The sequence below is a fragment of the Eulemur rufifrons genome, chromosome 16 (assembly GCF_041146395.1).
Source record: "Eulemur rufifrons isolate Redbay chromosome 16, OSU_ERuf_1, whole genome shotgun sequence".
NCBI classification, from domain to species: Eukaryota; Metazoa; Chordata; class Mammalia; order Primates; family Lemuridae; genus Eulemur; species Eulemur rufifrons.
In genome coordinates, this window is record NC_090998.1 from 80,503,234 (window position 1) to 81,011,706 (window position 508,473).

General features: G+C 45.0%; 4 protein-coding genes across 8 annotated transcripts; 3 read left to right on the forward strand and 1 right to left on the reverse strand.

Annotated features, from left to right (window-relative positions):
* Positions 1 to 11,805: 11,805 nt before the first annotated feature.
* On the reverse strand, positions 11,806 to 29,321 carry NFYB (nuclear transcription factor Y subunit beta). Of its 4 annotated transcripts, none has more exons than XM_069489980.1 (8): positions 29,195 to 29,321; positions 26,490 to 26,576; positions 19,094 to 19,187; positions 17,121 to 17,251; positions 15,140 to 15,337; positions 13,869 to 13,950; positions 12,641 to 12,720; positions 11,806 to 12,260 (listed from the first exon to the last, which is right to left on the reverse strand). In XM_069489980.1, exons 2-8 carry the CDS (start codon positions 26,493 to 26,495, stop codon positions 12,228 to 12,230), a joined length of 624 nt encoding a protein of 207 aa, XP_069346081.1. In that variant the 5' UTR covers positions 26,496 to 26,576; positions 29,195 to 29,321; the 3' UTR covers positions 11,806 to 12,227. The 4 variants fall into 4 exon arrangements, with proteins under 4 accessions (XP_069346081.1, XP_069346082.1, XP_069346080.1 ...); XM_069489981.1 differs by lacking the exon at positions 29,195 to 29,321 and adding an exon at positions 28,392 to 28,854; XM_069489979.1 differs by lacking the exon at positions 29,195 to 29,321 and adding an exon at positions 28,238 to 28,854.
* Positions 29,322 to 96,488: 67,167 nt separating this feature from the next.
* On the forward strand, positions 96,489 to 148,772 carry TXNRD1 (thioredoxin reductase 1). The gene is made up of 14 exons (XM_069491343.1): positions 96,489 to 96,613; positions 113,754 to 113,876; positions 115,624 to 115,696; positions 118,450 to 118,569; positions 120,894 to 121,036; positions 121,440 to 121,555; positions 123,371 to 123,596; positions 125,940 to 126,032; positions 126,628 to 126,704; positions 127,157 to 127,313; positions 130,292 to 130,399; positions 132,268 to 132,363; positions 135,264 to 135,398; positions 146,896 to 148,772. Exons 2-14 carry the CDS (start codon positions 113,790 to 113,792, stop codon positions 146,956 to 146,958), a joined length of 1,494 nt encoding a protein of 497 aa, XP_069347444.1. The 5' UTR covers positions 96,489 to 96,613; positions 113,754 to 113,789; the 3' UTR covers positions 146,959 to 148,772.
* On the forward strand, positions 106,373 to 107,512 carry EID3 (EP300 interacting inhibitor of differentiation 3). The gene has a single exon (XM_069491055.1). The coding sequence runs from the start codon at positions 106,400 to 106,402 to the stop codon at positions 107,510 to 107,512; it is 1,113 nt and encodes a 370-aa protein (XP_069347156.1). The 5' UTR covers positions 106,373 to 106,399.
* Positions 148,773 to 233,101: 84,329 nt separating the features above from the next.
* Positions 233,102 to 483,655, forward strand: CHST11 (carbohydrate sulfotransferase 11). 2 transcript variants are annotated; one of them, XM_069489780.1, is made up of 3 exons: positions 233,102 to 233,219; positions 356,095 to 356,180; positions 482,801 to 483,655. In XM_069489780.1, the coding sequence occupies exons 1-3, from the start codon at positions 233,102 to 233,104 to the stop codon at positions 483,653 to 483,655; spliced, it is 1,059 nt and encodes a 352-aa protein (XP_069345881.1). The 2 variants fall into 2 exon arrangements, with proteins under 2 accessions (XP_069345881.1, XP_069345880.1); XM_069489779.1 differs by having other exon boundaries at positions 233,102 to 233,204.
* Positions 483,656 to 508,473: the final 24,818 nt, after the last annotated feature.

Consider the following 508,473-nt stretch of genomic DNA (forward strand, 5'->3'; position numbering starts at 1 on the left):
TTAGATTCAGGTCAAATGTTGCCAACCTGAGGAGGCCTTTCCCGACATACTCCACTGCCAGGTAGATTTGACCCCTTCTTTTTGTGTTCCCACACTGTCCTTTGTTGCATCTTCAGTCATAGCAGTCTAAAAACTTAGTGCCCTTATTTGTTAGCATTGTCCCTCTCCTTCTGCTAGATGCTAGGTCTTCAAGGCAGACTGGGTCTTTATACCCTTCCATATTGGCCAGTTAACTGGTACTTAAATGTTTTAACAGTGAGTAAAGAATGTCGCCTTTATACCTCTTCATACTCCCACTCTCCACTCTTAAATAGGGGTCAAAATGGGAGGGAGGCTTTGAAAGGGAAAGAGATTTTTGCAGATTTGGTAAGAAATATAAACTCTTTAGCTTTGTCTTACTCTACCCTGCTATTATTAGGTTCCTAAGAGAAGTTCTGGGATTAAAAAAGGGATTTAATATAGTTGTATACAGATCTCAAGAGATCTTTGATTTGAAAAGATCTTAGCATTTGATGAGATTGGTAAGCATTGCTGAATTATTTAACATTGGATGATCAAAATGAGCTAAAAATATGTCAAAAGTTAGTCTGTTATCTGACACTAGAAACAACTTACCTATTTAAGCACAGGGAAGTGCTGGAGAACACGGACACCAGGATTGGAACTGAGTTGGATTCTTATTAATACATATCAAGTCAGGTCACTGTTGTTACCTCTAAGTTTGTAGAACAAAAGATTCTTACACTCAGAAAAACAAGATGACATGGGAAACCTCCCTTCTTAGTTTTCCAGTTATAGTTGTGAGTCCCTAGACTTACATCTATTTCTATAACTCCAGAAAAGGCTTATTTTGATCATGCCTAGAAAAACATGAACTATAAAATTTTGGGAGAAAAATAAAAAATTCTGTAAACTGAACACAGAAAGACAAGGCTAGAAAATCTGAGGAGGCCGGGCGCGGTGGCTCACGCCTGTAATCCTAGCACTCTGGGAGGCCGAGGCGGGTGGATCGCTCGAGGTCAGGAGTTCGAGACCAGCCTGAGCAAGAGTGAGACCCCATCTCTACTAAAAATAGAAAGAAATTATATGGACAACTAAAATATATATATAGAAAAAATTAGCCGGGCATGGTGGCGCATGCCTGTAGTCCCAGCTACTCGGGAGGCTGAGACAGGAGGATCGCTTAAGCCCAGGAGTTTGAGGCTGCTGTGAGCTAGACTGACGCCACGGCACTCACTCTAGCCCGGGCAACAGAGTGAGACTCTGTCTCAAAAAAAAAAAAAAAAGAAAAGAAAAGAAAATCTGAGGATACCAGCCTCCTTGTTCAAAATAGATTTCCATGTTTTATTAGTATCAGTTTGCTTCTCTCCTGTCCTCTGCAGAACTAAGATCAAGAAAATGTCCCCTTGTGGGCCTATTAATCTCAGCAGGGGGCATCTGAAACTGAGTGTGAGGTTCTTTTGTTTTATATATTTGGTATTTCGGATAAATTGAATTGAGCAAGGGCCTGCTACTTAAAGGGCATCAAATTCTCAATCTGGCTACCGCTCCTGCCAGTACCTCAAATTCAAAAGTCTTGAGAATACAGGGTTATAAAGCCTTTGACTTGGATAAAGAGAAGGCTAGGAAGTCACAGGGTTGAAGCTGTGAAGGCTACAGAAGTATTCCTTATTTACTGATTTTATTTTGCTTGTTGAACAAGGTCTTTGAAGAGTGCCTAGACATGTCAGGGTGTTTACGTATAACTCTTGAAAATAAAAGTACAGAAAGTAAGAACTGGTGGCATATCAGATGTGGAAGTTCTTAAGGGAAGGAATGGTCCCCATCCTACCAACTCCCCCTTCATGGTCTCCTTACCACCCAGAGACAAGAAGCCAAAGGATACATCATTCCTGAGCGTGAGAATTGAGGAAGGCACAAGAAGAGCCCTTTGTGTCTGAGCACATTCAGCTTAAAAGTAAAAGGTAGCAGCTGGTGTTTGTTTTTGAACATAGAATAACCCTGTCCACTATGGTCCAACAAATGTACAGCTTCAACCAGAAGGATTATCCATTCCTCCTCCTACCTGAGAAGATAGAGTAGAAGTTCTCTAAGAAACTTCCCTCCTAATTTCTCTTTTCATATTGGGAAAGGGGCAAAAAGCTACAGGTATAATACTTATGCAGCATAGCAAAGTATAGCATGTAAGTGAGTGGGCAAAGTTCAGAAGATCCAACTGCTTTGATTCAAAATCATCCTACAGTTGCAGTTTAGCACCCCCCGGTGGCTTTGTCCATTCCAACTTAACTATGGTTAAGATTCTAGATCTTGCAGCTGCTAGGATTTTAAAAATAGCTACAGCAATACCTGGAAATTTGTGGTGTGTCCCCACCCTTGCGTTGGACCCAGTTGGGAAGATTTGACCCAGAGAATATACTTTCTACTTCCCTGCAACTCCCTAACCCAAGAAAATAACTTCAACCTGTCCCATTTGGGTACAGGGAATAGAGTGAATGTTTTAAATCTATTTCACTTTTGAGAATTTTTGAATTTTATACCAAAGTTTCCAGCTAATTCCCTGAATCAGGAGAAATTGCACCATAACCGTGTCTTGTTTAACACATTAACTTCCATGTGAGTTTTATTTAACTCATGCTAGTTTTCAGCCAGGGGCCTCGTGAAGCATATGTAACTCACACATCTCTTCACCTTGGGAGCCTCGAGAACTATTTTTCAAGGTGTGTGTAACTCACACACAAAAAACAATAAAAAATAACAAATTTTCCATTAAATTAGAAGGATCCCTCTGTTTTTGAAATTTTTATTCTATTTTCGTAATAAAAAACCATGTCCCCAAGGAAAAACACTTTTTATTCTAGTGTGGCAGTCAATGTGTTAAGTCTGCAGAATATTACTGACATTGATGACCTTGGCAAAGACATGATTACAAAATTGCTATGACATTTGTGTGACAAGCAAGGCACCTGTTATTGATCAAGTGGAGAAACAGTCAGTTGCTGCCACGCACCTTCCATATTTTTGGAATACTTAACACATTATTAGGAGGATGTGCCAGAGGGAATTTTGTATGTTTGAAAGTCAATATTGAAAGTCAACAGATTTCAGTAAAGAGGTGGTGTCTGTCAGTTAATTTGGGATTTACATCACCTATCATTTCATTATCTGCTTTATGCAAATAATTATCCCCAGAGAACAGAGTAAACCAATTAACTAGAGTCATACCAGTGACTCCTAGCCAACTTACAAGAACAGTGCTATAATACTCCCATCTTGTTGGATCTTGACCCTCTGGGAATCTAGTTAGTTTCTGTGAGAAATAGTCCATATTTGTTTCTTTTTTCATATTATTATGTACTTCTTCCCCATTATTATTAATATAATTGGCTGACTTGCATAGCACAGCAGTGGCTGAAATATCACATATTCCCTCTTCATTGATGAAAGTATATATTGCATAACCGTAAATTTTTTTCTTTTAAAATATTTGTTGTGAAAAATACATACAAAATTATATAAAGTGTATGTATGGTTTAAAAAATAATCACTCATGTACTCAACCTTCAGTTTAAGGACTAGAACATTCTCAGCAGCCTAGAATCCCCCATTTGTCTTCCCGCCATACACACTACACAAGGTAAACATTCTCTTAGATTTTTTGTTAATAATTACTATGTTTTTATTTGTGGCTCTACCATCTATGTATGTATCCGTAATAATATGTTGTTTAGATTTACCTGTTTTTGAACTTTTATGTAAAGGGAATCATGCTGTATGTATTCTTCTGTGATCTCTTTTTTCTGACATTGTTTTTGAGATTCTCATTCATGTTATGCATGTAACTATTTCATGTTTTCACTGCTGTATAGTATTCAATTATGTGACTATTTCACAATTTATTTATCCATTCTTCTGTTTATGGAGATTTGGATTGTTTTCGGTTTTTTGCTATTACAAACAATGCTGCTGTGAACATTCTTCCCAATTCATTGTAAGCTCTGTGTGGGCAAGGGTTTTGTCTGTTTTGTTCTCTGCTGTATGTCTAGAACAATGCCTGACACCGGATAAATGCTCAATAAATATTTGAGGAATGAATGACTTCTTGTTCCTGTCTCCTGGTGCACTTGGACAAAAGTTGCTCTAGGACAGTTGTTCTCAAAGTATGGTCCAGGGACTTTTGGGGGTCCCTGAGCCCCTGTCAGGGGGTCTGTGAGGACAACTATTTTCATAATAACACTGAGACATTATTTGTCCTTTTCACTCTCATTTTTTCACAAGTTTAAATATTTTACAGATGTATGCCATCATCACTCTGACAGCTAATCGAGTATACTAAATTTTAATTTCTAATATGGTAAATGTTGATAGATATAACCCACACAAACAGCTCTTTGAAGTCCTCAGTAATTTTTAAGGTTGTAAAGACCAAAACTTTGAGAACTGCTGCTCTATGGGGAATGGGTTTTACTTGGTAATGCTGAATTGTTTTCTCAAGCACATTTGTGCCAATTTACACTCCCACTCGTGGTGGCTATTTCCATGGCTCCACGTCTTGGCAAACACTTGACCTTGACTATCTTTCATATTTGCCAGTTGGATGGTTATTATATGATATCTTACTGTAGGTTTAAGCTGCATTTCCCTGATTACTAATGAAGTTAGTGTGTTTTTCAGATATGGGTCTCTCATGTTTCGTCTTCTGTGAAACACCTATTCATGTCTTTAGCCCATTTTTCTATTAGGTTGCATGTCTTTTTTTCCCATGGATTCACATGATTTCTTTATATATTCTGGATACCAATCCTTTGTGAGTTAAACATATTGAATATATCTTCTCCCAGTTTGTGTATCGTCTTTGTAATTGTATTGAATCTGTTGATCAACTTCAGTGAGTCTTTCCAGCCAAAACGTTGTGTGTCTACCTATGTATTAGGTGTTCTTTTTTTTTTTTTTTTTTTTTTGAGACAGAGTCTTGCTTTGTTGCCCTGGCTAGAGTGAGTGCCATGACGTCAGCCTAGCTCACAGCAACCTCAAACTCCCTGGGCTTAAGCAATCCAACTGCCTCAGCCTCCCAAGTAGCTGGGACTACAGGCATGCGCCACCATGCCCGGCTAATTTTTTTTTTATATATATATTTTTAGTTGTCCAGATAATTTCTTTCTATTTTTAGTAGAGACGGGGTCTCACTCTTGCTCAGGCTGGTCTTGAACTCCTGACCTTGAGGGATCCACCCGCCTCTGGCCTCCCAGAGTGCTAGGATTACAGGCGTGAGCCACCGTCCCCGGCCTATTAGGTGTTCTTTAATGTCTCTCAATAAACTTTAAAAATTTTCTCCTTAAAGGCCTTTACATCTTATATTAGGTTTCATAAGAATTTTGGATTTTTTAATGCTATGGTAAATTGACTTTTTTAAATTATAATTTCTATTCTGATTAAAGGAATATTGTTGATATGTATTGATTTTAGATCCAGCAACTGCACTAAATAAACTTTTCAAAATTCTAACAACGTATCTAGATGTCCTTTGAGTTTTTATATCATCTGCAAATAATGGCAATTTTCTGATCCTTATACTTTTTAAAAGTTTTCTTCTTATATTTCTGTACTGACTGGGACCTGTACAGCAATGTTGAAGAAAACTGACAGTGAACATCTTTGTCTTAATCTTGATTTAAAGGAAATGTTTTTAACATTTCACTGTTCAGAGTTGTTTTCATAAATGGCCTTTACCGGTTTAAGGAAGTTCTAAGTTGCTAATAGTTGTATTATGAATGGATGTTGCATTTTATTGAAGACTTTTTCCTGCATCTATTTAAAATGATTGTTTTCTCCTTTAACCTATTAATATATAAATTATGGTAGTTGACTTTTTTTTTTTAAAGACAGAGTCTTACTCTGTTGCCCAGGTTAGAGTGCAGTGGCACAATCATAGTTCACTGTAACCTCCAACTCCTGGGCTCAGACAATCCTCCTGGCTTGCCTCCAGAGTCCTGGAAGAGTTTAAGATTGGAACTAGTCCTCGAAGCCATTTGGTCATTAACGGAAGATTTTTAACTATTCAGTTTCTTTAAGGTTCTAGGATCATTAGGATTTTATATTATTCTTGAGTCAGTGTTGTAAAATTAATACATTTTTCTAGGGATTTATCTATTTGATCTTAATTTTTTTTATACAAAGCTGTCCATATTATCCAAACGGTATTGTTTCCATTTCCACAGGATCTGTAGTTGACGCCTTTATCACTTGCCAGAGACTATGATCTGTAAGATTTCATTTTTCTGAAATAAGACTAGCTTTATATCCTGTCTTGTGGCCAGTTTCATATATGTTCTGTGTGTACTGAAAATGAATACATATTACCTAAGATTTGAGTGTAATGTTCTGTAAGTCTCCATTAAATCAGACTTGTTAGTTGTGCTATGTAGATCTTCTCTTTACTAATATTTATACTGTACTTGATTTATTTACTGGTCTCAAGATTTCATTATGGTAATAGATTTCTCAATTTCTAAGTTGCCAATATTTGCTTTCTTTTTCTTTTGGCTTTACTACTAGATGCATACTGGTAGTAAGTATTACTAGTATGTAATACTTTAGAATTGTTTTATTTTCCTTGATGAATTGAACCTTTTATAATTATGTAGTGACTATCTCTGTGAATGCTTGTTGCCTTCATCTTTTTTTGTTGTTACTTATTATAGCAATAGTTTGGTTAGTCTTTGTCTGGTGTATCTTAGATCTTTCTTTGGCCTTTTATGTTGAGTTTGCAGGAGACACACCTAAAAGATAAAGCCAAAGAAAATCTGCCTTTTAAACTGGATCTAGTCCATTTATATTTATTGTGATTATAAGTATCATTAGATTTACTACTAGGTCTTCATCATAAATTATGTGTCCTTTTTTCGGTCTACTCCCCCTTCTTCCCTTCTTTTTTTCATTTTCTTATTTTTTCCTCCTCTCTTTGTTGAGTTTTTATTTTCAATTGTATATTTTTTATTACACGTTCTATTTGGCTTATAAATCTTGTTTGTTTTCTGTGTAATCTTTTGTTCCTTGTTCCATCTGTTTCTTTAAACATCATTAATTTTTTCCCATGTTAATACCAGTGTTGAGTTTTTGTGGATGGTTCTATTGTCTGTTATACATTTTGTTTCTCACTCATGGTGTCATTTTCCTGAGTTCATGATATCTTAAACTTATCTTCCTTGACAAATGATATGAAGCATGGCCTGCAACTGCGATCCTTGAGAGAATGTTTACTCTGCCAGACATCCAGGAGCAACCAACCTGAGACCACCTTAAATTATCAGCTGATGGTTCTGTGATTTCAGATGACAAATCTTGAGGAAAGGCCTGTGGTTATGAATGTGAGGTCAGTGGCAATTTATCCCCCTTCGTCTGGCACTAAAATCGAGGCAGGCAAACCTTCTTGCTGCCCACTTCGCTGTTGTGGCCGTTAAAACTTCAGCCTAGGCAAGCCCTTAAGCCCTATGTCCAGGCCACCCTCTACTGCTAGTTCAAGAACTTCAGAGTTCAAAAGAACTCTCATGGCAAAAGCAGGCTTTAGTGCTGGCTTCTCTAACAGGTTTCCTATTTTCACTTCATTTTTGGAGTTCTGCAAATTCCTTTCATGTCAACTCAGTGACACATTTAAAAAGATATATTAATTAACTGTCTATTATTTTATGTTATTTCTTATTTGTTATTCAGCATTTGGGTTTTTTTTTTTTTAAACTGGGGGTTGTTACGGTATCTAGGCTGTTTTACTCTTGGAAATGAAGTCTAGATTAAAATTTTAGTTTGCCCTTTAGGTGAGTAGGAAACATGGTACTTTGTAGCGTATGCAGAATTACAAGGTGCCTGGTTCTCTCCTTAGTACTGTTTTTCAAGATAGCACTTTGATGGTACGGGGACTGCTACTTGCAAGGTTGGAAATGTACAGAAAGAAACTATTTTTTTAAAGATACATATCTCCTCCAAAGGAATGGCTCTGCCATTTCCTTAAATGGCCTAAGCATTACTCCTTTGTGTTCTTTGATTAATGATTGCTTTGGTCTGAAAAAAGAATTTGGATTTGATTTCTCGTGAACCTAATATTGGGGATTATATATGCATGAATGAGCCTCCTTGGCATACCCGTCTTGGCTGAAAGGCACTTTCTGTTTTGACTTGTCTTTGCCCAGCAACTTGTTTTCAACCAACTACCCAGTGTTCAAGGTTCAGAAATATCTTTCATTCAGAGATGTACTCTGAAATTGAACCCTAGAAAACAGGTGCAAAAGTAAGACACAAACCTATTACTGCTTGCTCTTTGAGGACAATCAGGAAGACCTAAATTATACCTTAAAGAGGGAAAATTTTATGCCGTAGTGTCAGAATTTTATAATCTCAGTATATTTTTGTAGAAGATGGAAGAATTACCTGTTAACGTGTAATTTGCACCTCTAAAACCAATACATGGCCATTAAGTTTCTATAGACAGTGCCAGCACATATTTTACTGATTTTAATTCCTACTTGACACACTTGTTGGCATTAACTTTGGCAAAGTTGTTCTTACAGCACATTCCTTTGCGCAGGTATCTCTTTAATATGCAGTGCAAAATGGAACAGTCCCTGGAGTAAGGTGAGGGAAAGCTGTAACTGTACTATTAGGCAAGTTTGTATCTTTAAAAGCAATGGCCAGACGCCAGAGAAATGAATCTATCCCAGGGCCATCTGTGACCTGAGACTTGAAGGGATTCTGCCTTATGGTTTACTTAAAATCGGGTATAAAAAGCAGCACAGTCTTGAAAGACATATCTAAGGGGCTACAGCAACCAGTCTATATAAAGGCTGTAGTACACACCTACTCAATTCTGGGTGATGTTATTCTCTATATTTGGTGATTAGTACAAAGTTTTTACAAACGTTTGGGAATCTTTTCTGATGAAGCTGAGACCTGAAGGATGAGTGGGACTTAGCTAGGCAGAGGGAAGTACGTGTGTTTAAGGGCATGCCAGGCAGACGGGGAGAGGCAAAGAACTTGGCATAAGGAGCCAAGATGAGATCAGGGTGCCGGAGCAGACGGAAGGAGGGAGCTAAATCTGGTGAAGTAAGTAAAGGTAACATTTCCAGCTCTAAAAGAAACCACAAATTAAAACTGAGTATTTTTCAGACAGTATAGTACAGCTCCTTGAAAAACAAAGTTAGGGTAGTTCCAGTTTTTACTCATGAGCACACTATATGATAAACTTAATATAAGCTTAAGGTTAATATATACAAATTATTAACTTACATAAATTAACATATAAGTTGCCTAATTCAGGGAGACCAAAGATACACATTTAAAATCAACTAGTTTTTGGTATAGACATTACCCAATATCACTTATGTGAGTGACTTAAGGTGTATTTTACCACACAAAGCAATAAACATCTTGTTTTGGATTGAGGATAAAATAACAACTTCGTTAAGAGAAAAACTATTTTTAAAAAAATCTTACATTGCAAGATTTCATTCTTGGCAAATGGTAAAAACTATTTTTTTTTCACTTTTCATGCCTAATTGCAACTGCTGTATAAATCCTTTTAGTTTGGCCCTCACAACTACATTCCATTAGAATTATTAAAGGTAATTGGTTTTCCTTTAGCCACTAAGGCAACCCAGAAAATAAGCAATAAGGCATGTTTCTGAAAAAAAGAAAACACTGCATAGATATTACACTGTAGGAAGAAAGGAAATACAAATAGTTTCAAACACCATCATATCAAAGTATATGACATCAGGAAGGTAGCATTTTAAAAAATAATCCTCTCCGAACTAAAGCATCTCCATAATCCAGGTAGTGAGGGGACAGATAGAAACTACTAAAGTCCCTTCTTCTACCTAGGACTTACTCACTGAGATCGATTTCTCCCTTAGATGTTCATAAAAGCAATATTTATAAAATTATAAAAAACATTTTTAGGTTAACATAGGAGCTTGCATACTTAAGAAGTTCTAGGGCAGAAAATGTGACATTCAATTAAATGCAACATGGGCCAAGTAAGACACCAACACCAACTCTCACATGCATAAAGGATGTTGTGTCCCTGACACATGCAGAATGTCAATTTTCTTTCCCGTCAGAGTATGAAGTCCATATAACCCAAAGGTGACCTGATGTTACTTAGTGTAAAGTTTTAGTTAGCACTACTAGCAAATTATTAAGTTTAGAAATTTGTTTTGGTATACACTGATATAAATTTTAAAACTGTCAAATTCCTTTTTTATCTTTTTTACTTAAACATAACCAAATCTTTAAACAAATTTTAGAGAAGGAATCTGGTAACCAAAGACCTAGTGCTTTTATCAGTTACGTAGTGATATACTGCCTGGATCAAATGGAAGACATTTCAAAAATACAACCATATGTAAGTATCAAAAGCCTTAAAATTTTACATATCTGGTAAAGAGCAATTCTTCTAAGAATTTAAGAAAACAGTCATGGATGTACACAAGATTCACTGAAGTGTTGTTTATATCTGAAAAGATGTAAATAGTCAAAATGTCCAATAGAGGATTAAATAAATTATGATTCATACAACAGAATAAACCAATAAGAATGATGCAAAAGACTATGCATGACCTGGGAAAGATGTTCAAAATATATTGTTAAGTGAAAAAAGCAGGTTACAAAACAGTATGCACAATATGAGCCCATTTTTATAAAAATATACATATTTAGCAAAGTAAAAGGACAAATGATATATATCAAAATATTAACAGTTATTTCACACAGTAGGATGATTGTTGATTTTGCTTAACTACTCTCCCCTCTTTTTTTTCCTATTTGAATTTTCTATAATGGAGATTATTTTTTAAATAAGGGATAGGAGGAGAGGGAGTTACTAACCTCAGATTAGCCCAAATATGCCCCCAAAGGCTGCTCCTGGGAAAGTAAATATTTCTGTTCGGCCTGTATCTTGGAAATTGCTTCTACCTTACAAATTTGAGTGTCCTTCAAATATGACATTCACTCAAACTTCCTTTTAGGCAAACTATACAATAGCAATTTTTGATATTAAAACTTAAAAAAAAAAGCATAGACGAAAAAATACAAATTTTCACTTTAAAAAGGAAACAACCCAAGTACATACTACTAAATTATACAAAGTACATTATCTAAGTTTAGTTTATTGCAAAGATCAAGACAGCTAGGAGCCAGAGGCTTCTATTTCACCCCATTCAAAGCACTCACTCTGGCCTGCATCTCATTCAGTCACTCATGCCAAAGGTCTGACACACAATGATGTCTGACGTTTCTTGGTTCATATAGTAAAATAGGAAACTTGACATTTCAATTAAAAAGGTAAAATAAGGACATTTACCATCAGACTATAAAATTCCTCTTCTGAAAGATGATACTATCATACTTGAAGATATGCTTTGAAAAAAATCATATACCAAATGAAAGGGGCACCATTTCAAGAGCACTGGGACTACATTAAACTTAGATGGATTCCGACACTCATAACAATGTAACTCAAAACCAAATCTATCTCTAGTCTTAAAAGCTCTAATAACTAAAACTACGTTAACAGGCACAATGGACAGTGTAAACACTGTTAATGGGCACCAAGTTTAATAGGGTAGACAATATTTGCTTCTGCATTCACACTTATTCAATTACATTTTTTAAAAAATGGTGCTGCTTAAGCTATGAATGTTTTACCAAAAAAAAAAAAAAAAACTCTTTTAATAAATATGGCAAATGCTAAAAATCTAGTTAGGTTACCATGCAAGATACATAACCAAGACAAACTCAAATTCATAATAAAGGCAACTTACATTCAAAATGAACTCTACCCTTATATTTTATTAAAAGGGCAAACATCATGAATTAACCCAGCTGCTTACTTGAATTACAAAAGTAACATGATTCAATATGAAAATAAGAAACTGTCTACAAATCTCTGACAGTAATAAATTGCAATATACAATGCATACAGGAGTCATACAGAGCAACAAACTCTTGTACAAAACAAAAATATTTTAATACCTTTAAAATCCAAATTTTTCTTTAAAATCATTCATGAAAAAGATTCTCAAGTCAGAATTAACACCTCAATTAGTCAAGCATCAGGAAGCTACATTACAGCTATTAATGTACAAAGAGACATCTTTTCACCAGTCATTTCCTTCTGATGTCTCTGCTCCAGAATCATACAGACTCTCACTTCTCCACACTCTCCATTCCATTTCTTCAGATCATGAAAACTGAATTTGTTGAACACCAGAAATCTAAGATTAGAAAATTTAAATTCAGCAGAATTAAAGAAAGAAATAGGTTAAAAGTAACATATGTAGGTTATAAACATTCAGTGAATAAAAACAATAGACAATGAAACATAAGGCTACTTCCCACCCCAGATCGCCAATCCCTCTACCCAAAATATCTTTATGTTCCTATAAGTCTTCTATACAAATATAAATATGTGTATATATTTTTAACTATTAAGAGAATACTACATATGGTTGTATATTTTGAGAAAACAGAATTTTTAATGATCTTATTCTATCAGGTCCTTAATAATAATGTGTTGAAATTAATTACCTGTGATAAAAATCAATGGATATAATCAAATTTTAAGATAGTTTAAAATACAAAGAAGGTACAGTACCTGTTGATATGATGTTGTGTAAACCATAACATTTTGTTGTTGACCATCTGTGGTTATAAGGCCAGCTGGTAACTGGTTAGCTAAAAGACAAAAAAAAAGTTAAAGCAGGAAAAGAACTATATCTACTTTCTTGGGCAGAACCTTAAGGTTGTGCTATTAATAGCTCATTATAAGTCTGCCACTTATCAATGATGTAATCTTGGGCAAAATCACACACCTCCCCCCCCAATTTTCCATTTTTAAAAAACTTCCCTAAAAAGCACATTTTTTCTATTGAATTTTCCAATTTTTTGAATTTTCATATCTCTAAATTGTACTTTTTTTTTTTTTTATTTTTTTATTTTTTTTTTTTTGAGACAGCGTCTCGCTCTGTTGCCCAGGCTAGAGTGCCATGGCATCAGCCTCGCTCACAGCAACCTCAAACTCCTGGGCTCAAGCGATCCTCCTGCCTCAGCCTCCCGAGTAGCTGGGACTACAGGCATGCGCCACCATGCCCGGCTAATTTTTTCTGTATATATTTTTAGTTGTCCATACAATTTCTTTCTATTTTTAGTAGAGACGGGGTCTCACTCTTGCTCAGGCTGGTCTTGAACTCCTGAGCTCAAACGATCCACCCGCCTCGGCCTCCCAGAGTGCTAGGATTATAGGCGTGAGCCACTGCGCCCGGCCTCTAAATTGTACTTTAGCTAATTGCTCATGTGTATAAATCTGCAGAAAAAGAAACCTTGAGTTCAAATTTATTTAAATCACAAGATTTTATATTACAAACTACAATTCTCAATATTCCTATCTCACATGAATCTTCACCAAAAACTAGGGGCTACGGAAATTAGTCAGAACTATTGGTGAAAGGTTATAATGTCTGCAGAATTAAAATGTTTTATATTTATCACTCACTGACTTTAAATATAAGGGCATGAAGTAATAAAGAACTATTTAAAATAATGCTATGTCAGGCCGGGCACAGCAGCTCACACCTGTAAAGCCTAACACTCTGGGAGGCCAAGGCAGGAGGATCACTTGAGCCCAGAAGTTTAAGGTTGCAGTGAGCTATGATCACGCCACTGCACTCTACCCACGGTAACAGAGCAAGACTCTGTCTCAAAAATAAATAAATAATAGTGCTATGTCAAATAATTCAACACTGATATTCGAAAAATACCACTACAGACATTTAGTATGAATCATTGCTAACAATCTATACGACTTGTACCACAACACCACTTACTAAATGCCTCCTCTGTGAGCTCTTCACTTAGTCCATCTGTAGCTGTGACTGCTCCACCAATTCCCTTTTCTCCTTTCATAGCCTGGGGAAGGAAAACAAAACAAAAAGCCCTTGAAAGTCACTGGTATTCAAATGAAATTGTCTTCCAAATGAGAATGCTTACTTATTGCCTAAAATTAGGAGCTTCTATTATTAACACTAAACAAAGTATTTATTAACACTTCTGGTTAATTACATATGAAGAGGCCTTCAAAATACTTTTTGTATAGCAGTAATCACTACAAGAGTGCTAATAATGACCTAGAAAACCTAAAGTCTTTATGGATAAAAATAATTTTTCTAATTCCATACTGTATCAAAGGGATAAGACAACTCTACTTATAGATGAAGAAGTCTGCAAAATACCATAAATATTCAGCTTATAAATTTACTACAAATTATTCAAATTATCACTAAGTATATACATTGGCTCTGAGGCAACTGGGCAGTACTACAGCAACAAGTTGAAAGTTAAAAATTCCTAAATTAAAATTACAATTTGGACCAACTACCTCTAAGGTTCCACACACTCTAAGTAAGGTTCTATGAAACTGCAGATTTGGAAATGTGAAGAATTTACACACTCTCTTCCTACTTCAGTTCTTCCATGCAGATATCACTAATTTAATGAGATTCTAACACTGAGGCTATTAAGAATATATTCTGAAAGCAATATGAACTGACACCCAAGCTGGAGTATGGAAATATATATGCTGAACTCAACTCATTTTCATAAAATTCATACCCACAGGCAAAGATAAACCTAATAGGAAGTAGAATTCAATCAATAATAAGGGATACTAAATTAAGAACAGTAACAGCAATAAGTAACATTATTGAGCATTGAAGATTATTTACTTAGTCCTCTCAATTCTGTGACGTAGGTACTATGAGCCTCACTTAACAGATGAAGAAACCAAGTCCTAAAGTGCTTAAATAATCTGCACAAGGTCACAGACTTTGCATGTAGTGGAACTGGGATTCCACCTCCAGGGAGACTGAATCCAGAGTTCATGCTCTTAACCATTACATAACTGTGCTGTAGTTAGTAATAAACAAAGGAAGAAAGAAAGGACTTACTACATAGCACTGTAATATGAGTAATTAAATACTTCTGAGCATTACATAATTTGCTACAAAATGAATTTTTTAAACAAATAATATATTTAAAAAGTTACAGTGAATAGTGTATCTTATTTTCTTAAGAGCATAATGGGAGACATTTTATTTACCTCTCTAAATTTCTGAAGGTATAATTTCAGAGGTTCCACATAACTGTCGAAGCCTAAGGTAGACATGGCAAAGAGAATATCCTCTCCATTGATTGTTTTCCGCTTCTCTTGATGGCACCTTTCACTGGCTTCAGATGTTATAAAGCTGATGAACTCACTTACACATTCTTGAACACATTCTTTGGCATCTTTTGCAATCTGAAGAGAAAAAGCCTAGGTAAATTTGCAGGGAATATAACCATCACCTTCCTAACAAACTGCAAAAATAAAAGGCTATTCAGAAGAACACACCTTTCAGTTTATGACTTAATCTTTAATCTCTGAAATGCATGCTAATAACATTAACACAATGTTTGCTATCAAAATTCTAACCCTCAGAGTCATAATAAAAACCTGAATACATGAGAGAGAAGCTTTAACAACTATACACAGAAAACGAATATAATTTAGATATAAAAAAGCAATCACTGAATGTCCCTACCACCCCAGACAAAATGTAAACTCTTACTAACCAAGTGCCCCTGGAAAATCAATCCCATTGTCTATATACTGTGGGCTACAGATGTAAGTACCACTTGTCTACTCTAGCATTTCATGAATGAGGACACTAGAAAATAAAAAACAAAATAAAAACTCAAAAACTAAATTCACGTAAGGCTTAGAAAAAGAGTGAAATAATGACATATGGTAACTTGACTTTTTATTATTGAGGATACACAGTGTCAGGTACAGGTGTTCAGTTTACCAAAAAGCCTGCCTAAGAAGCATGCACCTGCCACCTCATTATATTTAAAAACATTTCTTCCCTTAAGGGTCTAGGGTCTAGAAGTCAAACTCTAATGGACTGATGCAATTCCAGAGATACTTGTAACAGGAACACCACTCAAAACCTTTGCTACAACACACTGTCTTTCACCTCCACGCCTAGTTTACATACTGTAGAAAGTAAACAAGAGTTGCATAAATGCAGTCAAGCAAGAGAATATAATGCGAGCCACATATATAATTTTAGATTTTCTAGTAGCCATGTTAGAAAAAAGAAACAAGTAAAATTCATTTTAATAATATAGTGTACTTAACCCAATATATCCAAATTATTATCCTTTAAACATAGAATCGATTTTAAAATGAGATATTTTAATTCTTTTCTTCGTACTAAACCTTCAAAATCTGGCGTGCTCTGTATTTACAGCACATCTCAATTCACACTGGCCACATGTCGAGTGTTCCACAGCACGTGGCCAGTGGCTACAGAACTGCACAGTGCAGGCCTTGGCCTGTGTGAAGCAATAATCAGCAGTTATACTTTTGTTCCCTTATAACAAACGTAAGGAGGACTTCTCATATTGGAACTTCAGGCTTAGTGATGTATTTGAATAGTATCTTTATTTGTAAGCCTTTTCATAAGTACTTTTATAAGCTATAATAAAATAACCGAAAGGTTACTATGTGATATAAAACAATATAAAAAGTGTGACTTTTCAGACCAAGTGAGACTAGTGACAATGAGTTTTTAAAAGTTGTTCTAAGACAAAACCACTTAAAAAAAAACCAAACCGGTTGAAATGTTAATGTTAATATCTATAATTATGTAAAAATAGCTATTTCCAAACACCAGGATTTTTTTGAGAAAATCCTCACCACACCTTTATCAGTCCAATGGGACCTAAATTTGCTTTAACATTATAGAACTTACAACTTCCTATGCCCAAACCTGATAGGTCTGACGATGTACCTACTTTAAAATAGATTCTTGATTCTATTTTATCTGCTTCTGATAAGTGGGGGATGTGGAGCATTTGGGGACTAAGAACTGAAAATGAAACACTGTTCAGTCACTGAATATGTGGAAATGAAAGAAATATTTGATTTGCTGAAAGGCTGAATGATGGAAATCAATAGCTAACTGTATTCTTGAACTGTATATTCACAGTGTTACAGTTCCCCCCAAAAATCTAGTTAAATTTCTCCTCTATGTTACCTTTCCCGTTTGAGGTATGGCATTTTTCATTATCCTGGCCACATTTGCAATTGGAAGATATATATCTTGTTCTCTAAAACTTTCTTTTGAACCATTTGTGTCTTCATGATCATTCATGCTGTCCTCAGTATCTAAAGAAATAAAAATATTTAGGTTTAAACATTCTTATAATTTTTATTTCAAGATAGAAAAGACTACCCAAAACCACCTAGAATAACAACCATTCTGGTTTCCTTCCTAACCCTTTTTAGGGATTAGGATAAAAATTCTTTTCACGGCCGGGCGCGGTGGCTCACGCCTGTAATCCTAGCACTCTGGGAGGCCAAGGCGGGTGGATTGCTCGAGGTCAGGAGTTCGAGACCAGCCTGAGCAAGAGTGAGACCCCGTCTCTACTAAAAATAGAAAGAAATTATATGGACAACTAAAATATATATACAAAAAATTAGCCGGGCATGGTGGCGCATGTCTGTGGTCCCAGCTACTCGGGAGGCTGAGGCAGTAGGATCGCTTAAGCCCAGGAGTTTGAGGTTGCTGTGAGCTAGGCTGACGCCACGGCACTCACTCTAGCCCGGGCAACAGAGTGAGACTCTGTCTCAAAAAAAAAAAAAAAAAAAAAAAATTCTTTTCACAATTTTCACAGGGCCAGAACTGAACTTATTCATTAATTTGGAACCCACTGCCTAAAATTCTTTATTTTCAACTATGCCTTCTATGCCATTCTCCAAAAAGCTCAAATAAGATCTCCAGAGTGCCTTCAAAAGTGATCTTTCCTTTCATCAAATACTACAAGTGCTTCTCTGTGCCTTGGCTCTGACACATCTTATAACTCTTTTTAATTCTCATTTCCCCTATTAGATTTTTGCTACTTGTTGCAGGGATCAGCTTTGTGTTTCCTAGGAATGGGTATAGCACCTTCCACAAAGCAGGTGTTCACAAGTATTTATTTCACGACTCAGCTATAAAACTTACTTACAGTAACCTATGGCTCCTTGAATATTGCTAGATTAAGAGGTTATGTTTATCCAAAGCCAAGTTTATATAAACATGTTTATGTAAAAATAGAAAACTTTCAGATTTATATAAAACTAGTTTAAATAAAATTCTCTATAAAATAGAAAAAGTAGAATTGAATATTACTGACCCAGTTGGATTACTAACGTAGTAACTAGTTTTTCAACAAAGCTACAGTAGAGATCCAACTATTCTCATAAAAAGTGAATGTTCAAATTATATAGATTTAGATATAACTGAAGCTTTCAAAGTACCAGTAACATCCGTTTATGACCAAATGCAGTATCTCGTAAAGTAAACTTCCCACTCTTTACATGTACTAAATATATAAGCAAGACACTTAATTCAGTTTACATTTTTATGTGTTTAAAATAATGTTATTAAAACTAATTTACTTGAATATCATTTTTAGGATGAAATAACCAATACCCCCAACCCTCATGAATGCCTGCTAAAAAATATATCTCAATTTTTTTTATAATTTTACAAATCAAAATGCCACAAAAGTAAATTATTTGTGATAGGCCAACATAACACTGCCATTCTAATACCTGACATAGTTCAAAGTTAATACTGAATTAAAAAAAAATTAAATCTGTACATAAGTATGAGAAATTTAATAGCTGTTTAACTCACCCTCTAAAGAACTATTTCATTTACTATATCAATTGATTAAGAATTTCTCATATTTAGTAATTAATTAGGAAATTAGTAACAAAATTTAAAAGAAACTGCACAAGTTTTTAAAAAAGGCATACTTTTATAATAAAGTTCTTTTCTAGGATTCATCACTCTTTTAAATACTATTTCTAATAAAAATAACATAGAATGCCTTTTTTGACACAAGATTGCTGCTAATTTTCCTGTAAAGACAAACGTAACCTAGAACATTGTATTAATAAAGTTTGCACTTCCTAACTTGTTTCTACTTGTGAATGTGATTCTAACTGTGGCCTTCTTACCATCATGAGGCTGAATAACATAATGACTTCCTCCAATGTAGTCTGCAGAGATTCCTAGTTGAGAGGCATCTGTTGTAGAACTGTCACCATCCATCTATAAGGAAAGACAGCTTTTCAGCACTCTTCAATAAGAGTTGTACTAACAGAATAGATTCAATGCTCACAAACTGTCATAGGATGAGTCAATTACATTTTTCATAGCCTTAGCTTACTAAAAGAAAACATTTATATTCCTTGATTTGGAAACTTTTCCATAATTTGCCAACTATTCAAGATTTCCCTATCCATCTTCCATAAGTGAAAAGCATAAGACCAACAGGGGAACAAAATAAGGAAATGAATCTAAAACATATGGCTTTCTTTTCGACTGCGTAATCTTCAAAGATAGTACACATAAGCAACCTTGACTTACAACCTAATTTATCCCTGGAAGGACAATCAAAGCCAAAATCAGCTTAGTAAAGTCAGGTACAGTGGCATGTACCGCAATCTCAGCTACTTGGGAGGCTGAGGCAGAAGAATCACTTGAGCTCAGGAGTTTAAGACCAGCCTAGGCAACATAGTGAGACCCTGTCTCTAAAAAAAAAAAAAAAAAATCAGCTTAGCAATAAAATGGAAATCATCACTTTCAGCTCTCCTGCTAAAGCCTGATTTTCCTATGCAAACCCTTTTGCTCCTGCTTCAAACTTCCTTTGCTATCCCACAGAAATTCTAAAATAGATGATGTCTGTTCAAACGATTGCTTGGAACAGGAAGCATGTGGATCCCCTGCACAATTCCATACCCATGCAACCCAAAAGTACACCCATGTTTTGAATGGGCCCATTCCCTCTGATTCTAGCCAAAGGCTAATTTTTCTCTTCCTCTTACCCCTCAAAATTTTAGATTCTTTAAAGAAAAAAGGAGGGGTCAGGGAGATTGGAGATCTGCATATAAAGATAGGAAAATTATAACCATAGACAAGACAGTTAAAGTGACTATTTGCTTTTTTTTTCTTTTTTTGAGACAGAGTCTCACTCTGTTGCCCAGGCTAGAGTGAGTGCCGTGGCATCAGCCTAGCTCACAGCAACCTCAAACTCCTGAGCTCAAGCGATCCTCCTGTCTCAGCCTCCCGAGTAGCTGGGACTACAGGCATGCACCACCATGCCCGGCTAATTTTTTCTATATATATTTTTAGCTGTCCATATAATTTCTTTCTATTTTTAGTAGAGATGGGGTCTTGCTCTTGCTCAGGCTGGTCTCGAACTCCTGAGCTCAAACGATCCGCCCACCTCGGCCTCCCAGAGTGCTAGGATTACAGGCGTGAGCCACCGTGCCCGGCCTAAAGTGACTATTTTCAAAGAAGTCTGCCTAATTCATTTTGCTTAGAGCTAAAATAATTCTGAGGGAAAATCAAGAAAAAAGTAAACCATAAGCCCTGAACTGGCTCCATTCAATTTCACCAATATGGCAGATCCAGGAAGACCTGCTTCGCAAATACTATTAATATTATGCAAAACAATAGGGGACTGGCTATCTGTGAGTAAAAAATTTTAAATGTATTATCTGAATAAAAAGCACAGCAAAAATTAAGTATAATTCATACATACTTTTGGGTTGAACAAAGAGACACTTGATCCTTTATTAAGGCCTAGGACCCAGCACAAACTTAATGTTATTAATTACAAAATTTTAGTCCTGTATAACATGTCTTCTCCTCCATCTCTGTTGGATTTTTATCTCACATTAAAATACTGGGCTAGTTTCCACATCTTCAATAACATGGCATTTCTTTCATGCATCTGTTGACTATTGTGTCTAATTTAATTGTAGATATAGATACATTTCCATAATTTATAGTTGTTTTAAGGGGTAGAAAACAGAATTCATAGACCTTTAATAATCTGTGAAAGCACAGAATACCTACTGATACTTTTAAGTAGCCTGTAAGACATAAATGACAAAGTGAGTGACCTGATTCTGCCTCTCCTACTAATCCCCTGAAAACATGCATCCCTGCCAGCTAAATGTCTTCTGTGTAAAATGGAAATAACAATACCACCCTCCCCATCTTAAACTAATGTAAATGAACGTGAAACACTGCCCAAATATAAAGTGCTATTAATATCTTGATCCTAAAATGCTAACAAGAAGATACTAGGAGATCAGCCTTTAATGGATATAATGATGGATTTGTTAGCCATGAAAGAATGATCAATTAGGACAGTTGTGAGCTGACTAGTTTTTACAATAACCTAAGGAAGATCAATGTGCAGGAGAAGGACCAAGGTGGTTGTTTACGAACCTACAAATGGAAACAAAGCTTTTTGGGGGGTTGAGAGGGGAGGCAATAACAGAAATTCTTTTCTAAATGAAATGTTCACAGGATACCATATGTCTTTTCAAATTAGCTGATGAGCAGGACACTGTTCAAATAACAAGGTGGGTCTGGGAGATGAATTAATTTCTAAATATAACACAAACAAAAGTATTAAAGGCAAAAAGTTTAAATCATATTCTCTTGTCATGCACTGGAATTAGCAGCAGGATTATCACTTGGACTAATAGCATTAACCTCTCTAAAACCCAGTCTTCTAAAAGTGAAGGTAAAAGTATTTCATAGAGTTGTCAGAATTAAATAAAGACTAGAAAGCTGCTTAGAACAGTGCTTGGCACTTAGTGTACCCTATAGACATTCGATCTCATCCTCCCTCCTTTGAAGAGAACTTGCACATCATCTGCTTAACTGTATGTGTCTCTGGTTCCTTAAGTTTTAGCTCTTGTCATTTTACACCTTCTGTCTTCCTCTCCTCTTTCTATCATTAAAATCCCACCCTAGGCCAGGCATGGTGGCTCACACCTATAATTCTAGGACTCTGGGAGGCCAAGGTGGGAGGATCGCTCAAAGTCAGGAGTTTGAGACCAGCTTAAACAAGACCGAGACCACCCCCCTCCATCTCTACTAAAAATAGAAAAAAATTAGTTGGGCATCGTGGTGCGAGCCTGTTGTCCCAGCTACTTGGGAGGCTGAGGCAAGAAGATCACTTGAGCCCAGGAGTTTGAGATCGCAGTGAGCTATGATGGTGTCGCTAGCACTCCAGCCGGGGCGACAGTCAAAAAAAAATCCCACCCTAGACTTTAATCCCAGATTCCTTCTAGAATCTTTCTCATTTAACCCATTCTACAATCCAAAAACTAATGTTCCCTTCTTTGAAGCTCCACGGCACTTGGAATCTTTCATTCAATAAATAAGCTTAATCTTTGATGCTTAAAATATGCTAGCCACTCTCCTATATATAAGGAACGATGGAAAAAAACTTGCTAGTTACACCCTAGGTCTAAAACCTCCTACAAAAATTTACAAAACAGATTGTAGATCGTAAGTAAGCCAGCCAACAAATATTTACTGAGTGAGTACTTAATATTTATCATGGCCATGCTATGTGCTGGTCACACAGTTGTCAACAACACACAAGGTCTGTGTGCTCAGCTTACAGAGAAGACAAATGTTATGTAACCTAAGGGGGTGGCTGAGGGGTCAGAGAGCATAGCCTATTAGTTCTTCCAGCGCATACGCTCTGGAATCGAATCTCCTAGTTTGAATTCCCTGCTGCTTACTGACCATGAGACCTTGAGCAAGCTGGATGAGAACAGGACGTAACCTCTCACAGGGCTCCTGAACAGGTTAGGAGATAATCCCTATAAAGACAGCACAGGACAATGGGAGCACTCAATAAATGTTATATATAGCTACTCAATAATTACAAATCATTAACTAATTGCTAGTGCCAGGTACTAAGAAAAATAAAGATGTTTTGTTACATGCTTTGTGAGCTTATTCCAAAAGGGACCTCACTAGTCTGAGGGGCCAAGAAAGGCTGTCTTAGGAAATGACATTTAAACTGAGACTGGAAGATTAACAGAAATCAGTCAGGCAAAGTAAGTTGGGAAAATAATGTTCCAGGCAGAGAAAAACAAGAAATACAGCACTGGTGGACTGGAACGAGCCAAGCAGCAGCTAGATCAAGCAGTGCCTGTGGATAAGGGCAAATCAAAAAAGAGCTTTAAGCAGAAGATCTTCTTTTAAAAGATCAGTCTGGCTACAGTTCAGTACAGAAAATGAGCTGGAGGGGAGCAAGAACAGGGCAGAAAACTAGAGAGGACTACAATGCCATGGTTAGGGCAGGAATCCAGGCAAGATAATGATCACTCCGGCATCGGGTCCAGGATGACAGCACCGGAGATCAGGGAAGCGGAGCAACTAGAGAGCTTTTTGGCAGGGAAAACCATCAGGACCTAGTGAGTGACTGAACAGACAAGAAGAAGGACCAAGGATAATGCTGGGATTCTCAGAGCATGGGAGAGGAAAGGAAGACACACGTTGGGCAGCACAGAGCCTCGCTGAAGCTGATGACCATGAATTTACAGTGGCATCCACAGGTCCAGGTGTGGCACTTACAGGCCTGGCATGACAATAGGAAAGCTAAAGTGTTGCATTTCATCTAGGCAACAAAGAAGGAAAAGCACATAGGATAATGCCAAGAGAATGGGCAAAATGATAAACCATTAGATCCAAGGGAATTGATAAATATGGACAAAGAGTAGTTAAATCCCATTAAATTCATTTTAATGACTATCCTAATTATTCAGCTGAACTGATAGTATTGTTCTCTAAAATATTATAGGAAATAAGTGGTCAGCTGGCTAAGCTGATAAATTTTTATTCTATTATTTAATGTAGCAGTATTTAAATTAATGCTAATAATCTGTTGCACAAATACAGTAAATAGTGCCCTTTTTAATATGTTTACATTTACTGAAAACTTTCTAAATGTCTCATGCAATGTTCACAACCCTGTGAAGCAGGTGAGAAAATGGAGGTTTCTGAGGCTAATGATTTGCCCAAGGTGATACTGTAAATGGGACTGAAATCTAGAGCCTCCGGAGCCAAGTACTTTATAGTTTCATTCCCGGTAGTTTTTCATACAGTCTTTAAGCCTGAATCTGTAATTTGTCCCCCTTCGATTCTAAGTCTATTGATTATATATTGAAAACACTTAAAGGAGCTTCTCACACAAGGACAGAATTTGTGAAATGGTTAAGAAACACACAGGACAGCGGTTAGCAGCACGGGCTCTTAGGAAAGATTGCCTGGGTTTGAAGCTTGCCCCCCCACTTACTAGCTGTGTCTTTGAACAAGTTACTTTCCATCCCCTTCTCTCCATTTTTAAAATGGGTTGCTCTCAGAAGTTACCATATAAAAAGCACCTGGTGAAGTGCACGATATATAGTAGAACTCAGTAAATGGAACCTGGTATTATTATTGTCCCTTCAAATACAGTTCTCTTCATTCTTTCCACGCAGAGTTTTCTTTCTCATAACTTACCCTTTCACTTGTTCTCTGGATCCCATTTCTTTTACCTCTTTGAGGATAAGAAATAAGACAAGGATTCCTCATCTCTAATTTATCTCCACTTCTCCTTGCCAACCTCTTCACTCTCCCTTAAACATGCTTAGTCTCCCTCATTAAACTCACAGATACACATGTAGATATATAAAATCTTAATTCTGTTCCACACCTTGTCTAGCTATCATTCTCACCCTGACAGTCATTATACATACACCTCTTCATTCCTATTTAAGCTCCCTGACATGTGCTTTTTAACCCCAACACAGTAGTCAACCCACTCTTAAAAGGTGCCACCTGGCTCACGCCTGTTATCCCAGCACTCTAGGAGGCCAAGGCGGGAGGATTGCTTGAGGTCAAGAGTTCGAGACCAGCCTGAACGAGAGTGAGACCCTACCTCTATCGAAAGTAGAAAAAATTAGCTGTGCGGGTGGTGCACACCTGCAGTCCCAGCTACTCAGGAGGGTGAAGCAGGAGGATCGCTTGAGCCCAGGAGTTCAAGGTTGCAGTAAGCTATGATCACACCACTGCACTCTACCCAGGGCAACAGAGCGACGCTGTCTCAAAAAAAAAAAAAAAAAAAAAAAAAAAAAGCTGCCGCTGATCTTATCTTCAACCTACTTGACTGTTCTCTGCAGTGCTGGCTACCTGTGGCCCCACATTTATGCTTGGAATTCTCTCCTCTCTTGATATTCACAGCAAATATTCTTTCCTGGTTTATTCTCCCCCTCCCTAATTGTTAGTTTCATCAAGGTTATCGTTATCTCTTTCTTCCCTTACTCTCTTAATGAACTCACTAAATGTCACTTCTATGCTAAATCCCAAATCTACAACCAATATCCTACCTGCCACTCAAGCAACTCATGCCTGTAGAACATGTCTAATATCTCATCACTGCAAATTTAAGATATTAGGAATTGAAACTCACCTTCCTTTTCAACTATTGCAATTCTATTAAGAATAATATCCTTCCACTCTGCTAGGCTAAATAGACCCACATCATCTTAGTTCTTCTATCTCCTTCCAGATCTACCTCATCAATTATCTCCTTTAAAATGTCTCCTGGATATGCCCTCCCTTTCCTATTTCCACTGAATTACTACTTAATCCACCTTAACATATTGTTTTAAGACTAATCTCACTACAACACTGTTTCTATAGCTCTTGAACCCATTCCTAAAGGTTCCTAAAGGCCTCCTACATCAAATCCAGACCTCATTTTCTAGGTGACCAGATCCCCACTTATCCTAATTCAACTTGTTTCTTACTCTTTTCTATCTTCCAGGCTAATAAAAATCTTAGCACTATAATGTGCCTTATTTAGGGATCACCAAATGTAGTTCTTTCATTTTAGAAGTAAAGCAAGCACAGGTCAAAGAAGTTGTGAGGCCCGAAGTCACAGATACATAGTAGTAGCAGATCCAGAACTAACTATTCAGATGGGCCAAGTGTTATCTCTTTACTACATTATCCTGTGACATCTCCATTTGAACCATGCACCTAGACTCCCCATCCCCTCAAGTTACTCATTCCTGCCTCCAGGCTTTTGCTTTTGGTGACACCCTCTAACTATCCAAATCCCACCGATACTTTAAGGCTCAGTTTGAGGCCTACAGGCTCCCTCCACGACATTCCCTACTACCCAGGCTCACCACACCTCTCTTTTTTCCACCTCTACTGCACTTAGAGTCAGCATTTTCCATTTGGCACCTAACTGTCCTGTAAGTATTCAATTCAACTAAAGCCCTACCAGCTACACAGCCCCTTAACAGCTGGGAAAGGCTTTGTACTCTGTAGTCTCAACAGCACTTGGGGGCCCATGGGAAACATTTAATATATACAAATAAATGACAATAAGGAAGCAAGAGGAATGAGCAGAGAGTAACTATCTGTCTATACTTGAAAGTCATTCATACTATCAGGCATCTCTGATATAAATCAGTTATAATCTGTGTCCAGCCAATTACTGTTTAACTCTAATTAATAATCAAAACGGTAAAACATACTTACTGTCATGAAATACTGTCAGAACCGTGTTGTCAGTGGTGCTCAAGAACACCTGTCTAAAAAGGTGTCCAATCTTTGCTCAATTTCAACCTGAAAGATAAACATCTATTAGTAGTAAATACGTATAGCCTATAGGCTTTCTTTTCGGAAAATTAAAGGGGGCATGTATAATTCTGTCTACTAATCTTAATGGATGCATGGTATAAAATGATATAAAAAGCAGGCACCCAATAAATGTTTGTTGAATTGGTAGATTTAATTTGGACAACTTATAAAAAATGTTAATTCCATGGAGGGAGGGGGCAACTGCTTTTCCAACATAACCCTGAGTTTAGTCATGTTCATATGACCAAATATTCCTCACAATACACCAAATTCAAATAGGGGCCAAAGAATGTAATACGCAAGAGACTGAAAATTACACACCTAAATTACTTAAAGTATTAACACACCACTTAACTGCTTTGGCAATGCTTTTCTTACTGTTTCAGAGTGAGATTTAGGCACTCTATATCTCAAAAGGGGGAAATATTTATCTCAGAATAGAATGCTTTTAAATTAAGTATCTCAGATTATACTGGAAAGATGATAGAGTCTGCCTAGAAAACATAAAAAAAAAGAAAAAAAAAAAACCCAACACAATCAAGACCCTTATTTTTAATTTTGAAGCACCACCATTTTGGACTAAAATCACATCTGAATAGCACTTCAGTCTCACAGTAAGACATAAATAGTTGAATAAATTAGTATCAATTGCAATGTTACAACCTTCATTTCTCATTTGCTCTTTTCCTTTTTTCAAATGAAACATTTAAATGGGGGGGGGGTTAAGGGGGAAAAGACAAAACAAAAATACATCCTTTCAATGTTAATTTTAAAGAGAGAAGAAATACTGACATGCATTCAAGCATGAAATCCAGTAAGTAGCAGAAACAATTGCAGCCACTGAATTCAATTTTTAAAATGCTATTAAAAAGGTCCAGGCAGCAAAGACCGCTTGACATCTGTTATAATATTAAAAGTAATTTCTAATTTCTTTTTTAATAATGTCCTCTAACTCCAAAATTGCCCAGAAAAGTCCTTCCTTATAGCTAGAAATGTTATTTTTTTTGAGGGTGTCTTTAGGGAAAAAAAGCCTTCAGAACACTTAAAATATAGAAGCTATATATATTTATGTATTTCGCTTGGAAGGGGGGGCGGGGGAATCACACCACACCACATTCAGTCACCCAAATAGTTGATTCAGTATATATTTAGATTCAGTACATTAAAGAAAAACACTATCACCTCATATGGTATATATTTTCTTAAGGGCAGGTTATGATATATGTAAAAGCTCAAGGGAATGCATACATCTGTTTAATGTTTGAAGAAATGCAAATTTGTATCCAAGAAAAGCAGTAGTCCCTTCCTCCACCCTCCATTCTTTGGCATCAACAACCAGAGTTTTGCATCAATATACAGCAATTCTTAATTTAAGCTACAAGGGCAGTGCAGGGAAGGAATAATTGCCTTTTAAGGAATTTTGGTTAAACTTTCAATACTTTACAAATAAAATCCCTATTTGTTAATGCCACTGACACTGATCATTGCGCCTCATGACTTTATGTTGCTGATTAGTTTCCATACTAAGAGAGCCAAAACCACCCCAGTGATTTGTGGCACGAACCACGGAACTACGGAAGCCATGCGGGTTAGTGGGATGCCATTTTTTTAAAAGGTCGCATGCCACCTAACCTTGTTTAAATTACCTTGTTAGAGTACTCTGGGCGAGATTACCATTTGTGGGTGCTCTATAATTCTTTGTTCTCGGAGACTACCGTTCCTAAGGCCCTGCATATCCTCCCGCCTCCCACCACCGATGATTAAAACCTCAGTCCAATCCGAAAGGCTTCCTTCCCACACCTTCGGGGCAAGTCCTGGGACCGCAAGCCGCCAGATGGCTGCATTCTTTACATGTAAACCAGACTGCGGGGAAACCAAAGCCATTCCTTCCTCCCCGGGACCTCGCTTCCTCCCCACGCAGGTGCCCGGGGTGGCCCCGGCCCCAGGGTCGGGTCCGGCCGACCTGTCAGTCCCTCGACTGCGGGGCGGACGCCCCTGGCGCGCATCCCCCGACTCGCCGGGCCGACCTCGGCCCCCGAGCCCAACGCCCGCCTCCCGCCCGGGGTGCGCGGGCAGACAAAGCGGCCGGGCCCGGCCACGGCCCCGCGGGAGGGGGGCACCCCCCCGGGGACCCGCGCGGCGGCCGAGGCCGAGGGGGCATAGCTGGGGCCCGGGGCAAGAGCCCGGCCCGCGTCCTCTGCCCCGCGGCCGGCTCCCCGCACAAAATGGAGCCGGCCGCGGGTGCCGCCGAGAGGGGGGCTCCGACGGTGCCCCGCAGCCCCTCCTCGGCCGCGGGCCCGGAGCTCAACGGCAGCGAGCGGGAGGCGGCCTGGCCCGCGTCCCGCCGCTCCTCGGCCGGGCGCACAAAGAGCCGCGCCGCGGCCCCGCGCCCGCTGCCCGGCCCGGCCCGCAGCAGGAGCGGCCTCGCGGGCGCCGGCCGCGGCCCCGGCCCGGGCGAGAGGGCGGGCGGGCGGGAGGGAGGCGAGTGCCCCCGGCCGCGGCGGCGTTGGCGGCGGGGACGGCGCCGGGAGGAGACGGACATTTCATTCGAGCTAAAGTGGAGTCGGTTTAGGAGCGATCATTGGCCGAAGCGAGACACAAACCTCCAATGCAGCCCTGGTTGGCTCCCGTCTCCAATCGGCTGTTTGGTTGGACAGAAAATGGCTGCGAAGGAACCAGTCCCAGCGCGGAGCTCCGCTTCCAGGACTCGGCCTCCCCTCCCTCCGCCGCGGGCCGCTTCCCTCAGCGCGGCACCCTCCCTCCGCGCCGCCCGCGCGCCCGCCCGGCCCCGCCCCCGGACGCGGCCCCGCCCCCGGCCCCGCCCCGTGCGCCGAGCGGGCGGATGAGCGGAGCGCGGCACCGCGGGGCTGGCAGCGGCTCTGCTGCGCGGGCGGTCGGACTCCCGGCTCCGCAGGGGCTTCTAGGGACCTGGGCCCCGCACGCTGTCAAGGGCTACCCGGGCTTGCCCCTTAAGGTCCCACGGCGTTTTCCCGGGCCTGTGCGAATCGTGTGATTTCTCAGGCCTCCCTCTCTTGAATTCCGACCCCCACGTGAAATTGTCTCACCCGCCTGAGTTCAGCGGACCCGCGCCTAGATTTTTAGAAGGGGAAACCAAGGACAGAGCTGCTGCTTGGGGCGACACCCCAGCTACCGCGAGGGTCTGAACGGCAGATACCTCCTGGAACGTCTTCGGCACGTCGTGATTTCCTTGTGTCCCTGTTAACGTTGCCAGATGTACAGCGCTCCCTCTCACTTGGTCACCGAGCTCGGGTGTTAGTTTTCCAGATTTCATGTGAAGATACATTACCTTTCCTCGTCAGGTTTAACAGGTTGCTCAGTCTAGCCAGCCTTCACCCTGAACTTTTAAGTTGCTACACTTTCTACCCACCTCCGCCCCCATAGTATTGGCTTTTCCCAACCAGATGACATTTTGGCTGCAAGAATCCATGGCCCGTTCTTGCCTCTGTGTAGCCAGGCTCCTTCGCTGTCTTTCCCTGACTGCCGTCCGGGTCGAACTTCCCTGGGCTGAAACCATCCCAGATGGGGGGTGACCCAAACACCACCCGCTGCGCAGGACAGCGGGATTAGCGCAGCTGGGGCTGGAAATCGCGTTCCCTCTGCTTGCACTAAACAAGTGGGCCTGGCGCCACATTAAACTTTCCAGCTTTGGTCATTTAACAACAGGGAGAGATGTTTTATTGACAGAGCTCCAACTGTTTCTCAGCATATCTAAACATTTCTGGGACAAGTAAGGAAGCAAGGACAAATGAAAGCCCCCAAATTGTGGCAAGATGAGTAAGTATTAATAACAATGGCACTGTGGCCGGGCGCGGTGGCTCACGCCTGTAATCCTAGCACTCTGGGAGGCCGAGGCGGGTGGATCGCTCAAGGTCAGGAGTTCGAGACCAGCCTGAGCAAGAGCGAGACCCCGTCTCTACCAAAAATAGAAAGAAATTATATGGACAACTAAAAATATATATATAGAGAGAGAAAAATTAGCCGGGCATGGTGGCACATGCCTGTAGTCCCAGCTACTCGGGAGGCTGAGGCAGGAGGATCGCTTGAGCCCAGGAGTTTGAGGTTGCTGTGAGCTAGGCTGACGCCACGGCACTCACTCTAGCCTGGGCAACAAAGTGAGACTCTGTCTCAAAAAAAAAAAAAAAAAAAAAATAGCAATGGCACTGTAGAATCAGACAAGCTGATCTGAATTCCAGCTCCTCTTCTTACTGGCTTGTGACTTTGGCCAAATTTCTATACCTCTCCATGATTTCCCCACCTTTATAATGGGGGTAATACTGGCTACTTCTCAGGGTTGTTTGGAATTAACATACACACAGAAAGCGGTGAAAAAAAAGTGGCTTATCCTAAGATCTTTTTATGACATGAATTTCAATATCCATCACACTTTTGAGAACTGTTATTTGCTAAAAAGGAATAAAATTCGCCTGAGTTTAATTCCTCACTTTCTCTATGTTTACCCATGAAGTGGAGTTTTAGAAGTGAAATGATGTGCTCAAAGGTGGCAAATAGAAAACCAGAAGTAATGGAATTGGGAGAAGTGTGACTGTCCACACACTGGATAGTGAACCAAAAGATGCAAAGATGACAACTTTCTCTGAGTTAATATATCAATTCAGTACCATGGATCTAATCTGCATTCGTAATCCACATTCAACAAAAAGGTACGTTAGCTCATACTGTTTACCAGGCATTGTGCTAAGAGCCTCAGGGCTTCAAAGGTGAATAAAGCACTCACTCCCTTACCCTTGAGAGATAGGGCCCAGCCCACACTGCCTCTGCAGTTGAGTCCAGGTCATCCTTTCTCGACAAGCTGTGTTCTCTGTGCCTTCTAGATGGATATTCAGGAAGCCCCCAATAAATGTTCACCATTTTTCATGATCACATGGTGAAAGAGAGAGGCCAGGATCAGCATTTAGTCTTGGAAAAAAACACTGCAGCTAACCTAGTCTTTGCATTCCAGGTCAGAGGACAGGTGATTATGTGTCTTTATTCCGACTCCGTACACCACAGCTGCCCCTGAGTTTACATCACCATTTATATTGGAGTTGTAATTCAGCAAACAATGGAACAGAATCCCTGGCACAATGATGACTTCATGGTTGGGTTTTACTTTACTGCTTCAAGGAGGCCTCATAAAAATTCCCACGAGGACAGTGTCTATTATACTATCGTCCCCATTTCCACCTTCCTGATTCTACTCTAGCCCCTCTCTTCTCAATCCAGTCTCTGCACCAAGGCCTGGAAGGATCTGGCTTCTGCTTCCTTCTCCCACCCTGGCTTGTGGCTTCCCCGCCCGCCATCTCACCAGCTTCTAGACCCTCTGGCCTGTGCGCTGCTCCGCACACACACACACCAGACTCTCACCTTAAGATCTTCATTGGCTCCTTTCAGCTTTGCAATCTTGCCTTTTTGAAGGATATCCCTGATCCTCCTTCTAAAGTAGCCCCACCCAGCTACTCTCTATCATGCCATCAGCTGTAATATCTCTGTGAAAGTAAATAGTATCATGCTTACTCCAATGCACTTGGCCTAATTGGATTATCTTATTTCCTTGCTGTCCATAAATACATATATCCAAAACAGGAACGCTTCTCATTACCCCCACTACTACAACCATGGCTCAAGTCACATCTCCTGTCATCAGGATGACTGCAGTGCCTTGTCTCCCTGCTGTCCCTCAGACCTGACCACAGCAGCCAGGATGTCAAATCCTGTGAAAATGTAAGTCAGATCCTGTCACTCCTCTGTTCAAAACTCATAACTCCCCATTTCCCTCAGAGGAAAAGACAAAGATTTTACAGTAGCCCAGCAAGGTGGAGAGTGGCAAGTTCCTTCGCTCCAAGTTGAACAAAAGAAAAAGCTGGTTGTTCTTTGGTCGTGACAAGTAACCACCAGAATCTGTTTTAATCAATCAATGACAATCTTGCGATTAGTGACTTGCTTCTGAAACTTAGTCAATCGGCAACAGCCACACTCCACTAATCCTGTTTCCACAGCTAATGGTCAGCTCATCTCTGAATTGTCCAGCTTCTAAGAGTTTGCCAACCTCTGAACCCCATGCTTCCCAAAACACTGTATAAGATCCACAGATTTCTTTGTTCAGAGATGCTGGGTCTTACAAGTACAGCTGTTCTCTGCTTAGCAAGAAATATATTCAGCACTTAATTGTTTGTTTCTGATGTGAATGGTGGCCTCTTCATTGGACAAGGCCCTATGAGATCTATGATCTATGCCCTTTCCACTCCCCCTCTAACCTCATGTCCTCTTACTTTCTCCTTTGCCCTCTCCACTCCTTGCTGTCCTTCTGCCAGGAATGCTCCTGCCTCAGGGCCTTTGCACTGGCTGTTCTAGCTCTAGTATACTCTTCCCTCATATATCCACATAGCTTATTCCCTTACCTCTTTCCATATCTTAATGAGGCCAGCCCTGATCATTTATCTAAAAAATGCAATTCCAACTCCATACCCCCACTCTCCTATCATCCTCTAACACTGTGGTCCCCAAGCCCCGAGCTGCAGACCAATACTGGTCCGTAGCCTGTTAGGGACCGGACTGTAGAGTTTCCCCTGACCCCCCCATACTGGTCCGTGGAAAAATTGTCTTCTATGAAACTTAGGAACTGGGGGGTTGCACAGCAGGAAGTGAGGAGTGGCAGGCGAGCAAGCGAAGCCTCATCTGTATTTACAGCTGTTCCCCATGGCTCATGTCACGCCTGAGTGGCATCTCTTCCCCACCCCCGTCCATGGAAAAATCATCTTCCACAAAACCGATCCCTGGTGCCAAAAAGGTTGGGGACCTCTGCTCTAACATACTGTATAGTTATTTATTATGTTTATGGTTTATTGGCTCTCTCTTCAAACTAAAATGTAAGGTCTATGAGGACAAGGAATTTGCTTGTTTTGTTCACTGATTGTGTCCCAAGCATCTAAAATAGTGTTCAGCATATAATAGGTACTCAATAAATATTTGTTGAATGAATGGACTTTGAATGTTTCATCTTTTTAGAATGTAAACTTCTTTAGTACAGTGACTTTGTGTTTACCACTGTATTCTCAGAGCCCGAAACAGTGCCTGGCATATAGTAGGAACTCCATGGTATGTACTGAATGAATGCATGAGCAGATATTGGATAAAACTATATATTTTTAGAGATGGGTCTTGCTTTGTCACCCAGGCTGGAGTGCAGTGGCACAATCATAGCTCACTGCAGCCTTGAACTCCTGGGCTCAAGTGATCCTCTTGCCTCAGCCTCCCAAGTAGCTGGATCTATGGGAATGCATCACCATGCCCAGCTAATTCCTTCTTTCTTTCTTTTTTTTTTTTTTTTTCATTTTTGTAGAGACGAGAGTCTCACTATGTTGCCCAGGCTGCTCTCAAACTCCTGGCCTCAAGCAATCCTCCCATCTCAGCCTCCTGAGTGGCTAGGATTATAGGAATGTGCCACGACACCTGGCGAAACTATTTTTAATTGATAATGTAAATGATCCTGACATTACCAATGCCTTATGCACCATGTTTCTCCGTAGAAACACAGTTAATGAACACATTTAAAATGCCTCATGTTATTATGATGTGTTAACCAAAATACCCGAAACATATTCATCACTATTTCCCCATGGATTAGTTAATATACAAAGGTGATTAAAATATTTTTGATCAGCTTGAGAAAGCAACAGGATCACACTCCATTCTAGGGCTACTCAGGCCAAGGACCAGAGGAAAACCTTGTTTCTGATAGGAAAGATTAGAAAACATTCTGTTTTCATTTCTTTTGCTTTTTGCCTAAACTGTTATGTCTTTTCCAAATTGGTGTCCCTGTCTGTGGTCTCTCTTTAATCTATTTAATATAACATGGCCAGATTAATCTTCCTGGAAACGCAGTTCTTATTGTATTATTACCTTTCAAACATCATGCAAATAGCTCCCATTTATGTGTTTACTGTGTATCGGGCACTTTGCTAAATGCCGCATGCATGTTTTCTCACTGCAGTCACACAATGACCTTATGATGTAGTTGTTATTTACCCCATTTAAAAGACATGAAAACAATCTCAGAGTTTAAGAAACCAAGAAGTCACACAGCTAGAAGATAGGGGAGCCAAGTCTCAAAGTAGAACATCCTCTTAGTCTCCCCTCACTATAGGTCCATTCTGGCCCCAATCTCTCTTATAAAAATCCTACCCATTCAGAGGATCTGAATAGAATAGACATTTCTCTAGGGAAAATATACAGATGGCCAAAGAGCACACACAAAGTTGCTCAACATCATTAGTCATAAGGGAAATGCAAATCAAAACCACAATGAAATATCAATTCACACCCACTAGGATGGCTAGAATCAGAAGGACAGATAACAAGTGTAGTCAAAGATGTGGAGAAATTAGAACTTTCATACACTGCTGGTGGGCAGAGTCACTGTGGAAAAGTCTGGCAGTTCCTCAGATGGTTAAACATAAAGTTATCATTCAACTCAGCAATCCACTCCAAGGTGTATACCCCCCAAAATAAAAATATATGTCTGCACAAAAATTTGGACATGAATGTTTGTAGCAGGTTTATTCATATATCCAAAAACTGGAAAGAACCCAAGTGTGCATCTAAACAAATGTGATATATCCATGCAATGGAATAATATTTGGCCATAAAGCGATGAAGTTCTAATACATGCTACAACATGGATTAACCTTGAAAACCTTATCTAAGTGAAAGAAACCAGACACAAAAGACCATAGATTATGTGATTTCATTCACATTAAATGTCCAGAATAGACAAATCTACAGAGACAGAAAGCAGATTAATGGTTGCTTAGGGCTAAGGGAGAAGATGGGGGCATAGTGGGTGTGATGGCTAAAAGGTATAGAGTTTCTCTTTGAGGTGATGAAAATGATGTGGATATACTAAAAAACATCACATTGTGCACTTTAAGTTGGTGAATTGTATGTTACAAAAGTTATATCTCAAAGCTATTGCCAGAAGAATCCTACCCCATTGTTAATACCTTTTTATATGTGAAGCACATATCCATTGATAAGCAAAACACTAAATTCCCAATAGGAAAATGAGCAAAGGACATAAAATAGAAAACTCATAAAAGAAAAACTACAAATGGTTCATGCACATGTGGGCAGGGGAAAAGGCCGACCCCCAAATGCCAATTAAAACAAGAAGAAACCTAACAGAAGCAAAGAATTTTACAGCAAAGATAAAGATGCAGATGTGGTGAGATGAGCATTCTTATACACTGATGCTGGGAGAGCTTTCTAGAAAGCAGTAAGTGTCCATTGGCAGTCTTTAGGTGTTATTACTCTCCTAGCAAAAAGAAATCTATCATATGAAATAATTTTTGATGCAGGTAATAAGGTAATAAGATATTCATAAGAGCACTGTTAGTAATTTTTTTAAATGCGGGAAAACTATGTAGTAACCAAACTCTAAAAATGGCCCCCAACAATCCCCACCTGCTGGTGTTCACACCTTTTGTGTAATCCCCTCCTCTTGGTGATGGGCTGGACTTACTGACTTACTTCTAATGAATGGAATGAAGCAGGCAAAATAGGATGTCACTTCCAAGATGTGATTACAAAAAGACTGTGAATTCCATCTTGGGTAAACTTTCTCCTTACCCCCTTTCCCTCTCTCTCTCTTTCTCTCTCACCCCCCCCCACCCATATGTGCATGTGTATATCCGTATCTCTCTATATCTCTATAGATCTTTCCAAAACCAAGTCCACACTCTCGTGGAACTTAGTTCTTAGTGAGTTCTCACTGTGGTTTCTTCTATGGTGTAGAGTAGTGGATGAATTGGCAATACATTTTAGAGGTAGAACATTTTGGTGCAAAAAGGAAATAGTGAAGAAATAGGGCTCACTCTTAGGTGGTTGGCTTAGGTGACTTGAGTGGATAGTGAGTGGAATGGGCTGTGGAGTAGAGTGTTTAGTTTTATGAAAGTTGTCAAAATCAAAATGGAAGTCACTAATGTTAAGAAAACCTGACAAATAGAGCCGGGGAAGGCCATGAAGAAAGGGGTCTCACACTGGTATGCCTGGTAATGAAAAGGAATCTGCAAGAACCACAACTGTTCACAAAGGCTACTGCAACCTTACACAGAAAATACTGCTGTAAAGACATCTGCCCAGCAACTGCCTGTCCAACCTCTGACTGGAGTCACTCTTGTTATTGATCTTTGTAGCCAAGGATAATTATTTCAAAACAATTGTGTAATCCTCCGCATTTTTTCCTTTAAAAACATTTGTCTTCCGTTACCTCCCTGAATACACACGTAGCTTACTATGGCATGGATACTCCCATTGCAATGCTCTATTCCCAAATAAACATCATTTGCTCTTAGATGGCCTCTGTCTATTTGTTATTTGGTTGACAGTTTAAAATCTTCGTGCTGTTAACTATGGCTGAGTGACCTTGGGTCCACAGGCAACATATTCTCTGTGTGCCTCAATTTCCTTATCTGCAAATTGACAACTTTCCTCCTCCACCTTGCGGATAAAAACCTAAATCATAAGGTTGTTGGGAGGCATAAGGTAACATACAGGGCATAGAAAAGTGCCTGGCATATTGAAAAACAGCCCATATTGTTAGCCATTATTATTACTGTTGTTGTTACAGCTACTGAGATGAGGACAACTGAAAAAGAAATCAAAATTAAGAATGACTATGAGTACTTAGAAAGTGTAATAGTTATTAAGATTTCTCTATTACAGTGGAATCCTGCTATCTATTAAAGGTTACGTAGTTTAACCAGTTATGGGAATGATTTATACACTATGTGATAATTAACACTGTGGCTGTTAGAGGTGCCTGAGGGAAGGAATAAAAGAGCAGTAAATTGTAATAGGGCCTCCAGGGAATGTCTCTAGAAGGGGGGGTGCTGAGGCAGGCTGAGCCCGGAGGGGAAGGAACTACAGAGGGATGTGGAGAGGAGGAAATGGGACATCCCTCCCACTTCTGACACCAGGACAACTCCTGAGGACCTTTAGTGACTCCTGGAGCAGAGAGGTTATGACGCCATATTTCCCATATGGAATTCAAAATAAAAAGGATACTTCACTGTAAAATACATGAATGGAACCCCCGCAACATTCTGGCTTTCCCATTATGGCCACTTTAATATGTTTTTTAATATCAAGTTCTTTGTTTAAAAATTTCCCCTCATTTTCTGATACCCCTGCTTTGCTGATGATCCCTAAACACATTCTTGGTTTGCATAATAGGTGATCCCACCTGGGGAGTTTTGGTCACTGACTCCTCACCCCTTGCCATGTGCTTGGCTGACTCCTACACATCCTTCGAAATTTGCTTAGAAATCACCTACTCCAGGGAGCCTTCCCTGATCCCCCAAGACTAGGTTTTGTAATTACGTCCATCTCTTTCACACCTCCCTCTGTAATGTCAATTCTTTGGGATCCAGACCAGGTCTATCTTTTTCATGACTGAGCCCCCTGTGCCTAGAACAGGGCCTGGCTCAAAGCTGCATGAAAGTTTACTAAATGAACAAATTATTGATTGAGTGACCCCCACCTCCTCTGACACCTCCACATCCAACAGGCATCTGACCAAAGTTATCCAGACAGCCAATCTGTCTCCAGAACCCTTACACTTCAGCTCCCTTAATGTCTTCCCAGCATGCCTTTGATTTGACACTGATTGAGTTCAGTGAGAACCCAATCAAAGGATTAAAAACGATAAGCACAGACTTAATTTTCCACGGAAATTTCTGAGCAGAAGAGTGACAGAGTTAAAAAAAATATGGCATTTGTGACCTCACTCTGAGGAGTCCCTGAGTTTTATGAAATTTGAAGTCAAGGATCCTCTGCAAACTGCCCCTCCCACTTGGCACAACCTCCCCTTAATCGCTCTTCCCATATAGAGTTTTCCTGGCTGGAAGGGCTCCTTCCACTTTCGGTCACCTATAATCAGTCACAGATTCATGAGCAGAATTGCTGAGAAATTCTGGAAACCATCTAGCTCAAAGGTCACAAAATCCTCCCCGGCCAGTGTGGGCTTTGGAGGCAGCACATAGAATTTTATTTCACCTATATGAGTTTGGGGAAAGAAAAGGAATTTAAATGTCTTTTGGGGGCCATGGCTTCTTTCCTGTGCCCCAGGCCCCACCAGCCCCTGCCTTCTACAAGGCTACTTCTCACATTTATTACCCACCTGGCCTCTGAAGACAGATGGGAGTTTTGGCCCCCGATGCCAGCTGACCCTCCAGCCCAGCCCAAGAATTGGTTTCCCAACCGTGACATGTAGGGATGTCCTTCCCTTCCAAGCCCAATTCAAGTCTTGGACTTCCCCTGGGAAACCCATCTCTACTCCCCAACCACTGCTTGGTTTTTCCTGCTGGGTCTTTGTGTTTTTCACTCTGTTGTTGGTTGTGCTCAGCATCACCAGCGCAAAGACAGTAAACCCTGAAGGGGCCTGCTGTTGTTTTTCATCCAGAACAGGATCCCCCTTTCTCCTGGGAAATGTGCCCCACCGCACCCCGGCTCTAGCTGTAAGGTTCCAAGGGGAACAGGCTGCCATGGCCTTACAGATCCTGCCCCCGTGGCCCCTGGTGATATACCCAGAATTGGGTGTCAAGCCAGGCCATGCATAGCCCTCCACTGTCCCTCTGGACACAGCCACTGATCCAGGCTTGACCTAAATTGGATGAAAACTCTTCCCCAGGGTTTATAAACTTGGCCCCAGGGAAAGAAAGTGTCAGTCCCTCTTTGGTGTCAAAGTTGGGTGGAGCCGGCCTGGTGGCTGTTCCCTGACTTGCCAACAGCCCTGGAGAGAAAACCGACACAAAGAGACTAGCAGAGAGAAGAAATGGAGGAGTCTCTCTGTAGAGTCCAAATCTGTGGTTCTCTATGTTGTCTAAGCTCATGCTAGTTGGGTGTTTTGTTGCTCAAAGTTGAGTCTTAAGTAACACAGTCCTTTGTATCCCTGTTGAGTACAGTCCTAGACATAATAACCATAAAGGGGAAGTTAATTTTGTTCATTGTCATACAGCTTGACCATCTCCTTTCATCTGAGTTAAAATGTACCATCTCTCAGGTACTGAGAAATAATTATTAAATACAAGGCTTGCAATTAGGGAGACAAGACTAGTATCCAAGAAAGAAGCAACGATGAGTAGAAGCACACAGAGCGGGAGGCACACAAAAGAGCTCAAAAGGGGAGACACTTATGAATTGGACTTTACATGTTAAGATTTTCAAGGCTGGGGCCGGGCGCGGTGGCTCACGCCTGTAATCCTAGCACTCTGGGAGGCCGAGGTGGGCGGATCGTTTGAGCTCAGGAGTTCGAGACCAGCCTGAGCAAGAGCGAGACCCCATCTCTACTAAAAATAGAAAGAAATTATATGGACAGCTAAAAATATATATATAGAAAAAATTAGCCGGGCATGGTGGTGCATGCCTATAGTCCCAGCTACTCGGGAGGCTGAGACAGGAGGATCGCTTGAGCTCAGGAGTTTGAGGTTGCTGTGAGCTAGGCTAACGCCACGGCACTCACTCTAGCCTGGGCAACAGAGTGAGACTCTGTCTCAAAAAAAAAAAAAAAAAAAAAAGATTTTCAAGGCTGGGTACATGGCTCCTGCCTGTAATCTCAGCACTTTGGGAGGCCAAGGCAGGAGGAGCGCTTGAGGCCAGAGGTTCAAGATCAGCCTGGCAACATAGTGAGACCACGTCTCTATAAAAAAAAAATTTTTTTTTTAATTAGCCAGGCATGGTGGCACATGCATGTAGTCCCAGATACTAGGGAGGCTGAGGCAGGAGGATGGCTTGAGTCCATGAATTTGAGGTTGCAGTGGGCTGTGATCAGGCCTCTAGCCTGGGCAACAGAGCAAGATTTTTTTTCACATTTTATGGCACTAGAATAGAGCTTTTACATTTTACCATTTGGAAAATTATCAGGTAGAACCTCTGCCTTATGCCTTACACTAAATTGGTTCCAGACATCCTTCCTATCCATGGCTCTTTTCTCTGATCACTGCTCCCAACAACAGGGACAGAGGTGGGTGTCCATGTTTGTCCTAAGATCACTCTAAGGGTTTGAGTACTATAATCATGGCAGACACTTATAAAAATAATTTTTGTGTCGATGTGGTTCATAGAGTAAATGTCTCTTGTGAATATAGCACACACTTGTCTGCCCAACACACCTTTCCATCCTTCTGCAGGTGACATCACTCTCCTTCTTTGGGGGCAATTGCTTGTCCCTCACTCCAACCACATAGTCCCAGTGGGTGCAGCCAATCTTATTATGGAGATACTTGCCACAAGCTACACTAGCCATAGTACCTCACCTCCCCCAGCCACAGTGATTAGCTTGAGTGTCACCCAAATCAGGCCAAACAGGCCAAAACACCTTCCATGGTTCATGGTTCTTTTTTTTTTTTTTTCTTTTTTTTTTGAGGCAGGATCTCTTATGTTGCCTAGTACATTGCCAAGGCTGGTCTTGAATTCTTGACTTCAAGCAATCTTCCTGCTTCAGTCTCCTGAGTAGCTGGGATTACAGGTGCAAGCCACTGCACCTGGCTCCATGGGGTTTTAAAATCCAGATCTAGGGGAAGAAAAAGCAAAAAGTTTCCTTTCCTCTTGGGTGGTGAAGCCATGATGTGACCCAGAATTTCCAACTGGTACCTCCCTTGAAATACAGAAAATACTTGCCTACCTAGGAAAAGGAATTCAGGAAAAGGAGAGAGAACGAGAAAGAGAGTTCGCTCTCCCTCACTGAAAATCCCTGAACTTCTCTAGTTCCTGCTTTTCTAAGGCTGAATTGTTGAGCTTCGATTCTGAGAACTACTCCAGTATCCAATAAATCACTCCCATCTTTCTTTTTTCCCCCTTACATTAGTTTGAATTTAGTTTCTGTTGCTTGCAATCAGAGTCCCAGCGAATATATAAATTGTCTAGGATCTATTTTGGTTTTGCTCGAGGAGCATTTAGAGAACCCAAATGACAAGCCTGCAGTTTGGGAACAAACTTTAAGAACCCACTGTTTTCAAGGGGACAATAGAACAGAGTAAGAGAGAAAAAAATTTTAAGTGTGAGTGTACTTTATTATCCCTTAGAATAGTAATAGCTATCTTTACCTAGGAGGTAGATAATTATCTCTGTTCTACAGAGAAAACTGGCTCAGCAAACCAAGCAGCTCGAAAGTGGCAGGCCTTGACCTCAGATCTCTCTGATTTCAAAGCTTAACCGTCATTTCACCAGACTATTAATAGAATATGTTCCTGGCATGAAAGGGAAACTTTTCCTTTACCCTAACATATTTTCTGGAAAATACTTGAAATCAAATGTTGGAACTGGAAATCCCTGCTCCATAGCTCTCATTAATAGTCAGCTACACGTGTGTTCATTTTTAGACAGCTACAGGAATTATTGCAGAATCTACTGACTCATTCGTTCCTGGGACTCAGAAAGAGGTCCAGATTGTTTATTCGTCAGGAGCCAGGCCTGGGGAAAGGCCCATTTGAGAACAGACATATCAAAAGTCTATCTGAAGACATAATGATGAAAAAAATTCCTAAGTGTCTAGGGCAGGAGTTGGAAAAGTATGGCCTGCCCGCCTGCTGCCCGGTTCTATAAATAAACTTGTACTGGAACACAGGCAACCACGCATTTACGTCTTATCTGCGCTGCTTTCCTGCTCCAGTGCAGCATAGTAGTCCTGCTGCAAAGTTTACAATATTTACTATTTGTCCCTTAAAGAAAAAGTCTGCTGACCTCTGGTCTAGGGGCAATGTTTGAAACATCAAGAAGTTGAGAGTCAGCACAACAGCTTTTAGGCCACTTCTGCCCTAAAAGGCTCTTCCAAGCTGAACTGCCCTTGGATCTGCCCAGCAGAGAACATTCTATCACTCAGTGAGCAATCTTATCGTGATCTAAATCACAGTACATCTTGTTCCCCACCCCACCTTCCCTGCTCCTGCCCTGCTGCTCTCTTTCATTTTTTCTTTCATATTTGGTTTTCCATGTCCATAGCCCAGGATGGGAATCTTACCTCTGTCTCTCACTCCCTAAGTCCCATGTTCACTTCTGGCCAGCTCTGTTGCCACCACCTTCTTGCAACGGGAACTCAAGCCCCACTCTTGAGTCTGCCTCTGGGGAAAGGTACCAGCAGGAGATCAAAGGAGAAAAGAAAGTGAGGTTGGGTGTTTATTTCCCTGCTCTTTCCTGCTGGGACTCTGCCTCCCTCCACCCAAGGCCACAGTCCTGGCAGGGCCACTCCCTCCATTCAGCTACTCTCCATAGATTCTGAAACTCCCCTTTCCCCTTGCTCCTTCAGACCTAGGTTTTCTGCAGGTGCTAACCCTGGGGACGAAGCCGGATCCTATCGGCTTTCCTAAGCCCTGCCCACATCTTTGTAAATAGTCCTGTATTAGTTATTAATTGTAGTGTAATTACCCCAAAATGTAGTGTCTTAAAAGAGTAAACATTTATTATCTCCCATAGTTTCAGAGGGGCAAGGATCTAGTAGCGGCTTTGACAAGAGGTTCTGGTTTAAATTCTCTCATGAGGTTGTGGTCAAACTGTTGGCCAGGGATACAGTCATCTGAAGGCTCGAGTGAGGCTCGAGATTCACTTCAAGCCCACTCCCATAGCTGTTGGCAAGAGGCCTCATTATCTCACCACATGGGCTTTCCAAGGGCTGCTCATGACATGGTGGCTGGCACAAGACAGAGCACCAAGATGTCTTTCAAAGCTCATCTTGCCAGTGAAGTTGATAAAATAAAAAATCAGTTATCCATATATGTGTGGGTCTATTTCTGGACTCTCTATTATGTTCCATTGCTCTATTTGTCTGTCTTTATATTGATACCACACTGCTTTGACTAATGCAACTATATAACACATCTTGAAATAAGGCAATGTCAGTCCTCCAACTTAGTTCTTTTTCAAACTTGTTTTGCATACTCTAGGTCCTTTGCATTCCTGTATATATTTTAGAATCATTTTGTCATTTTTTTAAAACAGAAAAGCCTATGCCGATTTTAGTTAGAATTTAATTGAATAGCAAGAATTGATATTTTAATAATGTTGAGTCTTCTCATAAACACAGTATATCTCTCTATTTGTCACAATCTTCTATAATTTCTCTCAGCAATGTTTTGTAGTTTTCACTGTTTAGGCTTTGCAATGCTTTGTCAGATTTTCATAATTTTTTTTCAAATAAATGGAATTTATAAGGAGAACTAGCTGGAATGGTAATTGTAACTTTGAAGTAGGTGAAGAACATTTTATATTTGTCAGGCACATTTATTTTTATATTTTTCTCTTATATAAAAAATTTAAATACAGAATTCAGAATGCAAGAAAGGACAATGGCATCTAAAAACTTTTTTTATTTTTTCGAAGTGCAAAAGCAGCTCTGACTGTTAGAAATTCCAGTTTTGTTCCATGAACATTGCTGCTGCATTTTACACATGGGTAATTCGAATTATGCCTCTTCATCCTAAGGTGACTGTATTATTTAACAAGTTCCTGGACCAATACGATTTTTTTCTTTGTGCACGCAAATTTTATACATGAAAGGATTAAATGTTAACATGCTATCATTCTTCTAAATATTAATAAAACATTTAAAATGTGTTTAAATAAGGTATATAGGAGTGTGGGTTTGCAGGACTGAATGTTTAATGTGAAAAATTGTAGCCTTGAATTTTTACTCAATCACGTAAGTTTAGGGTAGTACTATCACTCATTCTTTCTTTTTTTTTTTTTTTTGGAGACAGAGTCTTGCTCTTTTGCCCTGGCTAGAGTGCCCATGGCATCAGCCTAGCTCACAGCAACCTCAAACTCCTGGGCTTAAGCAATCCTTCTGCCTCAGCCTCCCGAGTAGCTGGGACTACAGGCATGCACCACCATGCCTGGCTAACTTTTCTATATATTTTTAGTTGTCCAGATAATTTCTTTCTATTTTTTAGTAGAGATGGGGTCTTGCTCTTGCTCAGGCTGGTATCACTCATTGCTTTGTAGAGGGCTTTTTGGTTAAGGTGTCTCAGATGGTCGTGGAGTCCTCTAGCCAGGGTCACCTGTCAGAGGAGTCTCTCTCTCAACAACCTTAGTATCCCTAACAGAGTCAGTCACTGGCTGGAAGCACCTCTGGAAGGTGTGGCCTCAGATGCTCAGACACTACAGCAGCCATCAGACGATTGTGGCCCCTGCACCTGGAGATCTGAGAGGACATTTTCATGCCATTCATGAGCATTCTCACTTTCTAAGAACAAGTGCCCCAGCTGACATCCCCTATGTGTCACATGCCCTTGTTCAATCCAATTACTAGCCAGGGGAAATGAGACCGCTATGATTGATTTAAAGGTAGACCAATCAGAGCCACACCCTCACCTCTGCTAGTGCCTACCTCCCCAGAAGCATGATGGGAAATTGCAGAAAAACTAGGTTCTGTTAGGAAGAAGGAACTGGGGGATGAATGTAGGGGATGTAACCAACAGGCCTGCTACACTGTGGAGGAGGCTTTTAAATCTATATATTTCTGCATACTTTGGATTTTTAAGAGCATATGTTACTTGTATAATAGTAGTTATTACTTCAGTTAAGGAAGTTAAGAGAGTGGGACTTGGCATCAAAAAGAACAGTATTCAATTCCATTGCTGACATTGATAATCTGTAGCCATGAGCAAGTAACTTCACATCTTTGAGTCTTTACAATTAAAAAGTTGAAAGTGATTCTTAGGTTAGAAAAAGAAAAGTACAGAAAACATTAAAGAGATGTGGGTTTCTCTTATGTCCGGGGAACATAAGTGGGTTTCTCTTATGTCCTGTTTCCTATCTGAAAGGTGTGTTAGATTATAGGACTTTAGGTTTAGTTATTGTTGAATATTTTGAAGAACTGGAAAAAAATATGGTTTTTGCTGTTACTTTTCTATAAGCACATTAAAGAAAGTCACAATTAGTTTTTTTTAAAAGGTTGAGTAAATTGTTCTTTTACTTCCTATCAATTCTTTTGTTGGTTGGAATGATAGAATAATGTATTTCCAAGCAGGTTATGAAACTTTATTATAAGATTATGTGCCTGTTTTGAAAATGATCGGTTTAGTTCTATTTATTCACAAAATTATATGTAATCTTGGTTCTTAACCACTTAAACATGAATCAAAACCCATTACCTTAATATCAGTCTAAAAGCTGAAATAAGATATCTGCTGAGAAATCTGTAAACTTGGGGAACTATGATTAATTAGTGGATTTTGGTTTGGGTATTTTCTAAGAGATACAGGTAGTTGCAGAGTTGAAGTGGTCATTAGTGTCTGGTGATGTATACTTGGCTAGCAAGTGTCCTCCCCGGATGAAAGGTGATGTGAACAGCCCCACTCGGAAACCAACCTCATCTTGACCACACATCTTAGGACGTTCTCTGCTCCCTATCCCACCATTTCTTTTCATTCCACCCATAATCAGTTGCCTGCATAGACTTAATACAGTTTGTAAATTTTAATTATATATACTGTTGTTTGTTGTCTATCTCCCCCAATACAGTATCTAGAAATCTCCATGGTTAAAGGAATGATGTCTGTTCTACCCCTTTATACCCAGCATCTAATGCAGGACTTGGCACATAATGGGATCCTAATAAATATCTGTTGAGAAGTGAATGAAATAAAAAGCTCCACTTAGGCAACAAGTATCTCCCAACGTTGTTTCCCAGCAACAAGCATCTTCTGTTCTCAGAATACGGTGAACTTTCCTGTCTTTTAATGGATGATTCATTCTGTAGATAATTTGCCAGGGGAGGGCAGTAGTTCCTTGTTGCAAACTCCTGTCTCCCTATACCTCAGACGAGGTATTAATTAATTAATTAGTCAGTTCTTCCATGAACAGTTTGCAGGGGCCAGATCCCATTGATTCTACCTGAGCTCTGCCTCCAGAATCCCTCCCCTCCTTCTGCCACTGCCCTGGTGGCCTTCCAAGTTTCCCCACCTTGGCCTCCTAACTGGGCTCCTTGCCAGTAGTCTTGCCCAATCCCATCCTCAGCTGCTAGAGATATTATCATAAAAATATTTGAAAAATTAATCCTAGAATTTAGAGACTCCCCCAAACCCAGATAAAAGATCAAGTCCAAATGTTTTGGTATGAGGCTCAAGGCATTTCACAGTCTGCCCCCAGGTCCCTCTCCCAGCTGTTCTCTAATCACCCACCTGCCTTCCACCCATACAGCCTCAGGCCCAGCCACAGGGAACGTTCCAGTGTTGAGTGAACGTGCCTAGCCTGCCAGAATGCCAGAACCTGGTGCCAGCTATCTTGTTTGCCTGGCCTGCTGTTGCCTCTCCTCCTTCACCTGGCAATTTTCCTCTTCCTCATCCTTCAGATCTGACCCGAAATTACATTCTCAGGAAGCCTGTCCAGCCCCAGTTAGTTGTTCATATCTTCATTAAAACCCTCCTCACGTCATGCCATACATAAGTCTGTAGTCACAGCTCCTGCTGCTGCTGTTTCTAGCCAGTGAGGAGACTGGGTGGAAGAGATGAAGGACAAAAGGAAGAAATTAGAATGAGAAAAAAGAAGTCTGTCCTACAGTTGACATGCCATCCCTGACTTCTTATTTCCTTTTGCTTCTCTGTCCCACTGAGTAGGACAGAGAAGGCCTTACTCTGAAAGGCCTTTTGTGGGGGACATCTGTTGTGTTTGTCTGCCCAACAATGCTTCCTTCTGGAAACAGCACTTTTCTTCCCTATGGGAAAACTTGCCCCATGTAGTTTGAGTGGGTTTGATTATATCTAGTCCCCCTCCATGGAACCAGACTCCCCCAATCAGGGAACCTCATGCCCCTGAACATAATAAATGGTTCATGATTGGGCACATAACTCAAATAGGGCCATTTAAATCCTCCTTGAGACTTTTCTGCCAAAGGAATTTGGGAAGGAGAATTCTCTCCTTCCCCTGAGGATGCTAAGCTAGTAGGTAGGTATAAATTTGGCCTGCCAGCAATCCTTATAATCTTCAATAGAGAAAACCTGCTTAAGACAAAGGGAGTGTGACCTAATGACATCATTTAAACTCCTGGATCAAGCTGTGCCTGAAGCCAAACTGACTTCGCTATACATGAACCAATAAATTCTTTTTTCATTTAATTTAGTTGGCTTTTGCCAGTTGCACCTGAAAGAGTCTCCAACTACTATGCTTAAAAAATATATATCTCATTATTGGCTTTACTCAGAGAAGGCATGGATTAGATATGAAAAGTAAGGCCCCCGCTTTCAGAGCTTGGGGTAGGAATCATGACTAAAGAAGAATCTCTGGGTGAGGACGCTAGGAGTCTCTCTAGCTCTTCTTTAGTCAGTTTCTCAAAGGCAGCGTCATTCTTGTCTAGATATGTGGCAAGAAAGGTACCAGAAAGCAAGCAAACCTATTTTCAAATGTAAGTATCAAAATACATTCCTTTGCCCCAGATAAGTTTTTTTTGGCTTAGTTCTCTTTTAGATTATTGACACCAATGCCTGTCTTTATTGTTGCCGAGCTATTTGCATGGCTACTTTAAAAGGGCTGGATTAGTAAACCTAGTGCTCATTTTCCAAGTACTAAAGCCATGGGCAAATCTGCTTTTTCCCTCCAGTGATTTCAGTAAACCATTGTGTTGCATTCTTATTAATGCTCAGAAAAACCTAAAATGAACACTCACTACTGGACCCTCTGTCAAAGCCCATCGCAAACACAAAGGTGTTTCATGGCTACTGAATAGACATACTATGGAACTTGAGAAAGGCCTTACACATTTTGGTGGGCCAGTTGGTGCTTAAGAAGATAAAAAGAGAGAAGCCCAAGAAATGATAGTACTTTAAGATCTCTCTATATAAAATGCTTCAAAAGGGTTAAAAAAAAACCAAACAAACAAGTATTCCTCTAGTTAGGGAGTTTTAGGGCAAAGCAAAATTATGGGCCATTTTTGGAAAGAACAATAAAAGCAGCAGGATTGACAAGAATAAACTAGTACAAGAAATAGGCTTTTAAATCAAATCATCATTGGCAGCTCAAAAATGTCCATGAACCCCCAGCGTGATATAGAGATGGGACCATGGGTAAAATGTCTGCAAAAATAAAATCAGTTGGATCCTCTCACTTCAGGACAACTTACCTAAAGGATCTGCAAGAAGCTGTCCTTAGAAGGAGGTACCTAGGAAGCCTGAAGGAAGATGAGCTCTACATGGCTGGTTTATCGACCTTCATTTCTTTTGCTCTGTGGCTCCTCAAGATCATTGCCAAGGCCAAGTAAAAAGAACGTGTATTCTTTCTTTCATTTACTTACTCATTTGAGGAAGGTTTTCTAAGCAGCTGTCAAGTGTTGGACATTGCAGGGCACAGACGAAGCTAGATAGTGAGACGCCTGTCCCAGCACTCTACTCTTCATCAGCTCTTGCCTGGACTGTTCAACATAACATATTTACAATAATATTTTACAGTAATGCATATTTTGTGCCAGACACTGTATTAAGCTTTGGGATACCATAGTCTGGTCATCCCTGCCCAGCAGTCATGGTGGCAGTTAGACAGGGTTTGATTCCTAAAGAAGATTCCTAGGACCCAAAATGACAATGTTGCAGGAAAAGAATACAATCATGCAACAGCATAAAGTAAGGTTCTGCACAGAAAATAGCCAAAGGCTGCATCACAACAAAACATCTGGAGAGGCCAGATGCAAGCTCCAGTTCTCCTTCTGCAGGGCTGAATGAATCACTTTCTCTTTTATTTTTTTTTATTATTTTTTTATTATTATTTTTTTATTCTTATTTCAGCATATTGTGGGGGTACAAAAGTTTAGGTTACATATAATGCCCTTGACTCCCCGCCGCCCCCCCCCCAGTCAGAGCTTCAAACATGTCCATACCCTAGACAGCACACTCATTATGTATGTATACACCCATCCCCTCCCCCACCCACATCTGCCCGACACCTGATCAATGTTATTCCTAAATGTGCTCTTAGGTGATGATCAGTGAAACCAATTTGATGGTGAGTACATGTGGTGCTTATTTTTCCATTCTTGGGATACTTCACTTAGTAGAATGGGTTCCAACTCTTTCCAGGAAAATACAAGAGGTGCTATGTCACCATTGTTTCTTATAGCTGAGTAGTACTCCATGGTATACATATACCACATTTTATTAATCCACTCATGTATTGATGGGCACTTGGGTTGTTTCCACATCTTCGCAATTGTGAATTGTGCTGCTATAAACATTAGATGCAGATATCTTTGTTATAGAATGTCTTTTGTTCTTTTGGGTAGATGCCCAATAATGGGATTGCTGGATCAAATGGTAGGTCTACTTGTATCTCTTTAAGGTATCTCCATATTGCTTTCCACAGAGGTTGCACTAGTTTGCAGTCCCACCAGCAGTGTGTGAGTCTTCCTGTCTCTCCACATCCACGCCAACATTTGTTATTATGGGACTTTTTGATAAAGGCCATTCTCACTGGAGTTAAGTGATATCTCATTGTGGTTTTGATTTGCATTTCCCTGATGATTAGAAATGTTGAGTATTTTTTCATATGTTTGTTGGCCGTTCTTCTGTCTTCTTTTGAAAAATTTCTGTTCACGTCCTTTGCCCAGTTTTTGATAGGGTTGTTTGATTTTTTCTTGCTGATTTTCCTGAGTTCTAAATAGATTCCAGTTATCAGTCCTTTATCGGATGTGTAGCATGCAAAAATTTTTTCCCATTCTGTAGGTTGTCTGTTTGCTCTCGTGACAATTTCTCTGGCTGTGCAGAAGCATTTTAATTTAATCAGGTCCCATTTATTTATTTTTGTTGTTGCTGTTATTGCCTTTGGAGTCTTCTTCATACATTCTTTGCCTAGGCCAATGTCTATAAGAGTCTTTTCCACATTTTCTTCTAGAATTCTAATAGTTTCACTCCCAAGTTTCACTCCTAAGTCTGTTATCCACAGTGATTTGATTTTTGTGAGAGGTGAAAGGTGTGGGTCCTGTTTCAGTCTTCTACATATAGCTATCCAGTTTTCCCAGCACCATTTATTGAATAAGGATTCTTTTCCCCAGAGTATGTTTTTGTCTGCTTTGTCAAAGATTAGATGACTATATGACGATGGTTTTATATCTGGATTCTCGATTCTGTTCCACTGGTCTGCATCCCTATTCTTGTGCCAATACCAAGCTGTTTTAATAACCACAGCCTTGTAGTATAGTTTGAAGTCTGGTAAATTAATACCTCCCATTTTGTTCTTATTGCTTAAAATTGCTTTTGCTAAATGGGGTCTTTAACATCTGTTTTTAAAAGGCTTTGGTTCAAATGTATTTGTTTTATATATTTAAGCAAATAAACACCCAGTGTTTTCCAAGAGCATTTTGACTCTGGATTGCTCTCTGGAAAGGCAGGATATAAGCTTGCCCACAAACCCAAATCAAAACAAAGCGCCCACAACACCATAGCCACACATCTGGTGACCAGACAAGTTCACTAAATCTCAGCTGGGTTGGCAGTGCCTTAAGACCAGGGAATTTGTGTTAGTCACCTTGTAACCCTAGAACAAAGCAGGTCATGCGTTGGATGCTTAACATATGTTCGTTAATTGAAAGAAGGAAAACCAAAGCACTGCACTGATTGAGAACAGCGACTTTACACCTGATGTGGCACCACGTGGTTTTGGTGCTAAAAAAAAATCACTCTTATTCATTACTAGTGGGAATGCAAAGAGAGACTACCATTCTGGAGAAGCAATTTGGCAACATGTAATGAGAGCCTTAAAACTATAAACACAAAGATGTTCACTGAAGTATTATTCACAACATTTTAAAACAAGAAACTATGTAACAATAGAACAGGTAATCGTAGTACAATAGCTCTATTGGATGGACTATTATATTGATAGTTATTCAAAATAATGTTCCCCCCCTTCTGCCCTTCTTTCCTTCAATATTGAATTTCTATAATGTCCCAGGCACTGCTCTAGGCATTTGGGATACATCAAAGACAAAAAACTCAAAGATGTCATTTCGGTGGGGTTTACATGGGGGGGGGCGGGGGGGGGTAAGGGAATGGGAGCAGGAGACAGAGAACATAGGGTAAGTTAGAAGGTTCTCAGTGCTGGTAAAATAAAATAGAGTAAGGTATGAGTGGGGCTAGAATTGAGAGTTGGGGTGACCGGGCTTCTGTTTAAAACAGAATGGTCTTTTTGCTGTGAACTTAAAACTGCCCTAAAAAAAAATAAACGTCTATTTAAAAACAAAAGAACACTTCATCTGTTGGCAAAGAGGCAAAGACTGTGGTGAGAGTGGAAGCCAGGTAGTTATATGGGCGGCTCACAAGATTATGTGAGAGGTGATAGTATGGAAAATGCTTATATGAAGTGAAAAGCTGGATGCAAAACTATGCACAGAGAGGGAAAACTGGAAAGAAATAGTAAACATAGCAACAGTAGTTTGTTTGAAGTATGAGATTTTGGATGATTTTTCTTCTTTTCTTCTTTCCACTTCCGTGCACCAATTTACCTTGAGAGAGCATTTTTCAAGGTTTAAAAAAATTTAGGAACTTGAAGTGGCATGGGTGCCGGCTTCTGGGATGTCACCGCGCGCCCCGCCCACGTCGCGTCCCGCCCACCGTACGCCCCGCCCACCGCGTTCTCCCGCCCGCGGCCGGCAGGGGGCGCGCGGCCTCCGCTAGGCGTCCCTCCGCCTCGCGCGTGTACTACGGCGCGTCGCGCGCCATGGGCTGCTCGAGGAGCAGGGAGGCGGTGGCGGCCTCCCGGCCCGAGCTGAAGGCCAAGAACAAGAGCGGCCGTCGCCGCCGTTGGTCCGGTACAACCGAAGGTGAAGGTGCGGCCGCAGGGCGGCGGGGCCGGAGTAGGCCTTCCCGCCATGTGTTGGGGTAAAGTGCCCCGGAGCCCCCCGGCCTTGACGGTCGCGGGACGGACCGCGCGCCGCGCTCGGCCTGCCCTGCCCTGCGGAAAAAAGCGGCCTCTTCGGTTCTCCCCGAGGAACGGAGGCCGGAGGCTGGCGGGGGCTGCCCGGCCCCGTAGCTGTGAGAGAGGTGGGGGTGGAAGGAGGAGCCCGCCGACCGGAAGCGCGTTCAGACGCCAGACAGACGCAGCGACCGGCCCGAGTTCGCTCAGGGCGGGCACCTTGAGGGTGTACTCCTGTTACAAGCACCATGTTTCTAAAAAACGTTACAAGGGAAGGGACCACGCGTCTTGCTGAGTCCGGGGATCGCTCTTCACCTCTCGAGAAGCCCCTGGCCCACTCACAACATCCTCCTCCACCGAGAATCTTGGGGGACGGAAGTTCTGTCTCCCCTCTTGGCACTGTCCCCAGCTCCTTGAATCGTGGGCACATTTCCGACACCACCATCCCATTTTATCCTTTTATGAGAAAGCTGCTCATGTTTTCTCCATCGTACCTGTAATAACGGCCAACAGTTACTAAGCACTGACAGCGTGATGGTGTGTTTGAAGCACTTTACATGGGTAATCTCGTTTCATCTTTCCAGCGATGCTGTAGGATAGGTTTGAAGAAACTGAGGCACAAAGAAGTTATGAAATTTGCCCCAAAAGTCAGAGAACTAGTAGTAGGTGGTAGAGCTGGGTTACAAGTGAAGCAATTTGACTCAGAAGCTCTGGTCATAATCATTGTGCTGCCTCCTCCATGTTTTTTAATAGATTGGAAAAGTGAGACTCAAAATTTAAGTGCCTTGCCCAATGGCTAGAATTATTAAATGCTGTAGGATCTGTCTCTTTCAGAGGCTATAGTTTAGCTACAAGCTGCATATGGCGAAGGGCTAAGAGAAATGGTAAAAACAGCTAAGCGGGCATGGCAGCTCCCTAAGATGATGTAGGATTTGGCAGGGGTGTCTGAGGGGGAAGAACATTCTTGCTAGGGGAGCAGCTGGGGAGACCATCCTAGAGATAGGGAGGGTGCATGTGCTGCTGGAGTTGAGGACTTGGGTGAGGGAAGGAAAGGATGGGAGAGAGGGGGAGGAGCAGTTCCTGTTCAAGGTCAGGCAGCTGAGCTACTTTGGGGCCATCACTTGAGTTTCTTCTCATCAGTACAATGAGGAGATTTGAGTAGGTGCATCCCAAATTTACCTTTCATGGACTATCTTCAGGATTTTCCTGATATACGTGTCTACCTTTTATTTATTAATAGCAGTTTTCTTTAACTATATTCACTTCTATTGTGGTAAAAAAATAACAGTTTCCCTTCTTAACCATTTTTAAGTATACAGTTTAGTAGCCTTAACTATATTCACATTGTCGTGAAACAGATCTCCAGAACTTTTTCATCTTGCAAATCTGAAATTCCATGCCATTTCTCTAGAAACTAGACAACTCCCCATTTCTCCCTTCCCCCAGCCCCTAGTAATCACCATTCTACTTTCTGTTTCTCTGAAATTTAGTTATTTTAGATTCTTCATATAAGTGGAATCATACAGCATTTGTCTTTTTGTGACTGGCTTATTTCACTTAGCATAATATCTTCAAGTTTCATGTGTGTTGTAGCATATGACAGAATTTTTTCCTTTTTAAGGCTAAATAATATTCCATTGTATATATAAGCCACATTCTGTTCATCCATTCAGTACTTTCACTTCTTAAAAATACTTCTTTATTGATGAATACTATATATACAGAAAAGTGCACTTATCATAATACAGCTTGCTAAATTTTTACAAACTGGTCGTGTGCATGCAGCCAGCACCCAGCTCTGGAAACAAACCTTTCCGGTACCCTAGGAGCTCCCCAATGTCTCTTACCCACATGCCAATGGCAACCACTACTCCAATTTTTTTTTACACTCCTCCTGCTCCCACTACTCTGATTTTTAACAGCATAGAAGAGATTCACATGTTTTACATTTACCTTTTGAAAGTTAAATTTAGGCTTATTTTAAGCATTAATCTATGAAAGCACTGCATTGTTCTGGATATTTTTATACATGCATATATACATAACTATTGACATTAAAAAAGAATACTCTTTTGTGTATGACCTACAAACATCCTATTAATAGAAGCCATCTTCCTTGAGTACCACCAATGATCTGCATACCAAATTTAGTGAAATAGTGGACCGCATGATTTCTAAGTTCCTTTCCAATTTAAAATTACAGGCCAGGGCTATGGCTCACACCTATAATCTCCCCACTTTGATAGGCTAAGGTGGGAAGATTGCTTGAGCCCAGAGCTGGAGACCAGATTGGGCAACATAGCAAGACTCCTGTCTCTACAAAAGGAAAAATAAAATTATGTGGCTAGGTTTCAAGAAACTGATTTCTTAAATGAGGCAGGCAGAATCTAATATGAGATGTTTCACAATCTGGTCCAGGTTACTAATAATAAAGTCTTAAAATGAAATGCTTCAACAAAGCATCTATTATTTGTCAGGCACTGGAGACTCAGGAGTAAACAAGACATGATCTCAGCCCTTGAACACAGTCTAGTGGAGAAGAATGACATAGAAAATGCAGTGTCATAATGTGTAATCATAAAGGTAATGGGTACACGCTACTTCAGGAGAATGGTGGAGGGAATTACCATCTTGACCTTTAGCATTTAGTATGTATTTCTCCTGTGACACACATTCCTTTCTAATTAGCTTATAAAAATTTTTCCTGCTGGATTTTTGAGGATCAGGAATGTGTCTTGTTCATTATTTTATCTCCCATAGTCCTTGGCACACTGCCTTACAGATCAGTAAATTGTTCATAAGGCAAAGGGCAATTTTTTATAAGTGAGGAATCTTCTAAAAGCCAATGCTGTTAACACTGTCCAGCTTCTCTAGTGAGGAGAGGAGACAGTGTTTCTTAGAATGTGGTCCTAAGACCACCCTCAGGAGAATTAATTACATGCAAGCTGGGGATGCGTAGCTTAAAAACTTTTTTCCCTCGGTCTTCATCTCAGGCCTACAAGCTCAGTTTCAGGGGGCTGGGCCAGGAAGTGACACTGTTAGTGCATCAGGAGATTTTATTTTAATCAAGGTCTGAGATCACCTCAGTGAGGTGTTTTGGCCGGAGTTGAACCACCTTTTTCTGAGCAGAGGTTGCTGTCCTCAGCAGTGGAGTTGAGGCTAGGGTGGAGGTAGCCACTGCAGATCGTTGAGGCTGATAGAGTGAGTCAGATGTAGAAAGAGGAAATCTTGAAAGCTTTGGAGTGGAACTGAAAGAAATCCTGACTGACATGCAGTCATGCAGTCTGTAATCAGAAGATGGTATTGCATGATTTACTAGGTAATTGTAGAGTAAACTTGCTTTTTGCCCATTTTAATTAGGTAATTTATATAAAAGTCTTTACTTATTACTTGGATTTTCACACTTGAATGTTTACCTCTTTGTATTAACATGTGCTGAGTATTTAAAGCTTTTAAATTATTTAGTCTTTTTAAAAGTGTCTTTTGGATTTATAGTTGGATTAAATCCTTGAAAGAAGGAATTAGTCTGTAATGCCTTTTCTTTATCTTCAACGAACATCAGGAAATATTTAATGAGTGTTCCTTATAACCTGGTTTCTGGCTCTGAGCTTTACTTCGCTGGTAGAAACTAGTCTTCAGGCGTACAGCTGTAAATCACTATCACAAATCACTCTTTGATGTTAAAAACAAACTCCCTGTTACCTGTTGGTTTAAGTGGTAGTGCAGTGGTTTTCTGAAGTATATGGACACACTAAAAACCACTGGAGTATATGAACACCTACGCTTCAGATGGTGTCTATCAATGAAAAACTCAGCTGGGCAGGTGGTAGGAAATGGTATAGACTGAGAAATAACTTGTTATGAGAAGAATTAAGAGGCTGTAGTTGATGGGTCGAAACTTAAGTTTCAGCTGTCCCTGCCTGTCTACAGGGACAGGCAGGTAATATAAATGAGTGAAGCAGGCAGGTGATAGACAATAGGAAATGGTGGAAACTGGAGTGAACTGAGGAGAGAATGCTCTACAGAAGGGGCCAGCTCTACTCAGCTTCCTTTCTACTGGGTGGGAAGATGAGTCTAGTGTTGTCAGACCTGATTTTTCAAGAAAACTAGAAATCCATATTTATTTATTGTTTTGGGGACTTCTTCCAGTTTGTAAATGTTAGCAATAATTCAATTAAGTAAAACATAGTACTAATGATAAAGCTTGTTTAAAGGCAAATTCAAGGAATATAGACATACTAAGAAATGTTGAATTGAATTTGCTAGTACAGTCATTACAAAGCTGGTTAATGTCCTACAGAGTAATCAAACTGACTTTTGAGATTATTGAACAGAAATGTACGCATCAACATGAAACTTCAGTGTCTAGACTCTAGTAAAATAGTAAATAGCAAAGTCAAGTGCAGATACACTCTCTTAGAGAATTAAATGATCCTTGGGTGGGCTTGTTAAACGTGCTTCAGGATGGCACTGAAAGGACATTCATTCAGTCAACTTCTTCCTTTATTTCCAAGTTTTGGATACTTTTCTTAAGATTGTGGATATTACACCATGGCTATGATTACCTTGGAATTATTGCTAACTTATACAGTGGTATTTTAAGCTACTTAATCTCCTTAAATAAGCCGCCAAAATTCTTTTTCAAGTATGTGCAGGTTTAAAACCACTGTGAGCAAATTGAAGCCTTGCCCCACTCTATAATCCAGTTAATGATTGTTTCATTGAGTTCTTTATTGCAAGGATTTGTTTGGAAGTGGGCACAGTACTCTTGGTCATCAAGTTTGTTTTAGGTTTACAGAAGTAATCTTTTTTTTTTTTTTTTCTTTTGAGACAGAGTGTCACTCTGTTGCCCAGGCTAGAGTGAGTGCCGTGGCGTCAGCCTAGCTCACAGCAACCTCAAACTCCTGGGCTCAAGTGATCCTCCTGTCTCAGCCTCCCGAGTAGCTGGGACTACAGGCATGCACCACCATGCCCGGCTAATTTTTTCTATATATATATTTTAGCTGTCCATATAGTTTCTTTTATATTTTTAGTAGAGATGGGGTCTCGCTCTTGCTCAGGCTGGTCTCGAACTCCTGAGCTCAAACGATCCGCCCACCTCGGCCTCCCAGAGTGCTAGGATTACAGGCGTGAGCCCGGCCTATTGAAGTAATCTTAACTATTGGAGCAAAAGCTAGATTTCATTCTTTTACAAAATAGAGTGAGATCAAGAAAGGAGGAGAGTAGAAGGAACTAGAACTTAGTAAACAACTCTCTGTTCCCACATCTAGTTTGTCAGAAATATAATACTGGACTATCGTTGTTGGGAGAGCAGGGAGCATGGTTTCATTATACCATTCCTTCAACAGGGTTCCATGGGATCTTTCTGGATGTATTTGTTGTGTTAGACTGGTAATTCAATCCTCAGGATTTGGCCAGGCTGATCTGGGTAGGAGGGGCTTTGGTCTAGGTGAAGCAGAATGAAAGGAAAGCTGAACTGGGACTTGGCCTTCGATCAAGCACTGGGAATAAGTGGTAGAAGCTCTTGAATTACTAAGAGGCAGTTGAAGGTGGGGGCTGGTGAGGAGGGAAGCATGAGCCAGCTGCATCTGGTGGCTGGTTTTAGGGTACAGTAGCTGGAGCAGGCTTGCTAAGGAATGCTAATAGTGTTTATTAAAACAATAGCAACAGCAAAGGCAAATCAATTCCTCTGGCCCTGGGTGAGAACAGAGTAGTGTGAGAATGGGAGGGAGTATATTTTAAAGGGAATTGTATGTGAGATTGTTTAGTTTTGCATTACATGTGAGATTGTTTATTTTTGCATAGGCATAATTCACATTAGATTAGATCAAAGCCGTAACTCCTGGTGAACTTTCTCTCAAGGATAAAGGACCTTTGACAGGTTTAGATCTCTTTTTTTTTTTTTTTTTTTTTTTTGGTTAAGATAGCAAATTTATGTATGTAGCGGGTTTGCCATTTTTTAAGAAAAAAAATGAATGAGAAATTACACATTCATTCTGTAACACTTGGGTTCAAGAACATTATTCAAGTCAAAGTAAATCTCACACTTGCCAGGTTTGGAGAAACTTAGTCTGGGTTGTGTGTGGTTGTGGGGTGGTGGGTGCAGTTGATGCTGCCCCCCACCCGTCTCCAGCTCAGAGCCCACCCCCGGGCTCAAGGTGAGCCTCCGTGCACCACCTCCTCTGAGCACAGCCAGCTGTCACTGCCATCTCTTTTTAGGCATGTGGCACAATTTTTTTTTTCCTATTCCCTGACCTTGCCAGGCTCCCTCACTCATCTGTTCATGAATGTCTGGTCTCCTGCCTAGAATACCCTTCCTTCTCTTTGCTGAGCAAACTTTCCTGACCCATCAAGACCTAGTCCAAATGATAGTTTTGTGATTCCCTAAGTAGAGGTAATTTTGCCTTTTGTGGACACCTGTGGCCCTTCTCATTTCTGTTATAGGACATTTGGTATATTGTATAGTATGTTCTACTAGACTGAGCAAGGATTCGGAGTTCAGTTTCCTATTTGGGGTAGTTGATGGCACATAGCAGATGCTCAGGAAATGTTTGAGTCAGTTGAGTCAAGTTAGTCCCTCCTGTCTTGTTTTCTCCCCATTGTTAATCGATGCAGAAATCCCGCTTTCTCCCTTGGAAACTTTTTTTATGTAACTCTCTTGCCTTTGTTTGGAATCTTACAACGGGACACCTCAGGCAGATAAAAGTGCCATTGTTATGAGGATGAGAGAATGGGGACTTTTTACAGGTTATTTATAACATCTTGTATGGAACATTATATTTCCTGGTAAAATATCAATAGTTTTTTGAAGGAGGGGATAACTTCTGAGGTAGTCTTGTAAACTCGGTTACATTTACTCATTCAATACTTAATAACCATCTTCTATGTGTTAGACATTGTTGTAAGTGGTGGGGATACATGAGTAAATACGTACTTATGGAGTTGTTTTCCAGAGTAATGTACAACTTCTGAGACTTTTTATGAAAATAGTAATATTTATCAAATGCTCACTATGATCTAGGTACTATGCTGAGTGCTTTATATGTATTAAGTCATTAAATCATTACAATAAGCAGATGAGGAAAATGAGGCCAGGAGAGGAAAAGGGCATACAACCAGTAAGTAGTAGAGCCCGGGTTCTCATCTGGGAAAGTGGTGTTCTTAACCACTGTGCTATACTGCCTCACTTACTAGAGTGATTGGCCATGTCTGATCTAATGAGAACCTGGATTCTTCCATTCCCTTATAGGACTTGAAAGTAAAGGATTGTTTTCTTATGAAAATAAGCAGTTGAATTAAAAGGACTACCAGTATCTGGAAACAATAGAAAATGGAATGTATTCAGGGCAGTTTAACTTTATATTCAAGACAGGTAGAAATTAGTCAAAGAAATGTTTAAGGAAGCCAAAAATGTCTGGCTTAGGTCTTGGTTGCTGAATTCTGTGGGCTCGCTGATTCTTGCCTGTGAAGCAGTATAGAATACCTTTATCATTTCATGTCCACAGGTTCAGTCATGCCCCTAGAACATAACCTTGAACTAGAAGAGCTTGACATAAAACAAGTTAGCTTCTAAGGTCAATCCCCAATATAGGACCATCTTTACAGAGCTCTCCTGTTATATTTGAGGATACTTATTTAGTTAGAGTATAGCTCCGCAAGTCACTTCAGGGGGTGTGGAAAGAGAATTACAGTCAAGAGAAAAGAGTTCTAGTTCCTGTTATAACATCAAATAGCTGTGTAATCTTAGACAAGTTCCAGTGCACCTCTGGGTTTCCTCATTTGCAAAATAAAGTGAACAGATGAACATTAAGTCCTTTCGAGCTCTGAAATTCTGTATGTCTATCTCCCAGAAAATTAAACATTAAGTGCATAGGACATGTAATAATTCTAAAAAAAAATACCTGGCATTTTATAGGATTCCACAATATGCAAGGTAATTTCACAGGTATTATGTAAGACATGTCTTTTTTCCAGCCTTGGCTCCTGAAATGCATGCTTGAATGACTACTGAGGTTTTAACTCATTCACTTCATTTTATATGGGCAAGTCAGTAACTCAAGATAGCAAAGAAGAATTTGTTTTAAAGTAATAAATATATTAGTATAACAAAATACTGTCAATTGTATTTGAAAAAGATTTGGGTAGAGAATTTGTATAAATTCAAGTACATTTCTAGACCAGTTCCCTGAAAGGAGTGATCTTTAAATTCATGTCCCCCTTCTATGTATAAGATTTCTATTGCAGTCTTTTTTTTTTTTTTTTAAATAATAACTGCTCAGTAATGAGTATATCTATTGGGGTATCTTTTTAATTTTATTTTTAAATTAGCATACAGGCAAAATTGACTATTTGGTGTTAGTTTTATGATTTTTTTTTTTTTTTTTTAGAGGTAGGATCTCACTTTGTCACCCAGGCTGTAGTGGTGTAATCATAGCTCACTGCAGTCTCAAACTCCTGAGCTCAAGCGACCCTCCTGCCTCAGCCTCCCGAGTAGCTGGGACAATAGGCACTTGCCACTACACTGGCTAATTTTTTCTATTTTTAGTAGAAACGGGGTCTTGCTCTTGCTCAGGCTGGTCTCAAACTCCTGAGCTCAAGCGATCCTCCCACCTCAACCTCCCAGAGTGCTAAGATTACAGGCCTGAGCCACCACGCCGAGCTGGTCTGTGGTTTTCTTTTTATTTGATGTCCTTGTCTGGTTTTGGAATCAGGGTAATACTGGTTTCATAGAATAGGTTGACAAGTGTTCCCTCCTCTTCTGATTTTGGGAAGAGTTTGTGAAAAAGTGGTACTGATTCTGTTTTAGATATTTAGAATTCACTGGTGAAGTCATCCGAGCCTGGGCTTTTCTTTGGGGGAAGATTTTTGATTGCTGATTCAATAACTTTCCTTGTTATAAGTCTGTTTAGATTTTCATTTCTTTTTGAGTCAGTTTGGGTAGTAGTATCTTTCTAGGAATTTTTAGGTATCTAATTCTAGGAATTTTTAGGGTATCTAATTCATTGGCATACAATTAATTGATCATGTGGTTTTTCTTTTTTAGACTGTTAAATATGAACAGCCGAAGCCAGCCTTGCATTCCCAGGATAAACCCCACTGCTCAGGGAATATTATTATGTATTGCTGGATTTAATTTGCCATTAGTTTGTTGAAGAATTTCACATCTTTGTTGATTTATAGTTTTCTTGTACTGTCTTTGTCTGGTTTGGGTATCAGGGTAGTAGTGGCCTCATAAAATAAGTTTGAAAATGGCCCCTCCCCTTGTATTTTCTGGACAAGACTGTATAGGTTGGTAGAGTATCTTTTACTAAGTTTTTTTCCCTTATGATATTCTGCGTGTGTGTGTGTGTGCGCGCGTAAAAGAGAAAATATTGCTGAATCAAAGAAACCTCATTTCTTATTTCTAAACCTTTTGTGAGGGAACTGAAAAGACTGAGATAGTTTCTTTTAAAGCCTGTTGTAGGTCACATTGGCTAAACATTTTAATGTACTATGATTATTCCATTTATTGGCTATTATCAACACTCAAGATAACAATATGAAAAATGCAAAATATTTTCTACATTTTTGCTTCAAAGATGCTTAGTGAAATTATGAGAGTTATTGGTCTAGTATAGGTGAGAGAAGTGTTTAGTTTAGTTCTTAACTGGTATTTAGTATGTGTGTGTATGAGGGATCAGTTTAGTAATTTTCCACAGATTCCTTTTATATTTTAATGACTATAATTCCAGTTTTACAATCAGAAGTAGAACCTACATTTTCTTCCATGTGTATGTTTGTTGTCTAGAAAAGACATATTTGCAGAAAGTTTGTATGTTATCAAGACCAGCTTTTATATCACAGATAAAGAAATTAAAGTCCAGAGGGCATTATTAAGCCAAGGGTATATCTCTCACAAATGAGTCTGATTTCTTAAGTCGTTTTTAAAAGGCGATATACTAAGAAAAACTTTAAAATTTTATTCTTCCATGTAACCTCTTTTATGTTTTTATACTTCTGATTTTTAAAAAGTTTTATAGTATTGCCTTTAAAATGATTTTATTTTGTTAACAGCATCAATATTAAATTTAACAGCTAGGTGACAGGAAGGTGGATCTTCTTCTTCTTCCATTTGGTCCTTCAGTTAACCCTTCTAAGTTCTCTATGGTAGACCCTAACCCTGACAAGATAATCTTTGGGCTGAGTGATCCACTAACCAAGACTAACCATTGCTGCCCGCCCCCCCCCCCCCCACAGAGTCTACTTCTAATGATAGTATAATAGCATAGAAGTTTCTATGCTGTCACTAGAAGTTTCTGACATAATTTCTCTCATCATAAACCATTGCACAAACCAGGCCTTTAGGGAAGAGATAGTTCCTTTCAAATGTGTATTCTCAGGCTCATACAGCCATCGAATCCTGGACATGGCATAGAATCATACAGTTGTGGAGTGAGGCAAGTGGGAAATTCCTTCTAAACTAGGACCCGCCCAGCACAGCTCAAGTTTAATTTTAACCTTCTAATAAGATTCCTTTGAAGGAGGTACAAGCACAAGAGCTATAACCAGGATATTGTAATCTTTTTTATAGCACTTGCTTCTAACGTAATTAGTACTTCATGTGACAAGTTCTTTGTAAGAACTAAAAACCCTTTTAAGGCTAAAAACCTTCCTAGGGTTTTACTTCAATTTGGTGAATAAATAATACTAAAAACTAAGATGTATTTATTATTGTCAGCATTAGAAATTTATCATCATGTCCTATTAAGGAGTCTTTAGTCTTCCTTCCTTGTGTTTCCACAAATACTTGTTTTATTTTTCCAGCATCCCTCATACCCTGCAGATTTTAAAAAATGCATATAATTAACTTCTTGTCTTCACTTTATAGACCATGTCATGCTTACTCTTTTAAGCTTCCCCACTCTTAGGTGTTTTATGGAATAACTTCTTACTTGATGGGGTCTTGTTAGACTCAAGAGTAATATTTTCTGTGTCTTGCGGGTTGAATAAAATACTACTAAAGAGTATTACTTTGCTAAAAGGAATCTTCTGAGAGTGTTGGTGTGTTTGCAAAACTCTTTGCACTTGAACTGAATAGGAAGTTTTGTTAAGAGATTTAGGATCTGCAGAAATCCTTAATTTCTTCTGACTTTTTGCAGTCCAGATGCTTTTTAACCACAGGCAACAGAGTAAAAAAACATGCATGCGACAAACCTATAAACCAGAAAGTGATGACAGCAGGCAGAGTGAAGTGCTGTAAAATTTTTATCATCGCACTTGAAGTGATCACATTGCTTATTAATGATGAAAATTCAAGTTCTAACAAGTGGCAGTTTTAATCTGTGTTCTCCGTTGCCACTGTGCTTTCTTCTGCCAGGTTTTTCTTCACTTCCCCCTTTTCCCCTGCCTTGAAGTTCACAAGTCACTCTTCTCATCCTCTAAAAATTCTAATGAGTCAACTCCAGTAATGACCTTCTGCTGGCTTTTTGTTAGTTCTTGTGACCACAGAACAGAAACTTAGTCCTTTGTAGTCTATTGCAATGTGTAAGGATCAAAAAAAGGAGGAAATACTGACAAATCTAATCCTCAGTAGGAGTCAAACTGCATCATCTTTTGTTTTTTTGTTCTCCTACATTTTGTTCTAAGTGGTCTGGAATTGGAAAATCCCAACAGTGAAAACATTCTTTTTTCCTTTTTAGAGAGGACTAGACTAAGGGACTGCCTTGTCCTGATTAGTTTTGGGGGCTTTGGAAGAGAAGCCAAGTTGTGTTCATTACACTTAGTTTCAAGAGAAGAATTTTTAATCAAAATTTTAGCTCCTATTGAAATCCCACTTTCCACGTATTCTTTGTTTTAAATTTTTCAGGGCCAGAAGCAGTGGCTCACACCTGTAATCCTAGCACTCTGGGAAGCCAAGGCAGGAGGATTGCTTGAGCTCAGGAATTCAAGACCAGCCTGGGCAAGAACGAGATCCCATCTCTACTAAAAATAGAAAAAATCAGCCAGGTGTGGTGTTACACGCCTGTAGTCCCAGCAACTCGGGAGCCTGAGGCAGGAGGATCGCTTTAGCCCAGGAGTTTGAGGTTGGCTGTGAGCTAGGCTGACACCACAGCTCAAAAAAACAAAACAAAACTATTATTATTATTTCGTAGTATTATCTGTTGCTCTTTTCTTTTGTATTTACTTCTAAGTTTAGGCAGTTATTACCTCAATAGAGATCTAGAAAAGCTTCCATTTAATATGCTGTGTTTTATAATAAGAGATAAATGAAAAAACTTTTCCCCAAATTATCAAGTCATCATTGCCATACTATTTTAAAAGTACATTTTCCCTTTATTGCTTCATAATGGCTTTTTATCATAAATGATTCTATATTTGTCTGTTTCTGAGCTATCCAATCTCTTTTATTGATCTCTGTTTATTTTTATAAGTGTAACTGGAGAATATTTTATTACTCTTTAGTTTGAGTTTTTACAAGTGGACAGGATGGATTTTTATGGTACTTCATGGATTCAAATATTAGGGATTTATCATAAGCAAAAAAGTTGAGGCAAAAACTTATCATTACAATTTTATCTGAGTTTTTCTGCCCACTTGGTTCTGTGCGATTTTTGTAACATTTACTTGATATATTCTTTGAATCCTGCCTCAAATTTTATTTTAAAATTGAGGGGAGGAAATTTGAAAGCAATGATAATAAACAAAATTTTATTTGCCTTTTTTGTTAAAGGCAGAATTTAAGGAAAAATCCTGATAAATTTCATTACAGGTAGCTGGGTAATCTCTTATTTATTTATTTATCTATCTGTTTATTTTATTTTTATTTTTGGTACATAGTCTCTCCCCAGTAAGACTGCAGTTCTTAATCACAGAAGATATTCCTTTCCTTGTAATGGCCTTCAGTACTGTGTTCTATTAGCAAATATCTGAACTTAATAGTTGGGTGGTGCCCTTAGTATAGATGTTATGTAAGGAATTGCCACCTTCTTTTAGAGTCAGTCATCCATGAAGTTGAAGGAGTCAGTAAGGCATTACGGAATCAGGAGGCTTGTGGGATAGCCCTGACTCGAACACCAATTAATTACCCCTCTGGACCTTGGTTTCCTCATCAGTAGAATGAATAGGTTGACCTCGTGACCCCAAATGTCTTTCCCAAGCTTACATTCTGTGATTCTGTTTTCGTGAGATGTTACTATGAAGAATCCTTACTTCTACGTTGCCTTCCAAAATAAGAAAAATGGAAAAGAGAAAATAAAAACTGGAATTTAACTTGAAAATTTTGAAGTGTCACTGGTGAGGCTCTAGTCATGTGTCATTCTGCTTTAGTCCAATAGTTCTATTTTTTTTTTTTTCTTTTGAGACAGAGTCTCATTCTGTTGCTCCAGCTAGAGTGCAGTGGCATCATCATAGCTCACTGAAACATCAAACTCCTGATCTCAAGTGATCCTCCTGCCTCAGCCTCGAGAGTAGCTGGGACTACAGTTTGCACATCACCTCACCTGGCTACTTTTTTCCTACTTTTTGGTAGAAACAGGGTCTTGCTTGTGCTCAGGCTGGTCTCAAGCAATCCTCCTGCCTTGGCCTCCCAGAGTGCTAGGATTACAGGCATGAGCTACTGTGCCCAGCCAGTCCAATAGTTCTTGATTAAGAGTATGTATTAGAATTACCAGGGAATATTTAAAATATATGCATATATTAATATGTATGTGAATATACACACATGTAAATATACATGCTTGGGTCCATGCATTGCAATTCTGATTCAGCAGATCAGGAATGAGACCTAGGAAACCTTGGTGATTCTGATGCAAGTAAGAGTTGAGAGGCCTTACACAACTTAGCTTATGGAGGGTAGATACTATAGATATAGTTTGGTTTTATATATTCAGCAACAAAATGTAAAGCTCCAATGTTCTTTTGGGATCCTATAATTAATTGGCACAGATTTTAGTTTTTCTTTAAGAAGAACCCATTCCTCATTTTCTTATCTGTTAGGGCTGCTATGACAAAATGCCATCAACTGGTGGATTATAAACAAGAGAAATTGACTTCTCATAGTTCTGGAGGCTAGAAAGTTCAAGAGCAAGGTGCTGGCATATTCTGTGTCTGATAAGGACTTCCTCCTGGCTCACAGGGGATACCTTCTTGTTGTGTCCTTACGTGGTGGAAAGGGCAAGCTCTCTTTTATAACTGCACTAATCCCATTCATAAGGGCTCCTAATCATTTCCCAAAGGCGCATGCATCCTAATACCATTACCTTGGGAGTTAAGATTTCAACATATGAATTTTGGTGGATACAAGCATTCAGACCATAGCACTCCTATCTCAAATATAAGATAGAATATCAAATATAAGGATTTCTATACCCGTTTTTACTTTTTAATCCATATTTTAGGTATTAGTAACATTTGAATGTATGGTATATAAAAAACAGTCTCCTGGTTGTTGACCCTGTCTTGACATTGTATAATAGGAGTTATTTTTAAGTTTTTAAATTTAACTAAGTTTTAAAAAACTATTTAATAAAATTATATATATGTATATATTTTCAAGGTTTAAAAACAGTACGAAAAAGTATATGCTGAAAGGTGAAAGTCCAGCTTACTGGAGGTAATGATTTTTAACATTTTTATTAGCTGATTTTATTAACACTTTATTTACATATCAGTCTAGGTGCAGTGACAGTATAACATACTGGTTAAAAGTGTGGGCTCTACCCTTACATTTCTGGTCAATTGATTTTTGGCGAGAGTGGCAAGACACATCCATAGGGAAAGAATAGTCTTTTCAACAGATGGTGCTGAGACAACTGCTTATCCACATGCAAAAGAATAAAGTTGGGCTCCTGACTTATACAATACAGAAAAATTAACTTAAAATGATCCAAATGAGCCCTAAATATAAGAACTAAAGCTATAAAACTCTTAGAAAAAAACCATGGGAGTAAAATCTCTTTGACCTTGAAATAGGCAATGATTTCTTTGATGTGACACCAAAAGTACAAGCAAAATAAAAACAATTTAATAGATAAATTTATCAGAATTAAAAACTTTTGTACTTCAAGGGACATCAACAAATAAAGTAAAAAAAAAAAAAACAACACAGAATGGGAGAAAATATTTGAATCATGTATCTAATAAGGGACTTGTATCCAGAATATGTAAAGAACTCTTACAACTCAACAATAAATAGCCCACATATAAGGAAAGGATTTGAACAGACATTTCTCCAAAGAAGATGTACAAATAGTAAGTACATGAAAAGTTGTTCAGTATTATTAGCAATTAGGGAAATGCATGCAAATCAAAACCACAATGAGATACTAGTTACACCCACTAGGATGGCTTGAATCAAGAAGACAGATAGTAAGTGTTGGCAAGGATGTGGAGAGATTAAGACCCTCATGCATTGCTGGTGGAAATGTAAAATGGTGTAGTTGTTTTGGAAACAGTTTGGGAGTTCCTCAAATAGTTTAACAGAGTTTCCATAAGACCCAGCAATTCCACTCCCAGGTATGCACTCAAAAGAATTGAAAACAGGTATTCAAACAAAAACTTCTGTACATGATTGTTTATAGCTCTATTCACAATAGCCAAACAGTAGAAACAAACCATCAGTAACTGATGAATAGATACATAAAATGGAATATTATTTGGAAATGAAAAAAATGAAGCACTGAAACTGCTATAGCATTGGTGACCCTTGAAAACATGCTAAATGAAAGAAGCCAGTCAGAAAAGACTACATGTTGTATGATTCTAGAAAATAGATTAGTGGTTGCCTAGAGGTTGTGGGGAGGGGAGTTTGGTGGGAGGAACCAGGGAGTGACTTCTGATGGGTATGGGGTTTCTTTTTGGGTGATAAAAGTATTCTAAAATTGGTTGTGATGATGGTTGCACAACCGAATGTATTAAAAACCATTGAATTGTACACTTTAAATTGGTGAATTCCATGGTATATGTATTATCTGTCAACACAGTTGTTTTTAAAAAAGTGTGAGTTCTAGAGAATGATAACCTTGGTTTGAATTTTATTTATGTATTTTCCTTAAAGTTTCTACTAATCAATAGGTTTGAATTTTAGCTCCATTACTTACCATAAGCTGTGCAACCCTGGCAAAGTTGCTTAACCTCTCTAAGTTATGTTTCTTTGTTTCTAAAATGGATGATGGCAGCAGTTCCCACCCAATAGTATTGTTGTAAGGATTACGTGAGACAATGCATACAAACATTAACCCTCTGTCTGGTTTTGGATAAATGTGAATAACAACTACGAAGATGATGAGGCGATTGAAGAAGAATGGATCAGTCTTACTTAAATAAGCAGAAATGAGAGGAAATCACTTAAGGAGCAAGTAATATGGTGGGATTGAGCTTGGTTTATTTGTGGGCCCTGAAGAAGATAGCTAGTATAAAAATTTTTACAAGCTGGAGGTAGCAATCTCTTGGTGGTTTTGACTGGTGATGATGCCCAGGATGACAGTGCTGTCATGTGGGGATGACATACCACTAAGCTGGATCATGTTTGCTTTGATGCCTAATTGGGCCAGAGAAAAATCCTGGAGGAGGAATGGAGAATGTGAAGAAAGTATTTTTATTGAAATCTTGCTGTGCCTGTGGCCTGAAGATCCTGTCTGTTTATCCAGGAGTTAGCCGGAGAAAAAAAGTGTTAGCGTTGGTTTGAGGTGTCTACCCCTATGTCTCTGAGCAGGGTTGTGTGAGAAGGGGACAGGTGTCTCACCTTTGGCCAGCTTGCATGTAAACCACGGGTGAGAGTAGAGATGGGATAAAATGTGGCCCTTAGTGTTCAGAAACGATTGTTTATTCTCTGAGCCCACGGAAAGTTCAGTGTGTGACTTACCATTCATTCGTCAGGAACCCTGAGAACGCATCTTGAGTGTGATGATCTGAGCTGGGAATATTGAGTGAGTTGCCAGAGGTCTCCAGTCGGATGAAAGAACTAAATGTATAATCCCATGTTTGAGTCCTTCCTTCCTCCCATTCCTTATTTTTGCCTGTGGGGCTAATATTAGAATGCATCATCGTGTTTTCTTTTCTGATAATTACCATCTTTACTTCCATTATTTCTAGCTAAGGATCATCACCCTAGGAAAACTTTGCCAGAGAGCCCAGCAGGATCCACCAGCAAGGCCACTGCAGACCCCACAGCCCAGCTTCGGGCCTATATAGACAGTTACCCTGTGGTCATCTTCAGTAGGTCCACGTGCAAACGCTGTGCCGAGGTAAGGCTTTAACTCAGGGGTGGCAAAAAAATTGTTGAATTGTAGGAATTTGACAGATTTTAGGCTCAGGTATAAACAATTGGATTTCACCTTAGGAAGGGTGTGTGTAGGTGTAACTTGCTTCAGAGTAATTGTAGAATGTGGATTTGAGAACAAAATATTGCTTGTTATATTTATTTTTCTGAACTTGTGCAAAATACGAGATGTTGTTTAGGTAGTCAGGATCAGGAAAGGTTAGAGTGGGGGAGTTACCACACGAGTTGATTTGCTGCTCTTTTAGGCATGTCTGTAGGAAATATTTCACAAGGACTTGTTGTTACTTAGGGTACTCCTAAATTTGGATAAATATCTCCTCATGCTCTGGTTTATTATGGGGAAAATGACCTTACAAAGAATAAACTGTGTTTCCTACTTGGTTCTTAATCTTACATTATCAGGGAGAAAAGGTCAGTGATCCCAGCCACAGGGAGGATTAGTTTAATCCATCCTGAATTAACCACAGAATGAAGGTGAGAATTATTAATAAAAGACAAACCTGATCTGGTGCTTTATAGGAAGGTTAAGGGCGTTTAAATGTCACTGAAGTTTAACTTTAAATTATACTCAGTGTAGCTCTAGGCCTACACACAATGGACTCTTACAAAAACACTGGCCATCTGTCCAGATTCACCTGTAATATAATTTTTTTTTTTGAGACAGAGTTTCACTCTGTCACCTGGGGCTAGGGTGCCGTGGCGTCAGCCTAGCTCACAGCAACCTCAAACTCCTGGGCTCAAGCGATTCTCCTGCCTCAGCCTCCTGAGTAGCTGGGACTGCAGGCATGCACCACCACACTTGGCTAATTTTTTTAGTAGAGACAGGGTCTTGCCCTTGGTCAGGATGGTCTCAGACTCCTGAGCCTAAGCAATCCTCCCTCCTTGGCCTCCCAGAGTGCTAGGATTACAGGCATGAGCCACTGTGCCCGGCCAGGGTAATTTATTAAGTTTAATTTTCTCTCAGCTTGTCTGGCTCTTAACTTATTTTCCAAATATCAAGGAGGTTGACTTCAGAAGCGTTTTTATTCTGGAACCCTTACATAGAAACAAGCTTTTTTGACACTGTGTGTGTGTGTGTGCATCTGTGTCTGTGTATTCTCTTTTTCCAAGTAAAGAAAAAGGGAAGGTGGGCAAGCAGTGAAAACACTTAAGTAGGAAAAACCTTTCCTCTTCGTCTCTCACCTGAACATAGTCTGTATCATTGTCACTTTAGGTTTCATCTCTATCAATGTGATAGTGATGCCTTTTTGTAGGACGTGGTACTGAGAGTAGGGTTGCACAAAGAGGTAGAAGACACAAGTCCTGTCCCTAGGGGGTTTAGTTGAACTGAAAAGGCAGAATATAGGCTTAAAAAGAAGAATGATCTAAGATAGCCCATGCTAAAATCTAAATGATCGGTACAGGCAGTGGATGTTAGAGAATTTGGAAGAGGGCTGGGTATTAGAAATCTATTGTATTGTTCTTGGCTTTATCTAGCTCTAGTGATCGTGTCTGCTTTGGGGACTCCCCCAATCCTTCTTGTTTAATCTTTAAATTTAAGGGCTTGGACTAGTTGATTATTGAGAGGTTTTTTTAGCTCTGAAATTATGTGGTTGTCTAATCTTTTTTGTTACCAAATAATGGTTAAGAGTCTAGACTCTGAAGTCAGAGTTTGGATCTTGGCTCTGTGACTTATTAGCCATGTGACCTTGCTTGGTTAAATTATTTGCCTGCTGTGCCTCAGTTTCCTCATCTATAAAATGTAGATAATACTATTACCTATGTCATAAGTTTGTTGTGAGGATTAAGTTAGTTAATATTTATAAAAGCCATAGCATATGCCTAACACACAGTAAACACTATGTAAATGCTTGTTAAATAAAAGAACTTGCTCTTCTCCTTTTCCTATCAGGACTTAAAACCTTGTATGGTGATCTTCCTTCTATTAGTACTGAGGCTTGGTTAAATGTCAATCAACAAAATATCTGACTTAATTCCAAGTACAATTAATCCTTTCAATGGGTTAATAGCTACCATTTGAATGCCTGCTGTGTACCAGGCATTATTTGGTTGCTCTACTTATATTTTAAAACATTATTAAAGAATTGGAATATTCCAATTTTGACCCTGCCCTAGTTCTGCAATGAAGAATTGGGCTAGTGGTCCAGATTGCTCCTAGGGATAGGTAGGTAGATCCTCAGTGCGCTCCTTGCAATCCCAGATCTCTTTGACCTGTGATCACTCTCATCTTGATTCTTACCCCTGAATTCTAACTCCTTCATTTCCCAGCTTTCCTGCCTATCCCTGAAAAGGTTAAGGCTTGCCCTCCCTATATTTCTCCCAGTTTTACCTAATCAAATCTACTCTGGGAGTGAAGAACTTTTCCTATAAAACTTGTGTTATTTGCATACTTATTTTATTTAAATGTATAGTTATTCTGGCAAATTTATTTAATGTTATTATCTGAATAATTCCCAGGTGTGCCAGGTCTTCTAGATAAGCATCCTCTGGTTTTACCTTGGCAAATACTAATTCCTTAGCTTTTTGGAATATATAAGCTGTTTTCAGATTGGCACCAATTAATATGAAAATTAATTTTCTTTCAATGTCTTTGGCCATTAAAGATGGTTAGGTGCCTCTCCTGATAAAAGTAGTGAATTTCTTCTGTGGGAGTACAACTCATGTACTTAGCTATTCACATTTATTTATTTTTTAAATTACCCTGAAGTAGAATTTTCCCAGGTTATTTCCTTCTGTTTCGATTTAATCATCACGTTTAACAATTGTAATAGGAATAAATCAGAATGGAGAAACTTTGTTTTTATATTTGTACTTGGTCTAATTAATGTATATTTCTCTCTAGGATGAGTAATGTAATTTGCATTAATTCAAGTTGAGAAGTGCCCACAAGGAAATTAACTTCTCCATAAAGTTGGTTTCTCACTGTTGCATAACATTAATTACCATATGTGTTTTGAATGCACCCTACTGTGAGGAGCAGGTTTTAAAGTGCAAAGATAAACTCTCCCTACTTTTCAAAAACTGCAATATTTGTTTCGTATAGTATTTCAGTGGAAAGTCAGAAGAATGCAGTTGGAATTAGCAAATGTGTCTTATTATAGCCTATCTATTGCTTGTTATCTAGATCCGCTGCTGTTTCTCAATAGTGTGTGTATTTTACAGGCAAAGTTTACCATCCTCTACTTTTACCAGTGAGAATATTCTAGAAACTTACACTTCTGATATTCAATATAGATCTTTAATCTTGTATTGTGGAACAATGCTAAAATTTAACCAGAGTTAAAAATAACGCTACAAAATAGCAGTTTCTTGAAGTGGAATCATGTGTACTCTGGAATCTGGAGTATATTTTCTACACTTCACATATTATCAAATTTACATAATTACTTTTTGGAAGTGATTTTAGGATTTACTCTGAATCTGGAAAACTTGTTTGGGTTTTTTTTGGTAACAGAATAGCAAGTGTTTTATTTCTAAAACTAAGTGGCTAAGGAAGTCTGAAGAGTCTGTAATTTTATGTGCATGAACTTTTTATTTTTAGTTTCAGAAAATGAGCATTGGAATATGAATTGACTTTTGACACTGTGATTTCCCAGTTATACTTTCTTTGCTCTTTCTTTAATGTCCCTCTTTACTTTCCCCATCATTCTTCCGAAGGATTCTTATTTTTTTAAATGTGTATTTCTGGGGGAGCTGAGTTCACATTGAGGCTTAGGCTTTCTCCAGAAGAGTGTAAGAGGAAGACCATTGAAGCTATGTGAATGAACCCATCTTCCCATTTTTATCAAAATGCTGAATTTAGTCCTTTAGAAATGAGAACTCTTTCAGTGTACTTCTGTTCAATGGGAAGTTTGCTGTTTTAGTAGTTAAATTTAGAATGGGGCAGGAATACATTTTCTTAATTGATGATCTCTGTGAACTTCAGGCTTCTCCGGCTTTTCTAATTTTATTGTATAAATTGGAAGAATATGGTTCTAAACTTCGCTAAAGTATTAATGACAGGCTGTGTCTTGTTAGTAGTAAAAGTAACTTCTATTCTTTAAGTAAAATTTTGGTTTTTTACTAATATAATTTGTATAATCTTGAGCATATGATTTTTTTGTTTTTACTTTTTTCTAGAGCATATGATTTTTTTTAACTGATTTGTTGGTTGAAGGTTACTCAGCCAAAAATAAATAATACTTTGACTATTGTAAGGATATTTTTTGTCCTTCAGGCTTGCCACATCATATGTCAGGAATATTTAAGTATTCTAGTGCTTTTTAAAATGTAGTATTAAACCTATTTTATAGTGAAGTAGATTAAGTCACTTACCATGTAAAATGTATTTTATGAAGCAATGCATATGAATCCTTTACAAAGGAATAGAATCAACAGACTTCAAATACTCTTTTAAATATCATTACTATCAAGGGAGAATCTTGTGGGTCACGTAAAAATGAATTGGAAAGTCTCCAAAAGAGAAGGCTCGTTGGGGATGAAAGTAACAAAGCTGGATAAGAGACTCTCCTGTTGGTTATAACCTCTTTTTTCATTTTCCCCCTTGTTTTTCAACTTCTTCCAGGTAAAGAAGTTATTTAAGTCTATGTGTGTTCCTTATTTTTTACTTGAACTTGATCAAACAGGTAAGATTCTGTTTAATATGTATATTATATCTGCTAGCTGTACATCTGATTTAATATGTTCTGTCTGGCTTTAATGTTTTTTCTTTGATGCTTTTATTATTTAGTGAGCTCTTGCTAGCTGATTCCTCTCTTTTGACCATTGAGACAGGGCACTCCCCTGGAGCTAATCATGTTTACCTTTAGTCTTTACCCATTATATAACCTTGATATTACTCAGAGTTTCCTGTTATTGAAATCATTCTTCCTGTTAATCTTCAATCTAGTTATAGGTACAGTGTTTGCTGATTTTATGGCAACTTTATTGTTTTTGCAAATTCGTCTTCTTTCTGCAAGTAATGCCAAAGAGTATTTGAATGTAGACTGAGATATGTTTAGAAATTGTGGCAGAGACATACAAAGATTAGTAAAGATAAAGATCTGTGAAAAGAGCTACTGGGAAATAGTTGTCGTGTGAGGCTGGAAATCCCAGGGAAGGAAATGTTGGTCGAGTAAAATGGAAAGCTTCTTTCTAGGACCATGGTGCTCATGCTTTTTGTTCCTGGTCAGAAAATTCCAAGGGCTTATAGGCAAACATTATTAAAAATCAGATATACCAGCCTGAGCAAGAGTGAGACCCCATCTCTACTAAAATAGAAAGAAATGATCTGGACAGCTAAAAATATATAGAAAAAATTAGCTGGGCATGGTGGTGCATGCCTGTAGTCCCAGCTACTCGGGAGGCTGAGGCAAAAGGATCCCTTGAGCCCAGGAGTTTGAGGTTGCTGTGAGCGAGGCTGACGCCACGGCACTCTAGTCCAGGCAACAGAGTGAGACTCTGTCCCCCCCCCCAAAAAAAAAGAATCAGATATAGTACCCAGCACCACTGTTAGGAAAAGTGAGCGCCTCCAGATTAGGAAGCAGAGGCAACCTTCATGCCTAGTAGCTTGGGCGAAGCAGAGTCCTGGGTATTTACAGTCTCTGCTCAGTTTCCAAAAGAATACAACAGAGAACAGATTCAGCTAGAGAGAGAAAGATATATGGAATTGGGTTATATGAGTAATTGAGATATAAGCTTCATTTCTAGGGTCAGGAGGAAAAAGGTAGCTGTGTGGAAAGACACTATTACTTGATGCTTCTAAAGGTGGATTTTCTAACATAGAGAATCATATATTGAGTGCCTACTGTTTTGTAGGGACTATGCTCGGTTTGATATAAAAGTCACTAATCCTCCCAAGAACTCTGCAAGGAAGATATTATCCATACTTTACAAAGAAGGAAATTGAATCCCAGAGAAATCAATTAACTTCTCTAATGTCATTAAGTAGTAGATCTATGATTGGGATGCAGGCCTGTCTAATTCTGAAGTCTGTGTTGTTTCCATAATACCATGTTGTCTGTCTCCCCTACCATGACATTTTTCTTCCTCCATCAGAGATGGCTCCTACTCCTAACTACTCCATAGTATATGAAAGGAAATCTCAATAATTAAAGTTTCATCTAAGTCCAAAAGTAGCCTTTTAAAAATATAAGTTTTCCTGGGAAACTTAAATCACTTAGAACTTGGTGTCAATTAGGAAAAAAAATCAAGTAAGTTAATTAAACTAATACAAGATAAAGCAAATGAACATGTCCTTCAAAGATGAGAAAAGTAAAGGAGTTAATGTTGGAAGAGATGGCAGGATGGAGATATTAAGTGCTTGGGGGACATGAGTTGGAAAATAAGGAGGTTGACAAGGGTGCCAAAGGGTGGAAGGAAGATCACAAAAGGCAAGTGTCAACTATTTTGGAATTTTAATTCTGGCAATGCTAATGAGACAGGAGGCTTCTTCCCTTTTCTGTGACAGTGGCTATAAATCCATAGATCACAGGTAGGAGCTCCCACTTACCGCTTGCTAGAGTTCTGCCTGAGAAAACCTGATGTATGTGAGTCAGGTTAGGTTTGACTAGAACCACCTTCTGTAGTCGAAGGATGGGAGCCTTTTTGCTAGCTTAGGCTTTGGATGATTCTTGTGTCCTCAGTTGTTGTTTTGTCACATTTAAGAAGTTATCTTCCTTCCCATGCTTTCTTCCAGTCTGGAGCATGGGCAGCTTGCAGGGACAGACCAGGATTTGTTGAGTAAGGCAGCAGTTCTCAAGTGCTTATGACATTTTAGGGGTCCTTTTAGGTCAAAACTATTTTCATAATAGTAAGACATTATTTACCAGTTTCACTGTTTTGACATTAGCATTGATTGTACAAAAGCAATGGTGAATAAACCTGTTCGAGGCTTAGCATGAATCAAAGCAGGGGCAGGGGCACCAAACTGTACTAGTACTCATTGTATTCTACACCACCACACATAGTAAAAGAAAATGTCTCTGTAAAGTAGTAAAAATTATTAACCTCATTAGATCTCAACCCTGTGAGTATAATCCTTTTAGTATTGTGTCATGAGGTAAGTATGCATAAAATATTTTTGCTGCATGAAGTACTATGGTTTCTCAAGGGAAAGCACTTGTGCAATTAATAGTTTGAGTTGCAAACTGAACTATCTGCTTTTTTTGTGGAATACTGCATATAGTCCTCCCTTGGTATCCGTGGGGAATTGGTTCCAGGACCCCAGGAGAATACCAGCATCTGTGCATGCTCAAGTATCATAATAAGGAACCTGCAAATAGAAAAGTTAGTTATTGATATCTGTGGCTTTCCCACCAGGAAATACTGTATTTTCAACCCTTGTTTGGTTACAGGTGTGGAACCCACAGATATGAAGGGCCGACTGTATTTTTGAAAAAAGTCCACGTATAAATGGACCTGTGCAGTTCAGACCCATGTTGTTGAAGGGTCAGCTGTGTACTTGAATGATTGACAAACTGTGATTGTTCAGACTTGGGTATTTGGCAGACACTTACCCTAAAATGAACAAAGTGACTTTATAACTTCGAGGAAAATGACTGACAGTATTTTTTTAGCAATGGTAAAATAAGAATCCTTATTCAATAAATGGTGCTGGGAAAACTGGATAGCCACATGTAGAAGACTGAAACAGGACCCACACCTTTCACCTCTCACAAAAATTGAATCATGGTGGATAACAGACTTAAGGTGCGAAACTATTAGAATTCTAGAAGAAAATGTGGGAAAAACTCTTATAGACATTGGCCTAGGCAAAGAATTTATGAAGAAGACCCCAAAGGCAATCACAGCATCAACAAAAATAAATAAATGGGACCTGATTAAATTAAAAAGCTTCTGCATAGCCAGAGAAACTGTCACGAGAGCAAACAGACAACCTACAGAATGGGAAAAAATTTTCACATACTATACATCCGATAAAGGACTGATAACTAGAATCTATTTAGAACTCAGGAAAATCAGCAAGAAAAAATCAAACAACCTTATCAAAAAGTGGACAAAGGACATGAACAGAAATTTTTCAAAAGAAGACAGAAGAATGGCCAACAAACATATGAAAAAATGCTCAACATCTCTAATCATCAGGGAAATGCAAATCAAAACCACAATGAGATATCACTTAACTCCAGTGAGAATGGCCTTTATCAAAAAATCCCATAACAATAAATGTTGACATGGATGCGGAGAGACAGGAACACTCATACACTGCTAGTGGAACTGCAAACTAGTGCAACTTCTGTGGAAAGCAATATGAAGATACCTTAAAGAGATACAAGTAGACCTACCATTTGATCCAGCAATCCCATTATTGGGTATCTACCCCAAAGAACAAAAGACATTCTATAAAAAAGACATCTGCACCTGAATGTTTATAGCAGCACAATTCACAATTGCGAAGATGTGGAAACAACTCAAGTGCCCATCAATACATGAGTGGATTAATAAAATGTGGTATATGTATACCATGGAGTGTTACTCAGCTGTAAGAAATAATGGGGATATAGAATCTCTTATGTTCTCCTGGATAGAGTTGGAACCCATTCTACTAAGTGAAGTATCCCAAGAATGGAAATATAAGCACCACATGTACTCACCATCAGATTGGTTTCACTGATCATCACCTAAGAGCACATTTAGGAATAACATTAATCAGGTGTCAGGCTGATGTGGGTTGGGGGAGGGGATGGGTGTATACATACATAATGAGTGTGATGCACACCATCTGGGGGATGGACACGCTTGTGCGCATCTGGGGGATGGACACGCTTGAAGCTCTGATCTAGGGGAGGCAGCAAGGGTAATATATGTAACCTAAACTTTTGTACCCCCATAATATGCTGAAATAAAAATAAATAAAAAAGAAAAAAAAGGAAATTGCTGAAAATTTGACAAAAAAAATTTGAGCTTTCAGGTGAAAATTAGAAATTTTGGAAAATATATCTGCCATGTGAACTCAATAGCTTCTCAATACTTAAAGACTTTTCTGGTGAGACTGATAATATTTATTGATGTATTTTTTGTTTATATATTGAAATATGTCAACACTTGGAATATCTGTATAATTTAGTGAATGAATATTTTCCAAATGATCAATATATGATCTTACAAAGAGCCATTCAAAATGTGAGGTAGACCAATGGGTTTTAATCACAGTGTAAAAAGCTCATTCATATGGTTTCAGATTCTACATTGCAACTAACCTTTGATCAACTACTGCTTGAGTTTTGGTGTATTATCAAAGAATATCCACAATTATCTGAAAATCTATTAAATATTCTTCCTTTTCTAACCACTTTTCTGTGTGAGACAGGATTTCCCATTTACTTTTACCAAAGCAACATATATTGCAACAAATTGAATGTAGATGCAGGTATGAGACTCTGTCTTCTATTAAACCAGATGCTAAAAAAAATCCAATAATGTAAAACAATGCCAGTCTTACTATATTTATTTTGTTTTGGAAAATATAGTTATTTTTATTAAAATATATTATTTATATTAACATGTAGCAGTTTTATTGTTGTTAATTTTAAGTCAATTAATATTTTTAAATGTCTGTTTTAATTTCTTAAGTGGTAACTATTGATAGCCTTGACCCACATAAACAAAATCTCTTGGTGTCCGCAATAATTACATGAATGTAAAGGGGCAGTGAGACCAAGTTTGACACCCCCTGTTCTAAAGTAAGTGGGAAACTCAAATATTAGTCAATGTGCTTTTGATTCTTTGAGATTTATTTGTCCACAGCATAGGATGAATGCCATCCAACATGTGTTCCAGGCCCTAGCCACACAGGGGAGATATATAATCTGGTCCATGTCTTTAAGGAGCTTGTAATTACAGAGCTAGAATTGCCAATGTAGTCTCTAAGTGCTGGTTTCATGAATAAACACCTCCTTTATTGGTTTCTGTTGGCTCCAAAAGAACCCTCCCTAGGCATGATTTTCACACCAGTCTTGGTTACCTAATTTCCCCAGGGTCTGGATCATAGTAGGTATTCAAAGAGCCAGAAGTTCAATTGGTAAATAGGAGTATTTGGTATAGAGTTGGGTGGGTGTATTTATTCATTCAGCATATTTATTGAGTGCCTGATGTCCGCTAGGCTCTGTACTAAGCACTGGAAATATATAGTAGTATAGACAGGTGTGCTTCTTGCTCTAATAGAATTAGACTCACTTGGTTTTTTTTCCACCAAATCCCCTTTATGTTCCTTTAGAGCTGAGGGCCTGTGGCTACCAGTGCAGTGTACTGTTAGGATTGGCATTGGAGTGACTGCCTATCGAACTGTGTTTGCAGTAGTATTGTCTCTCAAAGAAGATCAAAAAGAGCAATTGTGCTGCCAGGGAACCTCCTCTGTCACCTTGACATTTTCTTCTTCTTTTGGGCTGTATTTTGGATAGTCTTGATAAATTAAGGATATTATTTGAGACAACTATCATGGTCAACTTGGATCTACTGGGATTGGTATTGGGAGAGAAACTCAGCACCTGGAAGGTATGGCATTAGTGTCTGTGTGTGGGCAGTGGTAATAGTCATAAATGCTATCCTCCCTCTCCCAGGGGCTTATGCATGTTCTCCTACTTAGCCTTCAAAATACAACCAATCAGGCAGGTGGTGACATCATCTTCTTATCATGAGGAAATGAAATACAGTAAAATATTAATATACAGAGTGGCTGGCTCTCTAGTGAACCCACTGGTAATTCCTGGCCCTTCTCCCTGCTTCCTTCAACTACCTCTTAGAAGCTTTCATGACTTGCCCTACCTGCCTTATGTATGATGTTCATGATGTTGATTGATCGGCGTTCCTAGGTGTGATGGTGGCTGTCGCAACTGGAGGTTGCTGTCCCTTCGCTATCACTGTGGATGACTTGCTACTCACAGGACTTGTTGATATATGAAGCCTTATATCTTTGCTTCAGGTGTCTTCCCAGTGGCTTTGATCTGAGGAGCAGACAACATCAAAGTAATCATCTATAGCCATCGATACAGAAAACAGATATAAGGTTTCAGAGGACTTTTGTGAGAGTTTGCCAGAAGTGTGTATTTGGATGCCTTATGTCACTAGCTTGGGGGTTCTGATGTGTATTATCCTGTCCCCCGGCTGCTTATTGAAGAGCATGGCTTTAATGTCTTCAGCAAGAGAGAGAGGAACTAATATTTGAGTTCCTTTTTTTATGCCAGTGTCTCACATCTTACTTAGTCCTCACAGCAGCCTTGTGTGATTGTTGGATTTAATTCTGTTTTTGTGAGGAAGCAGATGCTCAGCATTTGAGTAACGTGCCAAGTGTTGCTGTGTCAAGCCCAGGCCTGTCTGTGTCTCCAGTTGCCTCTTCAGGGATTGCTTTCCTTAAACAAACACACACCCTTCACACCCCTTGGCTTTTAACATGCTTCCCTCACCAAGCTTAATCGTTTCTAGCTTTTTAATTAAAATGAGAGATGTATGACCTTTCCTTACACTGGAACACTTAGAGATCATTGTAGGGTTAATAATTTCAATATTATTGTGTCTCAGGGAATAGAGAGACATGAGGAGAGGAAGAGAGACAGGGAACAGCCAGTTGGTGGAGGAGTCAGAACACACACAACATTGATCAATTAAGTTCTCCATCTCATATGGGTGTGGTTTACAGTGCTCCAAAACAATTATAATAGTAACATCAAATATCACTGATCACAGATCACCATAACAGATATAATAATAAAGACAAAGTTTGAAATATTTGAGAATTACCAAAATGCAACACAGAGATATGAAATGAGCACACGCTTTTGGAAAAATGGCTCAGAAAGACTTGCTTGATGCCAGGTGTCCACAGGCATTCAATTTGTAAAAAACATAATATCTGCAAGGTACAGTAAAAAGAAGTGCAATGAAATGAGATATGCTTGTATAAACATATTTCTCTTTTATCTAAAAGAAGTTTAGATAGAGATATCCCCTGCCCAGGGCTTATATAATGCTCCACAGCATTGATCCAGTGTTGCGTCCTCTTATTTTCATGTTCCACAGTCCTCACCATTTGTCTTCCATCTTATGTTCTAAGATGGATGCCCAAATTCCAGCCATCAGTTGGAAGAAGGGTTGAAGGAAGGCATGCCCTTTCCATTTAAGTACGTTTCCTGAAAGTTGCATATGACAGTTTGCTTGTGCCCTATTGACCAAAATTTAGTCACTTATCCACATATGCTGAAAGGAGACTAGGAAATGAAATCTTTGTTTTGGGAAGTCTTGTGCCCCAGAGTCCATTTAGTGATGCTCCAGTAATAACAACTTGGTTTTGTCTGTGGAACAGCTGAAGTTGGTTCCTCTGAAGGGATTAATATAGTAATTTCCATTATAAATCATACATTTGTCTCCTATTTATATCATAAGTATAGATACACCTTAATATGGTCATTATATGATGGTAGTGAGATGAAAAATACTTTGCCATCTTAGAAAGGCCAATGACTGAACACTGGCCTAGCATATGTTTTATCTCTGAAAAGGAGGAAACCCACTTAATGGCAAACATTGAACCCTTTGAGGAGAGTAGAAGGTATTCTAACCTTCTTCATTGCAACACAGCATCAGAGAGTTCCTGAGATTATTGAAAGATTAAATAAGCATCTTAAATCTGGAGATGAAGGAATTCAGAAATATTTTGGTGGAGAACTACAAGGTTTTCATCTGTCTTTATAGTGGAAAAGTTGTTCTTAATATGTCTAAATGAGACCTAGGTCATTCTCAGTTCAAACCAGGACCTAGAGCATTATTTACCAATCAGGAATATCTAGGGGTACTTCAGGCTCAGCTCCATGAGGTGACCATAGCTCCCCACTAATGACATGTAGTCATCTACTATCTTGGTATTTTGGAATTTTGACTCTCAGAGAAATTAGAGGGGGATTTTCTTCTCAATATCAACTACCTAATAGTGTTTAAGAATTTAGAGGGTAATAATAATAAGCTGTATGGCACTTCTTTCATCTTAGGATCTAAAAGCTGTTTACCACTACTAATTAATACTCACATAATCCCTTGGCTAGTGGTGAGGGTAGCTGATCTCTAGTTGTTTAAGGCAAGACATCTGAGAGTTGACTGGAATGAAGCCTGCACTTCCTGAGGCACTTCTGGCTAATGGTTTTCTGCATTAAGAACTCTTCCTTTCCTCTAGGATTGAAATGGGACACTGGGAGACCTAAAGACAGAAGGGAGATATTCTGCATATACTAGTGTATGCACATTATGGATGTATGTACATGTAATACAAAATGCATGTCCTAATTTTTTAAAAAGTTCTTCATGTTCCTTCCACTCCTTTTAGCAAGTTTAGAAAATTATGTTTTTATTCTACCAGGGAAAGACAAGCTCTGAGTCATGAGAATATGTGCACTGTGGAAAATGCCATGCTTAGCCATAGACTGCAAATTAAAAGAAACATGAATGTGTTACTCCTTGAATTAGCTTTTGATCAGTGTCTAGTATAACACATTGTTGACAGTTACTGTGAATGACTAACTCATAAAAGGGGAAAATCCAAACTTCTAACTATACTGAGGTCTTCATGAATTTATGCCATGCAATGAGGATATAATGATGATAATAACTCAAATATTGAATACCTACCACATTCAGAGTCCTTTACGTCTATTTACTCATCTAATTTCCACAACCACCACATGAGGTATAGATATTATTATATATTTATCATTATTTTACAGATGAGTAAATTGAGGCACAGAGAGGTAACAGAACTTGCCTAAAGGCACTCAGCTTACCAGCAGAAAAGTCAGGTTACTGACTTCAGAGCAGGTTCTTATAACTAGTGGACCATACTGCTTGTCAGTAGAAAGCTAGATGAGGCTGTGGGATTAGCTCAGAGATTTATAAAAGAGGAGACCTGGGCACATTTGAAGGCAGAATGGCTTGAATGGTTCTGGATACAGGATAGGAAGAGGATGTTTAAGAGATGTGAGTCCCCTAAGACCACTTGGAATTGGAATAGACTGTGGGGCTCTGGTAAAGGTGAGCTTTAGCAGAGGTAGAACAATCCTCATCCTTGTGCTCTAAGGTTGCCGTGAACGCTAAGTCTAGAGAACTGCTGTGAAGAGAAGACATAGAAGCGAAAGTAGCTTGTACCTGCTGACTTTGAGCTTTTGAATGGTGTGCTGGAGCTGGCTCCTGCCAGTTCAAGAAAGCCTTTGTTAAACACTGAGGAATTTTCTAAGTAGATTGGTAGCTTGAAATCAGCCAAGGTATTTATAACCCAGAAATTGGCAAATGCTATAAATCAGGGCTTCTCCGCCATCACTCAAAACTGGTTTACGAGAACACCTTAAACTCTCTTTCCTTCTCCACTTCACTAACATTCAAAAGTCTGCTGAAGTGCCACTTGAATTCAACCTCGAGAGAGTGCCCACTGTGCCAGCTACTAGGAAAACAAAGACCAGATCCTCAAGTACTTAATACTGTGGTGGAGAGAGAAGAGCATATAGGCATAAATCCTAGACTAGCTGTGAAACCTTGGGCCAGCCATTTAACCCTGGGTTACTCATCTGTGAATGGAGGTGATAATACATATCCCAAAGGGCTATTGAGATGATTAATGAGAATATGTAAAGCTTCTGGCACAGAGGTGCACAATAAGTGGCAATTCTAAGGGTGGAAGACATGTAAATAGATGTCTTTAATGTGGCTTGATATAAGAAATAAGGAGTGACTAATTCTGTGTTTGGTCAGGAAAGTCTTCACAGAGATCAAGCAGGATTTCAAAGTTTTTATGATGGGTGTTTCATGGATGAGGTCTTCCTTTGTCCTTGTCAGAAAGTTACTGCTTTTTTTTGGCCCTACAGCATGTTGCTTTTACCTCTTTTTAGCCTATACTTCACTATAGGTTAATTATAAAACAAACAATGGATTTGGAAATAGGCACACCTGAATTTATATCCCGGTTCCAACACTTACATGCTTTGTGACTTTTGGCAAGATTCTTCCTGGAATTCAGTTTGTAATTTCATCATATGGAATGATGATTGGATGATTTTGAATATTAACTGAGAATATATGGGAAAGAGCCATATATGGGAAAGAGCCAGACACCCACCTGCCTTGTGAATCTCAACCGGAATCCAACCTATCTTTTAGTTTCATCTCCCTTTCTGCTTCTGCATCTCCGTGCAAGACACACTGTTCCTTTCCTACTGCAGTTGTCTTTGTACATATTGCTCTCTCTGCCTAGAAAAGTTCTGCTCAAGAGGTAGAACAGCAATGTGGTAAGAACCAAGGACTGGGTGTCAGTCTGAGCTTTGCCATTTATTAGTTAAGTGACCATGGGCAAGATAATTATCCTGTTTATATCTCAATATTTTTAATTTATAAAATGGGGAAAACAATAGTATCTCTCCCATTAAATTAATGAGGATTAAATTAATCATGTAAAGAGCTAGATTTATGCCTGACACATCGGAAGCACTGAAAAATTCCTAGGCATTATTACTCCCACTCCTATTACTACTACCTTCATTATTCCTCAAGATATGATTCAAATATCACTTGCTTTGTGAAGCCTTCCCCAGTTTCCCCATACCATAATTTGCTTATCCTCTGTGTACCCATTGAAATTTATGGACCACCACATTTTGAGCACCTACTATGTTCTAGGCACTCTCCTAGGCATATTACAGATATTATTTTATTCAGACCACCCAATATGTTCTCATTTATCATCCCAGCTTCTCTCTAGCATAGATCAAGTTCTTAAAGGTCAAATTTACCTTTATAGAAGAACTTAGGACCCCCTGACATTTACCATAGAAAAACTTTGTTTTTCTTTCCTCTGTGGAAAAATATGGAATCTACAAATTAGTAATGTCCCCATTTTATAGATTTAATCTCTTGACAAGTAGTTATTGAGCCATTACTATGTGTGTGTACTGTATTAAGAGCTGGGGAACATGCTCATGAGCATAAATAATCCTGGTCCCTGCTCATATGTGGCTATTTACACTTGAATTAATTAAACTTAAATAAGAACTTCAGATCCATACTTGCACTAGCCATCTTTTAAGTGCTCAATAGTCACGTGTGGTTAGTGGCTATTGGGTTTAACAGTGCAGATTTAGAATATTTCCATCATCACAATTCTTTTGGACTGTGCTGTTCTAGAGAGGGAGGCTGACATTGACCAAATAATCATAAATAAAAGTATGATCACAATTGTGACAAGTACTAAGCAGAAAGAATATGTGGTAACATGGAGCATTTCTAGGGGGATGTGACTTCTCTGCTGTCTTCTCCAAGGAAGACATGTTTGAACTAGATTTGCTGAATGCTTGGGAGTTAGCAAAGCCCTGTGATGGGAAGAAGGACAGTAATAAAAGGGATTGAAAGAAAGCTAATGACTGGAGCATAGGGTGAGATGAAGAGGTAGATGGACCACACAGGGCCTTGTAGAAAGAAGATGAAGAAGCTGAGAGGCTGAGTAACTTGACTTTCTAGTTTGTGAAAGAACCTGGATTTAACTTCAAAGTCTGTGCTGCATAATAAAGGTATGTTCAAAGGACTTTGGTTCTGCCATGATCTCGGCTTGCTCCTTTCCTCTTTGGAAGTTGCCAAATTTCCCTCTACTGGATTATTCTCTCAGCATAAAAACATGGTGTGATAATTTCCTTATTGGACAAATAAAATAAAACAAAAAACCCACAAAATCTTCCTTGATCCTACATTTCTCTTCAGCTCCTTTCCCATTTTTCTGTTTTTATAGCAAAATTCCTTGAAAGAGTTGGCTGTACTTACTACCTCCATTTCCTTATTTTCTTTTTCTTGTTGAACTCCCTGTAATTAGGATTTCTTCTCTGCCATCATTTTCATAAATGACCTCCATGACTCAGCCCTTATCTTAAAGGATTTCTTGGCAGCATTTGATATAGTTGATCTTCCTTTTTGGAGCACTTTTTCATTGGCTTCTGAGACACCACACTGTCTTGGTTTTCCTTCTCCTTCTTCCCTCCAGCTCATTCTCAGGTTCCTTTGCTGGATCCTTCTCCTTCTTTGCAATCTGAGTGTGCCAGGTCTCTGTCTGGGACCATCTTCCTTTCTCTCTATATATTATCTCCCTGGGTAAGTTCATCTAGTCCCATGGTATAATGGTTAATTTTATGTGTTAACTTGGCTAGACTGTGGTGCCCAGTTGTTGGCCAGACAACAGTCTAGATGTGGCTGTGAAGGTATTTTGTAGATGTGGTTAAAAATGAAATCAGTAGACTTTGAGTAAAGCAAATTATCTTCCATACATGGATGGGCTTTGTTCAATGAGTTGAAGGCCTTGAGAGAAAAGACTGAGGTCTCCTGAAGAGGAAGTAATTCTGCCTGCAGACTCTTTAGTTGTAAGACTGCAACGACAACTTCTGCTTGAATTTCTAGCCTGCAGGCCAGCCCTGTTTTCAGCCTTGTTAGCCTCCACAATTATGTGAGTCAATTCTTCAAAAAGATCTTTCTCTCTCTGTCTACACACACACACACACACACACACACACACATACCTCTATTGATTCTACTTTTCTGGAGAACTCTGAACACATGGAATTAAATATATTTTATATTTGACTCCCAAATTTTTATTTCCAGACCTGACTTCTTCCCTGAACTCCAGATTTGTATATCCAACTGCCTATTCAACATCTCCATTTGGATAACTAGTATATCTCTTAAACCATACTATGGATTTCTCCCACTCTATTGCTTTCCACCCCTCCCATCTTTCCTCCTCCTCCCTGAGTGTTCCCCTTTCATTAAAAAGTGCCACCATTTACCAAGTTGCTAAAGCCAAAAATCTAGAGTCATTGATTCTTCCCTTTCTTTTGCATCTGTCATGCCATCCATCTGCAAAACTTATTAGCTTTATATCTTTATATCTGCTCACCTCACTAATCAGTCTTTGTCATCTTTAGCATGGACCACCACAGTAACCTCCTAACTGGTCTGTGTGCCTCCACTCTTAAGTCTGCACCCGCCTTAGCCTGTTCTCTACTCAGCAGAGCAATTCTTTTACCATACAAACCAGATCATTTTCCTCTCCTCTCTCTCCACACCCTGGTTGAAATCCAAAGTCCTGACTATGGTCTTTGAGATCTGATCCCTGGCTACTCCTCTGACCTGGCTTACCTATGACTTTCTTCCTTACCTATTGAGCTTTGGACACACTGGTTACCTTGCAGATGCTTGGATAAGTCAAGCAGACTCCCAGCCTATGGTTTTAGTATGTTGAAGTCAAAATAAAAATGTAGATATGAATCTCTAAATTAAAATGTTTTATTTGGAGGGAAAGAATTGCAGTTCAGGACATACATGCAGACTGGGTGGTCTTTGGTATATCTGAAGAACAAAGAGAAAGTTGGAGGTTTTATAAAAAGGAGAAATGTACAATTGTTTTTTTAAGAAAGTTCATTGGCACTAGTAAGGGTTTGGGGAGCTGGAAAGCTCTGACTGGTGGGCGATAGCAGTGGGCAAAATTAGTCTTAGAGTTGCAGCAAGTTATCTCAGCAGCTGTAAATAACTGGTCTTAGGTTATGACAGGCAGTTTCAGCAGTCAACCTTGCAGGGAATTACATTCTCGGAGCAATGTTTTATACCCTGAATGTTCCACCCTCCCTCCTCTCCGATTTAGTTGGGTGTGGCAAGAGTGACTCAATTTGTGTGATCAGCTTTCACAAGTGCTTTCTGTTTCCTCTGTTTAGAAAAATTCTCTTTCCCCCAACCTCCCACAATACTCTCATGACTTGTTTCCTCATTGCACTCTGGTCTCTGTTTGGGTGTCACATTCTTAGATCTTTCCTGACCTCCCTACCCTACTTTATTCTTCTTCAGGGTACAAAAGACTCTTTCAAAAAAGGTTGTTTTTTTTTTTTTTTCTGTGAAGGGGAGCAATGAAATGGAGTGGTAACTATGAGGGTTGGGGTACATGGGATTATAGGAGGCTTTTTTTTAAAATGGGAAAACTGTATTGTGTGTGTTTGATGATAGAAATGATCAGGGAGAGAATAAGAAATTGGTGATGCTAATTTCAGAAGTGAAGTTCTTGAAGATTAAAAAGGCAAAAAAAGAGAATGCATATACAAGTAGATAGAAGTTGGCCTCTATTATAACAGGAGTGTAGGCAAGGAACATAGCTTGGTGGTTGAGAGAGAGACACATGGGAGTTCTGGCTACTTCTATTTTCTTAAAATAGAAAGTAGGTCATGAGATAATGGCAAGGTGTAGGGGTATTAGAAGTTTGAGGAAAAAGGAATAAGTATGAAACAGTTATTTTGGGAACTGGGAAACGAAATATACGAAGGATGCAAAGGATTGCTGGGCTGTGTTGAGGACATATTTGAGGTTTGTGGTCTTGACTTTAAAGTGAAATCACTTTTTTTTTTTTTTTTTTTGAGACAGAGTCTCACTCTGTTGCCCAGGCTAGAGTGAGTGCCATGGCGTCAGCCTAGCTCACAGCAACCTCAAGCTCCTGAGCTCAAGCGATCCTCCTGTCTCAGCCTCCCGAGTAGCTGGGACTACAGGCATGCACCACCATGCCCGGCTAATTTTTTCTATATATATTTTTAGCTGTCCATATAATTTCTTTCTATTTTTAGTAGAGATGGGGTCTCGCTCTTGCTCAGGCTGGTCTCGAACTCCTGAGCTCAAACGATCCGCCCACCTCGGCCTCCCAGAGTGCTAGGATTACAGGCGTGAGCCACCGCGCCTGGCCGTGAAATCACTTTTAATTTCTGTTTTCTCCAATAATGTTTTGCTGAAGTGAGGTACAGAATATGGGGACAGCTAAGTTTAACAAAGGTAGGCCTTGTCATGTCAGTACAATTGAGAAGTTTGCAGTTCATCTTGAGGGCCCTAGAGAGGTACTGAAGGTTTGAGCAGAGAAGATTTGGGTGTCAGAACGATTGTTGTAGCTCAGTGTTGTGTGTGCGTGTATGTATCAGAGAGAGGCCTATTATAGGTAGAGCAGTATTTTAATATAATAGGACCCTTGATCAAACATTTGCACAGCTCTATTATAGCTTAGATAACAGCTCAGGAACATAGAGGATCTTTTTCTAGCATTTTCTGAAGACCTACTATATATCAGAAGACATACATCTGTGAAGACAAGATAAATTAAGCAAGGGTTTGCCTTTTCCAAAGCTCTTGTAGACATAGATTTGTAATTATTATTAAGTATCTGGGAATCAGAAGAGGGAAGGAGCCATTGACGCTGGGTGGGAATCAGGGAAGCCTTCCCAGAGAAGGTGACTTTTTTTTTTTTTTTTGAGGAGAAGGAAAGAGTTTATTAATATTGCTGGCAAATGAGGAAGTCGGCAGACTTCTGTCTCAAAGTACAACCTCCTGTTTCTGAGCATAAGTACAGAGTTTTTAAAGGTTCTGATTAATCCCATAATCCCATCTTTGACTAAAACAATCTTGTGACCTCCACCTGGACAATTCCCTTGGGCCATCTCCTATGGCACAAAGAATAAAGGACACTCTCCTCCCCCTCCTGACTGCTGGCCTGAGGCAGGGATGTAGGTTTTAGTTCTCAAAAAGGGTGAAGGAATTTTGAAGAGACAGAAAACATTTGTACTGTTTTCCAGGCCATTCTTTCTGTTACATATTTCCCACTGTCAATTTTACCCTTCTGTATCTATGGGAGGAGGGGTGACATAGTCATGGAGCTACTTCCTGCTTAATTGGGGCAATGTTTTAGATGGAAGGTACAGATTATCAGGTGAAAAAGGGCATAAGCAGTAACTATGACCATGAGGACTGACAAGGTGAAATGGATTGTTGCCTTGCACATAATGTCCCCTACAGGGCTGGGAAAAGAAACATGGGCCCTCTGAGTGCAGAGCTATTAGTTGTACCCTTTAGGTGATCTGAGAGACCAGCTTCCGCAAATTCAGAAATCATGTACAGAAATACTTGCACCAAACAAGGATAACACACCCAATAGCAAGACAGATCAACATTATAGGTGATAGCCCTGGGAAATTCTCATTAAGGAGTTGTCCCTGTATCCTATAGACAGAACAAATAACTAAAAAAGATTAGCAAAAATATCAACATGTTCATTTTTTTTCCCTTTTTCTCAAACAGATACTTTAGATCACCTAAGGCTGGCCCTTCACTGGGGCCTACACCTCTTTACTTTGGTATTATGGATGCAAGGTTTTACTTCAGATGATTTTAATGAGGTGTGAGTTGTTAGAGGCACTTCATAGGGTTCCTTCCACTTCTCTGCTTCTAATTGGGGCAGGAACCTGAGAGAGGCAAACTCATGTATAGTGGTTAGCACCTGACCCACTCATTTAACAAACTGTTTTACTCTTATTTTCTTTTACTTATGGTTATATTACCATACTTACCTTGGTTTGTTAGGAAGGGTCTCTCATAAACTATTTCTTAGGGGTTTAACTTAAGCCTGCTTCTAAAGGGCTACCGCGTTCCAGAGGAGGCCAAGCGGCAATACTTTGTCCCACTTTAGGTGGGTTCCTTGTAATTTCTATTTTAGATATAGGCCTTTGTTTACTTGCTCAGTTACCTCCGCTACAAAGGAGGGTTCATTACCACTCTGTATGGAGGAAAGGAGCCTATGAACATTCTGATGACCTATGGGATCATTGCGTCTACTGTGTCCAGCTTTTTGGAGAAATGGTTTACCATGTTCCCACCGGGGGTCTACTCAAAGAAGTTTATGGGTGACCACAGGACATTGTACAGTAGATCCAGGTGTAGATGGCAGAAAGCAAAGATTCCCCCTGTGGGCACTGCCATGGAGTAGCCAAACATGGTGATACCTTGAGCTGTTGAGTTGTCTCTGTAGCTGTCTGTCCATGGCCTCCATCACCAGCATGTTGTTCTCCATTTGCTCGGCCTCTTTCCCTGGACTGCTGATGCCCGTCATCCCATTGTCCCCTGAGGCCTGTTCCTGTACTTGTGCAGGAACTCGGCAAAGGCCCTGTCAGCTCCTGGTAGGAGCCCATCTTGGAGTTCCGGAACCTCAGATGTTTCTTTCTTTCCTCTGGGTAGGACAAGCCTCTATCCAGTCTGGAAAGGTATCTGCCAATACAAGCCTAGGCATCTGAGTGAAGCTACCAATCATCGAAAGGGTGGACCCCCACATGTTGGGCTCCCTGTGTAGTGGATCTCTTTTCTGTCCTTGGAGCACCCCAAGCACATAAACAGTTAGTTGCAAGCGGGATCCTCTCAAATGAGGTCCCACCAAATCCATCAAGGCATCACACTCCCAATGTGTGTTTTCATGTAGGTGCCTCATAAGAGGCCAAACCAAAGCTTTCTCCATTTCCTTGTGCCATCCAATGTCAGAGCCCCAGTCTTTAGTTTTTAAGGGGGTCTAAATCTATCAAGGCCCTGAGGAATGGATCACCTCCAGTGGCTCCCTTAGCAGCTCTGACAGTGGCCTGATTTCTTTTTGTCATGCTGGCCACCCGTTCGGGCTCAGCCACAGCCTGTATTAGGGCCATTATTTTGGTGGCATATTTAATATCCTTATTTCCTGCTGTCAGGAGACCCCTTTCCTTCCAAATGGCACCATGAACATGTGCAATCATAAAAATATATTTAGTTATCCTTTTCCCTCCGGATAACTGAAGAGTTCTGGTTAAAGCAATTAGCTCAGCTTTTTGGGCTAAAGTCCCAGGTGACCGTGCCATGGTCGTGACTTGTAGTATTGCTCAGTGGCTCTGACAAATATGTCACTGGCCATGGGATGTCTCTCAGTATCTATACCAAGGCTCCAAGGCTTATTCCTTGTTTTTGCATCATTTAAATTCTTTTGTGAGTTAGGCAACCCCAAAGTGGGGCAGTCATAAGGCTCTGCTTTAGTTTTTCAAAGGTGTTTTGACAGCCTGCGGCCCAGATCAGGGGCTTCACATCTGTCCCTTTAAGGGCCCTGTACAAGAGCTTTGCCATCTGTTTTCAGATGAGATAGAACCCTGCCATTGTTAGGGACCTTAGATAAGTAACCTGTTGTTTGCAAATCTATCCAATTGCAGGTTTCACAAGTCTCCTGCTAAGCTCCCATCACATAGGGCAGGAGAGCCCTTTTAAAGCTCCTAAAACAATCCGGCAGCCTCATGAGGCCATCCCAGTCCCAGGATCCTGCCACCCAAATGTAACTGGGTATCATTCATGGTCATTTGTACAATATCATTAGTGGCACATCAATCCTCACATATCCATACTCATTGGTATAGAGAACTTAAATTTTCTCTGTATGTCCCAGAGTCCCAGGAAGGTGACATTTCAGATGACCTTTGGATTGGCCTTCAGAGAAGGAAGATAATTTGATCAGGGAGAATAACGAGCCCAGTCAAGAGACGTAAGATGTATGATTAGAACAGATGCTGCAGGATGAGAAATGGTGGAAGATGCAGCTCTTCTTCCATTAACCAGCAATTAAATAGAACTAAGGAGTTCTCTGTCTATATTTGGTGACAAGGGTAAGACATCTGGGCCCTTAGTAGCAGCAAAAGGGTTTGAAAGAAAAGTAAAGATGTTTTTTAAAATGGTGATTTTTTTTTAACTTAAAAAATATGTCATGGAGCTACTCTAGGGATTTGAGCTATAATTTTCTCACTTAAGAACAGTGTGAAGTTAAAATGCCTTATCTAGCTTTTTCTGGAATGCTGTTAGAAAATACTAAGTATAGTCACTATATAAGATGCTTTCAATGGCAAGGCTCCTGAAATCAATCCTTATCACTTGCTGTCAGCACATTACTTCAAGTTAAATGATTTAAAGGTTTCTATCCTAAGTCATGTTTTTGAAATAAGATGTATTTTCTATATATTTTTAAGAATGAGGAGTTCATGACCCTGGTTCATGGGTGGTTATTGTGTAGCTTAAATGAGATAAGGCATATAAAATGGTTAATACAGAGCTTGGTTTGGGAGCCAGGAGTAAATGTTCCGTGTTCTCCCTTAGTCCCAGCTTTTTTTCCCCCCTACGTTTTTCATTCTTTGCTCCTTAAATCACATTTTTTCCTGAAAACACACGTGTTAGGAAACAGACCCATACTCTGTTCTAGGGACCCCAGAATCAGGAGAGGCACTCACATAAATAATCACCATTCAGGTGAAGTGCCAGTTTAGTGTGTGAGTGTGTGTGTACATTTAGAAGGTGAGAAGGCTAAACCAAGCCTGAGTTTCACTGTGGAAGGGGCTGGAAGGAGCAGGCAGTGGTTGCCAGCTTGTTCAGAGGTGGTGTGGCTTCTGTTAGCCTTTAGGAGCCAGTAACTTTTTCACCTGAATGTGCTTCAGTCAGGCATTATCCAAAGAAGTGGGAAAGACATTTATTTATTTATTTATTTATTCAGCAAATATTCATAGCCACCTACTAGTGCATGGTTCTGAGTAAGAACATGAGGAAGAGCAAAGAAGCATGAGAGAGCATGGCTCACCTTGGCAGCTGCAGGTGGCTTGGCATGGCTGGAGTTAAATACACTCTCAGTTTTTCTCAAACAAGACAAACTAAAACCTGAGTGGGATAAGGAGGAAGTACTCTAGGGAGAAGTTATGAGTTGCTGAGAATTTGTCATTTCTTTTCAAGATTAGTCAGGATGAACTAGATGTTTCTTTTAAAAAGCCTAGTAACTTCCTTTAGGGAATTGCCAAACTGACTAATGCATTACCTTAGGGCAGTTGGTCCCAAACTTTACTGCCAACTAGAATCACCTTTGGAGTTTTTGAAAAGTCAGATGCCCAGGTCACACCTCACTCACATCAATGACATCAGAATGTCTGGGCGTGGGAGCCAGGCATCAGTCGTCTAAAGATCCTCACGTGATTACAAAGGGCAGCAGAGTTATGGAACTACTGCCTTAGGGCATCGTCCAGTTTCTTCAGTTTAAAACACACCCTTTTTCTTGTTTTGGTTCCAAACTTTCCTTAAATTGTTTTTGTCCTGTAGTTGGGTTGCGGGCGGCTAAGAGCAGACAGAGGATGTGGTGTCACCCAATTAGGAGCTCTCACTTTGCTAAACCGATCGGCATAGGTTGCCAGGGCTGCACGAGGAGTGGATTTTTGCTTTGTCATTCTGACTCTGGCAGTTTGCCCGCCCCCCTCAGAGCAGGGCGTGGCTTCTCGTAGCCATTAGGAACCAGCATCCCTTTCACCTCGGTTTCTTTCAGTCGGGCATTTGCGGCGGAGCAAAACGTGGAGGGACCCCTGCAGATCCTCATGGCTGGATCATTCTCGCATTCATGTAAGCTCTGCGTCAGGTGAAAACAGCTGCGAGCCTTAGGCTGGGAGCACGCCAGGGACGGTTTGCTGGTGGGGGACGAGAACATTGCGCCTGAGAGGTGCACGAGGAATCCAGGGGAAGGAGTGATGTTTTAGGGTGTGTCTGAGTAAGGGTAAGGGAGTGAGAGTTTTCTAAACCGATTGAGCTTTTTGGCAGCACGAGCGTTTTCCCCGGTCACATAAAGCTTCAGCATGTGGTAGGCGAGGCCGGCCCTCTGTCGGCTGGTGGTTTCCTTCCTCTTGCTCTTTATGGGGACATTTTGCAGAATGTCTGAGAAAACAGGTTTTTGTAACACTTCTTAGAGCATGAGTCTTGAAATGTAAATGACAATGTGCTGAATAGATTGACAGATCCTTGACAGTATTGGAAATTGTAAGTGTATAAGAATATCTTTCCAGGAATTTTCGCACCATTTGATCCTGAGAAATCCTGAGAGGTTGGCAAAGCATGTGTAATTTCCATGTTTTACAAGTGGGGAAAGCAAGGCTTGGTAAAATAAAGTGGCTTGCCCAGTGTGACACAGGCTGTTAAATAGGGCAGCTAAAGCCAGAACCCAGTGCCTTCCTCACTACGTCAGGCAGTAAAGGATGATTAAGAGCATAGACCACACTCTCTGGGTTTGAGTCCTGCCTCTGCTGTTGACCTTGGGCAAGTTACTTAGAGTTTCTGTGCCTCAGTTTCCCTGTCTGAAGTGGACCTGGTAATACTTATAAATGAAGATTAATTATAAATATATGCAAAGAAGTATAGAAATGTTAGCTGCTATTATCATTGCTATTAAACAACTATATTTTTGAGTGTTAGTGTGATTTTTGTCTCATGAATGGTCCTGATGTCAGCGTGGAGTCTGTTTTTAATTGTCACTGACTCATTCTCTACTGAGTTAACCCCTTTGTGAAACTGGATCATTAGTTCCCTCTCTCATCTAGAGTGTTGCATATTGCTTCAGGATTCTTTTTTAAAAGCACCCTATGGCAGAGTGTTCTTAATTTTGCCCCATGGTTTCAAATTTAAAGGAAACATTGGAAGTTGGATTTTGGCATTTTGTATAGATGCAGAATTCAAAGCAAGATCAAATTGGGAGGTGTTTTGTGAAAGCTGAGATACCTGTGTCTTAACCTTTTTTTATTTTGAAGCTTTTCTGAATTCTGTGTTTACTGGAAAAGTAGGACGTTTAATTTTAGCGGGGTCTTGCAGTGATTTAACTCCGACCAGAACTCTGACGTTCATGGCTAGCCTGGAGGCCCTGTTTTCTGCTAGTGTGCAGATTTGCCGGGGCTAGAGTCCAAGCCAAGCTTGATGGTGGGTTTTAGTCATTGTCAGAAATGGAGCAAGTCATGCTAACTTGCAAAGCAGCCGCCCGCGGGCAGAGTCAGTGGCTGCTGGTCCCGGACGGAAGCCCCGCCCCTGCGCAGTTCCCGCCGGGCCGTCTGGGAGGAAGACCTTACACGCTCCACTCTGCTTTTGTGCCACAGAAGACCGTCAGGGCCTGGAAGCAGCGCTCTCGGAATTGACGGCGGAGACCGACGTGCCGATTGTGTTTGTGAAACAGAGAAAGATAGGCGGCCATGGCTCAGTCTTGAAGGTAAGATAAGTAACGTGTCCTTTAAACTGGGAGTGAGCTTATCGAGGCCGGCGTGTTGGCAGCCTTTCCTTTTAAAGCCAGCGTGGATGTGAGTGAACCCCCAAATGGAGCACAGCGTTAGAAAATGACCAGAAACGCTCATGGGCTAGCTCACATGCTAATCAGAGTTGATCAGACGATGGGCAAATATCACAGTTGGGAAGCTTGAAAGGAAATTTTTAACTATTTTCATTTTTTAAATTAACTTTTAAAAAATGTTCTTTTCCTTTCTATATCACCTTCCTCTTTCCCTCCCAGAAAGGTAAATAGAAATTTTTAGTAGCAATGTAATTGCTGAACGTTAATTGTTTAGGGAAAATACTAAGAGAAAGGATCAGGAAGTGCTTATCTTCGCCAAGTGGGCCCTGTCTTCTTCTAATTTTCTGAGGGATGCAGGACCCAAAACCCCCAGGCTCTAAGAAGAGCAACCTGGGAACTTCCTTCACATGTCTCTTTTTCTAGCCCAGAGTTAACAATTGGGTGGAGGGGAAAAAAGAAAAGCAATCTTCCCTTTGGCTGGTGGCAGGCATGGCAGAAATCTTTCCTTGGGACTGCACCTGCAATATCGTAAAAATGCTGGGAGGCTAGGTGAATGTTTAATGGGATAGGACAACCTGGATGATGCTCTGCATCATGTGTAGTTGATCACCAGCTTCCATAATCCCATCACCTTGATCCATCCGAGTTTTGCAAATTATGTATTTGTCCTTACCTACTTATCTGTGTGAATTTTTAAGAAGTGAAACTCATACTTGAACATTGCTATCTTAGAAGTAAAGCTGAGGCCTGGGTTAAACGTAAAAAATACATTTAGATGAGTGCACCTTAGGAAGGATATTAATAGTTAGTTTGCATTTTTATTTACCTTTTCTTGCTTCTAAAAGTATTTATCTTTTTGAAAAATGGTTATAGGAAATGAAGCTAGACTTCAAAGACATAGCAAATTAATGGAAAAATAATTAAAGGGGATACAAAGGCTTTTAGCTGTAGTTAAAATATATTGTGTTACTCAGACCTTTAGTTTGCAAGTAAAATGAGACAAAGGTCTATTAATATTCCTTCCTGTCTGATTATTCTGTTCCCTTCACCTGTGTTGTAAGTTTACATTTTAAAAGTTATATGGGCATTTGATCTTTATACAATGCTACTGATGTTCCTGGTTTTAACGGTAATGGGAATAAAAAGAGTCACTCTTTTTATAAGCTTTGGAGCTCACTTTATTGAGAAAGGGTGATGTTTTCAATTCCATATGATCATAGTTAATTTCAGGCATTTAGTGAGGGCCAGTGCCATGAATGAAAAGTGAACCAACAAGATATGCTTAAAATAAATCATTTAGCACATCTCTTAAGTCAACTTCTTCTATTTTGTATCATTTGATTTATTTTTGGTTTTTAATATGTGCTAAGAAATGGAAGAAGAGACACAACAGGTAAAGGCTATTGGTTTGAAAGGTTTGTGAGTTTTCAGCTAATTGTTGCCGCCGACATTTGAGGCTAAATGGTGGGTTTTGAAAATCTTCAGGGAACAGTGGGTTTGAGTGGAGAAAGGCATTTAGTGGAGAACAGAGTGTGAATGGAGTTAGTATTATAATCCTACAGCCCACACTTAAAAAAAAAAAGGTTAAAGTTTCATACTTTAATTGCAACATAAATGATGGAGACAGACCTCTTTAAAATGTCCTTTTCCTTTCTCCTCTTTATTGTCTCTTCCCTTATTTCCCTTTTCCCCCAATAAAAAAAAAACAGCAAAATCTACTTCATTTTCCCTTGTCTATAGAAGACTGGAAGGAACTGGTGAGCCTAGGTCATTCCTTAAAGGAAGAAGGCTTTCCAGAAGAGTGTTTCAAAAAGGTGTAGTCTACAGACCACCTGCGCAGAATCCACTAGAGTGCTTCTAATATAAGCATGCCTAGGCTCTGCCCAACTTCTTCTGAGGTAGACCCTCTGGAAGGGGTTAGGAATCTGCCTTTTTGGCTCCCCCCCCCGCCAAGCTCCCTCCATTAATTTGTAGGATGAATATCAAGTTTGAGACTATTTTAAAGTGTAAGGTAGTTTGGTCAAGATTAATTGATAAAATAATTAGAATTGGGGAAAACAAAGGACTACTGTTTAATACCCAGAAGATATTAGTTAGAAAACAGCATGGGGAATAACACTTTATATTGAACACTTTAACACTGAATAGAAAAATAGGGACATACACTACTTTTTTTTTTTTTTTTTTTAATCAATACCTGTGAAAGGAGGGAAATATGCTATTTGTGGCCAGGTCTTGTATGTCCATGTGTAAAATTGGAAGTAGGGAGCTACTAAATTCTAAGAACTAAGAATAGAGTTCCTACTGCTCAAAGACTTCTGGCTTTCATAAATGTCTTGGTTTTTAAGGCAAAATTCCAGTATTCTTATAGGGAACCTGTCTTATATGTAAGTCAGTGTCTCTGACAGAGATTCTAGAGTTTTGAAACAACTTGAATATAGATACCTACTGGTAGTACTAAGAGGAAAAGCAAAGTGAATGAAAAAGTACTTACTGGAACATTGTTAGACATAGTTAAGACTTTAGTAGTTTGAAATAATCTTGGGAGATAAAACTGGCAACTCAGTGTTTAAATAATTTCTTCAGGGCAATAATAGGAGAGGTGACAGACACAAAACCATGCATGATTTACAACCAGGTGAATTAATGCAGACAGTTTTGATAAGAGCTGAGGTGTTGTCATGCTGTAGTCAGGCTTGGTGGCCCCATGTTCCAGAAGCCTTGACACTGAAACAAAGGCAGGTCTCCTTTCAAGCCTAACTTCTAAAGTTACCAGAAACTAGACTCTTTACTGAATAGACATCAGGAAACGAGTAGTAATTGAATAACTCTTCCAATTTTCTTTCTTATTACTGTACCAAACTACCAAAACTTGACAGGAGACTCAGTTTCTTTTGTGTCTTTCCTCTGAGAGAATCCCTTGAACTTGGGAGGATGAGTAATGTATCTGCTTTTGAGCTGTGTAAGGTTGAGGCCTGAGGCAGATAGGAGGATTGCTTTGAAGATGAGGGAAGTAAACAGGTTTTCTGGCTTTAGTTAGGAGAAGATAAGAGATAAGGACTACCAAGATTTAAAAGAAGCACAGATGGTTAGGATTGCAAATAAATTCATCTGGTGCTGACTATAGTAGAATTTTACTGATTATGAATCCATGTTAACACTCAATGTCCCTTCTTCCCACTTCTACCAAGTAACAACACAAACATCTTTGTTTGGTGTGTATCTGTTCTTTTACAGTAGCAACACTATTCTGGTTGTCCAGGCTTCAGATTTCTTCTCTCTTCTCCTATTTATTCACCAGGGCCTGACTGTTTAGGCATCAGCCTGCTGCCTCTGTTTACTCTTGCTGGACTAGGGTACTCATTTCCTTTTGCCTAAACCATCTCAACAATCTCTAACTGGCCTCCCACTTCCAATCTCCCTCCTCTTCCAGTTCATCTACTGCCAGGGTCATCTTCCTGATTGCTACGTCACTGCCCCCAGATCTGCATCCAGGATGAAGTGCACAGTCTGTAGGTGGGTATTCAGTGCCCTCCAGGGGCTGGCCTTAACCGGCTTTTCTGATTATCTCCTGCTCTGTTCCCTCATTCACTGGAATCTCCTGGGAATACTGTTAGCTGTCATCCCTAAAATTTTCCTCTTCTGTTCTGTTCTTTCAATTCCTGTCTTCTCTTCCTGCCCAAACCCACTTTTCCAGCTGTTCGGAGTACAAGGTCAGATTTGGCCATTCCTTTCCTCCTTTGTGCTTCCCCCTCACTCCTACAAATCCTTATCTTTGGGAAAGGAGGAATCCTGACAATGATAATTTTTTGCCTTACATATTGAGGTTGGAGAGCTAGTCTTAAACTTTGTGCCTGTGGTCCCAGGAATATGTTTGAGGTCAGCAGATACCTATGTGAACATGCCTGTTAATAACTACCATTTATCAAATGCCTGTTATACTTAGTTGTAATACTTAGTTGGTTAAATCCTCACAATGGTCCTATGAAGGAGGTGGAATTTTCCAGTTTTACAGACTGGGACCCAGGCCTGCTTGTCTGCAAAGCTCAGTGTGGTGTACTCATACTTATGGCACTTGCCTTTGTGTTATTGCTATAGAGGTACATGCCTGTCTCCTTGATGCCATTGTGTGTTCATGATTCAGGGTCAAGCCCTTTCAAATCTTGGTATTCCTAGCATAGTGCTAGCATATAGTAGGCATTCATTCATTAAATGCTTGCTGAATGGAACTGCATTCCTTTGTGCCTATTAAATTGTAGGTTCCTTTAGGAGAAGAATGATACATGTTTGTATTTCCATGTGTTTTTTAATACCTAGTATGCATTTGGTAAATATTAATATTTGTCGAGTGAATGGCTGGTGCTAGTGTCAGAAGAGACTCACTTAAGTGAAAGATTTAGCTATAGGATGTCTGATTTATTGAAGATAGGCTGACTCTATCAGGGACCAAGATCTAAGTTGTTCAGAAGTGATTCTAGGCAGCATATTATAAAGCAGTTCAGAATTTTAAAAGCTATATGATAGCAACATTGTCTGCTTTCAGCATTTTATGCAAGTGTGTCAAAGTGGGTTGGGAAGAAAGTCACATCATGTCTAGTTAGCTACTATTCATTAAGTGTTGTTGACATTAGGCTAGGCACTATCTTTGTTGTCTCTACCACAAGTCTATAGGGCAATGTACATATTTAAAAATACATGTCAATAAAGGTTTATGTATGATTTTTAAAAAATGGTCACAACCACTCTATGGCAGAGTGAGACATCCAATAGATTCATGTTACGAACTAAGTAGAAAGTAATAAAAGAGACGTTTTTGATTTGAACCCTGGCCTCCAGAGCTGAGTTCCTTCAACATGACTTCTTTGAATAGCTCATACCTAGTGTTTTCCTACTCTCCCAGTCTATCAAAATGATGTTCCTGGTCATTGCAGACTTCTGAGGTGTTGTTGGGGCTCCTTAACCTGAAAGGTTCTAGTCTCTTCTTCTCACACCTTTGTTTATATTCTTGAGGCTTGGCAAGTCAGCCAGTACTGAGGTTTCTAAGTGTCATTAAATGTATGACTTGACCACAGAGCAAGGGTGGAGATCTATGTATACTCTAAAGTATTTCAATGTGTAAGTCCAGATTATTTAGTGGAACTTGACTTTTATTTTATCTTTAACTTCAGTACTATTAATGCCATCTTATTTTTTTTTTTTTTTTTTTGAGACAGAGTCTCACTCTGTTGCCCAGGCTAGAGTGAGTGCTGTGGCGTCAGCCTAGCTCACAGCAACCTCAAACTCCTGAGCTCAAGCGATCCTCCTGTCTCAGCCTCCCGAGTAGCTGGGACTACAGGCATGCACCACCATGCCCGGCTAATTTTTTCTATATATATTTTTAGTTGTCCGTATAATTTCTTTCTATTTTTTAGTAGAGATGGGGTCTCGCTCTTGCTCAGGCTGGTCTTGAACTCCTGAGCTCAAACGATCCGCCCACCTCGGCCTCCCAGAGTGCTAGGATTACAGGCGTGAGCCACCGCGCCCGGCCAATGCCATCTTATTTGAATAGAGCTGTTATTCTTAGCCTCTTTTGAATACTGGACTTTTTAAAGAATCTACTAAAATCCAAGGAACCAATCATGAGAAAAATGCACTTAAATAAACTTGCATATACATTCAGATTACTTGCTTCAGACTATCTGGTAGTAATATTGACCCTTCAGAGTATACTATATACACTTTCACTAGTTGAAACCTTAGATTTTTTTTTATTTTGTTATATGGCATATTTCTTTTCACTGGCATTTGTTACAGTGGAATATTATTCCTGTATTCCTCCTGATGTAACCTTTAAAAATACTTTTCTGTTCCTAAAGCAGTATCCAAAAGTGAAACTAGTGATTTGTGTATGATTTTTTTTTTTTTTTTTTTACAATGTCTATCTTTGGGATAGTTTATGATTTACTAAGTACCTACCTGTTCAGTAGTTGAAAACTGTCAGGTCCATTACATAATTCTCATTCAGTATAGTTAATTGTATGATGTAAGTACAGTTGTCCCTTGGTATACTCAGGGGATTGGTTCCAGGACCCCTGAGTATGTCCACATCTATGCATAGTCAAGTCCAGAAGTCATCCCTGCAAAACCCATGTATATGAAAAGTCTGTTCTCTGTATTCCAGAGTTTCACATCCGGCAAATACTGTATTTTTGCCCCTCATTTGGTATTAATGGACCCGTGCAGTCCAAACCTGTGTTTTTCAAGGGTTCAGTGTACTACTATCCCATCTCTCAAATGAGAACACTGGAGGCTGTGAGGTTAAGCAAGCTTCCTAAGATAATATTAACATAAGATAATATTAGTAGCTAATAGATCAAGATTGGAACCCAGATTTGTCTTCTCTCACAGTCCAGGGTCTTTTTAGAAACTCATTTTAAAAACACAGATATCTGTCTTGATTGTAGCAAAGTTTACCTTTAATACTAAAATACTAAAAAAAAAACTAAAAAATGTTTAAAAAGCAAAAATATATACACAACATAGCTTTAAAGAAAATTAAGATCAGAGTGGAACTATATCTGATACCTTGCTACTCTGGCAAATCAAACTAGGACTTTTAGAACATTTCTTCAAAGCTCAGTATTAAACAGATATCCTGGTGGTATGAGTGGAGATAAGCTGCTATGAAAGAAGGAACAGTTAAGTTTGGGGAGGTAGCTGATAGCAGAAGTGTATCTCTTAGAGTGTGGTGCTCAAATGTGACTCGTTCCTAGCTTTTGGTATAGATTAGTCATGTGGTAAAAACCCCACTGAGAAAGAATAGTGGACCCTATTATCAAAGTTCTTTCCTTCTTTGGCCGTAGAGAGGCCTGTAACCTTTGTCATCCAGCCTGTCATGTTTGTGTTGAGCAGGAGGGGTTGTAGAAAGAGCTTAAGAATGCTTGGAATTAATCTGAACTGCAAGAAAAGGGACTGAAAAATGATATAGGTGAATAGGAGAAAGGAAATGGAAGGTTATATTGAGCTGTGGGCAGCAACTCTTGAGAGAAGAAAGAAGAAAAAGGGGGAAAAGAGGATCTAAATTATCTCTGAGGCCAATTTGTGTCTCTTGGTTACCTGGACTAGTCTTGCTGCAGGAAGGTAAACCTTCCTGATTTCTTTGAAGTACCAGTGTACTTTTGCTTTCTATTCCTAGTCATAGAGAAATTTACCAGTATAATTTAAAATTATATAGTGCTATTCCTTCTCTTTAAGCTGCATTTAAGTAATTACTGGTAGCAGTTGAACCTTATGTTAGAAAATGGTTGTTTAATAATTTAAAGATTGACCAGCATAGTCATCCCATTCTTAAAATGTTTAGGGGAAAATCATTAGGCTTGATTGTTTTCCTTTGTAGCAATATCTAAAACCTTGTGTTCTAAAGGCAAAATGTAAGGCAAGTCTGCCTTTCTGAGGATTATCTAAGTTACATGTTAATTAAGATTCATGGGGATCCTGCATAGAATAAATTCAACACTGGAAATCACAACTTACTAACAGGATACTTGCCTTGATGTGCTCTGTTGCTCTGAGCAAGTTGTGTAGGCTGTTATCGCCTGAGAAATCCCTGTAAATAGTTTTAGTAATACTTTATAAGTAGGTTGGGAGAATTAATATAGTTTTCTAAAGCGTTTTGAAATTCTTAGATGAAAGGCTCTATGGAGCAAATTGGTGTCAGCCTGTTTTCCCTCCTCTGACCCAGGAGAAAATAGGCACCTTAGGGTGGGAAGGGTTGGCTCAGTCATTTGGAGTTCTTTTATAAATTACTCTTATTGAATTTAAAGTGGATATCAGAAGCTTCCGAGAATATAGTTCACTGTTAAACAAGCTTTTAGGATTTGGGTCTTGCAATTCTTAACTGTATTTTCACCTAAGATTTAAAACAGGTTTAAATAGTAGTTTGGAATTGGCAAGACATGGAAAGGTACGATCCTTTAAGGATCCTGGGTCTCAACTTATCCTTTCCTAAGTATTTCTTTATTTCAGAGAAGGGAAAAGACTGACTTTTTCTAAAGAGCAGTCAATTTCACTTAGAATGTGTAGGATCTATTACTTCCACTAATCTGTAAAATTAATCTTTGCTGCCAAATAATTTGCAACAGGTAATTGAACAAAGTTTCTACTCTACATTCATTTATACGTTCAGTGTACACTTAGTGCATCCATGTGAAAACAGCTAGGTTTGGAAGATTTTTAAAAAATTCTTATTTTTGAGAAGGTAACAGTCTAATAAGGGCAGGATAATATTCATGTGTATAGGCACAAGTAACCCTAATACATGTTTTTGAAAAATGCATGTTTCTTCCTGAATTACCCATAGTTGAAAAAAATAATTGTCAACTAAGGATTTTGGAGTAACTTAATAGGTTTTGCTATTTATGCATTTGCAAGAAACTTTTTTCTAATGCCAAAGAAACATGAACTGGTCTAGATGCATAGACTCCTTTACTTACTGTTGCTTTGAAACCCATGTTTGACAGGTGCGATTGACAGGGTCCCTCTTCTTCTTTTTTTTTTTTTTTAATACGCTTCTGTTGCGGGCTGAAAATATATTGATCCTGAAGGTTGGTTTGTGTGCATGTTCTCTTTCAAAACAAGATGTATTCCTTCCCATTGTTAGGTATACTTTGCTGTTTGTTATTTGTGTGACTGATAAAGCAGGGCCTCCTCTTCAACCGCAGGTGAATTTCCAGTGACTCCCCCACCCCCGTGAGACAGTGGGTGAATTTTCGTTGGCAGTTGAGTCACCCAGTTTACAGACTAAGCTTTTTTAAATATCCTTTTAACAAATTGTGTCTAAAATCTTCGTAGCCTTGCTTACCTTTTAGGGTTCAGAATTACTACCCATCTAGAGACGAGGGCCTTTAGCCTTTGGCAAGCTTCCAAATAAACAGCTTTTGCGGAGAATCGTGCCCACTCTATTCTTAGACCCTTCCTTGTCTAAGGGGAACCGAAATTCACTTGAGTGATGCGCGTGCCCAGCACTCACTTCTCTAATGCATTAGCAGGGATTCTCACGGTTCCCCTAACCCCTAGGTCCTTGAGGTGGGATAGGGCGGAAGTAGAGATTTAGTTTTTGAAGAGCTGCGAAAGTAATTAACGCGATTTACATTTGTATAATGAATTCGAATCACCTTGCAAAAGAACCTTGAGAGTCGGCCTGTTTGTAATGGAGGTTCTGCATTTCACGGTCCTTGGCCTTACCGGCAGTACATAGTCTAGCCAAAACCAAAACACCAAATAAAACACCACTTAATCATAGTAAGAACGAAAAATGTAGGTCAACTGAACTGCAGTATATGGCAGTGAACGTTTTAAAGCGCAGGACCTTTAGTCTCCCCAAAACTTTTGTCATATGCTTGTCCAAAAGTATTTCTTTAAAAGCTAAGTGACAGGACAAGCTAGAAAGAATAGCTGTCCCTCGATTAGTACGTGTGGATTTGGGGCACATTATTGCGAGGGTTCTTGAGCGTGAACGCGCCGGGCCGGGGCTCCGCGGGGCGGGGCGGGGCGGGGCAGGGCGGGGCGGTCCTGGCGCCGGGGGGCGGGGCGGGCCGGGCCGGGCCCTTGTGCGCATGGGCGGCGTCCTCTTCGGCTCGAGCTGGCCGTTCGATTTCCGCCGGCGTCAGAAACGTTGGGGAGGCGGTTAGCCGAGCGCCACCGGTTGCCTGAGCGCCGCTCATTGCTGATATGTCTGACGAAAAAGGTTCCCTGAAGGGAGATGAAGAGAAAGGAGGGGAGCCGCTCATAACCTTCACCGTTAGTGAGCACTTGGTGAAACAGGTGGAGGAGGCGGAACCGATGAAGGTGGAAGTGGCGGCAGGGGCCGATGGCTGCTCTGACGACCTCAGCTCAGGAGAGGCCGACATAGACCCAAACCTCCTGGGGCTTGCAGAAGATGAAGAGAAATGTCGGAATATCCGCAAGCAGTACCGGCAGCTCATCTACAGCGTCCAGCAGAACCGTGATGACATCGTGAACACCGCGAGCGACTCGTTAACCGAGGCACTTGAAGAAGCCAACGTCCTGTTTGATGGGGTGAGCCGAACAAGAGAAGCAGCCCTTGATGCCCAGTTTCTTGTTTTGGCTTCCGATTTGGGTAAAGAAAAAGCAAAGCAGTTAAACTCTGATATGAGCTTTTTTAATCAAGTAACATTTTGTGACTTTCTGTTTATATTTGTGGGTCTGAATTGGATGGAACATGATGAGCGTGGTGAATTGAGTGGTTGTGATGATAATATAGGTCTTTCCTTCTGGGAGACGGTACAAAAGGAAGCAACATCCTGGATAGTACAAGCTGAAACATTCCACTTTATTTTTGGTTCATTCAAGCCAGAACCTTCTGCACCAAAACGCCGACTTGAACATCAGAAAAAAGTTCGCAAAATGGAAGAAAATGGGGATATGCCTACAAAGTTGAGGAAATTGGACCTAAATAGTAATCAAGAAGCGACAGAAAAAGAAGTGGAAAGAATTTTGGGATTGTTACAAACCTACTTTCGAAAGTATCCTGATACGCCTGTGTCCTATTTTGAATTTGTGATTGATCCAAACTCTTTTTCTCGTACTGTGGAGAACATATTTTATGTTTCTTTCATTATAAGAGATGGTTTTGCAAGAATAAGGCTTGACCAAGACAGGCTGCCAATATTAGAGCCAATTAATATTAACCAAATGGATGAGGAAAATGATCCCAGTTCCCATGGCAGGAAACAAGGAGTTATATCTTTAAGTTTACAGGACTGGAAAAATATTGTAGCGACTTTTGAAATTTCAGAAGCCATGATCAAAAACTCATACTAAATATTTCTTGTTAGTATAGGATCCCTTTTGTGGTTTTTCTGAAATATCTCAGAATGGAGAGTAAAATCTAAACAGAAGCACATAATGTATTTCTTGTAAAGTGAAAAAGCATTTTCAAAAACATCAGAAATTGTTTTACTGTGAGTGTATTTTTCTTGGTAATTTATAAGGTCATCTGTTAATAAAAAAATTCACTGGCATGTTTACGGGAAAGTTTTTTGTACACCTTCTAAGATTAAATAAAAACAAGTATTGAATATCATAAAAGTTATTTGGTAATTTGCAAAAAACAAAAATAATTTACCCAAGTCAGTTATGATTCTCTGTGATACTGTGTTGCTTTGTCACAGGAAACCAAGAGAATCCCATGAGGGGCTCCCTAAGCAGGTTGGGGGAAGAGTGGGTGAAAAAAATTAAGAAAAAATTTGTAAGGCAGTAAACATGTAACATTTTGACCATAAAAAAAATTTCATTGCAAAGAGGACTCAGTAAGATTTGTGAGTGGGTTTTCATATTCTAAACAATTTCTCCTGTGATCAGACTCAAAGAGTGTCTGCTGAAGTAGTGGAGGCATCAACTAAGGGCTGAAAGGTGAGTCAGAATAAGACGGGAAAAAGCATTCTAGGCAGGAGAATAGTGAGGTCAGACATGGAATTGTGCGATATTAACGGCTTAAAGGGACCATTAGATTTATGGAAAAACTATTCCGTTTGAATGTTAAGCTGGGGAAGAATTGAACGCCTTCATCTATTAGTATCCTCAGAGGTAGAAGGTATTTTTGTCCAGCTACTTCAAACAAAATTCAGTTGTAGGCTTCATCTAGTTAATTCATTTCTTCTCTGGCCCCTAATTTCCCTTTGTGTTCTCTGCTAGTACGCAGAGTGTCCTTCAGAATCAGTAATCTCTCATCATGTAACAGGTTTGAATATTTGTCCCAGTTGAATTTTGCATTTCTTAGTAGAACTTTAAATGCCTGGAAACAGTCCCTTTTTAAACCAAAATATGGTTTATCCAAATGTTCTTCACTTACTATAAAACCATCAAGGCTTTTTTTCTTTTTGTTTTGCAATTGTTTTAAGACTATAACTTAACAACCTTATTTGGAGTTTACTGCCAAAAGTTTGGGTCATTAAAAAAACGACTTTAAGAACATGTGGTAAACATGACCATAAGCTTCTTTTTCTGATACCTTTAGGAGCTTAATCTTTGGTAGTTGTGGAATTTTGCCATTAAACAGTACTTTGGCAAGTAGATAGGTGTTATGCACAACAGTAACAAGCTTTCCTACTAAGTTTAGTGGTACAGGGAAGGGGAATCCAAAGAGTAAACAAATGATACCAAAATTGAGAGGAAGGATTGTATTTGTGTGTGGGAAAGAGTCTTCAATAATATAGTGAAGTTTTTAGTAAAAATGGAACTTTCTTGTGAAACAGCCAGTTATTTTCTAAACTAGCCATTCCTTCCTCTTTCTCACATGAAAGAGTGCTAATCCTTCCCAGTGACTACCCTATGATTTAGCAGTCATAGAGGCATCATTTGGCCTCACTGATCATCACTTTAGCATGTTTCTACCAACCAAGTTCCTTGGGTTTTGTAGAGATATTCTGTGGGAACAAAAGGTACTCTTACTGGTAGCAAAAAGATCCCACCCTCAGTTTTTTACTGGCAGATTGTTTCTTTTGAATGCCTCATGTCTTTACTTGGAGTGTCTTGACAGTGATAACTTTAAAAGCATTAATAGAGAATGTGGAGGTTTTGGAAGAGGGGATTTTTGAGGTCTTCTCTAAAGTTAATAGCCGTATAGCTGTTAAAATATAGATCAAGTTGACCACTTGTTTTGTTTCTGTTTTTTACCAGTTGTCGTGACACACGGGTTATCTCATCAGTTTGAAATTTTGAAATTAAAATGACTGCTTACCTTGAAGAAAAAAGAGATAAAAATTCAGTTATAGAGATTAAGAACCACACTGCAAATCTGGTTTCCCACTAATGAAGTACCTTAATTTTGCAGGTCCAATAAACTGAACTTTAAAAGACTATTATAGATTTTCTTTTAAAAAAAAAACTTTATTGAATGATAAAACCACTTTCTCATAAAGGAGCTGGAATCATATCCTGATGCTGTAACATTGTAGTTATGCACTTTGGGTAAATTATATAACCTGTAAACTTCAGATTTTTTATCTACCAAGTGGGAGTAGTACCTATCAAGTTCACAGTAAAGATTAAATTATGAAACGTTTGTGATAAATACTTTGAAATATCAATTACTGGATATGGTATAATGGGAAAATAAGAGATTTATAATCATATAGACCTGGTTTCAATTCTTGGCTCTTGGGCAAATTTCTTAATATCTAAGGGCCTCTCTTATCTTTTATATGAAATGGGAATGACATCTGCTTGGAAGACTTTATTGTGGGAGTTAAATGAGATAATGTGTATGAAACATCCAGCATAGTATCAGTCTCATTGTAGACACTCATGTTAGTATTCCACTCTTCTAGATCAGGGTCAGCAAATTCCATGGTACCTCCTCCTTTCATGGTAGCATCTCTTGTAATGGTTTGTTCACTTCCCTTTGCGTGTAGACATAAATTCTTCCTCATAGTTTTTAGAGCCTTGCCATTGTCCTGGAGATTCTATTGCCAAGTGATTAGAATTGTCACATTGTTAATTTTCGCAATATCCATTGTGCCAGTCACTGCTCTAGGGACTGGGGAAAAAGTGATGGGTAGACAATCACCCATCTCTCATGGAATTTATATTTTAGTGCTGCTGAAATATACGAATTTATATCCTATTGCTGCTGTAGCAAATTACCATTTGGCAGCTTTACACAATTATTTTACAGTTCTGGACATTAGATATCCAACCAAAATTCATCTCCCTGGGCTAAAATCAAGGCTATCAGCAGGCCTAATTCCTTCTGGAAGCTCTGAGGGAGAATCTATTCCCTTGCTTTTTTCAGCTTCTGGAGGGTTAGGGTAGGGGTATGGGGTTTTCCAGAGGCTATGTGACAGGTGATGCTGCAAGAGTTTGTGTGGAGAAAGAGATAGGAGCTATCTTTTTTTTTTTTCAACACACTAAGACCATAGTACAAAGAGTTATATCTTTTGTTAAGCCAGACATTAAAGAGAATTGCAAAGATATAAAACAATGCCACTCTTCTTTTCAAAAAATATTTCTATAAAAATGTTCATGTTAACATGTAATAGGTACATTCTTTTTAAATTTATTAATAAATATTTTAAGTTTGTTCTTAGTTTCAATTTGTAATGTAGTAAATATTACTGGGTAAATCCCACATTAACAAAAAAGCTCTTCAAAGTCCTAAATAGTTGAAGATTGTAAAGATGCCCTGAGAGGTCCTGTATCATCCACCAAGTCAGAAGCCATTATTTCTAGCAATTGTAATTGGAGGAGGATAGAGGCATTGTTCTCCGGTCTCCCGTTAACCCACGTCTGCTCCCTTACGCTGTCTGGAGCAGCCGTCTTCTATTGTCTCCTTCTTACACTGTCTGGGGGAGCTGTCTTCTGCTGTCTCTCAATACTACTTATGTGTGCTGAGAATGACAGCACTTTAAATTTTAACTTGAATTAAAATTTAAAATAATATTTAGCTCTAGGGTCAACTGAATGCTTCAATTACCCGTGTCTTCCTGATTTTACCTTATAGAGTTTACGATGTTCAGGCTCACCCGGAGCTTTCTTTGTAAAATCTCTGCACTGATTGCTAAAATTTGACTTTAAGCTTGAACCATAAGAACCCAGGTTAGATAACAGAACTGCAGTAAAGAACAGATTGTAAACATTGTGGAGGGGAGTATGTGTTTTTCAGCTTGAGGAGAGACATTTTCTTTGATTTGTTCCAATAGGTATGTTGGGGGAGGTAGGTTTTAAGAACTGATGGTTTTCATTTAGACAGGCAGTTACTGTGTTCTGTTGCCATCTGTGCTAACTTCATACAGATAAAATGAGGTTGAGATTAAAAAATTAGGTTGCATGTTACTTTTCCTACAGAACATCTAGCAGCATTAGTTATCTTTTTTAAACCAGCAAGTCAGCCTCATGCTTTGTGAGACTATCTAGGGAGTAACACTAGTTATATCTGAAGCTTATATTGATCCTTTGATCTGAATGGCTATTATTACCAAATTGTTTTTCCCCCACAGTGTCTTGTATTGAAGGAGGAGCCTTGGCCATAATGCCAGTTGATGAATACTGGCTGTGTTTACCAGCCTCCCACATTAGACCTCTTGTGCAGACTGTCAGGGTGGTGCTGTCTTGTCCCCACTGTTGCTGGTTTCCCGGTGTTCTCCCTTCAGTCCCTGTGCCACCATGTGCACCCGCCATGCTGCCGAGGGGCAGCCACAGTGCTGCACTTCCTTCTCCACATTCTTCCACCGCACCTCCTCCCCCCGCAGCCCAAGCACCCTGTTCTGCTGCTGATCCCAAGCTCTGCCTTCCACCCCCCTCACCTGATGGTAGGCAGGAGAGAAATACGCAGTCTGGGCTGGTAAGTTTGGGGCTTTTTTGGTTATTAAGGTTAAGATTTGATTTTTTTAAAATCATTTTATTATGCTTGTTAACAATTTTCCAATCATATCTTGTTAGCACAGATTTTTATTTTAATAAAAAGTAGTATTAAATATATCACCAAACTAGTGTTCTAAACCAATATGAAATATAACTAATATATATAAAAACTAGTGGAATGAAAGGATTTTTAAAATTGAGAGTCTAACACCAAAGGTATAAAGTCTGTTACATGCTAAGTCTATGGAAACTAAATACTAAATTTAGGAAACTTCATGCGTATGCAGATTAAAGGAATGAGCTTTATAGAGTCATGCTTATATAAAATACCCTACAGAAGTAGCAGCTTTTACATTCAATTTGTCATGCAGGTCTGTACCAATTAAGAATTTTGTTTGAAATTTCTAGATTTTATGCTTCAGCTAAATAGTGTGGAAAAGCCTTAAATATTTGGCTGATATATGTATTTTTTAATTTCAAACTATTAAGGGGGTACAAATGTTTCAGGTTACATGGGTTGCTTTTGTAATGCTTCGAGTCCTGGCTGTCAGTGTGCCTATCACCCAAATAGTGTTCATTGTACCCATTAGGTAGGCTTTTGCCCCTCCCCCTTTTCCCCTGGTTGATTTCCACTGAGTTTTATTTCCTTTTGTGCACATGTGTGTTTATTGGTTAGTTTCAGTTTAATAGTGAGTGCATGTGGTGTTGGTTTTTCAATTCTTGAGATACTTCACTTAGGAGAATGGTCTCCAGTTCCATCCAGATTGTTACAAAAGGTATTAATTTATCTTTTTTTATGGCTGAGTAGTACTCCATGGTATACACATGCCACATTTTATTAATCCCCTCATGAATTGATGGGCATTTGGGTTGATTCCACATCTTTGCTATTGTGAATTGTGCTGTAACAAACATTTGAGTGCAGGTGTCTTTTTGATAAAATGACTTCTTTTCCTTTGGGTAAATACCCAGTAGTGGGGATTGCTGGATGGAATGGTCAGTCTTCTTTTAGTTCTTTGAGGAATCTCCATACTGTTTTCTATAGAGGTTGCACTATTAATAATTTTCAGTCCCACCAACAGTGTATAAGCATTCCTTTCTCTCTGCATCCATGCCAGCATCTATTGTTTTTGGACTTTTTAATAAAAGCCATTCTAACTGGGGTAAGGTGATAGCTCATTGTGGTTTTAAAAATTGTTATATAGAGATTATTAGCAGTGGCTGTATTTACCAGGCCCTTATCTTAGTCTGAGTCCTTAACCCTTCCATTTTACCTTTGTTTAGAAAGTAAAGATGATTTTTAAACTATATGGATGCTTCTGTTAAAAACATACAGTACAAATGTTTTTTGAAACTTAATTTAAAACCTAGCTTAAAAATTATAGGCAAGAAGAGCTGATGATTAAACTTGATTGGTTTTTTTGCGCTGTCAGGACCTTACTTGTGCAGAAGTACTATCTGAAGGCTTCAAAGTAGTTAATGGTGATGTAAAAAGCATTATCCTCAGGGATAGTAACCTAAAAGAAAGCGACCACCTGAAGGAAGGTTGAGTATTTCCATTTGTATGCTGTAATATGAATCAAAACAACAATTTTTCCTTTGAAAATTTCTTTTGTTTTTCTTTAAAGAAAGGTTTTCTTACAAAGCTTTTTGGACATTGCAAATTTTAAGTTAAAGTATTTTCCCTTCTATCTTTCTTTAGGCTTACCAGGAGGGCAGACTTCAAAAGCTACTAAAAATGAATGGCTCTGAGGATCTTCCTGAGTCCTATGACTATGACCTTGTCATCATTGGAGGTGGCTCAGGAGGACTGGCAGCTGCTAAGGCAAGGCTCCTTGGGTTGTTTGTTATCTGGGTTATGGTTACAATGTTAACATTCCTAACAGAGTTCTCTGTATTCTCTGTGGAGTTTTTTGATCTGCTCTTGTGACATTTTGCACATTAATTTGGGCAAGGACATGGACATGTTAAGGGACTACTTCATAAATCATTTTTCTAGATTGAAATATTTTTTTTTATATAAAAGTACAGGGCTTAGTATTTTGGGACACATTTTTATTCATTTTAAGTTTGGTTGACTTCAAAGATTATAAGGATGTTGTGTGGAAATGGTTTGAAATTAAACAAATACATTTCTTGTTCTTTATCAATATTAATGTTTGTTTTTTTCACTTGATGATTTCCCTATTCAGAAACCCTCCTCCCCAGTAGAAAGAAAGAGTAATTGGATTTGTTAAACTTATTTATTAAAAGTGATTTGCTTTCTGTATATATGGGGAGATCTAAGAGAATAACCACTAACTCTGTGGCCTGGAGGTGATTGGGAAAAGAATATATAAATAAGGAAGGTTAGGAGTGAGTCTCCTGATCCTGAATCAAGATACATTTCGCATGTGCAGAGCCGTTGGGCCTGTCAACCCTACCCAACAGGGTTTTTTTTTTTTTTGAAACACTCTCACTTTGTCGCCCTAGGTAGAGTGCAGTGGTATCATCTTAGCTCACAGCAACCTCACACTCCTGGGCTCAAGTGATCCTCTTGCCTCAGTCTCCTGAGTAGCTGGGACTACAGGTGCACACCAGCACGCCCAGCTAATTTTTCTATTTTTGGTAGAAATAAAGTCTTGCTCTTGTTCAGACTGGTCTCAAACTCCTGAACTCAAGCAATTCTCCTGCCTCAGCCTCCCAGAGTGCTAGGATTATAGGCGTGAGCCACCTTGCCTGGCTGGTTCATTTAAAAGATGAAGTGGTTGTTATACTCCCCTAAGGTATAGCTTGTGGTGAATCAGTAAGGGTAGATTCAAATGAAGCTGCCTAAATTAAGAGCAGGCCAAGTCTAGCATGAAGTAGTGTTTTGCTGAAAGTGATTCAGGAGTAATACCTGATAAATTTTACTGTAGTGATGGTGTATTTGAAGAACACATAGACTCAGTCCTTTCAAATAATCTTTGGAGACCTAGTTGCCACTATGCAAATCTTATTCTGAGATAGATAAAAGATATTCTGCAATATAAATTTCTGACTATTTTTCCTCATGTTCCTAAAAATGGATTTGGAAACCTCATAGATACCATCAACTTTTTCATGGGCTACCCATGTGAAAATTTTAGGAAATCTGACAATTTCAGAAGAAAAATTTCTCCAGTATTCTGCCACAGAAACCAAATTAGTTAAAACTTTGAAATGCTTTAAAAAATATTACCGTATAGGACACAGGTTGAGTCAAGGGCTGTAGATTATCAGTAAACCAGCTACTTAGCACTTGCTTGGAAATGGCCACTTTTCTTCACATTATTGCTTAATCTGTTACTGTTTGAGTGGAATTATATAAGAAAATTCTAAGGTTTCCAGCTGATTCTAACAATTTTACAGCTATAACCTGCATGACTTTCACATCTACCCTCACAACTATCTGAATCTCTTTTAATTTTTATCTTGGATATGAAATTTCCAGGTGTTAATAACCTAGTTATGCTCTAGGGATTATACTAATAACAACGACATAGATTTTAACAGGCCATTTCCAGTCTATCATATTAACTTTTCCAACTCATTTTAATAATTTTATTTTTCAGGAGGCAGCCAAATATGGCAAGAAGGTGATGGTCCTGGATTTCGTCACTCCCACCCCTCTTGGAACTAGATGGGGTAAGCTTTTAAAGTAGTTCTAGAAGTGATTTTGCAGAAGCACATTTTTCCCTGGCATTGATCCAAGTGGCTCCTAAAACTTGATAAAATTAAACAAAACAAAACACATATCTCTTTCATTTGAACTAAGTTAAGGTGGACTCAAGTTAAATGCTGAAAATATAGGTCCTTTGACACAGGGTCAAGGTAGTAAAAACCTTATCAATAAACTATTATATAAAGGTAAATATTTGAGTAATCTAGTGTATTTAGGGGCTTAATAACTGAAAATGTAAACTTCTCATCTGTGGATCTCTGTTTTTATTTATTTATTTATTTTTGAGACAGGGTCTCACTCTGTTGCCCGGACAACAGCATAGCTCACAGCAACCTCAAACTCCTGGGCTCAAGCGATCCTCCTGCCTCAGCCTCCCGAGTAGCTGGGACTATAGGCATGTACCACCATGCCCAGCTAATTTTTTTCTATGTATATTTTTAGCTGTCCAGATAATTGCTTTCTATTTTTAGTAGGGACGGGGTCTTGCTCTTGCTCAGGCTGGTCTCGAACTCCTGAGCTCAAGCAATCTTCCCGCCTCGGCCTCCCAGAGTGCTAGGATTACAGGTGTGAGCCACTGCGCCTGGCCATGGATTTCTGTTTTAAATCTTCCTCATCTGTTCAACAGTAATTGGGATTACATACCTTAATGAATACCCCTGCTGCTTCTGAGTCTTGGTGAATTATATGTTTATTATTCATTTATTCAGCAAATGTTTATTGAACATTTACTATGAACCAGGCCATGGGGATATAGCAGTGAACATGGTACACACAGAGTTCCTGCTCTTGTGGCACTTACATTCTGGAGAGGGACAAAAGAACTTCATGAATTGTGATAAGTAGTACTGAAAAAAATTATATAGTGGGATAGAGAGAACTAGGTAAAAGAGAGAGTTTAGCTGTGAGAAAATTATCAAGGAAGGCTTCTGAAGAGGTGGCATTTGGAAGAGGCCTAAAGAATAAGAATGAGCCAACTATCCCAAAAGGTTAAGGCAGAATCTTCCAGGCAGCTTTTCTCTGTCTTGCTCAGAGAATAGTACATACAAAGACTCTGAGGTAGGTAAGAGTCCTGCATGGTTGTGGCATGGGTAGGAGGAGTTAGAAGTGGTAACATGAGGTAAGACTGGAGAAGAAGGCAGGTATCAGACTGTACAGGGCCTTGTAGGTCACGATGAGGAATCTGGACTAATCAAAGCACATAGCAGAAAGCCTTTGAGGAATTTAAGGTAGGGAAATAATGTGATATGTAAATTTTTAAAAGATTGCTTGGCTGCTTGCATTAGAAGGAGGCAAGAAGCAGGAAGTCCAGATTAGGTGGTGTCACAATTTCTGATTCATCCATAAGTGTCAGCTCTGCATCAGGCACTCTTCTTGGTGCTAGGTATATACCCTGTTCCCTGTGGAGCTTACACACCATAGTGGCACTCTGATAGCATTCTGTTCAGGGGATTTACCTTTGAGCTGTGCAGTCCACTGCCATCTGTCACTCTTACTCATGTAATTTTGGCCACCTCCCCACTTGTCTGCATTTTGTTTTAATGAAAACAAGCTATTTACCATATTCTTTAAACTTAAGGATGCTAAACCTTTTTTTTTTTTTTTTTTTTTTTTTTAGGGGATGAGGGAAGTCAGGAGTCCTTGAGAGTCTATTAGAATTAAGCAAAAGCTATAGACTACCTCCTTTAAAAAATGCACAGATGTGTTAAATTTTAAATGTAGTTTTAGTCCCACTGAACTCACCAGGTAGTTTGTGCATAGATTCAATGGCAAGTGTAAATGCTCCTCAACCTGGGGTGCGGGTTATGTACTGATAAAGCCAGCATAAGTTGAAAATATTATAAGTTGAAAATGCATTTAAGGATGGGCGTAGTGGCTCATGCTTGTAATTGCAATGTTTTGGAAGGCTGAGGCAGGAGGATCACTTGAGGCCAGGAGTTTGAGACCAGCTTGGACAACATAGTGAGACCCTGTCTCTACAAAAAAATTTAAAAATTAGTCAAGCCTGGTGGTATGCACCTGTAGTCCTAGTACTTGAGAGACTGAGGCAGGAGGATTCCTTGAATCAGGAGGTTGAGGTTACAGTGAGCTATAATTGGGCCACTCTATCCTGGGCAACACAGCGAGACCCTGTCTCTTAAAAAAAAAAAAGAAGATGCATTTAATACACTTAATTTGCCAGACATCTTAGCTCAGCCTAGCTACCTTAAACATGCTGAGAACACTTTAACATTAACCTGTAGTTGGGGAAAATCATCTAACACAAAGCCTATTTTATGATAAAGTATTGAATATCTCATGTAATTTATTGAATACTGTACTGAAGTAAAACACAGAATGGTTGTATGGGTATCATTGTAAAGTTGAAAAATTACAAGCAAAACCATTAAGTTGGGGGCCATCTCTGTAGGGTTATGCACATAGTAAAATTTCAATTTCTGACATCTTTATCAACAGTTAATTTTGAGTCTTTGAAGTATATGGAAATTGTGGGAATCTGCCCCTCTTTTTGTTTTGTTTTAGGATGAATTACTGTGTGTGGTAAATAAAGCTCTCTGAACTTAGAAACATCGCGAGACTTAGAAATAAAGTATATAAATGGTATTGGCCCCATTAAGCAAATAAATTATGATGCTTCATAGAATTGTAATAATCATTGAACTTTTTCTTTGAAGCCTTGTAAAGCAGTCTATAAACTGATTTCTCGATGTTGTTGCAGGTCTTGGAGGAACATGCGTGAATGTGGGCTGCATACCTAAAAAACTGATGCACCAAGCAGCTTTGTTAGGGCAGGCCTTACAAGACTCACGAAACTACGGATGGAAAGTCGAGGAGACGGGTATGGGAGGGAAAACTACTCTTCTGTTTGTGCTTTTGGGGGTGTGAGCTGTGGTCTGGGAATGTACTTTTCATTTTTACAAGGCTAGCAAATACCCTGGAAGTTGTTTTTGTTGTTTACATTTTCATGAATAAAATGACTGTAGTTGTCCTTTGTCAGGTACTTACTACAGTAACAATAGATACTGTGCTTGGAGTATGGTGTTTCTGTAAGAGAAAACCAGATTTTTTTCAAATAAGTTCTTACCTCGTTTTTGTAAGAAATCATACAACATTTGTAATTTGTAAGAAAGTATTAATTGCATTTGTTTTCTTTTGAAGCTGTTGCATTTTTCTCTCCTTTCAAAGAAGTCTGTTTCATCATCTGATATTTGTGGGGAGTGATGATTGTTTATTGAGGAGGGGGTGATTAGACTTTGTTGTATTAAAAATATTTAGAGTATACTAGAAAGCCTAGACAAGTTGAAGAGGCAATTGTTAACTTTAGAAAGTAGATTGCATTATCTGGTAGAAGAATAAAGTGAGGCTTGGCACAGCTTCATGACAAATTAATAACATATATCACCCTGTCCTTAAAGAGTGAAACTCCAATGCCTATAGATTTGAGATTTATAGGGTGTGGGGCATTTGAGGGAAAATATTGCAGCCAGTAACTAGAGTAAACTGTTCTGTGGCTTTTTCAGAGTTTTAATTTACAGTTTATTAAATATAAAAATGAGACAAATACATGCTTGGAAACTTTTGCTCCCGCCAAACTCATCAGGCTTCCTTTGTTGATGCTGCTTTTTCCCATTTAAAAATAACAGTACTTATTTCAAGTCTGGAATCTTTGAAAATCAGTTACTTTTAAAGTTTTTTTAAGTTGGAGTCACATCTGTTTCTTTAGACCCTTATGAGAAAGAGGGATATAAAAAGAAATTTGGTAAAGTATTGGTAATTATTGCAGCTAGATGATTGGCACATATCGGTGAGTCCCATTCCTGGTAGAGAAACAGCGAGTCCTGCCTTTTCTTTTCATGGTGGTGGTAGACAGCTGCCAGAGAGGCAGACTGGTCCAGGCTCCCTGTAGCCTTCCCCACCCCCACACACCTAGTCCTCCTGGCACCATAACCACAGTGGCCTCTGCAGTTACTTTTTTTTTTTTTTTTTTTAATTGAACTAATCTGTTAGTGTTTGCTCTAGTTCTAACATTTTATGATCATATGAATTGAAAATTCATGATCTGTTCTCTAGGAGGCCACAAGCTGATTTTTGTGCTGTCATTCCCACTTCCAGAGGCTGGCCTGGCCATTAGGTGTGACAGACCTGGTTTCACCACTTACTATAGGGTCAGGCTACTTAACCACTGAATTGGAGACTCAGATTTCCTCATTTCCATGAGAGAGGCTTTCAGTGTATATTGATTTTATTCTTCCTTCCAAACCACAACTTCCCTAGGACCTGCCTTCTGCCTACCACCAAAGTATATTTACCCATATTCTATTTTTTCCCAGTCATTGATAAGTTATTGAATGACAAAGGGTTGATTTTTATTCATTAAATTTTGGAATTTAGTAATACGTTAGGGCCCCAAGGATTCATTAATTAAGTGATTAATTTAATTATGATAGAATAAAAAATATTTTTCTCTTTGATGAAAGTTTGGGGAGAAATGAGATAGATAGACTGACTCTTAAAATTCCCTGTATAAATGAGGTGTTAGTGAACTTTTCCTGTAAAAGGCCAAATAATAAATACCTTAGGCTTCTTGGGCCATATGATCTCTGTAGTAGCTGCTCAACTCTGCCATTGTAGTGTGAAAGCAACCCTAGAGAATATGGAAATAAATGAGCATGGCTGCATTTCAGTAAAACTTTATTTACAAAAAGGTGATAGGCTAGATTAGGCTCATAGTGTTACAGTTTGCCAGCTCCTGGCATAAGCACTTACCCAGTTTAGTAACTCCAGACCAGACTACATCAGAATCTCTTGGATTTTTTTTGTTGTTGTTGTTACAAATATAGCATCCTAAGCCTTAATATACCCCAGCAATTAATTCTTACAATCCAAAGTAAAATCCCAGTTCATTTCTAGATAAAGAAGAAAAAAATTTGTGTTAAGGTTATTTTAGTCTTGAGAATTGTCAGGAAGCCTTGCATTATTTAATTGTATGGTAGTCTTCTGAAAGGGAAAGAATATTTGAAGATGAAATGTAGTGTTCAAAATAAAGGACTTGTCCTTTTAGACTAAAAGCTCTGCTCTTTGTGTTTCATGTGAGTAGTTATTGAGAAGTGATCTTTGCCAGAAGTTGAAAAGCTAAATATTTTGTCTTATTTTCTTATGCAGTTAAACATGATTGGGAAAAAATGACAGAAGCTGTGCAGAATCACATTGGCTCTCTGAACTGGGGCTACCGAGTCGCTCTGCGGGAGAAAAAGGTGGTCTATGAGAATGCCTATGGGCAATTTATTGGTCCTCATAGGATTAAGGTAATTGTGACATCCAGAGTAGCTTTTTTTTTTTTTTTAAAAGCTTTGGTTGGAAAGTATCTAAGTATCAAAAGTATTATAATAAAAGTAATAGCCACTGTGACACAGACTACCCAGTTTGGTGATGTTTGCTATCACACCTTCTTATGGGGTCTTCTGTGGGAGTGTGGTAAAACGTAGGAGTTCTGGACCAGATTACCTGGATTCGAGGCCTGGCTCTGCTACCTAATAGCATGGTGACCTTGAGCAAGCCTGTTTGCTCTTCAACCTTAATATCTCTTACTGTATTATCAAATTATGAAGATCAAATGAGACAATTTGGTAAATGGCCTTTGTTAACTATAAAGTTTACAATTTTAAGGGATAATTACTTACTAAAGTTTTCATATTGGTTCCTTTCTAGGCAACAAATAATAAAGGCAAAGAAAAAATTTATTCAGCAGAGAGATTTCTCATTGCCACTGGTGAAAGGCCACGTTACTTGGGCATCCCTGGCGACAAAGAATACTGCATCAGCAGGTAAGGGAAAAAAGTGGGGAAGGAAAGAAAACCTATTGAGGATTTTGCTTTTGCTTTTTTCTGTAAACCCACTTAGTCCATTTCTTGGACTTCAGAGTTCTTTGTCACATTTTTGCTCTCTCTGGGTAGGGACAAGGGTTTGAGAAAAAGTAAAAATTATTTTAAACAGGAACACTTAAAAAATTGAAAACCATAAGCATTGATCATCTTACTACACAGAATTGTTAATATCACTAATATATTATATATAGATATATACTTTATATATATATATATATATATATATATTTATTTATTTTTAAAGCCAGTCAAATTTAGCAGTGGGGGTTGTATACCAACTTTAGTGACACTAAGGTTAATACGTTCTGATAACTCACTACCATTGGACCAGCCTCCCAAAGGCTCTATCTCTTAATACCATCACCTCAGGGTCTAAGATTTCAATATATGAATTTTGCAGGCACAAATATTCAGGCCATAGCAGGCTGTTGTGTATTTTTAAAAACTCATTTTCTTTTCTTTTTTTTTTTTTGAGACAGAGTCTCACTCTGTTGCCCCGGCTAGAGTGAGTGCCGTGGCGTCAGCCTAGCTCACAGCAACCTCAAACTCCTGGGCTCAAGCGATCCTACTGCCTCAGCCTCCTGAGTAGCTGGGACTACAGGCATGCGCCACCATGCCCGGCTAATTTTTTCTTTATATATATTTTAGTTGGCCAGATAATTTCATTCTATTTTTAGTAGAGACGGGGTCTCGCTCATTGCTCAGGCTGGTCTCGAACTCCTGACCTCGAGCGATCCACCCGCCTCAGCCTCCCAGAGTGCTAGGATTACAGGCGTGAGCCACCGCTCCCAGCCTAAAAACTCATTTTCTAACAATGCTTTTATGATCTATGTCTTGTATATTCCTAACTCAACCAGAAGACTTTTGTCAGGTTTTACTTTTTATAGTTGGGTTTTTTTTGTTTTGTTTTGTTTTGAGACAGAGTCTCTCTCTGTTGCCCAGGCTAGAGTGAGTGCCGTGGCATCAGCCTAGCTCACAGCAACCTCAAACTCCTGGGCTTAAGCGATCCTACTGCCTCAGCCTCCCGAGTAGCTGGGACTACAGGCATGCACCACCATGCCCGGCTAATTTTTTCTATATATATTTTTAGTTGGCCAGATAATTTCTTTCTATTTTTAGTAGAGATGGGATCTCGCTCTTGCTCAGGCTGGTTTCGAACTCCTGAGCTCCAGTGATCCGCCCACCTCGGCCTCCCAGAATGCTAGGATTACAGGCGTGAGCCACTGCGCCCGGCCTAGTTGGTTTTTATATTACAAAAACAAGGTACTGTAAGTTTTTTCCCCAGCCCTCTCTCCATTGTGAATAATTGATGTTTCAGCTGAGAAATAACAGGTTTTTCTCCTCAGAGAGAGCTGAGTGGTGGATTGAGAGTAGGGGTGTGGGTTTGCAAATATCTGATTTATTCCAAACAGTTTATAATAAAATTTTATGTGACTATGAGTTGGACTAATATCAGAAATTATATGATTTGCTATGTTTAGCCATGGGTAGCTGGAGCTACTCTGAAAGCAACTGATTGGCAATTGAGTACCTGGCAGAGAGTGGTCTAAGGTGAATGAGTGGCAAGAAAGGGAGAGTATCTAGGACCTTATGAAAACTCCTCATATGTTATGTGTTTAGGTAGTTGAATGTTGATAATCTTAAGGTATCTTGTTCTTATGAAAGTAAAAATATTTACTTTGATTTAGTCATTATTCTTATGTACATTTTTCTCTTCTTTCTCTGCCCGCCCCCCTCTGTTTAATTTCTTTTCAGTGATGATCTTTTCTCCTTACCTTACTGCCCGGGCAAGACCCTGGTGGTTGGAGCATCCTATGTCGCTTTGGAATGTGCTGGATTTCTTGCTGGTATTGGTTTAGATGTCACTGTCATGGTACGGTCCATTCTTCTTAGAGGATTTGACCAGGACATGGCCAACAAAATTGGTGAACACATGGAAGAACATGGTATCAAGTTTATAAAACAATTTGTACCAGTCAAAGTAAGTAGGGTTGCCTGTAGGTTTGTTGATTCTATACTGATGTTAAAAGGCAAGAAGAGAGTTGTGTTAGTAGTAGAAGCATCCTTTTCAGCATTGTAAGCTATCAGGAATGCTATGATTCCTCAACTGTTGTATACTGGTATATAAACTTGTACTTGCCTACCACCTAAGTAGCTTTTTTTAAATTTATAGGTTAATATTCTCCTCCTTTGTCAACTTTTTGTAACCTTTGGTTCTGTTGTTTAATGCTTCCCTTTATGTATTTGTTTATTATCTTTGGTCTGTTAATACTTTGTTTCTTCATATGTTCCAGAGATTTAAATAAGAGTTTATGATTAGGCTTATACCCCCCACCCCCCCACTTGCCACCCTACTTCCGCCCCCACATTTCCCCTTGGCATATAGTACAGTCAACACACATACTACATAATTCTGGCTTCCCTGGAAACGATCATATCATTTTGTTACATGGGCTAGCCTTTCTAATTTAATCTTCTTTTAAAAAGACCTAATAATATGCCAAGTTATATCTGGGACTTAACATTACTACAAATGTTTTGATAGATAAGACTGATAAAATTGATCACTTAGTATATCTAGTATATCTCAGACCGATAGATAATTTTCTTTAGTACAGGGACTGTTTTTTTAAAGTTAAGAAATTTTAACTGTCATTTTTTAAAATTTCTTAATGGGTTAACTTGAGTTCTTTGCATGACTGTGAATCTCTTAGTGCTGATATATAAGAGCATGAGCTCTAGGGTCAGAATGATCTGGATTCAAATACTGTTCTGCCAGTTTCTTGCTGTATGACTTTAGGAGAGTTACTTAATCTCTCTGAACGTCAGTTTCTTCTGTAAAATTAGGTTGATAATGGCATCTATCTCACAGTTCATGTGAAGTTTGCATTAGCCAACACTTACAAAGTAATTAGAACAGTACCTGGCAAAGAATAAGCCTAAAGTGAATCTATCTCGTAATATTGTTGTGAAGATTAAGTGGCAAATTCCCTGGGAATTATCAGTACTTGATTATTGTAGCTGTTTTTTAGGGAGTAAAGGTATATATGCTATATTTGCATTAGGGCTATAATAAGAAAACAGCTGTATGTATATGATGTACTGATAGAAGAGTAACATCTTTCTGTATAATATCTTAACATTTGGGGAGTTGTGGACCCTCTTAAAAACCTGGTGGACTCTGCCCAGTAAAATAGGTTTCACCAGGGTATGATTCTCATAGCTGGGCATTAAATATGGAAAAGCCCTGAATGCAGCACAAAGGTGTGAGTAATGATAGAAGTGGGAATGAGGACCTTTGCTTATCATTTTGAAACAAATCTTAAGCTATGGGCCAATTCAGCTGTTCTCCAAAAATTAAAACATTTAAATTTAAATTAAACAGGAGACTTTTCCACTATGTTTAAAGAGGTTTAACTATAAAAGAAAGGGGTTCAAGAAGGTAATCTTTACTGTTTATTGATGTTGAAAATAAAATGACCCTCAACTCTCTTTGAGTCATTGTATTTTAAAGGTAGAATAGAAATTGCAGGTGATTTTGATTTCTCCTAGGAAATATTTTACAGGAACTCATTATTTGGCTATTATTCAGAGACAAAGGTTAACTACATACTTAAGAAGCTTCCAGGTGATAGGGTTTCTAAGTCATTGTTACCCAGTCTATAGGCTATCATTGGCATCATTGTGTAGTGGGTTCGTGTGTTCATTCTCATTTGCTGTAGCACAAGTATCAGGGCTTGCTCATTCCTTTCTACATCTTTAGCAACCAAGGACAACCCCTAGTTATGACCACACACATTTCCTAGCCCACTATGACTTTTAGGCTTTCTAGCTGTTACTTATGTCATTATTGCCCTATTTAATACTTCAATATCTATTCTTTGTTGTCAATGAATGTTGATCATCTGTTGTAAAAAGAAAATCTCTGAATGTGGGCAACAGTGACTCTCCATGGGATTAAAGGTTCTGGGTGAATGGAAAGATAGGAACCTAGAGAAAACAGAAAGTCACTGATTTGATTTTAGGGATTGTAGTATGCTTTCTCTTGCTTTCTTTTTTCCCAGTTTCTCTTTCAATTGTATTATTTGAGAACTATGAAAGAAAGCCTCTTGGGTGAACATAAACCAGTGAAAAAGAAGGGAATTAAATTAAAGACTCACTTTGATTATCCTAATGATGTTAAAATGAGGGAGATAGGTCATAAAAGACTTTTCAAGCAAGACTTTATGTTTTAACTTCGGGTTAACCAGATAGAAGGAGAAGATACAGTTATCCCCCTTGATAAATGTCTTTATTTCAGGGTAAAATTTCATCACTTTTGTAGGTTGAACAACTTGAAGCGGGGATGCCAGGACGACTCAGGGTGGTAGCCCAGTCCACCAATAGTGAGGAAACCATCGAAGGAGAATATAATACGGTAAGAGTGGGCCTGGGTCAGTACTTTATCAGAAAGCAAATAAGGTGCTTATTGGGTTCTTACAGTGACTGTTAGATATTTCTAAAATGTACTGCTTCCATCTCCATTCTAAGACATCTTAATAACTTAAATGATAATTCATTTTTGTATAGGGATGGCTTCAGATTTTCTCCACTAGAACTTAACAATATTGGTTGTCAGATGGCTATACAAAGGCACCAAAATTTCTAAATGAGCCATGATTTCTGTCTATGTTCTTCCCCATTCATCTCCCTAGCCACCACTTAAAAAATAACTTAATTCAATCATAGGCTATGCTGTCGTTGTCTTTGAACTTGGATAGGTTTATTAAGGAATTATTAACTCCCTTTCTCTTAATAAGAAATGGAAAAGGGTTTCTGCTATATCATGTTCAAAGGATTTTTTCCATAAAGATTTTAATTTGTTTAAACTCTTGCATTATTTTGTTAATGAAATATTTATTTCCAGGTCTGGAAAATGAAATTAGATTAGTTTAAATAAGCAGAGAAAAATATGATTAAGTAATTCATGCAAAGCCATTTTGTTAATACTCGCTAATATATTAATTTGTCAGGTGTTGCTGGCAATAGGAAGAGATCCTTGCACAAGAAAAATTGGCTTAGAAACTGTGGGAGTGAAGATAAATGAAAAGTAAGAAAAAGTCTTTATTATGCCATATTGAATACTACTTTGGTTATTTACTGCATTGATCAATTCTAGAGTTAGATTCTTAAAGTTAATTTTTACCATAGTTAGAGAGTTCCCTTTTTATGCTTAGAAAACTCTTCTTCCAATGTCATTCACATTAATATTTCCCCTCCCTTCCTTCCATTATAATTTAGTATTCTCAATTTTAGCCACTATGTTACAGTTTTCCCATTCTATTTGTTACAGTTTTCCTATTTCTTTGATTTTTTCAAAATAGTGGGCAGAGTTGTCACTAAGCTTTTAGTTCCTCTGAGCAATTTTGTTTTGTTTTTAATACATTAGAACATTGCCTTCAGCTAGAGTCACAGTGTTAGGCTTCCTTGGGAGAAAGGGGATTTTGTTCTACTTTATTAATAGGGTAATTGATTATGATTTTTAACTGAATGAATTTACAGGACTGGAAAAATACCTGTCACAGATGAAGAGCAGACCAATGTGCCTTACATCTATGCCATTGGCGATGTATTGGAGGATAAGCTGGAGCTCACCCCAGTAGCAATCCAGGCAGGAAGACTGCTGGCTCAGAGGCTTTATGCAGGTTCCACTGTCAAGGTGAGTGTTGAAGCTGTCATCCACTAGATACTGTTCATAATACTCCCAGTTCCCTATTTAGGGGTAGTTGGGAAGTTTTCCAGGTCTTGAATAATTTAGTTATTTTGGTGATGGCATCTTAGATGTGGTTTATTAGCTGTATTCCAAATAAGACATCATTGCAGTTGCTGTTCATTTGTGACTTTAGTATAAAAATTGTTATTCTTGGAATTGCACTATGAGTAAGGAGAGCTTGATTAATCAAGTTTTGACACTCTTATGTTCCACGTACTCTTAATCATTGCATCTTACATCAATTTCATCATCGCCAGTATAGTTTTCTAAATCTTTTTATGGCACCCAACTAGGCTATAAAAGGATTTGGGGATTTAGGTAATGGTGTCAATGTGCAGAGCAGCTTAAACCACTCTTCAGGCCTTGTTCCCCTGTCCTTGCTGTAGAGTCTTTCCATCTTAGATTGTTGAATATATTAAATGTTATATTAATGTTTTAAGGTGATTTTTTTAAAGTCAGTGTAGGAAATTGAAACTCTTCAGTATCTTTCGTGGGACTAGATGGCCAGAAAAGAATAAATATAGCTTAACTTTTAAAAAGGATTCTGGAAACATTAATTGTAAAGAATTTTGTCACTACCCATTTTCCTTGAGTATAAATCGTTGTGGATTGATTTCAGTGGTTACAGTAATGGAAACCTCACAGAACGATGCTAGTAAAATTTATTTGTGACTTCAGGTTATTTTGGATTATAGCATAATAAAATCTTATATTTTGAAATTAACAGATTGGGGGGTAAAAAAGATTTTGGATACCAGATTGATTGTCCAGGGAATAGCAGTTGGTTCATACTACTATTTGGAATAAATTTAACAACACTACCTCTTAGAGTTACATCTTGTATTCATTGTTATAATTGTTTAGTATCTGGTAAGAAAAGCTATTTAAAAATGTAGCTTAAGATTGAGATGCATTTAATTTGTTCTTGAATTTATACCTTTGTGGTTTCCTAAACTAGAAAGAGATATTTTTATATACCATTAATAACCAAAGAGTAAACATGCAAAAGCTTTCACCTAAATAAATTTGAAATCATTATAGCACAGAATTCCTTAAAAAAAAATTGTTAGATCTTTTCATCTCCTTTGGACATTCCTTCTGCATCTCAGCCATAATCTTAAGAGGACCTATGTAAATCTCAAGAACTCAGGCCAGGTGCAGTGGCTCACACCTGTAATCCTAGCACTCTGGGAGGCTGAGGTGGGAAGATCGGTTGAGGTCAAGAGTTCAAGACCAGCCTGAGCAAGAGCAAGACCCCTTCTCTACTAAAAATGGAAAAAAATTAGCTGGGCATGGTGGTACACGTTGTAGTCCCAGCTACTTGGGAGGCTGAGGCAGGAGGATTGCTTGAGCCCAAGAATTTGAGGTTGCCATGAGCTAGGCTAACGCTACAGCACTCTACCAGGGTGACAGAGCAAGACTCTGTCTCAAAAAATAAATAAATAAATAAATCTCAAGAACTCTCTTTGTACACAGGCAGCTCCATCCTGTTTGGTAGGTATTCTGACCTGCAGCTTCAAGCCACCTTGGTTTCCCTGAGCTGTGATCTCTCTGTTTTCATAACTGGGAAGGAGCACTGAGCTCTACTAAGCTTCCTCTCTCTGCACTGAGGCCTAGAAACTGCCTCTGGGTAGTAAGCTGTTAACAGTCTTAGGGCTCACTCATTTGTTTCCCTGCCCTCAGGGATCACAGGCCTAAGCTGTCTATTGGCCAGTGTCTAAAAAGTTTTGCTTCATATTTGTCTGCTTTTTTTAGTTTGAAGCACAAGGGTAAATCTGGTCCCTGATACACCATTATGGCTGTACGTGGATGTCTGCAATTAATTTTATATTACAGAATTCCAAGGATTTACGTTCTTTTTAGAGAGAAAGGATATATTAATTGTTTCGGGGTGGGGGTCATATTTTAAAGATTTCACTTTCTTGTTTCAGAGAGTGAGAATTGCATTTCTCATATTTTAAATGGAGAAGGATGTTACTTAGGTTCACCTCTGTGTACAAATGTAACTGCTAGGTTTTAACCAAATGGCATTTACAAACACATTTGGCATTCACATAATATATTTTTTCATTCACATAATGTATTTTTTCGTAGTTCACATTAGCATATTAAAGATTCTGAGAAATATGATAGTAGAGAATCCTGCTTATTTGCTTAATTCAGCTTTTTACAATTTTGTTTGACTCCAGAACCCTTTTGTCATCTACACCTATTAACATTGTACCATGGGCTTTGAAAAATACTGTCAGAAGTGTTAACTTTTTTGCCCCCATGCTCTTTCTTTCGTTTTAATGGCTGCATAGTATTACATTGAAGGTATGTCCTGTAGAACCACTTCCCAGTCACTGGGATTTTAAGGCCACTCCAACATTGCCACCATTGAGTACTGCAGCAATGCTCAATAATACATGCAGCCTTTTCTGTATAATAAGCTATTATTATATTAGTATTATATGTCATAATATAAATATAGTAATATGTTAGATTTCCAAAGATATTATTATTGAGCCAGAAGTATAAAATGCTTTTATGGCTCTTAATATGCATTACCTGTTGATGTTCTAAAGAAGTCTTTTAATTTTTATCACTGATAATATAAGACTATCAGCAAGTGAGTACACCAGTATTATTTTCGGCAGTGTTATTAAGGGAGACAAACTGTGTCATTGTTGGTAACATCAGTTGGTAGATGGATGGGGAAGCCACAGGAATCTCTTTTTATCGTCAGTCTTACCATACTTCGAACTTCTAAAACTTTTCTCCTAAATTAATGATTCTCAGTGTTGTACATTAATTAATATCTGGGATTGAGATTGCATATGATTTGTGTAGAAATTTATTAGTTTACTTTCCTCTCTCAATTTGAACTTTTTTGAGTGTATGTTTTTTTTAAGTTATAACTCTTTACTTCTATTTTTAAACAGTGTGACTATGAAAATGTTCCAACAACTGTATTTACTCCTCTGGAATATGGTGCTTGTGGCCTTTCTGAGGAGAAAGCTGTGGAGAAATTTGGGGAAGAAAATATTGAGGTAAGTTCTCCTTTTCTAATTTTCTCCTATGTTAAATTACTATTTTTTTCTTCAAAATTTTAAAGTAATTTAAGTGTACAGAAAAGTTGAAAAATAGCACAAAGAACTTCCATATACCCATTATCCAGAATCAGATACTATTAACATTTTGCTTATGCATTTTGCTTTGTCTTACATGCTTTTTATATTCTCCATTTCTGTGTTTGTGTGTATTCTTTTCCCCGAACCATTTGAGAGTAAGTTGAATGTTCCTTTACCCCTAAATACTTCATTGTGTATTTCCTATGAGCAAGACATTTTCTTATGTAACTACAATGCAGTTACCACTTTTAAGAAATTTAGTTTTGACACTATACTTATATCTGATTTATCTTCCATTTTTTGACCCAGTAATAGTTCCTATTACATTTAAAATCACATTTATTGGTTTCTTTTGATTATTAAAACAATATTATTGGAAATCTGAAGAATATAAGACAATGGGAAGAAAACTAAAAATTAACTACATTTCTGCTGTTCTGACCATTAGTATTACAATTATGAACATTTTCTTTGAATTCTCTAAAAACACCATTGTCTGTGTTTGTGCTTATAAAAGAGGAGAAATGAAGTGTAATAGTTCTTTTAAGGGGTGCTATACTATAATTTGTTAAGCCATGCTTTTATTAATTAGGTTGTTTATAGTTTTCACTATTACAAATAGAAAGATGAACCTCTTTATAATTCATTTTTTATTTCTCTGATTTTTTTTGAGGATAGATTTTCTATCAAAAAGTATTTAATTTTAAGTTTCTTAATATATATTCATATTTCTTATAGATTAACTTTAAAATTTGCTTATTTTCTTATAAAAGTTTGAGTTGTAATTTTGAAGAATGTAAGGGAAAGAGGAAACAACTACAAATAGATTTATGTCTGTAATAGCAATTGTTAGCAATTTGGGGTAATTTTTTTTCTATATACTTGTGATACTACAATACTATACATAACACTTCTATGACCCACATTTATTTAAAAAAAGTATGTTGTATTATAACATAGAAGAACACTTATTATGTCTTCATAATCAGTGTGCTTTTGAAAGGTAGCTAATCAGCTGGGCTCCATGGCTCACACTTATAATCCCAGCACTATGCGGGATCGAGGCGAGAGTATTGCTTGAGCCCAGGAGTTTGAGGTTGCAGTGAGCTAAGATGACGCCAGTACACTCTACCCAGGGCAACAGAGTGAGACTCTGTCTCAAAAAAAAAAAAAAAGGTAACCAATCATGTTTTGAACTAAGGCTAACAGTTGGAAGAGAAAAAAAATCCTTTTAGTCATCCATAGGTTATATCAGTAAGGATATCTGTCCTTACAGTTTTCCTTCCTCCTTCCCTCCCTCCTTCCTTCCGTGCTTTTGGTGAATAATGCCAAAGAAGGACATGTCTTTTGGAAGCATTAAGCAAGAGAACTAGATAATTGCTCTGATTGTTCCTGGCATTTTATTTGTTTCTTGTCCAAGTTGTCATTCCTATAAGGTAACAAAATAGTATTGAGGGAGGGTTTTTGAGTGAGTATGTGTTTGTGTGTTTTTAATGCAAGACAGCAAGTAAATTCTCATTCTCTTGTTTTTTTTGTTTTGTTATTACTTGAAGTTTACTCTTTTGAGGTTGAGATATACATAATTAAGATATGAGCTTATAGCAAAAGTGTCTGACATCAAGGAGTTTAAAATCATTTACCTTTTGTAATAGATTCCTATTTAGTCCATGAGTTTTATTGTTTAATGAACAGGTAATTATTAAAGAGTCCCCACTGTCTTTCACCTTATCTAATGTTTGACAGACTGCTTAAGATAATGGGTCTGAATTGTGCTTATATCTTCTTAGGTTTACCATAGTTACTTTTGGCCATTGGAATGGACAGTTCCATCAAGAGATAACAACAAATGTTATGCAAAAATAGTCTGTAATACTAAAGACAACGTAAGTGCGATTCTCACTTAATCCTTTCCAATAATTTTATTTAGATTTAAATATGTAATTCTGTTTGATACATGTGGCATTCCTTTTGTATTTTACCTGTTGGGCTTCCCAGCTGTGTGGACATCATCACAGGACCTTGGCTCCATTGTTTGCTGTCCTCTCTCTTCACTGGCACAGGGCTCTACCCATACTCAGGTGGTCAAAACTTCCTGAGTGAAGGAACCAAAGGCACAACTTGAGAACTGTCTGTGTTTGTGTTTATAAAAGAGGGGAAATGAAGTCATTGTCTATCTAAAAATAATGAACAAAAAGAACAGGAGTGATGCAAGTTTGATCCTCAGCAACTGGCACTAATGAGAAGGAGCTCTTAATTGGGTTCTGATTTAAGATTTCATTGCCTGCTGCTACATGTAACACCTGGCAGCTGAAAACCTGTGGGCAAACTCCTTCACCTCACAGGGTTTGTTTCATACCTACAAAACGAAGGATTAAGGAAATTGGTGTTTTCCAAAATTTTTTGACTACTGCCACATAGCAAGAAATATATTTTTTACATTATAACCTGTAACACATGTGTGTACCTATGCATACTGTCTTTAACTATTGTATTGAATCTTATGAAACTAATATTTTTAAATTAGCTGGCACATTACCTTAAAAATATAAACAGTGCTAAAGAACCAATATGCTAAAAGCCTAATGAACTCTGATAATTTTTTTATCTTGAGATTTGAATATAATTAAGCCATATATCCTGTTTAGAAACTACTGCTCTAGACAATAGCACAGCTGCAGGTTGGCTGGTTGTTTGTTTTTTTTTTTTTTTTTTTTTGCAGAACCCAGGGTTTTAGAAAACATTTCCCTGGATACTCTACAAATGAATGTATTTAGACATAAGTTTTATTAATGTCACTTCTGTAAACAAAAGGAGAAAACACCAGGTATTCTCTCATTGGCAGTCTGTTCACTGCCCCTAGAGACTTCAGTTGCACATAGCAATCAATGAAACCATCAAGGTTTCCTTCATACCAAGCAAATCCGCTTTAACCATATGTGATTATTTTGTCCTTCTTTCATGTTATATTTGTTTAAATGGCATTGCTTGTATAACATGAAAAATAGTTTCACTACCAGTAAGCCTGCCTTAATTAAAATAGTTGAGGTCCTAAGTAGGGTGATACTGTTTTCAATTATTTTCATAGATAAAGATAGTAGTAGAGAAAATGAATATTTATTATTGCTTTTTTGTCATGAGTAATCTGATGCAAAAGCATGCTTCTGGAACTTGACTGATCTTGGGGCATGCTTTCTTCATTTTGAGTCAGTCACTTGACTTCATAGTGTCTAAAAGTCCTTGATTTTAAATAGTACTTAGAATGTTTATTGTCTGCTGGCTTTTGTTCTGTGCTATTCTTTGTTTACATAAAATATTTAAAATATACATAAAAGTGGGGAAGGTACCCACCCTCCAGATTCAATAAACAGTAACTTTTTTACTGTATTTACTTCAGAGCTTTTGTCTTGTAAGAGAGAAATCATCATAGATGCAGTTTATAATAGTTTATATTTATTAGGCATCTATTATGTACATGTAGAAATCTACAGATATTAACTTATTTAATCTTTACATAATCCTATGGGGTCTGTGCTATTGTTATCCTCATTTTATAGATGAGGAAACTGAAGCACATGGAAGTTAAGTAACTGTGTTCAAATTATTTGCCTACTTAAAGGCAAAGCTAGAAATCAACCCCAGGCAATGTAGATTGCATGCTATCAATTATTATCCTATGCCGGTGTAGTCTTTTGTATTCATTCCTTCCCTAGAAGCAAAACTGTTCTAAAGTTGGAGTCTCTCTCATGTTTATGTTTTCATGTTTGCCCCCTATTTATGTATGCTTAAACATTATACAGTGTATTGTGGTTTAATTACGAGTGGCATCCTCATTGAATAGAGTCCTGTAACTTTTTTATATCATTATTTTTTGAGAACTTTCCTACATTATTACATGTAAATCTAGTATATTTTAAATGTGTTGTAGTAGTTTATCTTACAGATAGCTGTACTTTGTACCCTGAACCCCCCTGATTATCAGGATGAGTAATGTGTAAGAGTGTAACATGGGATATATCACAGTCCTTTGGAAGCAGAGTGACCTTCTGGTTGTTTCCAAGGAGTGATGGAACATTTGATAAGCTCTGTACCCTAAATTAAAGCCTGAGTTGCCTCATGAGGAAATTGGGCTACTTAATCTGGCTTAGTCAGAATCAGCTCTGAAAATCTATCAACTGAACAGTAGAATACATCAGATTTCTTTGCTTTTGGCAGAGGTAGTCTGAGTCTGAGATTTAGAATTTATCCAAAATAATTCCGACACAGATATTTCATAGTTGCCAAACATTTTTCTTTCATTTTCAAAAATGTTTTCACATTGGAACAGTCTTAAGGGTATCTAATTGCACAATCTACACCCAAACCTTAGTTAAAATCATTTTGTAATTTAAATGACTGCCCTTAAATGTCACAGCTATCACAGGTAGTCTACATGGAGCTGAGACAACCAAATACAGAAAACAAGGATGCCACTGTCCTTTGGTAGTATTTTCCAGAATATTTTGGTGGCTAAGGACCTGCAGATATCTTTACCTTTAAATTTTTCTTATCATCACTCCCAGCTGGCTCCTGTCCCTTGCTGCTTGAAATGCACATCAAGCTCTCTGTATTGTCACATGTTAGGAAGTCTTTAGCCTAAACAGCTGTTAGCGGCAAGCAATAATTTAAGTCTTTGGCCATTTCTGAAATGGGTTGTTTAGAATAAACTGGGGAAATGCTCTAGGCTATACAGGAAGAGAAGGGGAGAAAAATCAGTTTAATTGTATTATTTTATTTTGTATCTTAGGAACGTGTTGTGGGATTTCACGTACTGGGTCCAAATGCTGGAGAAGTTACACAAGGCTTTGCAGCTGCACTCAAATGTGGACTGACCAAACAACAGCTGGACAACACAATTGGAATCCACCCTGTCTGTGCAGAGGTGGGTTACCTGTACTTCCACAGCTCCATTTGAAAGTGCACGACATTGCTTAGCTTCTAAGTGGCAGATGTAGAATCCCGAAGCTGGTGTTCTTTCTGCTGTACTCAGGCTACTTCTGTATTTCCTGACAATTTGATAATGATTGAGAATTCCTCAAAAGAGGGCCTTGTCTCTAAAATTGAGTTTTCTGCTTCCAGTATTTATTGCTGTTGGTATCAAGTGGAGACTTCCATCATACTATTAAAGAGTAAAAATGATAAGTGTGATTTATAGAGATGGGCCTTAAATCATTTATTTATCATGTCTCCTAAATTTTTATGGCAATCAGTTAATACAATTCATACCCAGAAAAAGCTTCAGTCTTAGTCTTTCCAGAGCTACTTTGAGACTAAATGATGTTTTTTGCCTGTTTAGCTTTTGGTATCTCAAAGAATGAGATTTGAAAGTGATAGCTTTCAAAAGATCAAGCAATTAACAGTAGAACTAGAAATTGACCAATCTAGGCCTCTGGGTGTCAGTATTTCTTCGCTGTCAGTGATCATCCAAGAGTTGAATGTTAACTACATAGGAATGGTAAGCCAAAAATGTGTCTATATTAGAGAACTTGGTGAAGGTTGGGAGGAGGCATATACCAGCTTAGATAGGGAGGTGAAAATTGCAGCTATTATCATTCTACCTTAGTTAGTGGTTTCCAAGGTGTATACTGTGCTTGCACACACTGTGTGCGTGTGCGTGTGCATATTCCTGCCATATTTCGTTTAGCAACTCTGTAACTGGTTGGTCTCTGTTCCCAGTTGCCCTTCACAACTGAACTCTTTGCCGAGTATGTGAAATGTCAGCTTTAAGACCTGGAAAAATGTTTCAGCTTTCTTTTGCTTTGCCTTCTCTATGGTTAGGAATGGTGTCCTCTTCTGTTATATATTAATATGCACCTGTCTGGGATGGAAGCATAAAATATTAACATGTTGGGAGATTGGTGCATTATTCATAGAAAGCTGCTGTTTTTGTGAAGGAAATCAAACCAAGCTTCAAAGAAATACAACATAAAAATTGAAGAGTCTAGACTAATGCTCTTTTTTTTTTTTTTTTTTTTTGAGACAGAGTCTCACTCTGTTGCCCAGGCTAGCGTGAGTGCCGTGGCGTCAGCCTAGCTCACAGCAACCTCAAACTCCTGAGCTCAAGCGATCCTCCTGTCTCAGCCTCCCGAGTAGCTGGGACTACAGGCATGCACCACCATGCCCGGCTAATTTTTTCTATATATATTTTTAGCTGTCCATATAATTTCTTTCTATTTTTAGTAGAGATGGGGTCTCGCTCTTGCTCAGGCTGGTCTCGAACTCCTGAGCTCAAAGGATCCACCCACCTCGGCCTCCCAGAGTGCTAGGATTACAGGCGTGAGCCACCGCGCCCGGCCTAGACTAATGCTCTTAAAGAATATGTGATAGGTCTTTCATTCAGTGTAATATCTCAGGCTGCTGATGGGGAAGGAGCCAATTAACTTCTCTTTTTTGAGTACATTAGTTTCCTAGGGCTACCATAACAAAGCACCACAACCTGGATTGCTTAAAACAACAGAAATTTATTCTCTCACAGTTCTGAAGGCTAGAAGTCCAAAACCAATGTGTCAGCAGGGCCCATGCTCCCTCTAAAGGTTGTAGGGGAAGAATCCTTCTTTGCCTCTTCTAGCTTCTGGTAGTTGCTAGCCATCCTGGTCATTCCTTGGCTTGTAGATGCATCACTCCAATCTCTGTCTCCTTCGAATGGCCTTTTCTCCTGTATATCTGTGTCCAAATTTCTCTCTTCTTTCTTATAAAGACACCAGTCATTAGATTAGGGCCCACTCTGATCTGACATGACCTCATCATTTTAAGTTGATTATGTCTGCAAAGACCATATTTCCAAATAAGGTCACCTTTACAAATACGGGGTAAGACTTGATCATATCTTTTAGTGGGGACACAATAGTGAGTATATTTTTAAAATGTAGACCCCAGTCCAAATTATTTATGAGCTACAACAATGATTTCTGATATAGATGAAGGAAAAGATAATTTCCCAGCTTGTATATAAGAGTGTCTAATTTTTTGTCTGAATTCAGCTCTCATTGGGCTTGTTGAAAGAAAAAGACTGCTGAGTGCTGGGCTCTGACCCCTTCACTTGGCTGTGCCGTGCTGTGATCCAGCAGCAGTGCGCACAGCAGCATCTGGCAAGGTGACTGCCAGCTGGGCAGAAAGACGCTGTGAGGAGGCAAGATGTCTCCTGACGCCCTCGGAGGTCAGCCAAAGGCCTGTTCTCCTTGGTATACCTGGCACATTTGCTGCTGTGCATCTCCGTCTGTTGGTCCTCGGATGACTTTGAAGCTCAGAAGTTGAATGTTCTGGTGCTTTGATAGGACTTTGATGTTTTATTTTTCCCAAGCTGGTGGCTGATTACAAGATAAAAAGTTGGATGATATCTCACTCTGAACACATTTGTTGTGAAGTTATGTGCACAGCACCACACTTGGCAGCGGGGATACAGGGAGATTTACGATAAGTTTAAGAGTGGATGAGGCAGATGGATGAAGTGCCAATTACAGTTCAGTGTGATGAGTCCCAGGATCAGGGCAGTGTACTGGGCCCTGTGTGGTCTTTGGCTCAGGGATTCCTATGATCTGGTTTTTACTCAGAGAACACTTCTAACACCAAATATGTGGTTTTTTTCCTTCCACCAACACCAGTTCTCTAACTTTCTGGACACTAGCTGGATATCCTACAATGTAATTTAATTCTGGCATTAATTCCCTGTAGTTCGCATCCAGTCCCACAGGTTAAGGGCTCAGTCCCATAAGACTGCACCCACTGCAGATGCCAGTTTCAAGTCCAGACCTCTTGTACTTCTCATCAGACAGCTATAAAGTCCCTTGACCCCCTCCTCAGGTTTGATAAATTGTTAGAACCGCCCACAGAATTCAGGAAAATACTTTGCTTACATTTACTGCTTTATTATTAAGGATGCAACTCAGTAACAGCCATATGGAAGGCACGCGGGGTGGGGGAGTAGGAGAGAGCACTCTCCCTGGGCAAGCCACCTTCCAGCACCTCCATGTTCACCAGCCTGGGAGGTCTCCATACCCCTTCATTTAGGGGATTTTATGGAGATCCCATTATGTAAGCATGATTGATTAATCGTTGACCATTGGTGATCAGCTCAATCTCCAGCTTCCTCCGTAGAGGTTCGTGGGGAAAACAGGACTGAAAATTCTACCTCTAATCACATGTTGGTTCTTCTGGCAACCAGCCCACATCCTGAAGCTATCCAGGGGCCCACTAAGAATCACCTCGTTAGCATAAACTCAGGTGTGATTGAAAGGGGCTCACTTTGGATAACAAAAGGATACTCCACTCACTGCTATCACTCAGGAAATTCCAAGGGTTTTAGAAGCTCTCATGCCAGAAACCAGGGACACATACTTCTTCTTCTATCACAATATCACAGGGATACTGGGGCAGGATGATTCCGGAGGGAGTTCTTACCTAAGACTGGAAGAATGTGTTAGCCAGTCAGAGGGAACACTGTATAAAAGGCCTGGGTGGAGAGAACATGGCTCATTCAAGGAGCTAAAGAAAGCCCTCTATGTTGCTATAGCTTGAAGAGCTTAGAGAGAGGTAAAAAACTATGCTGGAGAAATAGGTGGGTAAGTCAGTGATCTTATAAACCAAGGACGGGTATTTTGACTGTCTTTGGGGCATTGGAATTCAGCTGAGAGGTTCAAAGCAAGGGAGTAATACGGTCATCATTGTTTCAAGAAACTTTTCCAGCTATGCTGTGAAAGGTGGACTGGAACAGGCAAGTCTAGTGGCAGATCCAGTTATGAGGCTGATAAAGAAGACATGAGAGGAGACGATAGTAGCCTTACTGGGGTGGTGGCAGTGGAAATCAAGAGACGTTGTATTTGAGGTAGAGTTGATAGTACTTGCCCACTGACCAGAAATGGCAAGAGGGAAGGACTGAGAATGACTCAGGTTTGTGGCCTGAAGTAGGAAGTAACAGCAGCAAGAGCAGCCTCAAGGGGACTGACCGTGACAAGAATGCTGACGTGTGTGAATGCCTGCGTGTTAACTTAGTCCTTAAGAGACCCCCATGAAGTGGGTGGGAATAGTATCTCCATTTGACTGATGAGGAAACAGAGCAAAGAGGTTGGTTGAACAGGAGGTTGGTTGAGTAACCTGCCCACAGTTACACAGCCTGGCAGTGGCCCCCTGGATTCAAATCCAGGCAGTGCAGCTCCTGCAGCACCGCACCGTGCGGGTGATGCTCCACGGAGCAGCCTACGATACTTGGCATAGAATTAAAAACTGGAAATGATTTCTTGGTGGCAACATGAATGTAGTGGAGAGACACAGACCTGGGTTGTCATCTCACTCAGCAAATTCTTCTCAGATGGGGCCACATCACCCAGGTTTTCCAAGGTTAAGTTTCCACATTAAATAAAATAGAGATAGTGTCTAACTTTAGGATTGATTAGAAATGCTATATGAACGGAGGAGAGTTCTCCTACATGTTAGAAGAGTTCTGGCATTTGATAGATACTCAATAGCTGTATCTGTTGGCTGTTTTTTTCCCCCAGAGTACTTCATTATAGAAGAGTGGCTTGACTAAAAGGTCATCATTATATTATTTTTACTGGGAGGTGAAGAGAGATGTATATTTTGGAAAGCTCCCTGGACGATTGTTTTTTACCCCTACTTGTTTAGAAAATAGATTTTGAAAAACCAAAGGTTTCTGACTCCTAATTATGGGAATTTTAAAAAATTAATTTATCTTTAATTGACACATAATAATTACACATATTTATAGGGTACATAGGGATGTTTCAATACGTACAATGTATAGTGATCAGATCAGGGTAAGTAGCATATCCATCGTCTTAAACATTTATTATTTCTTTGTGTTGGGAACATTCGATATGCCCTCTTTGGCTACTTGAAAAAATATATTATTGTTAACTATAGTTATCGTACAGTGTTATAGAGCTTACTCCTCCTATCTAGCTATGATTTTATATTCTTTAACAAACTCTTCTTATCCTCTCTTCCCCCACCCTTGCTAGCCTATAATAACCTCTGTTCTACTCTTTACTTCTATAAGTAAACTAGTACAGTCACTGCAGAGAACACTATGGAGGTTCCTCAAAAAACTCTAAACAGAGCTACTATAGGATCCAGCAATCCCACTACTGGGCATTTATCCAAAGGAAATCTTTTTTTAAAGTTTCTGGATGTAGGGAAAGTGAGATCTGATTGGTAAAGGATTCTTGGGAACCCTTTTTTCAGCTAAATGCTAAGATTCCAACTTGGATAGTAATAGGATTTGCTACTGGGCTCCCTGTTTTTAGTGTCCAGATATGTAGGGGATGCTGCTCAAATGTGGTACACGGAATGTTTGTTACTGGTCCATAATGAGATAAGGGTAGAAATGAAGAAGAAAGGTTTAAAAACTTTAAGAATAATTTGGCAGTGTCTGATCTGATGATTTAAAAATTGGATTTTAATTTTACATGCCTTTTAAAATTTCATTTTCCTAGTACATTTTTAATGAATTTTACAAATGTCCATCCACTGGATGGATTGGAAATAATAATAATTTAAAAATTGGTCCTGGGCACTGCTTAAAGTGCTCAGAAATAGCCACAGCTCTGGGGCCAGCTGTGGTTGGTTTGCAGAGTGAATCATTCAATGAACTGTTCATACCACTTTGATAAAATAACCTGGGCAATTGAGAGCAGTCTTTGGCTCTGAGGAGTAATTAATTTACAAAAGTTGACAAATTCCTTAGTTGAGACTTTGCGCTTTGGAGCAGAATAGTTTCCAGAGGGCTTCCTTCTGGAATTCCCCTAAGAAGGAGAGACTACTCTGTTTTGACTGAAGCCCTGTACCAGAGGGAATCTCAGCGCCTGGAGCATTAGTAATATTATTCAGTGTGAGGTGGGATGGTGATAATTTATTCTGGACATCTGAACAGCAGTCATTGAATAGGAAACTGATTACACATAATTTGAGTACTAATTTCAGCTAATCAAGTTTACTTGTAGGGGAAAAACAATAGCTCAAGAGAAAAGCATTTGAAAAGACCCCTTTGAAGTGTCTTAAAATGAATTTTAGTGCTGAATATCAAAAGTTTTGGTTCTGTTGTTTTAACAGTGAACATAATTCCACTCTAAAGAGAGGGCCTTGTGAGGCTGGGAAGTGTTGGGGCCAGATACAACTATGGGGGGCGAAAGCCTCCAGCAGTGCTCTACCTTTACTTGTGCTGTGTGTTGGGAAAGAAGGGCACGGAGGCTGCGCCTCCTGCTCATTGTTTGAAAAATGTGTTTTTATGAAAATTCTAAAACAGCTGTGTACAAATGAAATCTGTAAAAATTAAGCCCATCAGTTTTTTTGTCATTTAGACTGATGAACGATGGGTAGTTGGGCTTCCTCCATCTTTTTAACATGAGCATGTCATCAGTCTAAGAAAAATAGATAAGAGCTCTTTTGTTATCTGCTCCCAGTTTTGATGGATCTATAATAGTTTTGTATCCAAATCTACAAGTTCTATTTCTAAATCAGTTCCTGAGAAATTCAACCTAAGCTTGCAAATTCATAAAACTGGAATATGTTAAAATGTATTCTTTGGCTCTTTGTTTTTTTCCCATTTTAAAAATTGAAAAGAAAGCATGTTTGAATTGCTCATGATACTATCATCCTCACCGCTATTTTCATTATCACATATTGTTTCCTTATCTTCATCCATACGCATTTTTTTTAACAAAGGAATTTTATTACTTTTCAAAAAAAGTTGTACTAGTTTACAATGTCATCAGCATTGAATATAAGTGCTAATGAAAATGTTGCAAAACTCAGTGTCAATATATTTTTTCTATAGTAAAGCATAAAAGGGATAACTAACTAATTCAAGGATTTTTACATATCTTTGCTAACATAGATGAACCTGTTATAGTTACTATTTTTTTGGATGTGAATTTTCCATATTTTCTTCTGGGTTTGTATTTTAAATGTTGTAAAATATTGCCCATTAATACTTGGCTCTGGATTTTTTGAGGAATGAAGGCTTTGTCACTCTCTGAGGCTAAAGTAGACCCAAAGGCTTTTCTCATATTGTTTCTCCTTTACGCAAAAGTATCTTCTTTATTCAGAAGCATTTTTGTTTTTATGTGTAGGTAATCTTGAGCAGTAGCAAGTAAAAATTGTCTAAGTCTGTTGAGACTTTAAGTCTACAACCACCCAATGTTGGCAAAGATATGAAACAAGGGGAACTTGTTAGTCACTGCAAATGAGAGTATCAGTCAGTTCAGGCACCTTGGGAATCCAGTCAAGTCGAAGTTTCACCCACCGTCCTACCTAGCAGTTCCACCTCTGGGCAGGGAGACTGCTAGAATGTCACAGCAGCATGTTGCAAAGAGCACATTGGCAACAGCTTGGATGGCCAGCAGAAGCAGCCCAGATACGTGATTTGTAATATCTTCAACATTTGAATAATTGAATACTACAGTATACACTATATATACTAGATTATATATGGTATATGTTAATGGAAAGGAACTCAAACTCAGTAAATAATTTACAGAGGTTTATTCTGAGCCGAATATCCATGGCTAGGAGAGCCACACCCAAGAATCCTTGAGTAAGTGGTCTTACCATGATTGGGTTACAGTTTGGTTTTATACATTTCAGGGAGACAGGAATTACACATAAAGTCATAAATCGGTACATGGAAGGTGTACATTGATTGGTTTGACCTGAAAAGACAGGATATCTCGAAGCAGGGTATTACAGGTTATAGGTGGGTTTAAAGATTCTTTGATTTGTAATTGGTTAAAGAAATGAAGGCTTGCCTAAAGGCTTGGAATGTTTTGAGTTAAGATAAGAAAGTCTGCTAATCAGAGACAACCCACAGACCTATAGCCGGACTTACCTGATCTGTTAAGTAAGTGGATGACCTGCAGGTGTGGTTTAAGCTTTGTCTTGGCCTTAGGCCTGTTAATGAGTTACAAAGGGTATATCCAAGAAGGGGTGGGGGCAGGAGGAGGCATGTCTGAACTCTCTTGTCATGGCCAGCAACTCAGCGTTAGGCTATTTCTGGGGTCCCCTTGGCCAAGAGGAGGGGTCCATTCAGTCAGCTGGAGGGCTTAAGAGTTTATATTAGTATATATATATATATATATATATATATATATATGCGCACGCACACACACACACACACACACACACTATAGCAATTGAATTGAACTTCCATTCTGTGAAAAATGAAAGAATTGGAGCTATTTGTATCCATATGGGTGAATTACAGATATACAGTATTGAGCCAAGAAAGCAGGTAGCAGAAGAATACCTACACCATCTTGCCATTTGCATGTAAAACATTTTTTTAAACTACAAAAGAAACACAGGAAGAAATGCATAGGAATGGTAAGTGCTGAGTGGGTGGAGGGTAGAGAAGAGAAGGCCATCGGGGAGGGGCTCTAACTGTGGGCACATGGGTGTTTATAGTAGCATACCATATACCTGTCTATATATGCAGAATATTTCATGGTGAATTTCTTCTAGAGAGTTGACAAGCAACTAGGGTAACTGATTTAATTGTTTCAATCATCTTCATGCTAATACAACCTAAACTTTCTTTTTTTAATTATTGAAAGTAAAAATGTATTAAAAGGTACTTATAAATAATAGCCAAGAACCTTTGTCTATCCTAAGATCCCAAAGATTTTCTTCTAGGATTTCTTTTCCTAGAAGGTTTATAGTACTGCATTTTGTATTTAAGTTTATAACCCACGTCTAATTAATTCATCTGTAGGGTGTAAAATTTAGTTGAGATTTTTTTAGCCTATGGATATCCATTTTCTCTGGTACAATTTGTTGAAAAGACAAAGCCTTCTTCCTTCTCTTGCTTTTGTACCTTTGTCAAAAATGAGTTGGACATATTTGCATGAGTCCATTTCTGGATTCTTTATTCTGTTCCACTGATCTGTGTATTTCCACTAATATCATACTGTTTGATTACTGTAACTGTATACTAAACCTTAATATCCAGTAAAGTCATTCATGTACTTTATTCTTTTTCAGTAATTATTTTAGCTATTCTAGGGTCTATGGTTTTTCATATAAATTAAAAATAACCTTATCTATGTGTATGAAAAATCTTGCTGAGGTTTTATGTTTTTTAATGCAAAATAAATTTTTTTAAATTTAAAAATATTAAGGGGGTACAAATGTTTTAGGTTACATGGGTTGCTTTGTAGTGCTTGAATCCCATTATAGGTGTGACCGTCACCCAAATACTGTTCATTGTACCCATTAGGCAGGCTTTTGCCCCTCCCCTCCTCCCCTCTCCCCCTGGTTGATTTCCACTGAGTTTTACTTCCCTCTGTGCACATGTGTGCTCATCGGTTAGTTCCAGTTTAATAGTGAGTACATGTGGTGTTTGTTTTTCCATTCTTGAGATACTTCACTTAGGAGAATTGTCTCCAGTTCCATCTACTGCATGAGTCCATTTCTGCGTTCTTTATTCTGTCCCACTGATCTGTGTATTTTCACTAATACCATGCTGTTTGATTATTGTAGATTGTTGCAAAAGGTATCAAGTCAGCATTTTATGACTAAGTAGTACTCCATGGTATACATATGCCACATTTTATTAATCCACTGATGAATTGATGGGTATTTTGGTTGATTCCACATCTTTGCAGTTATGTATTGTGCTGCAGTAAACATTCAAGTGCAGGTGTCTTTTTGATGAAAAGTCTTTTTCTTTAGGTAAATACCCAGTAATAGCTGGATTGAATGGTAGGTCTACTTTTAGTTCTTTGAGAAATCTCCATACTGTTTTCTATAGAGGTTATACTAATTTTCAGTCCCACCAACAGTTTATAAGCATTCCTTTCTCTCTACGTCCATCCCAGCATTTATTGTTTTTGGACTTTTTAATAAAAGCCATTCTAGGCTGGGTACGGTGGCTCACGCCTGTAATCCTAGCACTCTGGGAGGCCGAGGTGGGCGGATCCTTTGAGCTCAGGAGTTCGAGACCAGCCTGAGCAAGAGCGAGACCCCATCTCTACTAAAAATAGAAAGAAATTATATATGGACAGCTAAAAATATATATAGAAAAAATTAGCCGGGCATGGTGGTGCATGCCTGTAGTCCCAGCTACTCGGGAGGCTGAGACAGGAAGATCCCTTGAGCTCAGGAGTTTGAGGTTGCTGTGAGCTAGGCTGACGCCACGGCACTCACTCTAGCCTGGGCAATAGAGAGAGACTCTGTCTCAAAAAAATAAAAAAAATAAAAAAACAAAAGCCATTCTAACTGGAGTAAGGTGATAGATATCTCATTGTGGTTTTAATTTGCGTTTCCCTGATGATTAGTGACGTTGAGCATTTTTTTCATGTTTTTTGGCCCTTTCTTTGTCTTTTGAGAAACTTCAGTTCATGTCTTTTGCCCACTTTTTAATAGGCTTGGTTTTTTTTTTTGTTTTTTTTTTTGCCTATTTGCTTGAATTCTTTGTAAATTCTGGACATTAGCCCTTTATTGGATGTGTAGCTTGTGAATATTTTCTGCCATTCTGTAGGTTGTCTTTGTTTGCTCTGTTGTTTCCTTAGCTGTGCAGAAGCTTTTTAGTTTAATCAAATCCCTTTTATTAATTTTTGTTGTTGCCATGATTGCCGTTGGGGTCTTAGTCATAAATTCTTTGCCTAGGACAATATCTAGAAAAGTGTTTTCTGTTGTATGTTCCTCTAGTATTTTCATGGTTTCATGCCTTAGATCTAAGTCTTTTATCCATCTTGAATTAATTTTCGTGAGTGGTGAAATGTAGGGGTCCTGTTTCATTCTTCTGCATGTGGCTGTCCGGTTTTCCCAGCACCATTTATTGAATTAGGGCTTCTTTTCCCCCAGTGTATGTTGTTGTCTGCTTTGTCAAAGATCAGTTGGTTGTAGGTAGGTAGCTTTATGTCTGGGTTTTCTGTTCTGTTCCATTGGTCTATGTCTTTGTTTTTGTACCAATATCATGCTATTTTGGTTACTATAGCATTGTAGTATAGTTTGAAGTCTGGTAATGTGATGCCTCCAGATTTGTTCTTTTCACTTAAGATTGCTTTGGCTACTTGGGTTCATTTCTGGTTCCAAACAAAGTGTAGAATTACTTTTTCTAGATCTGTGAAGTATGACGTTGGTAATTTGATGGGGATTTCATTGAATTTGTAAGTCATTTTGGTCAGTATGCACATTTTAACAATGTTGATTCTCTAAATTTTTTCCTCTTTCACCTTGCTTTTAATATGTTTTCTTTCTTTTATCCTCTGGAGAAATAGAGGATATCCTCAGTCACATTACTTCTCTATTTTATTCATTTTTAAGTAGTCACATAAGTCATTTTTAATGCATGCGATGTTATCTGGACTACTCCATGATAATTCATTTGCTCAGGTATCTGAAAATGTCACTCTTCCTCTTCCCTGCAGATCTTCACAACACTGTCCGTGACCAAGCGCTCTGGGGAAAGCATCCTCCAGACTGGCTGCTGAGGTTAAGCCCCAGTGTGGATGCTGTTGCCAAGACTCCAAACCACTGACATGTTTCCTTGTCCAATCCAAGGCAAAGCTTTCAGGAAGGTTCTTGGGCTCCTGGCACCTGTGTCTTGTGCCTACCACCACCCAAGGCCCCCTTGGAGCTCATGGCTAGGAATCAGTGAGTGGAAGGCAGGCAGCATCACGCTGGGGTCACTCTGACGGACTCGAAACTGACATCAGGCAGTGCATCGAAAGGATGCGTCCATGAAGTCACCAGCCTCAAGCCTGTGTGGTGGGCAGTGATGGAACAACTGTCGAATCAGTTTTAGCATGGCCTTTCCTTTGTTGGTTTTCTTATTCCCATTGTCAAGTTTTCTAATGTTGATTGTTTTTCCTTTTTTCTCCATGATGTTAATGATATTAGAGATGAAAAATGTTAGCACTTGATTTTTATCCAAAAGCAGGTCATGGCTGGAGTATACAGATAAGGTGTCTTGTTGCATGGAAGGGACAAGTTGGCTCACTTGGAGGCTCCGTAGGCTTGTCAGAACTGTCTTATGACTAAGATGGACTGTTCTACTTTACTGACCTGTTCAACATTTTCTCCTCTGATAAGTTATATGCCCAAAACAAGCAAATCTGTGATTGACTCTGGCCAAATTTGCCCCCATGTGCTACATCACTGATTATTTTAAGGTCTGTTTAGGAGGGGAAGTGGCTACTTGGCCAGACTGTTTGCAGTCATATTCCACTGCGTGGGACGTGTTAGTAATGTATGTTTCCCACCATTGTTCATCACGGATGCAGACGTACACTTGAAAATGGAGGAAAAAGAGTAAATGTCTTACTCTATTTAGTTTATTATGTGTTGGTCTAAGTGAGCTGAGATTGTTAGCAATGGAAAACACATAACTTGTTTAAAACTCTTTTTTGTCTAGCTTTATGCTAAAAACACAAAATATCACAGCTTTATTTTGTGTGTGTTAGGGATCTAGTCCTCCCTAAGAATTACCTTCATAGGAAAATAGGCCTTTTCATATTCGTGATTTAAATCTTTTGTGGTAATTGCTTTTTAAAGGAAGCTATTAATATCATAAATTATTACTATTGAACACAGGTGGATGTGAAGGATTTTCATTTAAAAACCAAGTGGTTTTGACTTTTTCTGTTGAATGAACGACCATACCTGCTAAAGTGTTTGCAGAAGTATTTATGCTCTATTAGTACTCCAACTTGTATTATTATAAAGACTTAAAAATTAGGTCTTCAGTTATATATTTCTATGTAAATGTACTGGCTAAGGATTATAAGTTGAGTTTTGAACATGTGCTGTGGATATCAGGCCTCCTGCCAGCAGTTCTTGTAGCCCCTTTTCTGTTCCCTTCCCTCCACCTATCTTTCTCAGCTACAGCACTGACTGGTTGTTTCAAAGTGTATTTCTGAGCCACCTCAGGGAACCCATGTGTCTGGCATCTAGTCAGCAGGACACCTGGCCCTGTCCCACAGGGCTCTGCCTCTTGTCCTTATCCCTTCTGGTTATATGAAGGAAATGGGAAAAGGGAAAGGGGAGAGGGGAATTGAGGCAGTTGACTTGTTTTATTTATTTTTTTTTTAATTTGTTTTTTCTCCAAGTCTGCCGATCTCTGAAATTAGAACAATAGGCAGTATGAGATATTTGTGCCTGATCATGTTGTGATTCTCTCTTAGTGGAATGGGATGTTCTGTCCCCACAAGAAGGATTGTACTTCATAGACTTGTCTTGTTTAGGTTCTGTAATTGCCCAGTGTATTGAAACACATACTAAATTCCATGTATTTTTGTTACAAATCTTCTGGGAGAAAATGTGAAACATTAAAAGGTATTAATATCCACATGTGTGCCTGTTTATTGGACAAGGGTCTTGGGATTATCTTCAGGAGTGTCCAGTAGACCTCCAGTTTCGTGTTGAAGACGATAAGAACTAGCTGCCAAGTAGGCTTCAGTGACTGTGCTGTTAGGCCTGCTTGGTATCTGCTGAGGTTTACACGTCAGTGTTGGCTTTTCTAGTTCCATTTTCAGCTTGTCCTGATTTGACCTGTCAGCCCTTAGGGTGGCAAAGTCACCCTAGAGACAGCATGACTAAAGTTGAGCTGGGTTTCCCAGCGCTCTGTGCATCCATGACTGCATAGTGCATTAACCCATACAGTGCTGTGAAGGGTGTGCGATCCTTTCTTTGTCTCTGGACTGATCATAGACGCATTAATACATTTTGGGTATAGGGTAGACTGGTTCATTGCCATTTCCCAGTCCCTAGAAGTATCAGGCACGTATGTGTTCAATAAATATTTACAGAAATGTTGGTTGCCACATTCAGATTATTCATTCACATGCACTTAATTTTCGTATGCATCAGTTGTTAAGCAGAAGCTTCTGTATTTTGGGTAATCCTTACCCCCCAAAACTTGCCAGTTTGTATTTTCTTTCCATCCTGAGTAACTGTAGTGCGCTCACAATAACAGCTAAATGAGTGTTTACTGTAACATGTGCCAGACACTGTGCTTGACACACACTTGCTAACTTAATCCTTATAACAACCCTTTTGTACCCATTTATAGATGGAGAAAGGCTCAGAGGTACGAGTCACTTGCTCAGGATTACACAGCCAGGTAGTGGTGCGTCAAGTTTTTGAGGTCAGAGCTGGCAAAGGCCCAGCCTCTTAGTCACCTTGGCATACTGCGTCCCCATTCGTCTCTGACTCGGGAGCTTTCAGACTGCTGTGTCAGTTCCTGGGACTGATAATTTTTCCCATACCATCAGGCAGTGCTGTCTGCACACGTAATAAATACCTTGTCTGAAATGTCCTAACGCTTTTTCCCACTGCCAGTTTACTTCCATGCTATAGCCAGGATTTATTGCCCAACATTCCCTTGCCTGAAGCCTCTGAGGGCTTCCCAAAACCTGCAGCTAGGTCCACAGTGCCTTGCTAGACCCTGGCCCTGTCACCTACAGCTCTGTCCTCCACTTTGACTTGCCTGTTCTGGCCATACCTACAGTCTACCCCCAAATACAGTCTCTACTCCGAGCCTCCCTTAAAGGTCACCTGGCCTGGATTGCCTCCAACCCAGTTCTCTGCCTTTATTATTTATTAGCAGGATACTCTATTGTCTTTAGAGCTCTTTGAACTACTGTGCGTGGTGACTGGTGTGTGCCTCTGTTAGATAGGCAGGTAGAACCGTACCACTTGGGTCAGGACCTACCAGAGATGGCCACATGGGGAGCCTATTCATTTCTTCCTGTTATGTCAAGAATTTCTGGTTCAAGTGTTAAAGGTACAAAGGATCTAAACAAAAATGGTCAGCCCCACCAGTGAGGGGAAATGCAACTCAAGCTGCAGTGAGGTATCATACTTAACTGTGATGGTTATTTGTGTCAGCTTGACTAAGGCGTGTCCAGATAGGTAGGTGGTAAAACATTATTTCTGGGGGTGTCTGAGGGTGTATCTGGAAGAGATTAGCAATTGAATCAGTAGAGAAGGTCACCCTCACCAATATGGGTGGGCATCATCCGAGAGTCCAAATTGAACAAAAAGCAGAAAGGTGAATTTGTTCTTTCAGTCCTTGAGCTGGGACATTCATCTTCTGCCCTGGGACCTCGCTGCTCTGGTTCTCAGGAATTCAGATTCGTACTGGGACTTACATCCCTGGCTTCACAGTCTCAAGCCTTCGGATTGGGACTGGAACTGCACCACCTGCTTTCCTGGGCCTCCAGCTTGCAGATGGTGCTGTGGGATCTCTCAGGCTCCATGATCACAAGCCAATCCATGGTAATAAATCTCTGTATTTTATTTATCTTTTTTGGGACAGGGTCTCGCTCTGTCACCTGGGCTATAGTGCAGGGGCACAATCATATAGCTCACTGCAGCCTTGAACTCCTTGGGTCAAGTTTCTGCCTCAGCCTCCTGAGTAGCTGAGATTATAGGTCTCACCACAACACCGGGCTCGGTTTTTTAATTTTAAAGTATCAGTCTCACAAGTTGCTCAGGCTGGTCTTGAACACCTCAGCCTCCTGAAGTGCTAGGATTAGAGGTGTGAGCCACCATGCCTGGTCAATAAATCTCTATGTTTTATATACATATATATATCTATAAAACATTGGTCTGGTTCTGTGGGGAGCCCTGACTAATGCACCCACTATATTACAAGTTTCAAGAGTCTGACAGTATCAAATGTCAGCAAATATGTGGAGCAACCGGGACACTTATTTTTTGGTAGTGGTGGTCCCAATTGGTACAATCACTTTGGAAAACAATTTGGCATTACCCAATAAAATATGTGTGCACGGTTTGTGGAGGTAAACATGTAAGTTATTGCACACAAGGTGTATATCCAGCACAATTGTACATCAGTGCACCAAAAGACATATACAGGAATGTCCCTAACACTGTTAGCAAACAACAAAACCCCAAACAAAAACAGCGTAAATATCCATCAGCACAAGAATGGGCAAATGAGTTGTGTATACACAGAAGATTGTAACAATTCCAAGCACATTGTAGTAACTTTATACATAATTTGGAGGGAAAGAACACCCTGAAATCCCACAGATTTCATTACTCTTCCATCTCATCTTTACCATGGCAACTACCCTTTATCTTTTATATTTTAGCTTCCTTTATCTTTCGCTCTGATTTGCAGTTGCTGACTAAATTGTTTCTCCAACCCACCCTTCCACGCTTAATTCTGACCCAATCATGTAATAAATAATCATCAACTTTTACCATATGCATGCTTACTGTCTGCACAGTAAAGTTGTGTTCTAAGTGCTACACATGCATCAATTCATTCAATGCTCACGTCCACTAGAAAAGAATATTACTCGACCACAATTGGAGGTCCAGGCCAGGCACTCAGTGGGGTACACCAATGGGCAGATCGGAAGGTGGGTCTTGGGCTCAGCAGGGAGGGGAAATGGTGATCTGAGTCAGTATCGACACAGAAAATTAATGGCAACCACAAGATTGGTTAGTGTTGCTAAGATAGAGAAGGCTGGGCTGTTTCATCCCTGCTAAGCATCATGAACAAAAGGCCCAGTGTTTATAAAAACTTTTGAGACTTAAAGAAAAGCTTCAGAATATGAAGGAAGAAATCCCAACACAAGAAAACTGAAATGGACAAATTTTTAAATGCCTACATAATATTATTTCAACCAATCAAAAGCAGTTGGATCCAGTTCCCATATATATCTGTGAGCGAACTATATCCAAAGCGGGAAGGGTATGCATTTCATTATGTCTGGAATGATGTGGGCTTTGGAAGTACAAGTGCATAGAGGAATGAAGACCTTAAAATGGCCATGACAGGACATGTAAAGAGAAGAGGCATCACTGTTGGGGGCTGCAGGCAAAGAGAAAGACCTGTACATCCAAGACGCTTTCCATGCAGTGGTTCAACTAATTTTGTAAGAACCTTCAGAACTGGGGTTACACCCATTTTTCAGGTGAAAAAAGTGAGGTTCAGAGTCATTTAGTCACTTGCCCAAGCTCACATGTGTGGCTTAAGTAGCATGGGTGACTCCAAAACCAGAGAGGTGTGCCCCCTAGTGTCTATCTCTGTGAACAGCAGGCTGCCGCTCCTGCCTGACAGCCATCGTTGGTTTTATTGGAACACATTTTGTTCATGCACTTGAATGAAAAAGGCCATAGAGGTTAAAAAAAAAAAAAAAAAAAAATACAGGGCTTGCAAATCAAGGGGGAAAGACAAACAGTTTAGCAGATAATTCTAGGAAAACTCATTTACTATACGTATAAACCATAAAACTGGATTCTTACCTAACACTGCACAACAAAGATAGACTTGCAACAGATTAAAGATCTAAATGTGTATAATGTAACCATAAAATTTATATGGCACATGTAGGAAAATATCTCTGTGACCTAGAGGTGGGGAAGAACTTCCTAAACCATGGTCTCATAGCACAAATCATAAAGCAAAAGCGTTGATGTGCCAACTCCCTCTGAAGTTCTGATCCATGAAGACCGCCATGGAGAAAGTTATTTAGGTTGGTGAAAAAGTAATTGTGGTTTCGGACCATGAATTTTAAATCCTTATAACTAGGCTCAAACACATCTTTATTAATTAAAATAGGAACCATTGCAATCAACACATTTTTGCCAACGAGAAATAAGTTTGTTTATTCCTGTAGCATAAAAATCTGTGCTTCAGGATTAGATGAATTCTTGGAAAGCATTTTCTGCATCCTGCTGGTTGTGGAGGCATTTTCCCTGCAAAAAGTTGTCAAGATACTTGAAGAAGTGGTAGTTGGTTGGCGACAGGTCAGATGACTATGGTGGATGAGGCAAAACTTTGCAGCCCAATTGGTTCAACTTTTGAAGTGTTGGTTATGCAACATGCGGTAGGGTGTTGTCGTGGAGAAGAATTGGGCCGTTTCTGCTAACCAATGCCAGCTGCAGGTGCTGCAGTTTTCAGTGCATCTCATCGATTTGCTGAGCATCCTTCTCAGATGTAACGGTTTCACCGGGATTCAGAAGGCTGTAGTGGATCAGACCACCAAACAGTGACCATGACCTTTTTTGGTACAAGTTTGACTTTGGGAAGTGCTTTGGAGCTTCTTCTCGGTCCAAGCACTGAGCTGGTCCTCGCCAGTTGTCATAACAATCCGCTTTCGTCCCATGTCGCGATCTGATCAAGAAATGGTTTGTTGTTGTTGCATAGAGTAAGAAAAGACGAGACTTCAAAATGACGATTTTTTTTTTTTTATTTTCAGTAAGCTCATAAGGCACCCACTGATCGAGCTTTTTCACCTTTCCAATTTGCTTCAAATGCCAAAAGACCATAGAATGGTGGACGTTGAGTTCTTCAGCAACTTCTCGTGTAGTTGTAAGAGGATCAGCTTCCGTGGTTCCTCTCAGTTGGTTGTTGTCAACTTCCGATGTCCGCCACTGTGCTCCTCATCTTCGAGGCCCTCGTCTTCTTTGCAAAACTTCTTGAACCACCACTGCACTGTACGTTCGTTAGCAGGTCCAGGGCCAAATGCATTGTTGATGTTGCGAGTTGTCTCTGCTGCTTTACGACCCATTTTGAACTCGCATAAGAAAATCGCTAGAATTTGCTTTTTGTCTAACATCATTTCCATAGTCTAAAGTAAATATAAAATAAACAGCAAGTAATGTCATTAGCAAAAAAACATAAAGCGAGAAATATGCATTAAAATGATGTGTAACATAACCACATTTATTTAAGAATGTATTCCAATATTAAATAGCAAATTTCAACAATGCTAAAACCACGATTGCTTTTACACCAACCTAAATAATGGAGCAGTGACAACATGGAGAGAAGACATTTTCAGTGTCTAAAAGTGACAAGGGACTTAGACCCAGACAACGATGACGAATTCTGGCCAATCAAGATGGGAACCCCAAAAGAAAATAGGTGAGGGACATTGAACTGATTATTCACCAAAGATAAAACCCACAAGTTTAACAAGATAGGAGAGATGCACAAACTCGTGAGTCATTAAGAAAGGAAATTAAAATAATGAGAAATCACTTTACAGCCTTGATTTGCACATATCAGGAAGTGGGTCAATGCCATAGGATGGGCTGGGGGAAGGGACTCCTGGGCCCTGCTTGTTGGAGAATAGACTGTTCACTGCTTCGTGTTTAGACCTCAAGCACCGTGTACCTGTGACCCAGCAACCCTGTTCCTGGGCATCAACTCTAGAGAAATTCTCACGACGTCCATAAGGGAACGTGCCCAGAAGCGTCTGTGGCATCGTTTACAGTACGGGTAAGGTGGACTCAATCCTGATGTTCCTCACCAAGGGATGGATGAATAGAACGTGGTGGATGCAGGATGATGCAACGATGCTTGGAATGTACTCATGACATGGGTAGATGCGAGTGGGAAAAAAAAAACAAGGAAGAGAACGAGCCCTACAAACTGCCTCTGTATATTAAAAATGCATGCATACAAAACTATGATGCATGCTTTACAAGCACCTCTATAAATAGAAGCATACACAAGGAACACACGAAGAGGGGAATAGAAGCAAATGGAAATAAAGGGGAGTTAATGAGAAAGGGCAGCGCCCCGTGCAGGCTTTCCCACGGGCAGTGGCTACAAGTACTGACGCTGCAGGAGGTGCGAATTAGCCCCCATAAAACAGGGATAATCATCATGCTCACCTCCCAGGGTTGCTGTGAGGGTCAAGTTAGTTAACACACACGTGAAGCCCTTAAAGTAGGGGCTGGCACAAAGGGAGTGCTGGGTGCATAAGGATGTTCATCACAGTGTTATTTGTATTAATGAAAAATTTTAAATGATTTAAATCTTTAACTATGGGAGGAAGTTTATACAAATGGTTGGGAAGATCTAATTGTTCTTACATCCTTCCTTCTTCCCTTTTTCCTTTGAGTAAAAGAAACCCCTTCCTCTGCACACACGCACACATTTTAGCAATGGGCTCGGGTGTCCGGCTGCACACTACAGTTCCCAGCCTCCCTCATAGCTAAGTGTGCCCTTGGGACTAAGCTCCTGTCAGTGGAATGCAAGTGGGGTGTTATGTTCCGTGCTTACCCTCCACCTCCTCTTTCTCCCACATCTGTGAATGTCCTGACACCCACTCTGGAGGGTGGAGAGCCAGCCACGGGCAAGCAGATGGGGAGCAACGAGATGGAAGGAACCAGGGCCCTCAGAGGACCCTTGGCCTATACCACCCTCCCACCTCCATCTGCTGGATGAGAAAGAAAAAAGTCTTATTTAGTCTTATTTACTCTTTGAAGAGACAGTACTTTGCAGTCTTTGATACAGCAGCTTAGCCTGTACCTCTGACTAATAGAGCCATTTAATTCATTTTTTGTTTTGTTTTGTTTTGTTTTTAAGACAGGTTCTCACTCTGTCACCCAGGTTGGAGTGCAGTGGTATGATCATAGCTCACAGCAACCTCCAACTTCTGGGTTAAGGAGATCCTACTGCCTCAGCCCCCTGAGTAGCTGGGACTACAGCCGCATACCACCACACCTGGCTAATTTTTTGTTGCTGTTGTCTTTTGTAGAGACGGGGTCTTGCTGTGTTTGTTGCTTAGGCTGGTCTGAATTCCTGGTCTCAAGCAATCTTCCTACTTTGGCCTCCCAAAGTACTGGGATTACAGGCATGAGCCACCACACCTGGCCTTAAATCATTTTTTAAAGAAAATAGTTAATGATATGAAATAAAGCTTATAGTTAATAGCTCAGTGAAAAAAACCATCAGTATATAAAAACTAGATTTTTTTAGGGCAGCAAAACTACTCTGTATGATACTACAATGGTGGATACATGTCATTGTCTATTTGTCCAAACCCATAGAATCTGCAACGCCAATAGTGACCCTAATGTAAACCCTGGACTTCGGGCGATGATGGTGTGTCGGTGCAGGTTTACCAATGGTAGCAAATGGGCCACTGTGACGGGGGAAGGTAATGGTGCAGGTGTGCATGCGGGCAGGGAGGATGTGGGAAATCTCTGTACCTTCTGCTCAGTGTTGCTGTGGACCTCAAACTGCTCTAAAAATAAAGTCTATTTTTAAAAAAAAAAAAACTACACAGGTGTACACCAAACCTATAAGACCCACACATTCTTCTGTGTTATGGCCTCAGCCTTCTCAGGGCTTGCTGAGGGAGCCACACATTTATTTGGAGGCAGTGCCTAGGACTTGAGCTTTTATCTCCCGATGAATCTCTCCCTACACAATGCTCAGGTGGGTTTCCCCAAGGTTCAGCTGGGTATGAGAGTCACGTGATCCCTCCAACCGGTGAATGAGCAAGAACCCAGTGGCCTCGGGAAAATCAAGCCTGTTACTATGTGAGTGACTCTCAGTGGTAAATGCAGTGACTATTTGTGGCCATTGCATGCAATTCTGAGCATGTTTTTTATGTTATCCTTTTGAAACTAATCTCAGAATTGTTCCGTGCCATGGTCAAGATTTGCCATCTCTTTGGAATTCAACACAGCTCCCAAAGCTGTTGATGAGAATTGTACATGCTTCTGAGTTATAAGGGCTGATTTTGACAGTCTGCGTATATATCTCCTGGAATCTGAATTTAGTTATGGATAATGACAATATGTGGCCTCTCTAAACTTTGTTCATTGGATGCATGATATGTTGTATCTGAGAAGAGTGAGATCGTTAATTGTATTTATAATGAAATTCATTAGTGCATAAATAAGATGCATTAATATTTTATTCATGACTATTGAGCACCGCTAGACAGAGCAGCGCTGCGCTGGGTACAGCGAGCTTTGGTCACTGCTTCGTTTCTGCAGCGTCTCTGCTCCTTTTCTCAGACTCACACACTGGACTCACAGCCACGCTTGCACACGCGTGTGTACACACCTGTACCCGTGCTCGCCCACAGCAGGGGGAGGGGCGGCGTCCAGGTAATGCATTCTTTCTGGAAGCAAATTCATGTCAGGTGTGTTCTAACCCAAACCTCCATCACTTCGATGTGGCAATAGAGACAGAGAGGCCCCAAACACTCCTGATGTTCTGTCCAGGTCCCACCTACAGATGCCCTCAATGGCCAGGAGCCTTCTCAGGCAGGGCCTGTGCCCTCCACCGGGGCTCCCTGTCCTTCCCAGGTGAGGAGGGGGACTTTTGTGGGGGGCGGCTGCTCTTCAACTGGAGGCTGGGATCTAAACAGAGCACCTCCCAGCCTCCCACACTGCTGAGAGCACAGCTGGGAGCAGAGCCCCCTGGGCTTTGCAGCTCTCACAGGCAGTGTCATCGCATGCCTCAGTGGCACTTTTTGTCATCTCTGTGTATTTACTTAACACTGTACTTTAAAGTGCTCCCCCTTCTTTTAAATGTAAACACATTTGTTTGAAAAGGAAACCATACATCAAAATCATAAACGGAAACCAGTCAAATTTGCCATAAAGAGAGACTAATTTTTAAAAAGAGTGCAGAACACACAGCTGCATGTGCTTGCCTATGCATAGAATGTTCCGGGAAGGATGCATAAGAAGTGCACGGGGCAACTCTTAATGAATACCCCTGTGTGTTCCCATTTATGCTTTTGGAATTAAATAAAAACAAATAATTTATGCAAAATGATGGGAAAACAGAACATTGGCATTAAATTCTGGCTAGATACTGTCCCCAGCTTAAGTTGCCAGGCCTGAGGCCTCATGCTGCTGAGAGGACCAGCGAGCAGGGGGAGAGGGTAAAGGCTTTCCCTTTAATGTTCTAGAACTGAAACCTCGTGAGGGATGATTTTTCCTGCTCTGTGATGGTTCACCCTCTCTCCAGGTCTCTGATTTAGGGTTTCCCCCATGGGGCCAGCATTGCTCCAGGCACAGGATTTAGGACAGAAAGCAACCTTGGAGGCCTCCAGCCGTATATTCCTGACCTGGTTCATGCACCCTCAAAGGTGCTCTGTGATGCCCCTGAAACTTTATGCAAAATCTTGTGCTCATGTATATTTTCTAGGGAGATGGTGCCTGGTCTCCATCAGGTCCCCGTGACTTCTAAGATCCCCTGTGTGGTTCAGAAAGGAGTGACTTCTCCAAGGACACCCAGCGTGTGCATGGCATCAGCGTCAGATGCACGGCTCTTGGCATCTCTCAGCAAGCTGTTGCTGGATGCATTTGTGAGTTCGTGAGGAGGGGATCATAGATCTCTGAACTGGAGGAAAGAAACCACGAGGACCTGTTCTGTCCAGCACAAGAGACGAAGGCTGAACATCCTACAACCCACAGGACAGCTCCTACAGTAAAGAATTATCCAGGCAAATGATCAACAGTGCAAAGTTGAGAAAGTCTGCTCTGGAGTAACAATGTCATTCAAAGCTGTGTCCAAAACTCTACACAGAAAAAAACCATGAAATGCTAAAATGCCCAAGCATACGGTATTGGGTTGAGTATTAGGTACCGTGAACAGAATTGAACCAATTTCGCCAGGCAGATGATTAGGTGATCTTTGGTAGGTATCAGAGCCTACTAGTTGTTAGAAGTAGTGAGGGTAAGTTGTTCTCCCACCTTGCTATTTGGTTAAAATGTTACCACTCGCAATGACATCTGTTAGCAGGAAACCACCAAGTAGTCATTCAACCTGCTTGGTAAATCCAGAGAAGTCCCAAATCTTTGTCCTTTTAGGTGCTCCACCAGGACCTTGGATAAGGGGCTCACTGGGGCAAAGTGTCCCCAGATCTTCTGAACCAGCAGCTGGACCCAGGCCCTGTTAGGAATTGAGCATCTGGCGCCAGCCTTAAAGCAGAAAGGGAAGGGCACACCGGGTTCCATGCCCTGTTCGTACACGGATGGGGACTGGCTCTGGGATATTTGAGCCAACCTGCATATCTGAAAATCACAAATTTTACCAAGGACAGCCAGTTTCTAACTTCCATTACATTCATTAAAAAGCCACTACTTTCACAAACTAAACCTACTTCTAACATTTATTCTTGCCAAATAGCACAATCTCCAGTAGGCGGTAGCCCCTCCAGACTGTGGACTTTTGATGAAATGCCCCCTGACGACTCCTAAAACATGTGATCCTGATTAGGCCAGTTGACCACCTTTTGGGTAGCTTCATCTAACAGCTACCCTACATCACACCATGTGGAAGGACTCTAAAGTAAATTCCAGGGGGTGGGGTCCTGGCAGGGCTGAAGTCTTGCCTAAGCCAGCATGGAAACCCGCATGAAGACTGGTGGGCAGAGAGTCCACATGCACGAGGGCTCGGTGAAAACAGCACCCCAGGAGGAAGGGAGGCGGGAGGAGCGGTGCAGCAGCATCTTGTCGGCCTGTGGTTGGGGTCTCCCAGCCTGCTCCACGGGCTCATGTTCCGAGGACTGCAAACCTAGGCTCAGGAGCTATCCCTGGAGGGCTTCTCCCTCTGTATGTTGTGGCTTCCACCTAGGAGGGCACTAAAAAGAGAACCCAGTGGGTTCTTCCCGTATCGCAGATGATTTGATTGTCAGAGCAGGTGTCCCTTGGAATTTTTCTTCACAGCGCCGATCTCGGTGGGTGTGATGGTTACTTTCAGGCATCAACTTGACTGGGCTAAGGGATGCCCAGATAGCTGGTAAAACACTTTCTGAGTGTGTTTGTGAGGGTGTTTCTGGGAGAGACGAGCATTTGAATCAGTAGACTGATTAAAGATGATCCACCCTCACCAGTGTGGGTCGGCAACATCCAATCTGTCTAGGGCCCAAATAGAACAAAAAGGTGGATGAAGGGCAGATTTGCTCTCTCTTCTGGCGTGGGACATCCATCATCTTCTCCTGCCCTTGGACACTGGGGCTCCTGGTTCTTGGGCTTTCAGACTCTGGGTCTTACACCAGTCCCAGAGTCCACCCACCGTGGGCTCCCTGGTTCCAAGGCCTCCCGACTTGGGCTGATTTACACCACTGGCTTTCCTGGTTGTCTAGCTCGCAGGTGCCACATGGTGGGACTTCCCGACTTCCATACTTATTTGAGCCAATTCCCATGGTAAATGTCCTCTTATCTGTCTATAGATCTACATATCTATCTCCTCCTGGGTATGTTTCTCTAGAGAACCTTGACCAATGCAGTGGGATTATTTGAGTAACACCTTTCTCCTTAACTTGGCTGGAGGATCCAGGATGATTAGGGTCACTTCTGCAGGAGAGCACAGAGCATGCGGCCTAGAGTCCAGGTTGAATCCTGGATCTGCCACTTATTTACTGGGTGACCTTGAAGAAGATGACTGAGCTTCTCTGTGCCTCAAATTCCTCTTCCATAAAGTGGAAATAACAGTAGCATGCTCCTCAGACAGTTGGTATGTGGGTTAGATGAGATACTGTGCTAAGTGCTTAAACACAGTGCTTGGTCATACTAAATGTTCAATAAATGCTAACTGCTATTATAATCATCATTATTTACCTCAGTACTCTCAAGGCCTAGAACAAAATCCAAATCACAAGACGAATTAAAAATGGCAGCTTCCAAGAGAACATATCAACTTCTGGAGTGGCATGCAGAGACTGGGGGTTCTGAATTAGCAGGGAGGCGAAAGAGCCACTGGAACCACCCAGCAATCCCCTGACAAAGACTGTCATCAAGGGCACGCTCTGTCCAGGCTCTGTGCAGACTTGAGAGTTCTGTCTGTGAATGAGACCCTCAGGATCCCTGCCCACCTGGAGCTTTCAGTCTAGGGGGAGAAACAGACCTCAAACAGACAATTGCATAGGTAATGATTCAATTATAATTGTGATAAGTAATGCAATCTACAATACAGAGGATGTGAGAGTAACAGGAAAATCACCGTAGCCCCGGGCTGGGGGTTGGGAACTCGGGTAAGTCTCCAGGAACCCCCTGCACAGGAGGCAGAAGGGATGGTGGAGAAGCTGTGCTTGCTCAGCCTGTGGGGGATGAGCCCACACGAGCACTGACACAGGCAGAGGGAGGCCAAGGTCATTCTGTCCCTTTTGGACACACAGTGGGCCATCAGACAGTAAGTATGACTCACACCGGACTTAAAGAACAGTCCTAAAGCTTCTGACAGCTAAGACAGTTTACTCTTTGCTTTCTGTGACCAAGTCTCGACTGGGTAATGTCTGAAAATTAATTGAGGGAGCCTTGCTACTGCACACGAACACTTGGACCATTGACCCAGGAAAACACATTAACTGCCTGAATGAACTACTAGCTGCTCACGGGCAGTGGGTTGTTCAGCTGCATGGAATTCCTGCCAGGCCAGTGGAGGCAGCTGTAGAAGAGTGAGCAGAGGCCAGGATAAGGCACGAGAAAACTTCAGTCACGTTTGGTTGGTTAGCAATGAGACCTTGAACAAGACACTCAGCATCTCTGGCCTCACTTTCCTTCTCTGAATAACGGAGATGATAACACCTAAGTGTATTATGTAGGAGTTTTCTGGCTGCAAATAACAAACACCCATTAACAGGGCTTAAACAAATAGATATTTATTTTCCTCACATAGAAATCCCCAGGCAGTAATGTCAGGGTCTGCTTCTTTGCAATTCTCTCAGTCTTTCCTTCAGGGTGACAGAATGGCTGCTGTAGCTACAGCCATTAAGTCTATATTCAAGGCAGTAAGAAGAGGGGGTCAAAGGCAGGACTACCTCTTTCCCTTCTAGACTGCTGTCCAGTGTTCCCTGGCAGACTTTTGCTTTTACCTCCTGGGCCAGATCTATGTTCCGTGGCCATCCCTAGCTGCAAGGGAGGCTGGGAAAGTGAGATTTAGCTTTTCTAGTCTCTAGAGCAAATGGCCAGTGTCTATCTCAGCATGTAAGTGGTGACTCCACTCGGCAGTGAAGGGAGGCAGGGGAGAAACAAATCTTTGTTTCATGTCTTCCCTACCCCTCCAGGCTCCATCTCTCTCCCGCAGTTGTCGTAGGGCTCAGAGAAGACCGTGTGTGTGAAAGTGCTCCAAAAGGGAAGGCAAAACTAATCACCCTAAAGCAGCCTGGGTTTTTTTTTGTTTGTTGTTTTGTTTTTCCTGTTCAGAAGGTTTGGATTTAAGGTAAATGGTCATTAAGCAGCCTAAGCATTTGCTTTAAAAACCTCACCTCTTGCGATCCCTCCTTGTTCTGTTCATTCTTTGTTGAGTCCAGCCGGAGCCAGTCAGTTCTTTCTGCAAATAAAATCAGTGAGAAGCCTTCCAGGTACACTCGAAGGTGTATACCCAGTAGCAGAGGATGCCGCCTGGGCTGGGGCGTGTGTTAACACAGCAACAGGGAAAAAACTTTGTCAATATTTGCAAAGAAGAGAAGTCTCCACGAGGAAGAAAGGCCACATTATGGAAATGGCATGTGTTATGCAGAGAGACATTTTCGAATCAGGGAGAGTCAATAAAGAGGCTAAGAAGGGTTAAGTACTTGCATTTGAGAACAGGGCTAGTCTGCGGGCTGGGAAATAAAATGAGACTTCCATAACCCACCCCTGCCTGCCGCCCCACGGCCCCATCTTAGGAAACAATGGAAACTTCCCAGGGACTGTTTTGTGGAAAAATCCAGAGGTGCTTACGTGAAAAGGACTGAGGGGGAAACCGCCACTACCAACACCCCAGCGTCCTGGTGCTCTGAATGAATTGACTGCTTCGTGCTTCCTCAGGCACAAGGGATTAGGGGAGCGCTGCTAAACCAACAGCTTCTGATGCCAGACAGCGTGGGTTCGAATCCTGGGTTAACCACCCATTGCGTGACCTTGGGCTTGTTGTTTAACCTCTCTGAGTTTCCTCAGATGTAACTTGGGGATGATCTTCAGCACCTCCCTCGTGAGATTGTCATGAGGACTAAGTAAGTTATCTCAGGGCAGTAAGGAAGGTTAATATGTAAATCAGGCAAGCAAATAAGTTAACCTGGGGCGAGAAAGGTAGTGAGGACGGGGCTGGCAGGTAGAAAGTGCTGTGTCGTGTTCGTGATTATTATATGTGAGCCATCGGCCGGTGGAAGGTCAGCCCATTGGGTGATGCTGGGTTTTTCCTGGCTGTGACCGTGAATGTCTTGCGTGGTTTGCCAGGAAACACCTTTTCTCTTTCTTATCCTCCTTGGTAACCCCAGAAGTGATTCTGAAAGCAATTCGTGCATTTTAAGGAAGGAAGGAAGGCAAAAGAGACAGGCGGGGGCAGGCGGTCATCAGGTGCTGTATAAACAGCACAGCATAAAGCCTAGGAACCCCAACTTTGGGATAGGACACATTTTACTTTTGTGAAAGTTGTCAGAATCAAATTGGGGTCCTTTATGTTTAAAAAAAGCCAGGGGAGGACATGAAGAAAAGGTTCTCATGCACAAATGCCTGATAACAAAAGTGTCACAAAAGACTTTGCAAAAACCACAACCTTGTGCAAAGGCCATCACAACCTTACACACACACACACACACACACACACACACAGGTACCTCTGGGAAGACATCTGCCCAGCAACTGCCTGTCCAATCTTGGACTGGTGCCAAGGATCATTATCTAATCCTCCACGTTTTTCCTTTAAATACCTTTGTCTTCCTTTGCCTCCTGAACGCTCACACAGGTTACTATGGCACGTGTATGCTCTATTCCCAAAGAGACATCACTTTCTTTTTGGGAGCCCCTCTGTGTTGTTCAGACTCGAGGTTTGGACCCAGTTACATTCAATAGGATGGTCCCTTGCCTGGCACAATGCGTCCATTTAGCCATGGCAACTCAATCAAAAACCAGCCTGCAGCTGAGGGAGAGGGATCTGCCTTCTGACCTTCTGCCCCCAAGTCCGTCACGACGCTGAGTGGCAGACCCAGGCGAGGTGCAGGGTGGAAGCGCATCCTGGCTCTGTAGGGAATCCTGCCATTGCCCCACTCCGCCACTGCCAGCCATCTCTCAGCCTGTGGCCACTGCACGTCACTGGCCTGGAAGGACTGCTGACAAGGCCCTGGGACCCCGGCCAGGCTGGGCTGGGCTTTGAGAGGAGGTGTGTGTCAGATCTGGTGCCGGGTGGGGAAGGGAGCTGTAAGCGGCAGAGACTGGGCGAGCTCGCCTGTTGCCTTTGCAGTCCCATTCCTGTGTCTCCATGCGGAGGGGCCCCAGATGAAAGCAGTGTTCTGGGCTCTGTCAGGAGAGGAGTGAGGAACCCAATCACGTGTTAATAGCTCAGGAGAAAGAGCTGAGAGCGTGCTCAGCGCACCCCTTCCCCGTGGGAGCCGGCCTGTCCGGAGTAGGCAAACCTTCCACACCCTCACCCCCTGCCGTCAGTGCAGAGGGGCTTGGGGGATGGGTGGAGGCCTGCAGAGGGCGCCCCCAGCCCAGATGTGGGGGTGAGTCCAATGTACAGTGCAGTCTCAGCAGGCTTGCCCCAGCCTCCCTCCCCCAGGCCACCTCTTCCGGAAAGGAGCTGCCACTTTGCTCTCCATCCATAATTCCAGCATGCTCTGTGAGTACGCAAGACAGGGGTGTTTGTTAGCATTGGGGACTTTTGTGTGTCACATCTGCCCTTGACACAGGCAGGCCCTGATCTATACTTTCTTGGCTGCGAATGCTATAGTTTTTAATGCAAAGGACTTTTAAAAACATATCTGAGCCCCACTCGGGAAGATCCGAACATTATTAAAATGTAGAATGTTTAGACCTTGAGGCAGAGACTGCATCTGTTTTGTTCATTTAGGGCCTCGTGTACATAATAGGTACCCAGTAAACATAAGCTGAATCAGTAACTGAAACTTAATTTAAGTAGTTGGTAAGTGAAAATATCATATGCACAAAGATGTTCATTGCGGCATTATTTATAATAGTGGGAAATTATTTTTTATCGTTTGGTTAAGAAGTCTGTGGTGTATGAATGCAATGAAATAGCATGCTATTATTAGAATTAACATGAAGACTATAAAACCATGAGCCAGTGTTTATAGGATAGTGTTAAACAAAAAGGGTGCAAATGAAATCTACTAATACTGTGACTAAAACAATGTGAACATGTAAATCTATATAGATGAAGATTGAAAGGCCTGTTTAGAAATGAAGTTACTGCTGTGGAAGATTAGTGGGCTCATGAGCAATTAAGAAACACCTTTGGTGATGTTTTATGGTGGATTCTAGAATATGTTTTAACTCTTTTAAAGAAACCCCTGCACTACTTTCTAAACAGATGAGCCAGTCATTTGCTATTTTCCAGGGTCTATTGGGTGAGCTGTGAAAGGCCCCATTGGATAGGGGGTTTCTGGAAATTTCCATCTCCTGGTGGAAAGCAATTCAGACCTGGCAAAATTATTCTTAGCAAACACAAGCTCATCTCAGAAAGAGTTCTCAGTGCAAGGAGCCTCTAGCAACCGAGGTGCTATAATCCGTGTTGGTAAAACTTTGTAAACAGAGGGATTGACAGAGGGCTTTTCAGGCTTTTATTTCCCACCCTGTTCCTTCTCCTCTTGCTTTTTTCTCCAAGTGTAGTAAACAACCCGCGCGGTGAGTCCTGTGCTCCCCCAGGTGTGTGTGGGTGGGGCAAGGTGGAAGGAGGCCTTATGCTGTCCCTGCTGTCCACTCCACCCTGTCCCTGCAGACTCTGTTCCTGCCACCCTTGCACCACCCTCGCACCCCAGCAACACCCCCCCCGTCGTGGTCTGACAGAGGACACCAAACCTTCGCCCCTTCTCACACCGCCTCCCGTGGGACGGCCTGTGTCCTTAACAAGGCAGCTTGACTTTTTGCGGGACCGGCTGGTGTTCTGCCCGGGGACTTGGCTGCCCTGCTCCTGGAACCGCAGCTTAGAACTGTCTGGGCCTTCACTGGCAACCGCCACGCTCTGGGACACTAAAATAGGTCTCTGCAGAGGTCCAGGTTGGGCTGGCCTGGGAGTAGCCCCACCCAAGTAGGGCACCAGGGAGACAGAGGGCCCCAGTGCCACCATGGTGGGCGAGCCATTCGGGGACGCTGGGAGACATTCCCCTGCGGCTCCTGTTGGGCTTTCCTTCCTTCCACCCAAATCTCTGGGTCTGCTGCTTGGGTGAGTCACAGCGGGAATTCTGGGCATCAGCTTTGGGGGCTTCGGAATGAGACCGGTGCCAGTGTTCAATGGGTCCCACCTGGAGCTGCAGGAAAGGCTGGGGCTGTCACATCCCAGCTCTGCCATTTATGAGGGAAGGTCTGAGGCCACGACTCTCGTCTAGTCAACACCATTTAGGTGTGCGCTGAGCGTTTTTATGTGCATTGTCCTTTGTCATCTCTCACAGCTCTGGCATGGGGTGCTCTTCAGAGATGAGACAACTGAGGCCCAGAAAGGATAAGCCACTGGCCCGGGTCGCCCAACCCGTTGTAGGTGGAGCCAGGGCTTAGACACAGACCCGATTGGCCTCCTGCAGATGACGTAATCCTTATCTCACTACCTTCCTCTGTCCCGTGAACTCGATTTCCCCTGCAAAGCAGCAGAGTGACTTTACACTGGTGCACTGTTCCTTCTCCACACATCCGAACTGCAGAGATTCTGAAAATTGACCCATGTAGTGGCAAAACCTGCCCTGAGCTGCCATGAGGCTCTGTGGTCCTGATTTATCTAACTGTGAGTGTTCACGTGCTTTTCTGAGGACATAACAAGGAGCTGGACCGTGGTCTGCCCGGGGATCTGCCGGAGGTCTGACAGGTGGCGGAAAGCACGTTGTACTTCTGCAGAAGGTGGGAAAGTCTGCATTCTGAAATGCAACTGGTCCCAGGGGATTCTGATGAGGGCTGTGGATCTGTACAAAATTGTCCACTGTGCTCGTGGGGGCCCGTCTGCCCATGAATTCCCAGCAGGAGCTCTTTCTGTAAGGCAGTTTGGCAATAACTATCTCCAGTCGTTAACATGCACATGCTCTTTGACTCCGCAATGCCTCTTCTAAGAATTTTTCCTAAGGGTTTAGCGATAAGAAAATTCATTCCAGCAAAAATCCGGAAACACCCTAAAATCTCAAACTAGGGAACTGGTTAAGTAAAGGCTGATACATTTGCTCGATGGAACATTATGCAACCGTTATAAATGGTGCTTTACTTGTAAGTTTAGTGGTATGGAAGATATTCAATAGATGCTGTTAAGGGGGGGGGGGAGACAAAGTTACCAAATAGTATACACTATTGAACTCCATTTCTGTTAAAAGGAAAAAAAAATTAAAACACAACAAAGAACACTGCAAATAGATTTCCACTCCTGGATAAACAGGTCTGGGTTTTGCAGGTCTCCCTTCCACAAAAGGCAGGTCTGGGCTGAGAACACTAGTCGGCTGGGCTGGCCATTGGTCGGCCCTATAAATGATGCCTTCAGTCCTTAAGTGCACAGAACCACAGTCCCCATCACTGCCCCTCCCTGAGGGTGGGCCCAGCCAGGCCTCTGCTGCCACAGCAGGGCTAGAATGGACTTTTGTGGCGGCACCTTCTGCAACCTGACATGAGGTCATTCAGGGATTTTTATCCCTTCCTTCAACACACATGTCTTGTATTTGCCAGGCCCTGTGCTAAATGCCAAGGATGCAGAAATGCCTGAGAATGAGGCTCCTGGATTATACACTCCTGGGTGGCCGTGTCCTACTCATCTTTGCCTTCCGTGTTTAGCAGGGTACCAGGTGCCTCATAGGCGGGGCTCACTAAACAAACGATGAGTGAACAGGGTCCCTGTCCTTAAAAAACTCACGGGCTAGGCAGGAGAAACTGATAAATAAGTTTATGAAAGCACTGTTGGTGGCATGCCCCAGCGGAGCCTTTCTGGAGGGCGGGGTAAGACGGAAGACTGGGGCTAATTCAGCCTTTATTGGTTTCACAAGCACGATCTTCTGAGTGGATGCTCTCATGACGCCTGACTCCACGGTTAACTCTGCTACATTCAAAGACAACAAGGCTGTTAAGTGCCTCGGAGCAGAGAGAATGTGTGTGAATGCCACTGAGGGCCAGGACAATAGGGCTCTTGTGTTAGGTTCCTAATAAAGGATGGGGAGCAAGAAGATGATTCAGGCTCCTGATGATTTAATCCAGCATGTTCTCTTTCCCTCTGCTATCTCTCAAGTCAAGAGAGACGTGGGGAAAGGGGGAAGGATTTCCAGGTGGAGCCATTTTGTTTATGGCCGTTCTGCTTCCTGGTTCATGACCTGACAGGAAGGACACAGCTGGGCTTTGGTCAAGGGCGGGGCCAGAGATGAGGCAGATCTGGGCACTGACAGACAATGGAGATTAAAAAGATATTTAGGCTGGGCGCGGTGGCTCACGCCTGTAATCCTAGCACTCTGGGAGGCCGAGGCCGGTGGATCGCTCGAGGTCAGGAGTTCGAGACCAGCCTGAGCAAGAGTGAGACCCCGTCTCTACTAAAAATAGAAAGAAATTATCTAGCCAACTAAAATATATATATACAAAAAATTAGCCAGGCATGGTGGCGCATGCCTGTAGTCCCAGCTACTCAGGAGGCTGAGGCAGGAGGATCGCTTAAGCCCAGGAGTTTGAGGTTGCTGTGAGCTAGGCTGACGCCACGGCACTCTAGCCTGGGCAACAGAGTGAGACTCTGTCTTAAAAAAAAAAAAAAAGATATTTAGACTCCTTAAAATTAGTCATTTAGCAAATGGTTACAAAGCACCTACTCTGTACCAGACACAAGGTCCTGGGAACTGAACCGTGCACAGAAGGGCCGGCCCTCCTGAAGCTGACTCTCCCTGGCCCCCTCATGTGAACGTGTAGTTGTAGGTCAGGTGCCCTGAGGCCTCCATGGGCGCTGGGGCGTCTGTCTCAATGGGAAATGAGGGGGTGTAGGAAGGGAGACACGGGCACGGGAAGCCCAGTGGCAGCCTGAAGCTCCCTGGGTCATCTTCCTGACCCTGGAAAGTTCCCTCTTGACCCTCTGGAGGTAGCCGGAGACAGCTGTCTATCCACCATCCAGAAAATACAGCCTCCTGTAGCTTCTGGGTCACCGTGATGTTACTTCCAATCCCTCACACGGGGTGTGTGGGCTTCCCTCCTTGACCAGTAATTCTAGCTGACATTACTGAGCACTCTACATATCAAGACACCATTCTAGGTGGTTTACATGCAGTCACTCAAGTGAAATTCTCACAGTAACCCCAGGAGGTAAGTCAGTCCTGTGTTATTCCTATCATATCCATTTTTCAGATGACGACACTGAGGTGGATAAAGTTGAAATACCTTGTTCAAGATCACACAGTTGATAATCCATAGAGTTGGACTTGAACCCAGGCAGGCTGTGCTCAGCTCTCATTCTCTTCCCCTCTAAGCTCTGATGCCTTTGATTATATGACGGTGGTAGGATAAGTCCACCAACAGGATGAGCTCATAAGGGAGAAAGACCATAAATAAGTAGCTATAATATGGTACAACCAGAACTATAATCATGGTATGTGTCTGGTAGTTCAGAAATACTGAGAGAGTGACTGCCTAGCAATTGTCTGTCTTCCTTCTTCTCTCCCTCCCCTCCTTTCTTCCTTCCATCTCTAAATATTTATTGAGCACCTATTATAAACAAGGCTGTAGACAAGGCTATACTACCAGGCACACAGGGTTCTGTCCCTGTGGGCTACAGTCCAATGGGGAAAAGGGAGAGTAAGCAATGATTATACAAATCTGATAGTCCTGTGTAGAGGGACCAACTGGTCCTGTCTTGTCCTGGATTTTCCTGGCTTTAGCACAGAAAATCCCCAATTATGGGAACCCCCTCAGTCCCTGGAAAACTGGGTGGTTGTGTTAACATAATTGTGTGAAAAGGGAATCATAAAGAATTATCTTTTGTTTGCTTTATTTTTAAATCTGCCAGTTTGACAGGCATCAAATGGGATTTCACGGTTGTTTTTCCATTGCTTTCCTTTTGATCTCCAGGAAGGTTTGAACAATGTTCTTAATGTTTTTGAACCAGATGTAGGAGGTCTGTCCAGAAAGTATACAGCCATTGTTAATATGCTATATAATATTATATGTCTGGATACTTTCTGGATGGACCTGGTATTTTCTAGTTTGGGAGTTGGCTGCTCCTAGAATCTGTGTACTGAGGCAGAGGCTCTCAAACGTGCACAGCATCAGAAACCAGAGGAGAGCTTGTAACAAGGCAGATCTCTGGGTTCCAGCCCCGGAGTTGCTGATTCAGTAGGTCTGGGGTGGGGCCTGGGAGTGGGCATTTCTAACAAGCTCCCAAGTGAGGCTAACGCTGCCACTCACGGGGTCAGGGACCACGCTGGGAGAAGCACTGTATTGAGGGGTTTCGTGGGAGCTCTTCATTTAGCTAAGTGGTTCCCACAGTTGCTAAATGTGCACATTCAAATCACCTGGGGAGTGTTAACGAACTCCATGTGCTCAGGCCCAACCCTGGACCAGGCAAATCCAATCTCTGGGAATGGAATTTGGGCTTTGCTGGTTCATTTAAAAAGTTTCCCAGATGATTTCATCAGCTCTGTAAGTGTTAAACTGAAGACTGGCATGAGGAATTTCTGGGCAGACAAAGCCAATTAGGCCTCATGAATGACCTTAACCTTGTTTGATTTGCAAACATAAGCAAAGCTGTATGCCTTTTATTGCCTTACTTTACTGGCTAGAACTTGCAGCACTGACCCTGGAAAGTTCCCTCTTGACTCTCTGGAGGAAGCCGGAAACAGCTGTCTATCCACCATCCAGAAAAGACAGCCTCGTGCGGAATATGAGTGGTGAGAGTGGGCGTGTTTGCCTTGTCCCCGGTCTTATGCAGGAAAGCATTCAGTCTTTGAAGCATGAAGTATGTTAGCTGTAGTTTTTTGATAGATGCTCTTTATTAAGTTAAAAAGGTGCTCCTATATTCCCATTTTTCTGAGGATTTTTATCAGGAATGGGTGTTGAATTTTGTCAAATGCTTTTTCTGCATTAATTTATAGGATCATGTGATTTCTCTTCTTTAGCCTGTTAATATGGTGAATTGCACTGATTGATTTTCAAATACTCAACCAGCCTTGCATCTGTGGAATAAACTCCACTTGGTTATGGTATGCAATTCTTTCTTATATATTGCTGAATTCTCTTTGCTACTATTTTGTTAAGGACTTTTGTGCCCGTGTTCATGAGGAATGTTGATCTGTAGTTTTCTTTTTGTTCTATCTTTGGTTTTAATATCAGGGAACTACTAGCTCCATAAAATGAAATGCAAAGTGTTCCCTCTTCTATTTCCTGAAAGAGAATGTATAGAGATGGTGTTAATTCCTCTTTAAACATTTGGTAGAATTCTCCAGCGAAACCATCTGGATCTGGAGACTTCTTTTTTGGGAGCTTTAAAATTACAAATTCAATTTCCTTAACAGTTGTAGGCATATTCAAATTATCTGGTTCAGACTGGGTGAGTTGTAGTCATTTGTATTTTTCAAGAAATTGGTCCGTTTTATGTAAGTTGTCAAAGGAATGTATGTTCTCAGTAGCTTTTTAAAATTCCCTTTCCTCCATTAGTTTCTCTCACATTGAAATGAGATGCTGATCCCTCCACATGCCTTCCTGCCCTCACTCCGGAAGGCGGAAGGCGGATAAATGACAAAAGGCATTATTCTGTGCCTTTGCCCAGAACAGCACCTGGACGCTCAGGCAGAGCCCAGGGTGCGGCAGTCCCAATGTAAACGCACAGAGTTTGGGCGAACCAACCGGCCTTGGGCCTCTCTGAAGTGTCCTGGAACCACAGGGCGCTGGCAGCCTCTATGTCCCCTAAGCCTCAGTGGAGAGACCTCGGAGGAAGGAGGAGGAGCCCCTTCCTTAAGACCAGGTTTGGGAAGGCAAAAACGCTGGGGGCTCTGGCTACCACTAGGTGGCGCTCAGAACATACACTTGTTTGCAGAGGCCACCGGTGGATCCAAGAACCTCAGTTCAGCCAGGCAGGTGTTTCTGGTATTGTGTTAAGTGAGGTGCCCTTTACAGTCTAGAACCCGCAAGGACCCCAAGAGCACTGTGCTGGTGGACTTGGAAATACCTTCTCTAACTTCGCTGCAGACAAAGGCGGTAAAGCTTGAGCGGTGGTACTGGCTGGAGGCTCCAGGAGATGGAGAAACAGCTGCTGAGATGAGCGGGACTACTGGAGCCTCCATCTGGGCGGGGCGCAGCCACACCCCAGCCAGGCCTGGGCAGAGTCCTAAAGGATCTGCCTGGGGGCAGCAGTCGCCTTCCAGGCCTGGCTCCTCAATGCCGCACCCCCACGAGATCCAGCCCCTCTGACCCAGAGGCGCAGTGATCTGCACCACCCCATTAAATACACTTGAAGGGAAGAGTCCTCTGTAGTCAGTTGGGAGGCCTGAGGTTTCGTCCTGCCTCTGCCACTAACGGTGTGCCGTGGGCGAGGCTTGTATAGCGTCTTTGCTGGATGCAGGAGTGAGCCCAAATCCTGACCCGACCACTCACCGCTGTGTCTCGTTGGGAAAGTGTCTTAACCTTTGTGAGCTTCAGGTTCACATCTGTCCTATGGAGATAACGAAGACAGTCATCTCATAGTGTTGTGAGGTGTTTTATTTATTTATATATTTATTTATTTTAAAGACAGGGTCTCACTCTGTCGCCCAGGCTGGAGTGCAGTGGCACGATGATAGCTCACTGCAGCCTTGAACTCCCCCCTCAGCCTCCCAGGTAGCTGAGACTACAGACGCACACAATGCCTGGATAATTTTTAAATTTTTTGTAGAGACAGGGTCTCGCCATGTTGTCCAGGCTGGTCTCGAACTCCTGGCCTCAAGCAGTCCTCCTGCCTCAGCCTCCTGAGTAGCTTGTGTGAGGTTTTAATCTAGGTAAGTATGCAGCATAAACACTTGATGGATTTGGCAGCTTATATTATCACTCTTATTAATTTTTGTGCCTTTCCCATCCCAGGCCTGGCAGTAGGTGTACTTGTTTCCTGTTGCTGCTGCAACAAATTACTACACATGTAGTGGCTATAAATAGCCCAGATCTATTCCCTTACAGTTCTAGAAGTGAGAAGTCTATAATGGAGGTTTTGGCAGAGCTATGTTCTTTCTGGAGACTTCAGGGGCGAATCCATTCCCTTGCCTTCCCCGCTTCCTGAGGCCGTCTGCACTGCTGACCTTGCGACCCGTCTCTCCCTTCCCTCCAAACTCTCGCTTCCTTCACCCTTTTGGGAGGCTACTAACTTGACACTCTTGCCTCCTTCTTCTAAGGATTCCCGTGGTTACCTTGGACCCAACCAGATACTCCAGGATAATTTTCCCATCTCAAGGTCTTTAACTTAATAACATCTGCAGATTTACTATGTAAGGTAACACGTTCACAGGTTTCAGAGAGTACGATGTAGACGTCTTTGGGGGCCAGTGTTCAGCCTACCATATGGGAAAACAGATATAATTAAAAAAAAAAAAAAAAAAAAACGAAGAGTCTAGACAGGGCTCAAAGTGCTTTTGTCTTCATATCCCCAGTGATCTGGAGGTTTGTGTCCCCCAAAATTCATATGCTGAAATCTTAATCCCCAAGATGATGGCATGGGACCTTTGGGAGACAATTAGGTATAGATGAGGTCATGAGGGAGGGGCTCTTATGATGAGATCAATGGCCTTATAAAAGTAGCCACAGAGAGACTGTCACCTGACTACCATGTGAGGACACAGTGAGAAGGCACCACCTAGGAACTAGGACACTGACTCTGCTGGCATCTTGATTTAGGGCTTCCAGCCTCCAGACCTGAGAAAAATAAATTTCTATTGCTTATGAGCCACCTGGTTGATGATACTTTGTAATAGCAGCCCAAATAATGGCTAACACATTGCTCTTTTGGCCTAAACGGAACTTATTGAATGAATGAATGAGTATGGTAGACATTCTGGTGCTCACCAATGCCCAGCTCCTCCCTCCTTCTTTGGGCAGGGGCACGTGACCGGTGACTGGCTCTGGCCAATGGGAGTGAGCAGAGGTGAAGTGTGCAACTTCTAGGCTGGGTGACACTTGGGCTTCTGTCCTTCTCTGCCGTGAGAGGTGTGGAGACCTTCTCTTGGGATGGACCGAAGCAGCCTGGATTGTGGATCACTGAATGGAGGGCAGCCACCCGGGACTATCGCCCACACCCACCTGCTTGTATGAGCAGGCAGGGCACTTGTGAAATGTGGGGAATGCTCAACACTGCGGCAGAGCCTATCCCAGTCTAAGCAATGCACTAAGTTAATGGAACGGCCCTATCTTTAAGGTCCAAACCAAAACTAGGTTACATGTAGAAGAATCATACATGCAGCGTGCCCAGGGAGTGGACTTTGGCATGCCCGAGTGGGCGGGCATTTCCCTCTGCTCCAGTGGCTTCCCCAGTATCTAATACTGGGTAGCCTCTGTGCTCGGGTTTCCTCATCTGCAAAATCAGGAGAATAATGGTGCCTACTTGGTAGGATCGTTGGAGGAATACATGATTTAATGTATTAATATATAAAGGTTTTAAGACAGTGCCTGGCATGTGGTAAGTCCCAATGTATGTTTGTCATCATCTTCTTCATCAGGAGAAAGAGGAGCAGGAGAAGGAAGAAGTGTCACTCTAACGTCCAGTGTGCACAGGGGATAATTAACTTGCTCAAGTTTAATAAAGATAAATGCTGGTAATAGCAATCTCATGTTGTCAACTTTAACTAATGAAGCCAGTGGAAATTAATTTTTAAAAATCTTACACATAGTCATGGTTGTTTCTTCCATTGGAGACATCAAGGTTTTCTCCTCCTCCTCCTCCTCCTCTCCCACCTCCTTTACAGATTTGTGACTGATTAGAAATACTTCTGGGATGAGTAAGAGAAGCTGGGAAGTGGGAACATAGCCCATAATGAGACTTTAGAAATAAATTTCTGTGTAATTGATGTAGCTCAGTAATTTCGCAGAGAAACTGGCTTCTCTGCCATGGCATCAGTCATATTTTGAGCCGGTGAAAGCAACAATAAGTGTGCCAGACCCAGGTGACAACTTCCCAATACGAGGACTCTAGGCTGCTCTGATGTTCTTGCTTAGGGGTGCTGGACTGTCATTTAATAAATCTTTTGTTCATTCACCAAATATTTACTGAACACCTGCGAAGGGCCAGGCACTGCTCTGGGCAGCTCTGGGTGGGACTGATTGGTGTGAGGAGACTCCGCCCCCTTTTGTGATTGGTTCAGGGATAGACATGTGACTGATGCAGCTGAGGAACTGTTTGCTGGAGGCTCCTGGGAAGGTTCTTCTCTCTTGCACCGGACAGGAAAGGAACTGAACATCGTTTAAGCAGTAGGCATGCAAAAATGCCATATGCAATAGATTTTCATCTCAGCATTGCCTGCACTAATCAATAACTGGAAAAAAAATCATGGAGTTTTGTTAAGTAAACTGTGGTATCTGAATTAAAAGCAGCACTGCCAGGCACAATGGCTCACACCTGCAATCCCAGCACTTTGGGAGGCTGAGGTAGGAGGCCAGGAGTTTGAGACCAGCCTGAGTAATACAGCGAGACCTCGTCTCTACAGAATAATAAAAACAGAAAAATTAGCTGGGCATGGTGGCAGTGCACGCCTATACTCCCAGCTACTTGGGAGGCTGAGGCAAGAGGATGTCTTGAGCCCGGGAGTTTGAGGTTGCAGTGAGCTATGATCATGTGTGTACTCTAGCCCAGGTGACAGTGAGACCTGTCTCAAAAAAAAAAAAAAAAAAGCAATGCCATACTGTTATTTAAAATAACACAATGACTATAAAACATGAAGAAAGGATTATACAATTATATTGAGAAAAAGATTATGCACAAAACTATAAATATGCTATGATTATGACTATGTAAACATGACATGGGTTTACAAGAATTAAAATTAGAAGGCCATTATTAACAAATGGAAGTAATTACTTTGGAAGATTTCTGGGATTATAAGTAGTTAAAAATATCATTTGAACTATTTTCCAGTGGACTCTGTATTTTATTTCTTCTAAAGAACCTTCACGGTAAGTTCTGAACAGGTGAACCAGTCAGTTGTCATTTTCCAGGGTCTTTTGGCGAGCACATTATTCCCATTTTCCTGGCAGTCACCCCCAGTCTTGAGGGTTCCAGCCTTCAGATGAAGCCAGTGCTGAGTGTGGCAGAGTGGAGGGACAGAAAGGGACAAGGTCTCTCATGACCTCAGTGAGCTGCTTAACCGCACACCTTCTGGGTGGGCCATAATATTTCCAAACTGTTTCATCCGGCTGGGATTGGACTTCCAATTGAGGCAGAAAGCATCAGAACCCAAACCCTTCCCACAGCTGCCTCCACATCGCTCCTCACATTTTAACAACCCTACTAAGTCACCGTAGTACCTTTAAAAAGCTGTTGAAAAAGAGCCACTTTTGGGAATGTGTTCTGCAGAAACAGCCATTCCTTACTCTCCCCTCTCCCCTGTGTCTCTTGTTCCACCTTTTGCCCATTTTTCCTGCTGTTTTTTCCTAGACCTCTGACTCTCAAGCTTTGGTTGCATCAGAATCATGGGGGGAGAGGCAGCACTGTTCTTTAAAATGCAAATTCCCAGGTCTCACGTGTGGAACCGGTTTAGTCCAGTCCCTGAGTCAGTCATTTATTATCTGCCTTTTCACTAAGCTCTCCAGGGGACCACACTGCCACCTGATTTGAGCACCATTATTCAGGCAAAACTCTGGTTCAGGGTGTGCCCCCAATCACGTGCAAGGACAGCCCAGCAGGGGGAAAGAGAAGAGACAGACTGAATCCACGTCAGGCCTCAGGCTCGCTTCTTTCTCCCTCAAATACATAATCAAGCACACAGGTAAAAAATGACTTGATGTTTCCTTTCAGAGCTGTTTGAACAGTGACCTGAACATCCCAAGAGAGACCTTGGTGAAGACTTATGTGAACCTGATTTGGGTCAGAATTACATAGTCAAGCTGAAAACCATGCCCTTGTGGAATGACAAATGGATCGTGCTTAAAAGGTGCATTTGAACAACCGATTGAGTTCCTGGTCGAGGTTAATGGTTCTTTACCTTAAAATTAGATGAAGGCGTGGATTTTGATGATTCAACCATTTTAGCAAGCTTTATTTGCTTTATTTATAATGAGAATGTAATAAATAGTAACATTTCATTGATTCTAAAATGCAATAGCACCCCCACCCACACACACTCCATTTATTTTTAGCAGCCGTGTAATTAGGATGTGTTTTATGATCAATGTCTTGTGGTCATTGGCACAAGGTCAAAAGACTGTTGTCATTGCCGACACCTTCTGGTAAGACTGAGAAAGTCCCAGCAATAAAATTTGCAGAATGGGTGTCAGGAGCCTGGGAGAAACCTCCGAGATTGTAAGAAACGCCTCCTTATCAATGCAATTGATGGCAAGAGCGTGACTTTTAAAATACATATAATTTTTCATTTTTTTTGTGGACACATAATAGTTGTACATAAGAGAGTAACTTTGGGTTGAAAAATACGAGCATTGACAAGATTAAGTTGAAAATCACTAGGAAGATTTAGACTCTGTGAGAAAGTTTTTGGAATAACTTAACCAATTTATTTCATTTGTATTTTCCTCTTTTGAGTGCCCAAGAGTGACATGTGATATGTCTGAGTAAGTCTTAAAAGGTACTTTCAATATGTGTTTAAAAATATAACAGCTAGGGAAGCATCACATCGTAATTTAATTAGCAGCGTTTTCTTTTCTTTCTTAGTGGTGCATAAAATAGTGGTGCACGAGACAGTGAACGGCGTCGTAGAGACAATGAAATGCAGTGACAGATCATACACACGGCACTTCGGACCTGCCAGGCGTCAGCGCTCCATACGTGCTCACCCACTCAAATCCTCATTATGGTTAGCCCCATTTTACAGGTAAGGAAACTGAGGCACTCAGGAGCTGCGGCCACACAGCTGGAGACTGGCAGAGCCAGGTGGGATTCCAGCGCAGGCAGCTAGCCCCAGGGTCTCCACACGACAAGATCTCACCTAGAGGCGTGTTACTGTGCAATGTGTCAGATGAGAACCCATGAAGAATTGTCAACCAGATTGTATTTTAGCAAGCATGGTATCGATTAGGGGAAAAAATGTGCAAAGATGTTGTAAAGACGAGGCCAATTGTGTGGCTGGTAAAGTGGCAACAGAGGTCGCCTGCATCAAGGCCATTTTTCATCCCGAATGCTCCAGAAGGTGCTGTCTCGTTTATCGGCGGTGACTCACACCAGAGCATTTCTCACGGTTTCTCATTGTGTTTGATGGCGTGGTGAGAAGAGTAGAAACGAAAGAGGTTTGGATTCTCATCTTTTCCCATAACTTACGCTGAAATGGGGAGTGGCAAGTAATGCTGACTTCTGCGCAGATGTTTGCAGCCTTTGTCAAGGCAAGAGGGAGTCTCAGTTGTTGGGGACTGAATTCGAGGTTTGGTTATAATTCTTGCAAGTATTAAGTAGATATTAGGAGAAAGGGTAAAATCATGGATTCAGTGTTTGACCTGACAGGAAAGACTAGCTCCCAAAGTTACTTTATTTACCAGATTTTTTTAAAGGGCTGAATTAGTGCAGATTTTATTTTATTTTATTGCTTTTTACTGTACATGACAAGACTGATATGATGACAATGAAAACTGAGATATCAGTGGCTGGAGTTGATTATGGAGACTGAGTCATTGGAGGCTTAGTTTATTTACAGGTGACAAAAGTTACAGCCTTGGTGACAAAATAGGGACAAAAGAATGTCATCTTTGTTTATGGAAGACACACACACACACACACACACACACAGGGATCAGAGACTGTTAAATTCCACCATCTGATACCAGCTTCTTGCTGTCTCCATAAGAGGATGCCTATGGAATGTCCACAGATAGAAGCCTCAAAGGAGTGCATAGAACTTCCCTCCCTGACAGCACTTTCTCCTCTGTGACTTTCCTGTTGTCTGCCACCTGCCATCTGCCTTCTGCGCCCTAATATTTATGAGCATCTGAGTCCTCAAAATACCATGGAAAGAAATTGCCCTGAATCTGCTATATAGCCTGCACTTGCTTCAATTTAGCTCAAAGTTTCTGACATTTCTTTAGCATTGCACTCATTGATTCAAAAAAAGGTAGACATTTTTAGAAAAATACGTAAGTAATTTAGAGGTCTATTTTTGCATTAAACCCAATGCACCTATATTACTGAGAAAAATGGAAAATCTAGGTGGATTTTGAAGGCAAAATTAAGACTAGCAGATACATTTCTGGCTTCCTGGTCAGTTTCAGATTAGACCTCCAAGCTCCCAGGGTTGAGTGATCATTTTCCTCTGTCCGAAGAGATACTGGTGTGGAAAAGTTTGAGGAGTACTGTTTTACAAAGAGTTCCTTGAGCCTCTTGGCCATTGGTCATTAAGCAGAAAAATACACGAGGTTCATTCTGTCCTGGGCTGCCTTCCAATGCTGGCCACCTATCCCCATGATCTGCCCATTGGTGGGCAGCGTCTTTGGAGTTGAGGGCTTCCCTGGCAGAATGTTCCTTACAGTTTTAGCCCAGAAGGCTGATGGAGTGTGGTTTTCAAGGCCAAATTGGAGACCACCCTAGAATTTTCAGGCTGAAATGCAGCCTTTTCCTTTGCCCAATCTCACCCAGTTTGGGTGTAGTAGGAGATAGGAATGAGTGGTCACAGCTGTGATGGGCTCAACTTGGGAGCCCAGTGAAACCAACAGAGTCTATACTTATGTTTGCGTAAGTTATGGAATCTTTGAAACTCTTGGAATAAGCTTTTCCCTATTGTATTGGGCTTTTAAAAGAACAGAACACATTTGCACGTATTTTAATATCTAACAATGTTTTGGGGAATATAACGCATGGGGAATATAGCAGCAAGCAAAACAGGTAAAAATTGCTGCCCTCAGAGAGCTTACATGCTAAGGTGGGGAGACAGATTGTTTAAAAATGATTAAAATATCTAGAACGTCTGGTGGTGATCCATGCTATAAGAAAAATAAGGGAAGAGAAATGAGAATATGTGAGTTAATGGGTGAGTTGTGATTGTAAGTAGGATGGTCACATGCTACTGAATGGGTGACATTTGAGCAAACAACTGAGGGTGCTGGATCAGTTGTTTTGAAGCGACAACCTGTCAGGCTGCCTGAAGGATTGACTATAGGATGTGGGAGAAGGAGAGAAACTGAGGATGACTCCAAGGCGTGGCAGGCAATTTATGACACAGTTCACAGGGATCCCACCTCCTTCATTCCTCTTGTGTAATTCCTTTCCTCTTGGGTCTGGGATGGACCTCATGACTTGTCTCTGATAAGCGCATTGTGGCAAAGTTGATGGGCTCACACTTCTGTGATTAGGTTACAGAAGATCATGACTTCTTTCTTGCCTAGTAGATGCTCTCTGTTGCTTTCTTGGCTTTCACGCTTCAGTGAAGCAAGCTGCCTTGTTGAGGGGGCCACATGGCAAGGAACTGAGGGCAGCCCCTGGCCAACAGCCCGTGAGGAACTGAGGCCCTCAGTCCAACAACTCGTGAAGAACCGAATCTTGGTGATAACCACATGAACTTGGTGCGGGTCCGGCCCCAGTTGTGCCTTAGGATGAGATCGCAGCACCAGCCAACAGTGTGATTACAACCTGAGAAAGCCACGAACGCAGAGAAGCCAGCTGAGCCATGTCCAGATTCTTTACCCAAGAAACTGTGAGCCAATGCATGTGTGTTTTAAGCTGTTAAGTTTTGGGATAATTTGTTATGCAGCAGTATTTAACTAATACACAAGGTTTCTGGCCTGGGCACCTGAAAGAATAAAATGACCATTTAGGATATCATGAGTGCAGGGAGAAGTTTGTTTTTGGTGGGAAGATGGCAAATTTGGTTTTAAATTTGTATAATACATATTTCTGTTTTTGTGATGATATTTCTCATTAATTTGACAAATGGTAGTTAGCTGTCTATATATGATCTAAATGCTCTCCCATGAACCACTTTAAAACAAAATTATTTAAAGAATCCTCAAAAATCCTATTCTATAATAATTCGAGCCATAATTATTTCTAGAAACTGAGACCATCAAATACAAATACCAACCCATTAATTCTGATGTCTCACTTTTAGAATTTCTTTGCGTTTTTTATAGTTTGCACAAAAGCCAGGAGAAAATTTATCTTTGTATATCTGTAAGAAAAATATTTGCTGGAGCAACTTGACGATACAAACCATTTAAGATAAGGAATGTTTAATTTTGATCATTGAAGAAGGACTTATATGTTAATGAAGTTATTGATGGTTAGAAGTTCGCCCAGCTTTCCGAGGTTTGGAATTATGATAGCCTCAATGAGGATCAGAGGAAACGCACGGAACCAAGAGGAACGAAGGAGGTGAGATGAGCAGGCCGAGCTGATTGGTTTGAAGTAGGAGTGAGGAAGAGGGGAGTGTGCCGAGATGGTACAGTGCACATCTTCTCTCATCGTTCTTGCCAAGGGAGGGTCATTTTGGTTCTGGCATCAGGTGGCCAGTGTGACAAGAACAGCCAGGTCTCGACACAACCCTGGAAGTTGAATCTTATTAATCTCAGCCATTCTGATAATTCTGTGGACAGTCCTTGCCCACAGCTGGTTTTGCAAAAGAGTATTGAGCAGGAACTTTCCTTTTCTGCCTCCGTATGTTGCTGTCTATGTGCGTTACCTGGGACCAGGGCAGCCATGTTGGGCTGAGATCGAGCCCACAGGCTGGGGGTGGCCAAGTGGAAAGACAGGCGAGCTTGGGTTCTTGATGCTGTGGTTGAACCACCACATTTACCAATCCTGGAACCACCACATTTGGAGACTTGTTGTTATAGGAGGGGGGACGTTTTCTAACAGTTTAAGCCATACTGAGTTCGGTTTTCTGTTAGTTGCAGCTAAAAGCATTCTAAGTGAGACAGGAAAATTCTAGAAGCAGTTCCAGTTTTCTGGCTTGGTCAGTGGACCCATTTTCTATAACAGGACATTCAGAGAGAGAAGGTGGTGGGGCTGAGGCTGTGGGGAGAAATGATGACCTCGGCTGAGGACATGCTGAGTTAGAAGTGCCAGAGGGACGCCGGGTGAGGCCATCTGTTGAAGGTTTGAGGTGCAGATCTGGAGGTGAGGAGCAAATTCTTGGCAAGAGGTCGAGCTGTGGGAATCCTCGAGTTGCACATGGGGGAGGTTGCAACACAGGCCTTGACTTGGGCCTGGGTCCAATTCTTACTTCTCAATACCTGTGTCACCTGGGGCGGGGCACTTTACTTTTTTAAGCCTCCATTTCCTCATTTGTAAAATGGAAATTCTTGTTTTAGTGTTTCCACAGTAGGAATTCTTCTCTTGGTGTGGCAGAGGCAACGCTAGATCTTCACCAAACCTGTTTTCCTTTCCTTGGGGGCGATGGACAAACCACCTACGCCCACGTGCCCTGCTGTTAGGTGGGGTCACAGGGATGGATTCGGACCGATGGAATATGGTGGCCTCTCTTCCCTCCCCCGTCGGCTGGATGCAGAGAATCTGGGGTGGCGGGGAGCGGGGGCCCCTGGGCTCCAGGGATGGTGATTCTTTCAATGGAAGGAGCCTGGGTCCCTGAGTGGCTTGGTGGAGACCCCCACGCCCTAATTACCCACACTGGAGACGTGACTTGAGCAAAAAGCAAACCTTGAGCCGTTGTTTTTGCAGCAGCTGGCATTCCCTACCCTGCCTCATTTACCCAGTATGTGCCAGCGTCTGGCACACAGGATGGTTTATGTGTACCCAAACAGTTTTGAATTTTGATCTGTTCCACATTTGCTTTACAGGTATGCATTGTCAGTTTGGGCTGCTATAACAAAGTACCGTAGACTGGGTGGCTTCAACAACGTTTATTTCTCACAGTTCTGAAAGTCTGAGATCAGACTGCCAGCGTGGTTGGGTTTCAGTGAGGGTTCTGTTCCAGGTTCCAGACTGCTGATTTCTTGCTATATTCTCACGTGATGGAAAGAGCTAGAGAGCTCTCTGGGTCTCTTTTAAATGTAAGGACGCTAACCTATGCGTGAGGCTCCACCCGCATGACCTAATCACCTCCCAAAGCCCCCCACCTCCTAATATCATCATATTGGGGGTTAGGATTTCAATGTGTGAATTTTGGGGGGACACAAACATTCAGACCACAACAGGGTTTCAAATACAGACACATGCACATAAACCTCCTTCTTCAGTCTTATGATTTGAGAGTTATTAATCCTTAGGGCAAGGATTGGTTTAATTATCTGAGCTGGTTAAAGAAAAACGTCATGGAAATACCAGCAAAGGTGCTACGTGACAATGGCACTGATTGTAACGGTGGTGCACACGCTGGCTGACTCAGCGAGGTTGTTGTGAGGCTGAAGTGACGTCATATGTGTGTACCTGGCCCTGGCCTGTAGTACGTGTAGGATAAATAGTGGTCCTTACCTTGCAGCGTGCAAACCTGCAGTGCGGGACTCGCTGCCCCGCATCTGGCCCACTGTTCACTTGCCCATGGTCCTTCCTCTCTGAAGCTCTAGTAGCAGCTCAGGGCCCGGCTCCTACTGGCGGCCCCATAAGTGGAGATTGAGTGTTGACTATCTAACTGGAGCATAGAGTTCTTTCTAGAATTGTAGATTTGATGCACTGGACTGTGAGCTGTCTGTCTTACTCACTGCTGCATCCCCAGCACCCAATCCAGGACTGGCACACAGTTGATGCTCAAGAAATATTTGTTGTGAACACACATATTTATTTGTGTGCCTCTCATAAGCTCCTACACTGTCCAAACTGACCTGCGCCTCAAGAGCAATACTTCTCAGCTGAAGAAGAAGAGAGGAAAGTCTGAAGAAGCAAAGTGACTTCAAAAGGTCATGCAGGTACAGGAATGTGCAGTGGGGGCCTTTGAAAGTCACAGGGATGCGGAACAATTCTTTATTATGCAGGACTGACACAGGCGTTGTGGGACACCCAGTGTCCCTGTCAGTGCTCACAAAGCCAGTAGTGTCCCAAGTCATTGTGATCATCGAGGATGCTCTCACAGATCTCCAAGACACCCCATGGGGACAGGACCCCCACTGGGAACAGCAGGTCCAACCCACCCTCCTAAACAGATTAAGAAAACAGATGAGACCCAGGGAAGGAGGGAGACTTGCCCAAATGACGGAGCCAGCATTTGGTCACAATCTCTGGTATTGCATCAAGAATCTTCCTCCAGTCATTGAGAGGAGGACTAGTTCAGATCACAGAGGCGGCTCCTGGAGGGAGCAGGGTGTGGGCTTGGGCAGGACTTAGCACCCCAAGGTGGTGCAGCAAGGGGGGAGCCTTCTCCCCTACAGCTCAGCCCCACCTGCGGAGGAGGGTGGTGTGGGGGGGTGGGAGAGTGTGGGCAGAGATAAATCTGCTCCGAGGCAAAAGCTGGCTCCTACTCCTCATAGAACTGAGACGAGGGTGTGTATTTTAAAGCAAATAAATGTTTCAGGACCAGAGAAGGGAGATGTTAATGGCTCCATTCGAATTCAGCGGGATTTATTTTCCATTAGGGCTTCTTTCTGAGAAGCGTGGTTCAATCAAGGTTAGACATGAAAGCAGCACTGTGTCTGGGTGGACACCAAGTCCCCTCCGCCCGCTGCACGCCTCTTAATTAGATCTCCCAGCCTACAGCTGCCCTTTGTTGGTACGCAGACAGACACGCTAGCTTTTTCTTGCTTTTTTTTTTGGCTTTTTCCATGTTGGATATGATAATCTTTTCAAACTTGTTTTCACAATCAGCACTGAGATGACCAACTAGCCAGGCTCACCCGTGTGCCTGCCACCTCTCCATCCACGGGGTGCCCCTGAGCTGGTAGTGAGAAGTCTGCTTGCCCTTTCAAAGGATTATTTCAAACAATGAATAGTGTTTGCAGAAGTGAGGCTGGGAATAGAGATTCATAATAAACAGCTCCAGCAATAATTACTTATTTTCTATATTTATCGAAAATGACTACATACAGTAGTGCTGTTTTCTCTGAAGAGAAAAATGTGGTAATTATCACAGCTATTTTAATGACTAGCGATTGCCATTTTTTAATTACTAGGGCAAAAAAAAAAAAATTGTTACCCCTTAGATGAGATGGCTCTAGTGTCATGAAGAATGCATTTGCACATTAATATCAGTAACAGTGTGTAGAGAATGAATATCAGGTGTTTGAGCTTTCTGACATTCCACCCATTTGTTAGGCCTACAACAGAAAGAGCAACTCGGGGCTGAACAGTCTGTCTCTGGACTCCTCCAATGAGTTAGTTTTCTTCAGAGTTGTTTGGGAACCACCTCTCTTAACAAAGGAGACATAGTCCAACAGCACATGTTCATTTGTGTCCAATGATGTACTGATAGATGTTTAACAACCAGGTTTCTAGGGAAAAAAAGCCCTGACATATAGCATTGGCCAATTCCTGTGGTGTAAATATTCCCATCACGACTGATTTTAAGATGCCAACACTACATCATGAAATACATACTTGGGGCCAGATGCGTGCAATTGACTCTTGTAAGCTGGTATGAGCTGCCTCCAACACATCACTGGATAGGAATTATATCTTAGCACATTTATTGAGGGCCTACTATGCGCCAGGCACTGTCCCAGGTGCTGAAGCGATAGACAGTCGTTGCCCTGATGGGGTGTAGATTGAGTAGCAGAGACAACAAACAAACAAGGGAACTCGTAAATATGTACCACAACGTCGAGCAGTGGTGAGTGACAGCTGGAGGAAGAGGGCAGCTTGTGAGGGGGTGAACGTGGGAGCTCTTTTGTGTACAGTAAACAGGAATGGCCTCTCTGAGGGGTGTCATGAGCACAGATTTAAATGCAGTGAAGAAGTGAGTCCATGAGGATACCTGGGCAAAGAATATTCTAGGGAGAGGGTAAAACAAGCATCAAACAGATGAAGTGGGAGGTGGGAGGAGGCCTAGGGGTTGCTTTTAGTTTCTTTGTTTCTGAGGGTCCTAAAATCTGGGAAGCCTGGGGGTATCTTCTAAGACAGCAGTCCCCAACCTTTTTGGCAATCAGGGACCAGCTTCATGGAAAACAATCCTTCCATAGGGGTAAGAGGTTGCAGGTGTCCCAGGATGACCCAAGCGCACCACATTCATTGTGCAGTCAAACCTCTCTGCCAGTGACAATCTGCACTTGTAGCTGCTCCCCAGTGCCAGCACCATGACCCCCGCTCCACCCCAGGTCATCAGGCACCAGGCTCTCTAAGGAGCTCGCAGCCTAGATCCCTCACATGTGCAGTCCACGGTAGGGTTCCTACCTGATCCACTGCTGCCTCGGATCTGCAGGAGGTGGAGCCCACGTGGTGACGTGAGCGATGGGGAGTGGGGCAAACACAGATGAAACCTCTCCCATCACCCACCTCCCGCGGCACAGCCCAGCCCCCAACAGGCCACAGACCGCAGGGGTCCACGCCCTCCAGGGTTGGAGACCACCGTTCTAAGACACAGATGTATTTCTGGCCATGCTCCAGTGAAACATCCTTGCCCTAAATTTCATCAAGTCTTGAGACCTGGGAGTGACCCACAACTGTCTGTCCCTCCATTTATTGTGGGATGTGATATCCTCGCTTTTATTGTCACGTTGTTTCCTCATAGAGATCGGCTCCTAATCTCATTCCTCGTACGTTCAAACTCATGCCCTTGCCTGGAATGACAACTCCACAGGGAAAGGATTTGTTCACTCCTGGCTTCCCATCCCTTAGAACAGTGCTTGGCCCCAGTCAACGCTCAGTAAATATGTATTGAATTCATTAACACAGGAGATGCAAGCGCCCGATTGTCTCATTAGGACTCCAGTAAGGTCTCGCTCGTCTTATTAGCCCACACTGTCAACGCACCGTGTCCCTCTTCCTGCCGGTTTTGTTCCCAGCTCAGCACCTACACGCTTGCCTGGTGGGAGGCGCTCACTCAGAAACATTGGTGGAATGATTGACAGCATGGATATTATATTATTCTAAATTAATTTTATGTTTTATTTTAAATTACTTATATTACTTCTTCATATTACAAATAGGACATTCTATTGATTTTTTAAAAATAAATTGTTTGTGTGGGGGCAAGGCACAGTGGCTCATGCCTGTAATCCTAACACTTTGGGGGCCTGAGGTGGGAGGATCACCTGAGGTCAGGAGTTCAAGACCAACCCAAGCAAGAGCAAGACCCTGTCTCTACAAAAAAAAAAAAAGAAATAGAAAAATTAGCTGGGCATGGTGGCGTGAACCAGCTTCTCAGGAGGCTCAGGCAGGAGGATTGCTTAAGCCCAGGAGTTGGAGGTTGCAGTAAGCTATCATGATGCCATTGCACTCTAGCCGGGGTGACAGAGTGTGTCTCAAAAAAAAAAAAAAAAAAAATACATATATATATGTGCAAGAGGTAAAATCATCTATGAAATCTCATTTCAACACGATGAAGGAAGCATTAAAATCTTTTGTTCTGTTCATATAAAGGGGCAATCACGGCGAAAGGTACAAGGATAACTGGACTGGACAAAATGACCCTCAGTTACTTTCCGGTTCCAACAGGCCCCGGGGTCACCTTGAGCATCTCTGAAGCTGCAAGAGAACTTGGGCCGTTGGCCGCTGAGGGTAGCCTGGGGACACCGGGAAACTGGAGGGAAGACTGCTGGTGACTTCAGTGAGACACGTCCAGCACAAAGGCAGGGCTTCCTTTCCCGGCATGTCCGATGCGCACAAGCTAGAATCGGGGCAGAGGGCCTTTTGGCTCCAGGGTTTTTAGAACCTATTCAATGACTCAGAGAGAGGGGGTTAGAAGTGGAGTTCTCACTTCAGGCCGTATTTGATGTTCAGCACACAAAGAAACTACAAAGCCAGACAGGTGACCTGAGAAGCAAGGGTCCTTTCCTTGTGGGAGCAAAGTCTTGTTGGGTTTAAACGCAGACCAGTCTGCTCTCTGCTAATAATGAGATCACCAGTCTGCTCTCTGCTAATAATGAGATCGGGAAATGTGTTGACACTGCAGGTGCTTTAAGTGTGAAGATAAAACAGACGGTTCTTTTTATCTACTCGTCAGTGACTAGAAAAGTCTCCCAGCTCAAGAGATTTTGTTGTTTTATTTATTTATTTTTTCCACACTGACTTCTCTTGCAAAGACATTCATGGAAGTACCTTCTCTTCAGAAATAGGTACCTGGCAGCTCAGTTTTGAGAAAATTGTGTTAAGGACAGTCATAGCAGAAATACCAGTGGCTCTGTCCCCCACCATCTGCGGTTGAGGCTGGAATAGCCGGTCACTCCTATGTTAGAGAAGAGGAATCCAGGCTCAGGGAGGAATAGATTAGCCTGAGACCGGCTTTCTGGGGCTCAAACACAGGCTTTCTGCCTTCAACACTGCTGTTATCTTTGACGAGAAGTTGATAGGAGACAGGAACTGTACTGTGTAAGTGAGGGTTCCCCCAAAAAATAGAACAGACAGGATGTGTGTATGTATAGAAAGAAAGAAACAGAGAGAGAGAAATTTTAAGGAATTGGCTCACACAATTGTGGAAGCTCAGTGAGTCCAAAAATCTGATGGGGTGGACCAGAAGGCTGGAGACTCGGCGAAGACTTGCAGTTGGAAGTCCAAGAGCAGCCTGCTGGCGGAATTTCTTCTTGCTTGGGGGACGTCAGTCTGTGTTTTATTTGGGCCTTCAGCTGACTGGATGAGGCCCGCTCGCATTATGGACAGCAATCTGCTTTCCTCAAAGCCCACTGATTTGAATGTTCATCAATCTCACCCAAGAAAACACCTTCACAGAAACATCCAGCATAATGATTGACCAAATATTTGGGCACCCTGGACCAGCCAGGTTGATGCATAAAATTAATCATCACACATACCTTAATTTTAAAATAAATTTTAAATAATAATAAGTGTAAGAGATGTTCAATATAAAATTTGAAAATTGCAAAAAATATATATATAAAGAAGAAAAAAACCTTCAATGTTACCAGGGGCCATTGGGACATTTCTTACAATTTAATTCTAGGGATGCGGACACTATAATATTTTCATACCTCTGAACGGTCTCATTTCACAGTCATGTTTTGCAGCCTACTTTTTTCACTTAGCAAGACTATGAATTTTTCTCCAGGTTAATAAATATCCTTCTACATCCTGACTTTTAATGTTGGCACAGCAGGGCTGTCTTATGCTGGCTGAGTAATATCCTTTCTCTTCTTTTTCTGGTAGCAGCACCTGGATTTTCTTCTGGGGACCCCCTCCCCCACTCCCAGTCCACTTGGCTCAGGTGGTGCTAAATCCTACCTCTTGACCCCTCTTTGGCCCAAGACCAAAGATGTAAATATTAAGAAAGAGACTTCTTTTCTCCAGGTTGTCAGGCTGGTCCACTGTAGGTCTGGGACTGTTGGAGGCCATGTTTGTCAATACTTGAACTTGATCCTAAAGATGAAACCAGAATGAAGGAAAGCAATGTAGAGAAATGATGAGAAACAGATGCCTGATTATGTTGTCTGAACACTTGGATCCAGCCATGCCTGAAGCCACTTCCCTATACATTTCCATTATGGGAGATGATAAATTCTCCCTTTTTTGTAAAGCTAGTACAGTTGGATTCTGTCCCTTTTCCCTGAAACAGTTCAGAGTCCTGTCTGACATGGTATCACTCCACCTGGAATGCACCGGTACATGACTATACTACATTTTTGTTTTTGTTTTCCCTGATAATTTGCCCACTATGGGCAAGATGCTGCAAGGGGACCTGGAGATTATTAATTCTAAGATGGCTAGGACATACTCCCTGACCTCAAGGAGTCTGTGACCCAGTAATTGGGCCAAGTGCATTTTAATCACCTATAAGGATGTAAATTCCAACAGCTTATGAGGATCAAGACAGGCTCCTCAGAGGAATAAGCACTTGGCATTGACCTTGAAAAAAGGGAGAAATAATTTCAAATTCCTTTCCTAAATGGCCTAGTCCTGGCCACAGTTTTAATGTGCATAGGAATCACCTGGGATCTTATTAAAATGCAGATTCGGATGCAGTAGGTCTGAGGTGGGGCCAAGATCCCGCAGTGTAGTGAGTGGCACTGCTGTCCCCGGGCTGCTCTGTGGGCGGACAGGTCTGGCCTTGCCCACCTGTCCTGCCGCATCTCACCCTCCTGGCCGCTCTGCTCGGGCTCACGGGGTCCTTCTGGCCCTCCCAGCACCCGCAGCTCTGGGCTGTCTCCAGGCCTGCACACCTGCAGGAATGTTCTTCCCTGGCCTCCCCAACCTGGAATTCTCCCCATCTCAGACAGGCCATGGGTGACCTCCATTTCCCATGGGACTTCCCCAGCGCTCACTATTCTCAACCCGTTCACATCAGGGCAGAGGCTGGAAACAACGCTCGGTGTGGCTCACTGGACTAAATGGAGGAGCCACAGGTGGCGGCCAACACTTTGAGGGGCTCCACATTTTCACATCTGTAATCCATTCCCGGCACGTGGACAGGACGCTCAGCAGAACTGCGTTAGCACGTTTTACCTCTTTCATAGCAATTACCTGGATCTGTGAGGAGCGTGTGGATCGATTTGTTTGCTGTCTGCCTTTTCCAGTACAAGGCAAAGCCCCGTAACGCAAACCCTGTTCACCTGTCCATCGTTCTCTCCTCAGCGGTGTCTGACACGTGACAAGTGCGCAGCAAATCTGTGAATTGAATGAATGCATCTATGCAGGGAGGCGGATGGAGAGAGACAGGGAGCAGGAAGGACATTTCTGACAAAGGGAAGATGAGGGCAAACGTGCAGAATGGGACGAGTCACCCGGTTCAGCAGGAGCCTGAGCAGAGTACGTGCAGAGAAGGTGACAGGTGGTGAGGAAGGCGGGGTTCCAGCCTAGGGCTCCTGCCTTGATTTGGGGGGTGATGGGGAGCTTCCATCAGATATGATCGGAGCTGGGTGTGACATGTGTCCGTCTGGCTGGTGGGGACAGGGAGAGGGACGAGGTGCACCCAGTACGAGGTACCAGCAGCCACCAGAAGGCTCTCAAGGTGAATGTGGCAGTGGCCGTGGAAAGGGAAGAATGGAACAGATGTGAAGGCAGGTGAGGGCTGAGAGCGAGGAGGACGGGGGAGACACAACTTGGTGGCTGAGTGGCACCAGGGCTGTGGACCCAAGGTGGGAGTTGCTCCGATCAGAAACAGGAGGTAGAACTTGAGTGAAAATAGAGGCGTTCCTTGGTTCACTGATTCCAATTCTGAAAACTGATAGTTATATCACCTGAAGCCTCAGGCTTAAGGGAAGTGTCCGCCTGCGATACTGACGGCGATACGCAGTGGGGAGAAGGGAAAAGGGCACACCCAGGACCCCCGCAGACCCACAGCCACCCAGGTGAGCCCCTCCGGCCGTGCTTTGCAGATGTATCAGCTGCTTGCTCTGAACTTCTGTTTCTCAGATGTGGAATGGGGCGATAAGCATCCCCGGTAGAGCGGCTGAGGCGTGGAGAGAGCGTGCGTAGGTGAGTGATGCACGGCAGGGCGCAGTGTGGGGCAGGTGTCGGGATGGCACGCTGTGCTGCCCGGGCCGCCAGGGCCAAAGCACTTTCCCAGTTGCTGGGCATGCCAGTAGCTGGTGGCTAAGAGCCCAGTCCCCGCAGAGCCCTACCTCACCCCAGGACACCTCCTTCCCTGGGCCCAGCCACATCTGATGGGCTGAGGCCTTTGTTGTGATTGCGGCACAGCCCAGCTTCTCCCTCCGTCCAGTCCTGCCTCCTTGGCTCCTCCTGCAGGACAGGTTTTGCATAGTCCCCAGTAAACTTCCCGCACACAAATCTCAATCTGAGTCTGCTTCCCAGCGAGCCCAACAGATAATATTATCTTGAGAGAATGATGTTAAGCCACTAGAATATCAGGTGTTGCTAGTTGGCCAGAATCTTAGACACTGTACTGCAAATTCTCAATCTGGAAGCTGAGAAGGAAAGCAATGTGTTGGAGGCCCAGCCTGTGGGTGCAGAGGCTTCTTGGGCATGTCTGATACTCTTTTTTGTGCTGTGGACCCCTTCTTAGATGAATGTTTATGAATGCCTAAAATAAAATACATGGGACTGCAAAGGAAACCAAGTCTACTGAAACATACTTATCAAACCATTATGAAACAGACATGACATATTAATATATGACAGCAATATAGAAATTGTTGTGGCACAGTAATATAGTTAAAGATCGATCAGTTGGGGCTGATAATCTAGAAGAGGCAATGAATGTCAATGGTATGTCAAGATATATACAGCAGCTGTGATGGGAGATGAAAATATCTGACTTCTGTTGGTGACAAAGTCACAGGTTTTGCAAATAGTGAGGTCGATGAAAATAAAGACGTAATTTTTCCCCACCCAAAATCATAGACCCCCTGAATGCATGGACTCCCGGGGGGGGGGGGTCTGTGGACCACAGGTTAAAGAAAAACAGCTTTGGTGTTATAGGGTCTGTACTCTACTATAAGATACTTAGTTCTAGATGGTGTGACACACATGTATGTGCTGCTGCTGTTGACTGAATGCTCATGTCCCCCTGAAATTTATACGCTGAAGCCTAATCTCCAGTGTGATGGTATCAGGAGGTGGGGTCTTTGGGAGGTGATTAGGTCCGGAGGGTGGAGCCCTCATGAATGGGATCAGTGCCCTTATGAGAAGGGGTCACAGAGGTAGTTTGCTCCCTTTCTGGCATGTGAGGACACAACGAGAAGGTGGCCATCTGCAAGTTAGAGCAAGTCAGACACCAAATCTGCCAGCGTCTTGATCTCCCAGCCTCCAGAACTGTGAGAGGTAAACGTTTGTTGTTCAAGCCACTCAGTCTATGGTAATCTGTTATAGTAGCTCAGCTGACTAAGCCAGGTACAAATCCACACTCCAGGGGTGATTAATTAACATTAGGTCAGAAGGGTCACAACACAAGACACCTGCTGCAAGCTCTTCTGTTTTCCATATCGCTGACCAACACCAGGTGTCTTACTAATTAGCATAGAAAATAGCAGAAGTGGGTGGGTTTTTACTGGCAAAATTTGTGGCTAACAACCTAATGGATGTTAGAAATGGGCTCTTGTTCATAAAATTTGTGGTATTTGAGATTAGAGGATTAGCTGAAATATTTTTGAGACACGGCATGCTTGGATGACTGGGGCATAAGAATCCGACAAGGCTTGTCTTTCTCCCATAGGCTTCATTCCTACCTGTCCTGTGTCCAACCTTGGGGTCAGAGGGTATCTGGTTGCCTAATACCAGCCCTATGCATAATAGGATTTTGTCTCTGAAATTTTGTCTAATACTCAAGAAAATGTTCCCTGCAGGGTATTATCAGGAATGGATCATAGTCCAAACTAATTCTTCCTTTTTACCAGTAATCCCTTTAGATGAAATCAAGTAGCAATCACAAGATGAAAGAAAATATAATAATGAGATGATGCATTCATCAAGTTCAAGGAAAGGGAAAGTAGAGAGATGAGAAGGAACCCAGTTTAACACACCCTAATAAACACTTTATTCACCCAAAAGGGTAAATTAGAGACAAACTGTCAGTCATCCGTACATCCACTCGCTCATTCGTTCAACACCTAATTTTTGACACCTGCTATGTGCCAGTCACTGTGCCAGGTGTTGGGACATAGTAAAGTACAGGAGAATTAAGGACTCCTGGAACTTAGGCTGGTGGGAGAGGCAGACATCCAACATATATCATACAAATTAGTATGTAATTCTAATAGTAACACGTGTTAAAGAGGAAAATGGAGGATAGCATGAGGATGTCAATTATCCCATTTAACCTCGCCTAGGAGATTAGGGAAGACCTCCCTGAGGAGGTGATATTTAAGCTGAAGCCTGAAGACTGAATCAAACATTAGGCATGGCATCTAGCAGGTGAAGTGTGAGTGTATGTGTATGTGAAGAGCATTCTATATAGAGCTCATGCAAAAGCCTTCAGGTGGGATGTGGCCTGCCCAAGTTCAAGAAGCAGACAGAGGCAGTGAGGCCGGGGTGTCGCATAAACACAGACAGAAGAAGACACAGGGATTGGGCTGAAAATACGGATATGACTTAGACACAACCACTGTCTTTGGGGCTTACCCTGAAGTGAGAGATGACTATGTGACTGTGTGAAGCTCAGCACAATAGAGAGATCTACCAGGGAGCTGTGAGATTTCAGAGAGCAGAGTGGCTGATACTGCCTGGATGAGTGAGAGAAGGCTGCCCAGAGCAGGTGATATTTGATCTGGGTCTTGATGGTTGCATATGAGTTCGTTAAGCCAAAAGAAAGGCAGAGGGAAAAGCATATGCGAAGGCCAGGTAAGCAGTCAGTGATTAGGATGTGCTCCAGGAAATATCGGGAAATGAGGCGAGACAGAGGTAGGTGGTAGCAGTATTGTATTAATTAGTTAATTCATCCATCCATTCAGTCAACAAAATTTGAGCACTTACTACACACTAGGCACTGGGAATGCAACAATGAACAAGACAAAATTTGCTGCCCACTTAGAACTTATATTATATTCAGGTGAGAGACTTAATAAACATATGTTTTTCCAAAAGCATAGTATATGATTCCAAATGGCAGTTAAGCTCTATCAAGATAAATAAAATTGGAAATGGGGAGAGAAGTACAGCCACGCAGGAAGGGCTTGCAGTTTGCCATCTGAACGGTCAGGAGGACTCACTGAGAAGCGGACTTTGGAGAAAGACCTGAAGGGGGTCAGGGAGAGAGGCAGGCAGATGTGTGGGGGGAGAGCTTTCTAGCAAAGGGAACAGCAAGTGCAAAGACCCCCAGGCGGGAGCATGTCTAGAGTGTTCAAGGCAGCAAGAAAGCCAGCGTGGTTGGCACAGGGCAAACAGAGTGGTCGGAAATACGGCCAGTGAGGTGACGATCTGATCGTGTAGACCTTGTAGATCAGTGTCAAGGTTGGATTTTCCTCTGAGTGAGTTGAGAAGCGATAGAGGGTTTTGTGCAGGGGAGAGATGTAATCTGACTTATGTTTTAAAAGGATCATTTTGGCTGCTGTGTCGAGAACACGTTGTGGAGGCACAAGGCGATGCAGAAGGCCGTCAGGGACTATTGCAATAGTCCAGGGGGGAGACACCATTGGTTGGATCAGATGGTATCTGTGGAGGGGGCGAGAAGTAGTTGAATATATTTTGAAGAGCCAACAGGGTTTGCTGATAAATTAAATGTGGAATGTGAAAGCAAGAGAAAATTCAAGGATGAGGCCAAGATTTTTTGCCTGTCCAACTAAAATGATTAAATTGCCATTAACCGGTGAGAAAGATGGTGAGAGAGCAGGTTTTGAGTGGGTTGATGTTTGGAGCTCAGTTTTAAAGTTTAAAGATGTCAAATGAAGATGTCAGGTAGGCAGTTGGACATACAAATTGAACATCCATATATTGGAGCTCTTTACATATTTTTAATATTAATCCTCTGTTAGATGTGTGTTGTGAATTTCTCCTCTTAGTTCCTAGGTTATGTTTTCACTTTCGTTAAGGTGATCAATCCTTAATGAATAGAAACTCTTAATTTTAATGTAATCAAAATTATCAAAGTTCTTGTTTATGGTTGATCTTTTTTGTGGCTTGTTTAAGAAAAATCTTCTCCTACCCTGAAGTTAGAGAGTTAACCTATTTTTTCTTAAAAGTTCTCAAGGTTTGTTTTTTTGCATTTAACTTCTTAATATTAAAATAATTAAATAAATAAGGGCCTTGCCTAGATCAATGATGAAAGGGTGTCATAAACCAAGGACTCTATGTCCTTAAGGTTAAGAGCCAAATAAAAAAAAAATAGGAAGGTAATTGGACTACTCATTCCTCTCTTAATGAAGCACTCCTGCCTCTTCACCTAGTCTGTCTGCAAGAGTCCCTATTTTTCTACTGCAGAGCCTGAGTATCATCCCTAGTCTTCAACAGTTCAGTAAATATTTGTTCACTGAAAAGGCAAAAGTTTGCAGGTGCAAGAAGGGAAAGGTTATCAGTTGGATATAATCCTTTCTAGGGACCTGGATATGGTCTTCCTTTTTTTTTTTTTTTTTTTGTTGAGACAGAGTCTCACTTTGTTGCCCAGGCTAGAGTGAGTGCCGTGGCGTCAGCTTAGCTCACAGCAACCTCAGACTCCTCGGCTTAAGCGATCCTACTGCCTCAGCCTCCCGAGTAGCTGGGACTACAGGCATGCGCCACCATGCCCGGCTAATTTTTTCTATATAGATTTTTAGTTGTCCATATAATGTCTTTCTATTTTTAGTAGAGACGGGGTCTCGCTCAGGCTGGTCTCGAACTCCTGACCTTGAGCAATCCACCCGCCTCGGCCTCCCAGAGTGCTAGGATTACAGGCGTGAGCCACCGCGCCCGGCCTAGATATGGTCTTCCTTAAACCCTCCAAGGTAGTGATTCTCTGTGTGGTCTTTGGCTACATGCATTGGAATCACATGTGATTTATTAAAAATGAAGCTTCTTCGACCTCATCCCAGGACCACTAAATCAGAATCTTTTGAAGTAGAGCTCAGGATCTGTTTTGTTTTGTTTTTAGAGACAGGGTCTCGCTGTCATCCAGACTGGAGTGCAGTGGCACAATCATAGTTCGCTACAGCCTCGAATTCCTGGACTTAAGCAATCCTCCTACCTCAGCCTCCAGAGTAGCTAGGACTACAGGAGCACACCACCACACCTGGCTATTTTTTTAAATTTTTTGTTGAGATGGGGTCTTACTGTGTTACCCAGGCTGGTCTCAAACTCCTGGCCTCAAGCAATCCTCTTGCCTCAGCCTTCCAAAGTGCTAGGATTACAAGGCGTGAGCCACTATGCCCAGACAGAATGTTTTGTTTTTTTTTTTTTTTAACTTTTTTAGTTTTTAAATTGACTTTATTAATGTGTAATTTATATGCAATAAAATGTATCCTTTCTAAATTTACAGTTCCATGAGCTTTGACAAGTGTATACAACCATGTAATCATCACCCTAATCAAAGTCTAAAACTTTTCCATCACCCCCCAATATTTCCTTGTGTCCCTTTGCAGTCAAGCTCCCCCCTAACACCCGTAGCCCAAGGCAACCACTGATCTATGTGCCGTCACCATAGATTAGTTTGCCTGTCCTAGAATTTAATATCAGTGTTATCATACAGGATGCACACTTTGTATCTGGCTCTTTCTGTGTGTCCCAATGCTTGTGGGATTCATCTATGTTATTATATAGATTAGTAGTTTGTTCTTTTTGTCTCTGAGAAGTATTCCAGCGTGTACCAAACTTGGCCTATTCATTCACCTGTTGATAGACATTCGGGGTATTTCTAGTTTATGACCTTTATGAATAAAGCTGCTATAAATACTAATGTACAGGTCTTTATCAGGATGTGTCTTTTCCAGAAATCTGTGTTTGATCAAGGTCCCCCAGACATTCTTATGCTGGAGTGTGATAACCACGGTTCTAAGTGCCCAGCAGGCTCTGGGTTAGAGAGAGTTCATTGCTGGACAAGAAACATTTGGCAAAATGCCATCAGCCACATTCTTTGCTCAAGAAGACAAGGGTCAAATAATTGAGTAGTTAACTACAGGCTTCTGCCTTTTGGGGACACTGATTCTTTTACGCTAGGGAAGGGGTTTTGCTACTTAAAAATCATCATCGTCATCGTTTTCACGAATATCTAAGAGTACCCAAGGTTTCAGGGGTATTGAAAATGCCAAGCTATTTTCCTCATCTTTTACACATGCTTTTTTATTCATCCCTTCAAATTCAAGAAGGAGCTAGAATTATTTCTTTTCTCAGAGTGGCAAAAGGAGCTACGGAAAGTACATTTTTTCCCAATGTTTTTATTGTGTTAAAATACATGTTACATAAAATTTACCATCTTAACCATTTTTAAGTGTACAGTTCAATGGTATTGAATATATTCATAATGTTGTATAACCATCACCACCATCTCTCCCCAGAGCACTTTTCATCTTGCAAAACTGAAACTCCATACCTGTTAAACAATGGAAGGTCAATTCTTACCTAGAACCTAGAGGTCTTCAATCCAGCTTCTGGATCTTTCCCCAGAAAGGCCTGTGAGTAAGGGAGAGGTCTGGAGTCCAACAGAGCTGGGCTTGAGTCCTTCAGTTGCTCCCAGTGCTGTACCTACCTCTCTAGAAGTCAGTTCCCCAATCTGTAAAATGGGGATGATGACTTCTGCCTCTTGGCACTGCTGTGACAGTTAGCGGTAACACAGGTAACTCTCCTGCACTGAAATGGGCCTTGGTAAATAGTTACTATTAACTAGCATTTGTAAGGCACCTACAATCTATAGGATAGAGGTTAGGAGTGCACCTGAGTGACCCTGGGAAACTCGCCTAACAGCTCTGTGCCTCAGTTTCCTCATCTGTGCAAGCACTTCCTGTAGAAGGTCATGTAAACCACCCGGGACAGTGCACGTGCCTGGTGAGTGCTCCAATGTTTGCCATTATTAATTCCTCCTCACCTGCCTTCAGGGTCCTGTCCTTCAGGCTCAGAGAGGTGATGGTCTCTAAGCCATTTGGTGAGGACTCAAACCCAGGTTTGTCTGACCCCAGAGCCAATGTTTACTATACCTCTGCTTCCAGCAACCTTTTAGTTCACTCTCCCAATTGCCACCAGGGGGGAAAAAAAAAGCATTCGTGGGCAATGATAGAGACATGAACAAGACAGTTGCTTTAGATCCAAGCGTTTCTAGTACTGGAAGCTTTAGCCAAATATATCTTCTGGAAATTCCTACTTTTGTCACCAATTCTTCCACCCCTGGGAAGCAGCAGAATTCAGCACAGGCAGCCTAAGGGTTATCATTGACTTTCTCCAACTTCCTCTCCACCCACAATCTAGTGCATTATCCAGTCCGTATTCTGTGGCCAAAACAACGTCCCGGGATCTGTCTCCTCCCTGGAACCTTTATCTGCCTAGTGAGGCTTCAGGTCTCCAACTCCCCCACACCGAGTCGGTCTAGTCTATATTACTCAATCTCACCCACCTCTGTGGCTTCGCTCTTTTCCCCTCTCCTCCTTCTCTCTGGTTCCCAAGATACCTCTCCTTCAGCACTTTTCTTGTTTTGAAATTATTTTTACAAGTCTGTTTCCCCAGAGAACTCAAAGTCAGGGTCTTTCTTCCCTGGAAATGGCTCCAAGGCACAATCAAGACCTCTGTAATCAAGATCACATTAATGCATTCATATGCCTAAAGGAAGAATCTAGAAAGTGTGCAAGAAGCATACATGTTCACAGAAGGCAAAGTGAGGAGAAAACACACACAAAATACTGGCCTGCCTGGCTGAGGAGAGGTTCTCCCTGTCTACACCCAGTAAGGTGCTAGAGCTACCCTCCTACTTAGGATAAATATGTTTTCTAAGAACCCCGGATCATGCCAGTTCAATCCTCTGATGCCTGAGTGAACTTCTCCCAGGTTAGGGCCTCTCCCAAAGGTCTACCTGAGGGAAAAGAATGGGTCTACTCTGCAGAAGGAGCTCTCATTCCTGCCGCAAATGAGAAGTATCGGTATTTGTCCGCACGCTGGCTTAGGTAAAAGTAACTGAATCCCTGCAAGTTGATTCTCCCACCTCTTGCGGACAAGAACCAGTCGGGGAGTCTGCAGGGGCCTCAAGGATGGCCCCAGGGTGCTCTCCCCACAGTTGGTGAGCTGCTCTTCCTTGGAGACACCCTATCTGGACCTAATTTTCCTGCCTAAGCGCAGCTTTGGGGACCTTGTCAGTCTTTCCATTTCTCCGGGAATTACCAGTGATAACGGTAGCAGTCACCATTTTTTGAGAATTTACTCTGTACCAGGCGCATAGTTTTGTTCCTGCCCAGAATCCCCTCCCGACTCTATCAGTCTATTTACATCATAGCCAACCTTTAAAGCCAACCGTTTGTTTACGTATTCAGCGTCTACTCAGCACTTTCTATATGCAAGTATGTGGCAATATTGAGTTGAGTAAGACAGAGCCACCGTCCTCAGGAGCTCACCGTCTAGTGGGGCAGAAGCACAAATACACAGTTGAACTGGGGCACACCGATGGGGAGATGCACAGGTTCCTGTGGGATAGAGGGTCACTTAACCCAGCTTTGCTAGGGAGGCTGGCTGGGGAGGCTTCATGGAGGAGGTGGCACGTGAGCTGAGCAGGAGAGAGACAAGTGAAGAAGGTGTAGCAAGGTACCCTGATCAAGTCAGCAAGTGAAAATGCATAGTGTGTGGGGGGTAAAGGTGAGCAGTGGTTCCACGTACTTATTTACGGAGGACAAAGCAAAAACCCGAGTCTATATCCCAGAGGGAGAGAAGAGAGTTAACTGTTCCCCAGTCGTATTTTCCATGCCCCACCCTGCCTCTGCACTTAAAGTGCCTACGGACACATCATAGTATACACATCTTCTAAGTGCAAAGCCTGAGGCTTCACCTTTGAGGACAAAGAAATAGGAATCTGCCCCAGTGCTGGAGGGAAAACTGGCCATGCTGGCCCTCTGTAGAGAGGCAAGAGGACTGTGTAGACAGTACTTGGTGAGAATTTAAAAGGGATTTTTATGGGTAATTTCAATGCCACACATCCTTGCTCAGACTTTAGAGGCCACCTCCTGTCCCTCACAATGCAGTTCTAGGGCTTGTCAATGTGTTCACCTGCGTTTTGTAATTTTTCCCAATGAGATTGTAAATTGTGTTGACTGAGGATGGGTCATATCCCACAGATGATGCTCTTGCGTTTCTTCTGGAGAAGAAATCCTCTAGAATGCACAGTAGGCTGGCTGGTCTTGATGAGATGTTGGTGAGGGCTGTTTTATTTTAAGCAGCATGTGTAAAATAACAAATTCCACCGGAACTTGCAAGGTTACAGGGTATCATGGCTCCAGATAGCACTTGTAGCCCACGTGGGGGGATAGAGCACACGCTGGAAATTCCCAGTGGCTTCCTCATGTATGTGAGGCCAGCAGAAGAAACTATCGATGACAAACCACTGACACATGGCAATGCAAACAGTCCCCCGCCCGACTTGACTAAAAGCTTCGGAACTGTGGCCAGGTGGGGAATTAAAAGAAGAAAAAAACGTTGCAAACTTGTTGTCAGAGTCAGAGAAGGGACGATCCAAGACCTACAATATGAGCTGAGGCCCAAGGATATTTATTTTTTTCTTTTACTATTAGTTCAAATGTGAATTTTCTCCGCATGACATACCCACTCACATCCAATTTTCTGATATTTAAACACTGTAAAAATCTTGCCACCAGCCTTGTTTAATGGGCCCTTAAGTAGACTAAGTTCTTGTGCCTGGTTAGGTGGAATCTTTTCAATGATTCCAAAGTAAAGGCATCTGCAAATATCTTTAAAATAGTTATATTCTTGCAAATACATTCTACACTATCCAGCCTTGAAGTCTCTGATATTTACATAAGTCAGATATCTTGAGCTGGGGGATGTGACACTGATTAAACTTTGAGGAATTTACATTTTTCTATTTGAAGATCTAATGAATCTCAGAGACAATTCTGGCTGTGTCCTGAAAAATCCTCCTATTATACATACACACTACATCACCTGGATCTGTCCGGGGGATTTATTATTTCTGGAATAGTCACTAATTCCACCCAGTTCCCAATCCATCAACAACATGCCTGGTCTACCATTTTCCATCAATAGGATCATGTAATTGATTTTGTTAAATATTAATATTTCAATCATACCGGTTATTAGCTATGCTAGTAGTGTGCTAGGTAGAGGGGAGGGGGAGCCCTGATTTGTAACATTTGCCAATTTCTATGGTGGTAATATTCCCACCATACTAATTTCAAGCTACTGGTGCTTAACAACAGACTTACAAAATTCCTGAGGATTTAACAATCGGCGCCCGGTTGGAGCTGTGTGAACTTTGTCAATTTACTTACCATCTTCAGCCTTGTTTATTCATCTGTAAAAACGGGGATAATAAAGGTATCTACCTCCTAGGATGTGTGTGGATACTAAATAAGTTGATACATTGAAAACATTAACCAGAATAGAATGTCTGTATATAGAGTATACACTCTATAAATAACTACTGCAATTGTTGTTATAGTTTGTGAATACCTGATTATTACTTAATGAATTAAGCCCCCAAACAAACAAACAAACAAAATATCACTCTCAATCCCCTATTCAGTTTGTGAATATCCACAGATTGCCAAATAGGTGGGTCATTTTACTGATTGATTGATTGATGGGGTCTCACTATGTCACACAGGCTGGAGGACAGTGGTTATTCACAGGTGTGATCATAGCACACTACACCCTCGAATTCCTGGGCTCAAGCCATCCTTCCCTCTCAGCCTCCTGAGTAGCTACAGGCAAGAGCCACCCCACCCACCTCTCACTTTCATTTAGCAAAAGACAATTCTGTAATTGCTTCAAGGGTGTCCTGCTAGTATATCGTTGGACTTTCATGACTTTGTCATTTTAAAAAGAAAACTTTTTGCTTTTCATGAAAAAAAAAAAAAAAACCAACCCTGCTGAAAACTTGAAAAATATTTCTTATGATTTTCTCTTTAGTACCCAGAAAGAACTGAATTATACCCTATTCCTTCATGTATTTCAGAGGGAATGGAAATTAACTTACCTGCTTTGTGCAGCTAATGATATAGTACACTGAGCTGTCAAAACAGCTTTATAGATTAGCAACAGTACTTGCAGATGCCCGCCTGCCTTCAGAAGTTACATTAATGGGCAGCTGCTGAAATTCTGGCAGAGGGAGTATCTGAGATAACCGTGTTGATGAGAGCTTCTAGAAAGTCTCTTGTGATCCTTAAGGAAAACCGGACTAGGGGTGTAATAATCTTTCATTTTTATAATAACGTGTCAGGATATGTCTGGGTGCATGTTACGGAATACCTAACAATGGCTGGAGCAATAAGGACATTTACTTATCTCTTATAACAAGCTGTCTTGTGGTAGCAGTGCCAGGTTGGGACAGCAGCTCAGTGGGACTTCGTCTCTCCCCACTGTAATCTCCAGCATGTTGCTCTTTGTCTCAGGCCTGTTGCCTCATGGTTGCAAGATGGCTGCTGCAGCTCCAAGTATCCTGCCCTTGCACACCATGTTCAAGGCAAGAAGTGGGGAAGAGATGGTGATAAGGGAGCTCTTCTTTCATGACTTTTATCGGGAAGCAAACATTTTCCCAGAAGCCCCCCAAACAGATTTTCCTTGTATCTCATTGCCCAGAACTAAGCATGTGGCTTCCCTTAGCAGCAAGGGAGGATGGGAGAGACAGTGCCTGGCAGAACGCAGCAGGGTCGCCATGACAGGTGTAGACCAATCTGCATCTATCCCTGGAGTTTGGGGAGAGGTCCACTGTCCCTGAACTAAAAAGCTCTGTGCCTTCTACTAGAGCAACATTTAGGTTCTGGGTTCTGTTAGCAAGGAATTGGGGTGGGGAGAGGGACAGAGCGTATCTACCACACATAATGCGTAAATGTCACACATGTGACCCTCATATACTGAATTTGGCTCTGTGGGCAGGTCAAGTAGAGGAACAGACACACCTGATTCTTCCTACTTGACATTCGTTCCTCTTTCTTCTGATGACTGAACCTTGACTTTCCTTTGGAGAATCGCCTCTCCCCAACTCCTGAAACACACGCGGAGGATCGAGACTCCCAGGGTCCAGGTGGCCCTGGCCAATCAGCCCCTTTGCTTCCTGCCCTCAGCGACTGTCCCAGGGATGGGCACACGGCCTAGTCTTGTCTGATGAGCTCCAATCCTAGGTCTTTTTTTCTTTTTTTGGTAGCTGTTAAAAGATTCTGTCTTTCATGGGGATGCTGGTGGGAACCTTTGCCGTCTCCAGGGGAGGGTTGGCCTGCCCGGCAGGAAAGCAGGCAAGACATGAGGAAAGACAGGCTCCCGACGGCATTGTTAGAACTTCTCATTCCAACTTGGCTCATCCCCTAGACTTCGCACACAGGAGCCATTGTATTCCTTCCCTTGCTCACACTGGTTTGTGAGGTTTCGTCTGTCATGATAGAAAGAGCCCTAAGTTACATTAAGGGAGGCTTTCCCGGCCTCCCGGTGGAGGGCGGCCCACTCTTTCATGTTGCCCCCGCTGACCTTAGATGGACGCTGTCGTCGCACCCTCACTGCCTTGAGCTGTGATTTTCTTATGTACAGACCTGCCCCTCCCACTGGGGTGGGAAACTCCTCGCGGGGCGGGGACTGTAGTCACTGAGACTGTGGATGCGGGAATCAGACAGACCTGGGCCTTGGTCCTGGCTCTGCCCTCTCTTGGTGTGACCCACCGAGAGCCACTCTCCAGGCCTCGGCTTTCCCATCTGTAAAATGGGGAGGATAATGGCACCCATGTGTGTTAGTTCCTGTGGCAGCTATAATATGCTACCAAATGGAGGGGCTTAAAACAACACAATTTTTTTTTAAAACCTTACAGTTCTGTAATTTGGAAGTCCGACACGGGTCTCACGGGGCAGCCTGAAGAGGCAGGCAGGGCTGCGTTCCTCCTGGGGCTGTGAGGGAAGACGGGCTCCCTCGCCTCCTCCGGCTCCCAGAGGCAGCCACGCGCCTTGGTTCGTGGCTCCTCTTTTCCATCTGCAGAGCCAGCCAGGGTGGGTCAGGTCCTTCTCACGTCATGTCACTCTGACCTTGCTTCATCGTCACATCTCCTTCTCTGACTCTTCTGACTCTGTTTTCTATTTTGGGGGACCCTTGTGATTACATTGGGCCCATCTAGATAATCCAGGATAATCTCCTTGTTTCAAGGGAAGCCAGTTAACCTTAATTCCATCTGCAACTTTAATTCCCATTAATTTCCATGTGATGTGACATTCATGGGTAACGTAACACAGCTACAGGGTCCAGGAATTAGCATGTGGGCATCTTTGGCGGCCCATCTTTCCACACTGTGTCATAATTTTGTGAGGTTTAAATGAGATAGCTATGTATGCTGGTACATAGCTAGTGCTCAGTACATGTTGGCTACTATTCCCACTTCCCAGAGCTTGGCGCACAGTAGGTACTTGTAGTAGCTACTCCTCCCACTGAGAAGCAGAATCTACGTCCCCTCTCGAATGTGGGCTATGAGATTGCTTGGCCGATAGATACGATGGAAGTGACATTGTGCCAGTGTTGGGGCCTAGGCCTTAAGAAACTGGCAACTTTTGCTTCCTATCTTCTGGGATACTCACCCTGAAAACCCAGCCACCGTGCCCTGAGGAGGCCCAGGCTGCCCCGAGGGAGGCCCGCAGGGAGCAGAACGGCCAGCGCCCCTCTGGCAGCTGTGGGAGCCACCTTGGACGCGGCCCCTCCACCCCAGGCGAGCTGCCCCAGCTGATGAGCAGTGGGGCAGACACAAGCTGCCCAGCCAGCCCTGCTTAAATTGCAGATCTGTGAACAAACGAAATGATTATCATTGTTTAAGACGCTAAGTTTGGGGTGATTGGTTAGGCAGCAACAGATAACGAAAAACAGGGCTCAAAAATGCTTCGGGGAATGACTAAGTGAATAAACCATTAGGATGTAGAGAAAGGAAACAGTCTGCTGCTTAAAGGACTCTGGAACCTTTCACCCACATCAATTTAAAGCTTGGCAAGTGCTTCAAAAAGGCAGGGGGAGAGGACCCCTTCCCAAACGCCTAACGCCTCACGAGCATTTGCACCATGTAACAACCAACTGAAAAGTAAAAAAATGCAAGAAAGAGCGGCCACTACACGTAGATGGCTGAACTGGCCATAGGTATTGACGCAGCCTTTGTGACGCCACACGGGAAGGCAGATTGCAGAGATCACTCTGCGGCAGTATTGATCTCCTCCCCTCCCCCCCAGTAGGCTCAATCCTGAGCAGGGAGCTGGAATTGGGTTTCCAGGGTAGGAGGCTTATTTCCCACCAAGTTCTGGAATCACACGGGGTGACGTTCTCATTCAGGTGTCACCCAAGTTTCAATGACATCCCTAACAAGTCTGCTGAGAGAGGAGCACAGGAGCCCCTTCAGAGGAAACGGGCGTTAGGAGTGCAGCGTCAGGATCTTAATTTATAATGTTCACATCTACCTGTCAGTCTCCTTGGATACGCCTCTCCGTGGCGGGGTAGGGGTTTGGTTAGAAATTCTGCTCACACGCCAGGGTTGGCAGCCACATAATTAAGCAGCAAATGGCCACCCAGGGAAGCTAGGGAATGTTGGCTGCTCTCGGGTGGATGGCTAGGGCGCACCCAGAGAACCTCAGGGTCCAGAAGGGGCTTCAAAACAAGCTACAGCTCTTTGCCTTTTCTTTGCTCTGGAGCACAAGGCGTGCTGCTGCCTGCAGAGGCAGAGGTCGTCAGAACTCTCTTCCAGCCTTTGTTACTGGTGATGTGATACTGGATGTGTGGCCCGGGTCCGTCCGACCCAGTGGCTTATTATTAATAAGCTTGTTACACATGCCCACCCCACTCTGCATTACGCCAATTCACCTGCTTAGGGAGAATGCAGGGCCAGCCCGCTGTCGTGGGTTGTAGTGTCCCCCCAAAATCCCCAAATTCATGTCCACCTGGGACCTCAGAATGTGACTTTGTTTTGAAATAGCCTCTTCATAGATGGAACTAGTTAAGGTGCAATCACTCTTGATCAGGGTGGGCCTCCAACGCAATGACTGGTGTCCTGTTAGAAGAGAAGAGGACACGGAGACACACAAGGAGATGGAGCAGGTTGAGGGACGCAGCTATAGCCAAGGAAGACCCAGGCTTGCTGGGAGAGAGACACGGGACAGATCCTCCCGCAGAGCCCTCGGGAGGGACCAGCTCTGCTGACACCTCGATTTCAGACTCCCAGCCTCCAGCACTGTGAGAGAACAAATTTCTGTTGTGTTAAGCCACCCAGTTTGCCGTCATTTGTCTTGGCAGCCCTAGCACACTAATGCACCTGTCAAGGACAATGATACTGTCAGCAGGCTACAGGGTGGAAGATGAAGGGAAGGGCAGAGCCGGGGATGTCCTGGTCCTCTCCCAACTCTCCAAGAAGGTAAATCACTTTCGAAGGGGCCCAGAGTGTGACCTTTCCGCAACACCACCACTAGTGAAAATCGCACACGTGGAGCAAAGCTTTGATTCAGCTTTAATTCTGACTACACCAGAGTCCTCATGGAATGGATTTTCATTCTTTCCTCTCTCCCTGCTTGTTGGAAAAACAGCTAGATGAGCTGACCTCACGTCCTTAAGTAGAACGTGTCACGTGCAGGGTGGCGAAGGTGTTTTCATCTGCAGATTAGCATTTGTACTGTTAGTTCTGAGACAAGTGGCCACAGCTGTTCAAAATGACATGCCAGACACCTTAGGGAACCACATTCAAATGGGTTCACGGGGCTAAAATTACTGAGGCAGGAAAGGCCACTCATAAATGTTATATTTTCCACCACAAGTCTGGGTATGGCCTAGAAAATAGGAACGATCTATTGAGCAGAACTCATGTTTGCCTTGAAAACTGCAGCTAGTCAAGTTTCACTTCTGCCCAAGCCAGACTGGGGGGAGAGCCCAACCCAGAGGACACAGAGCAGAGATTTGCAGCTGGGGACATTGCCTGAGGCCTGGATGAAGCTGTGCCTGAAGCCATCCCTGCCCATGGCCCTTCATGGAGAAGGCTGAGTTCATCATAATCCCCCATCATGGCGCCGTATGCAAAATCTCACCTCCAACAACTCGTACAGCTTTCTCCCTCCCCCCAGCTCTTCCCCTGAGCAATCTGTGTTTAATATGTTGCTTTGTGTTTGCCTCAGTAGTTGTACATGTTTTTATTTTATGCATATGATTTTTTTTTTTACCATCTTTCTTTTACTTTTTTCACGGAGCACCATGTCTTTGAGGACTAAACACGTTGCTATGGGTAACATCTTTTTTTCCATTGCTTCTCATTCTTGGATACTTCTCCATGTATATTTACCGTATTTTACACATCCATCTCCCCACCCCCACCCCCACCCCCACAAAATGCACTGACTGCGATGACCATGCTGTACGTGTGCCCTGCGGAGCTACGTGAGAACTTCCTCCATTCACAGTGCTAGCAGTGGGATTGCCGGATCCTGGGGGGCTCTTAATCAGACTAAGCAACCGCTGATTTCTCTGGGTAATAGATACCCTAATCTACACTCCCAGTGGCAGTGCCCGAGGGTGCCTGTGTCTCTATTTGCCACCAATACTTAGCATTGCCCAGCTTTCTAATTTTTGCCAGTCAAATAAGAATAAGGCAATATCTCATGTTTTAAAAATTAGCATTTCTCTGATTACTAATGACTTTGAACATTTCTTCATATACCTGTAAGTATTCTGAGTTACTATTTTGATAACTGCCTATTCGTGTTCTGCTCCCATTTTCCTACTGGGGTTGCTTTTTTGTGGGTCAGCAAGGGTTCCTTATGTAGTATAAGTATCATTAATAATGCCTTGTTGGTTTTAGAAATGAAAAATATTTCCCCTTTTCTCTCATCTGCCCATTAACTTTGTCCATAGTGTCCTTTGTGGATCAGAGATCCTTAATTTTAATGTAATTCTGGTCTGCAGAATTCTAAAGATGTCACCCCAAGATTCCTGCCCCCTGATTATCTAGTCAAACACTGACTAGGTACTGCGGAGAAGGGACTTTGCAGATGTAAATAAGGTTATGGACCTCAGAAGACGGAGATTATCCTGGATTATCTGGGTGGCCCAATTGAACCACTTGAGTCCTTAAAAGCAGAGAAATTTCTCCAGCTGGCATCGGAGAGATGGAGGAGGAGAAATGAAGGAAAAGAGTAATCAGAGATTCGAATCATGTGATAGACTTGACCAGGTGTCACCGGCTTGAAAGATTGAGGAAGGAGGCCAGGAACCAAGGAATGGCTTTGGCCCCTCAAAGCTGAGAAGGACCCCTTGGCAGCCAGCAAAGAAACGGGGACTTCTGTCCCACAGTTGCCTGGAACTGAATTCAGCCAACAACCTTAGTAAGCCTGGAAGCAGAATCTCCTCCAAAGCCTCAGGATAAGAGCCCAGGCCAGCGACACCTTGACTTTAGCCCCCTGAGAACGTAAACAAAGTACCCAACTGAGCCCAATGGACTTCTGACCTGCGGAACTGTGAGATAATAAATGAAAGTTGATAAATTTGTGTTAATTTGTATGACAGCAATAAGGAAACTAATATAGAAATCACATTTATCAATCTTTTGCCTTATGGTTTGTACTTACGGATTTGTTTTTTAAAAAGTTCTTCTATGCTCTTACGCGTGCATACATACATTCTCAGCCAGTGGGGGTGGGGGGGATGATATTTCCCCCAAAACGGTGAATATTGGTTCTTGGGAGATGAAAAAACCTTAACTCTTTTTATGTATAAGCACAGATATGCATAAATGTATAAACAGAAAATCAGCATAACTGTGGTATTAAAATCCCTCACCGGGGGAGTTTACATTTAGGGGGGAAAAAGTCTTAAAAAAACTCCTTAGGAGTTTTTAGGAGTTTTAGGTGACAATTTAAAAAGGATACAAAACACTGGCCCATGTCATGATGATATTCTTCTACATTTTCTTTTATTAACTGTATACATTTATCTTTCATATAAGGTCTTAAATTTCTGTAGAATTTTAGCTTACTGATTTCCTCTAAAAAATCCATATGAAATTTTTATAGAGATTGCATTGAATTTATAGGTTAGTGTAAGGAGAATGGGCAACTTTATAATATTAAATCAACCCATCAAGAACATAGAAAGTCACTTCATTCATTGGGATCATCTTCTGTTTCCTTTATCAGAAATTTAAAGTTTTCTCCTAGGAGGGCCTCTGTATTCTTTGTTATTTCCAAGGCAATTTAAAATATCTATGGCTATTGTGAATGGTGTCTTATTTCCTGTTCTGTATTTATTCAAATCTAAGATGTCATCACTGTAAGATGCATCTCAATTTTAGAGGCATTAAAATGTGAAAAAGTGTGTGTGTTTTTTCGATTGCTTTATTGCTAGTGGAGAAAAATGATATTCGTTTTTATGGGCTACTCTTGTATCTGGCAGTACTGTTTCTAAGTTCTAATAATTTGTCTGTTGATCCTGTTGGTTTTTCTAGGTAAATGATGATAGTTTTATCTTTTCCTTTCCAATGTTTATATTCTCTCCCTCTCTCTCTCTCTCATTAGCTGTGACCTCTAGCACTATATGTAATCATTAGTGGTGCGAGTCAACTATGAATTTTCAGTTTATGGGATCCATAAGTTATTTTTCTTAACTCAGCGTGGTTGAGTTTTCTGAAATTTACAACCCGAGAACCTTAACCGATGTAACTTCTTCAAGGATCCTGAGTGTAGACCTATAGCCAGTTCTTAAAGAAATCCAATTTTCAGTAATCTCTCTTCTCTACACGACCTGGCACAAATGTAGAGGTTTAACACCATCTTGGTTTGTAGATGAAGGCAAATTCTCTCAGGAGGGGGGTGTGGGCAGGAAGAGAATAATTGGTGGCTTTAGTACAGTAATAATAATAATTAAGATGATTACAAAGATAATGATGATCCATCTATCTTTATGACTTTACATTTTCAAAGTAATCCTTTATCACATTTGATTCATGACAGTCGTAGGAAGTTGGCTAGGAAAAGAATCATTATCTTCATTTTCCACATGAAGAAAGAAGAGCTTGATTTTCTACTTGGGTCCAAGGATAGCTTTTTGGGGACTGGCTTTCAAGGGTGGGAGGAACAGGTCAGCGGGGTAGGAGGGCCCCCGGACCAAGCAGAACCAGGAGGGTTGCTTATTTCAGACAGCTTGCACAGCACAGCTCAGATAAAGAAGTGAACAGCAGAGGGTGAGCCCCGGCAGAAGGCATCTGGGCTCTGAATGGAGAAGGAGGCCATGAGGGGTTCAGAACTAAGACATTGACCCAGAGTTTCTAAACTCGGCTCCTACAGACCTGGTTCTGTGAGAGACTGTGGTTGGGGAAAGCTTGCATCATATTTTAAGAGTTTATATGTTTGTGCTACGTGAGCGTTTCCAATAGAGGACTTCGACAGGGCAGCCCTATTTGCAATTTTGTTAAGGGCCCTTCAGCCCCTGAATCAGTCAGGGTTCCACTGAAGAAACAGAACCAGCAGGTTCTAGTTATTGAGAGATTCATTGCGAGGAATTGGCTTAAGCCGCTGTGGGGACTGCCCAGGCAAGTCCGAGCAGGGCGGGCCTCAAGGAGGGAAGCCTGAGACCCTGGGGGCCGGAGCTGAGGCTGCAGTAGGATGTGAAGCTACCGGCCACGGGCAGGATCTTCCGCGGGGAAGCCTCGGTTCTGCTCCTACAGCCTTTCCGCTGGTTGAGTCAGGACCAGTTAGCTTGTCCAGCAAAATCTTCCTTCTTTAAAGTAAACTGATCATAGACTTTAATCACATCTATGAAACACCTTCACAGCGACCGCAGGATTACTGTTTAGTTAAATAACTGGGGACTGTGGCCTGGCCAGGCTGACACCTAAACTCACCGTGGCAGCCCCAGCGGCAGTGCGCACATTCCTTGGACTCCACTCTCGGTTAAGTCCATTGACTCACACCGGGAGGCTGCTGATGAGCAGCGAAGTCTGAATTGCGGGGAGTGGAGAGAGTAGGTTGGTAGCATCAGCTTCTCCCTCCCACGTGACCTCTCCCAACCTCCCCTTACTCGCTGCTGACTGGCTTACAGGAGCAAGCAAGCTCTGCTGGCATATTATAAAATCGAGAGAAATTTTAAGAGTAACAAAGGAATTTTCCCTCACTGTGACTCGGCTGCACTCCCCATAGCTGTCATCGTAAACACTGCAAAGCAGACTGTGTAGGTAAGAAGAGAATTGTATTGCGAATTTTTGCATTTGTTCAATTTTCTTGTTCAGTTACATATTATGGCCTCCTATGTTGTATTTTATTAATGTTTGTGTTTTACAAGCTCTTTCGAGGGTCACGTGGTGAGTTTTGAAGATGAGGCATGAAGTGAAGGAAGGTTCTGGGACTAGACCCATGCATAGTCCTGATAAGATGGGTGATGAAGGATCACACGTAGGACCTGAGTCTGAAGTCAGGGATAGGAATTACAACTGCTACGGACTGAATGCTTGTGTTCCCCCCGTCCGTGCAGTGAGGCCCTAACCCCCAATGTGATGGTATCTGGAGGTGGACCTTTGGGAGGTGATTAGGTCATAAGGGTGACACCCTCATGAATGGGATTAGTGCCCTTATAAGAAGAGACACCGAGAGAGGTGATATCTCCCTCTCTCTCTCTCTCTCTTATATGAGGCCACAGCAAGAAGGTGGCCATCTGCAAACCAGGAAGAGGGCCCTTACTGAGAACCTATCCACGCTGGCACCCTGATCTCAGACTTCCAGCCCCCAGAACTTTGACAAATAAATGCTGTTTAAGCTCCCCAGTCTGTGATATTTTTGTTATAGCAGCCTGAACTGCCTACGACAACAATCTGCAGGACGCAGAGAGGCTGTTCCTTGTGATGAAGCCGCTCATCAATGAGCTTTTGGCAGGCTGGTGACCCACGTGGTCCTATCCCACTGCGTGTCTCTGTGGCAAACATCTCGCAGGTGCAACGATGGCCCACTGGAAGGACACTGACCTACAGGCCACAGCCATTTGATAAGGCAAGAAGTTAATTTAAATGGCCACTGGAATCTCAAATAAAGACCATAAAGCTTTTGTTAAAAAATCACACTCAGGCACAGGAAGCAAGTTATCTAGCAGCAGAATTTATTGGCCAGAAAAGAAAAGGCCACACAGTTGGTAAGAACCTAATAATGCCAATAAAATGCTAGTGAATCAGCTGCCAGCACAAGATGCAGTATGAGGAATTGAAAAGGTTTTGCTCCCAGAAAATGCAGTATAAGTCAATGTATTGATGACATGTCGCATGGTGCTGGAGGGGTTAGTTGCAGTAAGTGGAAAAACAATAGCTTTTCTGTCTGGGTTGATATGTCAACAGATTTCACCAATACATGTCTTGGTGTAGTATTTGCAAGATTTGTAAAGGATCAAATTTAAGAATACTTTTTCTGCTGGAAAAGCTGCCCCAAACAAGTAAAGGCCAATAAATATTTTCTATTTTTTGCATAATGTTCTTTTCTTTTCATTATAGCTTTATTGAGGTATAACTGATATGCAATACTGCATGATTAATGAGTTTTCATGTGTTTGCACATCTGTGAAACCACCACAAGAATCAAAATAATGAATATACCCATCACCTGCAGAAGCTTCCTCATGCCCCGGTGTAATCCATTTCTCTCTACTTGCTACTCCCGTGCTCACTCAGTCATTGATCTGCTTTCTGCTACTGTAGATCAGTTTGCATTTTCTAGGATTTAATACAATGCGATCATGTAGTATGTGCAGTCGTGCATCACATCATGACGTTCCGGTCAACAGCAGACTGCACGTATGACAGTGGTGCCAGAAGATTATAATGCTGTATTTTTACCATACCTTTTCCATGTTTAGATATGTTTAGATGCACAAATACTTCCCATAGTGTTCCAATTGCCTAAGTACTCAGTACAGTAACATGCTGTGCAGATGTGTAGCTAGGAGCGATAGGCGAGACCACACAGCCTCGGTGTGCAGTAGGCTATACCATCTAGGTTTGTCTAAGTACACCCTGTGATGTTTGCACCATGACAAAATCACCTAACGACACGTTTCTTAGACTGTGTGCCTGTTGTTAAGTGACACACAGCTGTTTATTCTTTTGTGTCTGGAGTGAGGAAGAAGGACTTCTGTTCTCTTGGAAGTCTCAGTCTTGTGCCCCAGCTGCTGTGCGAGGAAGCCTGAGCTACCTATGCAGAGAGGCCGCGTGGAGAGACAGAGGCATTTTGAATGTTCCAGCCCCAGCTGCCACCTCACTGAAGCCACATGAGAGTCTTCAGCTAAGACCAGCAGAAGTGAGCCAGCTGGGCAACCCACAGAATCGTGAGCTGTGATAGAATGGTTGTCATTTTAGCCATTCCATTTTGGGATGGTTTCTTATCCAGCAATAGATAACTGAGTGAGCCAGTGTTAAAGCCCCTTCAGAAGCTCCCAGGATAATGAAAATACCCTTACTGTAGAGTGTGACATCTGATGTTCTCTGGTCTTTGCTAACTTTGTTCCACTACTGGGGAAGAAGAGGAGAAACCGAATCTCTGCCTCCCTCTCTAGTCCTGCAGCCCCTCACCCCACCCCCTCTGAGTTCAGCCAGACCCACCTCTGATGTGCCCAGAGTGGAGTGGGGGCTTCTGTGGGTCAAGGGTATGGACTCAAATTCACCCCTGCACCCCTACCTCAGAAGCATTTGCACTGCAACCCATGCCCCCTTCTTGCCTCTTTTCTAGAAACATCCCTGGCTCTCAGGTTTGTCGAGGGTAAAAACCACCTGTGACTTGTTAAAATACAGGTTCCTGGGCCACACTGCCACAGCTTCTGTTTCCGTTGGTCTAGGGTTTGGCTGAAAAGGACGCAGATTTTTACACAGCAGATGATTGTGACGTAGGATGATGTTGGGACCATGTTTTGAGAAACTTCTGGGTTCACAAGGTTCTCCTCGTAGACAAGGGACATTTCTTTGTCATGAGTTTTTGTTGTTGTTGTTGTTTTGTTTTTTGAGACAGGGCCTCATTCTGTTGCCCAGGCTGGAGTGCGGTAGCATGGTCATAGTTCACTGCAGCCTCTAACTCCTGGGCTCAAGTGATCCTCCTGCCTCAGCCTCCCAAGTAGCTGGGACTACAGGCACGCACCACCACACCTGGCTAATTTTCCTATTTTTTTTGTAGAGACAGGATCTTGCTTTTGCTCAGGCTGATCTCAAACTCCTGAGCTCAAGCGATACTCCCTCTCGAAGTGTTGGAATTCCAGGTGTGAACCACCACGCCTGGCCTGTCAGTTGTTCTTGATGAGTGAGAGTGCGTGTGTGCATGACAATGGGTGTGGGCACGTGTATGCATGAGCATGTGCTGTGTGTATACGTGTGTGACTGTGAGCACATGCGTGTGTGTGTGAACATATGACTGCAGTGTGTGGAGGGGTGGTAGGACTCAGGGTTGGGTGTTGTTGGCAGGAAGATACAGGACTGAGAAGAGGTGTAGGTGCCCTGTGAGGAGAAGGGCTGGGGAATGGCACCAAGTGATAAGGGGCTTGGGGTGGGACACAGTGAGCTTTATGACAGTGTGTTCCTGGCACTTGTGGCCGGCAGCTCAAGCAGCTGCTCTGCTTTCCCTAAAAACACGTGCGCCTGTACTGGGTCTGAGTCCAGAAGCCTCACGTTATAAAAAAGTGTCTTGCGCGAGTAATGGAAAAAAAAAGGGCAAAGAAAAACCATATGGACCTGGGAAGGGCTGTGCTGGAGCTTGGCAGGCAGCTTGGCCCTCCCATGGCACTCGGCCATGCGGGAGAAACGGCCTTGGCCTTGGCACTGGATGGGCCTAGCGGGGAGGGATTTCACCTTATTTTTATACCGTCCCTCCCTTCTTTTAAGGTGGACTCGTGGTGCTTGAGCTGGGTCTTAGTCCTCATGTGCTTTTAAAAAATTCTCCACTGCAGTTTGGAAAGTAAAAGACTTCACAGGATAATAATGACAATATTAATAGCAACTGCTAGTGTTTATTGAGCAGGGTCCTCCATGCCAGACACCACGCTAAGTGCTTTGGGGGTATTAGCTTATTTAATTTCCACTTGGGTGATCACAGACGTTTTCTGGAATACTGATCCTGGAACGAATGTTTAAAACAAAGTATAGATATCCCCCACTTTAAACATAAAGCTTTTAAATAAAAATGTAGCATATAGGAAAAAAAAAAACCCGTAAGTGTGGCCCTCAGTGAGTTATCCCAGGTGAGCACACCTGTGTAAGCAGCGCCCCCGGTGAAGAGATAGAGCTCTCCCAGCTCCCCAGAAGCCCCTCTGGGATCCTGCAGCCTCCAACCCCTTCCTCCTTCCCCAAGGTGATTGCTGTCCTGACCTCTCACAGCGTAGCCTGGATTCGCCTGTGTATAAACTGCGTGGATGGAAACATACGCTGTAGTCTCTGTGGCTGCTGCTTCACCTTCACACTGTGCTGCTGAGATTCACCCACATGGTTGCCTGTGACAGTGCTTCCTTCATTTTCTTTGCCGTATAGTATTCTATTGTGTCTATATCACAATTTATTGGTCCATTTCTCTGTTGAGAGAGGGTTTTCCCCTCCCCGCCGGTTTGGGTAGCTCCACTTTCTACTGTTTGGTTTAAGGAAATATTATTTTCTGTCCCCATTCATCTCATAGTCATAAGTGCTGGATGCACCACTTACTAGCACTGTGGACCTTGGGAGAACTACTTGGCCTCGCTGAGTCTCATTTGTCTCTGGAAGTAATAATACCTAATGTCCCTCCATTTCCTATGCAATCAACAAGTACTTATTTTTATTGAACACCTACTATGTGCCAGACGCCATTCTAGGAGATTAGCAGGGAGCGGCACAAAGATCCCAGCCCCACACATTTGTGCCTTTGTCCCTTCAGTTCCCTTTCTTTGGGAAACTCTTTCTCCCCAGATCCCTACTTCTTCTCCCCCAACCCCCACCCCCAGGCTATAGCCTGCTCATCCTTCCAGGCTCAAGTCTGACGTCCTTTTTGCTCTAAGAAGCCTTACATAGCATGTGGCAGAGCACCGGCCACTGTTTGCTGAGATGCTGGGGGCTCAGCCTGTACACCTGTCCCCCTATCATCTGTGAGCACCCTCAGGGTGGGGCTGGGGATTTTCTGCACCTTTACATTCTAGGTACCTGGCCCAGGGCTCAGTTCATGGTAGATTCTCAGCACAAGTTAAACAGAACTGTTGTACATGTGGCCAAGGAAGCCAGTGTGGCAGTCATGCAGGCCACAGCTGCTGAGTCAGCTCACCAAGGACACTAGTCCTATCCCTGAAAACAGAACTTATTCCAGGTGGTTTTCAGGGGGTTTGGCCACATTAGGGGGTGATGGGCATTGCCTTCCAAGCCTCTGTGTTCACATCAGTTACATGGGAAGAACAGCAGCTGCCTTTACAGGGTCATTTGGGAGGCTTAAAAAATATGCACTCAAAGTGCCCAGCAACTAATAGTAATGATTTCGTTGACCGAATGCTTATTCTATATCCAGCTTAAAAAGCAATTTACATATTTTAACTAATTTAATCATCACCACACCCTGCAACAGAGGGGTTATCATTATGGGTATCAATTTACAATGAGGAAACTGAGGTACTGGGGGTTTAAGGCACTTGCCTAAGGCCACACTGGCACAGTCAGTAAGTGGCAGAACTAGGACGGAGACTGCGATCTTGACCACCACAGTCCACGCTGCCTGGGAGCTGTGGCTGCCACCCTGGAGACTCAATTCAGAAACTTCCAGACAGCATGTCAGCACAGGCTACAGAAACCTGGCCGGTCTTTCTCTTCCCTGTTCGTTTAGGGCCAGTTCCTGCTTCAGGCAGTAAAGTCAGAGCCAAACACGGCTTCCTTTGAAGTCCAAATTCTGTTCTCCCACCTCTCCTGACGGAGTCTCGGGGACAAGGAATTGTTTCCTGATCTGTGGCACAGAAACAACTGTCCGATGACAGCAGCTCGTTGGTGTGGGAAGCTCGGGGGATATTAATGATAAATTGAACCGATAAGTTCAATTTCAAATTTATTGATGATAAATGAATTGATAAGTTCATGCATTCATTTACTTATCAAATGTTTATTGAGTATCTACTCTACGCCAATGTGGAGAATTCACTGTAAACAAGATAGTTGAGGCCCCTGCCCTGATGGAGCTTATGTTCTTCAGTTGGGAGACATTAAAAAAAAAGTGAAAGATATTTTCAGAGAGTAATTTTGAAGTGCTTTGAAGAAAATAAAATAGGGTTATGTGATTGCAGCTGGCTGGTGTGGAGACGCTGTTTTAGAAAGAGTGGTCAGGAGCTGAGCACCGTGGCTCATACCTGTAATCCTAGCAGTTTGGGAGGCTGAGGCAGGAGAATCGCTTGAGGCCAGGAGTTCGAGACCAGCCTGAGCAAGAGTGAGACCCCCGTCTCTACTAACAATAGAAAAATTAGCCAGGCATGCACCTGTAGTCCCTGCTACTCGGGAGGCTGAGTAAGGAGAATCGCTTGAGCCCGGAAGTTTCAGGTTGCTGTGAGCTATGATGATGCCAACTGCACTCTAGCCCGGGCAACAGAATGAGATCCTGTCTCAAGAAAGAAAAAAAGAAACGGTGGTCAGGGAAGGCCCCAGTGAGGAACTGACATTTGAGCTGTGATTGGAGTAATAAGTCAGCCGTGTGCAAACCTGGAAGACACATCTCAGGAGGAGGGAGCAGCAGGCACAAAGGCTCTAAGGCAGGAACAAGCTTGGTGTATTCAAAAGGCATTAGAAAAGGCCGGCGTGGCTAAATTGTGTTGAGCAAGGTCGAGGAGAAGAGGTCAAAGAGCAGGCAGGGGCCCCTGAACACAGAGCCTCACAACCCATAGATGGCAGAAACTTCTGGCCACGTCCTCCCGCCCCAATGTTTGATCTATCCTTCTTCCACAGTAGTAAAACTCCCAACTTTTAGCTAAGCACATAGACATGTATTTCAGGTGTGATTGTAATAAAGACTACTTCTCCCAGCCTCTCTTGCAGTTAGGTGATACAGTCATGTGACTAAGTTCTGCCAATGAGGTGTTAGCAAAATTACCTTTCTTAAAAGACAGCTAGTATATACTCTTTGTCCCTTTTCCATGCCTCCTATACTGCTGCTGGGACCCCTGATGCAATGACCGGTGCTTTAGTTGCCACATTGTGTCATGAAGAGCTAGACCACATCCAGGGATGGTTGAACAAGACCTGGAAGGCATCTATATCCCTGAGAACTTCATGGAGTGGAGATGTATTCACAAGTCTGGACCACCTCCCTCTCTCTCTATAGGAGGAAGACATAAATAAAATAAATTTCTGTTTTGTTTAAGTTATAGTTATTTTGGGTCTCTGTCCCCCTTAATTGAACAATAACTGCCTTTGCTATTGATATCCACAATAGAGATTATGGATGTCTCCTAAGGTTCTGGCTTGAGCAATTGGGTGGGTGTTGCCATTTAAGGAGGTGTTGAAGACTGGGGGGAAAAACCCAAAAAACAAGATTTGGGTGCAAATCAAGAGTTATCTTTCAGTTATGTCTGAACTGAGATGCTATTATACAGCCAAAAGAGTCTGCAGACAAACAGGCAGATGAATATTTGAGTATGAAGCTCAGGGGCTCGGGAGGAGGCAGAGCTGAAGGTACAAATTTGGAAGCCAGTATAGGCTGAGATGTCCCCAGAGTCACAGAGAGAGTCACCAGCAGCACCCAGTCTTCCAAGTGGGGGTGACCTTGCCTTTGCTATGATAGGTAAGCTTCACTGTCCCACAGACTCTTGGACAAAATTTGAATTTTAATAAATCAAATTTCATTAGACGTGTACTGGACAAATTTGCTATTTCAAAAAAACCATTTCATGAATCGTTTCAGGAAGCCCAAGTTTCTTTCTATCACTTTTCCTTCTTTTGCCTGTTTAGTTTGTCCAAATTTGGGTATTTGGTATTTGCAAATTTAGTTTTTTTTTCTTTCAAGTATTTATTCTTGCATTTTCTTTCCTAACAATGAGAGTTTTAATGAGGGATTCATACTACTTAAGAAACATGAAATTATAGCATTGGAAAGAAGATTTCTGGTCCAGACACCTGCCTTGAGTGAATTCCATATGAAAAATCCTGGAACTAGAGCTGGCAGGCACTTCTGAGTTCCTCTAGGTCAATGTTTCACAGGCATCAATTTATGAAATGGCTCCAGATTTCAGGGAATTTTTTCCCACTGGCCAAACTTTCAATGCTGAAGTTATTTACTTTTGACCCACCTAGACACAAATGGACAAACACAAGCTTTATTCTCCACGGTCAAGCTGAAACTGTGAATTTTTTATGAATCCGTATGTAAATATAATTCCTTTATGAGGATTTGTAGATTTTATTAAGGGTAATGAATAAAAAAGGAAAGCTTAATAAAAAATTCCTAAGTCTACTGAGGAATGTAATATATGCTCAGCATATATTTGTCTGAAGATATAAATTCAACTCCAAGCTCTGCCATTAACTAGCCCTCTCTGACTCAGTTTCTTTGTCTGTATAACGGATATGCTTACTCCAGTGGCTGAGTTGTCAGGATATAATGTTCACGAAAGCATGTTTATACCGGAAAGCACCATACAGATGCAAATCATCGTTTCTGGGATGAAATGTGGGAGATAGGAAATTTCACTCGCATTTGCAGTCACCTGCACCGAGCCTAGGCTAGGAGGCTTCTCCCCCAGAGAAAGAAAGTTTCCATCTAGAGCAAACAAGGTCATTCCTTGGGTTTAGATTTTGAAGTAGCATTGAAAGCCAGGCAAGACAGAAAAGGATTTTCCTTACTTCTTTAGCTCCCATTCTGGTCCCACAGTCCCATTATGTGACCATTAGGTTATATAATGTGTTAACACATTAACAACAGTAGAACCGGCTGCCTGGAAGCTGGAGTTTTACTCTGGATATGACGTTGTGGCTTTAAAGACATGGGAAGCCACGTGTTCCTACCTCAGTGGACTGTGGGGAGGAGAAGAGAGAAGGAGGCAGAGTGAGCAGAGTTCAAATGCCAGAATTCTTGTACCTCCTCTCCCCACCCCCCAACCTTGGGACCAAGCCACAGAGGGGCGATTGGGCCCAAGGGGCATTTCGGTCACTGGGCAGCAGGAGTGTCATGCCAAATTTCCCCACGGGCACCTGGGGGGAGGACAGAGAAGTCCCTGTGTGGTCACATCCAGTGCAGGGTGGTAGCATTGGTGGAAGGCAGTGTCCGGTTGGCCAGACAGGCTGCCACACCCCTCCTGGCTTCCCATGGTCTGCCCGGGACAGGCAGGGATCCAGAAAGCAAATGGCCTCCAGCAAAATCTAGAACCTATTGTGACTTGGTGGCACCAGTCTAGGGATCAGGAAGACACCTACAGAGCCCCTGTGCAGAAAAGGGGGGCTGCCTCCGGGGGAATCACCCTGGCACTGCTCTGGGTCCGTGTGATGTGGGTGGGGCTGACCCCACTTCTGGCTCCAGGATAAGACATGCTCTCCGGGCTTGGTCACTGAGAATGCCACATTCTCTGGTCACCGTGGCTAAGGAAGGGTGAGCAGGGCCCATGGGAATGCAGCTCTAGACTCCTGCGGGGGCTGTTAGGAAGGAGGCGAGCTCTTTGCACAGTGGACAGTGAAACAAAGGACAGCCTGGAGGCGGCAGCCACCTGAGAGTGAAGACTACACAAAAGGAAGCTCCTCGGAGGGAGGGCTGGAGAGAGGCATTGTCCTTAAGTCACAGCTTGAAACCTGAATTCCGTCATGTCTACAGCCAGCTTGAAGATCCTAATTACGGGAGCCGATAAAGTCCCTTTTGATTGAAACTAGTTGGAATTGGAGTTCTGATCCCAAATGTTCCTGACTCACATAGTTGCAGGGTCAGGGGCCACCTAAATGGGATTATTTGATGACTGATTTTGTTGAAGTTCAACCCTACGGAGCATCATTCAGTACTGCTCAAAAGAAGGCATGTTCTTATCCAAATGGCACTGAAGTTACAATTAAAACCAGGGAGGAACTGTGAGTCCTTTGTTCCCTCACAGAATGGTCCTGCTGAGAGTTACTACTTCAGTTCTTTTTACTTAACAGATCCTGACCCTTTACATTGGTGTGTTGCTTTCTCAGGCTTCATCTCACGCAGCTCTTGAGATGCAGGGAAGGGAATGGCTTGCTTCAAGACACGTGGTCGCTGGTGGCCGAGCTGGGCTCAGAGCCCTGACCCCTCAGCCCCGGAGCTCTCTGGAGCCTGTGGCCTCAGGCTGCCACGTGAGCACAGTCGCTCCCATTTCCCTGGCTTTGAAAATTCCCTCCCTGCTGTGTGCAATTAGTTCTTGTTGCTCTTCCCTTGCCGATCAGCATTCTTAATTTCATTTTCAGAGCCTAGGTCTAGCATTATCATAAAGAGATTATCTAACAGCCTGAATATTAACAATCTGACGCCACAGGATAAGCTCTGCATCCCAAGGTGGTTGTTTATCCACACCCCCTGTGTGACCTCCTCTTTTTTAAGAAACATCGCTTGGAGAGACACCCTCTTCCTCCCCAGTGGAGGTCATATTTAAAAGGCTCTCCATGAGTTCCCGATACTGATGGCATTGATTTGTCACATCTCCGTGAACCAAGCTCCGCTGACAATTCTAGAGCCGATCAGAGTCAGAACAAGAAGGGATGTTAAGGTTTCCTTAGTCCAGTCCTTGCATTTTCCAGTTGGAAAAGTGAGACTTGGAAAGTCAAGAATGTATCAGAGTTCTTGGTTAAAGGTAAATACTCTGCTAATGTCAGAGGAACATGGATATGTTAAAGGATTTAGGTGATTCACAGGAACTCCACGTGGGTCTGAGAAGCAGGTCTGTGCCTACTCACTGAAAGCAAGAACTCCAGGGGCTGTTGCAGTAAAGACATCGCTATTATTGGTACTATTACTATCCGTAGTGGGCTGAATGGTGCCCCTCTCAAAAGGTATGTCCATGTCCTAACCCCTGGAACCTGTGAATGTGACCTTATTTGGAAAAAGCATCTTTGCAGATGTAATTAATTTAAGGATCTCGAGAAGAGATTATCGTGCATTATCTGGGTGGCTCTTACATCCAATGACAAGTGTCGTGATAAGAGACAGAAGAGGAGAGAAGACACAGACGCAGAGAAGGCCGTGTGAAAACGGAGGCGGCAGAGATTCGGGTGACGTGGCCATAAGCCAAGGAATGCTCGGAGCCCCCGAAAGCTGGAAGAGGCAGGGAAAGACCCTCCCCTCGAGCATCTGGAAGGAGCACGGCCCTGCCAACACCTTGACTTCAGACTTCCGGCCACCAGAACTGTGGGAGAATATATTTCTGTTGTTTTAAGCCACCAAGTTTGTGGTAATTTTTGACAGCTCATATGGATGAAGCTGGGGCTGGTTCCTGTAAACTCCTCACAGCTGCTGCAAGAGCTGGACTCCTCCGCCACCAGCCTTGCCACACAGCATGCTGGTCTGCTTGGCAGAGCCTGGGCGCATGCCCCGCCCTGGCTGCAAGGGACGCTGGGGGTGGGGGGCAAGTTCTGGTTCCCACCTGAGTGGGAAGGACTCAACACGACAAGCAACCTCTACAAAGTGATTTACCTGCGGTCGCTGTATTAGTCTGCTCAGGCTGCCGTAACATAATACTATAGATTTGGTGGCTCGAATAACAGACACTTATTTTCTCACTGTTCTGGAAACAGGAAGTCCAACATCAAGGTGCTGCAGGGTTGGTTTCTCGTGAGGCGTGTAGATGGCTGCCTTCTCGCTGTGTTCTCATGCGGCCTTTCTTCTGGGCACACGAGGAGAGAGAGATCTCTGGTGTCTCTTCCTCATTTTATAAGGACACCAGTCCTCTTGGATCAGGGCCTTACCCTCACAACTTCATTTAACCTTAATTACCTCCTGAAAGGCCCTATATCCAAATATAGTCCCATGGAGGGTCAGGGCTTTTTGGGAGGACACAGTTGAGTCCAGAGCAGTTGCACAGCCTGCGGGAGGCGTGCTGAGACTCGGGCACAGGCCTCCTGGCTGCCAATCCACCTCTTAGCTCAACTCCCATCAGATTTGGGCTGGGTCACAACGCATCTAGAAAAACAAAGGTATTTTAAATAGCAGAATGATACTTTCCCTCCACTGGCCTTTGATATCTTCCATTTTTAACTTCTTGCCTGGTAGCAAGAGGCCATAAAAGAATGGAAAATAGGCCAGATCCCCTGAGATACTGGCAGCCCAGCTATAGTTTCTGCTTCTTCATCCTGCCTTGTAATCTGTATATTCAGAGTTCTTAGCTGCAAGCAACAGAAACTATGATTTCAACAAAAAAGTAATTTATTGAAAGGGTCATGGATAACTCAGAGAAGTGCTAGGAAGGCTGGGAAATAGCTCAAAAATCAGCAGGAAGAAGGGAGGTCGGCAATAGCCAAAATCATAGCACACAACCAGCCCAGCGAGGCCATCATGGCCACAGCCATTGGATTTTGCTGCCGCCACCACTGCAGTGGATTCTCTGCCAGTTCTGCGTCTTTGCATCACCAGCTCCTGTCTCAATCTGTGCCGTGGGTGCCTCTGATTGGTCTGACTGGGGTCTGTGTAGTCCTCACAACAAATCTGAAAGTGTGTATCATTATGCTCATCTTACAGATGAGGAAACTGAGGCTGCAATGTTATGTGACTCACCAAAGGCAAATTCAGGTCTGCCTGACTACAAAGCCCACTCTCCCAGGAACCACACTGTGGTGCTCCTGCCCCATTGCTGGGACAAAGAACTTCCAAAGTGTACTTCAAAGAGATTGTTCCAGTTGCTTCCACAAGCAACATATGGGTGATTTCAGCATCCTGGGAAATGTATCATTGAACAAAAATCTTTGCAAAATTTGCTAGACTCATCATTTTCCTTTGACGTATAAGAGTTACATTCTAGATGTACATTCTTAAATATTCTAGAGTTACATTCTTAAATAGTCTACAAATATTTAACAAACATTTCTCAGTCTGCCCACATAACACAAGGGATTGTTTTAGGGAAAAAAAATCTGTAACGCTGAATACTTAGATAATTCCTCTTTTTGGACTCCCTGCCACCTCACAGTACTTTGGGTCAGCAGGTTTATAGAGAGCCCTTTCATTTTCAGAGAGAGTCACAAACAACTCCGAGAGGCAAGACAAAGGTGAGAATTGTTCGCTGCCGTCATTTACACAGACCCATCTTATCCTTCCTTCTATACAACTATTTGTGGGGAGGGAGAGCAGGGGGACAGAGGGCTTTAAAAAGATTTGACCTGCATGAAGGAAGGTCTCCAAAAGTGAGCAAGGCTGAGGCCAACGCAGGGAGAGCCCAGCTGCCTGGTGAGAAAGTTCTCCATTAACTCCTTGTTGCCACCCCCAACTCCCCTGAGCTTCTCTGGCCTTTGTGCCCACGCTCCTTGAAGGGTTGATCTTCATAAGAAGTCTGGAGAAAGTGCTTAGCTAGATTCCGTAGGACACAGAAGTATGGTCCATACTCTCCTAAACATGGGCCTTGTGGCCATATAACCTTAGATCAAATCCTACCTCTGGCACTTCACAGCTTTGGCAATGTCATCAAGTCCCTTGATCTTTCTGAGGCTCAGTTTTGCCATCTGTGTAAGGGGATACTCATACTGTCCTTGTGTGATTGGTATAAGGATCAGTGGTGGTGTATGTGGGGTGCTTGCTGGAGTCTACCCTCCAGCACGTATGCAGTAAGAGGCCAGGCTAATGGATCAGGGAATTAATCGGCAAGTGCTCGTGGTCCAGCATGTGGTCAGCGTTGCACCAGGTTCTGTGATCGCAGGTCCCAGCGATCAACCTGCATGAGCTCACGTAGTGCGGCCAAGGAAAGAGGGCACGGCTCACAAAATGACTCTGCAACTCTTCATGGCAGTGTGGAAGTGCTGAATTATAGAGGAGTGGCAGAAAGATAACTCTGTAGGCTGAAATAATTAGGAGAGGCTTTCTGGAAGAAGTAGGGCCTTAAATTGGGTTTTGATGATTTAAGATTCTTTTATTAAACAGAATATTTTTTCCTTCTGAAAAAGAAAATAGCAATAGATTTTTCCTTTTTAAAAATATTATGCTCTTTTAAAAATACTTAGGCAATACAGTAAATCAATTAAAAAATCTCACTACGCAGCAATACCTACTATTAACCCTTTGTTGTATAAAATGTGTATATATTTGTATATAAATTTAAGTATGTTTGCTTATTTATGCAAAAACCAGAAGCATATATACATTTTGTGTTGTATTACCTTCCCAGATTATTATTATCATTATCCTTTCTAGTGGCTGTAGAGTGTTCCATTGAATGGAGGATTTATAATTTGTTTAACCAAATCCTTACTGTTGAACATTTCCTTTATTTTTAGCACAGGTAGGTACATGAATGCTTCAGTTCTACTAATCAATAACTTAGTGATTTTGGTCAAGTTGTTGCTGGACCACTTTCCAGAAATGTTATAAAAGTTGTATCAATGTATATGTACTTCCACCATCAGTTTATAAGGGGTTCTCTTTCCCCCATGCCCTTCCTAGTACTGGCTACTGTCAATATTTTACAGTCATTGCCAAGATTCTAGGTAAAAATGATAGCATTCATTTAATATGTATTGCTAGACTGCGCTGTGTTAATCCCTGGCAATATAGACATGGTCCCAGCCACCCCCTCGCAGAGCTCAGAGACCAGCAGGAGAAGGAGTCATGAGACAAGTCATTACTGTGAGCTGTGATGATTATAATTTGCATTTCTTTGATTATTCAGTCAGGTCCTTAATGAATAAAATAATACAGGCCCACTGAGGTTTTGCAATGATACGATCTCATGTTTCTCAGTGGACCAACCAGGTAGATGTGCTTTTCTGTTCCTTTTAACTCACGGAACAACACAGATGGTAGAACAATACAGAACATCCTGGCCTTGCCTATGAGGATTAAATCCTTATATGGCATGCTTTAATTGTACAACTTGGGATAAAATAATAATAATAATATAAAATGGCTGGAAGAACTTGATGTCGGTATGGGTGAAAAATGGGCAAATATTTGAATATCCATTTCATAAAGGAATTTGTGAATGATTGACAAACGCTTGAAAAGATATTCAGCATCACCGGTCATTAGGGAAATATAATTAAAACTATAGTGAGGCCGGGCGCGGTGGCTCACGCCTGTAATCCTAGCACTCTGGGAGGCCAAGGCGGGTGGATGGCTCAAGGTCAGGAGTTCGAGACCAGCCTGAGCAAGAGTGAGACCCCGTCTCTACTAAAAAAAATAGAAAGAAATTATCTGGCCAACTAAAATATATGTAGAAAAAAATTAGCCGGGCATGGTGGCGCATGCCTGTAGTCCCAGCTACTCGGGAGGCTAAGGCGGTAGGATCGCTTAAGCCCAGGAGTTTGAGGTTGCTGTGAGCTAGGCTGACGCCACGGCACTCACTCTAGCCCGGGCAACAAAGCGAGACTCTGTCTCAAAAAAAATAAATTAATTAATTTAAAAAAAACAACTATAGTGAGATACCACTTCACACTCAGTAGAATGGCTAAAATTAAAGAGACTGACAACACTAAGTGCTGGTAAGGATATGGGACTCTGTTATCTTGCTGGTGGGAATACAAAAGGGTATAGCCACTTGGAGAAGAGTTAGCCAGTGTCTTATAAAGTTTCCTGGGTATTTATACAAGATGAATTATATGTCCATAAAAAGACTTGTATGCAAATGTTCATAGCATGATTTTTCATAATAGCTAAAAACTGGAAACAGTGCAAATGTCCATCAACCAATGGATAAATGAGTTGTGATAAACCCATGCTAAGGAACACTGCTCAGCCATAAAAAGGATATCAATATTGATGCCTGCAGCAAGATGAATGAATTTCAAAATAACTTGGTAAGTCAAAGAAGCCAGACATGACAGACTACATACAGTGTGATTCTACTCGTAAGAAATTCTAGAAAAGGCAAAACTGTAGTGAAAGCAAGATGATCAGTGGTTGCCTGGGGCCAGGGTCTGGGCCAGGGATCAACTGCAAAGGGGCAAGAGGGATGGGGGTTTGTATACACTTGTATACAATTGCCAAAACTCAGCAAACTGTGTACTTTGAATAGATTTTATTTATGTGTATTTACTTACATAAAGCTGGGAGAAGAAACATCAGAAAAAAATCTGAACTTTGTTGGCTCTTTTAATATGTACTTTCTACTTTAGTGTTATTTCTGTCTTGAATTACAAATGGCAGTGGTGTATCATAAGGTTCCCGGTGCTCAGAGGTTCCTAGTGTCTTAATGTGGCCCTGGCACAAAAGCCTGGGTGGCCCTCAGCCCTTGTGGTCACATGGCCACCTCCAAGGCATCTGCTTGTCTCTGTCCTTGAAGCTCCCTCAGGTCAGTGGTCCTGCGACTTTTGCACCATGTTTAGGGGACTGGAATCCTGGGTGACACTGAGGCCACTGTCCTGGTCTCCAGCCCCCCGTGGTGCCTACAGAGCACCGTCTGCCTCCCAGAGCAAAGGTGGCAGGGCACTCACACTTGCCTTGACAAACCCCCCTTCTCTCCCTGCCATTATCTTTCCCATGGTGTCAATTTTTTCTCCCAGAAAGCCTTCGTCAAATCCCTCAGGCAAGGTAGCACAAAGCCTGCTGGAAGTGGAGGGGGAGAGGAGAAGTGAAAAATACCAGGAGAACAAACACAAATGAATATTTCAATAAATTACCATGCCATGAATGTCTAAGTATGCTCGGGAAATGCTAATGTTGTAAACGGGGAGTGGCAAGGGGCGGGCAGGGGCCCTGGAAGGCCAAGTAGAAAGAGCTGGAGGACCTGGTGGGAGGGGGGGGTCACAGGCCACAGGAGGGGCTGGCAGGGGTGAAAAGAAAAAAATCACAGTGAAAGCCCCTGGCAGCCACCGAGCCCATGTCATCCTCTCCCATGTCCAGTGAGGCAGCTCCAGAAAGTGGAGTTCAGAGAGGTGAAGTGACCTGCCCCAGGACACACAGGCTCACCTTGCCTGTCTGCGCCCACAGCCGACAGTCTGGACTGGGGTAGAGGAGCTGGGGCCCTGGGGCCCTGCCTGGCTTCTGGCTTTGCGACCTCAACTTCACCTCTGCCAACACCAGCTGTGTGACCCTGGGCAGTATTTCACCTTTCTCAGCCTCAGTTTCTCCCTCTGTAAAATGAGGATAATACTGGCCACATCTGGAGGTCTGTGTTGAGGGACGATACCTAGAGCGCTTGGAACATGGCCTGGCCCCAGAGGGCCCAGTGAGCCACCAGGAGTGCCAGGGAGTGGGGCGCTGGGGTGGGTGAAGAGTGAGGAGTGGAGGGCTTCCGAGTCCCCTAGATGGAGTTTGGGAGTTGACGAGGCAATACCAGCTGAGAAATATTTGAAAGGGATGATGAGCAGCCCCAGGAACTGATTTCTGGGCTGTGCCTGGACACAGGGAGGTAGGTGGCAGGGGCCATCTGAAGGGAGCTGGAGTCGGCCTAGGGTAGGGCCCTAGGGAACAGCAGGCCTCTTTCTGGGAGGGAGTGGAGGCCGAACCTGGGTGAAGGCACAGAGGCTACATCAGCAAGCACGACCAAATGATAGTGGGTATTTCTTCCCTCCCTCCTTTCTCTTCTTCTCTTCCTTCTTCCCCTCTCCTTCCTTCCTTATCTTGTCATCTTCCCTCTCTCCTCTCCTGCCCTCTCCCCTTTCTCTTTCTTCTCTTCTCTCTCTTTTTTTCTCTCTCTCTATTCCTTTCTCTCTTCTTTCCCCACCTTGTTCTGAAAAGCCCGTGGAGAAGAGCTTGCTCTCAGAGTCATGTCATGAGTAACCCACTTGTGTATTTGCGGTTTACCTACCTGTAGAAAATTTGTACGCTAAGATCTCCACACGCTGTGGGTAAATGGTTTTTAATTCAACTCCACAAATATTTACTGTGCTCTGGTTAACTGAGTGTCCTTTGTGCTAGACGTGCCAAAGAGATGCAAATGGGCAGAGCCAGTCCTGGGAGCAGCCAGTCTGGGGCCCCTGGCTGATGTTGGCAGAAGACACACCCCACCTTCCCCCCAAGGATGCTAAAGAGCTCTCTGTCTACTAGTACCCAGGGCCCACCTCTCTCTCCAACAAAGTGCAGAAAGGGGCATCGCTGCCAGTTTTGCAAGATCTCAACAAGACAGTACATTGTGGGCATAATCTACAGGAGTGAGGTAGAGCTCGCCCCGCGTGGATTGGAGGGGCTACATAAATATCTGTCGCTTCACTGCCGATGGCACCCACAAGCCAGAATTCTGATTTTGCACCTATTTCTTCCCCTGCTATAAATTTTATGAGATTGTCAACATAAATGGGACTTTCTCCTCAACCAGTTTTTCAGGGCCATGCCAGGCTTTAAAATAGGCAGGCCCCAATTTCATTTGCATGTTGTTGAATGTGGAGGGTGAATTAATCGAGCCAGGTCCCACAACAAGCACAGTGCAGATTTGCAGAAGCTCTCAGGGCAAAAGGGAATTTAGAGAAACAAGGGAGATACGAAGGTAAGATCTGAAAGATCTTGCCTCTTTCAATGTTGCAAGTGTAAAATCTTCTCCTTTTCCCTCAGTCTTACCAATTAACACTGTCCTTTATCTGGTCAATATTTATTATATTATGTAGCACGAGTAAAAGATGTGACGAAGTTTTGTCAGGCTAGGGACAGAAAGAAAGCAATGCCTCTACTTGCAGTTGGGCAATTTATAGTGCAATGAGGTAGATAAGAAATAGAACCTTCCCCCTCACCCCCAGCGTGCGAAGAACATCAGGATCACAGACCATTACCACTGTCATTACCACAGACTGTAGGGTGATCTAACTGAACCTCCTAGTCCAAAAAGGCATCACCTCTCCATCTCTGACTTATTTGTACCTACCACGTGCCAGTCACTATGGGCACTAGACAGAGACAAAGACAACTTGCATCTCCAGGAAGGAGTTCAGCCTACTGGGAACAGTGGGCCAAGAGGGGTTTGGACCTACTGATCACAACACAGAGGAGTGACGAGGCAGCTCCAGGTGAGAAATCAGGAAAGACTTCTTGGAGGAGGTGTAGCTTACCTGTTAGAGTATTACTCCTCATGTGTGGGCCAATTTCTGATTGTAGGAATGTAAAAATGGACCCTAAGCATGGATCCCCACCCTCTCCCACCATGTTGGCCAATTCCATGACCTCCTCAACCCACAAGAAATTAGACTTCTGACCTCTCCCTTGGCCCTGTGACCTCCCAAACTGCCTTATGCATATCCAGGCTTTGGTACAGGTAGCAATGTAGTTTTTGTCCTGTTGGGTGACCTGGGAGCAAATCCCTTCCCCTCCCTGGCTCTGTAAAACAGATGGGACTGACATTCTAGGTAAAAGTTTCTGTAAGTGCTCATCTAGCCGTGCTCACGGCAAGGAATCCCCTGCCTTGGTGCTGCTGGTGGGGACAGTGCAGCTCCCATCCCCAATCTCCTGTCACTCACTGGAGAACAACTTTGACTAGCGCTTGTTCAGCTCGGCTGCCTTTAGCAAGCAACTCGTTCACAAGTGAGTACAAATTAATACAGTACAAACCGGCTTTGCAAATATTGTGCTGCAATTGATTGTCTTCTGTAGTCAAAGGCAAGGGTGCTGACTTTGTTACTTTCCCTACCATGCAAACTGCTGGAGGAGAACTTTGTGGGGAGGGAACTGACTTTGTACAGGTGGTTTTCGCTGCACATGTCTGACTGCAGGTTGTGTCTCTGTTGTACAGAGGGGAGGATAAGGCCCATTACATTCAGCTTTAATAAGAATTTATCAAATGCCTATTTTGTGAGAGGCAATGAAAGATGCAACATCTTGTTTCATTATTAATTGAGGTAGTATTGACTTGATAGTAAGGCATAAAAATTAGCCTTTGCAATAACATTTTTTATCCACACTATTTGCCTGTGTCCACTTTATTGATTGATAAACGACCTAAATGCATGGAATTGGACATTTTAAATCACTTTACACAAGAAGGCAACGCCATCTTTCCATCAACCTGTCAATGCTAAGGCGGGCTTGGTTTTGCCAGAGTTGGATGGACTTGGATGAGGTGGTTTCCTAGGGGCATCTCACATCTTCCCGGCTCAGACTCGTGTGCACTTTGGATAATCTGGAGGAAGCTCTGCCCTTTGGGGAACCAGAGTTTTAAAATCCACAAACCCCTTTTGCCTTGAGGGCTGGGGATGAGGGTGAATGTCCCAGACTCTGTCTACATAAGTCTCTGGGAAAGCTCAGCCTTCGCCTGCCCCCTGAGGCTCATGCAGTTTCCCTAACCTTGAGTTTCGGGCAGCCCTCTTTAACCTCTTCCCAAAACAACGCTCAAACTGGGCTGTCGATGGAAAGAAAAACGAAACCGTTCAGTTACGAGCGTCGGGAAAACGACACTCGCGTCCTGGAGGCTCAGGGCAACTTCCCCGCTACGTCGCCCAGGGATTTCAGATAATCGCGTGCCACCAGAACCCTCCCCCCTCATTCCCCCCTCGGATACCCAGCCCGCTCCCTGCCACTTCCCTCTCCTAACGCTGGCGGGGGTGGGTGGCAGCACCGAGGCGATTTTATTCGTCTTTTTTTCCTCCGGGTTTTGTCATGGAAACGCTGACACAACCTCCAGACGGCGGCCGAGCCCGGCCGGGGACTGAGGGCTTTTGGGACCCTGCGGGAGCGCGGCGCGCGCTCCGCACTCCCCGGGAAACAGCTGGACGCGACCACATCCCGGGCAGAGGCGGGGGGAGCGCGACGCTCCGCCCCGGCGCTCGGCTCCCTCCCTCCTCGCGGCTCTCCGCAGGCGCCCTCCCCTCGCCGGGGGCTGCGAGTTGCATTTGGTAAAACCCAGCCCCGGAATATATAGATCACCGGAGCGCAATGAAGTAGCCTTTGGAGAGCAGGGAGGGGGCCCGTCCGACAGCCACAGCGGCCAGCGCGGCGGCGGCGGCGGCACCATCACCGCTCGCACCCCAGCCGCCCGGCCCGCGAGGAGGCAGCGGCGGCCGCCGGCGGGAGCGGAGGAGGCGGCGGAGCAGCGCGGAGAGGCGACGAGGAGGAGCAGCGGCGCGCGGCCGGCGGGTCCACGCATCTGGGTACTTCCAGACCAACTCCCGCGCCTTCCACACCCCCGCCCGGGCCGGGGGCTCCGAGAGCCGCCGCCAAGCCAGCCCGATCCTCCCGGCGAGCCGTGCCCAGCCCTGCCCTGCGCCTCCCGGGCTCCGGTCCGCGCGGCGGGCTCCTCGCTCCTGCGCCCCGGGCGCGCCTCCCGGACACCCCGGTCCCCGAGGCCAGGACAAAGCCATGAAGCCGGCGCTGCTGGAAGTGATGAGGATGAACAGAATCTGCCGGATGGTGCTGGCCACTTGCTTGGGATCCTTTATCCTGGTCATCTTCTATTTCCAAAGTATGTTGCACCCAGGTAGGGGGCGCGTTAGCGTGGTTTTGTTGGATATTTTCTTCTCTCTCGCGCTCTCGCTCGCTCGTTCCGCCTGGTTTCTGCCGCTTCCAGCCTTACCTCTTCCCCCTCGGCCTCTTCGGGGCTCCTTGCTGCCCGAGTCACCGAGTCGGGATGGGGGGGAGGAGGGAAGGTGTGCTCCCTCCTCTTCTTCCTCCCTGCTACGAGCTGGAGGATGGGACCAGCAGGGCGGTAGTTTTTTTTTTTTTCCCCTCCCTCTTCTTTTTTTTCTTTGTGTCCCTTGTCTGTCTGTCTGCGAGGTGGCAGGGAAAGGTAGAGGTGTGCGGAGCTGCCGGGGGTGAGGTGTTGGTGTGAAGAGAACCAAACTCCCTCCCCGCTCCTGCCCAGGTTGGAGGATGAAAGAGGCCGCCTGGCTGCGCCCGGGCCAGCTGCCTCTTCCTGGTCGGCGGCCGGGGCGGACGGTGCACGCCCGGGCGAGGCTGCGAGTCCCAGCAGCTGCCTGGGAGCCTGGGACTGGGCTCCCACGTGTCCGGGGCTCGGCGGGGAGCTGAGCAGGTGTGGAGAGAGGTTGGGTGCCCACCGCTACCCCTTCGCCAGGCACCGATTGTTTGCCCCCAGGGTCCAGCTCCGCAGTGACCTTGCGGCTGGTGCCCTGGGGCCAGCTCAACCCCTTACCCCCAACCCCTAAGCTGGGGACTCCGAGCTCCTGGGTCACGCTTTAGCCACCGCAGTTTTGGAGGAAACTTTGGCCAGGTCCCGGGCTGACCGTCAGTTTGCATCCCCCACTCGTGGATTCCCAGCACCCGGAGTCCCCTTGGCCGTGTGGGAATAAGCCCCCTTCCTCCGGTCCCCTGTGGCTGAAGGCAAAGTTTCACACCCGAAATCTGGCCTGGCAGAGGGACGAGGCTCGCCGCTTTCCAGGGGCGCGAAGGAAAGTTTGGGACCTGGGGAGGGAGAGGCGCCTTCGAGCGCGGCGGCCGGGGGGTGGCAGCTCGGCGCCGCAGCCCAACAGGTAGAAGCTTCCGAGCAGCCTTCCCCCAACCGCGGTCGCCCCGCCACGCCGCGGTTCCGCTTCCCATGCCCCCCTCCCCAGCAGCGCCCGCCGGGCCACGTTGGCTCCGAAATCCATTTTTTACGCCTCCGAGTTGCCTTTCTCAGCGTAGTCACAGCAATAATTTGCTTTTCTAATTGCAGGGAAGAGGGAGGTGGAAACACATTTCCTTCCAGGGAAATGGGGTTGGTGTTTTTCATTTTGCCTCCCGCCTCTCCTTTCAGTGTGCATCTCACACTTTCCTCGAGCCGGCGTTTGGGTCCACGGCAGAGGAATAAAGCTGTTCTTTCCATCAGACAGGCCGGGCTGCCGCCTGCGAGATTCCTTGACAGCGCAGGGACAGACCGGCCCCTCTGCCCCACTCGGCCTGGAGCAGTTGTTAAGGCCGCCACACTGCCAAGGATATGGTCCCACGCTACCACGTGTAACCTCAGGACATCCGAGCCAGCCCTGTAAAAGATGGCTTTTGTTTGCAGCTGGGTATTTTTAGTTTAATGTCAGCAAACTACAGCGCTGTTTGTCTCCTCACCCAAACCTGTGGTTGTGAAACTTCTAAGGGGATTTAAAAATGGACCTGGCTTGCATTCCGGCAGCCAGGCCCTTGGTTGCAGCGGGCAGGACCAGACAGACAGGGGCATCTGAGAGTGCCAAGATCCTGGGGCCACCGGAGACCAGGCCAGACTCGTCCCAGAGGGCCAGCGGACTAGGTGGTATGCAGATATACTGAGACTCAGTTTAAACAAGGGGCAGGATGATTTGGTCTGGACTCCAGAGTTGTGTTCAGGCCTCTTAAAGTTTGGCTGGGACCATGTGTGCCAGTCATTCTCTGCAGAAATGCCTGGAACAGGGATGAGCGTCAGCTTGCAACAGGCATGCACTTTAGCTTCTCCATACCTGTTAAACGCCTGCTGAAATACGGTTTTCAAGGATCCTGTGAGCAAATTGGGAATAATTTTCTAGCCAAAGATACAAGGAAGAAACTTCCAACTTGTAATTGGCACTTTGCTAAAATTTTCGGCTCTAGTTAGAATATGAAATTGACTTGAAAGTGACATTTGCTCCTTTTGGTCTAGGCTTTTGGAAGGAGGGAGAGAACCTTTTCTAAGCTTGTGCTGATAAGTATCCTCTGTCATTGATCCTGCCTTCCTTTCTTGTAACATTTCCTCTCAAGAAATGGCATTTGTTTATTATTTGAATTTCTATAGGTATGCTTTTCTGACATTTCCCCCCCCAATCCATAGCAAACAACTACTTTCAAAACATTCTGTGGAATGTAGAATTGCAGATAGTTCAACTGAAAGGGCTTCGCTATTTTGAATTACATATAGTTAGTTCTACAGAACTCTACGTCAACGGTTTATTATTGCATGGAGCATAAAAATACACTTTGAAATTCACATTAAACATTTTCTTTTTGGAGGGTTCATTTTATTGAAGTACACTGTTGATGACAGCTCTTGCTAGATCTTTTTCCTACTGGTTTGAATTTCTTTAAAAGTTTACACAATCTTTGCTTCTGTGGAGGATCTTAGGGTAATGATGGTTGATCCTTTGGCCTGGCTCTGCAGTTTGGGTCTCTCCAAATCACCCTGGGAGAGGCAGAAGGGACAACAGCATGGCACAGATTGTGTTGCTAAAAATTTGGAGCCTTCTGGCATGAGTTCCAGATACCTGGAGGTGAAAGAGAAAAAAATAGTATTGCAGAAGCCATGGATTCCAGGCTTCATTGGTGGCTGGAGGGTGTGAGAAGGGAGAGAAAATAAAAGAGACAGCTGGCTGGGGCTGCCTGCCCCTTCCTCAAATTCTAATCTGGGGTCCATTGTCTTTTGCACCTTTTTAATTCCTAAGATTGAGTAATTTGTAAATTTGAGTCAATTGCAGGAGGGTTTAGCAGAAGGGGGCCTTTTCAGTAGGACAGTTTTCTTTAGGAGTCTCTTGACACTCTTAGTCAAAGACTAAGAGGACTATAAGACAGTCTTAGTCTTCATTAAGAGTATTTTTTAAGGCAGGGGCCAGGTTTTAGGCTCCATTTTAATCCCAATGTTTTTTGCACAGTGCCTCAATAAAATATTTGCGGCACGAAGGCATGAAGTGGCCAAATTCTAGGAGACCCATTTCTCGGGTTTTCAGGAAGGTCGCTTCAGGCCTTGCTGAGAATGCCTGGTCAATAACTCTGGCTCTGTCCGGTGGGGACACTTCCTGCCTTCCTGCTCTCTGAGTTCCCCTGAGACCTTGACTCGGTTTAGGCTCATCAGGCACCAGACAGGAGCTTTCACTGTGGTCTAAATTTGGTGCCCCTGGATTCTGGGGAAGTTTGGCCTTGTTTAGCCATTGAGCTAAAGGAATCCATTAAGTGAGAATGGAATCAAATACCTGTGGTTTCTGCACAGGTTTGTGTCCATCAGTGAATGTGTCCTGTGAAAGTTCCTCGGCTTAGGCTTGTGGTAAAATGTCTTGCATACCTGCTGCAGATGGCTGGGCTTTGATGGAGCTATGTCTTGCAGTACAAAGCTCAGAAGCCCCCAGGCTGCCATTGTGTGGAGAGTAAGAAGACAGCTCACTGAACCTTCCTTTTGTGTTATTCTGTAGGATTGCGGTTTTGTTTGAAAGCTACTGTTCATAGAAAGAAGCCAGCAGAGGAGAAAGCCTTTTTTTTTTTTCCTCTCTCTCTTTTTTTTTTCCTTTCTCTCTTTATTCTTTTCTTTTGTAATATGTTTATTTTTACTGTCACCTGGGATTTCTTTGCACTCTTTATTTAAAGACTTCTCAGGTTACCTCCTTGCAGTTTCACTTAATCAGGTGGAGCATAAAATGCATTTTGTATTATAATTTTAATATAATTGTAAACATAATATGTGCTCATTTTAGAAAATTTAGGATGTACAGAAGAGAAACAATCATCCTTATTCTACTACCCAGGGGCAACTGGGACTTTAAAAAACTATATTATAGATACATATGTGTGTGCATATATATATGTATATATAAATAGCTGAGATCACATCATACATTTTGTATCCTGTTTGCTAATAGGTATTTTAGACATATACATCATTATGGCAACTAGTTATTAAGCTTAAGGACAATGTTTAGCCATAACGTTTTAAATTTATAGACCTGCATGTGACTCCAACCACATCCTACCCCTTTGCAGGATGTCTAGTATCGTTCCTTTGTTTGTTGCACAAATTTAGTTTTACATTTAAGAATCTTTCTGTTTATACGTGGAATGAGTTTGGAGTCATAGCAATTCATAGGGGCTGTTCTTATGTTATCTCCCTGGAACTTCATTTGAAAATGTGTTAAGAGGGTCTCAAATACAAGACTCTTACAAATCCTGAAAACAGCATTACATAACTAAACAATAAGACATTTTCAGTATGGGATCTCCTCTTGGCGGTTTAAATGTTTTCGCCTCAATGGGGCATTTTCATAGCTATGCTAAGATGAAACTGATAGACTTAGGCAATTTCCTTTGGCAGTTATAGGGGCTGTTCAGGAGTCCTCATTTTCATTGCCTTCTGAAATAAAAGAGGTGAAAATGCACTATAGAAAGGGTGGTTGGGGGATTTCTGTGGGGTGAGGGGTGAGGGGATCTATCCCCAGCAGAAGGGACTGCTGTTAGTATCTGTCTGGTTGAAAAATCATTTTGCTCAAGACTAGCTTTATCAGCACAGCCATTTAAAAACAGGAAGTAGAAGGCTTTCAAGTGCAGGCACCACCCTTTCCCTTATTAAATCCACCAAAAAGACAAACCTCTTCTTAATCTGGAGGTCAAGTGAGAAAGGCTCTCATGAAAATCATTGTCAGCAGGCCTCTTCTAAGTTCATACTCTGAGAAAAACCAGAAGTCATTCTGCTGACTCATTTTTTTGTTTGTTTGTTTTCCTTCCCTTGAATTTTTGGGACCCCATCTTTCTAACAAATAAAAGGGGAGGCTGTTCTCCCTATGGGATCATTGAACAATCTGATCTGTCAATTAAAATTTCCCGGAACTTGTAATTTGATGCATCTTAGATCCAGTGTGGTAGAAACTTACAAGCAGAGTTGCTCGCTCGTGCTCTCTCTCTCTCTCCCCCTTTCTTTTACTCTGTGCCAGATATTGTTCTGGGCATGGGGGATATAACACACACAACTCTGCCCTCACGGAACTTACATTCTAGTGGAGTAGACAAACTTTAAGCAAATGTAGATGAGAAATGTATGGTATATCAGTTGGTGTTAAGAGAAAAACAAAGCAGGGAAGATGGCTGAGGGATGTGAGAGGCAGGGGCTGCAATTTAATACGAAGGTGAATAGGGAATGCCATTGATAAGATGACACTGGAGAGCAGAGGCTGCAGGAAGTGAAAGAGCTGGGCATGTGTCCATTCCAGGAAGCATGTTCCAGGCATAGAACATGCATGGCAAGGAGGTCACAGTACATACCAGTAGCAGAGCGGGGGAGGGAGGCAGCCAAGGACTATGAGGCAAGGAGAGATTATTGAGTTGGGTCTTGGCCCTGAGTGTGGATGGGATGGGAAACCCTGGAGGGTTCCAACAGGGGACTCCTAGGGAAAGGTGACATGGAACAAGGGTGGACGTGATGTAGCAGAGCTGAAAATGAAGACTCTTACCTGCACTTTTGTGTTTATTTGGGGGCAGCTGATAGGACACTTTGGTAAAATGGGCACATCACCATGGAGATCCCATTTCCCTTCCACTGCAGCTGCACCCTCAGTAGATCACCCCCATTTTCAAAGGTTAAAGTGGTAATGTAAAAATCAGAAAAAGAGATTCGAGGACAATTTTGACTGAGCTTGTTTGGAGAAATTCTTAAAATCTTTACGGTGCCATCCGTGGCATGCACGAATAAAAATACCCATACAAAGTGCCAGACTTAGGCTCTCAGTAAAAATATACAGACTAAATGGATTGATGATGATCTGGGAGTGGAAGACCTCAGTCCTAGTCTGAGGTCTCCCGCTTCCTAGCACCATGAATTACTGTGTTTTATTGATTGCAAGACACAGTGTTTTTCCACCTTTTAGTATTTATGCAATTTGTGTTGTAATTGATGGCATCTTAGCACTGTGCTGCCCTTAATGAGCAGGCTTTTTCTTTCGTAGCAGTGTGCCTTAGTGATTGATGCCCTCTGAGGCCTGTGTACATTGCCAAAGTACTTTTTGTAAACCACGGCGCACTCCGTGACCGCAGTAAGGTGAAGAAGAACGGCACTCCTCCACGCCACAGGCTCCAACCGAGGGCTCACAAATACGGGTTGGCCACGATGACCCGCTTTTTTAAAGGCCGAGCAGCACGCAGGCTGTTAGGGTCTTTCCACCTTCCTGGGCACCTGTTTCCAGAGCCTCAGGGCTTGTAGTTAGTATCTCTCTGATGAGGTTGGTAAAGGGTCAGAGCGGGAAGCGTAGGAAATCCAACCTGGAAGTTCAAATAGAAGTAGACATGGACGTTTCCTGGGGAGAGGATCACCGATGTGGATTTTTGTTGCCTTCAAGGCCTTTATGATTTCTCTTCTTCAGCTCTTTTGGAAATGTATTGCCTGTTTACTTGTACATCTTCCCCTTTTGATTCAGCAAGGCATGGATTATGCAGGTTCATTTTTTATGGCCTCTGAGCCTGGCCCAGAGGTGCTTAGGGAATGCTTAAAGCATAAATGAGTGACTCCCAAAGACACCCCTTCCACCTCTGTGGCCACCCCACCTGTGTGCACGGAACCCAGGGGGAGGAGCCAGGTTGGGTTGTCATGTACAAACAGCTTCTGGTGTCTCCCAGACCTCTCTGCTTCTATTTTGCTACGGTTCAGAGAAGGAAATAGAACCAGTCTAGGGTATTTTAAGCAGAAAGGTATTTTTTGGAGAACGCTGGGTGCTTATAAAATTGTTGGAGAGCCAGAGGCATGGGGCTCCAGGAATGAGTCCCAGCTAATGGGAGTGGTATATGTAATAATGTATAAACAAACATTGGCATGGCTGCTCAAAACAACTGACTCACCAAGAGTGCTGTTACTTCTGAGACTGTGTCTGGAACTATTGAGTTCAAGAACAAACGGACGATAAAGCCAGAGAGTGAACCCTGGAATGCTGTTGCCAAAAACCCTCCTGTCCCCATCACCATGTTTGCCAGCAGCCAAACAGCCCCAAAGGCAGGATGCCTCGCATCTGCTTTCCAAATCTCAAGTGACTGCTTCTCTTTGGAGGAACGAAGTTCACATCCAGAACCGCAGCTTCAAAGGATCCTGGGAAACACAGCTCTTAAATTCCCAGCCTCTGCAGGCTAGAAAGTCTTCTAGAAGAGGGTGGTGGGTGGAAGGAATGATGAGCAAGCAACCACAGTACTCACCATGCCCTAGTGGTAAAACATGTTTGAACAGCCATCCCCAATATATTTTGATTATAAATAATTGATACATGTTGCTACCGTTGTCTAAATATCTAGGATAGAATCCTTTCTAACAATGGTGACTGTAAATCCACATGTTCATGCTCTTCTGGATAATTCTGTTGGCTGACTCTTTGTCAATTCCGATTCTTTCATTCTTTTGACCTTGTAACGTGGCCCACGAGGATTTTATGGAGAGGTGGTACTCGAGGGAGAGGAATGCCATTTTCTTGCACGCTGCATTGTGTTGTCTCCACACCGCATGGTGCTTTCTTGGCTGGGGTCTCTTTAAGCCTTTATTCTATTTGGTGAGGATAAGGATAGGTGAAAGTAGATATTAATAATATAACGTGGAAATCTACTTCTGATTCAGTTGTAAATGGCGATCCGTAGACATTGATGTATGCAGAGAGTGGTGGGATTATTGAAGTGACCACTATCATTCACTCTGTGGTTGAGAATACCTGCCTGAGTTTCATAAATGGCATGTAGTTTGATATGACAGGTCGGATGGGGGGGTTTGTGTCAATCTGTAGTCTTAACATTGGTTAAATTTCTTTTTCTAGATTAAATAAAAATAGAAGGTCTGATGTTTCCTTCCCAGATCCCTTTGTGGAACAGTGTCCACTAGACTTTGGAACCTCAGGTCTAGACTTGCCTTGAATGTAATGGGTCATTGTTAGACCTGCCATAGTCAACTCTGGGTAAAAAGTACAGTATTAACCCAGCACTAATTCTAGCCGTGGTGGTGGCTTAGTTTGGCTTTAGATAAGCAATGTGGGTAAGGCTGATATTTGCAAGTGTCACTGGGAATTCAGTTCTATCTCAGGTAGATATGGATAGAGACAAAGAAACCTGGTAATCTAAGTGTTTAAGTCCTTATCATTCTGTGGCTTGAGTGGTTATCTTAACCGCCTTTGGGGAAAAAAACCCACAAAGGCAACTCCACGGTGAAATAGGCTGGTGGCTGGGTTTCTGTTAGAAGCTGTTAACTTCAAAGAGCCTCAGAAGAGGGAAAACACAAAGGCCCCTCTAAGGTAGTGTTGTAACAGAACACTTCACATTTCTTAAGGGTTGACATGTTTTTCCTTTAATATCACTGTATGTGGTCACTCGCTATAGTGAAAAGAGCGTAGAACTTGGAGTTTCAGACACCAGCATTTAGGCCTTGGCTGGCTACTATATCCCTTTGACATCATTCCGGGTATTTTTGGTGAACACTTGCTAAGAATTAGGCCCTGTTCTAGCTGCTGGGGATACAGCAAGGAACAAATTAGACCCAAATCCATGTCCTCATGGAACAGAAATGCATGTGAAATTGTAGAGTGTTTGATGGTGACAAATGCTACGGAGGAAAAATAAAGCAGGGGAGGGGGATGTGAAATGGCAGCAGTGGGGGCAATTGCAGTTTTAAATAGGGTGATCAGGGAAGGCTTCTGTGAGAAGGTGGCTTTAAAGATGAAGGGAGGTGAGGATACACAGGGGATGAGCTGATGAAATAAGAAAGATATTTATTGGGTATTACTCACAGAAGGCCAACGTGGGTCAGGTGTTTAATATATATTATTCCTCACAGGACTCTTGTAAGGTACACACTATCATTATCACCATTTTACAAGGGGGGAAATTGAGGAATAGAGAATATAACTTGTCTAAAATCACCAGCCAAGAGAGGAATTGACGGAACTAGGACTAAGCCAGGGCTGTCTGACTTCACATGTGTTGCTCTGAACATCTAGCAGGGGCTCTCGACTGGGCCTTACTCCTCCCACCCACCCCAAGGCTTGATGAGAACTATTGGAATTCGCTGCGAGGGATCCTGCACAGGCTGGGACCTTTCTGCCCATCAGAGAGTCTTCCCACCAGATGCCACTAATGCGCCTCCTTGAGAAATACCTCAAGACGCTCTGCTTAAGCAGCGTCTGACGTGGTACTTGGCTGCACCCCATGATTTGGGCAAGCGTTCGGCACCTTGTGGGGGCTTAATAATTGATTGAATGACTGATAGTCACAAACCTAGAGATTTGGTCCCCCCATTAGCCACGTGAAGGTAGTGATACTAACTCTTCCAAGGGTGGTGGTGGTAAAGATTAAATGAGAAAGGAAGTAGATGTGAAAATGCATTGAAAATTGATGTAAAAGCAGCATACGCATATTGTTGTTCTAATACATGCACTGTGGTTCCTCATTCTAAGACTTTGTCATAGTTACAACAGTGCTGTTGTATTTCACTCTGTTTGAAACCTGAGCAAATTGTTATCCATTTCACATGTGTGTCCTATACAGTAAGATTTACTGGAAGGGTCTGATCTCTAGACTCCTACGACTATGTCCTTTCTGTGCGCTCTAACCCTCTGGTGGCCGTGCTCGCCGGCACACCTCCCTGCCATGGCCAACACACCTCCCTGCCATGGCCAACACGTAGCTCTGCCTTGGCGTAGCTGTTTGCGAAAGCGGAGTTTGTATTTGATGAAAAATCAGCCTTGTGGTTTCATGCCGAATGCAATAGACCAAAGCTCCCCCACCACCAAGCACCAATTATGCACATAATCACCCTCAGGTTCCCATTAGCTTTAACAAGTGACAGTTGAAAAATAAAACAACACAGGGCACCGGTCAATGCCACTTCCAAAGGTGAATGCTGCGGAGGATGGAAAGCGGGTTCAGAAACCTAACAGTTGGGTGATGGCAGCTCTTGCACGAGCAGTTGCTGGGTGGGTTAGCATGGCTCATTGCACGGGCAGAACCGACTGGCCTTTGTCTCCACATTTGGACCTGCTGTGTGCTGAGGAGGACCTTCTGGGCTCTTCTTGTCCAGGGATCAGTCCTCCCCACCCCTCCTAACTGCAGGCGTCGTGGAGCTTGCTTGGGGATGTCGTTCAGAGCTGAGGTGCAGGACCATTTCCTCCCATCCTCTCCAGACCAGGTATGAAATTTACTTAAAAGACTCTGTAACCCTGATTTGGGCTGGGCCCAGCGTGCCTCAGCCTGAGGCAAAGGACATGTTTGAGACAGTCCCTGCTGGGCTTCGTAGTTAAGAGAGGGGTGGGGGAGTGTCTGTGTCCTGTTCTCATTTCTTTACACGTTGAGAAAGTCTCTTTTTCAGCACATGGCCCTCTTTCTGCTTCACCTGATCATTGAGTTAGACCATTGGTTCTCAGCTGGCTTGCTTCCTCTTCCTCTCCCCCCAGGGGACAGGTGGCAATATTGGTCTGGAGACATTTTTGGTTGTCAAAACTGGGGAGGGACTGCTCCTGGCATCTAGAGGCCAGGGAGGCTGCAGAGCGTCCTACAGTGCACTGGACAGGCTCCTTCGCCTGTCCCAAAATGTCAGTTGTTGGGAAACTTTATTAGAATAAATAGTTTTCAGATGCATTACTAAAAAAACCCAGTAACAACAATGACCACTTACTAAGTAATTAATTACTATGTTTCAGGCAGTGTGTCAACTGCTATACTTGGATTATCATATTTAATCTATACCACAGCCTTGTGAGGTGTGAATTTACCAATCCCATTATACAGATGGGAAAACTGAGGCTTAGAGAGTCGAGGAGCTTGCCTAACAGGAAAGCTGGAACAGGATCCCGCCTCAAGTCTGACTGATACCAAAGACTGTGCTCTTCATCTCAACAGGAGGCCCCCTCTACATGTTCTTGGTTTCAGCTAATTAGGTCAAGAAGTAATTATTTTACAAGGGCCTTGTGCTCCACTGTAGACTCAGTAAGTGGGGCATTCAGGGATAGCCTCTTCTCTTCTTACTCTGCACTCTATCCCCGGTGAGCTCATCCCCTCTGGGGGCCAGTGCTGTCATCTGTGTTCAGATGACACTCATCTCTCTCTTGAACTCGGATGTGATCTGAGGTCAAAGTTTAGTTCACGTGTTACCCCCCGTGTGAAGCCTTCATCCTTCTCCTCTTGGTCAGAACAAGGGGTGGACGTCCTTCCTCTGGGTCCCTGCGGTATTTTGCATGTGCACACCTCTATTGTCACACGCGCTGGTATGTCGCTCCTTCAGGGCAGGGGTCGTGTCTTGTTTGCCACGGCATCCCGACATCTAGATTACAGCCCGGGACACAGTAGTCACTCAGTAAATATTTGTCAAACGAATGAATGCCTCGATGACAATTGGCCACTAAGAAGAAAATCCCCGTCATTGGAATGGCGGGTGTGGAATTTTCATTGCTGATTTGATTTTCAGTTTGATTCGACAATGACCTGTCGTTTGCGAGAGCCAAGAAAGACCGCTTTAAATACCGGGGCTGGATGTAGACGCAGCCAAAAAAGCGAACAACTGTCAAAGTTGTGGTAATTGTAGCGCTGCAACCGCAACAGTAATTAGTGTGTCGGGGAAGGGATCTGCTGATTCAGTTTGCAGTGGGAGCGCCTGAAACAAGACTCCCGTAGAGCAACTCTGTCCAGTGGAAATGTACCGCCGGCTGCATGCGTAGCTACATTTCTGGTAGCCGCATTGAAAAAAGTAAAAAGAAGCAGGTGAAATTAGTATCTAAACTATTTCAACAGGTATGCAATATTAAAACTTTTTGCAATGTTTTACTTTTTTTTTTTTTGGTACCGAGTCTTCAGAAATCCAATGTGTATTTTACACTTCTGGGACATCTCAATTCAGACTAGCCACGTTTCAAATGTTTATTAGCCTCGTGTAATTAGCGGCCACTGTAATGGAATGGATAATATAGCTCTAAAGTATTAGAGAACTTTTTCTACGTTGGACTAGGGTTGTTTTTTTTTTTTTTTTTGGTTCCTCCCTCCCATTTTTTTAAGGGGATGTTGTCTTTCCTGGGTTTTAGCTATACCCTTTGGGAAGAATAGTGACTGTCTTAGGTCTTGACGTGTTAAATATGAGATGTTAGTTGCAGAGTCATTTTGTATACCTGAAGTCATTTCAGGCCTCTAAGGTATCTTCAGAGCCTTCTAGTTAATCAGTGGCCATCTGAAGCTTGACTGTCCTATTGAGAACCCAGCACACCCTGCAGGGTAGGGAGGGAAGGTGTTATCAGCTCCATTCTGCAGATGAGTTAATGGAGACTCAGAAGGAATCAGAGAATCGCTTACATCTTGTTTAAAATGGTTCTAATACAAACGTGAGAGTGCAAAGAGTGGCCCAAGGAATGTTCATTCTATTGGGGTGGACAGAAACACACATGATTAACTGCCTGATGGGGCCAGACATATTGGGGTTACAAAGAGAGACAAAGTGCTAAGGAAGGAGAGAGGAGGGTGGTTGATTTCAACCAGGCATGCTGGGGAAGACTTCCAGGGAGAGGTGATGTTTGCACTGGGCTCTGAAGGATGAGAAGACATTTGCTAGGGTATCTGCAAGAGGGGAGGACAGACATTCCAGGTCGGGGCAACTGCCAGAGCGGTAAGGAGAGTGATGTCTGGGAACACAGGAGGCTGGAGGATGGGGACGTGGTGGGCAGTGGACCTGGAGGGCTCTGAATGCTCTCAAGTTTGAATTTTATTCTTGGGACCAGGGGGCCATAGAAGGTTTAGGGTCTTCTGTTTTTCAGATGATGAAATTTAAGCTTAAACTCTCTTATTTCATTAGCAAGGCAGAAGTTTTAAACTCACTTTCTCAAAATGAACTCAGGGCCATTTGGAAGTAGTTTCTATTATCATCGTCTAATGGGAGGTGAGAAGATTATTCGTGAGTGCCCAAAGTGCAAAGTAAGGAATAGCTTAAAAGCACTCTGCCGTGGGATCTGAAACTCCTCTGTTTGTGTTGCTTGTGCCAAAATTACAGGCCACGGAGGTTAAGTTTCAGTCTCTCAGTTGCTAATGGTGCCCTAGGTTCACCCTCAAAGAGCCCTGGAAGAAGTGGCAGGAGAAAGGGAAAGTGTATAAACAGTCCCAGGGAGGAGGATTTCTTGCTTCAGTGTGAGCTCCTGGGTGTATCCGGGTCAGGTTGCAGCTGTGGGCTGCCCTGGGGATGAGCAATGGAGAATGGAGAACAAAGTCCGCCGCTTCCTCCTGGGAAGCAAGACCCAAGCACTCGCCGTGTGTGGGGTCTGATCTCATTGTGCCTCTGAAAGATACTGCCCTGTGTCCCCTTCGCATCAAAAGGCAGCCCTTTTTAGGTTCCTCCTCCTGGGCTGTGGAAGAGAGGGTGGGGTAATTGCAGAGCTCATACACAACATAAAAAGGCATCTCTTGGCTTTCACAGTCTCTTCTAGGCGGGCACCATGCTTGGTACAAAACTGAGTGCTCCCGTCATTTTTTCTGCTGGACTGTCGCGCCTGATGCCTGTTGATTCACAGCTGGTTTCCTCACAGGGGTGTCTCACCACCTTTGATCTCCTTTTTGTCCCATTAAAATATCACCACCACCACGACCACGACTACAGGGAGAGCTCTCCCAAAGGCTTAATTCAACATAAAAAAAGTAATATAATATAATCACAGACATGCAGCATTTTTTTTAAGGGGGTACATGTGGACAGGCGCAAGCTAAAAGGGTTTCTGGATTTACACTTGCAAACTTGTAAGGATTTAGGGATTAGTGATTAGAAGGTTAGAAGGTCTAATTGAGGTAGTAACTACTGGAAGCCTATGCAAAAGTGTTGGAACAGAGATTATTTTGAAAAATGGAAGCATTAGACAGTGAAATCCTTTAAGAGCCAAGGTTTTATTGTATGTAGGGCTTTCTGTATAATTTTGGTGTTCAAAAAGGGAAGTACAGGTTTGAAATCAGAAACTGAACAGGCAATCTTTTAGTCACTTGTAATAAAACAGCTTTTGTTGGGAGAGTGTGAGCCATCGTCTGAAAGACAATTGTGAGCTTAAAAATACTAACTAGAACAGTGGCCTTGCTCATTTTAGGGTAATCCATTTCATGCGGGAGGGGACTGGCTCAGGGCTCTTTCCTTCGGACTCTGCAGAGAATTCTTTCAAGGCTTATGCTGACTTTGTTTCCTGTGCTTGTAAAAGCAAGTTGAGATTTTAAAAATAAATACAAGTCTGATAGTAAGTGCCTTCCTGCAAATGAGCTTCAAGGGATGTAAAGGATGTTGTCATTGGAAAGTCACAGCAGCATTCCTCCTTTATTTTCATAGGAAATAAATGAAGACTGGATTAAGAGCACAGAGTTCCAGCACAACAGCCCTCATTGCTGAGTGTTTGATCTGTTGTAAAGCCCTGGCAGGAAGAGGGGTACAGTTAAGTAGAAAGGGTATTTGGTGGGGTGTCAGGGAACTTCATTTCTTGTCCTGGTTCTTCTACTGCCTTCTGGGGACCTCTTCGTGTTACTAATAAGTGTAGACTCTGACAGTTTTCAAACTACTCTTCCTGCAAGTCCAAGGGGTCCGAGCTCTGATAACTTAAGGTCAGGGAGGGAGATCTTTGGAGGCGATAGAGGGGTTCTAGTAGCCTCCACCCCATCAGAGCGGCTCCTTGCCTGTCTGTTTCATATTTTAGGGTTCTGAGCAAAATTTTGTTAGAAGAAAGCATTTCAGAGCTAAAACCAACAATTTTGCAGTTTACTGCTTAGACTATTTTTAAGGTCTCTTCCCAACTCAGATCTTATTCTATGCGTATTCTAAACCAATACATATTTACATGAGAGTTAAATCATAATTAAAATGAATAATTACTGCTCATACAGTATGAACAGACTGTCATCTGTCCACCCTTCCATCCATCACTCAAACATTTATTGACCAAATATTTATCTGATTAAAGAGACAAATCTAAACAAGACTTGGTTCCTGAATTCAAATAACTTGCAATTTAGCAAGCGGTGACAGACCCATAATTGTTAGCTGTAATGCTTTGTAATAATGGCTATGGGCGGCTAGAAAAAAAGGAGTAATTAGTTTCGGGGAGGTCAGGGAACTTCACAGAGGAAGGAACATTTGAGCTGGACGCTGGTCATTCAGCAAGCATTTGTTGAATGGCTACCATGCGCGCCAGAGCCCTTCCGAGTGCTGGGGAAACAGCAGGGAACAAAACAGACAATGCTCTCTGTCTTAATGGAGCTGACATTCTTGGCATAAAATTTATCAAGTGGCAAGGTTGGCGACACCACCTTCTCCACAGTCATCCCCCTCCTTTAGCCCACAATGCCTCCAAGTAAAGCGATGTTTTATTTATATGTATACTTTCTGATTATGAAATTAATCCAAGCGTATTACAGAGAATTTTGAAAAAAGGGACCCACTTCCAAAGTCATCCCTGATCCCTGCCACCCAGGAGAGATCTCTTAACCTCTTAATCTTACCGTCTAGTCTGTCTTTCTATGCATATATATACCTATGTATTAACAAAGATGAAATCATCATGCATATATTATAGTGTGTCTTGCTTTTGTCACATAGTACCGAATCATGGACATTTTCTCATGTCATTCAGTATTTTCTGAAAACACTATAATACTGTACCACATGGATGTATTTTCATTTAGTCATTCTCTTTTGTTGAACATTTTTGAAAAAGATTTTCCCTTTTAAAAAAAATGCCATGATGTATCTTTTTGTACATAAACCTTTGTCTGAGTTTCTTAATGTTTCTTTCAAATAAATTGTCAGAAGGGGAATTCACAGGTCATAAACATTTGAAGGCTCTTGATGGGTATAGCCAAATTGTTTTCTAGAAGGTTGTATCTGTTTATGCTCCAATCAGCAGTATGTGAAAATGTCGGTCTCACTGTATCCTAGTTGCCCGAATTCCTAATAAAACCTACCTGTGTGTATCTCAGCTCCGATGGTCATGTTTAGTTTTTGGTCTATACTAGATTATAGGCTTCTGGGGGCCACAAACTATGTCCCCGTTCCTTGGCCTGTCACAGACTTGTAATATAATAAATGTTTGTTGAATACATGCTTGCATGCCTGAATGAATGAGTCAAGAAGGGTAGGGGGAGGTTTCATTTGACATCTGAGAAGAGAATGGAACTTTCGTCATTGTCCCAAAGTATTTTGTCAATGGACTTTTAGGGAAAGCGGGACTCATCAAAGGACAAGTGGCTTGTCTTAAAAGTCACTTCCACAATGGCCAAGGGGCCCACAGATCGTCCTCAGGGTGGAAATTCAATGAAAAGATGTCTTGACTGCTTACCTGCTAGGTGCTGTTTCCTGGTTAAATCAGTCAGTCTTCTCAACAGCCTGGCCAGCGAGGACTGTTCTCTCATTTTTGGGTGGGACTCAGAGACGTTTTGTAATTAAGGTAACGCAGCTAGTTCCCGGCGGAGGTTCGATTCCCAGGTTTGTCAAAGTGCTCTACCAAGAACTTCTGTCTGCAATGTGTGGGGCTAGTATCTGTGAGAAAAATTTCCTTCTGTGATTCAGGAGGAAGAACGTATGGAGGAATGCTGTAGTCTGAATTCTTCTACTTGCGTCTCCCTCAAACTCATAGGTTGAAACCTAATCCCCAATATGATGGCATTAGAAGGTGAGGGCTTTGGGAGGTGGTTGTGTCGCGAGGAGGCCCTCGTGGAATGCGATTAGTGCCCTTATAAAAGAGATCCTTGTGCCAGGTGAGGACACTGTGACCACCAGGAAGCAGGCCCTCACCAGGTACCACATCTGCCAGCACCTTGACCATGGACTTCCCAGCCTTCAGAACTGTGAGCAATAAATTTCTGTAGTTTGTAAGCCGCCCAGTGTAAGGTATTTTGTTACAGCAGCCCGAGTGGACCCAGACGAGGAATGATCCCTCATCCAGAAGGCAAATGGACAATTGATCTACAGTTGGGAAGACACGATAATAGCTCCAGGAGGCATCGTGCACCCAATGGTCCTCAACTGATGGGAGGAAGGAATTCAGACGTGAGGGAGTTTGTTTACTGAGAAGGTTCCGAAATTCTTTACACGTCTTGTACCGCTCGTAGAAGGGTGATGGTTAGCAGCGCCCTGAGAGTCTCTCCTCTCCAGGAAGCTGTGTGTTAGTGATGCTCTCAGGTTTGGTGGAACAGACCCCCCCTGAATAGGAAGTCGGGGTGGGAGATGGGGAGAAAAAACAAAACAAAACTCATAATTCAAACTGCGTCTTTCCTTTTGCAAAAGCGAAAGTCCTTGCTGCTAGTTACACATACGCACCCACACAGACACGCAGACACACATGTACGCGTGGCAGATGGGGCTTCCCGTGTAGTATCTCTGTTGCTTGTGCCTCCAGAGGAGGCCCGGCTGTATCTTAATATTGTTATTATCTGTTCTTGAACATCTTATTCATTTTATTTGACATTTTATTTATTTTATTTTTATACATAAATCTTTGAGTTTCACAGTATTTCTTTGAAGCAATTATGGGAAGTCATTCCTTCTTGACATTGGAGTGGGACTGCATGCAAACCACTCTACTGACAGCACCAAGGGGTGGCGTGGGGGGAACATTAGCCCCCCATAATTTCTACCAGTCCATGCCAGATTGCACCAAAATAAACGCAAGTAAAATCTGGATGTTTGCTATGCAAATGCAGGGCCAGCACCTCTTGTTCCATGCCGGCTCCGCTAAACCTTTTTATGTCTGAGCCTGGAGTCGTCCTGTCCCCCCACCATAGTCTCTTTCATGCACACTCTGACCTCCTAGCAACCGAGCACTGTGGTGGAAGTGGAGGAGGGGAAGTGAGAATGGGTCTAAAATAACTGGCTATTAGGTTTCCTGTTAAATAGGATGTGGTCAATTAGCTTCGGTTATCTGTGAGTCTAGTTCAGACAGCTCCTGCTAACAGCCAAATATGCAGAGGGCCCCTCAGCTCGGAGGTGCTCGCCTGAGACGGAGAGCAATTATCAGAAATGTTGGGACTGCAGTCACCAACTCTAGGAAAGCCAGTGGGATTTAGCTCTTTGGGCAATAAAGGTGATGTTACCTGTGGCTGTCAGCAGTAGCAGGCAGTTTCAAGAGCTTCAGGAGGTGACTGGAGCCCTCTAGTCTCTGGTCATTTGGGGTATAGGATGACATAGGTTGGTTCTTAATGCATAGCGGGAGAGGCAGTGAACCGGTGCCTCCGTTCTAAGAGGTTATTGGGAGGGAGGTTTTTTTTTAAAACTGGAAATGACAACATGGGAAGGAGCCATTAAACCAGTGCCTGGGGGTAAGGAATGTCCTGGGAAGGGCCATTTTCAGAAAAGTTACTTGTCTTTACTTGGCATTTCCAAACTTGCCTCAAATACCTTTCTGAGGGAGGCTCAAGGTATTGGTAGAGGCTTTTAGATGCAATTCCTTCCACTTCCAACCCAGTTCAAATTGGTTTAAGCAAAAACGGACTTTTTTTTTTGGCTCAGGGAACTGAAAAAGTCAGTCTGGCAGGGTCCAAGGACTCTAGGATCTGATGTCGCATGCTGTTGCTCTCTCCTCGTGGTGGCAAGGTGGCTGCCAGCCTCCATCCCGGCCTCTCAGCAATCCCAGGAGAAAGAAACAAAGAGTGCTTCTCTTTCCCAGCAGTTTCTGCAAAAGTTTGAGAATGTAAACTTCATAAGGGCAGGGATTTTCATATTTTGTTTACTGTCAATATCCCCAGCTCCTAGAACGGTACCTGTTTCATAGTAAATGTTCAATAAATACGTGTTGAATGAATGAATGAGTGAATCTCGGTGGTACGGCTGGGGTCACATGCCCAGTTTGAGAGTAAGGCTGAGAGTAGGAGAGGGCAGTTCACAAAGAAAACTGGGAGTGCTTTTACCCAGGATGGGGGACTGGACCCTGGACAGGAATTCTTTTTTTCTGATGAATAATGGAACCAGGAGGTAAAAAAGATCTATCATTGGATTAAAAAGACATCTTGCACTCTTCAGTAGTAGGTAGTATTATTTGGAGTTTTTTGCCGCTAGGTAAACCTATTAGGACTGGACGTGGCAACATGAACTTTTGATTCCATTGACCTCCTGTTGTTGGAAGACATTTGTATTACTGTAGCCTGAACAAGCTGCAGTGCGTGTTTTTCTTACGTAAGCTCCTGCCACTTGCTGAAGACGGTTCACCGACATGTCTGCATTCCCGCCCCTGGGAAGGGGGAGGGCACACCCCTGGCGTCTGTTCTTTTTGCTTCTATGTCACTTTAGTCTCAGCCATTTCTGTCGGCAGGGGAGGCTGGGAAAGGTAGTCTCTGTTTTGTATGGTCACATGCTCAGCTGGAATTTTGGTCTTTTAGCTCTAAAGGAAGAGAGCAAGAATGAATACTGGGGGCCAGCCAGTAGCTCTGCTGCAGTAAGGCTCTACACTTCGGACGGTAAGTGCTCCGAGCCCTCGTTGAACACAAGTATGTACCAGGGCTGTCCGGAAAGTATCCAGCCACGTCCCCAGCCACGTCCCCATTCTCATCGTATGAACAATGCCCTCGTGTTTCATAAACCTCTGCTGGGTCAGTGTACTGAGTTGGATAGTGTCTCTCCAAAATTTATGTCCTTCCTGGAGCCTCAGAATGTGACTTGATTTGGAAATAGGGTCATTGCAGATGTCATTAGTTAACATGAGGTCCTACTAGAGCAGGGTGGGCCCTTCATCCAATAGGACTAGTGTCTTTATAAGAAGAGGGGAAGGGACACAGCACACACACAAGAAGGCAGCCAGGTGACGATGCAGGCAGAGATGGGAGTGGTGCCGCCACCAGGCAGGGAATGCCAAGAGCCACCAGAAGCCGAGACAAGCAAGCAAGGATCCTTCCCTAGGGGCTCCAGAGGGAGATGGCCCTATGGACACCTTGATTTCAGACTTTCAGTCTCCAGAACTCTGAGGGAATCAGTTTCTGTTGTTGCTTTAAGCCACCAAGTTTGTGGCACTTTGTCACGGCAGCCCTAGAATATTAATACAGTCAGGAGGAACATGTTTCTTGCCTTGACCCAGCAGGGAACCATTTCCAGCTGGGTTGGGGGTCTGGTTTCACCCCTGTGCCCAGGTGTGACCGAGTGGGGGTCACTTAACCTGTCTGTGCCCCAGTTTCCAGCTATGAAGTGGGAAACAAGCGGGCTGCTTTTCTGCTCTTTCGTAACATTGTGAAGGTAAAGTTGTTGTCAGTTTGCACCGGAACAAGTTATCTCTTAAAAAAATCATCTACCATTATACTCCAAAACGTTTAGAATTTGGCTGGGGTTTTTTAGCCACTGAAAGAAATGGTTTCAAAAACCAAGGCTGGCTGTGGTCACCTTAGCACAGTGCTTCAGCCCTCATCTTCCTTCTGTGGGGCGCAGTCACCGCGTCTCTTGTGCCTTCATGGGGGCGACCTTATGGCTCGAAAAAAAGAGTATGTGTTTGATGTTACCGTAATTGGGATTATTTTCTTGATTTCCTTTTCGGATAAATCGTTGCTGGAGGCACCTTCTGCCTCCCTTTCACGCTTGTCCATCCCTTCTCTCTGCTGAAGACAGCGTGTCATCTTGGGTCGCTCTGGGTGTTTATGGGCCAGCGCGGGCTGCCTTGCTGCCTGGGGCGGGCTGGGCCCCAGACCACATCCAACAGGGGCGCAAGGAAATGAAAGGAGCCAGTGTTAAATGGGCAGCTGGTGTTTACTTCTTTTAGATTCCGGCACCTCCTTTATGTCCACGCGCCTTTAGCCCTTAGGCAAATGGGCCTGCCACTTTGCTAGACCGTGTGCCCACCACCTCCCTTCCCTGTGCCCCGCCCCTAAGTCTAATTTTGGCCTTTACCACAGAGGAGAGGCTCACAGAGCTCCAAGGGGGTTTTACTTGCTTAGATCGGTGAGACAAGATTTTGGTCCTTTGAGCAAGGTCGGGGATGTTGTAATAACAGCTGACAGTACTGAGGACCTGTATTGCACGGGAGCTTCTAACTGTTAGAACGACCTCATAAGTTACATGTTATCTTCATCTTACGGACAAGACAGCAGCTCAGGGAACTTACTAGACTTACCCAAGTTGCAGATTTCAGCTCAGGCCCAACTCACTCCAAAGTCTGTGCAGCCCCCAGGACACTCCAGTGCCTTAGAAACGTCCTCGCCTTTCCTGTCTCTTAGTGACTTCACTTCTGAAGTCTCTGGGTGCTTTTTGGAACAGAAGGCAGGTTCTCACAGAGTTGGGACAGTGTCAGCATCGGAGAAAGCCGCCGTGTCCTAAAGCATGCTGGTTGGGATCTCTGTGGATTCGTGGTTTCTAACGCCAGATGCTCCTGAGCACAGCGTGGCCATCCTTTTACGTATTTCACTGATACTCACACACCTTTTGGTGAAGTAGCTCCAGAATCTCTCAGATTCATCCACGACTCTCCGTCTCTACTGCCACCAAACTGCTCCAAGCCACCATCCTCCCTGCCTTGTGTTTTCTCAAACTAAATTCTGCCTGTCCCCACGTTTGCCCTCCCGTCACATCCCGTTCAGTCTCCACACCTTGGCTTAGTTAATTATTTAGAAACACACAAACGTACCTGATACCCTTTCGTGACTTCCTGTTGCACCCAGGATAGAAACCCTAATCCTTAGCCTGACCGCAAGGTCCCGCATGACCTAGCCCTGCCTCATCAGCCTCCGCTGCCCCCCTACCCCCAGCCACACGGTCTTCTTTCAGTTCTGTGTAAGCACGAAGCTCTGGCCACGTCAGGAATTTTGTACTTGCTGTTCCCCTGCTTAGAATGCTCTTCCCTCAGGTCTCTTTTCATTCTGCTTCCCGGCATGAGCGTTCCTGACTCCGGAAGTCAGGTCCCTGGGGTACAGTCTCTTCCCACGCACTTTGGCTTTTCTGTACTGCACGTGATTTGTCCAGACACTGATCCCTCAGGATCCCAATTATTCAGTCTCCTGAATTTTGGATAACAAGGGAGTTCAGACACAACTGCTCCCCCGCCCTCAATTTACCTGAATCTTTTTGGTTCATTGGGATAGTGAGGGGTACCTGAGTTTGTCTCACGTCTCTTCTTCAGTGTTCTGTTCCACGAGCTGCAGGTGTGCTCACTCCCGGGTAGCCGCCTCGCGGGGGGATGCTCAGGAGATGGGTACTGGATGACCGAGAGGAGCAGATGAGTAGGCGAATGACGGGGTGAGGCCTGGGGTGGGGGAGGGCCTGCGGTTGTCCTCGCCTGTGACCAAGCTGGTCTGCCGGGGGGGCAGGCGAGGATGTAGCCCCGCAGCTTCTCCGCAGGTACACGGTCCACTGCGGGGACCATGGAGTCTTTGCCCCTGGGCCTGCCTGGCTCTGCAGTCCCTGTTTTTTTGCACTATGTTCTGCTGAAGTCTGCTGTTCCTACTGCTACAAAGTCCTGCATCCAGATCTTCCTTTTGCCACTGTCACTATTGGTTATTGGGGTAAGATGGGATGATATTAGATGGCACAGTCAGGGTGACCCGGTTCCTAATGCTTCCTCTCCTGGCTGGTGGTTGGAGTGGGGTGGCCGCGGTCAGTCGTCTTTCAGGTGGTCACTGCCGAGGAGGGGGAGGCCGGCTTGGAGAGCTGTGTGCAGGTGCCTGGGAATAGTCATGATCCTCGGTTTGAGATGTCAAAGGCGACAGCCCCTTCATGATGATTCATGATCGTATTAAATGCTCTGAAAAGTCCGGCAGGAAAGAAATCTGTTTAACTGGGATTAACCCAGCATTTCTCAAACTTACCAACCACAGAATCTTTTTTGGTGGGTGAGGAGGTGCCACTTCATTTATTGATTCAGTAAATGGTTACTGAGCATCTACCCTGTGCAGATGCTGTTCAGACTCGGGGGATGGAGGTGACAAGGTGGACCTGGGAGACTTATGGTGTCCTCATCTGTAAAATGGGTACAGCAGTAGTATCTACCTTGGAGGATTATAGCAGGGACTCCATTTAATGAGCTAATTCAGGGTAAGTGTTTGGCACAGTCTGGGGAAATTGTAAGTTGTCAGTGATACATATCTATGGTTATCATCAGTCTAGTGGAAGATCAGACATTAAACAATTAAACAGGTACATGTCTAACAATAATTCTGATGGATCATACAGAAGAGAAGGACAGGCTATCAAGAGAGCACATAGCAAGGAAACCTAACTAGTGTTGGCGAGTCAGGGGGTGGTCATGGAAGGCTCTCGCCTAAGGAAGCCACGTGGAAGCTAAGATGTGAAGGGTGGGTGGGTGACACTGGGGTGGGTGACACTGGGGTGAGGACTGCTCTCTTTGGGAAACACGGCCTGGGTGTCAGGGGCTCACCAACACGGATGCTATGTAGGGAGTTCAATTCCTGCACTATTTCAGGATGAGGGCGGTGGGGGCGGACTCTAGTAGGCTGTGGGATCCAGAAATGTGTGGGTTTGTTTTTTTTTTAAACTTCCTCCAGAAATTTGGAGCACGCTTGGGACTTTTTGGGGGAATTGCTGCTCTAGGGCAGGGGACATTATGCAGATGTGGGACCTACAGATCCTGAGGGGACCCTGCAGCAGGGGGTTCAATCTGAGAAACACATCTCTGGAAGATCGGCAGCTCTGAAACATCTGAAACGTGACTCCACGGCAGCAGATGATTCCAGCAGGAATAAACGGGGGCACCTACAGCAACCCTTGTATTTGACCTTAGAAAGTGCACGGAGATCAGGAGGGCTGCATGTGACCCCGACTGTCTGCGGCAGCGTCAGGAGGGCTGCAGCTGCTGGGAGGGGGTGCTGGGAGGGGCCACAGGTCACAAGAAGGGAACCAGTCCAGCCACGGGGGAACCCGGCCTTCTGCTCACCCCGGAAGGCGGACCTTGTGCATCTCACACCCAGCCTGACTTCAGGGCTGTTCGTTTTCCGTGCAGTTGTGAGCACAGTAGCATGATTCGGTGTAGACTTTCCCTGCAGAGAAACAGGGCTCGGGCACCCCTCTCTGTTTCTGTCCATTGTCACGCTTTGGAGTTGGGTCCTGGGAGCCCTGAATTCAAACCTAGAGCATCTTTAATGTTCGTAACCACAGTGCATTTGTGATCAGTGGGGCTTGTCATGGGCACTGGAGCTGCAGATGGAAACAGTGGAAAACTGAAAAGGCCTCTGACCACAGACTTCCTGCTGCCCCACCTCCCTCCCCCACTGGGGGTGTACCTTGGGGTGTCATTACTGATGCGCCATTGTTAGGTGGCGGGGTGATCTAAGGTGAATGGGGACCCAGTACAGCCGTTTGGGCTTGAAGCTGGAGCGTAAATCATCACACACTGTCTGTGTGTCTCTCCCCTTCTCTCTCTCTGTCTCTCTCTCCCCTCCCTCTCCTCTTCTCACAGGCTTCTCTGCTTGGGCTCCGGTGCTTCCTGCGCTGTGATTTTCACTTGCTGGGTGACTTCCCAGTGCGTATTGCTGCTCGTCATTCTTGCTTGACCTTTAAATTTTTCTCTTTAGGGAAAATATGATCATTAGTCTGTATTCTCGAGCAGATGTATACCCGTCTCGGGCAGTCTTCCCGCCTCCCTTCGCATCCACGGGAGAAAAGTGTTTTAAAGTCAGCGCGATTTTCTTTCTTCGCTAATAGAGAAACGAATATTGGATGAGAGGACCCCTCTGTTGCTAATGGCTGTTTGGACAGGACTCTGGGAAGGGACCGGAGTGCTCCCAGCTTTCAGAAATGATGACTCCAGCTTTGTGGGGGTCTGGCTTTTTGCCTGCTGGTGACATAGCGTGGCTGGACTGTGGGGTTCACTAGCCAGCACTGAAGCCTGGGTTTCACAGCCCAAGTGCGGGAGAGTTTGCCAGACGCGGGCTGTGTTTTCTGGAGCTTGCAGATGGGGAGCTTGTCTAGAGGGTGTGTTCCTGGAACTTTTCAGTCAGGCCTCACCATGGTGAGTATTTAATGACCACACATGAAAGGCCTCATTGCCAGGGCCGCTCCCCAGGACAAACCGAATCATGGAATTATGGAATGTCAGAGCTGGAAAGAGCCGCTAAGTGGGAGGAGGAAGACCCCAATTCAGGACCCTTGCTCCACTCCCATTGCAACTGAAAGTGATTTCTGATGGGGGAGCCTGTTTAAAGGTACTGGGGGGCTTGCTAGCTTTCTGCTGTTGTTATGCAAATAAACAATAGTCCAATTTAGCAATCTGAGAGGGCCAGGTTTTCATAAAGAGGCATACCACAGTAAAGATTGTACCAAAGCAAATCACGTTTCTGGTGTGAGATATTTTAAAGTCCTGTCTCGGTTTTTGGTGAATCCTTTGGTTGAGGCAATGGACTGTGTAAATGAAGAACACAGGCTGGCCTGGTTGTAGTTTCTGTCTGCCTAAAAATAGTCTTCTTTCCGCCGCATGACTCCGTCAAAAACTTTTGCTTGTAATGACCCCGTTATTATTAACAATTACTAGACTAATGATAATGATTGCTTCTTCTTGAGTGCCTGCTGTATGCTATGCTGGGTGCTTTAGAAACAATCAATATCTTGTTTAATACAACTTTAGAGAGGTTCTCACCATCCTGGTTGTACAGATGGGGAAGTTGAACTTTCTCGACCAAAGAGGTAGAGAAATTCATCCAAGCTTACCAGCTGAACTTATATTGTTGATTGCTGGCTCCTTAGGTTAAGAATCCTATTAAAATGCCCAGAATGTACCCATTTTTTGTTAAAAAAAAAAAAAAAGAGAGAAGGAACTTTCTGGGTGGAGGTAGATTTGTGGGTCATTTAATTATTTGTGTTTTCTTGTATGTATCCTCGCATGTTTAAAATACTGGTACATTTCTCAAAAGTAAACTTACTATCTGGCAACTAAATTTTTTATATGGATGATTCTTTTTCTTTTTCTTTTTTATTTATTTATTTTTTTGAGACAGAGTCTCACTCTGTTGCCCAGGCTAGAGTGAGTGCCGTGGCGTCAGCCTAGCTCACAGCAACCTCAAACTCCTGAGCTCAAGCGATCCGCCTGTCTCAGCCTCCCGAGTAGCTGGGACTACAGGCATGCACCACCATGCCCGGCTAATTTTTTCTATATATATTTTTAGCTGTCCATATAATTTCTTTCTATTTTTAGTAGAGGTGGGGTCTCGCTCTTGCTCAGGCTGGTCTCGAACTCCTGAGCTCAAACGATCCGCCCACCTCGGCCTCCCAGAGTGCTAGGATTACAGGCGTGAGCCACCGCGCCCGGCCCCTTTTTCTTTTTAATTAAGCTAGCTAGTCCCGGGCCCAGGGCCTCTGGGGATTGGACTCTGCACATGGGACTTGTGCTTGAAGGAAGGAGGAGAAAGACGCTCCCTCCTGTTTTGATTTAATTGTCTCTTCAAAGGCCCTGTCTGCAGTCACATTCTGAGTTTGCTGGGGTTTAGGACTTAAACATGAATTTGGGGAGAGGGACACAGTCAGCCAGTAACAACCATGACTGGCTGATTTGGGCAGAGGCCTGCGACCTCCAGCATTTGGAGGGGGCTGAGGGCCACTGGGCTCTCCATATAGTCTCGCTGTCACGGGAATGTTCCTTATAATCTCGCTGTCACGGGAATGTCGTGATGAAAGCAAGCCTTAGACGGAATCCGACCGCACCTACGTGTTTCCGCAAGCAGGCACATAAACATTCATACAGCTTGTGCTTGGAGTCTGTGAGGTCCCAGTTGTTTGTCCTCTGAGGCTCTCTTCTAGCACTTTGCATGGAAGTTTCCCTCACGACAGATGAGAAATTTCCGGGGCAACATTCAGCTAACTTTGTAGTTGGATTAGGCAACAGAATCCTCTGAAAATCTGCTCACAGACCAGGTGGTGGTCGGGGCCAGTTGTACTCTGGGAGACGTGTGTCCTGGCCTAGGAAAAGCCAGAACTAGTCTAGCCAAACCACACGTCCTGAACACCCCTCGCTCGTCATCCTAGCTTTCCCACCTTCTGGTGCTTGCGGGAGATAGAGGTGGCTTACCTGCTACTAGACCGCCGGTGACGTGGGCTTGTGAGTGCGTTCTTTCAAATACTCACCACCCCTGGCGTGTGAGTGCTTCCTATATAGGGACTTCCAGTATTACCTGACTGCAGTAAGATTAACATAGACACACAGCATGTCACACAATTGGTGCTGAAGTGTTTTAAGGTAAGTTGTAAACAACATAAGAGTTTATCAGAAAACTTCACCATATCAGCATGAACCTAACAGTATTTCCAGATCAAGGTATGAGCACAGCTATTTCCTTTCTTTCAAAGTTCAACAAAAGCAAGAAAGATACTGGGGTTGGTGCTGCATTTTTATCCTTTGTTAAGTCTTGAACCTGTTTTTGCTGAACACAGGTCAGGGGAATTTGAGAAGGAGAAAGTGGGCTCTTCTCGCCCTTTGAAAAGAGAGGATGGATTCCTCACGAGAACTGACATTTTTAAAAAGTCAGCATGGCTCGTTCTAGTATGTGTGGTGGATCTAAAGAGGCAACATGCAGATCTCAGGAGTGGATATTCTTGAACCATTTGAAAACCCTAACATCTGAGAAATAACGAAATATTGACCATCATTCCAAGAGAAAAACACGGGCCACCTCTGGCAACGCCTGTCATTTTGCCTGCATTTCACTCGTTTCTCTAACTTGTTGGGGGCCCCGGCTGTGCAGCAGGTGCTGTGCTGGGTGTCACAGGGAGGTTTCTGGCTTTTTTTGATATGCAGCTTAGCACTGAACCTAGTGGAGACAGTGTATTTAATCATTTATTAGCAAATATTGCTGAGGGCCTGTCTCGTTTAGCAGGGTTCTAACTCTCTGCAAGTATTCTCTCCCTGGGTACGTATGAAAGGAACATCCTGCTGGATTTCCCCCAGACCTCTCCCTTTGAGACCGCCGGAGAGTATCCTGTGATTGCCAGCCCAATCCATCATCCTCTTCTCATTTGATCTAGAGTTTTCTGAGAGTGGTCTGGGGGGAGGGGATGGCCAGGAGCAAGAGCATCATAAAGAGCAGATGATTCCCTCCCTGCAGGATCTATTCTTTACAGAGCAGTCTGAATGAGATTTTAAAAAAACAAAAGCCATTTACCTTCGTCCCCTCCTTAAAACCCTCCAGTGCTTCCTATTGCCCTGGGATGACATTGACATTCACACAAATTACTGGGGTCTGCAAGGCTCTTCCAGACTGGGCCGTGCTCACCTTTGTGACCTGTCTCTTAACCACCTGCAGCCTCACATGCTGTGCTCCAGCCGTGTGGATCTTCTCTCTGTCTCTAACGCTGCCTCAGGGCCTTTGCACTTGCTCTGCCCTGTACCTGCAATGCTGCTGTTCTTCCCAAAGGCTGCAGCCAGTGTCAGATCATATATTTCCTCCTTAGAGACATCTTCCCTGACCAGCCAGTCTAAAGGACCCCCTCTTATTATGTCACTCTGCTTTATTTTTTTCTATGCATCTATCCCTCTCTGAAATTACTTCTTTTTTCTTTTTCCTTGTTATTATCCATCTCCCTCAACCAGAATAGAAGCAGCCTGAGGCCAGAAACTTCGTCTGTTCATCCCTTCCTGTGTATCTCTGGCACACACCCCAGTTCCTGCTCCAAAGTGAGCAGCAAATAATTAATTTTGAATAACTGAATGAATAAATCCCTTTCAATGCCCTTTGGAAGCTGCAAGTAAAGAATGGGATTCTGTTTTAAGATGACACTTTTGGGTGTTGATCTGTGCTTCTGGAACAAGACACAGCATGGAGAGACCACCATGGGGCGTGGCATCAGTTGGGCTGATTAAGGTTTTAGTAACAAGAATCCAGGACGTCACTGAGGACATTTCGGGTTGAAATGATATGCACGCCTACCTGTGACTGTTTCCTGCTCTCAGCGAAGTCAGATTTTCTTGACAAAAAGAAAAATCAGAAGGTGAAACAAGACGAATGGAAATGGTGTGCTGCGGCTTGGTGGTTTGCTAGCAGCACAGACAGCCCCAGCCATTCACATTCCGGCGGGAGCCTGATCCGTGTGTTGACTTTGGAGCTGGCATCCAGCGATGTGACACGATCATTATTGCTTTCTCATCAGATGATGGATGTGGGAGAGAATGTTTTCTGCCTAGAACTGGGTAGGCCTGGGGCTACTTAATTGGCTGTTTAATGGGCATAGGTGTTCTTGAAGTGCTCCTGTCATTCCCTCTGCAGAGCACCTGTGCGGTGCTGGGTGCTGGGAGTACGTTGCTGAATGAAACTGACTAGCTGGCTTCTAATCTAGTGGCTTTGGGCATGTCCTGGTGAGGGGGGAGGAAATAACGTATGCAAATATGTGTCAAATGCCTCAGAAGTGGTAAAGGAGGGGCCCTCGGGGAGGGGGTTGAAGGCCTGAGGGTGCACGGAACCGTCCACACCTCCTTCCCTCTGCCCTGTCCCTCTGCTGTGGCTCAGGCAAATGCTCAGAGTGACTCACGCCTGTAGGAAGAGAAGGACGCGGGGGACTTGGATGTAGAAAGACACGTGTACAGTCCGTGGAGGGCAGTCCCTTCGGAAGCAGCTCATCAACGGGCGTGATGCTCCGTGCGGTATCACGTGTGCAGCAACAAGCTGTTTGTGTGTGAACTCACATTCCTATGCAGTCCACGGTCACCAGGACCCGGGACTGTAGACTGGGTGACAGCTTTGGGCTGGTTTCTCCAAATCTCCAAGGGGATCCCCTCTGAAGAGATGCCGTGGAGATGAGAGCTAGAGTCTGCGTCACAAAGAAAGGCCCGGAGCGTGGGAGCTGGCTCGTGGGCCCCTCTGGCCGTGGCCTGCGTGGTCGCTGTGAGCCAGCACTGTCCCCTGTCGTGAAGCCATCACTACATGCTGTTGCTACTCATCACCGCTCTCCCTTGAACGTCTCAGTGGTAACATCTCAGAAATGAAAGACGGGGGCCCCACTGCTGAGGATGTGACAAGTATGAGTCGGAGGTGGTTTCCCAGGGGAAGGATTTTGTCTCAAAGCATTAAAATAGATTCTGTTCTAAGTCAGAATATTCCTTTTAAAGTTAACTTCACAAAACTCCTCTGTGCCTCTGATGAGCCCCACCTCTTCTCAGAGCACCTGTGGGTGTGTGAGTTCTGTAAGTCACCGCAGATTCAGAATAACAACTGTGTTGGGGGCGGGGGGGTGCAGCTGATCGACTTAAAGCCTAGGTCTAGAATTCAGTTTATAAAACATTTAAACAATGCAGAGGTTTTCTTGTGGATAGATTTTTTTTTTACAATTTAAAAAATTTTAAATTGTGGTTGAGAAAACACAACAGAAAATGTACCATTTTAATGCTTTTTAAGTGTATACAGTTCACTAGTGTTAAGTAGCTTCACATTGTTGTGCAACAAATCTCCAGAACTTTTTCGTCTTGCAAAACTGAAACCCTATACCCATTGGCCAATAACTCCCCATCATCCCCCACCCCCCGGGCTTCTGGCAACCACCGTTCTTCTTTCCGTTTCTGTGAGTTTGATTACTTTAGATACCTCATATCAGTGGAATCATACATTCTTTCTGTTTCTCTGACTGCCGTATTTCACTTAGCTTAAGGCCCTCAGTGTTCATCCTTGTTGTAGCATGTGACAGGATTCCTTACTTTTGAAGGCTGGATAATCCATTGTACAAAATCCTGAATTTTGTTTATCCGTTCAGTGGTCGATGGACATTTGGCTTGTTTCTGTGTCTTGGCTATTGTGAACACTGCTGCTATGAACATAGGTGTGCAGATATTTCTTCGAATCTTGCTTTCAGTTCTTTTGGATATATAGCCAGAAGTGGGATTGCTGAGTTTTACGGTAATTCTATGTAAATTTTTTGAGGAACTACCATATTGTTCTCCATAGTGACCGCTCCATTTTATATTCCTGCCCATAGCTGCACAAGGGTTCTAGCTTCTCCATATCCTTGCCAACACTTGCTATCTTCTGATATACATGTTTTTGATAGTCTCAGTCCTAACAGGTGTGAGCTGATAGCTCATTGCGGTCAAACAATATAGTTTTATTACTTTATATTTCATGTTGTAATCAATACAAAGATTAGTGCTAATAAAAACTGACAGCTACTGTTTCTCAAGTGCTTAGTAAGGATTGTAAGCACTTTGAATGACTTCATTAATTCTCACTACAACTCTATGAGGAAGTCTCCATTTTTATCCATTTTACAGATGAGCGAGTTGAGGCTTAGAGAATTTAAGGAAATTACCCAAGGTCACCCAACTAACAAAGGCCTGCATCTGGATTTGAACCCAACTGTCTGACTTCCAGGGAATTCTCTGCCTCCACCTTCAAACTGACTATGCTATTGACAATTCACATCCTGAGCTGACTGGTATCAGGAAGGGCATAGTACATAATCAGGAGGGGAGTTCCTGGGTGGACTCAGGAGTTGAAAATTTGGAATAAGGCCCATGCCTCAGTCATCACTGAAGCCTCGTGTAGCAGCCCAAAGCAGGGGCCCTGTACATAGTGGCCCAGTCTCTTAAGCCCTGGGCTTGCAAGTGACTCTGCACTGTTTTGCTTTGAATTCCCCTAACTCTTGTGTAAATAATAGAAAATGTGAGACGGGAGACACAACAGTTTTTTCTTGACACTATTTAACTCCTGACTTTGGTTTCTATTCCAAATGAGTGTGTGTGTGTGTGTGTGTGTGTGTGTGTGTAGAGGAGAGGTGTGTTGAATTAACGAGTTATTATCACATTAGAGCTCCCAGATTTTCTGGAAAGCGATGCAAGTGCTGGAATGCCTGTCAAATAAAAAATTAATGTGGAATAGTTGGTTTAATTTTTATTAGGCTTTATCATATTTAATTTCATTTTTTGATTATGCCTAAGAATAGTCCAGTCTCCTTTAGGCACTATCAAAGTGACGGCCGGCCGCAGTTCCCCATATCGGCTCCAATGTTTGCGTTGGATTATTGTATTAACAAATGCTTCAAATTACGTTAGGAAAAATATGTTACCTTGTTTCAGGTCAGGGGACCAATTCCACACTCACATCTGGGAATACTGTCAGTAAATAATGACACAGGGCCACTCTAACAGGGCCCATAAAATCTGCAGGGCCACTCCTCACGATTTGCTATGTTTGGTTAACATTTTTCTTATTTCAGTAAGGTAAAATGAAGTCTCCATTAAGAGTTCAAGTCACAGACTAATTACCAAACCTTTTTTTTTTTTTTTAAAACAAGACCAAGAAAACATGATATGTTGTTTCCTGCCACAAAATCCTAGACAGAGTTTGTAGGGATGTTTTATGTACGGTGTGTCCGGAGGATCATGGAGCTGAGGAGTCTTCGAGAATTTACTATCCAGGAAAATAACTTTCCCCTGGAGGAGGGAAGAGAGGCCCCTTAGCTTCCTCCTGGGATCAGACCTACCTCCGTGGTCGTGGTTGTGGATAATTTAGCCCCGTGGGAACTGTGTGGCACCTGGAGCCCTTACCTAATGACAGGTGGATGAGAACATCTGCCCCAAGGGACCTCTCCTGAATATCAATCACGTGGCATAATAGGACTCTCACTTAACAGGTGGTAAACCTTAAAGGACAGATACTGTCAGGTTCATTTGTTAGGGCCAAATTGCATCTCCCCAAAATTCATATGTTGAAGCCGTAACCCGCCCCCCAAGTACCTTAGAATGTGACTGTATTTGGAGATAGGGTCTTCAAAGAGACGATAAGATTGTAATAAGTCCATCAGGGTGGGCCCTAACCAGTCTGACTGGTATTCTTGTAAGAAGAAGAAATTTGCATGCACAGAGAGACCTCAGGGATGTGCACACAGAGAGGAAAGGCTTCGTGTGAGGACACAGGGAGAAGGTGGCCATCTGCAAGCCAAGGAGAGAGCCCTCAGGACGAACCAGCCCTGCCGACATCTTGATCTTGGACTTCCAGCCTCCAGACTCTGAGAAAATAAAATTCTGCTTTTTTAAGCCACCTTGTCTGTGGTGTTTTGTTAGGGCAGCCCGAGCAAACTAATTTATCATTTAGCTCCTTTGTTGCTTTCATGACTTCTTGAATGCCCTGTGGATTTTTTTTTAAAAAGTTCACATCCTATTTTCTTTATACACAGTTTCCTTGGAGATTTCTTCTTCAGTTGTTTTCCAGGTTTTTCCATGAGGGGCCAGAGCCTCCTGGCCTTTAATAACCCTTCCTGCCCCATGTCCGTTTCTGTCTCCTTCCTCCTGGCCTTTCTGAGGATGGAGATCTGTGACGTGGGGGATGAGGACTGGGGAGAGGAGGGCGGCGTGTAACAGGCGTGACAGCAGCTGCTCGTTTACAAGCTGTTTGCATGCGGACAAGTGCACACAGGGCACCTGCCCAGGGTCCCCCTCCGCCCTGCGTGTGCCGCCTGTCCCCTCTCATGCCGTCCCAGAGCCCCAGGGCTGTTGGGCTCTCTGCCTTTTATCTTAATAACATCGCCCTCTCTGGCGCTCTCCTCCCTCCTGGTCCATGCTTGGGCAGACGTGGCTTCTCCACTTCCCTAAACATATGCGTCTGTTTTATTTTAAAGGCTTTATTGCCGACCATTACTAGGAAACAGGCAGATAGGATGGGAAGTGACTAGATTTTAGGGGAATATTAAACTGTCAGGCTGGGCTTAACCTCAAACCAGTAAAAAGCAGGAGAACAAAGGGACGTGTACCTGAAGGATGGGGATAGTGTTAATGCCTCATGACCGGAGTAACCTACTGTGGAGTTCACAGGAGGGCCAAGCCTTCAAAGATGCTTTTATTGGAAACGTCCCTAAAGGACCCTTTTCATTAAAGGTTTCAGCAAATTTCATGTCTGGGTTATCTGACTTGTCGGGAAGGGGTCTTGGTTATTTGTGCAAGTCTTAATGATCTCCCAGAGAGCCCACTCCAGCACGTGTGGGGAGGATTCAGTTCAAAGAGCTTGAATCCGCCATTGATTTTTATGTTTTTTTTGCAGCTAACTTTGTGAAGGGTTTCTTTTAGAAACCTTTAATAGAATAGTTTTTAGGTGATTGGGAGGGAGGAGTTATTTTTGTTTTATATTCTTTTCCAGTAGTAAGAAGAGAGGTGATTGAATTTTGAATTTTCTTTGATCTTTTCTTGATCCTTTTGAAGCTTTTTTTGGCATTGCCACCACTCTTCTGCTCCATAACCTTCAGTGGCTCACTATTGCTAGTCCTCGTCGTCTTTTCCTCTCAGGGCTGGTTTAGTTTAGGTCTCTCTGTCTGGAATTTGATTTCTTTTTAGCAGGGACCATGATTCTTCTTTTTGAGTTCACACGGATCCCAAAGAACAGAGTAAGCACTCCGCAAATACTTCTCGGTTCGTTTTATTTTTTTATTTTTTATTTTTTCTTTTGTTGGAGAGGGAGAAGGTGCAAGGTTTTTCATCCTTTTCTTATAGGCTGCTAGGGATGCAGGCTGTTAGTTTTGATGTGCTTCTCACCTGGGCTTTCCATAGAGGCCAAGGAGGAGGGTTTTTGGGCCTGGGTCAGAGCTGAGGAAGAACTGCTTGTAGCCTCCTGGACCCCTGCCTGGATGGGGTGGGAAGGGTGAATTAGGGACCCCAAGCCCAGGTACCTGGGCTGTTCTGCAGCTCACCCTCAGCCGGGAGCAGGAGTTGGTTATTGGGCCATTAACTTTATGCAGTTCTGGGGCCACACTGTGCACTCTTTAACCTTGGCTTCAGTAAGAAAACACTAAGGGAGAGATGTGGAGAAAATGTGCTCTGATAAATGGATACAAATCCATCCTGGTGGGTCACAGAGAGCTTTATGAGTATAAGCAAGTCGTTATTATGTAAATCAAATAGACACTTAAGTCTGGATAGCAGGTAGCTCAAAGCTGGGAGAGTTCAGACCAAGAAAAGAAAGACAAAAAAGGTCAGGAAGGGAAATGATCAAAACTAGGAGTGGGTTTTCCGGGCCTGGACTGCCTCTTGCCATCTGCCTCTGTCCTCAGCTCCACCTTCCCTCATTCTGCCCCCCCTTATTCTCTCGCTGTCCTCCCTGGAACCGCTGTGGCCACAGGGCTGCGACCAGAGGGGCTGGGGGCATTCTCTGAGTCCCCCTGCACCTGGCACAGCCAGCCCAGGGCCCAGGGGGAAAAGCTCTATAAATACTTTTTGATGGCGCTAAATAAGATCCATACAGCTTTGCAGTATCTGACTGTGGACTTTTAATCTGGCACCCCAGGTGACCCTTAAGCTCTTTCTATTTTTCCCTGTAGCTGTCTTCTGAGATGCATTTGCTGGGCCTTGTTAATGGTTTGTTTTTTCTCTTTTAATTTATTAGATTAGAAGCAGCACAGTTCTTGGCCTCCCCCCACCTTGGGAGAAGTTCTTGCTTCGTCTCCATAAAACGTTGCTGTGGGCTTTTTCCTGTTTTATTACTTTGCATTAATACCTGGCAGCTCATATCTGAGCTCTCATTTTATTTTCTTAACGTATACTATTGCCTCCCCTTGGCAGGCTTGGTGCTTGCTCAGGGATTGTTGGCCTCTCGTTTTTTACATCGGGAGGTAAGAGTTTAGATTTTTAGTTCCAGTTTAGTGATGAGCAACACAGAGAATTTGAAATGATTTGTTTTAAGCCATGTAGCTAATCAGAGGCAAAATGAACCAAGGATACTAGGAATGGACAAGAAAGGAAGACGGCAAATGAACTTCCGACTTCTTCTGCCCTTTGGTGTTTTATCAACACAAGATTTATTTGCTTTTAGCTTGATGTTTCTCTGTGCAATGGGTAGGAATGTGTTCATATTCACTGGGAGTGAACAGGCAAGGGATATATGAACACAATGCTCTAATTATTAAGACTCTGGATGTATATGTAGATACTTATGTATATACTTATGTGTATACTTTCTCCTCCAAAACCTATTTTAGAAGGGGGATTATAAATCCCTTGTAATGGAGGATTTCAGCTGGATGTCAAAGCTGTTAGTTTTGCCCTGGGTTGGTGTGGGGCTTGTCCATGGGGTTTTAGCTTTCAATGCATCTGATTCTCTGTAAGAAATATGAAGGGGAAGTGGAATTGATCTATTGCAGCAGGTTGGGAGGGAAGTCTGGTGACTTTAGGGAATAAAGTCCCCCAGGTTGTGATCTCTGTAGGGTCATGGGTGGGAAGGTAGGTTTGGTGTCTGCCCTTGTTGCTGGGATGTTACGCAGAGCCCTTCATCCCATCCCTAGCTCGGCTAGCCCAGCGTTTACAGCAAACAGTGCCTGCTGTTAGGGACACTTCATTATGCCCTCAGGGTCCTTGACAATCAGAGGGTCTCCCAGGTTTTCTGCCTGATAGAGACATAAAAGTGGAGAAGCTTTCCAGAGCATTCTGGAATAAGAGATAAGACCGGGGTCTGGGGACGGAGTAGAAAGATACTCGAGAAAGGACTCCCTGGTTCTGTTTTTTTTGTCTTTGACTATATAGCCCTGTTGTCTGGGAGATACTGGGAGGAGGTTTTTGGGTGTGTCCTTGATGGACACATAGTGGAGCTCTGGCACCCAGGAATTTACAAGAGGGCACTTCTCAGTCCCTGAAACCAAACACTCTAATTCTGCCTGCTAAGCTTGGGGAGGCACCAGACAGAAGGTTCTGGACCCGAAGCACTTTTCTCCCTCTTAGGGACTGTGGGCTAGCATTTGGTGGTCACACGTTCAAATCCCAATCCAACCACTTACTAGATTTTTGACCTTGGGCAAATCACTTAAGCTCGAAGATATTCAGCCGCCCTGCAAAATGGGCTCAGTTTGGCACCTTAAGTGCCCTCCTGGGCATTTGTGATTATTAAATCAGATAATGCAGGTGACGTGCTCAGCCCAGAGCCGGGCCGGGTTTAGGCAGCCTGAAGAAAATGAGCTTGGGAGTTACAGTCTGCACAGTCCTCGTCTGTAAACATTGAGCTCCGTCAGGTCCTGCCCCGCCAGATGCTGGGTGCCGGGGCCGAACTCTCTCCAGCAACGCAGGGAGGGCGAGAGCGTTTGCAGGAGGTAGCTGGTGAATCGGAAGTGCCTTCTAGTAAACCCTGCTGTTAGTCACTGGGGAAACTGTTAATCAGACACGTGGGCCATGCCACTTTTAGGAGAAGGCACAGCTGTGACTAAGCATCTTGCTTCTCTCTCTCTCTTCCCCTGATGGCACGTGAGCAGGACCGAGACTCCTAGGGCAGCACATGTGTGACCTCGGTGGTTCTTCCCTAATTCCTTCCAAGTGCTTGGATTTTAGAACAGTCTGGGGGTATAATGGTTGGCCAGATTATTCAGTTAATAAACATGTACATTTTTCTGAGTACCTATTGGTTGCTGTGGGGTTAAAAAAAAAGAGTCATCTTCCCAGACTGCTAGTAATTTAATTTGCTGCGGATATGTTGACTTGTGAGTGATAATTTATCTCCACCCCCTCTGCAATTAGTCTCTTAACTTTTTAGCCCCACCCCCTGCACGAGAGAAACAATGTGAGGCAGCTGGGAGACAGCACCAGCTGTTAAATTGCGTAGCTGATACACACTGGAAGGGGTTCATTGTGTAACCCAGACCATCAAGTGCAGAATGAGTTAGGGAAGAGACACCAGTGTGGGGAGTCATTAGGAGAGAGTTAGTGGAGGAAGTTTAGCAGTAGAATTGAGGCCAGGTGAGGAGTTGGGAGAATAGCTTGAGGCCAGGAGTTTGAGACCAGCCTGGGCAACATAACAAGACCCCATCTCTACAAATATTATAAAATTAGCTGGGCATGGTGGGCTGTACCTATAGTCCCAGCTACTTGGGAGGGTCACTTGAGCCCAGGAATTTGAAGTTACAGTGAGCTATGATTGCACCACTGCACCGCAGCCTGGGCAACAAAGTGAGACCCTGTCTCTAAAAAAAAGAAAAGAATAAATCTTTGGTTAGATTCCAAAAACTCCCGAAGGTCAGAACCCAGGAGAAGACCCTTCAGAGGCAAGTCCTTCTACTGAGTCAGCAAGAAACATCCAGTAGCAGTGCCCCTCAAACTTGAACTTGAACGTGCATGGCAGTCATGTGGTGTTCTGGCTACAAGTGCAGGACTGGATTCAGTAGGGCTGGGGCAGGGCTGGGTTGCTGCCTTTTTAAGCAGCCATAGGTGCTGCTGGTGCTGCTGGCCCGAGGACCACACTGTGTGTATCAAGGTCTTAGATAATATGTAGATTAGATGGTAACCCATAGTAGGAACCTAGATATCAAGATTAAAGGTGTAAGTTACAAGAGAGAAGGAATTGTTGGCAGATGGGAGGATTATGCCCATCAGACATTCCCAGGGTGGTGACTGGCGTTGCATGCCTGCATTCAAACCCCAAATCTGCCACTGCCAGGCAAGTAAGTTATTAACCCTCTCGGAGCCTCATTGCCCACCTGCAAATCAGGGATTGCAATGAGTACCCACCTTCTAAAGTGTGTACATGTTTAGGAATAAAAGATCAAATCCGTGTAAATGCTTAGGACAGCTCTGGGCACATCTAATGTAGCCAACAACAGGGTCTCTCCACTCTGTCACCTGGGAGCTCCAGTAATTACTTGGACGTGACCAATGGCTTTCCATGCCATGGCCCTGTGTCCCCCTTGGGTGCTCCAGGACTGGGAACCTGCCGTCCACTCACCTGATGTATGGCAGTGCCGCTGCGATCCTTCTTGTGAGTTCTGGCCACCACCAGTGGCTGCTCTTATCTGCATGGGACACAGTTAGGACCTGTTCCCTTTCTCTGTGGCCAGAGATTGCTTCAGGAACTGACCAGAGGAAGCCAAGGAAGGGCTGTGAATGAAGGCCTGAGAGCTTATGGGGGCAGAAAGAAAATTTTCTGAGGAGAGGAAAAAAATCATTGGGCAGATTCTTGAATTAAAAGTGGTAAAATACTTTTGGGATCAACCTGGTGTTTTTGAGCTCAGAAAGTTCATGAAATGAGATGTGAAGTGCCTTGGATGTTGGACGCATCCAATAAATGTTAGCTTTTTTTTCCCAGCCCTTCAGAGAACATTCGACTGAGTTTGCTCCGGTCAAGAAAATGACTCGGGCTCTCTGGCTGTCTTACCTAGGAGCATCCCACACCCCGGGGCAGCATCCGTGTACTCAGTGTCTTGCTGTGGGGACAGTTGGTAGCTGGGAAGGGACGGCTCCTCTGGGTCCACTTCAGTACCTCATGTGGCTTTTGCAGCTGCGGAAAAGTCCCATTTTCCACCAACTGCCCACCGCTGAAGCAGCCGTGCCTCGCCTGACGCGACTGAGCTGTGTTAATGTAATTAGCTCACGCGCTCCTCACCGAGGCACACTCAGGCACAGTGACATGTGTGCTTAAGCTAACCAGACACCACCGTTCTGCCTCAGCACTGCTGAGTCCATCCTTATGGGCCTCGAAGCGCCTGCTGGGGTGGGTGTGCGGCTCGTGCTGGGCTGGGTTGCTGCTCTGGCAGCCTGGGGACCGTCCACATGGCTTGGTGACTGTGAAGTCAGCTGTCAATTACACATCTGGGTGGAGTGGAGGCCTGAGTCAAAGGGGGTAAATCCTAGAATTTAGGGCCTCTTGGAATGTTCTGGTCTAGTGCTTCCTAAAAGCCAGTTCATAACTTAAGGTATATTAAGATCTCTTGAGGAGCTTGTTTAAAAAGTGGGAGCCAGGCATGGTGGCACGTACCTGTAGTCCCAGCTACTTGGGAGGCTGAGGCAGGAGGATCACCTGAGCCCAGGAGTTTGAATCCAGCCTGGGCAACATAGTGAGACCCTCCATCTCTGGAAAAAAAAAAAAAACCAACTGTAGTCTGGGGCCCTACTTAGAGGTTCTCATTTATTCTATCTGGGTGGTTGGAGTAGGGGGACACTTTAATCTGTATTTTAAAAACAACTTGCAGGTGAATCTCAGAGGCCACGAGGTTTGGAGAAGCCCTGCCCTGGCTCAGCCTTGGCACTTGTCCTGGACATTGAGGTGCAAATCTGTGATTCTGTCACCCCCAGCTTCCCAGCGCATGTCGGTGACAGTCCTACAGCCAAACCCAGTCCTTGGAACTCAGAGGTTCTTTTTGTGGCATACAGACCCCTGTGAGACTGGCCTCTGTAATTTTTGCATGCAAACCTCTGACCCATGCCAGAAATTCAGCCCAGCAGAAGAGTGCTGCTGTCTAGACCAGTGGTTCTGTTCTTTCTGGGGCTGTTTTGCTCTCCCAGGGGACATTTGGCAGTGCTGGAGACATTTTTGGCGATCACGACTTGGGGAGGGGTGGGAGTTGCAGCATTCCTGGCGTCTGGTGGGTGGAAGCCAGGGGGCTGCTGCTAAGCACCCTCCGCTGCACAGGACAGCGCCCTCCGCCCCCACTACGAGTTACCCAGTACACGATGTCAGTAGCGCTGAGGCTGAGAAACCTGGTCTAGGTGAATGCTGCTCAGACTTAACTGTGCCCTCACTTGATCCTGATTGTGTAGGTCTGGGGTATAGCCTGAGAGTCTGCGTTTAGACAAGCTCCTGCGTGACGTTGGCCGTGCCTGCCAGGGGACTGCCCTTTGCATACAGCAAGTGCTTTCAGAGCAAGGAGTGGGCTGCAGTCACAGCTCTGCCATTAGCTACCTGTGTGACCTTGGACAAGCTACTGTAACCTCTCTAAGCTTAAGTTTCCTCATCTGTAAAATGGGGGTAACATCACTGAGGGCCAAATGAGATAATATATGTAAAGAGCTTAGCACGGCTCTTGGCCTTGGCGAGCATTCAATAAAACATAGCTGTTATTTTCACTACCATTATTATTTACTTAGCAATTCAGCTTTATTTGTTTAGTGTTTCATTATTTACCTACTTTGTGTCTCACGCTTTGCTAAAATAAGATGAGGTGGGAGGCGATACAAAGGATTATCTCTGCGATGGTGAGTTATAAAGATTACTAGTGGCGTTTTTACTCGTAAGTCACCCCACCTGGCACTGGGTGAGCATTGAGGCTGCAACAGGACTTAGCATCAACTCGAAGGGAAACATTTTGAGAATAGGGGCATCATCGTGTTGTTCCTCTGGTTCTTGAAACGTGGTAGTTCAACAAAAGTGAGTATGGGGAGAATGTCCTAAAAATAAGGTGTCTGACTTCTGGGTTTCTATTCATAACGGTTTTATGGGGAATAGAGGAGCATGACAAGTGAACATAGATATCCAATTTCGTCAGCATTCTGAAATATTTAAGTCACCCAACACAGGGGTATTTCAGAGCGGGTTTAGAGCATGGAATTGATTGATCTTTGTCCAAAACCTAACATTGCCGTCTATCAGCTGTGTGAACTGGGGATTATCTAATAATGCAAAGCCTCAGTTTCCTCATCTCTAAAGTGGGAGAAAAATAGTGCCTACCTGAGGAGTTGAAGTGAGGCGGATGTGAGATGATGCATGTAAATTACTTCATGACTGTCGACCCCTGTGGTTCTGGTCCTGCAGACTAGGGAGGCTGTTTTCAAGTGTTGGTGCATGAGGGTCATTTGGGAACTTATTCCAGAAGCTTCCTTAAGATATTCCAATTTGTTAGGTCCTGGGTGAGGCTCAGGATCTCCATTTCAAGCAGGCACCCGAGGGGATTCTGGTCCTGCTGTGCCACGTTGAGAAACCCAGTCCTGGTGCTAAATTTAAAGTGGTCACCTATGGGATCCCGGGGTCCGGCAAAGATGGCAACTGCGCAGGAAACCCGCCCTTGGTGGGAGGGCCAAGTAAGAGAACACAGTAACTCTTGAAAGTTGTTCTGACAGACCTTTTATTTTGGCAGGGGCTCGTGCTTTCTTTGCCAAGCCATCGTCCCTTCCTTGGCTAGAGGAGAGGCCGTGGGGAGGGGAGAGGGGACCTATGCAGCTGGCTGTCAGAACACTTGACCTCCACGTGGGATAAGCTCAAAGCCAGGCGTAAGCAATCTGGAAGCAAGAAGTGGAGGTGACGGGAGGTGCTGGAGACGTTGCCACAGACTTCATTTATTCGCAAGGAAGGGCTGCCAAGCCCGGAAGAGGTAGAAGAGAGGAAGACAGCTGGGGAGGGAGCCCCTGTTGGCTCCAGGTGCTGGTCTCAGGAGGCATCCTGTGGAAAGAGGGTCTGAGCTGTGACCAGCAGTGCAGGGACAGGCAGACAAGCTCAGGTGTGCAGGGCTCCCTCTGTGCATTGCAGCACTCCAGGGAGAGCAAGGAAGGGGAGAGCGAGCAGATGGCCTCCATCTCCGCCAGCCTCCATCAATGACTAGACAGGACTAACGAACGCTGCCAGTGATACCCAGAGCCCCTTCTCCCAGCCGGCAGGCCCCACCCGGGAGCCCAGGCAGCGAGCTTCGCCTCCTGCTGAGACATTCTGCTCTTGCTGTTTTATTGAGAGAAGTTCAGACACATGAAAATGCATAAGCGCAAAGGCTGTGGGGCCGCTGCCTGCTTTCAGATGGCCAGCTTTGGCTCTCTCTGGAAACTTGAGCATGTTTCTTCACCCCTTTGTGCCTTGGCTTCTCTACCTGTAAATGAGAATGGTGGCACTAATACTCTATCAGTTACTGCTTCCATGATGCTGCCTAGCAAGCAACCACGAAGCCTTAGCAGCAGACAGTAATAAGTGTTTACTGTTCACACATCTGGGGTGGCCAGAGGGCTTTGCTGGTCTTGCCTGGCCTTGCTCACGTGTCTGGGGGTCCCTAAGCTAGGATGCCTTTGGCTGAGAAGACCTGAGGTGCTTTGCTTGTGCTCCACGTGTTACTTTCACCCTCCTCTAGTGGGTAAGTGCAGGCAGGTTCTCATGGAGACGGTAATGGTGCAAGAGCCAGGGAGCCACTCATGCAAGGCTTTGAAGTCCTCTGCCTACGCCATGTTTGCTAACATCCCATTGGCCACAGCAAGTCACATGGCTGAGCCCGGAGTCAAGGCACAGGGCAGAATGCACTATCCTGGTCCTGGAGCCACACGCCCAGATTAGACTCTTTTTTTGCTTTGACTTCTTGTAGTGCCCCCCATATACTGTTCTGTTCCCTCAGTCTGTCGCGCCTTTGTACTGCTGTTCTTTCTGTCTATAACGAGCGTTCCTTATTCTACCAGTCTGATAAACTCAGCTCTGGAGTCAGACTGTTTGGGTTTGAAGCTGGTTCTGCCACTTACTTAAAGCTTTGTGACCCTGGCAAGTTTCTCACCCTCTCTGGGCTTCAATTGCTTGATCTGTAAAATAAGTATCATAAACCTTCCCGGGGTTGTTGTGTGGATTTTATTTTATTTTATTTTTTGGTGCTGATACAGTATCTTTTTAATTAAAAATGAGACAAATCTTTTTGTGTCTTTTGAAGTTTCCTTTGAATCTGCATGCCTAGATTATCTATTTAAATAATAATTTTAAAATGTATACATAGGGACAAGCCATAAAACTACACCAACTGGATCCTAGATCCTCTTTCCCTAAGGGCAGCCCATTCTTGGTTCTTTGTTGTGTGGATTAAATTAGGTAACAATTGTAAGGCACATGTCAGTGTCTGCAAAATAATGTAAAATGCTCAATAGAGGTTTGCTTTTGTGAAGCAGGATTTTTGCTTTGCTCTCTGCCATTGAAGCAAGTGTGTGCCTCACATCTTATAATTAGGAAAAAACAAAGCAAAATAAACCTTTTTACCTTGAGATGTGCCAGAAATAATAGAGTCACCTTGTCTCATTCTGGTTCTCCAAATAAATGAAATCTTGACCACTTTCCATAAGCCTGGACTATCCAATAAACAGCTTTATCCTTAACTTTGAGATGATATGGTTGTTTTCTGCAGATATGGCAATCGTATGAGAAAATGTGGTGGAGGCCAGGTAAATATCTCTTGTGAATATTTATTAATATTTGCTGTGACAGTCTAATAACTGACCCCCTTGAGCCTCTTTAGAAGTAAAATTTTTTCTTTTCTAAGTGATTTTGTCTTCCTTTCACATGTCGCTGCTAGTTACTCCTGCTGTTTCTGCCACCACCACCATCACTGTCTGTCATTACCACCATCACCCCCATCACTCCAGCATGACTGGAATAATTGTTATCACCCTTCAAATCCCTGCCAGACCATCTTCTCTGTGATGACATTCCTAACCAGCTTCCCCTGAACGAGTAGTGATACTCTACTATTTTATATCTTGTGCATGCTTCTGTTTTAACACAGCCTGTTTGGAATATAGTATTTGGTTATGGGTCTCCTGTTTGCCCCTCTATAAGAGGGCAGAAAACATGTCTCCATACCGTAGGATCTAGGGAAGGACCTGACATGTAGTGGGTGTTTAATTAGTACCTGTTGAATATTGTTGACAGAAGAATTTTACCTCAATCTTGTGATATTCTTGTTCTAAAAGCAAAGATTGTGGGAGAAGCCTCCCATAATGGTTGCAGAAGTGTGTAATAGAGCAGAATTAATGGTGACACGGGACCCTGGACTCCATGCATAGGTATATGTCAGCAAGCCCCACATCCAGTGGGGCTCTAATTTAGATACTTATAAATGGACGTTCCATACTGCCTCTATTATTTAAGGTAATAGCTTCTGTATCATAAATCCCAACATCTTGGTGAATGAACATAAGAAAAGTTTATTTCCCACGTATGTTAACAGTCTGTATGTAGTAGGTGTTTCTGGTAGGTTAGCTGTCCTCAGTTGGTGTTTCAGGGACCAAGGTTCCTTCCATCTTGTGGAACTACCATCTTTAACAAGGCTCCCAAAGTCACCCTGAAGGTCATCTCCTTTTTTGGTACCCAGTTGGAGAGGATAAGGACATGGAACTTACTGAACCAGGCCCAGAAGAGGTCCCCATCCACTGGTCAGAACTTGGTCTCAGGGGAACTGAGAAATGTAGTCAACCATATGTTCATTTTCTATTTAGCAAGACTTCATATAACAGTGTTTCTGCAGGAGATATACCACATTTTTTAAAAACACCTTTATCTGGTTTTCCACCATTAAGCCAATCTTAACCAAACCCTACTACGATTTTATGCAATGCTGGGTCCTAGTCTGCAGCCGTGTGACTAAATGGAGATCTTTAAACCAGAAAGGGGGGAGGGTTGGAGAATGTGAACTGCCGTTTACAATTTATGCATGGTGAAGATAAGAATGTTACTCCATGCTGTTCTTAGAACCCCATTAATTTTTAGGCTAACCGTTTATGTGGTATCGCTGGCTGGCAGCTGCCGGAAACACAGTGCCCATCTTGCTTGGTTTAAAGCCTTTGAGATCAATGATGGCTAAATGTGCTTTCAGGGGCAGAATTTAATCTGCTGGGAGTGGGTGACTATTGAATTCAGTGACTGCAGCAAGACTTTCTTCCTCTCTCCTCTTTGTGGAGACATTGTTTGCACAGCGTGTCTTCCATAATCAATACAAGGGTGACATTAATGAAGAGAATCTCTTGTTTGGCAGACAAAGCTTTCCCTTTGTTGGGATTGAGATGCTCAGTTAATTTCCTGGGAGTGGATTTATGAGAAGTTGGTTAGTGATTCTTATAAGTGTATGTGAGGTTCTTGAATTATTACAATTTTTTTTTGAAACAGAGGAGTCAACAATCCGTTGTGTTATTGTAAAGTGTTTGGTAGCTTGTAATTTGAGGAATGTACTCATGAGAGCCCTACTTTTGAAAATTTGGGAAATTGGTACATACTTTAAAATGGGTAGGTTGTGGGGGATGTGGGAAGGAGCACTTTAAACATGTACATCTCACTTAAAAAAAACCCCAGAAACCTTTTGTTCGAAATGACCATAAATCAAAGCATTATGGGAGATGAATCTTTTAGACTTTGTGTGTGGAATTTCATTGAGAAAAAGAAGTTGGACAAAATGCCAGAGAGGTTTGGGATCACCCTTGGTTGAATCATTCTCCACTGTCTGGGAGTTCATAGCCTAAATTCCCTTCGCTCTTGAAGAGGAATTTTCATCTGTCATGTTTAATGGTAGAATCTCTTCTTCCTCCTCCCAGTGTTCCTCTCACCTCCCTTCAGGCAAGCAAGGGCTGGCTTCTTTCTGTTGCTTAGGAAATTCGGTTTGGGGGTCCCACTTGTGGGGCCGGCCAGCAAAACTTCTTTGGCACTCGGATAGTGAGGTGCCCACTTCTGCCTCCCTGCTTTCCCTGGGAGAAGGGCTGTGCTGCACGTCAGCATCGTGCCTTGTGGGCTTTCTCCTGTGTCTGCCACTTTCATTGAGTTTGGGTCCACGTGATGTTTCAGTAAGTGCAGCTGGCAGTCAGTGGTATAGCTGGACCAGGCACGGCCAATTTCATGGCTTTTTTAGTTTGCTGAATGTTATGCTATCTCATCTTGGTCTTGAAATGGTTTTCAAAAATAATGCTTTGTATCTGAAATGTTCTGGTTGGTGAGTTTTCTGGTCAATGGAAGGGAATGACCTTGGGTAGGATCTGTGACCACAAGTGAGTTGTTTATCCTTGCTGAGCATCAGTTTCTTCACGTAGAGGCTTGGTGTGCTATGGCATTCCTTACTAGGGTTGCTGGAAGAATGTATCTAAGGTTCCCCAGCTGTACTGAACATTTGCAGGATTCAGTAATGGTAACCACAGCCATCCCTGGGTGTCTGTGGGGAATGGGCTCCAGGACCCCTGTGGATACCCAAATCGAAGAATGCACAAGTCCTTGATGTAAAATAACATAGGCCTGTAATCCTAGCACTCTGGGAGGCCGAGGCGGGTGGATCCTTTGAGCTCAAGAGTTCGAGACCAGCCTGAGCAAGACTGAGACCCTGTCTCTACTAAAAAAAAGAAAGAAATTATATGGACAACTAAAAATATATATAGAAAAAAATTAGCTGGGCATGGTGGCGCATGCCTGTAGTCCCAGCTACTCGGGAGGCTGAGGCAGGAGGATTGCTTGAGCCCAGGAGTTTGAGGTTGCTGTGAGCTAGGCTGACGCCACGGCACTCTAGCCCGGGCAACACAGTAAGACTCTGTCTCAAAAAAAAAACAAAAACAAAAATGGCATAGTGTTTGCATGTAACCTACACACATCCTCCTGTATACTTTAAATCATCTGCAGATCACTTATAATACCCAATACAATACAATGTAAATGCTATATAAATAGTTGTTATATTGATTGTGTTTTTATTTGGGTTATTTTTATTGGTCTTCCCCCACCCCAAATATTGTTTCTGTTGGTTGAACCTGTGTTTACAGAACCCAAAAATACAGAGGGCTGACTATAGTCTTAATTATTATTATCATTATTATTATTGTAAGGCAGGGTTTCACTCTCTCACCCAGGCTGGAGTGCAGTGACGTAGTCATAGCTCACTGTAACCTCAAACTCCTGGGCTCAAGCGATCCTCCTGTCTCAGCCTCCCGAGTGGCTGGGACTATAGGCTCACACCACCATACCCTGCTAATGTTTAGATTTTTTTGTAGAGATGAGGTCTCACCATGTAGCTCAAGCTGGTCTCGGATTCCTGGCCTCAAGTGATCCTCCCGCCTTGGCCTGCCAAAGTGCTGGGACACCTCGCCCAGCCATGTACTGTTGATTATTCTGAAGATATGCAAAATCACTATCAGTTAAAAGTTAAAAATGTCTGGGGTGGAAATAAAGTAAAATAAAATATCAGAGACAGTGATTTTCTGGTATGATTTTGATTTATAGTGATCAGCAGGATTCTTCTGGAGGCAGATTCATTATAGCTGGTACCTGTGATACCATTTAAGATTCCTGAATTTACAGATTAAATTCCACAAATATTTATTATCGAGTGCCTCTGCTATCCCAAGTGCTGTGCTTGGAACAGTTTGGTTAAAAAAAGGGGGACAGGGTTAACAAAATAAGACAGGACATTCTCCCTCCCAGGCCTTATACTTGTGGCCCTGTGCCCAAGTTTGCCCTTCTCAGTCCTGTTTACTGCTGTTGTCCTGGCCCCCTTTTATTTTCAGAAATATCCTGGTTTGGGAAACCAATTATATATATGGTCACGAATACAGGCTATTATTGAGACAGAGGGAGTTCCTCCAGAAAGGGACTATTGAATTTCTCTGAACAGGAGAAGCAAGGAGGATGGTGAAAGCTGTTTCTCAGGGGTTTGAATTCAGGCTAGATGGTTAGTTGTAGGACCAGAGAGGCAGAGACAGAGGGGAAGGCATTCTGGAGCTAGAATAAGCCACACGCTACCAACAGAATGGGCAGAACTCAACTGGAGACACCACCTTGAGTTTCACAGTGTGGCGAACCTGCTTCAAGTGCCAGCCTTTTTTGTTTAGGCTTCACCAATCAGCATGTCCCAGATGTTTGCATTGAGACCCTAACTATTAGGCTTTACTTTTTGGCCTTAAAAATTCCCCAGCAAAAGGATTTTGGGAGCAGGGAGCAATGACGGAGGGGATTACTGCTTGCACACTGGATGCTGAGCTAGGTTGTTGGTTTCTATGGCCCTTTCCTTTCCGGGTCTTGGCACACAAGTCTTGCAGGCTGGAGCTCAGGGCTGCTTTTGCTTTTTTGCCAGTGCTTTGGAATGACCTGATTCCTGGGGGGAGGTGGGCCAGGGTAGTTAACCCTGCCTTGACTTAGTGTTTGAAATTGGAGGGCTTCGTTTGCTTTTCTGTGCCGTGTCTCACAAACACTGAGAGCATATTGGTTGCAGACTTGGGGACAGTTACACAGTGATATATATGTTCAGAGGTTATTGCTACATTCGTAATCAAGAGGAATGAATGCAGTTTAGACTTCTTAGATTCAGGATGTGAATTTTTTCCCCCAGAGTGTTTGCCTTTGGTTTGAGTGTCTTAATTACCATTCAGGGAACATTCATGAAATTAAGGTAGGAAAGAGTCAGTCCTGGCTTGGGTATTAACATATAACCCCTGCGTGTTTATTACGAAACCTTCACCCTTAGGATTCTCATTTGCAATCCTGGGCAGCACAACCAATTTTCTGAGTCATTAACTTTTTGCTGTAACACCAAAGGGCAGGAGGGTGCTGGGCTCCACAGTTTCTTTCTCCAGGGCAAGTTGAACAACCATCTGTGCCGTGAGATGGATGAGGCACGGTTGCCCTCTTGTTGATTTTGTGTTTGTGTTTTCATACAGGATTTCTTTACTGATTCCAGAGGTCCATTTACTGAAATACTCCCTGCTAATTCTCGGAATCGATGACACACTGATTGAGCTCTTTGTATCTATCATTGACAAGGTTTCGAGACAGTCTGTTAAGTGCAGAAAGAATTCTAGTAGTAGAGTCAGAAGGCCAAGGCTCGGTGACCTTGGATAAGTCACCTTGGGCCTTCATTTCCTCAGCTGGGGTATGAAGAACCAACCTCCCAGGTTGTTGGGCGGATGGATGACATGGTGATCGTGAAAGGACTGGGGCCTTCCTAATGCGGAGTGTAGTATTCAATAAATCCTCTGAATTCATGAAGACCTGGAACAGGGATGGGCAAACTACAGTGTGTTGGCCAAATCTAGCTCATCTCCTGTTTTTGTACAACCCTTGAGCTAAGAATCATTTTTATATTTTAAAATGGTTGAAAGAAAATCAAAAGAAGACTATTTCCTGACCCAGGAAAAGTCTATGAAATTTAAATGTCAATGTCCTTAAATAAAGTTTCGCTGGAACTGAGCCCTGCTCACTCATTTGCATATTTCTGTGCCACTGTCATGCAACAATAGCAGAGTCGAATAGTTGCTCTGGAGGCTGAATGGCTTACAAAGCTGAAGATATTTATCTGGGCCTTTACCGGAAAAAAATGTGCCAGCCCCCTGTCTGGAGCAGTGGTTATTGTAGCAAGATGAACCGGGTTGTACACAGGGATCTTTTCCTCTGATGATGCTAAAAAACTTTGGGGAAGCTACAGCTCTCAAGTTCCCATGGAAGGACTCTAAGCTATTTCATTCATTCATTCATTCATTCATTGTTACTTCATCAACTACCTACTGAGTTCTTGCTGTGTGCCAGACACTGTTCGGGGTGGTGAGAAGAAAGCAGTAAACAACACAGGGGAAAAATCCCTGCCCTCCTGGAGCTTACAGGAGTAAGACCATTCATGAATAAAAGTACCTGGACGGTTGGGAAGAGGAGTGAGTCGTGAGCCCTGCATGATGGGGGTGGGGGCCAGGGGTTGCTGCTCAGGCAGAGGGAAAAGCAAGTTCAAAAGCCTTGGGTGGGCCAGGTACAGTGGCTCAGGCCTGTGATCCTAGCACTCTGGGAGGCTGAGGTGGGAGGATCGCTTGAGGTCAGGAGTTCAAGACCAGCCTGAGCAAGAGTGAGACCCCCATCTCTACTAAAAATAGAAAAATTAGCCAGGCATGGTGGCATGCACCTGTAGTCCCAGCTACTTGGGAGGCAGAGGCAGGACGATCACTTGAGCCCAGGAGTTCAAGGTTTCAGTGAGCTGTGATGATGCCATTGCACTCTAGCCAGGACAACAGAGCCAGACTCTGTCTCAAAAGAAAAAAAAAAAAAAAAAAAAAAAAGCCTTGGGTGGAAGCATTGGAGAAGTTCAAGGAGAACAATGTGCACAGAGTGGTATTTTATTTTCAGCATTGGTTACAGAACTGTGCTAATCTGATTTATGGTCCTGTTAAAAAAATGTGTGGTCTTTTTTAGGCACATTAGAAAACAAGAAGGGAGACAATGTCATGCCGTGGAGAAAAGAAGTCTGGGCAGATAAAAGTTGAAGCTCAACTTTGGACATATTGACATTTAGGGCAGAACAATTCTTTGTCGCGAGGGGCCGTCCTGCGCACATAGGAAGTTTAGTTGCATTCCTGGCCTCTACCCACTAGACACGTAACCCTGCGGTTCAGTCATGCTTACCAAAAATGTCTCTCCAGACAATGTTATGTGTCCCCTTGAAGCAAAATTGCTCCGTTTGAGAACCACTGCTCTGGCGTGAGGCTGCTTCCTAGCTCTGTGACTTTGGGCAAGTTAACTTAACTTCTCTGGGCCTCAGTTTTATCATCTTTAAAATAAATGCCTCTATTGCCACTTGCAGCCCTAGGAGTCTTGAGCGGAGTAAGGGAGCATGCAGCCAGCACTCAGCACAGGGCCCGGCGTGGCCCACGCCCTTGGTAATGTTAGTTGAGAGAGCAGAGACCCTGGCTCTCACTTTTCTCTCTTTAACCCGGTGTTCAACAGAGAGCACAGTGTCTATTCATATCTTGGCGAGAAGTATATTTATATGATTTACATGATTGGCCCAGATCCTTGCGTTAAAATTCAAGCTACCAAAATTATCAACTTTGCAATTTTTCATTGCACTTTTTCTCTTAATAATCATCCTCCCCTATATGTAGCTGCCATTTGACAATTTCCAAATCGACCTGTGAAACAATGAGGTGGACATCATTTCTTCCACTTTTAGGCATGGTTGGAAATGGGGACCCTGGGGGCTTAATAAATATGCCTGAGGCCCCTGAGTTCATGGCCTCCGGCCCATCTGAACCCCGAGGAGGAGACTTGTGCAGATAAAAAAGCAGAAGCAATTTTATGCTGCTCCTCTGTGGCTCCCTGTTAACACATCATCCACTTAAATCAGCTTCTTTGCCTGGGGGAGCCCCCAGGGTGTGCTGACACCTAAGTCACCAATGGCCGTACTGAAGAGGGACCCCTCTGTAAAGGGGAAGGCAGACACCAGCCAGCCTGGCTTTTCCTCTCCCAGCTGGCTCAGGACACCAAGAGGAAGAGGCACATTAGGAGAACCCAGCTTTGTGAATCTGGGTTGTGTGTTGGGCTCGTTTGGGTTTATTTCCTCCCCTCTACCCCTATCCTGTGCCTGAGCTGGTCATGGAGCAAAATGTTCCTATTGGCTCCTTCTAGAGTTACGAATGGTAAAGAAGCAATAACCAGTGTTGCTGAGCACTTGGTCTGTACGCTAAGCACTCATCATGCATTCCCTGGTGTCCCCCTCTAAGTCTTCTCCGTCACAGCTCTTATCGCCACCAAAGATGGGGGGAGAGAGTCCCTAGAGGTTTAGTAGCTTTCCCAGGCCCAGCAGTTGAGTAATTTGGAGAAGCTGGAATTTGATCTCTGCAGCCCTTTGTCTTTTACCAAATCTCGGATGTACCACGAAAGGAGCCTAAAGGCTTCTCCAATGAAGTTAAAACTGCACCCCAAAGCTTAGCACCCGGGGAGATTCCTGGGCTCCACCCTCAGAGCCCTTAATCGCATCTGCTCTTGGACGAGTCACTTGAAGCCAATTTAATCCCCGTCTGTCTAAACGACAGAGCAGCAAGCGACCGACATCCTTCTTGGGAGTTACTTTCCGTAGTGTCACGGTCATCGGTGCCCTCTCCCTTCTGCAGCTCGTCAGAGTCAGTGCCTGGAGAAGCAGGGTGTGGTGTCCGGGGTTCCAGGCCCCTGCCTCGGTCACCCTTCGTAGCGCAGAGCCTCTCACCCTTGGATGTAGGGAACTCCCTGGGGATCGGGATTTGCTGCAGATTGGGGTTCCCCAGGCCTGGCCTGGCGCCTGAGTCTGCATGTGTGGCCAGCTCCGAGGGGATGCTGAGACCACCGTCTGCGGGTCACGCTGACGTTGCCGGCTCTAGATGTCGTCACCCCCACCATGCTTCAGAGGCCGAACTGAAGTCTTGGAAGAGGAATTTTGCCTCAGAAGAGATTTTGGGGACCAGGCCCTAGGAAGAATTCCATCTTTTGGGGGGAGTGTGGCTTCAGTGTGGTGGAAGAGAATGACAAGGATGTGGCATTATTTAAGCTGACTGCTAATGAGCTTGGCGAAACTAAACCAGGCGTTTCTCCCGGTCCCTTCTCTCGGTGGGGTGGCTAACATTTTTTTGAAGACTCGCCATGTGTCAGGGCCTTTTTCCACCGAGTAGCTCTGGATCACTTTGGACCTAAGGTCCCTGTGGCAGTGAGAAGTACTCTCATCTCAGCCAGGACCCTCTTTGGGTCAGCACGTCTGCCATTCACGTGTGTGCCGGGAGTCCCTGCACAGGAGGGAAGACCGGGATGATAGGCACATTTTCATGCTGTATTTCCTTCGTTAGGCATGTGCGTTTTTGGAGGCCTAGTAAGGGATATTCAGAGATTTGTCGATTGCCTCTGTGCCAGATTCAACGGGACTCTGATAAAGACCCAGGCAGACAGAACATCTGTGCATCATGTTCTGGGAAGCACATAGGACCCTGGGCAGATTCGCTGTCACAGCTAATGCACCCTGGACTTTTCCCTCGCTGTACATACGGTGGCTTAGGAGAAGAAAGTGGAGACTAGAAAATCATGTGTATATCACTTGGCAGGAAAAACACTTCAGGTAATGAGACAGGATTTGAAGATTTGAGTGGAAGGTGATTATAACCCAACCCTTCATTCATTTTCTACAAAACAGTCAACATGCAGTCTCCCCAGCTGCGTCATGAATGGAGCATCCATCAGCTGGGATGTTGGGAGGGTTTATTTTTTATGTGTGATCTGATATTAATTTGCCTTAAACAAAAGAAGCAATTTACTGTGTAATTCTGAGGTTTATGGTGTTTCTATGAAATTCTTTCATCTTTTAAAAGATGGTGTTATGCATTTTAATAGAAACTATTATTTTGTTAAAATCTCTCTCTCTTTCTTTTTTTGTTTTTTTAACTCTTTCTTCTCTTCCATCAAATTATAGAGTTGGAGCTAATGTCACAATGAGCTCTGAGGCCCGGGGCTGAACTCCTAAGTCGTGTGTGTGTTTCTTTCCTCGTAACAGGACCAGCCCAGTAGAGGGGTGGCACGATACTTTTTGTGGACAGAAGTGCTGTTTGTCAAACAGGGGTTTTGAGCCTTCACAAGTTGTCCCTGATGCCAGTTTTTGTGCTGTATGTATGTCATTCAGCCACACTGTCCATCACACACTTCCTTTAAGCAATTTCTAGGAAACCCCCTTACCGTGGGGCACAAATTAATGTTTTTCTAGTTTAATTACAGCAGTTTTGAAAGGAAGCACCTTTAGACCATTATCTAAAGCCAACTTCCTTTAAAATTAGACGAGGGCATCGTTTAATAGATGGAAATCTGCCCCAGTACGTTAAAAATCATCTGTGCCTTGGGGCAGCCACGTGATGGGCTGTGACCTCAGAAAAGAGTTTTGGTTGTGGGGGGTCAGGTGCAGGTATCTGTAGAAAAGTGAGCAGAACGCCTTTGTCCTGGGACTGTCATCACACTCGCCCAATTCCAAGTCTCTGCTTGGTAACCACCTCCCCGCCTTCCAGCAAAGTGACCTCAGGGAGCCCGTTATTACGGCCCTGCTTGATGGATAATTACCAGTTCTGAGGCTTGATTCGACACCAGCATTTTGCATGATAGCCTGTTGGATATGCTTGGCTCAAATTGATATTTTCATTCCTCTAGGGCTGCAGTGTGGAAACATGGTTGCAGTGGGGTTTGCCAGGATGGGAAGATTTCCTGTGCTGTGGCAGGACCGGGCAGCTGTTCTGAGAACTGTTCCGGCAAAGCCTTCGCAGTTGGTTTGGTTGAAGGATTTTCTGCAGGTGCAGGGTTGGTTCCTAACGGACAGTAGTCTGGTTTTCCTTGGACACTGTGTGTGTGTGTGTGTGTGTGTGTGTGTGTATGTGTGTGTGATTTAGGAGGCACAGCTGTACAAAGGACATCGGGGAACGGGGTGCAGGAGCACTGTGTTCTTTGTGCCTTAGCCATCACTCCTAGCTGCTGGCATCAGAAGTGAGCAAGGGTGCAGGGCTGTTATCAGGGTCTGTTGTCTGTCTGCACAGCCGAGCTACAGGCAGTGAGGGATGAAGTAGCAAAAAGTTCTCATTGCTTATCTGCTGGGAGGCTTCTGGCGAGTCTCCAAACCGCTGTGTGTCAGTTTCTTTTTCTGTCCAGTGGGCCTGATAGTGCCTGCTCTCTTTTTCTCCCTGGGTCTTACTTGCCACGTAAAATAATCAAGAAGTAAATGGTTTATAAGCCATAAAGGAATGGATGTGAGTGCATTCAGTGAGAGGCAGTGTAGCCTGGAGGGTAACGATGAGTTTGCCGAGTAGGAGTAGTGGTTGTTGGTGTAAGAAGAGCCAGTGAGTACCTGGGCAGTAGTTAGGCGGAGCGAGTACCACTGCTGTGGCTACTTAGCCAGTTGTATAAGGTTTTTTTTTTTTTTTTTTAATTTATTTTATTTATTTTAAACTGTGAGTCTACTAGGTGACAGACGGTTCCATAGCACTTGTTGAAAGGGATTCTTAGGATGTACTAATTTTGTTCAGCGATTAGATCTTTTTCCGGGGGCACGACCCTTGGCAGTGTACAGGATAAGCCCTGTGCATCGAGCCAGTGCAGCAAAGTGTTCTGTGGATGGAACTAAATCCATCCGGGGGTGGCAGGGGGAGGTTTTTGAATTCCCCTGAGAGTCCGCGGCCTTTGCACGTGTCTGTTCAGGAAGCCAGATAGTCTGTGACCGGTGGCGCATGCATCTGCTCCTGCTGCCGCTCTCTGGCCTCAGAGGCGTGTGGCCCTTTGGTTTGGAAGTCTACTGCCTGATATTCCTTTGGGATATCTGAGTCTAGGGGGCAAAGAATTGAACATATTCTGAATGTAGATGGTGGATTTTTTTCATCTATTCAGGGAATCCAGTATCACTTAATCAGACATGTCTTTTTTCCCTCTGCTGCCTTAATTAAATAATAATAATAATGATGGGATAATGTTGCCCTCAGTCTTCCGGATCCCAGTGTGGTCCCTCAATACATATTTGTTCAATGAGTGAATGAATGGTTGGAGGTCCACAGAGGAAGATTTGGAGATTTCTCATTAGATTTGAGTCTACCCTGGTGGAGCCTTTAAAGTGAACACTCTTCTTCTCCAGGTCTCCACCCTTCCTTTACCCAGGTAACTACTGCCCTTCTAACCTGCCTGCATTCTGCAGTGCACAGCCGCGGCAGGTGAGTGTGGGCAAATAGGATCCCATGCAGGTTGGTTTTTCCCCTTCTATGGCTTCTCAGTGGTCTGCATTTTGGGATTAAACCCCCTGCAGATTTTGTCCGGCCAGCCTGGATTTCACAGATTGCCAGAGATATAAGAAATTCAGAGATGATCTCATTCTACCTCTTCATTTTATAAACTCAGGCCAAGGTGAAGCGACTTGCTGAAGAATACACTGACTTAGTGGGGTGGCTGGGTAGAGATCTAGGTCTCCTGCCGCCCAGCTCTGTCTGGCCCAATTCCAGGGAGATGACTGTGGCTTCTGCCCCAACGCATCCTGGGCAGAAATGGTGCCCTGCTAAGTGAACGAGGGCTGGATGGAGGTGTCCCGTGTAAGGGTGTCAGAGTATGTCACTTTGCCCCTGGGGGAGGCTGTGGTCATTCTTTGATTCTTTGGACACTGAGGGAAATGGATTTGAGTCCACGGTCTGATTGAAATGGGCCTCCCCGTCCCCCAGCCTGGTGAGTTGTGTCTTACTTCCCTGCCAGTGGACGTTTTCTGCCTTTATCCCCTCTCCCGGCTGCTGAATGGGGCACCCAGGCTGGGGCAGGCTGAGCTGCAGGCTAAAGAACTTGTTTGGCCCAGTTCCTGTTGGTGGTGAAATCCCAGACAGGATCTGAGCACCCTCCCTGTGCCCGGAAAATGCGACTGCACTGGAGCTTATACAATTGGGGTGTCTGTTTCCATTAGCATTTCCTTCCCAGTTATATTAAATAATAATATGAAATTAAATCAAGACATTCCTTGTACCAGCACCAGCTTTTCAAATACATTTGTCTCTGTATTCTAGTATTCGCTTTGGCTCAGAAGGGAATTTTTCTAAGCAATTTGGGAGCACAGAGCAAACTTTCTTGGGAAAGCCTAGGAATTTCAAACCTCCTTAGTTGTGTGAGCTCAGGCAAATCAATGTATCTCACTGAGCCCTGTTTTTCCTATCTGTAAATGGATATAAGTGTGCCGACCTTGAAGATGTTATAAGGATTGCATGAGAGTATACGGTGTATGAAATATACCTCGCTCAGTGTCTGGTCCTTGGGGGGCCTACACATGGGGGCAGGGGCTTTCAGGCCAGCTTTTGCCCTGGGGTGATCAGCATAGGTGCATTGCAAGGGTTTTAAAGCAGGCTGATCATCAGACTACCTGGGGGGCTTTCAAATACCGCCACCAGCAGCACCAGGTACCTGGGCCCCTGAGACCACCCTGAGTCTCCAGAGGAGGGCTCAGCCTTCCACCATTTTGAAAGACCCAGTGCTGTTCGGATTCCCCCAGCCACATTTGGGAACCTCTGCAGAATGGGTTTCATTTTTTTCTAATCATCCTTCAATAAAGGTAAAATGGTGGTGTGGTATAAATGGTGTAAATGATTTGAGGATTTAAATATTCTGGTCATTGTTTTCACGCTCAGTTTGGGCTCTGTGTTTACAGCAAGTTATTTCTATTTGTCGGGATGGGTGGGGTGGGAAAGGCGGACAGTTACAAAATTAATTGTCTAATAAGAGAAGCTGTGATGCTTGACTAATTAGAAATGGATACTTTGTTCCTTAAACGGGCACTCTTCATAGTGTAAAGGCAACAGGATTATCTCTGTTCAGGCTACCGTTGGGTTCACCTCCCAGACACAGAAAGTTGTGTTTGAGAGGCTTTAAGATGGTGTGGGGAGAGTTCGCTTGCAGTTTCACATCTGTTTCCAGATGTGCGGGCGGGGTTTCTTGTCTCTCTCTCTCTCTCTCTCTCTCTCTCTCTCTGTCTCCCTCCCTCCCTCCTCTTCTGCTGGCCCGGGACTGGAAGAACTCTTATCATGTCTTGGAAGCCCCACATGCTTTGGAGTCAGGGAAGCCAACTTAAATTCTGGCCGCGTTCCTTAAATAGCTGGAAATTTCACAAAGGTGGGATCTATTCCTAGCTTGGAATGTACCTGGGTATAACCTGGCACTCAACATGAGGCTCCAAATGTTCTTGTTGAGCAAAGATAAATATATCAGAGTAGGATGCAAAAAAAAAAAAAAAAAAAACCACCCCAAATCAGGAAACGTACGCACTTCTGCTTCCTGGTTCTGTGACCTTAACCAAGTCATTGAACCTTGCAGAGTGAGACTCGGTTCCCTTATTTGTTAAATGGAGTGTTCACATCCCTTTCCTTAGCTTTCTCAAGTGAAATATTATTTTATGTAAAAGTGCTTTATACAACCACAGAACAGTCTCACTCTTACTGTAAAAGGAATATTTTCTTGCTTATTAAAACACTAGCATTTACTCAGCTTTTTCTGCTGGTTGTTTCCCTGTTAATCTCTCTCTGTATTGAACATGGCAAATGATTTATTTGTAAGTTTCTGTTTTGCTTTTGTGTCTTCTGGGAACCTTGCAGTGCCCAGGCACTTTTAAGAAGGGTTTTTTGGCATCTTACATGGGTTTCTCTTTACCCCACTGGCATGGGCTGTCTTTGGAAGGCCATCTCATGCCCTGTGTTTGCTAGAGAGGGGTGATAGAACTGTGACCAGTGGCCTCAATGCTGTGGTGTTCACAAAAGCAGAGAAGTTTTTCTTTCTCTCTGCTCCTCAATTGGAATCACATGGTGCTGTAGCAAGCCTTGTTTTCTGGATTAGTTATTGACCCAAAGTGTCTTTCTTGCGAATAAACGTTGCTTCCCTCTACAGTGACCCGAGAATGGGAAGGACACATGGAGAGGATTATAAATGTGTTTTGGTGCCAGCAAATGGGGCTATTTTCCAGAAAAATTATTTGCATTCAGCATGTGTTCGTTAAATGGGCAGTTATTGAATGTGCAATTGCTGGCATCTGTCTGCCTGTCTTTGGGGAAGATCAGAGTTCAATAGTAGTCCACATTTGACCCTTAGTCACAGAACTAGCAGGTTCTGCAGCTAGTTTGTTCATTTATCTGAATATAGAATGGACTGTTTAAAAATATATCGAGCCAGAAAACAAACTTAGACATAGAAACATACAGACAATAACCATTGGTATAAACACCCTTTCATCCATTTATTCATCTACTTATCTGTCATTCCATCTGTTTTTCCATCCATCCATCCATCCATCCACCACCCAGTCACATACCCATCCACCCATCTCCCCATCTGCTCATCCATCCATCTATCCATACATCCATCTCATCCATCTATCCATTTACCCATCCATCCATCCATCCATCCATCCATTTTTCCATTCATCCATCTATCCATTTATCCATCCATCCATCCGTCCATCCATCCATCTTTCCATGCATCCATTCATTCATCCATTCTATCCATCCATCCGTCTACCCACCTTTCCATCCACCCATCTTTCCATCCATCCATTTATCCAACCACCCCATACATCCATCAATCTACTCACCCATGCACCCATCCATCCATCCATCCATACATTCATCCATACATACATCTATCCACCCTCCACTTTGGCAAATGGTTATTAAACCTAGCCAGTTCTGTGCTAGGCTCTGGGGATAAAAAGTCAAATAAGACAGGATCTCTGTCCTCAAGGAAGCTACAGTCTGCAGTACTGGATGTTTTCCTAAATTTTAAGTCAAATTCTTATTTGACACATACCTATTTTTATTTTGTTTTGCTTCTCATCTCTTTGAACAGAACAAGGCAGGCAACCATTGTGACATTTTCACTTGTTTTTATAAACCCAAGTTCTAGAGTTGGATTTCATGTTTTGCATAAGTTTAAGCACAGTGTAAGGGCTTGTATTACTAAACAGAAAAAGAGGGAAGAAATGACAATCTGGAACAAAAAAATCAAATCTTATGACTGTAAAAATGTGTTAAGGTATCTATTGGAATTCTTAAAGGGTATTTTTAAGCCTCATAGTGTATAATATTCACAATTGCTTTTTGAACCTTGGATAAGTTTAAATATCAACCCCCTTCTAAATATACTATACTGGAAGGCCAGTTGGGAAGCCGAGGGACAGGCCATTAAAATTAGTGATTAGGATCATGGGCTTGAAGTCTGACAAACCTGGGTTTGGATCTCCATTTTGCCATTCGCCATCTGTGTGACTTTGGGCTCCCTGAGCCTCAGTTTCCCTCTTTATAAAATGGGAACAGCAACAATATTTACCTGAGAGAATTATTATGAGGCTGAAGTAAGATCAAAGATTTTGCAAAATGCATAGCACAGGCCTGGTATGTAGTTTAGCTATTTTGATTATTATTAGGGACAAAGAGATTGGATAGTTAACAAAAAAAGGAAAACCAAATACTGGCAATTTGAGGGTTTCAGGGGAAATAAGATGCGTGGAGCCTTTTGGCATTACACAACTAACAATCTCCTGAAAAATATTAATGCTTCTCGTATAGCCCTTATTTGCATCTTTGCGATGACGCTGATTTTTACCAAGCAGTTTTTTGCAGTTCAGGGGTTGGTTGGTGGGAATGTTTATATGTGTCAGCGGGTGAGGAGAAAGAGCTTGACGCCTGTAGGCATTATTATAGATTTTCAGAGAACATGTGTCTCTGCATATCTTTTCGGCAGGCTACTGAATTAATACTGAAATTAATTTCAATCAATTAAAAAGGCAAATTGGCAATTGTATCTGACATGATTTTTTTTTTTTTTTTTAAAGGGCTGAGCAGTGAGTTGAATTTTATGTAACACTTGAGGCAAAGAGTTCAGTGTAGTGGGAATTATTTTTACAAATGGGTCATTTTCTTAAAAAAAAAATAAAAAGGGAATGTTCCTCTTGCTGTTTTTGTTCCAGGAAGGTAGTTCTAAATACTGTTTATAGAGGCCTTGATCCTTTTTAAACTTAAGGAGCCCCGTTGGCCTCTATGGTAATAAATCGAGCTCTATATAGGGGCTGAGGGACATTTAATTTACATGCCCGACCTCTTTCCCCAATTCAGCGGCTGCTTCCTGGGATGGTGTTCCTGACGATGGCCTTCTGGCATTTCTGCTGCGGGGATGTCTTTTGAAGTTTCCCCTGCAGGGCCTGAGGTTTGTCCCTGTGAGGTGTTAATGGGCTTCCTGCTGGGGCTTTATTTGTGAGGGGTGCCCGTTTGTTGGAGGGGGCTTGGTGGGCCAGTGGGGCCACCAGCCCTTTTTCTTCCACTCTGAAGAGTTGACTCTCAGGCCTTTGATTCCCAGCCCCACCTGTGTTTGGAATCCACTGCGCCATTGTTTTTACTCCTGCACCCCAGGCCACTGTTGGTTTAGAACCCTGGCAGGTATAGGTGGTGGGGGACGGCACTGCCAGGGAATATGCTGGAAAGGGAGCTGAGAACCCACTTGGACAAGTAGACTCCTCCCCACGGCAGAGAGCAGGGATTTGCAGTGGAGAACAAGGGCTTGGGTCTTGAGCAAAATGGCTAAGCCCGGGAGAAACACACCTGTCCCGGTTGGTTTCCCAGGTTGCTGAGGCCTCCCTCTTCTCCTCCCGGGTCCTCAGTGGCCCGACTCCCTCTAGGCCCTTCCCTCCCAAGTTCCATGCTCCTCAGCACCACCACGGTGCTCTTTCTAAATGGACTCTCTTCTTCACAGCCTTCCGTGGTGCGATGGGCTGAACTGCGTCCCCACAAATTCCTGCCGAGGCCCTAACCCCCAGTCCCTCCAAATGTATTTGGAGATAGGGCCTTCCTTTAAAGAGGCGATTAGGGTTAAATGAGGTCATTAGAGGGGGCCCTAATCCAATCTGACCAATTTCCTTATAAAAAGAGGAGATTAGGACACGGGAGGGCACAGCCAGATGGTGGCCATCTGCAGGCCAAAGAGGGAGCCTCGGGAGAAACTGGACCTGCCCACGCCTGATCTGCTAACCGCTGTGAGAAGGTTACTTTGTTGTGTCGCCACCCCGTCTGTGGTGCTTTGTTACGGTAGCTCGAGCAAACTAATACATGCGGCTACCGTTGGACCATACGATAAATTTCCAACCCTGTGGAATGTCACAGGAAGTCCTTTGTCTCTCTGGCTGCTGTCTACCTTTCTGACCTTGGGCAGATATCTCCACCCTTGCATGATGAACTGCAAATTCTTTAAGACTAAGTTCAAGGCCATTGCTCTGTGGGGCCCTCTGAGACCCTCCATCTCTGTCTCTTCCCCTCCTCTCCCCACAGACTTGGATCTTCCTCCAGCTAACTTCTGAGAAGCTTGAGGGCAGGGATTTTGTTTATCTTTGCTCCCCAGCATCCAGCTCTGAGCCTGGCACTTAATCACTGTTTATTGAATCAGTTAAGACTTACCCTTTATTGTCCTGTTTCCTTAGGAAGCCACCTTCCTCCCCCACCAACTTTGTGCTCTATTAGAAAAGATGATGAACCTTGATTTTCCAAGGTGTGTTAATAGCTCCACACAGGTATGTCCCCAGATGACAGTGGTCACGGCCAGTGACAACACTAGTATTTACTGTGCACATTCTATATGCCAAACAAGCATGTCCCTCATCTAATCATTACAGCAGCTTCTCAGGTAAGCATATCTCCAGGTAAACTTGAGCCAGCTTTCTCTGGGAGATGGCATAGCCCTCGCTGTGAGCAAGAAGGTTTAAAAGCTAAAGGCTTCTTTGTCTCCAGACCCTTTCTGGCAGATCTTGGCACTCCAAAGCAGATTTTTTTTTTAAAGATGCCTAATCACATAGTAAAACTTAAGTGAAACTGGTGAGAAAATGAAACTGCCTTTAACTCACTCTTCATTTGAAAATGTAGGAAGAAATTGCTTTCGGCAACAATGATTGATAAATCAGTGAATCATCTTGCATTCACTGGGCCCCCTGCAGCTTAGGGGCTGGGTAGCCTGTGGGCGTCACCTGCCACTCTTTGGACATAGAAAATGAGACCCGGAGAAGTTTTCCAAGACTTCGTCAGGTCATTAGAAGAGTCAGTGAGTCTGCCAGACTCTGTGCGGCTTTTCCTTTGCCGTTCAGATAGAGAGAATTTTAAATTCACTCCTTGCTTCTAGGTACCACCATAGCTTTTTAGTTATTCTTGATTTTGAAACCCTGGGAAAGAAGAGTGACGACTTGGCCATTTTTGATCTAATGCACTTGACAGTATTTCCTTGTGCCGCTGTGTCCCCGGGAATGACTTTGCAATTCTTTCTGAATTGGGCCATACCACTGAGTCCACTAAGGGGGACTGTAGCTTTTGGAAGGCAGGTGAGAAGAATAAAGAAAGGTGGAAATGCAATAAATACACCACCGGGCTTGTGGGACCCCAGTCTAGTGTAGACAGGGCCGGCTGATGCCAAGCAGTAGCTGTGCCCACGGCATTTTGACAGTATTCTTGTTTCACCTTAGTGCACAGGCGGACGCTGTAGAGGAAATAAAATTCAAATAGAGGTAGGAAAGTCTCTCCTTGAACTTCCCTGAGTCTGGGAAGGAGATGAGGGCAAGTTGAGCACCTGGAGACCAGAGTAGCTGAGGAGTTGTGCCGGCTCACCCTTTGCCGGAGAGATGGCTGCGTCTGGCCTACATTGCTGGGAGTCCGTCAGTCCTTCCTTGGTTCAGACGAAATGGTTGTATGGCAGGGAGACATCATATTCTAACTTGGAATCTGGCTGCCTCATTCAGTCCAGGCCCTGCCATTTGCTTTGAGAGCTTAGAAAATAGCTTGCCTCTCTGGGCTGTGTGTGGATGAAATGAGATAATGCATGTCAAGTATGTAGCATAGTACTTGGCACACAGTTTTATCAGTTTAGCTGTTTTACCAGAAAGGACCCAAATAATAGTGACTTTAAAAAGATGAAAGTTTATTTCTCTCTGATGTATGGCCAGGGTAGGTGGCCTAGAGCTGGTTCCGGAGGTCCCACAATGAACAGTGACCCAGCCTTCTCTACCTTGTTGCTTTGCCGTCCTCAGTACATGCCTTCTGTCTCATGGTCTAAGATGGCTGCTGCAGTTCCTGCCATAATTTCTGTATTCCAGTCAGGAAGGGGAAAAGGGATGTGGGGGGTATCTTTCTTCCCCTTAACAACATGGTGTTGCCCACATCACTGTCTCATCTCATTGGCCAGAGCTTAGTCATGTAACCACATTATTCACAAACGAGGCTGGGAAATTTTAGGCTTTAGCTGGATGCCCAAATATAAAACACTATTACTGTATGAAAAGGAGAGATTGGATATTGGGGACAACTGGAGCAGTATCTGTCCAAGAATTAAGTGCTCAATAAATGCTAGTTATCACTACCACCACCATCATCTTCATCACCATCATCATCATTTCTGGTCTTAGCCTATAAATTCCTCCATGTCCTTACTTCCTACTTGGCCCCTTATTTTGCATTTTAGCCCATTTTAGCTTGTGTTTTGTTCCATTGCACGGTTTGTTCCATGTTCTTGTCCTGGTAGCGGCTAGCAATGTAACTATAGCCCTGCGATATCACGTGCGATGGAAACGGATCTCAGAGCTGGCGAGGACATTGACGGTTCCGGCACAGGGGAGACGAGAACTTGAAGTGTTAGTGATCTATTTGGCAGCTTCATTAAAATACCGCAGGAGAAGTTGATGAAAGGATAACCACCTTTAGATGTAGATTAAACATTTGTGTTGTTTTGTCCTTCCTGTTCACACGGTTGTGAGCTTCCAATGAAGATGCCTTGATTCTCCGTGGAGCTCTTCTCAAAGCTTCAGTCTGAATAGCTAGGCTCTGACTCAACTTGGGGGTTTCCAAAACATGATAGGTTCAAAACTCTCAGCCCCAGAAGGCTGCGGGAGACGAATTTCTCTTGGGTCAGAGCACTGTGAATATGCGAAAGGATTTGTGCTGTAGACCGTGATTCATGATTTAGATGCTCCATGCGAGTGTCTCAGGATAGAGATGGCGCGTTGAAACCTCCTGTGGATTTAGGGCTCATTACGGTGCTGAGGAAGCCAGATGCCACTCTCCGGGTGTAAATCCCAGGGAGGCTAATTGAGTGGAGCTGCAGCTCCTTCGTGGTTTCCATCAGCCACATTTACCTTCTTCATTTGTCTCCCTCCTTCCCCTCTCTGAAATACTGTACCAGAAACTGACATTTTCTCCCTGGAAGAACTGCTCGAAGATTATGGTCTTCCTTCTTTCTACCATGATACTTACCTTTAAAGATTAGGTGACATGGAGACAAAGATGGGAAATTCCCCAAAGAAACACTGAAGTCATCGTTGATTTTTTTTCTCCCCCCTGTCCTTTCTTTCTCCCAGTTCCCATGGATTCTCCCTGAGAAATCTCTTGGGAATCCCTCTCCTTCATTTTCTTCCTTCTGTTATTGTCATAGGGCAGGTCCATACTCTCCCTTGCTGGGACTGGTGCAGTTGTCTTCTGGTCTCCCTGCCTCTTGCCTCTTCTCCATCCCACGCACATCCTCCCAGCCCTGGTCTGGCCTGGTCACTGTCTTGGTTACAAACAGCCCATTCTTCCCATTACTGGCAGTGGCATGGAATCTACCCTCCTTGGCACAGGGTCCAAGGCCAGACCACTACTGTGGTTGTTTGATAACACTTTAATTAATAATGGTCAGAATAGCTGGCAACAGCTCTTTTACAGCTGAGGACATGGAGGCTAGAGAGATTAAGTAACTTGCCCAGTGGCTCCTGCTAACAAATGGTGAAACCAGGATAGGACTCCAGGCAGCTGTACTCCAGAACTGGTGTTCTCAACCACCGCAGCGTGTGTTGGGCTCATCTCTTTTCTCCGGCATCCTCTTTCCCCCATACCCCAGCTTCCAGCCCCACTAGTCGCCTTTTGTGCCTCTGTCTCGTTGCCTTCAACAGCATGACCTGGAGGTGGCCCATGTCACAGTGTCTGAGCTTTGCCTTTGCTGTTTCCTCTGCCTAGAGTGCCTTCCCTCTGCTTTGTGACTGGCACCGTTTTACTCCAAGGTCTAGTTTACAGCCCCCTCTGTAAAGATACCCCTCCCCGCTCCTGTTGTATAAATGAGCCCAAGATAACTACCGTGCATCGGCCCTTAGGTTGTTTATTTCTTCATGACAGACTGCACCTAAGTAGATGCTGAACGCAATTTAAAAAAAAAAAAAAAGTTTGCCAGTTTATTATAACGGATACAAATAGTCCAATGATGAGATTTGTAGGGCAGGGTGGTGGAGCCTCCACACCCTCTCCAGGCAAAGCCCCCTCGCAGGACCTCCACTTGTTCACCAGTCCAGACCTCTCCAAACGCCTTCCCAAACTCAAATTTTTGCACAACCATTTGTTTTAAAGACAGCCCAAACAAGTAGATTTTTAGCCACTGAGGGGCTGTCTGCTTTGCATACCCCACGGAACCGCTCCCACCATCTGCCTGCTGTTGCTAAGGTACAGCCGACACTGGTCACTGGCCCAGGGGTCCCACCGTGCTGTGAGCTATGTCCCCCCTTCCAATTCCTTCTGCCCTGGGAGGGCCTTTGCCCTCAGAATCTTCTGGATGGTGCCCCCCACACCCGTGAGCCTCTGGTTGGTGCCCTGAAGGACTCCCCCTCATGCAGCCCTGTCCAAGCGCCGTTGTGTCTTACTGTCCAGTCTTTCCCCTTGGCCAGCCCCAGTCACTCAAAGCCCTACGCCCCCAGCAGATTCCACTGCTCTCTTCTGCAAGTTTCCTTCGTGATACGAACCTGCTCCTGCGAATGTGCACGTCACATCGCTCTGTAGTTCGCTGTGGACTCACTTTTCAGCCCCTTGGATCACAGATGAAGGCTTGAGGAAGCCGAGGAGCCACGAGTTAGGAAGAATGGAAAGAAGTTTATTGAACCCGTGAACATGAGCGAGTTTTCCCACCATCACAGCTTCCTTCATTATTTTGGGCTCGGCCATCCTTCCTCTCGGTGATGTGGGGATCGAGCGTCCAAGTGTTGGCATCTTGCGAAGGACCTGGGAAGGACTCATGAGTTTGACTCTCTCTGAGTCTGAAAACACTACCAGGTGAAACGCTCTGTTAGCTAGGAAGGATTACTAAGATGCAGAACCCTTTGCAAGTCTGATTTTGATGGTTTTGTGTTTCCTGCCGCCACCCCTAAACCTGGACTTGACAAGTAGAAAATGAATAAATAGATAAATAAACGTGTGGGAGGATTATTGGCATTATAAAGATTCTGCTCAACACATTTTCTTCCCAGTTGTGCTCCCGGAAGACACTTAAGTGGTGGTGTGTGGATCATTGTCACTTGCTGGGGACAATGGGATGCAGGAGCCAGTGGCAGGTGCCAGTCAGTAAGCAATGCGGAGGACGCTCTGTGAAATGGCCTTTGAGCCAAGGGATGTTCAGACAGAGCCACGCACAGCTTTTCTGGAATAAGTCTTTTTGGCTGTAGCTCACGTCCTGTTTGCATGAGTCTCCGTGGGATTGGGCTAAGGCTGGAAAGTCGAAGGCATTTATTTAAAATGAAACTGAAATTTGCCCCCACCCCCAAATCCTTCCAGTGGGATTAGAGTTACACGTAATGAAAGGAAGATCTTGGGTTGGTAGAGATGCATTTTTTTAATAGAGAAAGAGAAAGCTAAAATGTGGTTTTCATAGGTCTTTGGCAAGATTCATTTCGAACTAACTGAACTCTTTTTCCCTTTGACATTATTAATGTAATAGTGATGTAAAGTTTTAAGGATAAAGAAAGGTATTTAGCAAACCAACTTACTAAATATTTCTGCGATGAATTAGGTTTCTCAGTTCGGAGTATGGCTTTTACTAAGGAAGCAGGGTGACAGATTGAATACCGGAGACTCTTCCTCTCATTTCAGTTTTCTTTGACAGCATGTGAGCCACAAATGAAGACCTCCACCCTGAAAGAGTCTGTGGTTTCCTTCGAAATCCTCATGATTTAGCCTCTTCCTTCTTCTTCCCTCAGAGCCAGGGAAATAGAGCAAGAACAATTTTCCAACGATATTTTTCCAAGTTGCGGTTAAGTCACTTGCCGCTTACGCTTCCTATTAGTGATTTCCATTTCGCCGAACTTTCTGCATAGTGACTTTTAAATTCGTTCTTATTACATTGCAAACAGAGGTTCCCGAAGGTTGCCAGGTTGATGGATTCTACCTGGACCCACTGAGAGGGCGGGAGAAGCCACCGTCCTCTTAATGTTTGCTCCCAGGAAGGAAGGATTTGGCGTGTGGTCGGGCATGGGCGCGGCATGCATGGTTTCTGGCTCTGAAGCTTGGTTAATCTCCAATCTGCCAGACTGAATGGATGTGCAGGTTGCTTTCTTGGGAGCTTTTGTTTTGATTATTTGCATTTGCATACTGATTTATTAAGCACCAGGATATAAGGGCTAAAATCTTTTTATTAATATTTTATTTTATTAAGGAGCTCAATTATTTTTCCTTCACAGAAGCCAAGTTTCTGATTAGCTGTACCACCCCATCTTCATTAGGCAGTTTAAAATGTGAATTATACATTTTTTAAAAAGCGTTTAATTATGGTAAAACTTGACACATTTGCATTTCTGTAAAACCCCTGTGGCAAAGATTCCAGCTAGACATCATTGACCTCATTTGGAGTTGTAAAATCGCTCCTGGTGGGAGTGATTTCTTTATGTTGTAAGAAAACGTGTGAATGTGAGAAGATTATACTCACGCCTGCTGATCCTTTGCCCATAGGCCCGGCCTGCCCTTTGGAGTCCGTGGGCTCAGCAATAGTTAGGGGCTCTGATTTGACATTCGCTTGGATTTCGGGGCAGAATGGGAGTGGAATGACACAGAAGTCTGAAGACACTGGGGTCTGACACTGTCCTCTGTTCAGGTGCCAGCTTGTCTTTGCGACCCTCCAGCGGAGTGCCTGTCCTTAGCGCCCCACCAGCTGCCATGCACTGGGTCTTAACTGCACACAGTTTTAGAATAATCCGGTCTTTACGTCTGGGAGTTCTAATCCGTGCATCTCAGCGACGTCTACCTGTCCGCAGACCTCAGGGCCCGATCTCACACTGACTCTCTTTGACCGTGCTGCATTCCAGAAGCAGCGTGGAATGTTGCTTACCTCCAGGAACATAAACCTTACATTGTGGACGGGAAGCGTTTGAAAATATCTTCTCCTCTCTCATTGCCAAGGTGGCTCAGTGTCTACTAAATTGAATCCACGTGGGTACACCGAGCAGCCGGGGAGGGCTGGGAGGGTGGGCGAGTACACTACTGTGTGTGTCTGTGATGACATTCATTTAACCAGAGGTCACCTCTGAGTTATAAACCAGGACATTATTTCCTAAACAGTATCCTGTATTCATTTATGGCGCTACAGAAAATTTAATTTGTACATATGTTTATACAGAGACATATGAGAGAGATCATAGCTCTGGATTCACTGTTAATAGTAAGCAGATTCACTCTGGAGTCCCAGGTACAGTTTGATTGTGAAGGACAATCCTTTCTATTACAATATATTAACTTTCCTTTATGACATCTATTAGTTCAGGCAGGTCAGCAAGCATACAGAGGGGATATGCACTAGAAATGGGGGTGAGATTGTAATTTGATAAAGCATGTCAGTTCAGTTTGTTTTTTTCTATGCACGGTGCAGACAGTAAAGCTGGACACGTCATCTTGCCTGACAGGGACGTGCAGAAGATGGACGGGGAAAGCATCTTAGGGACAAAGGTTCAGAAAGGCTGAGAAATGATGCCTTGGAGCTCATGAGAAATATAGTAGTATTTTCTCGCACCCTTTTGGGGCAGACTGTGACCACTTAATTTACTATAAGTCCGGCATTGATGTCCATAGACCCAGTCTGGACAATCATTAGACCCACACTAACGAGCCGACCTCTTCTTCATATAGAGCTATCGATGTGTTTGTGCCCTTGGTTGCGGAACAGGCTTCCTACTAAGCATGTGGTCCAGGGACCAGCAGCATCGGCACCTCCTTTGTTAGACATCAGAGATGCAGGGTCTCTGGCCTCACTTGCCCATGGAACGTACTCGTATAAACTGTCCATGCCCTCGCTTCACTCTTCCTCCTGGTTGTCCACATCAGCCCGTGACACCGCATCTCACTTTCTCCCTTTGATAGGGAAGAGTCCAGATTTTGGATCTTGACAGAACTGTGCTCAGCTTGTCCCTGCCAGTTATTTCATCCTCTGCTTTGCTTTCCTCATCTGTGAAGTGGACGTACCAACAACCTCATAGGGCTTTTAAGAGAATATTTATCAAATACTCATCCCAGAGCTAGGCACATAGAACATGGTGGTTATGATTGTGGTGATGGCGTGTTTATGTCCTATCTCTCCTGCTGGTCGCATGTTCCTTTGAAAGAGCCTTCCTGCCTGCCTCATCTTTGTGTCCCCCACACCCCTGTCTCTGTGCCTAGGACGTATTTAACAGGTGATGGGGAAGCTGGGTAGCACTAGCGTCTGTAGCTTCAAATCCTTGATCTCTGGAAAATTCAGTTTGAGCCAGAGGCAGCAGTGATAATAACTTTAGCTCCATGGAGGAGCATTCTAGAAGCCTATTAGGAACCAATTCCTTCACTGTCAGGTTTGGGCAAGTCCACGGCTGCTCTTTGGTTACATACCACATTGTGTGCAGGTGTGTGGAGCAAAAAGGGGTAGTTGCTGAGAAAATGCTGGCTCGGGGTTTCCATCATCATGTCACTTTGGAATGAGATGGAAAATGAAGAGCCCAAATAACAGGCTTCGGTTCTCCATCAGCTTGGAAAGGTGTCACTTTGGATTGGGATATAGCTCTAAACTACATAAGACCTAAAACAGCAAATTCTAAGGTGGTGGTGGGCTGGGGCTGTCCGTGGACGCAGCCAGCCAGCTGGGTGCCCAGCACTGAATCAGCACTGGTCCGAGATACCCAACATGCAGCTTCCCACCACATTAGGGGGTCACGAGGCTGAGTAGTTAGCAGGGTGGGCTCTGAGGTCCAGTGACCTGGGCTGGAATCTCCACCCTGCCTTCTCCTAGCAGTGAGGTCACAGGCAAGTCACTTAACTTCAATAACACACGCCACTCACAAGAACACCGTAGACAAATGTGTGCCCTGCCTGGTCCCTGAGGTTCTGAGTTGATTAAGATAGAATTTTTTTAGCTTTTTAATGCATTTTTAATTTGGAATAGGTTTAGAGTTAGAGAAGAGCCGTGAAGACAGTGCAGTTTCCACATACCCCACTGCCCGTTTCTCCTGTTGTCAACATCTTACATTAGTATGGTACATTAGTCGTGACTAATGAACCGATGTCGATACATTATTAACTGAAGTCCATTTATTGAGCTTCCTTCGCTCCTACCTAACGTTCTTTTCCTGTTTCGGAATCCCATCCAGGACACCGCTTTACATTTAGTTGTCACGTCTCCTTGGGCATGTGGCCGGGACAGTTTCTCAGGCGTTCCTTGTTTTTGGTGATCTTTACCATTTTGGGGAGTATCAGTCAGGTGTTTTGGAGGATGTCCCTCAACTGAGATTTGTCTCGCATTTTTCTCATGAATTGACTGCGGTTTGGGGATTTGGGAGGAAGACCAGAGGGGTACGGAGGGAGCCGTTCTTGTCACATCATATCAAATGTGGAAACTCTCGACATGAGTTGTCCCTGATGACATTGACCTTGAACCCTTGGCTAAGGAGTGTTTGTTGAGTTTCTCCGTTGTGAAGTTGCCCTTTTCCCCCCTTTCTATACTGCTTTCTTTGGGAGGAAGTCATTCTATGCAGCCTCCACTAAAGGAGTATGTTCAAGAGAATTTTTCTTTTAACTTTACCCATACCTTTATTCAGCACTTTCTACATCCCATTTCCTATTAAAATCCACTGTGTTTCTTTCCACCGCTAGACTGTAATCTCCTTCATGGAAAGAATTGTGGCTTCTTTGTGTGAACAGTGTAGGTTAATTGGTCAAATTACTTGACGTTTGGGATCAGCTCCCCCCATTTCCAGTGCACACCCTCATTCAGTGTTGCAGCCTCCTGCACTGGGAAATACTGCCTAGCCACATTTTTAAGAAGTATTGATTTTTGAGTAATTGAGGCCTAGGAAATTCGAGTGATAATGACAATGAAAAAGCATACACCGCACTTCTCGTATGCCAGACACGGTGTCTGCACTTAGCATATGCCAACTCATTTAGCCCACATGGCAACCCTATAAAGCAGCTACTATTATTATCCTCATTTTGCAGATGAAGACACTGAGGCAAAGGGAATTGCGCACAGAGAAGCATTGCCCAGGGTTATATAGCTAGCAAGTTGCAGAGCTGGGCAATAGAATTTGGAAAGCAAAACGTTATCTGTGCATCTGCTAACTGTTCTTCCCTCTGCCCACAAGTAGCTGGTAATGCCACTTACCACTTTGTTCCTGTTCTGGCACAGGCTCCGGGCTCTGGAGCACTACAGCCCCACATTTGCTCCTGGTGCCAGCACCTGTCAGCTTTGTGACCCTGGACAAGTCACAATACTTTTCTGTCTCTGCATCTGTAAAAAGGAGATAATAATAACATTGGCACCTCTCTAGCAGGCTTTGATAAGACAATGTATGTAAAGCACTAAACCTAGTATTTAGCGTTATTACGAACACAACTGCTGTACTTCCTGAATTAAAGTAGCAAGACACAGATGAACAACTATGAATACCAGTGTTGGTGTGGAGATGGTAAGATGAAATTTAAAATAGGAATTGTTTTCTAAAAGTAGGGTGGCTGCACAGTGGGATTATAAAATGCTGAGAAAAAAGGTGGAGGAGTTAATGATGGAAGGGACTAAGAAGCCAGGACAGGTTAGTACCCTTGGCCTGCAGGAGGGATGCATCTCACATCTGCAAAATTGTCAACCGTGGTAGCATTATACATAGTAAAGCATGAACTGAAAGACTTCAGGTATCTTTTCAGGCTTTTAACAGTTATCTAAGTACAGTTGTCCGTTGGTATCCTTGGGGGATGGGTTTCAGAACTCCCCAAGGGCACCAAAAATCCACCCCACTTAATCCCTTGATGCTCAAGTCCCTGCCATAAAATGGAATAGTATTTGCATATAACCTATGCCCATCCTCCCATACACTTTAAATCATCTCTAGATTACTTATAATACCCAGTATAATGCCTGCACATCATTTTATTTGAGTGATTCCACATAGTAGCTGGTGCATAGAAAATACAAGTTTTGCTTTTTGCAACTTTGTGGAATGTTCCTTTCCCCAAATATTTTTAATCTTTGGTCAGTTGAATCCACGGACGTGGAACCCACAGATATGGAGGGCTGACTGTATAGGACGAAAAGTCATAAATAAAATGAATAAATAAAGCCTGCCATTGAATTGACCTATGTTTTAAAATGTTTTATTTGTAATTTAGGAGCCATAAAAAAGAATATAGGTACAATATTGGATTTAAGGAATGTCATTATTTTTAGCTAAGAACCATCAATTCCTAGACTTTTATGTCTTATCTTCACTCCGATCACTTTTGGGGGAGAGCCGAATTTTTTGCAAAGAAAGAATGGAAGTCAGAGAGAACATGCGCATGTGCAAGACACAAACCCTGAGACGTTGAGCCAGGAAGGCAGGTCCCTGGTGACCCAAGGCCCCCCTCCTGGCCTCTGCTCCCCTCCCCTGGATCATCTTGACTCGGATTCATGCCGCAGTGAAATCGGGAACCATTGACTATATGTCAAGGACCGCTGGGGAGACTTGCAGATGGGTGACACTGCAGTGTCCGAGAATGCCACAGCTCTGTCCTCTCTGGTAACAAAATTAATGAGAGCTGGAGACAAGGGCTCCAGGCGGCCCGAGGTGAGCCAGGGAGCATTTTGCTGCCCTAAAATGTATTCTGTGTTTATTCTGGAAACATAGTCTCTGCGGATTGCAGTGAAGGAATGGGGTGGAAACTGAGCTTTGCCTCTAAGACTTTGTTTCCTGATTAAGGTTGAAATTAGGTCAAAGAAATGCTTTTTTCATCGACAACGTTTAGATAGCAAAAGCAAAGAGCTGGTGGCAGAACTTTCAAATGACTTTCAGAAGATGACCCAGTGTCCCTAAAGTATCCAACATAAGAAGCTTACAAGAATAAAAATTGAAACATGACATATACATTTTTATTCCACAGATGTTCTCAAAGTAAGAAAAGTCTGTGGGACTACATCCGGCAGCCTTTTTTTTAAACACACACACACACACACACACACACACACACACACACTTACGGAGCTGTCATCTGTCCTGGTCACACTGTCCTCGGTTCGTGATTAATTGGCAGTCTTTGGCTTTGCTCCAGAGATGCGAAAATCCTTGATGTGACCTACATGAAGTGATGTCAACCTACAGAGTGATTCATCACGTGTCTGTGAAGTTCACATCTGAAATGACAGTCTGGCTTGACATCCCTTATGGGAGGGTTTCTTCCCAGAACCTGGAAGACCCTTTTCATTAAAAGCGGTCTGTGTTCGGCTTGTATGTAATCTCCGTGCAGTTTTTTCTTTCGACTATAACAAAAGTAATGATGCTATTCTCTTCTTAATTTCTTTAGCTGCCTTGTCTGATGTTCATGAAGGTTCTCTACCATTTTTTAAATTTCCATGGTGGATCAGCGAGTGTTCTGAAATAGAATTTGGACCATCACCTCTTGCTTTCAACCCCCCCGCCCCCGCTGAGGTGGTATATTTACTCAGAACGAGTTTGTCTGAATTTTAGAGACACCTTCCTCCTTGCTCCATTTTATAGGGGAATTGGGAAAACAATTGAGGCAAAGGCAGTTATTTCAGGTCAGCTAATCTGGAGGGGAAGGAAATGTCTTCGGAGTGAGGACAGCAGCCACCTGTTGATAAACCAGAAGTAATAACTGGCCAATAATACCACTGCATTTTGCTTCTTAGCAACTTCCTCCTTTTTCAGATTTTTATTATAAAATTAATACAAATTTAACATAGGAAAATTTAAAACTATGGTTTGAAGATGAATACAAAACAACGCCAACAAAATATCAGTTCTAATCCCACCAGGTGGCTATATCATTGGCATTTAGCACACTTCCTTCCAGTCTTATTTCTAAATCTGGGAATTTAGATGTTCATTATTTTACTTTCAACATCTCGGATGTGTAGGGCCAAGTTAAGAGTGGCAACTAACCTTGTCTTTCCTTAACTGGGAGCTGTGAGGCACGCTATTACATGGTGGTGCTGAACATCGTGAAGAATGTGCTAACATTTGTTTTAAAAATAATCTACCTGTGGCCACTGTGGGAAACAATATGGCAGTTCCTCAAAAAATTTAACATAGAATTATCGTGTGATCCAGCCTTCCACTTCTTGGGTCCACACCCCAAAGAACTGAAAACAGGGACTGGAACAGAAGTCTGGACCCCCAGGCTCATAGCAGCATTGTTCACAGTAGCCAAAAGGTGAAAGCCACCAAATGTTTGTCCGCAGATGGAATGGGTAAACAAAGTGTGGTGTAAACATACAATGGAATGTCGTTCAGCCTTAAAAAAGAAGAAAATTCTGACACACGCTACAACATGGGTGGACCTTGAAGACATTATGCTGAGTGACAAAAGCCCATCACAAAAGGACAAATACTATCTATGATCCCACTTATGTGAAGTGCCCGGAGTAGTCAGATTCATAGAGATAGAAAGTGGAACGTTGGTTGCCAGGAGCAGAGGAGAAGGGAGAAGTGGACAGTTATTGTTTCATGGGTGTGGAGTTTCAGTGTGGGAAGATGGAAGAGTTCTGGAGACAGCTGGTGGTGGTGGTTGCAGAACAAGGTGACGGTATTTAACGCACTGAACTGTACACTTAAAAATGGCTAATTGCTAAATTGTGTTATGTGTATTTTACTACAATATATTTAAAATATAATCCACACCCACCAACACTTGTACTCACACAGCTGTATAGCACAGGCCATTCTGCGAAAGACACAGGAAACTGGTGTCAGTGATTATGTAAAACAGTCCAGGACCCGGAGCCACAGTGTCCAGCACCCAGGGTATGTTCTAGAAATACTAGTGAATAGACAGTGGTTGCCTGAGTGGGATAGGGTGGAAGGGGAGGTGTATTTTTCACTGTCTGTATCTTTTTGCTTTTTGTACAAAGTGGCTTCGTCACCTATTCAAAAAGTAATTTGAACTCTTTAGCCCCAGTGGCAGTGAAGGTGGGAAAGGGAGATTAAGCTCCCTTTGAGGACATTTTAGGACCTGGGAAGGGTCGTCACCCTGCAGAGCTGATAATTGCACTGACTGAGTCTCTGAGCGGTCCTCGCGGATGAAGGGGACGAGGCTATGCTGTATGTTTCCGGCCTTACTTTTTATACTAGCAGGACAGGTATTTTTGGCAACATGTCATATTCTGTGTGTTTCCATTTGTTCCTGACCTGGGGAGGGGACTGGTGATCTCTCCTAGACCTTTGGGCTTTTAAAATGTTTCTGCGGAGGAATATGGTACCCTCCACCCCACACCCTTTCCTCCTTCCCACCCTGGAATCGGCCCAGAGTCTTCCAGGAGCCCTGACATATAAGTTGATGCAAATTAATACATTTGGTTAGATCCTGTCTGATGTCCTTTATATATTGGTGGCATCATGAGGCATGGTGACAGTCACTGAAGTTGCTTTGAACTTTATCTCACCCTATCCTGCCTCTCCCCCTCCCCCTGTCCCAGCAGGGGACAGATTCCACTCAAGGGGCTGATACTTGACATTCTTCCTTTGCTTGCTCAGGGCACCAGAGAAGAAGTATCTCAAAAGAACTGATTAATGCTCCTCTGTAGGATTTCGGAAGAGAACCTTCCAGGTCTAAAGAAGGTGTTGGCCACCTACCCTGTCTAGCTAGTTCCTTAGAAAATAGCACAATTAAGGATAATCAAGTCAACATTTAAAAAATTAATGGATTGATGGGGAGAGGCCTAGGAGGGTAAGGGAGAACATTTGGTTTGCCATTGTAGAAATGGGAAATTTGAGCTGTAAATGATGCCCCGTGGGGGTCAGTGGGGGGGGGGGGGCTGTCACAGTCCTCCCCTGGAGATCATGGACTTGATGCTTTCTTTTTGGTTTCTCAAAATAATAACAAAGTCATTTTCACCTCCCCCTGAATTACTACAGTAAATTTATATTGGGTGGATGTTGGCCTTGCCATAGCAATTATGTGGTTTCAAAGTGTGCCGGCGTTTCGCCCCACGGCTGAGAGATGGGTGGGTCCGGCTCTATTAGAGATCCCAGTACAGCCCGAGTTCGGAGGGCGGGAGGCCTGCGGCAGTGGGAAACATTCCTTTTTGTTCGGCTCCTCCCTGTGGGCAGCAAGAATCCCCCAGAGCCAGGCGCAAATCCCAGCTGAGCATCCTGCTCTTACCTTGCAGAGCAACAGGGAGAAAAAGACCCAAGGTGAGTTCTGTTCCAAATTGAGAAACAAAAAATCAATCTGTTGCTTTCTTAAGTTCTCTGTCTTGTTTCTCCATGCTCAGAGGCTTAAGAATCATTAGCGAATGGGCTTTTGAGGGAGGGGAGGGCAGGGCCCGCTCTGTGAGCTGCCATGGGCCCTCCGTGGACCTGTCCACGGTTGGGCTTTATTAATACCAGATGTTGTGACCCTTGGACTTGATCGATCATTTCGGCCTTCCCTTGCAGAGCCCGTCCAAGAGAATGAATGTGGACTGGGTTCCAACAGAGGAAAATAAAATGCTCTTGGTCAGGGTTTTAAGAATAACAGTTCTTATCTCCCAGCTGGGCATGTGCTTGGTTGATTGATTGAATGTCCAGAAGCCTGGACTTAAATATAGAAAACATGATATTAAGAGACTTACTCTTAGCCAATATACTAGGTTCCACAGAGATGTCTTAGCTTGGCTGCTAAAACAAAGTACCGTAGGCGGGTGGCTTATAAATGATACAGCTTTATCTTTCACAGCCCTGGAGGCTGGAAGTCTGGGATCAAGGTGCCAGCATGGGCTGGGTGCGGTGGCTCACGCCTGTAATCCTAGCACTCTGAGAGGCCGAGGCGGGAGGATTGCTTGAGCTCAGAAGTTCGAGACCAGCCTGAGCACGAGCGAGACCCTGTCTCTACTAAAAATAGAAAGAAATTAGCCAAACAACTAAAAATAGAAAAAATTAGCCGGGCATGGTGGCGCGTGCTTGTAGTCCCAGCTACCTGGGAGGCTGAGCCAGGAAGATCGCTTGAGCCCAGGAGTTTAGGTTGCTGTGAGCGAGGCTGATGCCACGGCACTCTAGCCTGGGCAAGAGAGTGAGACTCTGTCTCAACAACAACAAAAAAAGGTGCCAGCATGGTCGGGTTGTGGATGGCCACCTTCTCACTGTATCCTTACATGGTGGAAGAGGGCTAGGGAGCTCTCTGGGGTCTTTCTCATAAGGGGACTAATCCCATTCAAGAGGATTCCACCTCCATCACCTCCCAAAGGCTGCACCTCCTCGCGTACCACCCCGCTGGGGAGTCCGCATACACTCAGTCCATCCATAGCAGATGAGAAGCCACATGCTAAGTAACTTGCTCAAGATTGTTGAACCACAAGTGATTAATTTTATTTCTCATTATTTTTGATCAATCCAGGCTAGTAAAAGATGTAACTCTTCTTCCTAAGTTCTTCTTAGCTAGCGTAGTAGAGATACTCTGAGTGACTCAGAGTGCCCATTTAGAAAGCTCTGGGTTTTGTTTCAATACGTATTGAGAAGGGGATTAAAACAGGAAACACAAAAAGGCATGCAGTCTCAGAAAGGGCTGAGCACCCGGTCATCTTTTCCTCCAGGTGGGGGAAAGTTCCATCATGTCAAAGTTTCTGGTAGGTTCCTATAGCTGCTTTGGTCCAACTGCCTTTCTTCTGTCCTGGGCAAAACCAAAACAAAGCAAAACAGAAATTCCAAAAACAAAAGTCAAAAGGGAAGTGGTGATAGGACCAGCCATGCATGTCCCGTTGGGTGGCACTTGCTCAGGGTGTGAGCCCAGACATGCTGTGACAAACACAGCCCTAGCCTGTGCCTTTTAGAACAGTGTCCTCCAAAGTGCTAGTTAAGCGCTGCTTGGATTTCCAAATCGAATGACTTTCTTTACAGAGCAGGATTTCTGATTTCTGGCATATGTCATAGAGACAACAGAGAAACCAAGTAGGGAACTTACTTTTTCTATTAAAAAATTGTTAATGATAAAGTACGTGAGGTTTTTGGCCACTCGAGCAGATATTGATGTTTTTCTCGAAATGGGTCTGAGGAGGAACACCAGTTTGTAGTGGGGTGCCAGTAAGGTTGGAATTTTCTGTGATGGGGGAGTGATTGGGTCAGGTACAACTCGTGAGATCTTCCCAAGCAGTGGGTACAGGAAACAGGAGTGCAGCCCCAGAAAGGGAGGTGTGCAGTTACAGGCAGATGGGCCAACGAGGTGGTCTGATTGCCAAGTGGATTGGAGCCCAAGTCTTCAGGTTTTCAAGTGGGTAATTAGAGCAGGAAGGAGACAAATGCAGGCCTGCTGGCGCCAGGAGCAGCAAGATTTTCCGTTCAGGTTGGAGAGTCTCAGGGCTGAGATGGGTGCCTGAGAGCGTCTCCCTGGCCAGTTAGTGAATACAGGCACCTGGTACTGTGCCCGTGATTGTGGGTCGGGGGAGCAGTGTGTAGGCAAATGAGTAAATGGGGTTTCCGTCCCTGAGCAACAAGAAGTCTTAGGCTGAAAGGTGAATACCTGCAAAAATTAGAGACTAGTACATGACCTGTAGCTAAGTAGCAGATTCCATGGTTTGGCTCCCAGGTGGCAGCATCTCTAAGTGAGTGGTGTATCTGACAAGAGCACAGGCGTTGGCATCAGCATCTTGCGTTTATGTTCTGGCTGCTCAAGCTCTGTGGCCTTGAGCAAAGTATGTAATCTTTTTCTGAGCTTCAATTTTCATATTTACAAAATGAGAGTAGTTATAGCATCTATCTCATGAATTTTGTTATGAATATTAAATTGTTTTCTTTGTGGATAAAAAGAAAAGGGCCTTTTGACCCTGCTTCTTTCCTTTGAATGCAGTCTCACTGCCTAGAACTGTAGGGGCTCTCATGTTCACCTGAGACAAAGCGTACGAAGGGGAAAAGATGAAAGGTAAAGGATGGCAGATGAGAGGGGTGGACTCACTGGGATCCTTGGTGACTGCTGGGGGGCCAAACCAGACCTCCTACCTCCAGATTTTTTTTTTTTCAGAGACAAGGTCTTGTTCTGTTGCCCAGGCTGGAGGGATCTGTAGCCGTGGTGTGATCATAGCTCACTGTAACCTGAAACTCCTGGGCTCAAGTGATCCTCCTACCTCAGACTCCTGAGTAGCTGGGCTAAAGGCACAAGCCACTGCATCTGGCTTCACGCTTTCTTAAGTGAACCACTGATGATTGGGTTTTCTGTTACTTGCAACCAAAAGTATCTTTTTTTTTTTTTTTTTTTTTTTGTTGAGACAGAGTCTCACTTTGTTGCCCAGGCTAGAGTGAGTGCCGTGGCGTCAGCTTAGCTCACAGCAACCTCAAACTCCTGGGCTTAAGCGATCCTACTGCCTCAGCCTCCCAAGTAGCTGGGACTACAGGCATGCGCCACTATGCCCGGCTAATTTTTTCTATATAGATTTTTAGTTGTCCATATAATGTCTTTCTATTTTTAGTAGAGACGGGGTCTCACTCAGGCTGGTCTCGAACTCCTGACCTTGAGCAATCCACCCGCCTCGGCCTCCCAGAGTGCTAGGATTACAGGCGTGAGCCACCGCGCCCGGCCAAAAGTATCTTAATTGGTACAGATTTTTGGCTGGACTGTAAAATCATTGATGGCAGAGCCATATTTTATTCACCTTTGGGCTCTCAAGGAGAACCTAACATAAGGCACTGCACACAGTAGGTACTCAATGATTTATGGTAGGAAGATGGGTAGTTTGAAAGAGGGGAAGGAGGGAAGAAGGCAGGTAGAAGTGAGGTACTGGTAAATGTTTAACAATTAGCTATCTGAGGGAAAAAGTTCTGATTTGTAGCATTTGCCAATTTCCATGATATAAATATTCCCATCATGGCTGGTTTCATGCTACCAGTGTGATGTCAGTGTTGAGAAGAGCTGCACACAGTCGGCTCTTGTGAGCGGGTACAAGCCAGCTCTAGCTCGCCACAAGAGGGACGGGAAAAAAGGAAGGGAGAGAAAAAAGGAAAAAAAATTAATTCATTATTAAAATTAATAATAGTAATAATGACAATAATACTTGCACTTTGTTGAGGGCTTACTCTGTTCCAAATTCTGCTCTAGTGGTCTTTCCCTTGTGTCTTATTGACCAGAACTGGGTCACATGGCCTTTCCCAGCTGCAAGAGAGGCCAGGAAAGGTTGGCAAAGGGGAGCGACGGTGCCATGACTGGCTTAGACCATCCAGGTGTCGTTCCTTAGAGCGGGGCCCCTTGCCTCCCTGAATGCAAGCAGGTGTCTCCCTGAATGCAGGCATGTGCCCACCTGTCAGCCAGGAAGGAGGAGGGCTGTGGGAGGGCAGCCAAGAGTGTCTGAAAAGGCAAGACTTTCCAAGTAGATGAATCGTTTTTCAATCATTTTTCAAATTCAAAACTGCCTTTTCAACAAAACAAACTAGCCCCATCATCACCAAAATTATAAAATTTCTCCCTGCCTTCTTTCATTTCTGTGGATCCCACTCCAGATGTCATAAACTGACCTGGTCCTTCATATAGAATGGTTGGTTTTCTAAACCAGATACCAACCACAGTGATGAACAAAGTGGGAAGAGGAAATATATGCAGCTTGTCAAAATAGGATTGCAGTAAAGTACCCAGAAGCGAAAACAGGAGCTCCCTGTGTGCAGCTTCAGCACGTGGGAGTCGGGCTGTGCAGTCCTGCTTGGGTGGGGACTGGCCGTGGCAGGGCTGAGTGGAGAGGATCCCGTGGTGGGGACACCAACTGCAAAGCCCCTTCCTCACGGGCCAGCCTGCGCTTTCCGCATTCTGCTGGGCCGGTTGCTCATGTTGGGCAGTCCAGAGTTCTCACCGTCCTCTGGCAGTTGGAAAATAGAGAATAAAAAAAAAAAAAAAGCTGATTATTGGGGCCATTGTTGGGGGCCAAAGGGCAAGAACTGTTCTAAGGGATATTTCTATAGTCTTAGTACCATCTTCAGAATTTTTGCCTATTTTATATCCCGGTATCATATCTTTAAAAAACAAACAAACAAAAAGATTGTGAGTGGTTTATGGTTTCCACCTCATCAGAGGCCCAGTGAGGGAAAACAAAGTGGGGGAAAGAGTCCATGTGAGCTGAATGATTCAGTTAGAAGGCTCTGCGTGTGGACACACCGCGGCTTCTTGTCCGGTGAAGGCAAGAATGACAGGGCTGGAAGACGCGGACCATGGTTTGAAATGAAGACTCACGTCAGCAGGAGGAGAACCCTAGAGGAACCACGGTTGGAAGAGGCCACTTGTCATTTCTCAGCAGGCTGGAAACTGCGCTGGGGGACAGCGTCATCCCCACCTGACCCCTTTGGGCTGTTTGTAAAACCCAATTAGAACGTGCCCCTCAGGGCCACTGTGAGTTGACACCCAGGTGACATCCGTTGGAAGTGACAGTGCCTTTGGGCTTTCCAGTCCAGAACCTACAAGGCACAGTCAGGCATGGTTTGGCTCTTTGTTGTTTGATGGATGATGTTTTTCCTGGGTTGGCTGGTGTTTCCCTGCGTGGTCAGACCTGTTGTGTCACAAAGGCAAAATTACTTTACGTTACAGACCAGGATCTGGCTCATCAGGCCAGATATTTTGATCCTTCTTTAGGCAGAATGGAGAATTCCTTGCTTGTTCCTCTAAGGCAGGGGTTGGCGAACTTTTTTAAAAAAAGAGCCAGGTAGTAAATATTTTAGCCTTTACAGGTCTTGAGGTCTCTGTCACAGCTTCTTGATTATGCAGTTGCAGAGCGAAAGCATCCGCAGGCAATATGTAAACAAATGGGTGCGGCTGTCTTCCAGTAAAACTATTTACCAAGACAGGCAGCAGGGAAGGCCACTGTTTGCCAACCGTGGCCCTAGGGGGTCTTAGATGGCATGGAGACCTCTCTCTTGCCAATATGGATCATAATGTATTGCAAAAGGCGCTGTTTTGCTAACAAAGTGGAGAGCAGAAGGGGTTGGCGACCCTCATCTCATCCCATTGGTGGTGATGGGCTAGTCAAGGGGTCGAGGAGGCAGAGGATGTCTTCAGGCCCCTTTGTGTGTGTGTGTGTGTGTGTGTGTGTATGTATATGTGTGTGTGTGTGTGTATATATATGTATATGTGTATGTATGTGTGTATATATATATATATATATATACATAAAATGGATTCCATGGTTTGGCTCCCAAGTGCCAGCATCCGAGTATATACGTACATTCGGATGGTGCAGCCCTCGGACTTCCCACTCGGTGGTGGCAGCATCTTTTGTGTCAGCTGTCTGGCCACCATTTAATTTTCCCCCTAGAACTTTGCTAAAGCCTTACTTCTCTTATTTCTTTCATCTTTCTAATAGTCTGGATGAAGAAGAAAATACGGTGAGCGCTAACGGTCCCCATTTGAGACATACTACAGCTCATTGCTTAGCGATTTTCAGGCTTTGGCCTTATTTCAAAGGCAACCTACTCTACCATCTTGGAGTGTGGGCTGGGATTCACTTGCACATCCTCCCAGACTGGGGATGGCTCTATTAAGAAAGGAAAGCAGTTTCCAATTTTACAAATGTTACGATTTCCCCGGCAGACTTTTCCACAGGAAAAATTAACACGTCACTGCATATTGCAGGAATCTATTTTCACATCGAGACCTAGAGGAGGTGTGGGGTCAGGCTGACACCTCCGAGAGAGACCCACACACTGGGGCGAAGGCTTCCAGACGCCGACGGCATGATTCCACGGGGCGGAGCGCAGGGAGCTGGGCTGGTTTTCAGCGCATGTCCTGTGTCTACTTGCTTTTGTAAGCACGTATTGGTTATAGACGGGTAGAAACAGTTCAGCTTCAAGCGATGAAAGCCCTGCGCGCGTTGCGAGAACCACCCAGTTTCGATCCCTTTTAGGTCTCGCACGCAGAAATGAGACAGCCACCCTCCTCCTCTCTGACTTGCACTGCGCCCGCCCGTGTCACTTCGATGGGTGTCCTCTCTGTGAAAAGAGTGGATTTACATATTTTTGCTAATTACAGCTGTCAGATTCCTTGAAGTGATTTAAGGGTGGGGAGGCCTAACAAGTGTGAAGAGTATTTTTAGCCAAGCTGTGTGGGTTTGATAGCCATTTGGGGACTAGTAATTGACTCTAAAGCTTCTTGTGAGGCTGTATGGAAGCCGTGCGAGGTGGAGGGGGAGGGGGCCGGGCGCCACGGGGGAGGACAGCTGTGGGGCGATGTGATCCCCTGGCGGCTGGTGGTCTCCTCTCCTGTGCTGACAGCTGTCAGTCAGCCTGCTTTACGGGGTGTGGACTTGACACCCTCCCTGCCGTCTGGGTGCTGTGAGGGCTGCAGCTGGAATTGAAAACTTGATCTGCAGAGAATTCGTTCGTTCCTTCCTTCATTCAACAAGCATTGTTTGAATCGACCAGAGTTTCTCAAACTCTTGTGCACACGGGTCACCAGGCATCCCGTGAACTGCAGATCCCGAGTCAGTAGATCTGGGCTTGGGCTGAGGGTCCACATGTCTAACAAGCTCCTGGGTGACGCCGCTGGTCCAGGGACCATACCCTGAGTCGCGAGGCCTAAGACTTTATGTCACGTTGATGTGACGACATGAAGAAATCAAGCTGGTTCCTGCTGCAGGACCTTATTTTCTCACCTGCCCAGATGTTCTTCCTCTGCGTCTGTGCTCTGCCGTCGTCTTTTCATTCACGTCTCTGCAGAAACGTCACCACCTTAGAGAGACTTTGATCCCCCCCAGCCCGAAGTCTAACGTAGCTCCCAGTGCCAGTTTCAGCTCGTAGAAGGCAGTCCCTGAGATTATCTTGTTTTGTATTTCCTTTCTGTCTCTCTCTGTGAGAAAAGGAACTCCACGAGAACAAAGCCCTCGTGCTCGCCTGCCCTGTCTGCTGCTGTCTCTTCTTCCCGCCCTCCGCGGTGTCTGGCTGGATGCCTGGCACGTAGTAGATGCTCAGAAAAATGGGTTGCATGAAAGACGGTCAGAATTCCTACCTCTGAGGATGCCACTGGCTGGAAACAGAGACGGAAAAGTCCGTAACTAGTTGTAAGTGTGGTGTTGAGACGCAGTGTGAGAGAGAGTAGGCCCCAGGCTATCTGGTTCCGATCCGTGTGCCTCAGTGTTCCCTTCATGAAAATGAGGTTAAGTCACCGTACCTCCTCCACATATCTGTCCTGAGGATTAAGTGGGCAGGTAGACGTACAGCACTGCGCACAGCACCTGGCCTAGCATGGGCCCCCAGGGGATGTCAGCTGTGAAGATAAGTGTGGTGCGATGGTGGGGACTGATGGTGGTGACGGTTATGCAGGGAGAGCCTAACTCCTCAGGGAGGGCTTCATGCAGGAAATGCACTTGGAGCTGAATTTCAAAAGGCAAGTAGTAATTCCTCAGGGCAGTGTATTGGTTACCAATGCTGTGTGACAAATGATCACACGTCTAGCAGCTTAAAACAACACACATTTATTAGCTCACAGTTTCTGTGGGTCAGGAGTACGGGCACAGCTTAGATGGCTCGTCTGCTTTCGGGTCCCACAGGCCTCAGTGAAGGTGTCGGCCAGGGCTGGGGTCTCATCAGAAGGCCTGACCGTGGAAGGATCCACTTCCAGGCTCACGTGGTTGCTGGCAGGGTTTGGTTCCTTGCTGGCTGTTTGACACAGGGCCTTGCTGTCTGTTGGCTGGAAGCCACCCTCAGTTCCTGGCCCTGTGGGTGTCTGTCTCCACTGGGCAGCTCACAACATGGCAACTTAGCTCATCAAAGCCATGGGGAGAAAGTGATGGCACAGCGGAAGTCACAGTCTTATGTAATGTGATCACAGCAGCAACGTGGCCTCACCTTTGCTGCATTCTCTTGGGACCAAGCTGGGCCAGCCCACGCTCACAGGAGGTGGGCACCACACAGGCTGTGAGTGCCAGGATTTGGGGATCACCAGGCTTTGTCTCAGAGTCTGTCCACCACGGGCAGCAAGAGGGGACCAAGGGTGGGAGGAGGGGGGACAATCCAGGCAGAGGGAACAGCATGTGCAAAGGCACGGAGACACGGGGGACCGTGTCCTAGTGAGGAAATGCCCATCAGGGTGGGCATGGCTGGCCAGTGTTTGGCGGAATGACTGGGGATGAGGGTAGAGCAGGAGCAAGGATGTGTGGTGGGCTCTGTTGTTGGCACCCGCACGGCTGGTGATGCTCAGGGTATGTTCCTTGCTCTAGCCTTCCATTTCCTCTGCTGCACAAAGTGAGAGGCATGGCTGGGATCAGGCATTTTCACCCTGGGTGCCAGGGAACCTGGGGTTCCAGGAAGGAGGAGGGGGGAGTGGGCACGCCCTGCCTCTGCACTAGAGCAGCTCTGCATCCCTCTGTGCAGTACTGGGTGTTCTGCATAAGGTTTTCTTTTCGTAGAAGCTTCCGTGACTTAAAAGCAGGTGAAAGCACCTGCACTAGCTGCCCCCAGAGACCCCCTCCTATGCTGACCCCACGGGGGGGGGCGGGAGGGGGAGTCTCTGTTATGGTTCCTCTGGACTTGAGCCAAGACCAAAAGCTAAGACCCTGAGCCGGTCAGCTACACTGGCGTTGTCTTCCCCATCCAGAACCAGCAGAAAGAGGGACTTGAGCCTGCCCTGGGGTTGGCAGGGAGGCGGGTTGTTGAGTTATTGGAAAATCCCATTTTTCAGAGCCGTCTGTTTCATACCTTTGCTTACTCAGTCATTCATTCGTTCTTCTGTTCATTCAGCACTAGGTCAGGCACGTGGTGTTCAGTGTCATCGTGGGGCTTTATCAAGTTCATCTCCAGGGTGTTTTGTTAATGCTAAGCGCGTGAGATGGGAAACTGATCCCAGCCACTTCAGGGAGGCAGGGAGTGATCGAGGCTGTGCACGCCGTGGCTTGCTCTCTGGAGGAGGGGCACCACGACAGGGACATGGTCCCTCCCTTTGGGGACCCCACAGAAAAGAGTATTTGTGGGGAGTGAAGATCAGTAGGGTGAGGAAGAGTTGATCCATGGGAGAGGGAAGTATATTTTTGTAATAGGGTTTTAACTTTTTAGATTTGAGAGTTGAATTTTTCTAATCTGGAGTCACCTAGGAAGCAATTTCACTCTTGGTCTAGACAGGAGGCACACACTTCTCCTGTCACCTCTTCCCCCCTCACTGCCTGTCTTCCTCTTTGCATATTTTTAACTTTTATAGAAGATGTTTTTTTTTTTTGGTAGGACTCAGAGCAACAGCTGGTTCTAGTTCTGGAACTAACTGCCATTACCCTGCTGTGGGATCTTGGACAAGTGGCCAAACCCTCCTGAGCTCAGGGGTCCAGGAAGGGTTGAGCCCACAGTTTCTGAGCCCCTCATGGGCATGCCTGGGAGGCTGGGTTCTGAATGCTGTGTCCGGAAGCATTAAAATTCATTGTCTTCCCTGGAGCCAGCTTTCGGCTCCATTAAACAGCTTGTCCCCGGGGCAGATGGAGCTGGCAAGGGGCCTGTCCTTAAAAGCCACAGGTTGAGTGTTGGCAAGCACACAAAGGAAACCTCCGGGAGGTCCAGCGCCTGCCTCCCTCTGGGCAGGGGCTCCAGGTGGGTGGGAGGAGAAGGTGCCTGTCCTGCCCCGAGGGAGAGGGGATTACTGACACCGCGGAGAGGGGAAGCTCTCCCCAAGTCAGACCCTGGAACACTTGACCGAGGCAGCTCCACTCGCTGGGGTCTCAGCGGAGCAGGGTGTGGAGGACGTGCAGGGATGAGCTTTGGAAGGATAAGAAAGTCCTCCCAGAAAGAGAAGCCATAGAACTAGAGCAGCTGACGCTCATCTAGCTTTCATTCTGTGTGAGTTAGTTACATACATCATCTCTAATACCCAAGTAGCGGGATGCCCCGTGGTCCCCCGCTTTGCAGAGCAGAAACAGAGGCTCTGAGACCAAGAGGCCTATTCCAGGTGACTGGGAAGTGATGGAGCCAGGATTCCAAGACAAGTTTGGTTCCAGAGCCCCCTTTTCCCCTTGAACCCAGCTGAGAGGTTCTAAGAGGGGTAGAGGAGGAGGGTCTGTACAACCCTGGGCCTTGGGAGGGTGGATGTTGGGTTTCCTAGGGCTGCCACACACATTCCTGGTACCATACACTGGGTTACTTGAAACAACAGAGATTTATTCTCTCACAGCTCTGGAGGCTGAAGTCCAAGATTGAGGCTTGGTCCTTCTGGAGGCTCTGAGGGAGCAGCTCTCCGAGCTTCTGCTGGTAGCTGGCCATCCTTGGTGTTCTCGGTCTGTGGACACATCCCTCTGTCTCTGCCTCCGTCTTCACATGGCATCCTGCCCTGTGTGTTCTGCCTTCACGCTGCCGCCGCACCCAGTTTCTCTCTTCTTATAAGGACACCAGTCACGGGGCTGGAGCCCACCCTGCTCCAGTATGGCCTCATCTTACTTGATTACATCTGCAGAGACCCTATTCCCAAATAAGGTCATGATCATAGGTACTGGGTGGCTAGGACTTGAACATATCTTTTTGGGGGGCACAATTCCACCCGCAATGGCGGGGGTGGCTGTAAGGTGGGAATGGGCAGAGAGGGGGTGGGACAGGAGGGAAGTGAACTCACTTATGCCTTCTGGTTCCCTGGGCTGTGGACTGAGGAGCAAGCTCCTTCCCTGCTCATCACCAGCTGGGTCCCCTGAGGCTGGAGAGGCCAGGTCACGGAGGGCTTGTAGGCCTCGCTAAGGACTTTGGTCTTGATCCTAGACCAGGCAGTGGGGAGCCATTGAAGGATCTGGAGTGAGTGTGTGCATGGTAAGCCCTGGAGGAGGGTGCCTGGGGCAGGAACCAGAGGACTGGCATGTGACTCAGACAATAGCTTGGGGGAGAGGAGGAGTGGCTGGGCAGGAATCTAGGGAGTCAGGTGGGCAGGGCTTGATTTTGAAGGGAGAGGGCAGGAGAGGAGGGAACAATTGTTGAATGAATTGAAGGAGCCAGTAGCGAAGGAGGGTGACTTGTCCCTAGGAGGAGCAGAGAGCGTGGTGGGAAGGAAACTGTGAGAGAGAGGGGCGAGGAAGCCAGGTCATTCCATCTCACGGACTTCGGGTTCTCTTCCCAGAGAATATGGGATCTGCACTAATTGCAAAGCTTCCTCTGGCGCTGACGTTCCAAGGTTTCTGTGACTCTCCATCAGTGTAGGCTGCAGCAATCAGGGAAGACTTCATGGGGGAGGTGGGTCTGACCTGGAGGGGGGAAGCAGCGAGGTGAGAAAGCAGGAGGACAGCCTGTGCTGAGGCCAGAGCAGGTGCCTGGTGCAGTCCCACCCTGGGCCAGGCAGGACCCGCCTTGACGCGCTGCTGAAAGAACCCTTCCCAGTGGCCGCAGTAGCTGCTCCAGTCCTGGAGCTTTGCTGATGTCCCTCATCAATATTTCAGTCTGGCTTTCCCGTGGCACCCCCGCTGCCTGCGCCCTCCCCCGGCACCTTGGCACATAAAGGGAAGAGCTGACGCCGTCCCAGCTGGTGGGCATGCCAGGGTGGAGCCTCTTGAAGCCTTTGCATCTGTTTGCGACTTCAGACAAATGAGATTCCTGAAACCAAAGCCCCAGCCCCTCTGCCTGACCCCCTCCCAGGCCCCTCCCCGCTCCTGTCTTTATGATTTGTTGTAAGGAAAAGCTGGAGGGGTGGAGGGCTCCTTATTCTCTGAATGAAGCCAGTCAGGATTGTCACCCGTCCCTGCAAGTTGGAGGCTCTTGTGTCTGTTCCCTCCCTCTCCCTGCCCGCCAAAGTGTGCGAAATTAATTCTGTTGCACTGCTATCCTTCTCTCCCTTTAGACAGAAACCCTCAGAGTCCTCGGACACTAGGAGAGTCCCTAGTAGAGACTTCTAAAAAATAATTTTACTTTTCTATGTGAATGACTATTTTCTAAGCACGTTTGTCACAAACGCTCCCTAACGGTGCAGTTTTTTCTCCACCTGTGGTTGGTGTGGGAGCCCTGTCTGCGGTGGGCTTTGGAGGCGGGGCGTGTCTTGCAAGGCCGTGTTCCCACCGGGAGGAGGAGCTTCCCCCGTGTCGAGCAGTGGGGTGGGGGTGGGGGTGGGGATGATGCTTCTCTTCTGTGCTCCCAGAACACCGTAGAGACTCTTCTAGCACTTCTGGGCTTGGACACCTCTCTGGGTATCTCCCTCTCTAAGCTTCGAACTCAAGGACAGGAATGTTACTTTTTTTTTTTTTTTTGCTTTTAAATCACTGTATCTCAGAGCCTAGTACAGTACTCAGCACATAGTAAATGTTCAACAAATTAATTTATCCACTCATTTCTCAAATACTTCTTGAGCACCTACTATGTGCCAGGCTGCATTTTAGGTACAAAGAGTATAGCAGTAAACTACACCAAGTCTCTGCCCTCATGGAGCTCCCATTCTGGCGGGGAAGACAGGCTCTCAGCAAGTAAACACATACCTGGTTAATAATGTGACTTGGGGTAATGGATGCCATTCAAGCAGCATTGGGGAAACAGGGAGTGACAGAGTGGGAAAGCTATTTTGGAAGGTGTGGTTGAGGAAGCCCTCTCTGAAGAGCAGCAGAGACATAAGGAATAGGAAGGAGTGAGCCATGGGTAGTGCCAAGGGGAGAGTGTGTGTGGCAGAGGGAAGGCCAAGGTTAAAGGCCCAGAGGTGGGATGAACTAGCCGTGTTAGAGGAAGGGTGAGGCTGGAGTGGAGCACGAGAGGTAGGCAGGGTTAGATCAGGCAGGGTCTTAAGGTCAAGGTTGGTGTTTGTTTGATTATAATCCACGTTTGTATGGATCTAGCTGCACATCAAGGGCCTGTAGGAAACTGAGTTAGTATTGGGAAAAGATAGGGCCATGATATAATATTAATATCATTCTACTCAATCCTGTTGGCAGTTTGCCCTCTGCTCATATCTAGAGAGCATCGCTTTATAGTTAATCTAGGAATTCACCGTGGCAGAGCAGTGGGGAGGTTTGGTTGAGCTGTAGGTGGGGCTCAGGGTGCTTCCAGGAATCCGGTCTCGGGAGGGGTGAGTTCGGTGTACACTGCTACAAATCAGAAATGTGGATCCGCACCGGGACAGCCTCTTGAGACAGGGTGGGAAATGTTGGCCATGGCCCAGCGGGCAGCACCCGTTCTTTATGGCAATTTATAATTGGGCACCAGGAAAGGCACCCGACCTGAACTTGGAAGGTAAGGGGTCTAGTTCCAGTTCCCCACTTACCGAGTGATCTTGGATTAGTCATTTAACCTCTACAGACTTAGTTTCTGTAGCTGACGTCCTCACTCTGCTTATCCATTAATGAAACTGAAAACTCTTTGCCAACTGACACCACTGTGTCCTCCATATAAACCCTCGACCAGACTGTGAGCTCCTTGAAGGTGGAGGCCACATTTTATGCATCCTGTGTCCGTTGGACTTGGCAGAATGCCAGAGTACTCACTGGTTCGTTGAGAATTGAATTCTGCTGTGGTCAGCCATGTCCCCTGTGGACAGACTGTGGAACAGAAGTGTCCCTTGGGAGAAGAGCCCTAAAAGTGGAGCCAGAATCCTAGCTCAGCCACTGAGGGGGGTTTGGCTTTGGACTGATCGCTTAACCTCCCTGTAGTACTTTTTCCCACCTGGTACTTGTAGGGATCAGATGGAGAAACATGAGAGTATTAGGTTATAGTACTGACTGCTATTCTGTGGCCCCCAAATAGCAATCAATGGCTTCCTGAAGATGGACATTCATCTGTCACAGAACAGGCCTGATGTGGCAGCTCCATGGTGCCAGAGGCCCAGACCCCTCCCATCTTGTTGCTCTGCCCCTAGAGAGTTGACCACATCCGTGTGGCCCACCATGGCTCTCCTGGCCAGTCTCCTGGCCCCAGTGCCGGCGTCTCTGCCCTGGATACAGTGGTCCCTCTGCTGCCCTCCTTCCTGGCTGGCACCACATTTCTGGGAAGACAATTGCCGTGGAGGGTGACACTGGTGCTCTGGTTAGTGGTTTTCCTGGTGACGCCGTCATCCACACAGAATGGACTCGAAGGGCAGACGTGGGCTTTGGGGAAGGGGTCTCTGCTCTCGGGCAGGAGGGGGCCTCAGGTCCCGCAGAGGCCAGGCGGGCAGGGCAGGAGAACTGGCTCCAGGTGGATGGATGTGATCTGGAAATAAAAGTTTCCATGGGATCGGGACTCCCTGCTGCCCTCAGGGGTCACCTGCAGCATCGTGAAAACAGAGAAAATGAGGCCGTCTCAGTCTCCGCCTGCACCGGAGTTTCTCTGGCAGGACGGTGCAGGGCCTGAGGTAGGGGCAGAGCCCTTGGCTGGAGTCCTGGCTGGCCCCAAGCAACACCTCCTGGGGCTAAAGTGACTTCGCTTTCCTATTGCTTTGCAAATGGGTCAGGTTTAGTGTGTTCAGAATTCAGCGCAATTTTCTCAATGTTATCAAAATCATCATCCAATTAAAGGTTGCATGTCCTGGGTTAGTCGGAGGATTTTAGTGGTAAAGGGGCTTTGGCATTACAGAGTCCAATCCTTATTTCCTGAGGACCAGAGAGCCCAGGGACCTGTGGCTGCAGTTAGGGCTGGGTCTTGGGAGGCCCCACCTGAGCAGGAGGAGGAGCGATGCTCATGCCTCAAGGAGACAGAGGCGACAACTCATGGCAATTGAGCATTTGTCTGCCTCCTGGCACCTCCGAAGCACAGAATGGGCTAGAGAGGTGTTTTTGATTCTCTGCTGTATTTGCTTAGCATTTTGGTGCCTCAGTGTCCCCTCTGAAATGAGACTGATGGCAACAGGGGGTTGGTGTGAAGTTCTGATGAGTTGCTAGCATATACCATGCTTAGACCATGCCCGGCACGAAGTCGTGATCTCTTCCGCTGGGGCCTCTACCACGCTTCTTCCTGGGGGACTGTGTGCTTGGACACCTTTGTCTTTCTCATTCCTCTTAGTATTTCCTGGCTCACCTCATAAGTGCTTAAAGACTTTTTCTGTTTACCTTGACAATCTCCAGTGCTGTATGCATGGATTCTTCAGTAATCATAACAGCCTTTCATCCGTAAGTTTAATTTTAGCTTGCTCTGTAGCCTCACAGAACATGACCTTTTCCTTGTTTAACTGGCAATAAATAAACCACCCATCTGGGGCCTGGCTTGGCCTGATAGGAAGGGGTGGGGATTGCGCTCCGTTCTGGATTTGGCGGAAGTGCCCGTGGACGACGTTGCTGTGGGTGGTGTTCCGTGCACACGAAAGGGACTCTCTCGTGATGGTGTTGGAGTCTGCGGGTCGGGAGGGGTCCAGGGTAGCTCTGCCTGGCCCTGCGCTGTGTCGGGTGGTGACCGTTCTTCACAGGGGGCTCAGGTGTTCTGTGGCCCCACAGCCAGCACCTGGTTACCCTCTGTGGGAGTGATTCTGGGGCCTGGCACTGCCAGGGTGAGGCTGGAACGTGTTCTCGGGACGGTCATTTGAGAACTATGTGGAGACACCGAGGAGGCATCAAGGGGAAGGTGGACTCAGTCTCTCCCTCCAGGAGCACTAACAGGACGCTGTTTCCCTCTGGTCCCCTCCTTCCCTGCAGCTCCAAGGACCAGCACACCCTGAAGTGGGTCGAGACTCAAGTTTCCCTGCTAGTCCGTCTCCATGTGTCTTCATAGTTCAGCAGACACGTGGTGTTTCCCTTTGGGGACCAGCCATCTGGGGCATTACGAGAGCCCACACCCCAGAGTCCAGATGCCTGGCTGTGGCTCCCTGGCTCTGCCACTCTGTGGCTCCCAATCTGGGACAGCCCCTGACTGTTCAAGGCTTTTAGAGCCTAGTCCTCTCCCACGTTGAACCTCATCCAATCTTACCTCTTCTCTCCCCACGTCTGCCCGGGGATGGGATTGTCCAACATGCGAATCAGTGTATGGTTTATCTCCAGTAAGATATTTGCCTTTCATGCACAGGGGTGATTCCAGTGGTAGAGACTTAAAAGCTTCCGGTGGCAAATGGTGGTAGGACCAGAAACCAGCTGTAGGTGTCTCTGAACTCCCATCCTGGAAGGGACCCTAGAGGTCCCCTCAGCAGCCTCCATGTTTTCTAGGATTTCTGTGTATTGTCTACTTGCGTATTAGCCTGTGGCTCAGGAAGCCCCCAGTGGCAAGACTCTCTGTCACCAGTATGTGGCGGCGGTGGGGGGGGAGGTGGTCCACGGGCTGCAGGAGCAGGAGGCGGGGGACAGAGTAAGTGCAGGAGGAGGGAAAACCCGCGGGCATGGCCTGGCTGTGGCACAGCCCACACGGCAGTCGGGAGGCCTGGCTAGGCAGGGCTCTCTGGGCTTGGTGATTTGTCCTTCTCAGCAGTCCCTTGAGATGGGGCAGGTTTCTGGATCATCTCTTAGAGATGGAGGAACACAGTGTACCATTCTTTTCTAGAGCAGCCACAGCATGTCCCTCGGCTGTGCTTGCCACAGGAAGTGGCAGTGGGTGCTGAGAAGTTGGGGCAGAGCCTGCAATCCACATTTGCCACCTTTTTTGAGAAAAGGGGGATGGGCTGTGTGGAAACCACATTCACGTTCCTTCGTGCTTCCCCTTTAGGCTCTGCTTCCTAGAGCCTGTCTGCATTCTAGATATCCTGGCCCTGCCCCAAGCCCGCCCAGCGCAGGATGTCCAGTTGGCATTACTGCAGCGTGCAAAGAGGAAGGGCTTGGAAGCCATTCCCCAGCCATGTGACCTTTATGAGGGTCACCGCTGTAGTGGGAATCTAGAATATTTCTCACGGAGAGGTTTGGAGGCTTCCTGGTCCCCCATAAATTACTTCTCTCTCTATTCCCTCCCCTAAGCCCTCAGACTCTGTAGAAGTCATTGTTGTCACTTGTGTGAAATTCTTCTTTCTCTTTTCCATTTTCTAAGTTGCATCGAGGGCGTCTGCCTGTAAGATGAAAGCTGCCCATAACAGAAATAATTTTAGACTCTCACAGAAGTTATTATGACTCAACAGCTTGGTTTCTCATGCCAGGAACTCATCTCACCAGGTACGGGAGGAGGAGAAACTGTGACTCCCACCTGTGGGCCTGTGGTGCGTGCTTGCAGGGAGCTTCCGAGAGTGGGTTCAGGAGGGGTCCTCTCCACACAGACAGCATTTCCCCTCTACTGGCAGCAAAGGGACTCCTTTGAACCCATGAGTGTGGCCCTTATAACTCAATGCTCAGAACATTTGAACTGATAGGCCTTTAGAGATTCTAAATTACCCTCTGTTTAGAACTCAGCTTATTATACGGGATCTTAGAACTATCAGGACATTGTGAGCTGATCCAGGGACCAGCAGATACCTACCCCTCCCATGTCTGCCCTTAGTCTGACCACTGCAGACATCACTAATGGATCACAGCACCTTTCTTCCTGCTGGGCCTGAATGGAACCTTAGAAGCTTTTCCCCATAGTGCCCGAGCCTGAGAAAATCTATGACAGTTACAGCAATTGAGACACAGAGCCTTAAGTATCTAGCTCAAGGTGGGCCTTATTTTAGGTGGGTTGATATATACACATACACACATGTACATGTACACACACACACACATAAAGTTTACATCAGCAAGTTTTGCAAATTGGTCCTGATGGAGAAGCACATGAAGTCTCCCCCCGTCCTTGATATCTGAACTTCCCCGCCAAGACCAATTTGCAAAACTTGCCGATGTCTTTAAAGTGTTCTATCGCACTGATAAAATATCATGGCCCCTTAAGCCAGCCAAGTTAGAGCTGCAGGGATCTTTGGGAAGTTGAGCCGCGTGGATTAGACGGGCCATGTCCCCTGGAACAGGCAAAATGCGTCTGAGATGGAGGATGACTGACAAAAAGGGACATTTTTAGGTAGGCAAGGAGGTGTAGTTGATAATACAAAATATCTTCCAGAGTCAATCAGATCTGGCGGAAAATGCAGTCTTTTCTTAGAAGGTAGAGAAAGATTTGTTTTCAGTGATTAGTTTCTTTCGGGGTAGAAAGTCATTCCACAGGTGGATGTTTATCGGGCTTGTGTCATTGTGTCCTCTGAGATCCTGCTGCCTCCTCCAGGAACCTTTCCCTCTGCTGCCTGCCCCCAGCACTGTAGTGTCACTCCTGTGGAAGCACTTTGTTTGTCCCCAGTGAGACAGTCCCAGCTCCAGTCTGCCATGAGCTTGACTGTGATTCTTTTGTGCAGGCCTGGCGGTGTGGCTGACGCAGGGTTCCAGGCCCACACGGGAGCCTGATCAGCCGTGTGGAAGGTTAAGAGGCTGCTATGGTCTGAATGTTTGTGTCCCCCTAGATTCATATGTTGGAACCTAATCTCTAGGGCAATAGTACTGGGAGGCCAAACCCTCGGGAATGGAGTTAGTGATGTTGTGAAAGAGGCCTAAGGGAGCTTGTTTGCCCCTTACACCGTGTGAGGACACAGAAGGCACGATTTAGGAGGAACAGGCCCTCACCAGACACTAAATCTGCTGGTGCCTTGATCTTGGACTTCCCAGCCTTCAGAACTGTGAGCAATGAATTTCAGTTGTCTATAAATTGCCCAGTCTAAGGTATTTTGTTATAGCAGCAGGAACAGACTAAGGTAGAGGCCAGACTTCTGCGTGCAATTATGGCTTCCCAGGGCAGGTGACCATGGGGAAAGACCTGTACATCTGTTGCCTTTTCATGCCAGCAGTTGAAAGGTTGTATTGGGCCCCATGACCAGGACTATTGTTTAGGGCTGGGGTCTTCTTGCCTTCCTGCCTCATGGACGGCTCCATGCTTTGCCTGGGGACAGGAGTCGGGCTGTCCTCTCTTGCTGTGGCATGTCACTGCTGCTCTGCTGTCTGGCAGCCACTGTTGCCATGGAGCAGCCCGGGGTCCTGTGCCGGTGGACTCCCCTCCTGCTGTCTTTGCAACAGCTCCTCTGTCTGCCCCCTCGGCCCTCAGCCTGGCTGTGGGACGGGCACGGAGGACACTGCAGCAACAAGCCTGGCCAATTTTAATTGAATTCTCCCTGCTACACATTCACTGGTGAACAGGTAACCTGGCAACTTCCAACAGAGCTGAGATGGGAAGAGAATGGCTGGCTTCCTAGTTGCCCTCTGGGACTTGCAATGGCACCTTGACATTTTACAAATGTGACCATGGGAGCTGCTGATAGGACCTCTGCTAGAAATATGAGGACAGCCACAAAATGTCATATTTTGCTGTTATTTACCATGTGGTTTGCACTTAAGCCTGAAGGCAATATTACCTCCACTTTATAGGCAAGGAAACTGAAGCTCAGAGAGGTTAATGAACTTAACTTGTCACACAGTGAAAAAGAGGCAGAGTTGGGATCCAATCCCAGGCAGTGTGGTTTGATAGCTCGTGCTCTTAACCACTGTTTTATAGTGCCTCTCTGCTTCTAAAATAAAAGCTGAAACCTTCCCTTGGAGATTTTGAAAATAAAAGTAAGTCATTAGCTTTTTAAGGCAGTACTGTCTTATATATATAGCTACATTATTAAATACTTACCAAATAAAGTGCCTAAGCGTGTGTCAGGTAATCTTCTGAGTGTTCTCATGTATTAGCCCCACGATGCCCCTGAGAGGTAAGGATTAATATTATCAGCCCCATTTTACAGATTAGAAAACAGGTATGGGGAGGGCTCAGTAACCAGTCCGGGTCACAGAGCCGGGACTGGAACCCAATAGTCTGGCTCTGGTTTCCACACAATTGAAAACCACGAGCACTTGAAAGAAAACTCGACAAACTTCTCTACTTGGTTGTTCCAGTGGAAGACATCCTCGGGCTAGTTACCGCATTAGTTACTAGAGCTCCATTTATGAGATTCTGCGGTTTTATATTCTGAACACAAAAGGGCACATGACAAATGCAACCTGTTGAATTTGTTCCAAGGAACTGTCACCGGGATTTGTGGACCGTTTACTTAGAGACCAGTCGTCCCTCGTGTTCTCGATTTTCCGTTCTGAGCGGTTACTTTCCAAACCAAGAGGAGGAGCTCAGAGGACGTCCGATTCCGTTTTGAAATCTCCATCACACAGAGCTCGTGGCTGGCCTTGTCGTAGGCCGTTGGGCACAGCAGACATGCTGGATTGATTGGAAACGGAATTGTGACGCCTGGGACAAAAACACAATGAAGTGGGGAGATTCCAAACCAGGGATTTGTGGGTCCAAATTCTGTGGGGATGCCTCCCGGGTTCCCAGGCGGCCCCTTGTCCATCTGTCTGTCCCAGCTGCCAGGGGGCAAGCCCTGGTGTGGAGGGTGATGGTGGTGCAGGTAGTACTGGGGTGCTACCGTTGACCACACCGTGCCAGGAACCCCCAACCCTCGGCTCCCCTTTGGGGTTCAGTGCTCAGTGCAGCCTCTCGATTCTGCTTCATAATCTCATTTTCCAGTTGCAGGAAGAGCACAACGCTGTGCAAGGAGCTCCCTTTGCGTGCGGTCCGAGCGCTTGGCCATCTGAGCAGCCCCCTCCACTAAACTGCTAAATTCAGACAGAAACAGTTAACGGTCTTGACATATCTGACAGCTTACAAAACAAACATCCTGTGGTTTGATGGCTCCGTTGGTGTCAGAGGGTCTGAAGTGAGCATCTGTGAGCTAGCTGTGGTCCAGCCCATTTGGGAGGATCTCAATGAAATCAGTGACTGCCCCCCAAGCCCCCGCCAAAGGGTTAAGTTTCACGAGAGCCAGGTTCACGTGCCTGTTTCTTTCCACCCGCGCCTTGTTTACTCTTCCCTTCATCACCGTCATTGTTGTTATCGTTGTCTAAGAGAAAGTTGACTCATTTTTAACATTTCACAAGCCGCCTCCTCCCGCTAGTAGGTGTGTGAGCAGCTGGGGATTTTGCTGTCTGCAAACCCTCTACACACCCCACAGGTTCTCTTTCTACCTCTGCGGTGCTGTGCAGCCCACCCAAGCCACGTACCTTCTCTGTGTCCCATCTCCGCATCTCTCTCAAATCAGGAATTGAGCGTGCTGGTAATGAGTGTGGGATGACCTCAAAAAGATGCCCACTCCCTCTGCTTCCTTCCAGAAAGATGTGCCAGGCATTTAGTATCAGGGATGCAGAATTGAATACACAGGTTCCTGCCTCCGAGCAACTCATGAATTGAGGAGTGGCAATAATAAGGACATTCATAATTGCTACTGTTCATAATTGCAACTGCTACATTAGGTCTCAGGATGTGCAAGGCGCTGTGCTTTGCCTGAATGCTATCTGTCACCGAATCCTCACAATAGCCCTGTGAGCTTAGGAATTCTTCTTCTCATCTTAGAGATGAGGAAATGGCAGAGACGGCAGGTTAATTGGCCGAGGTCACACAGCTAGCAGGTGGTGGATTCAGCGGTTTGTTTTCGGAGGACAAACAATATCATTCTTAATAATGGCATTTACTGAATGCCTGCCACGTCCCACGGAGCAGGGCTCACACACATGTGCTGTCTTCAGTGTCCATGAAATGCTGTGAGGACGATTTGATCAGAGAGGGTCGCGACTTGCTGAGGACCACACAGTAGGAAGTGTCCACTTGGGACTGACACTGAAGTTGGATTCTAGAACTTTCTGGTTCCTAAAGCCTGGCCTATATCACCTCTTGTCAGAACAGTGCAAGATTTATCATCAAACCCAGCCACTTGTTAGAGCTATTAAAAATGACTCTGGGACCACAGGCATAAACTGGGATGACCCCAGGGGGACTGGGTTTTATGTTCGATCCAGTCAACGCGTATTTTCTGAGTGCCTGCTGTGTGCCAGACTCGCCGTGAACAGAAGAGGCCCCGGGAGCTTGCCATTGTCGGGGTGTGGGCAGCGCTCTGCAGAAACACTCGCCGTGGGATGCGGGGCTTGCCAGGAGGGTCACCTCTGGATGAAAGGGGTCTTGGCTGAGGCAACTGGAAAGGCAGAGAAAGGCCTGGAAGCAGGAACACCTTGACCATTTGAAGGAACAGAAATTCCTGGGTGTGTTCTGAGACCTGTGAGTGGTTCTGTGTGGCTGCAAGGTGACATTCTGTGGGGCCCGCGTGGGCTGGCTGGACAAGGGGCACCGAGCCACCATGCTCTCCCCAGTGGTGGGGGGCTGTCTGTGCACAGCAGGGTTGGAGCTCTGCTTTATCAGGAGGCCCTTCCCTCCCTCAGCCGTGCTCAGTAGTTGTTTACTGAAGTATCCCTTGGCCTCTGCCTGGGGAGAGGAGAAACTCACAGTTGAAATAAAAGTTGGCTTCTCTAAAATAAAATTCATTCTTGTTACAGTGAACCCAAAGGGCCATGGTTTGTAATCACAGGGTGGACATCCTGCGTGCACACGCTTTGGTCTTTAGTAATTAAAGTGTGAAAACTGCTGTTGCTTAGATTTTTCTCCCCTGAGTACAGCACGTCCGCGCTCACTGCACTCCCAAGCACGCTGGTAGTTAAGCTCCTCGTGTGCTTCCCAGGGGCTTGAGCGCTCTTCTTGCGTCAGCCCGTTTTGTCCTCACGGAGCTCTGTGAGCTAAGTGCTGTTTTATTCCCACACTGAAGATGTGGATGCTCAGACCCAGAGAGGTGAAGCATAAAGAGCCCGGGGTCACACGGGTGGGAGAACGGGGACTGCAACGCATGACACTCAGAGCAGCCCTCCAGGCAGGCGGGGCAGGTGTCATCAGCCCATTTTGCAGAGGGGGAAGACTGAGGTGTGGTATGAAAAGGGTGTGGAGGTGGGTCGGGCCTGGAGTCTGGGTGTTCTGGTTCTGACTGATGGTCTGCTGGAGTGGGAAAGGTGGCAGAACCGCATGTGTGTGTCTGGCTGTCACTGGTTCAAGGACTCGGTCAGGGGCTCCCGCGAAGCTGGAGTAGAGCGGCGGGCACCTGAACTGGAGGGCAGAGCAGCCGCCGTGGCCACCCCTCGGGCCGTGTCAAAGCCTGTGCAAAGCTGTGTCTGGTTCACCCACCCCTCTGTCCAGCCTGCTGTTCCCAGGCCCTTTAGTGCATCCCAGCTCCCCTAAATCACCTGGAACACTTTTAAAAGGGCAGATTTCTAGGCTCCGAGGCAGGTCTAGTGAACCAGGATCTTGATTTGGGGGTGGAGAATCTGCACTGCCATCACCCCATCACCCTGGGCTGTCCTGAGGGGCACTCAGGTTGGAGAACCACCGGTCTAGACCTCAGCACTCAGGCCCCGAGCCGGGTGGCCGTGGCGGCAGATTCGGTCTAAGGCTCCGGATGTGACGCTTAAACAGAAGACCACGGTGACCTCCGGGCCAGGGGAGAGGTTACTATCATCAGCCCCACACACTGGGGACGTGCTGGAAATATCTCACCGACCGGCTGTTTCTATTTTGCATCAGTGATTATTGTGTCTGGGGGCTGTAGCCCGGTTTTTTTTTTTTTTAAATTTAAAAAAAATGTGGTAAAATATACATAACATAACGTTGACCATTGTAACCATTTTTAGGTGTCCAGTTCATTGGTATGGAGTCCTTTCACATTGTTGTACGTGCAGCCCAATCTTGAGGGCTCCTTTCGGAAAACTCTAGGAAGGACTGCCTGTGCATACACTGGGTGCTGAATAACTGCTTTCAGATGCCAGTGGATTGGCGGGATTGTTGGGGTGATGGGGTGCATTATTATGTGTTAAGTAAGCATTCCAACTCCAGACCTTCTTAGGAGCAACTGAACCTCAGTGTGAGACGCTGGTGAGCTATGTTTAACGCTCAATTTCTATTTCTGGGCGAAGCAGGATGATGAGTTCATTGTCTGGTCAATGCCAAGGGCAACTTCGCCTGCCTCCCCCGGGCTCCCAGGGCAGAATAGAGCATATCTCTGAAAAAGCCAAGTTTCCCTCCTGCGTGCGTGTCGGGGAAGGGCAGCCCACGGTTGGGCTGGAGCTGGAGTTTCAAATGCTGCTGACTCAAGGCCGATCTGGTTGAGAACTGAACAAATGGGCCTTTTATATTTAAGAGGAGATTTTTCTTACCACATGTCAACAAAAGATCTGTAGACAATCCTGTTATACATTTCACACTGCTGACTTCATAAGTGAAGCAGCACTCACGACCCATTTACATTTTTGGGTGTATTTGGGTTTATTTCTGTGGTTACCATGCGCTGAGGGAAGCCCACAAAACCTGGCCTGTTCGGGGCTGGAGCACGTTGCCTGTGGAATTTTGGTGAGCTTCGCTGCGGTGGACGGGAGGGCACTAAATCAGCGAGCGGACCGAGAGGCTCCGAAGTATGGGATTCTGCAGCTGGAAGAGATCTTATATAGACTTATTTATAGACGAGGATATCAAGACCCAGAAAGGGAGGTGGTCCTTACCCCAGGTCCCATTGCCAGTTAGGAACTCAGCCCACCACTGGTTTCCTGGTCTCGGGGCTGTGGACTTTCCACTGCATCAGACCTTCCTCATCCTTGAACTCTGAGTTCCATTGAACTAGATGGCTTGCAGCATAATAAACCTGGAGATAAGTTTTCCTGAATAAAGTGTTCTTTTCAAATTCTTTTATACCTTTGGTGACTTCTCCGTTATTCATTTCCTGTGTTTGGGTAGGATCGATCTTTGCTTCTAAACAGACCTTTCTGTTTGAGTCTCTTTCCTAAGATCGTTATCTTTCTGATTGCATTTTCGGAACCCCCCGCCTCTACCCCGATGAGAGCTCTGGGTACGTCAGCTCTCTCTCCAGGATGGCAGCACAGTGGGTTGAAAAGTGGAGAACTGAGTCATCAGCTTTCTGGCATGCTTTATCCTGTCCCGGAATTCTGGTATTATTTAGTCCCTGTCTTTGCAGTCTGGGAAGTGATTGGATGAAAGCTATAGAACGAACTTAACAGAGCTATCTGTAAACACTAGGAAAGTTTAAGGTGCTTGTGACCTGCAATTGTCTCAGCTTCAAGGCTGGATTCATTAATTCACCAAATATGAAATGTTTATTGAGGGCTTGTTTTGTGCCTGGCCCTAGTCAAAATAGGAGATACCAAAAGAAACATGACAAGGTCTCTGACGGGAAGAAGCAATGAGTAAGTGCCCAGATACTTTTGAAAAGCTTGATTACAAACTCCTGTTACCTTGTTACCCTTAAAGAATAAGAGAAGTGTTTGAAGAAGAGCAGAAGCCCTGCTTGCCCCTTAAGCTCAGTGAGGGCTGGGTCTGTTGTACTCCTTCGTGCCTGTGCTCCCAGTACCATGTGGATGCTCAAGGAATAGTGTTTTCTATGCATGCCCCATCGTTTTTTTTTAAACCTTCATTTAGGAGGCAACTAATGTGTAGAGGAGGTAGACGTAGATTTGGGTCTAATTTACCTGGGCTTGAGTCTCCCCTCACCACTTAGCTCTTGCCCTTGGACAAGTCACTTGATGTCGCTGAGCCTTCCTTTTTGCATCGATAGAGTGGAGATGCCAATGATTCAGCTTTTGACCTTGGTTGCAGCACTTAACCTCTCCGACCTTGGATGGCTCATCTTTAAAATGAGAGCTAGTGAAGATGCGTGTGGAACACACATTGGAACAGGCAGACAGCTAAACAGGTATCCGTTGTTATCATCCCCATGTCAGGAATGGGCTACTCTCATACTATTTTATCTCAAATGAAGTTTCAAGAGAATGAGTAGATTCTAGCGTGGGTAACCTTCGATGGCCAGGGTGTGGATGTACCCCGGTGGCCTGCATCCCCCACACTCCCAGCCCTAATTCTGCTGTCTGCCTACCCGTAGCCAGCCTGTACCCCAGAGGAGCAAGGTCATTTGCATAACTTCCATAGCCAAACATAATTGGAGATAAAAGCTAAATGTCTGAGGATCCTATCCAGTAGCACCAAGCTGAGCAGAAGGGATGTTTTGGGCCATCTGCTGCTTTTGAATCATCTAGATCCATCAACACACTCTGTACCAGCTTTGATCATCAAAGGATACGTGAAACCATTATTTATAATTGAAGACCACAGACAACGATCACATAGATCAGCCCTAAGTAACCAGTCCCTTTTATTCTAATGGACATTTGAAGAAAAAGGCCTGAACTTTCAATAAATCATTGCCTTTTTGTTTTCAAGGCCCTCCAGTTATTTCATTAAGGGTTGAAGCCAGAAATCATTTATGACTTTTCCCCCTACGTTAGGGGTATGGAGGAGAAAGTATCTTTTGTGGTTTCTGCTGACAAGAAAGAAGATTCCAGACTTAAGCCAGAGTATAAAAGAAAATCGAACCTAAAGATTGGTTTCTAGATTTGACTAAAGTTTTACTATTGTTCAGCCACAGTAAAACCCAAAGTTTTCACTACAGGCACAGGCTGACATAATACTGTGTGGGGCATTTAAAAAGGGTTAATTAGGTCAATTAGATTACATGTTTCTTAGGGTTCCTGTTTCCAAATACCATGGGACATAATGTCTTATTTTCAGTTGGAGTTTTAAACCCTCATGCACCGTAGACATGTAAATTATAGACAAATTAATGGAAGAAAAAATGAATACTCAGTATGTGAGAGACAGTCAGAGAATGGTAGAAAATGATGAAACTTAGCCTTTAACTTCTACACTAGGGCTAGAATTGTGCCCCATTCAAAGCTTCCTGCAAGTTTGGGAAGTCCCATTCTTCTTTCCCTGTACATGCTATAATTTGCTTTTAGGAGGTAGCTGGGCCAGGAGGATCTTTGTGGAGAAATGGGTGCTCAGTCCTCTGAGGCTCCCTACTTCATTGGAAGGGGGCTTTTCGTATTTCATAGCGTTGTCTTCATTTAACTTGCTTGAGCAAACAAGTTTCGGTCCCAACCCACCCACTGAAAAAGCGGGTGAAGCCTGGAATATTGACATGTATTGAGATCAGAAGGAAGTGAAAGGCAAAACTTCGGGCGACTCTCCCACCTGCTGTGGTGTTTCTGCGGCCCTCCTCTTCTGTCCTGATTTCCCTCTCTGACCTTGAATATCCACTTTTCCCACCAGCATTTTCCATGCAGAACCGCTGACAAACTGACGCTTCCGGCGCCCTCACTCTCATGGACACTGGCACCTGCTCCCAGGGGTGTCGACCTCTTTTGCATCTGCTGCACGAACAGCCTCAAACTTGGTCAGGTGGCGGATCATCTGGAAGTCATCATGACATTAATATTTGTTGAAATATTAGTATGATCTATGTTTATCTGTATATGATTCAAACCTAACTATGTCAACTGTTTAACAAAGTTTTTGGGGGATAAAAGCTTGATAATTGAGAAAATTCTATTCCTGTCTGTTTCTGATGTTGTGGTTTTTCAGATTTTGAGAAAGCTGGTTATTATTTGTTTAGTAGCCTAATGTTGGAGAATGACTAGAAGCCATTGACTTAAAGGAACGCTGTGTGGGATTTCTGTCCTCAGCGAGGGCTGGGGCGGTTGTTTGGAAGAGGGTCTTATCATGGAGGGTCGTTCTAGATACTGCTGAAGAACCACTGCCTCCGTCCGCCCTGGCGGAGACTCCTCCTGTTGTCACCACACCCAGGGCAGGGACCCTGGCCTTGTGATGAGTGGCTTGGGCACAGGCAGTCTCAGAGGGCCTGTTAGCCTGGAGCTGCCTGTCTTGCACCTCAGGGAGCTCTTCTCTTTGGGTGCTCGCTCGGAGGGCACGGTGGCACGGTGCATTTTAATGCTGCGGCACTTTGCCATTCGCATTTGTGGGTATTTGTTTTGGCTTGGAAAACAAAGCGTGAAACTTGCAGCAAATTAAAAGAAAGAGAGAGGGAGGGTAAGAACAAGCTCACTTCATCCAGCAGTTCGGGCTTTGCGACAGGGCTGTGCGTGGAGGGAGGTCTAGGGATCTGTGAAGGAGGTCGGGGGTGAACTACAGCATCCCTGTTAGATCCTGTTTTCTCACATCTAAGAGGGCTATGATTATAAGATGCATCCTGATTTCAGAGAAGTTAAAACATGGAAACATGCATCTTAGAATTGTGGCAGCCACTGTATTCAGTGCTTTTATCTCTTGTCATCCCCTTAATAACCTTCTAAGGCAGGTTCACTCATTATTCCCATCTTATCAGTGAGAAGCGCATTGGGACACAGGGCTGAAGAGGCTTGCGGAAGGTCCCTCGCTGCTTAGTGCAGGGCCCAGAATTTGGAGCAGGAATTCTGACGCCCTTAGGGCCTGCCCTTGGCCGCCTTGCTCTGCTCCCTGGTAATGACATCAGTGTTGGGGGGTGTGTGTATGTTTATGCGTGTATGTGCATGTATGTGCACACGTGTGGGTGTGCTTGAACACTTTGATGTCAACATTTTGACCCAGCTATGTCAGACAGACTGGTTGCCTCTGCTCCGTTACTTCTAAGTAACTTCAACCCCGTCCCTGTTTTCATGTTATTACCCTTACTGAGGGGCGGACCTGGCCTTGAGAGCGCTGCTTCGTGTGTGTTTAGAGTCCCCTCTGCTCTCGCTCGCCTCCCACATCGGGTGCATCACGGTTGGCAACACTGAGCGATAACACACATCTGCCTGCTGTCAGTGACGAGCTGCGTGCCTGTGCAAGAACCTCTCTGAGTTTGTTTCCTATCTGTGCAATGGAAATAACACATCTTGGGATGGTAGCAAGGATGGGAGCGTTAAATAAGATAACGTTACTGAAGTGCCTGGCATTCAGCATGGCGTAGAGTTGAACTCCAAACAGGTTCTGCTCACACCGTTTCCCTCCCACATCACCCAGGTCACCCAGATCGTAGGTGACAGCAAGATCCGGACCAGGACTCTTTCGAACACATCTGGCCACTTCCCCTAGATACGGACAGCAGCTGGCCTCTTGTAGCTGTATATTGGCAGACACCTCCTTACTGTTTTACAGCCTTTTCATTCGCCTGAACAGATAGAGCTGCCTGGCTGACTGAGGGAATTCTGATGTCTAGCACAGCCTGTACGCGTGCTTGCTCACCGGTAATCGGGGCTTTTTGCTTCTCCAGGCAACAGGGCATCTTGTGCATGGTTTTCTTACTTTCTGGAGAAAGATGGCACTCTGTCTCTCCATTTTGTCACAGTGCTTTTTAATTTTTAAGGAGAAAAAAACATGTCTCAAAATGCTAAATATTAATATTTCCCTGGGGAGAATCACTGCAGCCGCTTTGGTTCTTTCTGTCCCCCCTTGGGTTCGTTCCGACTCCCTGCGTGTCTTCGGAGGGACTGTGAGGTGTGGCTCAGCGTTGCATCTTGGATTCAAGAAGGGAAGGGGGGCGAGGGGGGTGGGGAGCGTGGGCATGTTTAATAGGATGCAGCTGCAATGGTCTTTTCCCGCTGACCGCATTTCAGGATGAATAGCACTTAAGCACGGCTGCGCTTCCCCCAGAGCCTACGCATGTGCTCTCTGTCCCCATCTGGGACCTCCCCCATCCATTTTTGGATCTTTTCCGGCAGCTGCTTTTATCTCCCTGACCCCTTCAACAATTTCAGTGGCAGCAACTTAAGTTATACTTACGCATCCTATAGTCCTGCGACGTGCAGAAATTAAGCAAACTTCTTGTGCTTTCATTTTTCAAAGATCTTTTGGGTAAAAATAACCGCATCAGTGGCTGCAGGTAATTTTTTGGTTTTCTTTGGGGAAATTCCAAGTCTTTGTTTAGAGCTTCCCCGGTTTTCAGTAGCATCTCTAGCACTTAAAGTCGATTTGGATCTAGCATTATGTTGAAGTCATCGTTTTCAAGTTGGAAGAATAATATACAACATGGAATAAAGCAGAAAGGCTACTCTAACAATTGTTTTCATTTTTATATGTTATGTTTTATATGTGTGTATATATTTACATAGCCAAAATCCTGATCTTTATAATATGTTGAATTCTGCTGCTTCAACTAAACTCCATTTCCACATCTTCACATTATTACTTTTAATAACAGTAGCATTTTTGACTAGTTAATATATTATGATTTATTACTGATGTGCCTAAGTGAACTATGATTTATGAAATTATTCCTCTAATCTTGGACATCTTAGACGGTTTCCAATTTTTGGCTATTGGAAGGGACATTCTATAGTAAACGTCTTCGTGCATAAGTCTTTTAGTTTCTGTTGAATTGGTGTAATTTTCCAAGAGGGAAACTGCTGGACTTGAAGGGTGTAAACATCTTCGTGGCTTCAGTGACGTAGCGCATATGGGGATATTTTTAAAATCAGTGTTCTCCCTGTTGGCATCTTGTGCCCGAAAAATGTCAGAAGAAAATAATACAAATGAACGATTAAAAAGATAACCCCCATCTTTAACTCATCTAGACATATGGACATGAAAATAGAGGGTTGGGTACGTGGTGCTGCCAGGGAAGGCTCTAGCTCTCTTGCTGTGAGCATGTCTTTCCTTGCGGGAGAGATTCTCTTTCTAGTTAGCTTTTGCTTCTGCAGAAAAGATACTCATGCTGCCTGTTCAGGAGCTCCACCGCAGCAGCCAGCACTGGCCCCATACACATCTGGAGCGTGGCCAAGTGCCTAGACCTCTAGCAGACACCACCAACTCCTTCTGTCTGTTAACTGTGTAATAGTTCCTCTCCGATTTGTGAAATAATTTAGTGTCCACAGATTAATGTATATATATATTATTTCCATAATAGTGAGGTGTTGGAATAGAAGAGGATTTGGAGGTGCTCTGTTGGGGGAATAATGAGAAAAACAAGGTAGTGGACATCAGGAATGGTAACTAATTATAGTTTATTGAGCACTTACCTTGGGCCAGGTCCTGCTGCATGCACTTGACGTGGATTCATTTATTTAGTCCCACTAGGTAGGCATATTGTTCTCCCCATTTTACAGATGAGGTAACTGAGGCCAGAGAATAGAGTGCTTTGTCAAGATCACACAGGATGAGAACTCATGTGTACTGAGTTTGCTAGGGCTGCCATGACAAATTCTCATACATTTTGGCTTAAAACAACAGAAGTTGGTTCTCCCACAGTTCTGGAGGGAGGCTAGAAGTCTGAAATGAAGGTGTCAGCAGGGCCATGCTCCCACCACAGGCTCTAGGGAAGAATCCTTCCTTGCCTCTCCCTGGCTTCTGGGCTCCTGGCAGTCCTTGCTGTTCCTCGGCTTGTAGCTTCATCTGTCCAGTCTCTGCTTCTGTCTTCGCATGGTCTTCTTGCCTGTGTACGTCTCTGTGCATCATTTCTGCCTCTTATAACGACACCAGTCATGGGATTTAGGGCCCACCCTAATTATGTCTGACCTCATCTTAATTTAACTCATTACAACCGAAAAGACTTTATTTCCAAATAAGATCACCTTCTGAGGTCCCCAGTGGGTACTGTTCCTTGCTCTTAGCCAGGACCCCTTCCTGCCTTCTAGGAGGAGAGTGGAGAAAAAGGAAAGAGCAGAAGACTGCATAGGCGCAGAGTTTGCCCATGTGCCTTGAGACAGGCAGAGGATAGGCGACAATCCCCTTGTGCCTTTGAAGAGCCTGTGTGGCCTGGAGGGACCAGAGCCCTGAGAGAGACACCTGTCCGAGTGAGGCAGAGTTGCCCAGTGCAGCTTTCTGTCCTTGAGGGGCAAGGGGAGGCTTTGGGGTTAATGCCCGACTGTGCTTGAGTAGCTCAAATGAAGGCTACCTGGACTGTTGCCTTTCTCGAGCGGCTGCGTTGCTCTGTGTCTCTGCAGCCGTGGGGGAACCCCAGAGGCAGACGGCAATGTGTCCAAGTCGTAAAGTCAGACGTGGAGCCCCAGACAGGGAAGAAAGTATTTTGGCATGTTATCTGCATCACTGCAAAATAAATTTGTAAGCATTCCAGGGGAACTGCAGGGGAGAAGGTAAAAATTCTCCAGCAGACAAGGAAGGGTAAATGAAAATTAACTGTACAAGGCTCATAATTACTTATTTAAAGTGTGTAAAATATAATTAATATGATCTGTATTGCAGTGCTGTCTCTCTTGTTTTATTTAAGTGAACATAAAATGTAATTTATAAGGGCTTCCCTAGGTTAACTGCCAATATCAATTCCCTGAACTGTGTTTTTCCACAGGGTCTAATGTTTCTCAACAGTAAAGTTCGGTCTGCCACTGGGGGGGCTTTCAGGGGCAGAATCTGTGCTGAGGTTTGGAGTGGGGGCTGGTTCTTCTGCACCCCAGACACTCACGTTCCGCCTTCTTAGGCCAGCGCAAAGGTATCAATTCCTATTAATTCTCTTCTCGGTTAACGTGGGTTTTTTCACGGCACTGAGGGTGATACTGTGTACAGAAAACACTTCTAAGGAAATTAAAGTCACAAATCTAGGAACCTGCCTTTAAGTTAAGAATCTTACTCGTCTATTCATAAACCTAGTAAACTTTAACAGTTATGTTTAGGGGGCCTTTGATTAATACTTGACCCTTCAATACACTTAACCTTCTTTTAGCCATTTAAATTCCACTTAAAATTTAATATATTTAAAGTCTTTTTTGAGTACTTCAGTTGCCTGGTTAACGAATAAGCAAGTACTATAAATCTGATACCTCAAACTTACAAATGTAGTGGATCTTATGTTTTTTAAGTGCTCCAATATTATATGTAAACCTAGAAGATTTCAACTTAAAATCTCAAGTCCAATAAATTGTTCAATTAAATCTTTCATACTGGTATCGCAAAGTAGATCTCCTACTCAACTAGGTCAAAATCTAAAAAATATTAATGTTATGGGTTTATTCTGAAACATTTCTATACTTATTTTTAAAAGTAGCCTCATGGAAATATTGTTTCCATGTGAAATCCACCCATTTTAAGTATAGAATTCAGTGAATTTTAGTGTACTTACAGACTTGTACAGACATCACCACAATCTAATTTTAGAACATTTCCATCACCCTAAAAAGAAACTCTGTGTCCACTTACGGTCACTTGCCATTCCCGCCCTGGCCTTAGTCACCACTAATCGACTTGCTGTGTCTATGTATTTGCCAGTTCAGGACATTTTCTGTACTTCATTTGAAATCATCCTGGGTTTTTAAGGAAATAATTTTGGCATCTCAAACAATTTCGGGGTCGCCTTCTCAAGCCATTTCCTGGACGACAGCCTCAGTGGCCTGAAGTTTCTTCTTCAGAGCCGAGCTGTGCTCTGAGTGGGGCTCTGCAGCCCCTGCCCAGACTCAAGTCACCACCTGCCTAGTCAGATGTCTCCCACGCAAGACCAGACCCCATCCCCCCCCCCCCAGCTGGCTGCATGTCATCCTGATTCCTTGCCTGCCCTTGGGCTCACAGACAACTCTTGATCGAGATGACTGAAGTCCCAGATGGCGATGTCCGATCCCAAGGCTCTTGTTCTGAGGTTCTGCTTGTGACAGCCATACTCCCGTAACCACCTACCAGCCCCACAGTGCCAGCTCTGAGGCCACCAGCCAATCTGCTCACCAGCAGCCTAGGGGGCCCACCTAGGGCGATGCTCCCTGTCCCAGCAAAATAGCTTACAAAGCAAAACCCTCGTAGCAGGGACTCGAATGTGTATCTGCACACCTATGTTCATGGCAGCATTAGTCACCATGGCCAAGACAAAACAGACAAATGGATAAACAAAAGGTGGTACGTATGTACAATGGAATATTATTCAGCCTCAAAAAAACAAGGAAATTCTGACACATCCTACAACATGGGTGAACTTAGAAGACATCATGCTAAGTGAAATAAGCCAGACTCCAAAGGACAAATATCGTGTGGTCCCACTTGTATGAATACTTGGCGTTTCCAGATTCACAGAGACAGAAAGTGGAGGGTGGCTACCGTGGGCTGGGGCGGGGGAATGGGGACTGGTTAATGAAAGGGTACAGAGTCTTAGTTTGGGACGATAAAAATGTTCTGGAGATAGGCGGTTGGCGGTGGTTGCACAACCGTGTGAATGTATTAATGCCACTGAACTGGACACCAAAAAATCGTTAACATGATAAATTTTATGTTATATATATTTTACCATAATTTAAAAAAAAGGCAAAAATCCCAATTGTAGTATTAGTCCTTGTCTTGAAGATCTTATTCAGGGGTTTCAGTTGGACTACAGAAGCAAACGAATGCTTTCCCAGTTTGGCCTCAAATCCTTTTTTGGGTTGATAAGGTATCAATGAAGAAATGAAGGTATGAATAAAGAAATAATGAAATGCCTGAGCCTAGTCAGCCTGTGCTTTGCAGGCACCTACACCCCTCCCCTGACCTCACTGGGTCCCCCTGGCATGAGTTTCTCCCCTTCTCCAGATGTCCCTTCATGGCACGCCCTCTGTGTGCACCTGGTCCTCCGGTCTGGCCCGGTGTCCCCAGACCTTTCCCAGATGCGAATGCCCTGGGCGCTCAGTCAACTCGGTCCTTCCAGGCCCCTTGGCAGGAGCTGATTCAGAGGGCTGGGAAGAGGCCGGGAATGTGGGTTTTTTAATAAAGTACCTTGGATGACCCTTATCTGGAAAGTTTAAAAGACCTTGGACTGGAGTAACTGTATTTTAAAAATACAGTTTTTGGGGAAAGGAGCTCTCATTCATTCATTAATTCATTCAGGCCCTGAATTTAGGTACTGAGGATGTCACGGTAGACGAGCCAGTCCAACTCTGTCCACTCCTGGAGCTTACGGTCTCATGGTAGCGATGGGCAGTGGCCAATAAAGCATTTACAATAAAAAGTCGGGAGGGGATACATGCTTGGAAGAAGAATACAGTGGAAACAGGGGAGGGAGAGGGAAAGACAAAGAGAAGAGAGGCTCTGTGAGGCCATGTGTCAGGGAAGCCCTCTCTGGGGAGGTGACGATGTGGTCAGAGCCCAGAGTGAAGAGGAGAGCAGTCGGTGTCAGGACGGGTGTTCCAGGCTGGCAGAGCAGTGAGTGCAAAGGCCCTGAGGCTGATGCCTGGTATTTTTGAGAAACAGCAAGATGACCAGTATGGCGGAGGTGAGGTGAGGCAGGGGCCAGGTCCTAGGCCTTGGAGAGGATTTTGTTCTAAACAGGTGGCAGGTCTTTGGTGCAGGGAGGATGTTGTGATCTGATTTACATATTTAGAAGATTATTCTGGCCACTGGTGGAGACTAGAGTAGGGAGGCCAAGGTGGCAGCAGGGAGACCAGTTAAGAGGTTTTTATCATAGCCCAAGGGGGAGGTGATGGTGGCTGGTACGAGGGTGGTGAGGGTGGGGACTTCTGATGGGTGGGGTATAGCAGACGAGGAAAGAGGAGTCTGGGGTGTTCGGTCTGCACAGCTGGGGCCTGGTGGTGGAATCTACTGTGACGGTGAACATCGTGGGAGGGAAGTCTTAGGTGTGGAACTCATGAGTTCTCTTTATCAAGTTTAAAGTATCCTCTTTAGAAACAACCTCAAATGGAACCTGAATGAACAATCTTATGCCTTACTTGACTCTTTGAAGACACCTAAGTCAGGAGTTTTCAAGCCATGCATCACAACCCATGGGTGTGTTGTAAAATCAATGTAACGAGTTGTGACTAGTATTTTAAAAAAAAATAGAAGAGAATAGAAAATATCAGTTCATCGCACATGATAAAGATACATATGTTTTCATGAAACTTTTGTTTTGGTTTTATATGAATATTTATGGGTTCACTGGGTGCAAAAGGGGAAAGGGATGCGGCCAGGAGTCGGGAGACCCTTGTTCTCGCTGCAGCTCTGCCCATAACTGGCTGTGTGGCCCTGGACAAATCACTTCCTCTCCTGCACGTCTATTTCTCCACCTGCAGAGTGAGTGTGGGTTCGACTGGATCAGGGTTTTTTCATCTTTGAATGCCTGGTACCTCTCCTCCTGCCTCCCCTCCACTCCCTCTGCTCTCCTCCTTCTCCTCCTCTCCTCGCCCTTCCCCTTCTCTCTCTCACTCTCCCTTTCTCTCTCCTCCCTTTCCCTCTCCCATGCTCTCAGGGGGTGGACAGCATACCTCATTGGCCAGGAAGATCATTTTGAGCTTTGTGTCTTAGTCTATTCAGGCTGCTATAACAAAATACCATAAACTAGCTGGCTTAGAAACAACATAAAATTATTTCTCACAGTTCTGGAGGCTGGGAAGTCCAAGATCAAGGCGCTGGTAGATTCGGTGTCTGGTGTGGGCCTGCTTCTGCTCCATGGACAGTGTCTTCTTGTTCGTACACAGTGTCCTCACGTGGTGGAAGGGCCAACGGGCTTTCTCAGGCACTAATCCAGTTCATGATGGCTCCACCACCTTGACCAAATCAACTCCCAAAGGCCGCACCTCCTGAAACTGTCATCTTGGGGGTTAGAATTTTGGGGGGGGACGCAAACGTCCATACCATAGCACTTTGCATCCTGCCATTTCTCTTGCTCAATCAGAACCCTCCCAGAGGATACTTTCCCCCGACCCTATATATCCATTCTCTGTGCTTGTGTGAAAGTCATTGCACCCGATGGTCACTTGTCCTAGACGTGCCTGATTCTGCACTAACCTGTGAGGGTGACAACTGGTTTGCACTTAAGCAGGGACTTTGTGCTTCTGGAAGTGGGCACAGCTCTCTGCACTGGGCACGTCTCTGCGGATGGGCCAGAGTCCTCTAAAAGCGGAAGAAGGGGGTTGATTGCAGAGGCCACTGGTCTTAGTGAGTCCATTTCATGCCCAGTTCTTCCCCTGGCAAGCAAAGGTTTTAACGTACACAGTATGTTCCTCAAAGCTGCGTAGCAGAGCCCCTGCTGGAAGGCTTCTATGTCAGTAAATCTCATGGCTCCTGGATGACGTGGTGTTTTTTCTCTTCCCAAGCTATACCCAACACATCCACCTAATTCTGAGATTTACACCCTTGACCTTCATCTGCCAAAATTTAATTTACTTGGTTCTGCAGCCGCCTCCTACAGGCTGGACCTCAGGAGGGGTTTCTTGCTTTGAGGAGCTTGCAGTAGTAGGGGAGGCTGACATGGAATTGCCTATAATGAGGGTTCAGATTATTCCCAAATCAAATAAACCCCCAAATCCCTCAGTATTCTTCAGCAAATTTGCATGTAGGGTCTCCGGTAAGGAGACAGGGATATGGAAATGGTTTTAATGGCTGTGGGTCGTCTCTGTGGGACGGACTGTGTGAAGGAAGGAATGGGAAGTTGGAAAGCTTAAGTGTGATAATGCTATAAACGATAGCTTAGGCTGAACTCTATTCTCACCTCACTGTCTGGGGGCTCCTGAAAAGTCACCTGTGATACAGGTGTGCTGGATGTTTTGTAAAGCACCCAAAGGCCCTGCTTAGTGGGAAGACACTGGGGCGACATTTGGGACTGCCTTTCTCCTCCTCCCCCTCTGGTCCCAAGCATCTCTCGGCTGTGACATATCTCATTTCAGAGGACTGGGGGATGCGTGAAAGGTTTGGGTCCAGAGAGATGTGGGTTTGAATCCCAGCTCGGCCACTCACTAGCTGTGTTACGGAGTACATTCTTAACTTCTCTGAGTCTCGGTTTGCTTGTCTGTAAAGTGGGTATGAGAGCGCCTTGGTGAGGCAGAGAGGAGAGACAGTACTAAAGGTTCATGTTTATAGGAACTTGTAGAGCTCATTTCAAGAACATCACAGCAGCACAAAAGCATATCGTGTGAATTTTGCTTTATGTTGTTGCATGTTTGTTTTAACTACTTTGGCTAGGAAGGCCAGTGAAACCATTGTGAGGAAGAATTGGTACTTTGAGAAGAGTTTGTTAGGAACAAATGGGCTAACTTACTTCTCTTTGATCTTTAGCTGTTAGTAAGCGGTTTGGCCTGATAGTCTTTAGCAGAATAAATATCTTTGGTTAAGTCTTGAGGTCACTTGACCTGTTGTTTCATTTTCATTCATTTGACACAAATGCACCGAATACCCACTGTGTGGGAAGCACTTGGGCAGTGGGCAGCGAGGGGGGTGGACTTGACCGTGAGGAGCGTGGCTCCCAGGCCTTGCGGTGGGAGGGGCACAGCCTGGGCCTGCTGGCCAGCCCTGCACTGGGACCTCTGGCCACTCTGCCCCCTCCAGGGGCCCATTTTCTCCTCTGAAAATGAGCCAGAGTGACCAGATGAGGGCTAAGAACCCTTAGACTCAACATGAGTTTGGATTCAAAGCACTATGGATTCCTTGGGATAAAAGGAAATCTCGCAGAGATAGAGGTTCCCTAATATTTTTCAATTTCTGAATGGGTGAGCTACAGATGTAGTTTTTGTGAGAACTCGTGGACCTCTGTTTGCCTCTGGACTTTATGGGACCCGCTGGGGACTGAGCAAGTCCAACCTCACTGTGCACTGTGGAAGGAGCCTTCACCACTCCCGCTCCCTTTTATTTCGCTGTCTTCTCCGTCCTCCGGTTCTAAGTGTTCCTTCCAGAGGTCTAGCCACAACGACACATTTGGGTTCTAGTGTTGGTGAGTGACTCAAAGGAGTCTTCTCTTTGCATTTTAAAGGAGAGTGGTGGCCCAAAGGACAATGTGAGCTGTCCCTAAGCAGAGCAGCACAGTGTAGGGTAGAGGCTGGATTCCCCTGCTCTGAGATCTCCTAACCCTATTGTCCTCCTGGGAGCATTTCAGGCCGGAGCCCTGGTCACTGAGGAAAGAGGGTCTCTTCTAAGGACTGCCTGGGGCCCAGGCTCCGGAGCTGCAGACCACCAGCTCTGCTTCTATATAAAGCTGCTTTTGTATTACTATTACTATAAGCAGTAGTGTTAGTAGTAGGTGGCACTTTCCATTTGAAAAACCTCCCCTCCCCAATCAGGATCTGGCCTTTGTTGGTGGACTGTAAACCAGGCAGGAATTGGTTTCACCGCCAAGTAGTGCTTTCACCTCCACAGCCTCTCCTGGGCCCCTGTCTCCCCCCACCCCACCCCTCATTACTGCTTCACTGCCCCTACCCCCACCCCTTGCACCCTGACTGCCCACCCCCAGCAGTTCTAGGGCTCCTGCAAGCCCCAGTTCTCCAGGGAGATGTCCCACTGTCCTGTGCTTAGAAATTAGGAATTTCGAGTTGGAAGGGACTTAGTGATCACCGGGTTCAACCTCTTTACCTGACTAAGGAGAAGACTGAGGTCCAGGGAGACCTCGTTCACAGTGAGGTTCTTAGTTTGGTGGCAGTGCTAGGGTGGGGGCCTGCATTTTCCAGAGTTGAGTTCCAGAGATTAGGAAGTTGACCCAAGCCAAGGCTAGTTAGTGGGCAAAACCAGGACTTGAATCTAGTTCTGATTGAAACTTCAGCACTGCTGGGTGGCCAACTCATCCCGGATTGCCTGGGACTTTTCTGGTTTTAGCACTGAAAGTCCTTTGTCCTGGGGATCTCCTTGGCCCCGGCAGACCAGATTGGTTGGTCATTCTAGTTTCAGCACAGCGACCTTGGAAGGTGATAGGGGAGAGCTGGGAGACTTAGTGTCCTCTCAGGGCTGGCTGTGGGCCCCCCAGTTGCAAAACAGAAGTGCCTGTCCCTAGAGGAATGGCTCCCCCAGGGAGCTGGGCGTTGCTCACCCTTGCCACTGGATGGAGTGGAATCAGACGCTGTCCTGTCCTGACAGATGGGCTGGACCGCACTGTGCTGGGTTCCCTGTCATGATTTATGCATTTGGAGAAAACATCTCTGCAACTGCATTGCTGTTCTGCACACTTAGAGCATGCAGTAGATGAGGAATCGTGCCCAGCCTGTTAGCAAATCACACTTGGAAAGTGTCCGAAGTCAGCTGAGTGTTGGAGCTGTTTTGCCAGTGGGAGGAGTGGAGACCCATTTGGACTTGGGTGATTTAGTACAGAAGTGCTTCACTTTCAATGTGGAGGGAAGTGACCTCACAAAAATGGTAGGAGTTATGTGTAAAAGCATCTTTACTGCCTTTAGAGACAGCACGGCAAAGTAGTGAAGAGCACCAGTTCTGGAAATAGAGCTGGGTTGGAATTTGCTACTTGTCCTGCCACTTGCTGTCTGTGTGATCTTGGACAAGTTACCTAACCTCTCTGGGCTTCAGTTTCCTCAACTGTAAAATGGGAACAAATGATATTATTATTATTATATCAAATGTACAGGGTTTTTATGAAACAATGTGAGAAAAGGGCTTAGCATTGCATCAGGCATGAGGTACATGGTAAATTCTCAATAAATGGTAGTTTGCTGTGTTCTGTAAGACCTGACTTCCAGTCCTGGCTCTGCTGCTAGCTACAGGGGGCTTTGGGCAAGCAGGTAAGCTCTCTGAGTTGCTTCTGCAAATTGAGGGTTGGACTATATGATCCCTCGGAATTCCTGATGTCTTTGGTTTTATGACATGCATGAAAGGCAAGTTCCTACTCAGGTCCCGCAGCATTTCAGCTTTACGTCCTCAGACCTGAGTTTACAATCTAGGAGCCCCATTCCGTTCCAGCAGCACTGGCAGGGTCTCAGGGCGCCGCTCGGAGAAGGAGGCGGACTTGATTCCTCCGCCGTGAACTAACTTCCCGTGGCCGTCTGTGCATTAGGAGTCCGGGAATGGAGTGTCCACTTGAAAACAATGTGCTCTCCATCGCAGTGGAACAGACGCAAGTGGCTTGACTTTAATTTTAGCTTCATTTATGTACGAAGTTCTGAAATATGCAAAACTGTTCCCGGGCCCAAGAAGTCATACTGTAAATTGATTCTTAAAAAACTGTTTTGAATCCCATTGATTTGAGTTTAGAAGGGAGAAAACAAGTGTTGTAACTAAATAAAACTCACAGTGGGGTGGGCAGCGGAAGGCCACCGTTACATGCCCTCGGGGATTTCTTTCTCGGGACTTTTTGATCATCAGACCTTTCATTTTCAAAGGAAAAAAAAAAAAAATAACCACAGCCTGATGCTGCTGGCAATTTCCTCTCTCTATATAGCAAGAACCAATCTCTCTGATGCTCTGCAAGGAAGTGTTAAATCCGAGATCGTTCATAAATCTTTTGAGTACCTACTGTGTGCCAAGCACCAGAGAAGCAACATGAATAAGACAGTCTATAACCCCCAAACCCAGCGCCTGGCAAGGTGCCGGCATATCATAGGTGCTTAATAAAAATTGTCAAATGAATGAGCGTAATAACTGTTGGTTAATAGCTTGCCATCACGGCATTTTGATGAAGGCTATAACACTAGATTACATTTTGGATCACCTGTCCTAGAAGTGACCAGCCAACCAGGTCTCAGGCCAGGAGGAAACCATGGAGGTGCTTGGCTTACGTGGCACTTGAGCCGTGGTCTAGTGTGGTAGCTGAGAGCATGGTCTTCCGGGGTCAGAATCCTGTCTCCACTTCTTACTAGTCATGGGACCTGGGCAAGTTACCCTACCCTGCCGGGTTTCAGTATTCCCAGCAGCAAAGTGGGGACAATAGCACAGAGCACAAGTGCTCTCTAAGTGCTTGCTGCCACTGCTGTCTGGGCGCTGGTTCCTCAGCCTTCTCTGAGGCCACTGTTTGTAGACACACATGGGGCCACGGTTTCTAGGACACACATGGGGTAAACATTCTCATGCTTATGTGAGTATATCCCGGGCCCTTCCTTTGCCTCCCAGGCAACATGGGGATTCCTCATTATTGTCATTCGGCTGTGACTAACCCAGTAATCAGTTGTGGTCCCTAGAAACCGAAAGCCCCTGTGGTCTAGACCTGAGAAGGGGCACAGTGGGGCTCAGCTTCTAGGGAGTGTCTGTACCTTCGCCCAACACTGGCGCCAGGGACGTTCCACAGCTCTCACTGTAAATGTCACGCTGTCTTTGGAGGTACATGGAGCCAGGTTGTGTGGGAATTATTTATTCTGCAGTCGGATTCTTAAGAACCAGAAGGCATAAAGTATGATTTGTCTCCCTCTTCTCCATGGAGAGCGGGTGGAAACCCTATTAGAATGCAGATTCCTGGGCCTTAACCCCCACCCCCCCTCCTTCTGATTCAACCAATCTGGGACAAAGCCAAGGGCGTGCCCAAAAATCCGCCTTTTTAACAAGCAGTCTGACGGAGGAAGTGAGTAGAACGCACATGGAGAAACTCTAGTTTTTGGAGCATGACATGAGGATTTGGGAGACTTTAATCTGTTCTTGGTCTCTCTTGACTCTTATTTCCATGTTTCAGCAGATCACTGGGTCCCTTCCGAGTCATCTGGCTCTTACTGAACTCATGGGCTTGGGAGAAAAAGTGCTGCCCTGGGCGTCCCACCTGGTGGGCAGGAGCGGGCTGTGACTCGGTGGTCTGTTCCCTCCTGGCTGGCGGTCGGAGCAGACGGTGGGGAGGTGGCCCTCGGCTCACGAGTCAGGCAGCTCTTGCCGGCTTTCCATTGATGTGGCCCTGACCTTAGCCGAGTGAGGGGAGCCTCAGAGAGGTTATCTGCAAAAGGCAGGGACTTCCTTCCCCGTGGGAAGGATCTCGCTTCCCCAGGCGCCTGGCACTCCGCGCGCTCCATCAGCGGCCGGATTGTTATCGGTCCCATGGAAAGCGCACAAGGCCCCTTTGGCTTTGTGGTCTGGGGAGCCAAAGCGGGTCCACGCGGCGCCCGCCCTAGGAAGTCACAGGCAGGGCTGGACGGGGCGCTGGCGGCTGCAGGCAAAGGCCCCAAGGTTGGGCCCCACACGGTCGAAGCATTTTAAAGGCCTTGTATTAGAAAAATAAGCCAATTAAATAATACTGCCCCCCATAAAAGCAGACTTTTAATGGATTCCACCGTAGGGTTTTCACCGCGGCGGTGGCGCAGCCCTAGGCCTGGATGAGCCTGTCTGCCGCCATGGGGAGAATTTAATCTTGCACGGCCTGGGCATAATTTTACAAGTTTTATGGCTGTTTTTACTCCTCCGAAGTGTTGCTATGTCATTGTGCACCGAGGGCAACTTGCGTGCATTTAACAGTTTACCTCCTTTTTGGTGGAAATGAAAAATGAAGTAATAAATTAAAGAAAAACACAACGTAGAAATTTTTCCCCTGCTCTTCGTGGGGCAACCGTGGAGGAACAAAGAACCAGTGTTTCTGTGTGCGGCCTAATCAAACTCTAATGGCTTTTATGTACTGACATTTGCCTGCAGAGCCCTCCTCCCCCGGGAAGGCTGCGGGCGTGTGGGGGTGTTTGGAGCTGGTACTGCTGACCCCAGGAACACTGCGGGCCGTCCTCCAGCGCAGGGGTTAGCAAACTGCAGCCCGAGGGCCAAGTCCAGCCCCACGGCCTTGTTTTTGTTAAGCGGTGGAGAAAAAACTCAAAAGAATAATATTTCCTGACACATGAAAATTAGATGAAACTCAGATTTCCCTGTCCGTACGTGAGGTTTTGTTGGCACTCAGCCATGCCCATTCGTTGCCATATCGTTTGTGGCCGCTTTCACACCACAGCGGCCCAGGTGAAGAGTTAATGACAGACATCCCGTGGCGTGAAGCCCAAATGCCATCTGGCCCTTCACAGAAGTCTGCTGACCCCTGCCCTAGGAAGTCAAGGAAAAGGACAGAGAAAACACGGTCTCAAGTTCCCTGGGATTGACGATTTACTTTCAGGGTTTCCATGTGGCTCAAAGTGACAAGTCAAAGGTGGATCACCTGGGAAGGAGTTGATTCACCTGGAGACCTTCCGGAAGGAATCGGCTGCTTGTGGGGACGACTGTCCTCATTCTTCTGACCTCAGATTGACTTCTGAGCAGAGGGCCCTGGCTTCACCCCTTCCAGCCAGCCCGCCCAGTCTTCTGAGCTGCACCCTGCTCGAGGTCTGGTAGCGTCTCATCAGCCCACTTGGTAGCTCACGAGTAGAGAAGTTCCCCCCTTCCTCCCAGGGGCCAAGCAACTCGTGTCATAATTGTTATGTGCAAACCTAGTGCACCATCTAGAATAGCTTCAGAAATTTATGAACAGCACTTTGAAACTCTGGCTGTTTGCCAGGCACAGTTTTAAGGATTCTGCATGTGGTAGTAACTCATTTAATCCTCACATCCAACCCAGGGAGTTAGATACTCTTCTCATCCCATCTTACAGATGAAGAAGCAGAGGCACAGAGAGGTTAGGTAATTTGCCCAAGGTCACACGGCTGGTATGTCGTAGAGTCAGGATTCAAACCCTCTGCGGCAGGGAATGTCCTGCTGTCTACTCTTCTGCCACTATAGAGCCACTGAATTCTTTAGGTTTATGAAAGGATCTGTATTCCTTGTTCCAGTTACGTTCCCATCACATTGGTCATTGAGAAAACTGCCTCCTATTTGAGAAGAAAGCACTTGTTCATTCATTCCTCTCCTATCCTGCCCGCTTTCCCTCTGGCCTCCCTCCCTCCCTCTCTCCTTCCTCCCTTCCTTTCCTCCCTCCCTCTCTTTTTCCTTCCTTCCCTCCCTCTCTTCTTCCTTCCTTTCTTCCCACCTTCCCTCCTTCCTTCCCACTTTCCCTCCTTTCCTTTCATCCTTCCCTACTTCTTTCCCCATTTCCTCCTCCCCTTCCTTCTCCCTCTTCCCTTCAGCAGAGAATTGTCAAGCCCATGGCTGTGTGTTAGCCACCGTGTGAGTGAGCAGCTGCTCAGAGTGCGGGTGTTTTGTGAACAAGAAGAATGAAAAAAGGAAGAATCCATTTCCATTTTAAAATAGTTCTTGGTGGCCTCCATGCTGGTGGCTTTTGAGGAGTTCACTTAATTGCCTCTCTTTTATTAATCGTAAATGCCATCTCCATCTGCCTGGAACCATAAACTCATCCTTTCTGCCTCAAACTGATATTTTAATTAAAAACCACCTAATTCACGAGAGGCTTTGAGAAGGCTGGGCCTCTGCCTTATCCCATGGGAGAAGCCTCCCAGGGAAGGACTTGCGCTGTTCTCGGGAGACCAGGTTCCCAGGGACCAGGAATCGGAGGTCACTGATTGTTGAGGGAGAAGTCTGCGGAATCTTACAATATGTCACCAAGCCTGGTGCTTGATAGAACATGCTCTTTTGGAACAACCTTTACACTGTCTTTTGTAAGCGGTTTCATTTCAGTGAGTTTTAGATGCCCAACTTGTTTTCTGAAAAACTTGCTGGGAAGAATTTTTAGCACGATTTCTACCCTTCTGGGTGTGGAGATGCCTGAACATTGGGAAGACAGAGCGGCAGCTGTACCACGGGATAAGGGAACGGAATTGGAAATTGGAATTTGCTAGAAGCCGATGTTCTCTCTTCCTTTCCTACCTGTTTCTCCTTCTCTCCTTGGTGCCTTTTTCTTTGCCAGACAACAAACCTTGTTGCTCATTTCTGATGAGCCTTTACTTTCTTTTCTCAGTCATGCGGAGGAACCCCTTTGCTGTGGACATCTGCTGCCGGAAGGGGTCCCGAAGCCCCCTGCAGGAACTCTACAACCCGATCCAGGTAAGCCCTGGGGACTCTGCAGCACATGTCAACTTTTTGGGGGTGGAGGATAACTTAAAAACTCCAAAACTGTGTTCTTTGGGGATTTAAAACTTCCTCCCACTGCCTGGCGTTTTATCTTCAGTGGTTGCTTTCTTCGTCACCCGTTTTCTAATTCTAGCACGAGATATTTAGAATTAGGGAAATGCCTAGGTTGAGTGCTAGACTAAGCATTCAGACCTGCCCAGAGTTTGGACCCCTGATATCCACACAGTCGCAGGTCCCAGCAATGGGCCTCTGAAATTGGAGAGCTGGCGGGTCTGTGTGTTCTCCCCTTTGACACCCCCACAGGAGGCTTGAGTGTGGGTGAACTCGCCACACAGCTCCCACATTGGATTATTAAAGCCCAAAGATGCCAAACGTGCCACACCTCACTCACTGTACCAGTTTGGCAAACTCCCTTGTGTGCAGGGACTTCTTGCTAAGTGACTGTCACAGTAAATCTGACTCGTCAGTTTAACAAGGAGGTAAACTTGGCCTCTGTGCCATCACTTAGGAAAAAGAATTCCTCTTTGAGCAAAAAAAGTTCCCAACTAAGAAAAAGTGTCCTCTGTGGAAAGCTAGGTGCAAAGTTAGGAGGCCTGGTTGCCATGGCAATGGCCTAAGTGGTGTGTGTGGGTCTTGACGTGGAGATTCCAGGGCCGAGTCCACAACTAGCAGCAGCATCAACGGACCTTCACTAGAGAAAGGGGGATCAAAAGTACTGCTTTGGCTCTAGTCTCTAGATTGTCTTTTGTATCAGATTCTTAATTTTATATTTCTGTGAACCAAGGTGTTTGGTGAAGGAAGATAACGTTTGGGTGCTGAATTCTTAGAACTCTTGCAAAAGGATGCACCTGAGAACTTTCTCATCCCACCTCTGTTTCCAGTCTTGCACCAGAACTCCCTTCTGCAAAAATTGACTCCTGAGTTTGTGCATCATGGGTGGCCTAATCAGGTTAATTCATGCCCTGTCCCAATGTGTGAGTAGGGCACAGAGGAGGCCAGATTAGCCTGATAACTGCCAACGCAGTATTGCCAGAGGCTTTCTGTACTGGATTCTGTGGTGACTCAGCGGGGAATTTGATATTTGGGTTTCCTTTGGTGCCCAAACAATCTGCTTATTGTAGGCGAGTCTCCCACCCTGTCCACACACCCCATCCTCAGGAAGAGGCAGGATTGGGCTTTGACAAAGGAGAGGGTTCTGGTAACCCACGTTGAAAACAGCCCAGGCTCCTCAGATGCAAACCATTCCCATCTTTTTGTTGACATCCTCTGTTCTCAGATCATTTTCTCCTTCAAAACGAAACTGTGAAGCACTGCTGTAGATTTTCATGGGCAGCATATGGTGTCATGGGAAGAGCTATTTCTGAAGCAGCCGCCCCTCTGGACAGAAAGTCCATGGACTGTGTCTGTCCTGTTCTCTGTTGTCTCCCCAACAACTAACACAGAGCCTAGTCCAGTGGGGCTGCCCTCAAATACTTGTGATTGAAAGAATGAAAATCTGGGTTCCAATTCCTATTTCACCTCTATCTTGTTGTGCAACCTTGGGTGTATGATGAGTTCCTCTTTAGGTATCAGTTTTCCCATCTAAAAATCTCTCTGGAATGTTTGGAAGATGGAATAATTCTGATGTGTCAGGGGCTCTGTAAGTATGATTTGTCATTTTTGTGGTCGTGAGGGTGGCTTCGACATTGGAAGCCTTGACTGTAGAGTCAGACCTGGATTTGAAGCCTGGTTTCATCATTTCCTAGCTACATGAGTGTGGGCAGGTTGCCTAACCCTCCGAGAATGCTTTCCCTCATTTACAATACAGTGTGAACAACACCTGCCTTGCAAGGTTGCACGTGGTGATGTGCCTTGCTCGGTGCCTCCTATGGAGTTTGCTGCTTCCTGGGTTCATTCACTCATTCACTCATTCAGTTCTTCATCTGCTGTTACGAGTGCCTACTACATGCAGCTCAGAGCTAGGCACCAGGCACAAAAGGGTGAAGAGGCTGTGTGTGCTTAGCCTTTGGGTCTGGTTATTCTTGTTACCCCAGGGGTGACAGGAATGAGTTAACTGGTGAGGGAGACCCTGCTTGGTCCATTTGTAAACCAACCAAAGGAGAGATGACTCTCCTGGCCATCTATCTCTTCCTTCCGGTGGTGTTCTGAGCGTTGTCTGGGTGACAGGCCCATTTAGCAATAGCCCGGGACTCGGAGAGGCAGCTCTGGGAGGCATTTGTGAAGGCGTGGGCGGGTGAGTCACTGTCCTCCCTCAAGGATGTCTTGGGCAAGTTGTCTGGCCCTTTAGCCGGCAACCAGGGAAATGTCCCTGCAGGAAAATCACCCCGTTTCCTCGGGATGTTGTCTCGGGATGTTTTTTCTTAGGCTGGCTTCCTTTACAAGCTGCGATTATGTTCCATTCCCACGAAAGTTCAGTAAGTGGCACTTTTCAGAGAAATTGTCTTGGTGATCATTTGGGCTGCTGTGGGGTAGGGAGTTAAGAGGAGAGAAGGGAGTGAGTGTTCCTGTTGAGTTTAGTTTCGTGTCCACGAGACATTTACAGAGTTTGCACCCGACTGGGCTCGGTTGCAGTTTCTCGTATTTCCCTACCGGCCAGGCTGTTGAAGCCACTGAGCCTGGGGGAAATGGTACCACTGAGGCAGGGGACAAACCCTTAATTGCTAGAAACCAAACTGCTCCCTGAGATGATGTTTTCTTTTTTTATACTGACTGGTTATGTGAGTTTGTTATATGATGGTGAAAACAGGAACTGTCTATTTTAGATGATAAGAAACCAACATTATGGCAAGAAGTCTATCTTAGTTACCAAGTAGTGTAGGCCAGATACTATCTAGATGCTTATAAATATCTCATCTAACCTTATAGTAAGCCCAGAGCTAGTGGTACACCGCCATTTTATGGATGAATGAGGTCGATGATTTTATACAACTTATCCATAGCTAGTAAGAAACAGAGTAAGATTCAACCCCAGGACAAACTACAAATCTGGGTTTCTTTACATCTGTGCTGGACTCACTGTCATTAGCAAAGTTCTCTTGGCGTGAATTACCCCATTCCCCCTTACAAAAAAAAATATATCAAGCCCAGATTTATACTGGACAAAGGCTTAGACCTCCCCTGGGAAAATTGGCTATAATCTGATCTTAGTGTTCAGGGTTTTCTTATTTTAGTGCCCTGCAAACCCCTAACCATTAAAACAACAATTGGTTAAAAAAAGTTTGTAGTTGATATTCTTAGAAAAACTGCACTCTGATGTCTTATAATTTTCCTGTTTCTCTGCTGTCTCCGTGGCCCCAAAATAAAACGTAATTGCCGATCAGATCAGCTGGCGTCAAGTCACCGAAAGTTCAGGAGTTGCCAACTGCATATTTGTGGGCCGAGCACATCTGCGGGCCACCCGGGCTCAGCTCAGATGCAGGGGCAGAGCTGTGTTGTCAGCCGTTAATAGGGCATAATTTCCACTCAGAGCCAGCGAGGGTGCGACGGGTCGTCCTTCCACCTCGCCCACCTCCTGGTCCTCTCGTGGATTCCCTGAAATCTTCATAGCATCACCCGTGTGGTTCAGCCCTGCCCTGCTTGGTTCTTTCTTTAGCATTTGCATTTGCTCTGTGATTACCGTGTCCAAGAAGAGTGCTGCACGGCGCGTGCCCACCGTGAGTGTGTCCTCAATGAGCTTCGCACGGGGCACAGCACACCCAGTGTCTGCGGCTTTCTTAGGGATGTCTCAGGACCAGTCGGTGTTCGGGGATCTGGAGGTCTTCTCGGTGAACTGTTTGAGGAGGAAAAAAATTCCATAAAGAGGGAGAAAAGGCTTCAGGGATGCCGAGAGTGACAGTGAAATGTCTGTTATTCAGTGGCTCCTTTTGGTCCCATAAACTTCCCCATCGGGTTGGCTCCAGGAGGAAGGATTGAGAGGAGGGAGAGAGGAAGGTAGGAAGGACAGAAGGAAAGGAGGGAGAAAGGAAGACAAATGACCATTTGCTGAATGTAGAATACACAACAGTGTCTAATCTACATATTTTTCACACAAATCTCCTTGAGTCTTCGCAACAGCCCTCATTGAATCTCCAGTAACCCCATTTTTCAGATAAGTTAACTGAGGCTCACAGGGTTGAGCAATACGCCAAGATCACACAGCTCCTAAATGGTAGAGCTGGGCTTATCCAACCTGGCAAGATTGCAGGATGAGAAGAGGCTAGTGTTTTATCTTTCCTGGGTGGAAAAATGAGATCCTCTTTCCCAGTGACTGAAGCTGAGGCCCCAGGTGTGCTCAGGACCCGTTGTAAGCTTCCCAGCGGCAGGAGCCAGGGCTTACAGAATGGTGTGGAGTGCCCAGTGCTGTCCAGCAAACAACTGCAAATTCGGTTTGGTTTTCACTTACTGCAAGAGTTGCCCCAAGAGCTCTGCCATGAGATAGCACAGCTTGGCAAAATTTACAAGTAGGGGGTCACTGATTCATCTGAATGTTTTAGATGGTAAAAGCTTGTGATAGTCCAAGGGGGTGGGGGACCTCTCCCACCCCCAACCTAAATAGCTTTTTTAGCAATGCTTGCCAAAATTTGTTTCTTCTACAGACATTTATTGAATAGAGGAATAAGGTATGGAGAAGAGAGGCACCCAGGCAACGTAACCTGATAAGGGGTGTGTGATAGAAGCTTTTTGCAAAGTTACGAGAGAGTCAGGAGTAATTAACCCTTCGAGGTGCAGTGCACACGGGAGCCTTTACAGAGGAGGTGGCATTTGAGTCAGGCATCTGAAGACACATCAGGCTTCCCCATGATGGAGAAGAGGGAGCAGCATCGTGGGGTGGGGCAGGAGGGGACAGCAGAAGCGAAGTCCAGGTGGGACGGTCCATGGCACATTCAGAGAACCGTGAGGGGTTTGTGGCTGCAGTGAGGGTGCGGCCAGGGGCTGGCTGGTTGAGGGGCCGGGAGAGGTAGGTTGGTACCAGGAGTAGAGTTTAGTCTTTACCTTCTGGCGGGGTTGGTGGTCACGTGGGGCCTGCAGAAAATGGTGTGCGTCTTAGGAGCCAGCTTCTGTTCTGACTCAGCCCCCTGTTAACTCTGCGGCTCCTCCAAGGCAGGTAATGTCCCCTCCTTGACCTCAGCATCGCCATCTATGCAGTGAAGGTGTTGGACTAGATCAGTGGTTCTCAAGTGTGGCTGAACATTAGGACCACTCGGGGGGCTTTCAAAAAATGACCAGTGCCCAAACCTCACCCCCAGAGATTCTGATTTTATTGGTCTGGGATAAGGGCTGGGGCGTTTATAGTTCTCAGAGCTCCCTAGGTGAGCATCCAGGGACAGCCAGGGTTCAGGAGCACTGGGTTGGAGGGTCTTTAAGGGCTCCTCCAGTTCTAAAGATCTTTGATTCTTTGGTTCTAATGTAGCCCATAACCCATCATGAGAAAAGCAACTCAAAGCATGAAGGCCCGTGTCAGTTTCTTCCGCTGGGACACAGAGATAGATTACTTTCCCCGGTCTGCTCCTTTGAAAGTTTATAGGTGGGTCTGGTGCCTTGAGTGTTGGAGACTCAGCATTGTGTGGACAAATGCAAGATGCTGAGCCCCCAGGCAAAGTATTGAAAGGAGCCTTGTGAAAGGGACACTTGAGCCACTCTCCTCTGGAGCCAGTAAGAAGGAGAACCCAGGCTTGTTCCAGGCCAGACATCAGAGGGGGGTTTCTGCAGGATCAGTTACAATCCTACAAACAGGCATGGAGGGGAAAAAGCACCCTCTGCCTCTCGAACTGCTGTCCAGGAAGAATGATGCTGAGCGGTCCTACAGACCCGGGAATGCATGAAAGAGCAGACATTGTGTGGCCCCAACTCTGGTCAATTAATCCCTTCATTACCAACCACCTGGTAAGTGATGAGTCCGTCTAATTATCTTCTTTGACCCAACAGCTGTCTACCAGCCGAAGAAGGATTAATTGATTTGGTTGTAGACTGGCTCCTTATGGAAAGGTATTACTTACTGCCAGCCCCAGCAGCTGGCTGGCAACGATGAAATATTACATTAACCTGATCTTACACACAGCACTTAGGAGAATGCTTCATTATTAATTGCAAATTACAATAGACCAGTGAGGCCCATTGCAAAAAACCAGGGACAGTGAACTGTTTCACCATGACTAGTGGCTCCATTATTCTTAAACCAGAGAAGCTGCCCTGGTCAGATTTCCAATTAAGCCAGGACAGATGGGGACACTGAGTCAGACACAATTTGGGTTAGAGGAGAGGATTGGCTGCACGAAGGAACCGGGGAATCCTGGCCCAGCTGTGCGACCGGGGACAATCGCTTGCCCTCCCCAAGCCTTGATTTCCTTCTCAGTAAAACAAGCACATGATACTGTCTTCCAAGTGTGTGAAATTCAAAATCCGTTAGGACAGTGCCAAGGTCAGAGTTGGTGTTAATCAGTAGCCACCATTTGTCTGGGTGGAGTTAGGGGACCTGGGACTTTTCTCAGGGGGTCTGGGCCATTGCTCTGCCCCTGTACTGCAGGCTCGGACATTTTACAGATGCACATTTGGAATTTTGTTGAATAATAATAAGATAGATGATTTCCTCTTGCCTGGAAGCTACTAGCCGTATTCATGGTGAGGACTTCCTAACAATTTTGATTTATGTTATATGTCTAGCAGACTCCACTGATTAGCACGCTTGATGCACTGATTTATAAGGCCAGGAGTGCCACTGTGTGTGTATGTGGTGTGTGTAGGTACATGTCCGCTCAACCCATCTCCTAGAAAATGTGCAGATACAGCTTTATGTTTTAAAAGTCTCCTGTGGTTGTGCTTGTTACACTACCAATATCTAGTTAGGTACCTCAGTAAGAGTTGTTAAATAAGACCCCATCTCTGGGGGGTGTCAATGTGATACCATTGGTCTCATCTGTTGGTTCACATTTAACTCAGCCTTTCTTTATAGGCAGAAATTTCAGGAACAAGCCTAGCTTGACCCAATACATTCAAATCTGGATAGTAAGCCCAGTGCTCTAATGGGGTTTTTCTGTGTCAGTCTGTACGAATATGATGATCTGACATACTCAACTGGAGAAGGGCGTTTGAGTGACACAGTGACCTCGGCCATTTCCAAATGGTAACACAGCTGTACAGTCTGCCATTTTCAGAAAGTTGTTTCCTGAATTACCCTCAATTATAAAAGGCCTCTACATAATTTGATTTTTCTGTAAATGACACAACTCAAATAGCTTCTCAGCCAATTGGATTTTAACCTTGTCAGAATGGATAGAGCTGAAACAAAGACCTGGCTTGTTCTCAACCTCTCTGGAGGAGAGACACTTGGGGACACTTCCCAGTGGCGTCTGTGGGTCACCCATCTCCCCACTAGTTACTGTGAGGTCAGAGGCAAAGGGCTAAATTTTTTGAGTGCTGGAGACCTTGTTTGTAAAATAGGAATAAAATGCCAATGGTGCAGTTATTAAGGATTAAATTAGAAACATAGAGTTCCAGGCCCGTGGCAAGCTGCCCAGTCAATGCTGACTTTTTTCTTAGTCACTCAGAAGAAACCTCTACCAGGAGGTTTTCCCTGATTTCCCCCCCTCCAAGCTCAAGTGAAATGTCCTTTTTAATAGAACAGTGCTGCTCACTAGCAATGTAGTGTAAGTCACATGTCATTTGGAATTTTCTGATAGCTACATTTTGAAAAGTAAAAAGAAAACAGGTGAAATTAATTTTAATAATATCTTTTATTTAACCCAGTATATCCTTCTTTATCAAAAAGACAAAAGATAAATATTGGTGAGGATGTGGAGAAAAGGGAACCCTTGTACACTGTTGGTGGCAATGTACCTTGGTACAGCCATTATGGAAAATAGTATGGAGGGTCCTCAAAAAATTAAAACTAGTTCTACTATATGATCCAGAACATCCCACCTCTGGCTATATGCCCAAAAGAAACGTAAGCAGTATCTCAAAGAGATATCTGCACTCTCCCTGTAGCATTGCTCACATAGTGCAGGTATGGAGTCAGCCCAAATGTCCATCAACAGATCGATGGGTAAAGAAAATGTGAAATGGGATGTTGTTTTGCCTTAAAAAAGAAGGAAATCCTGCCCTTCGTGACAACACGGCTGAACCTGGGGGCCATTATGCTAAGTGACATAAGCCAGACACAGAAAGACAAATACCGCATGATCTCACTTACACGTGGGCTCTAAAGAAGTTGTTACCAGACGAGGGAGAGGGGGAGCTGCTGGTCAAAGGGTGTAGAGTTTCAGTTAGACAGAAAGCGTAAAGTTCTGGAGATCTAACGTACAGCATGGTGACTGCAGTTAGTAATAACGTATTATATACTTGAAATCCGCTAGGAAAGTTATTAAACATTCTTATACATAGAAAATGATAACTATGTGAAGTGATGGATATGTTAACTAGCTTGAGTGTGGTAATCATTCCACAATGTATACATATATCAAAACATCATTTGGTACAATATAAACATAAACAATTTTTATTTGTCAATTGAACCTCGATAAAGCTGGAGGAAGAGATTCAAAAGTTTATTAGTTCATGGTCTAATAGGGGAGTCAGGCCAGTAAACTGACCATTGTAAACTGATGTCCTACATGGGTTCAGTACATGTAGGACACGTTGGAGGAGCGCAGACTTGGACCACAAGTGTGTGCATGCGTGTGTGCGTGCATGCATGCGTGTGTGCTTGTGTGTGTGTGTAGGTGTATAACCTTCATCATCCCAACTGAGCACAGGCACAGGAGAGGTGGCACACAGGAACAAGTGGCCCCATCCTGCCTTGCGCGGTTAAGATCTGGCCATGGGGAGAAGAAACATAGACTATCAAGGGGTTGCAGCTCTGTCCCCCCTGGGCAGGCGTTCCCTGTTCATGCCCCTCTGGTTAGGACAAGCCAGCCAAGGATGCATGAAAACCAAGTTCCACTGCAGCTCCTGACTTCTAGAAAAGTCAGCAGCTCCAGGGTCTCTAGCTGATCTTCCGCTGTCCAATGTCTACATTACTGCACTGGGACATGCGGACAGGGTGGACCTGCCCCAGGCTTCGGCAGATGCTGGGCCATCCTGGAACATGCCTCAGGGGTGTGACGCCCAGGCAGACTCCAGTGTTTCCCAAAATGGCCCTATACGACGTTTCCTTCTCTTCATCTTAAACCAGGGACTTAAAGCCACAAAATGGCCCACATACAGTTCTGACAGTCATTTGGCGTATTGGAGAAATCACTCTGGCCATCTGTTCTGTCTCCAGCATGTTCCTTACGGAATACCACGATGCATCCACGGATATGATAGACACACTGCAAATGGAGAGCTGGGCTTTCGGGAACTCGGCAAGTTCAGTGCTTGCTTGGATTCTGTCCTCATGTCCCGTCCCAGTGTTTGCGAAAAAAGTTCTGGGAGAAAGAGGAATGTCTGAGGCCACACAGCCCAGAAATAGTCAAGAGTGCAGGCTCTAGAACCAGCCCGCTTGGGCCGAAATCTCCGCACCACCACCTGCCAGCTGTGTGACACCGGAGAGCTTCTTACCTTCTCTGTGCCTCAGTTTTCTCACTGTAAACACAAGAGGATGATAATAGCACCTACCTCATAGCGTTCTGAGAAATGCTTAGGGAGGTGTCTGGCACCGTGTGAGGACTATTTGCTGTTGTTACTGTCCTTTAGGCACAAAGCCAGGAGGAGCAAAGGGTCCCTGGGAGATGAGTGGAGGCTGAGATCGCTTGGGTGACAGAGCGCACACGGTTTCCGCCTGTCAAAAGGAAACGCCAGCTTTTAGAGCAGAGGTTCTCAGCTTTGGCTGCACTTTAGAATCAAAAAGGAAATTTTTAAGATCCCAATGCCCAGGCCACAGCTTCAGCAGTACTTTTTGCAAAACTCTCAGGTGACGCCAATATGCAGCCAAGTTTGGGAACCACCGCTCCAGGTTTTTACTGCTCGGGGCCAGTCTGGGAGCAGCAGCAGCATCGCCTGGGAGCTTGTCGGACACGCAGAGCCTGGCTCCACCCCAGCCTGCTGGATGGAACCTGCATTTTCGCAGGGGCCGGGTGGCCTGCACAGGCTTTCACTGAAGGGCTCCTTAGAGAACAGCCCGGGAACACCCGGGAGCAGCGGCCATCCAATGTGTTAGCTGACAAAGGGCAAGTGGCACCGGCCTGTGCGGATGGCTGAGATGGGGAAGTGGGCAGAAGTCCTTACCTCTCCCAGAGCATGGCACGCTTCTGCTTCCTGAAACCTTGCAAAATAAAAGCTGTGTTTACACAGCCGTGGAGTGCTTGTCAGTGGCAGGGAGCAGGAAATATTCGTATATTTAATATGAGATTCAACCCAGGGAGAAGAGATCTGTGGTATTGAACGGGTGCCCTGGAAGCAGAGGTCACTCTAATACTGCTGAGAGGCAGCCCTGTCCTTCCTCGGTGCAGCGGCCCTGGGGTACAGGGGATGTGTGGGGTTAGAGAATGGGTCCCTTGGGCAGCCACAGTCACAGTCAGGTCTCATCATGAACTGGGCTGTTCCTGACCTCACTTTTGTCAAGAAACAAGAAAGAGGAGCCCAAGGTGGGTCCTCCACCCCGCCTTTCACTCCAGCCTTTACCTCCAAAAGACACTTTGAGGTGTCACCCTCTCCTCCTCCCATCCCGCCTGTGCTGTCCCCAAGGGCCTGGTGCAGCAGATCTCGAACAATGCAGTTTAGTGGGAAGAGAACGGCATTTAGCCCTGAGGCCTGCGTCCTCTTCTGCTCACTATAATGGCAGTGGGATCTTGGACAAATAACTCACCTTCTTGGGGCTTCAATTTCCTCATCTGGAAAGTGGGAAAAACCTACTTGACTTCAGCTAATGAGGCCGGATAGTTTAACAGTTAAAACTGGGGGTTCTCAGAGTCAGGCTGCCTGGGTTCAAATCCACACTTACAGCAACTTTGGGTCTGTCTCCTAATCTCTCTGTGCCTCAGTTTCTTTATCTGTAAAGTGGAGATAACAGCAGTAACTAGCTCCTTGTATTATCATGAAAATTAAGTGAATTGATTTGTATAAAGTACCTATTAATAGAATACAGCAGTGGCTGGCAGTACATAGTCCAATTGTCAGTGAGTATCTTTTTTTTTTTTTTTTTTATCTGTATGTTGTCATCCTTAAAGCTTCTCACCACTCTTCCTTCAGAAAAAATATTGTAATCACAACTTGGGTCCTAGTAACTGCCCCTTAAGAGAAGCTCCTTTTGCCCCATGGCTTTTTTAGTCCCTCGCATTCAAACAACCTCTTATTGCTTTTCGAATGCATCATTCCCCATTTTACAGATGAGGAAACTGAGGCACAGAGAAGTGTTTTGTTGTCGACATCCAAGGCCATCCAGCCCAGTTGGGGAACTGCAGAGCTGTGATTCAATCCAGCTCTGGACCCCCGTTCTTGGCTCTTGGGACCAGGCGAGGACACCTCCACCAGCTTAGCTGGGGTAGAGATGTGTTGATTAAATGAGTGACTTGAACTCCTGCAACTCTCAATTCACTGGTCTTTATATAGAGATGAAACTCCCTCCCTCTCCAGTGGTTTCTGGGAGGACACAGAGCTTATAGATGCGCTGACGCCATGCCAGCCCTGGGGTGGGTGGTCAGCTGGAATTAAATGCAGGGTGAAGACCACCCATAGCTGCTCCAGGCACAGCTGGGTGGAGGGTCCTGAAGACCACTCTGTCCCAGCAGGCAGGATTCAGTGACATGGGAGCAAAGCATGGCGGGATGTGTGTCCACTCGCACCCTGTGCCGGCAACTTCTCTCGGCTCCCCGGTGTGTCGACCTCTCCTGGAAACTCACTCAGACCCCTCATGAGTCAGACTGAGTGTCCTTGAACCAGGGACAAGTTTTCCCAGGCCAGAGACTGTGCCTGAAACAGGAAAGTACTTCTGTGGATTTGGAATATTCTTTTATTTACACACGCACACAAAAATGTTAGGAGGCTGCTTTTAGATGTTCCTTTTTTGAGCCCTTCCCTTCCTAGGCACAGTAACCATGTGTAATTGCCTTCCCAATTTGTCCTTCTTGTCAGGAGGGGCCTATTTGTAGTCCCTCCGCTGGGTTCTGTTTTGAGCTTGGTGGAGACACTGGGCGCCATCTTTCTTCCGCTTTTGCCAAGGCCCCAGCCAAGAATCAGTGTTCAAACAGGGATCAGGATGATTCTGGGTCTTTTTCCTAATTAACAGAAGCCCAAAGCCAGTGAAAGGAAGCCCCAAACAGGCAGCTGGGAAAGGCTGTCTGGGGGCTGCTTATTTGGGGCCTGCCCATTTCGGAGAGTGTTGCCTATGCTGATCTGCCAAGCAATGGTCCCACAGCCCTGCACAGACGCCAGCAGTAGCTGGTGGAAGGAATTACAGGAAAGGTTCAGCCATTCATCACTAAGGGTGAAGAATTAAATCCACACTCAGCCCATGGTCTTTGCAGATGGAACATTCTGAGCTACCCAAAAGTTCATTAACAAGGAGCAACTTGTAATCTTTGCAGAGGGACGAATCTGAATTAGAGAAAGCCTCTCCTCAGCTCATAAGCCACTCTCAGCCAGCCACACAGCGTGGCGGCTTTGCGATCCCATCCTTGCCATTCTCGAAGAACCTTCTTTCCAGGTCTGATGGGGCTGCTTGAAAATTTTAGTGCATTTTGTAGGAAAATAGCGTGCGAGAGTGACATTTGGAAATTAGGAGGCTTGAAGGCTGTCTTGAGACATGTCCCTCAAAAGTATTTTGTCACCACCCAGCCTAATTCACAAAGGGTGCCCCTATCCATAGAATAGTTAATCTTAGTTTAGAATCTCAGCCTCTGCCTGAGGTAGGTTTTCCTTCATTTTACAGGATAAATGAGCTGGTGTCTGAAAAGAAGTGTGACTTCTTTAGGGGATTGGCGGATACTAAGGGAGTTCAGAAGCAGCTGACATCCAATTATTCACGGTCACGGGGAAAGGGATTGAATGAGAAATAGAAATCCGCAGACAATCTCCAAACCTCATGCTAATCAATAGCCTTCTCTCCCAGCGTGCCTTTCACAGGACCAGGAAATGGGCTGATTTATCGCTGTCTTCAAAACTGAGGTCCTGAGAGATCGGCACAGTAAAATTAATTTGCCAACCCTCTCCTTAATGAGAAGCATCTAAAGGAACTGAAATTCCCTATTAATTAATTTATTTTTATTACTCATCCAGAGTAAAGTGTGATTTTTCTTGAGCGAGTGGCAAAATGAGCTTCTTTGTTGGCTGGTTTGTTCCTGGTTTGTCTTATCAGAGAACAGCATATGACATTGTGATTTTCTTTTTGCTGAAAATAAAACAAAACAAAAATAATTGGGATTCAGGCCTAGATGATCTTGAAATAAAAGCCAGGAGCTAGGACAATGTGAGTCGATTGCAATTGATAATTGAGTCTCCTTCCCCAGGATATTATAGTGTAACTAAATCAGAGGGGAAGAAGTGATAAGTATCTTGTTAAGACAGGGCTTTGCCAAAAACAGCCGGTGGCAAATTGCTGCCATTTGTTTTCCAGTTTGAGCCTGAGAAATGCTGCTGTCTTTATCAGTTCGGTTGTTCCAATTTAACTTGCTGAATATCATTGTCCAAATCCAGTGCAAACCTTGAAAGGCAGTTTTGCTGCTGATCTCAAGCTTTTCCCAGTGGGGTTCTGGGGAGTCCCACAGCTGCCAGTTTGGGGGGCTCCTTAATCAAGGCCTAGGGAAAGGATCTGTTTGGGGAATCAAAGCCAAGCCAGTCCCAAAGGTGACTGTATGTGGCACAGCCTGTGAAGCCCAGGTGAGGAGATGGGCTGCAGACATCCCTTCTTCCTTTCTGGTTCCATCCTTGCCCTTGCCCTTGACCCCAGCAGGGTCATTCACGACCCAAGACCTACATTTTCTGGCCTCCCAAAGCCACGTGAAGATGTTACCTTATGTGGCAAAAGGGACCTTGCAGTGGTGATTAAGTTAAGGGTTTTGGAATGGGGAGGTTATCCCGGATTATTGGGGCGGGTCTAGTGTAATCCTAAATACGTCAGAGGAGAGGCTGAAATGTCAGTCAGAAAAGCAGATGTGAGGATGGAGGCAGAGGTTGCAGTGATGTGAGGAGGGGGCCACGAGCCAAGGAATGTAAGTGGCCTCTAAGAGCTGGAAAGGGAACATAATAGATTTTCCCTCACAGGGGTGGGGATCCCGCGGCCTTCTGATTTCAAGACTGTTCTTTTTTAAGTACCAAAAGAGGGAAGAAAAGCTTCATCTTTCTCTGCTGCACCCCTTTGAATAAAAGGATTTGTTCTGTAAAATTTGGATTGGGTCAAAAGGTGGCACCTAAGGACCTAGAAGGTCCCATGTGGCCTTAAGGCCGCAGGTTCCCCACCCTGCTGGATGGAAACTCCAGAAGGAGGGCAAGCCTGCTGACGCCTTGACTTTGGGACTTGTGGCCTCCAGAACTGTAAGAGCGTACATCTGTGTTGTCTCCAGCCACTGAGTTTGTGGTGCTTTGTTATAGCAGCAACAGAAAACTAATACACACACGTATCTTCTTAGTTCGAGCTTCCCTCGCCCACGACCAGGGTGCACGGGCGGCCTGGGAGGTGCTGGGTCTGTGGCGTCAGGCCAGCAGCAGCATGGCGAGTCCGGAAAATGGGAACACTGAGGATGGTGGCATTGATAGCGCCCCCTTCAGAGTTGTTTAAGGATCAGGTGAGGAACTATGAAAATGCCTAACAAATCTAAGTATAAGCCAGCAATGCCGGGGACCCCCACTGGCTCGGGGTGGCTCACACACTTGTGGGAAGAGGCCAGAATCCTTCTATGTCTGTGTAAGAACTTGACAATCACACATACCACCTGAAATTTACCCCAGATCACACTTTGGTGCACGGGATCCTATAGGCAGGAGGTACTACCACCTTGTTTAGTCAGTGCATTAATACAAAAGGCTGAATAAATATTTGCAGTTAATGGTGTTAGAGTTGTCAAGATTTTCCTTCACGATTATATAATGCTTACAGTGTACTCAAAGTACCGTCTCGTAGGCCGGCTTCATTGAAACTTACGATTCCCTGAGGGTCGGCGGGGCAGGTATCCTCTTCCCATTTGATAGATGCCCAGGGAAGGAAGCTCAGAGGTAATAAATAACACTCCAGAGGAAAGCTCTTCATAACTGACAGGGGAGACCGACCTTGAACTTCCAGACTAGAGAGGGGCATAGAGCATGCTGGTTCCGAGCAGGTGACTTTGCTGGTCAGTAGCTGAGTGACCTTGGGCAAGTTACTTGACTTTCCTGTGCCTCAGTTTCCTCATCTGCCAATGTAAGGATAATAAGGGTACCTACCTCATAGGTTTGTAGAGACTAAAGGAAGATAATGCAGTAAAAGACTTAGAACTGTGCTAGCCACATAGTAAGGGTGTGTGATTGTGTATCAGCAGCAGCCGCGACAACCGTAGCCAAGGGTCAGTTGACTCCCAGTTCTGTGTTCCGTCCATGATTACACACAAACTAGAGCCAAAGCACCCCCCAAAGCCATCTCACTCTGCCGGAGCATCCTAAAGTGCTAAACTAAGCCAGTGCATTCATCTCTAGACCAGCTGTCAGTGGACCTCTTCTACAAAAGGGCCAAACAGCAAATATTTTAGGTCTCTGTTGCAACTACTCAGCTCTGCCCTTGAGAGTGAAAGCAGAGCAAGACGATACGTGAATGACGGGGCGTGGTTGGATCTGGTGCCCGGGTGGTCCTGCTGTAGGCAATGCTGAGAGCCAGAGGTCCTGAGTTCAGGACCCAGCTTCACCTCACTGCAAGGCTGTTCTTGAGCAAGTCAGGCCCTGTGCCTCTAAAACTAGGACTAGCAATGCCTCCCTCAAGAGCTGATAAGGCAGTGAGAGCTGTCTGTAAACTGTAGACTACTGTGCCTCACTTGGTTATTAGTATTTTGCTGCTGATGTACTGTTGTGGTCCAGGCCACCTGGGCTGGATAAAATGTACATGTGCACTTGGTACAGACTATTGGGGTCTGGCCAGCCATCTCTGCAGTCTGCAGTTGCGTTATGAAATCAGGAAAGAGTTATTTAATTTCAATGTATTTCATCTTGTTTTTGGATATGAGGAATGCACCAGCCTCTGAGGAGAGCTTCCTTTTGCTGCCATGAGATGTTTCCCAAGCAACGATGCCTTTGGTGTACTCTGAGTTGATCTTCATTCTGAAAATGGCCAATGAACAGCATGATCGTGATGAACGGGGCTCCTGAGAAACACAGCGCTCGTTCTCAATGTCTCAGGCTGCAGGAGTGAAACCTGCAGCCTTTTTCGAGGGAAGATGGGTGGAAAATGAATTGCCGAGCTGAATCACGGAACGGCTGGTGAAGAAAAGCACTGCACTGAGCAATTACGCATCTCATTAAGATGCACTCCATTCCGGCCTCTGATGCTAAGGGAATTGCCAGAGCAATTATGTGCAGACCTCAATTTTGAGGTTTGAAAAAGGGTCAGTACATACTTGGCAGAAGAAGAAAAAGAAGGGAGATGGTTTCATACCATAGGTATTAAATGGATGTTGCAGCAAGGAAGACAGGGATGGAAGGGGCAGACACCCCAAGTCCCTGAAGACTAAATGTGTGTGGTCGCAGGACTGCATACAGCCCACGTGTGCAGTGCGTTTGGTACCCTTAATAGGCCTTCTTGGAATCTAAGTGATTTGCTCTGTAGAAAGTTGTAAGCGTGGTGCTTGGGGCATGTTTTTTCAATGAATAAATGAATGATTAGTGCCGGCCACATGTTTATCAAACGAATGAATGAAGGAGGGAGAGAATGAATGAACAAGATAATATGGTAAGAAATCGTGTAAAATGATGAATAGTCATACCTATTTTGTATGGCCACTGTGAGAATTAGGTGGGATAATGCACTTAAAACTGTCAGCACAGAACCCGACACTGGCAGGCACTCGGTTTTAGCTCGTGTTACTGTTAATTTCCCCCAGGTATGTGAGTCAGCTCAGATTGCCATAACAAGATACCACACACTGCGTGGCTTAAACAACAGACATTTATTTGCTCGAAGTTCTGGGGGCTGGAAGTCCAAGATGAGGTGCCAGGAGGGCTGGATTCTGGTGAGCCTCTCTGGTTTGCAGATGGCCACCTTTTTGCTGTGCCTTGATGTGGCCTTTCCTTGGTACAGTTGCACACCTGGTGTCTCTTCTCCTTGCAAGGACAGCAGTCCTATCCGGTTAGGGCCCCGCCTTTATGACCTCATTTAGCCTTAATTACCTCCTTAAAGGCCCTACCTCCACGTACAGCTGCATTGGAGGGGAGAGCTTCAACATGTGAATTTTGAGGGACACAACTCAATCTATAACACCAGATAAAGAATCAGACGTTGCTTTTGTGGTTATTAGGTCTGACTTGGTTATTAATACTAAGTAGCTACTCAAAACCCTTTGAAACCACTAGAATAATCTTTTCCTGGGATGAGAAACTGGAGATGTCCCAGGGTTGTGCAAAATTGGATGGACTTCCAACGATATACGTCCTTTTGTGTGTTAGTGCCTGACCCTGCTTTTCAAAGCAAAATACGTGGCCGATCTTCCTAAGGATTCCAAAAAACAGGTGCCCTGGGAATTGAAATCGATCATGTGAACCTGTGACTCTGTGTCAGAGTGAGCACCTCGAAACCTCATTTATATTTCTGTCGTCTTTTTTATCTCCAAATCTGCCTAGGAGACAGTAAAAGCTCATTAATTCGAACCCTGCTAATTTAGAAAATGTAACATTTCCTGCAAGTTCACCATGAAGAAGGAATTTGTGAAGCAAATTAATAGCGTGAACGTAATTAGAAAAAGACGATTCTTGTAGTGCTGGGAGGTACCTGGAGATGATCCAGTCCTTTCCCTTGGCAGCTCATTTCTGTTCAGATGAAGAAACCGAGGCCTCGTGAGGTTCTACGACTCCTCCAAACTCACACAGTGGGACCGTTTAACCTCCTTAAGGACACCAGCCTAACCCACGGAGTCTTATTTGTTTGTGAAAGACACAGACTCTTTCTTAGCCATGGGTTCCTTTTACTATGTGGGCTTCAAGTATTAAAAGTGCATTTTTAAAGAAATATTCTGCATTTCAAGTTTCCCACTAATTATGACTGGCCTTCTCCCAAGTTAGTTTGAGCTATTTTGGTGAGGTTTTATAGTGATTTAATAAGAAAAGCTTTTTACAAACCTCATAAAACCTTCTGTACAATCTATTCTGACCAGCTTACAATTATGTCATTAACAACTTCTTTTTAAAAGACCAAGAACTTTTGTCTATTCATGTTACCCTTAAAAGCAGCATTCACCGAACCCCTGAGAAACAAGGAGAACTGTAATGCTTTATAGGAGTGGGGCAGAAAAAATGAAATCATGTGTGTGAAAGAGTTCTGTACATTTGGGAAGCACATATACAAATGCTTTATGTTGTTCTTAATTGCCATCTCTGGCTTGGGCAGCCCCCAAAGCGTGGTCAAAATATATTTGTGGATGCAAACGCAGTACTTCCTGGGCGACTCCCCAGGGAATGGCCTGTTTTTCCAAGTGACTTGTTTTTTAATAGACTATTTTTTTTAGAGCAGTTTTAGGGTCACAGCAAAATTGAGCAGAAGGCAGAGATTTCCCACACACCCCCTGCTGCCCCCTATACCTAGGTTCCCCATCATCGGCATCTCCCCCAGAGTGGCACATTTGTTACAACTGATGAACCTACAGTGACATATCCTTGTCACCCAGCGTCCAAGCTTACATTAGGTTTGCTCCTGCTGTTGTACATCCTGTGGGTCATGAAAGACAATTTTTCCACGGACATGGTGAAGGGGGAATGGTTTCAGGATGATTCAAGTGCATTACATTTATTGTGCGGTCAAACCTCTCTGCTCATGATGATCTGCATTTGCAGCCGCTCCCCAGGGCTAGCATCACTGCCTCAGCTCCACCTCAGACCATCAGGCATTAGATTGTCATAAGGAGCCTGAACCTAGATCCCTCGCATGCACAGTTTGCAGTAGGGTTTGTGCTCCTGTGAGCATCTAATGCCCCTGCTGATCTGACAGGAGGCGGAGCGTATGAAGGGATGCGAGCGATGGGGAGCAGCTGTAAATTCAGATGAAGCTTCACTGGCTGGCCCTCCGCTCACCTCCTGCTGTGCAGCCTGGTTCCTAACAGGCCATGGACCCGGTACCGGTCTGCGCCCCGGGGGTTGGGGACCACAGCTTTAGGGGATTTACCTCCACCCTCCCACGTGCTGGCAGGTGGCCCCTCACTCACAGGGCCCACTCACCACACATGCCTAGACTGTCTCTTTAGGGCTTAGTTTTTTTTTACGTTCAAGAAAAGAAAAAGGGCAAAAGATTTCTATTTTCAGCTGTCAGCCACAACATGAGCCTATCAAGGCTTGTTGAGCTTGGAAGCATTTTTAGTTTCTTTCTCAGATAGCAGGAATTTTGACTTTGGGCCACTGATGCTCAGTGAAATGTGTTTCCGTTGTCCGGGGTAACGCTGCTTTAAGCTTCTCTGACGGAAGAGGCTCAGTGTCGGCTATAATGAGCGGCATCATTCCAGTACAGCTGGCCCCTCCCTCCCTCTTCAGCCTCAGCCAGGGCCCCTCTTTCCCTCCCAGCCCTGCAGGCCTTGGTTTAGTTCCTCTGCTTTACTTGCTTGTTCCTGCCACTGGGCCTTTGCACATGCTATTTCCCCTGCCTCACTCCTGCTTGGCTGACTCCTGCTGAGCCCAAGGCCAAGGGTTCTCTAGGGCCTGGTACCTGTTGCCCTAATAGTACCCTTGCCTCTCCTTTACAGCCCTTTTCCTGTTGCAATTATATCATTACTTTTTGGGTATTTGTTCAGTGCCATCTTCCCCACTGGATGCTAAGGTCCATACAGGCAGTCTCTGTGCTGGCTTTGTGCCTACTGTAGTACCCGAGATTAGGGGGAGTTGGATGGATGAACAAGCTGATAGCCTTGGGGTGAGGATCAGGGCACCACAAGACTCCTTCGAGCTGAGTCTTCTGACCAACCTACTCAACAACCCATTTTTAAAGATCTAGAGTAGCAAATTGCACGGGGATTGAGAGCAAGGATCCTAGAATCAGGATACTTGGGTTTGTGTCCCAGCCCTGCCTCTTACTTGCTGTTTTTGTTTCAATTGCTGTGTAACAAATCACACAAATTTAGCAGTTTATAACAACACATTTTTTTTTTATCCTACAGTTTCGACAAGCCAGGAGTCTGGGTTTTGCTTAGCTGGGTCCTCAGCTCGGGGCCTCACAGGCTGCAATCCATGTGTCCGTCATTCTGCAGTCGCGTGTGAAGCTAAGGGCCTTCCGAGTTCAGGTGGCTGTGGGCAGAGTGCGTTTCCTCGTGGCTGTAGGACTCGCAGAGGCTTGCTTCTTTGAGGCCAGGAGGACCGTCTCTCTGAGTTCAGAGAAGACTAAGCCGTCTTTAAAATACAGACGCTCCCTGGCTTATGATGGGATTATGTCTTGACAAACCCATTATAAATTGAAAATATCCTAAGTCGAAATGCATTTAATATACCTTACCTACCGAACACCATAGCTTAGTTTAGCCTACCTTAAATGTGCTCAGAACACTAGCATTAGCCTATATTTGGGCAAAATCATCTAACGCAAAGGCTATTATGATAAAGAATTTTGAGTCAAAATTTAGAATTTGAAGTACAATTTCCACTGAATGTAAGTCAAAAATCGTAAGTCGGGGATCATCTATACTTCTTGCCAGATTAGGTTAGGCCCATTCAGGATAATTTCCCTTTTGATTATAACCTAGTTAGCTGATTAAGGATCTTAGTTATATCTGCAAAATCCCTTCAGCTTTGCTGTCTGATGTAACATAATCATGGAATTGATATCCCATCATCTTCCTAGGTCCTGCCTACACTCAAGGGGAGAGGCTTATACAGGGCATGTATACCAGGAGCAGGAATCACAGGGACCATCTTAGAATTCTGCCTACGACACTAGCTGTGTGGCTTTGGGGAAGTTGCCTAACCTCTCTGTTCCGCTGTTACCTCATCTGTAGAGTAGTACTCACTTCATAGGGTTTGTTGTAAAGATTAAATGAGTTCACTTATGGAAAGTGCTTAAGACAATTCCTGGCAGGTGGTGAGTACTGAATAAATGTTAGCTGAGTACTAAACAAAGATGAGGATAATCCTCACCTGAGTCAGTGGGGTCCAAGTGTAGAAATACAGTCCGTCCACTGGCTGGAAAATGAAATCTGAGGATCCGGGCTGACGGGGAGAGAAGAGACTGGAGAATATCAATGACGTGGTAAATTGGCCGTTGCAAAAGGGAAGCTGACAGCTTCTACTCCACCGGCTGAAAACGGGCAAAGCCCGTGGAAAGCTGTATCGAGTTACTAACGCAAATTGGCTATGAGTGGGTGCATGTGCCCGTATTTTAGTTCCTTTCATTAAAATATCTCAAGGCAAAGAGTAATGTCCTCGTCTCATCAGAAAGCTTAGAAATCCCTTACGTCAGGGAGTTTGATCAAGATGGATACCCCAAATGTGCAGAAATGAGCCTAACTGCATGTCTGGGCAGCTCTTGTAGGCAGCTGCGCCCCAGAGTTTGTGTCTGGCCCGAGGGGAGGTTTTCTCCTGAAACGGGATCCCAGTTGGCTCAGTTTACAAATACGGGTCCCTCGTTACCCCAGTGAGATCCCTAATGATGTGACCCAGTCCCTGTGCAGTGTGGCTGGCGGAGACCGGCCTGGGAATTAGCTGCGTGATGCGTGCGTTTTGCTGGAGAGTGTTAAGAATTGATTTGCTGCTCAATCTGGGATGCTGTTGACCAAATGTGGGAAGACAGAGCGAGGTGGGTCAATGAAGCAAGTTCACGGTGGCGTAGTTATGAACACCAGCTGGCAGGGGGAGAAGGATGACGCAGCTTCTTTCTTTGGAAGGGACCCGTGTTATTGAAATCCTTTTCAGCTGGGTCGCCCGGGGCAAGTCATTCACTCTTCTTTAGATCTCATATTTTGCGTCCGATAATCCAACTCAAACAGTCTTATTGACGGTGTCAGTGGACACTATTGGTGCTCTGCCCAGACCCCCCAATCCCACCCCCTGCACATCATTTTAGGGTTTCTGGGCTTCCGTCCTCCAGCATCTGTGTGCTTTGCTTCCAATGGCTGCACCTGCAACTTGCTTCTGAGGCCGCCTTTGAGCTACTAGAGCTGCTACTTCCCCGCCCAGAGGTGGAGAAGAGCTTGGGAAATGGCCTCAAGTTGGGACAAATTCAGAGGAGTAAAGTTATGCTCCAGGGCCCCCCGGGGATCAGGTTTAAGACTGGCATGGAGCCTGAAATTACATCCTCACTGGGCCTCTCCGCCTCCCTGTGCTGCTCGCAGGACTGGCTACGTAACTTGCAGGGCCCTGTGCTGAATGAAAATGGGGGGCCCTTGTTAAAAAATGATTAAGAATTTCAAAACAGTGACACCAGAGCATGAAACCAAACATAAGACCCTTCTGCTTGCAGGGCCGTGTGCAGCTGCACAGGTTGCACGCCCGCGAAGCCGGCCCTGCCTGCTCACCCCCGTTCCTGGGAGCGCTCCCTTATTAAACCACTCCACTGCACTCTGATGAACCCGAGTTAGGGCAGCTGCCGAGGCACAGCGCCGAGGGGACGGATTCTAAGATGAATACAGCGCCAGCCCTTCCCTCGAGGAGTCGACTCTTTAGCAGGGAAGACAGATGAAGGCACAGATCGTCATGTCACACTTCAGACCGTGAAGCAGAGCCCCATCCGGGAGGTGCCCGCGGTGTGCAGCGTGGGGAGGGGACGCTGCCAGGCCAGGGTTCTTTCTGTTGCCCCAGATGATGGACGAATGGAATTGGAGTTGATGGTGTGGGGGGAGGCGGGGGGACTGGTGTTTACTTAGCAGGTGCTCCCTCGTGCTCCGGGCAGAAGACTTGAACTTGAAGAGACCAAGCTTTCCTGCCCCCAGGTTGCTCCCGGGAGATGCGACCGGCTCAGGTAGAATCCCAGGCGAGAAAAGTGCTGAGCTGAGGGCGTGACAGGAGGGGATACAAGAGGAGTCTGGCCTTCCAAGAATTGGCCACGAGGTGTTAGGAGTCCTGGAGCTTCACATCAAAGAAAAAATTCTCGGACTGTGGCATTTCAGAAATCGGCGAGTTGTCGGGTTGATTTGGGGGAGGGGAGCCTCCAGAAATCACTCGTGTAAGGGGTCCCCTAGTTTAGGCGAGGGTGTTACATCCTCTCCCAAGTTTGTTTGGCTGTTATCTGAAATGACCACGTGTCCCTCAGTCCTTCAGCTGCGCCCTAAGCTGGTGACGGCGCCCGCAGGCCTTGCCCATTCTTTCTCGCTCCTCTAGGGAGCCCACAAACAGCCCACTGGCTTCCTGGAACACTGAAGCTGTCGCTGACATTAAGGAGCTTCCTTCAATGCTGGGAAGTGGCAGTTGGCTGTGGTCCTCCTGCAAGGGCCGAGGGACGGTGGTGTTGAAACACGGGTGGTTCCCAGGGCTCCTGGGAGACTCTTTTCTTTAACGTCCACTTTGTCAGGCTGAGGCCAGCCCTCCGGTTCAAAGGGTTCTCCTCGGCAGGGAGGGTGACGGCTGTTCCATCCGGGAATAAGTGACTGAGCCACCAGAGCGGCCGGGCTTTGCCGGGAAGCAGGACGCGGGGGCTGTCCTGGGCTTTCTGTGTTCTTGCTCTAATGCTTGAAACATTCGGCTGCTCCCGGGCTCGAGATGAGCACCAGCTAGCGCTGGCTCATAATTCTTCCTTGACAAGTGTCCCATTTGGGGCAATAATTCATGATTTCTTCACTGCCTTCTATTAAGCAATTAAAAGAAGGCATATATTATTCTATGAATATAGATACACTCAAATGACTGTAATTAGTGGTGTTGGAACAGGGAAGAGAACAGTGCGGGAAAGAGCCGCACATGCTCCTCTTCCTCTGTCTTATTGTTGAACTTTATTTGATTTTTTTGGTCGGGCATCAGAAGGATCCCGGAATGTGGTTCAGCGTGATCTGGCCACTGCCTACCTCTGGCATGTCCCTCCATCCCACAGGGGCATCTTCCAACCTCTGAGCGCCCCCCTCTCCCACTCCCTGTTCCCTCTGCTCGGAGCACCCTCCACATTCTTCCTCGGGGACCCAGCTAGCTTAGGTCCCCTCGTGTGCTCTCCCCTGCCCTTTGCTTTTCTTTTGTGGCACTTCATTCAGCAAATATGTATTGAGCACTGGGCTCTGTTACAGGCACTTGTGACATAGCAATAAACAAGACAAACACACATCCCTGTCCTCGCGGAGCTCGCCATCTAAATTCAAGCTATGATGATGAATAATTATTCAGCAAATGATTTGTTAACATGTCTCTCCCACCAGACTGGAAGTTCCACGAGGACAGGGCCAGATCTCTCTTGTCCACAGCACCGTGAATCCCCGTGCATGGTAGGCACTCAGTAGGTACTTGGGAGATGAACAGCAGTTTGTGATTGGCAGCTGCCAGGTGCCGGTCTAGGCTCTCTGAGGCGGGTGCATCTTTCCTGGGAATCCAGAGGTCATTGTGTGGAATCAGCCCCTGGGACTGGATTACGGCCCATGAGAGGGGACATGGGGGAAGCAGGACTGGAGCAGCCACAGGCCTCCCAGGCCCGGAGCTGCTCCCAGATGACTCAGGGGCTCCTCGGGGGACTGTACACTCATAGTCCGTCCTCTGCCACGTGCCCTGCATGACTCGCACCGTTTCCAAACCACTCCTCTCGGTCTCTCCTCTAGTCAGCATCTGTGTACTTTTGCTCTTATAACTTCTTGGGGCCATTTTGTTTTATGGCACATATATATTTGCCTGGTGATTGCGACAGGGCCCTTTGGGGTCTCCCCTGTTTTGGGACTGGTTGGGCAACTTGTCTTTCACCACTCTCGTTTTTAACCCTGGCCTGGCTGCTTCCTCCTGATACGTCTTAGATCCGGTGTTGGCCTCCTGAAAACCCACACCTTCGGCTGAAAACCAGATCGCCACCCTTCTCAGCAAGATGCTTTGGCTGCATTTACTTCCTGAGGCTGTGCATTTGACCACTCTTTCATTTATTCAGTCATTCATCGAGCCACGGGGGAGGGAGGGAGGGACCCGGCCAGCTCTAGGGTGTGGCGAGGAGGCCCCTCGGCTGCAGAATTTAAGGCGCGTTCACTGTCAGGGCTGGGCACGCGTGGGGCCGGCAGTCATGTCCCTGCGCGGGAAGGAGGGAGAGAGAGATGGAAGAGAGCAAACAGGGAAGGAAGGGTATGCGGGTGGGCGTGAATGGACAAGTGAAACTGGAAGGCCTCTCTCTGGAGAGCCGGAGCAAATCGGATGTGAAGACTTGTCCTGCCTCTGTACCCAACTGCACTCCTCTGAAGTTGCATGTGTCACCAAAGCCTTCCGTTAGGTGATAACTGAGCTCCAGATGTCAGCCCAGGGCAACCCACGCAGGGCCCTCCACGTCTGCACTTTGCATGTAGCAAAAGTCTGTCAAAGACAATGTGGGGGGGGAGGTGAGGATCTACACATTTTCAGGAATAAAAAGTACATTTTTACCCCTAAGTGATTATTTCGAGCCCCTTCCGTTGCAAATGCTACCTGGTCATCCGGTGGCACAAGTTCAAGGCTTCCGATCTTTTAGTTTATGCTCAGACTCTGGAAAGGATGTAATTGCCAGTTGTCTTACAAGCAATCATCTCATCACGGGGGGCCGGGAAGAGAGTTCGGGAGGCAGACAGCAGCGGGAACACCTGGCTAATCCAATTCAGCTGGATAATGTCCTTGAACAAGACTAAAAACGCCTGTGTTGACGGCGCCACGGTTTCCCAACATTTGGTGGAATGACACTGCTGTAGGACACGTCTATGGCCACATCTGCTATCCGCGATCTGAGCTGAGTTTTATTAATCCCCGTTTCTCTGTTTTAATGGGGGAAGAGTCCCTCAGCGCCGGCTTCATCTGCAGATGTGAATTAGGGAGGGTGTGGCTTGGTCGTCACTCAGCGGAGAAGCAGCTGCCGGTGATCACACAGTCCTCTGTGTTCAGCAGCTCCCCGCATGTACAACGATTATGCATCCATAATAATTAAAAATAAAAAATTGAAAAACTGCTCCCAGACCAACGCAACACTGCCTTAATGAACATCATTATGTGATTTTCATTCCAGGCGGGATGGGCTGCTGAACCCAGTACAATTTAATAATAGTAATAATTGTGTTAACCAAGTGTATATTCTGTGCTAAGAGCTTGCTGGAAGGTTCTACTGTGGCTTGTGACCACGATGATCCCATTTTACAGATGTGGTCACTGAGCCTAGAGAACGCTGATCCAGGTTGTCCCGTGGGGCGGTGGTGGAGGCGGTGCCCAGACCCAGGCCGTTGCCCTCCGTGGCGCTCGGTGGTCTTCAGGGATCCTGCCCTGCTTCCTCCACCACCCCTTCTGCTATGGCCAGACTGTGTCACTTTCTGGCTGAAAACATCGTGCGCCCCTCTTTGCTTTCCAGGGAAGAACGGGGGAGGCCTGCAGCTGGAAGGCTGAACCAGAGAAACTTCCCGGGTCTCAGCCCTTTACACATTCCCTAGGTTTGTTCTCCGTGTTCTGTCTGCCAGCCTGTGAGGATCCCGATGCTCCTCTGAAAGTCCTTGTCCCCTTAGGTGCACTCTGGCACCCTCTGTCTGATGCCTTTCGTGGCCAGTTCAGGTGAAGTGTCAAGGAGAACCACCCCCTTTACTTCTGTAGCACTTGATTTTTGTGCTATTTACTTACTTAGTGGCATTGTATAGTGTTTAAGAGCCTGGGTGTGAATCTTGGCACTGCCATTTACCAGCCATGTGACCTTGCACAAGTCACTTAACCTCTCTGTGCCTCAGTTCTTTCATCTGTAAAACTGGATAATAGTATTTAGCTCATGGAATTGTCATAAGAATTTAATGAGCTAATCAGTATAGGGCACTTAGAACGTGACCAATATATAGAAGGCACACAGCAAAGTCAGCTATTACTGCAACTTCTATTCCTCCTATTATAATATCTTTTCCTTTTAAAAAGAAGTATTTTTATTTTTGCTCAGCTGTCCTGGAATAGATGGTCTTGGGCCTGGTTTCTATAAGAAACACTGTAATCCCCTGTAAGCCTAAATACTTAGTGACTCAACTTAATCTTGCTTTTAAAAAAGTCTCTTGGCTACACAATGCCTAAACTGTATACAGATTCAAATCTATTTAAGACCTTTCTATAGCTTCCTTCCTATTGCCCTTAGAATAAAATGCAAAATCTCTGACAAGGTCCATGAGGCGCCCCCTCCGCTGGCCCCTGCCTGCCCTCTGCCCTGGCTCTTAAAGTGCCTTCTTTTCGGCCCTCACTGTGACTTGCATCTTCTTAACTCAGAGGCTTTGCATCTGCTGTTCCTTTTGAGTGGAATTCTTGTCCCTGTGACCTTCAGCTCACCCAGTCATGGACATCACCTGGTCTGCCTGGTTCCTCCCAGCAGGGCTCAGCAAAACTGTCACTTCCTTCTCCCCTTTCTTTCCACAGCCCTCCTCCCCACAGATGCTTGTGTCCTTGTCACAAGCTCCCTGCACTTCTCTTTCTAGATCTGGGTCCTGCCAGACTGGAACCTGCATGAGGACAGGGACTCCTTGCAGGGCTCGCCACCATCTGCTTGGTGCCTGTCACACAGGTCCTGGCGTACGGCAGGCTCCCAGCAGAGGCTGCTGAATGATTCGAGGGGGCACCGCACCGGGGCAGTGACTGACCAGCTGTGTGCTGTGACCCATTAGGAGGTGTAACAGCGGTCTAGTGGGTCAAAACCAACTTTGCAAGAAGGGACAAAGGAGGAGAAGGAGGAGGAAGGACGGAAGAAGGGAGAAGAAAAATGAGAAGGAGCTAGAGGAGGAGGAGAGAAAGAAAGAGAACAAAGTAGGAAATATCAGAAGACATTGCATGTGGAAGGATAAAAGTATTATCTCATAAAACTTTTTGTTTCATTTTGCAGGGGGTGTGTGTGTGTGTGTGTGAAGTTGTACAATGTATTCTTATCATAGGTTGAAGTAGAAAAGAGTGGGAAGTTACCTGGCTAAAGTGTGATGACATTGGCAGCAGGTGTGGAACCAGGTCGACCTTCTGTCCCAGCCTGGACACAGCCCTCCCCGACGGAGCCGGAGCCGGGGTGGGAAAGTGCAGGCAGCACCCGCCACGCTCCTGGTAAAGGGAGTAGTAGGGCCTTTGCGGGGATGGGTAGGTTAGGGTATGTGTGAGGTAAGGCTCCCATTTCTGCCAGGAATCACCTTGTTTGGGCCTAGTCACTCTGAAGAGGAATGGGCGTGGGACATTTGTCTCAAGTTCCTCACCCGGTGTCGCTTTAGTGGAAATCTCCACTGAATACGTGCAGCCCATCTACGGAAAGAGTTTCTTTATCCGAACGGGTCCAGGTCCTGCAATTCCTTTCATTGGCTGTAATTTTAGTTTTCAGTTGGTTTTTCTGCTTCCTAAAACCCGGAAGGTACAGGCAGTTTTCAAAGAGCAGTGGCTTTTGAGTTTAACAAATCCCAAATACCAGTGGCAGGCATGGATCCCAAAAGCGGCGTACACGACTTTTTTTCTGGCACTCAAGCTGAGCATGTCTTTTCTAGAAATGTCAGTTTGGGAGTGGGAAGCTTGGAAATGTCAGTGTAAAGTACATTTCCTGGTCTTGTTCCTCTGTGGCTTGGTGGCTTCCAGGGACTGGGGTTCTCAGAATTGCATGTGTCTTTCTAGGACCGTTGCTAAAATTTTATGCCATCCTGGAGTTTGCAGGGCATGTGGCAGGAACTTCTGACTGACGTGCTTTGAAATACAGGTCTGGAGCCTGGTACCCCATATTGACATTTTTGGTATCAGTTCACACACGTTGGACTATAAGAGGACGTGCTTGTATATCACAGGTTTCATACATGGCAAAATACTTTAAAATAGCTAATCAGAGCACAAAGACTACATGAATATTCATTATTCATAAAGGCCCCAAACTGGAAACCACCCAAATGTCCACAAACTTGTGAATGGATACTTAAAGTGTGGTATATCCATACAATAGCTTACTGCTCAGTAGTTTAAAAGGCCTAACTACTTATTCATGTAGCAATAAGGATGAACCTCCACAACATTCTGCTCAATGAAGAAAGCCAGACCCCAAAAACTACAAACTGTGGAACTCCATTTACATGCGATTCTGGACAAGGCAAAGCCATGGTGATGACAGTTCAGTTGCTGCCTGGGCCTGGGGCAGGACAATGGTTGGCTGCAGGGACATGATGGAAAAGATTTTAAAACTTGGACGTGGCGGTAGTTGCAGTTATTACTGTACTTTTACTACCTTACCTTACTAAAACTCATCAAACTGTACACTTAAAATGGATAGAATTTATTGTGTGTAAATTATACCTTGATATATTGGTAAAAACAAGTTTTAAATGACAAAAGAAAAATTGTAGCTAGCTGGTTGTGAACAGCATGATAAAAAAGCAAAGAACACACCAAAGTGATTTAGGGGAGAAGACAAATGTCAATTAAACGATGAAGAGGCCCAACCTCACTAGTAATTTTTTTAAAAGGAGGAAATTTCAAAAATGAATCTGGACACAGACCCTCACACCTTTCACAAAATTAACTCAAAATGGATCATAGACCCAAACATAAAATCTAAAACTATAAAACTCATGGAGGGTAATATGTAGAAAATGTAGGTGACATTGGGTATGGTGATAAGTTTTTAGATACAACATAAAAGCACAATCCATGAAAGAAAAAATTGATGTTAGACTTATTAAAATGAAAAAATGTATGCTCTTCAAAAAACTCTGTTCAGAGAAAAGCCATAGGATGGGAGAAAATATTTGCAAAACATACCTGGTAAAGGACTGGTATCCAAAATATACAGAGAACTCTTTTAAAATTCAACAATAAGAAAACAACACAATGAAAAGTGGGTAAAAGATATGAAAAGACATCTCACCAAAGGAGATATATAGATGGCAAATAAGCATGTGAAAGGATGCTTCCCATGTCATTAGGGAATTACACATTAAAACGTAATGATGGCCAGGCGTGGTGGCTCACGCCTGTAATCCTAGCACTCTGGGAAGCGGAGGCGGGTGGATCGTTTGAGCTCAGGAGTTCGAGACCTGCCTGAGCAAGAGGGAGAACCTGTCTCTACTAAAAATAGAAGGAAATTATATGGACAACTAAAAACATATATATATAAAGTTAGCTGGGCATGGTGGCGCATGCCTGTAGTCCCAGCTACTCGGGAGGCTGAGGCAGGAGGATTGCTTGAGCCCAGAGTTTGAGGTTGCTGTGAGCTAGGCTGACGCTATGGCACTCTCACCCGGGCTACAAAGTGAGACTGTGTCTCAAAAAAACAAACAAACAAACAAACAAAAAACGTAATGAGATACTACAACGTACCTATTAGGATGGCTAAAATCCAGAACACTGACACCACCAGATGCCGGTGAGGATGTGGAGCAACAGGAACTCTCATTCATTGCTGGTGGGAATGCAAAATGGTACAGCCACTTTAGAAGACAGTTTGGCAACTTCTTATGAAACATATCATATGATCCAGCAATTGTACTCCTTAGTATTTGCTACTCAAATAAGTTAAAACTTACATACACACAAAAATCTGCGCACAAATGTGTATAGCAATTTTATTCATAATTGCCAAAATTTGGAAGCAATCAAGGTGTCTTTCAGGAGGTGAATGGATAAATAAACTATGCTGCATCCATACATGGAATATTATTCAGCAATTAAAAAGAAATGCGCTATGAAGCGCAAGATATTAGAGGAACCTTAAATGCATATTACTAAGTGCAAGAAGCCAATCTGAAAAGGCTACATACTGTGTGACTCCACTATATGACATTCTGTAAAAGGCTGTCTATGGGGACAGTCTACTGTCTAGGGGGAGAGCAGAAAGATGAGTGTTTGCCAGGGTTTCTGGGGGTGGGGAGAGGGATGAAAGGCAGAGCACAGGGGATTCTTAGGGCAGCAAAGCTACACGTATGACACTGTAATGGTGGATACGTGACATTACACAAAAAATCAACCTTAATGTAAACTATGGACTTTAGTTAATATCGACATTGGCTCATCAGTTGTAACAAATGTATCACACCAATGTAAGATGTTAATAGGGAACTGGTGGTAAGGGGTGAGTGGGTATAGGGGAACTCTGTACTTTCTCCTCAATTTTTCTATAAACCTAGAACTGCTAAAAAAAATCTGTTTAATTAAAAAACAAAACTGGGCTGACCCTACTTACCACTTCCTGAGGGGCTTCCCTGCTTCAGGTTTTAAAGGCTCCCAGCAGCTTTGGGGAGGGAAGGGAAAAGCCTGGGCTTGGAATCTGTGTCTGAATCCTGGACCTGCCGTACGCAGCAAAGCAGTGTGGCCCTGGCAGGCAAACTCCTCCTGGGGAGGTTCTGTGTTGGCGTAAGGTGGCAGACTGACCGGTGGAGGTAGGGGAAGAATATCTGGACCACCGACTCAGATCTGGCCCTTGAAAGTAGGGTTGCGGTTAGACCCCCTAGAGGCCTGAGTGCGGCGACAGAGTCGGGCAGAGTTGGTAGCCTTTACAGAGACCAGCCCTGGGTGCTGGAATAGGCCCACGGCTTAGCCGCATGAACACTCGAGGATAGACCCACCGCAGCAAGCCTTATTCTGCTTTAAATTACTAATTATCCTTACCATGGTTTGGGCGTGCTCACTCTGTGCCAGGTACTTGCAATAATCCTCTGAAGTGGACTCTCTGATTGTCATCCCCATCACACAGGTGAGGCAACAGGCTCAGGAAGTTAAAGAACTGGCCCAACACAGAGCCCCAGGGCTGGGCCGGGCCTAGAGCTCAGGCCTCCTGCCTCTGCCTTGGAAGCGATATGATGTTTGTGTTGGAAGCACGGCTGGGCTCGCAGGACAAGTGACCCGCAGGTGGGGGTGGGCACCGCAGTTGTCTTTACTTTGGCCCCTCCTGAGTTTGCTGTCTGTCTGCCTGGGCTCTGGGGGCCCTTCCCCAGCCCCTTCCCCCTCGCCACCTGGGCCTGGCCTCCAAGGGCCCCAGAGCCTTCCTTCCACCCGCCCCTGGCTTAGCTGTGGACTAATCCCTTTTCCCATTAGGTGAGCCAAGACAAGATTAGAGCTTTATTAAAAGGAAATTAAACTAGGAAATGAAAGGATAAACAAACTCCAAACAAGAAAAAGCAACAGCACCGAAGCAGATGAGTTGACAGGGCAGGTTCCTTACCCTAAAGGGGCACAGGGCTACTTGCAGATTAGGGTGTGCCTCTCGGCAAGGCCACCACCTCTTGCCTTCAGTCTGCCGCAGTCAAGCTGGTCGTGACGGTGGCTTCCGCAGACGTGTTCTTTGGGTCCCTGATGGTAGCGCCAGGCCCACCTGACCAGTTTCTGAGCCCCGAGTGCAGGACTCTGCCAGCGCAGCCAGCTGGTGAGTAGACCCTGGAGCTCACCTTCATCGTAGTGGTGATGACACAGTCATTTCCTGTGTGCCCATCTCCCTTGCAGACTCTGAGCTCAGCGAAGGCCAGGACAGCATGTGTCAGACTCAGCGCTGAATTCCCAGATCCTAAAGTGCCTGGCCAGTGCTGCTTATTCATTCGGCCATTCATTTATTCAGTCATTCATTCAACATACATGTCCTGAGTACCTACTGGGTGCTGGGCACCATGCTAGGTGCTAAGGACGCCGCAGAGTGCCTGCTGCCGTGGAGCTTGCAGACAGCTACTCATTCTGCGTGTTAAATAAGCTGTCAGCAGGAAGGAGAACACCCATTCGTCCTCACTGAGACATTTCTTTCTTTCTTTCTTTCTTTCTTTCTTTTTTTTTTTTTTGAGACAGAGTCTTGCTCTGTCACTCCAGGGAGCGTGCAGTGGCGTGATCGTAGCTCACTGGAGCTTCAAATCCCTCAGCTCAAGCGATCCACCTGCTTCAGCCTCCCGAGTAGCTGGGACTACAGGCTTGCAGCATGAAACCCGGCTAATTTTTCTGTTTTTAGTAGAGACGGGGGTCTTGCTTTTGCTCAGGCTGGTCTCGAACTCCTGAGTTCAAGCAGTCCTCCCACCTCAGCCTCACAGAGTGCTAGGATTACAGGCATGAACCACCACACTTGGCCTCACTGAAACATTTGGAACTCTGAGTTGCTGGCCAACAGATGGGCTTCCTGTCATGGAGGTGAGCTCCCCATCACAGGAAGTATTCAATAAGAACCCATTGTCGTGATGGTGCAAGTGGAGCCTCCTAAAGGTCTCTCTCACCTCCAAGATTCTCTGGAGGCCACCATGGGCTGCCTGCTGCTGCGCTGCTGGCAAGTCCAGCTAGATCTAGCTTGGGTGAGCCCGGAGCCAGGTGAGCCGGGGAGGAGGCAAGATGAGATAGGAGAAGAGCCCGGGGCAGCCTGTGAGGTGGGCATCGTCTTTGTATTTCATGGTGGAAGTCAACAGGCTCCTCCTGAAAACCAGAACTAAACATTTTCACTTAACGTTAAGCAAATTTTTATTTTTAAAAATATACCAGGAAAGCTATATTTTAAGTATACTTTTTTCAGATGAAAGTGATCATTTTGGAAAACACAGAAAGACTGAAAGAAAATTAGGATGATTTTAATTCCTCTATAATTATTGTAAACATTTAAATTTATCTTCTTAGTGTCTTTTTTGACGAATATATAAAAATGTACATTTCTTAAAAATAGAATCACATCTTGTGTCTTGTTCACGCTTAATAGATTGTGAACATTTTTTTTACTTTGCTAAGTATTGTTTCAAAATAAGACGTTTACCTCTGTGTGATGTTTCCATGTATATGTTATCTATTGATACAACGAATCACCCTAAAACTTAGTGGCTTAAATAACACTAATCATTATCTCTCACAATTTCTGTGGGTCAGGGATTCGGGGGTCGGCTTGGTTGCACAATTCTGGTCTGGGGTCTCCAGTTTGGGCTGCAGTAGGATGTTGGCTGGGGCTGCCGTCACCTGAAGGCTGGACTGAAGCTGGAGCCCCCACTTCCAAGGTGGAGCCCTCACATGGCTGTCAAAGCCGTGCTTTTGCACACGGCCTTTGCACTGACTGTTTGAGTGTCTGCACAACATGATGGCTGGCCTTCCCCAGAGTGAATGGTCTGGGAGAGGGAGTGAGGTGGAGGCTGTGTCTTTTCTGTGACCTGGCCTTGGAAGCCCCATGCTGTCACCTGGACAGTATTCTATAGTCACATAGGTCAGCCCTGTTCTGTTGGGGGGACTATATATAAGGTGTGAATACAAGGAGATGAGATTCACTTGGAGCCATGTTGGAGGCCAGCTACCACACCATCCTGTGTCCACAGCAATTGCTTTTTGACCGGTCCCCTGTTGTTGAGCATCTATATTGATGCACCATTTTGCTCTTGTAGGGAACGCACATTCCTGAAAGCCTTGGGCACCTCATGTGGGACAAGTGCCTGGTCTGCATTTGCTTTCACTTCGTCCAGCCGGGGTCTCAAAGTTACAACTTAGGACAAAGTCATTAGGGGCCATACTCCAAGCTAGCTCTCCTTTGGACCATTCCCTTTAAGCATTTTTGTACATAATCCCCCAAGGGAGTTGTCATAGCGATTTGGTGAGTTAGCAGGGTCTGGCAGGAAACAAAATTCAACTCCGGGACTCTAATGAAGGGCCCACTTATAAGATGTGAACGGAGACTAGGGAACCAGCAGGATTTGAGGCCCCCTGAGATTGGCAACGGAGATAAGCCATTGCCATCCTGAGGCTGAAGGGTCAGAGCCGCGTGAACCGCAGTGGCAGCAGGAACAACACACTCTGTCCCCAGTCAGTCCTACCCGTCTCCCCTCTGTCCTCCTGCTGGCTCCCCCTGTTGGCCAGACTGGAACAGAGGCGGCCAGTGGCCAGTGGCCAGCATGGGGCCCTGCCGATGTAGGCGGCATCAGCCTCCCTGGGTGGAGAATGGATGGGGGCTGGAGAGAAGGGGAACAGAGGCTAACCACCACCGCCTCATTCCGTCGTCGGTATTTTTGGCACATCAGTAGGGCACAGAGAGGTCCCTAACCCCTGCCATGCTGCAGATGAGGGGGAGTTTTCTTAGCAATAATCGTAACAGCAGGATTAGCTGTCATGTGTTAAATGTGTCCCAAGTACAGGGCAGTGTGTCACATTACAGAGAATTTTACACATACCGTTTCTAATTTTTATAGCCAATCCGTTAGGCACATGTTATCATGAGTCTCTTTCAGTCAAGGAAGGATGGGTTTGGAAAGGCTCAGTATCTATCTGAGGTCACAAAATTACTAGCAGAGCTAGCGTTAGACACCCGGGCAGGGGGAACTGATGTAGTTTCCGTAAAAAGCTTTCTCAATGACTTATTCTACTGTGGAGCAATAATTTTTAAAAAGAAGAAGGAAAAGAAGAAAATCTTCAAACACTAACTCATCTGAACAATGGCCCAGGAATTAGAGTATCGTGTGTTTGGCAAATTATGAGTTTTGTGTCGGTGCATACAAAGTAGGCAAGAAGGGGGAAAACGAACCCTTGAAATAATGGAACGAGGAACGCAGCACTCGGCACGGTGAGCTCACATGATAGAGGTCACCTTGGAGATCTTAGAAAATTAGCGTGCAGAGGCTGCTGCCAACGTAGGGGCACACTGACATCCCTCAAGGTCCCCAGTGGCCCTGAAACAGTGTCCTGGCAGCCCTGGACACCCAAGGGGCACTCTGTCAATTACTTAGTTCTAGAAGAAAATTTCCCCCACACTGCAGACGGATGGGCATGAGGAGGACTGGCAGGAGAACAGGAGAGAGGGAGAGAGTTGCAACATAATGACGTTACTTTGCACTCAGAATTTTGCAATAATGAAAATTACTCACTCTGTCTTCAGTGCTGGACACCGGGTAAAAATTTAGCAACTTTCTCTGGTTTGTTTTTGTTTACATCCTTCGGATGCTCTTCGCAAGAGGGGAGTGGCCTTGATGACAGTGTGCTGGGGAGGTTGCATAGGTGGAGGAGGGGCTCGAGCAGCCGAGATCCCAGTCTCCGGAAGACTTTGGTCCGACTCTTGGGTCAAGCTCTCCTTGAGCTGCAGCCAGAACCTGGTGGGGCTGGTGGATTGGTTTTGCATCTCTCTTCCAGATAGAGAATTCTCTATTTATACTTTCTAACTGTAGGTGCCATGATTGAAATACCTAATCAACCCTGCCATGCTCAGATGCCTGCCAAGTCAATCTCACTGATTGGAACCTAGGAGGGGTCTCCAGGAGAGTCACTTTGGAAATGCAGGCACAGTGCGAGGGGGAGGGGGACACAGGAGAGAGGAGATGACAGGAGGGGTGAGTAGCCCACGTGTTCGCAAAGTCTCCAGGGCAGTAAAGAGGGGACCAAGACCCATGCAAGCCTTTGCCAGCCAAGGCACAATTCCACATGGGCTGGAATCGGAAATGCAGTTTGGTCTGAGCCTAAAATGTGGGAGCCACAGTAGTGCTTGGTGAACTTTGACCCAGGGTCCTGCACACAGGAGGCACTTCCCCAGTCAGCACTGCTGAGGACCTAGCAGGTACGGGGGGGTTAAGAACAGGGTCTGGGGAGCCGTATGGTCTGGATTTGCATCCTGCACTCTGTGATCCCGGACGAGTCACAAATAGTAACTACCCTACTTCACGAGGTTGTTACAAGAGTGAAATGATTTAGTACTTGGGTAGAGCTTAACACATAGTATTCATTAGTCATTATTATTCCTAATTTTTAGCTCCATTTTCAAATAGCCACGCTGCCTTTGAGACCTGGGATTTTTTCCTGTCCGGTGGCCCAGTGGCCGATTCACCTCCTGGTTCAGAGCCATCCGGCGTGCACCATCTGATTCGTTTCTAAATTCATCCAAAGCTTTGTGTTCATTGTTTATTTGCATTAAAAAATGAACATCAGATGTATGAGACCTGATTTGCAATGTGGCATCAGTTCACGTGAAAATGATCTCGGGTTCTCCCTGAAAAAGTTTAAAGTGAGCCGAGAACGTGACACTCTGGTGTGCTCCTTCTGAGATGGAGGATGTTTGGGTGCGCGGAATTCAGTCAACGTGTGTTGAACCCTCCTCTGCTCCGCCCTGTGCCAGCCATCACCGCATACCTCAACGGTTTTCCCTAGCCCTGCCCTCCACTGTTTTTGAGAAGAAAAACGCTTTTAAACAAAATATTGCCTTGCAACCCCTGATAAAAAGGAACATTTCCAGGCTGGGGTGGGGGTGGAGAAGCAGGTGGAGACCTCCCCATCTCGGTCTCTCCTTCCCCACCCTGGGGGCCAGGCCTGTTTGAGATTCCCTGGCCATGGCCCCTGGTCACTCTTTCTTTGTGCCTGGGGGAGACCTGATCGGAAGTGACCCACTCAAGGCCATTCTGGAAGGTGCTAATGGAACAATACCAGAGCTCATGACTCCTAGCCTAGCATTACCCTTATTTCTCTTTTTTCTTGTTTTTTATTGCTCTTTGCCCTTAATTTAAAAAATAACTTGTTCTTCCTACTGCCTCTTGATTCCTCGCAGTCCTGGCTCTTGCTAACGTGACCCATTTTCTTTTCTCGGGCATGGATTTTGCTCCCAGAAGCTCCCGGTCGGAGAGTTTTGGAGGATCCCCTGGCATGGTGCCTTTATCTCACCCTCACCTAATGCAGAATTAACATCTCTCTCTCTCTCCCTCTATCTGTCTGTGCGTGAGCGAGGCCACTGAATCCTGGACCTACTTGCTAGGTGACATCAGACAGAGAGGGAATTTTCCTGAGCCTCGGTTTCCTTGTCTGGAGAGGAGGCATAAGTGTGCCCCCCAGCAGGCTGGTAACCGTTCCCAACAGTGTCCCCAGTCCATGCTAGGTTCTGTCCCCCCCACTGGCCTCCAACTCTGCGATTCACGTGGAGATCTTTCAGTGTTGTTTACCGGTCATTTGCATTTTCAGTGCAGTCAAACTTGGAGTTCGATTTAGATGAGAAGAATAACTGCCAAATAAACTAAAAATGGCACTGGGCAATGACAGTAATTGTCAGCAGTGGGATAATTGATCTAATTACACAAAGGAAAGCAGCTCCCTGACGGGTGGAGCCTGTCGGCCCCTGCAGGCAGCAGCTGACGCCGTGTCCCCAGGCCCGAGTGGCTACAAGAAGAACGGAAGGTACCAGGCGAGGTGGGGGCACTGTCTGGGGAGCGGCGTGTCCAGTGGGAGATGTTCCCAGTTTGCCAGCGGGCGATCACTGATGTGCGTTTTGCTGAGTTGCCTCTGGAGAACAGAGCGGGCATTCGGGATCGTTTAGGAGATATTTCATGACTGCAGTATTTACCGTTTGCTCGCCCAGCCATGGCAGGGAAATTGTTAAATTCCCAAGGCCCAAGACAGAGGACGTGATTTACAAAGCCAGCCCAGGAGGGGCCACCATGTTCCTCTTGGGGGAAGAACCGAAGCCCCAACAACTGAAGCTCCTAGGTTGAAATGAGGCTGCTGATGGACGAGTCTTGTTGGTTTGATCCCGAGCTGTGACCCCCTCTGGAAGCAGGCACAGCGGGCCAGTGGCTTTGCTCAGGGCAGCCTGTCCTAGCCAGTGAGGAGAGGTGGCCGCCCTGCTTGGACTGTGGCCCCTGCCCACAGTCCAAGCCCCTTTTTCTCATCCTAGCCAGACTGCTTTGCCCTGGGCGTAATACGGACCACTCATTGCACCTATGGAGGCAGTTACCTTTTTTTTTTTTAATTGTAGTAAAAAAAAACACATAACCTAAAATTTACCATCATAACCATTTGTAAGTGTACGGTTCGTAGTGTTAAGTATATTCACATCGTTGTGTGACAGATCTCCTAACTCCCCTGGTGAGCGCCATTCTACTTTCTGTTTCTAGGAGTTTGATTCCTTTAGATACCTCACATAAGTGGAATCACATAAGATTTGTCCTTTTGTGACTGGTTCATTTCACTTCGCCTAATGTCCTCAAGGTTCAGCCATGTTGTCTCATGTGATAGCGTTTCTGTCTTTTTAAGGTTGAATAATGTTCCATTGTATGTATATACCACATTTTCTTTATCCATTCATCTGTCAGCGGACACTTGGGTTGCTTCCACCTGCGTTTATCCTTCTTAAATAAATATTGACAGAGCACCTTCTACATGGTAGACACCGTGTCAGCTCCCACCCTCAGCACCCCTTTCTCCGTGTGCCAAAATGTGTCCTAGTGGGAGGGTGGTATGTGTGAGTCCCAGAACCTGAGAAGAAAGAAAACAACATCTCCCATTGTGTGAGAGCTAAACAGGGACCACCGTCACAGCAACTCTTTAGTGTGACACCCCACGTCTGTTGGGCTGTTAACCACATGCCACACCTGGTCCAAGGTCTGTATTTGTGTCACTATTTCAGGTGATCTCATTTAATCATATCAACAACTCTAGGAAGTAGGTACTGCCATTATCGCCCGTGAGGAATGGAGGCTCAGAGAGATCGAGTGACATGCCCACGACCATGTAGCAGGTAGTGGCAGATCCAGGATTTGAACGTGGGCAGCCTGGCTCTGGGCCGGCAGTTCCTAAGCAGCAGATGCATAGTCGGACTGGAAAACCTCAGGAGGGTGATATTCCTGTATTTCGGTCCCCTTTGCTCCCAGTGTTCAGAATCATCCGGGCTTCTCCCAGCACTTGGTGGAACCCAAAGACTTTTCCATCGGCTCCTCCCCAGAGTTTTATAAAAAGGCACAGGGCCGGGAGAGCGAGAGAAGCTGCTTGGTGTCACAACAGGATGATGATGAGATCAAGAGAAAGACGCCCACAGACACAGTGGGAAGTGGCCAAGGACGGGGAACCGTGGGAGGGGGTGTGAAATGAGGATAACATGCAGCGCTCTTGGCTGGGGCGGCTCCCCGGTGCCCGGATTCCCTGTGGGGATAATCCGTAGCACAGAGGAGCAGTCTGCCCGGCTGGGACGCTTCCTTTGCCATTCCTATGGGGGGGGTGGGGTCATACTGCCTGTGCCACCCCCAGGTCCCAACCCAGAGCTCTGCAGACTTTGGCCTGTCCGATCACCTGGAGCAAGGAACTGGTGCCGGACAACCCCAGCATGTTGCTGAGGCTGGAAGATGCAGGGTCACTCCCGGAAGGATGCCAGCCTCGAGCCTGGTGCAGAAGTGAACCAAGATAACCATGAACCCATTCGCTTCTACTTTCTACTCCTGTCCACTGCCAACTTCCCCCAAGTATGGAACTCAGCCGCAGATCACTGGCCCCAGCATCTTCAAAATAGAGGTGATCATAGTATCCACATCATAAAGACTGGATGAAGTAAGCGTATGGCATTTGGAACAGAGACTGGCACATAAGGAACATGCAGTTAGCTGTCATTTCTCTCATCCTTTGGCTGTTTTCATGTGTCTTGGATCTCTGTATGTCTGTCTCTCTCTTATCCCTTCTTGTAATTCTGGGCAATGCTCAGAAAGTGGGGGTCAGTAAGGGGGCATTTACGCCCAGTAGCACTTGGTGGACGTGGCAGGGGGCTTTGTCAAGTTGACGGGGAAGGTTTCTGCATGCCTTGCTTTTGCTGGAGGGCTGAGCAACCTTGCAGAGCTCAGACAGGCTTCCAGCTGCTCGGCACAAACCCCCTGACCTTCGAGCTGGAGCTGCAGGCAGGTATTTTCCACCTCACAGCATTTCTTTTAATTCTTCCGTGATTGATGTAAGAGATGCCAGTGTGGATGCAGCTCTGCCCCTTTGGCCCCAGCAGGGTGGCTCGGGATGTATTCCTCCTCTGCTCTCACTCCCCTGAAGAGCCCTTTAAGCCTGGGGTTTCTGAGCAGAGGCTTGAGGCATCTGACTTTCATTCTGGGAGCAGGAGCCCTCAGAGGGTGGAGAAGGCGTGTGGGAGGCCGGGCCAGCCTCCTCCTTGCTTTTCGTTGCTGGAGTTTACTAGCAAAGGCCAGGCCACCTCGCCTCACTCCTTGTTGCTCAGCCAGAATATACCAGAGAGTCAATTTAACAGGGAAACAGCATCACATGACGTGGGTAAGAGATTTGAATTTAAAAACAAAAAGAAAAAGGAGTGGAAATGTAATTGTTTTGACCCCAAGGAACATGTTTGGGTTAAAGAGTTCCAGAGTGTAGTGGGGGGTGCTGTGCTCTGCATTAAACCAGAATGGGCCCACGCAGATGTTAAGTGACAGAGACATCCTCCCATATAGTGGCTTTTGTAAATTCAGAGATTCTTTTCTCTCTTGTCACAAGAAGTGTAGAATTGGAGTTACTCTTGTGTCAGCAGCTCAAAAATGGCAGAGCTGAAGTCTTTATGATTTTCTTAGTTTTTCCCTTATGGTTACAAGATAGCTGCTGCAGCACCCGTCATCGTGTCTGAATTCCAGGCAGCCGAAAGGAGGAAGGGATACAACACACAAGGGGCAGTGTCTAGACCTGGAAAGTAAAACTTTGTGAACAGACCCCAGAAGATTTCTGGTTACAGTTCGTTGGACAGAACTATGTCAGTTGGCCACCACTAGGGAGATCGGGAAATTTAGTGTCTGCTACCCCAATCAAATCAGATTCTCTTTGGTGAGGAACAGAGGAGAAATTAGATGTTGGGTGGGTAACTAGAAACCCTGACATAGCACGTCTCTTGAATTGACTCAAATTCTAGCCCCTTCTCTCACCTCCATCCACTATTCCTCTTTTCTCCTGTTCATTTTCTATCCTTGTCCAAGTCATGCATCAGGCTCCCCAGCACTGGGACAGAGTGGTCAGCCTGGGGCTGAGGCCCGGGGTCTGTCTTCACAGACTAAAGACAGTGCCTTCACCCAGGCAGGGCACAGAGCTTCAGTCCCAAGTGGCCACAGTAACTTTGCGTAGATCCAGCTCCATCGTCTTGCGTCATCCCCTGTGAGGCCAACTGTGGTGTGCCGGTGGGGGTCGGGTGCCATGGTGACTGTTCAGTGTCATCTGTGCAGTCTGAACCACAGGACATCCTCAGCGCGATTGGTCTAACTAACGCACAAGTGGCCCCTGCCAGCCCTGCTCCTGGGGCATCGTGATTCTGTCCCCAGCCAGCAGGATGTAGCGTAAAACACACACGAACCACCTTCACGACCACAGAGGGCTGTCGTGTTGAAGGGGGAAACATGGTGGAGGTGAAAGGAAGACCAAGTCCTTATTTTGTTTGTCCTTACGTACTGTCTTTCTGTTCAATAAGCATTTATTGACCCCCTCAAGATGCTGAGAGTAGAGGTGACCATCCCACGTCCCTGCCTTTAGTTCACACTTGGGGGATTTCAGTGTGTCTGATATTTGACATTTCTCACAAAAGGACAAAATTCTAAGACCTTTAATCATTGCCTAATCAAACGTCATCTTTTTTTAAATTGGTGTGGAAAGCGTGGCACAGGGAAATTAGGTGACTTGCTTAAGACCGCAAAGCTTGTGAGCCGCGGAGCCCAGCCGCAGCGCTGGGTCTCTGGGCTGTCAGCCCGCGCCCATGCCGCCGTCCCATTTTGTCTGGCGGAGTCACCTTCCCTGGTCTAGGAAGCATCTTTAATTCACGATTTGCAGGGCTTTCTCATCTCTGGGAGAGAAACAGAAAGAACAAACGTTAAAGGTTCCACACCCTTTGTCCTAAGTGACCACTTACCCACATTTTAAGTCATTGTCAGCGATCTATGTTTTAAAACACAAGACTTGCTATGTTTAGCTAATCCTCATGGGTGAAAGGCATGATTGATTAGAAACTCACAAGCCGCTCCTGGAGAGGAACTTGAGGGCTTTCAGGATCCCACCTCTCACACAGCGGTTTGCAGGAGCGGAGAATTGATCTGGGAGTCATGGCCCTTCTTTCTTCCAGGGCAGATGAAAAAAAAAAAAAAAACCCTCAGGATCATTTGCAGGCCGGCACCCCTCCCGTGTCCTTTCTGTGTGCAGCATGTGAGAAATAATGCACGTTGCGTTTCACAGCTTGGAAAATTAGCAGTAATTGTCTCAAATGGCTGGGATGTTGGAAGGATTTTCTTTCCAAATTTCCAAGTGCCTCGTGTGTTTGAATAAACAGGTAACGATGGGCACTGGTGACCTGGGCAGCTTCTGCCGCCTTCGCCCTCGGGCTCCGATGGACGACCACGCATTCCTGAGGGTCCCCAGGCTCCGGTGCCGTGTGTCGGGAACACGCAGAGAACCTTGCTCAATAAGCATCTGTGTCTGTCTTGGCTTGAGCTGGAGCGTGGTGTCCAAGGGAGCCCGGACCCGAATAAAGACACGCTTTCTTTCCCTTTCAGTTGACAGAGGGGGATTTTGAAGGTAGCAGGGGAAACAGAGTGAGCAGTGTTCAGGGACGTGGCCCACCTTCCTGGGTAGTTTTCCACTGTGACAGCCGGCTGAAGCCAGCCGGCCGAGGAGACTCCGAGTTTTATAAGCGTGCTGTGTGGACTGGGGCTGGGGCTGGCTTGGAGTACCCTGTGCAGACCCCCTCCCGGCAGGGCCTCTTGGTTAGGGGGTGGGGCAGGAGGAGTGTGTGCATGTGTGTCAGTCTGCTGGAGCTGCCATGACAAAGTCCCACAGACTGGGGGACTTAAGTGACAGGAGTGTACTTGCTCACCGCTCTGGAGCCTGAGATCAGGGTGCGGGCAGGGTTGGTTCCTTCTGAGGGTGGGAGGGGAGGCGCCATCCCCAGGCCTCTCTCCTTGTGTGTAGATGGCCATCTTCATGTCCCCCTGGCGTTCTCCCTGCAGAGCGGTCTCAGTGCAAGCTTCTCCTTCCTACTAGGACGCCAAGCATATTGGATTAGAGCCCACCCTAAGGACCTCATTTTAACTTCACCTTTGTGAAGACCCTGTCTCCAAATAAGGTCATCATCTGAAGTGCTGGGAGTTAGGACTTCAGCACAGGACTTCTGGAGGGACAATTTCAACACATGACAGTGTGTGCCTTACCTTCCGTCTCGTTTATCTGGAGGTGGGGAGACAGCTCTGGGGTGCACGACTCTGGCACTTCCCAGAGCACTGACAATTGCCCTTTGTGACCCTCTGCTCTCCCAGACATCTGAACCCACAGCATTTGTGTCCCGTTTGCACCACAATGATGACAGCTCCTCCTTGCTGGTTGCTTCTTAGGTACCAAGCAAAGCGGTAGGCATTTTATTTTTATTAACTCATGTAATCTTCATGCTGACCCTTGAAGTATGCTCTATTATAATGTTATTCCCATTGTACAGACAAGAAAACTGAGGCACAGAGAGATTGAGTAACTTTCCCCAGGGCACACAGCTAGTGAGTGGTGGAGCCAGGATTGGAACTCAGGCAGTCTGGCTGCAGAGGGTGCTTTATAAACCACTTCCACTTCACCTAATGCACTTAATATTTGACATGAAGCCCTTCTCAGCTTACCGAGGGCTCTAGATATATTACTTCATTTGATCTCAGTCATAAGGAGCGGAGGGGCCAGGGAGGAATGGGTTCTAATTTGAGATGTGTCTGGCTCTGTGCTCAAGAATTGGGATGATGCAGCGGGTAAAACGAGTACAGGCTCTGGGTTCCGCACTCACATGCCATCATTTACCAGCTGTGTGACTTTAGTGGGGGTGATAGTTTCTCAGGGTTGCTTAGGGACGATTACTGGAGTGGCTGGCACGTGGCAACTGCTCGATAAATGTCATCATTGTTGGTGCCGTTATTTCACCGTGTCCCCCTGAGTGCCTTCGGGAACCTGTAAGAGCTGTCACTGTCCCACCTCCGTCTCCACGGTCCAGAGCTGCGCTGTCCAGTGTGGGAGCCCTGAGCCCCGTGCAGCTGTTCAGCACTGGATATATGGCTGGTGTGAACTGAGATTAAATACTTACCATATTTTGAAGGCTTCCTACAAAAAAAGAATGTAAATGATCTCATTAATAATTTTTATATTGATTTCATGTTGAAATGCTAATAATGTAGATATATTGGGTTACATAAAATATATTAAAATTAATTTCATTTTCTTTTTTAATGTTGCTATTAGAAAGTTTTCAATTACATACATAGCTCCCATTACACTTCTATTAGACCGCATCAGACTAGACTAGAGACGTTGTACTCTGGGACCACATCTCTTTTGCTTCCTGCTATATTCCAGCACCTAACTGAGATCCTGGCCTTACCATAGGTGCTCAAAAATAGTATTGATGCCATTTTGATTATACAGATGCTCTGTTCTTAGCTCCAGAAAGGTCTACTGAGTACCAAGCCGGGACCAGAGGAAAGCCCTGGGTCCCCAGAGCTCAGGGAAAGCCCTGCAGACTGGGTTTCTAGCTCCCGGTCTCGGCGATATTGCCATGACCTTGGGGTTGGCGCAGGTGGGCCCCCACTGAATGGCTGGGTTTGATGGTCCGGCCACCGCCTGGCTCTTCAGCCCGAGGGAAAACACGGCTCTGGAAGTTTCTTCTATTTTCAGCACATGAGAGAAACTAACCTTCTATAGAGGACATGAAAGCTCATTTCATAGGCCAGAGGAGCCCCGTGAAAGAGAACTCTGTGCACAAAGAGCAGGAGAGAAAGGCCCGGGGGAAATTTCCACCCGGTCTGAGGTCCTCTTCTGGACTGGGCTGCTCGCATTGAGCCTTGTGAACATAGAAAATGGAATCCTGCTACCTCTGTCCCTTCTCCACACCCCTGGCTTCCCAGAAGAAAACCCCACACCCAGCTCTTGTAATGGGGTGTGTGTCTGACTTTCCTCTTTGACCTCACGTCTTATGGCAACTGAGTCCAGCTTTACCCGCAGTCCTGACCAGCTCCAAGATTGGAGGCCAGTGGGAGGCAGCTGCCGTGGGTCTTTATCCAAACTCCTTAAACGTTGCATCGCTGTGTTTCTTGTCCTTCTGGGACATCTTGCTGCTGGTGAAGGCTCAGCGTGTAAGAGGAGCGGGCCTGTGACCACGGCCTGGGCTTTCCTGTTCTCTCTTCTGTGGGGCAGGGTGACGAAGCTGAATTACAGGCACAGCAATTCACCTGTCAAATTGCTGTCAAATCCTGACATAGCTTTGCTTGAGTCACATATCCCTGAGCAAGTGACAACTTCTCTGAGACTCCGTTCCCTCATCTGTAAGAATGGGAAGAGTAGCTCCTGCCTGACTTGTCGGTGAGGTTAAATGAGACAGTACGTAAAAAGCAGCAAGCAGCAGCTGGCGTGTGCTAGACATTTCAGCAGCGTGATTGTCCCTTCCCTACTGGTTCCCAAGCGTTTGCTTTTTGATCCTGCCCCCTCTGCCTCCTGGAACGTGGCAGGAGGAAGCGAGGTGCTCTTTTCCCCTGACCGGGACACTGGAGGCCAGGGATCCTGGCTTCCCAGCACCCGCGTGGTTTTTACCCCGATCTCATGATGCCTGCGGTGAAGAAGTCTCTTCCATGGAAATACGTAATTTGGATAAAGTATTCTAGAAGTTGGAGATTACTAGTATTTCCACCTTCTTGCTTTTCAGAAACCACCTGCTCTTTCTATTTGTGTCAGGATTAGAACACGGAATTCTGGCAAAAAGGAGATGTGACTTTTAATTAAACATCCTGAGCCTCGTTTCTCATGTTGGGATGAGTCAGTGAGCTCCATATGGGTGTAGCTGAAGGACAGCAGGAAGTCATTTTTAATAGAAATATAAACTCAGATGGTCACAGGATTAACAAAAGTCAAGGATCCACATTAGTAACATGGCACGTGGCATGCAGCAGGATCCTGGTGTGTGTTAGTCTCTTGTCCTTGGTGTCATGCCTGAGGCAGGTCGTAGAGCAAAGAAAATGGACTTGGAGTGCAAGATCTGGGTTCACGTTCAGCACTTTCTCTCATTAGCTGTGTGCCTTTAAGTAAGCCACTTACCATCTCTGAGCCTGAGCTTTCTCATCTTAAAAACTGGAAATAATCGGAACTCTTCCTACTTCGTGGGGTAGCAGTGAGGCTTGAATAACTGAATGAAAGGACTTTGTAAATGGCAAAACTCTCTAGAATGGTAGTTGTCCCTCCTTACTGCTGTGGTTAATGATAATAATTGTGCATCCTTTTCATTTGATTTGGGTAAATATTAGTCAAATCCCAGTCATGATTCAAACTAGATTTTTGTTTTTAAATGATACTGACAGTTTCTAGGCCATTTCCTAACTCACAACCAAATTTTGATCACATTTGCTTTCTGGGGTCCGAAATTTAGATTTCTTCCACCCTTTATTCTTTTTTACCTGATATGTAAGTGATTCTCACTAAGGTACCAAATGGGAGGTCAGGGGCTCTTTGGAGAAGAAAGAAAAAGCTCTTTGAAAAACTGCTGATATGGAATGTTTATTTAATTTCGGAGGAGGAGGGTCTGTTTTTGTTTTCTAGGGGTAATGCAAGTAGAGTTTATTGCCATTTGAGCTTTTAATTGGTTTACTAATATTTTTTATAGCTTCTTATTTTAATGTTTATGGGTCCCCAGATGCTGAGATTTACTGACATCCGTGAAGGGATTGATAAATGATTTAGTTGAAACAGCAAAACTGGAGGCATTGTATGAATTAGAAATTGTGCCATGGAGCCCACTCAGGAGCCACTAATTTATTTAATGTGATTTGAGTCGTACAGCTGTTCCTACCACAGCCGAAGGAAAAACAAACATCGACTGTTCCCCCAGCAAAGCAGGGGTGCCCGAGGGGCTGGGGCAAACACCCTGGAGGGCACCAGGGAAGACCTGGCAGGCCGGCCTGTGTTGGGTCAGTGTGGTGAGGCCTTCTGGAGGCCTCGGTGAGCCCTTGATAATCCACTCTGCCCTCGCCACTGTGCGACTTCTGACTCCGATGCTATATTGAATCTGCAATTTTGCTAAGGCTGATTTCAGTGGGTTTGTTTTGCCATTACTTTTTCTTCTCTGGGGCACTCAGAGATTTCTTGCAATTTATAAAATTCTTTTTTTTTTTTTTTCTGGTATGAAAGAGATACTTGTTTAGTACAGAAAATGTAGAAAATACATATGAGTCAAAGGAATAAACTAGAAGTCACCAGCAAATTCACCACGCAGAGATAATGATTGTTAACAATTTGGGTAAATATCATTCCAGACTTTTTTCTCTGATATATATTTTTGTATTTTTTAAAAAATGGTCACACCTAGCTTATATTGTTTGGTAATGTGTTTTGTTCACGGACCCTTTTTGAGCTGTTTTTCTCTGTAATACTCAGCTGCTTTGCTTGAACTGGTGGTGTTCAAAGGAGCTTGTGTAGATGGACCCTCATAAAGAGTATCTCATGACAATGGTTTGCCCAAGTGCATCATGTCCTTGCAGAGAGGTGAGATGGCTGCAGCTGTGCATTTCTGTTTGCATTGCTTCAATGTCATTTCAAGGGCACTGACATAATATGGATGCCCCTCCTCCTTTCTTTAGTCCATTTAAGGTACTATTCTTAACCAGTTCCTAAGGGTGACTTTGTTATTCTTGTCCCCTTTCTTTCCTCCTTCTATCCATCCATCCATCCATCCATCTACCCATTATCTGTGTAGAGCAGCAACTAGGCTATGCCAGGCATTGTGTTTGGTGGTAAGAATGCAGAGATACAGGATGCCGGCAGCCCCTGTCCACTAGGGTACCAGTCTCCATCCAGAACTTCCATCTGCTCTGGACATGAGATGATGACCTCCATCTCATTTCTCCACCATAAAAATCCATCACCTCCAGCTGACTACCTGGCCGATCACTCCTCCTTTACAATGGAAGCTTCTCGAGGGTAGAAACTCTATATCACCTCTCTTCTATAAATCCCTAAACACTAACTATGCCTGTGGCCCAGTACTCAGTGAGACCATGAGATAAACTCAGTATTAGAGCCGAGAGTGAAGCATCAGCAACATTTTTAAAAAGCTGTTTCTCAACACAACTGTTATGTATCCATATATATAAAAAAAAAAAAAACGAGGATGGTGGCAAACATTTTTTTTATTATTATTTAAGGATTTCTTTTTGTCAAGTGTGGTCTTCTTAGGTCTTTGAGAAGATGGCAAGGCTATTCTGTTTAGATCTAAACAGCATTTTCCCTTTCTCTTGGTTGGTTCTAGAGAAGCACGGCTTTGTGTAAAAAGGTAAGATTTATTTTTGCCAGTAAAATATAAGGCCCAGCCCAGCCCAGCGACAGCGGGAGGAAGTGCCTCGCTGGATACCGGCAGCAGCTGCTGTAAAATGTCACAAGTGTGAACGGCCCCGTCGCTCCACAGAGTATACTGTGCTTTTTCCAGGGAAATGGGGTTGTTGCTTTTATGGTGCCATTTTGACTTCCCAAGACTGCCATAGATTTATAAGGAAATAATTCCTCCAACGGGCCTTAGTGACATCCTAAAGTTTTACACAAGCCATTTATGAAATTGCAAGAACTGCTTCATGGAAACATTTCCATGTCACCAACGTAGGCCCATTTATTACATTTATGGAACTATGCTGTATGTGCTTTTTTTAAAGATACCAAAATATATTTAATAACCCCCACCCTGAGGCAAACCTTGAAGGTTAATTATAATAATGAACGTGGCCGACACCCTTGCTATTCAGAAAGAGACGGAGGCTCCCGGCTCTGCAAGAGTGTCTCAGACGTGTTCCACTAGTGTACGGCAAACCTAGGGTGTTACCTCCATGAACCCTCGAATCTTTTTTTTTTTTTTTTTTTGAGACAGAGTCTCACTCTGTTGCCCAGGCTAGAGTGAGTGCCGTGGCGTCAGCCTAGCTCACAGCAACCTCAAACTCCTGAGCTCAAGGGATCCTCCTGTCTCAGCCTCCCGAATAGCTGGGACTACAGGCATGCACCACCATGCCTGGCTAATTTTTTCTATATATATTTTTAGCTGTCCATATAATTTCTTTCTATTTTTAGTAGAGATGGGGTCTCGCTCTTGCTCAGGCTGGTCTCGAACTCCTGAGCTCAAACGATCCGCCCACCTCGGCCTCCCAGAGTGAACCCTCGAATCTTTGTCTTCTTCCCTGCTCCCCTCTCTCTGTGAGGTCTGGCTGCTGTTGGATCGGTAGCAGATGTTTGGGAATAAACTTGAGATTTGGGGTCGAAAGCCCTGAATCTGAGGTCTGGCTCCACCCCATTTATTATTAGCTGTGTGGCTTTGGTGAAGCTACTGTCCCACTCTGGGCTTATTTTCACATGTGTAAAAGGCAGGCATAGTAAGGACACTCATCTCAGGAATTTGGGGAAAATAGAACTTCGGGAGGAACAAGGAGCAGCATGAGAAGGAGAGAAGATAGTACCACCTTAGAAACGTTTTAAAATGTGTCGTAGTCTGGAATATCTTGCTTCAAACTGTGCCATCTATGTAGGGGTGGTTGAACGTAGCAGTTACAAGTTACAAGCAGTTACAAGATTCTGGGGTCACACTGCGTGAGTCGTAGCTGAGTCTCCATTTCCTCATCTATAAACATGGGAAAATAATAGTAATGACACTCTTGGGGAGGTGCTGAGGATTCACTTGGGTAACCAACCTAAAGGGCCCTTACGGTGCCGAGCACATCATGTTCAATCAACGTGAGTAGTCATATTCCTAATATTTAACTATTTTATGCCCACTGAGAATTCTGCATCTAAATTTGAAACATCATATTTGGAATTTCCTCTGGAAGCAAAGCAAATACCCATGTTTCATGGGGTTTTTTTCTTTCTTTCTCTCTTTTTCTTATCATATTTAGACCAACTTATACAGAATTGGGATTGGGATACTTTATTTAAATTGCCACTGATCACAAGTTCTGTTTGGGTAGGAGTTAAAATGTGCTTAATATTTGAAATTGTGACAAGTATTGGTTCTCTCTCCCTGAAAAACACCTGAACTGTTTCCTTCAAACTTTCCAAAACAATTCAATCTTAGTTTGAAGCTAGAATAGAGAAATGTGATAAAGGAAGATTTTTGTTTGTTTTCCAAAATGCCATGCAGGAGACCAGGGCTTACTATGAAACGTGAGCATCCTTTTGCAGCCCCCTCTGCCTTAAACTCTGCTTTGCCAAAGTGAGATTTTATTAAGATAAGACTATCCAATTTCTTTCCTTTGTTCTGAGGACTCTGCATTTTGGAACTCGTTTGCATCTGTCTGCATGTTGAATTCTAGAGGGTGCGATTCTGGGAGAATAAAATGGGATGAAATATTGTGGGTGTCCTGCTACGTTGGTATTCAAATTCAGTATTCAAGGCTCAACATGCCTGAAATACAGATTTTGCTCTGAGATACAATGGATGGCCAACAAATGTTTCTTGATTTTAAAAAGGTGAAAGGGAAGGAAAGGGAGAGGAGGGGAGGCTAGGGAAGTGCAGTGTGCAGCAGCGGGGGGTGGGCAGGGACCCCCATCAGAGAGGGGAGAGGTCTGCTGACCCAGCATTCCCGGTTCTGCTGTGCCTCATGTGCTGGGCTCTGGGGTGAGCCAGAACAGACCAGTCATTGCCCTATGCCATTCCCCAAAACTGTGCCCGGGGTCACTGGCAAGGACTCTGTCTTGGTCATACTCGGGCCAGCATGTGGCATGGGACCTGGCAAATAGTAGGTGCCTTAACAATGCTTGTTGAGTGGAACATTCCAGTTGACTTGACAATTTCTTAATGAGCATAGCCATTTTCATTTACAGAACTCATATTAAATGATATGACTATATTTTGAGAGGTGAGTGGCCCTGACCTTGTCAACAAGAATCATTCAGTTCGGTGGATTTGGTCTAGCAGAGGCTCTGGTTTTTAACAGTCACTTGGCCTGAGCTCTTGACTGCAGACATTAAACGTCCTCTACATTCTCTCCTAAGAAGTTGACAGCATCTTGGTGCCGTGGAGACCTGCTGTTTCCCCCTTCACTCTTCTTAATAAGATGTGAAAGTCATCCAACCTCAGCCCCGTGACTTTGTGCTCCAGATTGCACACCAAGGCCGTGCCTTCCACAGGGTTTGCTAGAACACTGGTCTGGCTCCAGATAAATGTCATGTGATAATATAACACATATGCTCTTAAAAGCTCCAGCCCTTGGCATTTAATACCAGCCCTTACCTTGCATCTTAATCAGGGATAGAATTTTGCCATTTGTTGGGAAGGGGTCCAGTGGAGACAAAGGGTGGTTTTGGACGAGTGGCCCTAACCTCTTCATCCATGTTTCCATCCAAAGTAAGATGTCGGAGCTAGAAGGACTTCAGCATTCATCCAGGGTCTGCTTTCTGCTCATTTTGTGACCTTGGGCAAGTCATGAATTCCTCTGGGCCTCGGTTTCCTCATCTGTAAAGTAGGGACAGTCATGGTCCTACCTGAAAGGATTGTGAGGACTGAATGAGGTCCTAGCACCACCTGAGCTGTCAGGTGAGGTTGGGTATTGCAGTTGCACACCCACACCCCCTGCAGGGCTTTGCAGACGCCTGAGATGCCCAGACCTACTGAATCAGAGTCTTCAGGGGTTGGGGCCCGAGGAGTTCATGTTTTTTAAAATCCCCAGAGATGATTTGCCTGCCCAATCAGGGTTGAAACTACTAATTCTAAAGGAACTGGACTGATGGGGTCTTCTTTTCGGGAGGCAGTGTGGCCTTAGAGCCAACCCATCGAAACTGGAGTCAGAATACTTGTGTTCCAATCCCAGGACCACCACTCCCATTTACCCAGGTCACCACTACCAGGTGACCTTGAGCCAATGACCTGACTTCCCTGGAAGTCAGCTTACTCAACAAGAAAGTGAGGACAATATCTATTAGCACCCCTCATGGGGTCACGTGGGGCTGAAATGAGATCATCCAAGCCAAGTCTTACAGAGTGCCTGCCACAGAGGAAGCCCCCGTAAGCCATGAGCACTTCAAACATGTCAACTCATTCAGTCTTCATAACAACCCAGATAATGGCATTATCCACAGTGTACCATTATGGGGCATTTATGTAACTTCTGTCAGGTCGCAGGTGTTTAAACCCACTCCCGAGACACTATGACACAGCACGGAACACGCCATATTGAGCTGTCAGCTGGGTCAGCGAAAGGACCTGCGAACGCCTGTACCACGAGCTGCAGCTGACCACACAAGTGGGCAACTGAATTCATTCTCCCCAAATGATGTTTATCTTATCTGGGGCTGGAGATTAGCTGTGCTGCGCCGAAAGGAAGAGGCATTCCAGGTCCTTCCAGCTGTCTTGCCTGTGAGCATGGATTGCCCCCCTGGTTCTGACACTTGTTGTCTCCTGGGGTGGACAGCGCTAATTCTTACCAGTCCGGTGGCAGCAGCCCCCATAGATATATGGGTCATGGTGGAAGAGAGATGTTTGGAGGGAATTGGATTCTGGGAATTCACAGCCCTCAGCAAACTCTTCTTCTCTTTGGAATCAATACAGTCGTTTTCCTGCAAGAACACAGAGAAGCCCTGGGCAATGCTGGGTTCCAGAACTGCAGTCATCCTCAGGCAGCCACTTCGGCCCTGACGTTTCTCTCTGCCCGTTTCTATGGGCAAGGAATACGGCCCCCAGGAACCGAGGAAGTCCCCCAGCTCCAGTGTGCCTAGACATATGCACCCTTCTGCGAGCACAGTTGCCCGCTGTGTCCCGCCAGCCAGCTGGGTGAACCTTCCTGGACGGCAGAGTGTTGCTTCTCCCCTCCTCACGCTCCCCTCCCCTTCCCCGTCGTCCCACACCGTCCTGAATGTTCCATTCTAAACAGCCACAATCAGGAGCCTGTTTCTGCACTGGGAAAGAGAGCAGCATGAAGGCTTTTAAACTTGCTGGGTAATTTAAGGTATTTATCGCTATTTGGAGAGGCTTTGCTTGTTTTGAATCCATTCCCCCTCCAGCTTTCAGAAATGGTGCAAATGATTTTTTTTTTCCTGTCTTGAAAAGGATGCTTCTGGGTTCTTCCGCTATTCCTGAGGCCGGATTCTGAATGCAGGCCTCCAGACCTGGGTGCATTTGCTGAGGTTTTGTTCATTCTTCATTTTGGCTGTCCATAAACATTAATCGGGCACCTCCCTATTCCAGGCCCATGCTGTGTAGACTGCTCCCGCTTTCTGCACTGGACAGAGAGTTTTTCTAACACATGCAGCAGCAAGCCGGAGGTCAGAAAGCCTGGGTTTGGGATCCACGCTGATCTGAGGTCAAGCCACGCTCTGCCAATTAGCTGTGTGACTCTGGGCCCAGTTCTAAGCTTCTCTGGAACTTAGTTTTTCATCTGCAAATGGGTAATTATCACAGCTCCTACCTTACTTGCCGTAGAGGACAGCCTGCCAGCTCTGCCCCTTCCTCATGCTGGGATCTGAGCTTCTTTTTCCTTAATTAACTTACCTTTCTGTTGGGAGTAATAGTGACTCCCTCAAAAGGTAGTGGGAGGGCTGAGTTAATGCGTGGAAAGTACTCGTGCCTGGCACACAGGATGTGCTCAACTCAGCAAATGTTAGTTAAGAAGAGACCCGTGATAAATTTAAGTTCCCTTTCCCCCTCTGTGTTTTGCTGAAGCCTGACCCAAGCCAACAGCTGGACAGCGGTGGAAGCTGGCCAGGAGGGGTCAGAGGAATCTGTACTCCCCACGCAGCTGGCTAATAGGGAGTGGCAGAGGAAGGGTCTACCGTGGCCAGGCCCACTCTAGCCAGCACAGCCCACAGAAGGCCCCTGGTCTGCTGACTTCCCTCCATCCTTGGGACGCTCAGGAGGCTTGTGGAAGAGCCGGTCCTCAAAACCAAGGGGCTTCCCCACCACTCGGAGTTCACCAGCCGTGTCTGCCCCACACAGCCCTGGGCAGCCTGGTGCTTCGTCCCTTTTGCATTCCAGACCCCCCATGAACTGCTTCCATTCCACCCACCCACCCCCCACTCAGCCTCCTTCATGGACCCCACCACACACATGCACACACTCTCCACTTTGTGTTTCTGCTTTTGCCTTTGATTTCCCAAGAAACCAAAATGGGTTTTCCTGACCTCCCTTCTGAGGATGCTGGACAAATGAAAAAGCTGGAAGCTCATGTGTGGAGATGAAAATGCAACCGCCCTATTGGGAGGCTTAAGTTAGAACAGTGGAGAATGGCCAGTTTTAGCTCTTCTCATTACCATGGGGTGGGAGCTGATGATCTTCTCCTTTTAGTGCACGTCTGGTCTGCTGGCCATGGGCACACCTCCTCCGGGAAGCCTTTCATGATCTCTCTCTGGTCTCTCTGCTCCTACGATCCTAACAAGGATATAGGGTGGCAGGACAGATCACTAGAGCCAGGCTGCTCAGTTGAAATCCTGATTCTAAATTGTTCAGCTTTGCTCTGCTTCAGTTTCTTCATTTGCAGAATGGGGCCAGTATTAGCCCCTCTTTCATAGGATTCTTAAGGATATTCAATGAGATGAGCCTTACCCAGTGCTTGGCATGTCTGGCCAGTGGTCACTACTGTTGCTATGGTGTTGGTCTCCATCACAGAGCACTTAGGAGAGTGCACTCGGTGAGTCTTGGCTCCCCCCACGTTGGAGCCAGGACGGTGTCTCATGCAACACTGGAGAACGGCTGTGATGTGGGGAAAGCCACTGTTACACAAGTGAGATGATACTTTGCTCACAAAAGATTCCTTTACTTTCAAAAGTGCTCCCTTTAGCTTATGATTTGATTTTTAGGCCGAAACACAGAGACACACACACATACTCTCTCGCTCTCTCTCATTGTCTTGCATAAAGTGAGGACAGTCTTTCAACAGCCCAGTGGAAACCCCCTGTGTCACCTTGTAGGCATGTGGCATTGGACAGCGAAGTTAGCAAATTGGACAGTGACTCATCAATTTCCTCTCTGTGGCTGGGGGGAGGGGTGGAGCAGAACTGGCACTTGGCAGGAGGCTTTGGCCCCGTTCCCAGCCAGCCAGCACTGGACTGGTCAGCGACCGTGTCCTGGCCATTAGGAAACACTGTAATTATCAGCCTTGGAGGAAGGGGCACTAAGACGTCCGCCCTGACTTTAGATGTTTTGATACAATTTAGGTAGCCCGGGTTTTCCATCCCTGTCGGTGGAAATGCCCAGGAATGCCAGGGAAGTACGTTTTCTGGAAACATGGTACCTGCGGCCTCCCTGAGACCCGTCTGGACCTCACAGTGTCTGGGGTGGAGTGAGAGGGTGTGGAATCTCCAAGGTCAGCGCTGGCACACAGAGTGACAGGTCGTGTGAGTGACATGTATGCACGACTCCACTCAGGGTCCTGGCTTTCTGGCTGTCTTGTGGCAGGTGTCTGTGCAGAGAGGGACGGAAGGAGCAGATAGCTCCAGAAATGCAGAATAAAGAGGCCTTTGCTTTCTGCTTCCTGGCAGATTCTGCTGAAATACTACGGTGAATGAAAAACTTTAAAGGAAAACCCTTTTATGAGCTCTCCGTGCCCTGTGTGCATTGATTCCACGAGCAGGTGTTTGTGAGAGCTGGCCGGTGTCCTGGCCCTGGCCTCCTTGGGGAGGAGAAGGAGGACTTGTGCGTGGGGTTGGCTTCAGATGCTAACCTACCAGTCCCAACTCTAACGAGACCTCAGAAGGAATGGCCTCCCGACGGGGCGAGATTACCTCCGTGACGGGCAGCTCAGCACATGGCGAGAAGCGCATGCACTGCTGGGCAGCTGTCCTGGCTGGAGACTGGCTCTGGATTCTGACTGCGGGTCTCCCTCCTCCTACCCCTTCCAGCGCTGAGCCTCCCCCAGGGCTCGCATGCCACATGCATGGCACCCCTGTTTTCCCACTGCCACCACCCAGACACCCAGGCATGAAGCGTGGCCTGAAGGCCTGATACTCACCATATCTTCCCATTATATTCTTTCTGAGGTTGCCCTAACAAACTACCATGGCCTGGGTGGCTTAAAACAACAGAAATGTGTTCTCTCACTGTTCTGGAGGCCAGAAGTTCAAAGTCAAGGTGTCAGCAGGGCCGCACTCCCTCTGGAGGCTGCAGGGGAGAATTTGTTCTTTGCCTCTTCCGGCTTCTGGGGGTTGCCAGCTTCCTTGGCTGGGGCCACAAATCTCTGCTGTGTCTTCTCCTTTTCTGTCTCTTATGAGGACACTTGTCATTGGATTTAGGGCCCACCCACGGACTCCAGGATAATCTCTTTATTTGAAGATCCTTAACTTAATCACATCTGCCCAGACCCCTTTTCCAAATAAGATAACGTTCAGAGGTTCCAGGAATTTGGACTCAGACATATCTTTCGAGGAGCTACCATTCAACCCTACTGCACCTGTTCACAGAATGGTTAGTTAGTTAGATTACCACCGACTTGAAGAGGTTTTCTAGGTGAGCCTAGAGCATTTTCTCATGAATAAACACCCGGTGATAGCTATCTCTAGCTGTTTGACTTGGACAAGTTACTTAACCCCTTGGGCCTCAGTTTCTTCACCTGTAAAATGGGAACAAAACTAGTACCTACCCATAGGCTTGTTGTGAGGATTCAATGAGTTCATATAAGCACAGGGCTTTGAGCGCCGTCTGGCACGTAGCAAGCACTCCCAAAATACCAGCCATTCTTATGGTGATTATCATCACAACAGCATAATCATCATTGGAACCTACCCCAGCAATGAGACTGTCCTAAACAACTCATTTAACATTTAACACAGTGGTGTTTTTCTAGCGTGCAGTCCTTTTATGTCTTGATTTCTTGGCTTAGTGAAAATAGCTTGGACTTGGTTGCTGTGTGATCTTGGGCAAATTCCTTAACCTCTCTGAGTCTGGTAGAACATCCCCTGGAAAGGCTGCTAAAAGATTAAATGTGATCAGCCTTGTGACACATGGTTTACTTCAATCCACGTTGGCTGAGCAGTGAGAAAGCAGCATGTTACGGTCCATTGGCACTCCGTAAATGTTGGTATCTTTCTTCCCTGCCTGTGTCTTTATGGCCGCTTGGTCTTTCCCTGCTGTCAGCTCTCTGGGCCTACACTGAACGACTTGCAGTTAGTTTTAGTCGATTTCCTCCCCCGAGTCCAATTTCTCTTCAGTTTCCAGTGCAGATAGGGCTGTACGTTCCAGACTGCTGTCCCGGAGCAGGTTTTTTGCTGGCATGTTTGGGGAGGAAGTGTGTCAATATCTAATCAAACCTTAGCTGTTCTATTAGTTAAAAGGTTTCCCGGTAAATTCTGACTTTGTAGGTTTAAAACTCCTAGCCTTTTGTTAAAATGCTGCATCGTTTATCTTAGTGGTCAGGTGTAGGCAGTGACCATATCATAAATCCTACAATAGCTAGTATTTCTATAATGATAGCTACCTTTCCATAGCACTTACTCTGTTCCAGGTCTTGTTCTGAGGACTTTATATTTTAATCCTCACATCCTGATGAGGACAGTCCTGTTAGGATCCACGTTTTACAAAGGAGGAAACAAATGAGGCCCAAAAAGTTTCGGGAACTTCTTGCCCAGGGTCACCCAGTTTATAAGTGATGGATCTGGGATCCAAACCCAGGCCCTCATGAGTCGAGCAGCTGTTCTCTGAGCCACCACACAGGACTGTCCCTCAATAAATGCCTGAACAATTTCTAGGAGTCAGAGTTCCATAAATGTTTTAAAGAATCAATTGAATATTAAATGGCTTTTTCTGTTAAAAGAGGAACCTCAGTCCGTCTTTGCTAGCAAATTGGAACATTTTGAGACAAGTTTGGCCACTCGTTTGAGACAAGTGCAAGTTTTGCTCCCATTGGTTTTCCAGTCCCACATCTAGGATACAATGCTCCTGCCTTCTCACCTGTGCATGGTAGGAGAAGGATGGTATTTCAAACCTATATGCTGTGTGACCTGGACAAGTCACATAACTTCTCTGAGCCTTAATTTTCTGGGGTTAATAACATTTAACGCATTAAATATTTTAATGTAATGAAGTGCCAGGCATAATAGCAGGTCTCAATACACATTAACTTGAGAAATAAAATATAAAATACTTTGCATTTTTCTGAAGAACGGCACTGCATAACGCTTAAGTTATATTTTTTACTATATTTTCCTTGCTCAAATGAATCTAGTATAGATATCTCTACTATAATAATGTTTTAGTAGTGATCACTCTAATCAGTTATTTATATTGAAATATTCTGGCCAAATGAAAGGCTTATAAAGAAATATTAATACTTTCAAAGTCGAACCAGAAATAGATGATGATAGTCATCATTATTCATGAAACAGAATAATTTACCATTGAAATGGACGGATCTAATTAAGAAACTATAATTGCCATGAATTACTTGAGCTCCTTTTGTGCTCACATCCTGATGGGAGCGGTGCGCACGCTCACGTTCCCCCTGCCCAGCGAGGAAGGTGTCAGATTGCCTCAGACAGTCTTGCCCTTTTCCCCGGGTGACACAGAGTCCTCGCTTTCCAATCTTTGTTTTTCTTCTCTTCTTTTCTCTTAGCTATGTCATGTGAGTAGGATGCATTACTACCTTCAGCCCACAGGATCCAAGAAGTTAACTTGAGACCATAATAAACAAATAAACAGATGAATGAATGAATGAATTACACTACCAATGGCGACCACTGTTACCCGCTGAGTGCTTGCTCAGCGCCAGATGCTACGTTAGGACTTTACTCAACGTGGTGGTTGAAGAGCTACCAGCTCTGGAGTCAGACTCCTGGTCCTGAACGTGTACTGGAGCAGTTACTTCTCTGTGCCTCCGTTTCCTCTCCTGGAGAATGGGATTAGTAGCATTGCCCTTCTTCCAGGGCTGATTTTGGGGGTTAAATGACATGTATGTGTAAAGTCCATGGCGAGCTTTCTGGCAGAATGTAAGCACTCGGTTGTGTTCCTTCGGGAACTCTCTGGTAGAGGGACGCCCCGTTTTGTGGATGAGGAACTTGGGCTCCGAGGCTTGGGGGCTTTCTCAGCGGGAAGTGTGATTCCAGAGCCGGGGCTCACAACCTCAGCCGCTCATCCCTGGTAATCTTGTCTGCACGGGAGGGACCTGCTCGATGATTTTAGCTTTGTATTGTTTTGATTTTTGAGCCGTTTATCTCATTTGGGCAAGAGACCGACCTTCAGTTTGTAGGAACTGGTTTCCTATCACGGCTGTAACACATTACCACAAATGAGGGGCTCACACAACACACGTGTATTATTTTACCGTCCTGGAGGTCGGGACTGAATTGGATCCAAGTCTGAATTGGATCTTATGGAACTAAAATCAAGATGTCAGCAGATCTGAGTTCCTTCTGGAGGGTCTAGCAGAGAATCTGTTCCTTGCCTTTTCCAGCTTCTAGAAGCCACCTGTGTTCTGTGGCTCACGGCCCCATCCCTCCGATCTCTGTTTCCGTCCTCACGTCCCCTCTGACCCTCCTGCTTCCCTCTTATAAGGGCCTCGTGATGACATTGTGCTCACCTGGGTACCCCAAGCTCATCTTCCCAGGAGCCTTCACTCCATCACAGCTGCAGGGTCTCCTTCTGCCGTGGACGGTAATAGTCACAGGTTCCCAGGATTAGGACTCGGCCCTCTTTTAGGGCATCATTCAACCTAGTACAGATGGTCATTCTCATCTTGCCAGGATGCAGACCACATTCTTGCTTCTAGAGGGGCTGTGTGGTGGGCTCTGGAGTGAGGCAGGCAGGCAGGTCTGGTCCCCGTCCCAGCCCCTGCCCTCCTGCCTGTGAGCCGAGGCCAAGCCAGCATTTCATTCCTTTGCACACACATCCTGCCATTTCCTCCTCTCCTCGTCTGGAAAATGGAGGTTCCAGCGCTAGTTCTGCGTGGCTGTTGCGAGCACAGCGTGCAGTAATCTGTGTAAAGCGCCTGGTCCTAATTGGCTGTCAAGAATGGGAGCCGTTATTCTCACGATGATTACTTTTCAATTATGTTTAATGCTCCTGTAACAACAAACAGAGCCCAGTGTCTTGGCTTGGTCAGAATGAACAGGGGTCTTAGCGTGCAGAGCGAGGGGTCCCTTAATAATGGTCCACAAAAAGCAGCAAAAACAAAACGTGGTTCCAACTGGCCAGAACTGGACCCAGTTGGGAACAAAGGAGTCATTGAGCTGACCAGAGGATAGGTGTGAATGAGGGGGGGGAAGGCGAGTGGAGATTAGCTTGTCAAACAGTATTTTCTTGTGAACGCTGCAGATCAAGGTGGTCTTTTGTGACAGCGTTTATATTAAAAGAGTCACAAGATATTTATAGCCCCTATCGAGGCCCAGAGCCTAAATAGCAACCCTGTTTGATCAGCCTTTCACGGGTTATGTGATGTTTCCAGGAGGAATTAGGTATAAATCTTCCAAGGTGTCCATTTGCGAGCTGGAGAAACCACTGGGAATTTGAGGGGAGTCGAGCAGAAGAGAGAGAGAATTTCAGTCCCTTTGCACGTTCACGCGAGTTCAAATCTGGCACGTAGCTGTGCGTGGTCTCCCTTCCTCCTCAGGTACCACCACGGGCAGCTGGGGATTTGGTGGCGAAGGGTGAGGTGGTTCCTTGCGTCCGAGGGCCCTGCTCTCCTTCCAGCCTCATCTCGCCTCACCCTGCCCCTTCGTCACCGCCGCAGCCCCGGGCTGTGTTCCTCAAACGTGGCAAACCGCTTCCACCCTAGGACTTTGGCATTCGCTGTTCCCGTTCCTGGGACATACTTCCCAAAGAGCTTTCTGTGGCTCGAACCTTCTCATCAAGTCTCAGATGAAATGTCACCTCCCTCAAGAGGCTTCCCCCAACCTGGGCATTGCTCAGTGTGTCGCCTTTCTTACTGTCTTCACGGCACGTGTCGCCATCAGAAATGATCTTGCTCGTTTATTTATTTGTCTGGTGTCTCTCTTGCCACCTCTGAAATATAACCTCTAGGGAGCAGGGACCTTGGCTCTCACTGGCTGCCGTAACCCCAGAGCTAGGACATTGCCGAACATACACAGAACATTTATGACGATGATCACTAACATGTTGCGTTTATTATGGGCTGCATCCTGCTCTAAATGTTTTACAAGCATCAATTCATGAAGGCTTCTCAACTAATCCATTTTACAGATGAGGAAACTAAGGCGTGGTTTGAAAAATGAAAAGAATCAAATGAGTAGAGTACTCTGGTGTATTCGAAGTATTACTGATTGATTCAGTGGCTGTATCTGGTTATCTGTTACTATGATAATTCCGTGTTACAAAACACCCTCTTTCTTCATGCTGGTTGTTAAGAGTGCCAAGGAATGGGAAGAACAAGGTTTTTATTTTTCTACCCATGGAGGGGAGTTAGAAACTGCATTTTATATTTTCGGAGCGTTGCGACAAACTAATTGAGCACCTACCATGTGCCAGCACTCTGCTGTATTTTACCATTAAATACCCAAAGCCGTGCTCAGAAGGTTGGCATTGGCCCCATTTCATTCAGTTTGGGAAGCAGACACTGAGGGAGGCGAAATAACTTACTCGAGCTCACCCAGTCTCAATTCTATTTTTATTTCCCCTGAGAGTCTCCAGATAAAAGCTCTACCCCATGGTGGGGTGCTCGAAATGTAATAGGTGCTCAGGAAACCTTGGCTGAATGGATAAAGGAGGAGGAAAGGACCCCAACCAAGGGGGTGGACATTACTGTCTTCATCTTATACAGACGAGGAAACTGAGATTTAGAAAGATTCAGCCCAAGGTCCCCCGGCTAGTAAACGAGAGAGTCCAGATTCCAGCCCAGACGGGCCCACCTCCCGAAGCCAGTGCTGTCTGCACGAGGTGGGACGTAGCAGCGAGGACTTTGGGACCCCCGATGTCTTCTCCACAGTTTAGGGCCCCCGCCAGGAGAGAGACAAGGGGAGGACAGGGGTGTGTACGTTTGTTTGTAACCCCCACCCCCAGCAGCCTGGAATCCTCTCTGGCCCTAGAGCAGCTGCCTCACCCCATTTCTCACAGGGCCGCGATCACGGCGTCAGATCCTGCTCTGGCCCGTGCGGTCCAGGCGGGAAGGGCTGGGGGTGGAGAGGGCCATTTCCCAGCGGCCCTCAGCGGCCAGTAAGGCCAGGCCCGTGTGGATGTTGGGTGGGAATTGCGGCTGGACTGAAGCGTGGCCACCGAGTCCCAGCTGCAGGGACAGCCAGCCCTGCCGCCTGCCGGGAAGAGAGTGGAGAGCGGGCACCTTTCTTTCCCTTTTGGAAACCAGGCGTGGGTAATTCACGGCAGAGCACAGAGGATGCACTGGAGCCCCGCCCTGCGGAAAATCCCACTCAGCTCCCAGGGGCGCTGCCGGAGTCACTGCAGGCTCATCACGGCCGTCGCTGGCTCCTGTCAAAGCGGCTCTGACTCTGCAGAGGAAGAGGCCCCCCACAACAAACCCCCTCTGTTTGATTTTGTTGTTGTTTTATTGCCCTGGGAATCAGGGTTATCTGCTGGGCCACCTTATAACTGACAAAGCCCCCACCAACTGGTCTGCTTTCATCGAGTGACTTGAACCTCGTTCAGCGTCGGCCACTCACCAAGCATTGATTGACCCCTGCTACATGCCAGGTTTTGTGCTCGGCCCCAGGGATGTAGCCATGCACGAGGCTGTCTGGTTCCTGTTCCCAGGGGAGATACTTTCTGGTTGCGGGGAGACAAGCCATGGCGAACAGATCAGTGAGAAATATGAGGTCGGAATAGAAGACAGTGAAGGGAACTAAGGCAGGGGATGGGGCAGGGGCGTGGGTGGTCAGGGAAGGCCTCGCTGAGACAGGCACATTTATTTGCGTTGAGTGAGAAACGGATGCCTTGGGGACGTTTGGGGGACATATTCAGCAGAGGGAAGAGCAAGTGCAAAGGCCCCGCGGTGGAAGCAAGCCTGGCAGTTTGAAGAACCCAACACAAAAGCAGTGCGGTGAAGTAAGGAGGTTTTACTGGGAAACACCGTTGCTTTGGACTGCTGGGCAGGGGTGTGGAACCTCCCACTGGTGTCCTCTCATTCGAGGGTTTATTTCTGCTTACTGGGTCAGTGATTCAGCTCCTGCACCTGCTCCAGGTAGGAGGAAATGCAGATTCTTTCTCAATTTCTGTGCAATAAGTAAAGTCAGTCCTTCTCAATCTTTTCTCTGGCTTGTGCCCACCCAAACTAATTTGGAAATTGTTAAGTCAGTCTAGCCTGTAGCTGACACCATACTCCCATGTGTTCTTCGAGTGGAGGCAAAGCTTGACTAGCAGGGCCCAGGGTTCTGAGTGCCACAGCCCCAGTTCCTGCTGGGGTGGAGGATTCAGGTGCAAAGGGCACAGGTGTGAGGGGTGGGCAGATCTAGGTTGAATCTCGATCTTGCTACTTAATGGCTGTGGAATCTCAGGCACATCCCTTAAAGTCTCTGAACCTCGATAACAATGGGAATAATAATATCTACTTCAAAAGGTTGTTGTAAAGATGAATTGAGATTATAGGTGAAAACCCCTAGCACAAGGTAAGTGCTTAATGAAGCTAAAGGTTTCCTCTTCTCACAGTCTTTTACCAGCCTGCTGCATAGGACTTGGAAGCAAAGGTACAGGGCTTCTCCAGGAGCACATCACTGAGCAACAGTGAGCAGGGCTGGCCCATCTAATGAGTTTATAATGACTTCGTGCATTACGATAGTGTACATGGAAAGAGCCCATCAATAAAAAGGAATGCAGTGCTAATGCATGTGACGACATGGATGGACCCCAGAAACATTATGCTAAGTGAAAGCAGCCACTCACGAAAGACCACATATTCTATATTTCCACAAATGTAACATGTCCAGAATAGGTTAATCCGTAGGGACAGAAAGCAGATTGGTGGTTGCGTGAGGCTTGGGGGTCAGAGCAGATGGAGTTTCTTTTGGGGGTGATAAATATGTTCTAAAATTGGATTACGGTGATGGTTGCACAACTCTATAAATACACTAAAAACAATTATATTGTACATTTTAAATGGGTGACTTTTGTAGTATATAAATTGTATCTTAATAAAGTTGTTTTTTAAAAAGAGATATAGTTATATTCCTTTCAGAAATAGCAGAAATTTTTAAATAAGACCTGTTAGGTATTAATACAAAAAATGCATCAATTATCTCAGATTACCATTTACAGTTCACCTCCTAAGAGGGCATTAAAGTCAGTGAAGGAATCCTTGATTTTGTGAGGGCTGGATTTCTAGTCCTTTTCAGAGTGTGACCCTACACAGTCGTAGAAATAGAAATGATTCCTAATTCTTTATTAAATTTCATTATCATCTGTTCAAGCATGCATGTTAAGAACTCCTTAGAACCACTGCCCTAAATGCTGAACCAGGGCTAGGTATGGTAACTATCTTCAAAGAGTTTCCAGTCTGGCTCTGTAAAACCCAAAAGGTGTTCCCTGGACACTAGCTGTATTAGTCAGGGTTCTCCATAGAGACAGAACTGATAGGATATAAACAGGAGATTTATTATAAGGAATTGGCTCATTTGATTTTGGAGGCCTACAAGTCCCAAGCTGGAGACTCAGGAGAGTGGATAGTGTAGGTCTAGGCCAAGGACAGCAGGCTCAAGACTCAGGAAGAGCTGATATTTCAGTTCAAGTCTAAAAGCAGGAAAAGCTGATGTCTCAGCTCAAAGGCAGTCGAGCAGGAGGAGTCCCTCTTACTCTCTGGAGGGTCAGCCTTTTTGTTCTATTCAAGTCTTCAACTGATTGGATGAGGTCCACCCACAGAGGGAGGGCAATCTGCTTCACTCAGTCTACCAATGCCACTGTACCCCACCCAGAAATACCTTCACAGGCACACCCACAATAATGTTTGACCAAACATCTGGGCACCCTGTGGCCCAGTCAAGTTGACACATAAAATGAACCATCACACGAGTTCAGTGAAACGTCGTGGCCCCTGCCCCCTCCAACCAGAGTTCCTGGAAGAATTGGGAAGTTCTACATTCTATAGTCCCTGAGAATTCAAAGTGCACACTTGGAGGCCAAAGTCCCTGACAAGTCCTGCATTGAAAGAAACCTATTGACTTTCCAAAACCCACTGTTTCTCAATCTGACCAGTCTAGAACACTCATACACCCATTTTTCTTTTTGTTTGTTTTGATTTTTTTAAAGAGAAACTGGCCTATCACACAGAACAGTTTGACAAATGCTGAAATAATATAATACGGGGTTGAGCTGTACTCAAAATATATATGTTTTACAGCACTGGGAACAGCAAATTCTACCTAGGTAGGACATAGTGAGGGTGTAAGAGTATCAGAAGGTTCTCTAAAGGAGGTTACTTGTGAGCATGCTATTGAGGAACAAAGGTGTTCGTCTGGCCAGCTGAGATGATCTGGATTCATGACCTGCAGCAGCATGCAGAAAGATCTATAATACTCTGTTGGCTTTTCCCCGCCTGAGGGAACAGCAATAACATTTGTTATGGTTGCATTTTGGCTCTGTCATTGGTGACAAGAAGTCCTTGCTGATCACCAGACACAGTGGATCATTATGACAGTTGACTACTGGTTACCCCAATTTTGGCAACACCTGGAGTGTCTTGGTCTGGATCTTGGTACTGAAAGTTCCCATCTCTCTAGAGTTCATGGTCTTGTTTTTCACCAAACTGTCATTGAGAGAGACAGAGACAGACTAGAGATAGTAATAGTGTCCTCTTTCTGGTCTAAGGACTTAAGCTTTATGGTATCTGTTTCTCACGTGAAGCTACCCCACTGGGAATGAAAACAGCCTGGTGGCAATAGATGCTCAATCCCAGTGGCAGCAGCATAATCTAGCAGAAGCACTGAGAACTGCATTCTGGATTTGAACACGACTAACCAGCCAGATGCTGTCCCATAACCACAGATCACTGAGTACCGAGCCCGTGCCCAGCCCTGCCTCCGTCTCCACACTTGCCTAGTGGGTATAAACTGCACCTGTCTTCACGGGTGTTTTATGCATTCAAAGACGGAAGTGAATCCACTTTAAAAGAGGTGCTGTGACCCTCAAAAGGGCAGCTAACATTTAACAAGAGGGAAGAGAGGGGGAGAGAGCAAAGGGGAGGGTCCTGAGCAGAAGGAGGAATGGAAGTTGACTATAGTGGGGAGAATGTCACCAAGGGGCAGGTTGACATTTTCAGGCTCAGTACCCGCCTGCTCAGTGCAAGATGACCCAGCAGACAGAGAACACCAATGCGGAGGCCTCGACAAAGCTGGAAGCCTGCCCCCCTCCCCACCCCAATCAAAAGAGAGCGGGAAAGAGAAATTTTCATATTTATAAAAACCATCAATGTAGTAGTCATCATGGGAACAGTCAGAAATGGGTTGGACTTACAATTACTTTATGGCTTAACATTATTTTTACTTTGAGTCACATTTTGAAGGTGGCCCTATGGTTTTGTTAGGGCTTCAGGCCTCAAAAGGTCCAAATCCAGTTCTCACGTATCAGAACGTGTGGCAAGCATTGCTCTTCCTGTGGAAACAGGGAATACGAGACTCCCCTACCAGCCACCCCAGAACTGGCAACTTTGGTGGGGCCCATCCTTGATTTGTCACCACCAGATTATACCCCCAAGAGAAAATTTTTAAAAATCATTATTTAAACCTTTTTATTTGACATTTGAATCTTTTTCGTGGTTATATCCTTTGGGCACATTGCTGGGCGGTTATTAGGTGCCTAATAGCTATTTGCGGAATAAGTAAAGGATTATGCCAGTGAATGAATGAATGTGTGATTGAATGCATGCATTCGCACCTATAGGAAAATTCATTATTATCGGATATTCACCTCTGGAGTCAGTTCCATCACACTAGCATTTGTTATCCAAGTAACCCAAGCTGGAGAGGCCTGCAGTCCTACCAATCTGGTGGATTAGAGGGGCAGAGAGGTGAACTAATGTTCCCTTAATGGTCAGCACTTGACTGTAAGTGCACACTGCTGGCAGAGGGCGAGCCAGCAAAGGAAATGAGGGAGGAGCGAGGAAATGCAGTAGGAGCGGCGGGAGGGCAGGCTCCAAATCCCCAAGCTGGTGGCATTATTGGAGAGGAAAGATTGCTCCTGCAAAGCTGTGCCTAGACACATGAGCTCTTCCCCCAAAGGACTGGCCTTGCCTTTCATTCTTTCTTGAAGGATTACAGAATAAATAGGAATTGGTATGAAATGCAGATGGATGGGCGGATGGGTAAATGGGTGAGTGGATGGATAGGTGGATGGGTGAATAGATGGATGGATAAGCACATGGGTGAATGGATGGATGGATAGGTGGATGGGTGAATAGATGGATGGATAGGCAGATGGGTAAATGGATGGATAGATAGGTGGATAGGTAGGTAGATGGGTGAATAGATGAATGGATAGGTGGATGGGTGGATAGGTGGATGGGTGAATAGATGAATGGATAGGTAGATGGATAAATGGGCCGCAACATGGAGTAGTGGAAAGATCATTGATCTTGAATGGCAGAGCTACTCAGCCTGTCTGAGCTCAGCTCTGTCATCTGTAAAAAGGGAACGATAAACCCTGCCACTCCCTAGCTCCAAGGGCCATCAGAAAGCTCAAAATAAAAGCCAGACACCTTTGTTCAGTCGAGGTGCTCCGCAGCTATAAGGAATTATTTTCTATGTAACCTCTCCCTCCAAAGACTGCCTCTAATCCCCCACGCTGCAAATATATTATGATTAAAGTGCAAGAGTAAGTCAAAATCTTAGTAAATTCTGTGATCACTTTGGATTTCCTCCAACAAACTCTGCATGGATTTTTCCTCCTCTTGGCTCCCAAGCAATTTTTCTTATGTTGGAGGTTGCCAAGATTTTATGGCTATTTGGTTATCTTATCCATCCAGATGGTTAGCATTAATTTATACTGAAATAAATCTGCAAAACCTCATCTGTCTTACTGCTCCAGAAGCATTAGGTGTAAGTCCTAAAAAAATCTTAATATATAGCCTCCTGAGAGGCCCGAGGTGCGATGTTACTACATGCTCTTTATTCAATTTGGCTTGAAATTCTGCTTTTCTATCCCTTGATACTTATATACAAGCAAATTGGGTTGTTTGGTATAAGAAACCCAAACTTATTTTATGACTTTTAATACATATGCTTGTCTCAAGTTACTTAGTTGCTTTTTATTGAGAAAAATTAAGCTGTGATTTATGACCCAATGATAAATTTTGAACACCTTTTCTCCATTTCTAAATATTAATCATCAAGGCATAATGTATGAATCTATGACTAGGGATTCAAATACTTATTCTATGTGTGACCTCTGGCAAGTCTTTCGGCCTAGGCGAGCTGCATTTCCATCACCTAAGTGAGTGCTTGCAGGACTACTGTGAAGATTAAATGCCATAATGTATAGGGGGTTCTTGGCACATAGTAGCACTTAATAAATGTTATTAGGTAGCATTGTTGTTATGGTTGAGCTGATGAAGGATTTTGTGTGAGAGATGGTGCCTGGACTTTTATTCGGAGCAAGTGAGATCAAAATAACGGCTCCTGGCACTGCGGGTGCTGACTGTGTGTTCTCTGCCTGCACACTTGCCGAGACGTGAATTGTGACACACCATTAACCGTCGTGCTATTCAGGGACTTCTCAAGCAGACACTCTGGTGTTTTCTGATAGTTTCTGAAATCCATTCAAAATATTTCTATAGAGTGATTCATAGGGCTGACCTGACTTTTCGTCACCCTCTCTGGCATGGCCCAGGGCTTGGCTGACTCTCTCCCAGGGTAGCAGTGCTCTAAGGGACAGTCCTCTGCATGTCCCGGCTCACTCAGATACAGAGGACGCTAAAGACAAGGTAGTTGGTTGATGATTCCGGCACTGGGGGCACACAGATTCAGTTACTAGGTGTCACTTCCTGTGGGCTCTTTATTTAAAACTTTAGGACTTCTGCACAAGGCTTGCAAATGTGGGTGCTACATTTCAAAAGACAATGGCTGTGAAGTAGAACCATTTGGTTTTTTTGTTGTTCCTGTTTACTTTTGTTTTGTTTTAAGGTTTTGTGTTTTGAATCAGTTTCCATTTCTCTCTCTCTCTCTCTCTCTCTCTCTGTATGTGTATATATATACATATATATATATATACACATAGACACATATATAGGGGTTGGTTTGAGAATTGTGGTCCCAACTTCCAAGGCACATGGTCCTTCTCCTGCATAGATGCCACAAGCCTCCATTTAGTGCAGCAACCTTTCTGGTACTGCCAGGTACTAAGAGTGGTTGTGATGGAGCGTGGGATTCAGCAGTTCTGTTGGGAAGTCAGCAAATACTTATTAGGTGTATGGCCTCAGGCAGGGGCCCATGCCAGATACCAGCACTCCTGGGTCTACTTTTTTTTGAAGCATTCAAGTGCTTTATACCTTGCCTTCTTCTATTCGGGTGCTCAACCAATGGTTGTTGACTGAATTCTTAAAAGCATCTTGCACATCAGAAGCACTGAGTAAATGTGTCTAAATCCTAGGCAGCACAGCAGTAGTAATGGTTAGTGGTGATGGTTCACATTTATTGAGCACTTACTGTGCACCACACACCATGATAAGTGTTTTACTCTAATTATCTCATTTCACCCTCCAACCGTCTCATTAATGAGGTGCTAGGACAGCCCCCATTTTACAGATGAAGAAACCGAGGCCAAAGAGCTTAGGAACTTGCCCATAGTCTTAGCTAGAAAGCAAGAGGCAAGGATTTGATCCCAGAGTGATCTTTAGAAAACGTCCAGGAAATGAACAGGTGCTATGAGTTGAGATGGGAAGATAGATGTCAAGGTCAATTTAGCTCAAGATTACCTTTAAAGAAATGGCCTTTTCTACCCACTATGATCATATTCCAAATAGCACCAAAGAAATGTTTTCTTTTGCAACTTTGGATTTTAGTAACACCAACAGTATTTCCTGGAGAAATACTCCCAGTGCAGTCTTCGGGTGCAGGAGCCACTGTTTTCATACCATACTCCCATTTCCCACTGCTTCATGTTTTGGGGTGAGGGGTGGGGGTTGTGATGCTGTATTTCCTGCTCTCGGAGGGTGTGTGGAGGGGTGAGTGTTCACACTTGAATTTGGCAAGCGTGTGGTCATGTTTTCTGTGCATCACTTCCCTGCATGGTATCAGATGGGCCTGACAATTCTCAGAAAACACCAAGATGTGGTTATTTGTGTGGCTGTGAATTGGGGTCCCCGTGTATGCTTTCAGAACCCCAGGCTGTTACAGCAGAGGGAAACCACAGAGACCCACCGGTCCCGTTCTACCATTTTTAGATGAGATGCAAGCATTCAAATGACTATCGCTGTGGGCTTTAACTGTGGATAAATTGTTTGCTGTCGGGAAAGTGGGTTCTGACAAATTCCTGGAGCTCCTGCCCTGATCATGAGTGCTTTCCATGTCTACTGACAAGTTTAATCCTGACAATAACCCTATTCAATGGGTGCTATTCTGTCCATTTTAAAGATGGGAAAACTGAGGCAAGGAGAAGTTAAGTGACTTCTCACCAGGCCGTGAGCCAGCAAGCGGTAAAGTGAGACATGGCCCCAGGGAGCATGGCTCAAGAACCCCCGAGCCTGTGTACTAAACCCCGATGCTATAGGAATAGCAACAGCGTCTTAGGAATCCTTCTGGATAAATTCTGTTTGCTTTTCCTCTCACTTGTTTTGCTAGAAACATAAATTAATATCAAAACTTTAACCTGAAACATGTATTTTAAAACTTTTTAAATATTCTCAAGATCACCTTCAGACATACATGCGAAAATTGAGGATCCTTAAGGATATTCAATCAGATATTATTTATAATAACAAGAAATTGCAAGTAGACAATAACCAAAAATAGGGGCTTGGCTAAGTGTATTTTTTCACAGCCATATAAGGAAAACTTAGCCCTTAAGATGTTGTAGAATAAAATTTACAGAAAAAAGGAAGATGCTAACAAGCTATGGCTAAATAAAAATCGTGGGCTTTTTAGTGTAGGTGTTATATGATACAATTCTTGGTATACACATAAGTGCCTAGAAGAACATTTCTAGAAGAACATACATCAAAATGTTAACAGTATTTCCTTTGGCTGTCTATTGCGATTTGGGCTTCATTCTTTTGTAACTTTCCTCATTCCCCCCCCCCCCCGCCCGCCCCAAGTTTTCTGAAATAGCAAGGATTAGGAAAAGAAATTTTTTAACATCAAAACAAACCTTGGCCTCAGCCAAAGTCCCTTCCTACCTACCCTGAAACCTCAGGGCCATAAATCGCCTGCCGCCTCCTGGAGCGAACATGCTTCCTTCTGATAGAGCCACAATGGAGGCTTTTTCTATTGCTGAGGGTGGAACCCAGTGACCGTGCTGTCCCATAGCAAGCTGACACACGAGACCCTCGAGTGTGTGTGTTGTGCTCTGGTGAAGAGTGGGGCATGACTCACCTCCCAGCATCTATGGAGCAGAGGGGAGGTGAGCATAGTCCTTTGAGGCTCTCTTTTGTGCATTCATTCAACAACCTTTTAATGAGCACGTACTATAATTATAATTAATAACTGTGACTACATTTATCTGATGCTTCTCTGTGCCAGATGCTGTGTTAAGTGCTGCCTTATAACAGTGCCCAAGACAGACAGCAGCACACCTGCACAAACTTAGAGACTGGGTGGGGGAGACACCTGGCCTTGAACACAGAGGAGGGGTTAGGGCTGCCCTGGGAGAGACAAAACGCCATGAAGACCATCATGGAGAAACAGAGCCCAACGCAGCTACCATCTGCTTAACCCGGGAGAAAACCCCAGTTCCCTCTCCCCCAGCCCCATTCCCAGCTCTGCTCCCACATACCTGTCCCTGTCACCCTCCCCTGTGGTCTCTCCCCTTTCCTGTCTCTGTCACACACCTCTCTTTCACAAAATGCCAGTGTATATTTTTTTAGTTTAAAACCACCGTGCAGAAATCGTAATTTCCGTCCAAACTGGGTCGATTCAACATGGAGAGCTCGAGGAGTTGGCATGACATTCTCAAGAGAGTTTTCAATTTGTCTAATAGTAATTGTGTCCCCATTCAGGTGGGCTCAGACTGTCGTGACGGAGGTGAGGATTTAAAAATAAATTATTCCCGTCTGGCCACAGGAAATCAATGGGCCAGAGAAAGGATTGAGAAGAGCCAGTGAGATTTAGTTCTCAGTACAATGACACAGCTCCTATAAAGAAGGTGAGGGACTGGCTAATAGCTCTCTATGACAGGGAGTTGACAGGGACAACTGCACGGGGAGTCCTCGAGGATTAGACATCCCCTTCCTGTCCCCGCGTCGCTCTGCGTTCTGAAGGTTGAATGGCTTCATTTGTATTTCTCTTTTCAATTTGCTCAAATCATTCTTTTTCTTAAAGCTGACTTCATTTGTCATTTCGTGATGGGGAGGGATAAAAGTTGACTTGTGACCCCAGCTCGCACGAAAAATGGATGCACCGGGCCCAACACGCCGGGCCTTCCTCTGCCCGCAGAGAAAGCGACGACGAGCCGCTTGACAAGAGATGTGAGCAAGAGAATAAAAGCAGACTGAGTAGACAATGTTAAGACCAAAACAGGATTTTTACAAGAGCGGTTTATCTCACTATGATTACTGCATGCTAGAATCTTCTTAGCCAACATCAAAGAGCGGTCTTTTCTTGTCTGAAAGAATCCTTTCCTGGCTATGTTGAAAAAATTCGGTAATGCGTACCGAGATGGCTACTGTCTTCTTTCCTCGCAACTCTCACCGGGTCTGGAGCCAGAAGACGTGGATTCCGGCCCCAGTTCTGCCCCTGAGGAATGGGGGCCTCACACAGGTCTCCAGGGTCTCGGTTTCCCTACTAGGAAAATGTGCCAGTGCCCAGCGAGGCTCGTGAGGGGCTGGCCCAGCGTATTCTGAGCTTCTTTCAGCTCTGGCTGTGCCGTGGGGGTGCAAGGTCTGGGTGCCGTCGTCTTTCTCCAGGGAGGGGTTCCCAGAGAGAGCCCAGGGGCTTAGGGAAGGAGAATTGGAGTTTTAGCTCAGCTGCAGCTCCTGCATGAGCACACGCTAGCATTCCCCAAAGTGTGGTCCTGGAACCAACAGTTTTTATCTTAATCGTGATAGGTCTATTTTAAAGGATATTAGGAAAAAACAGGCACGTTAGAGTTACACTTTTGCAGGTGTAGTCACCTAAGGACAGGGCAAGGGACACCAGGCTGTGGCAACCAGCCTTATGCAGACTGGATGAATTCCAGGTGTGGGGGTTGATACACAGATGTGGACGAAAGTGTGACAACGTGGTAAGTGACTGCCACGTGGCGAGTGACTGCCACAGTTGGGGTGTCCCTGCCTCAGGCGAGCCCATTCTCTCCTCGTCACTGCACATTCTCCGCAGAGCAGCGCCCTGCCTCAGGCCTCACGCCTCTCTTGACTTTATCATCACTTTTAAATACATAGATTTTTGAATATTGAGAGCAAGGTGATGAGCTTGCTCGAGGATTTCACTGCTTTCTGAGTGGAACCCCTGGTTCTGGACACACAGTGACGTCCCCGCAGGTGGCTCCGGCTCAGTCTCTGCAGTTACACCCGTGGAGCAAGCCCCGGTCCTCAGGTCCTCAGAGCGGGAAGCCCACGAGCGCAGCTGTTCCCACGGGTGCTCTCGGAGTGGAGGTCTGGCTTGTCCTGCCTCCGCAGTCAGGTGTGGTCTGTACAGGCAGAGTGTGTGACTGTCTGCCACACAAGACATTGCATCAGGCACCAGTGACCGTCAACACTAGCTAATCTTTCATAGCACTTGCTGTTTGCCAAGCGGTGTTTTAAGCGCTGCACATATATTAACTCACCGAATCCTCAGGACAAACCTATGAGCTGAACACTATTATCGTATTACAGAGGCGAGAACTGAGGCACAGAGAGGTTGAGCAACTTACTGTATCAGTCCGCTCGGGCTACCCTAACAAAGCACTGCAGGCCAAGGGACTTTAACAGCAGAAATGCATTGCCTCTCAGTTCTGGGGGCTGGAAGTGCAGGATCAACGTGGTGGCAGGTCTGGTTTCTTCTCAGGCCTCTGTCCTTGGCTTGCGGATGGCTGCCTTCTCCCCATGTCTTCACACGGCCACCCCTCTGCACACACATGTCCGGCGTCTCCATTTCCTCTTCTCATAAGAACACCAGGCAGCGTGGATGAGGGCCCACCCTAGAGACCTTGTTTTAACTTAATTCCCTCTTTCCAGACCTTTTCTCCAAATGCAGTCACATTCTGAGGTGCTGGGGGTTAGGACTTCAACATAGGAATCTGGGGGGGCTCAAGCCAGCCCATCTCACTCACCCAGTGTGACACCACTAGAAAATGGAGGAACTGACATTGGAACCCAGAGCCCACATTCTCAAGCTACTATTCAATTCATAGGATGACAATACTGTATAATTTATCCTTTAAACGGCAACATTTTGAGAGAGAAGGGGACGTTGTCAATATTTATGCTGGGTCAACAGCCATGAGACGGGGCCATCTGGGGCAAACTAGGGTGTGTGGTCACCTCAATTATATGGCTTCTCGACTCTGGCAGAATGGCCTGCCCTCGTGGGGTCCACGGTCCACTGGGTGGGAGACAGGAAAGTGGCAATACTAGTGCCACATGCCAAGTGCCAGGGTGTGGGGGTTTCAGGGGATTATGAAAAGATGGGAGCACAGAGAAGGGCCCTTGATTTGGTCTCTGGAGCTCAGGGGGGCTTCCTGGAGGAAGTGACAACTGAGATTGCTGGACGAATAGGAGTTAGCCAAAGGGGCTTAGGCAGTGGTTGAAGGGATACTGAAGCCTGAGTCCAGCGAGGAGGCCTCTGGCCTCGGGTGCTCCCCTACTCTCTGGGGCCTCCTAAATAAAATGCGGTATAGTTCTTATCAAGGGTCTGCAGACAGTTCTTAATGGGCCAGATGGTAGATCTTTTAGGCTTTGTGGGCAAAATCAAGGATATTGTACAGAACTTATATAACCATTTAGAAGGTAACCATTAAAAAATATGAAAATCATTCTTAGCTCCAGGACCATTAAAAAAACAGGCAGCTAATTGGATTTGGCCTGTGGGTTTGTGTTAATATCAAAGGTTACCATCTTGCCCAGCTCTAACTGGCATACCTGGTCATCAGAAAGCCTTGCCAGGTACTACACAGACATGGGAAGGCAGCTCAGTATCGTGGACATACCAAGGTCAAAGTCAAACGCCCGGCAAAATCCTGTATGCAAACCTTCCCCAGCTACTCAGCAGCCGTGGGGAGCTGAGTCTCAGTGTCCTCACCCTGCGGAATGTGGACAATACCGACTTCTCAGGGCTGCGGTGAAGACCAAGTGGGAATCATTCGATGGCTACCTTCCCATTCTTCTTACTCAGCACTCATCAAACAGTTAGTTATTCTGCACCCAGCGCTGGAGTTCACAGGACACCAGGATGCCATTTATAGGCATTTTTTGAATGTATTTTGTTGTGGTCCTTTCCTTAAAAAAGCTGGGCCCGTGGTCAGGAGCACAGCCCCCTGGTCTGCCGCTGCCTTGGTGGTGGGAGGGCGTTTGATGAACAGGTGCCTTCACGTGGGCCACCTGCCAGGCTTCTATCTGGGGTCGTGGTTACATCAATAAAGTGAAGCATGAACGAGGCAGAGGGTGTGAGCTTTTGTGAGAATGTGCAATTGAAGTTCTTTGAACTTCTGGGATAAAAAGGCCAAGCTGTCACTGGAGCTGTTCCTGATGGGTGAGTGATTAAAGCCCGTTGGAGTTTCCACTGTCTTCTTTTGGCAGCGGAACTTTCTGCCTTCTCTGCAAGCTTAGCCAGAGCAACTCTGAGTCTCCGTTTTGATGTGGGAATTAGAGTTCCCTGGGCCTGAGTCACGTTCCGGGCCCCGGTGCCACAGGACAAGTCAGTGGCTTCCATTTGGTGGAGGGGGTTCCCACCAGATCCTTTGCTGGGTGGGAAACAAAGCAGCCAGAGAAGAATCTGGAAGTTGGTCCTTGAGTCAGCTATTGAGAAATGGTAGCCACAAGTGTCATTGGGGAGTTCTGTGAAGCTCGATGCACTGCCTTGCCAGTAACATGTGTGGCCTTGAACAAGTAACAGGACTTCTTTGAGCCTCCACTGTCCCATCTGTAAAATGGACGTGGTATTGCCTGTCAAGCTGGCAATTTTGTGAAAATTGCCAACATGTAGCAAGTGCTTCTTATGGGCCAGCCATGGTGCTGAGGGCCTCATCTTCACCCGCCTCAAGACCCTGTACAGTGAAGACACCGAGGCAAAGAGAGGTTTTGCATCTGTTCCAAGAATGAGGCAGCTTGGGTCCAGAATCAACATCCTTAACCATTAGGCGACACTGCCTCTTAAGAGAGACAGGACTCAAAAAATCATCATTCTTAACAATGTGTGTGAGAGAGAGACCTCGTGGTTTGCAAATTGAATGAGCATTTCTTGAGCACCTACTTCAGGCAAAGCCCCAGAGACAGTAAGATGACTAAGGCACAGGAGGGAGCTTCCAGACAGACATTTCCATCTGTCTTCAGAGCTGGTGATAAGAATAGCTTTCCTCGCTCTCAATTCCACCCATCCTGTGCTTTAGCTTACAATGAAATAGGTTCCTTATTCTGTGACCTCAGAGCTCTTGGCCAGACCTGGGGGAGGAAATCCACTACCCAGAAGCGGCCCCGCTCGCCCGGGCACAGGCCTCCTTTCTTGTGTGTAGCTGGCGTTGCCACATACAGAGGCAGCTTGGATGTGGCGCTTGGCAGTGAAGTCATGCTCTGGGTCTGCTGGGAACCGTGGGGCGGCCCCGGAGGAGCCGACCAGATGAATAACGTTATTGGAGGCGCACGTATAAAGAGGACCTTGTGTAAATACGTGATGTGACCCCCCCACCCCCACCTTGGCAGGGCTGCAGGGCTGAGAAAGGGAAGCACAGGAAATGTGTTTATTTTGCCTCTGCCTGAGCCGTGGCTCCGAGTGTACACAATGCAACGGCAGATCCCAGGGGGAGCCTCCTAGGTATGTTAAATACCCATCTGCACGCTCCTTTTGCTACGCAAAGACGCTGGTTGGTAAACGGTTTCCAAGCCTTCTGTTGGGCTCCCACTCACCCTACCTTTTTTCTTTTTATCTTTTTTCTATTTGGGAAATTTTTGAAGATAAAGGGAAATGCAGCGAATGATATAATAAACATTTTTGACTCACTATCCTGAATGAACAAAGGTAACATTTTGGCACATATGCTTCAGATCTTTTAGAGGTCTGCATATATGCTAGAAATAAACCATCGCCAAGGTAGAAATTGCTTTTGGATCTCCCCTTCTCCTCCCTCCTCTCAACCTCATATTGTAAATTTACTATAAAAACTCTAGTCTTTGTTTTTATACTGTTACTTCCTATATCTGTACCCATATACAATATACAACACAGGTTTGTGTTTTCATAATTCACATAATTCATATCATACTGACTATGTTATTCTTCGATTTGCCTGTTGCCCTGAACCATGTGTTTTGAGATTCCAGCCCTGTGAATTCCTCAGTTCATTTTAATTACAGGATCATATTCTATCATATGACTACACCACATGTTATTTATCCATCTCTCTACAGATAGACACATAAGTTGCTTCCGATTTTCTTGTCATTACAAGGAACATTGATCAGAACATTCTGGTGCACGTCTACCTCCAGATGCACAGGTGTAAGTTTCCCTACAATGTGTGTCCCAGGACACCCACTGGCAGTGGGTGAGGGTTTCCCTGTTTCTTCCCAGCCACTTCACAGTGACGTATTGTGCTGGTTAATTTTGTGTGACACCTTCACTGGGTTAAGGGATGCCCGGACGGTTGGTAAAACATTATTTCTGGTGTGTCTGTGAGGTTGTTTCCAGAAGAGACTAGATTTGGATCAGCAGACTGAGTAAAGAAGATGCACCCTCCCCAGTATAGGTGGCATCATCCAATCTGGTGAGCACCTGGACAGAACAAAAAGGTGAAAGAAGGGTGAATTCTTTCTTTCCTTGATCGGGGACATTCATCTTCTCCTGCTCTCAGACATCGGAGCTCCTGGTTCTCAGGCCCCTCAGATACAGACTGAACTGCACCCCAGCTTTCCTGGTCCTCCAGCACTTCGTGGGGCTCCTCAGGAGCCAGTTCCCATAATAAATCTCCTGCTTTATCTGTATGTGTATCTATATATATCCTATTGGTTCTGTGTCTCTGGAGAACTCTGACTAATACGCAGATGTCTTGCATTTCTTCTGAACTGAGTGGCCTCTCCACTGAAAAAATAGAAATAATAAAAAATGGAAAATGAGGAGCGTGCTCAGAAGTGTCCTAGCCTGCCCAGGAAGAGGAACGCTTTGTAAATCCCAGGGCTCCACATCTCCCTTCCCCAGGGCTCCTGGCGATCCTGGCCTTGTGAGCCTCTTCTCTTCCTTTCCTGGGACCTTTCAGCTGCTCACAGCAGCATCGCATTTCAGCCGTAGCCAAGTGAGGGGTGACTCCCTATGGCAATTTTACCAAGTCCTGACTTCCGCACTCTGGGTCATTTAAGAACATCTGTGCCTCCTCCCCCATCTGCTGTCAGCCACCTGGTCCAGGTCTCATTCCCCACCTCTCACCTGGACAGGTGCCGTGTATCCTCACCGGTCTGGCTGCAATGCCCTCGGTTTAGTGCATCTATTATTTCATGCATTCACTGATCAAGCCACTTCCTCATCCATCACTGACTGAGCCCTGCTCTGTGCATCTCTGTAGCTGCAGTTATGGCCCCTCTTTACCTGCAGGACCTGATCCAAATCCCTTAGCCTGGACTTCATTTCACCTTCCCAACAGCCCGCTTTTCCAGCATCAGCTCAGGCACCCAGTCTCCTCGCCCACAGGTCCCCAAGCATTCAGTGACAACGTTCTTGCTCCCTCTGCCAATGTTCCCTGTCTCTATGTGTGAAACATTTTCTTGTCACTTGAGGCTCAGCTCAGTTCTTATCTGAGGAGCTTCCCCCACAGCCCCAGCCCAGCTCCAGGACAGGACTGTCTGTTCCCTTCTGTGCTTCCATAGAGCTTTGCCTGTCGTTACCTATTTCTCCGGCTACGGTGCAAACCTTTCCAGAGTTCTCACCCGTCTCTGTAGTCTTGGGACTGAGGGCTGTGTCTGGCACACAGAAGGTGTTTAATTAAAGCACATTGGTGAATGTCTACTGATTCCACTGCTACACTTAACCAGCTCAGCACAGGAGGTGCTTCTGCCCAACTGTCCATTATCTGTTGGAAAGTTTTTCTCTTGAGCAAATTAGTACTGGAGAGACGATTGAAGGTTTGTTTAATCTTAAGAAAATAAACTGATGTTTCAAGAGTGTGTGCAAATGAATATACTTTAGCATTAACCAGGAAGTCTTATCTGCTTACTAAATCAATCACAGTTTACTTGGAAGTGCTTTTGAGTTTACTCTTTCTACTTAAAAGTAATTCAACTGAATGTGATTGAATGTTGTCTTTAATTCAGACTTTGGGCTGGGCGCGGTGGCTCACACCTGTAATCCTAGCATAGCACTCTGGGAGGCCGAGGTGGGTGGATAGCTCGAGGTTAGGAGTTCGAGACCAGCCTGAGCAAGAGTGAGACCCCATCTCTACTAAAAATAGAAAGAAATTATCTGGCCAACTAAAAATATATATACAAAAAATTAGCTGGGCATGGTGGCGCATGCCTGTAGTCCCAGCTACTTGGGAGGCTGAGGCAGTAGGATCGCTTAAGCCCAGGAGTTTGAGGTTGCTGTGAGCTAGGCTGATGCCACGGCACTCATGAGTGCCCGGGCAACAGAGTAAGACTCTGTCTCAAAAAAGAAAAAAAGAAAGAAAAAAAGAAAAAAAATTCAGACTTTGCTAGTTAAAATCAAGCTTTTGCTAATCAATATGAATTAAGGAAGAGTCCTCACTGGCTATCTGGCCAGTCTCTAGTAAGCACAATAAATGACAGGGCTGCATTTTTTCAGCTCACTGCTTCCAAAATGACTAGCTACATCAGAAAGCCCTGAAATACTGATTAAAATACAGATTCCCACGCTGCATCCTACATCTAATGAATCGATTCTTAGGGTGGAGGCTAGAAAGCTCTATTTTGAAGAAGTTCCCCATAGTGACATTGGGAACCATACATCCAGATCTGTGCTTTCCAGCATGGTAGCCACCACGTAGCATAGATTATTTAGCTCTTGAAATGTAGGCAGTCTGAAATTGAGACGTGCCATAAGTATGATTACACACCAAATGTCAAAGACTTAATATTAATACAAAATACACACCACATGTCAAAGACTTAATATTAATACAAAATATACAACAAATTTCAAAGACTTAATATAGAATACCCACCAGATTTCAAAGACTTAGTACTAAAAAAAGGTAAAATGTCTCATTAATATTTATTAAATATTGATCACATGTTAAAATCATAATATTTTGGACATATTAAGTTAAATAAATGATTCGAATTCATTCCACCTGCTTCTTTTTACTTTTGAATGTGGCTGCTAGAGCATTTTAGAATATAAGTGCGACTTGCATTGTGTCTCTCCCCATGGGACAGCGCTGGTCTCAATTGTTGGGTCACTGAGAAGACGGGGCTTCTCTTCTGGTGAATTTCAGACAGTCAGTGTTCATTAAGTGTCTGTTGAACAAATGAATGAATGAATGAGGTTGATTAGTAACACGTGGCTTCCACTTACCCACTGTAGGACTTAGACGAGCTGCTGCACTTCCCTGGGCCTCAGTTTCTCATCTGTAACATAAGCAGAGTAACTGGAGGCCTTTGATTCTCTTCCAGTTGGATCTCAGTGGTTCAGGGAAAGGATCTTAGGCCTCTACTTGTAGTGACTGCAAAGCATCACGCAGCAGGGGCAGGAAATGATGCTGTCTGCTGCTTAGGAGCAATGAGACTAAAGCCTCCTGGGAATCCTCTATCATTGCATCTTCTTTTGCAATCCTTCCCTCCATCTCTTGGTTTCACTTGGAACTAGGAATAGTCCTGCCCACTCTTGCAGGCGGTGGTGCCCGTCTTTCTTACAGCTGTCCCCACAGAAGTACTGTAATTACTCACTGTTATCCCATTGCCTGTAATTCATGACTCAACTCTAGAAATTCCAGATGCAACATTGTTTTTTTTTTTTTTTTACATTTAAAATCCTGGCTTTATTTGAATACTATTCATCTGTTAAAAAAGAAAAGCAGATTAGAAGTTTTATTCTTCCAACTAAATTTCAATACTACAAGGGCAGTAAAATAATGGTACAGAAAAAGCACAGCAATAAACACTTGTTAAAAATACCGATTGAATAGATAAAAACTACCAAAAATAAAAAAAGGAAGTTATATGAACCCATTCGGAAACGCCATGAAGTCCTGGAATACAGAAATGCCTCCCTCCTTCAATATTTCACTGGAAGCATTCATAGGCTATTTGCTTAAATTGCTCTGAAAATTACATATTCATGAGGTGGTATGGTGGACAAAAGGGAAATTTCCAAAGTCCAATCAACTGGGCTCAAATCCCATCCCTACATCTTACTAGTTATGTGGCTGAGCAAATTAACTCAGTACCTCAGTTTCCTTGTCTGCAAAGTGGGATGATAATAGAATTCACTCCCCTGTAAGATGGGAGGGTACATGAGAATAACATATGGAAGGCCATGAGCACAGTGCCTGGCACGTGCTACTACGTCAGTGTTATTGTGTTACTGGTTGACATTTCAAAAACTTTTATTCCGCACCCACTGTATGCCAGGTGTTATTGGGATATCACCCAATATCCCAGAGAAAGGCAGCTTTTCCTCCCTTTTACAGCAGCATTTAGGGAAAATGGCACAGTGAAGGGATTAAGACGTAAGCAGTCAGAAAATTCAAGAAGGTAAATTCGCAGGAGCTGGATGGGCAAAAATAACAACAGTAACAATAATAAGACTAAATGCCTATGGTGCAGTCCCATGACACGTTACACACATGGTCTCATTTCCTTCTTCCAACGCTCCATTTGACACAGAGAGGTGGGGTAACTGGTCCAAGGTTAACCTGCTGCTCGGTGGCTAAGCTGAATCCAAACCCAGGTCTTTCTACTGACTCATGGTTCCCTCCATGAAAGTGATGGAATCAATCCTTTTGATGTATCTGAAAATCTGTTCCTGTGATAAGACATCTTTCATCTCCAACATTATTGGAGACCAGGCAAAAAAAAAAAAAAATCATTGAGGTTACAATCAGAAGGTGTCTGCTTTCTATGAGCCCAGACTGTAGCTCTGAGCACGAAGCCCACCTGTCGGGCTGTCCTGGGAGTACAGAGCTCCCCGTCATGTCAGGAGTCAAGCAGAGGCCAAAAACCCGGTGTTCAGGACTGTTCGGCATTGGAGGTCCCCCAGGTGAGACTTCAGGATGTGGGAGGTAGGGATGGAGTCAGCCAGGAAGTAGGCGGGAAGCTGGCTGCCAAGATCACCACAGGTTCTAGAAGCCCATCTTTTATTCATTCGACAAGTGGGCCAAGAAACTCTATTTCATTTTCAAAGACCCTCAGAGAGAGCATCTCTGCCCTGGTGACTCATGGTGTCTCATTCACCCTGCCGTCAAATCCTTAACGCCGGCATGTTCTGGGTGCTCGATAAATAATAATAGCTAACAATTGGCAAGTACTCTTCTATGCCAGACGCTGTTCGATGTCATGCTCGGTGCTATTTCATTCAATCCTCTCAATTCTGAGAGAGGTACATGTGGAAACTGAGGCACGGGGAGGTTAAGTCATTTGCTCAAGGTCCACAGCTAGCGAAGCTGGGATCCCAGGAGGCCTGAGCACATGCTCTGATGCAGACCCGTGGGACGGCGGAGGACTGTGCCCAGGTGATTCCTCGGGGTCCCTTAGGAAGCTGCAGGAAGGGAACAGACGGCCTCTTGCCCAGTGGTTGACGACTCCCCTCACACTGGGACAGATCCCGTGTCCCTCCCCACACTCCCTGGGCTCCCTCCCAGATCCCACCCTGCCCCCAGCAGTGGCTTAAAGCACGATGGAAACATTAACTTGTCCCCTGCTATTCATCTTGGCCGATGTCGGCTCTGCTGGCTCCGACAGTGCAGTTTTGACGTTTCTCCAAGGGCAGACGGCGGGTCAGCAAAGTCGATAATGGATTCCAGCAGATTGGATGCCGTTCAGATCTAATGCAAGCCTGGCGCCCTCCGCAGACTCAGGAGTCTAAGTCCTCCCCGCACATCCACAGCCTGGAGGGGACAGCAGGCGGGTGGTCACCGCTGGCCTCCTGGCCCCTCAGCCCCACACCCATGCCCCCGGGGACTAACCAGAGTGATGCTGGCTTTCCAGTTCCTCCCTGCAAAGTCGCCTGTCATCATGCCCGCCCCATGCCTACTGGCTCACAAGAACCCACCAGAGTCAGGACTTTGTGTCTTTGTTCCCTGCTCTATCCTCTGCACCTGGAACGGTGCCTGGCACACAGTAGAGTATGTGCTGAATGCACGCGTCCACACTGCCTGTTCACAGTGTTACGAGCTAACGCCTCAGCCTCCCGGACGCCAGACTTGTCTCCCCAGTTGCCTCCTGGCGTTGCAAATTTGCCGTGTCTGAAACAGCTCGTGTCTCCCACCCCAGCAAATGCAACCCAGAGCTTCCAGCTGCTCACAGGCCACTCCGGCACCCTCCTTTGCCTTGCCACGTGCTTGGCCCGACGCAAGTCTTCTCGGCTCTCCCTTCAAAACAGATCAAGAATTCAGCCACTTCCCTGCACCCCTGCTGCTGCCTCGCTCCTGCAGTCTCACCTGGATGAGCCCTGCCCCCACCCCCTCCCACCAGAGAACATTCTACCGTGGCAGCCAGAGCTGTTCCAGCGCATAAGTCAGACCATGCCCCTCCTGCACGCAGGTCTCCCAGGGCTCCCAGCTCAGGGTGAAGACCCAGGGCCTCCCCATGGCCTGTGAGGCCTGGCGCTGCTCCCCTCACCCCCCAAATCCAGGCGTGCTGTGGCACACACCAGGCACATGGCGGGTACACGCCTTCCCCTTGCTGTCCCCTCTGCCTGGGACACCCTCCCCGCGTTAGTTCCCTCACTTCCTTCAGGCCTCTGCTGAAAACTCACCGCCCTTATCAGCAAGGCCTGGTTCTGAGGATGGATGCGTTCACACGTGGAAAGCGTTTAGCACAGTGCCTAGCTCGATAGCTGTTAGTTATTGCCATATTCTTACAACGGACCCTCAGGGCCTAATTCATAGCAGATCCTCAGTTGGTTGAATGGGATACACAGCCAGGGCCTGGCCCGATGCCTGGCACCAAGTGGGAACTCAAATGTTTGTCACGCTGAAGATGGAAAGCTGGCCCTGTGAGGCCGTGGACAGCCTGCTTAGTACAGGCCATGGGAACCTTACAGTTGGAGAAAAAGATGACAGCCCATCACTTCTCACGCTGGGAACAAATTCCTTCCGCCCCCAGCTTCCCAGCCCTGCCTGTGTCACCTCTCTGGGCCCTCACCCTTGCTTCCTGGGTCCGTGCCCGGGGGGTGGGGGGGGGGCTCCGGGAGGGCCAGGGTTGTGGTCTCCTGAAGGGGTTGAGCTCCAGGCCAGGCTGTGGGGTGGCTGGGGGTGGGGCAAGGGAATGCTGTAGGACAGGGACAGCATCCCCTGCAGAGGTGACACCGTTGTGTTGGGCTCTCCCACCCTCCCATTTGGTGCTCAGCTTCTGCCCAGGCAACTGGGAGCTGCTGCTCGTCAGGGAAGGGGCTGAGACTCAGCTGTCACTGGTCGTGGCCTTTCTTTCTCTGCCTCACAGCCGAAGGCTTTCATGGAGAAGAGGCCGAGGATGAAGGCTATGGCCTAAGTCTCTTGGTCTCTTCCCAGGGCAGAAAAACTTTGCTAATCTGCTGTTTAGAGTAGTTCAAAATTTGAAGCAGCTGCTGTCCCTAAGCACAGTCTCTGTTGGTGTCCCAGAACCCGGCCTTCGGAAGTCTCAGATGCCTGGTTAATTCGCCCTGGCCATTCGGCCCCGAGGGAAGTGGAAGCTTGTCGTGCTCCGTAGCAGTGGGCCACCTGGGCCCCCAGTGCCCCTCCTGTGGCACTCAGGAGGTGTGTACGCCCAGCTTCAACCTCAGGGGGCTCGACCAAGGGTATTTAGTGGCATAAATTTCTGCCTGTTAACGTTCCGTGTGCTTCTGTGTGTTGAAAAACAAAAAGCGTGGAAACTCCTTATGAATAATGCTACAACATGAAAGGATCCTTCCCCTCAGAGAGGACGAGCCCGCTGTGTGGCAGAGAAGCGTCTCTGCTGGTTAACAACATCCCCTTTGCCCTTCTGTAGGCAAAGCAAAGAGACGTGCTCTGTGCCTGGCGGAGCTGGCTTCGGGGAGGGTCTCGGTTCGGGTCACCTGTTTGCACCGCGTTGCTATTTTCTGCGTGGCAGCATCGTGACCTGGCCGGTTTGGAGTCTGGGAGACCCAGGCTTCAGCTCCAAAGCCACCCCCGGCTCACTGTGTTGACTGCCCCTCTCGGAGCCTCCGTTGTGTCGTCTCCAGGATGGGACCGATAGTAACCACCTTGCAGGGTTTGTGTGAAGACGAGGGCAGATGTGCGCACAGGGCTCAGCGCTCACCAGGTGCTCCGTAGACGGGACTGCTGTTCGCTGACCGTACAGCAGCTGCTTATTAACAGCGGCCGTGTCTTAGGAATGAAACAAAGATCCCTGCCCTCGTGGAGTTACGCTCTGGATGTGGAGCCAGACAGTAAACAGAGAGGCGAGTGAAACAGGTAGCGAGCCAGGAGCGGAGGGCTGCAGTTGAAGCAGTGCAGTCGGGGAGCTTGCAGGGTAGATGGCATTTGAGCAAGGACCCATGGTCAGCTGGGAGCCGCCACACCGACACCAGGGAGCATGCATTTTACAGGAGAAGCAGCGCCCACTTTGAGGGCCGAGGTCTCCTTTCGCTGCCTTGCCCCTCTTGGTGTGGGCTTCCCAATGCCCAGCGCCCACCCCATCCGCCGGCTTCTCCCTTCTTTCTGAGCCTCATTGATTAACCGCATCACCCTCCATAAAATCGGCTGTGTCTTCAGAGAGTGTGTCCTAGTACCAAAATCAATCAGATAAACCAAATGTTATTTTTAAATGTCCTGGGGGAAAAAATGAGCAAATGCCAGTGTAGGGCTGCCATGTTGTAATGTGGAGGACTTGGGGTGAAATGCAGCTGAAAGGGGAGAGGACAGGACAGCCAGGGAGGAGAGCAGGGTCACGGAGGCTCTGGGTCAATGTCACTTTCTACTCTTTGGCAGCAGAGAACGGAGACAAAATACAGGACCGTCCTCCTCCCCAACACTTGCCCAGGCCAGCTCATCACTCGGGACTCAGTGCCAATGCCACCTCCTCGGAGAAGTCCTCCCTGACCAGCCTCCTGCATTACCTTCCTAGACCTGAAATTATTTGTTTCTGCATTTGTGTTTCGTTTTCTCCTTTAGAATCTAAGTGCCAAGAAGGCAGAAGACTTGTTTCCCAAGAACCTAGAAAAGCAGTTGGCACAAAGTGACTGCCTGGTGTTCATTTGCTGACTGGATGGCCGAAATCCCTTTCTGGAGAGGTGGGGCAGGGGTCAGCCCAGCCAGTGTTTGTCAAAGTGCAGGTCACCTTCCTCAGGTGGGCCATGACATCAGTTTAGTGGCTCATAGCTAGCGTTTTAAAAAATGAAATAGGAAAGAATTAAAAAAATCAGAGCACATTACACATGGCAAGAGTAAGTGTTGTTTTGACAAATATATATATATGAAATAATGTATTTTATTTCCTGCTGTGAAGTAAAAAATATTTGAGACTCAGCAATGAATTCTAAGTTTTCTCAGTCTAGATCTTCAAAAGGAACATTCTTCCCTTGGAGACTATAAACCCAGTCTCATAAAGTTTACATTCTGGGGCTCCAAAACAGAACTTTAAGAAAAGATTCCTTTGTTTTCTATTAGCTGAAAAAAATGAATAACTTTCCAGTGTAGAGGGGACTCAATCTCGTCAGTCTCCACTGACAGGCATGGGATTATTTGCACACTCACAAATACACACACACACACACAGATACACACATATATACTCACACACCCGCTGACACAAACACACGTAGACACACACATGCAGGCAGATACACCCACACTTATACACACAAACACACATGTATACATAGACACATATGCACACGGGTACATATAGATACATGCTCACAAACATATACATGTATACATAGACACACAGTTACAGACACACATGGGTGCGCACACACACACACACACACGTCACAAGGACATCCTCATTCCATTTCATGCACTGTCTGTCACCTCGCCTCCCCTGGGAGACTCCCAGGCCATGTTCAGCTCTGCAAACTGTCCGGGGAACACAGCCTCTCTACTAACCAGAGTCACCTGGAGTCAGGGGTGGACGTGTCCACAGGCTTTGCAGGCAGCTGACGTGGGTTCGAATTTCCACTGACTGACTGACTGACCTTGGTCGGTTACTTTGCTTCACGCAGCCTGATTCCTTGCCTGCGAAGTGGAGCTGACGACAGTCATGCCGGGAGGTGGTGGGGACAAGCTGCCAGCATGGCTACTGAAGGCAGTAGCTACTCCCACAGGTGTGTTGGGACCCACCTGCCCCTCCCTAGCTGTGTGGCATTGTACCGGCTCCCAGTCCCAGATTCTTCCTGTACAAAATGGGAATCTCCTGTCCCTGGCAGGCCCTGGTGAGGAGGAAGCCAGGCTCTGTGTGAAGAGTGCAGGCACAGAGAGAGGCTGGTGGGGCTGGAAAGGGCTCGGAGGGTCACTGCTCCATTCCCCAAGGCCATGTCTTCCCCCACGTGCCCACACCTAGCCCACCCCACCCCATGCTGTCCTCACCGTCCCTGAGGTCACCTGGAAGCCAGGCTGGGCTCTCCTCCATAGGGGGCTCTCCCTAGAAAACCACTGTCAGGGCCTTTTAGAGACGTCCCCTTGAGATGCCATCTGTGTGTGATTTCTCAGCGGGGTCTACTCCTGCTCCCCCATCTCCAATGGGCTCAGGTACGATGACCCTGGATTACCTGCGTTGGGGCAGAGGCCCTTTGGGGCATCGCTGGGGTACCCTAGTGAGCATCAGTTGAAAGATTTTTCATTTTCACCTTGGTAGTTTCCTGGTGTCTGGCCTTACGGGCAGGAAAGTGAAAGGTCACAGGGCAGGGAGCGGGGGTCAGAGGTCCTGGGTCCAAGGACAGGGCACCCAGGATGGGGAGGAACAAAGCATCCCAGACACGTTCTCTGCTTTACATTTGCCTCCGGAACAATGCACAGCAGCAGATGTCAGCAACAAAGAAACCACACAACAAAGAAAGGCATAAAACTTAACCAGAGAGCAACAGAGTTTGCCTGCCATCTGGCGCTGCCTGCTGCCCTGCTGCGGGACGGCGGGAGCCCACTGCGCCCCGCAGACTCGCCCCACACCCGGGTTGGCTCCGGGGCCTTCTCTTTCTCCCCTGCTTCCTCCCGTCCTCCGCCAGCAAGTAAACATAAATCGAGGCTTGGTAGGAGGCAGACGCGGCCCTCACGGGGGCTCTCATCTGGTGGGGGGACAGACCTTACGCAAAGAATGACGCCCACTGTGGCGAGACGTGCTGGACGTTTCTCTGCCAGCTCTGGGCACAGCCAGGGAGCTCGAGGGGCTTATTCCAATGAAGCAGTTGACCGGGGACATCTCGTTTAATCGTCACCACTTCCCTTTGAAGAAGGAAATTCTGTGACCTGCTGAAGAACCCAGCACTTGGAAGTTGCAGGGTCCAGCCAACACGCAACGGTGCTTGCATTGGGAAAGTGGTCACAGAGCACCACATACCGTGCGGTGCCGTTTCTGTGAAGTGTCCAGAATAGGCACACCCATAGAAACAGAGACAGGAGAGAGAGTGCTTAGCGCGAGGGGCACGGGGACAGAGGGTGACAGCTGATGGGCCTGATGGGTACAGGGTTTCTCTTCAAAGTAACAAAAACTGAAAACCATTGAACAGTGTACTTTACATGGGTCAAGGGCATGGTGTGTAAATTCCATCAGTAAAGCTGTCGTTAACAAATGTCATGTGAAGTTGAGCCTCTTCTCCGGGTCTCTTTCTTCTCTCCTTCTCTTGCCTCAAGTTTCCACCTCTCCTCCCACCAGTGGGCTTCCGGCTCCTCTGGACTGCAGAGCGAGGAGGGGAGGAGGGGAGGAAACGATGTAAGAAAATTCTTGCACCCCTGATGCTGTCTTGAGTTGGCACTGGCTTCTCCAGACCCGGCTGATGTTCCCAGTGGGCTCTTTCTTCGGTGGCACTCTCGTGGCTCTCTGGAGACTCCTTGGTCCCCGGGGACAGCGCCCCATCAGTTTCCTGAACGAGGCTTTGTTCCAGCTTGTGGCTCCCACCTCATTTCTCCGCCTCCCTATGCCTCCAGGTGGTCCCTCTTGGACACGCCCAAGGATGACCCCTGCTGGCCCTCCCTTGAGCAAGACCCTCTCTGATCCACAGGAAGCCACGTCCCTCTTCTGGCTCAGTGGCAACCTTTGCTTTGTTGTCAGAGTTGCTAGTAAGGCGTAGAGTTGAGCCCTTCAACAATGGGCACACGTGGCCCCTCAAATTGTAGGGACACATGTATTAAATTCTTCAGTGATTTAAGGTGAAGGAACCTCTCAGCCTTCTCCCTTGGGTGTATGGGCAGGTGGTACTTCTGGGTCTTCAACAGCTCTCTCCAGTAAACTTCTCTAAAATCTCCTTCCCCATCTCTTACAACCCAACCATTTGGTGCTTAATGTGGGCACAGTTGAGTGGGACTGTGGGTCTGGGTTAAGAGTTGGCTCCTCTTTTGTAAAGTCTGCATAGGGTCCAGTACCGCCTCCTGTGGACTGCGCCATCTCATGTAGATTGTGGCCTCAGCAGAAACTTCCCTGGTAACATCCTGTTGCAGTTATCCAGTATTTAAGCCGGGGGTGCCTATTCTTCCTTCTTCCCGGGAGCAACCATGTGGTGTCATGTTCAGTAAAACCGCATTTATGCCAAGATGGGCTTGTCCACAGAACACATTTCCTGAGATGCCCCACGAATGCTTCTTTAAACGTCCCTTTCAAAACAGTGCCTAAAGTTCCCAGGTGGGTTTGATTTTCCCGCTAGTTTACAGACGGGCTTCCCTTCCTAGGAGGGCCAAGCACTTTCTTGTGCCACCAAGACACCTTTTGAATAGGTTATATATCTAAATAAATAACAAATGCTTAAAAAAAAAAAAAAAAGAAAGAAAGAAAAGAAAGTTGACATTGTAGAGTTTCACTGGAGTTTTGATCTGTTCTCTGAAGCCTCTGCTGAGGGTGTCACATGGAGATGGGAGGAAAGAGCATTAGAAATCATCCTCCTTCCCTCCACTGTGAATAGACAACCAGGCTCATTTTTTTTTAAAAAAGTCCTTAATGTTGATTTCCCGGTTAATCTTGGGAAGGACGCAAGAACAATGTCAGCCAGTTTATAATTGACTCCAAATTAGGGGGTGGCAGGAGTGGGAAGTGAGGGTTTGTTCTTTTCTAAGCCACATGCAATGACATTTTTTAAGCTTACAAGGGTGAATTAAAAAGGACCTGAGAGGGTGAAGCAGAGATGACAGTGAGACTCTTTGAAGATGAGGGATATTTTGGACACTTAAAAAAAATTTTTTTTGAAGGCTGGGCACAGTAGCTCACGCCTGTAATCCCAGCATGCTGGGAGGCCGAGGCAGGAGGATCACCTGAGGCCAGGAGTTGGAGGCTGCAATGAACTATGATGATGCCACTGCACTCCAGCCTGGGCAACAGAGCAAGACCCTGTCTCCAAAAAAACAAACAAACAAAAAAACTTTGAAAGGAAATAACCAACACACAGGACCTGGATGAGCCTTGCAGCACATGGCTCTAGGTCCACTCTGGGCTCCTTGTTTCATGGGCTTGCACGTCTCCTTGCAACAAGGAAAAATGAGAGGCCACCAAGACAGAGAAAGGTTTCTTGACACACCAGATGTAGGTAGGAAAGGAATGTTCTCAGGGAAAGCTGAGTCTCACTGGAATATGTTGATTGGGTGAGAGCGATTTAAGGCTGGGCTTGGGCGGGATCAGGAATGAATTGTTAGGATGGAAAAGTCACTCTAGAAGCTCGCATTTATCAAGCGTCCACTATGTGTAGGGCCCAGAGTGAGCACTTTATGCAAACTATGTCATTTGGTTTCTAAGAGGCGGATACTGTTATTCTCACTTGACACCTGGGAAACCAAGGCACAGAGAAGTGCAGCATCTTCCCCAGGGTGCACAGCCAGCTGAGAGGTGGAACTAGACTTTGGAATCTGCTCTCAGAGAGCCACCACCTTTACTCCTCGTCTTCCGCGGTGAGGGAATAGGCAAAAGGAGCAGATGGTTAACTGTGTTTGTGCATTTTCTGTGTGCCTGATAGAGAGCTCCACACAGCAGCTCTACCCCTTGGCATGACTCCCTCTTTACAGATGAGGAAATTAGGACCCAGAGAGGTTAAGGAACATGTCCAAGGTCACACAACTAGAAGGTGTGGAGCCACAGTCAAAATCCAAGTCTGGTTCCAAAGCCCAAGCAGCCACCTTCTCCAGGCCACTGGACTCTGGGGGAAGTGCTTGGCTTGGAGAAGCTGGCCCCGTCTACACAGATCACCTGATAACTCTCAGAACTGCCGGTCAAGAGGAGTCCTGGTCAGACAGAGCCCCACTCCCCACACAGCCCCATGACGTGGCGTGCAAATTCTTAAAGCGGACGTCATCGTCCTTGAAGCCTCCCCTCCCTCCTCACCAGCATAAATGCCCTTTTCTTCTGGACTGAATGAATGGGAGCTATTTCTCCCAATTTATGGGGTGATGCCAATTTGGCTGGGTGGTTCTCATCAGCCCTGACCCTGGCAACTTAAAGTCTTCCCTTATTTGGCTGGGGGCAGGGGGATTGTTATTTTAGGGGACAATCTTCCATTGTTCTGTGCAAGCAAACCTCACCCGCTCCCCACCGTCCCCTCCAGGACCCCCGAGATAAATGAGAAAATGCACTCATTAAGCAACTCCAGCCCCTAACTTGTGTGGCTCTCTGTGAGGACACGGGGAGAGTGGGTAGCACACAGTAGACGTTCTTGAGGACCTACCTGCTGGTAGCTGCAGGGGACAAATAATGAACGCCTTGTGACCAGCCTGGCCGCGCCGTTCTGGGAGCTGAGCCTCGTCAGACGCGGGGCGGGCTGTGGCCATTCCCACCCCGCCCTCCCCAGAGCTCCCACAGGCATTAGAGGATGCGGCAGAACCGCGTTTCTTCTGCTTGGGATGCTTGCCATGGCAGGACTTCCTCGCGCCCTTTAGCCAAGACGAGACATTGGGCGCATGTATGTTTGTGAGATGGAGCCCTCAGGGTGGAAATCAGCCACATCAAGGCGGTACCCTGGGAATGGGGCGATTTAGCTGGCTTTGCCCACTCAGAATTACAGGCATTCCTATAAAACCCAGGAAGGAGCCACCTGTTTCGGGTGCACATGGCCAAATGTAAAGGAACTTTTAAACTCAGCTTTGTCTGAAGGTAAGCATTCCGAACCCGTGCTCTGTACAGCCTGCTCTACATGGGTCTCCAATGGCAGGTGAGGGGTAGGTGACAGGTGCTGATACCCGATTCTGGACCTCCTCCCTAAGGAGCCCTGCGGGTGAAGGATGCCATCCTGGGCCACTTTTCTGTGTGTCGCACGTGGCTGATTCCTGACGTCTGGTCGGCACCAGGCCGTTTGTTTCCTGACTCGAGGCCGTTCATCCTAATCGCCCCGTGATGCTGCAGCTCGGGCTCTCCCGTTGCAGGGCTTGCTAGCAAGTGTCCCCTTCCACACCAGCTCCTGTGGATGGGCAGAGGCTGCCCAAAGAACCCAGCTGGAGCAGCGGGCGAGGCCAGGGGGTGGAGACATGTGGGTTGCATTTTTGCCAACCCACCTATAGCAGGCCCTTTGTGTTCCTTCTGGCAGGGGGTTCTCTGACTTTCCCGGGTACTTGGAACCCCCAGCGCATTTTTCCTTTGTAGGATCAACATTCCCGAAGGTCAAGGGTACAGAATGGGGCACAGTTGTAAACCCAGCCTCCTCTTCCTGCCCTGCCCTGCTCGGTGGGGGCCGGGCTGCCCACAGGCCTGGCCCCAGGACTCGGCCTTGGCTGCAGTGGTCCCAGAATGGGGATGCCCCGGTACCAGGCACCCGCTGTGCACTGTCTTCAAGGCCTGTGGCTCTTGCACGCCCAGCTTGAATGCACACTTAGTGGGCCACGGTTGAGATCTGGGGTCCCCACGTCCCTTTGTAGTGACATGCAGCATCTCTCTCCAGATTAGGGGTTGAGTGAAGAAACGCCGTGTTGGCTTAGTGTGAGACCCTGTCCCTTCCCATCAGTTGGATCTCTGGGTGACCACCTGAGAGCCAAAGTTCTAGAAGTCAACACACTGTCCTCCCATTGTCCCCTTGTCCACCAAGGGGCATGTACACACACACACACACACACACACACACTGCACGGCACTGCAGTGTGACAGGAACAAGCCTTCCTGCCATTAATTGGAGGGCCCTGACTGCAGACACAGCATAACCGTCTATTCATAGTTCTTTTTTGAATTGTAGGAAATGCTGCTCTAGCTAATACCTACTTCAGGGCAAATGACTGGCCGGCATATCAGCACTTTTCCAGTTATGAACACCGCCTTTGAGCTGGGACACCTTGTTTAGCTTAAGTATTCTGCAGAATAAAGAGTTAAGGAGTGGCCTGCAGCCCGGGGCGTGGCACGGAGGATGAGCTGGCCCAGGGGCGCTCGGGGAGGGGCTGCTGGGCTGCACCCCCAGGGCTGGGGGACGTTACAGGCTCCACTGCCTCCGGAGGTCCCAGGGGACCACTGGGCTCAGTCACTTCTACGTGACATTCTGGGCCATAGCTTTCCTTGCCGTGTACCCTTTCTTGGAGAAAAAGTGGAAATGGTTTAGAAATTGGTCCCTGCTCCGTAGCTTCTGAAAATAAACCCCTCTCTCCAGACTTCCTCTGCCGTTCAGGTTCTTCTCCGCTTTTGGGTCCAAGGTCATGGAGGTCTTATAAGCATGTTGCTTTTTACAAATTGAACAAGTGGACTTTTCTGGTTCCCAAAGGGGCATGTAGGGCCCCAGGAATCATGCTTCCTCCTGAAACATGCGTCGTGCGGGCAGGACAGCACCCAGAGCGTGGTGTGTGCTCCCATTTCTTGAGCGCTTACTGCACGCCAGACATTTCTTTCACCTGCACAATCCGATTTGTTCCTCCCAGCAGCCTTATGCAGTGGGTACTAGGATTTTCCCTTTTCACAGATGGAGAAAACAGAACCGAGGAAGGTTAAGTAGCTTGTACACGGCCTCACAGTAGTGGGGGGCTGGGCCAGGACCCATGACGTCCAAGGCTGGAACAAACACTTGACCCAAGTTTGGGCGGAGCTTGGGCCGGCTTTGCTGCCCCATTTCTGGGGAGCACGTTTGCCTTCGGTGCTGTCTTCTGGCCCCACAAGGGCTGCGATGCAGCCTCCCCTTTCCAGCAGGTCTCCCCACAGTGCCCCCAGCACCACGGCCGCGTAACACCCAGACCAATGGTCACAGCTACTAAGTCCAAACAGCATGAAGTGCCGCCGTCGGCAGCCAAGACCTAACAATGTCAGCAGGCGCTTGGTCTTTGAGGGAGAACACCATGAGCTTTGCCTTGCTTTTGATTTGCTATTCAATTAGAAAAAGAAAAAGAAATTGGAGAGGATCAGTGAGTAGAAATCTAATTTGAAAAACACAAAACAAGTTCACACAAACAGGAAATGTGGTGCGCTGTTAACCAGCCTGTGCTGCTCTGGGACTTTTTAAAATGACAGCATGTATCGTGGGTTCCTCTTGCCTCTCTTGACGACCTGGGGGTCTTAGGCCTGAATTCTAGGATCAGAGAAGCCAGGCTGAGAGGCTGTGGGTGAGGCGGGCAGAGGAGACCATCTCGTGGGCCCTTCACCTTTGCCCAGGACAGGGGCTGGTCCTCAGCTACCCCTGGTTCCTTGGTTTTACCATCCGTCTATTCGTGTGGGGGACAGAAGCCCACTCTGTCCTGCTAAGATGATAGGGGAATTTAGCAGAAGGGCAAACCCCAGGACAGGAAGGGTTGGGCTTGGGCCTGGCCCCTGCCCCTGTCCCCATCAAGGACTCAAGGAAGAGGGTCGTGACGCCCTGGCACTCTCTCTGGGCCCTGACGTCTCTGATACTGCTTCTGTGTGTGTGTGTGTGTGTGTGTGTGTGTGTGTGTCTCTCTCTCTCTCTCTCACACACACACACACACACACAGGCCACAAGCTCCTGAGAGTGGGGCCTACAGCCTCCAGTTCCACGTGGGGACAGTGCCCCACCGGCTCACGCTGTCTCTCTAACCTTCAGTGCCACCTCATGAGAAAGAGAATCTGATTGGTCCATGTCTCCCTGTGCCTCAGTTTCTCTCTTCTGCAAAATAGGACGCTGATGGTACACAGAGCTGCTGTGCAGGTAAAATGGGCTGGACAGTGTCGCTCAGCTCATTTCAGCATCAGCGAGTGTAACTCTGTGCCCGAGAGATAATTAGTGCTCAAAATAGGGGGTGTTACTGCTGTCCCTCTTCTTATTCAGTGTCCCTGGTATAAGGAGTCATGTGACAAAACATTTTCAGAACTGCCTCAAAGAGAGTACCACCAGCACAGGAAAAAAAAGTTTATTTCACTTGAAGAGCTACTATAAATGCTTCATGATAAGTAAGATTTGGGTGAGATACTTTATAATTTTCAAAGCACTGCCACATACATGTGACATGTGATTCCCCCGGTATTCTGAGGTATTATTAAGACTGTTTAATAAACAAGGAAATAAAAGGTTAAGATATTGGCTGAGGTCACATGGTCAACAAGTGACAGAGCCTAAACTCACATCGAGGTCTCAGCTCTAAAAATCTGTGTTTTCCACTTCCTCAGAGGTGGAAGATTTTATAACCCATCATATTTCTCTTTGTACCTTGGCTACTGGGAAGCTCAAACTAAGTGTGATGCCCAAACTGAGCACTGTCCTAATCATGATTATTACGATATGATGTTTCTTATACGTAATCAACTGCAGTGCTTCGATAAGGCAGACTGGCTTTATAAAACACAGTGTAAGTGTGTCAAATGGATGAATTATGTGTCTTTTCAGACAGTCAAAAGTGGTGAGGATGAATTTTCTTTCTAAAACGTCATTGTTTCTGTTTGTGGGAGAGGATAGCTCCGCGGCTGCAGCCTGGCACCTCTGCCCTGCTGTCTGGAATCTTTGCTGGAAAGAGGGTCCAAGAAGAAACGGGCCCCTCCTCAGCAGCCCCTCTGTCTGCTTCCTGCTGACATCTGGGAGGTGTTTCTCAAAGGCCCTGACAGTGAAATATCCTGAGAGTTGGCCAAGGCCTTTTTGAGGCCGCGATGGGGATAGCACCTTTCCAGAACTCTAGTCGGCGTCCCCCCTGAGGGTTTGAAACCTGCCAACACAAACCCACGTGTTTTACGGGAAGGGTTTCTGTGTTGGGTGGGGGAGGCTAATGACTTTCTTGGCCTTTGTCCCTCAGCTCTCAGAGGGGTGACGCTGGGGTGCTGTGTCAGACCCGCTTACCCTAGGCGGGAGCCTGGCACTCCTGGCCTGAGTCCAGCCTTTGGTCCTGTGCCTCAGTTTCCTTACCTGTAATGAGAGGGTAGAATCACTTCCCCTGGGGGCATGGTAGCAACCAACAGTATTAGTAGTAGTGGCAGCAGCAGTTCTAGTAGTATTTTGCAAAATCAATCATTTAAATCTAGATGAAGTCTGTCCGCCAAATGCCACTAACAAAGGTCCTGACACCCATGTCATCAGGGCTGTCTCCTGGGTACTGCCATGGCATCCCACAACCAACTCTGGTGAGTACCTGCTATACGCTGGGGACTGTGCTACACAGGTGACAAAGTCCTCGCACCATCCTGTGGGTACCATTAGCCTGATAGGGGGCCACGTGCCACTGCCTGCCTGGCGGGCAGTGCAGGCATCTGGCGCCCATGGGTCCCCTTCCGGCCTCTGCCTGTGCCACCCACTGACCCTGAAGGCCTGTTCAATCTGTGGCCTTTGGTGAAGTGGGAATTTACTCTTCCCCTCCTCTGACACTCACTCCTGATAAATCACTCCCTGTTTTAGTTTTATTGTTAGAGCAAAAATAAAACCTTCGTGGAGTGCGCCATATATCTGCCTCTGGCTTACTTATAGGGCATATATTGGCATAGAGATGTGGCCCCAGGAGGCACAGTCAGATGTGCCCTTGGGATGCCCAAATTAGACTCTAGGGTAAAGGGCTGCCGCCTTCAACCCACCCTGAGTAGCCCTCCCCGGAAAGGCACCCGATCCCATCCCGTTAGAGCCTGAAGGCCAAGTGAGTATAGCGGGGTGTTTTCAGACCTCTTCTCAGGGGAAAACAGTTACTATCGAAAATGAACTCTGTTCAGCCTTCGAAAAGGAATGAAATTCCGATCCATGCTGCAACTGTGGACGAATCTTGAGCACATTATGCTGAGTGAAATGAACCAGACACAGGCGACACACACTGTACGATTCCACTTGGGGAGTCACCTTCCGAGAAACAGAAAGTTGAATGTTGGTTCCCAGGGCCGGGGGAGGGGAGAGTGGGAGCTGGTGTTTGGTGGGTGCGGAGTTTCAGCTGGAGACGATGAAAGAGTTCTGGCGATGAGTGGTTGGTGATGGTTGCACAACAGTGTGAATGTGCTTAGTGCCACTCAGCTGGACACTTAAAAGCGGTTAAAACGGCAAATGGCCTGGCTGTGGATTTCCTGGGCTGCTCTTCGCTCAGAACAGTCACTGGAGAACTCACTCGGTCCTTCCCTCCTGCGGTGCAGTTGCAGTTGTGTTACGGAGTCTTTGAGATCAGCTGTGGTCAGTCTTTAGTCTTCCCTAAAGTAGCACAGCATGTTAGAGTAGGGTGGACGGATAACATACAGGACACCCAGTTAAAGCTGAATTTCAGACAATGAATAATTTTTTAGTATAAATCTATCCCATGCAATATTTGGGATAGACTTATACTAAAATTATCTGAAATTCCAATTTAACTCCTGTTCTGTATTTTCTTTGCTAAATCTAGCCAGCCTGTGCGAGAGGCAACCTGGGGTCAGATTCTCCCCAGTGTCCTGGTGCCTTGGGGCTGGCGGTTGGTGGGAGGGTATCGGCATTGGGAGCCCAGGAGCTGGTGTAGACTCATCTGAGTCCAACTCCCCCGCTTTGTAGCTGTGTGACCTTGGGCAAGTTCCTTGGCTCTCTGAGCCCCAGTTTCCTTATTTAAAATGTGGATATTAATAGTACCTTCCTCATGAAATGGCGAAGGATTAAGTGATAGTATTTGTAAAGCCCTTAGCATAGTAAGGGTTCCATTAGCATTAGCTCTTCAGGTCACTCTTGTCATTTTCCTTCCTTTATGAATTAAAGATAACCATTTGCTTTATGAACATTAGGCCGTGGTGCCAAACCAGGAAAACAGCAGCAAGAAGACCTGGTTCTTGCCAGATGGGCTGTGTGACCTCGAGCGAATCAGTTTACCTCTCTGGGTCTCAGTTTTCCCAGCTCTAAATTGGATTAAACAGTTCTAAGTTTCCTTCCAAATTCAAAAGTGTAAATGACCCCTCAGTAAAGCTGTTAATAATTTTTTAAAGTTCCGAACATGCCTCCCCGGTATCTCCCAGGCTCTGTACAAGGCACTCATGCATGTTTTTTCACCTGACGCTTCCAACTGTGAGAAGTAGGTGTTTATTTCCCCACAAAGGAGTCTCAGGACTCAGCAAAGTGAAGACTGTTGCTCCGGGGCCGGCAGCTGTTGTGTAGCAGAGCCTGGATTGCAACCCGGGTCTTCCTGTACCCGGATGCTTCTCACTCTCTGCAGACCAGGGGTGATTTCTTTGGAGGTGGTGAAGGGTGGGCTGGTCTCACAGCCCCAGGTTGTGTTTCCCTGGACAGGTAACCCATGGGCAGAGGGGCAGTCTGCATGGCTCCCAAAGGCCAGTGGGAGCAGGGTGTGGATTATCTTCCCTGTGCCGCCGCCATCTTGAATAATCAAGATGTAGCCAGACAACAGGGAGCATTCCATCTTTCCGTCATCTGTCCCTTTATTGTCTGTCCCTTTATTGTCCGTCCCTCGAGCCAGTGAAGCAGGATTGGCAAGAACAGTGGCTGTGGTAAGGCCATCCTGAGCCAGAACTCTTTTTTGACAAAAAGCATGGAAAACAATGAATATGCCTTCTCTTGCACAGCAGAGAGAAATATTTCATATTTCGTAAGTGTCTGAGTGTCTCATCTGGCTTCAGCAAAATACATAACCAGAGAGTCTTTAATCCTTTGCTTCAGGGCCAGCTTTCAAAGTTCAAGGATAATTTTTGTCCTTTTCATTTTCTGACAGACCATGTAGAGGTTGGATGTGGGGTGGTCTCTGCTGACCAGTGAAGACCATAGTGGTTCATCCCCTGGGTGGGTGCAGGGTCCAAGCTTGAAGGAGACACTGGATCTGCCATTGAGCATGTTCAAAGAGAAAAACGAGGCAGCTAGATTAAAATGGAAACTAAGCAACTTGTCATTAAAAGGGTGTGGTATAAACCAGAGGCCTGGAATTGGTACCTGGTACTCTAAGCTAAAAATAGACCCTTTCCACAAAACAGGCAGGAGAGTCCCAGTGGTGGTGGCCCACGGGGCAGTGGACAGAAGAGGCGGCATCTGCCTGCCCGTCTCTCCCCGCAGACAGAGGAGCTCAGCAGCCTGCTCCAGGATGGCGTTTTCTGGAAAGGGCCAGCTGTTCTGTTGGCCTAATAGGCTGGGACGAGGTGTGCTAGGATTCGAGGGGCATCAAAGGCTGCCATAAACCTGCTGTAGGGCCAAGACATTAGGGTGTACATCCTCAACGATCTCCTAGACATACATTGTAACGGGGCTTAGATATGGTGGTATTTGTCATGAGAAGACACTGTCTAATGAACTCATTAGCAAGGCCGGATATATCTGAACAGTCTCCTCTGTCTAGCAGAATTCAGGGCCCTGGAAGAGTAGGATGTGAGGCAGATTAATTTTGGTGGATTGAATAGAAAAACATTAGGGACAAGTCTAGGACATGTCCAATGGTCACTGTCATTACAAAGGAGGATTTTGCCCACGTGGTAGTTTTGTCTGGTCTACCAAACTGCCTTAGGTCACCAGTGTAATTGTGAACAGGTGAGTCTCAAAGGATCTAGAAGGAAAGAGGAATTTATTTGGCCACCCCGCCCCCAATGGTGGTGTAGTCATAACAATGACACACTATATTTTTAAAACCTTCTAGAACAGTGACAATGTGGCTGAGCTGTTAAGGTGATGGAACATTAAAACAAACCTTCTAGAAAGAATGGTGCCTACTGCTTGCCAATTGCTGGGGGTTCCTGAGGTCTTCATTGATCAAAGTTTATATTGCACCCCTCAGGGTCCTACATTCAAGATCCTATAAGGTCAAACCTTGCTCCAAACTCATCCCATTCGGCCCTTGGAGGAGCAATAAATGTGTTAACCCAGCCAAGAGCAGGCCGCAAGGCCAGGGAAGTCGTCCATCTGCCCAGGTGCCTGAAGTTATACGAATGCAAACAGAATTTTACTCCTCAAATCCTGTCATCGTCATTGCCGTGGGCTGTGGAGCCAGGGAGCGGGACGGTGGGAATGGGCAGCCCCCAGGTGAGCAGGGCTCGGGGAAGACCCATCCCCGCTACCTGGGAGGAGAGTCTTGGGCAGTGATGGAGTGGAAGGATTGAGACTGGACCCACCAGTCCACCTCTCAGCACACTGTAGGAGTTCCTAAATGTTTGTCAAATGAATGAGTCAATCCAGTGCTTTCATAATCCAGTTTGGACAGGAATCTACACTCAGAACCCAAGGAGGAAATACTTCATTCTCCAGTCCTCTTCAGTCATTCAGCAGGTGTTTATTGAGCATCTACAATGTCCCAGGCAGTGTTCTAGGTGCCAGGGACACAGCATTGGAAATGGCTGCTTAACCACGGGGAGCTTATGGACTGGTAGGAGGACCCAGCGGGTGGTCAGAGAACCATGAGACATGCTTCGAAGGAGGAGAACAGGGACCCTAACCTGCTCAGGAAGGTCCCCCCAGGGCGTGACATTTTAGCTGAGGCCTGGCAGGCAAATTAGAGTCAACCAGGCACCGGGGAGGGAGAAGCAGATCCAGAGAGACAGCTGTGCCTCCCAGATGTCTGGGGGTAAAATCCAGTATTGAAAGAGTTGGTGGCCTCTAGACATGGCATGCTTTTAAAAAAACAGTAACAGTAATAATAATAATAGCTGCTGTTTCTCATGACTCTCCATCAAGAGAATCCTCACTTCCCTGTCGTGGGCTGTGGTTCTAATTAGGAAAGTGGTTCCTTTAGAGAGAATTAGAGGTTGTGATCAGTCGCTATTTGGAAGACTTTTGCAGACACTGACTGGCAGATCTCTTTGGGTTGGGCCTTAAAACCTCCCCAAAGCTGTGACTCCTCTGAGGCAAAGCCCTGAGAAACCGTGATGGATTTCAGGGGAAAGCAAAAGAGAAAGAAGTCAGACCAGCCCACAGTCAGCGCACACAGCAGCACACACAGTGTTTTGTTCTCTATTCAGAAGCATCTGGAATGATGAGACTGTTTTCAACTCCAAACTCCTCTATAAAAAAAAAAAGTTACTGAGGTCGATTTGTGTCACCTGTGAATTTGTTCTCCTTTAGCAGCAAGGAGCTGGAGGACTCTCAGACAGGAGCCGCCCATCCATCCGAGGTTGTGATGAGTTTCAGAGTTCCCGACATGTCTTACAACTCACTCCCCAAAGCGCCCCTGTGGGAAGTGCCGGCTTCTGGTCTCCATTGGCTGTGGTGGCTGTGGTGGCTGTGGTGGCTCTGGTTCAGGCGTGGGGACGAAGTCCTGAACTCAGGGCCTTGATCGTCCTGAGGCCCCACCCTGCCCTCCGTGGTCCCACCAACTCTTAGACTCATTGGCGGGCACGGGGTGCGGGTGTGGGGGGCGAGGAAGGCAGTGGGTGTCACGTGGGCAGAAAGGAGCCGGTCCCAGGTAGACAGCCAGTGTCTTCAGCCTCCAGGGCCAGTTAGAGCAAAGCTGTCTTTGTCCCTGGCTAATAGTTGGATGGGAAAATGTGGGTTACAAAACAGTATAATACCAATTAAAACATATGAAAAAAGCTAGAAAACCACACCAAAACATGAATAATAATTACCTCTGGTTAATGGGAATTTGGGGGATTTTTGTTTTCCTCTTATTGTTTTCCTCTAATTATTACCATTAGTTCCGAGAATTGTTTTAAGCAAGCAAGAAAAAAAGAAAGACATAAACAGAGACAGAGGGGCCGAGATGAACTGATAGAAACAGACGCAGGGCTGGAACGACTGACAGACCAGAGGGGGCGGAACTGGCCTCCTGTCCGACGCGCTCTGTCCCCCGGAACAAACCTCCCTGTGACCTTCAGCTTCCTCATCTGTGAGGTTGTGCCTGCGCCTCCTGCCTCGATCATCTTATCAGCTGTGATGCTCAAGTGAGAGACAAGAGACATGTGGCAAACTGTAGAGGACAGTTGTCATCCAGTCATTAGGCACGAAGGACTTAAGCAGTGTTTCTTCATAGACGATTCCCCCGGATGATTGGTGAAGAATGCAGATTCCTGGGCCTGCAGCGCGGATTAGAGCTCTGGAATCTGCATTCTAACAGGCACATACCCTCGGATTCTTGTGCCCATTAAAGTTTGAGGTGCAGGCGTTTTAGACGAACAACATCGGGGCAGGGACGCGGAAGGATGGCTCCGTAGGTGCAATAACGACTACCGCAGTGTACGGTCTAGTTTATGATCTTCTCACAACTTGAACCTCACTGGAGAAATGAGAAACGGGTGTGCAGAGCCACGCAGGGTGCAGATGGCTGAAAGTGAAACACTGTGTGTGCTTGGGAGTTCAGGGGAGCTCGGGGGCGCTGGGAAGGACCTACGTAGGGTATTTGGGTTTAGAAAGACTAAGGGGGAGAGGCCCAGGGCACAGGGCACTAGATGGGACGGTGCCTAGTGAGCAGGGGCTGCGCAGTGGGCGGGCACAGCCTCCGTCTCTGGCTGTGCATGTCAGGCGGCTGGGTTGGTGGTGGGGTAGTTTTGCGCTGTCTGTTCCCTGGTTTCCACCTGCCTCCAGGACCGGGGCACGTGGCACTAGACTGGCTGTGCAAGCAGGCGCCCTCGTCCCCTAACCTGCTGGATTGGCTGATGTCAGCCAACAGCAGAGCCACCCCGAAAACAGCACCAGGGCCCACCTCACCTTTAGGGCCTTGTCGTCACTGGTTTGCTTCCAGAAGACTCTGCAAGCTCCCCGTGGCTTCCTCTGTAGTTTCTTGGCTCATTGATTTGGGAGGAACCACCCGCCTAAGTGGGAATCCTGTCTTTGCCGCTCGTTTGCTGTGTGACATGAGACCTGTTACTTAACCTCTCTGCCCGCACAGCCTCTTGTATCAAATGGGGAGCAGAATGGTTCCTGCCACAGAGGGTTGTCGTAAGGTTTGCCGCTGAGATAATCCGCACAAAACCCTTGTTGCAGGGCCTGGCACATAGCAAGGTCTCAATGAACATTAGCTACTGGTGCAGCGCATGGAACACCTACCATGCTAGCTACGAGGGTGGGGCTGGAAGCATGAGGAGCTCCTGGTGGGCCTGGACAGGTACGAAGCAGCTTCCTGTGACACAGCGTGATGACAGCAGTGTGTCGGATGCAGGTGGCACAAAGCACAGAGAGGGTGGCTCAGCAATTGGTTGGCCCAGAGGAGGAGACACTTGGGTTGGGTCTTGACAAAAGGAGGACAGAATGGGTGGGAGGACATTCTGGGTAGAGGGAAGAGCACGTGGAAAGTTCCAAGTCCAGGGTGTAACATCCTCACTCATTTCGTCTTCTGCTTTGGGAAGAAATGGGTAGAGGAGCGGCTCCTGCTCCTGCCTCTCTACGGGCGGCCGGCAGTTGAGTCCAAGGCCGGCCTGGAGTGGCCGGGTGGCGCCGCACTTCCCCAGCACGGCCCTCCTGACTCTGGGTTGCAGCTGCCGGAAGAGTCTGATCCCCCCAGCACCCTGGTCCCAGCTGCGGGGTGGTTAACCACTCCGAGTACTTCTGCAGCTGCCCCCGTGTCAACGCCAGTGCAAGGACGTGCATCTTGTCTGATGCACCAGACTGCAGCAGCTGTTGTGCGTCCCGAATGTGGCCGCCCGCACTTCACAAACTGCCTTCCCAAGGCCAGTTGTTGCTGCCTGCCCCGTCTCATCCTGTTTATGTGTGGGCCTTGACATTGGCTGACTCCTCCCAGCGAGCACAGGCTGACCAGAACCCCTGCTGGAGGGCCAATGCGCTGCTCACACAGGCTCGGAGGAGTGGAGGGTGGACATATCTATCGCCCTGTCACAGCTGCCTCCAGCCTGGAAAACAAGTGCAACCCAAACACGGACACTCCCTCTGGCTAACTAGACAGGAAGTTTAGTCCGTAAGCAAACCGAAGCACAAAGGAGCACACCCAAGAGATCTCATTATCCTCGAGCCTGGGCGGGTAGTGGCTCTCTGTAATGCTGAGAGCTCAGAGAGTAAATCCTGCTCAGGCTGGAAGCATAATGAAAACAGACCTGCAAAACTTCTCCTGCTTTTGTTTTGGGGGCATCAGGAGGAGAGGAAGGGGAGAGCAAGCGAACTGGGCATCAACCCCTGTGCCCTGCCGTGCTGGCCTGAGACTCAGAACCAAGAGCTCTGTGGGCCTCAGTGTGCTCATCTGTGAATCAGAGCTAAGCACATCCACCTGTCAGGGTGGAAGGCATTCAGGATACAGTGTGTCAGGTTCCAGCACCAAGTAAAACGTTCCTACTTGTTAGTTCCCTTCTCTTCCCCGGGGTGATGTCCATCCACGTAATGGTGCCAAAATGCGGTTTCCAGTGAATGCAACTGTGGCCGTCTTCGAGGTGTATTCATTCACTAACTGGCCTTGAAATGCCTGGCACCGTGCTGGGCGTCAGGGATACAGCTGTGAATGGGACACATGTGGAGCCTGCCCCGTGGTCTGACTGCCCGGCAGATTGGCCCTCGCTGGAGTTTCCAGGGAATTAGCAGCGATGGCAGAAAGTCTGCCTCGTCATCCTCCCACCTGGCCAAGGGCCGGAGAAATGGGGACCTGCTCCACAGCTATGCTTGGTCCCTCCAAGGGAGAGGACTGAACTGCTTGCTGGTGCTAGAAGGTTCGTTCTGGTGCACTCATGCAGGGGTGGTGTGTTTGGGCTGTGCCCTGCTATGGCCGGGCCTCCCAGGGGTCCGTGAGCTCTGCTGCTGGCATGGACCAGGCTGTTGGCCCATGTGCCATGGCCAGAACCCAGCAGGGCTTCTCCCAATGACGTGGGTACTGGGGACAGATGGGAAGCAGTGATGCCCGTTGCCCTAAGGGCCTCCCCAGCCCCTGACAGGGTCCCGGCCGGAAAGCTAGACTCATGGCGTGTTTTCACAAGTGTTGACCCCAGGGGCTGTATTTGTAGGTGGCCTGAAAACCAAATCATTGGATTTCACTTACTTTTTAAAAATTCACCTTTCATCCCATTCACCTATCTCTGAGTCTCCCCATCTCTTCCCCCTTCCCAACTCACCCCCAAGGGTCTAGGGTAGGGCAGCTGGCAGGAGGTTCGTTCATGCACAGCACTGGATTGTAAAGCACCTTTTGGGGTTCAGCCAGCTGAAAGCCCTGGTCCAAATGCCCCTCCTGTCACAGTGGCCCTATCACAACCCGAGCTCTGTCGGGTATCGGAGGGGGTCACTGTCACGGGGGCCTCTGCTGTGCCCAGGCAGCTGACGTCGTCTGTGATACCCTCAATGTCCAGATCCAATTTGGCATCTCCCTTCCTAGCATCCTAACCACTCGGGAGACCGGGCAGCAAAACAAATGTGGAATTAATTTATAGTGATGTAGGAATTGGAATCTTCCTTTCTTTCTGGAACTAAGCATGTATTGAGTATTCTTACGCACGTATTTCCTGACACGCAGCCCTCACGGAGGACATCAGCATGTGCTTTGAACTGGACGTGTCTCGCTTAGTCCTCGCGCTGCACTCCTGTGTAGTGGGTACAACCGCCCCATCACAGATGGGAAACCGAGGCCCAGACCAGTCACGTGACTCGTCCAAGATCACAGCCCCTCGTCTCCAGAGTGTGTGCTCATTTTACGATGCTGTGCTGCTGCCGGGCTTGTTAACCAGAAGGGGATGGGGGTGAGAGTGTCTCGCATGTAGCCGTAGAGGGCATGAGGCCAGGCTTTGACCTTTGCCTGATGTAAGATCTGGGGTCGAGCTCTCAGATCCCACAGGGAAAAGATCTCTAAGTAGATCCAAGATGCCCCAGTGCAATGGGAGAAAGAAGACAGGGGACATTTATAAGGCTTTTGTGGGAGGAACTAACACTGTGACTGTGAGTGTCACGAAAGGGCCTTGCCTGATTCTGGGGGCACCTTCAATCCCAGCAAGTTCCTCTGTGTCCAGCCGTGGCCCCTGAGCCTGCTGCCACACAGGACCGGACCCTGGAACTGGGGTCACTCGATGGGAACAGCAGCCAGTGCCACAGCACACACTGTTTCAGCCATTCGGAAGAATCCTTTACATCTGCTGTGAGGCCGGCACTACTGCTCTCCCCACCTTACAGATGGGGAAATCGAGGCACAGAGAGTTAAAGTAACTTGCCCAAGGTCACACAGTCAAGTAAGTGGCAGAGCGAAGATTCAAACCCGGGGAAATTGGTTGGCTCCACTGATCTTACCTGTACCGCCCCTGAGGAGAGGAACTCTGCATTTAAGGCTTGGTGGGTTTGGGGCTGGTTTCTTTGCAAAGCCAGCCCGGGTGGGGGGGATTTGAGCTCTCTGGTGGTTCCACGGTGGCCACCACGCTCCTGTAGCCCAGCCCTGGGAAGGTGCGCACATGGTGCCAGCACCTGTGGGGGCTACCTGGGAATGTGGGCTCGTGTCCCCTCCCGGCCACCACCAGCTCTCTCCATAGCCTGTGGCTGGGACTCCCTGCTCTGAAGAACGCAGCAGGGCCCCCCCCTCCCCCCGTGCCAACGGCTCTGGGACAAACAGCAGAGAAGGCCGTGAGGGCCGGCTCCTGCCAGCAGAGCTGCCTGCCGAGAGCCACCTGGGAGCACCGCTAGTGCCGCGCAGGGAGACGGGTGCTCAGGCTAGGCCCACGCAGGGCCAGATGACTTCACACTTCTCTGCAGAAGTGACATGACTTGCTATTTATTTTTATTATTTTAAAAATTTTATTTCAAGGTAGCTGGAGATACAGAGCCGCTTAAGGAAAATCCAGCCCCAAAAATCCGTAAGAAAGAAGACGGTTAGTCACAGGACTAGTCCTGCTCCACCCAAGAGCAAGACCCCGGCTGAAGGGCCAGCAGTTCCGGGCCCTGTGTAGGCACGTGATGGATGGCGTTCATTTAAACCTCACCCTGGGCCCATTTTACAGATGCAGAAACTGGGGCTCAGAGAGGTCAAGTTGTCCAAGGTCATGCAGTGAACAAGGGCAGGATTTGACCTCAAGATGCTGTTCCTCCTACCCTAGTTCTGAAGACGGTCGCAGCTGGAAATGGGGGTGGGGTGCAATCCTCCAGTGCCGTATTTCTCCCTCTGCGGGAGGAGAGGCGAGGACCTTGGGTGACCGACCCATCTCTGGTTCGTTCCCTCCTGCACCCCGTGGGATTCCCAGTCAGCCACCTACAGCCTTACCTGGGAGGTGCTCAGTGACCTGCCCTGGGTGAGGAGGACGGGTGAGGCCCACACCCTGCTCCCTGGGAGCTTTATGGCAAAGTGAAAGCAGGAAAATACAGACAAAAGGCAGATGATATGAGATCTGGAGGAAGAAGATTTGGGGCCTCAGATAAGGGCGGGGTTGTGTGTGTGTCTGATAAGAGCTGCAGTGATTCTGTGTCATAAGCATTGTTGTTTACACGGGCCCTGCTGGGCGCCACATGGCCTCATCAGGGCAAACTGCAAAATCCCCAGGTTTGCTTTTGTTCTGCAAACAGTTGTTAAGCCCCTACTCTGGCAGGCGTGGTGCTCAACATGGGGTTGGAGAGGGCTGTCAGGATGAGCCAGGCGCAGTCCCCGGGCTCAGGGAGCTGAGGTGGGGTCAGACAGATAAACAGATGGTTACGTAGGTTGTGAGGAGAAAGTAACCTCGAATCTAACTACCTGGGTTCGAATCCTGGCTCCACCACTGACTTGCTTTGTGACTTAGATTAGTGCCTCTCTGGGCCAGGTGTGGTGGCTCCTGCCTGTAATCCCGGCACTTTGGGAGGTGGGAGGAGACCTTGAGGCCAGGAGTTCAAGACCAGCCTGGGCAACGTAGTGAGACCCTCTCTCTACAAAATTTTAAAAATTAGCCGGGCATGGTGGTATGCACCTTTAGTCCCAGCTATTCAGGAGGCTGAGGTGGGGTGATCACTTAAGCCCAGCAGTTCGAGGCTTCAGTGAGCTATGATTGTGCCACTGCTCTCCAGCTGGGGTGACAGAGCAAGACCCTGTCTTAAAAAAAAAAATAGTGCCTCTCTGGGCCTCAGCTGCCTCATGTATCAAATGAGGATAAGAAGTCCCACCTGGTAGGATTGGTATGAGGACTAAATGTGTTATTATTACACAACAAGCACTTGGGATGATGCTTGGCACATAGCACGCAAAATATATTAGCTGTTCTGGTGGTGCCGGTGGCTGTGCTGTTAATAGCAGCACTGGTGACAAGGATAATAATGCCATGTGCCGTAAGAGAGAGAAGCCCAGGTCACTGGCAGAGCACCAGGGAGAGGGTGCTGCCCTGAGCCCGGGGGTAGGGTTGGGTCAGCGGCGCCATCGCTGTGGGGGAGGTGGGGTACATGGACAGGAGTTAGCAGGAGAAGGAGAGTGGGCAAATCGAGGGAGACCTGGGGCAGAGGACACAGGCCTGGGCAGGACCCTTGGGTGCAAGAAAATGCACCACTTCTGGAGAAACTGCAGGGGTCCAGCATGCCCGCCGGGCGTCCCTGCATGGGACGGGGCTGCTGAGCGGTGGGCAGTGGCCGGGGTGTGCAGGCCTGTGTGCCAGGCTCGGGGGTCTGCGCTTCCCACGGAAGGCAGTGGAGACCCGCTGAGGGTTTAAAGCACAGGGACGGCAGAGTTAAAGCTGTGATCTGAGCGTTGGCTCTGCTCTGGAGGACACCCAGGCTCCTAGCCCAGAAACTAGGGGATTGTCACAGCAATCCAGGCTCAGAGTGCCGTGGTTTGTACCAAGGTCGCCAGGACCAGGATGGGGGGAGTGGCCCGGCAGTGCGGAGTGGATGCCCAGGTATCTGGCAGGGCGCCTGGGCAGGCAGCAGTGCCATTCCCCGAGACGGGACACAGAAGGAGGCAGGGAAGGCTCAGTTTCAGACATTCTGAGTTTGAACACACTTCTCACCTCCCCTATGAACCCCACCCTCCCCAACGTCCTCCCTACGAAACAGCTGTCCTTGTGCCCCTGCCCCGTCTGGGGGAAAGAGCATTCTATGGAGAAGAACAGGGGGTTCAGCTGCCCTGTGGGTCCCATGCTCAGTGCAAGGAAGGATGGAAGGGAGGGGAGAAAAGGAGGGAGAGAAGGAAGGAGCGAGGGAGGGAGGAGGGCCATTGTGTAGAGGACGATGCTGAGACAAAGGCAAGTGACTCACAAGCTGACACTTGGAGAGCCCAGCCTGGCTAAGCTGGAGATTCACCCTGAGGCATCAGCTTAGTCTCATGTATTTCCAGATGTTTCTGGTTAGAAGTTCGTATAACACTCAGAGAAAATGCCCTGCCCTTCTGGATTCCGGCCCAGTTTGAAGAGCGCCCCAGGCTGACGGAGCTGCAGCAGAGCCCCAGAGAAGCAGGGGGTGGGCTGGGCCCCACCTCACCTCGGGAAGCCCACATGGCCCCCCGGGAGCCTGGCCTGGGCTCAGAGATGAGCCCTTTGAGAGGCTGGGTCAATTCTGACCTCCACCCTGGTGTCCATGAAAGATGAGGGTTCTCTGAGTCCCTCTAAGTTCCCCAGACAGTGCTGTCGGTGTGCGAGATGTCATGTGTAAACCACCCTAAAAGTCTGATGTACGAACGCTCGGGAGAAATGAATGCATGTCCTGCTAGGTGGAGCAGCCTCATTGTAAGTCCTAGAAACAAATAGGGCTTTGGGGGACAAGAAGGCAAAACTGTGACCTGTGACTTACAGAACTGAGACCAGAAATATCTTTGAAAAGAAAATTTAATTTCCCTTTAACACCACTTACCGGTGATGTTTATGGGATATCTTGCCTAAGCAATTAGTTACGGGAATTTTTAAACTCCGTAGCAACTTCAGGAAAAGAAGTTCATCAGACTTTCCTCCCACGCACGGGTTGAATTCAGTAATCATTGCTCAAGGGTCTTCTATGCACCCAGAAGCCACGCCTGCCCCTGCGAGGTAGATCTGGGCTGTGTATCAGCCTCCGGGCTGTTCCCAGTGGGAATGGTGGTGGTGACACGGGTGGGTCAGCTGGAGGTCAGCGTGGGGGTGGCTCACTTGGGGCCAAAGACCAGTATTTCAGAACTGCACAGCCAGGGTGGAGTCTGGGGCTCAGCACTTACAAGGTGTGGGCCTTGGGATGTGTAGTGAAGCTCTCAGAGCCTCGGTTTACTCATCTGTAAAATGGGGATCACACTTCTCAGGTTATTGTGAGGATCGACTAAGATGGTGGCTGCCAGGTGCTTAGCGGGATGCTTGGTACAGCCCAGGTGCCTGCAGATGAATTTTTAGTTTTCTGTTGTTGGGCTGCCTTGGGGATTTGTTCATGAATGACCAGATGATCTAGAATCTTCTAGATCATTCTATTTCACTCCAGACATCACACTGACCCTTTTGCCCAGTGCCTTCCTCAGGGCAGTTCAGTGTACACAGAGGAAGGTGCTCTTGTTGCCTCCCATTGAGAGACTGTAGATTTCATGTTTTTCAAAAGAAAACATTGGTAGAGGAGGGAGAGTCCCACCAGGCGGTTCTGCGCCGAGGGCCTGGCCTGAGAATGTGCTGGGCAGGGGGAGGTGAAAGGGGAGCTGTCCCCGACTGTCACCAGGTGCCTTTGTTCCCTGGAGCTGAGGGGCCTCCCTTGCAGGCTTCGGTTACCACAGAAAGTAGATTCATTCATGAAAACCTGCCCCCAGGCCCTGATCCCACTTGCTTTTCTGAACCCCTCTGTTCTTTGCCTTGGCTCAGAGAATGCCACTTAGTGTGTATAAAAAGATTCCCAGCGCCCTTCCGACCAGTGTAATTATGTCTGCGGAGCTTCCTTTCTGGAAGGCCAGGGCGGGGGCGTGCTGCAGCCTCCCGGCCCCGCAGGCACATCCAGCTTCAGCGGACCGGCCTGCCCTGTGGCTTTGGGCACACAGCCTGTGTGTGCAGGGACAGCCGTGGAGACCTTCCCAGCCGGCGTCCAGGTTGGCAGAGGCGCCCTGCTCTCTCCGGCCTGGGTCTGCTCGTCTACCCTGTCACCGGCTAGGATGTCCTTCTCCTTTTTGCCCAGCTCACTCCTGACCTCTCCTGCTTTGCATGAACGCTCCTTTCTTGGGACAGTCATTCCCTGCTGTCCCAAGCCTGACCAGCGCTCCTGCTCCATGCATCTGCAGCGCCTGCGCCATGACAGCAGCCAGCAGTAACTGAACCCCAAGGAAAGGGTGTGGCCTGGCCCGTCTGACTTACGGCAAGTGCAGCTGCCTCCTCTCATCTGATCTTTGCAGCCACCTTTGAGGCAGGCCGTGCTGTTACGTGATGTTACGCCCATGTCACAGATGAGGAAATAGAGGAAAAGCCCCAGGCCTCACAGCTGGTAGGCGCTAGATCTGGGAGTCTGGCTCTCCCTACCCTCCTCATCCGGGGGTCAGTGCTTGTTTTGCTGCCATGCTGCGTTGTAATCTTTTCCTTTCCTCATCTGCATCCCTGGTAGATGTGAGCTCCCTCCCTGAAATCCTGTCCTGTTCCAACGCGGCTCCCCCAGCGCCGCGGCCTGGGGCCTGGTTGCATAACTGGAAGCCAACTGGCTGACACAGGCCAAGTATGGAGCAGCTGCCAGGATGCAGTGTCCCTCCTGGGATGGGGAGGGGCGGGGGAGGGACAAGCTGACCGACCCAGAGCCCCTCGAGGGCAAAGCGGCAGCTGCAGGTGGCAGGCACCTTGAGCAGGAGGCTGGAACCAACGTGTGCCAGAGGGGCCTGGACCCGTGGTGTCGGGGGTGTGTAGGCCAGAGCCGTCTCTCTCCCTCGGTCCCAAAGTCCCTGAACTCATCACTTTTTGGCCTCCAACTGAAGGAGGCAGGGAAAGTGAAAGGAAATGTGCCGTCAGCCACTCTACTCTCCCTCCTTGTTGGCACCTTAGAGCAAAGTTCTGGTTGGAGAAGGTGAATGTGGGGAATTCCCTCATTTTTGCATTACCACATTGGCCTACATTTCTAGAAGATACAGTGACTTTTCTAGGCCAGGGGTAGTCATCTGTGTGCACCCCCAGTGCACTGGGCATACAGTCAGCTATTCTCCCCCTCACATAGAACCTTAGGAGGTCAGTATTGTTATAATCCCCATTTTACAGATGAGAATACTGAGGCCCAGATTGTTATGTACTCGTCCAACATCCACAGCCAGTAAGTGGCAGAGCCAGATTTTAACCACAGGCTGTCTGGCTGCAGAGTCTGTGTTCTGAACCACTCTTCTCTGCTGCCCCTTGATGGAAACAGCCACATAGTAAAGATCTATATTTTTTTCATGAGAAAGAACTTTTAACTGTGAGTATTACTTGCATGTCCATTAAGAACGGTTGTGGGCCCGGGCGATAGGCGAGCTTCTTTGCAGACTTTATCCCTTTAAACCTCATGGCAGCTTGTGAGGTATGCGCTGTTGTCAAGTCTTGCTTTACAGACTGAGGCTAGGAGGGTGGAAATGACCGACTCTAGGTCATGCGGCCAGGCAGGGGTGTTCCCAGGATTCACATGCAGATGGGTCTGCCTGACTCCGTGGTCTGACCTCCAACCTGTGCCCAGCAGGGTCACCGTCGTTCAAAAAAAATTTTTTTTTTACGAAGACTTTTTCCATGTCTTGCTCCACTTTTCTTTAATGAGTTCCCAAATCAGGCCAATCCGGGGGCCTGTCCCGTGTTCCTTATTCCAGATGATAAAATAGGTCACCTGCGCCTGTTTGGTTTCAGAATTTCCACTGATCTCGACTCTACATGTGTTGCAAAAATACACCCCTGAGGGTGGCGGAAGGAAGGAAGGATGTTTTGTTCCCCTCGCAGAGACGTTTCAGCACCACGTAGATGGTACTGCGGCCCCCACTTGGCTGGCCTGCCCCCAACCCCGTCCCAGGATCTGTCCCTGCACCCCGACAAAGGCTGCTGGGTGGGTGGAAGGAGAAAATCCCCTTGGCTGTACCGGGCAGCAGTACGACAAAAAGGGGGAAGACTCGGGTTCCAGTCGTCACGCTGCCGTCCCCTGGGGGGTGGGGGGGGGGTGAGCTTCCACCTCTGGGCCTCAGTTTTGCCATCAGAAATCAGAGTGTGGTGTCAGATGGTCACAAAGGTATTTTCTAACTCTGAAGCTCTGTGTTCCAAGGACTTTGGGGTATAAAAAAAGTAGAAAGCTCTACAAATAGAAGAGTGTTTATACCTCCGATGCCATGAACTTGAGGGTGTCCATTCATCGCTGGGCCCCAGGTCGACCTCCGTGGCTTCGTGTGGACTCTGCTCTGTGTATCTGTATGTCCTCAGGTGTGGCCTAAGCAGCAGCCCAGGTGCTTACATTTCTCAGTAAATAGCTGATGAATTTAGATGTGCTTGTCCCTGCAGCTGGAGAGCGGCCTTCCTGTTCCACTTTCATTACGATTGCAGATGGGCCGCCCTTCTTGAGAAAGGAAAAAGGCAGTGAAATGACAGGAGACAAACAAAAAATCAGTACTGCAAGGACATTGATGTGATGCTACAAAGCTAATCACCCTTTCCTGAATCCTGCAAGTAACAGGCACTGAGTGCCTGGGATGCAAAGTGCCTAGGACCCGTCCCAGCAGCCCTAGAGGAGGGACATGAGCTAAGGGCGTCGTTCATGATGACGTAACAGTGATCAGGATGGAGCAGTTGAGACAAAGGGGCCCGGTGAACATGGTGGAAATCGCTCCCATGGGGCCCCAGGCTTGTTGGCCATTGTTGTAGGGGAGCAGAGAGGGTGTCTCTTGGGTAGGGCTGGGACAAGGGCTTTGGGGCCCCCTCTGCAGAGCTGGTTCTGCCTCTCCTCTTGGTGAAGGACCAGCCTCATCCTCACTGGGAAACAGAACACACAATGTGCAGAAATGAGGGAATGGCTCATGAGTACATTTGGAACAATGGGGAAATGGGCTATTGTTGAAACATGCTACTTGATTAGAAATAAATCAGCCTTTCTGTGTGTCTTCAATCCATAGTTCAGTGATTCTGAAATTTCATGCATACTTTATAGTCTCTTAATACATATTAATAGCTCTTTCTATAGCTAGAAAATTGCTCTTTAGACCTCCAATTTGCTTAACAGCTGCCAATCCAAGTCGCCGCCGATTGCTCCTGTCGCTCTCCTCCCATGTCAGCGAGGTGTTGAATCACCACGAGCCAGGCGTCTCGTGCAAATGACAAATGTGTTTGCAGTTAACTGCAGAACCTACTCACGTAAAAGCAATGCTAAATCAGCAGTTCGCAAATGAAACAGAGACCACCAGCATCAGGATTGGCCTAGTAGAACCACCATGGGCAGCGCTAGGAGCAGGTTCCCAGGCCGACCAGACCCTCTGAGTCAGAATTTCCCAGCGTGGTGTCTGGGAACCCCCATTTCATCAAATACCCGCTGTGATTCTCACATACACTGAAGATTGAGGAAGGCGGTGTGGCAGAAGCGTGCGGAGTGCTTTCCTTGCAGGCTCTCATTTAATCCTCACAACAACCCCGAGAAGTAGACACTATTATTGTCCCCATTTTACGGATGGGGAAACTAAGGCCTGAAGGAGTCAAGTGACTGGGGGCAAAATATAAATAGAATATTCTGGTGAGTGTGGGAAGAGAATCAGGAAGAGAAGCAATGAAGTCACTGGTCCAAGGAAGGAGGGGCTGGGAGAGCCTTGAGGGTCATAACCCCCGCCTCCCAGAGCGTCACCCCCTGGGAGCCCCATCTCGGTGGGTGAGGCTGCCAGGCTCCTTGGCTGGGAGAGGGGTGAGCCGTCCAAGGCTGCCCCGTGGAGCCCCCTCGTCCCCCTCCTTCCTGCCAGCGGCGACTTCCGTGGGCCCTAAAGCATCAGCCAGCAGGTGCACGGCCCGCCTGCCCCTCTGACTTGTGATTTCCCGGGGCATCCAGCCTCCCGAGCAGCGTGGGAGCCACGTCCCTTCCTCACCATTGTCCTTGTTCCGGGCCACCATTCATCGGAAGCCGGTCCAGCTTGGCAGCAGCCCCACTCCTATTCCTGCACCCCTCCGGCACCCTTCCCAGCCCTCCGGAAGCCCAACCAGCTGATCTGAGATGTAAATAAGGCCCTTCCAGCTGCACCTGGCAGGGCTGAAAGGGAGCCCCGGGGGCACGCAGCCTCGGCCAAGCGCTCCCCGGGCAGCCCTTGGCACCCACCCTCTGAGCGTGATTTGATCCTCCTCCTCTGTTTCCCCGGCCTCATCAGACGGGTGGAGAGCGCCAGTGTCCTCCCTCAGCGAACGCCGTTGTCCCTGCTCCTGTCCCTGGGCCTCCAGCCTCTGGGCCAACACTGAGCTCTGGTGCGGCAGCTGCGGGCCGAGCCTGAAGCCCACCGTGGGAAGATGGGGCAGTGCTGCGGGGCTGGGCACCAGGAAGCCCACACAGGCTCATCCGCCATCTTGTGACCTTCACGACCCCTACTGTCTTGAGTCATTCATTCATTCACTCATTCATTCATTCAACAACGCTTTAAGCACCTACTACATACCAGGCACTGAGGATACAAAAGTGAACAAAAAATTGAAAAATGCTCAAAGTTAACATTCTAGAAGGGAGAAACAAGCAAAATAAGTAAATTGTGATAGGCACGTTAGAAGAGATGAGTACTGCAAAGAAAAGCGAGGCAGGGATGAGGGTGGGGAGAACTGAGCTTCCAGTGGTTTCTCTCAGTAACCACCACTGAGCAGGGCTTTCCTGGCCGTCCTCGGGGACTCGCACCATCTGGCCGGCTCCACCCGGTTTTCCTTTTGCAGTTCCCCCATTACTGAGCCGGGGCTCAGAGCAGCCGGCAAGGGGGCACCTTCTTCCCACCCTCAAACACCTAAGGAGGCGCCAGCTGGCGCCCGCAGGCAACCCCGGCCCAGACAGAGGTGGTTCAACCCACAGCAGTAAAGAAATTGTTTTGAATTGCAGCTAAGGTTTAAGAATATGGAGATTTCACATAAAATCTGGCATTCTGGCTTCTCTCAAGAAATTGAAAGACCAGGACCTCATTCCCTCAGGACAATATCAGTGTCTGCGTGGCATCTCCCACCTTCAGTGGCCCAGGGACTCCGGTTAGGTTCAATCCCATTCAAGGGCCCTACATCATTTATTCACATTCCCTGATGCCTCCACAGGAAATCCGAGTTTGTGACCCTAACCCAGGTCACCAAATTTAAACTCTGCCTACAAAAGAAGTACTTTAACCACTAGCCTGAAACAACCTTTCCTTGTTGCTCAGCAAAGCCTGGCCTTTCGTTTCTGCTCCTGTGTTTCTGCCCACAGAGCTCCCAAGGTTAAAATGGAGCTCGGAGGCTTTGCTCACCCACGGCCAGGGTCGACCGAGCCTGGCTGGGGCTGCACCCAGCGGCCAGCGGGGGCCCTCAGGCACCCAGCGCCTCACCTCCTGCCTCATCTCAGGGCTCAAAATGCTCCCCACTCATGGTGATTTCCCTTCTTCTTTTTGCTTTGGAAAGGTAGGAAAAGCTCTTGCAGAGATTCAGTCCTTGCTACTTGCAGTCAGACAGGTGTTTCCCTAGTGACAAGTTAAAATCCTGAGAAACCACTTTCCCTGACAATGTTAATGTCAGTTAACATGAAATCACTGCTTTCCTAAACCCTTTACATTTTGCAACAGGTTCAGACCAGATTGTTTCTTTAAAGGTCTAATATTTTTCTCCTTTCTTTTCTAAGCATAAGAGTTTTTAAGCATTATGTAATTCATAGTGGTTCCCTACAGATGCACCCAAAGATGTCTAAGAACTGTGGCCTTCTAGACCTTTGACCCCTGGCCCTACCACATGAAAAGACCCTTGTCTTAAACCACCAGGACCAGGACCAGGAAGGTGAAATTTGCTGAAGGTCACATGCAAGTCCAAGTCTCTGCTTTAGTTTATAGCTGCCGGCCTTGGAGCCCCTGAAGCAGTGGTTCCCACACCCCGGTGACCTTAGAATCACTGGAGAGCTGGTCACAGCCAGAGCTAACACCATAGGACCCAGGTTTAAAGCTTCCCTGGGATCCCAGTGAGCTGCCAGGGTTGGCGCCCAGCAGATAGTAACTGCCAGGTGGGTGTTCACACCCCAGGAGGCAGAACAGACAGGGCCTGGGGGCACAGTCTCCCTGATTTAAACCCCAGCCCCGCTTCCTAGCTCCCTGACCTTGAGCAAGTTAATTATCTTTCCTGAGCCTCAGTTTCCTCATCCATAAATTGGGAATACAATGATACCTACCTCATAGAATGTGAGGATTAACAATGGCTGGTGGCCAGTAAGTGCTCAATAAATGGTAGCTTGTATCCATGTGTCCCTCTAGTTTTGCTGTGGAGGTAGTGTCCTCAGTGATTCCTCATGACTAGCCCTTTTCGTGAGAGTTTAGGAATTCCTGTACCCCTAAGGGGACATAATAGAATCAGAGCCCCTCTGCCACCTCTAAAATAGGCAGATGAGGGCATTGCAGCTGGGATGCTGGAACGGGTTTGTGTTCAGATTTTCAAGCAGAGAAACTGAGGCTGGGCCCAAGCTGACGACTGTTAAGGGCAGATTTGGACAACCTCCGGTCTCTTGGTGCGTCCAAACTGACCTTGTTCTCTGGGTCCGTCTCCCTGCGTCTCCCCCACCTGGAGCGGTCGGATGGGACGGCTGTCCTTGTGTCTGAGGGAGGTTGCAAACACCACAGGAGATGTTTTAATTTAAGGGAAACCAGCTCTTCTTCCTTTTAAGATGAAACGTAGTAAAATTTTAAAGACTTTTTCAAACGGTCCCTAAATTTGGTACTTAAACTAATTATGGTTGCCTTTAAAAAATGTCCAAATTAAAAATAGACATCTAAACGAGAATGCAGGACACAGCCCAGAGCCTGGAGCCATGTTCACGGTTTCCTAGAATCAGCCCTCCTCTGACCTAATTTATACTTTTGGGAGATCAAAGGGAGATGAAGGGAGTTGGAGGCTGGGGCTGGGGGCGGATCTAGGAGTCGCTCGGCAGCAGATGGTGAACCTGGGTTCTATGTTCTGTAATTAAGAAGAGCTGTGAATGGGTGAAAGATGTTAGATTACAGTCATTTCCACGTAGTCTAAAGCTGCGGTTCTCAGCATCACCTGGTGGGATGGGTTGAACTGTGTCCCCCCCAAATTCATATGCTGAGTGCTGAGGTACCCCCAGCACCTCAGAATATGACTATATTTGGAGATAGGGCCTTTAAAGAGGAGATTATGTAAAAATGAGGGGAGGTTTGGGTGGGGCCCAAATGCTACCTGACAGGAGTCCTTATGAGAGTAGACACCAGGGGTGTGTGCACGGAAGAACGACCTCGTGGAGAGGCAGCAGGACAGGGAGCATCTGCAGGCCAAGGAGAGACACCTGGAGGACACCAACCCTGCCGGCACCTGGGTCTTGAACTTCCAGCTTCCAGAACTGGGAGAAAATAAACTTCTGTTTTTTAGGCCACTCAGTCTGTAGCATTTCACTACGGCAGCCCTAACAAACTAACACACTTGGGAACTTGGCTAGACATGCAAATTCTCAGGCCCTATCCCTGACCTACTGAATGGGAAATTCTGGGGGTGGAACCCAGCAAACTGTTTTAACAAGCCCTCCAGGTGATTTTCATGTCTGCTAAAATTTGAGAACCACTGGCATAAAGTCTTATTAATACTTGGGGGTAGCCAGCCCGGGAGAGAATGACACATGGTTTGGAAGTAGGGACGGGTCTGATGAATATAAACTTTCTTGTAGTAGGTTCTGGAAGTCTCTGTAAAGTCCCAATGGGTTTCTTAAATGAGAAGGTGTATGTTAAAGTGTTCTTTCTGTACATGCTGAAGCATTCTGCAGTCATTAGATGGAAGTGAATTGTAACATTAGCATTCAGTCAGCTGAAGAATGCAGCCCTCTAAATATGCCAGCATCAGCGGACTGGATTTTCTAACTCCTTTAAAATCTTGTACATTTTCCACCCCCAAACAATTGGAATGTTCTTTTTTCTGATAGAGCAAGGAAATTTAATCACATTTCCCCTTTTGTCCTTGCTGCTAGGAAGCCCACAACAAAATGAGAGTCTTAATCTCAGCCCTCATAATATATTCACTTTTTCCAATTTCAGTTTTATGTTGCACATAAGTCCTTTGTTATGATCTCTTCAGACCCTTTTGAGAAAGAAGAGGGGAGAGAAAGGGATGGTAAGAAGAAATTGATTGATCTCACAGCTCAGATATTATAATTGTCAGATCAACAAATCCCTGCTTTGTATTAATAAAATTGGTAAAACTTGGTTGGAAAAGACCAATGTTCTCTTTCAGTGACAAGGGGACAAATTTTTCCTCATTAGTGAGTCTTCTTCACTCCCTTATCTTCCTGATGTTCCAAAGCTGTTCAGGAACTACCCAAGGGGACATGTTAGTGCTGAAGAGTTACAATAGTTACGAAAGTTCCTCTGAGCCCCGGTTGGGGACAAGAATGTCACCCTGTAGACCAGGGGAGCATGGAAGTGATGTGACCATTTTGCATTTTTTAAGTTGAAAATTGCTATTTTCTTGATCACAGTTTCTAACAAGCTGTCGATCCTATGAACAAACATGGAGAGTTCTAGAACACCCCAGGCCACCATCAGAAATCTGTCCTGCCCCATCCTGACATTAGGACAAAGAATTCCCCTCTTTCCTCTGACCTGTCCAGGGCTGCCCTTAATCCAGGTTTCATGAACCAAGGTTCAAGGAGTCCAGAGATAGAACCCCGAGGCGTCTGGAGTTCTGTGTAAGAATTTTATGAATTTTGTGTTTTTATCTTGGTGATAATTTTGAAAAACTAATCAAGGCCTTTCTGGATTATGAGGCCTGTCCCGGAAAACCTAGTCCCGCCAAGTGAAATCATGGTGCACGTGTTCTTTGATGGTCTTGGTGGCACCAGGTAGCTCCATTTTCATTGGCTTGGGCTAATTAGAAATGGGCAGAGAAAGACTGTATACAAATGATGAGCTTTTATTGATTAAAGGTCAAATGAGGTCACAGGGTGCTGAGTTTCACAGTAAGTAGGAAAGAGGAAGTGGCAGGGAAACTGAGTCCTCACACGACCTAGCAGAGGAGCAATGCTGTTCTCCAAAGAGCCTTCCCCCCCGCAGTCAGCGAGCATCTCACGTTTCAGGCAGGGCTTTAGTTCCTGTAAAACATCATCCTTTATGTTAACCCTGTTCATTTGAATATTTGCATCTGCTTTGGTCTCAGTAGTCGTATACCTAGTTTTATTATATTTGTGCATATTTTAGTAACATTTTATTTAAATAATTTAAATCAACACGCGTCTGAAATTATTTCAAAATAAAAATTTAGGAAAACAAATTAAAATACATTTTTTACAAATTGAATGCTAGAAGCCCAGGGAAATTTCCTAGCGGCCTGGACAGGTCTCAGATTTGAGAAGCGTTCTCTTCACCCGTGCTCCAGAGTCTTCCCCAGGGAAACCGCATGCGCCTTGTTGCGGCAGGTGCACCATTTGGATCCTAAACTGCTGTAGAGAAGAAAAGCGAGAGTAAGAAACCTCAGATACCACATTTTAAAGTGCCACTGAGTTATTTTCTGCCTCTGCAATTGGATGTAAAATGACATCACGGTATCGTTTCCATTTTTCCTGCCTTTGTGGTCCTGAATGCAATATTAACTGGCATGCTACCTCCCTGGGCATTCAGATGCCCAGGAAATTATCTCCAACTGAAAAGCTGGCGCGGGGCGGGGTGGGCGCTGTTCCTGTGCTCATCTTAGTAACTTATTGCCTTAAATTGTCCTTAGCAATTCAGATGACAAAATTGGCAGGCACTGTTTCCTTCTAAGTTCTTCCACTTCCTTTAGGACACTTTTTTTCTTTTTTTAATGGCATTGCTTAATAGCCCAAGAGGTCCGTGAATGCTCCTCTTAAGGTGATGAATACATCTGCTAAGAAGTCATGAATAGCAAAGGTCAGAGTTTTTCTATTCAAAATAAATGTGAATTGAATTCAGTGACCTAGGACTGACCTGCAGCAAAATTATAGAGCTGATGAAATTAATCTTTGCGATTCCAGGCCTTTTTTTTTTTCCTTCTTCTTTCATAAAAGAACATCTACATATTAGCCACCTGCTTTGTGCCATACCTTGTCCAAATCCTGTCCTAAACTTGATCTTATTTACTAAATGCCGAACTGTGCCTTATTTGACTTAATCACCACCCCTGCGGGGTAGGTCGGACTATCCCATTTTGCAGATAAGGGAACTGAGAGTCAGAAGGTTGAGGCTGTTGCCCAAGATCAAGCCCTGGGCTTTGAATCTTCTGATTTCAGATCTCATCCTCGTCCTGCTTCCTAGTGCCCTGATAGGCTTTCTTTATTCCTTCGGGTAAGAATATTCTTTTAAATAATGTTATCTTCTCTTGCACATTTATGCTTTAGTATCAGCTTGCTCAAAGTTATTGATTGAATGCCTGTATTAGCTTCCTAAGACTGCTGTGATAAATCACCATAAACTGGGTGGCTTAAAACAACAGAAATTTATTCTCTCACAGTTCTAGAAGCTGGAAGTCTGAAATCAAGGTGTTGGGAGAGCCGTATTCTCCCTGAAAGCTCTAGGCATTGATCCTTCCTCGCCTCTTCCTAGCTTCCGGTGGTGGCTGGCAATTCTTGGCATTCCTTGGCTTGTAGACATCATTTTAATTGTGACTCTGTCCTCACATGGCATTCACCCTGTACATCTCTACGTCTCTGCTTTCTCTTCTTTATGAGGACACCGTCATTGGATTGGGGCCCACCCTAATCCGGCATAACTCAAGTTAACTAACTGCATCTGCAAAAACCCTATTTCCGTACAAGGTCACCCTGCAGTAAAGAACTGTCTGGTATCTGGGAACAATAGGGAAATTTCCTTAGCCACAGAGGGTCCTTCCTACTTGCATATCAAGTTTCCCTAAAGAGATTATTAAATCATTCATTCATTCACTCAACAAATACTTACTGAGCATCCTCTATGTCTCAGGCACTTTTGCAAGCACTGCAGATACAGCCACAGAAAGACAAGTCCCTACTTTGTGGTACTTGTGTTCGGCCAGGGGAACGCTTTAGGCCAGAATGGTGTGCAAGGAATAGATCCGGAGTCACAAGATCTGGTGTGAGTCTCGGTTCTGCTTCTCACAGGAGGGCTTACCTTGGGACAGTCATCCAGCCTGTCCCAGCCTGTCTCCTCACTGACAGAATGGAAACGCTGAGGCCAGCATAGCTTGAGGGATGTGGGAGGACTTCCCCGCGATAACAAGCAAGGACATTCCCAATATTACATGTGTGGTGCTGCATCTGACAGGCCCCTAGCCATAAAATGGGGATTGTAATAATACCGACCTCCTGGGTTGCTGATTGCATTAAAGAAGTTAAGCTGTGTAAAGCATTTAGAACAGTACCTGGTACACAATGAGCACTCACTCACTCAGATAGACATTAGACGCTAGATATTGTCCTGATATATATTGTGCATGAGGGAACATTAGGAAATTCTGCAACTTGTTTTCTATATTTCTTGGCATATTCATGGTGTCACTTATACTTGGAGAACTGAAAAATAACATCACTAGATATTTGGATTGATGGATTGCCCACGGCTACTGGGCACTGAGACTTTGTGGCAAAATCTCAGCAAGACAAAGTAATGCCAGAGCCCAGGCAGTGAGGAAGAACATTCTGGGAGATTCTCTGTGGGACTCAGAACAGAATACCTGGCCACCAATTGGCCACCCTGGAAGGAATTAGGCTCTACCCCATAATAATGATGGCCAAGACCCTGACAATCAGCTAACCTACTGACTGCCTCTTTCCACAGACAGGGCCGGTGAGGCCCAGAGACGGAAGACAGGAGGAAATAATATTGATTATCTGCTGTGTATCTGTCTGCTGTGTTCAGGCCTTTCCACACAGTCCATTCCCTATAACCCTCACACCAGCCCAGCAGGCACGGGTGTGATGCTCTCCATTGTACAGGCAGGGAAAACGCGTCTAGGAGAGACCCAGGCCCCACACTGGGACCACAATGATTCAGAAACTGGACCCTTGATTCAGTGGCCCAGGCCTCTCTGCATGTACGAGATTATCGCTCTGCTCTTTGTAGTGGAGATAAGCTTGTTGACTGGTGGCATTTGGCCCGTGAATAACTGGGCCAATAATTTGTGAATTATTCCCAATTCAGTAAACTCCTGCAGGCCAACCCTGTTTTACTAAGTAGAAACTTAAAATCTCTATGGGACCCTTGCTTCTCTGGACTCTGGCCGACAGTCTCAGCATCCTGTCCCAGCGACCCTTTCCAGCTCTCCTGTTTCAGTTATTTATTGCCGGGTAACAAACCACCCCAAAACCTGGCTGCTTAAAACAGCACCGATGTGTCACTTGCCACAACTCTGTGGGTGGGCAATTGGGCAGGTCTGCTGGTCTCACCCGGGATCATTCACACAGCTGTGGTCACTGGATGTCCCGCAGTCAGTGCCAGCTGGGGTGCCGCAGACCCCTCATCCTCCGGGCGTGGGACAGGGCTTTCCAGAGCATGACTGTCTCAGGCCAGCATTGCAAGAGAGTGAGGGGTAGGAACTGCAGGGCTTCGTAATAGGCCCAGAACTGATCATCATAGCTTCCACCACATTCTACTCATCAGAGCAAGTCACGGCCAGCCCACACTCCAGGGGCTGGAGAAATAGACTGCACTTCTTGATGGGAGGAATGTCAATGTCAGATTGCACAGGGGAAGGCACATCAGGAGGGTACTGACATCTCCTTCCAGATTTCCACCAGTTATTTGTGAGGGTGAAGCAACAAGAGAATCACTGTACCGTTCCCACACAGACTTGGCAAAGCATTAGCACCTGTCTTGCTTGAATATGAAAATTTTTAGTGGTGATAGCATCTAGTTCAGAGTGTTGCTGGGAAGACTGGACATAATGTATTTAAATCACCTGTGAAGGTGCCTCATACAGAGCTCCTTGGTCACACTATCTGCTATTGTCACCATCACCATCCTGTCATCCTGGGCACGCCCTAATGCAGGGTGCAAGGACTTCTCCCCAGTGGCTACCGGGATATCCCTTGGGTCCCAATAAACTGATCGGAATTTCTGATTTTTGCCCCGTGCACATTTTAGGCTGCATTTTGCAGACTGTGGTTCAGAGTTGGAAGTGCAGGGCCAGATTACTGAGTGACACCCAGACCCTGGGCTCCGCTGACTCAGCTGTCCGGGTGGTTGGGAGGATTTCACTGACAGCTCTGCATTCTCAGGACTCAAGGCCACCCGCAGTCTGGACCGGAGGGGGCAGTTGCCCTGGGGCTCTGAGTCCCTGTGAAGCACATGGCCGCAGGACTCGAGGGTGCCCCGCATGAGACTGGGGAGCTGTGCTGTGTGGACGCTCCACGCTGAGGGTGCTCAGGGGAGGAATGATTCTTCCACCTGGGTGGCCGGGGAGCGCATGGGGATTGCCAAGTGTGTACCAGCAGAGGGCAACGGGACAGTTCCAGATGGGCCCAGCCCAAGGAATGCTTATGGCAAAAGGGAAAGAGTGAATCATTGGTTTCTTGGGAGCCCCCTTCAGTTATGAAGGGGCGAGGAGTAGGAATGAGGCTGGGAAGGTGCTCATGACGCTGGGCTGTGGAGAACCTCACATGACCAGCGTATCAACGGGGGCTATGGGGGCAAGGAGGCGACCAGGACACCGTGTCATGTGCAGCCCCAGAGCAACCATTCCATAGCCCTGGTGGCCCCTACTTCTCCATAACTCTAACCACAATTAATATTAGTCCTCTTTATATTGAGAAGAAGGGCCACACTGCACCTTCATAAGGAGGTACGGCATGAAGCCTCCACTCCATAAAGGTCTCTGAGTGTCTGGGTGCTGGGCACCAGGGTGGTGGCAGAGCAGGGCAGAGTGATCTCGGGTTTCCTATTCCAGATGGCCTGGGAGGACTGGTTCAGACTGGGAGTGAGTGTCCTCTGCAAAGAAACCTTTGCTCTTAGAATTTAGAGGAACACACACATCCTCCCCCACGTTTCCCTTAGGCCTCCATGGAGGCTGCCAGCTCTCTGCCCTGGCGCCTCCCAGACCCTGAGGGATCTGGGTCCGTCTCCCAGGGCGCTGCGCAGATTGCCTTTTCCATCCTGAGCCCTCAGTACATGTTCCAACGGGGGGCTTGAGGGTCCCCTTGCAGCCGATGGAAATGTTCCAGACGAGTACTGAGTCCTTATTCCCCTTGTGTCCCCTCTGCAGCTGGAGCTCTCAAACACCGCTGTCCTCCACCAGATGCGGCGGGACCAGGTGACAGACACGTGCCGCGCCAACAGTGCCATGAGCCGCAAGCGGCGGGTGCTGACGCCCAGCGACCTGAAGCACTTAGTGGTGGATGAGGATCACGAGCTCATCTACTGCTACGTCCCCAAGGTGGCGTGCACCAACTGGAAGCGGCTCATGATGGTCCTGACCGGGCGGGGCAAGTACAGCGACCCCATGGAGATCCCGGCCAACGAGGCCCACGTCTCCGCCAACCTGAAGACCCTGAACCAGTACAGCATCCCGGAAATCAACCACCGCTTGAAAAGCTACATGAAGTTCCTGTTCGTGCGGGAGCCCTTCGAGAGGCTGGTGTCGGCCTACCGCAACAAGTTCACGCAGAAGTACAACACCTCCTTCCACAAGCGGTACGGCACCAAGATCATCAAACGCCAGCGGAAGAACGCCACCCAGGAGGCCCTGCGCAAAGGGGACGACGTCAAGTTCGAGGAATTCGTGGCCTATCTCATCGACCCCCACACCCAGCGGGAGGAGCCCTTCAACGAACACTGGCAAACCGTCTACTCCCTGTGCCACCCCTGCCACATCCACTACGACCTCGTGGGCAAGTACGAGACACTGGAAGAGGATTCTAATTACGTCCTGCAGCTGGCAGGAGTGGGCAGCTACCTGAAGTTCCCCACCTATGCAAAGTCTACGAGAACTACTGATGAAATGACCACAGAATTCTTCCAGAACATCAGCTCAGAGCACCAAACGCAGCTGTACGAAGTCTACAAACTCGACTTTTTAATGTTCAATTACTCAGTGCCAAGCTACCTGAAATTGGAATAAAGGGGGCGGGGAGGGGGAGAGAATCATGCTTTTTAATTTAAGATTTTTATTTGTCAAAAGAATTATATGGATATTGGGTTATTTTGTAAATTAATATTTCTTTGGGGGTGATGCTGCGAGCAGCATAGTGAGAATTATTTAAAATCCTTCGTAGGGAAGGACAGCTGTCTTTGCAGGGGAATAGGATGGGTTGTCCTTGTTTTTTAGAAGTGAATACTGCAACACTGTCTCAAAGGTTTCCTTGTGTTCTGGTGAATTCCATGAATTGTGCGTTCCATAAATTCTAATTAATATTATTTATAGTTATTTAAACATGGTCTCTATAGATTTCTTTTTGTGGCAGCAAAATTCTAATGTCTTTCCAGAAGAAATCTATGTTTCGTGCTTTGCTTGCTACAGCTCACTTGGGGGCATGAATGTTCTCCTTCCTAACCTTTTATGGAGTCATAGCCATGTGATAACAACCAGTGTCGTGTGTATGAATGCCACCATTCTTGAATTTCTGCTAGAAATAAATAGGTTGCTATTGCACTTAGAGGCATCTTTGCAAGGGACTCATTCCAAACCAATTCCAAACCTGAAAGCCCCTTGCACTAAAGAAATATGATTTTTTTTTTTTAACCCAAGGAGAGAGCTGATTGTAGCAAATTTTTCACCAGAATTAGTAGTCTGACAGAATAGACTTTTTTACAGAAATTTTGAACTGGCAGTGCCAGTCGTGGTGAAGGTGAAGTGGCTGTTGCTTTATTTTCAACAAGTATTTATTGAGCACCTACTATATTCTAGGCCATGCAGATAGAGCATTGAACAAACCCAATAGTCTTGGCCCTCAAGAAGCTTTACGTGGACACAGAGCTTCCAGCTCAACAATTAGCAAACCCCTGATATTCGTGGACTTTACATGGGGTTTGGACCATTCGTGAGCAACCTCAGAAGGTTCATAACCCCTACAAATTTGCATTTTTCTATGGCCCAAATTTGGAAACCACATGCTTGGAGCAGGCCACTTAAGTTGGTGAGTGATCTCAAACTCACTGCCCAACACATGAGTGGGAAAAATGTTTCCTGTCATGCACCCCTTCCAATTTATTGGTAGTGTCTGCCTTTAAGCCCTAGAACGGATTCTCCAGGCACAGTGTGGGAGAGTGCTGTGATTGATTAGCAATGGCTGCCTTGAGTGAGGGCGGGGAATGCTCCTCAAGTGCCTCCTACTGCCTTCTTCGGCCAACATCCACGTCCCCATGTAGAAGTGTTGTCTTCTACCACTTGCCACATACAAGAGTGAGACCCGTGCATTCAGGGGTTTGCAAGAGTGAAGGTTAGAGGTGGGCTATTTGTATACAAACGCACATGCACGCCCTCCTGCATCCTCCAGAGGCTGAGAGACCATTGGCACCTTCGTGACTGCCATGCATGAGCAGCAAGGACAGCCTTCCGTGCTCTTAATCCATGCGCCCTTGCCTCTGGAAGGCTGGGAACTTTTCATTTCCTGTTCCTTGCTAATTAACATCTACGCACGCTTCTGATTTCCAGCCATTTCCGATGCTTCTCGGTTGAAGTTTGAGCCACATCCCTTTTACAGCTAGTGAATGAGTCGGTAGCAGATACTGTATATAATAATAATAATAATAGTTCTAATAATAGGGGAGGGTGGGATGGGGTTTTGCTTTTTGTTTTGTTTTTGATGCAGTATATAGTGAAGGGGTGAGAATATTCTAAACAAACAAAAAATGAATAATTTATTCACAGAAACTATTAAAGTTGTAAAGCTCACAGCAAGCTCAGTGAGCAGCAGCTGCAACATCTCACTGAGGAAATTATTTTATTTAATGTGAGTGAGATGTGCACCGGAGAAGGTCGCTGAAGCTATTTATAAAACGTTGTGTACCTTCTTCCGAGCTCTCTCCCCTTTGTGAAGGGCACAGCAACGATGCCCTTGATGGATAGAGATTTATGCAATGTGTTTTACCAAGTAGAGTGACAGACCTTGACTGTCCCTGGAACTGAGAGTCTGGACCTTATTTCCAGGTGGGGATACTATCCTCAGAAGGGCTCGTGCTAATGAAACAGATTGTCCAACATTTTCTAATACGTGCTCTACAGAACACAGGTTAAATTAAGTCAGTTTTTCCTTTCTGCAGGACTTTTCAGAGCCTTGAATATATGCTGTGCGTTGTGAATCCCCCAGGGTATCATTGAGTCAGTAGCATTTCCTGAACTTACATGACCAGAGTACTCTCTTCTGCAGATCATCTCACAGAGAGAGTGTTCCACAGAATATACTTTGGTTAGGTTGATTTAGCACATCCGAGGTCTTCAAGGATAAAAACTGCCACCCCAACACCCCTCCAAAATAAGAAAACCAAAAAAGCCAAACAGCGCCACAGTCTCCATCTGGTTTATAGCAACAGAGGTACTTTACCAAATGAATTAAACTTTTACTAAAGTGCAATGGTTCTAATCCTGGATACTGCCACAGACAACGATCCCATCCCTCCCAGCGGGCATGGAGGGAAGTCTTGGGTGGTGTGGACGGCAGGAAGGGAGGGGAGAGGAGGAGCGTATGTGACCCAGAGCGGCTCCCTGCTCCTCAAGCCTTAAAGATGCTTAATGGGAGTGGTGATCTTTTGAAGAGTGCTTCTTCAGTTCCACAGCTTGGAATTGTTCACTGTGTGCTTTTTTGGTTTTTAAATGGAAATTCACATCGTTTTACGTTTCTGTGCCTGCCTTTGATCAGTTGTGCCAGCTTGCTCAGTGTTACGCGCAGACAGCCTTCTTTCATCCAGCTTCTCTGTCTTAGGTGAGAAAGAGTGTCCTTCAGGGGACAACACATCAATAGGTTTCTGAAATGAGGGACTCTTTCTGCTCGTGTTTTGTTTTGTGTTCACATTTTATTTTCTAATGGCATAAAAACTTTTTTTAAAAGATTGATTCAACTGTTTTGCAGAATGTAGAAAGTATTCTGTGTCCTTGGTTAAAGAAATCCGTTGGTGAAGTGTGCCTGGGAAATGAAAGTTAGTGTTTTGTTAAAGACAAATGTTTGAAACCGCTTTCTATGCATGCTTAGCTGGAGAAAAGTACAGGCAGATGTCGCATCTCCACGCCGCTTTTCAAAGGTGATGCTGTGTTTTAAAGACCAGGTATAGTCAGGGTCGTATTTACAAGGACATTCCTGCCTACCCTGTTCCTTTTGTTGGAAAACTCTTCATTATTCCTGTAGTTTCTGCAGACCCCCCTCGCCGCCCTCCCCAGCTGGTCTGGGAAGAAGGGCGGGTCTGCTGACCTGTGGGGCCTCAGAGGAGACTTTCCTCCTCCCCATCCGCCCGTTTGGGATATAGGTGCCGCAGGAGAGCAGGGGGCGGTGGACACTTCAGTGAGACCAGTTCTCCTGGTGGCAAAGGCGTGGAAGCACAAGGGTCTGATCCATGCTAGTAGAAAGCTCCAGGACAAAGCGTGCGAGTCCCTAGCACGCTTAGCTGGTGGGGTCTGGACCGGTGCTGAGCTAGCGATTGCGGAGGTCCCCGTTCTAACCTGGCGTGCAGCAGAGGCACGCTGCTGCCTCAGCCCGGTCCTCCCCTGCACGCATACACACGCACGCGCACATGCGTAATGCAAGCTGCCCCACTGTGTGCAAGCCTGGTGACCAAACCCCTGCCTTGCCCCCCTCTCTGTCAGCAGGACTGACCACATCACATCCCCACGTTCCTACCACCAGCATTTCCTCCAGCCTTTTCCCGTCACAGTCAATGGGACCCTACGAACAGGCCACAGGACCTTCCAGAACCAGCTTGATCCTTGTCTGTTCACAGGCGAATTTCAGTCTTCTGCTCTTTGTTAGGTACAGAAGGAGCTGCCCGTACTATTTTCTTATAAGCATGCTCGGTATGGCATATGGGCATATAATTTAACATCTCTGTGGAGTGTGATTTTTTTTTTTTTTTTACATATTTGTATGCAGTAGAGGGTCTGTTGTAGAAAACTCTCCCTGTATCTTGCTGTACTGTTAAAGAAAGCTGAATTCCACATTGCCAACAAAAGCGTGAAATGTTCATGAACCTTCCTCCAGGAAAAGCCATTCAAGCCTGATTATTTTTCTAAGTAACTTCAATTAAATTGAAGAAAAAAAGAAGCTTCTTTCTGTGTATGGTTTGTTCATGGCTCATTAACAAAAGACTGTAGGGGTGGGGTGGGCTGTGTTCCCCGGCATGTGGGGGGCCCTGCTCATGTGTGTCAAAGGATGGCGATGCAGACGCGGTTGGTGGACTCAGCCCTGGTAAAGGCCACCGTAGTGCCAAACTCTTTCTGTTTATTGAATGCATGGAAGCTTTTCTTCATTCCATGTTTTTCTATAAACTCTGTGGAGTAATGTATCAGAAGGCCCCCTGTGATCAGACAGCGCCACCACTAATGGGAAACATAAGGTAATGGAGGCTCCCAGAGGTCAATGGCTCTAGTGGCCAGGTTGACGTGCCTTCAGAGCCCCGTGCTTTTGGCACTAACGACACCTCTCCACATGACTGCCCGCTGTCCTACTGCTATCAAGGTGCAGGTCTGTGCTCAGGCCCCAATCTTCCAATTCCAGATCCATCCCGTCTCCGACGCCCCGCAGAGCTGCTTTCAGCTCCGTGCATGGGCATCTCTTAGCTTGAATGGTAAAAATGATGTCTTTATATTTTTCCAAAGGGGAAATCATACCCAACATTGTTCTCTATTTCATTGTATTCTAATTTCTTTAAAGGTATTATCTAAACATTTTAACAGAAGAATATTGAGTGAGAAAATATCCACGTGTTCAACCATGCAGGTATGATTTCTAATCTGTCCATTCACCAGCTGGCTTTCCCCACCGGTGGCCTGGCTCCCGCCCCTGCCTGGCATCAGCCCTGTCCTTGCTATGGTCCCATCTGGTTGCGAAATGCCCAGACCATAGGGCTTCGTCATTTTAAATTAATCCATCCGTGAATAGATGTAACTTTGGTATAGCCCGTCCCTGCCTCACTGGGGGAAACGAAGCTGGATGAGGTCATCTCTACCCTTGGTTTGCGCCCCTCGGAGTGAGACTGAAATGCCCTCTTGTCAGTGGCCAGCTCATCAGGAGGCATTTCTGACCGTGCCACACATGCTGTGTCTGACACTGCAGAAGATACAGGACCCAAGGAGCCCGTGGCCCCGGACACTGCCCAGGCAGGTCAGGGCGAGGTTATGACTGACCCACCGTCCAGTGAACAAAAATAGGGTGAGGCAGAAGCGTTAGTGTAAGGTGTCAACGTGTCCTTTCTTGGGAAGAGCCCTCTTTTCTCAAGTTAACGTTTTTCCTACATTTTTGGTATGAGAATAATTTTTCTGTCGTGATAACAGATGTTAACTGATACTAGGAAATAAGTCAACTGTTGGCAACTTCAGATCAGCTCCCAGTGTCACTTTAAATATTTTCTGAAAGTCACGATATCCAAAAAAAAAACAGAAATTACTGGCCAAGGATGCATTTGAAGTGTGAGGTGAGGGAGAGAAACCTCGGGGCCTGGTGGAGAACAGAACTCTGGGCAATCCCTTCGCAAGCACAGGTCTGAGCTTTGCACAGCTGGAACCCACGTGGTGGCCAGTGGCCATGGCCCCTGGGTTCCGGGATGACTTTAGAAGATGTTGAACACTGGTCTACATTTGCCGTGGAGAGTTCATCAGACATCTTGGGTCTGGGGTGATGGATATCTGTGGTATCATACAAACAAGGTATATTCTAGGTGAGGAAGAGGAAAATAAGGAGGTGTTCTCACCTTGGAAAACAGTAGCTGGACACTGGAGCTGTTAATGAAGGCCACGTAATCAGGAGCAGAAACAGCGTTCTGGGAAGACTGTGACTTTGAGGATGGGACAAGCCAAATTAAGGTTCAGGTGGAGCATCCACAAGTGGTTCTAGAATCTCACTATTCAAAGTGCGGCCCGTGGATCTTACCGTGGATCTGATCTTATCTATCCCGTGCAACATGGATATTACCTGGGAGCTTGCTAGAAACCTAGTGTATGTCAGGCCCCATACCAGTCCCCCCCCCCTTGCATTTTAAGAAGCTCCCCAGGTGATCCACATGCACATTTGAGAAGTGCTGGTCTAGAGCACAAGAGACACCTGAGGTGCAGCTGTGGCTTTGGGGGATGGGGTCATCTTTCATTACTGCTTATTCTTCCAGCAACCCTGAGATGTATATGATCAGGGCCACAGTGTCTGGTTGTGCAGGTTGTGCATTGCACAAAAGTAGGTCAAGAATGGGGCTGACATTTGACATTTACCCTAAAGGAAAGGGTGCCTTCTTCTTGCCCTGCTTGCCAAGTTATGGGCCCAGGGGCTATGACCACCCAGAAAGTGCATTGTTCTAATTTGCACAAAAGCTGTATGGCTTAGCACTGGCCCTGGATATAATGGTTTCACATCCCCCTCATCTGCAGTTCTGAAATCCAAAAAAAACCCCTGAAAAACAAGTTTTTTCATAGATTTGCAGAAAGCTCACTTGGTAGCAAAACCTGACCTTAGCCAACATGAGACTAATTATAGTCTTTATTTATCCTACTTGCTGTGAATATTCATGCATTTTCCTGCAGAAATATTCATGCTTTTTATTATGAGAGTTCAGCCCCATACTCCACTAGGATATTAGGTAATACACGATATTTGCACAGTATTTTAATCTGAAAAATTCTGAATTCTCAAACATGTGATCCAAGGGTTTCAGATAAGAATTGTGAACTTGTATTACCCCAATTTTACAGATGGGGAAACTGAGGCTCAGAGAGGTTAAGTCACTGCAAAACTAGTCCACGAGGGAGCCAAGGTGCTTTCTTGGCATCACACTAGTTCCAAGAGGCTTACTGAGTAAGACAGATCAGCAAACACTCCAGGCCCTCCTTCACAAGCATTGTATATTTTCAGACAGAAACACGGTTAAGGAACACAGGGAGCATAGAATAAAGTAATCTGCCTTTTGTGCGGGTCTTCCATAACAATGCCAATCCCTACACCTGAGCCGCATTTTTCCAAGCAAGGCTCCGCATGTTCTGACAGCGTTTAGCCCAAAGCCAGGAACCCCTGTGCTGGAAGTATCGGTCAACTTCGGCCTCGTGGGCAGACACAGAGAATGCCAGCAATATTGCAGAAGAATGAAAGCAAGCGAATGCTCGTTGGATCTGTGATTGAGATGAGGAGAACGAGAGCGAAACAGCAGGATGATCTTCTGTTGTACTATTCTTATTCACCAGAGACAGAAATCTCCATCAGCAGCAGCGGGATCCAAATGCCAAATTTCTTTTTTAAAAGACATTTGCGTGCTTTAGAGAACAATGCCTGTCATCTCTTCAAAACCAAGAGATGCTCTAGCAGGAAAGAACAGGCTTTATTCTCCTTACAGAAATAAACTTGGAGCTATAAATTATCAGCTAGATAAGAGTCAACGTACCTTCCTCTTTGAAATGTTGCAAACTCTAAAATTATATTCATGTGATATACCCACGTCTGTGTTCTTCTCTTTTGAGCTTACACGTTGGGGTGTTGCCACGAGGTGGATGTTGGAGATTTGGTTTCTTGTCACCAAAATCAATGATCATTCATTATTCATTTAAATGAATTTAAGCTTTCCTTAAAATATTTATGTAACAAAACCCCTTTATTTAAAAATATTCCAGTGAATATTGAAGTCAAAATCATTTTGGGATCATTTCTATTCTTTCCACTATATATACATGAACTACACATTTAGGCGTGTTTATCACCGTAGATTATTTGATAGACACATTCCCATGTCCTCTTTGGAAAAATGTGCATTCAGATCCTTTGCCCATTTAAAAAATTGGTTTGTCTTATTACTGAGTTGTAAGTATTCTTTACAAATTTTAGATTAAAGTCCTCTATCAGAAATGTATTTTGCAAATATTTGCTGCCAGTCTGTGGCTTGCCTTTTTGTTTTCTTAAGTAAGTCTTTCAAAGAGCAAGTGTTCTTAGTTTTGATGAAGTCAAAATTAATTTTTATTTTGTGATTGGGTATTTTTTCTGTTCTATGTAAGAAATCTTTGCCCAACCTAAGTCTCCAAGATTTTCTCTAATGTTTTCGTATAGAGGTGTTACAGTTTTAGCTTTTAGATTTAAGCCTGTGTCAATTGGGTTAGTTTTGTATATGGTATGAAGTAAGGGTATAAATATACAGTCATTCCATCACTATTTGTTGAAAGAGCTGTACTTTTTTCACATTGGTGCCTTTGTTAAAAATCAAGTGCTTTTTCAAGTGAGCTTCTTCCTGGCCTGTCTGTTGTTCTGTTGATCCATATGTCTGTCCTGACGCCAATATCACACTGTCTTAATTACTATAACTTTACAGGAAGCCTTGAAGTCAGGTACTGTAATTCCCCAAGTATGCTTTTATTTTTTCTTGATTGCTATACCAATGGCTATACCAGGTTTATTAAAAGTGGTTAGGAGGAAAAGCGTTCAGTTTTTCACTATAAAGTATAATTCTGGCTGTAGGTTTTTGTAGATGCCCTTTATCAGATTGAGGTGGTCAATTTGCTAATATTTTATTTAAAATTTTTGCACCTATGTTCATGGGAAATATCACCCTATAGTTTTCCTTTCTTGTAATGGCTTTGACTAGTTTTGGTGCATGGTAACACCGGCCCCATGACTTGGGAAGTGTTCCTTCCTCAACTATTTTCTGGAAGCATTTGTGTAGAAATTGTATTATTTCTCCCTCAGATATTTGGTAGAATTCACTTGGGAAGCTGTCTGAGCCTGGAATTTTCACTATGGGAAGGTTTTTAATTACAAATTAATTTTATTTAATAGATATGTGTCTACTTAAATAATCTAGTTTTTCTTGAGTGAGCTTTGGTAACATATCTTTTAAGAAATGTGTCCATTTCCTCTAAGTTGCTGAATTTACTGGCACAAAGTTTATGATTTTCTGTTATTACCATTTTAAGTCCTGTTATATAAATAGGTAACTACATTCTTTTTTTCATTTCTGATATTTCTAGTTGGTGTCTTCTCTCTTTTCCTCAGTTGTTTACTTGGAAATTTATTGGTTTTATCGATTCATTCTAAGAACAATTTTTTGGTTTCATTGATATTCTCTATTGTTTTCTGTTTTCAGTTTCATTGATTTGTGCTTTCATTTTTATTATTTACTTCCTTCTGTCTGCCTTGTGATACATTGAATTTGTTCTTCTTTTTATAGTTTATGCTAGAATCTTAGATTGTTAATTTGAGTCCATCTTTACATAAGCACTTAAAGCTATAGTATTTCTTCTATTACATTAGCTACATCCCATAAATTTTAGTAAGTTGTGTTTTATTTTATTTATTTATTTTTTTTGAGACAGAGTCTCACTCTGTTGCCCAGGCTAGAGTGCCGTGGCATCAGCCTAGCTCACAGCAACCTCAGACTCCTGGGCTTGAGCAATCCTTCTGCCTCAGCCTCCCAAGTAGCTGGGACTACAGGCATGCGCCACCATGCCCAGCTAATTTTTTCTATATATATTTTTAGCTGTCCATATAATTTCTATTTTTAGTAGAGATGGGGTCTTGCTCTTGCTCAGGCTGGTCTCGAACTCCTGACCTCAAACAATCCGCCTGCCTTGGCCTCCCAGAGTGCTAGGATTACAGGCGTGAGCCACCGCGCCCGGCCGTGTTTTCATTTTTATTCAGTTTAAAGTATTTTCTAGTTTTGGTTGTGATTATTTATATGTAGATTATTTAGAAGTGTGCTGGGAATTTTCCAGGTATCTTTCCTTTATTTCTAGTTTAATTCTGTGGTGGTCAGAAGATATTCTTTGTATGATTTCAGTCCTTTTAACTTTTTAGAGGCTTGTTTTAAGACCCAGAACAGACTCTATTTTGGTGTATATTCCCTGTGCACTTTTTTTTTTTTTTTTGAGACAGGGTCTCACTCTATTGCTTGCACTGGGTACAGTGACATCATCATAGCTCACTATAACCTCAAACACTAGGCTCAAGCTATCCTGTCACCTTAGCCTCCCAAGTAGCTGACACTACAGGTTTGCACCACCATGCCCAGCTAATTTTTCTATTTTTTTTAGAAATGAGGTCTTGCTGTGTTGCTCAGGCTGGTCTTGAACTCTTAGCCTCAAGTGATCCTCCCACCTTGGCCTCTCAAAGTGCTGGGATTACAGGCATGAGCCACTACACTGGACCCTCCTGTGCGCTGTAAAAGTATGTGTATTCTGCTATATGTTCAGTGGAGGGTTCTATAACTATCTACTGGGTCAAGTTGGCTGATAATGTTGTTCAAGTCTTCTACATCTTTATTGATTTTCTGTTTATCAATTATTGACAAAATGAGTATTAAAATCTCCTATTATAATTGTGGATTGACCTATTTCTCCATGAAAGTCTATCAATTTTTGCTTCATGAATTTCAGAACTTCTAAAATTAGCTGCATACACATTTAGGGGTGTTACATTCTCTTGATGAATTAATGCCTTTATCATAATGAAATGTCCCTCTTTTTCCCAAGTAATATTCCTTTTCTGAAGACTACTTTGTCTGATACTAATATAGCCACTCCAGATTTCTTTTTTCAGTGTTTGCGTTGTATATCTTTTTCTGCTTTTTTACTTTTAACCTCTCTGTGTCTTCATGTTTAAAGTAGCTTTCTTTGTTAACAACCCATAAGTTGGGTCTTTAAAAAAAAATCTAATCTTATCATCTCTGCTTTTTAATTGAGTGTTTATTTATTATTATTATTTTTTAATTGGAGTCTTTAGACCATTGACATTTAATGTAATTATTGATAGAGTTGGGTTTAACTCTACTATCTTGTCAGTTGTCTTCTATTGTCTTATCTTTCTTTCTTCCTTTTTTTCCTGCTTTCCTTTCCTTTTCTTGGATTGAATGGGTTTATGATTCCATTTTTTAAATCTACATTTGGCTTATGAGCTATTTCTTTGTTGTTTTATTTTTAGTGGTTGCTTTAGATTTATCATATGCATCTTTAATTTTATTACAGTCTATCTTCAAAAAGATACTATGTGTACATTTCGTATAAGAACTCCACAATAGATTACTTTCATTTACCCCTTCTTTTTGCTATTGTCGTCATACACTTTGTTCTACATGGTGTAAACTGTAAAATGTATTATTATTTTTGCTTTAGCCATCAATTATCCTTTAAAGAGACAAAAAGTGAGGAAAACAATTTAACATTTACTCACATATTTACCATTTCTGGCACTTGTTCCTTTGTATAATCCCAAATATCTGGTCTTGTTTTTCTTTAACCTGAAATATATCCTTAATATTTCTTGTATTGTAGGTCTTCTGGCAGTAAATTCTTTCATATTTTGTTTGACTAAAAACTGTTGGTCAAATTTGAAAATGGTGACTATTATTTCTTTAAATATTCTTTTCTGCCTCCACCCTCTTTCTAGGACTCCACTTATATATCAGGCCATTTGATGTTGTCCCATTCATCATGAATGCTTTGTTCACTTTTTTTAAGTTTTTGTTTTCTCTGTGTGATTCATTTTGGATAGTTTCTATTTGTTATGTCCTTTTCTGCTTTTAATCCCATGTCAGGGAAGTTTTCCCATTATATTTGTCATCTCTGTAAGTTCCATTTGGGTCTTTAAAAGTAATACATTTCTTTCCTTATCATGATCATACTTTCTTTTATATCCTTGAGAATATATAAAAGATTATATATTCTCTATATAAAAGATTATACATAATCTTTTAATGTCTGCTAATCCATCATCACTATCATTTTGGAGGTCTATTTATATTGACTGATTTTTCTCTTGATTATTGTTCATATGTTCTTGCCCTTTTTGTATATCTAGCAACTTTTAATTTGATACTGGTTATTTAATTTTACATGTTTGAGTGCTGGATTTTATTTTATTTCTTAAAGAAGTGTTGGACATTTTCTGGCAGGCAGTTACATTACTTATGGATTAGATCGATCCTTTTGAGGTTTGTTTTAAAACTCATTTAGGGTGATGTCTAGAATAGCCTTTATTTTAGAGCTAATTTAGCCCCACTTATAAGGTATGGCCTTTCTGAGAATTCTACTTAATTCCATGAATATTCAATGGGGCCTTTCACTCTGGCTGGAGGCAACTCAAATAATTCCTGGCACTGTGTAACTCCTGGGAATTATCTTTCCTATCATACCCTAGCAATTGTACTTTTCTTGAAAGTTGTTCTTATCTGGCCTTGTGGGATTTTACTCTATGCATGCCCTCATTGGTATTCTGTCAAAGACTCAAAAGGACCTCTATCCAAATTTCTGATGCTCTTTCTTAGTGTAGCTCTCCTCACTTGGGTGAAGTGGGTACACGCTCTGCATCTAATTCTAGCCACCTGGGCCTTTCAGAACTTCAGTCTGTCTCCTCAGCTCAGACGGTGTGGGATTCCTGTCTGTGAGCCACAGTCTGGGGATTACCCCAGACAGACAGTCTTGGCAACGTAGACCTCATCTCCTTTGTTCCCTTTTCACAGGGGTCACAGTTCATTTCTGCCTGCCGCCCAATGCCTGGAAATAATTGTTTCCTATATTTTGTCCATTTTTCTAGTTTTTCATTGTGGGAAGTTAATTCTGAACTGTCTTACACCCTCACGGTCAGATGCCGAGATCTACCTGTTTTAATAGCCATAATTAAACCAAAATCTAATGGCTTATTTAATTAATCCCTGAACACCAATGATTTAGTCTTATTTCTCTAATTTAAAAAAATTATTTTTAATAATACTTTTTCTAATTATCTCTATAATTTAAAATAAATTTTATATAGTGCTAATATGAACATTATTATTATAAATGGGGTTTTTTTTCCTTAGAGGATATTTCCTTAAGATTTAGAGCTCCCAGAACAAAGGATAAGAATAATTTTATAGTTCTCGTTGCAATATTTCCTATTGTCTCCAGAAAGATAAAACCCATTTACAGTGCCTCTAGGAGTAGGAATACATATTTCTCCTGATTGCTAGCATTGAGCTTTATCACTTTAATTTATTTTTGTTAGTTGAAACTGTGAGTAATGGTGCCTAGAAGATGGTTCAATTTATTATTTTTTCTTATATTGCTAGGAAAATTGTGCATTTCCCCATCAGATAATTAAATGTCTGAATTTTCTTTTGTATAAACTATCTGTTCATCAATTTTGATAATGTATCAAGTGGAATGATGTATTTGTATTGTAGACCTCATTACCTTTTGTTGTGTTTTTCACATAGCTTAATCCCCTCTCTTCATTTACATATGACTTTCATTTTTAAGTGTGTCTCTTTAAGCAACAGATTGTTAGATGTTTTTCTTAATTCTGACAGTGGGTCTTCTTTATCCAGAGGATTTTATGTTTTTGACTTCAATATAAATTGATACATTTGTATTTGTCACCACCTCCTAAATACATTTAAATTGCTACTATGGCTTGGTTTTTCTTTTTATTCCCATAGCTGCTGTAGTAAAGTTTAGCATTTTGATTTCCCTTTATTCTGTCCTTTCCATCTACTGGACTTTCAATTCCACAAACCATGTATGTTGTTACTGCCGTATTTCCAGCATCTAGCAGAGTGCTTGGCACATTGATTTATTCATTTAAAAAATAATTATTGAGATCCTGCTATGAATGCTACGGAGACCAAGTGTGTGGATTAACTCAGTCATCTGAACTCTTTTCAAGAGTCATATTTGCATCTTGTGCTTCTAATATTTTATGGTCTCATTTATAGACATTAATGTTCCTTTGTTAGTCATGCCCTCTGCGGATGTACGATATGATTTCTCTTTCAGAAGGGCCTTCATCCAATTCAAATCTGCATCGGCCCTCATGGAAGTTCTTGCCGCTGTGGGGTTTGGAACTGACAAATTGTTTCAGTACCTCTAACAAACCCCATTTTGGCTTATAAAAAAAAAGGTCAATCTGGGCTAGGTTAAAGGTCAAGTGAAAGGTCAGCCTGACCAGCCCTGCATGAATACTGACAACCCCATTTCCCTTAGCTTTGTATAAGTATTCCCCAAAGCCTTCCTTTTTTATTCTCAATAGTTGAAAAGGTAAACTCCAAATTTGTTTTGTTCTTACATCTCTCAATGTTTCCTTTCTTCCTAAATCCTTGAAAGAGCCTGTCTTTAATTCTGATGTCTCAAACATCGACCAGAAACTTTCTTTGAATGTGGCTCCTGTATGAATTTCTGTCATTCTTTCCCAGGGGACTGAATTGCCATTCGGGTTAGAATATTGATCCTTAATGATTTTGTTAGCCCTGGACTTTTCCCTGAAGCCCTAACCACCACTGGGATCTGCTTGTTCCACTCAGTTTATCGAGCTCCTGTCAGGACTCCCAGGGTCTGTCCATTTCTCCTGCATCACAGTGCCTCCTTTTGTGATGGCGTCTTGATTCAGGTGGCGGCACAGGTGCGCCTTCCGCTGTATTGAGTGGCTCTTAGTGCAGATGCAAGAGTCTTCATGTAAACTTTGCCAAGCCTTGATTCAAATGGAACCCGATGCAGAACTCCAGCCTGGAACAGAGTCACGCCCAGAGCTGCCTTGGTCTTCGGTGGTGGTGGGTGGGGATTAAGGAGGTCTGGAGCCTCCCGACCTCTCCATCCCCCATCCCCAGAAGGCCCTGCCAAGTAGTTTTGCTCAAGCTGCTCTTGCATCAGATCTGTTTCCTCACCTCGGTTTGACTCCCTTGCCACATTCCTGAGCCTCAGCTCTGTCTTTCGTGCTTGTTCCACTTTCCTTTTTAACACCATCATTTCTTACTGAATCTTTTACATTAACCCACATCTTATTCTTTATGCTTCCTTAAGGGTCTGCAGACATCTAGGCAGAGCTGGTTAATTTTTTAAAAAATCTATTTACACTTAGAGATTGCGAAGAAGCCAGGAAAAAAAGTGTTTTGGATTTCTAAAATACACATATGGGCTGCTTTTTATTTATTAACAGCTTTTATATATTTTCAATATTATTCCTTAAAGCAGCTGTTTCTTTGAGTTCTTTTTCACACCTGCCTGTCACTTGGGATTTCCATTTGTTAGTTTACGAATCTGAATTAGACGTGATAAAAGCAAAGCACAAGGTAATTTTACTAATTTTAAATTTTACTTCTATATCTGAGGGTCATGTAGAAACTTTGTGCGCACCCAAGCTGGGGTCAGAGAGAAGCCACTGGCTACTCTGCATCCCTATAACAAGAGTTGTTACAGTGTATTTTTTATTTGTATTGTTTTTATTGTTGTATTGGGTTATTTTTTGTTTCTTTGTTTGTTTTCTAAATACTTTTGTTCTGTGGTTGGTTGAAACCATGGATGTTGAACCCAAGAATATGGAGAGTGGACTGTAAATCCTTACCAGGCTTGGCTTTTCCATCCATTGGACAGAGCTCTTGGAAATTAAAAACAGCGTAGGCCAAACAAATGTAATTGAAAGATAGGGAGATAAAGTTGAAGAAACCTCGCAGCAGAAAGAAGATAAAAAATGTACAAAGATAGAAAACAAGAGAAAGGAGAGAGGTGATTAAAATCTACCCAGGAGGTACAATTTCTAACTAATAGGGATTTCAGGAAGATAAAACAGTGAGTAGGAAATTATCAAAAAATACTTCCCAGAAGTAAAGGAGGAACTCTGTGTACTCAGCACAATGAATAAAAAACACCCACACCAAGAGGCTTATCACTATAAAATTTCATAATACAAGGAACAAAATGCTTCTGGCAAAAGAAAATAAAGGCAAGTAGATAAATAAAACTACCATATAAATGGGGAAGGCAAGTAATAAAAATTTCAATATAATGAGGTATCTTCTGGTTGAAGATGACATCCTGAGCAATTGAGTTTACCACCTTTTATTCCTGGAAACCCATCAAAATGACACCAAAAGGGAATTAAAGAGAATAAAGTCACAAAATTGCTGAGAATGGAAAAGGGAGTGGGCATCTGCATCCTTAGTCTGTGAATACCAGGCAGATGGAAGTAAGTGGGGCAACACAAAAGAGCAGGAAAGGCCCACGCAAGACACACAGGAGAGAAGTCTTTCCTCCAGATGCCTCCAGAGTTAGCAGGTCCAAAGGATAAGTGTGGGACAAAGAGCAGATGTTGATGGAAACTGTAGAAAAACATCAAGTATCAGCTTCCCTCACCCCTACCAGTGATGGTGGCATTTGCCCCCCAGGCTAGAACCTGACAAATATCCTCTTAAAAATTGATCTAGGATTTAGAGATCCCCTAGGGGTGGTTGAGTCTTTAAAGTAGAGAAAACCATTCCCATTTGGCCATCTGGGAGAGAAACTCAGTATATCTGCCTGTTCCTAACCGGCACATATTTTATTGAAATCTTTTAGTGACGCCTGCCGTTGGGTATGCCCAGCACGCCTCCACGTGCATACGTGCACACACATGCACAGATATACACACATGATATAGTCAGCCCTCTCATTAAGAAGGAAGGCCAGTAGAGACAGAGAAAATCATGTCAACTCCCTAAATGAATGAGCCCAGTATTTCACTATTAAATATAAATGGACAACCAAAGACCATAAGACAGCCAAGGAAAAGCTACTGCACAAAAGAGAAAAACCTAGGGGAACAGAGAAAACAACGAATCCTGTGCACAGCATTAGCTGCACAGCATAGTAACCACTCTACCTGAATTTATACATTCATTCAATGAATATTTAAAGACTTACTATGAGCCAGGTACTAGTCCAGGTGTTGGGGGTACAGCAATGATTAAAATTCCTTCCTTATAGTCAGGTGTGTTCAGGCCTCCTGGCTGAAAAGCAGCAAGTGCAAAGGCCCTGAGATGGGGCAGGCTTCGTATGTCCGAGGAACAGCAGGATCGCTTGGGAAGAGAGCAGAGGGAGGAGTGGTAGGCGGTAAGGTGAGACCACACAGGGCCTTTGCAGTCATTATACAGACCCTCTGTACAATGAGGGAGACAGAGAGCCACCGGAGAGCTTTGAGCAAAGGAGTAAAATGATCAGACTTTAAACAGATCACTTTGGCTCTGAGTGGAAAAGACTCTAAAGGGTAAAAACAGAAGACAGGAGACCAGTGAGGAGGCCATTGCAATAATCCCTATCAGAGAAGACAGGGATTGGGTCTAGGGTGGCAGTAGTGGAGGTGATGAAAAAAGGTCAGATTTTAGAAATATTTTGAAGATGTAGTTGACAGGATCTGCTGATGGTTTGGCTATCAGTTATGAGAAGGGAAGGAAAGTCAAGGATGGCTCCAACTAGAAGGACAGAGTAGTTATTTACTGAGATAGGGAAGACTATGAGAGGAGCACACTGAGGACAGAGTTGAAGATCAGAAGTTTGGTTCTAGACAAGTTAAATTTACGATACCTGTATGTGTTACCTATTGCTGCATAACAGAACTTAGTGGCTGAAAAACAAACATTTATTATCTCCCAGTTTCTGTGAGTCCAAAATCAGGTGCAGTTTAGTTGAGGACCTCTGGCTCAAAGTGCCTCATGACGTCGCTGGGGCGTGGGCTGGGGTCTCATTTGAAAGTTCGGCTGAGAGCGAGGGGATCTGCTTCCCAGCTCACTCATGTGGTTTTTGGCAGGCCTTGGTCCCTTGCCACACAGGCTTCCCTGCAGGGCTGCCTGACGATATGGGAGCTGGCTTTCCCCGAGGTGAGTCCAAGAGGGCTAGAGAGAGTGAGTGCCTAAGACGGAAGGCACAGCTTTTCTATGACCTAATCTCAGAAGTGACATCCATCACATTTACCACAGTGTATTAATTAGAAGTCAGTCAATATGCCCAAGTTTAACCACAAGCACAAATACCAGGTGGTGGGATTCACTGCTTGTCCATGTGGCAAGGTCATATGGGCAGTAGGAAAAATCTGGAATTTGAGGGATAGGTACAGGCTGGAAAGTCATCAACTCCAGGCTGCATCTCCAGGAACATCTCCCAGGACCACAGTGCAGAACTGGTCTGGTAAGAGATCTGCTGTGGCCCCTCTGCTACTGCCCCAGAGATGCTGGGCCTCTGCCTTCCCCCAGTGCCAGCAAAACAGGTGCCAGGCATCCTAGCAGTTCCTCTGGCAGCTAACTTAGGATCAAAGTTCTCAAAGGAACATATGCTGATTGGCAGAAAGAAAGTTTATATGCTATTAATAGTTACAGGGAGCTGGAAAATGTCATTTCATAAAATGTCTATTATAGGAAGATAGAATGGATATCGTGAAGTATCAAAATATAGAGAGAGTGTTCAAAAGATTTGAGGCCTCTATAAATCACTCTGATTCTGGAAGGAACTGAGATAACTTAGCAGAAATCAGAGATCATAAAATAAATCAAATTAGGAGCCACAAAGAAATACGGATAGATATCATATCCATTTAAAACTTCAAAGTGCTAACAAAAAGAAGCAAAGAACAAGCAGTAGGTTGTGAAAATTAAAGATATAAATGCAGAAATTAAGAATGTAATAAATTGGGTGGAAGAAATAAATGAGAAAAATCTCCCTGAGTATAAGACAAAAAGACAAAGAAATGGGAAATCTGAGGAAAGAAAGATAAGAAACACATAAGATCAACCCAAGAGGGCCCAAATTTAATTAAGACATCCTAGAAAGGATAAGAGAGAAAATGGAAGGCATGGAATCTTTTTTTTTAATTTTAAAAAATTCCCAGCACTAAAGGAAGATACTTGAAAAGGTTTCCTAAGTTCCAAGTTTGATGAGTGCAAAATGACTATAGTATCATGAAATTTCAGAACACTGAGGATAAATATAAAGATGATAGTGAAATTGATTTAAAAAATGGCTAACACTTTTTTAGGGCTCACTATGTGTGAATAGCTGTTTTAAGCACTCAACATATATTAGTTAATTTAAACATCACAATAGTCCTATGAGTTAGCTACTGTTATTATTATTACCATTGTGCAGATGAGAATACCAAGGAACTTACCCATGGACACACAGCCAGTGAGTGGCGGAAGTGGTAGTCAAACCCAGCAGTCTGGCTTAGTGCTTTTAACTACTACTGCCTCTTCTGGACACTGAATTCAAAAAAGCAGTAAAGAAATGCCTTCAAAGTTTTAAAGGAAAATTATTTTGAATGTAGAACTCAAAATATTAACCAAGTATTAGGAGATAGTATATTCTCACACGTGCAAAAACTCGGATACACAAAAACTTCTTTTTGGCCATATAAAAACCTATCTATATAGTACTTTTTCTGAAAAAGTAATACAGATTTATAGCAGCAAAAGTGAAAAACAAATTGAAGAAACACATGACATGACCTCCAATAACAGTGGACTCAGTAAACAAAAAATAATCCCGGGATAAATTCTTTGCAAATGGGTTAGAAAGAAGTCAGTCTATATTTGTGTACTCAAAATGTATTAAACAGTGGGAAGATACTAGTGATAGGGTAGTTTTTTTTCCCGTTAATAAGAAAGAACTCTAAAACAGCTAGGGGGGAGACTGTGGGGGGGGGGGGAGATTCTAAAAACAAAGCAAATTAAACATAGTGCAATTCAAAGTATTTGATAGAGTTTAAAAGAAATTGATTTGACTTTGACTCTTGGACTATCCCCTTTAAGTGACATGAATTTGACTGGCAGTTCTGTAAGTTTAAATCTCCTATTCTGTGCATCCAGTCCACCCATATTGGTTCTTTATTAAACAATGCTTAAATATAACTTTCTAAACTCTGCTTTTCATTTAGATAAACTTTGACAAAATAACAACACAGCTAACAGGACTTGGGAAGAAGAGAGGGAGGATAAGTGGAGGAATATTTCAGGGTGCAACTTTCCTTATCTTACATGTTGATACATAAAGAAACAATATCTAAAGATTATGGATCAAGAAACAGAAGCTTAAGCATATCATTTAAAGTCATAAAGGCAGCCCAAATAAGAATCAATCATTAAAGAAATATAAGGAACTAAATCAGGAGGAGGGGTTGGAAAATGAGGTAGTGTAAGTGAATCGAATTTCTCATCCTTCATGGTGATTATCAGTAGATACAGCTTAAAACCAAGAAATCGTGAAGCAGAGCCGTAAGCATAGAGTTTAGAGGTAGATGGGTGGCCATGCAAGGACTTAGAGACAGAAATAGCCAAAAGGGGTTAACTCTGAGCTGTTGGGCTAGGAATGGGGGGCAAGACTTTATCTCTGTACTGTTTGAATTTTAATTTCCAGATGCATCTTGAAATAATCAAAAAAGGATGATCCTCCCACTCAAAAAACTGGGACAATTTGGAACCACTGCCCTACAGCGATTATAAGCACTGGCTATCTTGCCCCTATTTCTATACTTCTTTGGGTAAGAAACTCAATTCCAGGAGACAGATTTTTCAGTTTGGCGCCAATCTGTATTCTTCCTCTTGCACCAAGACAGATATGATGTCTGTTTCTCTGCCAGCCCATAGATTAGGGCTGGAGATGGGCTGCAAGTAGAATCTGATACCATTCCCAAGAGGCTCAGGCAGACACCAAGGGTGGGGGGCTTGTGGGGGGAGCAGGCAGGGGGGCTGCAGCACAGAGGGCTGCTGAGATCTCCCTCTGCTGTGTGGGACCTGCCATGGCTTCGGCTCAGGAAAGGAGCGCTGCTCTGGCCTCTCAAGGGACACTGGGAGACGGTGCCTTTGGAGTGGACCCAGGGCTATCAGGGCAGGTATGGCAGCAATGGCAGTAACACCCCTTCCCAGTGGTGTCTTGAGCTTTAAGAGTGAACAAAGGGGATCCTGAGCTGAAGACCCTGAGAGGGCTCTCGTCAAAGTGAAGCGAGAGACCCTCGGAGATGCCTAGAAATCACGGAGTGAGGCTTCAAGAGGGGGAGCTGGTGTTTCTGTGATATGCAAACCGACTAATGAGCAGGAGAAATTCGAGTAATTGCTGTAAACACGCTGTAAACACACTGTAAACATGAGACTTTATTTGTACTCAGAGACTGGGGCGGTCTGGAGAAACTTGAGTTATATTTATGCAGCTATAGAATTATCATCACCATCATCATTATCCTGTCCCGTACAAACTCAGCACACAACACCAGTTACGACTTATCTGAACTTCTTTTTGGATCCAAAACGATTTCAGTCTACGTGCCCTATCCCAGCTTCGCCAATGCAGCCTTGCTCTTGGTTGTGTGGTCCACAGCCCAGCAGCATCGCATTGCCCGAGAACTTCTTAGAAAGGCAGCAGCTCAAGCCTCACCCCGGTCCTACTGAACCAGAATCTTCACTGTAACAAAATCTGCCAGTGATTTATACGCACATCAAAATGTGAGAAGCACTGCTCTTCAAGAGCGGTTGTTAACCTGGCTGTACTTTAGAATCACCTGGAGACCTCAAAACATTGAAATGCCCGGGTCCTACCTCAAGGCAATTTAATCAGAATCTCTGGGTATGGAACCAGGTGGCAGTATTTTTAACATCTTCCCAGGTGATTCTAATGGTCAGCTAGGGCTGAAAACCATTGCTCAGAGGGTCAGTCTGATTACATTTCAGGAAAGCTTTTATCACGACTGCCCTTGTCTTAGTCTGTTTTATGTTGTTATAACAGAAGCCACAGAATGGGTAATTTATAATAAATAGGAATTTACAGGGCGTGTGGTTCCGGAAGCTCAGAAGTCCAAGAGCATGGCACTACATCTGGCAGGGGCCTTCCTGCTGCATCATCCCATCACCAAGGTGCAGGGGCAAAAGTGGGCAAGAGCAAGACAACCAGAGGAAGCCAAACTTGCTTTTGTAGCAAGCCACTTGAGATAACTAGCCCATTCCCACAATGGCTGCATTAATCCATTTACAAGGGCAGGGCTCTCGTGACCTAATCACTTCTTGATAGGCCCCAGCTCCCAACATCACTGCACTGGGCATTAAGTTTTCAACACATGAACTTTGGGGACACAGTCAAACCATAGCAGCACTCCTTACATATTCAAATATTATCCCTTCTCCTTCTCTCTACCAAACACCTATCTCTGGCTCCTTTTTTCTTAATAAATGCACCTTTGTCCAGTGATTGACAGGTGTCAACCATGGAAAAAGTTTGGAGATAAGGAGGAAATGAGCTCAGTCCATACAATGGATAATGAGGTGGCCAGCCCTGACACCAGCCAAAGCACGTGTCAAAGTGAAACGAGTGGTAAGGAGATTATTGTTGGGTGGGCAGAAGAGTCCATTTAATGTGGCCAGGGAGAGGAGGGCCACTGAAGATTGGAAAGAAGTGGGCAGAAAGGATATTGTGAAAGTTGAGTTTAGTTTGGTAAACTAAATTTGTATCTGAAAATACATAATTGCCCACTTAAAACCAGGCATTGAAATGATGGTCACTTAGGCATTCTTCTCAGAAAACTGCCCACCAAGGTGTTTCCCATACAAATCCGCTCTAGAGCCAATAATGAAGTCCAATAAAGTCTTGCTAATTACGTTCTCTAATGAATTGTGAGACTGCCTAATCCACAGTCCAGAAATTTGTACAGTCAATAACTGTGTTAAATAGCCTCAATTACTTACATATGGTGTCTAATTTTGGTGTTAATTGTACCCATTAGCCCACACAGAATTGTTTTAAGTTCCTGCAGGATGGTTAATGTGCTGATTCCTCTGAGGCCACTAACCACATTTTCCTTTGCCCACATTCATAGTTGGGGCTTAATAAAGCTTCTTAATCTGCATTTAGCCTCTAGATAAACGACCAAGAAGTCTCAAATTCTTTCTCATGTGAAGTACTTCATAATATCTTTTAATTCAAACTCGAAATCAACCCTATTGGTGTTGCCCCATTGTTTTAATTTAGGATGTTTAAGACGCAGAGCACCCCTTAGAGGATTAGAAGAAACACAAGCTGGAAATAAAGATTGTATTACTTACAGGTCCTGGGGGTACACAGCACGTAGGAGGCCACAAACAGGCAGGTGAGGGAGCTCCAGCAGGGAGAGAAGAAAAGGGACCCATGGGTTCAATGCCTTTATTGGGTCCAGGGTGTTATCCAATCAAGCTTCCCACGGGGGTTTTAATTGGTGGGTTCAAAGCAAGCAGGCACAAGTTGCAGGAGGTTACAGTGATTGAGAGGTGGTCACTGTGGCTTACCTGCACTGTCCATGTGGGGTGTGAGGGCCAGCTGGGCAGGCTGCATCTAGTTGTCCCATGGGGAAGTGGTCACCAGGGCGCTGTTATATAAGGCAGATGTCTGGATGGACCATACTGAGGGAACTCAGTACGGGGGAGTCCAACTTATACTTAAAATGGTTACCAAGGCAAAATAAAATTATATGCATTTACTACACCCATCAAAAAGTTGACTGAAAGATATACTAAAGAAAAGTGAATAGGCTTCCATCCTTCAGAGCCCCTTGAAGAAGGACATTTATTATTGGAGTCAGTAGTGCCAGGAGACAAGGTCTTCCCCAGCTGATCAAGTTACCCCCATCTACCAGGTTAACGGAGCTCAAAATGTCCCTATACTTAGTCCTTTACTTTTGTAGGCACCTATCATTAATATTCTTGAGGGTACTATCTTACTTCTGATAGTGCATTTTAATGGATGTAGTTGATTTGTTTGGGTCCAAAGGATAATATACTCCACCAATCTGATCAATAGTAACATAACATTGCAATTAAAGTTGTATTTAGGGAGGCAGAGCAAGATGGCCAAATAGAAACCTCCAGTCCCTCTGCATGAACACCATATTCAACAACTATCCACAAAAGCAAGCACCTGCAGAAGAACCAAAACTCGGGTGAGCTCTCATACTACCTGGTTTTAATACCGTATCAAAGAAAGAGGCACTGAAGAGGGCAGAAAAGACAATCTTGCATTGCCTACACCATCCCCTACCCCCACCCCCTGGCAGTGCCACACCAGCATGCCGAGTGGAGAGAGAATGTGCGTGCCCAGGGAGGGAGAGTGAAGTGATTGCGGGACTTAGCATGACACTCAGGGCCGCCCTGGCACAGGGGAACACAGCACAGGGCAGAATTCTGCCATTGCCCATGCAGGGAGCATTTGGACCAGCCTGGCTAGAGGGAAATCTTCAGCCCCAAAACCCGAGTTCCAGCTCGCTCCATCACCAGCTGACAAAAAGTGGCCTGGGGCCTGGACTAAATTCGTAAGGCAGTCGGGCCCCAAAGGCTGCAGTCCTTGGGCAATTCCCGCAGCTGTGCTGTCTCAGAGCCAGTGGAATTTGGATGCACGTGACCCAGTGAGACACCAGTGGTGGCAGCCAAGCTAGTGCCTGTGTCACACCTCCCCCAACTATAGGCAGCATGGCTCAGGGGTCTTCCTCCACCTAGGGAAAGGAAAGGGAAAAGTTCAGAGGGTTTTGTTTTGCAACTTGGGTACCAGCTCAGCGAGAGTAAAATAAAGTACCAAGCAGACTCCTGAAGGCCCTGAGTCCAGACCTTAGTTCCTGGATGGCATTTCTGGCCCCACCCGGAGCCAGAAGGAAATATGCTGTACTGAAGAGAAGGATCTAGTCCTGGCAGGATTCACCACCTGCTGACTAAAGAGCCCTTGGGCTTTGAAAGAACATCAGAGGTAGCCAGGCACCTCTGGCCTTGGGTGAGACCTGGGCTGGTGGCTATGAGGCGGAGCCCATGTCACTCCTTCCCCAACTCCAGCAGCCCAGCACAGAGAGTGAGGGACTTTGCCTTGTGAGCCAAGGAATTCTCCCATATCTTACCCAAGCTCACCAGGGCAGTACTGCCAGGAGTCTGCAAGAGTCCCCGTATTACTAGGCTTGGGGCACCCCCACTGCTGATACAGCTGCAGGGGCCGGAGACTTAGATCACAACACTCAATTCCCTTTGAATATCTGGAAAGCCTTCTCAAGGAGGGGTTCAAACAAG

Excerpts from the sequence above, each read along its gene's own strand:
- NFYB (XM_069489980.1), bottom strand. Across the intron at positions 17,252-19,093 it reads TGTTATTCAGCCTCATGATG|ATACTGAGGACAGCATGAAT; the intron begins GTAAGAAGGCCA and ends TTATTTCTTTAG. Across the intron at positions 12,261-12,640 it reads ACACAACATCATATCAACAG|ATTTCTGGTGTTCAACAAAT; the intron begins GTACTGTACCTT and ends TTCTAATCTTAG.
- EID3 (XM_069491055.1), top strand. The coding sequence starts at position 106,400 with ATGTCTGACGAAAAAGGTTCCCTGAAGGGAGATGAAGAGAAAGGAGGG.
- TXNRD1 (XM_069491343.1), top strand. The coding sequence starts at position 113,790 with ATGAATGGCTCTGAGGATCTTCCTGAGTCCTATGACTATGACCTTGTC. Across the intron at positions 121,556-123,370 it reads AAAGAATACTGCATCAGCAG|TGATGATCTTTTCTCCTTAC; the intron begins GTAAGGGAAAAA and ends ATTTCTTTTCAG. Across the intron at positions 126,705-127,156 it reads GGAGTGAAGATAAATGAAAA|GACTGGAAAAATACCTGTCA; the intron begins GTAAGAAAAAGT and ends ATGAATTTACAG.
- CHST11 (XM_069489780.1), top strand. The coding sequence starts at position 233,102 with ATGAAGCCGGCGCTGCTGGAAGTGATGAGGATGAACAGAATCTGCCGG. Across the intron at positions 233,220-356,094 it reads CCAAAGTATGTTGCACCCAG|TCATGCGGAGGAACCCCTTT; the intron begins GTAGGGGGCGCG and ends TTCTTTTCTCAG. Across the intron at positions 356,181-482,800 it reads AACTCTACAACCCGATCCAG|CTGGAGCTCTCAAACACCGC; the intron begins GTAAGCCCTGGG and ends TCCCCTCTGCAG.